The sequence below is a fragment of the Amblyomma mixtum genome, chromosome 5 (genome assembly GCF_055824585.1).
Source record: "Amblyomma mixtum isolate Tamu chromosome 5, ASM5582458v1, whole genome shotgun sequence".
Taxonomy (NCBI): Eukaryota; Metazoa; Arthropoda; class Arachnida; order Ixodida; family Ixodidae; genus Amblyomma; species Amblyomma mixtum.
This window is the reverse complement of record NC_143016.1, coordinates 101,875,414-102,382,822: the sequence shown is the minus strand read 5'-3', so window position 1 is coordinate 102,382,822 and position 507,409 is coordinate 101,875,414. Positions and strand designations below refer to the sequence as shown.

At 45.1% G+C, this 507,409-nt stretch overlaps 3 protein-coding genes and 2 non-coding genes across 8 annotated transcripts; all 5 read left to right on the top strand.

Annotated features, from left to right (window-relative positions):
- Positions 1-5,387: 5,387 nt before the first annotated feature.
- Positions 5,388-37,217, top strand: LOC149343217 (uncharacterized). Of its 2 annotated transcripts, none has more exons than XM_089545762.1 (10): positions 5,388-5,524; positions 12,048-12,194; positions 21,839-22,040; positions 24,347-24,450; positions 27,607-27,809; positions 29,179-29,347; positions 30,503-30,775; positions 31,987-32,131; positions 34,034-34,294; positions 36,885-37,217. In XM_089545762.1, the coding sequence occupies exons 2-10, from the start codon at positions 12,072-12,074 to the stop codon at positions 37,010-37,012; spliced, it is 1,608 nt and encodes a 535-aa protein (XP_089401888.1). In that variant the 5' UTR covers positions 5,388-5,524; positions 12,048-12,071; the 3' UTR covers positions 37,013-37,217. The 2 variants fall into 2 exon arrangements, with proteins under 2 accessions (XP_089401888.1, XP_089401889.1); XM_089545763.1 differs by lacking the exon at positions 5,388-5,524 and adding an exon at positions 5,552-5,829.
- LOC149343218 (U4 spliceosomal RNA) lies at positions 12,709-12,850 on the top strand. Its single transcript, XR_016283361.1, has one exon. It is a non-coding gene; the product is annotated as a U4 spliceosomal RNA (small nuclear RNA).
- A 10,623-nt stretch (positions 37,218-47,840) lies between the features above and the next one.
- On the top strand, positions 47,841-47,981 carry LOC149343216 (U4 spliceosomal RNA). The gene has a single exon (XR_016283362.1). It is a non-coding gene; the product is annotated as a U4 spliceosomal RNA (small nuclear RNA).
- A 127,490-nt stretch (positions 47,982-175,471) lies between these two features.
- On the top strand, positions 175,472-486,314 carry LOC149343214 (calcitonin gene-related peptide type 1 receptor-like). 3 transcript variants are annotated; one of them, XM_089545758.1, is made up of 20 exons: positions 175,472-175,954; positions 242,059-242,120; positions 325,731-325,819; positions 424,555-424,683; positions 425,629-425,807; positions 430,115-430,308; positions 438,549-438,674; positions 442,675-442,769; positions 444,387-444,478; positions 445,717-445,861; positions 449,656-449,806; positions 453,302-453,362; positions 456,698-456,764; positions 461,049-461,134; positions 462,818-462,953; positions 464,983-465,024; positions 473,907-474,594; positions 474,954-475,207; positions 483,347-483,636; positions 486,044-486,314. In XM_089545758.1, the coding sequence occupies exons 4-17, from the start codon at positions 424,639-424,641 to the stop codon at positions 474,117-474,119; spliced, it is 1,632 nt and encodes a 543-aa protein (XP_089401884.1). In that variant the 5' UTR covers positions 175,472-175,954; positions 242,059-242,120; positions 325,731-325,819; positions 424,555-424,638; the 3' UTR covers positions 474,120-474,594; positions 474,954-475,207; positions 483,347-483,636; positions 486,044-486,314. The 3 variants fall into 3 exon arrangements, with proteins under 3 accessions (XP_089401884.1, XP_089401887.1, XP_089401885.1); XM_089545761.1 differs by lacking the exon at positions 473,907-474,594; XM_089545759.1 differs by lacking the exons at positions 474,954-475,207; positions 483,347-483,636; positions 486,044-486,314 and adding an exon at positions 471,047-471,310 and having other exon boundaries at positions 473,907-474,046.
- On the top strand, positions 475,349-483,587 carry LOC149343215 (uncharacterized). The gene is made up of 4 exons (XM_089546908.1): positions 475,349-475,397; positions 476,854-478,169; positions 483,347-483,452; positions 483,511-483,587. Exons 1-4 carry the CDS (start codon positions 475,349-475,351, stop codon positions 483,585-483,587), a joined length of 1,548 nt encoding a protein of 515 aa, XP_089403034.1.
- Positions 486,315-507,409: the final 21,095 nt, after the last annotated feature.

The following is a 507,409-nucleotide window of genomic DNA, read 5'->3' as shown; positions in this document are numbered from 1 at the left end:
TAGTTGCATATTTAGCTGAAATGACCAGATATGCCTGCACTGCGATTCGACTAAAAGTTGAGGAGTCTAGTTGTTCTCAAGGAGAGGAAGAAAATCCCAGGTAGGCATTGATGAACTAGGAAGCAGTCAAAAAAGAGCAAATTTCTGCGAGGTATGTTTTTTTTTTGTATTATGCAGCACAACTGACAAAGAGTTCCGAACAACTGCGGTATTTATTTATTAGACTGGGAGCTCTGACTTCCCTCTTCAAATTCTTGAGAGTATTTTTTCCTCGCGTTCTTAAGGGAAAAATATTTTAGCGGGTGGCTAGATCTAGTGAAAAGCGACACATCGTGACATCGTGGCCTTTTCCAGGGCCTAAAGCAGAGATAGTGACTTTATCGTTCATGCCAATGCTCTGAAATCGTTTTATAAGCTATCTAGTATGGTCAGAACGTAGGAGAAAAAAAACAATTACGAACTGATGCGAAGAAGCCGCTGTGGTGGCTCAGTGGCTATGGAGCTCGGCTGCTGATTCGAAAGATGCGGGTTCGATCCCGGCCGCGGCGTTCGAATTTCGATGGAGGCGCAATTCTATAGGCCAGTGTACTGTGCGATGTCAGTGCACGTTAAAGAACCCCAGTTGGTCGAAATTTCCGGAGCCCTTCACTACGGCGTCTCTCATACCCTGAGTCGCTTTGGGACTTAAACCCCATAAACCAACCACACCTAATGCGAAGACATGAAGGAACTCAGGAGACCATCAAGCGACATGGGCTGTGCCAAGCGTTTTAGTGTTCCTCAAGACATCATTAACAGAGCAATAAAATGAAAGAATGCAAAGGGCAGGAAATGCAAAAAAACATTCTTCGAAATCTAAGCGCAGCATTGTTTCTAATTAGCAAGAACGGCCATTTGTGCAGCACATGTGTTTGCGATGGAGCAATCTTTGTTCGGTCTGACCGGAAATCACGTCCGGTCAGCAATATCGCGCAAATCCAGCAATATCGCGTTTACATTCGATAAGAAAAAAGCGAAAGAGCCGCCGCTGTGATACTAAAACAGGAAAATTTGCGAAGGCGGCAGGAAATTCAATTGAAACGTGAAGCGTGGCGACAGGCGATGCTTGGCTGTACACGCTAGTACACTGGCTATACAACTACGAGTACTAAGCAGGGTCATGGAGCAAAAGAGTGCTGCTTTGCCTCTGTACGCAGTATTTGTCATGCGAACAGGCTCCAAAAGACCGCGTTGCTGCCCGTGGACTTACTTTGTTGGCCTTCAATGCGAGACAGAGTAATACAGTTCTTTCAGAGCCAAAACACTACTTCACGAGGTCAAATCGGCTCACGGGTTTGTGTGAGGCTTGACTTTGAGGGTGACCTTGGGCAAACTATAAATAAATAAAATAAATATTGCCGCGACTGGAATAGAACACGCGGAGGCGCGAACAGAACAACTTCGCTGGCCAATGCACGGGTATACAGAGAATTCCGTTTTTATTTGCGGGAATTTAAAAAATTCCTGTGAGCAAACTACTGGCCTAATCGAGAGCAAACTTTGCTCACGGGGTAGCATATTATGGTCTACGTTATTTGAGATGTAATTAAACGTCGGTACTTGCCTGCATTTCCTGAAATTAAGAAGAAACTGCTGTCAACTGCGAGAAAAGCTGTCGCAGACGAGAGCTATACGCGAGTCGAGCAGCTGGTTTGACGCGTCAAACCAGCTGCTCGACTCGCGTATAGCTCTCGTCTGCGACAGCTTTTCTCGCAGTTGACAGCAGTTTCTTCTTAATTTCAGGAAATGCAGGCAAGTACCGACGTTTAATTACATCTCAAATAACGTAGACCATAATATGCTACCCCGTGAGCGAAGTTTGCTCTCGATTAGGCCAGTAGTTTGCTCACAGGAATTTTTTAAATTCCCGCACATAAAAACGGAATTCTCTGTATATATCCTTTCTGTACATAACCATATAGAATAACGCTATCACGCCTGATCACGCTGATCACGCCTCGTGTTAAACTGCAACACATCCTCGCACTGTGCATCGCATATCGTCTTCTTCATCAACTGATACCACTATGAAACAAATATTCGCGCTCTCAGCTAAGTGGGGGTTGGTGCGGACAACGTTGCGGTAGAAACACGGCACTGTAGAACGCGGCACTGGAGCATGTATGCCGCCAGCGTACATTAGAAAAATTGGCATTGACGATGAAAAAGTTGAAGACGCGCATAATTGGCTCCCTGGGTCAGCGAACACCTCAATCTCGGTTTCGTGTACCTGGCAGTGGTGTCCACCTACAAAAAAACTGTGCTTTCGCACAGTAGGTCATGCTTAGCAATGCTAAACCTTTAGCCAAATTTTTTAAGGGCTGTCACATCTTGCACCGCGCAATGCCTCATTATGCACCCTCAGTTGGGGCAAAGTGCGACGTTTTAAAATTTTGAGTATCATAAAATGTTTCGGGTTCCGCTTCAGCTATGACCTTTTGATATTCTTCGAGCGGGATGCCTGGATGGTAGCAAACAACTCTGAGTGATTTGGTAAAAACTTATAGCGCAAGCACAGGCAACGATAAGGACATGGCATACATACCGAAGCGCTAACTGAAATTGATTTTATTGCAGGAAGGTGACACCTTATATACGGCGAAAAGTTGCGTGAAAAGAATGAGAAAGATATATAATTTCCGGACGTCTGTGTTTTAAGGTTTTAGGTCTTAAACTCACGTTCTATGAAGGCCACGTTTTCTGGGGCTTTACCCACGTGCCAAAAAGGAATTGTTGCCGTGCGATTTGGCGCGCTACAAGAGAACCAAAAGAGGAATAGCGTCGCTGTGCACTGAAGCTGCTCTCCGAAATTCATGCCCACATCAAATACATCAGAGTTTTAACAATCATAGAAGTCGGCTTTTGGCTGTAGGGTTCTCCTATCCGGTCCTGACTGCCGTGTCTGAGACCCTTCACGAAAAATTCAAGTGCAGAACACGAAAACAGCCGAAGATCCCAAAAAGGCCCGTACGGTTGAGGGGAGGTTGTGTTCTATACCCACCGAATCTCGAACAATCTAAAAAAAGTGGCAAACAGGCATGCCTGTCTTTTTCTCGGCTCCCAACAAACTGGAAAGTTGTGCCCATGCTTTGGCAATGCCGAAAGACGTGGAAGTAAGCAAAACCATGAAACGCCGTTTGTGAAGTATTCCACTCGAGTGGTATACTCTATTCTCATGTCATGTGGAAAGTTTTATGTCGGCGTCAATGACCGTTTAAGAGAACACGACCTATAACTAAAGAAGCTAGATGATAAGTACGCACATTTAGTTGCGCACGTAAGTGCGGATTGTGTGTGGCATGGTGTGAAGGAACAAAGATTCTTGGCAAAAGTACAGAAAAGACGGTGTAGATTAGTTTAGAAGCCTGTCACGTAAGGAAACTTGGCAGTGAATGCTTCAGCACGCCGTCCTTATCCCTCTTTGTTGCCGAGTTTACTTTCTAGATGCGGCTAACTGTGGACGAAATTAAGAGAGAAAACTAAACAAAATTGATTTGGTGAGCTGTGCTTCCGCTTGCCTGCGCATGCGTCCTACTATGCTGGCTCTATAATCAATCCTTGTTATGTATCTTTCCCATCCTTTTCACGCATCTTTCCGCCTTACATAAGGTGTCACTTTCCGGCAATAAAATCAATTGTCAGTTTGCGCTTGTGTATGTGTGCCGTCTCCCTGTGGTTGTGTTGTGTGTGCGTTATAACTTTTTACTAAATCATTATGCAGCAAGTCGCCCAAAAAGAAGTTTTAATGAAAAATCTTGGAATATGTGACTTGATATTTGTGAAAAATAAAAGGCGATGTTTTACGTACGCATTTTTGTAGTGTTCTGCTCCACTTTCGACTAAGTTTTATCGTTCTGCCTCAAGATGGTGAGGGAGGAAATTATTAGCAAGTATAATTGTACCGCCCTTCTCCCTCTCCTTTGTGGCTTTTTAAGAGCGCTCCCACTCCCAGGTACATCCGCATATTATATAACTGACGACCGCCGCGGTTGGGAAATAGTTATTGACAATATATATATATATTTCTGTTTAAAACACCCTACGTTTAAAATTTTTTTTCTAAATGCTTGCTGAAATACTTGATATACATACACAAAGGTACGCATGCATTCATAGCACGACAAATGAGGCAGTGCTGCAGAATGATTCAAAGATGTAGAGACGCTTTCCGAAGGTTAAGCAAAACATTTTGAAGGAAAGTACGAAGTTTTTCGTTACTTTCATGTCATAAGGTGTAACTTTCTCTAAAGACTTCGATTCTGTCCTTATAAAGCATATGTTATTTATTATATTATTTTTTTATCGATACTGCTCGCCCATGGGGCCGTTACAGGCTGGATTTCTTTCTATATCGCCACAGTGTTGCACACTCCATGCACAAAGCCAGTAGAGGATGTAGCTTGAGGAAAGGCACGCTCTACACAATGGATAACACATGCCAGAACACAAGGCATCAATGGACAATGTTGATACAGGTTCAGTATTGGAAGCAAATGAGATGGTGTGCGCAAAAATATACGAATGCATAAACAATGATGGGACGTAAATGCAAATATAAACCATTGGAGGGCTAAAAGCCACCTTCCACTGGAATGTAATGCACCGACGTCCTAGTGGCGGCCATTTTGGGGTGCATGTGGCACTGCGAAAGGCTGCATGCATATCTCATCGGATTATCACCACCTGCCCCGGTTGGAACTCCCGCAGCTGAGAGCTGTGCCATGAAATGGTGCCCGTGACGTGACGTCAATGTCAGGAAAACAGCTTTTTCAAATTGACGCATAGAATCTATTTGTACGATCACATGTGGTAATGAGTTCCATGATTCGATCGCGTGCGGATACGACGTAAATCTGTACGCGGTAGCTTGCAAAGAAAATCCCCAGTGGCGCTGCGAAATGGAGAGAATTCCGAGCGATCACGAAACCGGCGTGCACTGAAACGCTCGCTTACTAAATAAAGTGACAAGCATATATATCTACTATGAAATGATGGATGGTGTAGGGTGTAACAAAGGCTAACACGTGCACACTACCATCTCTCGGTTCACAGGTACCGTGCGCAAAGAACAAAGAAGACAAGAGCAGGAATAAAAAAGACAAAAGTAGAAAACGTGAGTGCTACAGATTACCCTTAGCTAGACGGTAGCTCGTCGCGCCGCGCAATGCTGCCGCACAACGTGTTTCGCAGCTGACAGGCTATCGCGCTCACTTCCCCACTGGAGTGAGGGCGCACAAACAACGCTATTATTTTTCTTCTTTCGCCTTGGCATCGAGAGGGAATTCTTATCCGTCACGTGACTAATCTTCGACCACCCCCTCCCTCCACCCAGCACACTACGCGCGCACATAGCCTTCCGGTGTACCCACGCTCTCGCTCTGTCGCATCGGCCAGCGCCAGGCGTCGGTTTTCGAGGACGCCGGGAGGTGCTGTAAGAGGAACTGCCCTCGTCGCCCGACTGAAAGGCGTCGTTTTGCGCCGAGCGGTAAGCCGACACTCTTTGCGTAGTAGAATGCACTTTCGCCGCCGTCTGTGTTTTGGGTGGAGTCACGCGTAATACGAGTGGCGCGCATGCGGCAGGTAGGCGGGGGCGTGCTCGCAGGAAGCATTTGGGACATGCGAATGACAGTTTGTGCGGGACAGTTGTCGGCGTGGGTGGGTCGTGACCACACACGCTTGGCATAGACATTTGCAGGAGCTATGCGGTGATATTACAGCTTCGCTGACTGCAACGCCGTTCGCACCTTTGCGTTAACTATCGAGGCTGCTGAATTCTAACTGGATATAGAGGTAAGGGATACCGTTTTCTCTTGTATTCGGAAACTTGTTGCTTCTCTGCTGATTGTGCACAACATATTTTGTTTGCTTTTCGTGAAACTGACAGCATTTTATTCGGATAGCCATTGAGACTGCATATAAACTAAACAGCAAGAAAACGCTATGCCTTAGTCTATCCTGACTGCTACCTTGACGGCTACCCTTTTCTATAAGAAACGTAATACGCGTAATACTAAATTCTACTTGTTCTCTGCGCCATTAGTCTTTTTTTTCCCACTGAGTTAGCCCCGCAAATCCACATGTTGTGCAGCATCGCGGTGGTGTGCAAATAGTGTGTGCTGTCAGGTTACGTCCTTAGTTCTATCTCGCTACCTTTAGCGCTTAGTTTTTCTCAGTGTAGCCAACTTTAAAATATCAAGGTGATATAAAGTTCACCAGCTCAGATATTAATGCCTCTGTGCAACTGATTTTATGGGTGAAGGCATCGCTCAGTTTGAAGCAATGTTGGGGAAAGAAGCACGGCTTATTCTGGGATGTTTCGTACGCTAAGTCTCACGGAAGGGCAACGAAAGCTGCATATGGTTTTTTTTTTGTCTGACGTTACCTTTCAAGGCCAGATGAAATTCTGGATATACGGATGAAAGCATGTTCCTAAAAGACCACTTTCACTTGAAAACATAGTGATGCTTGCTTTTCTCGGTTTAAATTTTCATGTTTTGAGCAGAGAACAAGCATTTACTCATCCTATTTCTTTGATTTTTTTCTTGGTGGTTGCTTCACTAGAATCAGTTACTGCAGGTAGCTGCTGAGTGTCACGGAACATGGTACTTGCGTTTCATCTCGCTTTAGTGTGCATGTTATCAGCTTAGATAATGCAAGCAAATAACGCTATCCTGAGTGTCTTGAGTGCCTTGGACTATTTCGTACACACCAAACAGGTGCAAAAGTGCCTATAGTTGCCGACACAACCTTATTTTCTCCTGAAGCTATATTTTTTATGCAAATAGGGAGCGATGCTAGACTGGGTATAATTGATTTCCGGTAAAAGTCTTTGACCAAACCTATGCATACACCTGTAGAAATATATACAGTAATTAGAGCCTAATAAAGACAAGCTGTTTGACCTTGTGAAGGAAACGAACGAACTTCCGCATCGTGTTTCGTTTTAATCCCATCGCAGTTGTGTAGGAAAACTTTCGTCGCGGGATGACAACTTGCGCCTTGTTTAGCGTTGGTTATGGCCTCGTGCCAGAATCGTTACACTATTCCAAGGACTCCTCGCTGCGTTTTATTCTTTTCCTGAATCGCTTTTCTTAGCTTTTAGGATGTATCACCTGTCCATTAACTATGAATGTGTACGCTAACCATGGACAATTTTAGCAGGGTGTATGGATTGAAAAACGTCCTTTATTAAAAGCCCCATCGATTCGCCATTCGCCCCATTCTTCAGAAATCAAAGAAACACCACTTTGGTTGCCATCTTTTTTAGGAAGTGGGGGGCGACGTAATTTAACACAATGAATTGTACTAATAGGCTCACCCTACTCTCCTAAACGGCGCTTATAAAAAATCCCTGGTGCATGTGCGTTTTGTAAGATCGTGTTAAATCATGTTAATGACTGTCAGGTTAGTAACCCAGTTTGCTCAAAACTCATCTAATCTTTCCAGTGCTCGAATGCCTGAGCACCTCTCGGCACTCAGATGAGTCCGTCATCCACACCACCAAGATTTGAACTCTGCATAGAACTATTGTTTATTACCTCTAGCAGCACACGAGAGACAATAGTCTGAAAAGCTATTGTCTCTCGTGTGCTGCAAAACGCAAAAAGGTTGCCAGCTATCTGCAGCGAACAGGTTCGCATGAATGTGCTGTTGGAGGGCACCTAATTTACCTAAACGTTCTTGATGAAAAAAGTTCAGCCGGGAGGGCAGCACGGTAGGCTGCATCGTTTTCTCTGTGCTTCAAATCCGATGTTTGCAGCCCCTACAGAATTTTCTAATACGCTTCGCGTAGTAAGGATTATTTATCCGGGGCCCTTATTTTCAGACATTTTATACACTGCCTGCCAGTAGTTTTCGACACAGCGGTAACGTTTGTGTCCTTTGTCGATTCGTCAAACGCACATGCGGCTGATTTATTTGATCAAAAGCAGCAGCTTGACGAGCTAGTTCGCGAAGCATTGCATTATTTTGCAGGGAGCAGTGCCAAACAGACAACAGGTACGAAATTTATTTCTGCCCCCCCCCCTCCCCAGTCTATTTCGCAATCTAAATTAAATAGTGCAAATATAAAAGGCACAAAAAAATTTGAAGAACACTTAAGCGCAACCTTTAAGGGTACTACACGATAGCTCTAATGGATGCCGTCAGCGACTCCACTTGATCTCATTGGCGTATAACCCGATCGCACACTCTACTAATGTTGCCAGATCCCGTAACACAAGCATGCAGTCGTTCGCGTATACTCACGCCGCACCGACATGCACTTCGCTACTCGCTTAATCACTACTCCCTTAATTAGTGCCTCTCCACTCACACACACAAATCATCATAATCATCAGACAGGCTAAGCCCACTGCAGGTCACAGGCTTCTCGCATCTCTCTCCAATTAACTTTGTCCCACGAACATTCTCGTTAGCATAAGCTAGCGCATTGTGTGGAAGACCTTACGACTTGTGTATAAAATCCCGCTTTATCGAAGCCGCACTAACGTGCCGGCGTAGTACTTTGTGAACACGGTATGTTGCTGGGCCAGTTGGTTGAGGTACATCTTGAGTAAAACAGCACTTGCACACAAAGATCCAGAACGAGGACACACAACTGCGCTAACAACTTTATTTCGGAAGGCAGGTGATAAAAGGTGCGGTTCGGCTGCCCTCCGAAATAAAGTTGTTAGCGCAGTTGTGTATCCTTCTCGTTCTGGTCTTTTGCTTGCAAGCGCTGTTTTTCTCGATGTATTTTATGCAAAGAATAAAGTGCCTGCGTGGCCCAGGGTTAGCGCGTCTGACTCAGTCCAAGGGTCTGGGTTTGATTCCCCACTGATTACCTCAATACTTTTTTCAGCGCAACTCAGTTACTATATATATACTTGCATGCTCTAAAGACTTTTAAGTCATGCCGTGGTTTTGCAATCGCAATTTACGTAAGGTTTTAATCAATTCCGCCGCTACGATTGTGACGATCAAACCTTTTCGACCCGTCCAAAGTTTCGCGACTCCACGGCGGACGCCTTCAACCGGACGCTGTATTTTCCGTTGAACGGGAGCCTGAAAGGCCTCATTTTAAAAGAGCATCTTTTTTTTTATTTGTGGCTGTTGCGGCCACGGACCGAGGATCTCGGCCTCCGTGAAAGGGCGAAGATCAAGACGGTCCATAGCACAACGCAGCTTACGTTTTTCGTTCACAAAGACAGGGCACTCACACAAGAGATGACTGATTGTCTCTTCACAGACACAGTTTACACAAGAAGGGCTGTCGGCCATCGCGATCCGGAAAGCACACTGATTCTTGAAGGCAACTCCGAGCCATAGACAGCATAGTAATGTTACTTCACGGCGCGCTACATCACATGGAAGACGGAGGCTCAGTGCAGGGCCCAATGCCCTGAGGCGACGGTTGAAACTCTTCCCATGTTTCACGCTGAAAGTGTGAGCTCCAGCCTCAAGGAACGAACCACGCAGCCTACACGCTGCGTCAGCTCTCGTTAGAGGGATATTGACAGATTCCGTCATTGTGGGCAGAACGGGCAGCTTTGTCGGCCTGGTGATTTCCATGAATACCGCAGTGGCCCGGCAGCCAGTGGAAAATTGTCAGGTCCTTTCAATGTGGCGTCATGGTACAGCTTGCGGATTTCTGCAGCGAGTTGTTCATATGACTCGCGGCGTAGTGCAGCTTGCAGGCCTTGAAGGGCTGCTTTAGAGTCGGTGAAAACTGTCCAGTCATGTGCAGATTCCTGACTGATGAATTGAACTGCAGCCCGTATGGAAGCTAGTTCTGCACCATTTGAAGGGTATGATATGTCTACTTAGGGCAGTTAGTGACCGCAGATCGGGACTATGAGAATGAAATCACTAGAATAAGAGTGAGATGGTGCGCATTTGACTAGTGCTCTCAGATCATGTATGACAGTTTACCAATATCCTTCAAGAGAATTCAACTAGGTTTACCAATCTGCGTCACGAAAAATGTATATAACAGCTGTATCTTACCGGTACTCACCAATGAGGCAGACTCGTGGAGGCTAAAGGAAAGGGTTCAAGCTAAATTGAAGGCAACGCAGTTAGCTAGGGAAAGGAAAATGGTTGGCGTAACGCTAATGGACAGGAACGCGGGTTAATGACATCCTAGTCAAAAATCAAGAAATGAGCTTGTGCAGAGCACGTAATGCGAAGGCAAGATAACGAATGGTTGATAAGGGTAGCTGACTAGATCTCAAGAGAAGGCATGAGTAGCAGGAGTTGGCAGAAAGTTAGTCAGGCGGATCAGATCAGGAAGTTTGCAGGAATAAGGCGGCCGCGGCTGGCACAGGACAGGGCTAATTTGAGAGACATGAGAGAGGCTTTTGCCCTGCAGTGGGCGTGGTCAAGCTGCTGCTAATTGTGACAAATTGCTGCTCACAAATTGATTACATTCCATTGCAATTAGTTTCGAAAAGTAATGAAATTGACTCTCTTTGAAGAAAGGGCGTCCTCGGCCATTCTGAATAGCCGCTCTGCTGGCGCAAGTGTTGTCAGTTCAGTATTCTGCATGGAAAACTATTTGCAGGATTGGGTACCACTCATAACTCCTAAAATATCTAACGTCGCTTTAATAATTTACTTCAATAGTTCGATGTGTTATTTCGAGGCATCCGGTTGATTCTGAAAAACTTGTCCCCGTCGCGTGAAGGTGTTGCAGCTATTTCTTATTCAGTGATGTATCTAGTGTCAGCTCAGCTGGGGCTTTTGTCTCGCACTAACTAGTCAGTAAGTGCAAAATTTAATACTTGTTTGTCAGCTGGATTCTGCTCAATGCCATTAGATTTTCGCAGCTTCAGCAGCACTCTCCCAAAGAAAATAAAGAAAAACCAAATTCTATAAAGCCGCAAAGTGCGCATTCATTGGCCATCTCAACTGTTTCCAAACATTGCTCCACCCGCTGAGCAATTTTCACTTTTCTTAATGGTGCTGAACAAATATCCGATATTTGTGCTCACCTTGTGACTTTATCGGTAGCAGTAACGCCAAGATAGTTGTAGTTTGTAAGTGGCCCTAGAACATGGCCTACTCAATGAAATAGAAGTCTCGTAAGGGTACTTTTGACACCGTGACATGAAGGTCAAGTTTGGAGTAGAAATATTGACATTTTTAAGTTTCTAAAGATATCTATTGTCCCCTCCCAGGACGAGAAATTTAATATTGAACAGCTGTGGCCCTTTTCTTCTTCCAATCAAGTCAAAGAAATGCATTGTACGTTGGAGCAGCACCCTGCTAGAAAAGGCCATGATTTGGCCTCTGTGTCACACACGTCGCATTCTCTTCCTACTCATTTTATAGACAGATTCGAGCTCTAGAGATAAATTTGAGAATGGAAACAAGACCCTTAATAACAGAACACCAGAGCCTCTGTAATCTTGTCTGTAGTGCAAATATAATCTGAATCACGAGCTAACTAGACCGCAAAGTCATTTACTTTAAAGGGGCGATGAGGACCGATTAAGCTGGCTTCTGTCTGATTCTGCATTCTAACGACAAAGACGCGACTGCAATTGAAAGCCCAGCTTTTATATGCTAGGAAATGTCGAAAAATAGAATACAGGTGTCTCCATCACCGGTCTATTTCGCAATTAAACTGAGGTGCATCGATAGTTTTTTGTGCGGATCACGGAAACTAGGATACACCACCAATCTCCTAAAAACGGTGATCACGGAGTCTTTTCAATGCAGACGTCATTAGTTTGAATCGAGTGGCGGGAAACAATTTGAATGCAATTATCTCGACAACAAATGCATTCTTTGCTGCGGGACAAAGATCAACAACCAGAAAGAGCTATAGAATTTATTTTTGCTGAGAACAACGATTAGATCTAGCTGTTGTCAGTGAGTTTAACGCGTCAGGGTCCGTTTTATACTTTAACAAACTTCAAACTTCCAAAGGGCCTTGTGTGCGATTTTCAGCAAAGGGTAGGCTATTGAGATCGGTGTTTTATGTTGATCACAACTAAAATATCTAAAGGTTTCTACCTTCTCAGCCCAGGTTCGCCAAGTGAGACGTCATGACTGCTCGCATCGTGGACGGCGTGCTGCAGTCGCCGTTCCCGGCTTGCGACTACCAGGGAATCTCGATGCCCGAGCTGGTACGGTCGCGTCTGGAGATGTTCGCCAACAAGGTGGTCGCTGTGAGTACGGAAACTTCCATCGCTTTTGTACAGCGGTGATTGCGCGGTGGTTTGCGTTGTCATGAAGAATGAAGAGATTAGTGCTCAGTGGGCGCTGCAGTCGCTAGATCGTTGCGCTCAGTTTCCACCGATAGCCGCTTGGGTCGCCAGAAAAGCCAGAAAAGCCACACAGCCTTCCAAACCGAGTCATGCGAACGCAAGCCACGTGAATTTGTTCGGCTCTTTTCATGTGTACGCGTCTTTGTATCCGCTGGCACCCTCTGTTACAATTTCATGACTCACCAATTGGTTTCGTGTTTGGGAACGTACTGCGTTCAATAACTACATAAAATCGCCGTTTCTTGGTGGTTTAAGTTGAAAAGCTCGTGTTTGGTGCACGTGGAAGCCATTCTGCGGGAACATGTCACCATTCTTGCGAGCTGTCTTTCAGTTTCGTCCAGTGGCATGTCGTCACTAACTTTATAACATAGCAAGCATGACGCCAAGGACAACCTGGTACTTCCAGTTCGACGTCAGCTTTGCGCAGAGGCATTGTCGCATCCTATGAAGTCTCGACTGAGGAGTGACTATTGCTAGTTGAAAACTTTTCCCAATGCCCTGCCTGGACGACGTGAAATACCGTTGGTCGAGGCAATTTTTGGCTGGCCCTCCTGGGCCTAAAAGTACAATATAAAAGAAGACTGTTCACAACAACCACCCACAAATTTGCGCATAGCTGCCGCGCGAGGCGAAATTATAGAGGCCCGTGTACTGTTTGATGTGGGTCTGCTTATGTACTATCAGTCTCATGTACACTAGTCGACGCGCAACTATGGCCGCCAGAGCAAGAGGTGCAGCAGGGGAGAGAGAGAGAGAGAAATATTCTTCGACATCGCAGAGCACACGGGTGCCTGTTGCGTTTCACTTCCATCGGAACGCGGCCACAGCGGCCGGGTTCAAACCCGTGAACTCCGGTTCAGTAGCCGAGCGCCTTAACTTCTCGTTCACTTAGTCGGTGGGCGCCTCTAGCGCGGCACGAACGCCGACGAAAAGCTTGAGTTGCCAAGCTTGTAGCCGGCGTTCGGACTGATGTGCACGGAGGCGTGCATGAATAATTCAGTTATGAGCGCGTAAATCAGATACCCCAATTAAGCGAGTAGCCAAGTAAGTTTCCGGTGAATTTAATGCATGACGTGCAGTCGTAGCGCCATTATGCGGCACCCACTGTAACACCAACAAGCAATGTACTATCGGGGACAGAAGTGGTATACTCCACGCCGCGGGAGCACCGAAAAACTGCGGCATTTTGGCGAGCTAAAGCATGAAACATTGAAACGAGCCAAGCGACATGCCTGCTGGTAAAGGTTACGCATTAGCTGTCTCGATCCCAGATGCCGCCTGTAGATATCGTTGCAACGCAGTTTTCCGTTGCTCCGGCTCCCGCTGCATAGAGTATACCACTTTTGTCCCCGATAGTACCTCGCAGCCGCAACTGCTAGATGCAGATGCTGGTGGGTCGCGACACCACGGGTTCCCGAGCATCCGCAGGGGTGTGATGATGAGCAGTGTGCCACCATGGACCCTAGCGCCCTCGCTTAGCCGTGCGTGGCTCAGCCGTGTCCGGGGACAAAGGGATCATAGTGATTCAGCTGATGCCGAGCGTTTGGACCTTTTGAGGCCCCTCGGCGGGGGCAACATATCACTTTGGCCCCAACTTCCTGTAGACGGAACCTCCGGCCTTACCCGTCCGGGGGAAATCGCAGTCCCCTTTTCGTGTCATACCTTCTCTCACAACTGTCCTATCCTCTCCTCTCTTATTGATTTTTTCCTTTTTTCCAGGCAGCGTCGGTTAACCTTGTGTGACGAACTACCATGCGTTACGTCATATTGGGTTATAGTTGGGGTGTACAGCTGGCAAGGGCTGGCCTTGCTTTCAAGTTCCTACCCCGCCCTCTCTTTGGGCTCCTTAGTGGGTGGCTGGCACCACGGCCAAAGAACAGTCTATGGCTCCCTCTCTCCCACAAAACGATCGCCCTCATAAGAGTGCGGACCGATGTAACCGCTCAGTTGGTAACGAAAAAAAAAGTTTCCGAAGTATCATGTGATATAGTGAAGAAGCAGAAAAGCCATCGAGAAAAATATCACCCTCCATAGTCTCGGAAGTCCCTGACGGGTGTCTTGGCTTCAAGGTGACGAAACTAGCCAGCGCTGACATACTCCTGCAAATCCGCGACAAAGCACAATATTTCGAAACTCCCAATGGTAACAAACTTGGGAAACATTGCTGTCTCTGTTAGTGAACGTACTGAGGCCTTCATGAATAATTTAATTATCGCCCGCCACGGTGGCTCAGTGGTTACGGCGCTCGGCTGCTGACCTGAAAGATGCGGGTTCGATCCCGGCCGCGGCGGCCGAATTTCGATGGTGTCGAAATTCTAGTCCCGTGTACTGTGCGATGTCAGTGCACGTTAAAGAACCCCAGGTGGTTGAAATATCCGGAGCCCTTCACTACGGCGTCCCTCATAGCCTGTGTTGCTTTGGGGCGTTAAACCCCAATAAAACCAAACCAAAAAACCAATAATTTAATTAGGAGCGTGTAAATTATAGATGTTCCAATTAAGCGAGTAGCGAAGTTGCACGGAAAGCACTGTTTTACAGACGCCAAGCCGCTTCTAGTTGCCAGATACACCCCAGTATTTGCTCTATAACCAGGTTCAACAATAGTTCAGCCACAGGTAATTTTGTAGCGAAAGCTACACCAGGTAGTCAGGGGCGCATTTCGGGCGGTCATCGCAGGGCAGTACTGCGCATGTGCCGCCACCATGGCAACCGGTTGCCATGGTTGTTAGGCGCCGAGCATAACATGCTCGGTGCCTAACGTACCTTTCGCTGTGTATGTCCTGGCCTGGCTGAGCTAAACCAGATTTTTTTTTTCATTTCATTGCATTTTCACATCCTCCCATTCTGCCTTCCTACGCATAAATTAATCATCCCAAGAAGATGCTTTCGGGACTTATGAAATTGTCTCAACCGTAAACATTAAGCATGTTAATGCTTAATGTTTAACATCAAGCCGTAACATTACCATTGCATTGCCGTAACGTTATGCCGTAACATTACCGCGGGGGGTTGTACGCACGTATGCGTACAACACTGCCCAACATGAAACAACTGGTTACAGCCCATTTTACCTTGTGTACGCTCGCGTTCCCCGCCGCTGCATCGACACCATCCTTCCTTTTTCTATCCACAACGAGCCTTCCATCGCCGCCACACTCTGCCGAGCTGAAGAAGCACGTCGAATTGCACGCCTCCGCATTTTGGACTCACAGCAGCGCTCTAAACACCGCTACGACACCCGTCACCGGCCCATCTCCTATGACCCTGGCGATCGAGTGTGGTTGTGGACGCCACTACGGAAGCGTGGCTTGTGTCAGAAGCTTCTGTCTCACTACACTGGCCCTTTTGTTGTGCTTGAGCGCATCAGTGATTTGAACTACGTCGTCTCGCGCCTTACTGACAGTGGCCGATGCTCACGAAAGACCGAGGTGGTGCATGTTGCTAGGCTGAAACGATTCAGTCCTCGGGACACTGCTTAGCTTGCCGTGGGCGGCTTCGTCTGCGGAGGGAGAAGTGTAACGTGCTTTGTGTCGACGACGAAGTGGAGGAGATCGGATTGTAGAGGAAAACGAAGGTGGTCGGTCTGTCTGGTTTTGAGCTCTCCGCTCTGTCATAAAACGTCTCAAAAAGACTTCCCAGACGTGCTCAGTGCCAGCTGAGTACGTAACAGTCTTCTATGGAGGCGAAATTCTAGAGGCCCGTGTACTGTGCAACGTCAGTGCACGTTAATGAACCCCAGGTGGCCGAAATTTCCGGAGCCCTTCACTACGGCGTCCCTCATAGCCCGAGTCGCTTCGGCACGTTACACCCCAATAAATCAATCAATAAATCATTCTCTGAAGTCAGCTGCAAGTGAATCAGTAATAGTCAATAGGCATTGCGCCTCCTGTTAGCATTTTCTTTAGAATTTTTACGGTAAAATTATAGGGAATTTGCCCGAAAGAAAGAAAAGAAATCCGCATTTTGCAAACATTGCTCGTAAGTGGCACGATCAGTTCTATCAATGCAGACAGCACTGAGCTTACTGTAAGCATCCGTCCTGTCCGCGTAAGGACGTAACAAGCTGGTGCACATTGGTGCTGGTGCAAAGATTACGCAGCACGAAAATGAAGAGAAAGAAATCAATGTAACAGAACTTGCGAACAGCCACCGCCCAGTACCGTCACTGCGGCATGTCTGTCACCGGTGAACATACTAGAGATTACGAGACCGTTCGCTTGGGTGGTCACTCAGTTTCCCCCAGGACCTGGCAGACAGACTTATCGGTTTAAGCCTCTAATCTGATGATTGTTCTCTGGTTTCTGTCGATGCGTTAGGCGCTAGCGTTCATCTGTTTGTAGACTTCGGAAATTGCTCTCCTCTAGAAAGACATAGTTATGCAAATATAAGGCAATGTGGCTATCAGAAAAAGGTGAGAAGTTATTAGCTTTAACCAGGCCCAGCGGTTTGTGATCAGAAAAAGTATACGCACCAGGCGATAGGGCGGCGAGGTGGTTGGCTTTATCCAATTTAGGTTGGGTCTTTGTCTTGCTGTCTTTAATTCATTTAATCCTGGTTTACCTGAAAAAGTTCAATTCCGTAGCGAGCAGGAGACTGCTTTTATACCTTTATCGCCAGGAAAGAAAAAAGGCTTGACATTATGGTAAATAGGAAGCGTGCATAAGAGAATACACTTTTCGGTGCTGTTCCAAGGTGGTTGGAGAGTTCATTGATTTTTTATTTACATTAACAAGAAAGGAGTAGCTGGTGCCGCATAGCGCCTCCTGCTACTCCTTTTCATCAATTCATAGAAACCACTTGGTCTGAGGATTAGCTGTTGCTAACGCTAGAAACCGGAAGAAATAGTTATAAAACAACTTTCTTCTCTAAGTTTGGGCCTTTATCATTGAGAACATTCGCTCTGGAGCTTGTTTTCTGAGTCAGGATAAAAATTAAAATGCGGATGTAACATCATTAAACTAGCCATTGACTGGGAAAGCTTTCTGAAAGGCTGAGAGTCCGAAACAGCCTGTAGATGGCCAGCGCCCCAGGCATATTTATGGCAAAAGAACCAACTCACCGGTAGTATACACCCAGTACTACAAGTTTCATTGTAATGCTAAAAGGAGCCTTGTTTGCACGCATTTTACTTTTACGAAGAAGTAAGCAAGGTCCTTGCATCGAGTTTGTAGATCACCTCAGGCACATCAAACAGCGGACATTTTTACCGCGCCGTTGAGTTCGTACTTCACGGAGTAGATGGCGCTACGGTTCAGCTCTGCGAACAGTTTTCGTGCGACAACTTCCCGTGGCTGTGCAGTGGAAGTTACTTGCTCGAGGAAACCGAGTCCCGCCGTCGACACATCCAAAAAAGCGTACATGGCAGAGCTTTACAGGCGCGCTTGCTTTCGCTCGCTCACGAGTCAATCAGGCAGGTGGATACGCCGTCGCCTCGCACAAGCTCCTGCTGCATACGCGAGGGAAATTATCGTCGTTCGTAGACGTAGTTGTCGTGGTTATAAGCGTGTTGTTGGCTGGTATTTCTAGAAGCTTATTTCCTGTACGAAAACTACACGGGCAGAGAGCAAGAGGAAAAAAGTAAAAATATGCATTGCCCGATTGGCTACCTTACATGTGCGGTGAGGGTTAATAGGAGTAAAATAACACAATGAAAGTTCAGTTAAGTTCATAGTAGGGACCGCGTTAATGTTTTTTCTTGGTCTGTAACAACATAGGGCGCCCACAGCCAGTCTTGAACGTGGCGCTGAAGCATTTTCCTGAATATTTCAGGAGAGCACCGACCGCTTTCCTATAGCCGAGGAAGGATAAGGCTGTGGTGCCAGGAGTCTGGGTTTTGTAAGAGCACTTGAATCCAAACGCTGCGGTGCAGACTTGAGCACTAAAAGACGCGGGTTCGATCCCGGCCGCGGCGGCTAGAATTTCTTTGGAGGAGAAATTCTAGAGGCCCGTGTACTGTGCGATGTCAGTGCACGTTAAAGAACCCCAGGTGGTCGAAAATACCGGAGCCCTCCACTACGGCGTCTCTCATAGCCTTAGTCGCTTTGGGACGTTAAACCCGATAAACCAAACCAAGCAGACTTGAGCACTCGTTCATCGTCAAAGCAGAGGCAATGGCGGAGTAGGTATGGGACGATAGAGAAAACCATACTGGATTCTAACCTCGTTTCTGTAAGTCGTAGGCATAAAATGCGATCACAGCGCGTGCCAGCATATTCTCCGCGCAGGGCACGTGAAGATCGTTCCTTTACTATCGTAACAAGCCCAAGAAGTGTCCAAATTCTTCGAAGTGTTCAATAATTAACCGGTCGCTTGTTGAATAGATTTTCAAAATCTCGCGGTGTTTAGCGAGGTGCCGTTTGACTAGGCGTACAGTGTAGCCCTTGCAGAAATGTGGTTTTGCTTCCCTCATATGGTTTAAAGCCATGTTTGTTGCTTCACGTCTTATATAACGGTAGTTATCTTGATAGGTCCTACCCGTCTGAGAACGAGATGCTTAAGAGCGCTTGAGAATATTTTATTTTGAGAGGACGAATTAATGCGCTTTTGTGACAAAAAAATCGGACAACTACAACTTCTCGTACAAATCAGTGAAGAGCATCATCCATTACTTTGCATGATGCGACACGGACATATGATATGCATAGCTGTGGCTAGAGGATTTGAATGAGGCCCTTGCCAGAAGAGGCAAACTTTGGGAAATACGAGCGAGGCGACCGCTGCATCAGGAAACTTGGTTGGACATTCATCAGTGGAAATAGGATGTGTGTGGGAACCACCCCCACTCATTAACACTGAACACAGCCGCTCACTTCGTTGCATTATAAACCACTGTCTTTTGTATTATGCGCATTTGAGAGCAGTGTCCCAAGAAGACGCGGCGCGTGAAAAAAATGCTAAGACTGAAAAAAAAAGGCAGACTATTGCGACCAACTGGGTGAGAGTTGCGTGATTACGATTGCTTTCAGGATTAGCCTGCTGTGAATTTTGCATTCGCGACGCCAGCTTGTGCAAAAGAGATAAAACAGCTAGAGAACGAGTGGTCCTTTCATTTTAATTTTCAGCGAGAGTTCCCCCTTGGAGTAAATTTGCGGTGCCAACTTGATTTAAATCACCCTATGTCCAGTGGGCGCATTTGCATGTCGTAAAATGTAAACTAGGCACGCGGGCCCATTTTCTCTCGAGGCCCCGAACTCCCGAGCTTTAATTATTCTCGGCTTCCTCGGAGTACACACGTGTCGTCGAATTCCAGCCAGTCAGAGACTCGCTTAAAGATGCTGCTTGTGTCTAAGTACAGATCGCTAGTGAGGCGCCTGAAACAAAGAAAAACCGAGTGGGACAGACAGCAGCCATACTTGACGTCGACGCAGTGTTGTGGTGCTTATTCTTTTTTTTCTTAGATGTTTGAGTCAGTAGCACAGGTGCTCCAGCTAACGCTGCATTTCACTTCACTTCACTCAGTGTACAAGTCATGGGCGTTTAGCCTCACAACAGGTCTTAGCGGTTCAGCCTTCTTACTGAATGCATCGAGATGCAGTAAAATAGGCTGGCATACAGCAGCTACAGCTTTTATGAAAGAAGCAAAAATAATTTGTATTTGCAGCCGGTGGAGCATTTTGCTTACGAGTTCCTATCCGTATTCGTACTGTGCCACATCTGCGGTGCGCCTGGTGGGCTTCAAGTGGGTAGGCAGGAATGCGTGGTTCGGGCTTGTTAAGTGATTGGTGAGCATGCGCGGTTTAATGCCCCAAAGTTTTACATTGCCCATGTAGACTGCGTAGAGAAAGGCTCCGAATTAATTTCGACCACCTACGATACTTTAACTTGCACCAACATCGCACAGCACGGAGACGTTTTTGTGCTTCGCTGCCATTAAATGCGGCAGCTGCGGCCGGGATTCGATGGTAGATTGCAACAACGTTCCGGCGTTTCGATACAGCCTGCGTCCTGCTGTATAAGATATCGTGCATTGACAGGCGGGGTTAAATAGAGACTAGCCCTGCCCTTTGGTCCTCTGCCAGGGCGCCGATAAGAGCTGGAGCGGGCACCTGCACTTGGGTACAAGTTTGAGCAGAAGCTGCGCGACCTTGTCACGTGATCTCAAGCCATCCTCGTCTGTAGTGGCTGAGGGCAACTGCGTTCAGTCACCGCGGTGGCTGAGTTGTGATGGTGCTGGGCTGCTGAGTCCGAGGAAGCGGGTTCGATCCCAGACGCGGCGGCTGCATTCGGATGAAGGCGAAGCGCAAGGCGTCCGCGTACTGTGCGTTGCCATTGCATGTTAAAGAACCACGGGTGGTCGATATCAAACAGAAGGCCCCAAGTGCGGCGTCCCCCGTAGCCCATGTCGCTTTCGGATGTTAAACTGCACATATCGTACGCCACTACCTATCATCCCTAGAATATTGACGAGCATACGAAGTCTGCCTCTCCTTTGGGTAGAATTGGGGCCATTTTACCAAGAGGGAGGTAATTCATGATGAAGCCGCCTCATTAAAAACCTATCTGCTGTTCACCTATTCGCCGTCAGTCGATTGAACTTGTTCGTCACCATCAGATTATGGCACCTGCAAGAAAACACCACTTCCAATCATCTACAGTGGTAACCGATTGTACCCGAGCTTGACAGTAGGAAAGTTAAGGGAAGTGCGCTCCGAAAAGGACAGGCACATCGGAATGACACCACGCAGAGTGCTGTTGTGTCCCGATCGTTCTTACCACGCGCGTTACTTAGTTGGTACATCTGTTTTAACATTCCGCCGAAGGTTTGACAGCCGTCGCCGTAGCTCAGAGGTAGAGCACCGGACGCGTAATTCGGAGGTCGTGGGTTCGGATCCCTCCGGCGGCATGTGGTTGTTTTTTCTTCTGCTTTTCTAATCAATTAGCTTTAAGCGACAACATATTCAGTAACATTCTTACTTGATCAACACCACAAAAAAATAAATTAATAAAAAAAAATCCCCTGTACTCCTTGGTTTCTGTGGCTGTTGGCATCTCTCACTTCCAGTAAAGAGGTTGTTGAATTCTTCAGATTGTCGAATTTTCATAGCTTGCTGGTTGTACTGCTAAGCCGATTACTTTCAGTGCTACATGCCACGGGGACTTGGTCTTTCGGTGTTTTCATTTTGTTGTTTTTTAATGTATAAAATTGTCTTGCGTTTTAGTAGATTATACTGGGTTTTCATTTTCTGCACTGCCTGTAATTTTCATGTTTAAATCAATGTTCTTCTCACTCCGATGATTCTAGAAAAGTGTTCGAATAAAAAAAATGACACAAACCATTGTAAACATGCTGGCCTGTGCGCTTTGTTTACCCCGTTGTTTAAGATGAAATCTCAATGATTTCCAGTTTGTGTAGTGTATATGCCACCGCGAATTGCGTGACCACTGTTTCTCTACTTGCGCTGCCTTGTATATGCAATCTTTGCCTTGCATTAATTGCTAGTAACTTTGAAACCGACCACCGATTTCACCAATTACGTAACAGGCGCATGCAGTTTGTGTGCATGCTCCTTGGCATTTTTTTTAATGAATGCCTGCCGCTCTTCCAGATTGACGTTGACGCACACCTGACTGGCGCTGAGCTGCTAAGCCGAATCCGCCGCTGCGCAGCCGGGTTTTCTCGGGAGGGCCTCCAGAAAGGCTCACGAGTCTGCTGTCAAATGGGAAACTCTCTCGACAACATCATAGCCGCCATGGGCGTAGTCTTCGCTGGCGGCACCCTGGTCATGGCAAGGACTACCTACGTCGAAAGTGAGTCGCGCGCACACGAACCTCCGTGGCGCTGTAGCGGCACAGATCCCTGGATTGCCTTAATTTTGCAGCACCATCAGTAGACCACCAACAGAAATTTGGTGTTTCTATCTACGCAGGAAGCAGCGGGTGCGACAAAGCTGTCGCATGTCCCGCACATGTCCGTAACGGTGAACTAGAACACATAAACATACCAAGGTTTGCACGAAGTCTGTACAGAATAAACAGAGGACGAAATGACAAGCTTCTTGGGATAACGAAGAAAAAACAAACTGTACCTGATCATCCAGGAATGGTAGTCATCGCTTCATCGATGTAATTTTTCGTCGCCTTTGAATTGGACGTCCGCATCTCACACACAAATGCATGCTTTTGAAGCAAGGTAGACCTACATCTTAAGCATGTTGAGACGAGCTCACAATCCACCACATCTTACTGTCATGCACCAAAACCGGAAAATAAAACAAAATAGTTTATATCTTTGTATGATAAACTCATCCCGTTGTATTGTAGCTTCCTGCAAGGGGACAGTGTAATTGTTTATCTTCATGTCTTGTTCATTTCTTAAATGCGAAACTTTTACGTTGCTTTAGTTTTTCAATACGAAATCAAACTTAACCTTGTGTTTGCCCCCACGGTGACCTTGGTTGTTTCTGTCATAAAATCCAACAAAGTGCAACACAGCACAACACAACGAAATGCAAGAGAACACTCATATTGTATGAACAACAAAAAATCATCCTTGACGTTGTCGAACGAGGGGAAAGGTTTGTTCATTCTTATTGTGTTGTCGATTCATACCTGTTTTCAGAAACGTGAGATGCGCTAGATGTGATGGTCAGCCAATGACAGCAGTACTTGAAACATCAATTTTCAGTATCAGCTGCAGCAGTAAAAAAATACAAATACGCATTATGTTTCAACTTACTTGTACGTACCCTGCACTTATGTGCGCCTATTCGCTGCTGAAAGCCTGCTGTATTTCAACTATGCAGCTTCTAATTTATTATTAGTACGCTCATCGCGGAAAAATCTGTTCGACCGTCAGTCTGAAGCGTCTGTTGGCAGGTGACAAGACAGAGAACGGGAAATCATCTCCACTTTCAAAAGAAAGGTGGGAGGGAGTGAGAAGGAAGACGAACAGACGATGGGAGGCAACGAGTGAAAAAGTGGAGAGGGGAATAACCTCTACTTTCAGGGAAAGGAGGAAGACGAAAAGTGGGAGAGGCAAGGCGAAGTGAGGGTTGGAGTTGGCGAGAGAGGGGACTGGAGAACGGTAAATGCATAGTAGGTGCATTTGTCATGGTGGATCAATGGTTGTGACATCCTCTTATCGAGCACAAGCACGCGTGTTCAAACCCGGATTTGCTGGACGCACTTCGCTGGTGTGCTCAGATTCCGGAGCAAACTGAAGAACCGCATGTGGTCGAAATCGAGGCTTCGCAACAAATTATTTCATAGACCAGGGTGCAGAATGTTCCTGTAATAGGGTTTTTGTTGTTACTACTTTGACAGGCCGTCCTTTATGTGAAGTTACGTACAGTGTAAACAATAAATGATAATACATTTAATACTGTAATATAAGTGTTAATACACAAACATTGATCAATATTCCTATAATTTACATAACCGTGGAGCAATTTTGTTGGCAACCTATGCCACCGGATCTTGTCGTGCGAGCTCCCTGTTGGCTTTGAGGTTTGTGTTCTTGAGCATTTGTTCGCGAGATGGCAATTCTAATGTTCTAAATTTTCTATTATAACCGCTATTATCACGTACAACGTAGACCTTCACAATCCTTGTGCTTTTCTCTGAAGCGCTGCATTGTATAATCCATCTACACTATCCCGAAGTGATTGTCTAACTTTAACTCAGTTATGAGAGAAGCCAACAGCCACAGAAACCACAGCTATGGCATAACTCAGTTATGCCATAGCTGAAACTTTGATCGCGTAAGGAAAAATGAGGAAGCGCGAGATAAACAACTCTCCCAGATCTAGTTTGAAACCCCAGAGATACAGTATTGGTGCCAGAGTGGAGCAAAAAGTAACGAGAACAAGAGACGCTCAGAACGACACCTATGACAGAAAAGTCCGTTCCTCTCAATATAGAGAAGCATTCACCTAGGAAGCCAATGGATTCTTTGAGCGGGGGGTAGCAACTTCTGGCAACTCCATCGAGTGGTATTAAAGCGCACATTCGTCTTGACTGCGCTAACTTGTGCTGGACGCCGCAGCGAAGTGTATAACTTTTTTGCGTGTTTTTGTTTCACTGTGTCCATTTGTCCACTATCATGTCCTTTGCAGGAGAACTCAGATACCAAATTGAAGACAGTGCATGCGAGTGGATTCTTACGGATGTTGCTAGTTCCTCGAAAGCCTTGCAAGTTATGGAGAAGATTCCTTTAAAGGTGGGCAAACTTCGTCAGGAACCCAGAATTTGTTTGGAAACTCAGGAACATTTGAGGATTTTGAAGTTATTTCTTTCTGCACAGAATAAAAATTACCGCATAGAGCTTGCTATTTAAGTACCTGCACTGTTCATGGGAGACAAGTCGTTGTAGGGTGTAATCGACCCCTATAATCTGGATATCGTTACTTGTGGACCCAAATTTTTTTTGCGCGTATCAAGAAAAGAGGAGAGCAAGGAACTCCGAAACACGTCCAACATTCATGACAAAAATTCTGAAAATTGAAAAATTGTAAGATACTGTTACGTAAATACTGAAGGTAATCGTCAATTCTTCTGATATGTAGCAAAATCTTTCTTATAAAGTGTTTACATCGAACAGTGAAGACTACCTTGGAAACTAATGGAGAACGCTTTTGACGACAGCAAAAATTTAATACTAAAAAAAAGCCAGGCTGCCGTCGGTTAATAGTTGGATACATTGATTGTTATAGCGAAATCTGCATTGTTACACAATTGCGTCAATATTCGGTTTCCGCTTCCAAATGGTTTTGTCCAGAATTGTTGGGTATGTGTGGAAGCGTATGTGGTCTATGCTAGTAGTACACCTGCAGCACGCGCAATAAATAAGAAATAGATCGATAGCTGTACGATCCCGATTATTCTGAATTCGTAGGAAGATTGCGCTGATAAACAACCTGATAAACTTCTTACATATGGGAGGTGCGGGGTTCGATTCCCAGAGCCGCCGGGTATCCACGGGTGACACAATGAGTACATGCTTTTCCCATGGCGTGGTTTTTGGCTTTTCTGGGGTGAAATGTTTGGAAATGAATGTTTTACCCTACTTTGTGTACCGAACGTCCATACCTCGTGCTATTGCGCTCTTTGACCAAAAGCTGCCCTTCAGCCATTAAAGTCCATAATAATAATCATCTAACTTTATAATCATTATCAGCATCTAACTAATGAAGTCATCGCTGCGAATTTATAAGGAAATTCGGTCGTGGGGGCGTTGGATGTGCGTGGTTTCGGGAAGCGCTCGAGCTGGATTCTTTATGATGGAGGTCACTAGCGAGAACTCTCCGGCTGAAAAATGGCAGTGTTCGCGCGATTCGTGTCGATTTCGCGTTCAAAGCGCGCTTTCTCCTTAACTTCCACCGCATTCTTGTAAATGAAAAATCTGTTGCTCCACCCGAGAAACGGTTCTTGTAATGGCCACAGGCTTTTAGCTTCTCGACATTGAAATGAAATGATGCCTGTAGGTCTTTTATATAGAACGTATAGCAATAAAAACCGCCCATTAGCTGGTAGAAAGCAGGATTGCAAATAATAGAAGGAACAAAGCACAGAATGTGTTTTAAGGCGAAAGCCTTTAATGTCTCATCGTTGTAAGCAGCAGTTGTCGACAGAGAATGTCACGCTTTTCAGTTGGTCGAAACGGTCGTGACGTCACAGTGCGCCAATTTCAAACGGGGCCAATTGTACTTTGGCTAGTAACCATGCAACCAATTGAAGGGACCATATAGTGACGCTCCAAATAAGTGGGACTGAGCTTAGTTAATTGCTTAATTACCCAATTAGCCTAATTAACTTCTCTAGTCAGGCCATATAAATAAATAAAACCTAGTAAGAAATTGGTCGAGCTCGGGAATCGAACCCCGGTCTTCGGAGTGCGAGACGAGCATGCTATCCACTCCGCCATGCCAGCCCGATGGTTTGGAATGAACAAAGGCACGTCTAGTGAATACGGTGTCTTCGCTCACTGCCATCCTCCTCCCTTCCCTTCCGGCGAGGTTTAGGTGTCCACCGAGATATGAGAGAGAAATACATTTCCTTTCCTCAAAAACCAATTTACCGACGAGCGAGGCGTAGAACCGAATGGGCGATGGCGTTCTATGGACTCCCTGGCAGCGCTACAACACGCTGTCGCGTTCCACTCCTAAAGGCGAAGCTTAAGCTTAAGCTTAATTAGCAGTTAATTAATATTCAGGCATTAATTAGTAATTAACCATTAATTAGTGATTTGTCATCACTTAGTAATTAGTACTCAATGACATGTGACGCCACCAGTGCCACAGAAGCACTGAAAGTGGTGCGGAAAACGCTTTCGCCTCTACGCACTTTAGACAGTCAAAGTGCCCCCTGAATTTTTTGTTCTCATTTCCGAGGTTTATTCTCAAAGGGCCAGAAAATTGTCAACAGTAGTTAAGGACAGCATGTTGTTCATGTTGTTTTAAATACATCCGCATTTTTTTGGAAAACTTTGTACGATGATGTAAAGAAATGATCATTTTTCATATTTTGGTGTGGTGCATTATCGTTTGCTGCTTCTAAATGAGAGTAAGGCAGTCGGTTGTCATAACAAGCATCTCGCGCCACTTTCATTCTTTACTTATCTGCAGCGTAAGTTAAATGTGCAGTCGTCAGCAGTGTGAGAGGGAACTGATTGAGCATTCATCTTCAGATTACTCCTCAATTATGTGATAGGCACTTTTTTCTAGCTAGTTTTCGTCTTGGCGTATAATATCCAAAAGTCATTCACAAATTTAGTGGTGGCATAACCATCAATTTTGCGGTTTTATGCACACAGCTCGTTTCCTGTGATCCTACGTGCGGCTGTAAGTGGTTTAGCATGCAAAACTACGCTCTCCTTATTCTCTAACGGTTCGTGTAACTTCGAACTGCTGTTGCATCTACATTCGCATTTCGTGCTTCATACGTTATCGGTCTTCAGCTGTAACTGTGTAAAACGATTGCCTGTCCGCGGCACCGCTGCCATGTTTTACGCTTCAAGTTTCATAAGACATATCTATTGCTGTCACACGCGTAAACCAAGGACAGTTTCCCTTTAATTCCAATACGGTCGCAGCTGTAGCATTTCGATGAAGGCGAAATGGTAGACTACTGCGCGATATCAGTGCATGTTAAAGAACCTCAGGTGGTCAAATTTCCGGAGTCCTTCACTACGGCGTCGAGCATAGCCTGAGTTACTTTCGGACGTTAAACTCCCATAAACCTAACATAAACCAATCCAATTCCGATACGATAAAATTTAAGGCAAGTTACTTTGCCACGAATGAACAGACGACTGTGTCCCACTGCACTGAACTCTACTTCGCAGCAATTTTATTTCAATTTGTTTTGTTTCCTGCAGGCATGTGCCATCGGCGAGGTGCCCGGGTTCATAAATGCTGCCAAGTTTCAAAGCAATATTGAGGATTCGTGGCGAGAAGGGGACGTACCTGTTGACCCAAACGAAGATGTGGTCGTCATTCTCTACACGTCCGGCTCCACAGGCCTGCCGAAGGGCGTGGAAATAACTCACAAGGCCTATGTTTCAACGTTCTTATCTTTCAGGTATACATTTGATGGGAAGAACGCAGTAGAACAGCCAATTAATGCATAGCACTTAACTTTGGCCAATTTGTAGCATACTTACAGAAGTTCGCCTTATACCTTAATGTCAGCTAAGAATGCATAACATTATCAGCCAACTTCGCTTGCGAGCTTGGCTGTTATCACTTTGTAAGAGCTATACTGTTTACATAACGAGAAAAGTAATGGCCTCAAGAATAAAAATCGCAAGGAAAGTTATCGTACCTATAATAATTCTTGACGCGGCACTAAGCTGCAGACTTGACTTAACCTTAAACATTCGCAAGTTCTTTCGGCTCAGCGCGACCGCGTACTTTTAGTGTCTCAATCTGCGTAGAATGGTCTTGGTTCCCTAAATTGCTTTAAGCTGCTGTCGCAGGAGCTGAAGTGACGGCAAATGTTGAGGTTACTAGATAACATGGTATATGGGGCTCAACATGCTGAAGCTGCCTATGTTCTGGGAAACGATATTCCGGAGTCCTCTGTAGTAAGATACTGCGTACTATTGGTGCATATTTCACCAACCTTGGATTTTTATGCATAGCATATTGCAATCACTCAGTTCAGCCCTTGGGCGCGGCCGGGCAGCCACCAAACCACGTGACAACCACGTGACGTGACGTCACGTGGTTTGGTGACGTCACGTCACGTGGTGACGTGACGTCACGAAACCACGTAAGAAAACAAAGAAAAAAAAACACGGCTGAGCATGGTGGTGGTTGCACCGCCCCGTTTCAAAGGGGGTGCTCCTATCCATCCATCCATCCATCCACCCATACGTCACGGAGGAAAAGCTGCTGAGAAAATCGAGTGCGGCCAAGCAATACCTCGCGCAAAAAGACCGCGCAATATGTAACGCATTCTTGGCTTAACCAAGCTAAGCCTGGGCATTTTTTTAACTCGTTCTGGCATCACAGAACATACGAGCGTCTTCAAAATTACGCCTCAAGAGAAACTCAACCAAACGTGAAAAAGATTCACCCTAATCGATGGTTTTGGTGGATAATACACCAACAAAGAAATGGCATTTTCTTGATACTGTCTTGACAGTATTTTTGCATATATAACGGAATACTTGTGCACTTCAACCGGCACAAGAACCTGGGTCGACAAATGAGCTTCTACGCTTCTGAAAGCAATATGATGCCATAAAGAATTAACTGTGCGAATTGTTCTTTGGAGCAGCCATGCTTTATAGGGCTTGGTTTCGTATGATACTGTACCGCTACACTGGAATGCAAATTGTCGATTGGCGGGTGCATTGTCACTTTTATATGCGTATGGCTTTCAAAATGCACATTAATGGGAGCTTTAGAAACGAGCACACAATGTTTTGTCTCGTTTTTTTCAGTAAGCTGGGGTTTGTTACCGAAGATGACGTCTACCTGGCTTGGAATCCAGTCACCCATGTCTCCGGCTTCACGCTCAACACGTTTGGTCCGTGCTGCGGCGCTACGACCATCCTGCGCGAGATCACGCTACCTCTGGACAGATTTGTAGATGTCGTCCAAACGTACAAGGTAAGTACGAGATGCATATACGCGTGCAGGGTTCACGTGCAGGGTTCGCATTTACCAGATCTAATACTCGCACGGCAGCCGGATACCTATGAAACTAGTGCTTACATGCACACTTCTTGCGTGGAACATTTTTGCTGGTCCAAAGAGAAGGCGCTCTGTTTTTCTAACGCCTGTGCCTTAAGTATGCGCCGCGGTGGCTCAGTGGTTATAGTGCTCGGCTGCTGACCCGAAAGACGCAGGTTCGATCCCGGCCGCGGCGGCAGAATTTCTTTGGAGGAGAAATTCTAGAGGCCCGTGTACTGTGCGATGTCAGTGCACGTTAAAGAACCCCAGGTGGTCGAAATTTCCGGAGCCCTTCACTACGGCGTCTCTCATAGCTTGAGTCGCTCTGGGACGTTAAACCCCATAAACCAAACCAAACCAACCTAATTAAGTATGCCCGCAGTGCGGCGATAATCAGGTTCTGGGCAGAGGAGACACGTCGACATAATTTTAACTGGCTGTCGACATGAATGCCAGATCACTTCTGCAAATGAGAATACAGTGTGTTGGCGCTTACCGTTTGAATACTGCCACAAGACCAGTTTTTTTTTTGATCGGCCGCTGCGCTTCCTTAGTGGTTATGTCGCTCCGCTGGTAATCCGAAAGACGCGGGTTCGATCCCAGCGGCGGCGGTCCATTTCGGTGGAGGCGAAATGCTAGAGGCACGTGCACTGTGCGATGTCAGTGCATGTTAAAGAACCATAGGTGGTCAAAATTATTCGGAGCCCTCCACTACGACGTCCCCTAGAGCCTGTGTTGCTTCGAGACGTCAAACACCATAAAACGTAAAACCAGCAATTTTTCTTCTGTAGTCTAGCATCGCTCGGTGCTAATGTCTTAGCAATACTGAGCGAAAATGGTTTATTTTATGTTTTCCATATCGCAAGTGCACCACGCAGCAAGCATTACTCGAGGGATATGTACGAAAAGTAAATGCAGTGCTTGCAATCCTTAAGCGTACAGAGGGAAGCACTGAGAACGGATATCTACATTTGGATTCATTGTGAATTCAAAAATCTCTGAAAGTCGTGATACGGACAATAATATTGCTCGGTTTGAAACTTTCATTCACGGACGAAACATGCGTTACAAGCTTTCAGTTTTGTCTTGCAGGTAACGTCGATAATAGGTCTTCCAAGCAAGTGGCAAATGCTGATTAACGAGGCTAAGAGCACGCGGCGAAAGCTGCCGCACATCGAGAAGATAATATACGGTGGCAGCTCCCTGTCGAGCAGCCTGTCCCGTGACATCTGTGATATGCTGACACCATCCACGCTGGCGAACATCTATGGAATGACCGAAACCTTCGGCTTGGTCAGTGCCACGCAGGTTGACGAGATCACCGCAGATCATATGGGACTCCCTACCGCCGGCTGCGAAGTAAAAGTAAGTGAGGACGGTTTTCTTATCTTCTCGCAGACTCTGTGACACTGCAAGTGCACGCTGGGGGAGGAGGAGGATAAACTTAATTATAAAGATAAAAGCCTTCGCAGGAGGGCTCCTCAGTCCAAGAGGCCTTTTGCCTCCCCCTGCAGCCTAGCCCGGTCAGTCAGCTTGACCTGTTCACCAGTTCGTGTGGCCAAAAGGGTGGCCTCCCAGGAGGATGGAGTGGGTGTGGTAATGGGCATTAGAAGCTATAAAAATAGAAAAAGGAGAATCAAAGAAATATGCAGGCAGAGCAAAATACACAAATATGCACACCTGAGAGTATGGAGTTAAAAATCGGCGTACACTAAAAAGTTCCACGGAATGTGTACATATTCTAAAAATGACCGGTGAGTTTGGCCTGGTATAATTTGCGGTCATTGCGTGAAATTGCCGTGAATGAAAAATAATAAGTTAAAAAAAACTAAGGGGATCGGTTTTTCTGCCGGAAAGAAGCGTTGCGTAAAGAATGAATGCAGTGTTCTTGTGTTTAGTAAACAGTGGTTTATCTGTGGGGGACGCGAACTCTAATTTTCACTCAGGTTAAACAAAGGGCCGCGATTTTCTCGTATTTTCTTTGTGTTTTTATACAAGCAGTTTTGTTCTTGCTTCATCTTTTCTGGTAGGCGACTCTCATTGCGAACTGTTCGCCCAAAACAATCGGTGATTTGTTGACCGTAAACGCATATTAAGCTTCGAACAACGCATGTTGTCAGGGCACATTTAAGAACGTGACGTAATCGAATTTAACCGGAGTCTACCACTACGGCACCCCTCGTAGACTGAGTCGCTTGGGGACTTTAAACACTATGTACCAAACCAAACTACACCGATCTGTTGGGTTAGGTAGAAAGGCCGCTGAAGAGATCCATGGTAGGAACAGTGAAAACCCCTTGCTTCCCGAGAGAAATGGAGAAGAAATTGCGCTCACATCAGAACAGCGATGAGAAGTTTTCCGAATGCAAGAACATATGGCAAAAAAGGACTGACCGAGAAAAGAAAACTTTCTGAGGTTGTTAGCTTCACGACACTTCCCACGCTTGATGGAAAGGCTGGGAGACTACTCAAGACAGCCGTCTTTTTCTCTTCACATTTTTCGCACCTTTTGAGGCTGGTAGCACACCGAAGAAAAATCGAAACACCGAAATGCTTCTGGGTTGCGTGTCTTTCAGGTGGTGGACGTGAACACCGGAAAGCTCTTGGAGCCGTTTGAGCAGGGCGAGATCTGCGTCCGGTCTCCGCATGTCATGAAGGGCTATCACCTCCGTCCCGAGGCCACCGCAGACGTCCTCGGCAGCGACGGATGGCTTAGGACAGGTACGCACGAACAACAGAAAGCAAATAAACACAATCAAATCTGTCGTTCTTCGGAGCTGCACGTTTTTCTCCTGTTGCCTTGCTTCTATCCTGCTTCAGGCGGTTTTTTCCTCTGACAGTTCTGATGGGTAAAGTAACTCTGCATGGAATTATTGACGCAGTGTCTACCACATTTGCCCCGACAGTTTGAACAGAGAAGGGTTTAGGAGGGTAGGCTTCGCATCCATACGCGGAAATAAAGCCATGCCAAGGTAGCACGTTTGAAAATGAGCCCACGTTTCGAGCATGTGGAGAGTGCAGTGTTGGGCCATATTAAGTATGTGGCGAGCCCTTTCTCGTGTGTAGTGATGATGGTGAGGGTAGTGGGAATTGCATGACAGAACAATGGTGCTGGAATAAGCGAGGAACCGAGAACTTAGCACGTTTTTCTACATATTCGCTGTCTACCTCGGAACAGCGATTTGAGATAGGAACTACAAAACTGCAAGAAAGGAAACAAAGCAGCTCTTCACATTTCCTAATGCATTGTACGAAATGCTTCCCCATGGTACTTAATCTTCTATACGAAGTTTCCTATCATGGTCTTGAGTGTGGCAGCACTACTAGGCGCATTTTCCGATTTCGGGCATGCGTACACGCGTAGGGTCCCCGAAGCCTGCCTGTAGGCCCATTTGCCCACCGGGTTGTGGGCAACCTGCCAGGTGTGCACACCTCGCAGCCGGAAGACATTTACTATGAAGGCCTTCACCCTAAATACCTTTAGGTAAAGACCTGGCTAAAGGCCTTCACATGGACGAAGGCCTTCAGCCAAGCATTCACATGGTTGAAAGCCTTTAGCCAGGTCTTTACCCAAAGGTATTTAGGCTGAAGGCTCTCATGGTCAATTCCTTTCGGGTAAAGGCCTTTAGGCGAAGTACTTTAGGCCAAAGGTCCCTATGGCGAAGACCTTTAGGTTAAATGCCTTTAGCATGCAAGGACCTTGAGTGCCCACCGTAACTCAGCCTGATAAACCGTCTGCTTTTTCATTTTTTCGGTCTGTCTTAGTCACAGAACTAAGGGGCGGATTTTGACTCAAGTAAAATTTTGCGCCTAACAACGTTTAGTAGATAGCCCATTCCGCGTGTGCAGTAGAAATGAATGCCTGGTGAACGAAACACGTCGAGTATCACGACATTCATGGGCTCTCGCACGGTTTCTCGTTCTGTTACTGCATACCCGACCGCCGTTATCGACAAGATGAGATGACTGCTGATGCTCGATGAGATGACGCCCCGGCCTGATTGGTCTCTGCAGCATCCGCTGAGGGGATTACTTTGTACTACGTTACTCAACCTGTCCGCTCACACCCTACCACGACCACTTCATTGGGAGCCGAGAAGGTCGCCCGTCTCGCTCTCACTGCGTTGGGTTCCAGACGCCCCTCATCTTTTCTGGCAATCTGAACATTTTTGTTTTTCTTCGCACCTCATATTCAACCAACTCTCAGAAAACCATTCCCGGAAGCGTGGCTGACAGATTAGTTCGCATCTGTGCCGGTCACAAACAAGATATGCAGCCGAGTACGCCTGACCTCAGTCATAGAACGTGTCATGTTGCCAGAGAGTGAACATACCCCAACATCTCCCCGCTAAATATCTAGTCTGCTGCCCCGAGCGGAAGCGTCAGGGAAATAAATTTTGTCTGTCTGTCGCACACAACTCACTGAGGCAAGAAGCATATGCTGCAATGACTAAAGTTCTGAAATGTCTTTAAACGGTACGTTGTGCGCTTCCGATGATAGGCAGAGAGAACCTGCGTAGTGCGGCCTCACGTAAAATTGTCTAAGCCGGCGAGATGTGCTTTATCTAGAATGCATACTTCGCCTCAAAACGTTTTCTCGGCCATTTCCATGTTTGTGCGCAGGGGACCTCGGGTACTACGACCGAGAGGGGCACCTGTACATGGTGGAGCGGCTGAAGCAGCTCATCAAATGTATGGACAACCAGCTGGCGCCGAGCGAGCTCGAGGAGATCTTGCTGACTCACGACGCGGTCGCAGAAGTTGCCGTGGTCGGTGTGCCCAGCCCCAAGTATGGCGAGGCGCCCGCTGCGTGCGTCGTGCTCAATGCTTCTTATTCGGAGCCACACAGTGTGATCGAAGAGGAACTGAAAAAGCTCGTAGCAGGTGCGTATTCGGTAGAACTTGCTATAGGAGGCACATTTTGAGGGGGCAGACAAACACAGGCGTTTCTTATGCCCTGCCTTAGAACTGGCTGAGCAACGCAGCGGCGCCTTAGTGGTTCGAGCACCCGCCCCTCATGCAGGAGGTCCGGGGTTCGTTCTCCGGCGCCGCTGGGTATCAACCGGTGATTCAGTGGGTATAAGCGTTACCCTCGACTGGTGCTCGACTTATTTGGGGTGAAATGCTTGGGAAATAGGTATTTAACCTCCCCCTTATGTAGACAAAAGCCTTGTCATAGCGTTCTTTGGCCATAGCTGCCATTGCACCCTAAAATATCGTCATTACTAGGGCTGTTTGAATGCGCAGCTTTAAAGCGGCCTTAACTGAGTCTGGTGGTTGGAAGTGGGCTCAACTTAGGAACAAGTAGAGAGGAGGAATGAGCGCAGAATGGCTGACACGGCTATGCGCAGTCACCGCCATTGCCTTCGCCTCATTGAAGGCCATTTGGCACTTACCAGCATTGCTGAAGGGTATGATACACCGTGCCCAACCGGAAAAATATGCTTCATTCATGCAGAGTTGCTCAGTTGTAGCATAACTTTGAGACATAAAACAGGGATCATTCACCATGGCAGTAACTGTTATAGTGTTTCGGAAGCATTCGGAAGTACTACGGAAGTAACGGCTGACATAAGGATGAGAAGGCGAGTGTCATAACTTTCGCCATTGCTTTTGCTGTTTTGCAAGTGAGCTGCGTCACAGTGCTCTGAGGAAGTCTTTCATTTATAATGCAAGGGGTTGTACAGGAACAAAAGGGATAGACTCATAACGTGGCCCGCCAACAATTCGCAATTAACAAATTTTGCCTTCTCTTAACTTTCAGTCTTTAATTTCTATGAAATCCAGGTTGCGCTTTTACTGTACCAAAATAAAGTGCGAACTGCTATATTGGTTTGCCTGCTTTACGTTCGCAGTGGGCTGCCTTATTTTCGTAGAGCTCACGATGATACGGAATAGTCTATTTTAGTGCTTGTATAACCAAAGCTGCTTTTTAACCACTACCAACCCAACTATAGCAGAGCAGCTTCAAATGCTCTCAACTAATTAGGCTTCGAACTTCACTGAATCTGAAAAGTAAAGAAATAATAATAGCTCAGATGGTCTGAGGCATTGAACTATCTAAGCAGAATGCGCTTTTAGGATGATCCTTTTCCATTTGTTGTTCTCCCATTTGACGCTGTTCTGTTTGATGCTTTCCCTTTTGCCGCATCCCATTGCCTGAAGGGTGGGCCAATTTTGCTTTACTTTGACTGGTTTTATGTCTCGTTTGTGATTTCCTTTATTTTTTTACTGCTGTAGCGTTATACACATTTCGCCCAACTTTACGTGCCACGTAAGATGAGCCGAGGACAAGGGTTCGCTTTCGGCGCTTCTTTCCCTTTCCGCCCTCGCAGCTTAACAGAAGCCCAGGTTTAAATATTTTTTTGTTATTACCTTTCGCCAAAAATCAAAGCCAGCTATGGCAAGAACTGTAGACATATTGCGACATTCATACGCTCTATATTATGGCTTAATTACACTAATTACTTCCTAATATGCAGCGTGCTTATGGATTTTGTAAGAGCGTTAGCAGTGAAAGCAGACTGAGCTGATTCTTAGTTGTTCTTGTCATGTGCTCCCGTGCTAATACAAACTTAATGTGGTCTTTAAGATTCAAATGTGCATTATTTACTTATTCCTCTCTGTTGATGAGGTGAATATTTATAAGGTGAGCGGATTAAGACGCCTCGCTCACATTACGGTCCTCTTTTGAGCATAATTAAAAGGTTATTGGCACTGAATCAGTGCACTGTATACAAAGTGCTGCAGTTGTATAAAATGGGTAAAAAGGAAGGGTTGTCTGCGAGCTCAGGGTGAATTAGTCTCCAAAAGGATAGCTGAGCGGGCGAGTTGGTGATACATTATGCAAAAAACAGCGCGAACAAACGGGGACAAAAGGAAGAATACACAGGAACAAGTGCTTGTTCCTGTGATGCCTTCCTTTCGTCCCTGTTTGTTCGCGCTGTTTTTTGCATAAAGTCTCATGCTCAAGCGAAGATAGTGCGAAAAGGGACTCTTCGTAAACAGCTATATCTACAAAAATGTTGCTGTTATAACCTTCAGTATTCTTCTTCTTTGATCTGCAAATTAAGGATTTTCCCTTTAGTGCTGGTTACCAAACAAACTCTCTATTTGGCTCGCTCACCATTTATTTTGCCTTTCTTTTAATTTACTATTTTATTTTACATAAGCCGTTATAAATGCGTAAATATTTATGCGGTTCCCTCCAGCTTTAAATATATAAAGGAGATAAAATCTTGTGAGAAATACATTAGACAAGAATCCTGAGAGCGGTGACCTAATTAAAGTGTGGAGGTGGAGATAGTAGTCAGTATTACTTGGAAGTAGCTATGACCCAGAACCTGTACTTTTTTCTTTTAACAATGCGCGATTACCCAGTGAACACTGAAAAGATTAGTCACAATGAAGCGTCACATTATTGAAGCTAGTCCAATATCTGCATAGTCGTACATGGTTTCTCTCTCATTCGCAGGGCAAACGGCTGTTTACAAGTACCTTTACGGAGGAGTCATCTTCGTTGAATCGCTTCCGAAGGCCGAAAATGGAAAAATACTCAAGAAAGAACTGCTGGCGAAGTTTGCAGACAAACCGATTCCTTGAAGTATTCCACTGGAAATAGTTTACTTTTTCTTGTTTGTTTCAATGTGGAGGTCGCGACAGTGTGCTTTGCAATTGAGGTCAATTTTGCACTGCCAAACCAAAAAAAAAAATACCATGAAGTTTTATTCGCTTTTTTAATAATGTTGTTTGTGTTAGTATTTCAGGATTATGTACAAAATGTAAGAATAAATGTATATATAGGTAATGCAAAAGAAAGACTGCCTCTGTTATTGAAACTCTACCTCATCGGCTCCCTTACAACGTCTACTTCTCCGAGGCTTCTTCATAAGAAATGATTAGACCCATTTATGGATAGCATTCTGCACGACCATCATTGATGGGTCATTGTTCCGCCCGATCACACAATTTCGGCAGATACTTGAGCTCTGCGTGAAGCGTATGACACCATAGCTTCGTAAATATAGCGGGCATCACGATTACGTGATGTAATGGATAACATGAGTAAAACGCAGATCTACGACATCAAATTATATTACCGAGAAGAGTGCGAGGCGAACGCAAACAACACGTGGCGAATACAGGTCAATTGACTACGACGCTGCCAGGAAAGAGTGTTCAGTCAACGTCACTGCGCGAAAATGGACGGCGCCGAGCCGCGGCTGTCTCTCGTCTTCCGCTGCGTTGCCGCCGTTGATGGGGCAGCAGCGTATCTACGCGGCGCGTCTCCGTTCTGGCGACAGCCGCATGCCGGTGCCACAGCCCCAATCAGTTGCGCCAAGCTGCCACGCGTGCCGACCAATCCAGGATTTTGAAGCGAAAAGTTTATCGTTCACGGCCAACGCACAGTCAACGCCGAAGACATCGGATTTTCTGCATAACGGGATTCTTAACGTTGTCGCTTTAGAACCTTCGTTCTGTACTATCCCCGCGGAAAGGCCCTTTTCAAAGTACTTCGCTTTAGGAGCTGAGTACCAGGCTTCGAAAAATCTTGTACGCATTAGAAAACTGGTTGGTACGCGGCAGCACTGCGGATCGAACCCATCACCTCCTGAATGCAAGGCGTATGTGCTAACCTCTAGTTCACTGCATTTTTAGAGCGCAGCTCTTTGGCGCCCGTTCCTGCGTTTTAGCGGCGTCGCCGTCGCCGTTGTCCGTTGTAACCAGCTCCGCAGCCGGGGCAGCACGCTGCTCTAGTTGCGCGCGCTCCTGGCGCCATCTCCCGCGACCTCTCCATAACTTAATTGCTCTCTTCGCTCTTGCTCACACGCTACTCCTGTGCGGCGGCAATCAGAGCGCCGCATCGGTGGCGGCGGATCTCTCTATGTGCACCGCCCGAGCCGAAACGCATAGCCGCCGCCGTTCGACCCTGCGAACCGCCTGCCTCTATATATAGTTTATTCTCTGCAAGTTCTTTCTGACCCTTGAGTCCTTCGTATGCCACTGCTGCTAAACGAGCTGCCAGAGCAGATGCCCAGCGCCGTCGCCGCCAGAATTCAGAGGTGCGTGCTGCCGAGGCAGAAGATTACCGTCGCCGCCGTTTTGCCTCAATCTATCGAAAAGTTGAAACAGCTGATGAGCTGCGCTCAAATTTCGGATTAGGAAGTTACGTAACCGCACGCAATTTTTTCTTTAACATGGCATTAGATCTCAGGTTGACGCTTAAGATCCTTGCTAACTCCCTTTGTGTCGCGGGTGGTGTTTAATAAAGTCGGTAAGTCGAGGCAATAATAAAAGGAGCCTTTATCTGCTGGGGGGAATCTGAGTCTTGCAAGCCTATACGCTGCAGGATTTCTCTGTAAAAAGCAACCTGTCCTTGCCGGAGCATGGGCGGGCGTATTGCATGACCCAGCTCTGCGGGACAGTTCTCGAGCTAGGTTACGAGCCGCCTCATTACCAGCAAGGGACGCATGAGCAGGCGTCCAGATTTGGCGAATGCGCCTTGTGGGCTGAGAATTTTGCAGAATCCATGCTGCTTGTATGGAGATTCTTCCCAACGTGTAGTAACGTATCGCCAGTTTTTAGCCGCTGACAATGGTTTCTGCCGAGGATCCCGCAATGGCAAGAGCAATGGCTATTTCTTCTCCAACATGTGTGTGCTGAGTGCGTATTGTGCCACAAGTTATGAGTGCACCATGTCCGTGGCGACAACAGCTACCATCTTGTGAGCCGAGAAATCTGCTGCATCTACATATACCACAGAAGTATCATTAAGAAAGCGTCTTCCCAACGATTTGGTTCTCTCTGCACTACGTTCAGAGTGGAAATCTCTGTGCATGTTCCGAGGTATTGGAGGAATGACCAGAAGCTGGCGTATGTGTTTGGGAAGGTCAGTTGTTGGTCCGCCTTGTCGTTCTTTGTTATACCTAGCGTGGAAATAATGTGTCTGCCAGTTGATGTGGCCGATAGCCGTTCGTATTGTGACACGGTGACCGCTTCAATAAACTCACTTAGGGTGTTATGAAGACCGAGACCTAACACTTTCTCAGTCGCTGTGTGCATTGGTAGCCCAACTGCCTGTTTGGCGCACTTTATCTTTTTCAGCTGACTTGAGATGTAGGCAAGGGCATATGTAAGCTATGCGGCTGATCACAACGGCTTGTACTAAACGAAGAGTATTGCTTTCCCTCAAGCCCGAGTGGCGGTTACTGATGCGATGAACGAGCCGTATAATTTGCTGCGAGCTTCCTTGAAGCTTTTGGATTGCGTCACCATTGAAGTAGTGTTCTTGTAGCATTAGGCCAAATATTTTAATTTTGGGAATTACAGGAATGGGGACTTCGCGAATACTGAGTTCGATGGCCGGTGGGGCTTGCGCAAAAAATCTCATTTTGCGGAATATGAGAAATTCAGATTTGGATGGAGAGCACCGTAGCCCACTGGGGTCTACATAGTTCCCCACGATATCGACGGCACCCTGGAGTCTCTCCTCGATTTCGGCATCACTGCCCTCGGCGGTACACAAGGTGATATCGTCCGCATAGCGGCTGTCGTGGAGTTGCGGGATCTGCGCTAATTGGTGTTGAATTTTCAGCATTGCAACGTTGAAAAGAAAGGGCGACAAGACCGATCTCTGCAGTGCCCTTGTTGCCGAACGGGAAATCATGCGAGTGGAGACATTCTACTTGAAAATACGCCTTTCTACCAGAGAGAAAGTAGAGGATATAGTTGAAGGTGCGGGCTCGCCCCTCTAGTTCGTGTAGGTTCTCCAAGATCGCGTCATGTCTGACATTATCAAAGGCCTTCTCGAAGTCGAGTCCGAGAATTACGCTGATGTACCGCGTTTTTGCCTCAATAATCTGATGTTTGAGCAGCATTACGTCCTGTGTAGAAAGTTTTGGTAGAAATCCAATATTGAGGGGGTTCAGCTCGTTCTCCTCCATAAACCGGTTGAGGCGGGTATGAATTACGTGTTCCATGAGCTTAACTTCACAATAGGTGATCGAAATTGGCATGAGGTTCTCAAGGCTGAGGGCCTTGCCTGGTTTTGGAATGAGAATGATCTCTGCCGTTTTTCATGTTTGCAGGATTGAGCCCTCCGACCAGCATTTCAGCACATACTCAGTTAGGGATTGAAGCGACTCTTCGTCCAGGTTAAGGCGGATCTTTTTGGATACCGCATCTGGGCCAGAGGCGGATTGGCAGTTTAATATGGCAATTTCTGCCATAACCTCATCCGCAGGTATAGAAGAGTCGAGCTGCGCGTTTTCCGGACCGGGATAATCAAGGAAAACTTGGCTTGGAGCACTGCAAATATATCTGTCTTTATGTTCAAGGAAAAGGTCCTCTGGTGTGCCTGCATATGCATGCACAAGCTTTAGCAGGTTATTCCTTTGAGTGGTTCTGCTACTTGTAGGGTCAACTACATGACGGAGCAAGTTCCATGTCTTAAAGACTGCCATATTGCGATGCATATGGTTGAACATGTCCTCCCAGTTTTGCTGAGTAAGTTTAGTTGCATGATCCTCGATCTCTTTGTTTAGCCTAGCTATTCTTCTGCGCAGGTTGCGGTTCCACCGCTGTCGTTTGAGTAGGTTCTCGAGTCCTGTGTTTGCCTCTCATAGGTGGAGAAGCCGGCTATCCGCATTCTCCAGGTGGTCAGCCTGCTCTAACGTATGAGTGCCTGCCGTGACGTCTTTACAAAAATCCTGTGCCCAGGCATTTATGTCTAGTATTTCGGGGTATCAGCTTCAGCTTCTCTGGCGGCTCTTTTAGTGCGCAACGTGTCCCAATCGACAGGGGTCTGGGGTCTAGCTCTACGACGTTTGGGGCCAGTTGAGGCCACTATATCCAATATGTAGTGATCACTGCCGAAATTTTGTTGAGTGTTTATCCATGTTGGATTGCCCCCATTTTTACCAAAAGTCAGATCGGGAGACGTATGCCTGGAAACACTGTTACCGCATCGGGTGGGGACTACTAGATCTGTAAGAAAAGTCAACCCACAATGTTGTGCGGAGAGCCACAGTTTGCGACTTTAATGTCCTCCTGTGCGTACCCCTTAGCCGGGTGTTGGACATTAAAGTCTTCCGTGAAAATGACGGGGTGATTGCCTGCAAGTTTCATGTTCGCTTGAAAGAGCGGGCCAAAGCTGGCTTTCCGTTACTTTGGGCTGCTATAGACATTCAGCACAGACTGTAGTCGGGTTTCCAAGGTGGAATTAATTCGACTAGCACGTGCGTGACATTTGTGACTGGGGTATCGTGCTGGACAACCGTAATATTTCGTTTGACAAGAGTCGCGACTCCAAGCGTTTCACCCGTCGATGAAAAGGATTGATATCCAGCTAGCTCGCTAGTGGTTCGTGCCTCTTGTAGTGCAATTAAGTGCTGCCCGTCCTTATTGTGGATGAATTGTTGGAGTACAGCGGATGTTGCAAGAAGTGGACTTGCAAATTTTGAGGGGAAGGAGCCTCCTCTCTGCTTCCTGCTGCCAGCTGCCTAAGTACCTCCTGCCAGTGTCTATATAATTCTTCCATGATGGTGCATCTGAATGAGGGTGTTGTTAGTCTGCGTTTGCGCTTCTTCCGTTTTGTGAATGCTGTCGGCTAGTTTTTGGTCTTCGGAGAGGGAACCGCCTGCTTTTCGCTTAAGCGGGAGGGGGGGGGGGGGAGGGAGGGGTGAGGGGGCGTTGATTCAACATGCATGTCCGCTCCCGTGAAGGTAGAGGCGGTACGGTTATTGGCGCCCCCAGTAGTAGGCGGTGACCCAGTCTCCATTTGTAGGTGTTTTAGAGCATCATTTTCTTTCTTTAGGTCCTCGACCTCACGACGTAATTTTCCTACCAGCAATTTCAGGTCTGCTAGCTCGGAGGGGTTGGAGTTAGATTTCTCGGAGGCTCTATCTGCCCAGCCTACTTTTTGGGTGCCGATGGCGTCCTGGTTCAAACCGGGGTTCCGTGGCTGGTGTGTAGGAGTCCTGGATATGCACGCGGACTTGCCTATGTGTTCCAGTTATGGAAAGGAGCTGGATCGATGTCTTTAGTTCGTTCGCCCTCTGCTTTTGAAGCGGCTGCGTCGCTCATTAGGTGGCGGCGTCTTTTGGATGAGCTGGGTCAGAAGTTGGCGTTCCTGTTACCAGCGGCGTTTGGTGACTATGTATGAATGGCGGTAGATCTCGCGTTATTTGTTGCTGCCGATTTCATGGCTCTTACCGCATAAGGCCCACTTAGGCTCGCAGGTATGCGTCTTGTCAGGATTGGCGTTTTTTGGATCCGGGAAAACGTCTCTGCGATATCCGAGTTGTCCGCACAAAGAACACACTTCGTATCTTTTCCTGTAGCGGAAGCAGCGAATCATAACGCCACCGAAGCTGGTACAATGGGCAACTCGCTCACCGTTGAAGAGAATGAGGACCGTCTGCGACTACGTACCCATGCGCGGACTCCACAGATTGGAGGATTTCTGGGATGCTGAAGGTTCGCAAAGATCACAGCGTCCGATAGATGTTTGGGAAAGTTTCTAGCTGCACCTTTACCACTGCCGTCCTGCATGGCGACATACGAGGTGATGGCGATCTTGTTCTCGCCGTAGGCGAGCTCCTCGATGCTTAGGTAGCGTTCCACTCGTGCCGCGGAAGAGGTGGCCACCGGTATGGTGCGTTGCTTGAAGTTGAGTAGCATGCAGTCTTCAGATTTAGCCAAGGTGAGGCCCGCGGCGTCACGAATGAGATCAGAGATGCCGAGTTTGCCATAGCTCTCGAGCATACGGAGGCTGCCCGATGGCTGGGATATCACCTTGGTTAGCCCCTTGGGTAGGCGAGGTATGTTCGACGCCATCGACTGTCGAGCAAGTAGTCGGCCAAGCCTTTTCGCAGACGGATTGGCAGAGCGTCGCATGCCGCCCTGTCCCTGGGCGCGATTGGTTTCATTGTGTGCCGTGGGGTCATCCTTTCGCGTTCGTGATCTGATCGTTTCGATTCACCGACGGTGAACCAACCATACTGGTGAGAAACTTCTTCGGGAACTATATGAGTCACCTCCACGGTGGCTTCCATGTCCAATGTTGCAACCGGCCCGGTGTTGGGCGAAACTCCCACTCAGAAGAAGCGGCACAGCCCCGTCAGAGCGGGGTCGCTAGGCCTAGCGTAGGCCTGGTGTAGGCCTATCGGGCCATGCCTACCGGCGAGAGCCGAAACGGCGAAAAGTCCGCAGAAACAGGCAAAAAGGGACTTGCCGATGCGTCCGACGGCGTTATCCGAGCTTTGAAGACGAAGTCCAGGCCAGAGCGGTGTTGACCATCGCTGAATTCAGCGGTGGGCATGGGTGAAGCGAGAAGCGTTCGCACGAGAGCCCGATCCGCGCCACGTCCAGCCGGATTGCACACCCGCCGCCGTGGGTCAGTGGTTAAGCCACTTGTATGCTGAGCTGGAGTATCCGGGTGCGAACATGACCGTGGCGGCCGCGTTTCGATGGAGGCGAAACACAAAAGGCGCCCGTGCGCTGTACGATATCAGTGCAGGTTAAAGATCCCCAGGTGGCCGATATTATTCTGTAGCCCACCACTACGGCACCTCTTCCTTCCTTTCTTCTGTCAGTCCCTTTTTATCCCTTCCATTATGGCGCGGTTCATTAAAGATCGCCAGGCGGTCATAATTATTTCGGAGACCTCCACTACTGCACCTCTTTCCTCCTTTCTTTTTCACTCCCTCTTTTTCCGTTCACTAACGGCGCATTATGTGAGACAGATACTGCCTCATTTCCTTTCCTCAAAAGCAATTTTCAATTACAATGGGTTCCATACGATACAGGGCAACCAAGTTTTAAGCGATTAAAATAGTCAGTGCGGTCAGTCAATGTAATGCATTTGAGCCAAAATGAATGTATCACAATGGCGAAGTGACTCGGTACTAAACAAACTACCCTCTACACTCCTCAGATGAAAATTGATCGCTTAATGTATCTAGTTGCACTGCCATGCGCCAACGTTCAAAGGCAGAGGGGCTATGTCTTCACATTGTTTACACTCGCATGGTGTCACTCGCTTTTCGTAATTTACCTTTTAGAGCGCAGCTCTTTGCTGCCCGTTTCTGCGTTTCGCGGCGTCACCGTTGTCCATTGTAACCAGCAGGTGGTGGTGGTGGTGAAAAACTTTAATAATGCAAAGAGAGATTGAGGGTCAAAAATCCCTGCTACATGGTCGGTATCCTTAGTCCGGGACACCGCACGACGAGGCCCCGTCTCGCGCCCGCTTTACTAGGGCCCTTTGAGACTCCAGTGTGGAGCAGTTGAGGACGGCAGTCTCCCATGCCTCTCGGGTGGGGGTGGGGGAAGGCCAGCGCGTTCAGCGCTGGCCCGAGAACTCTCCTCCCGGACCCCGGAGGATCAGGCACCCAACCCTGCGCAAGAAGCCCCTTCGGTCCTCTCTACATATCACCAAATTACCACATTTTACAAATTCAGCCGCATGACACTGCCACCACCCCACAGTACCTTGTCGCCCTTATCCAGCGCCACATGGCGGCAATTACAGACACGCTGCTTTATTTCACCCCACCGCCTCTCATGCTTTCATCCCATCTTTGCTCCTGATTGTAACACCTGTGGCGTGCCCAAATCCACACTTTTCCATTACCTTTGGGAATGTCCTTCCCCAAAGGCAGTATCCCCCATCCCCAATCCCACCCATTCTTCCTGGGAGGCTGCTTTACGGACCGCTCAGCCCGCCGGCCAGAAATGGCTAGTGGATCGGGCTTTACGTGAAGCACTAGCCCGTGGACTCCTGGACCAGTAGAGGACCACCCTGGAAGATTTTTTTTTTTGTGTGTAATAAAGTTGTTTCCATCCATCCATCCCTTGGCAGGTACTGGGTAGAGACGGTGGCTGTCGCAATAATGAATTAGGATTTCGCGGAACCGCAGAAGCGGTTTATGAGCTTCTGAGCCAGGAGAGCTAGGATGAGGAGCCCGTTGTGTGAGCGCTTGGGCGGCCGCATCAGCAGCAGGAGCTTGGAAAGCAAAGGAAAGACGCATAACTGCCCTCTTGGTAGAGTGATCACAAAATGAACAAGGGAGGGGAAAACCTCAGGTTGCTAGAGCCAACGTTTCGACAAGGGGACTTGTCTTCGTCTGGGCCCAGACGAAGACAAGTCCCCTTGTCGAAACGTTGGGTCTAGCAACCTGAGGTTTTCCCCTCCCTTGTTCATTTTGTGATCGCCAAGGACCATCTACTGCACCCTCTCTCTACCATGGACTCTTGGTAGAGTGGACACCTCAATCGTGCTTTAAGCTACGCTACGTGGCGGTAGTGAGAGATTGCGATTTATGCGTTGGCATTGACAACGTTATGCCATTTGAAGGAAAAAGGAAGTGCGTATAACTGGCTCCTTGGGTCAGTGAATGCCTGAATCACGCTTATAGGTATGTGAAGTGATGAGAGAGAAATGGGGGCTGCAGGCATTGATAACGTTATGCCAGAAATGCGGCGGTGAAGTCATAGGCCGTCGACGTTCATTGCGTTCAGTGGCGTCAGCGTTGACAACGTTTTACACTCAGATCATTTTAAGGAAAGGAACTGCGCATTACTCTCTCCTTGGGTCAGTGGACGCCTGAATCGCGCTTATAGGTACGTGGGATGAGGAGAGAGATATATGGTCTGCATGGGCTAGCGCTGATAACGGTGAGTGAACTCTCGCGATCAACCGTTAACTGCCTGCCACCTGCCAGGGGGCAGGGAGGGTGGGGAATTTAATGTACATATAAAGACAAACAGGAATTACCACTTATGCGGGAGAACATCCCATTCCTCTCGTTTGTAACGCCCCCCACGGCTGCGACATCCTCGCGAAATACTTGCACAGACCTCGTCTTTGAGTACCAGGCATTGTTGCAGCCAGTCAAGCATATTTTCATCCTTTTCTCCAACCACAAAGTTTCCTTCACGACACTCTAGAAATGTTAGTGGAGTGTATCTTGAAGAAAGAAAATGTGTGAAAAATAACAAGTTGCCTGTAATTGTACATGCATGCCTCGCTAGAATTTTTTGCCTTAATCTATCGAAAAGCTGAAACAGCTGACGAGCTGCGCTCAGTTTTCGCACGGCGCTCGGCTGCTGACCCGAAAGACGAGGGTTCGATCCGGGCCGCGGCGGCTGAGTTTCGATGAAGGCGAAATTCTAGAGGCCCGTGTACTGTGCGATGTCAGTGCACGTTAAAGAACCCCAGGTGGTCGAAATTTCCGGAGCTCTTCACTACGGCGTCCATCATAGCCTGAGTTGCTTTGGGACGATAAACCTCAATGAACCAAACCAAATTTCGCATTAGGAAATAGCGTAATCGTCGGCAAATTTTTCTATAGACCCGGGCGGTCACTAACAATACTCACGGACTCTCAAACAGCCTGCCGAAATTACATGAATGGCAGGATAGGTCGTCACGCACTCCGTATACTCCTCGCAGCGAGCGACAGAATTAAAAACCAGGAAGAACAAAACGACAAGATCCCACACAAAATTGTGTGGGTACCGGGGCACACGGGGGTGGCAGGGAACCAAGAGGCCGACAGGATAGCTCGAGGATACATTACTTTCCGAGCATCCGACGAGACCGCGGAACTCGCGCCAGCACCCAGGGAATACTCGGCCATACTACAAAACTATAGAGGCAGAAGAATGCGATATCCCCCACCGCACATATCTCTCAGCAGAGAGGAAGCTGTCACTTGGAGACAATTACAAACAGGCTCTTTCCCAAACCTACATATACTAAACAAAATGAACCCTACGATATACACGGACAAATGTCCCTGGTGCGACGAAAAACCTACTCTATATCACATCACATGGGCCTGCCAAAACATACACGTGGTCCCCAAAATACAAAACCCGAGTGCGGAGCAGTGGGAGACTCTGCTGTCCAGCGACCGCTGTGAAGACCAACAAGGTCTGGTACAGCGAGCTCAACGGGCGGCAGTGGCCAGCGGAGCCCTGGACTGAGGGCAACCGACCACTGATTAGAGGCAGACGACTTCGACAGAGAAGGCTCCTGGGGGTAGAACCAAGACGTCTCTGAAGATGCGCCCAAACCGCAGGATAAACCATTAGTGTAAATAAAGTTTTCCCTCCCTCCTCCCTTTCACTAAATGGCAGCGAAGAAAACATCATGAACGAAAGAAACAGAAACGCGCCATTGTTGGAACGTTGCGAGATAGGAATAGTAAATGTGTGGGAACGAGCTGCGTCTAATAACTATGGAAAGTCGCCGTTTCTTGGCGGTTTAACTTAAAAAGCTCGTGTTTGGTGCATGCGGAAACCATTCTGCTGGAACGTGTTACCATTCACGTGAACTCTCGTTCAGTTTCGGCCAGTGATATGTATTCACTAACTTGAAAACATAGGCATCACGAGAAGGACCACCTGGTACTTCCAGTTCGAAGTCAGCTTTGCGCAGAGGCAGTGTCGCATCCTATGAAGTCTCAACTGAGGAGCGACATTGCTAGTTGAAAACTTTTCCCAATGCCTCGCCTGGACGACGTGAAATACCGTCGGCCGTGGCAATTTTTGGCTGGCCCTGTGGGGCCTAAAAGTACAATACAAAAAGAGACTGCTTACAAATTATCTACCTTGAGACGCGCGCTGTGGGACTGTTTGTGTACACTACGGCTCACGCCGTTTGCCTTAGTACCCGAGGGCCTTAACCACTGGTTAAATTAGTCGGTAGGCGCCTCTAGCGGGACACGAACGCCAACTGAAAGCTTGAGTTGCCAAGCTTTTAGTCGCCGCTGATATGTACTGAGGCGCGCATGAATAATTCAAATATGAGCTTGTAAATTACAGGTATCCCAATTAAGCGAGTAGCGAAGTTCGTTTCCGGTGAATTTTCTTCATGCAGGACGTGCAGTCGTAGCGCCATCATGCGGCACCCACTGAAACACCAATATGCAATGTACGCCTCAGGGGCAACTGCTACGTGCAGATGTTGGTGGGTTGCGATACCATCGGCTGCAGAGCATTCGCAGGGAAATCCCCGTAGTGACATCCCTGCAGTGAGAAGATTGTGAGCAGTGCGCCACCACGGACCCGAGCACCCATGCTTAGCCGTGCGTGGCTCAGCCGTGTCTGCGGAAAATGGGATCCTGGTGGTTGAGTTGATGCCTAGCGTTTGGACCTTTTGAGGCCTCTCGGCGGAGGAACCACACCACTTCGGCCCCAGATTCCTGCAGATGGTACCTCCGGCCTGATCCGACCGGGGGAAATCCTCGCCTTCATCTTTAGCTGCCTATCTTCTTTCTTACAGCTGTCCTGTCCTCTCCTATCTTATTGGTTTATTCCTTAAAATAACCTTTGTCTTTTTCTTATTGAATTTTTCCTTAGAGTAATCTTGTGTGACGAACTACCATGCCGAACTACCATGACGAACTACCCCTTCAAAGCCTTTGTTCATTACACACCCCCCGGATATAAGTTTTTCCACTATTGCAGCTTAACGAATCAAGGTTCACCTCCCTCCCCTTCCTGACACGCATCCCCTCTCACACCACTTTCCTTCCCCACCCCCGGGGCCTTCCTCCTCGGAGCGAAGGCCCTATTTAATCCCTGCCAATGATGAACGCTTTGCCCAGACGAAGACAAGTCCCCTTGTCGAAACGTTGGCTCAAGCAACCTGGGGTTTTCCCCTCCCTTGTTCATTTTGTGATCGCCAAGGACCATCTACCACACCCTCTCTCTACCATGGAATACCATGCGTTAGGTCATATTGGGGTTATAGCTGATGTGTACAGCTGGCAAGGGCAGGCCTTGCTTTCAAGTTCCTACCTAGACCCCTGGTTGGGCTCCTTGGTGGGTGGCTGGCGCCATGGCCGAAGAACACATATATTCTATGCCCCCCCCCCCCCCCCCCCCCCTCCCACAAAACGATTGCCCTCGTAAGAGTGCAGGCCGATGTAACCGCTCAGTTGCTAACGAAAAAACAAGAAACGTTCCCGAAGTATCATGTGATACACAGTGTAGAAGCAGAAAAGCCATCGAGAAAAATATCACCCCACATGTACGTGAAAGATGCCTTGGCTACAAGATAACGGAACTAGCCAGCGGCGACATATTACTCCAGATCCGCGACCAAGCACAATATTTGAAACTCCCAAATTTAACAAACTTCGGAAACATCTGTCTCTGTTAGTGCACATCAATCCCTGAACACAGCCGAAGGTGTCATTTCAGAATGCGATTTCCTGACTCTCACCGACGGAGAAATGTTGGAAGGTCTTATACAAAACGTCACTGAAGTCCGCCGAATTCAACATCCGCAAAGGTGACAAGGAAATATCCACAAAGCGCATAGTCCGGATTTCTGTCTCCAGCCAGCTCCCAGAATCCACCGAAATAAGAGATCTGAAAGTAAGTGTACGACTCTTTGTCCCAAATTCCCGACGCCACTTCAACTGCCAATAAGTAGGCCATGGCTCTGAGTGGTTGCGGCCGCAGAACCTGTGCCAAAAGGGCATCAAGTGATCATGAATCCGAGAACTCCAAAGCTGCACCACAGCGCGCGAACTATGAAAGGGATCACCCCGGGTACTCGAGGTCGTGTCCGACCTGGAAGAAAGAAAAGGAAATAACCATAAAAGCAAAAGGAAATATAACTTTCAAAGAAGCACGTCAGTGATTCCGGCAAACACAATGCACATTCCTGTTCACAGCAAGAACAAATTTCGTCGATGTGGTGCGACGGGGAGGTGCACCAATGCGGGCTTGAGCACCTGCCCAAGCCAGGCTCAGTGAGCCTGAGGCAGGGTCGTCCGTGTCCCGGGCGGACGCAGCATAAGATGCCCTGCCACGCTCGAAAAAGGGCCAGCTAGCCTCTGGGTCGGCCGCCCGCCATTCTTCTCCCAGTCAGGAGAGGCCTACAAACCGCACTCCCGTATGTTCTCCGCTGACCTGTAGAGCCTTTAGCGTGGTGATGAACGTAGTGCCGAGCTCACTTGAGCTGCAGCAGCGGGGGAAATCTCTTGAACGAAAAAAAAGAAAAAAAAAATCCCAATAACGGGCCCCAAAGAAAGTGGGCCCAAGTTTCCGAAATACATCCCCCCAAAATTCATGTCATTCCTAACGCACTGGAATTATAGGGCACTATTAAAAAAATTAAATGGCATAAGACATTTTAGCCACATTCTCACCTGTTGCCTTTTGTATACATGAAAGAAACTTAAGCGCCCAACGCACAATTATACTAAAAAAATAGTCTTCCATCCCGACCGAGAGAAGACAAGTCGGTTCTTAGGTGGCGTTGCCATCATACTAAAAAAAATGAGGTTCCAGCTCGTGAGCTTTTACTAAAGACAAAGTATGAAGCTGTAGCAAGCCTCTGCTTACGCACAACACAATAAGTGTGTTGCATATATATCGAACCTTACCTTTAAGTAAGCATGCGTCACTTAGGACACCTTTTACAGCAGCTACCAGAGCCGTAATTAGTAGTTGGGGATTATAAGGTTCATTCATTGTTTTGGGGAAAGGAAAAACTAATTCAGGAGGCCAGTCAGGAGGATTTTTGTCTATGTAATAACATTTGCTTACTAAACACTGGTAAATATACATACTGCTCCCTGATCTAGTGGAAAATGAGCTGTATAGATCCGTCTTTTAGTTGACCCTCTTGTTTTAGTAATGTTGAATGGAGTGTCATCGAAAACCCATATGGGAATGATCACTTTCCTGTACTAATCAACATAACACCCGCAGCTGAAGTGATCCCAACAAAACCACGATCTTGGAAGCTGCATTTAGCCAACCGGGCACTGTTTAGAGAAAAGGCCAGCCTAGATCAAATAGTTTCGGATAATCTCAGTGTAGACGAATTTAATGAACATTTCACGAACTCTATTATTACCGCTGGGCGCCTAGCTAATCCTGAATCATCTGTAGTAAAACAAAATCAGCAACTTTGGTATACGCAAGAATGTTATGAAGCAAAAAGAAACAAAACAAAGCATGGGGCATTCTTCATCGATACCCCAAACAAGATCGAAAGAGAACTTTATTAAAAAAGGAATTTCATAATGTATAAGAGGTGAGAGCGAAAGCCCTATATATCCGTCGCAGTGCCGAAAAACATCCTGGCAAAAACAGGTGTCGTCCATAAATAGCTCAACACCTTCAAAAAAATGGGGAACATGGTTCGAAAGCTGACTGGCAAGTAATCCCTCGTGACATTTCTGCTCCTAAAAGCCCCTGATACACAGAAAGATATAAAAAGAATAAGCAGACATTTTGGGTGATTATTTTTCGGCAGTTTTTCGTTCATCCCAATACGCAGAGTCATTTTTAGAATGCAAAAACACATCCGAAAAGCAAAGACTGCTGACAAGCGGCAGTACAAATGAACCTTGTAATAATTTAATTACAGTTCAAGAAATCCATTCAGTATTGTCCGCTGAAAAATGGACTCACCCCCGGCATATTTATGGCACAAAAACCAATTAACCGGTAGTGTACACCGAGGACTCCAACTTTCATTGTAATGCTAAAATTAGCCTTGACTTCATGTATTTTTCCTTCACGAAGCTAATAAACAAGGTCCTTGTATAGATAGATAGATACAGAGAGAGGGGAAAGGCAGGGATGTTAACCAGAAAGGTTTCCGGTTGGCTACCCTGCACAGGGAAAGGGAAAGAGGTGATTAAAGAGCGAAGAGAGAAGGAACGGAAACACAGTCACAACCTGCCAATAAAGGCAGCCTCTCTGAAAAAACAAAACAGTGCCTTGTAAGCCTTGATGGCAGTCGACTGTTGTGGCCGGAGATCGAGGATCTTGGCCTCTGTGAAAGGGCGAGGATCAAGGCGGTCTAGAGCACAACGCAGCTTACGTCTTTCGTTCACAAAGGCAGGACACTCACACAAGAGATGAGTGATTGTCTCTTCACAGACACAGTTTACCCGAGAAGGACTGTCGGCAATCGCGATCCGGAAAGCATACTTACTTGTGAAGGCAACGCCAAGGCGTAGACGACACAGTAATGTTGCTTCACGACGCGCTACATCACACGGAAGACGGAGGCGCAGTCCAGGGTCCAATGCCCTGAGGCGACGGTTGCAGAACTATCCCGTGTTCCACGCTGTTAGTGTGAGCTCCAGCCTCAAGGAACGAAGCCCACACACGGTGTCAGCTCTCGTTAGAGGGATATTGACAGGGATTCCGTCATTGTGGGCAGAACGGGCAGCTTCGTCGGCCTGGTGATTGCCATGAATACCGCAGTGGCCCGGCAGCCACTGGAAAGTGATGTCCTTTTAATGTGGCGTCATGGTACAGCTTGAAGATTTCTGCAGAGAGTTGATCGCGTGACCCGCGGCGTAGTGCAGCTTGCAGGCCTTGAAGGGCTGCTTTAGAGTCCGTTGGAGATCACCTCAGCCGCATCAAACGGCGAACGTTTTTACCGCGCTGTTGAGTTCGTACTTCACGCAGTAGATGGCGCCACGGCGCAGCTCTGCGAACAGTTTTGCTGCGACAACTTCCCGTAGCTGCGCAGTGAAAGTTACTTGTTCGAGGAAACCGAGTCCCAGTCCCACCGTCGACACCGACACACACAGAAGAAACGTACATGGCAGAGCTTCGCAGGCGCGCTTATACTTTCACTCGCTCACGAGTCAACCAGGCAGGCGAATACGTCGTCGCGTCGGACAAGCTCCTGCTGCTTACGCGAGTGAAGTTATCGTCGTTCGTAGACGTAGTTGTCGTGGTCTTAAGCGTACTGTTGGCCGGTAGGTCTAGGAGAAGCTTATTTCCTGTGCGAAAAGACGATACGGACAGAGAGAGAGCAAGACGAAGGATGGAAAAGTAGGCACTGCCCGATTTGCTACCTTACATGTGCGCAGAGGGTTAATTGGAGTAAAAGAAGAGAAGGAAAGTTGAGTACAGTTCATAGTATGTACCGCGTCAATATTTTTCTTTGGTCTGTAAGAACAAAGTGCGCCCACAGCCAGTCTGTAGTCTGGCGCTGAAGCATTTTTCTAAGTATTTGAGGAGAGCCACGACAACTTTCCTATAGCTGAGGAAGGATAAGGCTGTGGTGCCAGGAGTCCGAGCTTTGTAACAGAACTTGAATCCAAACGCTGCGTTGCAGACTCGAGGCACTCGTTCCATCTTGAGAGCAAAGGCAATGGCGGAGTAGGTGCGCAGCGATCGAGAAAACCATCGTGTGTTCCTAAACTCGTTCCTGAAATTCAGAAGAGCAAGATTCCTGAAAGTCGCAGACATAAAATGCGATCGCGGTGTGGCCCAGCATATTCTCGGCTCAGGGCATGTGTAGTTAGTTCCTGTACTAACTTAACGAGCGCAGGAAGAGTACAGACGCTTCGAAATGTTCAGTAATTAACTGGTCGCTTGTTGAACAGATTTTCGAATTCTCACTGTTCAAGTAAATTTTCTGTGATGTCTCGCAAGGTGTCGTTTGACTGGGCGTGCCACTACACAGGTGCATCCTTTGAAGAAAGGTGGTGTTGCTTCCTTGATATGGTTTCGAGTAATGTTTGTTACTCCACGTCTTATATAGCGGCAGTTATTTTGATGGGTAATACCCGTCGGACAGCGAGATGCTTAAGAGCCCTTCAGAATATTTAAATTCGATGGGACGAGTTAATGCGCTCTTGTGCCATAATATCGGAGAAATAAAACTTCTCGTATTAGCAGCAATCAGTGAATATCATCGTCCAGTTACTTTGCATGATGTGACACGGACATCTGATATGCGTAGCTGTGGCTAGCGGATTTAAATGAGGTCCTTGCCAGAAGAGGCAAACTTGGGGAAATACGAGCGACGCCACCGCTGTGTCAGGAAACTTGGTTGGACATTCATCAGTGGAAATAGAATGTGTGTGGGAACCACCGCCACTCCTTAACACTGAACACAGCCGTTCACTTCGTTGCATTATAAACCACTGTCTTTTGTATTATGCGCATTTGAGAGCAGTGTCCTAAGAAGACGGGCGTGAAAAAATGCTAAGAGGGAAAAAAAGGAAGGGCATTGCGACGAACTGGGTGAGAGTTGCGTGATTAAGATTGCCTTCAGGGTTAAGCTGCTGTGAATTTTGCATTCGCGACGCCAGCTTCTGCAAAAGAAAAAAAAAAACAGCTGAAGAACATGAGTGGTCCTTTCATTTTAATTTTCAACAAGAGTTCCCGCTTGGAGTAAATTTGCGGCGCCAACTTGATTTAAATCGCCCTATGTCAAGTTGGCGCATTTGCATGTCTTAAAATGTAAACTACGCACGCGGGCCCATTTTCTCTCGAGGCCCGAACTCCAGAGTTTTAATTATTTTCGGCTCCCTCGAAGCCCACACGCGTCGTCGAATTCCAGCCGGCCAGAGGCTCGCTTAAAAATGCTGCTTGTGTCGAAGTACAGATCGCTAGTGAGGTGCCTGAAAGAAAGAAACAAAACAGAGTGGGGCGGAAAGCAGCCGTACGTGGCGGTCACGCAGTGTTTGTGGCGCTTGTTTTTTTTTTTCCTTCTCAGATCTATGAGTCAGTTGCACAGGTCCTCCAGCTGACCCTGCATTTCACTTAACCGCCTCGCGAACTCAGCGTACAAGTCACGGCTATTTGCCTCACTAATATAATCGAATTCTAATCCAATTCCTACCACGCAACGAAGCAAATTGTCTCACATAGATCGTGGCGAGTCCTCACTCCACAAACGTGCGCCACTGCACTGGCAGGTGGCTGTTTCAAATGCAGCCACGTGTGGTTGTTTTGAGACCCAGGTTGCTCTTCCCGAACAATGTGAGAAGGAAGAGCTGTGTCGCAAGACTCACTGTTGCACACAGATTTCTTCGGGAGGCTGTATATATTGCATAGTCCTGTTGTTGTCTTAGTCATTTTCTTCTTAGACATGTTCTGCTGGGTCATGCATCTTCCGGCTTCTCTCTTCTTTTCCCTACGAATGAAGAAGAGGAGGGGTGATGGGCAGGGGAAAGGGATATGGTTGACAGTTGGCAAGTGCCGAGAGGCAGACTCCCCAAATACCACCTAGCAGGTGGACAGTCTGCAGAGACACCGACGCCGCAGGACAGTTTTCGTCTCCATGGCCCTCCTTATGCTATGACATTAAAAAGAACATCTTTCTGCCGAAGCGGAAGGAATGAAGAAGGGAGGGAATGGAGGAAGAGAGAAATAGGCGCTGCATTGGAGGACTCAGGTAGAATTCGACCTCCTGAGGTTCATGCTTGCATCACTCTCCGCGACTATAGGCAGACTGTACATTTTTGTCGGCTCCATCCTGTTACTTTTTGAGTTGCGGTGTGCATTGGCGCTGAATGTACTGCAGCGACCACAGTATTGGGACGTAGGAAAGCGTGGCAAAACTGCGTTCTGCGTTACCTAACGGCCCACACTCGCTCTTTCGCCCCTTGCAGGCATATCTGTACCGTCACTCCTACCTTACGCTCCCTGTACGTAGATCGGAACTGGCTCCAGATGCCGCTTCGCTATCTGGCAAGCACCTGACTAATACGCTAATGGGTGAAGCAGATCGGGTGTCGGCTTTCGCGGCGCAGCGGCTCTTGGTGAAGGAGAACGGTTGTGCAATGGTGTTTTCTGGGTTTATTCCCGGGCTCCTCGCAGGCATGACCGTTGAATTTCAGTGCGTTAGCGCTGAACGAACGGGCCACAAGCCACCGAATCCCAGGACGACCAACTGCTCTTGGCCGCGAAGAACGTTGGTATACCAAGCCCTCCGCGAAAAATGCGGTTGCGCTAAACATAGCAGAAAAGCAAATGTGCGATTTATTATTCGCGTGAAATAAAGAGTAAAAGCATAACAATGCTCGGCAACCATTCTCTCAGGTGTGTTTCGCGTGTCGAGTGTTCTGGAAAGCTAATGCCCGTGAACTTGGCGTCGACGGCGCTTACTGGCTGCAGTTGATCTGCCGAGGTGATGGTGGCTTCACAAAAACGCCATTTTGGGGAAATGTCGCTGATACTGCTAACGCAGGAAAACAAAGAACACGTCATTGCGCGCCCACTACCCTTTACGCAAAGCCTCGGCTCCGCGAATTGCGGCAACTATCCACTTCATCCACCACAGCGGCTGGGGTAGACGCTAGCCGGATATCGAAGCGGCACCTGGTGCCAGTTCCGATCTACGTCCGTGGTACGTAACGTAGGAGTGAGAGTACGAAGATGCCTGCGAAGGAAGAACGAGCTGGCATGCGCCGTTAGGTGGTGCAGAACGGAGTTTTGACACGCATTCTCACATCTCGAAATTTTGTGACCGCGAAAGTACTTGGTTCTAGTTTTTGGAACATCGGCAAGTTCCTCAGCAGGTCCCAACTTACACTCCGGGTTCTTTTTCATATTGCTTGTACGTGTACACCACTGCTTGTGCCGACAATTTGCAACAATAGGCAAAATATAGATAAGTATTCTCCGAGAAAGAAAAGTTAAGAAAGATGAGACATGAAAAAGACAAAGAAATTAACGACGTCTTCAGCTGACAGACAGCAGACAGGAGACAGACAGGAGACCTGCGCTGTTGGCCGCATCTACAGACCGCATCTAAATGCGGGCCAAATGTTTCGGCTCGCGACAAGCAATGGGACAAGAATCGAGAGACAAATGGAACCGGACACAAAGAAGATTGGAGGCACATCCGGGATCCGTCATCATTGCAAGCTTTTTGTTCCTGCAGTCTGTCAGGCGGAGTGTCCGCATGCCCGGGCGTCTGGAGTTGCGTCACGTACCGACCGAGTGAGAGCATCGGGGACAACCTCTTCGACTGATATCGGCTAAAAACAGCCTCGCCAGACTTGATCTTTCTTGCGTGCAACTGGGACCGTCTGCTCTCGTAACCGTTGATCCCACAGATGGAAAGGTTGCGTTTGCTGCTGACAGATGCTCGCCGACAAGGCAGCTGCTCCTGTCAGAAACAGGAGGCAGGGGGGTGGGCTGCGGTTGGTCGGAGCTGGGCACTCGGAAGCTCTAACGGCAGACGGAGGAAACCGGACGGAGAGGAGACGTACCAAAGCCTGTTCCCCAGCGAAGCGGTCTCTAATTGCGATCAGATTGGCGCTGCTCGCGTGGCCGCAACGAGAGACTGTGGTTTGGTTCCCTCCACTGCTTTCTTCCGAAGGTGCAAGGGGGATGTCTAGAGATTCCTATTCTCGACAGGCGCAAAGGCAGATGTGCTTCCGCTTGCCAAGCGTCAGCAAATAGTTGCCTAAGTTCAATTATCTGCGGTAGGTCTCTTATTGAGAGCACGCTGGCATGTACCGTAGGGCGCGAAGGCTCGCGAACAGACAGCAGGAAGTGCCGCAAGTCGAGACAGTCAATCAGTATGAGGCTGGTATTTTCAATCAAGATCTGGAAATGTGAGTTTAATTACGCTAAGGCCTCAGTTTTTCCTTCTATAAGTCGCGGACATGTCTTGAATTCCAAGCCGGAAGAGGGGGAGCGGAGGCAGCCTTGTTTTTCTTCTTCAAACTATTTCGTTGATTTGGACTCCAATTACATCCAAGGGTATTAGGACTTGAAATGGGGATTCATCCTGCCCGTTGTGCCAGTAGGTGACGCGGGCAGTGTACTGTTATTTTTAGTTTTCTTTTATAGCCCTCTCTAACAAACGTGAAACTTTGAACACACTCTTCAAATGGATATTTCTTTTATCACGGCTTTGGACTTTCTTAATCGTACATTATTTAAAAAGTTACCGTAGGTGCAGGAATTCTTGAATTTTAAATCCTTAGATGCAGACTGAGGGCTAGATAGCACTAGCGTCTATTAATAAACTAAGATCACATATCAGGTGGCCCCAAGGAAGCGCTGTGGCCCATTGCTATTCAACATTTATGTGAATGATGTAGCATAGAGCTAAGGAAAGGTAAAATTTATAATCTACGTTGACAATACCAACATATTTGAAACTTTTCGATAGTTGAGCATTTCGTGCATGCAGAACATCCTTAAAGTTTGTAACAACGAAACGAAAGTTATCATCTTTCATTTTCAGTTATGCGTCGTTCAACACAGCTAAACCTTATGATTAATTTGCACAGACTGCTACAGACGATACTTTGAGGATACGAGGGAATATTTCTGTGTAATCTGTTGCGAGAAGGGCAAGATAATTCTGTTCTGGAAGCTAGCCGCACTGGAAGCCATTTGGGTTGATCTATTGCAGTTTTAAACGTTTATAATATTACACATTATTAATTATTATTCTGCTCACATTCTCAATATTTTCATTTGGCAGGGAGCCCTCCAAGCGAATCAAACCTCAGTAAGCTGCTAATATTGCAAAAAAAAAGATCGGATGCATGACTGCCAACTTTTCATACACATAAGGCAGTCAGAACATGTTTGAGAAATAAAACTTTTCCAAACCACGATATATATGCACACAAAGTGCTGAGCACAATTTCTACGTATTGAAATAATAGACGACATTTGCAGAAATGGGGAACTCAGGATAATAATGTAACGCGGCGGCCAGCCGAAGAATGAGGCGTGGTGAACGATGGCTATAAGATGACTTAATGGCCGCTGGCCTAGCGCGAGCGCTCCGTCCCGCGCCACTGCCAGCTTCGTCTTCGTCACACTACCCGGGGCCTCCGAGCGATCGTCCCGATCAGTGACGAACAGACGGCGAAATGGCGATGGTCTTGAGTGGGGGGTTGAACAGGATGTAGAAGATGGTGCAGTGCTGGCCGCCACGATGAGCAAGATGAGAGAATGAGTCCCGGTCCACGAAGCATCCGGGACTCATAGCCATCGTTCACCACGCCTCATTCTTGTGCTGGCCGCCGCGTTACATTTGGTGTGAGGTGCTGGGGTCCCTTCATCACCATCCTGGTCACGGAGCTTCGGCGTCCTGGGCCTGCCGTGGACGTCGGCCGTGAGTACCTGGTCAGCGCCGCACGGCCGTGCCCCAGCCCGCCCGACCTGAACCGACCTCGCCGCTCACCCCAGCCCCGTCCCCCGCCCGGACCACACGACACGACGACCCAAGACCCGACGGACCCAAGACCCCACCGACCCAAGACCCCACCGACCCAAGACCCGACCGACCCAAGACCCTGCCCACACATGAGGACACCGCCCCCCTGCCCCTGCCGTTTGGTGCGTCCAAGGGCCTCGGCCGTCAGCTCCTGGCACCCTACAGCCCGGATGCTTCGTGGACCGGGACTCATTCTCTCATCTTTCTCATCGTGGCGGCCAGCACTCCACCATCTTCTACATCCTGTTCAACCCCCCACTCAAGACCATCGCCATTTCGCCGTCTGTTCGTCACTGATCGGGACGATCGCTCGGAGGCCCCGGGTAGTGTGACGAAGACGAAGCTGGCAGTGGCGCGGGACGGAGCGCTTGCGCTAGCCCAGCGGCCATTAAATCATCTCATAACCATCGTTCACCACGCCTCATTCTTCGGCTGGCCGCCGCGTTACAATATGTACTTACAGGACATAGAGTACACACTGAAATATAGTACTAGTGCTCATGTAAGGGATCCGGATTTTATCAAGCTGCTTGCTCGCAGCTTTTGTCTCCACCTGGTACATCCTAGGGTATTGAAATAATAGAAGGAAAAAGAAAAATAATAACCCGTAAAGAATAAACAAAAGCAATCACAAATGGGTAAAGATATCTGACACACACACAAAAATAAAACAAAAACAAAACAGGCAGATCTGAAAAACACTGTACAAGCCGGAAATGTTGTTTATTGTTTGAAACAGCGCTATCTCTTTAGTATTCACCACAGAAACATTTTCGAGTATCAGGGGTGTGTGGCCCACTGGCGAATGCAGCTAATCGAAACCGACAATTACCCACAATTGTGATCCGAGCTATGCTAAAGCAAGACTTTAGCAACGTAGTTGATGATACAGATGTCATAAAGGAAACGACTGTAACGAATTTGCCACCACTGTAGCTCCTTAGGTAATTTAGTTAGCATCAGCGGATGTAGTAAGCGATTATTGATGCTTTGGGGGGACTGGCTCATGAAAACCCATAGTATGTACTGGGTTCCACATACTTTGTCAAATTACTTGCTAACACTCTTCAAAACACTGGAATTTTAGCTCTTATCATTTGCTTAGTATGAAAAGGTATTAAGATTCTAGAGCAATCGCTTATTGCCATAAACTTTTGCGTACAATTTTACGACACCTCAGTAACCTTGAGTGGAGGGAACAGCTTTCTTGCCTCATTATTCCATCACAGCATGACGTTTTCAGTACATCACGATCGCATGGAGGAATGGCAGAATCATTTGTATGCAGTTTACGCAGCATTTCTTTGCTTGTTTAGCTGGCACTATGGCGGAGTATTTCTGCTTGAGTCGTATGATACGGGAGCTCCAAGTGATGCTGTGTTTGTAGACAGGTCACACCATTTCTACGAACTTTGGCAGCCTACAGTTAGGTCGGAATGTCGACTGGGCGCGTACCTGAATGGTTGTTTCTTGAGAGATGTCTCGACATTTAATGGGCTTTTAGTATTATCCTAATGGCTATAAAACGCGCATTATTTTAGGGTCTGGGTACAGTTTCGACCACGTGGAATGGTTCCACAAACACCGAAACCTTAGTACAGAGGCGCTTTTTGTATTTTCCCTCCATCGGAATGTGGTCATCGTGTCCACATAGGACCGATGAACTTGCAATCAGCAGCCAGGCCCGAATACTAAAAGTGTCTACAAAGGGCTAAGCCGTCTTTTCCGCAGTTTCGGATCAGAGTTTTTCCGAATAAAAAAAATGTATGGGTGTGCTTGCCACTGGAAAACTATGTGGCATATTCATTTCAGTTTCTTGATTAGACTCATTCAAAAATATGCTCCTCTTTTTTTTCCTTGTTGGAGCAAGGGAACGCGCCGGGGTTTAGCCACACCCGTTTAACCACACTCACTTCGTAGATACCTCCAGAATGTGGCCCCAGAATTGAGAGATGTGAGGCTGCGCCGTGTATAGAGTTGGTGGGGTAGACATTGCGGCGTGTTTAAAATGCGTGGGTTGGTCCAGTAAAACAATTCTGAAACCAATTCTATTGCCTTTTTGTAATTCCAGGTTTTATTACTATCTGAAGCGGGAAAGACAAAAATGGAACGGGATTGGTGTTTAGAACACTTATAATGTTACTACTAAGTGTGTAAGACTTGTTTATTCATGTTGAAAGCTGTCGACACACGGCTTTAAGGCTTTGTATTTGATGCTAGGCGCAACCAGATTCATCTCGAGTGATTTATCTCACGAAATTTTTCTGTCAGCTTCAAATTGAGCGCAGCCAGGAGCAACGGTGATTCCCTTCTTCGACGACCGCCGAGCACGTATGTTGCTATCGTCGCCGTTGAGTTGTACATACAATTCTTCGTGGGCGAAAGTCAGCCCAATAAATAGTTTCTTTTATCAGCCTTTCGGCGCCTTCCTGACTGCCCGACTGGCGTCTACACTACGTGACAATATACTGATGCCAATAACAGGTCTCGTGACGTCTCTGCTGCTCAGGCGTGGTGTGCTCAGTTTAGCCGCGAAGAATGCCACAATTCCCAAGACATTTGTGTGTCTTTTCGGGTGGGCGTACACACGTACAGTCGGGGAGAAAAGTCTCTGGACCGCGTGATCCGCAAACGAAGCCCATTGCTCTATTATTAGCTGGCGGCTCAACTCCACAACTACAGAGGTGAAAGAAGTGAATTTGACGTTCACTTCCATGACTGTGGTCTCCAACTGGCGGCTAGTAATGAAACTGTCATCTTTGTTTGAAGGTTATGTAGTCCACGGACATTTGTCCCCGAATGCACGTACGCTCACACGAAAGCTCGCACGCCCACCTCCCCCTCCCTCCATACACACACGCACACGCGCACTTACACACCTCAAGCATTCGGACTGATGGTGGAGCTGGTTAAGCGACCTGAAGCTACGCTACCGTCCTCAGCGTCTTAAGAGGAGTGTGGCAAACTAGGAGCAGGGGTCATATCGGCTACCCAGCGCATACCATTTGCTCTTTTCTTCCTATGTTTGCCAGCGCGACCACTTATGTGAGCAGCAAGTCATGTTTCTTTTCAAGTTCGTCCAGCAGGGAGAACAACGCGGACATGAAAAGGAACTAAGGGGGTACTTTCAGATTTCATCGCCCTTGTTTAGACGCGTCTGTTTTCCTTTACAGTTGATGGTCGACCAAGTGTCCAAGGCTAAATGACTACTGCTCACAGGGATGCCTTTACCGTGATTGGTGCATCGGAGACTTTCTTCAACGTTCGCCTTCGCAGTATGTCAATGCAGCAAGCTCCGATGAAGCTGTTACCATGCGGTCAGGGAGTAGGCACTTTGATGAAGGCACCAAGTTTTGTCACGTGTTAGGCCTGAAGGCGAAAAACAGTGCTGCGACAAGGGACGGGGAAGAAAATAATGCCGGTCTTTTCTTTTTCTTCCTCGAACACTTTGGTGTTTTTTGTCTTAGAATAATGTAGCAACTAGCTCAACTCTCCGTTTTACTCTGTTAAGCCTGGGGCACAGCTATCTCACTGAGACCTTCTGAATTAGCAACGTAAACACCGCAATGTTCGGCATGGTAGGTTACTTACCCTAACGTGCCCATATACCCTAGCGTGGCCTACGGTAGCCTAATATGCCCTGACGTACTTTACTGTACCCTGACATACACCTTGTGCCCTTCGAAAGCATAACGCGCCTAAGATAACGTATTGTGAACCGAGCAGTAACTTATTGACAAGCATCACTTGCTGAACATAAAGAAAGAACGCGCCGCAGCAACTAAAGCAAGTGGTGCCTCAATCACTGACGAAAACTTTCGCTTTCATAAAAAAAATGCATAAAAAAAGAACGCAGGATGATAAAGAAGTCAGCATCTACTTTTTATGCAAGCTTCTGTATAGAGCTGGGTTCTGAATAAAAAAAACATAATTCAGTTGAGTTCTTTTATTTCCCTGCTTGCACTGACGAGCTTCCAGTTGGAAGCCTTGACGACGTATCTTCTTTTTTCTTGGATCCATTCATGTCGCTGTGCGTCTTCGAATAATAAAATAAAAGAAAGCAACCAGTACCGCGTATTCCCTCTGTCCGGGGAATATGTATCCCGAATTTCGTTATGCGTCAACAGCAGTGCAGTATAATTTTGTGATAAATATTAAACTAGCACTTTAGACTGCAGGCACGTCAAATATAAAGCAAGTAGCCACGTGCGCAGAACAAAGAAATCACCGGAAGTCAAATTCGACGACAGGGGGAAAAATATAGAACGATCCACTTGGAGAAGGAATGATCTGAAAAGGGCCCTTTACAACTTAAGAAAAACAAAAATAAATAAAAACAACCCGGACGCGTAACATCGCACCCGTACGCCTTGTGCTGCATATATCCATAACGCGCGCAACGCACGTTTCCGCACTGCATCTCACATAGGCATATATCGAAGGAAACGGCCTCGTGAAATAGCCTGCTTTGTGCATGCGTGCGTGCTTCCTTGAGTCTAACCGCGCTTTTTTCCTCCGGGTTGAGCGCTCACTCGTGCTTGCAGAGGCATGTATACGTCTTACCACATGGCGACGCGGGCCTCAATGTCGGGAGCGGCGTGGTATTCCCGTATTCGCTGTTACTTTGCATTCAAGTGCGCCAGATCGTATAAGTTTCGAATCTGAGCCCCCCCCCCCCCCCCCCCATTGAAAGTCCGTCGTGTTCTCTGAGCTATGTAGTACGTGCGTCTGACAGGCAGGCCTCGTTATGTGCCCCCAGAGACGACGGTGGCAGCGAATGGCATTTTCACGCTTCGTGAGATACTTTTGTAAGCATGAAGAGCAGATGCAAGCACGGCTTTGATGAATAATAATGCCAACGCTCATCTCCAGGGAGCATATTGTGCACAAATCGGAACATCGGAACGAGAAACTCCGTTTTTGTTGTTCTTATTTGCTCTCAAAGAGACCCGATGAAAGCAAGAAAATGAACGGGAAACGACCAAACGACCAAATCTAGAAAGCATGGAATGAAATCAGGCGAGCAGTTTACTCCCTTTAACAAACATTCATTGCTAGCCAGCGGCTGTGGGGGGTCGTATAAGGCCCCCGTTCTGGGCGCGGAAACGTCAATTTCAGTTTTCATTTTACTGGTCGGCGTCTCTGTTTTTTGGAAAAGAGGGTCGTATTATCAAGACAGACAACTCCGTGTTGTACGTTATCTATAAGACCAACTAAGGGCCAGCCCATGTATGGGCCGCTTGCCTCAACATGAGAGCCGATAATCTAAAAAAAATCTGAAAAAAAGAAACAGCATTTCACTTGCGTATGCATTTATTGGCGCAGCACACTCCCTGAAGAGTTGGCAGATGATGATAGCGGTATCCTGAGCAGTACTAAATTATTAAGGCGTAAGCCTTACTGCCCCTATTGAGAGAAAAGCCGCCTGTCTATGTACGTGCGGGAGCGTGAGTGAAAATTACGAGGAACTTTAGCGGCTAAAGTGGTGAAAGGCGAAAGCCTGAGTGCTGCATTCTGCTACGCGATTGTTCACTTCATATTCTGTTGGTGTATTAATTAACTGCCAATTAACGACGCTTAATCTTTGCCTTTAGGAGTGGAACGCGACAGCGTGCTGTTGCGCTGCCAGGGAGTCACGGAACGCCACCACCCGTTCGGCGCGACGCCTTGCCCTTTGTACGCAACGCTTTTTGAGGAAAGGAAACGGCGCAGTAATTCTCTGTCCTCTCGGTGGACACCTGAACCGCACCGTACAGGAAGGGAGGAAGTCGGAGTGAAAGAAGAAAGAGGGGCCGTAATGAAGGAAATTAAAATTGTATTTGAGGAAAGGAAATGACGCAGTAACTGTCTCACATAGAAGGGTCAGGGTTCGGGCTAGTGGGTAGTCAACATGAGGATCCATAGCGCACAAAATTGAAGGGACACAACACAAGCGCTTGTGTTGTGTCCCTTCAATTTTGTGCGCTATGGATCCTCATGTCTCACATGTCTCGGTGGACACCGGTCGAAAATTGTATTTGAGGAAAGGAAATTGCGCAGTAACTGCCTGACATATTTCGGTGGACACCCGTCAAAATTCGCGCGCAATGACATCACGACCATTTCGACCAATCTGAAATGCGGACAAATTTGCTAACACGCCTTGGTCACGACAGTATGAGCCATTAAAGGCTTTCGCCGTAATAGAACTCGATGATACCCATAAAAGATGACGTCCTCATGCAACCTGACAAGCCGCCGCGGTGGCTCAGTGGTTATGGTGCTCGGCTGCTGACCCGAAAGACGCGGGTTCGATCCCGGCCGCGGCGGTTCAATTTCCTTGGAGGAGAAATTCTAGAGGCCCGTGTACTGTGCGATGTCAGTGCACGTTAAAGAACCCCAGGTGGTCGAAATTTCCGGAGCCCTCCACTACGGCGTCTCTCATAGCCTTAGTCGCTTTGGGACGTTAAACCCTATAAACCAACCAACCAGCAACCTGGCAGGTGGCGGTTAAATGAATGATTGGTCGGGCTAGGTTGCTCGGCGCAACTGGATCGCACAAGTCACACCTGTAGCAGCACCTGCCATCCAAGGGAAGTGGCGCACCCATCACTGCTCCAGGAGTGGCGTGAAGACTCCTAGGGATCTGTGAATGTTAAGTATAGACTGACCAATTCCGCATATATAGGCATTAACCTTTAGCTATCGTTTCATACCCTCGAGGCGGAGCGCGGACCGCGGTACGGCGGCCACTGCCTTCCCGAAGTTAGCGCGCAGAGCAGAAGCGGTGCAGTGGCGTCGCGGTGGTGACTACGTAGAGCCATGCAGAGGTAGAATTGCCAGCTGCTTGGCATCGGGTGACATCACGTCGCAGCGCGTGGCGACTGCGTTCACAAAGTGAGCGGGCAGGCTTACGCCTTCTCACACGTAAGCACTCTTAAGTTGTTTTTTGTAGACGAAGAAATGAGTAAGGTTGTTTGAGCTAGGTATTTTCCTATGTTCACTAACGAGAGCCATGCCTGTTACAAGGGCTGAAACAAGCCATCTGGGCTAAAATATTTTCTGCTAAAACAGTTGCTCACACCATAAAGTCTATTTTCCAGGAGCTAGCATAGCCTGAACTTCTCAACCATTTTTCCTCGGGCGAACCCTAAATTCCAACGAGTCATTAAGCACGTCCTGTTGGAACATGCACTGAAGAAAGCCTACCTTCGAATGCACACCTCATAGTGACCATCTAAGATTCAGCGCCGACATTCAGTGATGGCAGTATGACCCTAGTTAATGTCCCTTATAGCCTCGATATGGTTGCACGAGGAGGAATGTCTTCGCTGAACAGGCTTAGCTGGGAAAGGGAAGTGAGGAACAAAAAAAAAAAGTGTAAAAGTGACGCGGGTCGTGACCACATGGCTAGTGACTACTGAAGCGATGCTACAGTGCATGCTGTTTCTTCAAAGAGTTGAAGCCAATGTGTTTTATTTTAAACTTTATTGAATGAATGGCAATTCTTCGAGTCTTGGGTAGTCCGCCTATTCCTACAGTTCATTGGCCGGCGCCTCAGCCTGGGCCCTGCGAACCAGACCTCGTCCTTGGTCAGGATCTTCACTGTGCAGAATGACCTCCACTGCTCAAAACTGGGACTAGCAAGTTTCTCCGTTGTGGGATTGAACACGCATGCCCACAACTCTGTTTTCTAGAGTGAGCAGTACTATTGGTGGACTTTAAGTGGTGTTACGAGAGGGAGTGTCTGTTTGTGTGTGTTCTTCCGCCTTGTCTAGAGTTTTGTGAGGTGTCGGGTATGTCTGTCTGGCCTGTCTGTAGGCCTGTAGGTGTTCGGCGAAGCTGAGTATGGGCTGTAAACGAGTTCCTATGCCTCGTCGGCTACAGGGGAATCACGGTGTAAGAAAGCTTGGGCGTGCCGGCGGGCGGCATCATGCCCTCCCATGTGTTCCGTGCGTCATGGAAACCACATTAGTGAGGCTTGATTAGGAGTAGTTTTTCTAGCAGTGTGAGACCTAATTGATGGATTAGTCGGTTGTTAATAGTTCTGTACAAATTTTGGGGATCTGTCAGTAATTTTTGGTTTGGGTTGGTAGCTAGCGCTAGCGCAATAGATGCCTCCTCTGTCGCTGAAGCAAATGTGACTTTTGCGTTAACCTCAAATGTGTAAAAATGCAATTTCTGTTACAGTTCACCAAATCTTTAAAAATCAAGAACAGTTGATGTCCTGGCGGTCTTTTTTCTAGCTTAACTTATGTATCGAACGTTTCACTAAAGATGTTGGGCAGTTTTAAAACAGGGTTTTTCAGTCGTGAGAGTGCTTTCTTCAGCATAGCATTTTCAGCGGTATAGCGCATCACAGTACAGCTAAGATGTGCTAACTGGTGGGCTGGTTAACTAACATTGAGTAGTTAAGTTTTTTAACTAGTACTGTTAGTCTGCTTATTAACTGAATGGCATGTAGTCCACCGCAAGAAATATCCACATCACTTTTCAGAATTTTGAAGACGCATTTACCCACGGCACTTTGTCCCAACAAATTTTAGCTGTTGCTACTAGTTACGTGAACTGGGTGTACTGGAGGGATTGCTTTGCCTGTAAGCTTTTCGAGCGCACGTGTATTCTGGTGTGCTATAGGTGAAAATTTGTTGTACCACAGCGCCGAGGGTAACTGCATTTTTAAAATACTAAAAATTTGTATGGTTTTTATGCACAGAGCGTTAGACGCCTCTCCCTAAATATGGAGGCTAACAGGAACAGTTATAAAGTTGGCTATGCAGTGCTATGACGGAAAAACTGCCCTTCTAACTCAGAAAGTCTATCTTTAAAAAATGGCGGAACATCTTAGGTTAAACACCCGGTACATATATAAACCTACTGAGCTAAAGTCGTACACATCTACGCAGTAGGATTTTTATGCGAGAGGTTTATTCTATAAAAACAAGAAAAATTATTGTCTCCTATAAAAAGTACTATCCTATATATATTCGATACAAAAAATGAGGTCCATACATACGAAGGAAGAGACAGTGGGGTTCATAATAAAAATGAGGCAGCCGGTGTAGTTGATGAGAAAACGAGTCTTAAATATGCCTCATAATACATGGGACGTATTGGGCCCAAGCTGTGACCTTCAACTACTAAATTAAAAAAAGGCTGCGCGCAACGGCAAACATTTATTTTTGTGGTAGAACCTTTTCAACCGGGACATCCTCAACTAGACATCGGTGCGTGTAAACCGTATCCAACAGAATTGGCCATCTCCTGAGCATTTTGCGTTTATCTCAGAAGAAACCAGGAGAGCACTCATCAAAAACGCCTGGTAAACCTGATTGGTCTGCTCAAAGCATGAACGAAGAATGCTTGAAGGCATGAATGATGAAGGAACAAGGAAAAAGGATTGAATGAAAAAGGTGTAGGATTGTTGCAGTATTTTTTCTGTCATATGTAACTTTGTTGTCTGCGATATTTCCTTTACAGGTATGCTTTCAAAGCATGTTGTATTGCTCTGTACAATGCCGTGTGTGAAATTTTCATAATGCAGTCATGAATATTGCTCTTCACCTTTCGTGTAAAATACCGTTATCTGAGCAAGGATGCAAGCCCGGTTAGTCTGACCTTACAGGCAAGTCTGAAAATGTAAACTGCGCATTTGTTTCAGCTACCCTGGACTTGCCAAACAGATATGACTGGTAATATCAACTTTCGACTGATTATGTCAAGGAAAGAGCTCAGTCCTGCAGCTGTACATTCACCTACATTAAAGGTATCGTACAACTACTATAAAAATTGATTTTAGATTTGAAAGATGAAAGAGTAACTTGTGGTCATGGAAAATGCTTGCTCCTTGCACGCAGTGGTCCATACAAGGTGTGCAGTAGCTGCTGATGTTGCACAGTGATGGTGCTCTAGCACACTTCAACAATAAAAAGGAGTGTAGTACTAACAGGTTTTGGTGTTCCATGTTTACCTTGATCAAATGGAAGAGCAGTGCTCCAACATCAGTGTAACGTACATGCCTCCAAATCTAAAGGCTGTAACTTCCAACATTCATGCATGAAACTGTTTGCACTATGCTGTGAAAAAAAAAAAAATGCCTCCATCGTCTGGAAGACGTTGAAGTAACGAGCGCTAGCTGTTCGGTAGCGCCATCTATCGTTCATGCGATGTACTTCCACGTGATTAGGCTATTTTTCCATACCTTACGGCGAGCGGGCGCCTACCGCCTAGAGGCCGGACATTTTTGACCAGTTCGGGCCGAAAAAGTTTTTCGACTCTTTGGAGAACCATTTTTCGTTACCTTAATGCGGTAGGTGCCCGGTCACCATGAAGTATGAAATTGTGAGCGGCCGAGTGCTGACGACATGGCCGCCATGTTAAGCCTAACCATACATAAATATTAACCTAATTAGATTATACTGGTGTCTAACATGTCCTACTCATCGAGCCCGTTACGAATATATATTAGTTAGATCATGACGTTGTCAGTTAGTTAATTATAAGCAATGAAATATAAGCATAACCATAACTAAATATTAAATTCATTAGTTAATTTTGGTGCCTAACCTGTTCTATTTATATAGAGGAGTCCAAATATCAAATTGTTTTTATGATGCCTCATTAATTACTGAGCAAAAAGCGATTAAGCATAGCCATGTGACTTGTTAATTATGGCGTCACAAAATCAGTGACGTCACCAATTCGATATACTAATGACGTCACCAATAAAGCACCATTTGGGTTGCTATATCGATTTACTATGGGGGCCGCCATCTTGAATTCCTAGGACTTAAAAAAATCTCACGCCGAAAGGAACGTGATAAGAGCTAACACTTAAAAAGTCCCAAGTTTCCGCACTTGGAGAGCAGCGATCAGAGCCCATGGCAGCTTTCAATTTGAACCTTGTGTTGACGCAAAGGGTGCATTGCATGTAAATTTCTGAAACAAACAAACAAACAAACAAACAAACAAACAAACAAACAAACAAACAGACAGACAGACAGACAGACAGACAGACAGACAGACAGACAGACAGACAGACAGACAGACAGACAGACAGACAGACAGACAGACAGACAGACAGACAGACAGACAGACAGACAGACAGACAGACAGACAGACAGACAGACAGACAGACAGACAGACAGACAGACAGACAGACAGACAGACAGACAGACAGACAGACAGACAGACAGACAGACAGACAGACAGACAGACAGACAGACAGACAGACAGACAGACAGACAGACAGACAGACAGACAGACAGACAGACAGACAGACAGACAGACAGACAGACAGACAGACAGACAGACAGACAGACAGACAGACAGACAGACAGACAGACAGACAGACAGACAGACAGACAGACAGACAGACAGACAGACAGACAGACAGACAGACAGACAGACAGACAGACAGACAGACAGACAGACAGACAGACAGACAGACAGACAGACAGACAGACAGACAGACAGACAGACAGACAGACAGACAGACAGACAGACAGACAGACAGACAGACAGACAGACAGACAGACAGACAGACAGACAGACAGACAGACAGACAGACAGACAGACAGACAGACAGACAGACAGACAGACAGACAGACAGACAGACAGACAGACAGACAGACAGACAGACAGACAGACAGACAGACAGACAGACAGACAGACAGACAGACAGACAGACAGACAGACAGACAGACAGACAGACAGACAGACAGACAGACAGACAGACAGACAGACAGACAGACAGACAGACAGACAGACAGACAGACAGACAGACAGACAGACAGACAGACAGACAGACAGACAGACAGACAGACAGACAGACAGACAGACAGACAGACAGACAGACAGACAGACAGACAGACAGACAGACAGACAGACAGACAGACAGACAGACAGACAGACAGACAGACAGACAGACAGACAGACAGACAGACAGACAGACAGACAGACAGACAGACAGACAGACAGACAGACAGACAGACAGACAGACAGACAGACAGACAGACAGACAGACAGACAGACAGACAGACAGACAGACAGACAGACAGACAGACAGACAGACAGACAGACAGACAGACAGACAGACAGACAGACAGACAGACAGACAGACAGACAGACAGACAGACAGACAGACAGACAGACAGACAGACAGACAGACAGACAGACAGACAGACAGACAGACAGACAGACAGACAGACAGACAGACAGACAGACAGACAGACAGACAGACAGACAGACAGACAGACAGACAGACAGACAGACAGACAGACAGACAGACAGACAGACAGACAGACAGACAGACAGACAGACAGACAGACAGACAGACAGACAGACAGACAGACAGACAGACAGACAGACAGACAGACAGACAGACAGACAGACAGACAGACAGACAGACAGACAGACAGACAGACAGACAGACAGACAGACAGACAGACAGACAGACAGACAGACAGACAGACAGACAGACAGACAGACAGACAGACAGACAGACAGACAGACAGACAGACAGACAGACAGACAGACAGACAGACAGACAGACAGACAGACAGACAGACAGACAGACAGACAGACAGACAGACAGACAGACAGACAGACAGACAGACAGACAGACAGACAGACAGACAGACAGACAGACAGACAGACAGACAGACAGACAGACAGACAGACAGACAGACAGACAGACAGACAGACAGACAGACAGACAGACAGACAGACAGACAGACAGACAGACAGACAGACAGACAGACAGACAGACAGACAGACAGACAGACAGACAGACAGACAGACAGACAGACAGACAGACAGACAGACAGACAGACAGACAGACAGACAGACAGACAGACAGACAGACAGACAGACAGACAGACAGACAGACAGACAGACAGACAGACAGACAGACAGACAGACAGACAGACAGACAGACAGACAGACAGACAGACAGACAGACAGACAGACAGACAGACAGACAGACAGACAGACAGACAGACAGACAGACAGACAGACAGACAGACAGACAGACAGACAGACAGACAGACAGACAGACAGACAGACAGACAGACAGACAGACAGACAGACAGACAGACAGACAGACAGACAGACAGACAGACAGACAGACAGACAGACAGACAGACAGACAGACAGACAGACAGACAGACAGACAGACAGACAGACAGACAGACAGACAGACAGACAGACAGACAGACAGACAGACAGACAGACAGACAGACAGACAGACAGACAGACAGACAGACAGACAGACAGACAGACAGACAGACAGACAGACAGACAGACAGACAGACAGACAGACAGACAGACAGACAGACAGACAGACAGACAGACAGACAGACAGACAGACAGACAGACAGACAGACAGACAGACAGACAGACAGACAGACAGACAGACAGACAGACAGACAGACAGACAGACAGACAGACAGACAGACAGACAGACAGACAGACAGACAGACAGACAGACAGACAGACAGACAGACAGACAGACAGACAGACAGACAGACAGACAGACAGACAGACAGACAGACAGACAGACAGACAGACAGACAGACAGACAGACAGACAGACAGACAGACAGACAGACAGACAGACAGACAGACAGACAGACAGACAGACAGACAGACAGACAGACAGACAGACAGACAGACAGACAGACAGACAGACAGACAGACAGACAGACAGACAGACAGACAGACAGACAGACAGACAGACAGACAGACAGACAGACAGACAGACAGACAGACAGACAGACAGACAGACAGACAGACAGACAGACAGACAGACAGACAGACAGACAGACAGACAGACAGACAGACAGACAGACAGACAGACAGACAGACAGACAGACAGACAGACAGACAGACAGACAGACAGACAGACAGACAGACAGACAGACAGACAGACAGACAGACAGACAGACAGACAGACAGACAGACAGACAGACAGACAGACAGACAGACAGACAGACAGACAGACAGACAGACAGACAGACAGACAGACAGACAGACAGACAGACAGACAGACAGACAGACAGACAGACAGACAGACAGACAGACAGACAGACAGACAGACAGACAGACAGACAGACAGACAGACAGACAGACAGACAGACAGACAGACAGACAGACAGACAGACAGACAGACAGACAGACAGACAGACAGACAGACAGACAGACAGACAGACAAAAAAACAAGCAAGAGAACGTGGAGTTAAGTCTCGCCAATTCCTCGCTAAGAGCGCGATCCCGCTTGCCTCCCTCTCAGCTAAGAAGCCGGAACGGAGGTTCTCGGAAGTTGAAATGCAGCGTGCGTCGTCCAAGTCGGCTTAGCACTTATGCAGCTCACGCTCCCCACTTGGCGTCTTTCTGCTAAAATGAAAATAAGTAGGAAAAGAGAGAGAAAGGAAGGTAAAAACAACAACGTTGCTCCGCTCTACACCATTAACAGATTGAGGCCGACAGGGGTTGCATCGCCTCTGCGTGGTGCTACTCATCGGGCCTTACTGAGGCCTCTTGAGGGAGAGACTAGGAAGGCCAAGTGCTGGCCCCTTTCACGGCGCTAGATGCCAGCTGAAAGTTCAAGGCCGCGTGCAATGCCGGTCAATCAATCATTTCGTTTTTTTTTTGGCATAAAAATGTGATGAGGGCGCTGAAGGATCGGTGAAACACTTGGCAGAGGTTGTGAGCCCGCTACATAAACGTGACAGTGTTACGTACACACTTGGTCCAATGTTTTCAGGCGTCATAGTTTGCTTTTCGACCATATAGCGTAAAATTTGTAGCACTTCTTAAGCGGTAAATATCTTTAGCGAAAACAGCACCCTTGCACTCATCTACTCTTGTACTAACTCTTCATGGTGTTTTGATTCTTAAAGTAGCCATAAGCCTTCTAACGACTCGAATGCTCACTGCGTGGATGTGCTATCGTAGGCGGTCCTATTGCGATCAAAATATTAGGGGCCCATGATCTCAGAAAAAAAAGCTTCCACCTAGTACCCAGTCGCGCGATGTTGTTCCAGCGGTTAGAGCATGCTGGTCCCTTCATACCTTGACTAATTTCAGGGGATTGGATTACGCAACTGCGCAAAAAAAAATTATCTTTCGGCATCATGTTCCGCTAACTTTTGATTTCTAGTCACGGGCGCCAGTACGGTAAAAACAAAACTAGCAACAAAAAGCTACTTACGTGTATAAAGGGAAGTACAAACCACCAGAACGTCATAACACATCCGAAAATTCGGAGGACTCTTGAGGTCTGCCTCAAGGGTGCTATGCAGTATCATTAATGAATCCCTTCAGCCGCCTGGGGCCCTCTTTGCATATTATTTCGCAGACACGAGCACTACTATTCGTTTTAATTTTATTTGCCACATGACACACAAGGTCTCCCTTTAACCAAGTTGAACGAATGTTCCTCAGTGGCCCGGCTCACGACCAAAAGAACTGCTATTCCAGTCTCGACCACTTCTATTTTCCGCGCAATTGCTTTTCTTTTATCAGGGGCACCACGTAATGACCGTAGAATAACGCCACGACGCTGTAGACTAATGAAGAAGTGTGTAGTGACGTCTTCACTGTTGTACGATGTGATCGTTGTGGGGTGGTTGAGTGACTCGAGCGAGGTCAGGCGGTTGTGACGTCACGATCCTCTAGACTAATTCCAATTGTCTTCACACGCCAACAACTACTGCGGATTCTCCACTGAACGAGGCTCTTAACGCAATCGCTTTAAAAGTACTCATACTGGTATCATCAGTCGTAGTCGCCAGTACAGTATTGCACAATGCGTAGCCCCAATAATCATGGGCATAGATTAACTATACATATAGCGGACTTTGTTTTGTTATGGTTATGCACCTATTGCAAAGATATTGACATTCGCATGGCAGTAGTCTATGACTATGAGACTATGAGCGCATGTGGTCGTGAAAAGGATCAAAAGGTACCTCCAAAAAATATATCCGAGCGGTCACAAAATGCCAATGTATGTTTGACTCATTCGAGCGCTGTAGCCAAATCGAACTTATTGCCTTGCTTTATTCATTGTTGTCGACTAGGCGTGTTTCTTACATGAAGCCACCATTCGTCCTCTATGTCACTCCTAATGAATGCATAATAAAGTGATTTTTTCAGCGCTTTCGTGATTAAAAAACAAAAAAGAACAAAATTCCACCATGAGTTCTGGTACCCTTTCGCTTATATCTTGTTCCAAGCCCGCTATACACAAATAGTTAAGCGCATGCACCGTACAATTTGCAGCAAAGAAAGAAAATTGAATTTCTGGAAACTGACATGAATTTGTCTCTAAAGCAAGCTGTGCCTCTTTCCTAGTGTCTAATACCCTACCTAAAGCTTCTGTGCAAAAGCGTCTTTTGTTCTTAATACCTTCATTTCTAGCAATGACGGCTGAAACGTCCAGACGATAGAATGCGATAGAATGCCATGTTTGAGCGCCAAAGGTTTTCCCACACGACCACGATGTCCCATAAAACACTGATGGCGTATAATTTGCACACGACCTGGCATGCTTCTTCTGAAATGCAAGCTTTCTTTAGTCTGTTTTCAAAAGCAAAGTATGCGAGGGCAGACTCTCGCTGAATCTTGTGTAGAGGTGAAAAAAAGAACAACAAAGATATCTTACCTATCAGCGACGTGTTTGAAATTGTGGCCATTTTCTAAACATGTGACATTGCCTCCAGTATCAGCTTGCTTTGCGGCACCTTTTTACTACGGTTCGTTTTACTGTTCAGTGAATGGTCTGCGTAACCGCCGCCAGGATCGTACACGGGCAGCCAGTCGTTCTAAGCTCTGGCCATCACTTATTAGATCTGGACTGAATCTCAAGAGCCCACTTGTTGGGAGCAGACTCCATGCAGAAACCTGTTCAAGGCTAACGAAGCAAGTGATTACATTTCTTACAATGGTAGAAAACTGCTTGAGACGTCAATGCCGCACGTGGCTACTAGGGTTCAGAGAAAAGTATAAAGACAACGCTTGTTTCTGTCCGGAGAATTCTCATTCCGCAAAAGTGGCGTGTAATGATACTGCTGGGCAAGAGATCCGGTTCAGAGGGGTGCGTCTTGGCGAAACAAAACCTCGGCGAATCTGCGTCTGGCTTTTGTTGTTTCCTCCTTTGAGTCTTTCTATGTACGATACTGGCACGTGGGAATGATCTTCCTCTTCAACGTTTGGCTGAAGTGGAAATAAATAGATAAAGAAAATAAGATTCGAGAAGCGCCGACCACATGTGGGTTGCACTGTAACAGTGCAAGCGACCGTGACATTTTCTCGTCCATTGGCCAAATTAGGCGCTTTCCCCGTTGGCCGGGTCGCACTGACTCCAAGCGTAATAAAGGGCTAATGGGAAATGATCTTTTCCGTTCCCGTCTGGACGGCGGTTTCAGGACACAGGACTTGGCTGGGGCACGCTTCGGGCCGAACGTTTGTGCTCTTTGGGAGCGCGGAAGTGGATTTATTCTCCGGAGACTCGTTTGCCTCTATAGCGATTTGATCTGATTTGCTGATGTCTGTCTTCAGCTGCGCCTAATTTGCCGCCTCTCAGATTGTTTTCGGTATACTTCGTTTAGAACCTTCTTCCTTCATTCTTTCTAGTATATTATCTTTTAGGGAGTTTTATATTACTAGGAATGGACGGAGGGAGAAGAATTCGCTGAAACTACGAGGCGAACATGCAGGCGTTGGATGCATGCCTGCATTAAAAGGCAGGAAAGAGTGACGAAATTTCTTCAGCCCCTGTTGTATAAGCTTTCCGATCGCTATTAATGCGTTATATGTGCACAAGCGGGACCGAAGACCGATGCGAACGGAACTTCAGAAAAAGTTCAGGTATTGCCATGGGGAAGAAATCCGCTTTTACAATATCGGAAAATGTTACTTGCAAAAATTTTTTGTCCTCCATGATCGCTCTGCTTTCTTCGCATATCTCTCTTATTTATTTTAATTGCTTTAGAGGTCCTAGTTGTCTGTTGCGTGGTCGTGAGAAAATATATGTGCGTCGGCGTTCCTCAGGAGAGCTGGCATAAAAAAAGATGTCAGAACCATGGAGTTCGATTTTAAAACGCTAAGGGATGGCGAATGATCACAAAACGTAGTGAAATTACTAGAAAAATTAATAACTAATTGAAAAATCTCGAGCTATATTATTAGAATCAAGAAAAAAGAAACTGCTGAGTAATACTGAGTCCTGTTTTCATATCTAGGCACGAAAAGGCCACGAGAAAGTACAAGTGATTCGCCTATGGCAAATTAAGGTGCCGTTATATGATATGCTCTTAGCTCGATTGCTATTTATGGTTAAAATGGATTTCTTCTTATTATTAGTGCCTGGTCTTTTTTTGATAATAATTTATGTAAAATAACTCTATCAAGAAGTTGCCCTGGTTCGTCGGCGGCGAGTATAAAAGTGAGAAAAAAAAGGCGTTCCTGATAAAATTGACATTCATACCTGTTCTTTCTCCAAAGAATAATATACAAACATATAAACTAAAAAAAGCAATAAGTAATTAAGAGACTTTTACGTGTCAAAACTACCCTGTCAGCACCACGTATTGTGTAGCTTGTGACGATACCAAAATAAAAAACACGAAAACATTTATTCAGCCTAAAACTCACTCTAAATGCAATCAATATTTCTTTCAAATGCTTCGAATATTATTATTTGGATACCAAGACACGAATGAAGTATTTTTTAGTGCGTCTCGAGCTTTTAGCTGTGTTTTGGCAAAAGTCCAATATAGAGAATATCATATTTCCAAAGTAAACGAAACTAAATAGTGGTCTATCTTTGCCTTTGTGCCGTGGGCACTGTTCAGAGTGCATAAATCTTAACCGTGCTTTACGTTGTGTGGGAATCCACATGAATCCGCCTGTTTTTGTTCTCATTTGAACGTCTCTATAAAACATGCTGCCGCTGAATTCCATCTTATTGAGATTTCTATAAATGGAGGAAATTGATAAAGCTTTGTCCATACTCAGCTTAGGTTCTAAAAGTAGCTGCGAAAGCCCTTTTAAAACACTAAACCTCACGCAATGGCTGCAGCACTTGCGACTCCACTGTCCATTATATTCGAAAAGTTTTTCTTTGCCTGGTCTTACGAACGCATACTGGTGTTCTAACGTATGAAGCCGTTCTTACAGGTCTAGTGTGTCGTAATTTCCGGGTCCCTCCGTAATTTAAACAGCTAATAGTTAGCGGCTCTCTTGAGTTGCGGTAACTAGCATGCCTGACTGCACTGCTTAATTTTTTCGCCGCACTCGACTAAAAACTAAACGATCAGCGAATGTGCCTAACAGCACGGCCTTCCCGCGATTGTCAAAGTAAAGTACAAATATTTCTTAACAGCACGCTCTATTGGGCGAATTGGAAGTAGTCCATCTTGAATACCAGCGCAAAACAGATAAAGGACCAGCGAAACAGAAGACGACACGGGCGTTGACTAAAAACTGAAGGGTTAATGGAAACCTCGGGAAATAAATTCGAAGCGCGCGAAAAACGAAAGAAAACGCAGAAAAACATCAAAGATTACACTGCAGAGAAAGGCACTTAGCAAGCAACGCTTTCCCTATAAAGCAACGGACGGTTTTTCCAGACTCGTGTCCGAGTTCTTAGCGATGCAATATGCTTCGAAAATTTCCCTACCTATCTGGTTACTACTCTTGTATGCCATCGACGCGTTACGCAAGTCCGGCAGGCAAGGATGGTCTTCATGTTCTTTGCAATAGTGGCAGTGCACAACGAGATTAGAAGACGGGGATTTTTTCTTGTCAAGGGAATTTTCATCCTCATTCAATATGACGTTCATGCCGCACCTAGCCGTTTCACCAGAATACATTTTTCAGCCTGGCAAAGAAACCATATACCCCACGCCTTTCTTGCAGTTAATGAACTTCTCTGCACGCGACATAGGGAACCTTTGAACGTCCTTTCTGGAAGAGGCCGGTTTCAGCTTCTAATTCACTGCAGCACACACTTTCTCAACTTTACGATCGGCGGGGAACACCACTTGAACATTGTGACGCGCTGTGGTCTTTTTTAGACGATGCGAGACACCGTGCAGAAACGAGACCTACATTCCACTCCCCCTTTTCTCAACTTGTGCCTCAAGGCAGACTTCTCGAATAAAAAAAAAAAAGAGACGCACGCGACCTTCTTTCGCGTGTTTTCCTGGTGCCCCTGAGGAGAAGGTGTCGCCTTCTTCTTCAGCTTTCCCAAGAGTCTTTCCGCCAACCGAGCAAGGACGGGGTAGCGTTGTCATGCCTGTTGACAGCCCTCAGAATTCATGTCCCCACCGGATTGAGAAGGCTTTTCACGGCCATATATCCAAACTACGTCAAGCATGTTTTCCAAAGAAGAACCTTGCTCGATTGGCGGAGAGACTTTAGGGAAAGCTGAAGAAGAAGGCGACATCTTTTCCTCAGGGGCACCAGAAAGAGACACGAAAGAAGGTCGCGTGCGTCCCGTATCTGCACGGTGTCTCGCATCGTGTAAAAAAAGATCGCAGCGCGACACAATGTGCAGGTGGCGTTCTCCGCCGATCGTAAAACTGGGAAAGTGTGTGCTGCAGTGAATTAGAAGCTGGGACCGGCCTCTTCCAGAAAGGACGTTCAAAGGTGCAATGTGTTGCATGGAGACAAGTTCATTAGTTGCGAAAAAGGGGTCGTGTGTAGGGCTTCTTTGTCATGCGGAAAGCTATATAGTCGAACGGCTAGGTGCTTAAACGTCAGAGTGAAAGAGCACGAGGATTCTCTTGACAAGAAAAAATCTCCTTTAACCTCGTGCTGCACTACCGCGATTGCAAATAACATGAAGATTATCTTTGCCTGCCGGACTTGCGTAATACGTCGATAGCATACTAGAGTAGTAACCAGATAGGCAGGAAAATTTTCGAAGCATGTTGCATCGCTAAGAACTCGGACACGTGTCTGGAAAAACCGTCCATTGCTTTACAGGGAAACGAAATAGCGTTCCTTGATAAGTGCCTTTCTCTGCAGTGTAATCCTTGACGTTTGTCTTGTTTTGTTTCGTTTTTTTTGCGCGTGTTTAATTTATTTCCTGAGTTTTCCAATAACCCTTCACTAGTTAGTCAGTGCCCGTGTCGCCTTCTCTTGAAGGTCCTTTCTCTGTTTTGCGCTATTGTTCAACACAAATGTTTATCGCGAATATTTCTCGTTCTTCTGCAAACTGCTGTCATACATCTTTAATATAAGAAGCGCATTTATAATAGCACCGTATAACCTAACCTGTTCCTGAAATCAATAAAGTTCTTTCGAATTGAAGGAAAAATTTAATTAATCTAAGCCTCGAAGGGTCTTTGTGCGTAGCCTATCGGCGTCAACAGTTTGCAAAACGAGCGCCGTCTCTTGCACACCCTCAGGTACACGTACCGCTGATAGATTATGCTCACAGCTTGAGCATACCCGACACGCGCACCGTCCGTCTGTAACAAATGTCGTGCATCTATTATCTTCTACACAATGCGCCGGCTCTTGCGAAAGTGGCCGGTCGGACCTGAAGTGCCAGTCTCTCCGACTGTTTCGAAAGAGCAGAGCCCGGAGGCGCGAACATTAGTCGTATTGACCATCACTGAAACTAATTTTAAAATTTGAATTGTTAATACTGTAAACGGCAGTGTCACTGAGGTTGTGTGCATGTAGCACTATCTTACATACCCGCTTTACGCCAGGGTGTCTGCTTGTTTGCCTAAAAATGAGGATCGATCGAGAATCAAATCGATGCTTGCACGGGGACATTTGAGGATATGAACGGGACATTCAACCGCGGTCGCCATTCCGCCCCCCTCCACTGCATAGCGCTAGCACATCGATCAATGCCCTTTTAAAAGGAGGCAGCAGTAGGTAGTTGCCTTCTACACTTCTGGTGCACTTTCCGACCGGCTATATTGCGCGCAAACATCAATAACAGTCACTGCCGGGGTGGAGGCCGTCACCTGCGCGTTCATGAGATAATGATAGAATAGCACAGCGATGAGGCGGAGAAATCGTTCATGTTAAGCTTCAGCCAACGATAACTTTCCTGAAGCAATGACATGAAATCAGGACTTCACATCAGGTGGTGCCCATGGGTTCCCCTGCTTCTCGCGACACCTTTTCAGTATGATGTTGCATGAAAAGAAAGAATGTGTATCTGAGAGAAAATATTTCTCTTAACTCTATGTGAAGCTTTGACGAGGCTTCTCATTTTATTTAACGCTACTTAACAAGCGCTGAAAAGCAAGAATATGACTTTCGGCTGGGGGATAATATGTGGTTGGAAACTAATCGGCCTTTATCGGTCACATTTTACCGCAACGCATCTTGTAGTAAACAAACAATAACTACAACAAAAGACGAAGTAAATAAAACCTCAAGTACGTCTGCTTGAATGCTACAAATATGCGGCAGGTAGGTATTAAATGACGTGATGTGTGCCCTTGCTTCGACGTACCCGAATCCCACTTCTTGAGACAAAACTATGACCACTAAATTCCGTGAGCGATTCAAAAGTATGGAAAGTCAAATATTTCAGTGACTAAAAGGTACGTTAAATGTGACACATGCCTCATTCTTCAGCGTGATGAATGTCTTAATTAAAAAAAACGTCTTTGAACGTAAAGCGCAGAACAAATCTATGAGACTTTCTTAATTTAGGTTTAAGAAGAATTTCCGCAAAAAGTTTAAGAGAAAATGTCTTCGTGTCGCTGATTCACAGTCTAACGATGAGAAATGAACTGCGTTGGTCACAGAGCTGTGTAGAGCATTCGTCTCGATTCTTTTCAAAGTGATTATGCCTCACTTGAGCTCGCAGACGTTAAACACGGCAGAATTGCTGCCGGTTTTTCGTCGTCTGCATTTTAAAGTGGTAGGTAGAGCTGTGAGAAAATAAAGAAGTCTGAATAGCAGTCACTCCCACTTCGTAAATGTTCCTGTCGTGGTGTAGCTTGTTGAAAACGAGTACAAGTGCCGAAGCACTATTCCGATGGGTGGACACCGAGCAAGATCGGATATTGGTATGCTTGCGGTGTTTGTCGGTTTGTGCCAAGCGGAAGTAACAAATAAAAAAATCGAATAAATATAAACGGCTGATAACCCGCGGCGGCGTGAGCAGATCATCCTCGCATGCCGCTGCCACAGCTCTAGGGTATCTGTACTTTTTTTTTCAACATGATATTGATTACAATGGTATGATGTTTTATGTGCCTGAGCTATCTACAAACATTAAGGAAACAGTGGAGAATCAATACACATATACAAAGAAGCACGAGAAAAGAGCCAATTCGGAGCACGTAGCTTATACATTATAATAGGACAATATTAGCAACAAAGAACTAGTAAAAAAGCAATGAACATCACATGACTAAGAATGAGTGCCATTACGGTCCAAATCGGTCTGGGCATACAATTCTTCTAGGTGTACCATAGTTTGACTGAAATGGTCTTTAGCAGAAACAAACGATTCACAATGTTGATCCATCATGCGTGTTTTCCAGAGGCTGTGTAATCCAATTAAACAGCATATCTAAGGATTCATCAAAGAATGGCAGTGTAGTGAGATATAATTCGGCGTCAAATTGTCTCTTCTTCAAAGTCTTTTGCATGATGGCCCTCAAAAGTATTGCAAATTTGCAATTCATGAAACAACACTCAATCGTTTCAGGATTGTCACAAAGGCGACAGATAACTGCAGGCACGAAAATGCCATTTTTCTCTAGCTGCCGCAGCCGAACACGCCTCGTGTGAAACTGAAACACACTCAATCGCTGTGCATTTCACATCGTCTTCATTGTTCGCTAATACTAATATGGAACTAATATCCGCGCCTCGAGCTATGTAGAGGTAGTGACAGAGAGATGTGCGCTGCAAGCATTGACGTGGACAACACTGCGGCAGAAACACGGCACTGGAGCGTAGGCCACCGGCGTGCATTGAGTAAATTGGCATTGACGATGAAAAAGATGACGACGCGCATAACTGGCTCCGTGGTTAAGTGGAAACCTCCATCGCACTTTCAAGTGCGTGCGGTGTCCCCCTGCGAAACTCTTTGCTTCCGCACAATATTTCGCGCTTAGCAATGCTAAACCGGCAGCAATTTTTTTAGGGGGAATTCTAGTAGGTGCACCCTACGAGGCGCTCCTTCAGTGCCAGAACGCATGCTATTGTGGTTTTTTGTAACGTACCTTCGTCTGTCCTAATTTCGCAATCATATTTCGTCCTCCTCTTAATTATTAAGACTGAGCATCCTATGTTTTGCGCATTACATTGTATTTTGGAAAACAGCTTTCTTCAAAGCCTTGCCACCATCAAGTACTGATGCACTACTCTCCGCGTGACACTAGACCCTTACCTCGGGTGACTAAAGCATTTGTGAACACTTTCTTCAGTCGAGGTAGTTTGTGGATGCCACTCACATCCATGCCATCAAAAAGTATGGAAGTGGCATGCTCATCATCCCTCGTCGACCACGCAGAAATTTGTTAGCAGATAGTTAAGAAGTGCTGCGCAGATTGGATCCTCAGATATTGAGTCAGTAGCCTCAACTTTTGTGACCTTGGTACAGAAGACGCCGAATGCGTTAAGTGAATTTTAGAACAGCTCAGACATTTAAGGGCCACTCTTAGAGACATAAAGCGCATTTTTATCGTCTTCATGTGCTGCGACGAATCCGTGGCTATGGACCATGGCCCATGAACAGAGCGGGCTATACATTTCTGTCCTCTTTGCCCCCTTTAAATTACTTTACCCTATCATGTGTGGGGTGTACAAAATAGCATTGTTCCGAGATAATCTCACTACATCTTTCTTCTCTTTCCCTCTCTTTTATAAACCGCTCACAAAAAAATTTACAAAATGAGAAGAAGCGAAAAAGCAGGAGTTAATTTGATATAAGATCACCAACTACCAGCCTGCCGCCCTACATTTAAAGACAAGTCGCGGAGTGAAGATAGGGCAAAAGACGACCAGCCGCGCGAAGCGTTCTTTTTCGTAATTACTTTACAACGATTTACTTATGCGGGGCTTTTGTCTGGCCGAAACAGGGCCGCCCGCTTTTAATTGCGGATACAACAAACACTGTCATTACTGCGTCCAGGAGGAGGTGAAAAGTTCCGGCGATTTGTTAATACGTGTTTATTGGCCAGACTCTTGTATCCGTTGTTTGAGGTAGCCACGTCTTCTCTCGGAATGTAGTGAATGCGCAATAAAAATAAATACAAACAAGGAAAATGTTAGCACAATTAAAGGAAGAGAAGCCGAGCAGAGTACGTCTTTACTGCTTTTCTGCAAGGATAATTACCGTAAATGTTTCACATCTGGGCTCCAACGTTATGCTTTACTTTGTTCGTGAGCCGCTTTATGCGATTGCATTCGTTAAAGATGTGTTACGAAGAAAATGGCGCACTCGAAACAAAGCTCGTACCGCTCGCGACAGTTCTAAGGGCACTTCTTTATTCGAACATCCACTATTTTCATGGTACGAACTCCCGGGTGTTCTGACTACCGGACAAAATCGGTTCAAGTTAGGAGTGAGTTCAGTGCTGACCTCTGGCGGTGAAAATCGATGGAGCACAATGAGACGCGACCTCTACGAGAGAAGTATTATCATGGATAACGGCTTCTTTCTGTGGGGCAAGGATGCGTTTCATGCCTTGCGTAAATTGTGTGCAACAAGCAGGGTGCTCCGTAGGGCACAAGCTCGGCTGCTGCTTCTTTACATCGAGTGACTTCAGATGAAGACGAACGAAAACGCACTCAATCTTCACCTATTCTGTCCGCAGAGAAACTGTTACCATGAAGTAAACAAAAAAAAACGAAAATTTTGTGAGTATTTTTTGCGCAGTAACATGTGTTATTGCACTTAGTATGACCTGCAACGCGTCCGGAGTGTAGCCAACGGAGGCTTACGTTTTGCAGTAAATCAGTGCGCCTTGACACTGCGTCCTTGTGGCGCAGACATTCAGTCTACCATGTTCTTTGCATCGACAGCTGTCTACGTCAGCTTCTAGCATTACTGGCTTTGCATTGCTTCGAGAACTCACGTCTTACATTATCTTGTGTGTGACAGCTGGTATTGAGCGGGGTAGTACACAATCAAGTATAAATAAACTAGGAGTTGAGTTTCGTGCCAGGAGTTCGTGCCATTTTGCCTGGCGGAAAATCAGCAGCTCAGCTGCTGTCACTACCACCAGCTTGTTTGAAGCGCACAGTTTATGCAAGAGGTTTCATGCGTCACATTCAGCCTCGCATGTGCATCGACACCTCAACGGCACGAGAAAAATAGATCGTGGTTTCCGAGAGGCTATGGCTTTCGGGCGCTGACCCCAAAATTCAGGTACTCAACCTTGGTCTCGGCAGCCTCATTATAACGGAGGCAAAACGCAAAAACACTCGCGTTCTCAGATTTCGATTTGGGTCGAGGAACCTCATGCAGTCGAAACTAATCACTGACTCTCCTTAATGGTGCACATTGTTGTAACTCAGTGTGCTGCTTGGATGGCTAGAAACGGACCAGTCGATAACACGCAAAAACAAAACGAAGCAACTGTAGCATTAGAGATTCAGTAGTAGCTTTCCTTCTCGCCTTGTTTTCAAGGATGCCAGAAGCTACGAAGTACCTATTCGAAAGAGTATCACAGCATCATGGCAGGCGAATATCCATCACTGCAGGCTCATAGCACCCATGTGCGTTTCTTTCTTTTTTTTTAAATCGATGCAACGCCTTACCGGTGGTACTCTGAGGTCAAGGTGAACGCTTTAGAATTCGTCCGCATGTGGCTTGCGTCTGCCTAACAAGCGTTACTAACTTTGTCCAAGGCGGGACACTGTATGTTGAGTCTACCGAGCCCGAAACGGAAGGGGAGAGAGAGTCAAGACTAACAGCTCCCGCTGACAAAGCAGTTTTTGAGTCAAAAACACTGCTGTGTGCAAACCCCTTACACCCGAACACTTCGGTCGGACCAATTATCGCGAGATCTTTCACGACCTTCCCTGCCGCCGAGCCCAGCTCAGCAATGTTTTGTCTTTTACTAGGGGAAAAAAAAAAAACTGGCAACAGCGCATCTGCTGGGCCATGCACCTTGTTGATGCGGTGAGCCACTCGCTGTTTATAGAGGCTCTTAAGGAGTTTCGCCCCAGCGGGCACTTTGCAAGGCGCCTCGGATTCGAGCAATAAATTATCCGGGTCTTGCGTTTGCGTTTCCATCTGTGTCTGAAGCCCCTTACTTGCGTCTGGTCGAGTTCGAGGCGTAAGCTGCAGTGTTTAGTAGAAAAATCACTGAGCTTACCACCTCCTTTTTTCAAAAAATTCAAGACGGGTGATGAATCACCGCGCCCTATTAGGAGTGCGTGGGAGGATTAGTTATGATGTGGTAATTGGTTTCGTTCGACTATTTGCCAGAGCAATTAATTAGAAACTATTATAATCAGGAGGGCAGGATTTTTGAGGTCTTTCTGGAGCTGCTTCACTTGTTTAGTTCCACGTCTAACTGGATGTTTCGTGCCGAGAAAAGACCTAATTAGATGTAATGAGAACGATTAGGCGCTGGGAAGTGGTTATGAAGAAAATTCTAAAAAAGTACCACCCTTCATTTTTCTTGTGTGTGCGCGGAATAAGAATAAATGAACACAAGCATGAAGGTACCGAGAATTCTCGACAGTGAACGGAGAGGCAAAATTAGTCTGTCGTTAATTTTTCACTAATCTCTTAGAAGGCCTGTTGAAAACAAGGCTTTGTCTAATTTCAGTAAAGCTGTCGACCGTGACGCGAAAATGGCAACCACCCACTGTATTTTTTCTGCGCATGTCGGAAGATCAACTTTACCAACAGCACAAATACATCTGTTGTTACGTCTTGTCTCCCGTCACCAGTGCATGAATGTTCAGTGAAGGTGATTTACCCTCGTGAGGATTTTCCGCTAAGGTGCGGAATGTAGGGAATCGTCAGTGGGCCAAGGAGGCTCGTGGGTGTCTTCTGGAAACCCTGAAACCATCTTCAGCTAGTCACATAACGAACACACGCGTCTATGAAATGACCACCTAATCAGCGATAAAGAAAGCATGATCGAATGAAGCGCTATACGTCAATGCCGGCTCTCTTATATAATGTAATTGGCTCGCCGGCGCAAATGACTCCGAAGTCTGTTTACCGGACGTGCTCCCGCGCTCCTCATTTGGACGCACGCGCATGAGTTGCTGATTCCCTACGACTCGGACTTCCTTTCTGGGAAGCAGAGCGACAGGGGTTAGAAGAGGAGCAAGCTGGGGCAAAGGTGCAGGATTTGGGGGCTAGACTCGTAATCCTCCGGGACTCAGTTAAGCTATTAATCCTTGCTGAGATTGATTTCTCCTCCTATGCCGTAGATTATAGCCGACACCGAACAGATTTGCGGATCAGGGTTGCAAGGAACGGCGCGGTTGTTTCAGCAGCTCGTCGGAGCGTGATACGAGCGATGCCTAATCCTTCGCGTCAGCTGCTCTTTTTCTTTTCTATTTCTGGACTGTGTGTTTATATTCGCGAGGGTCCTTCGGACTTAATTGCCCTGATGCGTTTCGCATACTGCCTGCAAACACTACGAACTCCGTCGTATCCGTAGAAAGACATGCACCTGTTTGATTTTTGTAATTTTTCTGCACCTTTAGGAGAAAATGTTGGTGCAAGAGTGCTTTGGAGTTAAATTAGTTGCGTTTGGTACTGAAGTAGCCTTTTGTCCGCGCTTGAGAAAAATCTGCCGCTTGAGTATTTCGTAGCATGCACTGATGCTGCTTCCATTAAGGGCCACATGCGATCGTGGTTCACTCTAGCCTAAGTCCACGCAAGGCGGTCCACAAGGATAAAATCCACTGTTTCCTGGTGTTATCAGTTATGTCAAAAAAGTGATAGTTACGCTTGTGAATATGCCAGTTAAATTTTTGCGATGCTAAACAAACATTTACTGCGATGTCATCATGCTGTTTGCGGAGGAAAGCAAAGGAGGAAGAATAACACCGAACCGAAAGAAGAAAAAAGTGGACATGCGATGCAGGCATGCGATGCCTCCTCAGCGATGTCTCTTCCGGTAAATTGATGACTCGTGGACGCAGGAAAATTTCAGAAGATGAGACGGTTTCGTTCAGAGAACAAGCGGTTTGTGAACTTCGTCGTGTTTGTCTATGAACAAATATTTGATAGAGAGAGAGAGAGAGAGAGAGAGAGAGAGTATAGGCTTTTCAAGAGCACAAGACCGATGCCTCCAGTACGAGTAGTCGTTCACTGCATGAACTTATCTTCGAAGAGGCAGGCTTCTTGAGATTGACAAGTAATATATCTTTGTCGAATTCTGTTTCCAGCAAACAGACAATTTCTGCCAAGCAAGAATGGAACAGAATCATTGTTAACTGATTACTAAAAGGTCACAGTAGAAGCCTAGAACAATATCGAGGTGGGTGTTTGCATTCAAGAGAAAGACAACCAGCTCGGTGAGTGGTCCTGCTTTGTTGAACACGAAACCGACCTTTGTAGCCAGGCTGAAAGTACATAGGAGTGCCCTCTATAACAAATACTGCATCTTTTCAGAACTCTTCAGTGTCTTAGTCCATGCATGTACTATAATGTTGGTCTCGTTTATTGCTGGGATGTTTAAAAGCAGTGGGGGTTGAACGAGATGATTCTGCAATACGCAGTTGCTTTTCAGCGAAATGTCTTACTCCAAGGTGAAGAATTTGTGAAGATTTCAGTCGACAGCTTTGGGCTATAAATGTAAGGTCAGCTAAACGACTACTGTGAACAGCTCGTCTTTGGAACTTGTGTGGCTTCATTTCCCAGTAGAGGCATGTCCACCACGGGCAAAAAGTAACGCATGACACTCTCCATAGGTTTGCGTGGCTAGCGCATCTGTGTCAGCCTGTCAGAATTCCTGTATCGGCCCTTTTTCATTGATCATGGCGTCAACAAGCAACTGTTATCTTTCGACGCTTCCTTCAAATTTATCAGTTCAATTTCTTCAGCAACTTGTTCGGCCATGGTCACAGGCTTCTCGCTCATTCGAGACATAATTATGCGCCACTAGTTTTAAAGCACCTAACCCACTGGAATTTTAAGTGCAGAGGCTTCTGTACGTTATGTGCGTTACGGCATTTAGTACGGGCTACTTTCTTTGTGAACAGTGGAAAGTTCTTTTTTGACTTGTAGTGTTGAGAAACCTGGATCCCATTCGGCGTCTTCTTCAACGCTGTTCCTTCGTGCTGATACATCGGTGTACCCGACTTCCTTGGTTAGTCCTTGCGCTAAGATAAAGACTTTGTCCAGGGTGATGCCTTTGGCACGAGAAATTCTGTTTTGGAAATCCGCCATATCACAATGTTTTCGGAAACCACTGATGCTTTCGCAAAAAATATGGAAGTGAGTTTATCTGGTTTTCATTTAGTGTCTAAAGGTTACCGATAAAAAAGAAGCATGTGCGTTCGCACTTTTTAATAATTATAGCACCCTATATCCGAAGCTCAAGTAGGCTAACTTTTAGGCCTTTATTTTGAAGTGGCTTTCTGCCGTTGCCTATTACTTACAGTGAGGGTTAAACCCGCATGGTCAGCTCACCAAAGACCTGCGAACAGCAGTCGTTCTCATCGATGGACTCCCAAGACGTTAGAATCGAATATTTGCTCTTTATTGGCAATGCATGCGCTGTCCCTCTCCCCCTTTTCAACAACCACCTTCACCCCCCCCCCCCCCCCCCCTCTCGCTAAAAAAAAAAGAAACATTCGTGCTGCTTCTGGAAGATGTGCTTACGTACTATAATTTCAATAAGAAGAAATAACAACGAAAAATGGGCTTGGGCAGCGGATGTAATGCGAAGGGAAGGTGACCGATCGTCATAAACGGTAACGGAGTGGATTCCAAGATAAGGCAAGCATAACAGGGGGCGGCAAAAAGTTAGGCTGGCGGACGAGATTAAGAAGTCTGAGGGGACAAGGTGACCGCGGCTGGCACATGACAGGGTTAATTAGAGAAATATGGGAGAGGCCTTTGTTCTGAAGCGGGCGTAGCCAGGTTGATGATGATGATGATGATAATGACTTTCATTTGCCATCTTTAAGCGAGTTCTCTGAAATGGCTTGCCTAGATTGTATACGAAACTGGCCTGTATCTAGAAGAGGTTCCCGAAATGAAAATGAAGTTCGCCCTTACCGCAAAAGTCCTCCCACATGACGGCCATTGCCTGATGCGCTGTCATGCTACCGTGGAGTACATTACTCCGCGCAAGCACGAATTCGAGTAGTCCGCTTCCCAGCGGGTCGAACTTCGCCTCTGCCGTGGTCAGTGACCGGCTGGCCTTAATGAACGGCCGTTGCCTGCGTGGCAAAGGCGCGGGGCGTCATAACGTTTTAATTCCTCGTAGCCCCGGGGTAACCCCTTCGGGACTAAAGGGGATCGAGTTACGCGGATCACTGCGTGAAACTGGAGAGTTTCAGCGGAAAGCGGGAGAAGGAAGACGTTGGGGTGACTGCTTGCGGCCGAAGTTCGGTGCCCTGACACGTGACTCTTCGCTCAGTGCCCGCCGCTAACGGCTCTAGGGTAGGACGACGATCACTCCCTGAAAGCTGATGTCTTGACCCAGTACGGAATGGCTGTCCACTGGACATTTTTTTTTTACGTTTGAAAGACCTCTTAAAGGGGCTGTCGATGCTGAAGTTGAAGTTTATTTGTCGCTCTTAGTGGTGCAGGTATCACTGCGAGAGATAGGACGCAGGGAAAAAAGCTGCTTGAATGCAGCTTGAGAGGCATCCTGCGCCCACACTGCTGAGGCAACGTATTGCCGCAGTTGTTTCTTTACAAGACAGCTACAGAAGAGGCAGTCGAAAACAATAAATAAAGTATCAACATGAATGGAATATTTACAGTGGCATTTCAACATTAGTATCACAATCACAACAAAAAGCGTCATAAATACTCAAAAACCAAAAGCATCACATCATCCAGGTGTAAAACATAACCAGAATTCACACGTGTTAAAGCTTTCATCACAGTTCAGAAACAAGTTCTAATTAAACGTCTTCAAAAAGGTACAAAATGGTTTTTAGGCTCTTTACTGTGATGCCTTTTAGCGATATGTTGTTACTTTCTAAAATGTTCAGGTATTTCGACAGAATAAAAGATAGTGGTTGCATATCGTATCAAAATGCCGTATCATACCGTTAAGGAACTCCGCTTCAGAAATATCCTCCAGCACAAATTCTTTTAACGCATTTTGTGGAAACTGACTTATACGCAGTCAAAATTTGATATTCCGCGTCTTCACACCTTTCCCTCCCCCCTCGTCAATTTTCGCACGCTGAAACAGGGTCCCTCCGCTGGCCCCACCCGCTCGGCCCTCCGCTACCTCCGCCGGCTGCCGACGCACGCGGGAATTCCCCATGGGATCGGAGCTTCCTGACCAGACGGAGTGGACGCGTCCATGGTAGCGGCGCAACGTCTGAATGAACTGGCGTGGCGATCCGATGATAACTCCCGGCTGCTGACGGCACTTGCACGACATGACGTCTTATGTCAGGTTTTGCGCGGAAGGCCGTCACCGCTGTTAGCCGCGAGGTTGGAAAGCAGGAATTTAAAAAAAAATATTTAAAATTTTCCGTTCGCTTTTGAAGTCTCGTACAGGGTGTCGAACCGGTATTTTTTCGGGTCCGGTTCGAGTTCGGGTTCACGCCTTTCGGGTTCAGTTCCGGGTTCGGCTCCAGAGGGCCATTCCGTTCCGGTTCGAACCGGTTCGGACCGTCTCGAACCGGTTCAAACGGGTTCAAACGGGTTCAGGACAAAAAAAAATAGAACACAGATGGGTTTCAGTGATATGCGTTTTCTTTTTTCTTGCACATCGCTATACAAAATAAAAAATGCAAAGATTTGTTTACGAGAACATAAAAGTGGGCTAGTTGGTAACGGTGGCTTAAACAGCGCAGGAAACAGGACAAACGGAAGTCTGGAGACGACACAGCCGCGGACTAGCAACTGGTTATTACATTCTTGGAAAAGTATATGAAGGCGCCGGACACAGTGAACCATCCAGGAAACAGAAGAGCAAAATTTAAAACTAAAAAACATACTGCGCATGCACGTCGTAGTCGAGTCATGACATCTTTTTCAATGAAATTCGAAGACTATATTACATAGTAGACGGCACTCCCCTATCTCCTTGACTTATACAGTTGCCACGAAAGCTTGGCTCCTTATCTACGAAATTGATGTATGGTGAAGCAACAAGCTCATCTGCATCAGTATAGTCAGAGTAGAAGCTTGGGCGAGTTTTTGATGGTTCACTTGCCACATAGCGCTATACAGACACGGACACAAGAGAGACACAGGACGGGCGCTAGCGCCCGTCGTGCGTGTCTCCCTGTGTGTCCGTGTCTTCTTAGCGCTATGTGGCAAGGGAATCATATGCATCCTTCCTGATCATAAAGGCCTCCACCATCTCCCTAAAAATTCGATCAGAGTGATTAAACAGGAGACTTGTCTTTCTAAGTGGGGAAGCAGATGAGCGTGTTGCTACACCATCTATCAGTTTCGTAGTTATGCAGTCAGGCTTTCTTGTCATTGTGTGAGGTCCAGGAGATAGGGGAGTGCCGTCTACTATCGAAGATACTCTTCGAATTTCGTTGAAAAAGACGTCACGACTCGACTGTGATGTGCATGCGCCGTATGGTTTTTAAGTTTTAGCCTTTGTTCTGTTTTTTTTTTTGGGGGGGGGGGGGAGGGAGGTTGTTTCCTGTGCCCTGCGCCTTTTTTCCAGAATAAAATAACCAGTTGTTAGTCAGCGCTCGTGTCATCTCCTTTCTTCCTTTTGTCGTGTTTACTGCGTTACTTGAGCCCGAAAAAATTGTTTAATGTGAGAAGTTCTCACTTTACCCATTTTATTTATTGTCCGCAGAAAAAAGACGAATTTACGGTAAGAGCCGCAAAATAAGATGAACTCGAAATAAATGAAAATCGGCTGTGTATATACGCTATAATCCACCTTATGAAGTGTAGGACGAAAAGCCGATACATTTTGCATCTACAAGACCCTCCTGCTTGAGCAGTTTGGGAGACCCCGTAGCGCGAGTAATAGGTCTTGTACGGAGTGTACTTACGGGGCCCCAAAATTGCCGCCGCACGCGCCCGCTACGTTCCCGCGCACTACTAAGAAATGAAACAGTCATGTATCGGAACGTATACATACAGACAGATACCTTTCCGTCACACCGAAACCGATTTGCCAGTCCCCCCTCCTTTACTAAATGGTAAGAAAATGATCGAGAATCTCTCCACCGCCCATCCACCACCCAACGAGAGCTTCGTGGGAGCACTGGCTCTCCCTAATATATAGAACTTACCAAACATATTTTATTTAAATCACCTATTCGACATCGCCTTTGTGACTCACGTTATATATCCTGAGCCCCTATAGCTGAGTATCTTCAAAAACTCAGCTAATCGTGGCTTCTCACTATAGTAAAGCAAGCAATTTGTTCGTGATAGAATGTTTGGGACTCTTCCTGGGGCGCTATCAAAGGCAACATTTGCGTCCACAGAATTTTTTGCGGCCTTAATAGAGTGATACAGAGGGGTTAATCTGGCGTGCGCCATTTTTCCACCAACTTGTTTCAGGCATTTATTTCCAAAGCTACAAACAACCCCTTTCTGGCAGCTATGCTTGTTAGGTGAGTAAGTGCTTGCCTGTCTTTTCTGGACATGCTCGCGAGTGCTGATTCATTCTGTTTTCTCCCTCTTGCTTTTACTTACCTGTACGGCCTCTCCACAAGGCAGATGACAAATGTTGCGATCGGTCATTACTTCCTCTAACCCATACATCTACAGCCTTACCTAAACTTTCTTGATACTAGTGTATTAAAGCGAAGTCAGCGGATGTACAGTGGAGCTCACTTTAATGGCCACAGATATAACGAACGCTCGCTTATTTCGAGAGGGTGAGGTGCTACCGTGAAAATACCCATAAGGGCAACGAAAATTCGTCGCAGATACAGCTAACAACTCTGGCCACGACACTCGGTTATAGCGAACAAGTTTGCGTGGTGAACTACCCAGAGGTTGTAGAGGTCGTCCTTCCGCTAAGCACGCAGATGAAATAGCGCCTCTCAACCTTCATTACACCGCCCCGGAAAGAACATGTCAACCCAGAAATGGGATTAAAAGGCGGCACTGCTGTGGGCAGCGCTAACCGGAAAGTCCGGCGTCCGGTAACACTGTAAACGGTAAAGTAAACACGGTAACGATATGCTATAATTCTCTATTGAAATAGTAAGTAACCGCCGGCCAAACCCGCGTCGATGGCCAACGAGGGCAATCATTGCCTACGTGTTCGCCGGCTAGGCAAAGCATCCTGAGTAGAAGCGCGGTGCGCGAACAGGGGCATCGTCAAAAGCGAAGCTACTGACCAATCTCGCGGATCAACTAAAAACAGCGATTAGATAATTTTTGAAATCCTTGCTGGCCATCCCAGTCGTCTCAATCTTTGGCGCCGCTGCAATGTGCAGGCATTGTCATATAGCGGACAGTGCAACGGATGCATTCTGCGCCACAAGCGCTGCACTACTTCGTCGCTGCACCAGCCCAGTAACGACAGAAGAAGCTCGAAAACACGCTTGACCAGATGATTGCAGATTTCTGGCAACGCTTCGTCGATCCATAGCAGACCGGATGTTTCCTCGGATAACTACGTTCCTGCGGACCACAAAATCGCAGAAGCGCCTGCTCTGACGGAGACGTTGAACACCAAGTGCGAGCCCTTCCTACTGCCAGGAATCTCATTTAAGTGGACGACCTGCCACCAGTTGCCATGCACACTTCATTCATGATTAGTTATACCCCCTCCCTAAATTTGATAGTTGGCAGCAAGGTCTCGACGAGGATTAAATGACCGCCCTAGATAGCCTGGAAAGAGCCGCGGCAGGCTCTGCTTTGCACAAGTAGGCACGCATAACGCAGCTTTGTAAGAAATAATTGCCACTTTGAGCGGCCTTAGTATTTTTGGCTGTTGTAAGAAGAATCCACTTGCTACGAACATCAGATATAACGAATGGAACCTGCGGGACCGTCAGGTTCGCTATAAGTGGGCTCGACTTAGTTTCAATCGGCCACAAAAACCTTTTTCACCCTCCAGACATGGACCTTACATGTTTGGACGTACTACCTTCGCGCCAAAGGGGCGTTTGTGCCGTAGTCAGTGCATTTCAACCTGTGCGAGCAACGAGAAACAATTTCAGCAATAAAATGATATTTTTGTCGTGAGGCTATATTCTTTTAGAACATACTTAAGCAGTCTCTTAAAAAACCCATTGACATCATACATTTCATTATAACACTTATTTCTGCGATGAAAAACTCTTGAATTCCGTGCGAACTCTTCGTGTTAATAGGACGCAGAACCGCCGCGTTCCACGAGGTCACTGCTCAGACACAGTGCACTTTAACGCAGGAGGAATATGCTGCGCAAGTTCAACCTCCTGACTGGTTCCCCTTTCATGGCATGTGCACCGTCTGGAATTTTCACGTGCGGGCGGACGCAGGGAGTTATGGTGACGTGAGGCCTTATGACGAGATCGCTGAATTCGACGCGGTCTAGTAAGGCATGAGTAGGGTCAAAGAGGTTCCAAATATTCCATGCAACAACCATAAAAAGAAGCTTACAAGATATCCGAATAGCCTAAAGCATCTGTAAACAGAGTTTTCTGTTGCGCCGCTATTAGTACAAATCCCCGTCGGAGTCAGAGGTAAGACTATGGATACTCTTTTAGTTGGTCTTTTTACTGCGTTAGCAGTATAGCCTACTTTCCCAAAAACAACCGCACTGCGTGCGTGCAGCCTTCATACTTGATACACACTCCGGTGGACGACACATCAGGGCATTCACTGGTAAAAATGCACCTTCAGAAACTTTCACCCATCTCACCACCCCCCAATACCCACCTGTACCCGATATAGCCGAGGCAGATTGTTGTGAAGGCTCAACGTATTCAATCGTCCAAGCGTTCTAAGAAAAAAAAACACTAACAATCATAAGCCTGTCGCCTCAGACACTAAGAACGGGAAATATGACTGCGAAAAGTAGATATAAGTCGCCAGACAGAGAATTCAAGATCGAGCAATGCGAGAACAGCGGATGGAGCCGCGCGCTGGCGACTGGCAGAAATTTTTTCTTAGAAGCAGAACAATTTCAGCGAATCGGCTCAACGAAATCGCTTCATCGTAGTTACATTGCATCGCAGTAGCATCTTTTTGGGCGTCATCACTATCGCACGCCAGCGAGCACATGTATTTCCACATTGCCCTTTTGTGTAATCGGTATTGAATTTTTTCCTTTTTAGGACATCTCCACCGTTGCCAAGAAAACGCCTTTCGTTGCTTGTTTCCGTCGCGCGCAAACAGGAATATGCGGATTCTAAAAACAAAAGAAGCTGCACCAATTTATACATCCTTCTTTTGGTAATACTAGTAGTAATATCTCAGGTTTAACGTGTCGAGTAGACATTGGGGCTATATGACAGACGTTGAAGTGGAGGGCTCCAGATTAACGGAGACCGGCTGGGGATTTTCGACGCGCGACAGAGCACGCTGGTTTTTGTATTTTTGGAATCAGCAGCCGAGCTCCACAGCCATTGAGCCATTTTTTTTTTATTGCCCTACAGACTCATCGTGGGGGGTTTTATATAGAACTTGCTGTCTAAGACAATGAGCGCCTACAAAAGTAAATGTTGCACTACCCACTGCGGTTGCTCAGTGGTTAGGGCACTCGGTTACTTATTCGATGTATCCTGGTTCGAACTCGTCCCGGCGGCCACGTTTCGATGGAGGCGAAACGCAAAAGGCACCGTATGCTGCGCGATGTCAGTGCAAGTTAGAGGGCAACTGCGCCACCTTTTGAAAATTTCGCGATACTCAAGGATTCAAATCTATACAGGCTGTAGGTAAAGGATACTAAGTTTTTTGCACTACAATTTAAAATAGTGACGTAATCGACGATTAAATTTTCCACTTCTCCTCAAAGCAACAAAGGAGTGCGGGGAAGTTCAGTGTGATGTCACGGAAGGTATGATTTTAAATTACTGCTTCCGTCAACCACGCCCGGCCGTGCCTCTTTGGACGCTTCCAAACAATGTTCGGCGGGCTTTGACTTCGGTTCCGTTGTTTTTTTTTTCCTTCAAAGCAGGCGTTTATGCGTTGAAAATGTACGGATACGTTCGATGACGTCATCATGCGTCCCCCACTTAGCGTTGTGCGCTGCGGAGAAGTTTGAAGGCCGTCGCAATTTTAATTGGTGATTACTTCACCGTTTCAAATGCTAGGTCAAAAGGACTTCGCATACTTTACCTGGAAGTCTCCTTTCAAATGACGCCATAGATATTAGAATACATGGATCACCGTGTGGTATTCGCCTACTGCCAAGAAATAATTTAGAAACTAATTTTTTCTCCCATGCTGTGTCGGTTTCATCAACCGAATGATGGCTTTGACGTGAGTTCAACATTAGGTCACGTGAGGCACGGGAAAACTAATACAAACGCTGATACGTTGTTTTGACTCACTGTAGCACTTATATCAGCCGACTTCAAGACCTATAATTACAACGAACGACGTATCAGCAGTTATATTGCCGTTTATTGCACCTCACGCGACCTAATTTTCACTACACGTCACAGCCATTGTTATGTTGGTGAAACCGAAACAGGATCAAGAAGAAATTCAAGCATAAATTATTTATTATGTGTTGGTGAATACCACGCGGTGCTCCATGTACTACACCAACGTCTAACGCATCGTTTGAAATAAGAAAGCACGAAAGAAAAAGTTTCGTGTCTATAGTACTTTACTGAATGAGAGCAGTCCTAACACTTTGATTAAAGATTTACGCAAATATGTAAAAAAGAGGAATAATAACTCAAGATTTCACATAAACCTGACGTACAAGTGTTTCGAATTGGCGGCAGTACATTACAGGAGCGTCAATTAGGCTTCTTCCCAGGCACCAGACCTCATGTAAGTTTGCTGTCGCATATACTGGCTACCATTTTCGCACTTCCCAGCGCAGACAGCTACGGGTGGGTAAATCTATGCGATAGATCATATCATTTTGTCGGAAAACAAGACGTATGCCAGGATGCAAAAAAAGTGGGGCTGAATCGGGTCCCGAACCGGTTCGGAACGGTTCCTTTGAATCGTTCCGGTTTGGGTTCAGTTCCAAGATGGCGAAAAAAATATGGGTTCGGTTCGGTTCCGGTTCCGGGCAAAAATTCGGGTTCGGTTCCGGTTTCGGGTTCGGGTTCAGTTCCGGTTCGACACCCTGGTCTCGTACGCGGCAGGAACACTCGGTGGCCTGTACTCTACAAAATGCAAGCATTTTATAGCCCAGCTCGAACACCGTTTTCAGGGACCCTTTAATTTTAACCTTTTAAATTTCCGCATCGGTAGTACAACTGTGGTACGTATAATCTCGTAATGGTTTAAGTGTACATGATGTAGTGTGCCACCTCATCGTTCTCACTTTTTTTCTTCGTAAATTCTTTCGCTGCTCCTATGTCTCTAATTTTGCTTTTATTAGCCCTGTATGTAAATAAATGGGCTGTTTTTCTTTTTTGGTTCATCAAGCTTCCTAGTTCTCTTCATTCTAGCCGACGCACCTACACACTTTCACCACGTGCAGCCTGACAGGCCTTAAAAGTTATTATTGTCCACCGCTCCGCGGGATAACCGTAAAACGCCTCCCTCGTCTGCATGGCTAGGCTCTGGCAGCCGTTATCCGAGCAGTTAATGAAACGGTGCGTGTGACGGTGGTACAATGAGCTGCCGTCGCAAAATTATGACCGCCAAAAGGTCACCGGCGTGCCCGAGGGCTCCCGAAAGACCGGAAAAGTATAGTGCTCATAGCTGACATGAAACAGGTTGACTATCTCCCGCTCCGCAGCAGTGCACTGTAGAGAGCAGCGCTCGCGGAGGGTGATGGGGAGGCGTTTGTTGGCTCTGGGAATCATCGCAGGCCTCCCTCGGTTATGACGAAGCATGCCCCAGGGCACTGGGGCAAGAGCGGCGCCTTTTTATAGTCTGTAGTAGTTCATAGGCTTCCGTATTCTTGTTGACCAGCGAAACTAAGCGCACGAGTTTGCCTCACGTGAGTGTTAGCGCCCCAGTGGTTTGTAGGAGATTACATGGCTAATGACAGGAGAGATGGGGATAGGTGGACTATTTTTTGTTACGTGGCTACTATAAAAAGAGCGTCGTCGTCCGGAAGGACACCCTGCTTACCTCACGGCCGCATCTGGTATTCATGCATGTTTCGCAGTGTTCTATGTTCAAGCTGTGCTTCAGCCAGCGGAATGTGCTTCAGCCAGCTTGCGATTCGTTCCAAAAATCCTTGCAAGGCCTGGACGACAGCTTGACATGCTCTGCCGACAAGGGCAAGAAGCGTTTGCCTGTTTTTTTTTTATTTTTTTTTGCAGCGGGGCTTTATTTAAAGTATTTGAAGACTACACATTTTCGCTCATATTTTTATTGCTATTTTTGTTATTGTTCTTGCGCTATCATGTAGGAAAGCAGAATACTGTCGACGTTTGCTTACAGGTATCCTGGCGCTGCCGTTGGAAAGGCCTCAGAAGGACACTCACTGAATTATTTTTGAAACCTTGTGCTGCGCAATATTCGCATGCCAATCACCGCAATCATTTGTTTCCAGAATACAATCTTGGATGAACTCCAGTGGTGCCCTACGGTGGTACACATAATGTTTGCAGGCGGAGCTTTGAAAGAAGTTCAGTGATTCGAAGTGTCCATACCCAGAAATTCCGGACTACCGCATTTTGGAGGGAAGTTGTTAATCAAGGCAAATTTTTTCGAATATCATAAAATTGAACTCTAACAATCAATATACCACCAAATCCTTCTTCAGGTCGTTTGTAGTTTTCTGCTATTGAGAGCCAAAAACGTCCTCCTCCGGTTTTCTATGGCAATCTTAACTATTCGGCGCAAGCGCAGGAGAAAATTTAAAAGCAAGATTTTGAGACGCAGATGAAGATTAGATCGTTCCTATCAGTGTGTTATGGTGCCTTAAAATATTCTACAGTTGCCTCGCAGTGAAAAATGATGTCTAAGAAAAGTGAACCTGCTTAGCTGACAATGGATAACTAAACGTCTGATTTGAATTATCTGAATGCTCCCAAAATTTTTGTGATGCCGCAGTAGCGGCATAAGCGCTACGCTTAGTGACACTGGGAGGAGTCTGAAAGAAAAACACAAAAATGCTCGGCGGTGCGTAGTAAGGGCCACAGAAAAAATTAATTTGAGGCAGCAATGCGAGGGAAGTTCACCCAGTCTATGATGGAAAGAATAGCCTGATAATAAGATAAAACAAATGACTGTGTTGAAGCTTACAGTACCGCATTCGTTGACTCATTTCATGTAGCTGGTGCACTTACGCACCCTCTGCAGCCACTAAGGAGCATTATTAAAAGTAAAAAGCGGAGTAAGCAAGCACACGGCCCCGAATTCCTTGTTATGGTCGTCCCGAGGTGCACACTGCAGTTCGAAAAGGCGAGACGCAGACGCCGCAAGTGGCGTTGCGGTATTTTGCGTCTCTGCTCGACTGAAGTGAGGGACAGCACGCTCTCGAGAATTCCCAGAGTTTTGGCAGTTCGTTTTCTGATCCTGGCTAAGACGGAGTGGTGGCACTTAGTTGGGTTAAGAACGTGTGTATGGATTCTCGCAAACTGTATCTGTTTTTGGGTTGCTGTCCAGAGCGGGCAGTAGCACTTGTGTTTGATGCTCTCCTTTTTTATTTGTCGTATATTTGTGCAATGTCTAAGCTCAAGAATAAAGCGGGAAAATAAAGTTTTGTCGGAGGACGAATATGGTGGGAAGTTGACAGAATGAGTGTGTCAGAGGGAGAGCTCGGTAAGTTGGTTAGCGGCACCCGGGCCGGGCAGCATGGATGCCCTGTGGAGATGTGGAGCCAAAACTCGCAGTGACATCTTTTGTGACCGGCGGTGGACCGTAATCTCAGGGTTTCAGATAGAGTTTTAAGAGACGCCCTGAATAAAATTTGAACAGCGCAAAGGACACGATCACAGGACATACAGAAAGAACTAAGGCGCTCTTTCTGTCCTTGTATTTCCCGTGATCCCGTCCTTCGCACCGTTAAAAGTTATAACATGAACCAACTAGCCTTGCATTAAGTACTACTTTTCAGAATATAAACAAGTTTTCTATACGTCATAATAAACAATATCTCTGAGGAGACCCTTTGGAATGCATCATATGCGGAACATCTGTGTAGCGTGATTAAGTTCACACTGTAAAATGACGCCCCTAGACGTCCTAGGCGTAGAATCTTTCCTCAAAAAGCGTTGCATTCAAAGGACAACGCATTGCGCCGAACGGGTGGTGGCGTTCCGTGGACCGCCTGGCAGCGCTACAACAGGCTGTCGCGTTCCACTTCTAAAGGCGAAGCTAAAGCGTCATTAATTGGCAGTTAATTAATGCACCAACAGAATGTGAAGTGAACAATCGCGTAGCAGAATGCAGCACTCAGGCTTTCGTCTTTCATCACTTTAGCTGCTAAAGTTCCTCGTAATTTTTTTCAAGCATGCTGCATATCAAAGGAGGGCATAAATTTCAGTCAGTAGTTTGGAAACCTGGAAGAAACCGCGATAGCGTTAATGCTTGTTGGCTTCGTTGTCCCGAGCCAAATTCTCTCTTCTAAGTTGAGGTCGCAATGTGAATATTAACGGTGCCCTTGTGCTTGTTGTGTCTTTTTTTCTACCGGACAACATCGAAATGTGCGGACAAGTAAACAACCAGTGGGCTTTCCGGATCCTTGGTACCGGAAAATTTGGGCCTAAAGTTTCTACAGAGCGCGAGAAAGAAGGAAAATGCCAGCGTTCCGAGCGTCCTTCGAAGCCGTTCAATGTGCAGCTTGATGTATCGACCTGTCAGTTGAGCGCGGAAGTTTCAATTCATTTTGTTCGATACAAACTCGCTCGCTGTCTGTAACCTCGAACAGAGAGTACATACACAGATGCTGACTTCTTGCCGTGGCCGTTTGCGCATTTCTTTCGCAGCTTGACGAGAATGGACCACGCGCTCTATATAGTTGAGTACTTTTAGCCATAGCTCTGACTTACCAATTGGAACCGCATAATGTCAACCTTGAAAACATTATTTACAATTCGGTTGACTTATCTGCTTCAAGATTGCCTCGGTGACCAAGCGAAATTAATTTATTTAGAAACATGCATGCTGCAAGGTTAAGTCGAAGTGTCCAAGTTGTGACAATTGTTTTCTCAAATTTGTCTTGATATTCGAGTAAATAAGGAGATTATTACAAGGAATAATACATCTGTTGCTTTCACTTAGCCTGCCTGAAGGGCTTTGGTTGTCTGGTGCACCGACAAAGAACTTCTACGCTTGAAAGACGCGTTGATGCCTGAAACGGCCTTAGTTGTTTCTGTTGTTGTGTGAATGGAAGATTTTCAAGATAACCGCAAGCGACCATATGCAAAGCATGTTTCAGCACAAAAGCTTAACCTCACCACCAAAAATAAACTATATTTTAACTTGTTAATGTGCTTGAAACTTTCGACTTAGTCGCTTGTAGAAACCGGATGTCATTTACAATTGATACAAGTTATAACTGCAATGTTGAAAATATATGCGACTCGTAATGACCAAGTGCGCAATTTTAACTATTGTTACATCCAGAACGCATTTTTTGACTCGCACATGAAGGTTCTGTCAATTCTGAAGATGTTGGTTGCGTCGGTTCATTAGAAGTGCAGACCTCGTAGAAGCCGCCACAAGTCCTAGAGGAATACAAGCACGACATAAAGGCTGCCGCACAATCTAAAGCATACGTGGAAAAATTACCCGTGAAAAAGAATTAACAATACCAATGAATTTCCTAAAGAACGTGCGAATGTAACTAAATTACAGTACCAACTATTGGAGCCATATTCTATGAGCTGTCCATTTCAAAATTGGCTGCATATCGCAGCCAATGTCAGCCGGTGAGTACACGTGGGGTCTCCTGCTGTTGACAGAACTGAGCGATGCACCCCGCCAGCGGTTGCATATCACAGTCAATGCCAGCCAATGACAAGGTACGGTCTCCAACCACCCAATGCTCGGCTCGCTTTCCCACAGACGCTTGAAAGCCGCGATTATATCTGAGTGCCCTATGACGGAGGACCAGATGGACGCGAAATGGCGGTTTTAAAATAGACATCTCATAGAATAGAGCCCTTGCTCACAAAAGTAATTCCATTACATTAAATACCAGTTACCTCCACAAAGTAATGTATTTAGTCTTAAATTACTTTCAGGCTTTCATGCACACAAAAAACCAAAGCGAACCGAGTAAAGGAAACACCAACCTCTCTGGACGCAGTAATTGTTTGGTCTTCTCGCCAAATTCTGTCCCAACCATCTATTAGAGCATCCTTCTTCTTTTCTCTAGCACGGGCCTTTACAAAAATAAAGCAACACCAACAAAACAAATAGAACAGAAGCTTGAGCGAACACTCGACACTAACACTCCACTCAAGAAAGAAACGAGCGCTGAACCCGACATCTTGCTGCCTTGCCGTGTCTCCACAGCTACAGTTCTTAAAGCAGGCAATTTATTGCCACGGTAGTCCCAAGAATCGACCTTGGCAGCCTGCGCTCAGTAATGTGCGCGCCTTGCCCATTACCACCGGATCCCCGTCATTCCGTGGCGTCTAGTGCAACCACCAGCACTGCGCTCTTAGCCGATCTAACCTTGGGAGTACCTGGGGGCACTCCTGACTAGTTTTGAACGACGGCGTGTGTCACCTGCCCCTTCGGCGCCTCAAAGCACAGCCTTGCATCTTGCTGCTTGTGATATGGCCGCGAAACGTGTTCTCTGTCGTGCTTTTACTGAAAAAAAAAACTCTTGCTACTATACAACCTATGCATGGATCTGGCAAAACTGCATGACGCCATCGTTTGCAGCTTCCCTCCCTGTTTTCCCTGAAAGGCAACGTTGCGATAGCGCCCCGGTCTTTCCGAGCGCACTCCACGCCGAACCTCTTGGCCCGAGTGTCACCATAAACTAGCAGCAGCGGCAAATGTGGCCTCGGCCTCGGTGAAGCCTCGTGTCTGAGTCGCCGTTTCGGAAACATGCATCCCCCCTCCCTCCTCTTCGTCGGGGAGTGCAAGCACGGGAGAAAAGGTGCGGGGAGCGGGAGGGAAGGGCCCAACGGGCTACTCTGCTAACGCTCCTTCTCGAGATGCGCGATCAAGGGGGACGCCGCTAGCAGTCGATTTCAAATAGGACGTTCCGAGAACCAGCTGCTCGGAATATCTGGACCCGATCTGCGTCTTCTGCACCCCAATGCTGGGACAGACTGAGAGGGCGGGGATGGGACTCTGATGCGGGCACCGTGGCCACCGGTGTGTTAGCTGTGTTAGCAGTGTGTGTGACGAGACTCGACGAAGGAGGAACGCTGTTTTCTCGGTCTCCGACCCCCCCCCCCCCCCCCCCCCCCCCGTCTAAATGTTAATAAGACGTAAATACCCTGCATGAAGTACTTTACCGTTTTCCTTCAAGTAATCTCGTCTCTGGCCTCCTCTTTCCTGCTGTGACGACGACTACGCTACCTGTATCCAAAACGCGCGGGTTGCTATCCAACAGATGGCACTGGCGTTCTCGGAGGCACAGTCCTACGCACTTCTCACCAAGCGCTGTTCGCGCTTTCGAGGCGCCAAACCGGGCTCACAAGGGACCAAAGCTTTGCCGACACAGAGTAGTAGTGCATTTTAATGAAAGTAGTTTCGCAAGTAATTCAGTACTTTTGCTGCGAAACTAACATTGCCAAGTAATTCATTACATTTGTAAATCAGCAGACCAGGAAAGGAATGAATAACATTAAAATTACCGGGAAAGTAATTAAATTACTGCCATGTCGGATCTGAACAAAACGTTAACCGGCTGCGGGTGCCGAACGCGGGTGTTTGCTGCGTTTTGCTGACTTTTAATGGCGCAATTTTTTTTTTCGCGGCACAAAGCTTTGAGTTCTAAGTGTTTGATCCTGCAATGCTTGCGTTAAATATTCGAAAACGTTTTTAGGATAATGGTTTTGAACAGCAGGCACACTCGTTTTTAACGAGGACACTGCAGGCACAATGATGAGTAAGTGGAATAGCGAGCATGCACAGAAAAAATGAATTGAAATATAATTCATGGCAGACTTCAGGATGTAATGTTGTAAAAAAAAAGTTTCACTGCAGCCTTGACACATTCTTTCAGGTCTCTTTCATTATACGGAAATGCTGACATATGCACGTTAGCACGCTCTTTTAAGTACCTGCATGACGCAGCGAAGGCTCAGTGGCTACGTCTCTGGGCTGATGAGCCTAACGTCCCGTGATCGAATCCCAGCCGCGGCGGCCACACTTCCATGAAAGTGAAATGCAAAAACTTCCCTGTGCTGTGCGATGTCAGTGTACGTTAAATAACCTCAAGTGAAAAAAGTTAACCCAAAGCGCTGTATTACGTCGTCCCTCATAGCCCATGGGCAGCTTTGGAACGAACCCCCCCCCCTACTGTCATCAGCTTTATGAAAGGGAACGCGCGAGCTCGTGGCAGATGGCCTGGGCCCTACTTGTGGCGATATGTGTTGACCGCTTTCAGAAACAAAGTGGAGAGGGCAGGCAAGACATCAAACCCCTTTCCCCCGCGTTGCGAAAAGCAACCACAGCGTATCGTCCCAAGTAGGGTTCGAGACTATATGCCATGCGCTCGCACTTTCTCTTTCATAAAGCTGCCGACAGTACCATCTTTTGCATACGCATGTAACATTGAGACACACAACAGTTACCATTCAGTGAATAACAACCAACATCCTGCAGAAAAAAAAAAAAACTACATTTCTTGCTTCAGAAGAAATTCGCCAGAGAAATTCAAGCACAGAAGCAAAAGAAAAGATAAAGAGGCTAAAATCTTTTGCCACCCAACTGGCATTCGTACCAGAAATGTTGAATTAAGGAATAAACGAAGTCGCTCAGCTTGCGATAGTGGCGATACTGAATGCTAAGGTTACGCGAGTAATTAGCGCCAACTGCGGTACACAGCTCATGGGCTGTGCATGTATAACCGTTTTGGATTTTCTAGACTATAATTGCCATCTGTACAGCATTTTCTTTTTCAGTATCACTCGGTATAACAGGAGATGCCCAACGTGATTCTATGTGCGTGCTGCAGACAATGTACCGGGTGCGAACAATCTTACAAAATGCAATAGAATGCGTGGTGCGGCCAAGGTACGAGGTGCGGACAATCTACTAAAGTGCAATATAAAACCATGGAATAACAATAAACATTTCTGATTCTGGTTCTCATCAAAAGCCCTAAGTACGCAATACATGCGTAGAGTTTTCAGTGCTGTGAAATGAATAACTTCGGGAACCATTTCAACTCTTAATATTTACTTCCTACCATAAAATAAGTATTAGCGTGATCACTTTCAGTTCAACGAGCTTTCACCTGTGCCAACGCTCTATAAATGTAGTCGGAAGTGCGTTCAAGTGGTATTTCATAGCTATTGTAGATCAATAGATGAAGAATTTTTCTTTCTGTGGGTTTAGATAAGTTTTTGATGTTCGATTACGATGACGAAACACATGAGCGTAGAAATGTGTAGGCAGCTGAGGTAGTGTAATTAAAGGATGTCTTATGAAAGAAAACTGTGTTGACTCAGCCTGCGTTTTTAGTTCTCATTTGGTCTTTTCCAAACATATGGAGTTAATGGTATATCCTTGACCGATTTATGATATTTGTCATTTGACGGCATCGGCAAGTGCGCCCACTTGTTAAAAAAAAAAATGTTTGTTGGTCATAAACTTCAGCCTCAGTGGTGAAAATTTTGTTTGCTGTCACTGTCCTTTCTGAAAAAAAAAAGGCTTTTCCTTCTGCATTAGAAAAAAGAAAAGTATTTGTGAGCCCATTAACAGTCCTTATCCTGGAAGAGTTAATTGCCAGTTAAGAGTTATACCTGGTGTTTCACGTAAGATGTTTATAAATTTTTAAAATAGTCTTTTTGAGCTAGAACTGCGCTTTTTTTCTTTCGAGTAGCGTTGCCATCGTTTAGAGCATCAGAATGCAAGTGAGGTTTGCTAATTCATGACTAATATTGATTAATTCACTTTTCAACTATTACTGTTAGTGTCCTTATCGAGATGCGTGTAGCCCACCGTAAGTAATATCCCTATCAGGCTTTGAATTTTAGAAACGCTGTTTCGTTCAGCGCTATTTCCGAACACGTTTTGGCTATTTCGACGAAATACTTGTGCTGGAGGGCAGCTTCGCGTCCAAGTTTTACGAAAACACATTAATTTTGGCGCGATGTAGCCAGAATTTGCTAAGCCACAGCGCCGAGGGTAACTGCGTTCTCGAACGTCTAAAACAGATATGGATAATATTTACAGAGGGCTACACACCTGTCAATAAATAAGAAGAGTAACGGTAATAGTCAAAAGTAAACTTTTCAGTATTAGTTAACCAGAGTACTAATTAGCGCGTCTTAGCGGTATTCTCATTCGCTACACTGCTGAAAATGCATCCCGCAGAAAGGGTCATTCTAACTGAAAAGCCTATTTTTAAAAATTGCAGAAAATCTTAGGAGAAACACCTTGTATAATTGAGGAATTTATAGTACTCAGAAAATCAGAAAAAAAGTTTCTCTTATTGAAGCCAACACTGTTATTTCAACCATTGACAACGACGTGAACAGTGTGTACCTGCATAACGCAGTACTAACTTTGGTAGAGGGACAGTATGCAGATGGTTCTTGTCAATCACAAAGTGGACAAGAGAGGGGAAGCAAGTACCCTGAGGATTTTCCTTCCCTTGTTCACTTTGCAGCAGTGCTAAGTCAGTTTCCAGGCACACACTCTCATGGCCTCGTTCGGCTCAGCACACATACACTAACAATCGCAAAGAGGCACATGCAATGAGTTGCTTTTGCTACGCTGCAGTTGGCGAGCTTGTTTGGCAACAGGATTGAAAGCACGAGACGACTAGTGGGACTGGATGTCTGCTTGCATTCCGGAAACTTTTGCGCAAGACGTACAGAATGCATACAGTTGAAGCACACACCGAGGATGCCTTATTTTATATCTACCAGAAATTTGTGAAGAGCCAAATATTATGTCAGCATTTCACTGAATTTTTCGAGGTTATTGCACCACAGTCAGAAAAGATGCATTTGCTTCTCTGTTTAAGAGAGAAGGAAAAAAGTGTGAAGTGAATGACGAAAACGAGGCCACTGCGGTCAGTACACCGGAAACTGGAATACCAAGGCGCCCTTGAAGAGTGCAGGGCGTATATGCTTCCAACGGGTGTAAATGGAACACTCGGAGTTCGTGTAAGTTTAGAACTTTTGTTTGAAGCACAAAAAAAAAAAGAAACACAATAGAAGGTGAAAAAAAGTTCACTGTCTCATAACAACACCTACACGTGCAAAATTTGAGTTCAGGGCTCGCAATGACGCCCAGAGCAACGCCACTCATCGCCTGGATTGCATTGACGGATCAGCGCTCCTTTCGCGCACAGAAGTTCTACTTTGAGCGATGACCCGAAGCAGAGAAATGTGCCCTGCGCTAGAGGCTTGCTGCGTTTCCAAGACCGGATCGACGCAATATGCTCTTGGTTCCTATCCAAGATACGGGTACCGGCTGTATGTAGTTGTGTGCCGTCCTGGTCATAGTTCTTTGAGAGACATTCTTGACGGCTTCGGTTAGCTTCTCGTATACTGCGGCAATTGATCTGCCTGTTGTTCTGGCAACTTCAAACTCGGTGTGCTCCACACGTTGTTTTGTAGGAGCGCTTGTGAAACAGAAGTGAATGGCAGATAAGAACGGTGAAAACTGAAATGCGGGTTGTGGAGAACCCATAACTAAGGCCATTGCTCGAGCGGATTGTAACAATCCGGAATATTCACAGAGACATATCGAGACACCCACGAAATTAGCAAAAGCGGTTACAGAAGGCCAGATAGCGTTCGCTATTAGAAGAGATAACAAAGGTGCCCCTGTTTGTTCTTGTTATTTTTTTCTCTCCGAAAGCTCAATGATGACATCGATTCGCGTTCACTGGTTAGGGCTAGGTGGTTTAAATAACATTTATAGCCATCCTTGAAAGTTCTTAAACGTTATGGACAGGCTTTTGAATTTTCCCCAAATATTAATTAGCAATATTTTGAAAATGCTTGTTCCATATCTTCTACCTGCCACTGTTGTGAAGGACAGTTGCTCCCACGTTACATTTAGCGCTGGCAGACTAAGGGGCTTCAGCACGGAGAATGTATTGATAGCTTCAAGACAGTGAAATTATTGGCAAAACAGAGCTTGTTTCAACCATTTAAAAGAAAAGGGCACTAAACAGAGGGCGATTTTTGTTTTAGCTAACGGCCGCACTTGCGAAGCCAGAAAAAAAGACTCCAAGTATAGCTAAAATTCGTGGTTTCGAGAAGCTACGTGATGTACCAACAATTCTGAGGCAATATTTTTGTCTCGGTGGTATAAGAACTCACCATGTGTCTTCAGCGTAATTCTGAAAAACGACTGTGAGTACGATTTGTCTGTACTAAATTTTATGGGAAACATCATACTTCTCCCTCTCCACCCGCCCATCTACTGTACCTGACACAGGATTTCCAAACTTAATCATCTTTCAGTGCTTAAAGCTTTGTCTGTTAAAATGTTGAGATAACCATATTTCTAATCAGATTTCTTAAAAAGCTGTGTCGGCCATAGGTACGCCTTAATACAACGACTTTCGCCTCATCTGTTACCATAAATGCCATATTTTCTCTCATAAAAAAACAGAGGTTTAGTTAAATATTGGGGTTCTAATTTAGGAGGCATAGCTGCGCTAATAAGACAAGACAGAAGACATAGAAACGAAAATGACCCTACGGGAGTGCTTTCGTTTTCTTATTCGCGCAATTTATGCCTTTTATTGAAATGAATCAACTAGCCCGAAAGAATGCTGCACTAATTAGTGGGTGAATTTATAACGTTGATTAAAATTTTTTTCACCGTTGCAAAATAGACGCTTCTCAAAATGATTGACTAATTTACAGCATGCGCCTGCTATGCGAATGCGTTCTCTGTGCCAGCAAATAAGTTAATCTGTTTTACAACAAATAACACGACACGATGCTTCCGCGGTCTTGCTGGCGGTCACATAGGATTTAAAGAAAAAATTGTAAACAAGTTCTAGGATAACATTCTGAAACAAATAAGCGCTTGCTTATTTCGTAGCAACTACAGCCCTACAAAGCTCAATTTTGTGCCTGGGTAGCACGTGAATTGGCAGTTTGAAAAGGACACGCTGTTCATAAATATGCAGATCAGAGGCCACTGGTTACAGTCCGTCGAACGAGCGAAAAAGGAAACTGCCAACATTTCCAGGTGTTCTATATTTCCTCTCAACTGCCTTCCTTCTGGTTTCGGCTAAAACAAGGCAATCGAACTTTCTGCTACACGTTTAAAAAGCTTATAATTAGTAATGTCCTGCTCGAAGAGTATTTATTGATATCATTATTAGCTGGCATTGAATTGGACGCTACCGCTGCTGCAAGGTAATACGTGGCCGAAATATCACAGCACGTGGCACGTGGTTTACGAATGGAACGCTTCCGACGTGCCAGCACAGTGTTCGATCACAAAACATTTTCCCAATCGCACACTTTGTTAGCACTCAAGGATCATTATAGCTTCCGGTGCTATGCTTTTGGTACCTTCCTCATTAGCTTTCAAGATTTTGAGAAACTGAGATGCTGTAGGAACACATTCGATAGAGCCTCCGGAGCGGGTAGAGCTCCGCTCTGTTTGTATCAGAGAAGGAGTGCAATGTCTAAAGCGTACGACAGGATGTGCACTGGCTGACCGTGTTGAGACGGCCATTTGCTAAGGTCTCCGCCGTAGTAAGCTTAAATTATTTGTGGATTGAAGTAAGCATAGCGAAGCTTAACGCAGTACTGCCCAAGCAGTGTCCGTGGGCGGCCAGCAAGTAAAAAAAGAATTGAAGGCCTAGCTGAGGAGAGGATTGAAGAGGAGGGAACTCAGGAGAGCCCTCCTCACTAAGGGAAGAATTTTTCACAAAAGAAAACTCACATTTCTTCCATTCTACTCCTAAAAAAGCTTAAAGAGAATATTACGCAAATGACATATTTACATTTGAAATTTCATTTGTTGTCGCTAACCAATATAGTCCCAATAAAAATGTGGCTGTCTGAAGTGTAACAATAGCGTCGGCCGTGGCACATTCAGCTTAGAGTGTCGGCATGCTTCAGCCCTTTTTCTTTTCCCCCTGCTTAGAGTTCTTACGTAAAACTCGTTAGTGCTTGAAATCGTTCTGTTGAGGGGGCTAATTCATGACGAGCCACTTTCACATGCGAGTACAATAGAGCTTTTTGGGTCTCCGAACACGATCAATTGTTCTCTAAACCATCGATTCGTGCCAGGGACACCAGTGTGAAAAGTCATCAACAATTTTTAAGGTACCTGGAGTACTTGCAAAGACATCGCCTTTGATCGTTGAGAGCATTGTTCGATGTCTTTCGTGCGTTTCTTCATACAATTAACGGCAGTCTCTTTTTGAATTATAAAAAAATACCTATGTTCGGATTTTATGATTCCAAGAGACAAACCGGAATTGTTCGTCGCAGACAGATTTATGTCATGAGGCGCAGGATTTTTGACAGAGGCATTTTAACTTTCTTCGTCCTAAACTTGTTATTTCAGGGAAATTAATGATACGAGAATACTAGTGGCTAAAACTTCCGAAAACGAACCATTATCGAAAAAAGAGGAAAGTGATTCAATACATTTCACAACCTTCACCGAACTGCTTAAGTCGCCGTCATCAGTGTCGTGCGCAACTGATTTTTTTGCCAGGTAACAGCTGGCCTGAGATTCTGCTGGGCAAGATATTTTGATACTAGACTCAGAACTCTTACGGATCATTGCTCTCCAATAAAGTTCGCTGAAAATCGACTCTTTGGAGCAAATTATCGTCTCCGACGGAGATTTGAGAAGGGCACTCTATGTTAAGGTCTCTGCTTTATTCAACTTTCATCTTTTCAGGATTGAAGAGCTATGCAAATTCACAGAGTCGACATGTTCTGACTACTATCACTGAGCCAATCTACAGTACACGGGCGTAATTTTCACAAAGCCAAAAGAAAATGCAGTGCAACAAAGTTAAAAGAAAATACATACCCTAATAAGTTGTGGAAAGCCATAAAGTTGTCAGAAATTGAGGAAAACTTGTACCAAAGTGGACGTCGTATGCTCCTATGAACCTAGCGTGACTGCGGACTTCGCGTTGGTGCCAGTAATAAACCTCCAGGGACTGACTCAGTATTTGCCTACACTTAAAGAGAATGAATCGTTCATGCGACAGCGCCACTCGTCAAGTGCTATAAGATTTAGCCTATTTCTCACGGAAATACTTGCAGCGTGTGAAAACAAAGAGTGCATTCAGAGAACAACGCATACTGAAGCGAGCATTTTGACAAAATAGCGTCGCTGCACAGACCAAATACCAAGAGAGAAGGCACGCAGGAGGAAGCGCTAAATTTAACTTTTTATTCTAACGGCCATGGTGAAAGGGCACTGTCGCATGCAATGAAGGATACAGTATAGCTCGCAAATTTTTTAGTAACATCATGGCGGTGTCGGTTGTGTAACGTCAGCAGAACAGCCGCGTAGACGGCGCATCAATTGGCAAGCGCTCTGTGCGCTTGCGCGATATCTCTTCCGTTCAGCCTCCTCGCTCCTGCATGAGACGCTGAACAACCATTTGGTTGACGCTGCTGTGATATTACTAAAATATTGAAGAGCTCCATAAAGCAGAGACGAGCAAAAAAATAAAAGTAATGGACAACATAAGTATCGCATAGAATGCGGTAGAGCTATAGTGGTGAGAACTACTCTGGTCTCGCCTTGGTAAGTGGCATGAAACCTTCCTTGAAAGAACTTAAAAAGTGCCCTGAGAGCTGCGCGAAGCCTAGACACTCTAGTGCGGTGCTACTCTCGCGGTATAGCTCCGTGGATATGTGTACGCGCTGTTTCCTTTCTCCTAGTGGGGCTAGATTTTTTTTTTTCACATCACTGCATGCATTCTCTTCAAACTACCGGATTAATTGGACGCAGCCAGCAAGTGTTCTCACGCACCAGAAGCCCCTCCGTGGTCGTTTTATCTGGAACGCCAAGCACCAGTGGTTTCTTTTGTACAGACATGTAAGAAATTTTGGTACTAAGCGTGAGTATGGTTGAGAATTTCAAAACAAAAAGCACAGTGAACTGGCAAGCACACCTGAAAGATCGTGGGATCATTTTGTACTTTCATGATCCACTTGAATCTGAAAATCAGAAAAAAGAAATACGATGTTGCTGGGGACAAAACTGTGTGTGTACAGATGGCGATGGACAGTATGCGAAGCTCTCTATTTGAAAAAAAAATATTATTTACGGCGTTCGATAGCTCGCATAAGAGAGCAACTTATTTGCGACATGATGGATGTTCAATTCGCTCAAACAGATAAATCCCTGCTAGGCGTGGCCCAATATAAAAAAATTGCAAATGTGATAAGGAGACACTTATGTAATATATGGCCCTTCAAAGGACAAGATTCAGATTGCAGCATGAAATTTAAAAACCGAATTTCTTTTCGGAAAGCATGACAGAAAGATGACTCACACATGATTCACTGCTCTTGGCAATGCAATATGCTTCAGCTACCTCCTTTGTTATCTTATCACAATGGCGGAACAGAATTCAGGTATTAGAAGCCAATGAAACAAACACGCCCTCCCCGCAGGGAGGCGTCTGCAGCATGCAGACGTTGGTGAGTGGCGACACCACGGGGTTAACCCGAGCATCCGCAGGGACATCCCCGCAGGGGGATGATGGTGAACAATGCATCACCACGGACCCGAGCATCCGCGCTTAGCCGTGCGTGGCATCGCCGTGTCCGGGGAAAAGGGGATCCTGGTGGTTGAGCCGATGCCGAGCGTTTGGACCCTTAAGGCCCCTCGGCGGAGGCAACACACCACTTTGGCCCCAGCTTCCTGCAGACGGCACCTCTGGCCTGACCCAACCGGTGGAAATCGGCAGTCGCCTTTTCCTGTCCTCCCCTCTATCTTTCACTTTCCTATTCCCTTTCTTACAACTTTCCTGTATCCTCCTCTCTTCTTCGTTTTTTCCTCTTTTTCCTGGCGGCGAGGGTTAACCGTGTGTGACCAACTACCCTGAGTTGAGTCATATTAGGTTATAGTTAAGGTGTACAGCTGGCGTAGGCAGGACTTGCTTTCAAGTTCCTGTCGCGTCCCCTTGTTGGACTCCATGGTGGGTGGCTGGCACCATGACCGAAAAACATCAATTTTTTATGGCTCCCCCCCTTTCAAAACCTGATCGCTCTCTGAAAAGAGGGCGGACCGATGCAAACGACTTTTTCCAAAAAAGAAAGATAACTTTCCCGAAATTCCATGTTGTACATAGCAATGCAGAAGAAAAACAAGCAAGACTGATATCCCCGTTCCTGGTAGCAAAGTGCTTGACAGATACCTTGGGCCTTGGGTACAAGGTATCAAAAATGGCCAGTGGTGACTTACTACTCGAATTGCATGACACCGTCCAGTACTCTAAACTCTCCAACCTCGTGTCCATAGGGGAGATTCCGATCTCCGTTACTTCACATCGATCTCTAAACACTGTCCGAGGCGTCATATCTGAAATCGACTTTGTCCACCTATCTGAAAAAGAAATGCTTGAGGGCCTTACTGATCAAGATGTCATAAATGTTCAGCGAATAAAGATCAGGAAGGACAACAAAAAAATTGACACGAAACACCTCATCCTCACTTTCAACACCAGCATACTGCCTGAAAGCATAGAAGTCGGATATCTGAAAATAAATGTAAGACCGTATATTCCCAACCCACGCAGATGTTTCAACTGCCAGAGATTTGGCCACGGCTCACAGAGTTGTCGCGGCCGCAAAACTTGCGCAAAATGCTCTTCGAAGGAACACCAATCCGAAGAATGTGTTGCTAACCCACGGTGTGCAAACTGTGAAGGAGACCATGCTGCCTACTCCAGAGCTTGTCCTTCATGGAAAAAAGAAAAAGAAATTATTACTCTCAAGACTACAAAAAACATTTCTTTCAAAGAAGCACGAAGGCAATACGCTCAGACAAACAAATTCACCTTCACTGCAAAAACAAACTTCGCCGATGTGGTGCGTGGGCGCGGCACACCACACCAGGCTACGGCACCTGTCCAGGCCACACGCAGTGAGCCTGTGGCGGGGCCACCCGTGCCCCCGTGTGGAGTAGCTGGCGCTACTCCGCAAACCCCAAAGGAGGCAACGCAGACCCCCGGGTCGGCGGGCCTCAAGACCTCTTCCCACAGGTCGAGGTCAAACTCGAACGCGAACGTGCCTTCTGCACGGTCGTCCAGCGCCTCCGCAGAGGCGATGGACACGACCCCGGGCAGCCCCGCGCCGTCCACGTCGGACGGTCGGCGGAGCTCTCTGGATCGATCAAAAAAAGACAGGCCCCGAGTCACAGGGCCATCAAAAACTTGATCTAGTTTTTCACCCGATACAAACACAAAAATAAGATGGCTTTCATAATACAATGGAATTGTAGAGGACTTTTAAACAATTACGGTGACATAAAAGACATACTAGGAGCACACACTCCTGTCGCCTTATGTCTACAAGAAACAAATTTAGGTCCCCAAAAAAATAACTTTCTTAAGAATTACACTGTTTTCCGCCGCGATCGGTAACAGGCGAGCCGACTATCGGGAGGCGTAGCCATCATAGTGAAAAGCGGCGTCCCTGCTCAAGAGATCAGACTCAAAACAAAACTTGAGGCAGTTGCAGTCAGCATTGTCAGCTACAAAACAATTACAATCTGCTCTGTATATATTCCTCCACATCTCACACTAACAGTCCACGATCTACAAGGCCTCATTGATGAACTTCCAGAACCATATCTAGTAGTCGGGGATTTTAACGCTCACTCCCCTTTTTGGGGAAGCGAGCACTGTGACTCTAGGGGTCAAATAATTGAAGATTTTATCCTCACAAGTAATGTATGTCTTTTAAATACAGAGAAAGCCACATACTGCTCCCCTACCTCAGGGAAAATGACCTTTTTAGATTTGTCGTTTAGTTCACCTTCTGTTTTTAACGATTTTAACTGGGACGTCATTGACAATCCATATGGCAGCGATCACCTCCCTGTACTAATCACTTGAACATCCCCACCAGAAATAATCCCCACAAGGCCACGGCGTTGGAAGCTTCACCTCGCCGACTGGTCAATTTTTAGAGCAAAGGCAACTTTAGAAGATATAGTTTTAGGAAATCTTACCGTTGACCAGATAAACGAAAAGTTCACTAATTGTATCATAACTGCCGCACTCACAGCTATTCCTCAGTCATCAGGAGTGGCGCGACAAAACCATAAAGTATGGTGGACAAAAGACTGTAAAGAAGCGAAAAAACAACAAAACAGAGCTTGGGGTAAATTCCGTAGGTATCCGACGCATGAAAATTTCCTAAATTTTAAAAAAGCAAAAGCTAAAGCTCGGTATGTTCGTCGCAGTGCCGAAAAAGCTTCATGGCAGAATTATGTTTCAACTATCAACAGTCAGATCCCATCTAAAAAAATGTGGGAGCAGGTTCGAAAAATAAACGGTAACTTTTCACCATTTACAATTCCTTTTTTAACAACACCCGGAACACAAACAAGCATAGACGAACAGGCAGACATCTTAGGAGAACATTTCACTGCAGTTTCAAGTTCATCACACTACACGCAGTCCTTTTTAAAATACAAAAATTCAGCTGAAAAACAGAGGCTCCCAACAACTGGAGGTGCAAATGAAAAATACAATAGTCTAATTACCCGCCAAGAAATCAACAGAGTACTGTCTGCCGGGAAAAAAACTGCTCCAGGACCCGACCATATACATTATGAAATGCTTGCACATCTTTCTGAGCCTGCCATAGAAGCACTTTTGAGATTCTTCAACACAGTTTGGATGTCAGGGAAAATACCTGAAGCGTGGAAGAAAGCTATTATTGTACCGTTCCTTAAACCTGGTAAACCCCCAACCTCTCCTAGCAATTATAGACCCATAGCCTTAACCAGTTGCCTCGCCAAATCCTTCGAAAGTGTCCTAAATATCAGACTAACCTTTGTTCTTCAATCCTGTGAACTGCTTGATATCCATCAGTGTGGATTTAAGAAAGGATGCTCCACTACAGATCACCTAGTCCGTCTCGAAAATACAGTCAGAGAAGCTTTTATACACAAACAGCACTGTCTTAGCGTCTTTTTTGATTTAGAAAAAGCATATGATACAACCTGGAGGTTCGGGATTCTCCAGGACTTAGCTGAGCTCGGCATCCGTGGCAGAATGCTCAACTGCATTAAAGACTTTTTGTCTAACCGCTCATTTAATGTCCGCCTAGGCTCGACCCTTTCGAGGGACTTCATTCAGGAAAATGGAGTTCCTCAAGGGTGCATTTTAAGCACAACTCTCTTCGTTGTAAAAATGAATTCTATTAGAAAAATAATCCCAAGGTCCATTATGTATTCAATGTATGTTGATGATCTTCAGATAGCATGTACATCTTCCAATATATCCACATGCGAACGACAAGTACAGCTTACAATCAACAAAATGGCAACATGGGCAGACAAGAATGGTTTCCAGTTCTCAACACAAAAAACAGTGGCCTTACTTTTTTCACTCAAACGAGGCTTGTACACAAATCCAACATTACACCTCAACCAAACCGAGCTGCCTTTCAAAAAGGAACACAAATTTCTAGGCATCACCTTCGATAAAAAACTTACTTTCCTGCCTCACATAAACGCACTGAAAAAGAAGGCGTCGCTAGCACTGAACATACTGAAAGTCCTTTCACGCAAACACTGGGGTTCTGATCGGGTATGTCTTCTACACATTTATCGCTCTGTAGTACGTTCCATTCTAGATTATGGTTGCATAGTGTATGGATCAGCAAGGCCATCGTACTTGAAGCGACTGGATCCTGTGCACAATTTGGGATTGCGCCTTTCAACTGGTGCATACAGGACGTCACCAATAAAAAGCCTGTACGTAGAGACAAATGAACAACCACTCGCAGACAGACGAACTATGCTCACATGCTCATACATTTTAAAGATCCGTTCCCAGCCTAAACACATCTGTTACCCACTCGTTACAAAGTGCCCATCCCGAACACTATTTACCAACAAACCTCTAGCAATCAGACCACTTCTTCTCCGCTTTGAAGAGAAATGCCAAGAACTAGACATAATGAACATATTACCTAATATTGCCCGCAAACCTGATCCACTCCCGCCTTGGTACTGCCTACCATCTGTGTGCGACTTCACATTAACACAATTTCGGAAAAAACATACACCACATGAACAGATATTACAAGAATATTTAGCACTCAAAGAAAAGTACGGAGAATACGAAGCATTTTATACCGATGGATCAAAATCGGTGCACTACGTGGGAAGTGCTGTAGTTCATAATAATTGGGAAAAAATAGTACGGCTACCTGAGTGTACATCCATTTTCACCGCCGAGTGTTACGCAGTCTTGGTGGCTGTAGAAAAAATAATAAATGAGAACATTCAGAACAGTATCATTTACACTGATTCTCTGAGCATACTAACCTCACTTCACCATAGCAATGCAGTGACACCACTAATCGGGGATATCATACATAACATAACAAGCGCCACAATACAGGGACAAGACATAAAATTTTGCTGGGTTCCCAGCCACATTGGAATCGCTGGCAATGAGAAAGCAGATGAATGTGCTGGAAAAGCTCGAAACAAAGAAATAAAGAAAGTGTACATTCCCTACAAAGATGGTATGAAGTTGGTGCAGTGTAAATTAAGAAATAAATGGCAGTCGCAATGAAATATCGAAAGAAAAAATAAGCTACATTTAGTAAAACCCATCCTAGGCGAATGGAAATCATGCTCACACCAAGAACGATTCATCGAAGTTATTTTATGCCGTCTCCGTATAGGACACACACATCTCACACACAACTTCCTGCTAACAAAGAAAGACAAACCTGTTTGCGAGCAATGCGGACATGAACTTACCATAAACCACATACTACTATCATGCACAAAACTTGAATCATTAAGAAAAAAATATTTTGCAACATTTTACAAAGAACATATCCCATTTCATCCAGCATTGATTTTAGCTGAAGATGCACCCGTTAGTATGCTTGATGTTTTTAGCTTTCTAAGGGAAGCCGGTGTTCTTCAAAACCTGTAATGTTCCGACCCTGTGCTTCTTTACTTAGAACGATACACCTCAGCCACTTTCTCAGTCCTGAGAAGGAGGCTGAGGTTTTTATGAGTAGTTGGGGGGCCTCGAGATCCTTGGCAAGCCAAGGATGTCCACGGAGGTGCACCAACTTTTAAAAGCTTCTGCAAACAGCCATTTCTAAAAAGTTTGTATTTAATCAGCCAGGTAATAAAAATAACTTTTAGGCCCTTTACACCACCGTTTTTATCAACTTTGTTTTCACACTCTGCTCAAGCCAACCTTTCCATACCTTGTTCTTGGCGCATGATAGCCTTAGCTGCTTATGCGCCAATAAACCCAACACAACAACAAACACGCCCACCCGTCTAGTGTACACCGATGTGACCTTGTGAGGCGCGCCATTGGAATAATTGGATCATGTTTTAAATTGCACATTCACACACCTACTATACTGTCATTCTCTGTTAGTGTCCATGCTTGTGTCGCGCTGTTGTTATCCCATGAGGTATATGTACCAACTGGCTTAGTTTTCAGCCTTATAAATGAGGCAATATTCTACTATTATTGCCGTCCTTAAACACAATTTTGGAAAAGTATAGGATTACACTGAAAAATGTGTCTACGTAAGCTGAGCTGAGGGGAGATGTTTCTTCGAAAAGTCTTTTTTTTTTTTCAAAATTACGCGGACAATGTATCCACTCTGTTAATAATATACAACATTTGTCCTCTCTGTGTCACCTAGTACTAATTTGCTGATGTTATATATTGATGCTTTTGATGTGATATTTTCGCTTTTGTTTACTTTTGAAATCTGGCGGCCAGGGAGAACCGGAAGAAAAAAAGGGTAGCGTCACGAAGTTCGAAACGGCTCAGCCCAGCTTTTTCAAAATATAAAGAAAAAATGTAGAAGAAAACTTGAACCTGAACGAACGCCTTTACGGGCGTCTTGTTTTCTCGAAGACTCGTCTGCGTTTGCAAATTTATTCCACGATGCTTTCGCTGGTATCCAAGCAGGAAACTACGATCGAAGAACAGTAACTGCGTCCCTCATGAGGACACAAAAGAATACCGCCCGTTTCATCTGCTCGTTTCAAGTTGGTATGGTTTCGGTACGACGCGCTCTGGTTGAAGTCTCTGATGGAAGTTTGATGACGGGTGTGTTTCTGTGAAAAAGTTAGACGGACAAGAAGATACTGCTGCTCCCTACATTACCCAGCACTGCAGAAGAATCTAACGTGAATAGACTGCATCTAAAGTATCTTTTTTTAAGCGGGAACAGAACGCGGATGTCAAATTTTCAGCACGTTTTTTTTTTGTATCGGAGTAGGCGAATAACAGGAACTTCTCTTCTGCATCCAGTCTCGTCCTTCTAACCCCACCCTCACCCGAATACTGCAATACATTCCCCTCCACTATAAAGAACCCGCTCTCCGGGACTGCGAAAAGATACAGCGTTTCAATAGCCGGCAGAATAGACGACAAACAGCTCTGCTCTTCGTTTAGCGCTCAGTGTTTTGAGCATGAAATATTCATGGGCGGCTTCAGTCAAGTTGCAGCCATGTTAGAAAAGGCATTGCAGCTCTCACTGATTTCTTACTGGGAAGCTGTTTACAGCCGGTCATTAGGCAACAAAAGGAAGAAGACCAAGCTGTGATTTCCGAAGAGGGAAGCCAGCGTTCGATTGGCGCTCAACGGATTCACTTTGAATCCGATTTAACTGCAGGCACAGGAAGAAGAGAAGACAGGCAGACAGACAGAGAGAGGTGGGAAAAGTTTATTCAGACGGAATGCTCTTTGAGCAAACGACGCAGTGCGTATTCAAGGACTAGTAAGATGCGGTGACTTCGCAGCAAAGGTGAGCCGCAACGATGCTTATGGCAATGGACCTCAACGAATGGGTTAATTGATGTCACTTAACCACAGTGACACAATCTCAATATTCTTGATAATGAAGAACTGAACTGCCCATTATTTCTTTCTACCGCGGCAGGCATATTTTCTAACTCCGGCTGGTGTATCCGCTGCAATTTTTTCTTCACGTTGAAAAATCATTTCGGTGCAGTACCACGCAGTAAGGCTATCATAATCTGAGCTGGACTTGTTTCACCGGGAAAGGAAGAAAGAAAAAATGGTCATTATTATGAGAATAATAATGAGAATAAATTTGAGGCACTGTTAAGATCCGCTTTTAAGGGTATGACTCATTAGCGTTAATGAGTAAAGTCAGTGGCTCCCCTTTCCCACTCAGGCACATACGCTACGTTGATAATGTGTGAAAGACCCCGCGACATAGATATAGAGCCCCGTTTTAACCAAGCCAAACGAATGTGCCCGCATGGTCGGGGTTGAGGTGCCTGATTCACAACGCATGGGTCAGGGGTTCGATTCCTGACTAATTACCCCCCCCCCCCCCCCCCTTTTTTTCTTTAATCATCATCCTCATCAGCCTGACTGCGCCCACTGCAGGGCAAAGGCCTCTCCCATGTCTCTCCAATTAACCCTGTGCTTAGCCAGTTGCAACGACCGTATCCCCGCGAAGTTCTTAATCTCATCCGCCCACCTAAATTTCTGCCACCACCTGCTACACTTGCCTTCTCTTGGAACCCACTCCGTTACCCTTAAGGACCAGCGGTTATCTTGTCTTCGCATTCCATGCCCTGCCCAAGCCCATTTCCTCCTCTTTATTTCAACTAGGATGTCATTAACCCGCGTTTGTTCTCTCACCAACTCCGCCCTCTTCCGATCTCTTAACGTTACACCTATCATTTTTCTTTCTAAAGCACGCTGCGTTGTCCTTAACTTAAGCTGAACCCTCTTTGTTAACCTCCATGTTTCTGCCCCATAGGTGAGTACCGGTAAGATACAGCTGTTGCATACTTTTCTCTTGAGGGATATTGGTAAACTGCCATTCATGATCATAGAGAGCAGTTCAATTACTTTGTATAGTTAGCCTGTGCTTATGACGTTTCAGCCATGTTGCGACAGTAACCATTTTTCATTCCACAGCTCCACGCGTGACCTCACGAACCTCTCGACCAATCCGGCTTTTACACACACACCGGGGAGGGCGCAAACTACGCCGTGTTCTCCGCTTAACGGAACCTTTAACGCTACCACGTTAAAATGATCGAGGATCCCTCAATGGCGATCTTTTTAATGTAACACGAGCCTTACACTTCTTTTTTTTGTTGTCGGTGAAGGCCTTGTCGTCGATCACAAATGCGGTGTTATTTTCCGTGGTAGATTTTAGTTTCTTCCGAGTAACTTAAAAGTAAAAAAGCAGCAAAGTAACGCGAAAAATGTATGCCAGTGCTATGATATTGCCCTTAAGCCGAAAGTCGATACCAAATTGAGATATCTCAAAAACTGATAGAGAGGTGTTAGTTGTCTTTTAAGTGCGTCCGCATAAATCAATCTTGTTATTGTACAGACAACGCAACATGTTCAAGTGCGATTCTCAGTCGATATTGCCAGGCAAGGCCAGAGAAAATAATCGTATGAAAATTAAGTTTATTAAATTTTACAGCTACAGAGAGAAATTCCCATGCAAGACAATAACCGTCAACTGCTGAGAGAGGGGAGTGGAATTGTAACCTTCTTTTCCATTGATCGCATTTTTTCATGTCTGCATAGGGAATAACATCAAATACTAGTTAGCACCATATTTACCGCCAGACACAAACTGTCAAGGCATTTCTTTTACAGTATTATGCAGGGTGACGCTCACTGGCTGCTATGTGTCACACTGTCTGAGATCCAGGCTAGGGATTCAAAAATTCAAGCAGTTTTAATGCTCCAATCTCAACAGCAAAAAAAAAAAAAACTTGCTCAATGCCTACTTCCACCTTGCACTCTTCCGCTTCCATGCAGAATCTTCTTCTGCTTTGAGTTTTTCTATAAAGGTGTCGATGCAGAGCGACGAAATTGAAATCTCCCTTGAGAGAGTCCTTTCATGTCGAACCGCTTGCGAAAGATGAAGGGACAAGCAATGCATTAAAAATAATAAGAACACGATAAACACATTAGGGGCCAAAGTGGTGAGTATCTCAAAAGAATATTTAGAAGCGCCGCCGCTGGAGTGACGAAGCAGGGCTTCCGGACAGTATTACTTCTGAGTTTAGAAGAAGGAAAGCAGGAACAACTGCGGAAAAAAGCACACTCGCGTTTCCCCTTTTTATCTCTGTTCTTGAATTAAGCTGCTGCGAATTCTTCGTTTCTCGCCTTCGTCGAACAGCACGTTGGGTTGGTTTCCATTCCCTTTGCGCTTTGCATAAAGTGACAGCCGACAAGAGGCTATACTCTGACAGACCAAGATTTCGCGCGCCTTGCATTAGCATCAGGAACTTTATCACAATCGTGATTTTTCCTTTTTTCTTCGTGTATATTTCATACCCTCTCACACGGATTATGCGTTTTCTTTTCGTTCTTTCTCTTTGTTTTACTTTTTCCTTTAGGCTTAAAACCAGTAGTGCGCTACGATTTACATCAACATAACTTAGCTGAAGAACATCTGAGGGTGCCTGCTTCAAAACGCAGTTATCGCCACCACCAACATCAACCAAAAACGAGAGTGCGTGCGTGTTTTCTCTCATACTTATTCCTATAGGCGATCGTAGAAGCGCGCTCCATAGGAGCCATGTTAGCCTTTCAACAGGCCGGCGAACTGGGTAGGAACCATCAATACTAGTCCGGTAATTCGTCAATTGCGAACTATCCTCGGCGAGCTTCTTTCTATTGTGGTCGCTTATGAGGACACTCCGGTGTAGAAAACAATGAAACACAGTGTCGTTCGAATAAAAAAAAAAGAAGTAGAACCGCTGTTTTTGATATTAAAGTGGCCTCTGTTAAAGAATTTTATGGTTGCAGCGTGCGTAATTCTTTTCTGCAAACTATCAGCACTCACTCGCTTAGTTTATATGCTCTAGGAGAACACTGTTTTAGGTTTGGTATTTTTCCTTCACTATTCACGAGTTTTGTGCTTGAAAGCAAAGATAAAAACAAAACATCAAGAATGATAGAGGGTTATTTTGATATTTCTCCCAGAACCAGGTACGATAAAACGTCACATCGTGGCAGTTGAGAAGAAAAAACATATGCTTGCGAAAAGCGCAAAGTAATGAATGATAGTCTAAATCGTCGGAGGTGATGAGGATAGTAATGCAAGCGCCAACGAAAGCACCATCGTAACCGAGAGTGCCTCAGCCTGGTTTGGGACGTAGACCGGTGTTAACTACTTCGAAGGGATTTAAATCATGTTATGCTCTTTAACCTGTTCGGAAAATTTCAATACCTAGGAACTTTTATTTACTATCAGCTTTGAATTGTGACTGGGTTCCTTAGCACTTATCTCGGTGTCTAGACCGGAGAGCTGAATTTTCAACACAAAATGGCATGAGATTATGAGACTATGTATCTGTAGAAACAAAACGATTAATGATTATATTCTTGCAATAAAGATGTAACAGTGAGCCAGAGTTGTATAAGGTATGGGGAACTGGGTCCTGTTATTAATTATTTTTGGTTGTTTTGTTTGTGTCTATTCCCGTGTGACAGGTGGTTTGCTCCCGACGTGGTTGGTCACGGGCCTAAGTTAGCATCATACAATTGGTTCAACAGTTCGCGTGGTATATAGTGCATTCACTTTAAATAATAACACTGGGCCTAGAATATTACAAGAGCTACCATGACTTTTACAGATAACAGTCGTGTTCAAAATGCGCCGACTGCGCTAATGCGACGCGAGCGACAGGGTAGTCAACCATGTGATATTTGCCTGGGGACGAACGCGCACAGAGCTGCAAGTTGGAAGCGAGCTGGTTATATGGGAGTAGCTTAGATCTTTCCAGATCTAATTTAAATGCCGCGATTCATGGCAGAGACTTGCACCGACTTTCGTGTCTCGGTAGCGGCGCACGCGAATCACGACTGTTTCTCGCTTTGCGAATGTGGAGCCCGAGCTTTTGCGGCGTGAAATAGTTCGGCATGGTTCAGTGCCACAGTCCCAAGAAAACGTCTGATAAATTGGCTGGGCCCGCGCAACCTGGCTTTTAGGCCCACGCTACTAGAGAATTTAGGGCCACGGCTCGAAGAGGTTGGCGGCTGAAAGTAAGAGGTGAGAGGCGGGGGGTGGGGGGGGGGGGGCGTCCCTTGTACGTTTCGTTTACTCTTGTTTTCCAGTAGATAGCTGCACTTCATACTTTTTAGAACCATTCTAGTCTTGCTTATCGCATTAATTCTTGTTTGTGCCGTATCAATATCAGATACAACAGACTCTGGGCATTTCTTCTGGGCGTACCCATTGTTGCTTCCCCTTTGAACTCAGAAGACCAACCTACATAGTTGTATAAGGCCTTGTTTCACAGTGCCTTTTTATCCAGACTCCTCAATGTATCATTTTAAGTCGAATTCCTCGCTACCATTCTTGCTAATTTTGTTTGCTAAAAATATTAAAAAATATTCTGGGAGGCTCATTCCCTCCCAGAACTTCTTTTTATCTACCACTCTACCATCTACCACTCCCATCATTAGATGCAGCCTTGCTTCTCCCACAACCTCTGATAAAGGGTGAGTACATTATGTCGCACTTTTTCCACGAAGTCGGCCCCAATGAGTAGTGTTTGGCTAAGGGATTTGTTCATTAAGAGTTTCTGTTCTGCTTCTAGATACTGGCATTCGACACCAGGGGGCAAACACGCAGTTGGCTGCTGCACGTAACTACAGGTCTCGCATATGCGTTTATTACGACCCAGCCTAGGCACTGCCTTGCATCGTATATTAGCTATGACCAAACCAGCCGAAATACACGCCCTTTCAAAGCACGTGCCCTGCTTTTTAATCACGCCAGAACGCAGTGTATACGTATACAATGAAATCAACAAAGTTCGATTTTTAAGACCTGTTTCACATGTATAAATCGTGAGCAGAGTTTCTTCTGACGACTGAATGCGCTCCTTGGAACAAACGTCGTTTTAGGGATCCTCTCTGGGCCTGGTAAATCTGAGCAGAAAGTTACCAAAACCGAAGGGACAGTAACGAGTGATATCTCTTGTTTGTTCTAAATTTCCCACTTTCATTTCTTGGTTGAATTCGGGGAATTTCTGGATCACATTTTTGTCTAGATCTTTTACGCTCAGGCATGATTACCAGGCAAGTGGTGTAAACGTCGCTGAGACCGTCCTGTACTTTTAGTGGTTATTGGCAGTGCTTAATGCAATCCTAATGCAACTCGTAATGAAAGCTGTGCTCGCAAAATCAGCTTAAGTTCTTTCGCTTGATTCTTCTGTCTGGCCGTTCTGCCTTTTCTTCTACGCGCACAGGGTCTCAAAAAGAAAAAAAAACGACACGAAGTAAATTTAATGTTGTTTAGGTTGTGCTTCCTAAAAGCACGTACCCATGCGTTGTTTGCGTGCCTCTCTGGGTATATACGCGCCGTACATTTGGTCGAAGCAACAGTGAATCAGTGTTCATAATAGCCACGTGGTGCGAATAAGAGATTTTTTTTATTATTTCGCACGAAATTATTCAAAACACAGGGCATTTCATAACACTCAAATGCTCGAGTAGATGTTTAAATCAATGTTCTAGAAAGCAAAAACAGAAATACGCACTGCATAATTTATATTTTGCTTTCTGGAATTTTCTAATTTAGATACTATTCTTTCATTTCAGGTTATAAAATGGCATTGAAGAAAGCAAAACAGAAATACGCATTGCATAATTTCTCAGAAGCAAGCTTCAATTTGAAGACTGCAAGTTTTTTTGTGCTCTTGAGCAAGCACATACAAGTACGCAGAAACAAAAGATTGAAGACAGTGACATGTGTTTCTATAGCTGCTGGATGTGCCTGACCTGCAAGCTGTGCAATGTATAAGATGTTCGAAAACAGGGGTTACTTTTTGCACGCTTCATATTCAGTACCTTCTTCACTGCATCTAAATCAGTGATGTATTAGAGCAATAGCTGCAAAACTTGCAACTTCTGAACATTCCTTCTGGCGTTCTAGTAAGTTAAGAGTAATACTTGCGATGTAGTTACAGCGACTAAAACGAACTTCGGGGAAACTTGCAAATTACAAAAACAATTCCTAGTTGCTCTTTGCAGCTGTGAGATATGTTGAATCCACGCGTTCAGCAGCTGCCCCCCCCCCCCCCCCCCCTTCCCTGATTCACCCTCCCCCAAATGAAAAGCATTGACGGGGGTGATTTTGCTCTTTTTTCAACAGAAGTCTTTCAGCGACATCGATTATATAAGTAGAATACTTACCATAAGTTACGCAACCCTGGCAAGAAGTATTCTTGAGATATTCATTGCATATACTTATGCTTTAGTGAAAATTAGACTGTACAGGATAGCTTTTTTGGGTTTTCTGACGTAACCTTCTGCTGAACCTTTTTTTGCCTAACCCTCAGCAACAAATCAAAACCTTAATTAAAAGCATGACGACAAACCCTATTTCCCCAAGTATGTTAGTGTTTGCTTTCTTTTGGGCAATATTCTTCCTTCCTCAGTGATTGTGCCTAGACCACCATTTGACCAAGTTCATTCCTTAGTCCTTGGCCTTTAAGCGGGTAGAGAAAAAATAAGTGGTTAACGGCTATATTCGCTTGCACTGCCATGGTGGCTGGCGGTGCAGCGTTACCCAGTCGCGTCACGTTGACTTAAGCGCAGGCGGTGGTCGACTGCTTAACTCACAAGGGCCGCATCAGGCCCCCAAAACAGATCCGGCTCAACGAAGAAGAGAGCGCCATTAGCGTAGAAGAAATCGCCTTCGGAGCAACGCATTCGCGATGGAAGCCTTGCTCGAGGAATTGAGCGGCGCCGAGGCGGCTGAAGAAGACGTACTTGTTTGTTTTGCCTTCGGGAGGACCTTCGTGGCTTTCTCAGCCGGGTCTATTCGAAGGAGTACAGGTCCGGCGATAGGCGGTGGCTAAATATATACTCTTGGGCTCAGGACCCCTCCTGGTGCCGCTTGAAACGGTCCCTGCTCACAGAATGCCGCGGCTGGGATTTACTGGCGACCGAGCAGTGTTGCTTTAACACGTTCTGCTTTAAGGTTCCTTCGTGTTTTGCGTGAAGAGAGAAGTGAATATTGTAATCATTACTGCTTAAAGAAGATGTTGCCTTAGCTTGGACTGTTCTGATCCGCTAGTGTTGACCTAACTTTGAGGTTTCAATAAAATAAAGTCGCATTTAGGTCTCAAATATTTCATTATTTTCCTCGGAGGCAAAGTTTTACTTTATACCAACTTGAACGCAATTGGTTCGCAGGACGTTAAGGAGCTACAAAGATTAAATTTTCCCCTTTTCCTTAACAGCGATGATCAATCCGAAGTCGGTCTGCACTCGCTATAATTCGACTAGTAAGGGTGTTTATTTTACTCCGACTATTAATCTGAAAGCGATTACGTACGCTGGAAGAGTTTTCCATCGAATTCATCGTGCTGGTATTTGATGAATCTCTTTCGGCTATTTTGCGAGCGGCTCAAACTCGCAATATCTCTCACGTAAGAAAACTCATTGCTGCAAACATGGTTCGAAAATCGTCCACAATATGGTCTCGAGTGGATGCTGCTGGATAAACTTATTTGTTTGCGTCGACAGTGAGTGGGAAAGCAGAGACATTATCTCTTTCGCTGAGATCTCTTTTTTTCTCTAAATTTTGTATACAAACTGGCCTCATTTAAGAAAGTCTCTGCAATCACTACCGGTGTATTCATTCATTCCTTCATTTATTTTTTTCTCTCTACAGTTAAAAAGAAGCCAGGGGAAAAGCCGTTCAAACACGGCTTGAGATGTCCTTGACCCCCTTAGCAGGCGCTGACAGCAGCAAAAAACACGCATAAAACACAAGCCGACGTGCGAAGACGCAACTAGCACAGTTATGCATGAAACAAAATATAGAGTAAAAAGAAAACTTACACGAAGATAAAAACAAGTGACTTAAAAAAGATTACATAATGCAGCGTAAATCGAGCGCTTAATACACAGCACATGCAATTAGTGGAGTCAGCTAATGAACATGGCAATGAAATCGGAAATCTTTAGCGATGCCAATATCCCGATCTATACCGGGTGTTTCAGGGAAGAAGTAATTTGAAAAAAAAAAAACACGATTTTTGAGGTAAAACTATGGCTTTTGCGGCATTGCACTGCCAGGGTTGTCAAACATGAGAAAGCCAGTGAATCATCTTAACTATTAAGCAGATCAGTTAATTTGCAATAATTAACATTTAACTTTTAGAGTTAGGCACCTGGTATCAATTAGATTTATAACCGGTCGTCAGTAACAGCCAATACCAGTTTCTGGAATATCGAAAACACTATTACCCTCGGTGACGTGGAACAACCGATTTAGTCTACATCGTGCCAAATAACATGCATCGCATTCGAAGAGCATGCAAGCAAAGCAACCTCTGTGGTGCGCGTAACTAATATAAATAGCTAAAATTTGTTGGGCCACACCGCCGAGGCTATTCGCGTTTTCGAAATTCTAAAAACAAATATCTAATTGCAACCAGGTGCATAACTATAGTAGTTAAAAGTTAATTATTGGAAATCAGTTAACCAGCTCACTAGTTAAAATGATTAACCTATATTTTAGTGCCCGCCAACCCTGACAATACGAGGCCGTGAAAGCTACATGTTCACGTCAAAAATCTTATTTTTTAAAAATACTTGGTCTTCTTTGAAACACCGGTACATTCATTTAACAAGCGTGGTAACATATGAAGCATTTGTCGACCATAATTAGTGAGGCAGGTTGAAATTTTCGAACACTGTGCTGACCTTGTATTGTAGACTCAATAAGCTGAGCATAGCCTGACAATGACCAACAAGTGTCGGTGTTGGTACTGTTTCCCCGCTTATTACCAATGTCGTGAAAACCTATTTTTGTACAGGTCAGGAACTCTTAGTATACTGAACTATGTTAAGAGCTGTGAGGTATGCTCTAAATATGGCACGTTAGCAATAACGCGTAGATGTTATTAGTAACTTGTTTAGATTACCTTCTGTGGTTGCGCCCCACATTAGGAATGAGTAACTTAGATAGGATGCGAACTGGGATCTATATATGATTAACTTTACTTTTTCAGGTAAGAGATACCGGTTTTATTTGATATTCCTATCATACTGCTCAGTTTGTTCCGCACAAAATTTAGATGATCATCCCATTTTAAATTACCCGAAAAACGTACACCAGGAACCTTAACGAATTGTAAATTTAAAGTTTTAGAAGATCTAAATATCACATTGTCAATTACGGCCCCTGCTTACTCCTAGATTGAAAAAAAATTACGAGGAACTTTAGCGGCTAAAGTGGTGAAAGGCGAAAGCCTGAGTGCTGCATTCTGCTACGCGATTGTTCACTTCACATTTTGTTGGTGCATCAACTGCCAATTAATGACGCTTAAGCTTCGCCTTTAGAAGTGGAACGCGAAAGCGTGTTGTAGCGCTGCCAGGTGATCCACGGAACGCCACCACCCGTTCGGCGCGATGCGTTGCCTTTTGAATGCAACGCTTTTTGAGGAAAGGTTCTACGCCTTGCTCGTCGGTAAATTGGTTTTTGAGGAAAGCAAATGTATCTGTCTCTCATATCTCGGTGGACACCTAAACCTCGCCGTAACGGGAAGGGAGGAAGATGAGAGTGAACGAAGACACCGCATTAGCTAGACGCGCCTGTGTTATTCCAAGCCATCGAGCTGGCATGGCGGAGTGGTAGCGTGCTCGTCTCGCACACCGGAGACCCTGGTTCGATTCCCGAGCTGGGCTAATTTCCTACTCGGTTTTATTTACTTATCTGGCCTGACTAGAAAGTTTAATTAGGCTAATTGGTTAAGTAAGTCCCACTAACTTCGAGCATCACTATACGATCCCTTTAATTAGTTGCAGGGATAGTAGCCTAAGTACAATTAGCCCCGTTTGAAATTCGTGCACTCCGACGTCACAACCGTTTCGACCAATTGAAAAGCGTGATATTTATGTCGACAACTTCTGCTTACAACGATGAGGCATTAAAGTCTTCCGCCTTAATTGGTTGCATGGTTACTAGCCAAAGTACAATTGGCCCCGTTTGAAATTCGCGCACATTGACGCCACGACCGTTTCGGCCAATTGAAAAGCGTGACATTTCTGTCGATAACTCCTGCTTACAACGATGAGGCATTAAAGGCTTCCGCCTTAAAAACTTCTGCGTTTGTTTTTGTAGCAATTTTGTTTCAAGTAATTCGTCATCCACAAATCTAACGCTCCCAAGACATCGCTTGCCTTTACGATAGCGCGATTGGCATTAAAAGACACTGTCAATAGACTGCTGTCATCAGCATAGAAAATAAATTTAACTTGTGACAAGATATTAGCTAGATCATTTTTATACAGGATGAAGAGCAACGGGCAAAAAATACTACCTTGTGGGATAGCAGATATTATTCGGTTTTTACTTGATACCAAGTTATTAACGGAAACAAACGGATACCTATGTGAGATATAGCTTTTTAATAAATTCGGCAGGAGCCCATAGATGCCTTAGTGAGCTAATTTTTCGAAAATGATGTTATCATGGATATAGTCAAATACCGGAGTAAAGTCCAAAGATATGTCTAGACGAAATGCTTTCTCTCAGTATTGTGCAAAATACACTTTCCTTGGTCCAGCAGTGCTAGTTCTGTGAAACGGCTCTTTTGAAAGCTGTACTTTTAGCTGTTTATAATGTCGTATTTATGGAAAAAGGAATACAATCGGTTATGACTTAATTTTTTAGTCCTTTAGAGAATATTGGAAGGATTGATATTGGTCTATATTTTTTCATTTGGTGTCGGAACCCTTTTTATACACATATATGGCACGTGGTACTTGCATTTCTGACGGAAATATACCTTATGATATGCAAACATTATAAATATGAGGAAGCACAAGGCCTAATTTATTCATGACGAATTTAACAGGCCTGATCTGTACACCATTTGCATCACAGGCGTGATAATTTTTGAGACTTAAAAATATCGACTGAACTCCGTTCGTATGTGTGGGTTGTAAGAATAACGAACGAAGAATGGCAATCTAGTGCAGCGTTTTCGTTTGCTTTTTCTTTTGGCTTGTACCCATGTGGTCCAGTAACTGTAAAATTTTTTTAGGATCTTTTGAATGGAAGGGATTACAGGAGACGGAGACCAAATCCGTTGCCCAATCTTATGCCTGAGTAACTTCAGAAATGTGTCATCGGAATCTCTTAAGACAACGACGGCAGCGATGACGACGACATCGTCATCAGCAACAACAAACAGACTAGCTCGGCAACGTGCTAGTTACTCCTGCTAGTACCGGGTTCGATACCGGCCTCAGCCATAAAGTTTCGATGGAGGCGAAGTTCTAGAGGCCCGTGTACTGTGCGATGTCAGTGCCCGTTAAAGAACCCCAGGACGTCGACATTTCCGGAGCCCTTCACTACGGCGTCCCTCATAACCTAAGTCGCTTTGGGACGTTAAACGTCAATAAACTAATAAACCAAACTTCTGCTAGTGCGCTCTTACGGTGTCCTGCTGTTTGCCTGTCTAGGCTACGCAGAGAAACCAGCGACCCCAAGGAAAAAAAAAACCTGCTCAGAAAATCACAGCGCAGGCTACGAGGCTTATATGCCGTTCTGAGAGCCGCCCCGAGGCGGGCCTTTTCAGTGGAGCCGTGCATGGCGTAGGCTTCGAGTACCAAAATTTGTTCTGCAGAAGCAAATGAAATAGGTTAATCGTAACAAGCGCAGTTGCACACAAGGCAACTGCTTGCACGCGGGGCCCGAAGATAACCTGGGGCAGAATAGTTATAAAGCGCAAACTCAGACGTGACGCTGTTTTGTGAGAAAGCCGTCTTAAAAGGGTTACGACCTAGTCTTACATTGTTCCAGCTTGGTGAGTGTGCGTACGTGACTTCACTGTGCAGATCCGTTGCAGACGGTAAGGATATGTTTCCACATCGTTTTTTTTGTTGTTACTTCGCTGCGGTCTGGACGGATGCATGTATCAAGATTTTTGTATTTTTCAAGACCTACGCAACGAAGTGAAGTCTTGTCGCTGCCTATTTGAAAAATGCCTTGTTCCTGGGATCTCTCTAAACCAGACAATGCTTTGATAGTCAGACGCTGGTAACCTTATCGGTTTATTCCGAAGAAAGAGGAAAGAAACGGCATTAAATATACATTCTTATTCCTCGATGCAAATAAATAGGCAAAGGACGACACACGCAAGGGATACTCATATAAAATACGAGTGGGCCTGTCTCCGTGGTATTTATGCGGTTTGTGCATGAATGCAGAGACGGGGGTTTGATCCCAGCCGTGGCGGTCGCATTTCGTTGGCCCGTGTACTGTGCTATGCAAGTGCACGTTAAACTCCAGGTGGTCGAAATTATCCGGAGCCCTCCACTACGGCGTTCCTCATAGCCTCAGTCGCTTCGGGAATTAAACTCCATAAAAACTACCTAAAAACAAAATTGAATGAAAAGACGTTAGCCAGGCTGCGCTGAATTTGTGCACGTTTTATTATCGTGTGTATTTAGCGTGAACTTTGGCCAGAACGTCGTTTAGTGAAAATCTTGCTGAAGAAATAATTTTGCTCGTCAAGAACATTGGGATAGCCGACAGGTAAGGTTATGCCCAATACGGCGACTAGGATGCGTATCTTTTAGCATATTTGAAAGAGCACTAAGGATAGGGACATTTCAAAGGGAGCCATTTCTGATTTATTTGGCAATGATTTTGTAACAAAGCAGCATGCAATGAAACTGATCGCTGCGTTTATCTACCTGTACGGACCTTTACTATATAGCTACTTAATGGCTAGCGAAAAATATTTAATCTGTTACAGTGCTATAGACATCAGCCTAAGTGGCCTACTTGCACGTGCGTATTGGGTGACACTATTGCGGTATACATGCGAGAAGCTTCCAGGAACTCCACAAAGGCACATAATGAACTAATGAAGAGAAAAATAGAAGCCAGACGATACTCATCAAGGAAAATCCTACTAGCGACGTTTTGCTGAGGTGATTCTCTCTCATCAGAGCAGCTTCTGCTACACTGTAACGTGCGAAAGTTGTGCTCATCAGGCACTGTAAGACATGGCGCTCAACTGGGCAACCAGTGTCATGGTAAGCCAAAGCGGCTACCCGTCTCGTGGCTTGCCCCTCAACCTGAGTAATCCTGAAACAATCAAGCCCTGCCGAAAACAATGTCTGAGGAGCCACGTAGTCTGTGAGCTCGATTACTTCAATGAGGGCCGAAGCTTGGACTCGCAGCCAGCAAACAAACATACAAAGTGCAGCGAATCAACAAACTGTGCGGCGGCAGCCGGATTGGGGTCTCCCGAGGCGCTCAAGCGAGTAACGAGAGTTTGTGAAGAAGGCAGCGGCATTGTGCGGAGGCGGGTAAGATTTAGACGCGGCTACGCTGTGGTCGGGGATGAAGATTTCCTAAAGAAAAGTTGGCGAAGGAAACTTAAGGTAAGCTGACACCAGTTAAGCATTGTAGTCTTCTCTTAATCGTGGTTAAGGAAAGGAGGGGCAGCAAAAGGGAAAGTGCGATTGCAGATGTGACTCAACAAGAGTAAGACGCATGTAACGTTATGTCCCAAAAAGTGCAGGAATCGCCTCAGTTTCCAACACCTATATATTTGTCAGCACTATGTAAGTTATTTTTCAACCAGTAGTGTTTTGGACCGCTTTTTGCAAAAGGAAGCTGATAATGAGGGCCTTCGGCAAGACCACATATAATAAGTGTGCTGACAGATTGTGTGTTTCACCATGTGCAAGGCATCGCTCCAGAGACAAGTGGCATTGCTCTCCTTCGTTCCAAGGAATGACTGTTCTCTCTTGCACCCGCTGCGCCTCTTCCCTCGCTCTTTCATATCCTCTCTACTGCTGGTGGTGTCTTCATTCTTCCCCTCCTAGGAAAATCCGTAACACATGCGTGTCGATCTTCCACCCAGACTGTAGATTTCGAACTTCGGATACTCCTAAAAAAGAATTGACCAACTCTCATTGTGGTCTCTCCTGAGAACCAGCGTCATATCTGGATTAAGAGCCAATCCGTACACGACGGGGGCCATTGCCTTGTACTTGCTTTTTTTTTTGCTGCAAAGCGACCAAGCCAGTGATTGATGGCCAAACTGGCCACCAGGACAAGTAAATTAAAGGAAGTTGCTTCGACTATGCCATGCCTGATCAAGCCCGAGTGTTATCGCTTTGGAAAGTAGGAAAAGAGGGGCGACTTTTCAGGATGTCGAGCACATCTGCTGTGGTAAAACGTTTTCATTCGCGCTCTCTGGGGCCTCGCATGACAGCACCACCAACTTGTTCCGCTGAGTGCTCCGGCCGCCGTTCGCGCATTGAAAGTCATACTGAGCATGATAATGCGCCACAGGCCCATGTTTTCCGAACCAGGTGCTCACGAAGAGTACATTTTTATTTCAAGCACATCAACTTGAAAGGTACTTTAGCACTGTAACGTTATGAATTTACAGGGGCACCATACTACTTTCGAATTTACTCTCTTGAGAATATCCAGTCGTCAAACAAATTTACTGAGGCGAAAGCCTTTAATGGCTCATACTGTCGTCCGTTAACAAAGCGTGTCACACGCGTTTAACTCCCGAACTAAAACATATCGAAGAAAACCAATGGTTTCTTCAGATAGAGGAGGAAAAATGAACCTGGAAGCCAAGTTGTATGACTGTAGATTAATTAGTTAATTATTTTATATGCAAAATATCAAAATTACGTCGGATTAGCGCGGACGTCGATATAGCCATGGGAACGGTGTGACTTCACATCCACCGGAAGTCGTCACTTGATAGTGAAAATTGTCAGAGTGGTCGGAAAAACGTCGTTTTTTTGTCAAATTAGATGAAAAAATATGTAACTAAGCGTAATTAACGCTTCAAATTCCTTAAAGCTGTATAATTTGGGTATCAATATAGTCACGGGAACGTTGTGACGTCACATCCACCGTAGGTCGTCACGGCATAGTGTCCTAGGCTTTCGCCTCTCAACACTTTAGTTGCCAAATGTCCTCGCAATTTATTTCCGGAAAGAAATGCTGAAACTTTTTTTAGAGTCCGAATGAATGAATGTAGGAAAGAAGAGGCAAAACATGCCATTTATTTCAAAATTTATTTCAAAATACTGCAGGCCTATGTGGCCCAGGCAGGAGCCACATAGGCCTGCCTATGCGTTAGCTTGTGCGTTATTTGTGCGTTAGCTTTTATTTGTGCGTTAGTAATTATTTGTGCGTTAGCTTTTAAAATGCCGACGTAATCAGCGATTAAAGCCGGGAGGATCCTCAGACATCCTCTGAGTGTGTCGGAGCTGCGCTGAAAATTTAATGGTGAAGTCGTTGCTGCTGAAACGCTTCGCGGGCTGTACCTTCGGTGGCAATGGTTTTCTTTTTCCAAGCAAGCGTTTCTTCGCTGAAAATGCAGTGCCGCCGTACATGACATCCTGAAACTGTGCACTGTGGAGAAACTTGAATGCCGTCTCAGCTTTGCCGTCGGAGCGGCGATTATGTCCCCATTTGAAATTATAAGACAAAAAAGACCACTTGCTTTAGCTGCAAGTTTCACACATTCTAGTCCTTTAAGCTCATTGAATCCAAAAACTTCTGCAGTTGCTCTTGAATCTGTATCTCATGTTGTACAGTAAATAAAGCGATTTAATAAAAGAAGCAAGTACTTTCCTACTTGGATGAAAATAAATGCTCCGAAGTGCACCAGGAGACTGCCACCAGTACTGCATCAGTGCTGTTTTTGCACATCTGTTTTTCTTTGCGGAAACTTTCTTTCAAATTACCTGACACGCCGCGCTTGCCAGAAGCGTAATGTTTATTCAAGACTTTCAATGTTGCGGTAAAATTCGGGCCCGAAATTCGTATCTAAATAGGTAAAGTTCTTATTCGACAACAGAACTTGATTAATTGAGTTCTTATATTCACTAACGAGCGAATCTGACCTGTCATTTCACGGACCCATGCAACGCAAGAAAACGATACCAATATTAAGCCAGCTTTGGACCAAGGCAAAAAAAAATACGCCGCAAAAAATGCATTGTTGCCCATAAACTGCCTCGCGCGAAGGCTCTCACCGCTCCCACGGGTCGTGTCTACGATTCTTGCGAAGCCACTTCTTAGTCGCTTTTCTCAGACAATCCTTTTATCTCCTCCCACCAGCCGCACCAAATTTCAACTGCTTCGGCGTGTATGAGGCAATTACGGCCCTTTCAAGCTCTTTTCCCCTCTTTCTGTTAGTTCAGCCTCAGCCGTCGCACAATAATATGGACATTTTTTCTCGCTGAGGATCAATATTCGGAGCTCTGTGTATCAGTGCTGCCTTAATTTGCGCAGGTGCCGAGCATTCACCCCAAAGTTCCTGCTCTTGTGCTGAAGACTTCGCCGCCGAAAACGAAAGCAGAGGGGCCGCTTAGTCCTGCCCAGAAAGAAGTGGCAGGCAAGGTATCGCAGACTAATAAGCAAGAAAGGTAAGAATGTGGAAAGGAAACAACTCCGCAACACAAGGAGGAAGTGAAGACTCCGCGGTGGCTCAGTGGTTATGGTGCTCGGCTGCTGGCCCGAAAGACGCGGGTTCGATCCCGGCCGCGGCGGCTGAATTTCTTTGGAGGAGAAATTCCAGAGGCCCGTGTACTGTGCGATGTCAGTGCACGCTAAAGAACCCCAGGTGGTCGAAATTTCTGGAGCCCTTCACTACGGCGTCCCTCATAGCCTGAGTCGCTTTGGGACGTTAAAGGTACAGTGAGGACAAGGAGGTAGTGAGATGCAAGCAATGTGAATGTAAACTTAGAATGAAAGGAGAATTGGAAAGCAGAGAGAGGAAAGGCCGGAATGAACGGTGAAAACCAATTCCAGTATGTGTTGACGCCCAGATTGGGTGCGTCCAGTTGAATTCTGACATGACAATGACAACAAATACAGCTATAACGGCAGAAATAACGAAAAAAGAATGTCGGTGGCGTACACATATCTCTTAAACCCTTTTCGCATAGCGCATAATATATGATACACTGCTGGTATAAGGGACAAAAAAATGCGCTTAACAAAAACGTAGGCAGAAAGAAATGATCTATAAAGGCAAGAAAGATAGCAATAATAGAGCTGTTCTTGAAGCGTGAAGTACTAAAGGCCAGAAAGCAGCCCATAAAATGCGAAGAAGTACTCAAAGGAATGGTAATAAATTGTATTTGTCTAAAAGAGCGACAGGAGGTGCAGGGTCATTGCGTGCAGAAGTCAAAGACTATAAAAAGACAACGACAAATTCGCTTGGGAAAAGCACAGTGAGCCATTATAAGAGACCATCTTTCTATTTCTACCCACAGCACAGGGTTAATTGGAGAGATATGGGTGATGACTTTGTCCTGCAGTGCGCGTATTAGGCTTGTGATGGTGATGGCGACGATTCCTTGATAATGGCGAACAGGAATACGCGATGAAAGAAAGCGAGCTGCACCGATTAAACTGTGAAATAAGAGAGTTCATAATTAAACTCTGAAAAAAGAGTGTTCTTCAAAGCAACCAGCCCCATGGACCCCTTGGCGCCGCGCATGGTTTTTTAAGGCCGCTTAGACAAAGACATCTTTTACCTATTCGCCAATTGAGATTAACGCGGTATACGCCACCCGTCAGTAACCTCAAGATTAGGCTTGATTTGAACGAGAGATGGTACTCTGCTTCACTACACCCTACCAGCTTCCAGGTGTTGCATTAAGAGGACGTTGCAACAAATGCCAGGTGTTGGTTTGTGTTGGGTTATGTTGGGTTTATTGGCGCATAAGCAGAAATGCCAGGAGTGTAGAGGTACCACAAGTGCTATTGTAAAGTCATACATTCTTTGGGGGTTGTACTGGCTGGATCTCTGAAAAAAAAAAAACGCTTTTATTCCAAGCAATTGCCATTTAGCGGTGTGGTATTGTAATTCTTGTTGAGTTATGGCGGTTTCAATGTAGTTATATATTCTCACAAAAGATACCTCTATATGCACGGTACGTCATGCTGGTATATTATACGGTACATACGGGACAATATTGTCCTAAAATATTTTACTAAAAGGTTGGTATAGATCCTTTTGTCCCAAATGGAGATCACTGGAATTTAAAAAAAAAAAAAATTGAAATTCATGCGATAAAATGACGCACTTGCACAGGCTTACATAAACAACGAAAAAAAAATGCGATTGTTCGTTTCTGGTTGGGATCATATCTTCAAGATAAACTAAGCTAGCCAAATTTTGCTATCTAAAATAGACTCCACCATAGCCATCTTCAAGTGCGACGAGCGGATGTTGGGCATCTGCTCTAGCGGCAGGAATCCTTCCCACGTCATACTAAGACGTCGAATTCATTGGAAGCGGCACAGAGGGAACATAGATTAAAAAAGCTTTAGCACGGACTGTCCCAGCAAACGAGAATACGACAGATACAAAACGTTTTACAATATCGATATGCACCAACTCGCCCAGAAAGAAGTTTTAATGGAGTTCGCAGGGTGAAGCTTAGTGAAATCCACAGAAAGATCTGCCCATATGTTTATAATGACTAGAGGTTTCAAAATGCAGTGCGGTCGTTTCGTTGCTAGCGGCTAGCGCGTTACTTTGGTCTATGATCACTCGGGCGCCTTCCTTTACCGAAGGCGTTAATAATCAAACATCAGCCCCACCCGCCGTGAGAACGGTGCACCATGAGCACGCTCATATGGTGAGAATGATTGTGCTGCTGTAAAAGGCAGCCTGTAATGAGCGTTTGTAAATAAATTTGATTCATAATAGGAACGATTCGAATATTCTATATAGGGCCTTTCGTTCCCGGGGAGAACACTGTTTCACAGGAATCTTGCGCCCTGAGCTGGCTTTTTAAACATTAGGTTAAACTCGATCCCTAACCAAATATGCGTCATGAAAAAAATCTTGTTGGCCAATGTGTACAAAGCAGAAGGCACTGCATGGAAACTAGGGGATGTCATGTAGATCTTCTAGAGTGGCTTTTTCAGTTACTTGGGGTAATTTTAATCCTATTTTAGTTTACGTTTTCTGGGCTTGGGATAACTACGGGAAGTACGTCTTAGAAGCGAAAGACAGAACATAGGAATCGAGTCGACGTTTCGTTGGTATCGTTGTAGCAAGTGCTAACCACGCTAACAACGTTTTGATGGAAGCTTGTTTTGAGTTTGAAATCGCCGAAGTAATGTTGAATGTTTTCGTAATGTGCATACAAAGGCAGGCCGGTCTAGTAAAGACGCCGCTGAGCTGCATATGAAGGTAATGCTCGCGACGCAGTAGTGGTAATAGAAAAAAAATACTTGAAGAGGACAGCATTTCCTTAGTACAACGACCTTTTCTGTACTGTTTACGAAAGTAGTGAGCTCCAAAATGCAATTTTACCTAACATCAACCTGGGCTAAGTCACATAATTCTGGTCGAAATAATATAAGGAGAAAATCGGTAAAAGCTGTGTTATAAGCAAATTTCTACCTGAATTTCAGCTAAGAACACAGCACCGAATTTCTACCTCTCGAGTTCCAAAAATTGAAATCTCGAAAACGAAGCGTCTTAAAAACCAGGTGTTCAAGCTAAAAAGAACAAAGGTATTAAAAAAGACGGAGTGTCAAGTTTACAGAACAAAAATAACACTGCTGACTAGGTCATGCGATTTCGTGCAGTGCTCGACTGGAGAAGGGAAAGAAGGGAAGGGAAAACTTTATTTACACTAATGGTTTTTCCTGCGGTTTGGGGGCATCTTCAGAGACGTCTTGGTTCTACTCCCAGGAACCTTCTCTGTCGAAGTCGTCCGCCTCTAATCAGTGGTCGGTTGCCCTCATTCCAGGGCTCCGCTGGCCACTGCCGCCCGTTGAGCTCGCTGTACCAGACCTTGTTGGTCTTCACAGCGGTCGCTGGACAGCAGAGTCTCCCACTGCTCCGCACTCGGGTTTTGTATTTTGGGGACCACGTCTATGTTTTGGCAGGCCCATGTGATGTGCTATAGAGTAGGATTTTCGTCGCACCAGGGACATTTGTCCGTGTATATCGTAGGGTGCATTTTGTTTAGTATATGTAGGTTTGGGAAAGAGCCTGTTTGTAATTGTCTCCAAGTGACAGCCTCCTCTCTGCTGAGAGATTTGTGCGGTGGGGGATATCGCATTCTTCTGCCTCTATAGTTTTGTAGTATGGCCGAATATTCCCTGGATGCTGGCGCGAGTACCGCGGTCTCGTCGGATGCTCGGAAAGTAATGTATCCTCGAGCTATCCTGTCGGCCTCTTCGTTCCCTGCCACCCCCGTGTGCCCCGGTACCCACACAATTTTGTGTGGGATCTTGTCGTTTTGTTCTTCCTGGTTTTTAATTCTGTCGCTCGCTGCGAGGAGTATACGGAGCGCGTGACGCCCTATCCTGCCATTCATGTAATTTCGGCAGGCTGTTTGAGAGTCCGTGAGTATTGTTAGTGACCGCACGGTTCTGTACCCCTCCGCCACCGCTAGAGCAACGGCTACTTCCTCGGACTCTGCAGCTATGCAGCCTCGGAGAGACGCGCTGATCATTTCGCGTAAAGACGAATCGACCACCGCCGCTATAGCGATTTTGGTATCTCCTCCTCTCCAAGACGCGTCTGTATACACGGTCGTGGCTTGAGGAGCATATGTTTTCTCAATGAATTTGGCCCTCGCTTCTCTTCTGCCTCGATGGAGGTTGGGATCCATGTTTTTTGGTATTGGAGCTACCTTGAGGGTCTTGCGAAGCTCGTCGGGGATCGTTGCCGTCCTCGACATTTCTCGCATCTGCTCGCGGCATCCGAGCCTCTGCAGGAGCGCTCTTCCAGTCGTTGTTTGCAACAGCCTGAGTTTTTGCGACTCAAGCTGCGCCTCTCGTAGCTCCTCAAAGGTATTATGTAATCCCAGGGCCATGAGTTTTTCTGTAGACGTGTAGCGTGGTAGTCGGAGCGCTGTCTTATACGCTTTGCGTAGCAGGGCATCCGCTTGTTGTATTTCGTTTTTGTTGAGGCACTGGTAGGGTAGGCTGTACGTTATTCGACTAACTACTAGGCTTCTTACTAGTTTTAGTGTGTCCTCTTCACGCATGCCATGTCTCCTGTTGGTGATGCGGGTGATCATGCGTGCGCTTGTAGCGTTGCTGCTTTCAGTAATGTAAAAGTGTGAGTACTGCGCTGGTTGGATTGAACCTACTTGCCCAAAATTCTTATTGTTGTCTTTTCCGGTATGGGTGTCCCTTCTAGGTAGACGTTGAGTTTTAGGTCCTCGTTGGTTGGGACATCAAGGGGGCATTCGATAACGTCAGCCACGAAGCGATCCTTACGGGCCTAGACAACCTAGATTGCGGACGCAGAATCCACGGCTTCGTCAAAGCCTTCCTGTCCGATAGAACTGCCTCCATCGGCATAGGAGACCTTCGATCGGACAAAATTCGCACTCCAAACAAGGGAACACCCCAAGGGTCAGTTATCTCACCCCTACTCTTCAACATAGCTATGACAGGCCTAGCTCGAAAACTAGACAACATCGAATGCATCAGGCATGCAATGTATGATGACGATATAACAGTCTGGACAAACACGGGCTGTCTCGGAGAGAAGGAAGAAAGGCTACAGCAAGCGGCCTCTTGTGTAGAGCAATACCTCGCAGAATGAGGACTCGCATGCTCGACCGAGAAATCGGAACTGCTGAGAGTCTGGAGAGGCAAGCAAAACCGGACCGACTGGAGAGAGCACCCGGGACCATCCGATTTTCTTGAAAACTTCGTTACATTTAGCTGGGACACCCGGTGTACAAAAAGATACAGCGGCGATTAGAGTGGCACGTGACGGCGCCTAATTGGATGCTTACGACTCACATCCACGATGACGACTAAGATTACATACTTGCTGCGGAAATAGTACTCTTTCTTTTTCTTGCGCCTGTCATGGCAACAAATTCAGGGGGGCACTTTGTTCACCTAAAGTGCGGTGAGGAGAAAGCCTTAAGCGCGGTGTTGCTGCTTGTGTTACTGATGTGTTGTTAAGATGTTAAGCTTCGCCTGTAAGAGTGAAACGCGACAGCGTCTTGCAACGCTGCCAGGGAGTCCACAGAACGCCATCGCCCATTCGGTTTTACGCCTTGCTTGTCGGTAAATTGGTTTTTGAGGAAAGGAAATGTATCTGTCACACATACATTTCGGTGGACACCTGAACCTCGCCGTAACGGGAAGGGAGGAAGATGGGAGTGAACGAAGACACCGTATTCACTAGACGTGGCTTCGTTCATTCCAAGCCATCGAGCTGGCATGGCGGAGTGGTTAGCACGCTCGTCTATCTCTCCGGAGACCGGGGTTCGATTCCCGAACTCGACCAATTTCCAGCTTGGTTTTATTTATTTATCTGGCCTGATTAGAAAGGTTTATTAGGCTAATTGGGTGATTAAGAAATTAAATAAACTTATTCCCATTTACTTGGAGCATATACGATCCCTTTAATTGGTTGCATGGTTACTAGCCAAAGTATGATTAACCCCTTTGAAATTCGCGCACTGGGACGTCACGATCGTTTCGACCAATTGAAAAGCGTGACATTTCTGTCGACAAGAGTATGATCATGGAAGACAGTTGGGCTAGTTGGTGTGAATTCGTTAGTGACTGCGACATTGCAACTAGCGTGGAAAGCACAAGGACAACTCCTGTCGACAACTCCTGCTTACAACGATGAGGCATTAAAGGCTTCCGCCTTAAAAAGCGTTGTGACGTCGCTGTGAGTGACCCTGCTTTCGACCGAGAATGACGCGAATTTGTCATGTTTTCTGTTCGCGTCCAATAATGCGGCCTATTTGGTATATCAAATAATGGAACAATCAGGCGGGAAAGAAGATAGACGAACCACTCGCAATAAATAAATGCAGACCGCTTGACTTCACCTTCCTACATGTGTGGGCGTTGCGGCCGCGAGAAGAGTGAGTTTGATATATCTTCTCAGGTATATGGCGTCATGTGATTTCGGTCGTATGGCGTTTTCGCAAGCCTTCGAATTGAAGTTTCTACGATGAAACAGCAGAAACTAGCTCAGAGTATTGTTTTGGCGCATAGTAGAGTTCTAGTATTCAGCGAACCCAACACGACAGATGAACTAGCTAGCAGCGAAGAAAGGAGGTTTGAGAAAAAATGTCTCTATAATTGTGCTTCTTCATTGATGATTTCGATCAACTCCACTCTTTGTTCTTTTGCAGTCTGGGCTTTTGCTATTTGCGATGCAGTGAAGACTCATCGAACGGCTTTCTGGAGCGCGTTCGCACGGCTCAACGCTGACGTCGTCTCGAAGTAACGTCACGTGCACGGAAACGCATCGCTGAAGTCATCGTCACGTGATGACACTTGGCCGGGCATGCATCACTGACTTCACGGTCACGTGATGTCACGTGACGCTACATGGCCGCTCACGTAGTCTTGACGTCTTATACCTGCAATATCGCATGACTGGTCACGTGATAATGACATCATGTTTTCGTGATGTTATGATACGACGAGATCAACTACACCTCCGGTGTACCTTTTTTATAGCGACACAGTTAAAGTGGATGATCGGAGGAAACATCGCGCGTATTGTCGCGCTAATTTAGGATTGGTGAAAAGGGTTCGGACGTCGCACGTTGAGTTGTGGCACATAAATGAATAAAAGTCTACTGAAGTTATGAGTATAGGTAGCAGCATGACAGATATGTAATTAGGAGATATAAGGATGTAATATAAATTATGTGCGCTTAAGAGAAAATTGGGGTAATTGGTATGAAATCGAGCCAAAGATCCTTGGGTTACGAGCCGGACACGCTACCGCTATGCCTTTAAGGCATATTCTCTCTTTTTTTGCCTTTATTTTGCAAAACGCACTAGAGATTGGATGAATCGTAACGGTAAGCCGTCTTACCGTTACGATTACAGGCAACTGGTTACACTATAAGAGGTTAAAGTTAGTCCCTTTCTCCACTGCACTTATCAACTTGGTCAGAGGGACACCTTGTGTGCTTTGTGGCGTATTACCTGATCTAGTATGCCTACTGACGTATGCTAGGGAGTATGTGTAATAAAGTGAAAACCGTTAATTAAGAATGAAACCAACAAATAACCGTTAACGTTGTAGCGTCATACCTTTGAGGCGCATGTGAGTAGAAATTGAATCCGGTTTGTATCGATAGAATACCAGTTCCAAAAACAAAAACACTACTCTCTCTGAAAGCAAAGCTTTTGTAAGGTAGTAAAGAGCAGGAACTAAAATACAGGTACCGCCGCCACAGGCGAATCTCGCAAGTACAAGCGTAATGATTATAAATAGGAGAAAAGAAACCACAGATCTCCGAGGCTGAAAAAGGTGCTGGAAGGTTGCGTGTTTGATCGATATTGAAGTACATAAGTTTTGTTTTGAAAGAACTACTGCACTTTTATCACAGGAGGAAGACGAAAACAAAAAAGACAACATGAATGTTGGAAGTCAAAGAAAACCTGCAACTCGCGCCGCAGCTGGTGGCCAGCTGAGTTTCGGTATGATTATGGTTGCTTTGCGGCTATTCGCTTTGCGTGCCCGCATGGTTTCATTATGCGCCTCATTATGAGCCTCGCGAAGCACCAGAGGACCTCCGAATGCCTCTCTAAATGCTCCTCGGATGAAGTTCGTGCAACGGTGCGCAACTGCGACAAGGAAAAAAGAGCTGTGTATAGCCAATGTTAAACGCGGCTCCACGTTAGCGAATGTACCGCTCGGCGTGTTCGCATCGTCAACGTACCAAGATGCTGGGCTGCATGACCAGCCCTACGAGGACTATTAGAGAATTTAAATGTGTCCTCACGTGCCAGTCGCTAAACATCAGTCGTGACGTTGGCTCCTCGGCGCTAGGACTTTCTTGCAAGACCCGCCGCCTCAGCCGTCAAAAGCATCGCACGCTCTTTGGGGTTGAGGTCGCAGAATGCAGGCCGCAGATCTTTACGAGAACTTCTTTGTCGGAATCGGGTGCGGGATACACCGTAACGATGGTGCAAACGTAAGCGAAGCGACGACGGCTGAGAGAGGCCTTTAACGTCCGGCCGGCAGTAGTTTTCATTTCGGCTGCTGCTAGGCAGGAGCGCAGTGCTCACCGCCAGCAATCACGAAGTCATCGTTTCCATTTCCGCCGCTTTACGTCACTCTTGCCCTGTTTCTTCATCAGAGTCCCGAATATGAGTCGTAGTTGTGGGAAAAGGTTCTCAAAGTTGGAATCCAAATCTCTTAGCAATAAATGCACTTTTCGCGGCTGGACAAGCGACAGCAAAACCACAAAATGCCGAAGTATCGGATTTTGCTAACAAAAAAAAAACAAAAAATTGATAACGTTGTCCTCAGTGTCCTTTTAAGCGTACCCCTAACATTTTAGTTTAGCCTTGGCTTAAGTTACCTGAAGCGCCCTGTATTACTGTAATACAGAGTTGGATGACCCAGGAAATTGTAATGAGTTTATCTTGAACCAGGTCTGTGTGGCCATATATATGGAAATAGTATAAGGTTCCTCATTATTTTGTGTGTTCGTGCTCCCACGTAGCGGTGATAAAGAGGAGGCAGGAATGTGGACCAGGACATCGGCAACAGAGCTCTGCATCATGCTAATTCGCCCTTTAATAAAAGATGCAACGCAGCAGCGGGAGGCACAGCTCATGCACTCAGCGACTGTCAGGATCAGAGCGGCCAAGACTCTGGTCATTCTCAATATAAATTTTCGACACACCATGGAGCGCTTTAGATGAAACGCGCACACCATGAAAAGTCCCGAAACACCAGAACAATATCGAATTATCGCAAAGCTTCGTCAGCTGTCTTATTGGAGTATAGCGGTCATTCGCCAGATAACCTTCCACATGTGGCGAAAAAGGAAATAAGGCCATATACCAGTGGCGAAAAAAGCAAGTACACTATTTAAAGTCAGCATTACAACACTGACGACAGTTCTCCACCATTATTTTCGACTGAATGCACAATAATGTGGGCTGTACAACTGGCGACAGTGACCATTTCGTAAAATGAAACTGTCGTAATGTTCAGCGCAAGGAGCAGCATGATTTCACAAACTTCTGAGTTTTACTAAACTTAAACGGCCCCGACATAAACAAAGAGAATAAACCAGCGTTAGCAGTACGCAGCAGAACGCCCACCCATATAAAAGGAGTACGATGACCGTTCATACAAGCTACGAACGCAAATTCTCAATCTCTATTTTGTGGAGAGATCTCCACGGCTGACGTGCTTGTTTTTGTTTGACGACCACTGCAGATTTATATTCTAATGCATAACCTCTGCAGGCTCCGGTTGAGGGCGGGTTATATAGTACCAACTTACTTGAAGATGCCTTCTCGAGGCGACGTATACTCGGCGTAGTTCACGTTGCGTTTATTCTGGCGAACCTCAGAGTCTTGTTTATCAATAACTTTGCGGTGCCGTTTTTTTTGTTATGGAGGAGAAGAAACAGTTACCAAATTAGGTTATATTACGGCTACATCAGAGCAGCCAGATTTAGATTTAGAGCCTGCGAGCTGTCGCCGCGCCTTTGCCATAATATTGAGGGCGCGAATTTTCTTGTGTTGAGCTGCGTTTCTCACTTGATATTCCTCATAGCTCTATAAAATGACGCTTCTTATTTTGAATCTGCGATAGTAAAGAAATAAATGGAAGCATAAAAACATAACAATTCATCTTCTCGCTCCAACATTTCAATTTTGTGGGATACACAGCGCCAACACAGCGCCTTGTGCTGTGTTGTTCTTCCTTTGTCCCATGTCTAGCGCTGTTTTACTTACATTTGTCGGATATTTTCTAGTTCACGAAAGCACATTGGGTATGCGTTTTTAGGAGGAAGCCACAGCCGCAGCAGCAGTGAGTGACTTGCTCAGAAGAAAATTTCACATGTAGCATTTGCTCCCGCGATACTTCATTAAGGATGGTTTTATTTGTATTCATGCTGTAGGAGACTTGCGAAAAAGAAATATAAGGCTACAAGAACTTTACGGTTAGAAATTTAGTCATAAATTGATGCTATGAGTTTAATAAAAACTACGTCATTGAGTTAAGTTGGAGAATAGGTGGTGAAGAAAGTTCAGATGCAGGTCCCAGAGTAATCTAAAATGATCCACGTCATTAAAATAGGTTGCGGCGCAAGTTGGTGCATGAATGTAGAAAACAAAAGCGTCAAACAGGAGAGCACAGAGGAAAATAAGATGAGATAAAAGCATGTCTCGTCCACGTCATGCATGCTTGACCGTTACCGCAGGAATTTTGTGAGCTTACAAGTGCCCCGTTTGTCAGATTACTATTTTTCAGTCCTGAAAACTTTACAAATCACGGCGCATATGACATCTCTGAATTTCTTGAAGGTATCAAACATTGCGCACTAATTCAACTGGTGTCGATTTTACCTCTGACATTGCAATTTGTTTCGCAAAATAATTTCGTCACTTGGTTAAAAATCAAGCATTGGAGATTCTCTCCGGTCTAGAGAAGAGTCTTATGATCGCGTCAAGAGTCGAAGACGATGTTTTGCAGGTATAAAGCTATTCTCAAGCGGAACTGTGTCAACAGATCATGGCAGTTTTGCTTTGGGCACCTGTTAGGAGTAAGACGAAATACTTCTAGTTAACATCCCTGCCTTTCCCTCTCTCTCTCTCTCTCTCTCTCTCTCTCTCTCTCTTTTCTCGCTCTATTGCAAAAGCTGAACTTCCATTTCATGAAGCACGGTATTATGTAGCAGACGGTAGATATAAAGCCATCATTTCTTAGCTGTCGACACATGGACGGTGTAGGAAAGGTAGTTTGGTGTGATGTATACCATGTTATGCTTGGCAAAATTAGCTGCGCGCAGTGCAAATGCCACAACTTGCAATCTTTTACAGCGTCCCTTGTTAGAACTTCACAAAAAGAGTACATAAAAAAGAAGGAAGGAGAAGGGTTCGCACTTTTACTACTTTTCAATGGACGTAAGTGTCAAGAACAAAGAAAAAGAAAAATTGAAAAAAAAACGAGGGCACCTTATACAAATTGGTATGCGCCATTTTTCGAAGGCAGATGTGTGTCACCGGTCAGAACCGTTCGATCGGCAAGGTTGATTCGACAAAGCCCTGCAATGCACTCAGAATCTTTTTGAGACGACGCATGCACTCAAAGATTATGATGAAATGCAGCCTCTGCTTGATCGAGTTCGGTCGTCTGGATGTCCCCAATGTGAAGAAGATGGCTGTCGGTCTGCATTATGACCGATGGCCACTGCGCTTCCGCGAACGTTCTAAGAAGCAGCGTCAGCCGTTGTGTGAAAGGCGGATGACGTTACAAAGAGAGAAAAGGCGCATTGCATCAATGTGGGAGGACGCCTGAACTGCGCCCCGAGTGAATGGATCATGTGAGGAAAAATAGGGAAGAGACGAAGAACTGCAAGTGTTTACCGCGCACGGACCTGAGTATGCATGGTGGACCACCATCCCTGTGGGAAAAAGAACTATTCTTTTTTTTAAGCAAACAAAAGCCGTAGTCAGTACAGGGCAGCGTCACGAATTAAGATGGCTCATATAGAGGTTAAAGCGATAAGGAAAAGTTCAAAGAAATCCGCGGGTTGGTTGTTATAATATCTTGCACGTTCTGTTTGAATAATGAAAGTTTGTAGTGCCAAATACTAAGCTGCATTACATTGTCGGGCTATAAATGTAGAATAGGCACTCAGTGGAGTATTGCTTCATTTGTGTCAGCAACTTCGCCAATCCGATTGTTATGCCGATGACAGAGGGCTTGTATGCTCTAGAAATTGGTCTTTATGTCTGCTGCATTCCAAATTGGTCGTAGAATACGCGTTACAGCACTTACAGGAGCCATTGCAAAGCTACTTTTGGGTCGCAATAGATGGGCCATGTCTGCTTCTGAGAGAGTTAGTCAGAGACGAAGTGATGATTGCCGAGGAGACATGCAGGTTTCTGAGCTCTTGACTGAATGTGAGGTGTCATTAATTGAGACTAACAGCCCTTATCTGAATGACATTAACGCTTGCGGAGCGAGCGCATGCAACGGAGCCGTCGGTGTACGTGAGTGGGCGGCTATATTTTTTTTTTAAGAAACGGAAACGTAGAGAGAGTGACTGCCGTGCAACTGACGAAAAAATGACTCTGCCCTTAATTTTGCGCCGTTGATAAATGGCCATTCAAGAGTTCAAATGCACGACCGCGTCGCTTGATCCGGCAGCCGTGTGACCATCTGTTTACTTTCGCGATTATTGTTTCTTCTCTTTTGGGTGATTAGCTTACACTGGTTTAAGAAGCCGGAATTCAAAATGTGTGGATAGTGTCTACATGCGAGAGCAATTACCGCTAGAACATTGCCGCTAGTTAGAAACAGGCGTCTTTGTTGGAGCGCAAGGCTGTTTCTGTTGCAATAGGACTTGTGCCATTGTTAATGATCGGTGACGATTCTACTCCCTATCGCTAATTGGCATGCAGACGCGACATAAGGCTTTATTTCAAGTCGCCATGAAAGAATAAAAGGCATGGTGACTGGCAGTCTGGGTGGCCACCAGAACCATATCATAAGGTAAGAGTGTTGGTTATAGGTGTTGGTTAGGCAGGAAGGCAGGAAACAGTGAAAACGCATTTCTTGCATTTCTTATACACGGTTCCTGGCGTGCCTCCTAGGTGGGTCAAGGCCACTTGTACCCGAATCTTAATTGGCTCGGTAACTGACAATATTCCTGTACCCTTCGGATTTGAGCGCTTCAAAAAAACAACCCGGAAGGAGTAGAGCTTAAGTGCTAGTCACGTGCACATTGGCTTCTGAAAACAAAACAAAAAACAAAAACAAAAAAGTGACTTTCTACTGCCACCTTTAGGTTGCGCGCACGCAAGAGAAGCAAAAAAAGGCATATTTTTGGATGGCAACACAAAATTTCAAATATGTACAGCCCTTGTCGAAAGTAAACAACCCAAAGTGTTTGTTTAGGGGCCACGCTCTGTGGCTAGTTAGGCGCCGCGAGCCTTCAAAATCTTCGAAGGTGAGAAGACCGCTCTCCTCCTCCCCCCTGCTAAAGTTCGAACCGTCACAGACGCTGCAAGAGGCCTAGAAAGTTTGCTTATAAAGGAAACTCGGTGGGTTCTTTGCTTTGGAAAAAGGCTACCCATCAAGACAATACTGAATAGCACATTCATGTTACATAGCTTTCCGGATCTCAATCCCAGTCGCTTCATCTCTTACTTTCCCATTTCAGGCAGAGATCTTTAATCAATGAGAAACTTTGGACGGTCCCGACACAGCAATCAATCCTACCCTAGCAGACCAAACATATCTGGCTGCATCGTTGCTTAATTCTATCAGAACTCTACTTAAAAGGCAATGAAACCGGATCGCTTTTCTGCCTCGTGGACTCCTGCCTGGAACAGAAAGTATAAAGGCCAGGCGCCACAACATTGTTTGCTGGGTGGCGACGAGACTGAGATGGCACTTAGGAACATCTGCACTGCCCTTGGAAGGCCGGCCTGATCAAAGCCCTGCTTCCGTGTTTCCCTGCTCTCTTGCTTCCTTTGATGTTGTGCTAAAAGAACGTTTGGTTGAGTTATATTAACTGTCGCTGCGTTAGCCCTTTACCGGTCCGTTACTAAATGGAATAGATGCCCTTTCAGGACGTATACAAGAACAAGATGGATACGGTTCCTTACAAAGGGGCAAGGGCAGTGTGCGATGCCGGTAGTATGTCATAGGATCTGAATGTACTGTTCTTGGCGTTCTCGTTTTTTCTACTTCCCGGCCAAAGAGGCTCATTGAGGATCACGTCTCGCAAAGGCAGCCTTGTGACCTGCTTTTCCTCCTACGGAAGTGTACGATTATTGGCTAATGCACAACAGAGCTGGTGTAGGATTTCTTCTGGCGCATGTGAGTTGTACACTTGCTTTTCGCAGCCGTGTCCTCTAGCAGGCCTAATTTTTGGTGCTAAAGCCCTCTTACAGAGAAGAAAATGCCCTTTTTCAATTACTGATATTGTGGTGAGTTCATGCTTCCGGAATGACAGCAACAGCTGCTTTAATAGTAGAACCATTGAGCAGCCCATGTAGAAAATGGCAAATCGTGACATTCATATTGTTGCCTCTTCAAAAGAAACTGCAAAACAATTGCTTAGTAGTGTTCTGTTCGATTACTGTCTCTGGAAGGCCGTAGGATAAATTTTATACCTGTGAACTTGTGGTGTGCGAATATTCAAACTAGATTCGTACATTCCGCATTCAATATTTAATATTTATTATTGAATATAAAAGCTTTACTCTCGCTGATCTCGAGTTTTCGAAAGAACAGGAATATTCCTGACAAAATGAATATATAGGAGCGTTTCCAACAGCCGTCTAAGACTTCCCTTTATTAGACACTCCTCTTTGTTTGTTTCGATAGTCCTCCTTTGCGAGAAAGCCATTGTCTGTAAGTGTGTTGAAGCTGTTGGAACAAAAAAACTCGAACGCGAACAAACTATATTTGTTCTAAGAGTGTAAAAAGTTGCCTTGTAGCAAGTGCCAGCCGCATCAATTGAGCGGAACATATTTTAACATGATTTTAAATGTTGTTTAAGCAGCCGCTCAACATCCCCCCCCCTCCCCATTCGACTGACGTCAAGGCGTACCTGCCTCATTCATTGTGGTATAACCAAACTCAGTAGTAGTTTACCGGAGCAACCAGTGCTTTCCGGCGACCCCGACGTGGTGGTGGTGTAAATATACAAGCGACGCGACATCTTGGTGCAATTCAGTGCTGATTGACCGAGATCGGAACTTCCGGCACAAAATAATTTATATTTAACTAATCAGGCTGCGCATTTTCATAATTATTAGGCCTGTAGGCCTTCTTGAGATGTATGAAACCAGAGAACTGAAAACTTTGTGCCAGTACTCCTTGAAACACTCACCCCAGAGCCCTTAGCGGATCGGAGCCAATCAGGGCACTTCTGAGCCAGGAAGGTGCCTTCTTCAGAGTACCGTGAAATTGGTGCGCCTGTCGGCACCCACCCACCAGCCCTTTTATCTACCAACTTCCACCCAGCAGAACCCTACGGAGAAATCGAGTACAAGGTGTTGCGAGGTACGGGCTGTGGACTCCGTGAAGGCTGGGAAATGGGTCTTTAATAAAAGATTTTGATCCAAAAGAAAAGAGGGCCCCAGGCCCTTGGAAGGTACAGGCTGGCTCCCATAGCAGCTGCTCTCTTCCGCTGCTGGAGGACGACTCTCCTCGTTGACCCCCGTGCGTTCACTGCTGCTCCCTCGAACGCCGTGCCCACGTGACCCCGCTGCGCGTTCACGGGAGGAAGCGTCCCTAGGCGCTGACGGTCGTCTTCTCGAACGCCGTGTCCCCGTGTTCGCGTCCCTCGGCTTTTACGTTCGCGTTTTCGAACGCCGAACACGAGACCCGCGTCCGCGACGAGGCCGGCACTCTGCGACGCCGAGTATGGGTCCGAACGCGACACAGCACAAACAGTTTCCGGACCTCTGGCCCACAGGCCAGCGGTGTCTTGCAACGTAACAAAGGCCGCAGTGGGAAGGAAATGAATGCAGAAGTGGAATGTATACAATCGAAACTGCGAGCTCAGATTTGTCGCATAACGTCGTACCATCGCCTGTGTATTTCTTATTATTTGGTAAGACTTACCTTGCTTCCCCGCCAACATCACAATAAAGTGTGTCGGCCTGTTTTATGGTCCTAGCAGTTGCGTGGTACAGATGTCATCCATTGTTTGAGCGTAGACAGCCACTATGTGTCCAGTTTTACAGCTCCTTCCCTCCATTCATGGAGAACAGGGACGGTTGTTCTGGGATGTTCGCGTAGCGCTGAAACAAAGCGGAGATTTACAACCTGGACACGAAAAGAAAGCCCCCGGAGTGCTCTTCTGGGGCGCCGTCGTGAACGGCGCAGTGCAAGAGATTCACTGATCGTTACGGAGCTGTTATGAAAAAAAAGAGAACGTGTTTTAAATAACAAAGCGTGCACTATTGTGGCTCCTCATGCGAGGCTCAGAAGAGGGGAGAGTTGGGCTTGTTGGTTTACGATCCCCTCACCACCACCCGACCACTTTTCCACTGATCCTCATGTGAGCCTTACGACACTATCGACTGCCGCGGTCTTACGGAGCTTTACTGAGAGGAACTGTGGCTGTCGCCTGTCATCGAACTTCACGCTTGGCCATATTCTTGTGTCATGCTTAAGCGGCTGCTCGCGAAGGGAAATGCAAGCGTAGGTAAGCAGGGAGTGTCAAGGCACCATCTCACTAGCACCAGGGCTGTGGCATGTTGCAAGTTTCGCGTCCGCGCCGAGGGTGGCGCCACGGTCGAAACGATTGCAGCGATCCTTGTATCGGCGGTAAACGCGGCTGCAGTTAAGCCTAATAAAAGTGAAATTTTTCGACCACTATCAATAATAAAAACATGCTTATGAACAAAATTATAATCAGCCATAGGTATTAAAAATAAAATATCAGAGAAATTAGTTGCGAAGATGACGACGCGGGTAACGCTGCAGCAGACGACAAGCAGACGACGCCAGGTCAGCCGCGCAAGCGAAAACGGCGACGTCGGCGACATTCGCACTGCAGCAGCGTCATTGGCGTCATGTCGAGTCACACAGTGAGCTTTTCTTGGAGTCTTTATACTAAGCACTAGCACTGCAGCATATAATGCTGTCCCTAACCCAATGCAATGTGTTTTGTTCTGAACGAGTCAAAGGTTGAAAATTTTCGCTGCCTTTCTCTGCGTGTGTTTGTTCATAGCCACAGACAGATGCGTTTCAATACATGTCAGATGTTTTGCTTCCATGCTATTTACCTGAATCTCTTACAAAGTCGTGCACAAACCTATATTCAGTCATGTAGCATTTGATTATGTATACTCTACCTACCTTGATACCTTTTTTATCCCCTATATATTCTCTGTTCGCTCACGTCTTCTAGGTTTACATAATGGCGTTTTTTATTTTGATTTTTAGGATACCTGTTACTGATACTGCAATGTCACTGATGCCTAAAATCACTTTTTGAACATCGATTGTCACTGCTGATGTTCTTTTAATAAATTGTTCTTTGTACAAAACCATTTACGCTTTTCGTTCTCGAGCGAGCGCAGCTGCTAAGCAGTCGCGCCGCTCGCCACCATGCACCATGCTACATCAACAGACACATCGAAATACAAAAGCGAGTGAGCAGATTCTGTAAGTACTTATGAAATCAAGCGTGAATGCAGCGCGGGAGCAGTTAATCACCAGTATTTACAAAGCTCGGATCAAGCTAGCGGCCGCCAGCACCAGCAACGCGCGAGTACAGTGCACTGTACCAGCCGCCCATGGAGCAGCCGCCTAAACGCGCGCCGCCATATTGGATTTTTGATGCGTTTACCGCCTCTCCCAGGTGCCGCCACCATCGTCTTCGAAAAAAAAAAACGTCCCCATTGGCTCTATGAGAGTGTCACTCCCTTGCTAGCACGTTCAATGCCTTCACAAGTGAAATGTAATAATGCATGTTTACGAAGGTTATGTGAGCTTCACCTCAATTATACGACTCCAGACTACAGAAAACCGTTCATGTTCAATTCTTAAGACTAATGGAACCATGCTTTAAACGTTAGTTTACTAGCCGAGTGGCGAACACAGTTCAGTGCGCCTTGTTCTGAAAATGAGAATGTTAATTCAAGCAAATACATATGCGTCTTACTGCCGTATATGCCATTCGATATTAGTATTAGACTAAATGCACTCTATTGCTTTTCGAGATTTTTGATATTCTGGCACATGTACCGTACACTAATTTCAGAACCTGGCATAAAACTTTTGTACTGCCTATAGTAGCTTTTATTTAGAAAAAATTCTTTTTTTCTCGCTGTGCCTTTTTGAAGAGTTCTTTGCCTTCAGTAACCTTCAGCGTGGCTTTGTATCCGGTCGTATGACGGGTGATGAACTGTGAATGAAATGTGATGAATTTTTGTGGTGAACTGTTTCGATTTTAACATTTTTTTCATTCATGCGTGCTGTTATCTAAATAACAGAGCTTACATATTGCGGGCACCATAAAATCTTAATACGCAAGCTCTATCCTTTTGACCTTTATACAACATATTTTCAGTTTGAAATTGGCACTGAATAGTGCAGTGCGTGCAGTTTGAATTTTATTGTTATTGTTTATTTCTTTACTGACTCCCCTTTGGTAATTTTACGGTAATCAATGATACAATATGCTACACATGACATTGTGTTACTGCCCAAGTACCTGCTCATTTGCCCACCGTGTCAAGCGGCAGCCCATTTATACGTGAGAGCCTGCTCAGGATGAGCAACCTGGGTCGCAACTTAACCTAAGCAACCCAAGTCCCACCGATGGCAACACCTGCCATAGCATCGGCCTTGTGCGACTCCGCCATTGCTCACCAGCCCATCGGGTGGATTGCTTACTAAGCTGTAGCTGGTGGTAGCCAGGCGAGATCATGAGGCGCGATTTATGCAGCACCGCCCCTATGCGCAACGAACTAAGCGGAGTGAGCAGCAGCGATTAACAGGAGTATGTGATTTGAACGATGCTTGCACATTAGCTAAGCGGAAGAAGTTTGGGTATTATCTTGCTTCTAGTGGGCTATTCTAACAAAGACCGCAACAAGCACTCTAACTTTGTCACGGCAGTTGAAGGCCAATGTAGCCTAAGACTGGCCTATCCCAGCGGCATGCTTATGACACAGTGACGGACATGTATACACGTAGTCTTTCAAACCTACAACAAAACCATGATGTCCGGCATCAAAGCCCTCTCGAGCTGATTTTCGGACCCCAAGACTGTGGTTCTAACCGTACCTTTGAAAACGGATGCACCGAATACAGAACACATCGCTCAGCACGGAGTATAGACGTTACTGGCCATGAAAAGTCCTGCTTTCATTTTTGCCTAAAAGAATACACACCACAACAACCACCATAACCTAGCAAAGCAGCGAAGCACCAGAACACATCGTGCTACAGCACATGTCTGCATCTGACCTAATTACCCAAATTGCCCGGCATTTTTTTTTTGTTCCTCCGTCAGCCGCAAGTTCCTCGCTCAGCGACCAGACGTTGTATTTATGTCCTTAAATGTTTCAGATTGTGATTCCTTTTGCGATGAAGCTGTAGTAGTGACGTTCTTGTTTAATTTCTAAAACACATTTGTCTTGACAGCTGAAGAGCTACTTTTTGTGATGTTTCTGCAGTTTAGTGTTCAGTCGACATAATTTTGTTGTCACTTTGACTTGGTTTTCGTGCTATAAATTTACATCTTACATTTACGTCTTAACCACACATCAGTGACACAAGCAGCAACGCCGCGCTTAAGGCTTTCGCCTCACCGCACTTTAGGTCAGCAAAGTGCCCCCCTGAATTTTCTTTGTGGTCAGTTTCTCTCGTTCCGGACACGCTTATTAGATTGGTGGACGAGTGGTCGTGCGTGACAGAGTGGGATGAACGCCTTCCTTACACCCCTACCCGAGTTTCTAAACGTTCCGATTGACAAACATTTCGTACTACAACAGCTGTCGCCGAACTTCGCGTTACCAGAAGCATACACAACCGGTCAATATTTCAGCGTGAAATTCATTGAGCTCCAATTTTCGGCCAAATCAGGCGAATATTCTCCGAACCTGAAGTAGCCCATGAAGCCGAGCGTTTCCGAAACATTCAGATATTTTCCTTCCGAATGGGAGGCGGGAGTTAAAAAAAAAAAGTATACTTAAAAGTCCCAAGTGGGATGGGCATCAGCCCCGACGCGAACAGAGCAGCTTCGTATTTCGATGCCTTTGTCCGCTAGGCCATCGCCGGGGCGTTTTTTAAATCTTTATTGCATGGAGGAACACAGAAGACGCTGAAACTTGTAGGCGATTCCTCTTCGCGAGGACGCACAGACAGCGACTCAAGCCAGGTCTTTGTAATAATTACAAAGTATTTTATTTCACATGGTGTGCAGCAGGGGTGTCAGTCGTAGTCGTGGCACAGGGGGTCAGGGGCGTCTCCGTGGTCGGTGCCAAGAGGCCTTCTCGGCGGTTGAACCCTCCTTAAATAGGCTGTACCATGTAGCCTGGTTCCCCCTGCCCCACTCGGGAGAAAGGGTGGTCGAAAGTACCCGCGGTGAGAGGGGCGTGATTTGAGTGAGCCCGCGAGCGGGCCCTACAACTCTACTTAACCAAGTCGCATTCTGCGAACCAGTCATACATTCTCACTCCATGATCGCACTATCACCTCTGCCACACATAAAATATCTTGGAGACACTCACATATATTAAGGAAGGGCAGCAATTAAGGAGGTCGATCTGGCGCAGCACACTGCTCCGCTCCAAACCACAATGCTCTCTGAACTCACTACACTCTCGCTCATCGTGTTATAACTGGGAGCCTCTCGAGCTTGAAAATCATCGTCTTTTTCATCTTTCATCGCTTCGTTCTGAGCTTCTAAATGCTCGTTTGCAGGCTGCCTCCGTGGTCGTTCATTTGAGCCGGTGGAGTCAAAGGTAGCAAAGGTCACCTATGTCCCCAAAGGCGACTTTATGTAATCTCATGCGATGAGGAGGCGGCCAAGCCTGTAATTGAGACTGATGTGGATCGAAAGCAGTGAGGGAGACTTGGGAGCCAGCTCAGCACAAAAAACAAGCGAGGGAATGCGACGGCGCTCAAAGCCGCAAAGTGGCAAAGGAGAGCGAGGTTGTTATGCAAGTATGAAATTCGGCTAATCGCGGAGGCCCTCAAACCGCGAAAACCGCCAATAAGACCAAGCGCACTGCCTAGCTCAAAAAGCAGAAGCGCGCGAAGGAGGATACTGATCAATTCGCGCTACAAGGAACATACACACGGAAACACAAACGGACGAAGCACATGCGCTTCGTCCGTTTGTGTTTCCGTGTTTATGTTCCTTGTAGCGCGAATTGATCAGTATGAAGCACCAACTAGCCCCCGCTCTTGCATTGTTAACAGTTATTTCAAGTACATCGGGCTTACATGTTCCTCATATGCGCTTCGTCCGTTTGTGTTTCCGTGTGTATGTTCCTTGTAGCGCGAATTGATCAGTATGAAGCACCAACTAGCCCCCGCTCTTGTATTGTTAACAGTTATTTCAAGTACATCGGGCTTACATGTTCCTCATATGCGCTTCGTCCGTTTGTGTTTCCGTGTGTATGTTCCTTGTAGCGCGAATTGATCAGTATGAAGCACCAACTATCCCCCGCTCTTGCATTGTTAACAGTTATTTCAAGTACATCGGGCTTACATGTTCCTCATATGCGCTTCGTCCGTTTGTGTTTCCCTGTGTATGTTCCTTGTAGCGCGAATTGATCAGTATGAAGCACCAACTAGCCCCCGCTCTTGCATTGTTAACAGTTATTTCAAGTACATCGGGCTTACATGTTCCTCATATGCGCTTCGTCCGTTTGTGTTTCCGTGTGTATGTTCCTTGTAGCGCGAATTGATCAGTATGAAGCACCAACTATCCCCCGCTCTTGCATTGTTAACAGTTATTTCAAGTACATCGGGCTTACATGTTCCTCATATGCGCTTCGTCCGTTTGTGTTTCCGTGTGTATGTTCCTTGTAGCGCGAATTGATCAGTATGAAGCACCAACTAGCCCCCGCTCTTGCATTGTTAACAGTTATTTCAAGTACATCGGGCTTACATGTTCCTCATATGCGCTTCGTCCGTTTGTGTTTCCGTGTGTATGTTCCTTGTAGCGCGAATTGATCAGTATGAAGCACCAACTATCCCCCGCTCTTGCATTGTTAACAGTTATTTCAAGTACATCGGGCTTACATGTTCCTCATATGCGCTTCGTCCGTTTGTGTTTCCGTGTGTATGTTCCTTGTAGCGCGAATTGATCAGTATGAAGCACCAACTAGCCCCCGCTCTTGCATTGTTAACAGTTATTTCAAGTACATCGGGCTTACATGTTCCTCATATGCGCTTCGTCCGTTTGTGTTTCCGTGTGTATGTTCCTTGTAGCGCGAATTGATCAGTATGAAGCACCAACTAGCCCCCGCTCTTGCATTGTTAACAGTTATTTCAAGTACATCGGGCTTACATGTTCCTCATATGCGCTTCGTCCGTTTGTGTCTCCGTGTGTATGTTCCTTGTAGCGCGAATTGATCAGTATGAAGCACCAAGTAGCCCCCGCTCTTGCATTGTTAACAGTTATTTCAAGTACATCGGGCTTACATGTTCCTCATATGCGCTTCGTCCGTTTGTGTTTCCGTGTGTATGTTCCTTGTAGCGCGAATTGATCAGTATGAAGCACCAACTAGCCCCCGCTCTTGCATTGTTAACAGTTATTTCAAGTACATCGGGCTTACATGTTCCTCATATGCGCTTCGTCCGTTTGTGTTTCCGTGTGTATGTTCCTTGTAGCGCGAATTGATCAGTATGAAGCACCAACTAGCCCCCGCTCTTGCATTGTTAACAGTTATTTCAAGTACATCGGGCTTACATGTTCCTCATATGCGCTTCGTCCGTTTGTGTTTCCGTGTGTATGTTCCTTGTAGCGCGAATTGATCAGTATGAAGCACCAAGTAGCCCCCGCTCTTGCATTGTTAACAGTTATTTCAAGTACATCGGGCTTACATGTTCCTCATATGCGCTTCGTCCGTTTGTGTTTCCGTGTGTATGTTCCTTGTAGCGCGAATTGATCAGTATGAAGCACCAAGTAGCCCCCGCTCTTGCATTGTTAACAGTTATTTCAAGTACATCGGGCTTACATGTTCCTCATATGCGCTTCGTCCGTTTCTGTTTCCGTGTGTATGTTCCTTGTAGCGCGAATTGATCAGTATGAAGCACCAAGTAGCCCCCGCTCTTGCATTGTTAACAGTTATTTCAAGTACATCGGGCTTACATGTTCCTCATATGCGCTTCGTCCGTTTGTGTTTCCGTGTGTATGTTCCTTGTAGCGCGAATTGATCAGTATGAAGCACCAAGTAGCCCCCGCTCTTGCATTGTTAACAGTTATTTCAAGTACATCGGGCTTACATGTTCCTCATATGCGCTTCGTCCGTTTGTGTTTCCGTGTGTATGTTCCTTGTAGCGCGAATTGATCAGTATGAAGCACCAAGTAGCCCCCGCTCTTGCATTGTTAGCGAAGGAGGAGTTAAGTCCAGCAGCCACCTGGCCGATACGTAGGGTAGTGGGCTGCTGTTGTAGACGGGGGAGTAAAACTGAGGCAGCAAAGCAGTCCGCGCCAGCAACAGCAAGTCGCCACCTTGCAACACATGACTGTGGCCAGCACAGCTTACTTCGATAAATCAATTTTGGGTATTTATTTATTTTTTTTGCAGTACCCACAGCGTCCAGACGGGAAATATTGTAAGGGAGAGGGGCGTACACAAAAGTGAGAAGCAGCTAGAGTAACCCGTACATACATACATAAAAATTGTTTTTCCGACACCGCTGACACTCACAGTTCAGCAACACTCAGCAAGAGCTGAAGAAAAAAGAAGGCATACCATTACACATTTTTAATGCGCAGAATGAGCATGACGTATGATAACACATAAAAAATTAAAGCAACGGAAAATACCAAGCTGCATCAAGAGCTTTGGGGACAGAACAATGCATCAGGGGTTGGACATGAAACAGTGCTACTGAGTAGAAAAGGAAGAAGGAGAAGCGGTGACAGTGTTCTTGGGTTAATTATACCAGTCATGGATTGTTTTGGGAAGAAAGTGCATTTAATTATATCGAGCCTACCCCTTTATTCCGGGATTTTTATTGAGTGACCCGTTTGAGGAGCCATATAACTTGATGGCATAATGTATATGTCCTTATCGCTACCTGTTCTGCCCATAAATATGTCATTGAAAATACATAATATGATATATTTCTTTATATTTTTAGTAGTGGCCAACTAAGGTCATTTCGAATCATTTTAGAACTTTTTACGAAGTCAGAGTCAGCAGAACAAATCGGGATGCATGTTTCTGGGCATGCTCAAGCTCATTTATATATTGCTTCGTGTAGGGGTCCTATGCAGAACCGCCATATTGCAGTATTGGAGGGATATTAATCCGGTATAATATTTACTTGATTTCCACCGGGGCTTGTCAGAAATTTCTTTGGATAAAGTTAAGCGCGCGCATAGCTTTTGATGATAAGTAGTTATTTGCGGCGTTGCATGACAGTTTACCAACAAACATAACTGCAAGGTATTTGCAATCTGAAACTGCACCCAATCAGCACAGCTAATCGACCCAATACTGGAAAACGAATAGTTTCCCTGTGGTCTTTTGTAAGACCGGTATTATACAATTCCAATGTTGGGCTGCGTTGCTGTGCTTCTGGGGAAGTCCGTAGTGCAGCCCCCTAAAAATAGCTATTGACTTTTGGGTGTATTTTTGGTGAATGTGACAATGTGGCATTTTTGAAAGGTTGAGGGTCATTTTCCACTCCTGACAACAGGAAAAAATGCAGTCAAGTTCTTTTTAAAGGAATTTCGAATCTGTTTCACAATGGATATTGCGATAGACACAACAGTCGGTGGAAAACAATCTGACTGGGCACATGTGCTGATCGATTGTTGACATACATCAAAAAGAGAAGCTGTCATAAGGCCGACCCTTGCAGGGCACCTGATAACACCGACGGTTCTGATGAATTCACTCCGTCTAGCACTTTGCACTGCTTTCGCTCACTCAGATACGCAGTTATCCGTGTAAGCAACTTGTTCGGTTTTTTAAGAACAGGTAACTTGTGTATTAAGAGTTGGTGTCATCACTATTTATTTTATCGTGCGTAAATTCTAATATGCTTGAACTTGACTCCCGAAAACTGCGGTAGAGAAAGAAGTATGCGAAAGTATTACGCTTTCTTTCTACATTTTCAAATCTATTTCGCATTGTTTTGGATACTGAATGGGGCTCTTTGATATTAAATTGGGCGTTTGTGAACGATGTTCACGAGCAAATACTCTCGAAATTTCAGTTCCAAACTTTCGACCCTTGTTTTCGGACGGCTTAAGGGGATTAAGCTACGGGATTAAGCGTCTTAAAGAAAGGAGCCGCATACGACAAATAGCCACTCACGCTCTCATGCAGCACGATGGCACCTTCGTGCGTTGTATGCTAGGCCAAAGCTCCAAAAGGATCGGGCTTCCTCGTAACAACTGTGTGTAAACGAGCCAATGATACATCTGCACATTCCACGGCAGGCTTTACCAGTCATGAAATGCGTAATGTATGAATTAGTGCTTGTTATAAAAATTAATGAATGTTCTCAATTGTGCTTAATGAATGTTCTCAATTGCGCTTCAATGCTTTTCGGAGCACTCTTTGCAGCACTAACGGAAGGGGCAAGCAAAGATTACACAGTTTCGTGCGTTTCTTCGCCACCTGTACCGGCAAACTCTTGTTACAATCGTTCATGGTGATGCTGTGAGAGTCGCTGTGAACGAATAATCCCATTGTGAGCTCGCCGCCCCGCACCAGAAAAGACACGACACCGTCGCTGTAGGTGAAAGTTTTCCACCTTTTAACGATTGGAAAGCAACGATGACTGACCTCCCTTGTACAGTCGGCTCACGAATATCCGAAGCGGCTTGTATATTGCCTAGTTCCATTGCATAGATTTTTGGACGTGATGAAATATATTTTCACGAAAATATTGGGAATGCTTGCACTTGTTTTCCAATTATAAGCTCTATTTTTCACTGTTAACCTTTGATTGTTAATTTTTTTTTTTAACAAGCTTTCATGCCGTCAAACTCCGCCGCGGTGGCTCAGTGGCTATGGTGCTCGGCTGCTGACCCAAAAGACGCGGGTTCGATCCCGGCCGCGGCGGCTAGAATTTCTTTGGAGGAGAAATTCTAGAGGCCCGTGTACTGTGCGATGTCAGTGCACGTTAAAGAACCCCAGGTGGTCGAAATTTCCGGAGCCCTCCACTACGGCGTCCCTGATAGCCTTAGTCGCTTTGGGACGTTAAAACCCATAAACCATAAACCATAAACTACAAGCTGTTGCATTTACTGGACCACCCATTCGGAAAGCTAACCGCAAGTATTTTTGCATGCAGTTTAGCTGCGCACACAAGTTCGCTTTGGTGCACGGGTACGATACTGAATGAGCAATCATTCATTCAGTGAATACTAAATAATTGATTGCTTTGTAGATAGGAAAAATTCTCATTGTGCGATTGTTTCATCCTTGTGATGACAGTAAGAGCTCCAAGTGTTCAGCAGGTTAGTTAAACAGACTGTTTAGTGAGCCTGGTATATAACCATTTGGTCACTCGATGCTCTTTCTGTTAGATGAAGCTGCGCTAGAGACTGAGCTATTTTTGAAGCCGTCTGCTGTTCCTTTTTTAGGAAGGAAAGTTGAGGTTCTATTGAAAAACAATTCAACTCAATAGTAGGGTTAGAATGGCACAGAAAATAAGACTTAAACTAAGAGCTGACAAACATTTTCGCCATTGCAGAACTAATTCATCGACTAAATTTCGGGGTGGTTTATTTCAGCGCGAACTTGTGAGAAAGAATAAAATATGGACTTTGTGAGGTATAAGGGCTTGCTTGCATTTTGCCGGTGAGGCAATGCCAATGGAACTAAGCTTTTTATTTTCTCCGGTGTCGTTTGACCTAGTTTTCTTGCGGTAATTGATCTTCCTAATTTTAACTAGCTTCATTACTATTTCTCGTCGTCCTCGATCTTTTATTAAAGTGAAGACAGAATGTGTGGGATGGGATAATTCATGTATAGAATCACTGGTGTCGGGTGACCGCCCAGTCGATCTTTTGGTTTGTAATACGATCTTTTTTTCAAGTAATACTCTCGCACTGTTCCGGCCATTGTGCCCGTACAAAACATAAAAGCAGCTTTGTCCCTTTTGGTCTATAGCATTCTAACCACGCCTCAAAGCTTCCACTATTGAAACTTTCGATATTTCATAGTCCGGAGTTTGTTCGGATTACCTTACAAAGATATCCAATGAAGATCCACGTTCTTAACAAAATGAAGCTGAAAAAGAATTGTGGGTAATTGCCGGCGCTTGATATGCTGATATTAAATTTCTGCAACCATGGCGAGGATCCGTGGTAGTCGGTTGAGAGAAACTGAGATAAAGCACCACGTACTTCACAATTTTGTTGCATAAAAAAAGTTTTTTTTTTATTGGGCACCTGCATTGCCGAATTTGGAAATACGCGCGCATCATTTATTGGAATAGCATGCATTGAGTTACCCAGTTTTGAAAAAAAAACGGATCTTTAGAGCTGTCTGGACATCATTTTGACCAACGTTTGAATTGTGACTGTTTCAAAAGGAAGTAATTAGAGTTGACTAATCAGCGTGGTCAGCTGATTTGGATGTTGTTCGTTAGCTGTTTATCGTTATAAATAAAATAAAATGACAAACAATTATTTTCTCAAAAAACAGTGCCAAACATTTAAAGACTTATCATGTAGTTACAGAACAAACGCAAAACTTACGAAGAAAAGAGCAGTAAAAGAGAGGTAAAAAAAGTAACAGTCGATTTTGGTATTTAGGCCAAATGCAAATTCGGTGCGCTAGCACTCGTCGGCCCCTGTTTTGTATTCTTTATCTTCGTTTTTCCTTGTTTATTGTGGCTATGCTTTGCTATTATTAATATCGCTACGTGAATAGACGGGCATATCAAGTGTATTGTTTGTGTTGTGTGTGTTCGCATGGCTAGAATGTAGCCCAGTTAATACATTACACAATGCTTATTAGAGCCATTCTATGCATTGATATCATTCACCGCTCCAGTCCTACAAAAGATTCGACGACGTCGGCAGCGGCGTTGTGAGCGGAAATGCAGGTGACCCTCCTGCCACCAGGTCACTTGACCTTTTGACGTCATTACAATCTGCCCACTGTGGCAGGTTGCAACACACCTCTTAACCGGAGGACCAGGTTGAGAAAAGGCTTTTTACGTGAATGTGTTTGATTGTTAGTGTATTAAAACACGAAGCCTTATGTTCGGACAAGGCACTAGATCGTATCAATGTAAAGAGACGCCATATTACTGCCATAAATAAGCATACCGAGGGTACAATGAAAGAGCAGTGAACTCGTCAATTTGCCATGTTCGCTGGTGGCAGCGCCTGGAAATAAAAGCGGTACCTTCAAAAAGAAAAACCGAGAAAAACACGACCAAACTTTCAGAAGTGATTTACTATGACAGGTTTACCACCGTGAGCTTTTTGTTGCCATACCGTACATGCAGTGCTGTCTTTTTCCCATGCAGTCACCCAGAGGATAGCGAAGCAAGAACTTAAACCCCCCCCCCGCAAGAAAAGAAAATCTATTCGCAGTTTCGGGTGTGAGGTGTTCCAGTTGCTGTCACGCAGCATCGATTCATATTCAAACACGATGTACAAAATTCATTTGGAAGATTACATTTAATAAGAATAAAGATATAAAGGCGACAGATAACAGCCCCTTGGGACCCATTCTGAAACACTCATATGCCCAGACTAGATAGCAGTCATTTGCCCCTTAGACATTACTAAGAAAACCAAGGCCTTGGAACAGGGATCGCTAGAACGAAAACTACATTTTCCGTTTGTGGAGAACTCAGCTCCATCTTGTGCTTGAGCCTGAACAGACCACTCAGCGGCTTATGTACGGCAAGCAATATCGTCAATCGCTTTGTTTGTTCGCCAAACGACTGAAGACACAACATTGCTTCTCTAGTCGCTATTTGAAGTACTTGCTTCGGAACGCAGTCGCTTTGCCAGAAACTGCAATGAATCTCTTTCCTTTTTTTTTTTCGCAGCACGTTTCAGCTATTAGAACACTAAAACTTTCATGGTGGCCGACAAAAGCAGATTTCTCCCGAAATCTCACCGAAATTCAGGGATAGCTATACTGTTCGAAAAAAAAAGCCTTGCGCGCTTCAGTTGTATAGAACAAGTTGCCTAGTTCATTGCGAAATGCTAAGGTTGCGTCTTTTAGAAAGGAACATATATTGTCAAAAGGATTTGTTTGCGATCGTTCCAGTGAGTTGCACTATGCAAACATTAGCGGAAGTTTTTGCTTTTTTGTCAGTGTTTGCGTAACGACACACTTCAAGGCATAGGTGCTTAGGTATTGTGTGCGCGGTCTCCAATGTACACGAAAGACTCATGAAATCTACCTGATTGGAAACCTTGGCGCCACGTGTGATCAGTCCGTTCATTGACCTTCTAACTAAAGAGAAAGATAAGATCAGATAAGATAAGATAATAAGTTTATTTAGGCAGGTACATCTGGAAAGGCTACCTGGAAAAGTAGGAATCTTACCTCCCTTAGAATACAATTTTTTCAGTGACCTAATATCTTAGCTAACTTCTCTTTATTCCGTTCTTGAACCCCCAGAGGCTAAGATATACTGTCCATTTTTCTCCACATACCTTGCTCTTTCCAGTTTTCACCTCTCACTCTGCCCAGAGTCTCAAATCATTGTCCGTTTTTTAACATTGTATCGCTTTTATGAATTTTATAATTTTATCGCTTCAATCCAGCACATTACATCGCCCCTGAGGTTGACTGAGCTGATAACTCCCCTCAAGAATACTTATCTGTGTGCGCATCATCACATGAACTTTAGTTGTTAGTCAGCGCCTGTGTAGTTTTTCTCTACTTCGTCCTGCTGTTACTTTTTGTCACGTTACACGAACCAGCCTGCAATAGCGCCCCCGTCACATAGTACCCATGAATTCAGTACTCGTTGTCTAGATATCGGGGTAAGTCTGGAAATATTTTCTTTTTTCGCAAAACTTCTGTTTTCTGAACCACTGCTTTTAGTTTTTCGTAATACAATCTTGCTCTGACACATATTTAGGCATACAGGGAAGTATACCCTGCGTGAAGCTGTCCAGGGCTTCTAATCTCATGTGTTCTCTAGTATGTGCATAATGCTGCGCCCACCCACAGACATGCGCGCAAACGCACGCACATAAACACATCATAACTGTACCATGGGATATAGCGCGGATACTTGCTCCCCCCTTGCCTTGTAGCTTCAGGCGATACACAATGCCATTGCTTCCTTTCCACTCGTACCTACTTTCAATATTGTACACATTTACACCGACTCCCTTGCCGCCCTTAAGCAGCTTAAGGCTGTCCGGCGCACATTCCAAGTTCCACAATCCATTCACCAACTTTGCACAAAATACCCCTGTCCTGTGCGTATACATTGGATTCGCGGGCATGCCCAGGATCCGCATAATATTCATGTGGATGCAATGACACACCTTGACACATCCGATATTCCGCCACCTTCCCCTCTTCCCTCAGATCCGTTCCTGTCCCATGTTTCCGAGAAACAGTCTTTGCGTCAGCGAACACGCGCTCTAATTCCTCCGTGTTCGTACCCTCTCCCCCGGAGTCTCACTCGGGAGGAGGAGGTATCTGTGCGCCGGATTCGGGCAGGAGCTGCTCTGACTCCTTCTGTGCGTCATCGGTGGCGTGACAAACGTTACGAAGTGACAGAAAAGTGTTCCCATTGTGGTGCTGCGCCCGACCAGTGTGATGAAAAACACTTGCTGTGGGCTTGACCGGCTACAGCTTCCGTGAGACGACGTTTACTAAGAAAGGTTGGCCTGCGATGGGACGTTGCAGACGACTATAGCAAGTGGACTCAAAATAATTGCTTTATCGCGAACTTTTGCCGCTTTTGAAGCGAGGCTTGTTTGCACTCCTTTTTATAACTTTCTTTTCTTTTTCATTATGTCTAATGGCAAACAGCTCGAATAAAAAAAAAACTACCATGGGAGGCAACCTTTTTTCTAGCACTCTCTTATTTTTTCTATAGCGCCACTCGTTTTCGCACTCACAATACGTACGTTGCGCAATACTCGAAGCCGGAAGAGAATCCGGAGGAATGAAAATCCTCACTGAGAGATATTGTTAAAAATAAACGGCAATGTTTGAGAGTCGCGCACACTTCTATTTCGTCTTTTCACAAAGAGCGACGACGAAGGATCACGAACCGCTTTGCTGCCCCTTTACATGGATGCCGTCGAAGACTCACGTGAGAATGAGCCGATCCGCCACAGCAACGGCACGGACTCATTCGTCGAAGCATCTCGCAGTTTTGATGCCGGAATCGCGTTCTTGTGCTTCCAAACTGTCGCTTTCGTGAAAGAAAATTCGGCGTTTCAGAACTCTATTATTTCTATGAACCTTCACGGTACTTTCCTCTCTCTGCTGCTTCTTTCGTGATTTTCTCATTGAGAGTGTTCAGAATACTGCGCGCTGGAAGCTTGTTGGCATAAGCGAGAACTTCTTTATGTATTTTTACTCGGCATAAGAAAGAGAGGAAATCTGAACACTGGAATGTTTACTGAATACAAAATGAATTGGTAAAAGAAGTTTTCTTCACTGACCAAGAACTGGAAGATATATGAACATTTTTTCTTTCTTTTCAATTCATAATTTAATATATAGAAGGATGCAAGAAAACAAAGGCGAAAATGTAGCGCCTGATGTTAGTCTGTGGTAGCCAAAGGCGGATTTCTATGGACCGCTCCACATTGTGTTGAAGGTAAGCATGAATAGAAAGAGAAGGTTTAAGAGGAGGCTTGACGTAAGTGTCGGACGCGAGATGTGTGCTGCGCTGTCAGAGTGTGTCACAGGCGCTTGACACTCTATCGAAACAAAGAAGTGCTTGGTAGGACTGCAGGGCTGATGGCTTGCGGGGCCATGAAAGTAGGCTGTTAAATTGAACCGTGAATAACTAGAGCTCTGACTGCCGATGATTTCAGTAATGTGTAGTATTTCAAGAGACACGAAGACAAAGTATCTTTCCCTGGTAGCAATGAATTGCAGCGAGTGTGAAGGTAAAACGTCCAAGGAGAGATGGAGAGATCACCAATAGTTTGTGAAAGTAAAAATGGTCCGCAAATTCAATTTTAACATTTCAAGCAGTCAGAGTGAATAGTAGTACAAGTGGCTTGAAGCGTGAGTAGTTATTCAAAATGATCTTTCCTGTGTCGCTTTCTTTTACGATATCTAAACTGACGCTGTAGTACTCTGTCTGATGCATCAAGTTACTTTCACTTTATTGCTTTTCATATGGGCAAGTAATTTAACTAAATTAATGATCCTGGTTAGCGTAAAAGTTATAAAGTGGGGTTAACTTGACGCACACACTTAGTGATTTTAGTTACGCAGAATGACAAATATATAGGGATGAAAAAGGCAGAGGTTAACCCACACATGACGCTTCTGTTTTACTAGCCGGTTCTAAAAAGATAAATCTTCCACAGAAAGAAAGCCGGCAAAGAAAAAATCGTAAGGACAAAATGGAAAAAGCGTAACGCGAGAACACCGACGTACCCACATGACTCATTCAGAGTCACTAGCGTAATGTGCTGGCGGCTAAATTATGCCCGTTTAGACAGTGAGAAACTTCGGCCTGTCTCATAAATTCTTCCGGCCAAAATAACACTGCAGCGAGGCACAGCTGGTGGAGTTAGGGCACTGCGAGCTGATTAAGATGCGGCTTACGATTTCACTGCAAGCGGTAGGTTTTAAAATGCAAATAATAAAACCAAGTAAAACAGTGCCAGTTCCATTTCTAGGCCCCTCAAGGAACGCCAAAAACCGACCGCACGCATACTGACGCGGCCGGTGGTCTTTTTTTTCTTACTTTTTGAGAACAGCCTAACGAAAATTTTGCGGTTGGAAGCAGGTCACGGGCGAACGCAATTTCAAGCAACAGGGGGACCGCGGGGAGATCGGGGGGGGGGGGGGGGGGGGCTGGCTTTTTGTTTTTCTTGTTTGTGAGTGCTTTGTGTTGACCTAGTTTACTAGCTTATTATATCAGAACGAATGTTATTCCTCCTTATTGTTGAGTAAGAGCTGTGGTGAACATTCGCCGATCACCCAATCAACCCGGCCCTCTCAAACACATTGTAGAACTGTGAGATGTCTCCACAAAGAACAAATGTATCTATTTCTTTTACTTCGATTGGATTGGAGACCAAACGTTAATGATTGCTGGTGTGCCTGTTTTACACGTAGTAATGAATACCTGACCTTAGTATTATCGTCTGTTAGTTTACATTTAGCCGCCGACTCAGTGCCCAAAACTGACGCAGTGAGATTATACTTTTACATGTCTTATAGAGGGTACAGAGAAATGAATCAGGAGCTGTACACGCTCGCAGAAAAGGTTTGTGATGAAAGCGCTACTTGATCTCCTCGGCTGGACATTATAAATGACTGTAGAAGATGAAAGAGAGAACAGTATCCCGTCACGGGTTATCCGAAGAGGGTTAAGCAAAATGAAACCCTTGTGTTCATTCGCCTTATTTTCAACTCATCTAATTAAGAGGACTACACCAATAAAAAAATGAAGGCAATAAGGTGGTGACGAAAAAGCGATTTCTTAATTGTCACTGTGTAGGAAAAAGTGTTTTTGTCTCTCAGGCTGTTTTACAGATTCAAGCCACCGTCGAAGTAAATTAACCGTGCTCTGAATGGGCTATAGGGATGGAATTGATAAAGGACGAAGGATGGGTTACAAAAAAAAATAAATAACAGTCGAGCATTCACGCGGAGCCTCGTATTAAAATACTAAGAATCATAAGGCCATATCGAAGCGAAGTGGCAATTTCGACGTACTGCTTCAAAAATACGCAAATGTCGAGGTTGATTGAAGAACTGAACTGCACAATGTCAGCTATAAGGGTTTTAACCTCCTGAAGCTAGAGGTATTCTATGAGGAATGCTGTAAGGGAGGCCTATAATTATGGTATAATTGAAACAGCGCAAGGCCCAAGGCCTAAGAAGAGAGCAGAGGAAAGGAGGAAATGGATAACACAGCGCTGATTTTTTTTTTAATACATCACGAGCTTTAGACACTTCCCTACTAAAAGATATCGCGGTCACAGGTGAGCAAAACAAGATGGTCACCCACGAAGCGACAAATGGCCGCTACAGCTGTGCCGTTTAAGCGGTTATTTAGTTCTATGTCATACATTGTTAAAAAGGAATCACCCAAAATTGCAGCAAAACAGGAACCTATGCATATGCCTTTCTTCTGGATAAAAATTCGGCCTTCTCACTCTGTATACGTGGATTCAAGGATGGCTAATAACAAGTCTAAAAAGTTTTCCACCGACATGCCGGCTCCATTTTGGAAGCGAATGGCACTATAATTTTCAATGACGCCCCTAATGCATAAAAAGTCAGTCATGCGGACTGAAGTAGTACAAGTCCTTTACGTCAGTAGAAAAAGCACACATTCGCTTGTCATGGTAGCAGTCTAGGGTGCTAACCACGTCGAGGGAATTCTTAACCTGGAAGAGATCGTCATCTGGTAGTTGTGTTAGTTTTTCTTTCAGAAACTGTCCTAAACATTTTCGCCTGAGCCTTTCTCAGACACAATAATGCGAAACGGCACGTGAGTTTTATGTGTCTTAACAGTAAAAAACACGGTCAAGCTGAGTTTTTTAGAGTTATTAATTGAGGTAAACAGCTTGTCTAAGTTATTCTGCTTACACAGCTTTTTGACCGTGTATTTAGACTTCTCAAGACTTTTTGTTCTCCTCTCCCTACGCACCGACTGGACGGCATCCATTGCTTTTTCATTGAAACTATTCTTAGACAGGACGACAAAACCCCCTTCCTTGTACGCAGTCAACAGGACCAAAGACTTGTCACGTAAGTAGTCCCCAGTCTTATAGATGGGTAAAAACTTCAGGCCCCGATTGTATTGTGCATGCAATTTCCGCGGAAGAAAGAAACAATGTGCAAACGCTTTTATATTGTCAGTAGGAAACAGGCTGTTTATTCACCTGAACTTCCTTCACTGTCGCTCTCGGACAGCTCCATGTCACTCCCAGACTACCACAGCTTGTCTTCAGGGCCGTGCATAGCATTAGAAATTCCCCATTTCTTGAATGCCTTCACAGCTATAAGAGATGAAATCCAAAGCCCAGCTTCGGCCACCAACGTGGCCATTTTCTCGATTGAGGCACGCGTCATTTTATTGCTCGTTGGGAAGGTGTGGCAGTCATTCGTTAGCCACTCACTGCAGAGTGCCCGAATGCGGTCCTTCTCGGGTTTGTTGATGCACACATTCAGTGGTTGTAGTTGAGAGGTCCTTCCACCCGGTATCACCACGAGGTCCGTGTTGCAAGCTGCAAGCTTGTCTCTGACATGCTGGTCTAGGTGGCGCTTGAAGGCGTCCAGAACAAGCATGGAGCGGAACCCCAAGCTAGCGCCTGGTCTCGTGCGCCATACACAGTCTATCTAGTTAATGACGAGGTCCGTGTCCATCCAACCCTTCTCTTATGCGCGCACTATAAGGCCTCGCAAAAAGTACACAGACTTTGGGAGCGCCTTGCGCTTGAATGCAAGAAAAAGAGGCAACTTGCCACCATCTGCTGCACAGGCCAGCATCGCGGTTACTCGTGTCTTCTCGTTGGCAGACGTAAGCAAGCGAGCTTGTTTCACTCCTGTCAACTCTACTGTGGTACTGTGTGGCATATAGAAACAGACAGGAGTTTGGTGGGCGTTGCCGATCTGCTCAAGTTGATATACGTTGCTGTGGCGCAGGGATAGAACGTATCGCTGAAATGAAATCAGCTTCTCCTCGAAAGCCTCTGGCAGCTTCTGGCGCACACCAGTCGGCTCACGAAGCAAAAATCCTCTGCGCTTCATGAATCTTGTGATCCAATTCCGTCTTGATATGAATTGGCTTCTTGAGAGGCCTCGATTACTCGCAAGCTCAAGGGCCTTCACCTTGGGCACCTATGTGGTCACGGGCATGCGATCCACCCGCAGCTGCCTCGCGAAGTCAGCCAGCTGACCTTCAAGGTCTGGATGCCTCCCCACTCGCGAACCATGGCGGCCTGTGCTTCATGTTTTTCACTCTTTTCAGCCTTCGCCAGTGGCGAACACAAGTCTCTGGCACGCCATAATGACGGACTGCATCCCTATTGCCGCTCTCTTCCGCACGTAGAATAATTTTAAGCTTAAAGCGGTTCTCGTGGCGGGCACGACGTCTCTTCGTGGTCGCTGCATTAATTCTCGGACAAAACAGCCTAAGAATGGAACAACGGTGGCAGCGCATCGATTGCGAGTGGCTCCTTTTAAGACCTATTTTGCCCCGAAAAACCTGCGCGTTGGAATTGGGTAAATGCGGTAAATTACTGAAGTGTTGCGAACATGCACTACAAGCTACAAACCGCTGAAGTGGGAGCAAGTGCAGCACGAACTCTGTTAGACCTCTGAGGGAGTAATGGTTGGACGTTTGAATCACTAGGTGGTGTGGCGATTCGGTCGCTCCCAAAACACTAACCAATAGACCTATTTTACGACTTTCCGGCTTCGAGTGTGTTTCATTTCCCAGACTCACAGAGCTGTTCGTGCTTAGATTTGACTGGCATTGCCAGCCACACCGTGACTAAATGCGGCAACCGCCTAGGCAAGCAAAAAATGGGCGATGCTGAAAAGTTTGCAAGAATCTAACTGGAAATTCTCGAATGTGGCTACAGCGAAGCATCCCGTCCACGGCGGTTGCCCTGCTTAGCTCCTATCGGTGCACATTTGCGGACCCCGAGAAGCGCGCGAAAAGGAGCGTGCGCGCGCGCGCGCCCCGTTCGCGCGAAGTGAGCGCCGTCCCATCGGCTCTCTTTCCAGCGCCGTGAGACACAGAAGGGGCGCGCCGCGGCTGCCGACGAACGGGCCGATCAGTTGATGCTCGCGCGCCGGACGCTTCGGACGTGTCGCGTTCTCTGGGCGCTCTGCCGCGCTGCTCGCCTCATGCCGCCGCCCGCTCGGCACGGAACCTGATCGCAGCGGACTCGTGTGCTGTCAGTCGTCCGACGGTTGCTGCTGCTGCGTCGTACTGTAATAATTTTACGGCGATGTCACCTACACAGTGCTGCTTCTTTTCTTGCTGTCAAGACGTGTGAAGCGACGGTCTCTTCAACACTTGCTTCTCTTCGATTCTGACTTCAAGAGTTGCGCAGAAAGTTTGCTAGTTTCGAACTTGCCTTCATCGAGGATCGCCGAACAAAAAGTGAAATGCGCACCAAATGTTTACCCTTAAATGCTTCGAAGCGCGGTTAAAACCAATGACGAGCGAAGCAGTTGTTCTTATAACAGACAGTGGACGTCAGTGTGACCAACGACGCGGCGAAAAGAGGAGACTTCTGTTGTCACAAGCCGAGATCGGTAAGTGCTGAACTTTGTTTTTCGTCCATTCTTGACTCGATAGGCGCGAGTGGTGTTGTAAAGGAGTTTTGTCGGGAAGGCGCGCCTTTTAAAATATCATTAAAGATCTTTTTCCGTGAAAATTACGCGTTCATTTTGAATTTGTGCGGTGTTTGACTTTCACATGCTTTGTGCGAAGCCGCATGGCAAGTGATGCCCGATGCGCATTTTTTTTTTTTTTGCAATTTCGTATCTTACTGACGAGAACAAAGCATTTGCTGGCAGTTTCATTTCATCAAGGAAGACCATGCCTTAACTTTTATCAGCGTGATATTGTTTTCTTTACCTGTGGTTCGTAAATGAATATATATAAGTCACGGAGAATGAGTTTGCTTCAAAGAAACCATGTGACCAAGTGCACCTGATACACGGAAATAAACAGCAGATATGTCAGATTACATTTCAGCAGATTAATTATGCACTCGGAGGAATTTCATCTTGTAATAAATCACTTACTTTTTGCTTTCATGTCCGATGAGAGCTCGCTTACGAAGCAAAATATATGTTTAAAGAAAAGGTACGGTATAAAAGAATTTACAATTTTTGCCACAAAGATATTAAAAAACTTCGAGCATGATAATTTCTTATTTGGGCTCATGAGTTATGATAGGTTTTCGGCATAACCGCTATACTCTTGAGTAAAAGAACAATCAGCCAAGAGATCACGACATGTCTTATAGGTCATTTGCTAGGATTATAAAAGCGCCTTTCAAATTCTTGCAGTTTTGTTTTCACCTTTCTCGCTGTTTGAACCACGCGCCAAGGCTCGGGTGTCTTGGCAGGTGCGTGCCGCAAGCATTGTCCACGATGGATTTAAAACGTATTTTCTTTTCTAATTGGTTTATTTCGCTGAGTACTAAATACGTAGTTACTTCCTTTTCAAATTACAACAGACCAACCGCACCTTCGAGTTATTTCCTCACAATTACTTGAGTTCATGCTAGGAAGCGATGATTCTAATTTGGAGACGCAAGATGTTTCAACCCGCATGTAATAAATAAATCTGACTTCGGCCTCTTTTTGAACTGTCAGGTGTGACAAGATTTAGTGAACACAGGCGTAGACTGCTCCTCTCCCGTTATCCTTTACGCAAGGCTACTCCAATAGAAATGCGGGAGTGAAAAGCATTCCGAGAGCGAATAAAAGACGTACGAGTACAAAAGTTCACCGCACGAAAGGACCCGCAGTACACGCCAAAGCATCCTTTATGAATGCATGCGGGGTTATCACAACGAAAACAAGATTGTGAAAAGCAGCAGAGTGCTCTTATTTGACGTGAAATGAAGAACTGAAAGATAACTGAAAACGAACAGTCAATTGCGCACAAAGTGCAAATCAAGGTTTGGTAGCACAGCGTACGATTAACTACGAAAAAAAAAAAAAAACAGGCGCAAAGACCTCGTACGAAATTTCCAAAAAACCCAACACGCCGTGTTGTATGGGTGTTCGGTAGACACTCAATTCTCCGCTCGAACCAAACAGACTGCTACCTGTGGCGCGTTTCTTGTTCTGTGCCTTTTTGTGATGGAGTTAGTGTGTTTGGCTTCACAAAGTACTATTTCTGTCTTTGTTAGATATCTCGCCTGAGCACATTTGTACTCTTGGTTACTTTATTGTAGTTTTTCTGACAAAACGCGTTATATGTATAATAGCGCGTCGAGGCGTACTCTATGCGCAGTTTTTTTTTTATAAATATAGCGGCTGACATTAATCCGAATGGGGAGCTTCATTTTTATAGATCAATCTGAAGGAACTGTGAGGCTTAATTGCCATCATCTAAACAAGTTTAGCGGAGACCGGGGCACATAATTTGGTTAGTGGGAAACACACATTAGGGTGTCATAGTTCCGTATTTCTCAATACCCTTTTATGTAGCAGTCAGGAAAGATTGCGTACTAAATAAAATAGGTTTGGGTTGGTGTCTATAGTATAATGTAACTATGTGCCATCTTAAGAAAAGTTTTTTTGGTATTTATGAGATCAGTGGCTTCTGAATACTGTGTAACGAAAATCGATGCGCGATCTTGGAAGGGCGACGTCGGAAGAAATCGAGCTGGAGCGCGATAAAATTGAGTTTTCTTGATTGCTGAGGGAGCAGACTTGCTACATTTTGGCACATCCTGAATATCGCGGTCAAAATACTATTATTCGACTTTCGAGCGAAGCTTATTTACTTTTTTAGCATGAGTAGAGGATACACATTGGCCAGCAAGTTCACTTCATTAGCTGATGGGGCGATGAATATTTCATTGTAGCTTCTACTGGGGCTTTTTAGCTTGGAATTGTAATACTCAGGGGCTTCCAAGCGTCATTTTCGTAGCTGTTTTGCCTGCCATAGTTCATAAATTATGTAAATAAAAAAATTTCGTTTCGATTATATCACAAAATTGGCGGAAAGTTTTGTTTTCTTTTAAACAATTTCAAGGTCACTTACCATGTCAAGGTTACAATTAAACGTCGATTTGTACCTTAACATGGTCAGTGACCTTCAACTTGTCAGGTATCACGCCTGACCAGATAAACTTTAGTCGAACTATAGACTATTTACTGTCTTTTCAATACAAAAAGCAGTCGCTGTTCTGCCGGCCGCGGGAAAATCTCCAGGAACCCAACTTTGATTGGATGCGCAGAGCTGCAAGAGGAAAATTCGTGTTTTATTTTTCAAGGTCCCTCATTCTTTCAGCGCCAAGTTTTTCACTGGGTGCTGGGCTGACCCGTCGCTCGCCAATTAATGATCAGCTGCAGCGGTGGGGTGGGAGTAATTCCTTAGCTATTTTTGTGGCCCTTATCGGCAAGAGAACTGCAGAGTCCAAAGCCTGAAAACTCTCAACACACGAGGCTCGACACAGCCGAAAGAGCGAGTAGCCGGTGAGCGACAGTTGTCGCCCAAGTACAACGAAAGCTTCTTAAGCTTTCCCGAAGTGGTCCACAGCTTCTGCACAGGTGTCCCCAAGTGTCGAGCTCGCTGAACGAATCTACCGCCCACTGTGTTTATTTGTTTCCCATACTAGCTCTGCCTTCTTTTGCTTTTTTGTTTCTTTTTGGCTCTAAATACACTCCAACTTGACTAGACTTGGCGTGAGGGCCAGTGTGCTAAAATTTTGCATCGGGGGATACGTCGAGCCGATTCATGATGAGTTTCATGATGATGCAGTTCCGGGGAGGTGGCCGAGCGTTTGGGCGCTGCATTTTTAGTTGTCTGTGTCTGCGCTGTCAAAGATAGAGCCTAAGTGCCTGCTTGCTGAAAAAGAGGAGAAATAACTATGTTTGCAACGCCACTACACTAAGCCTAAGGGCAGAGTTTCACATTAAGATTACCTCTAAAAAATTGCCCACATACGTCTCTGCAAAATTTGATGATTTTAACCCTGCGAGTGAGCAAATCAGAGTAGCAAAATGTTACAGGGGACCGATTTCTACCCTCGGCATGATGACAACATTGTCCTTCCATGGACTTAATAGTGAGAAACTTCTCTTGTTAATCAATAACCCACAAAACCGCTCATCTGACCACTTTGAGTGAGCGATGCTCCAGACACCCCGTCTTGTTATACTTATAGGACCCTTAGTTTTCGAGAAAAACTAGATTTTGTCCGATCCTCTAATCCCGAACATATTTCTTAAAAATCAGGTTAAACCCGAGTTTTACCGGAAATTTCGCTTTCTAGAAAGCGCAGTTTTACGCTATACAAGGCTGAACATAGCGCATGAAGATTAACCGTTGTTTTGTGCTTATTGCAGAAGGGTGTTTAAAGTTAATTCATGATATTAAACTCCTTTAAATTGCTGTTCATGGTGCTGCTTAATTTCATGATGCCATCTCCTGCCCATCAAGATTTCCTAGCAGTTTAACTAATCACTCTAACGATCTCATGTAGGCATTCATTATCAAGCAATTTTTTACTCTCGACCTTTATTTAATACCACCAAACTGGGGTCTTTAAAGTAATAAAGTGAATTCGATAACTGGGATTTGAAAGCGACAGGGCAGAATAAAGAAAAACGGCAGAGACGCTTAAAACTGCTTACGCGTGAGATTGAGAAAAGAATGAAGTGCTGAGTCATGTTGCGTTGCAGAGTGGCTGTCAGTCATGAGTTGTGACTATGACTACAAGGCATGACTGCATACTTTTGTGCAAACTTTATACACCTTACGTTACATTACTTGTAAACGGCTGAGTCATGCTACGGTGCTGAAGCAGGCTGTTGTGTCATGCTTAGTTGCAGAAGGACTGTGAGTGATGAATATGATTACGTGTCATGACTACGCATACTTTGTACGAAGTCTGTACGCCTTACATTACGTTACTTCTAAAGTCCTGAGGCACGATACGTTGTAGAATGACAATGCTTGCGATTAATGACTTTTATAAATCACAGTAATTACGTTTCATCTTTCGTTACTATACATGGTCGCTTAGATGTGTTGTGACATCGCACACCGGCGTACTGGATCATCCGGCTTTCGTGCCGTAGACGGCGGCGGAGGCCTGTGCTAATGTGGCTTATAATGCTTTTGCATTAAAAGTACTGAATAGAGGTCTTTTGTAATCAATGTATAAAGCGCTACCCTCGCTGACAATACCTTGGTCCAAGGCTCTTGTGTACTTATAATGGGCGCTGTGGTGTCGAAATAATGTTTTCCTAGTGTACCTACAAAGACAGGCCGGCCTTGCGAGACACGGAAGGGCGGTGCAACGGATGGAAATTAATGCGATAAAATAATTTCAAGAATTAAAAAGTGAAATATCTTATTCCGTCAAAAGCTTTTAGTACGCCTTACTTTTTCATATCGCTTTCCAAAATAACGAGCAAAGATAGAGTATTTTATGCGCTGCACAAAAAAAAAGACAAGTTCTCTTTTGATGCAAAAAATTAACTGGTACCACCTATAATAACATTTTTTTTTCTATATGAAGATTTGTACCTGAATTTGCTACCCCCCCAGAATTCCAGAAAAAAAAAACTACCGAAAACAAAGGGTCTTGCGCATACTCTGTAACGAGGATTCCACCTTTGAAAGGTGATGCTGCACTATTATTCAGGTCACGTCAATATGACGGCCTGGGTTGGCTGTGGGCCGGACATTTTATACTGCAGTGGGTGCATTTTGAAGTTTGTTTCGGCAGCATTATGCTGCCGCGGTTTTTTCTACGTCGTCGTTTGTCTTCAGAAAGGTCCCTGTGAGCGTCCTCGAAGGGTGAGACAGCTTTATGGATGGTGCGTCTCCCAGCTTCACGAGAGGAGGCCAGAGCGGGCCACTGATTGTGATTAATGTGACAGGTACCGTGGAAGTTTTCAAGTTATTCTTCTTCCTGTTCTTTGGTGTCTTCCTGCTGTGGCGGTTAGAAGGTTCAGAAGAATAGTATCATAAACTCTTCGAATAAAAATTCACGCTTTATTTTAGGCGTGATTTACGAACCCAGCTAAAAATATTCAGTTCATATCTAGTACATGTATTGAAAGAGCTTATTGTTTTGAGAAGTAAAATTGCAAATGCGGAAAATCACATGGCACAGGGCCAGGTACAGATTAAGTGTATATCACAGGTGCTCGAACTGCGTGGTCGTTTGCATGATGGTGAATGGGGCATTGTTTTACAGCGCTAATTTCAGCGAGGTGGTACTCTTTAGAGCGGTTGGTGAGCCTTGTAAAACTTGGCAAGCTTAAATTAGCATCCTGCTTCGGTTACCACGAAAATATTTCGATTAAGTTCATCAACATTGGAGGGAATAAGCGCCAGAGTTTGTTCTTAGGCAATCTGGGAATAACGTTTAACACTGAACACTAATACGAGGAGAGGACAGGCAACCGCCGCCTCTTATCTAGAAATTTTCTGGCGGAAAAAAAATTTTCACTGCCGTTATTTTTGACAAATAACTGAATGCAAAAAAAAGGACATTCTTGCTTGAGCGTGCTTACTGGAAGTCCTACTTAACCAAAATTCCTGGACGATATCAGAACATAGCGCACATCATAGAGAAGTACACACTCGCCAACTCGCATGGGATGGGGGACATCATTCGGTTAACGAGGAGGCGAACACGACAGTCGAGGTGTACGACAAATCACGTCACCGGTGACGGCACCGCCGTTTTCTGCGGATGAGCTTCTGGAAGCCTCCCAGTTATCGCCGTAAAAAAAAAAGAGAAAACAATTTCGTTATCAACAAAATGGAAAGCCACGGACCCTTGATTGCGGGAGGTGTCTTCTGGCATATCGCGTTCCCTTGCATGCATGCACGAAGCAACACGAGCAGATAAGAATGGTCCAGCAAGACGGCACGGCCTTTTATGCCCACGGTCCCACGACTGGCTGCTATTCCGAGCGTCTGGTTTATGGGGCACGCTCTTTCACGCCGCCAAAGCCTGGAAAAGAGAAACCCTAGAGAAAACCGCTTTCAAGCGAAACGCGCGTCCGCACGTGAACAAACAGAAGCTAGCCGATTGGAATTCCCGTGTCTGTGCTACCCGCGCTGTGCCATTTTCCGTCATTTGACTGACACCTTGCCTACAGGCGAACGCAAAGGGTGCGTCAGTTAAGGTTCCTAGAAGTAGTTAGCCAGAAAGGCACGCTCGTGCCGCTACTGATTGCATGCCACGGAGGCAAAGCTAATATACCAGTGCGCAAGTTGCAGCTCACCGTTTCCGGTGCTCGGGCCGATGAGTGTGCCTTGTGGACATATGGAGCGCGTCACTGCTCGGTGAAGCGTAAACTAGGTGTGGTAGGTAGTCATGCTTGCGTTAAAAGGACACGCGAGGCAATATCGTGAGTAGAAAACTCCTCTTTCCAGCTATGGCTTGCACTCTGATCACATTGTCGGTGACGCTGAGTGTCGCCCGGTTATTATCTGTGAGGAAAATGAGCAGTGAGGGAGAGTTTTTGTGGGTATTTTCCTTTAATACAAAAAACTGCAGGGGACGCTTAAACTGCCCCATAAGGGAACGATGCGGTAGCGTTAATAGGTTCATTCCAACATATGCGGCATTGGTCGTTCTCTGATTTACCCGGCAGTTCTCATACCACTCCCGGGGCAGTGGTGCAGCGGTTAATCGATTCCCCACTGCCTTGCTACCAAGCCAGGTGCCGTCAACGGTGGGCCTGCGAGAACGAGGTTGTTCATCCCGAGCAACATCTCGCACGTAATCATTAATTTACCTTCCACCTGCCATGGTGGGCAGTTTGGTCACAATCCGCTGGTCTGGTTATGATCAGGTCACAAGGTCACGTGACCTAGGTGGCCTGTCTGCACCCTAGGTTGGTTCTCTGGAGATTTTTCGGGGACTTTTCACTCACGGCTAAAGACGCGGATGCCGATGACGACACCGACACCGGCTTTTCTGCGACATGAGGCCATTAACGCTGTCGACATAGAAGGCAGCGCACGTGCGTATAATTTAAAAGTAGAATCATCGGCGTGACCTATCATTATGAGGGATTTCGGCGGCAGTTAACCTCACTTCAAGTATCACATTGCAAAGTTAGAATTTGCCTTGCTTGAGGGACGCATCTTTGATGGCATACATTATAAAAGTGATGCAATTCCTTGTATTCTGCATTTTAACCTTCCTCCCAGGCAGATATATGCTCCATATTTAAAGAGCTTGTGATTTTTACATGGCTTCGGAAAAAAATACGCACAGTGTATTTACATTTCTCGGTATATTTTAGCTATGCATGAAAGCTATTTAACCTGTGCACTGTACATACCACCCGAAAAGTGTTTAACAGAAGGAAAATCAGGGTCGCAGTAAGAGGTTCTATTTCTCTTTGTCAGAGCTACTATGGCAAAAAAAGAAACACCATTCATTATGTTTTAGGGAGAAAAACTCGCTCTGTACACCGCATGTTTTAGACAACACTTTAGAATGCTGGAACTGTTTGGCTCCCTTCTCGCGAGCATCTCGTTTTCGCTTTGCCGCCATTCACAACTCCAGATTCTAAAACTCCCTTTCTTCAGCTTCGCGTTTGCGAACACCACGCAATCCACGCGCATCTGTCTCCTCGCCTCTAACTCCCGTTTCCAAACGTCGGTGGTCTCATGCTAGCGTCGTTTCGCATCGGTCTGTGGTTCTTGAATAAAGAAATCCCCTGGCTTCTTTTCGTCGCGTCCGATTTCCCTTCTTTTACTTTTATGTTTCTCGGGTTTGTCGGCATTCGCTGGGTCTTTTTATTCGCTCGAGCAGCCACCCGTCGTTCGCTGATCTGGTTTTCATGGTGTCCTGGCCTTGCCGCGGCGTTTTCCGTTTTGAAATCTGCTCATTTTCTACCGCGCGAACACATTTGGATATCTGGGAGGCATTTGGTTTGCTGCCACTTGAAGACATGTGATGCATGCGCGCTCTACCCGCAAATCTGATTTGGTTTGGTTTGGTTTTATGGGGCTTAACGTCCCAATGCGACTTAGGTTATGAGGGACGCCGTAATGAAGGGTTCCGGATAGTTTCGACTACCTGGGGTTCTTTAACGTGCACTGACATCGCAGGGTACACGGGTCTCTAGTATTTCGCCTCCATCGAAATGCGACCACAGTGGCCGAGATCAAACCCACGCCTTTAGAGTCAGCAGCCGAGCACCGTAACCGAGGAGCCTCCGCGGCGGCTAGAATCCGGGCCACATACATTAAACGCCTCACCTGATTCAGTGCCTCAAAGTATATATGGCGTTCTTATGCTTAGCATGAGCAGACGGTCTCGACTTCCGTGAAGTTAGAGCTTCCATCAAAGCTCAGCTTAAGCTGAGGCTTAGTTCCATAGACGTCTTGGGGTTTTAGCGAAGGGATACCAACTCGGAGCCGCACATATGATGGCTGACACACTTGGCGACGCTTTGTTAAATCTTGTCCGAGAAAATAAGACTTGTTTCAATTCCGCCTCAGAATTCAATCAGTGGGTCGTGTTTTTTTTCTTTTCTCGGCGTGTTTCTCTAAGAAAAATTATTCGCGTCGTCAGTATTCCTGCAATCCGGTTGTCCAATAGCTTGTGCGTGCAGTTTCAATCAAATACATGCAGCAACTCCGCTCTGATTGCAGTGGGTGTGACCTTGAGTGCTATAGGTGTACTGTCTAGAGCAGAGCCGGTAAGTAATGACTCTCCAGCAAAGCGCAAGCTATTTTACTGCGCGGCGGCTTGTTTCCTATCTTCGCATATTAGCCTATCTGTTACGCAAAAGGTCATCGCGATATCTCTTTCTCGTATTCGGCCCTCTGATGTCACGGCTATTGTGTTTCCGACGTAACTAGTTACAATGGGGTTTATTGTGCGCTCATCTGTCCACGAAATGCGCAGAAAAGCAGCTTCTAGCACGCTCCAATATCCTTGGCCTCATGTTTGACGCACTGAGTTAATGAAAACAATAACTAGAAAATAAGGCTTACACAAAAAATGGTTATTCGAGCGTTATCTTCTTGCGCACCTATTTTTACCCATGGTCTTTATTTGGTACCCAGGCTGTTATCTTTTGCTGTCATTTTATTTCGCATTCCTTGGAATATTATGCTTGCTCAGTCTGCTAATGGGCTGTGATAAACGCTTGCCTTGGCTCTAATAAAAAGAATCCATGTCAGGGAGCTCTTTTTCATGAATCACCTGTGCGTCATGTCCTAATTAGGGCGACCGCCATGAGCTGATGGCGTTCACGTACGTACGTATACCGCTTATCCAACGTGTATAGCTCTCATACTGTTTCCTAATGCCTCGTGCGCAATAAACGGGTTGCTGAGCGGTTGTTGTCGTCAAACCGTGGCACCGCCGTTTGATGACATTACAATGATTGAAGTGCTAGGGACTCGTGACAAAACCCAAACTTCCACCGTGCAGCTGCGCAACGGGACACAGCTGCGCCCTGGCTCTCCCAAAGTTTTGTTGCCGAAAATATAAGAACGGCTTTGTGCGCGGCCCCTTCACGGCTTCTACTTTATTCGCGTTATCCTGGCGACAAGCGCAGCTACAACTCTGGAGAACTCCAAACGGAATCGGTTCGCAACTGCAAACGCCCAGCCATAACCCGGGGCACATTTGGTGTGGTTACGATGGTCGAGATATGGTCGAGCGGATTCCAAAAAAGAAAACAAAAACAAAACCGAAACAATCATAACGCTTCCTAGAAGCAGGATGGAGGCGGTGCTCCAGGCTCCAAGTGATAGCACTGTGGTGCAGGCTGAAGCGACGATGGCCAGGACGATAAGTGAGATGGATTGCCGTTTTTGCCGGCATAAGCGGTGTTTTAGTGTTTTCTACCCAACGAAGAAGACGAGGAAAGTCAAGCCCACGGGTTTCTGCTGCCTCTCTGCGACCGATGTGCCTGCTTCTCAGTGAGGGCAAAAGAAAACAGATTGACCAGGCAGAGGCCAGGCGGCAAACACTTCCAGGCGGTGTACGCATCTGTTGTGTGCCTGCTGACTGGCCGTTTCAAAGAGTCGTTTGGACCATGCCGCTGCCTACTGCGAGCCTTTCGATGAGCGATTTTGGCGCGAAACTCGCGCCAAATGTCCACGCCGCCAGGGGTGCTGATGAGGCGATTTTCCCAGCTGCAGCTGCCGCACCGCCATCACTTATAAAATCCGTTTGGTTACGCTTATAGTGAGGCCTGTAATGTGAGATCATTTTTTTTTTCCATTTCGCCGCTGAGCAAATGATTATGTTCAAGCAGTCGGGCTAATAAGCGACGCCTACGCTGCGCCCTAAGAGTTCGTTTTGTTGCGGAGAAGAGGCGAATTAGAGAACGAAACTTGTAAGCTGTAGAGAACGCCTCTTTTTCCATCGTGGATTTTATCACGCTGGTGCTCGGTAATTAATGAGAACAGTTCATATATACAGATCCTCTGACAAAACTGAAGTGGTCATTTCTCGTGTTGAACGAAATATTAAAAAAATGGCCTAACAGTATTCTTTCAGTACCTCCACACCCCGGCCACTACAAAGCTGTAGTTTAGGAATTGTAACTTAGTAACAGCGCTTACATCGGATGGGAACTTAACAGCGTGATAACTTCCTAAGTACATGGGCGAAAAAAAAAGTTAGAGGGAAATGAAACCTGTCTTTCGTATTTATACACGTTTGCGCAGGAACCCGTTTGTGCAGGAACAACTTCGCGCTAGTATGCTTCTATTAGAAGTTCCACACCTTTAAACTTCATTAACAGGAACAGATCTCGTTTTCTGCACTTTTCAAACGTCACGAGTGGTATGTTTCTCACTGTGCTGGCGCGAAATTGCAGTGTTGTATGTCTACTGGCCTAGTTGCGCTCTTTAAAGACTTTGCTCTTCAAGGGACAATTTCAAGACGAAATCCTAGCCTATAGCTTCGTAATGATTGTTTGACCAACGAGGGTCCAATAACCACTTGCTGTTTCGAAAAAAAAAAGAAAACTCAAATAAAGTTTCTTCTGTACTAAAGATTCCGCAGTTGCAGGCTTTAATGCATTGTAAATTAGTTACCAAGCATACTTCAACTACATCTCTTTCGAAGCTGTGGGGCGTTGGCAGCCATGAAGGCGAAATGGGTGCTCTAGATCCTTCGCAACTACCAACACTTACTTGGCGCATAACTCGAGCGGCCTGCAGCGCAGCTGTAAAGAAACGGCCGCCTGTAACCGGTGCTTTCCATGAATTGCAGCAACCCGCAGAGGAACAGTATAACAGTTGATCAGGAGTGATGGCGGCTAGTGAACGATGGCTGCTGTAAAGGAGTGCGTCTTGTCGACGGCTCGAGAGTGCGTAATTGGTAATAGATTGCAGTAACTCAAGGTTAATATAGTGGGGCGTTGTAAACGGGGTCGTAAAAGGGAGCAAGGTTGCGATAAAGGAGACACGTCCACTTATTACTATAGTGAGCAGGCGCTCGAAAAATATAAAAGAAGGCGAGGAAGGCTCGCCAGTATGTCTCGAGGTTCAAAACGGAGCCGATAAAATGTGGGCGTAAAGAAAAAAAATCTAGAGGCGCCGCGAATTTTCGCTTACGACTTTGACTGAGGGTGTCTGTGCCGTTATGTTCGGCAGAGGAGTGGAAGCGTTACAGTAACGCAAGCGCGAAGTGGGGCTGTGGTTAGAGGCTTTATTTTGTTGTTTTGTTTGTTCGTGTTGTTGCTTAGAAACTGCCGAGCTAATCCTTCAGCGTGCGTAGACGCTGTCAGCTTTATATAGGCGAGATAAGAATGAAGACAGAAGGGTTATAAATCTGCAAAAAATGTATCTAGTACGCATTTTCTAGATATATTTAGAGGGTGTACTTTCACTCTAAGGAAAGAGGCGCGAAGGGATAACGATCAGTATCGCAGATATTTTTGTGTGTTTGAGATCAGACAAGATACTCGGTTTTCCTAATACCGATTTTATACAGCCTTATCTGCTGGGCTTCAACACTGGGGACGATCGGCCCAAGTTAGGCTTAGCCTTCTGGATGCGCGCCAGAGAACTGAAAGCAATGTGGTCGATTTTTCATTGTCTGCAAAACCATCGCGAGGTGGTAAAGAATGAACCAATGAATTTATTTTTTCCTTACTTTTTGCGATTAATATTTCAGCTGAATATAGTGGAATAGCCGGATATTCCGTCGAAGAAAGCCGTAGAGCTAAGCTCAGGCAATATCTGAACCGATTTAAATTCTGGAACAATAAACGAAACTTAGCGAGAAGGCCGTACACTGGTGCACATTTTTTTTTTTACTTTCTTAATTCCTTGCGAAACTTTCGGTTGTACTGTACACCTCATGCTCATAACCCTTATGCACGCAAGGAAATTCTCAGTTTTTTTCATTAAACCTGAGTGAATTATTCTTAATAATGTTCGGCACTTGTTACAGAGGCCCAGGCTGGCATATGCGAAACAAAAGCTTAGGGGTGACCGATTGGATTTATGCGGAAGAAATGCAGCACAATTTACTCTCACTCAACGAAGTATTGCAATTCTGTTTCAATTCCTATTTTTATTTCAGCGTCTTTCAGTGGTCAATGCATTCTAATTCTCATTCTGTTCGAACACTTGTCCTATTTCAAATCAGTTTTCCAATTATGGTTCTATTCTTATTGCATTTCTGCTCGTAATAGTCCTAAATTCTTTTTTTGCTGAATAATTTTCAGCCATTGTCATTTCTGTGCAGTTATATTTACACAGACCCCTCCCTTCTCTCCCCTACAATTAGAGAGGAGTCCTTGCCTCTTTCCATCGGTCACCTGCCAACCGTGGCATTCCTCCTCAACGCCAGCTGCCACCTGTCACATTTGGAAGGTGGAACTTGGCATGACGCCGACGCCGGGGAAGTTGTGTCTTCATGTCCTACTAATGATATCGAGTTAACTAATTAGTGAGACTCATCGCGTTTGGATGTGAACGCCTTTCGGGACTCCAGAACTGACACGTCAGCAACGATAGATGATACATTGCCACCCAGTTCTTCCCTCATCTCATTGTCGCTTAAAAGTGCTCACAAGAGGCGAAGCTCTGGCCATTAATTTCATTTCGGGGTAAAGTCGATGCGAAATAATTGGTCTCGGTAGGACGGTTTTGCCACAAATTAGATTCTAGTGAACCAGAGAAGAGTCCATTGAAAGGTTAACAGATTTTAGCGTCAGGCACTTTATCTGTGACAATGACTCTCTCCCTGTTGTCCAGTGGCCGAAAAAAACATTTAGGGCAGCTAGTCTCCTTTTAAGAGGGCAATGCTAGCGGTGTGCTCTGGATCCATTGCGCACAGAAGGAGGTTGTTGAAGACGACGACATCCAAAGCACAGCTTGAAAGATTGGCAGTTACACACGCGGGATGTTCGACTGCGGTAATGGCTTAGTGGTCTAATGCAATGGATAGAAAATCTAATTTGTTCGCGCTGTCGTGGGTTCGAATGCCGCTCCCAGCCGTAAAGTGTTTGATTTACTGATTACGTCCTCTGCCCACGTCACACTCTCACAGCTCCTGCTCCACTTGCCCTCTCCGGCAGCGATGTCCATGCTGTGGCAGCTTCTCAGCACCGTCGGTTGTAACGGACTTTAAAATTTGTCGGCGTGCTGTGATTTATCCTGGGCGGTCACATGACACCTGTGGAATCATCACTTTCTCGACCAGTCAGGCAATTTTCCGACATCCGCTGGAGGATTCGGTCTTTGGTGGGAAGGCGCTCCAACTCTATCGGATTATAATTTGCATGAATAAGAAGACGGTGGTTTTACGCTTCCGGAGAGACTCCGCTAGGAGCTTTTGCGGTTCTTATGGGCCACTGTAAAAGCGTAGCGCAAAAAGACGAGGACTCAGAAAAAGACAGACACACAAAGTGCTTTTATCCTTGCAATATAAACCAACAAGCCCAAGCGACTACCCTTCTGAGACATCCTTCTTTCGGGAACAGAGCAAGTTCCTTGGGCAGAGGTCTTGTCCCTGTCTTGTCTGCCGCCCACGGGCGTGCTAGGGTTGTTTTCCCGCTGGCCTTGATTAGCAACCAATTCTCCGCACCCCACCTTTTCATTCGCCGTTCTCTTTTCCTTTCTTCTGACGACCCATGGTATAATTACATAATGCATGCAACGTCGGCATATTCTTTTAATTTTCGCGTTTGCACTCTCTTTACAGGTCTCTCCAGCGTAAATGAATTCCTTATTTCAGGATTGTATTTTCTGACGAACAGTTCGTGCTTGTTGCTTAAATGAGTGCACTGGACTTTTTTCTGATCTGTGTGAGTGCATGGTCCCGCCTCTCTTGCACACTTTTTTTTTTCACTTCCACTTAATTTGTTCTTAGTTTTCCTTGTACAGAAAACTAAAAGGTCAAGGACAAAAGGTACGGTGTACCTGATTGGGTACCTAAACCTTTAACTTAGTTTGGAAATAACAAAATTTTCATCTAAAAACAAAACTACACAGTTAGAGCACAAAGAATTCTAATGGAGCAATAAAAAAAATAGTGCTAATAATAGCATATCACAGCAACTCACACGTAATACATCAAGTAGGACAAGAAATGTACATCTTTGCAAAATAAAAGATTACTTGCATCACTCATCTCTGAAGGGCTTTTAGTTAGAGGTTACAATGGTAAACAGAAATTCATCAAATAAAATGCGGCACTAATTACAGGATGGTACAACAGGTTACTCAGAATACGTCAAGTAGAACAACACATCTTGCACGAAAACAGATCATTTTTATTATTGATTTCCGAAGTGATTACCAATTAAAGGCAGCAATAACACAGCAAAACATTAGGACATATCAAACAGTGGGACTTCGCTCGAACATCTTGGTTGAGGAAGTTTAAATTGCAGCGGTAATTTCTCCACTTTGATTTATAATACAATGTATTAAGTATTTAACACTTTGCAGACCATAATTTGTCCTATGACGTGGCACTCTTTATTTAATTACTCAAGAAAATATTTAATTCCTCTCAAGGTACGTTTGTTCGAAGAAAGCACGGTTACGTCTCCTTTCCAGATGAATGTCCATTGCAAGTTTATTAGTATATTGTTACAGGTTCTATTGACAAAGGCTATTTACATAGGCAGGTCGACTCGAGCTTGGTGTGTCAGCTGCAGGATACTGAACTTCTTCTTTTTCTGCGTGCGCACTTCTTCATTGTTCCTTCAGGAACCATGCGTAGCGCGTGACAATATAAATTATCCATATGAAATACGGTGTGCTTTTCGAAGAACTCTCTGAGTGAAGCCCCGCAATTGAGCCTTCTGTAACTTTGGTGGCTTTCTTTTGAAGTACTGTTAATGCTTTGATATTATTTGAAGTATTAATTCCCCATATTAATATGCAGTAATTTCGGTTTCGAAGCTTCCACAAGGCGCCTGTTTCTTTCGCTAACTTTAACTCTAAGTTGTTTACATGCTCGTTCGACGATAAAAATTCGTTAAAATGTCCACCTAGAAATTGAATGGATGATGTTGACTGTATAGTTTCATTACGATAGTGCAAGCTAGAACCTGTGCCTACAAAGACATTTTTCGGTCCGAAAAAACAGCATACTTCGTTTTCTTAGATTTTTTGTTGGATTGTACGCACCAAATTGTACATGCAGTTTTAATATGCTCACTCAGCTGCGTGAAGATTGCCAACTTTCGAGACAAGGGATTCTTGTGGGTCTCTTCTGTACAGGTTTAGTGGCTCTTGAAATTATTCTTTTCATGCCAAGTGAAGCATCGTACGTACTTCGTCGTACTTTAAGGGCAGGCAACTTTCAGGGCCTGACAAGATAATTTCATTGCGCTAGATATTAAATTTGTAATGCAATGCTCTTTTTGATGTGAGCAATCGCGATCGCCTGTTGACAAAGTTTCTGCGCCAGTCGTCAGCGCAGTTGGCTTATTACACAGACTGCAAGCTTTTGTCTTGGTCATGAAATAAATGGTTTTGCTCACTGCGGCTTGTATTCGGAATGAGAAGTAGGGCTGATTTGTACGAACACGAACGAGCTCAAGCGCTGAAAAAAAATGCGCAGAACACAAGGCATTCACCTGCATATTTTTCCCTCGTTGTTTCCACTGAGTTTGGTTTATTGGTTTATTGGCGTTTAACGTCCCAAAGCGACTCAGGCTATGAGGGACGCCGTAGTGAAGGGCTCCGGAAATTTCGACCACCTGCGGTTCTTTAACGTGCACTGACATCGCACAGTACACGGACCTCTAGAATTTCGCCTCCATCGAAATTCGGCCGCCGCGGCCGGGATCGAACACGCGTCTTTCGGGCCAGCAGCCGAGCGCCGTAACCACTGAGCCACCGCGGCGGGTTGGTTTCCTCTGAGATCCAGCATCGAATTAGCTCTCCCCCCCCCCCCCCCCCTTCTCAGAGGCTAATTTTATAACTGCGCTCATAGCAAACTCGTAGCTATTTCTGAGGGTGGTGATAAAGCCAACAGATATTTCCTTCTTTCAGATGAATTTATTTAACTCGTCATACAGCAACATCGGTGTTTTTCACGTTACCTACCGAACACGAGGAATAACTTTTTTTTAATAGCTTGGTAGCGCGTCTTTGGACACAATCATAATTATTGTTTTCCTAACAATTCGAGTTCATTCGGGGTTTTCGACGTCATATGCACTTTTGAAAAAATAATGTTATCCTATAATCCCTCGATTGTTCATTTGACCTGTCCAGATGTTTCGACATTGCATTTTCTAACAGCTGCGGCGCTTTGTACCAACTTTCATATAAGCCAGTAAAAAAATGACTGGTATTTCGTGTTCAGAAACGAAATCGTTTTTTGGAGGCCTGCATAGACTATCAAGACGGAATTTGTTTTTTTTTTTTTTAAACAGGAATGGCGGCCGGAATTTGCAACGGTTGACGCTTAACATTCGCGGCCCAAAGTTGACTCGCGTTGAACGGTTGGGTTCTGCGCAGGCGATGTGTTTACCGACGGCTGGCGCGAATAAATTTAGCTGCTGACCAGCGTACACAAACACACACTCGTATTTCCCTCCCCTGCAGCCGGTGCCCGTATCACCGCGCGCAGCTGGTTTCCGTGAAAAGCATCGCACAACCGGACGCCTTCCCTCTCTATGCCCGCCTCTCCTTCCTCTCGCGTCCCTAGCCAAACATCGAGAAGGACGCCAGGAGACCGCGGAAAGGGCGATTGTAATACTTTGGAGCGGACTGCGTCATGCCTGACATTCCCACTGGTGGATGTTTGTAGTAATAGGGAGACGAAATTTTTCTTTTCGTTACATCATCTTCTCCCAAATTGTTTAACGGTCTCAGGCACCCTTGAAAGTTTTTGTTAGGCCCCAGAATTTTTGTATTGTGATATTTAAACCGTTGCTCGTGCTTATAAAGTCATTTACTAAGAAGGGAATAATTACTCATTGACATCCACCCAAGCACATACGGCTACAAAGGAAAGCTATACGGCTTTCTCAGAAACTTCGTAGTTAAAGCAAAATTCGTCCTGGTCCGGGGTTTGAACCCGGGACTACCGCTTCACCTGAGCAGGCGCTCTACCAGTTGAGCTAACCGGGACGGCAAGCTTATGGCAGGGCGAGAGCGAATTGATCAATAACTCGAAGTGGGAGCAGTGTTGGTCAAATGTTTAGCAAACAGAAAAGAGAAAAAATAATGCGCAAGGCATTAGTAAACAAGGATTACCATATGGAATTAGGTTATGTCGGTATAATGACTTAAGCTCGTTTTCTTTTTTTCGCCCAATGGCTTTTAGTTTCGCTTTGATTAGGCGAACAGTGACAATGACATGAAAATTTTGGTTGATGTCCCATGCGGTGGACAATAACAGCGATGTAATAGCTGTTCGTTCATTGCCTCTCATCCAGCTACTTAAGTCGGTAGGAGCGGGAGTTAAGGGAATCAAGACGATGCAGTAATTGAATCACAGTTTTTGTGTACCTTGCGGGGCCTCAACTCGACTTGTGACGCCACAGCCACAATTTTGGTTCATAGGCCGTAACAGCAACTACATGATAAAAAAAGTCATAATTATTTATGGCGGTAAGCAAATTCTAGGTAGGTATCCATTCTTACTAATAACTTGCACATCATTCCGAAGAATGTGCCCGCAAATAGTTTGTCGCTTCTATCCTTTAACAATTAGCTGATCTTCGGCGAGGTTGAATTTCCGTGAAGAGCTTTGTTAAATTCCAGTCCTTTTCATTAGCCTCTAGGTCTCTGCCTTATCTGCGAACACTTCAAAGATATAAATGTTATAGACTTACAACCCTGAGGATACCTGGAAGTTGCTATTCGTGATCGGAGAGTTCCTGCAAACTGCACTTCACCCGATTCTTTCAAAGTCAGTTCCCGTTGAAAGACCCCAGGTGTAGCCCTCCAGAGCCCTCTTCTACGGCGTCTCTCAATGCTCGTGTCTCGCTTTGGGACGTTCACTCCCACATAGCTTACCCTGCAGTGTATCGTGAAATATTTTATTGTGAAATACTTTCACAAGTGTAGCGCTCCTCAGACATGACGCTGTAAGCGCAAAAAAAAAAAAAAAAAAACGCGTGTCATTGATCCGCGGTTTCGCGTGTCATTTATTGAAGTATCAAACGTGCTACAACTTGGTTCCAAGAATGATGTAGATAGAGGCCGATAGGCCTCAAAACCAGCTCCAACACGTTCGAAATTATGCTGATGGGGCGAAGAGCGTTTTCTATCACTCCAGAGCGATAAATTTTCCAGTGCGCCCGTAAGAGACAGCAATAATGATGACAGTTAGAGTACGTTGGATCATGCGATCATGCAATAAATGCGCACTCTTGCTAATTAGTAGGAATAGTTGTAAATGATTTTGTGCCCTCCTCGCATTAGTAACGCACACGTCAAGTCCAGCTTTATACTCAGAGATCATGAAAAGCCCGTTTGTAGAGATTGGAAGAATGTGTAGAGCATGTCTAAGTGGCTTATCAATTAAATTAATGCAAAAGTTCTGAAGAATATAAGCAAAAAATTGGGCGATAATTCTTTTATATACATAGCCGTTCTCTCCCGCAGGGGCGTCTGCAACATGCAGATGTAGGTTCGGCACCACGGGTATCCGAGCATCCGCAGGAGCATCCCCGCAGGAAATGATGGTGGACAATGTGTCTCCGCGGACCCGAGCACCCACGCTTGTGCCCGGGGAAAAGGGGATCATGGTGGTTGAGCTAACGCAGAGCGTGTGGACTTTTAAGGCCCCTCTGTGGAGGCAACATACCACTTTTGGCCCGCTTCCTACAGACGAAAATTCCAGCCTGACCCCACTGGGTGAAATCAGCAGTAGCTTTTTCCTGTACTGTCTTTCATCTTTCACTTTCCTATCTTCTTTCTTAAATCTTTCACGTCTGCTCATCCCTTTGTTTTTTCCTTTTTTCCTGGCAGCTAGCGATAACTTTTTGTGGGCGACTATGCTGCGTTTCCTCATATTGCGTTATAGTTATGGTGCACAGCTGGCGTGGGCAGGATTGCTTGCAAGTTCCTGTTCCGTCCCCTCGTTGGGCTCCATGCTGGATGGTTGGCAACGTAGCCGAAGAACAAACATAATCCATGGCTCCCTCCTTTCCAAACATGATCGCTCACTGAAAAGACGGTGGAACGAGGCAACAGATTATTTCCGAAAAAGAAACCAACATTCTCAAAGTTCCACGTGGTACATAGTGAAACCGACGAAACACAAGCCAGAATAATATCCCCATTCCTTGTGTCCAAATGCTTAACAGATGCCTTGGGCCCTGGCTACAAGCTATCAAAAATAGCTAGCGGCGACTTACTGCACGAACTGCGCCACATCATCCAGTGCTCTAAACTCTCAAACATTGCGTCCATAGAGGACACCACCGTCTCTGTGACCCCCCCCCCCCCCCCCCCCCCCCCCGGAGTTCAAAGGGCTCACAGACCAAAATGTAATTGATGTTCACTGGATCAAAATACTAAAGGATAACAAAGAAATAGACATAAAACACCTGGTCGTAACATTTAACACGAGCATCTTGAAAGAAACTATCGAAGACGGGTACCTGAAAGTTAACGTCAGATACTACATACCCAATCTGCGTAGATATTTCCGCTATCAGAAGTTTGGCCAAGGCTCACCGAGTTGCCGTGGCCGCAAAACTTGCACAATATGCTCTTCGAAAGACCACCCTCCTGAGCAATGTGGTCGCTGCACCAACTGCGAAGTAGAAGAACGGTAGATTGGGCGAGTTGGTGTTCCATGGCGAAAGTACATATAAACAGCGCTAAACGACAGGACTAGAAGAGGTGTTTGTCTACTCCTCTTCTAGTCCTGTCGTTTAGCGCTGTTTATATGTACTTGCGAAGTAGACCACGCTGCATGACTCCAGGGCGTGTCCGTCCTGGTAGAAGTAAAATAGAAATAATCCCCATAAAGACAGAGGAAAGCATTTCATTTTGAGAAGCGAGGAAGGGATTTGCGCTTATAAACTCATTCTCCTTCACTACAACATCAAACTTCGCTAATGTGGTGCGCAGGGGCGGTGCACCGCGCAGCACTACAGCATCGGCCAAGGCAACATTCACAGAGCCTGTCAGGGCCATCCACGCCCCTGGAAAGACAAAATTTTCCCGTTCACTTGGTGTCCGAGAGCAATACTGCTCTGGCTGTTCTGACACACAAGACATTTGTAGACAAAGGCGGGGCTACTTTCACGGTTGTCGATTCTCGCGTCCTGCTCACTACGAACTGAAGACGTCTTTGTGGCGAGTAGTTTAGTAATTAACTGTAACCACCAGGCACCGGATCCAGGGGTCGATAGGTCATGCTTGTACTGAGCGCCAGTCCACGGCCACCCGATTCTGTTTAGTGTTTGCAAGTATATGGCAGAAAATATTCTAAAAGAAATCTTACAGAGCAGAATGAAACACCTACCAACGAAATAGTCGTAAAATGCATGTTGACTAGTAGGAAGGCTTTGAACTGAAAGGAAAGAGATATATGTATTAACGTTGTGTCATGAGCGAAGGTCGCTTTATAAAAATCGCATAGGCGTTAAATTGAGTCTTGTAACCATATAAAAGTGCCTTTATTGCGCGCCACCGGAAGTTTGAGCAACCTGCTTTAGGGAAACGTTGTACGGATCATGGCCTGAAGAGTGTTGTGTCAAACTGCGTGACATTTCGTTGTATCTCATTGTATTGTATTTCAGACATTATAAAATTTCTCCTTGACGAGAAGTCACTGCTGGAGTTATTTTATTAGCTGAAGTAGCGACTTCAATAAGGCATTACTTAACCGCCTCAAGCTGATAGGCCCGTGGTTAACGCTCGTGCAATGAAGGAGGTTGATGTCGCCTTCATGCGCAGCGTCCATTTTTTTGGACCCTCTAGAACTCTATATAATCTCACTTAAACAAGGCGTAATCTATAATAACGCCGCTGCAAAAATGCGCTGACATCTGATCAATCTTGAGAGGAAAAATATAGAGTCAAGCACGCGAAATGTACACAGGAAAGCGTTTAATTAAATGAATGGCTCCGCATTGTGTGGTGGTTTTGCTATATCTGTTGTAAGTGCCAATTTTCATTTGCTTTCCTGTTTTCGAACATAAAACGCTTCAAGGCACCTAGAATGTGTTTATTTGTTTACATGTTGACATATTTTGACATGTATGAGTCAAAGTGAGTAGAACTGCAATCGACCGACAAGGTTCGATTTTTCCACGCGCACTCCGAGAATACTGCTGATGGAAACCTGGAACTCTGAAAAATTTACCCCTCACTGGATCTTAATTCGCGCCTGAAGAATATAGAACGCGGAAAAAAAAGTGTATAATAAAAAATCGACACAAGCGAATAAAAGATTCCAGAAATGCGAGGTGAAATCAGTGACGGCGCATTTCAGAGGCACACACGGGGGCTCGAAAGTAAAACCAATTTGAAGGCGATCATTGATTAAGCGTTCGCTGTTCTCTCGGGCTTTCAGAGAAGATGATAGCTCGGGCTGGAAACGCGTGTTTTTCCACTCCCCGATAACGAGATTTATATGGGCGAAGAGTTACGGATACGGGCTAAAGAGAGCCCCCTTTGTTTTCAAGCCTTATAATTATTCCTCGCGAGTGCGCACCACTCGAGGCTTTCCATTAGTTGCAGTCATCGACTCAAAATTTTCCGGTTGTTGCATACGTGCCCGTATTTATTCCGTTAGTGTGTCTTCAGTCGGATACAAGTCAAGAAAGAAAGCGGCTTTTCCCAGTCAGAGGACCCCTTCCAGCCAGTGGCGTCGGCCGACTCTCTTGAAGCTGCTAGCGTGACATGGCAGGAAGTGGCAGATGAAAGGGGATAGTCTCCTCTCTGCATTGTCGGGGATAGGCCCTTCCTGCATTGTCACGCGAGTAGGGCCATGAGAATTGGCCGACGCCTTTGACTGGAAGGGGGCCCTTTGACAGGAAAAAGCTGCTTTTTTCTTGAGTTTTAACAGATTATTGTTCTTTGAAGTCAGGTGTCTCCTTGATTCACCTCCGTAGACGCAAACTATAAAGATTTAACAAGAACGTAACAGCTGCGGGAAAAGTAGCAGCGCCTTGCTGATATGCCGGGTGCGTAATTTTTATTTTTTTGCAATTCCGTTTTGCAAAAATGCTATATTATCCGCAGGTTAGGCTACGGAGGTTGGAACATATGACCAGGCGTATAGCTAATGTGTGGTCTTTTCGAGACATAATTGATTAAATAACTAACGTGTTATAATTAATTTAGCCGTTAATATATATTGGAAGAAAGCAAGAAGAAGGCGTCCTGGAGCTTGCTGTGCTCGATAAGCCTAAGGGAATCTCGCGAAGTGGCGTTACGTGTACTTCTGTTTCATGTACTGCTGTACTGCTGTTTCATGTCGATGTCGCAGTCAGGAAAACGGCTTACTACGCTGGAAACCACCTCTAAAATATGGTGTATACAACAGAAATTGCAGGAAAAGGCATACTTTACCCTTCTGAGAACGTCAATCAGTACTGTGGCTAGAATGATAGATTTGCGTGCTGGCAGATGAGCTGGTGGCTGCATCACCGATGCCGTGTACTTCTGCGTATTGAACACGGAGCCACAATTTTTCCTCTTTCTCTTGAATTTTGCTCAGTTTTTACACGAGTGGTGAAGAAGACAACTGTTTTACTTGACGCAATGTTTGCTTCGTTGGGTAACGTTGCTGAAACTTCATTCAATATTCAAAGATTTCTGAAAGCACATGAAGTTCACAAATATATCAACAGCCGACACTCATGCAGAAAGAGGTCCGAAAGTTTAAACTGCAGTGGGACCCTTTAGAACGTTTAGACCATGAGTAGCCTTTGGACGTTAAACGGCACATATAAATATACCAACCAACCAATCGTTAGAATAAGATGCAAGGAAAAATTCATTCGAACCGCGTTAGACATGTCATTAAAATTTTGAGAATCATGAGGTAAAACTCCTACCTTTCCTCTTTTTGTTCCTTTCAGTTTCCCTGCAAATTATACCGCTTATTTCGTTTTCCAAGCCCGACTAAATGCGGCAAGCGCCACTGTTACATTTATTAGGGCATCCCTCGCTGTGTCCAGCGTCGTCAATCGCTACCAATTTTGCCCCGTTGATGCTCACGAGTCGACTTCCTACCGCGTGGTATATGGCGACACGCTCGTCGACAAGCACATGCACCGCAAGACCGCGGGGACTCCCGCTGGGCGTCCTATGGATTGCACTGGTGAACAGCATCAGCAAAACAGCTGAGCACGCCATTTTGTCGCCTTACGGCTGCAGTAACGAGACTCGGAAGAACTCTTCGCATTTGCAAGCCTCGCTTCCAGCGAAATGTCTTCCGTTTGCCGGGTGACGCTGGTTAGCGTCTGCATGTGAAAGAAGCGAAATGCGGTGCCTCTTTTACGTTTCGTTAACGCCGTTGTACTTGCGTATTATCCGGTAGTGCTTTTTTCTCGCTGTGTCGCCGCGTGTGCATGCCTGCGTTAACGTTAAATAACCTTGACGTACTCTCGTTAGAGAAAACCGAGGCACCCACGGCGACGACTCATTCCGCGACTGGAATGGGCCGAGGCGAAATGCGCGTGGAATGGGACGTTTTGATTCTACGCTATAATGCGCTTGCCTGAGCGCGCCCGTCTGTTGTCGGATGAGGAAGCTGAACATCTACGGCTGGAAAATGATGAAAACGTCATATCGCATGATGTGCTGCTATTCGGAAGCGGAACTGAGCATGGGGAGGAAGCGGCACGTGAGACTTCATTAAAAATGGTTGATTAAGAGAGCAGCAAGAGCCCCGAGACCGTTGTTTGCGTTAGAGCGCTCTTAATTTGTCCGACGAGCTCTATGTGGGAGCGAGCAGAATGGTTACCTGAGAATAAACTTAAGAGATTTAAGCGCTTTTTTTGCAGGTTTTTCGTTCCATTTTTTATCGAGGACGCTGCTCCTCAAACGAACTACTCCCCCGCCTCCCAGAAGCAGTGGCATGAGCGCTTATGAGGAGGAAGTGACAGATTATTGCTGGGAACCAAGCTGAGAGTTTCTGTTTATTGTCCTAAGTGAGGATGTTTACTCGATGTTGTGATTTCAGCTACAGGGTGCTCTATATCAATGCCACTCAGGTGGCTAATTACATCGCTTCTAGTTATTTTCGTCTCTTCTCTTTAATCTGGCAAATTTTTTCTTACTGCAGCCTTTTGTTTTCTGGTCTAGATTGGTTGTGTAGTAGTTGTTTTGTATATTAATCTTTCTGATTTTCGTATTGCCTAACATACGTAATTTCTCTTTCCATCCTTGAACTGGAGGACTCTTCATGCGTGATGTACTGGACGAACTTAGTGCTTAGTGTTTTCTTCATCTCTTCTGACAAACGAAACAAACGTAAAGGCGGAAGCTGAAATGCTAAAAAAATGCAAAAATGCAAAAAAACCCTTTCACTTCAATTCTGTCCCCCCGTTTCGGCTTGAGGATCATGAAAGAAGTTATAGGTTCGTGGTAATATGTTTGAGCCAAGTTCCTTTTCTTGCATATTCATACGTTCTGAGCGCTTTGCCGGTGCGTTGACAAAGTGAGGCTTGCCAATTTTTTGCTTATTTTAACTGACCACCATCAGTGAGCTTTTTTGTTCGTGCTCTCGCTTGCTTAAGAGACGCAGCAAGTAAAGAAAAAGGAAACACTTATTTCGCTTCCTTCAGAGTTGCTATCGATCCGAGATATGAGAAGCATGGAATTTTCGACGCCCATCTTTTCACAGGACCACCAGAGAGCAGAGTAATGAATGAGCGCTGATTTATGAGGGCAGAGGCGCCTATTGATTTATCACACTCCAGGATCTAGGGTTTATACCAGTGTCGCTGGCATGTACCAACTGTGCTCCTGCCTCTCATGAAAAAATTAGATAAAACGAGTTCTCTCCTTTTTGCAGCCCTATGCATACTATTGCTTCGAGCCTGTTCGCCAGCAGGCGGCTGAAAAGCTTGCACTACGCTGTGAGGTTGATTCACTTGAGGCAGTCTTTGCCAGGCTGTTGAACAGACGAATGAACGGTTGCAAGCGTCCGCTATTAGAGGAAGCAGCACTATAGCACTAAGGCCAGGCGATTTATTCAACTTGGAAACACGCAAAACGCTGAAAAATCGTCTGAATTTAATCTCACATTACAACTTGAATTTTAATGGGGACAGAGCGGGAACGGCTCGTCACTTGGGAATCAACGCTTACAATAGGAGAAAAGCAAAACAAAGTTTGAGACAGAAAGAGCGACGAGATTATTTTCGGTGTCTGTTATAAAAAAAAAAGAGGTAACTTTGCAAACTTTTTTACTCACTTTTGCGCGAAATATTTTTCAAATGCCAGTTCATTATCTAAGATAAGAGGGATGATGCAACCGGCCTTTCGGAAAAAGCCCTTGGGGTACGGATACGGATGCATTTTTTTGTCACCTAACAAGCTTGAACCCTATAAATCACATTTCAATGTCATTTCGGTTTAATATTTTTTGATATCTCACTTTATAACTAGTCAAAGATATGACCACTTTTCTGCTAATGTTTTTCTTGCTTGATTTTCTGTTAACCCATATGGTACTTTGTACAACAATTTATTTTATTTTTACCAGCAGCACACTGCGGTTTTAGGATGTTTTATTGATTGGTTTATTGAAGTTTAACATCCCAAAGTGACTAAGGCTATGAGGGACGCCGTAGGGGAGGGTTCCGGAAATTTCGCCCACCTGGGGTTCTTTAACGTGCACTGACATCGCACAGTACACGGACCTCTAGAATTTTGCCTCCATCTAAATTCGGCCGCCGCGGCTGGGATCTAACCCGCGTCTTTCAGGTGAGCAGCCGAGCGCCGTAACCACTGAGCCACCGCGGCGGGTTACTGCGGTTTCAGGAAAAGGGCAGGCAGAAGAGCAATAACAAATACGAAAAAGTGTGGGCACCTCAAATATAAGATAATTGCCTCACCGAATTATAGTATATAATATGTAAGTACACCCTGTACATCCTGTTTTTGTCTTGCTGGCCCTATAGGAGCTGCAGCAGTGCAGACCTGCAGGCTACACCGTGCGGTAATACGCGCACCCTCATTCTCTGCGTTGTCCACATATCGGTAAAAGAAAAAAAAACGAAAATAACCAAAACCAATTAGCCCGTGCGTGAAGGGTGTCCTCCAATGCAGAATACCTCATTGCAGTAGTGGAAGCACCGTCGGTGGCCATCGCATCGTTTTCGCACCCCCTAATGAGCTACATTTCCGCTCTGTTATGCGGATAACGAGAAGCGACGTGGGACCGAACGTATACGAGGCCTTCAGAGCCCGAACGAGTTCTCGACGCCAGCTTAACCTCTCACCTTAACCCGGCTGTCTTACTTTTGCTTCTCGTGAAGCGGCGGAGCGAGCTGAAAGAGACGCGCCGGAAGGCATGCCCGATCTGCGCAGCTGGGATCTATTGCGAAAGCATGGTGACGCGAGCATTGGACGCAGACGCTCTTAGTGCGGTGGTTGCGGCGGTGGAGGGCTTCGCGTGTTCATTGAGCGTACATTATAACTGACCGAATCGACAGTTGTTGCTTTGATTTTGGATTTGATTTTGTTTGGTATCACTCTTACACCTCAACGTGTATCGTTAAGCATTCCGCTTGGCAAACTAAAGCTGCCTTGGGCGACGCTTTAACCAGTACTCATGAAGCGCTGGCATACTCACGAACTTCCTTCATAAATAAGTGGCAGATAATGCTGTCTCCTTGAGTTTACAGCCCAGAACGGTTTGGTTGGTTTATGGGGTTTAACGTCTCAAAGCGACTAAGGATATGAGAGACGCCGTAGTGGAGGGCTCCGGAAATTTCGACCACCTGGGGTTCTTTAACGTGCACTGACATCGCATAGTACACGGGCCTCGAATTTCTCCTCCAAAGAAATTCAGCCGCCGCGGCCCGGATCGAACCCGCGTCTTTCGGGACAGCAGCCGAGCACCATAGCCACTTAGCCACCGCGGCGGCTTAAAGCCCAGAACGATTATTGTTTGCTTTCGTAGCTTTTTTTTTGAAGTCCAGCTGAAAGAAGTTCCCAGTTTCCTTTGTGAAGCCACAACGGAACAAAATTTTGAATTATATGCTTGAAGATAGTCTGTTTGGGTGCCCGGGATTCATTTTTATTTTTGCTTTGTTATTTTGCTCGGTACGAAAACAAAAGAGCTAATTAATGTGGTAGATCTCATCTTGCCATGGTTAAAAAAAAACAAATATGATGTTTAACTTTTTGTTGAAAAATTTTAGGCATTCATTCAAGAAATTTTCATTTGCCGTGTGGGTAGATTACGCCTCTCTGATGCTGTTTGTCTTTTATCTTGTTTACTTGGTGCAATATTCCTTCACGTGCCTATAATTCTGAAGCTTTTTGCCGTATTTCGTTTGTAGATTTGTGATGGTTTCGAAAGCTCTTTAAAAAATGAAATATTGAAAGGAAGAGGCTCATCAAAGAGTCGCGGCTTTCCTACTTCACAATACTTCCTTCTTTTTTGCACTCTGTCGTGGCTTGCTGATCGGGGAAATCGCCCGAAAAGTCATTAGTGAGCCTACAGCGTCGCATTGTCTTCAGAGCATTTCAGTTCGTGTACGCTTTTTCTGCTTATTACCGCACACAACTTGTTCTTGGTCCCCACGCACCAGTTTGAATGGCAGACGATTGCGTAAATTCATCCAGAGAAAGTGAAAGTAAAAGTGCTTAAAATCTGACGAGACCCTAACTCAGACAACTCCCATTTCCTGCAAAGCGCGCACAAATTTGTTGCTGAGAATCGATTTCATGAGCTTGCCCCGACAGAGATAATCCGAGGGAGGGTGCCTTTATGCTTTTTATTTGCGGGTTTTGCCACTGCTGTCAGAACTTGAAGATACGCTGGAATCGTTGTTCGATTATTTTTTTTGTCCTTTTTGTAAAGCGTGAACAAGTGGAATTTTACTAAAACACAAAAACGCGTAGAGGAAGCGCTTGCTAACCTCGCCAAAGCGTTTCTCGATCAGGGCACCAAAAGTAAGCCGGTTCGAAATGAATTCTCCAAATTCATTTCCTTCATTTCTCCAAATTCATTTCGATCATCTTCGGTGCTTTAACGTGCAGGTACCTACAAAAGCTTTCAGAGCATGAAACTTTAAAGAGAATGCTAATTGCTAGACAATCTATGCATGCCGTACTGCAGTGACGGGTGTGATTTCCATTACCCTCACACCGCACCACCCAATAGATGGCTGCGCCTGTAGGAAGTGAGAAAATTAAAATTTTTATTGCTTCGGTTCCTAAAACCTTCGCCTGTGTCTGCCCATTGACATCCCACAGCATGCGGTTGTTTTTGCATCTCCCCTTCATCGAAATGCGGCTGCCGTGGCCGAGGATCGATCCGGCGACTTTGAGCTCAATAGGCGAGCCCCATAGTCGTAAAGGCACCGCGGCGGGTAGGGACGCGTTAAATGGAACCCCAACGCCACAGGTTTCACGGAGAATGCACCGCCAGCCTAATCTTGTTGGTTGCGTTCTTGATTAATTCGCGAAAAAATTGATCCTGATAATCAGACATGAAATAGTCTTTTCCACTCTAGTCTAGGCCAGTTGTGCTGGAGCGTTAACGTCGACGCAACTATGCTATTTGAAGGGAAACAATCTCGCGGCTTCGGCAAGTGCCGTTGGCGGCACACATTTCAGGAGTTCTCTGGCAATGCTGCAAGATATCGAAACTCTCAATTACGCGATCATATCAAAACCAGCGGGGCTGATATTTCGCTGCCAGGAATCGATGACGGATCGCATAGTTCAGCACTGCAGTGTTATTCGCCCGGCTGTTTAAGCACTTCATTCACTTTAACACTGTTAAAATTCTCAAATGAATGCGAACATTTGCGCAGTCGTATATGACTGATAACGACGTGGCATAAAATCTGCCCAAAATGCAAGACATGGGCCTTAAAGCTACTTTGCCTTCCATCCAATGGAGGCAGCGTGTCAAAAGGAAATAAGGAATAAGAATGCGAATAAGGCGCTCTCTTGTTGTTACTTCCGCTAAGGACCCACTCGAAGTCAGAAATAGCAAGCATAGAACCGCGCGAAGAGGTAGGCAAGAAAGAACCTGTCGCGTGATAGGAGGCCGTTTTGCCAACCGTTGCTTTATTTTCGCTTCGCAGCACAGTCTTCTTTGTGGCGCAAAAAAGCTTACGACTTGGCAGGGCTTCCGCGCTGATCAGACTAGGGTTCATTCATGGCTCACCCAATGGCTCGGTCATAAGAACGCCAGTATACGGCTATGCGCAGCCACAACGACAACACTGCAGACCCTTCAGCCAACACCCAGAAGGCCCCTCGTTCCTTTTTCACCAGGCCGCGTCAGCTCCAGTGCTTCTTGATAAACCTGGAGAGGTCGCCTTCACGGTGATAGTGCCCTGTGTATGTCGTTATGCGCGATGCAGCTGCTTTAATGCCTATGTATGAAAGCGGGATGCAAATGACCTTGCACATGCCAGCATTACAGAGCAGGGAGTCAGCGAGAAGCATGTTTGAGACGACTGTCTCGCAGAACTTCGGCTCACGTCGAATAGGGAGAACGTCAGCATTGCTTTATCGAGAATGACTGTTCATTTTTTGCTGGCCGTCACGATTTGCCATTTGCTTCTGCATCTGACGCTTCGCTTTCCAAACAAATGTAGAGCCCTACCCTTGGTTTCTGTTCCGGTTTTGTTCGTCCTCAGCGTGGCTGGAGATTCAGCGACTTTTCCTGCCACGCTTCTGCAGCCGTACAACTAAGTGGCCGCACGCTCCCGATATGACAGGCTCGCGACATGTACTCGACCTTAACCGCTTATCCCTCTACACTCCCTACTGCCTCTTCTTTCCCTCAAAGCGCCATTCTTTCCCTTCCAGCCATAGTCCCGCATTAAGCGAGTGTTTTTCATCGTCGGCGTTCTCCCATTTTTATGCGCGTGAGAAATGGTTATATGGCCCAGCTAACGTTTCCCGCTTGGTTTAGCGCTTCTTTTCCTCATTGCTTTAGCGTCATCACTCTGTTCACGTCATACGCTGCTTGTGCCTTCCCTACTTTTTCCCCTTCGGGTTTCTGTCCTTTTTCCCTAGTTCCCCCGTTTGCGTTCCATCTACTCCCTACGCTCTTTTCGCCGTGGTTCTTGTTTGCGGGTTCCTCCTGCTCTGGGCCAGGCAAGACGGAAGTGGCGATCTTGTTCCCAGCTTATTGGCTGCACTGCCTCCATAGGGTCTGCCAAGTCTTTCTTACCTGCTTCGTAAGCATTTTTTCTTTCTTTTTTCGCTCATCGGACTCCTAAGCAACTTCTACTCCTAGACTATGTGTCAGTGACTCGCTCTTCTTTACCTATGTTCTTTTTCCTCGCCCTAGCGCTGTTCGATGCACTTAATCTTCAGTTCCTTTCAGCATACCTTCTTCATTTTACCTATTTTTAGCGCTATGAAGGTTCTTCTGTTCAGATGCATTGTTTTTCATGCTTTGTTTTCTCGAATGAGTTGCGGTGTAGGCATTTCGCCACTGCCCATATTTCCTCACAGTTTCTTTCTTACCATTACGCCTCAGCGCGCCCAGCACCTTTGTCAATAGCTGCAGAAGTGCTCGTAGAGTAGTTACCTCCACAATGACATGCAGTAAACAAAGGCTGAGAAGCGCATGTTTCCAAGATACGTGTTACACACGTTGCACAAAAGTAACATACTTTGATGAAAGCAATTCTGTGCTGTGTTGCTGTTGACTACCCACGAAGAGGAGCGCGTGCGGAAATCGCTGGCACAGTCGCCGCTCGAGGTCATATATAACTGTACAAGAGCGACGCACAACAGCAGACAAGGCCCAACGAAAAACATCGTCTGAGCGCTCTGCAATTTCTGTTTTCAATGGTGGCTTAAGGCATGATGCTAGACAGACAAACCGCGGTGTGCGTGTCGTATCAGAACAAGGCCTCAGTGCTCTAATGGTGCGCACGTGGACTTTGTTTTGACTCTAGCTTTGAAATACGTCCCGCGACCAACAAAGATACAAAGCGACAGTGTTATTTTTTCAGTGTCTGATATCGAAACAAGGAAATCAAAACACGGCCGTTCTATCCTGACTCAACGTCGCTCTTTCAATATTACTTGACTTCAGTCCTTGGACTTTATGCACAGCTCACTTATTTCACGGCCGGAACTGAGTAAAAGCAACTCGTAAAGCAAGGAACTGCAGGTTCTCCTTTGAATGCTGCAGCGATCAAGAAATTTTAGGAGCTAAGACAAGCGACGAGTTTTGATGTTCTCCGTGCCATGGCTTAATATGGATATCATGAAATCGTATCTTACATCTGCTTCCTGCATGCAGTTTTCAGTGTCTGAGCCCTCGGTGCCCTTTAAAAGAAAACCCCTCTGCTGACGGAGCATATTATTACGGTATAGAAACATTACATGACGTTTTTCTAGTTATGCTGCTTAATAAATGAAATACTTGTATTTGATTCAATACGCGACGTCTTTATAATACCGGAGGCCACTTCATTTGCGATGTGTGTGGTTAAGCACATGTAGGACGCTCCAAGGTTTTTCTTTTCTTTAAGCATTACCGTGTTTGGTTTGTTGAAAGAGCAAAAAAAAAGTAAAAATTGTTATTTCAGATGACCCACGGCACCTGGCACAAAATGGCCGAACTCGCACATGTGCCATAAAACATCTGTAATCTTCATCACTTTAACTATTACCACTTCATCGTTTGCATCATCATCACAATGAAAGGGTATAAATGCACATACAGCACTACTTATGGCCAAAGTGTTCAACCGATCAATAATACTATCCTAAGCCATCAATATCAGGCGCAGTTACTGAAGTGAACTGCTTGAGGGAAGCGAGCTGCTCAGCACGACAAAAAGAAAAAAGAACATTTGGAGTGGCAAACTCTCCACAACGTTCCAGAAAAAGTTGTTGAGCTCGAGAAAATGAAGGTGTGGTATTAGTGAAGTATTTCCTTTGCTTTATGTCAAAACAGCTGTAATTTTATAAATAGATGGGCCGGAAAGGTTGGCTTCTAGCAACGTTATGGGATCAACCTTGAGTCTGTAAAAATACTAGCAGCCTGTTGGATATAGTCTGGCGCTAAGAAAGCAAAGTGTATGAAACAAGTTTATGCGCACTACATTTCAAGGTCGCATCCCTTTTTAACGTTGAGCAGTTTGTCGCATTTGCATTTTGTGACCGAGCATAGTCAGCCAGCAGCATATTTATGCAGCTTTACTTCTATAACATAAATCTATTAAATTTGGTTAACTTCTGCAACTATGTGTCGGCTCGGCTACATGAATGAAGCACTTTGCTTAAAAATATAAATAGAAAAAAATACAATTCAAAGAGCCATAAACTACAGTTGGGCGCAACGAATAAATGGGTTAAAGGAAAAGTACATGGAACTATGCGAGCACGGAGTACACCTTCTGGCTAATGCAGATTAGAGGAACCGCTATTTAAGAAAGATATGCGTTTCAGGCTAAGATAGCAAATGCTAAGTCGTGCAACCAGGACGGTATATTTCATAAATGGTACCGAACGCTTAAAAAAGAAATTGGTGGTCTGGTAGCGCTGCTGCACATCGGTTGCTCGGATTGCGAGGCATAAAACGAAAAATCTGACGATGAAACAGAGGGGTACGTAATTCCTGACGATTCATTCGCCAGTTAATTATTTCGTCCGGAACGAAAAGGCAGCGTTTAGGAATAAGAAGAAAAACGCACGCTGCAGTGGAAGGTTGCCGTAAGAAACGAGCATTTGACAAAATACTGTATTATAAGGACTAGGACAGCGATTTGTGCAGTCTAGACATTTCTGCTGAAGACAACACAATCACGCAGGGAAAATACCCGGGTGCGCTCTCTCGCTCAGCCTGTGATCGTCATCGTGTTGTACCTTTCTCGACCTCATTGGCTCGTTTATTATTTATTATTTTCTGTCTCTCATTGGCTCGGCCAGTGAGACTGCCATTATTTCTGTTATTCACTCTTCTCACGCTACTCTCAGCGCAACAGAACCACAGCCTAGACAGCGTGAACGCCATATTTTCTTGGGTGAGGAAGAGTTTCTCCGACAGTGGTCATGCCCATTTATTTCTGTAAATAACGGTCGTATTGTCTTGGTTTTTAGGCCAAACTGGCGCTAAAGTATCCTTTTCAATGTTTCAATGTCCAGTTATTGCCTTTTCGCTCTTCTGACAATAGGTATATATGCATTCCTATTTTACATCGCCCATTCCTGTTAGTTACTTAGAAATGTTTATAGTACCTCTTTAATTGGCTCGCCTTATGTGTCATGTGTTCTTGTAAATGTGAATGTATCTAGTAACCTTGGCATGTGTACATATGTAAATAAAATTTTTTCTAAACACGCCATATTTTCTTAAATATTCTCTTTCCTTTAGCCCAACCACTAGTATTGTTTGCTTCTAATAATTCCCCAACCAACGCCTGAATCAAGCATGAATCTAGGAACATTTCAAAATAGAGAATATTATTATGATAAGAGAGTTTAATTCAGTTTAGTTCAGTTCAATTCAGTGTTTTGTTTTCTGCATGAACACTAAATATTTACAAACCAGTGGTTAGATCCATAGCCAGGTGCTAGTTGGGGTCCCAAAATAAAAGTTTCCTGTTACATGCAGTCGTTTTGTGAATTATTAAATCGAATAATTATTGTAATAAAAGACATCGATATTATATATGGATACAGAGCACTTTTACACAAGGTGGTATCGCGTACAAGATTAGAAGGGGAGCACAGCATTCCGGTTTTTCGCAGACGTTCGACACATCGTAACACTCACTGTCGTAGATCAAAAAATGTAAGCACAGCCAGTACGGAGGAGAGTCTTAGGCGTTTAACAACAGATAATGGTTTGGTAGTATTACAAAAAAAATTGGATCAAGCCCCAAGTAAACAGGAATTTTATCCCAATACTATTGCACCAACACAATCTATAGGTCGCGTACCATATACATTTTTAGTAAGGAGAAGATTGAAATTGTTGAGGCTGAAGTTTCTTGTTTATTGTAATGGACTGTTAAATACGAAGGAAGGATATGGATGATTGTTAAGCCCATTAACGCAAAGAAGTACGTTAAGTGCCGCACGCCCATGGTTGACAAATTGCAGTCTGCCAGCGCCCAGCTTTCTCCATTACGTTAAAAGCGCGCATCGGGCGTTTCCCTGACTCATTCCTCATGGCAATTTCAAGAACTGTCCAAGGGGACGCCGTTGTAGCGGAGCTCGCACGTACACATCTCCCTCTCAGGCAGGGGTCTCAACCCTTGCGACACCTTTGATAGAAAGGCATGGGTATTATTTGATTTCTTTTCGTTTCGCCCCTTGTTTGCGCATCCCTCAGCCCTCCGGTCGCAGTACAAGATGTGAGAGACGCTCTAGCCGGAAATTGCTATGCTAGCTCGAACGACGAGCCTACGCCTTGGCGCGCTGCTAGCCGGGGGCTCGATTCTGGTACAGCTTGGCTATCCCTTCTTTGAACGCATCTTTCAGGCAGTTGCTAACGCTCGGCGTTACTAGCTTTATTTAGACTTTAGAACGATTGTATACTCCTAGCTTGGGTGCATCCTGAGTTGAACTTAGAAATGTTAAAAGTGCGAAGGATGGCGGGGAAAAAAGAAGGCGAAAGAAAATTCGAAGGAAACCGACTAAGATTGGATCGCTGGATTCTTCGACGACCAATTAAACAGAATTGCTGGCGTTCAAGCCGACCATGGCAGCCTTATTTTAGAAGCGCAATCACTGCGGGCACGTGCGGAGCATCTTCCAACGCACAGCGTAGCACTAGTTGGAGTAACTTTAGGAACGAATTTAGAACCTCGCCAAGCCACCGATCCTTCTGCCTCTGTGCACAGGTTCTTTTGTTGGTGCGAAATAAGTTATTGAGAACACAGTAACATACTTGCAGCTCTAGTTACACACTGTATTGTGTATCTGTCGGCATCGAAACTCTCGCTTAAGTTTGTCTCTTCTGAGTTTGCGTTAAATGTGGCTGGTTAATGGGAGTTCTTACCTTAGCTCTCGTCTGCCTTGTATCCAAATACTCCGCTGAGACGCCCGTTTGTTAACCCAGATCATCTTGGGAGCAAGAGTTGATGGGCGTAGGTGGGACGCCCACCTACGCTACATGTGGAGTGCGTATCCCTTGCAAAAAAATAGAGTCTATAGAGTGTCTATAGACTTCTGTCTATAAAGTCTATAGACACTCTATAGACTCTCGGTTTTTCTATAGACAAATCCTATAGACTTTCTATAGACAAATCCTAGAGAAAAGTCCATAGGCGATACAAATGCCATATACAGTCTATAGACAATCTATAGATTTATGGCCATGCACTTTTAGTAGACATTTGTCTATAGACAGTCTATAGACTATGAATAGACAAGAATCAATATCTATAGGAAGTCAATCGAGTCAATAAGAAGTCTATAGACTGTCTATAGACCATTTTTATAAGGGTAGGAGTTGACGTCACGCCCTCTCTGTGTCTGCCTTTATCTGTGGACAGTTGGGACAGTGAGCTGTGCCACGCCATTCGAAGGCGTAGAACATTAGTGGAGTGAGGAGAGTGTTTCTAAGAGCGAAATTAGAACTACCTCAAATAAGGTTTTCTTCTTCCTCCTCTTGCCCTCTATTGCGTGAGGTGTGCACCACTGGCAAGTAACCCTATCATTTTCAGAGGACTGCGTGCGGCTTCGTGGTTTCGCTTGCAAGGCCTGCGTTGTGCAGTGTACCAGATCTGCTCATCCTCCTGCCTAAAGCTGGCCGGCGACTAGCTTAAATTATAGTTGGTAACGGTGGCTTCGCTAATAGACGGGAATTGTAATAGGTCTTTGTAGCATCTTCCGTTGAAGCGGTTAATATTTTTTTACAGGGCTTACAGCCAAGAATAGAAGCTTATGCAATTACTACTTGTTAACTAAGATGGCGGAGGTTGAACTAACGGGATGGTAGAGACGATATCATACATCGTCGATTCGCTTGCAGAAACTGGTGTTTAGGGTCTCTACAACACGATCGGCATGCTGCTCGTTAATTTAGGCGCTTTTTTTCTTCTTATTTTTGTGGCTAAGCACCTTTAAGAGGCCATTTGTATTCTCGAGCTTCTATCACGCCAAGTATCACCATCACATCATTCATTTTTAATTGCCAAGAACGAAGTCGGTCTGGCGCGAACGGATGATTCTGGTAATAGTTTTCCAAGATTTACTCTGAAACGTGCATGTGTCACCAAAGTTGACATCATTCAGGCGCCACGATGGCTCAGTGGTTACGGCGCTCGGCTGCTGTCCCGAGAGATGCGGGTTCGATCCCGGACACGGTGGTCGAATTTCGATGGAGGCGAAATTCTAGTAGCCCGTGTACTGTGCGATGTCAGTGCACTTTAAAGAACCCCAGGTGGTTGAAATTATCCGGAACCCTTTACTACGGCGTCTCTCATATTGCCTGAGTCGCTTTGGGAGGTTAAACCCCATAAACCAAACCAAACCAAACCAAACCAAAGCTTACATCAGCGTACGTTTGGCCAACCGTTTACAAAACGAGATACGTATATCTAGCGAAGCGCCTAATCAAGTGCGGCTGCTTTGCAAAATTTTAGGGAATGGGCCGTACAACCACGGCACAAAAAACACTTTCTGCGAGTTGTCCGGAATGCTTATTTCGTTAACATCGTTATAGGTAAGTAAGCATAATGTTACACTTTGGCTTTGCCTTTGATTTTGAGATTTTGTTGGAGTTCGTTGTAGACGAAACAAACTAGAAAATCGCGGCGGTTAGGGTTTAAAATATTTTCTCTATGAAGCTTCCAGAAATTTTAAGCTGCATTTTTCTGCTTTGCATCCGAGGGAAGTATGGGCGGTACAGAATGAAAACTCAGTTACATCGAGTGTTTTAGTCGACGCTGTAGCACTGAGAAAGAAAAATTCACACTGTGCCGAATACTAGGAACAACTGGACTTTTCCTCTTATATCGACGATGGCTGTCGATTTGAATGCCTGATAGCGTAAATTGCTACTTTTGTACCCTAAGATGTAAATTCGGTAGTCATGAAGACTCGCGCCTTGACACCATTGTCCGCAAAATTGCACATGGCGGCAAAGAAAACTACTGCCTGGAAAGACAGGCCTAATAAATGTGAAACTACGAGTGGTTGCTCGTTATCTTTGACCGGCCATGTCGCTGGGAAGCTAGATCTTTTCCAGACAACTGCATGCATATATCAGCCGTGTGCACAAGAAATAAAATTGCTGCGAATGAAGGCACGGGCATTGTTTAATAACGGAGACCCCACCGGTCATTGAATTTGGTTCTTTATTGTTTTTGGGGCGTTGGCGAAGCACCCTTTCCTTAAGGAATAAGAAAAATAACACTATTTTCAAGTGTTTCTAAATTTTTTTTTTAATTGAGAAAATGGATCAAAACGCGAAAAGGATGTACTTGTACAGAATGAAGGTCAAGGAAAGGGCTCATAAACGGATAGTGAAAAAGGCAAAAATCTAGAGAAAATGCGCATATTATCTAACAGAACTTAATCTTTATGGACGTGTACGCACGCTCGGATTGCAAACTTGGGAGAACTTTTGCATCGAGTTTGGGTCGGTCTTTGTGGAGACCAGTCCACCATCGAAATGAACTAATCTAATGGCACAGCTCCTAAAAAACGTCCTCAGCAGAAAAGACGTTTTATACATGCTGTTTTCTCTAACATGAACCGAAACCAAAAAATGCGGTGCTTTATTTTCTGGAAAGAAAATGGTTTGCTTCGGTTTGGTTTATGGGGTTTAATGTCCCAAAGCAACTCAAGCTATGAGAGACGCCGTAGTGAAGGGCTCCGGAAATTTCGACCACCTGGGGTTCTTTAATGTGCACTGACATCGCAGAGTACACGCGCCTCTAGAATTTCGCGCCCATCGAAATTCGACCCCCGCGGCAGGGATCGAACTCGCGTCTTTCGGGTCAGCAGCCGAGCACCATAACCACAGAGCCACAGCGGCGGCCTCAAGAAGAAAATGGAGGCTACGCGGTCACCTAGGAAAAACAGTAATATTTGTTTGCTTTGGATCATAAAGTAACCTCATTACGTATTCTTTATCAACCCTCCGCCGCACGCTCACTATTGTTATCTAAAAATATTTGTCCGCCGAAATATTTAGTTCTGCAGTGCAGACCACCAATGTTAAATTATTTATTGGGGAAAAAGCTTTGTACAAAGTGCCACAACGGTTGGAAATTGTATCATTTAAGTACTGGGACTCGTAAAATAAGCACCGTCATTACCAGAAATTCGGAACAGGCGCATGTAGTTCCATTGGCTGCCGCCACGTAGCGCATGGCTTTGACGTCATTGGTGACGTAAGAAAAAAAAAGAATGACCGAGTGGATGGAGAAGAGAACACGGTAGGCTTCTAGGCTTAGCTGCACTGGCTAGATGCTGTCCCGATATCCTGGTAACGACTGATCGTGGAACCATTTTCTACCGGTTGCAACATCAGCCTGCATGAAAATTGGAGATTATGTGCTACCAAGCTTACTGTTTTAAAAAATATTAAATATTGCTCAGGCTAGTCGGAATCAAGAACAATGCTATTTGCGATATAAACGGTGCTAAATTTAGATGAAGCAAAGAAATCACTTATAAATGACTTGCTTGATTCATTAAATGTAGCACCCTCTCGTAGCTTTTTCTTTACACCTGCAGGTATAGCAGGTATAGGTTTATACACTTGCAGGTATAGCGCGCTGCAAGAAAATGCTACGAGTTTTCACTGTGCACGATAGCACACACAGGCCTAAGAAAGTGTAATCAACGTTTCGACCACTGGAGTTCTAATTCAGAAGCAGCTTTCTGGGAAAATAAAGGTATTTATTTACTTATTATGCCCTCAAGGTACATGTAACATTCGAGAGGGGGAGGGAGGCCAACACAAAGGCAGATCACATGAAATGAGCTAGAAATCAATAATATAGAACAGAAATAACAATTACATTTGAAGCAGCGATGAAATGCAAAGTAATGTATAAAAAATAAATATATAGAAATACAAAGTTTAGTGAACACAGTCATAACAAATAACATGCCAATAGTTAGAAGAGGTTATAAAACAAATCTCTGAACAGCGGCTATAAAGTTGCGTGAACCAGTTATGCTTGTAAGTGCTGCAAGTATGGTATTCCCATCATTGCTAATTTCGGGAAGTAATGAATATGAACACCTGACGGTGTTGCAATGTAGAATGTTTACTTCTTTGCGGTTGTTAAGCTGAGACGAAATGTATGGCGGCGGTTGGACCCAAAGGAACGTAAATATGAGTTGTGGTAAAATATTTTGTAAGATACAGGCAAGATATTTTTCTGCAGGTGGATAAGGGAGAGAGGTGTTGGAAGGCATTCATGTTAGTAACACTGGCAGTCGTTTGTAATTGTTTAGAATGAATTAGGCAGAGCATTTTCGTATTGTTTCTAGGCGTTGCATGAGTGTGACTTGTCTGGGATCCCAAAGTGATGATGATGCGTATTAAATGTGCGGAAGAATGTAAGTTGCGAGCAATGATGTTTTTAGCGATGATGGTGGCACGGAACAATTCAGGTGAATGTATCCCAGTGTGAGATATCCCTTAGTGCGTATGTGATGTGTATTTGCCAGGATCAATTACTGAAAATTTGGACGCTCAGGTATCGATATGATGTTACATATTTGAATTTTAACGGAATGGTATTAAGCAAACAGGTAGGACACAACAGTAAATTAGACAAAATATCTTTGAAACTCCGAAAATTTGCATCTCTGTTAAACAGTTTTTACTATCGATTGAATCAAGCTGCCAAATCTGAGCACAGAAGGGCTATGCTGCCAGTCCGTCCTCTCGAAGGAAGTAACAGATATGGCCTTTTCTTTTATCAATGCAACTACAGGCGCAACTATTTCCGCATACAGTGTCGTGGATGCAAGCAGCGACATTCTTTAGACTCTATACGTAAGCCTAAGGGGCAATGTTAAGTTTATAAACAGCTAGTTAAAGTACATTACCATGTACAAAGGTAGCGCAGAGCAGCAATCGAGAAAGAGAAGATCAGTATTTAACAACACTCACTTGCCCGCTCGGAGAATATTACGCTGTAAACTAGTATTGATCATAATGGGAGTTCGAATGGCTTGAGCCTCCCTTTAAACTCAATATGATAGCTCCCTTACTCCATCAATACGCAGTAAAAACGGCAAGAACTGCTATTTTACTTTCGTCACTTAATGAGGAAAAAAAGAAAACAGCCACCTTCTATTAACTCACAGTTTGAACATCAAGTTCCTGGCTGCTGCGTTCCCGAAATCTAAATTGGAATAATTTTTTTACAGAGAATCCAAGGCGACACCTTGGATTTCATATCTAACCACATTTAATCGACGCCACATAAAACTGACCGGACGGGGGGCAATCGGCTGCTTTGGGAATGTTATCCCTATATAACGCAGCGTTGAGTCCGGCGCTTCATTGTGACCAAGGCACCCGGAGGGGCGCCTAAACGTTTAATATTTTTTGTCTTGCAACTTTTGGCGGCTGTGTGTTCTCTGGCGATCGCTATTTATCACATGCAGTTTATCGAGTGACATCAGCCATTATAAACCCCATTAGGGTTAATTCTTGATCATAGCGTAGATGGCTGTGAAAAGGGCGGCGTGTCAAACATCAACGGCCCATGACGTTAGGGAAAAGCTGTCGAGGACATGGCAAACCTAGGGCAAGGTCACGCGACTGAGATTGAAAGGGCCACGCCCTGTATTTGATATACGCCGCCTTTCCGGCAGGTCCCAGCAGAGGACTACAGTGCTTCTTCTTGTTTCTGTGTGGTCTTTTTTCACCCTTCACCCTGTGTTTCCCTCGCGTGACGGAAACACTACCGCCATCCTTATGAAGCTCTTGATGCGCTGCGATGTTTTTTCCTGAACTGATATACCACTTAAAACATCGCTTGAATTGCAGTCCCGCTACCTACAACTCTTTCTCTTCTTCCACCACATTTTTCTAAACTCGGGAGCCGCTGGCAAACAAGAATCGGATCAGAGACGTCCTAAGTTAAACCACTTCGGCGAAGAGTATATTTGGAAAGGCTTGCTCCTTTGGCGGGGTCTTTTAAGCTCGGATTTTTGGAGTTGTCTGGGAGGCAAAGCGCGCGCAGCTCCGGAGAAAACGGTTATCGATCAGAATTTGCCGCGCGATTGACCCCACGTGGCCGTCTCTTTTTTTTCAATATTTGCACGGTTCTCTCGCTCCTTATCTACCGTCCTAAATTCCTTTTTTTTGCGGTGGGGGGGTGAGAGAATCGAAAGGCCGCTCGATATGTTCATAAAGGTCGAGTGTGCCCAGCCATCACTTGGACGGCGAAGTTGACAACTGATGGGACACAGCAGCCGTGGTTTCACTCTACTGGCTCAGCACCTTTTCAGAGGAGGTGACAGGATCGATCTTTCGGCACAAATCAATCTGAGATTCTATCCATTCGTTCGGGCGGGAACTCGATAGCTACTCTTAACAACCTAAGCAGGTTATAGATATTCTTTAAATTTCACTGCTTCCAAACGTTTTCACGCTCGAGCACAAAGGTTAGCCACAATGCGCGACGTAATATTACCTTTCTAATCGTGACTTTTAGTGGAGAACAGACGTAATTCACTCATTGGTCGGGCCTTTCACATTTTTTTAATAGACACTATAAAGCTACATTGATATTTGAATGTTGCTTAAAAGCTTACATGATAATGCGTGCTTTTCGCTGAGATTGGATTCTAAATATTTGTGGCAAGAATTCCTTCGCGAAAATCGTTTTGTTTCACACTTAACGTGTTTTTTTCCCCATTACTAGACTTATATTTGGCATGTTGTCGACTTCTAAAGCACAGCTAATGATGCATGTGGCTTGCAGGTGAAAAGGAAGCTTTCAGATGAGCAGCGAGATGACACTGAATAGCACTGAGATGAAGAGCCAATGGCTTAAATGATATAAGAATTCGTCACAGCCCTAAGCGGTTCCAATGAGACAGCTGGCCGCGGGTGGCGGTCGAATTTCGATGGAGGCGAGATTCTAGAGACAAGTGTACTGTGCGATGTCAGTGTACGTTAAAGAATCCAAGGTTGTCGAAATCCCCGGAGCCCTCCACTACGGCGTCCCTCATAGCCTGAGTCGCTTAGGGACGTTAAATCCCCATAAACGAAACCAAAAGCTGGCCGCGGGGTTCCTTTCATTAACTTACGTAAGGCTCGCGCTTTTGTCGCTTATTTGCGCGGCCACCCCGAACCGGCGAAAGTCTCCCTGGGAGCTCGCTGGCGTCGATCAATTCTGAGAAGACTCCACAGGTTGCCGCCGGAGGAGGGTTGCATCAGAGCGGAGGGACCCCCGCGTCGCCGCGGGTCGCTGGCTGCGTATTCTGCTGTTCAGTCCGTGCTTTGTTGCGGCCAGAAAAGCAAGACTGATGGTCCCCACGGAAGATATCAATGCTACTACAATGAGATGCCGTGACAACCTGGAGGCGAAGTCTAACGAAATACAAAGAAGAGCGGAACGATGAATGCACTGCACAGCCTCTACATTGTTTGCTCTGAATACCTCCATAAACCATGTCGCACATGCGATGGAGCACATACAAGAGTAAGGGACACTGTTGTTGCCTATCTTCTTAGGAGTGCAGTCGCTATTAAGCGCTGCAAGAAACTCGGGGAGTATCCGCTACTGAATAGCATCTTGCCTGAATGCGTGTGTTGCCTCTCCATTTACCGTCTTTTTGCGACTATTTTTTTCGTAGTTTTTTATTATACTCGGAGAGTATCCGCTACTGGTGAACATCTTGCCTGAATGCCCGCGTTCCCTGTTCATTTACCGTCTTTTCGTTACGATTTTTTTTTCGTAGTTTTTAAAGGGTTTTCTTAAGAGTTGAATAAAATGGCATTTTTAAATTGAACTTCAGCAGCGTTTTCTCCTACGCTGCCCACGGTTTTTAAGCTCATTTAGTTTTTGTGAGATACACTAGAGAACCGTTTCTTCACTCGACTATCTTACGAAAGCAAAGTGCAAGGGCCCAGTGATACAACAAGAAAAACAAAGCTAAAGACCTGTCTGTCCGAAGCTTACCATGGCCTCCAGCAAAGCCCGTGGCAGGAGATTACCAGCGCCCTTGTTTGCCGGGATCAAACCAACGGCGCGCTATGTTGCGCGGTATCGCTGACGGGCAGCTCTGAGAGAAACAAGGGGCTTATCAGCGGAGGGCGCATGGAGTGAATCCTAGGCTATGCGACGATACGCGACAGTAGATCACTGGCGGAACACCGCCGCTGGCGACGGGCTTTGACCGACGACGAAGAGTCGACGACGCATGTGGACATCTCCGGGCGGGTGAAACGGGGAGGGGGGGGGGGGGGGGGAGGGGGAGAAGGGGTCGCTGACATGCTAGAACTGACCGGCTACGTATACAGCCACAAGACGCCGTTTGCGCAACTGTCTCAGGGCTATCACCGCAAGCTGCAAGCAAGCGAATGCCGAAGGTCCATAGTTCCCACAATGCAGACAAGGCAACAAGGCGCACAGGACCCGGGGTAAGGTTTGCGGGTGCATAAGCGCTGATAAAAACTGTGACAGCATTCACTTGGTGCCATTTGTGCGGGACAGCGTTGCTGCTGCGTGTTATTTTTTCTTGACGTGTTTTTGTTTACTGCGAGGATTATTTCTTTAGAAAACAACCCTGCGCGCCACGAAAGACCACCTCCAAGAAGCCTCGCGCATGCAAACTGGTCTTGCGCATACTCTACGCATCTCTTTCTGCCCGAGTTCGAATTTCAAACTTCGCCCGCGTGTGTACTGAATTCGAGAAAGGGAAATAGCATCTTCTGGTGCAGATATTTTTTTGTGAGTTTCTTGTTTTTTTTTTTCCTGCATCAACACTACTCTTGCTTTTTCTCTTCTGGTTTCTGTACGCTGTAAGCGTAGACCGCACTGTCAGCAGGATTGCGGCTTTTAACATGCGCATAGCGATTGAACACGCGTCCCGTACAAGCTTTACGAGAAGAGTTCGGAGCATGCGTGCTTCGAGCGTCGTACAATCTTGTTAGCGGTTCTACGCCTCTTTCTGCTTTTCGAAAACGCTTCAGGCACAGGCGTCGATGCCGGGTGCTGATGCATAAAAAGATGCATTCCCACCCAACGTGCGCTGGAAAACGTTGTCTTTTCTACCTACCAGTTCCTTGCATGCGGTTTTCTATGCTGACATCTGTTTCAAACGCCATTTCATTATGTGATATGACGTGTAGGGAGTTTTGCAAGACAGGGTTGTTCTGGAGGCGTCTCTTGGGTATCCATTGGGCCGATATGAAAGAGGTTCACAAAAACAAAAACACTCGAGGGTTTTTTAGAAAATACGATTCGTGAGTGAAAGGTGTAGTCGCGTAAGGACGATCAATGGCTGCATTTATCCGGACACAAGTACATTAAGGAGAAGAATGTATTGACAACGGTTTGACATTCTTCGAGTAGTGGGCGCAACTGATGTTAAGGATTCTAGCTTGCAGTCGTTGTTTTTTTTTTTTCTGCGCGTTTCCCTACGTTTTCGGATTGTGCAAGCTGAGCGGCGCTGATCAGGAGTGTCATTTGTCTACGCAACGCAACGTTCACTGCAGTTTTCATATCTCGTTGGGCCAATTAATTCTTTCTCATCAATCCCGACGTTCCTGAATTTCTTCCTGCTCCGTGAAAGCGGGCCATTGGATCACTGGACCCTCGCCGTCAGGAATGTCAATGGCTGAACACTTGATGATCCTCGTCAAGTGAGAAATATGCACTACGGTGTTCACTGTTGACTGCCAGAATCTAGCAATCAGCAGGGAGACGGCAGCCAGCAGACATCGTTTCCATACTGTCGCGGGTTTCTGAAATAAGACAGGCCATGAGCGAAATGCGTGCTAGAAGTTTCTGAACGTCAAGTTGTTTAGTTTTAGCTTTGCCAAATTTTTATGCCACCCAACTTTTTACACAGAGAGATCTGTCTGTCCGGCTGCTGCGTGAATAACAGTGACCGGCCAGTGTAAACGACAAGGATTGTATGAGCAGAAAACAAGCAAAGAACGTGGCCTCGAGGAGAGGAAATAATTCATGCAGCTTTGATTCATATACATGCTTCCTGGCTGTGATACAAGCATGGAACAATTGGAAAAGAAGTTAGGGACATATCTTAGAGCAAGAGCTTTACGTATAACAACACGGAGGCATGAAGGTATTGATGCAGGATTCCGAATATTTATGAAAATGTAAACTTGCATCGAGCTTTAGGTGTACCTTGAATACGCTCTGAAGCTATGCGTTATTAAACTGATGCAGTCAGGATAAGACAAAGCGTGAGCATTGTAAATATCCAGCGAACACTCTGAGACATACAGCAGTATCATTTCCATCGAAGCATGTACGTTACTGGAAGCATGAAATTCAGAATGGCTTCTTTGCGTTTTGAAACTTCCCCTGTGAGAATGGATCGCAAACATGCCTATCCTATCGATCGCTTGCGCGGAAGACATGCACGCCCCTGTATCGGCGACATCATTCCGAATGCATCAAGCGTAACGGGGAACCGGCCATCGGAGTCATCGCTTCGTCATTTCTTCTCGTCCTTCCCCGATCTCCAGCTTTCGTTTCCTTTGCTTCCGCTTTCTAAAGCCCGTGCCGTAGATGAAGACTTCTACACATTAGTGAACACCGTCTTTCGCTCTTATTTCATGCAAATTGCTGCAGTGTGGAAGAACCGAAAACAAAGCTGCACCATAAAAAAAAAAACAAATGCAGAGGAGTGCGAATTTTCGCGTCATCTACATTCGTAGCCAGAAACTTTGAAAACAGTACGCTGTGCTCAAGGCGAAAAATAAGATACTTCGAATAAACGGGGAGAACAAAGATGAGTTAGGAATGGGGTTTGAGTCGAAGCCTTGGAGCATACACATTTCATATCCGGCATGGAGCAAGGCGCAGATAGCAAAGAGCTCTAACAGAGAACTCCGAGTGGAAAAATTTCATGCGCTTGCGTTCCTAGGTTTGTTCTGCTTGGAGAAAGGAACTTTCCAGCTAGCGTGCGACTGCACGCTATGCTTCACTCGTCAGTTCTTCTCCCTATAGAGGTAACAGCCTCGGGCAACTCGGCTTCTTCCGTATCTCCCCAGCCGTGAATACGTGCAAGAGATTCGTGGTACACAGACAGGCTTCACTGTGGGCCTTTATCGTCGCCTCTGCTTGATTCGAACTTTCCGTGCTTCATGCGTGGAAGTGTGGGCTGAATGAGTTGAATATTGTATTGCTTGTCGACGAATGTCGCGTATTCGCCGCAAATCGAGAAGCTTTGTGCACCTCGTGACTCGCTCGTTCCCTGTGTGAGAAGATATTGAGAGTTTCTCTAGGAGACTTTTATAGAGGTGCATATAGGCGTTTTTCAGTACTCCCACTGCGTGGAATATTTGTGCCATGTTTTCAACTCTCAAAGGTTTCCTTTCGACGCTGAGTCACTGATACCTAAAGGCAACGGTTTCTTTGGGCTGTGCGGACGGGGATCCTAGAGGCAGTTGTCGCTTTGAAACAGCACATGCTTTTCAGAGCGCACTGTCTCTTGTATATCTACCATCTGTTGTGTTCTGTCTTGAGAGATAACTGTGATCTGAAGTATCGCTCACTGGTTTTATAAAAGCCCTATATTTAAAGCTAATACTCCCTTTATTAGATCACTAACAGTTCACGGTGAATAGGCTCCGAACGATACTCGTTTTTTTGTTGAATGATTGTCTGCAAACCTTTCATTTACACTCTCTAAGTAGTTGTCTTCCACTCTTTCTGTGGCTTGGAGCCGAGCTCTGCCGCGCTCGATGCATAAACGTTAGAGTCAGCGCTTTCAGGGGTTCAAGGGCGCACACATTTCACGATATGGCGTTGCATACGAGTTTTACGCTGTCAGCTTTGATTGTCGTCACTTTGGGAGCAACGCAAACACTTCAGGCAACGTTTAACGTTTAGTGACTTCGAGCGACCCGGAATATTCGCCTGGACCTTTCTCATAAGCAGAACGAGGCTCGCGAGCCAAACGCCGCTAAACAGGCGCTCTAGACGAGCTGACTCTCGCGTTTTCATATTTCGGCGGCGGAGCGTTGACCAACGCCGCGAGCGAACTCTGGGCGATAAACACTAGCACGTTTGTCGAGAGTGCAGCGAACGCAGCCCACATTCAGCACATCTTCTCTAAGCCGCGCTACTGCATCGAGTGCAACCGGCGCGGTGCGGAACGTGACCTTGAAACTAGTCCTCTTCTCCACCACCTCCTCTCAACTTTGTTCGTGCCCGGCATCTCGTTGCTCCGGAGTCACAATAATGCAAAGGAGAAGGCTCTGGGGTTCTGCTGCCGGAGGCACTAAGTAAAAAGCGCTCCTGTGTCGCAATGAGCTGAGTCCGCGGATTAAGCTCATAAAGCGCGTTATTGCCCACATAAAGTCGGGCCACTGTGGCAGGCGCGAGACGAACTCAATACCCGAATGGATGGAAGTTGGTTTAAGCGGCGCCGCAACGCAAATAACAAGGTTAAGGATAAAGTCGAAGCATTTTTTAAATGTCACCGTAAGTGCGGTTTATAGGATTGCTCGCTCCAAGGTGAATTTCGCAACATCTGTTCGCACGTGCCGGGCATGCGAGGGAGGACCGTTCGGCGCAGGTTCTTGAGTTACTTCGAAAGCCGAGTTTTAGAGTCGGGTCCTCGCTAGATATGGCACATATATATGCCAATGAATTCTGTACGCTTAGGCGCCTTTAATTTTAATCCTTACGTCTAATGACAGGGTTATTAGGCATTTCTCTCTCTTTATACAGCACAGCGTGATGATTACTGAGTACTTTAAGCGGCAAGGGCGTAACGTTAAGAAACAAGTCTCTCTTAGCAGAGAAATGTTTAAGAACAATAGCGGTTTTCTGAGTATCGGATTTACTGCTCAGGCCCTGAAGGCATTTCAAAGTGCTCAATGAATAGCTTTCAATGAGATCCACAGGCTCACGCATTACTGGATGCTTTTAAAAAATGCCCCTTTCTGTTTTCCCACTGTACCCTGAAAGGTCTCTGCTCCGGGAGATTCTCGCTTAGTTCATCCGCGATGCTCAGAGTGCCGTAATTGTTTACGGGTGACGAAGGCATTCAAGCACGACAAACGCCAAACTAGTTCATCCTGACCTGAGCAGAGCCACACACACAAACTCATTTAGATGCTGACAGTAGTAGTGTACAGTTGGAAAGGGTACGCCTACAAGGAACGTTCCGACTGCAGTTCCGAACGGCAGAAGTGCCATGTTAGAAGTGAAAAAAGTACAGCAAGGCCAATCTTTTAACTTATGCGTATCATGAAGGAGGTACCCCAAGCAAAAATATATTGTGCTGTGACCCTAATTTGATGTGGTCACTTATAATTTGCTCTGACGAGCACCCGCATTTTCAAGGGATCTTAAAAGTCGAAAACTCTCAAATTAGCACGTTAAAGAGAGTACAGCTAGCTCTAACGAGCTTGAAGTTCTACAAGGAACGGGTTCTCACTCTACTTTTTCGTGAAACTGCCTTTTTAAGATTCCTTGTGACGCCATGGGCCATTCAAAAGTGCAGTATCAGATTAAAGTCTGAGTCTGTCTCTTCTCCAAAATCGCATCATTTTTCGATATGGGCACGACCACTAGCTATACCTTTCCACCAACAATGCACTGCAATGAAGACGTAATAACCCACCGTGCTGGTTCAGTGGTTACGGCGCTTGGCGGCTCATCCGAAAAACGCGGGTTCGATCCCGGCCGCTGCGGCCGAATTTCGATGGAGGCGAAATTCTAGAGGCCCGTGTACTGCGCGATGTTAGTGCACTTTAAAGAATCCCAGGTGGTCGAAATTGCCGGAGCCCTTCACTACGGCGTCCCTCATAGGCTGAGTCGCTTTGGGGTGTTAAACCCTTATAAACCTAATAAACCTAAACGAAGATGTAATGGCACCAGAGAATCGTTACTTTTGAACAGGAGATTCAATATGTTAACTTTAATTTCACATCTTTTTTCTTCCATCACTAACAGAATAAACTACAGCCCAGAAGACAGAACTTATCGAAGGCAGGTCGTATGCGTGAAAATACAAAGCTAGAGAGCTTCTTCAGTAGTGGAACGGAAGTTAAGGAAGGAACACAATCATCAATTTTTTTTTTCTTTGTGTGTGTGTGCCGGTGTGTGCCGGTGTGTGCCGTGCACGCCCTTTGCGCTGTTTGAAAAATGCATGAACAACCAACCATTCCGCCCCTCTACCTTTCTTACCATCTATGTTTCCTTGCCTCTCGTATCCCAAGGAAGCGAAGTGGCTTTGCGAGCTGTCGGAGTGCTGTCTCGCCAGCTGGCATCTACACGGACTTGTCACCACATCGGGGCCTAGTCTGACGTGCGTGCGTGCGTGTGTGTGTGTGCGTGTGCGTGCGTGCGTGTGTGTGTGTGCGTGTGTGTGTGTGCGTGTGTGTGCGTGTGTGTGTGTGTGCGTGTGTGTGTGTGTGTGTGTGTGTGTGTGTGTGTGTGTGTACGCGCGGAAGATAAATGAGATTCCAGTGCATCATTCAACTTCATTGCTTGCCATCTCCTTTTTATTGCGAAGACGAAGATTTGTTCTGTCATCCAGAGAGATTGACAAAAGACACCAAATAAAAAGTCGCAAAAAAAGCCGGAAGCAGTATAGAGTCCCATATGCTAAGTAGGACAAGCGGTGACGCTTTACGTCTTCTCAGTGGTTGAGGGAACGGATTTTTAGACGGCTGGCCTTTGAATGCATCTTGCATAGTAGCTCGATTTTTTCGTGATATGTGCCTACAATGGGAGGCAAATGATGCCAAAAGGACACTTGAAGCGCGAATAAATTAAACACAAAAATTATGGCTGAAGGCGAAGGCATACAAGATGGGTTTGCTATCACTTTTGAAGGTAGCATCATGCTTAGGAAATTATGTTTTTCTAAGCGTGTTTTCACCCTTCGAAAGCTTGCATTTTATTTGCACCTATTGTCTATAGTTGCCCAGGGCCTGCCCAAACAAGAGAAATAAGCCAGTCCTTTCTCATGACCACAGGAAGTAGGATCTTGCTAGAAAATTTCCTCTTCAGAACATGTTAGGACGCATTGGTGGGTTTGCGCTAGTGACCGAATGGGTTATTCAAGAAGGGCTTTCGGGTAGACAAGCTAAAGCATGTGTTTATACTGGTTGGCTGATGGCCTCGCTTTGCTGGGTCGCCGGCACATCTGGCGACGGTATTAGTTCGATAGTAGTAGTAATTGAAAAAAAAACGATGGCGTGCAATGGACAGCTCGAGAGTTAACAGAGTTAAGAACGATTCGTGATCGGCTGTGGCTACAGCATAGTAGTAATGCATGCACTATCAGTAAATTTTGTTCATGCTTTATCGAGCATCATTGTGTCTTCTAATGTTCCTGATCGTCCATGTTTGTGGGGATTCATGCATAAGGTGTATTTGTTTGTTCATTTCCTACGTGTTCGTTTTTCCTCTGACTTCCATTTTTCGATGTGGAGGAAATGGTTGTACAAAGACTTTGGTTTAACGGGACATGTCGTACTCAAGAAAGTACGTGTATATGCCCCTCTCGCCATTTGAAAAAAAAATATTTATCATTAAGCTACACACTGAGCCATTACCAGTTAAAACATGGCTAGAGAAAAAGGGTATTTTCGCGTCTACGTTGTCGCCTTTGTGATGTTCCTTAAACGATTGAGCATTGTTTCATCAATGGCAAAGATGCAGTGCTCTTCTGGGACATCATGGAAAGGACACGGCAAAAAAACGACAATCTGACATCGCATTCTGTTCTATTTCTCACTGCACTACCGTTTGTGTATGAACCCTTAGATGTGTTATTTTTAACTGGATTGCAAAGGGAAAACGCGCATGATGGACCGACATTGTGAATATGTTGTGTCTGCTTTAAGACTGTTTCTGTAGAATAATTGTACACGTAAAAGAATTGTATGCCGAGAACGAGTTTCAACCGGAGTGACACTCATTCTTAGTGCTGGGTTGCTCATTGCCTTTTTTCTAGTTTTTTGTTGCTACAATGTGTCGTGTCACGATGTATTTGCTTTGTGCTCCGAACTTACTCTTTTATCGTGCTTCTTTACTTAAATTTGTGGATGAGCCACTGGCTTCTTAAATTTTGTAGAATGCTCGTGTACATAAAACATCGCATCATTGTAATAAATACCATGTTTTAAAAAAAAGCGGCTATAGCATAGTTCTCTCGTGCAGTGGCCAGCAAAGCTGATGTGCTCGCGCTGCGAGATTTCAAACCCCAGTCGCGACAATACTTATTTTATTTGTGTATGGTTTTTCCAAGATCATACTCAAGGTCAAGCATTACATAAACTCGGTAAGCCGGTTAAACCTCGTGAAGTAGTGTTTTCGCACTAAAAAAAATAAAATTTATTGGTGAAGAAGATTGTTTCTTGGCCGTCGGTCCTGAACGCCAGTGCCTGCAACAGCGGCGCTTGGAAACGGTAGCGGCGGCGTTCAGCTGTGCTTAGCGCTCTCATAAGTTCTGAGGATACCTAGCGGCGACAAAAATAAAGGTGCATATATTCGCACGATGCTACAATACGAGGAAGATATGAACCAGTTTTTATTGCGAAACCAATACTACTTGCACTTTCACGCCTTTGCCGTGCCGCGGCGGTGAGCACCAAAGCAATACTACTTGCACTTTCACGTCTTTTCCGTGCCGCGGCGGTGAGCACGAAAGCAATGCTACTTGCACTTTCACGCCTTTGCCGTGCCGCGGCGGTGAGCACCATTGACCTTCATTTGACCTTGATTGCATTAGATTGGATTAGATTAGATTGGATTGGACAGGACTGGATTGGATTAGATTAGAGTAGATTACATTGGATCGGATTGGATTGGATTGGATAGGAGTGCAATGCATTGGATTGGAGTGGAGTGGAGTGGATTGGATTGCATTGGATTGGATTGCATTGGGATGGATTGGATTGGATGGGATTAGATTGGATTGGTTTGGATTGGATTGGTTTGTATAACCAATGCATCACCACAAGTCTAACCACAAGCACCACCACCAGCTACACTACCAGCTGTACCATGGCGTAGGTACGGATATTGCTTTCGCAATTACCGGGCTTAACCAAGCTAAGTCGCAGCGAACTTTTTTTTTAATTTTTGTTGCTTAAGTTTACTCAACCGGATAAAACTCGGATTAATTGGTGCTTGAATCCTGTTGGACTGCTTTTTTTTTTGTTATTCGTGGCTTAAAGCAGTTGGTTTGAGTAATAACCAAGTTATTTGGACTGCGCGCTAGTGCTATTGTAGGATGGGCAAAGAAAAGGGTGTTTTCAATTCTTTCACCACACTCACATCGTGCTTGCACTGAGTAGGCTATCTCTAGGCTCCTGCTGGTCGGGCACTTGCGCAATAAATGCGCCCACGCTCATTTCTAAGAGATTGTTCGGCCGCTTCTGCTGCCCGATAGTCCAGAAAGCCTGGTCCAGCCGGCGCGTCGGCGACGGCCTGTCGAGGCGTCCAAACTCACTCTTGCCAATAATCCGCCTTCGTCGATCTGTCACTAGGGGCTGATGCTTGCCTCGGAGGTCATTTTCCAATGCGGAACTACGGGCGGCCGCGTGTAATCCCTTCCGGCACCACTACACGAGGTCTCGTTATTTGTTTTTGTTTTTTTTTTGTCTCGTGCCTGAGAGAATACGCGAAAGCGTGCTAGATCGACACACCAGATCAAAGAGCGGTTTCTCGGGACGGCTTTGCGAAGGCCGCTTTGGGAGCGTAATCCTGCCTCTTATACAACTTTGGTCAAGGTCCTGATGCGGCGTCGCCGTGGAAGCCGGAGATTGAAGTTTTTCGTCACTGCTTTATACTGTACTTCGCGTTTTCCCCTTTTCTAGGGAGCCGTGACAGTAGATGAGTGGGGCGAGCTTTTAAAATGACACCGTTGTTGAAAAACTAGCCTGTCGTATACAGACGTTTCCCATGTTAATACTAATCACTTATAATAAATTCAGTAACTTTTTACGAACAGAAATATATTTCTTTCAGCATCAATCTTTTCAAGCACCAGTATAGACGCTCTAAATTTTGCAACAGTTTTGTTTTTTTTTTCGATATTTTGGGGCCTTCTCAAAGCGCAGCAATCATTAATGCCCCCTCTGAATGATCAAGACTTCGAAATTTCAGGATAATTTGACAGGACTTCTCCAAAGCACTGCTAATGTTTCCAAGTGATGAATAGTGAATATATTATACAGTATAAACAAAGCCAGGAAATATCCAAGCAGCACGATTCACTAGTCCGAGCAAAAACAGCGTATGTCGTTTGACAAAACGATGACTAAGAGCATTTTCGAACAAACAGCAAGCGTTTATATTGACGTATAATGCAGACAATGAAACAGGTCTAAATATAAAACTCAATCTCTGAGAATGATGTAAACAACATTCTGGGGGCGGCCAGCTCTCGAGAAAATCTCTTCGAACCTTAGATTCGAAAAGGTAGCGACTTGCCACGAAACGTTCAAAACAATCAAACATGATTCCACCTGGTACCAGCTACCTCGCTTGCTTCAAGAGTCATTTCCATCTAGAAAGTTTTAGGAGCTAGCAAGATATATAAAAAGAAACAACATGATATGCAACTAAACATTACATAGACGTCATAAAACCAACTTTTGCTGGATTCCTCTGCAGAACAGGCTACCTTACCTTTGCGAATTAATTTCTTGTTTGCTTGTATGTTGCACATCTACAGATCAAACTACACTCTCTATCAAAGTCCGGCTTATAATCCGCGATGTTTTCTGTCATGGCTTTTGTTTTTGGCAGTAAACTACTCACAATCGAGTTAAGGTACAAAAGAAAAGATGTACACGTAGACAATGATACTGCCCCCTCGGCGTTCACCAGCTTACGAAGCACTTTCGTATAATTTGATTGCTTCTTAAAGGCTAAAGGAAAGGCGGGAACAAAGCTGACCTTTTTTCCTCACCGCGGTAGTTTCACTGGCGCGCTGGGTAGCAGCTGTTGCTCAGCACGCTGCTATCTGCTGTTGGTACGAAGGCAATTCGTTGGTATTCCGCAAGGCAGGCCCGCCGGGTGCGTCTCACTCAATCTTCTTCTGCACACACCCGAACATCCTGCAACAATTTGAGATATAAAAGACGCATCACTACGTGAACATAAAGAACCGTTTTTCTTTCAGTCAGCACCAGTAGGAAATTTTGAGACGCGTGCTTTTCGAAACTGCGAGATCGTGCAAAAAAATGCTTCCCTAAGTTCCTGTAGTAACGTGCAGAATATGTGTTAACCATCTTAGAAATAGGCTAAAAAGAAAAAAAAAGCTAAGGGAAAAAAGCGAGGATGTGGATTGAGCTACTAAGTTTGAAGGAATATATGACTAGAGCTGGTTCACAAAATGAAGCACGAGCTAGCGCGAATGAGCTTCGCGAAAGGCTTTGTTGCCAAGGGCTCTTTTAGAGGTGCGAGCTAAAGGAATATAAGGCGGTAGCCTATAGACAAGCGAGGCTGTGCAGCCTGAGGCCTTTATTTATTTATTTTTTTGCCGCCTAGTAACGAGGCGCTTGAAATGACGCGCGAACTGCAATGTCTTTTTTTTGCTTCGGCTTTTCTGAAGGCCTATATAGCGGATACACAGAGTGATTTTTTTTTCACTTTCACAGGTTGTTATTTTTGAAAAAAGTACGACAGATGCATTGGAGCGGTCTGTTGAGCTGGATTGTCCAACTAGACGCACATCATGAACATCATTGGAGCAATAATTACATGACTAATGAAATGAAATTAACGAATAAACTTTTTATTGTATTATGCAATGTTACGAGGTTGATGGCCCTCAACATCGAAGTTAAGCCTCGTTTTTAGATTTTGCTAATAGGCAAAATAATTGGAAATATTGAACGTCAAAAATGCAAATTTGAAAGCTTCATGAGTTGGCTTTCCTGCATTACCGGGATATAAATTGGCGCCAGTGTGTTGGTATCTTCGCCGAAATCAAGTTAACTTCTTCTGCATTAACGTATGCATAAACTGCACCTGTATTTGACGCATAAGAAATGCGAGAGACGCCATTTTATCAATATGTAAGGCAAGAAAGCCAACTCAATGAGCTTTCATATGTTTATTTTGATGTTCGATATTTCGCAACACATTGCCGATTATGAAAGTTCAAAAATGCAGCTCACCTTCGATGTCGACGGCCATAGATTTCGCATATAATCTTCTCCCTAAAATCCAAAATAAAAAGTTTACTAGTTAATTCAATCTAATTAATCACCTAATTATTGGTCCTTATGAGGTACATATCATCCGCCTTCCTGTACAATCCAGGTGAACAGACTGCACCAGTATATTTCTCGCAGCGTTTTGAAACAAAATTATGTAAAGGTAAATAATCCCCCTGTACGTCTGCTAAAAAAAAGGGGAAAAAATGAAAAACAAAATCGCAGAGGCTGCTTTCAGAAATTTTTAAAGAAAATAACTGTTAATGATTGGCACACCAGGGAAATAAAATTCTCGCATTTCTTTGTAAAAAGTTCCATGCGCTTCTAATCAATCGTACTGAAAAGTTCTGAAAAAAAAGGGTTGGGAATAACGCTTAGTCTTGGTGTCTTTATTCTTCTGCACAAAAGAAGGAGGAAGAAAAGATTTGTGTGACCTTTTGTTGATTACTTATGAACGTAATAATTTTTCCTTTATAAGCCCCATCGCATGGTTTTTCCAAATTTGTCTGTCACCATACAAGAGAAATGAGAAAAGCTACTAAAGATGGGCACCTTGACTATAATTAAGTCTTATGTACTTCTATTAGACACTCTCGAGTTCTGAACAGCTAACAAAGTCTACGGTGCGGTTGACTGCTTCGTCGTAGCTGCACTGAATGAAACGGAGTTGGTGTAGTGCCTTTCCAATCAATCAATCAATCAATCAATCAATCAATCAATCAATCAATCAATCAATCAATCAATCAATCAATCAATCAATCAAACGTCGGTCGGTCGGTCGGTCGGTGAGGATGCAAAACGAGCTACGCTGCAGAGGTCCGAAGCAAATTTCTTGAGCTAAGGCTGTACATCCCTATAGCGTACACAGCACATGCATGGCGTTTGAGTTGGCCAGTGCCTCTATTTAGCTTTGGTGACCTACGCCACCTCAGCTTTTATGCGAAGCATATTACTAGAGGTACACTACAGCCCTTCGCCGTGGTTACGCGCCGTGCACACCACGTGGTACAGTGACGTCACACCACGTGACACATGACGTCACGGCAGAGGAAGACGGGGGTCCACCTCGCGCCGTCGCTGTGGTTGCACGCCGTGCAGACCACGTGGTACAGTGACGTCACACCACGTGACACATGACGTCACGACAGAGGAAGACGGGGGTCCACCTCGCGCCGTCGCTGTGGTTGCACGCCGTGCAGGCCACGTGGTACAGTGACGTCACACCACGTGACATACCACGTGACACATGACGTCACGACAGATCGCCGTCACGCGCTGGGAGAGGGAGAACGATGCCATCGCACAGACGCCGGAATGTCCTCGAGCGGCATTCCCGCGCATTTCGAACGCGCGTTCACACTCGGTGTAGGTGAAACGCTCGCTCCACCGGGCAGGCAGACGCGGCTTCCGTGGCAATCCAGGCGCTCACCCAACGCGCGTCTCGGGGTTAGTCGGCGTTCCGCTGTAGCCATGCCGTTGTCTTCCCCAACGACGAAGGCTTCTAGTGGTTGTATTAAAAGGACCAAGTATTCAACCGAGGAAAGCCATGTATTACCAAGCCTAGCCACCAATATGCTTCGCATCTGACTAGGCTTAACCTTAGCTAAGCCTCAGCCATTTTTTAAGTGCTGATTTGTGCAGTTTCATTTTGTAGGTTTTGCTGGATGCCCCACAACAATGTTAGCACTATTGTCTATAAGATTAGCTGGTTCGTTTATTTATGAAATGATTAAGCCACATCTGAAGCAATATTTTTTTCTTCTATGCCTTTTTGAGTGCTTTAGTTTGATGTGCGAGGAGGTTGGGAAGTGAAAGAATTATGCAAAATAACATTAGCGTATGTCAACTCAAGTTAGAGGAACCTACACTCCTGTATGAAGTAAGCCTGTATCCAGAGGTTGTCCATCAAAGATGTCAGTTGTCAACGTTTCACCGAAAGCAGAGAAATTGCTTAGTTGAAAAAGTAAACATCGCAACGAGAAACAAAGAACAAGAAATACACTGTGACTTCCACCAAAAACTTTCCTCTAGATTACAGCCCAAGAACTAGCAAGCTGACTGGCTAACTTGTAATGGTAAGCAAGGGAAATATACTTGAACAATGACAAAAACCAAGCACCTTGCGGCTTGGAGTGGTCTTGAGGCCGCAAATTGAGTTATAAGGGACGTAGCATATCGAACAAAACTGCAAACAAGAAGCCTTCGTCTGGTTTCTCAGCATTGACATACATTCTAAGACTGTTTCACCAAATGCTGTGTGATGCATTACTGTAGTTCACGGATGATCTCTCCCTCCCCCCCCCCCCCCTCCTCCCTTAGTTTAAAGGAGTAATTTTAAAGCTTTTGTACGCATATAATTCGAGCTCTCTCGAGGGATATCGGCAAATTGAAATTCATTATCTGAGAGAACCTGCCATATGCACTCCAGCCCGTTCTTATTTTTCTAGCGTTCCTACCTTCCTGTAAGGTGCGGCTCGGGTGTCCACCGAGATGGCAGAGAATTACTGCGTAATTTCCTTTCCTCAAAAAGCGTCGCGTTCAAAGGACGAGGCATCACGCCGAACGGGTGGTGGCGTTCCGCGGACTGCCTGGCAGCGCTACAACACGCTGTCGCGTTCCACTCCTAAAGGCGAAGCTTAAGCGTCATTAATTTGCAGTTTATTAGTATTTAGTCATTAGTCAGTCATTACACACTAATCAGTAATTTGTCATTACTTCGTCATGAATTATGTGTGACGTAATCCAGTGGTAACATCACCAGTGTCACATACACAAAGTGGTGCTGAAAACGCTTTCGCCTCTACGCACTTCGGACAGTCTCGAACGCGCTGCATATACATTCTTGTCAGCGGTTATGGTGCTCGGCTGCTGACCCAAAAGACGCGGGTTCGATCCCGGCCGCGGCGGCTAGAATTTCTTTGGAGGAGAAATTCTAGAGTCCCGTGTACTGTGCGATGTCAGTGCACGTTAAAGAACCCCAGGTGGTCGAAATTTCCGGAGCCCTCCACTACGGCGTCTCTCATAGCCTTAGTCGCTTTGGGACGGTAAACCCCATCAGCCAACCTACATTCTTGTCAGGCCTGCGTCTCGTCGTGTCCGCATGCGCGTCGCATTATGCCCGTAAACATTTCATGCTTACTCTACTCTCGGTTACGGGAGAGGCAGAGTTTTTCTTGTCAAACATTTTTAAAGTTGCTCATAATTTTCACGTGTTTTAGCACCAAGATAGACTATAACTTTGAGGCATGCATAACGAAGGGCTCCATATTTATTTCCGCCTGCATGGTGCATTTTAAAGAAAAATGAACACAAAATTTTGGTTGCCTATTTTCTTTCTAATGGTGCGTGAACCATCACTCTGCGTGAAAAATTCCGTCGTATTCGCATACGACTGCTAAATAATTGATATTTTATTTTATTTTCTTTCCTGTCTTGGTTTCAACAGCCGGGCAATATTTATGACGTCAATAGTCATTAAAAGTCAAGCGAGGGAAGAAAAAAACTGAAATATAATCCCTCATCCTGGCTTTACAGTTGTGGCAACGGCTGGCTTTACAGTTGTGGCGAATTAACATTAAAAAAAGGGACTATACCACAGTTTTTTGTAATGCTTGACATGAGCTATACTGACCTCCAACCTCATAAGCGATGCTTGGCTGTTGAAACTGATACAGAAACAGCTGATGGAAGACATTAAATTATAACATGCCTACCTGTCGTTGGCCAATGTTAGGTAGCGGTCCTTGTTTACCGAAGCCTTGAATTTCATTGCAGAGAAGAAAGTCCACAACAAAAAATTTGTTGCTTGTGCTTCTTTCACGTTCAAGAAGTAAAGAACCACTTGCACGCAGACATGGCTGAAGCTAACGTTAGCTCGTGCTGTCGAAATTTTATAGCTGAAATGACGCTGCACTGCCCATGTGACTGGCAAGATAACTGCTGCCACTCTCCAGGATTTTGGGACATCGGCAGTTTCAAGATGTAATTTACGAGCTGCACAATACAGCCCGACACGTCAGCTTCATAGTCATGAGACAGGTGTTGTGTTAAAATTTTAGTTTCCACAATCGTTATGAAAGAGCACTAATGCATAAACTGGACAACTATTTTATAATACCCATAAGGAAATAAAATAAGCCATCCTGAAGAAAACAATAATAGCAGCCACAGAGTATTTCTGTTAGCGTTCCTAAAAGGAGCCATGAAAAGCTCCTTGGCACATTACTAACAGCTTCGATGAAGGTTGAAATAATTTTTTGCGTGCGTCCAGGCCCTAAAGACAAGAGCACTTGTTCTCGCTGGTTGTTTGCCAATAAAGGAAGCCCTCTGTACTAGCATTGGTATGCGTGATGAAGCCTGTTATTTCGTCGTCAATGACGGTTATTTGTTCACTGCTGTTTCCTTTTTTTTTTCTGCAGGAGGCTGGCATTCAGGTTTTTTTTTCTATTTTGTCGGCTTCTTCGGAAACGAAGAGCGTTGATAGCAGCGCCTCTCGTAGTCGACCCACGCATACGCCGTGTTCTTGTTAAGAGAAGCTACTTTTCTGGGGAGAGCATTCTGCCCAATGCAAACAACGTGGCTTTTGGGCGCCGTTTCAACATCTCTTTGTCGGTACATTTTCTGGCCGCGCACGCATGTAACGAGGTTCACGAATGGGGAAGAATTGAAGACTGGAAGTATTGTTAGGTTGTTTTAGGGCCGTAATGGAGCTTCTGAGATGGCAATTGTCTTGCGCACGTGCCGTTCAAATTGAAAGGGTACTTCCAAGAGAGAGTGGTCGGGTTGGATCTGACAATCTCAAAGCGACTGCTTAGTGAATGGTTTCGTTCGTTTAATATTCTGCGCAAAGATTTACTTTTCAGCTCTGCATTACTTAGCGCGGAGTACTTTCCCGGAGTAAAACTAAAGCGGAAAGAAGGGGTTTTTGCAGTATTATTTGTAGACACATCACCAATCTCAGGATGGCGCTACAAGCATGAGTTAGATGTTTACAAGAAGTATTGTTGAAAAAAATAGAAGTAATAATATAGACCGATGTGTAGACTTCCTTGAACAGAAAAAAACAAATGTCTCTCGAGGGCGAGGAGAACGGGGGGAGGTGCTTTTGGCGTAGGCGTTGTTGGGTTAGTGTAGAGTCTTTGACTATATTTTGATGCAGCTATAGGGTGTGTAAAGGCTGACTCAGCAACTGATTTCTTGGTTCCTGTTAGGCCTACACTCAGTGGACAGGGCCCTCGTGGAGACTGTTACACAGGGGTGTGGCGACGTCTTCACACTCCTGTGCTACCGTGTCCTTTTTCTACCCTACTTTGAAAGATTATACAGCAGTCGTGAAAATCATTGTAGGTGCTGTTACTGTTGGGATGATATTGAAGTTTTTCTATTACGTTATTATAACAGCGAAACAATGGCTGCTCGATAAAAGTATTATGACAAGCCTAAACGATGGGCCGCTATGATTTTCTCGGGACAGCTGGCCTTGCTCTTACCAGTAGGAAAACACAACAAGAACGTTCATTTCATCACAACAGATTTACTGTAATGTCCTTGACCAAGAACTTGCAGCAACAACAAAAATGTTTGTATAGTGACAAAATAATTACGACAATTTGTCAGAAAAGTACTACAGAACTACAGACTACAGAAGAGTACTCGTGTAAAAACTACAGGACTGTACAAAAAAAAAAAAAACTAAAACCAGAAACAGAGACACCTAGTTTTTACTGAAGTGTTAAGTAATCCACCTCTACGTTTACACAGATATCTAAAAAGTGTTTTGGATGCCTAACGGGACAATGGAACCGCTTTTCTTCTTAGAAAAAAATGTATTCTGTGGCTCTTCCTGGCTACACTGACGAGTGCCCGGCAACAAAATGCCCATTTAATGGCGAGAAAAATTGAATTTTAAAACTTCCCTGGAACGCAGTTGGAAACTGCGACGTTTATACTAAAATAGGACATCGTGATCATAGTTTTGAAGTGAAGCGTTCCCTTACCTCAGTGACCGGAGTACAATATGTGGCGGACGTGGCGATATCGTTATTTATTCAATTTTTATATTTTACTAGGCTATTAAAGCTCCGTTTTCAATGCAAGTAGTCGATTTGCCATTGCAATGCAGCACTTAATCCATCAGTACAAGAGAGCTCCCATTTCTCCAGTGTCCCTTCATGGAGCAATGCAATACACCCCACCTTGAAATTAACTGCCAAACATCATGAATAGCTACTTCGAAGTCGGCCTCGAAATCGAAAAATATTTGAAATTTCTCTTGAAGTACTGCGCTTTCAACCTCAATCATGGCGCATGTGTGGTCCCTTGTTTTAATCCCCAGGTTTAACACCCCAAGTTTAAATTCATGTTCAAAAATTCAGGGTGTTAAACGACTGCATGTGTTAGCCTGTGATAATAAATAGTCTTGTTCAATAGATTATATTGGCCACTTATTAAAAATATGGGGAGATAAAAAGTAAAGGCCTATGAACAAGCTAATTAAGTGGAATTGACTACTGAAAGCAAGCGAACTGCACCAGCATAGATTGCTCACGACAGCTCGTGTTTGCTGACAGAGCTTGTTGTTACAACGTCAGACGCTCTTGCCGCGCTATAACGCAGTTACACTTGCCTCCTTCTCAGCGGTGATGTCACCAAGGGAAACATTGGCACTTCACGATGAAGCATGAGCGGCTGCGGTACACCGATACCCCAGGCATGTCTTCGTCAACGAATCAAAATAGGAGAGGTCCTTACGTTCTTGGCGGTTGGAAAGAACACTGGACAGGACCTGGCGTCGCTTCACCTTGAGCCGAAAGTGGGAGAGCTCCGCCATGTTACCGAATCAGCTGCACTTCTGAGCAGCAGAATCCTCTCATTTACTTCCTTTCACCTCAACATCCTCACTTCTCAGTAGCCTAACTCACTGCTGGGCTCCCTTGGGCTGTATACGTGGTAGACGCGCGGCCTGGTTGAAGCCCTGCCGAGCAGTCTGGTGTGTTTATAGGACCGTCAGGACATCATTCCTTTGACGCTCCGGTCCTGGCTTGATGTTTGTTGCCACTGTTTGGAATGTGCCACGAAACCCATGTCTGGGTCTGCAGAGAGCAAACGAGAAGCGAGCAAGAGTACGACTGCGTACCGAGAACTCCAAGAGAAACTGCTAGCATAGTGGCCCGGCTGCTGACGTTTGCGTGATGGAGGTGATGCGCCAAATTAGAAACACAACGGCATTTGTGGTGCTACTCTTGTACAGCGTTTTTTTTTGTCCTCAGACACCAATGCTTGTTTCAGGCATAAATATTGAATTACAGCTGTGATATGAATTACTATATAGGTTACGCGACTTGTACTGGTGGCGCCTTTTGCCTCCACATCCGCCAAAAATATTTTAAACTTCGAGTTCGTCTGACGGTATAATAGCCTTATCGAATAGAAACCATGGCAATTACATAGCATGCCATTGTGCTGTCCACCATTTTTAGATTTCTGGTCCTTTGCACAAGTGTCTGTAAACAGTCCTTTTATGAGCATCATTATTATAACACTAAATTGTGTGTGACATGACCATGATCAGACTCAGACACATCCACCAAACAGATTAGCCGCAGCGCTACTTTGGGATGCTGCTCATTTTTCATTATTTTCACGATCAGTCGTCAATTGAAACGATGAGCTTTTCATGTTTCATATTTCTGCAGGGTGACTGCATCAGCACACAGCTGTGGGTAAAATGCGAAGGCTGAAACTTTAGACAACGGAACAAAAAAACGTGGTTACAAGGCTTGCCACAAACTTGCTCGCATTATCGTGCAAAATAATTTCTGGGTTTCATATTTCTGCGTATTTAATTTTAGTCCGCCCTAACATGACACTGAATCGGAGATCCAAAGACATACAGCAGTGATGCGAACACATTTTCATATTCCTAGGTACGGCCAACCAGCAACGCCCACGTTGAACTTGATTATGTGCCTGCATTTTGTATCGCCTAAAAATTATCTAATATGTTGATTGACTATGGCTGTAAGGGATATCACGTCGTGCAACAAAAAGGAGCGCACCATTCTGCAGGTAGTTTTTACAGAATAAAAAAAAACTACTCTAAGAAAGTTTCAGTTGTGTGCCTCCAAATGTCTGCTAGCCTTCAGCACTTACGTTTTCTTACGTAACGCGTGTTGCGAAAATAACAGAAAATGCGAATAGGTAAAAAAAAAGCTGTTTTTGTGAGCGAGCTAGCATGAGAGCCATCTCGGTCTAAACGACGAAACTGTGATGAAAGAACGAGAAAACTTGAATAAAAGCTTCATCCAGCTGGTTATATTATGCGTTCACTTTTTCTGTCCAAGCACATAAGTGGGGTGTTCTGATCTGTGCTTTGAAATAAAGCAGAAAAAGTTGTTGGTTCTCTTTTCATGGGAAGAGTAACGGAAACAAATACTCGTAGACAGGGGCCGATTACTTCGTAGAAGTGCTTCACTTCTGTGTACAAAACTCCTTTGCTCACGTAACTGCGTTGAAAAGCAACCTTTCTCTGCCTTCTTTTTCTCTTTGTTCAGAAAAAAATTAAGAGGTGTCTGAAAAAAAGCAGGAAATTACAGAAGTGCGATAATTTCAGTGCTTGGAAGAAACTTTATCGGCAGTTTGAAAATACAGCGTTGCCCCGGGAATTTCTAGGAAGAAAAAAAAGACAAGGAAAGCAGCACTTCGCAGTTCCCATCGCATCATATATAAAGGGCCTTAAACAGGACAAAAATAGGGAAAGTAAGATCAACCGACCTATAGAGCAGAAATTAAAAAGCGCTTATCACTTTTCAGTGGGTAGGAACTCAATAACCTGTCATTTCTACTGTTGCTCACTTTTTTCCCTTTTTTCTTGACCGTTCGGTTTCCTGAAAAAGATTGATTCGGGGGAAAAAATTGAATGCACTTTCGGTCAATAGCGGGCAGCTGGCAGAAGATCTGTGCACCGTTCTATAGTCTCACCGTCCCAGTAACGTCTATTTGAACGCTCTTCGTAGAATGTAAATATGTAAAAACGTACCATGCTGTCCCTTTGTCCAAATGGGCAGCGTACGACAGCGGAAGAAAAGTATCAGATTAACAGCCTGAGACCCTCACGAAAGTTGCCTTAGGCGAGAGGGGCTCTTCTCAGGCCAACTGAAATTCTTCGCAACTGGCCATCAAAGGGCGTTATTAAATTTTTCCTGCCATCTTTCACTTACGACTTCTAGTTCTTCAGCGCCTAGCGAAAATGCCAATGTTTTCGCTGTGCTGTTTCTCGCAGCAGCTGGTGGCGCGTTGGCGAGCCTTCTGGGAACTTTTTTCGTAGCGAAAGCTGGCTTCTGGAGAAGAAAGCTGGCTATGTATAAAGGGGTCAGTCTGCTTATGTGAAAGCGCTGTTCATTGCCAGCGCAGATAGTTATATAGTGAAATGTTTGTATGTGTATTTATTTTTTACGCGGGGGGTTCGGACCATAGTTACTTCAGAAACTTTTGAAGAACGTCTTCCTGTTGGAATCCGGTGTACAGAGAGGGCAGAAAGATGGGATTCCTGATACCGGAAAACAAAGTGAACAAGAAGGAATTGAGGGAGAGCCTACGTCTAGTATTCAGCGCTTTTTAAATACTACCTAGCGGACTGAGGCTCCTCTCAACCATTGTTCAGTCTGCTTTGTGTCATCTTCCCGTTTGGCTATTGATGAGCGTTGGCAGTCTAGTGGCTTGACGTATATCCGAGGGGCTAACAAAATGCACGAAACTAATTTAAAGTTTATTTTGTTGTCACACCAGGTACGTCTTTTGCTGCGCGGGGACATCGCCGTTAGCTGCTGGCTACCAGGTCTTCGTCACAGGTAACCGCAGCACTTACGTCTTGGGTTGCGGAGAGCCCTTCAGAAACAAAGAAACGCGCTCGCTTGATTTAATATTTTGTAGAGTTCAAGAACAGCTTGTCACTACTGGGCAAAGTGGCAGTAGCACTTAGGGAACAGTAAACAGAAAGAGTTGTGGGGAAAGCGCATTGATGTCAACAGTGTAACATTTTACGGTTAAATGCGGCCGGCGCAAGTGGAAGATGACTGCTCCAATAAGGCGATATAGGGCCGTACGCTACGCGTCTGGGTGAGAAGTAGGGCTTCCGCACAAAGAGTGCGCCACAACAACATTAAATGGCAAAAAAATAGACGGTGCTGATACTCAAATCTGCTTTGCGCGTTGTAGGAGACGCTAATGAGAAGGAGGTGGAAAAGCTTAGGCTATCAAGTCGATTCAATTCTTTGTTTCCTTTTCTGGAGTAGGAGACAGGGCTTGGCATCTAAACTTCGTCAGAGCTGTTCTCGGATTTGGAATACGTAGAAGTGACGTTGCTGCAGGCGGGAATAAAACTGCGGTCACCGAGTACCTAAGCAGGACGCTCGAAGCGCTCACTAGTGAAAATACCAATTAGTACCAAATATTCGCCAGCCACTTAACAGAGCAGGTGTTTGCTTGCGTCACAGCACCTGCTATTTTGTCGTCCCAGCGACGTGTCGGACCTGGTTGATGCTAAGACAGTGCCTTTGCGGGCTACTTCTCCGAACATTGTGTGTTGTGCTACAGTCGGCTGTACTCTCCGTTCTTACATGGGATACTGAAAGGAATAAGCCTTACCCTCGCTTTTTCTACTCCTCCAAAGTGCGCTTAATGAGTGCAGAAACGCACAGTGAGTCGCTGTCCACCCGGCCGCCATGGGTACGGGTATGACTAGACAAACTCTTCTCCGTTTATTTGTGTCATCGGCGTTAGCCGTTCCTCCTGTGGACAACAATATGGCGCTCGATCGGCGCTGGTGAAAGTCACTTGATTTGCCCTTGTACTGCCTGGAACGTGAGAGCTTCTCATAGCAAGCTTCCCATGTGTAAATGTTTCCCACAGTGCTTAACGAGACCCGCGTGCCAGCAGCAGAAAAAGCCGGCACTGCGCCAGCTATAAATATTAACTGTCAACCTTCGAAGACAACAACTCGGATTGTGCCTTTTTGTAGAATCTTTCTACGCTTCAGCAAGAGCGCTACGGATCTCCACACGTTCTAAAACATAGCGACAAATTAGGAAGTATATTTAGCCGGACACCTCTGGGAAGAAAAGGCATGAAAATCAAATTATCAATCAATTGCATATAAAAGTATGCGCTGCATGTACTTCGCTTCCTTGAACGGAGAGCTGTCTGAGGCAAAAAGCAGAACCGATTTAAGTGAACTACTCGATACACTCCTTTTGTTTCAAACTTCATGAAAATGCAACCATGTTTCCTCTCAGAATCTAAATCATGGTGCAGAGGAAAAAACAAGCGCGAGGTGACGGCTTCCACAGCTTTGTCGTTATCTCGCGAGCTCTTGAGAATAGTGCACATGAAGAGCCCGTTGCGTCAAGCTCACACATTTCACTCTACTGCTTGTAAGTTGTAACACTTCTTATACCGTATGTTTCTGAACGAAATCACGCTAACGTCGCTGCAGTCCACAATCAGCGAGCTCTGCTTCCTTCAGATTCGTTAAATAATAGTGATAATTGGTTAGTAGAAAACGAAATGCGCGGTAACTCTCTCAGGCTAGGTAGACATCTTAACCGGTGTGTGAGGAAGGGATAGACTACGGGGTGAAAAGAGCGAAAGAAGAAGATTCGCCGTATAGTGTAGGTCGATGCATAGATTTTGACTACTTTGTGGCTCTTCAACGGAACCTGAAGCCTTTAAAATGAACGGACATCACGCCCGTTCCAAGTTTGCTGCTGCGGTAGGCTAGCTCGCGAGCTCGCACGTGAGCCTATAGGAGAGAGCATGCTAGGAGGCAAGGCATCGATGTCATATCCACCACGTCGTTTGGAATTCGTGACTTCACTGTAAGATTTGGACTGGTGCATGCACTTTAGGCAAGCATGAAACAAGTGTTAGTTTGAGCGTTCTGCAATTGCTTAAAAGAAACGTTGTTGGGCGAGCTGGTAACGGTATTCCATAGCTACAGCGTGAGGGGTGAGACAGAGAATAAATGACGCAAAACAGCGCTGTTGTGTCCTTTCTTCTGTGTCTCGTCCGTCGTGCTGCAGTTATAGAACACGGTAACCAACACACCCAACAATTTGCCTAGTCGAACGAACATGACTTCTCGTACAAAGCGCCCTTTTGCACCTGATATTTATAACAACAAAGGAAAACAGTGCTGCGTTGTGTCCTTTCATCTGTCTAGCCCCTCCCGAAGTAGTTAAAGAATTCATATTCAGCTATCCGGAAAGCAAAGGATTTCATGTAAAGAGGTGATGCCGAAAAAAAACAATGTAAAATTATTCATGTAGCCTGGTCCGTAATGTAAAACTTTAATTATTGTAACTCAGCGAAGAGAGAAAAGGTTCAGCTTTGTGAAGCACAAACGTGTGCAAGCATTAAATATGCGCCTGGAGGGCGTAATGCATGCCAGAGTGACGCGTACAGTCTGCTTACTTGCGGGGGCGGGAAGGGAATTCTAGACCGCAAACACTGAGCGCTTCTCTGAGGCGCTACGCCAGAGTGAGCGCGTGACGGAACTTTAGAAGCGTGTTGACCGCGATCTTTGTTTCGCGCTCACAGAGACCCACCGCCTTAGATTTCACTCCTGGGTGACGAACTTGAACCGTGTTCGTCGGCGCTCGTGGCGCCGTTCCTCGGCACGCGTAGAAAATGTGAACGCCTTTAAACTACGAATGTACGGCCACGTTACCTAGAGTGCGGTGTGTGTGGCTGGTGGTAGTACTTAAGATAAAACGTCCCAACATCCTGAGACAGGGAGAAAAAAGAATGGGATAGTATAGGAACACTAGTTAACCATATCTTTTTCAACCAAAGAGGAGTAGATTTGTTTTAAAGGAGTAGTTGCCCTTTGGCATCCATCAAAGCACCGCGCTCGTTTGAGCTAGTGGGAGAAGTTTTGTTTTTACGATCACGCGTCTAAAGCGCACGCTTGGCGTGGTGACGGCGCAGCAGGACTTCGTACTAATCTCCACATTGATGTTATCTGGTAATATTGGAGCAATTGCTCTTTGGCATGCGCCCAAGCGTGGCTACAAAGGAAAGTTTTCTTAGAAACTTTGTAGTTAAAGGAAAAATTCGTCCTGGTCCGGGTTGCGAACAAGGGACCATTGCTTGACCGGCGCAGGGCGCAGGCCAAAGAGTAATTACTCCCTTATTACATACTTACTCCACATTGGGGATGCCCCTAAAAATTTTACTAACTCTATTCTCTATTCCCACATCCAGTTATTGATGAATTCGCTATCACCCTACCATAAGCTGGCCGTTCCGGTTAGTTCATTTGGTAGAGCGACTACTTTGGTGAAGCGGTGGTCCCGGGTTTGAATCCCGGACGAAAGCGAATTTTTCTTGAACTATAAAGTTTCTGAGAAAGCTGTAAATCTTTCCGTTGTAGCCGTATGGCTCTTCTTGGCTGGATGTCGGAGAGTAATTACTCCCTTATTACCAGATAACATAGATAAGGAGATAAGTACGGATTCCCGCTGCGCCGTCACCGCGCAGAGCATGCGCTACGCGTGGTCATAAAAACGAAACTTCTCCCACTCGTTTAACCCAGCGAGGAGTCAAGCCTCCCGAACGTAGGTGGCTGTTCTCGGCAACATGTTAACGAATCGTAGCCTTGCGCGCAGCCGCCAGAAAATTGCGTGTGTTCGATATCGCGGAAAAGTGCGTCAGACAGCCATACCGAGGAAATTAGCGAGAGCACCTTTTCGCGTGCTACAAAAGCTTGAGAAGTACTTAAATTGACCTCAAGAATATAACGCGATAGCGGTAAATGATCACTACTGTCGCTTGGGGGTCCCCTGGCGCAGCCTTTCTCAGGAATCAACACTCTTGTTGGCATCACATACGACTTTATTAAGCATTATCATCCGTATTAATTGGTGCCGATAATTAGTGACCCTATAAGCTAAGCATTCCTCTACATATAATTCTCCTACTGTGCGGTGTAAGGTGCCAGTACAAGGCCTCCATTTTTCCCATAGTTAGCGTGCCCTGCTCCTGGACTAAAGGATAGCGGTTCCATTACGTCTGCGTCACTGCGACCAATCAGGATTTACCGGTCACAATGATGCCGACGCCGCTTTTTACGCCTAACTGGACTTTTAATGCTATTAATTTATTAGCGACGCCAAGCTTTCCATGCTCCCAAAGCGAACTACTGCTATTAGCGTGTGGCATCGACGGCACTGCATACATTGAGGGCGCATGGCGAGCTTTCAGAGAACGAAACAGAGGCCTTTGCGATACTTCAAAGTCGCGCGTATTCTATGACATTTCCTTGATGCGTCGAACCCGCGCTCGATACGCAAATGCGCCGTATCGGCTGAAGAGTTTCTGCCTGACTTCTCAGCTGCTGTTGGGCCATGAGTTGGGGGGTATTTGTGGCTCGGAGCTTTTTTTTGGTCGATCAATGCGGTATCCTATTTTTTTTTCCTTCCGCGAAATAGCGGGCCTACGCCTACCTGCACGCCACATCCACCGATATGCGACAGAGTGTGATTTTGTCGCCGCCTGATATTCGATACTCAATTGTAACGCGGGGGTAACTTTTCACTTGCATTTTTGACAAGAAAACTGTCATTACATCCGAGTAAATAACGTAGCAGGGGGCGACAGGGAACCAGGTGGGCGGATGTAATTAGAAAGTCTGCGAGTGTAGGGCACGCACGCACGCACGCAGACGCACACACGCACACACGCACACACGCACACGCACACACGCACGCACATACACACACACACACGCACACACGCACACACACACACACACGCACACACACACACACACACACACACACACACACACACACACACACACACACACACACACACACGCGCGCGCGCGCGCGCGCGCACGCACACACGCACGCACACGCATAAGCACTCGCACGCGCACACAACAAACAAACAAACAAACATATACTGTAATGTAATTATGGCGTTAAATAAGTACGAATAAATATGTGCAACATCAGATTGTTCTGTCCGTGCATGCGCAAATAACAACGAAAAAACCCCTATGTCATCGTCTTACTGTGGGGGCTATACCATTTTTCTCATTATCACGAAGAGCGCTTCTCTTTTTAAGCGTAAGCTTATTTTTTATTCCCCACAAGACGGTGCGTTGAAGAAGCGCACGCTGAAAAAAATGTGAAGTAACACTTTTCTGAAACACAAAAAATAAGCATTTCGTAGCAGCTAGACTACGAACATCGATTTGTAATCAAATGTTGGGGTGTATTCATGGTGTACCGGTTTCAGTGCTGAGCGCTTCCTCAAATAGTTTTAAAAATTTACACGTCAAAGCTAGCAGATTTCAGATGAGATTTTTTCGTTCGAGGAGTAATTTTACGCCTCATGCTCAGCGCACATCTCTCTGTCACTATACTGCCACATAGCTCAAAACGCGAATATTAGTTTGATAGTACTATTAGGTCGAGAAGAACACGATGTGCAATGTACAACGTTGCAGTTTAATACGATGCATGTTCGCCTACGGCGAGAGCCTAGTGCGCACATGCAGTGCCCAGCGAAGCAACTCATCTCATAATATATGAGCAATCTCTTCTCAATTTTTTAACTCCATGGCGGCGATTTTACGAAGGCGTTAATTGTAATTACTCAGAGACTATATAATCTGGTTTGGAATAAAATGCATGTCCGAAATGAGCACAAAAAGGTAGACATTTCTGTAACATGTGGCTAAATTTTGAAGAATAAATGAAAAAAAAAAATAATTCCAATGGCTGCGTCCCTCTTAACGCTTGCACAGCACAAATATAGTTCATTTGAATTAGTACACACCCAGAATGGAAGATATCTGTAACGAAATGTGCATAGAAACTTCACTTACGTACCCAGTGCTGTTCGATGCCATAACTGAAAATTTTTCCAGTTGCAGCCAAAAATCACTATTGCAAGCTCCTTTCCGTGCGGTAGCTTGAAACGTCCAGCAATTCAGTAAAAGTTGGACAATTTGATTACATAAAGTACCTCTAAGTTCAGTAATAATTCTCTTTTCGCCATATTTTGCTCGTAAAAACATTTTTAGAGAAGGAAAATTCCGCGAATGGAAAATTACTGTACGTTTTGGCGGCTACGAATGTTCACGTTTTTTGGGGAAGAGATTTTATCCTAAGCTACTGATGACAAATAATAAGGTCTGAGAAGTTTAAATCAATTTCCAATAAGGTAAACGTACATAAAACGAGCGTTATCTGGTGCGAAAAACAAAGATCTATATATATAAATTTTAATTATGCTCGCATTGTGGTATAACTGTTGTCACTCGGTAGTACCCGCTTTTCAATTGCCGAGCGCAGTGCTATACCAACTGTCTCCATCCGTTAAACAGAAAAGAATTGATAAAAGATGCCGCACTCGTCATTGGTTTCTTCCCTTTGCTGTATGTGCTGCTGACTGTTGAATTATTAATAAATGGCCGATAACTCAGTCTTCGCAGGTTTTTGCCACCTGACCGATGATCACTGACACACAAACAAGGACGGCATTTTTCTGTTGTTGTTGCATGCGTCAGAGCGAGAGAGAGAAAATAAAGCAAGAAAAAAAAGCCATAGTAGTGTCCTTGCGGCTTTCCCTGAGAAGCGACATGCCGTGAAAATTACCACGCTTCAGCGGCTCTAGCTAATTAAAATGCTAATCAGAAGCTGCAGCGAAAACAAGACGTCAAGAGGGAGTGCGTGGGGCGCCGCGGTTATGGCGCAGCTTAATCTCTTTTACCTCAGCGCACGCACAAATGGCCTGTTCCTATTGAGATTAAAAATAAAGAAAAAGGGAGGAAAGAGGTAGTGCCGGAAGCGTGAAGCGTTCTTCAGCGAGCCCACTACCCGGAATAAATCGGAGCTGTCGGGGCTTCTCACGTTGCTTGGAAAGTCATCATTTCATCGGGTTTTGAAATCATCAGTGGCGGAGAGAGGAATGCTTGGCTGCGTGTTAGCGACGCTTATTTCCTTGTTTGCTCGTGAACTGCCCCGCGCCACTTGGTCTTCGAGAAAGGCTTTCATGCGTTTCTTCTTTATTTGATGGTTACGTGCCCTTCTCTCCCTTTTAGTTACGTATGCTCTTCGCGCTCTCGCGCTAAGAGTGGACGAACGGCCCTTGATGCTATCGCCCACCGGCCCTTTCAACGGGGACACTTAGAAGTGGTTAACGAGGCACTTTGAGGGTTTTAACGGCGAGTAATGTCAAGTGCGCCACTGCAATAAGGATCTGCATTATGTCCGAGGGTAGAGATGCGAGGCACGTTCCAGAGATAGGTGAAGGATAAGAATTTCTTTTTATTCTTCTTTTTCAATTTTACTGCGGCGTTAACGAAACGCGTTTGCAGGAACGTCCAGTAGAAGTGATGAAAGGGACCGGGGGAAAAGTTGGGCCGCTCCAGTTTGCCGTTAAGTAATGAGCTAAAGGGAAATTCTGGAGATACTTTCGCTTCGTTTGCTCTACGCCTTCCTAATTTGAACTTTTAACCTTGCTAATCAAGCCCCTTTTCGGTAGAAGCATGTTGAAATCAGCGACGGTATACTGTAGGAGATGACCAAAGGACCTTTAGTACTTTCAGTGCTGTTCTTGTGTTTAAAAGATAAGATGAGGGTGTTCGGTGCCAAAGAGCACCTGAATGCCGTATGCAGGAATCTTGTAATCAAAGATGAACTGATGACGTCATAGTAAGCAACACCACCACGCGGTCTCAAACACTGCTATAGCGGGTTCCGATAAAGACGGTGGAGAAATTTTCTCGGTAAAAGTAGTATTGCACTTCGCGCCAAGTGACAGACAGTCAAGTCCTCAGAAAAAAAAAGTTCTGGGTGATTAACTTTCGGCTCGAGGCAATAAACTAAAATACAAACTGAAGTGGAGAACATTTTCCTTGTGGAAAGCTGGCATCGAAAGCGCTGGCGCTCAGTAATAAGGCTCGAAGAGGATTCAGGACTATTCAGGCTTCGATCAAATCCAGCGGCGCACCGGGGCTCAAAATTAAACCTAACGAGGAGTCTCTACTCAGGGCAAGGTCTAGTACGGGCAGCCAACTAAAGTGAAAATATTACTTGTTGAAGAGAAGGAGATAATAGAAAATAGGAAAATGCGAACAGGGGAAGAAGCTGCACGGATCTGGTTTTAGTTTTCTGTTCTCAACTGAGAGAAATCACTGAAGCAACAAAAACTGAACAGACAATCAGGGAACAGAAGTGAAAAAGCTGCGTATGCGTAAGCGTACAAAAGTCGTCAGTGCGGCAACCAGCTGTCGCTCGGTCAAGGAGCCCTAATACAGAAGAAGAGGCCTTCTGCGCCTGTCGCTCTTAAGGCGGTCGAAAAGGGCAGCTTGGAAGACCTTTGGCAGAACCATCTAGCCTGGAGGGAAAGCCGTGGCAGGTTTATGTGCTGTAGGTTGTTTGGGCTTTTGTATCGTCGGAAACACACAGAAAAGCTGCTGCTGTTTGAAGTGATGAACTTTCTCTGCACAACCAGTCCTTCAGAGTTATATAGATTACAGCTTTTGAAGCTAGGAATCACCCGAAAATTGTACGCAGGTGTCGCCATCGCTGGCCCATTTCGCAAGTAAAATACACGCGTCGACACAGAGTTCTCGGTGCGGATCCCGGAGGCTAAGCTACACCGGCATTCATTTTAAAACTCTAGCAACCCGTTCTTTTCGGTAGACGTCACGAGTTTCAATCGACTGTCGGGAAGATTTTAAAAACCAGTTCCCTAGGTGATAAATGCCTCTTTTGCTGCAAGACAAGCGTCATTACAGCCGTAAAGATCCGTAGATTGAGTTTTTGCGGAGAGCAATGATTAGTTGGAATTGTCGTCACTGACCCTTAGACCAGGAGGTTAAAATAAAACTTGCGGTATGAGCACTGATACCGCCTACGCTTGACCTCGACACAAGGGCTCTGACATGCTTACAGTTACAAAGTAACGCTTGCGCAAATCTTCTATTTTGGAGTACTTGCCAGAAGTTTTGGTGGAACAGTTTCTCCATTTCGACATGACGTCGGAAAGGCGCCTTTTTATGTAATTTGGGAGGAGCGTTTGCCTAACTCAGATTGCCCTAGTTGCGAAAAAACCTTCTTTCGGAGACATGAAGACGAAAGTGGGCGAAATGCTGATTAGCGTCCGACCCCTGAGAAAGGGCTTGGCGAGAACGTAACTTGGCCATTTAATGCATGGCTCACCGGAGTTTTTCTGATTTATTTTTATTTCTTAACCGTTTTTGGGGCAGCATATAGATTTTGAAAACTTTATGGAAATTTTTCATTGCACATGCAGACGAGGTGAATAGAAATGGTTCTCAGCAAATGTCACAGTTTTAGTGCAAATAGACGAGGAAAATTTGGGACATATTTGTCCCGTTGGCGCCAAATGGGGTACAGAAAATACGACGTATTTGTCTCATTGACTTACATTGGCTTCCTTCCTGAGATTCCTGTAACCCCTTAATCAACTTGTTCGCATTTGGTCAAATGTTTAGGGTAATCCCCCAAGGTGGAGTAGATTTGTAATAAGGGAGTAATTACTCATTGGCATCCACCCGAGCGCAGCCAAACGGCTACAAAGGAAAGCTATACAGCTTTCTCAGAAACTGCGTAGTTAAAGAAAAATTCGTCCTGGTATGGGGTTCGAACCCAGGACCACCGCTTCACCGGAGCAGTCGCTCTACCAATTGAGCTAACCAGGACGGCAAGCTTATGGTAGGACGAGATCGAATTGATCAATAACTCGAAGTGGGAACTGTGTTGGTCAAATGTTTAGGGGAATCCCCCAAGGTGGATTAGATTTGTAATAAGGGAGTATTTACTCATTGGCATCCACCAGAGCGCAGCCATACGGCTACAAAGGAAAGCTATACAGCTTTCTCAGAAAATTCGTAGTTAAAGAAAAATTCGTCCTGAAAAATTCGTTGTTCGCATTTGTTTTCTTGTTCAACTTGTTCGACTGCTACTTCCGTCGGAACACCAAAGCCGTCTACGCCTTTGTTAGACGTCCACAGGGTTGTGTTCTTTGCCGCTGAGCCGAATTTCACTCGAGACGCCAACAATTTTTGGCCATTTTTTTGCCCTCATGTTCATTCGGAAGTGCTTCGCGGTCCTTAATGTTTGGCTATTGATGATTTTGCGTGCGACAAACTCTAGATATGTTGTTTAAGAATTACCACTCAGTATCAGTCGTTAAATTTCTAACTATTTTTATCATGGCGAAGAAAAGTGCTTTCTTGTCATCTGAAATCTTCAGAACAAGTGCACGTTGTGCTTTAGAGTTGATCCTCTTTATGCAGAAAAAAGGAAGTACTCACCGAGCATTTTCTATTTTCTTTTTTTTTTTTGGCAGATCGAATATAGCCAAAAACTTGCAACGCTCCCCGAAAAACAAAATGAAGCTTCGAGGTCTTGCTTCGCTGCTTCATCTAGTGGATGCAGCTTATGCCATTTTAAAGAAGACATTGAAACCTTAACATAGATATAAGCATAGCATAAGATAGACTGCATCCCACTGCCTCGTACTAGCCGTTTAGTATGAGAAACAAAGTGAGATGTATGTGTCCTGTTGTCCCACAAAGAGTTAAAGTATAGCGATGAGGTGAGTACTGCCGCAGAGCCATTCCTGTCTTACCCGCTGCAGGGGCTCAGTTGTGTTCGGCTGCCAGACACGGGTCGCAGGATCAAATCCCTGGAGTACAGGCTTCATTTGGATGGAGGTGGCACGCAAAAGATGCCCTGGTGCTGTTTGATGTCAGCTGTCGTTGAAGAACCCTGGGGGGTCGAAATTTATCCGGAACCCTCCTGAACGGTGACTTTCTCTCTGTTCTACTTTTCATTCGTTCCCACATCCTTTCCCTTGCGGTGAGGTCCGAGTGTCCGCCTTGACTGAGACACTCCCTCCGCTTTAGTTTTCCTCAGAATCCAACTACTGTATCACTATGCGCCAGGGGCCACTGCTGCATTAGTGACCTCGCCTGGCACGTACAGTCGGGGACAAAAGTCTCTGAACCACATGTTCCTCAAACGAATCCGATAGCTCTGCTATTAGTCGGGGGCTGGAGACCGCACTTGTGGAGATGATAGTCAAAATTTTTGTTCTTTCATTTCCATAAGTGTGGTATCCAGCCGCCGGCTAATAGTAAAGCTATCGACTTCGTTTGAGGAACGCGTGGTCCAGAGACTTTTGTCCCCGACTGTACAGTCCGACATTGTATGATGGCGCTTATTCTCGAAATTTTCTTGTTAGTGTTTAGTAGCGAGATCTTAAAAGTGCTTGTTTATGTCGTGATGAATAATGCCTGTTTCTGCAGCTTCGCGCCTCGCGTGGAGTCATGTGTTTCTAGCTGTTTCATCTGCGAAGGCACGCAAACCTACACAATAAACTGCACCTTCACCGCTGTGGAGATGCCTTCGCGTAGGAGGGGTGGTCCTTCACGACCGCGTCTCTTTTACGCGCGCCGTTGGCTTGACTCGGGGCAGTAAAACTGGCCTCAAAACACACTGACCCTTTCGCGAGTACATACTTCGAAGACTTAGTTCCTTTCACTCGAAGTCTTGGTTCTTCGATTTGGCTTCCCCGTTCAAGGTTTACGTCCCCTTATTTCTCAAGAAAGAAAGTCTGGGGGGCAAAACAGACGCTCCTTCGGACGCGGTTGGGAAACACCGGAGACTTGCGCAGCGTACGCAGCTTCCTCTCGAGAAGCGTAGCTTTTAAAGGCTGGTGACTCGTAAATTAGACTGTCTCTTCTTTTATATATATTTGTTTGCTTTCGGGATGCTCAGGCAGCTCGGCATGTCGAACACTTTTGCCAAGCAAGGCCCGACCGGCGTCCTTTCGGTTTCCCGATGCCGGAGGGCACGATTGCATCGCCCCAGCCACTCGGTGCTATCCTGCTTTGCCAGCTTCACTCTGTCGCGTTTAGGCCGGCCCTCTTGTTCTCCTTCTCCGCCATACTATGGCTCGTACATTTGCGCGGCCCGTCTCTGACAGCGAAGAATGGACGGAGACTACAGATAGAATAGGAGGCGCCGGAAACTTTCTCGGTTTAGTCGTCGAATGAGAGCTCAGTGTTTTCGAACTTCCAAGCGCCCACGTGCGGCGCATGCAGACAAAGGATGGAAGCATAAAGTCGCTTTTGATTCCACCATATTTTTTTTTTATAATTCAAAATACGCGTACAGACCAGCGGCGTTACTAAAAAATTCTTCACTTCACGACCAGCTTCGGGCTGTCCAGGAGGTCCGCGCGGCGGCGGAGAGCTTCGGGCTCTCTGTGCCTACGTGGGAGCTGCAATCTACACCTGGCGCCTAGCCGAGTGTTCTTCAGGCCCCCCTACTGTGGGAAATAGTTTAACCACCACCACCAGCTGCATATGGGGCCTCGGCTAAGAGGCTGAACATCGACCATGCTGGTGCATCTTTGTATAGCACTAGGTAACTGTAGCCAAGCGCCGAAAATCGACTGCTTCGACCTACAAGGAAAACAGTTCAGTTATGTCCTTGTTGCGTGTAGTACACGCGCAAGTAGTCTTAAAAAGGGGATTTCACAGTTAAGAACGAAGACAATGTTTATATCTTTACCGAATTTGAACAACTACTACCATAGCGACTATTTATCGGGAACAGAACTGCCCAGAAGAAACCATATTGTTTATTTCCCACATAGTTGAGAAGTAACAGGCAGCTGCATGCTAATTTCACTTTTATAATGCTAGTATCTACCTGTGTGCTATCCCCGTAAATAAGAGAAAGTATCGGTCAAAATATTGCTTACATACCAGTTGTTTCGAGTTAAGTTCGTCAGTTTTTGTTTAAAATAAGGTTTTGTAGGTGAAAGATGGTTTTTGGGTAGCATAATACTAGCGTTGGCTGGTATCAGAAAACACGTGAATGAAGTTAACCAGTAAGTTGGTTACGTGAATTCTTATAGTTAAGTTTCTAACTATTATAGATAGCCACCTGGTTGCATGTAGTGGTAGCTGACCATTTGTAATTGCAGTATCAGTTTCTAGAATTTCGAAAACGCGATTCAGTTGGCGCCACGGCTAAGCAAATTTTGGCCATTTCTCGTGTAATTCGAAAGTTGCGCTCCGGCTGTATGCGCACATCGACGTTGATCAAATTGCGTCACTACCCGACGCACATGACACGTGACCTTCTCTGTACAGCCCGCGGTACGAGTGCTGCGCTGCGCTGCTCGCCGCTCTTGCTGCTCCTGTCGTGGCGGAGGCAGGTCGCGTTGCACTTGCGACGCTGAGTGATGCCCAGTAGCGGGTGTCGCTTTGCGAATCGTCGCGAATTTCGCATCGACCTAGAAATGCCAAAATTTGTTCAGCCACAGCGCCGAGGGTACAGTCGCGGGTAAAAAAGATTAGCACAGATGACGGAACACCAGAGCGCCGGAATGACAACGCGTGGCGCTACGGGTGGAGATGAGGCTGATAACGAGATTGCCGGGCCGTTCCCATTCTACAGTATTAGGGGGGTTCAGCGGACTACCACGGACAGCAAAATTACTGGCTAAAAGCAGCGCTATCATCTATTGTTTCCGCGAGTTCCATTTGATAAACCATCGCGGACATAAAAAACAGTAATAAAAAGAGGCCATCTTTGCTCATGATAACCGTGCCAAAATAAATGCCGCAAGCAGTCACGTAGGGTCGGCGCCTCAACGCTCGGGCGGTGCACGCTTGATAAAGCTTACTTCATGCCGTCCCCCCCTACGCTGCAAACACGGAAACGGCCCTTTAAGCAGGTCTGCGTACCGCAGCGCCGCGTGGTGAGATATACGAATTCGGATCGCCAATGATCTGTGCTAATATTTTTTGCTCGCGACTGTACATATTCGCGTTTTAAAATTTGATGATGCCGCCGCGGTGGCTCAGTAGTTATGGCACTCAGCTGCTGACCCGATAGACTCAGATTCGATACCGGCCACGGCGGTCGAATTTCGATGGAGGCGAAATTCTTGAGGCCCGTGTACTGTGCGATGTCAGTGCACGGTAAAGAACCCGAGGTGGTCGAAATTTTCGGAGACCTTCACTACGGCATCCTTCATAGCCTGAGTCTCTTTGGAACACTAAACCTCCATAAACCATAAACCTAAACCAAACCAAAATTGGATAATCCGATATGGTTATTGCTAATGGACAGCTACAAATATCTAATTGAAACAAGGTAATAGCAGTACTAATAAGTAATAATCTGTGATAGTAATAAGGTCAAATATTATAATTTAGTTGACCGGCTTATTAGTTAGTGATACGCCTGTTTTGTGATGATGTCCGCCGACAATGACATTATTTACCGAAAATCGATGTTTCTGCATCAAAAAGCGTATTTTTAAATAACTGGCGGGCTTCCCTGAAACACTTGAAATTTAAAAATTATTCGTACAGCGTTGCGACTTCTGGACTACGCCGGACCACGCTGCTTTCTCTAATTACTGCCTTCTAATTTCTCTAATTACTGCCTTCTAATTTTATATCATTGTATTATTCAACTGTGACTCGCTCAGTAAGTATCCAGAAACTATTTTTCATTAGAAAATATGCGCACATTTTTTTTATAACCTGTACGCCGTCACTTTCACTTACGTGTAGCGTACGTGTCTGTTCTAACTGCTGTTGGCTGCTTGTTATTAGATTTAACGATTTAGTAGATTTAACGATTATAAAGCAGCTGCTTTATAGGACCTCTTCTCGCACTATATGATATCCTTTTCCGGCCACAAACATTATTATTTTGAAACTGACATTCCTTCATTCATTCCGTTAACAAAGCGTGTCACACAAGTTTAACTCGGGAACTATAAAAGATAGAAAAAAAAACTAATGGTTGCGCCAGATAGAGAAGGAACAAATAAACCTAGAAGCCAAGTTTTATGACTGTATGTTAATTATTTAATTAATCATAGGCAAAAATGTCGAAATTGCGTCGAAATAGCGCGGACGTCGATACAGCCAAGAAAACAGCGTGACGTCACATCCACCGAAAGTCGTCACGGCATAGTAAAAATTATCACAGAATGGTTGGAATAACGTCGAATTTGTGTCAAATTAGGTGGAGAAATGTGTAATTAAGCGTAATTAACATTAATATCCGCGGATGATGTACAGTTTGGGTATCGGTATAGCCACTGGAACGGTGTGACGTCACATCCACCGGAAGTCGTCACGGCATAGTGCTCTCGGCTTTCGCCTCTCAGCACTTTAGTTGCCAAAGTATCCAGGGAGTTTTTTCTACATTAATGTGAGGCCTCCACAACCTCGCGTTTCTTTGGGATTAGGTGAACGCTGCAAACTACAATCGAGTATTCCAGTACTACTTTTTGACCCCGTGGATGTGTGAAACTGAGCACACTTTCAAATAGCCCAGTTTCAGGCTGATCTTGCCTTAAATAAAAATATGTCCTGCTTGAGGTGGCGATATAGAGACGGCTGCTTAGAATATCGGAAGGTTAATTAATGGTGCGCAGGGCCAAAAGAAACGAACCGGTAACGACAAGGACGTGCAAGATAAGGACCGCAGCTAAGCACCGCCCTTCCCCTCACAACTTATGGCGGTAATTTAATGTCTTCCAACCCGTGTTTCTGGCTCGCCATAAGTCGAGGACATCCCACTTGTGGAAGCTCTAGTGTCGAGCACAAAGCTTGCTCTTCTCTGCAGGAAGCTTTGAGGCGGTTTTTCCCGTTCTCGCGGCTTCGGATTTCATATATTTTTGGATGGCACAGGGGACGCCGTGGGCGGATTTCCACTCAGTCATTGAAAGTTTAATTTCCGGCTTCCATTCCATCTTGCGTTAGTGGTAAATTTAGCCGCACTGCCACATCTGTTTGTGGTGCTGTTATACCTGTTAGTGGTGGTTCTAAAAGATTAATTTTTACGCTTGGTATACCACGTGTATTGCCCACGGGTCACTAGAGTCCATCTGTGCAGCGTAAGAAGAAGCAGCATCAGACTTTAAAACGCTAGATACGCAATAGCGTGCGCAAGAAATGCTAAACGGGCATAAATGTGATCACCTGTCCTTAAGTTCGTAAGATTTCGTCGCGTTGTACTTCATAGAAAACAAGTCATATATCTGTGCCGTGCGCGACAGTAAACTTCACAAACACACCCGCATCAGTGCCCTGTCATTTACCTCCGTAGGAGTCGTGACACACAAATATTGCAACGTATTTCATTCGACGTCGTCTTTGTTGGCCAGCTGTGGCGGGCGTCGTGAGACTAGGCGCTCGCCCCACTCTTGTGACGCAGGCTCACTTCGTGATTATCTCAAGCTGACGACTGAATAGTATTAGGCACATCTGTCCACGTCATACACGTTATATTATCAGGTAAGTGCTCCGAGACATTTGTTATGAGCATCGCAGCTCAGTTTTTTAACAGCCAATGGTTAATTAAGACAAGGAATAAATTCCATGAACTCCGCAAGGAGGTATCCTATACAGCGATAACTTCAACAGCTGAGGAGAAGATGACTTCAATTTATTTTAAAATCGAAATGATCTAAAATCGTATGTCTTTCAGAAATCGCTGCTTTGAAGATGCGTAAGACTTTGGTACGTTATAGCATTATAGCCGAAGCGATCTAGTCGCGAAAATTTGACAATTGGAGCTAGTAGCGCTCATCTTGTGTTCCTACTGGTGCGTTGTCTTGTTTCGCATATATTCATGGCTTTCAAATTCCACCCAACTGATAGGAGCAGCTTAGCCCGCTAGTCATGGGGCTCAAGTCACGTCGACACGCCCAGACGCAAACGTGGCCTGGGCATGAGCTGTAGCAATAAAGTACTTCTTCCTCTCTCTCTCACTCTCAAGCAGCGCTTCCAGTGAAGGAGAAAAAAAAAGAAAGCACTTAGTAGAAATCAGAGATTTTAGCTGGTGTCGTAAATCACCGCGGTACTGCTTAGAGGATGGAAATAAGGTTAAATGAGAAACAGGCATAGAAAGCGAAAGCCGCCATGCTTCCTGGAATGACTCGGCGTGGAATATGGGGTCTAACGTCCCCGAACCGACATTTGGGTCGGTACGCAACAGTGGAGAGCTAGGGATCAATTCCGGCCACCTGGGGTTCTTCAAAATGCTATGGCGTCGGACAGCTGACGGATGTTCATGCATATCGTCTCTATCGAAATGCGGCCGCCGCAGCCTGGATTCTGTCTCGCTACCTCAGGCTCAGCTGCTAGGTGTCACAACCTCCTAGCCAATGCGAAGGGCTCTCCTTGCTAAAATGAACGCGTGCTCTCGAAGTTCAATGTTTGCGTCTTCTGTAAACGCTTAGCATACTACTGGGGGAATTGTTTTTATGTTATTTTTTTGCGACAAGGTACCAAAAGTTAAGGCCGGACAGAATACGACCGCACCTGCCTATTCAATTGTGTATTTTTTTGGCCGCCGCGGTGGCTGAGTGGTTATGGTGCTCGGCTGCTAACCCAAAAGACGCGGGTTCGATCCCGGCCGCGGCGGCTGGAATTTCTTTGGAGGAGAAATTATAGAGGCCCGTGTACTGTGCGATGTCAGTGCACTTAAAGAACCCCAGGTGGTCGAAATTTCCGGAGCCCTCCACTACGGCGTCTCTCATAGCCTTAGTCGCTTTGGGACGTAAAACCCCCATAAACCATAAACCAAACTATTCAATTGTTTTTGTGTGGTGTTCTGTGTTTGTCGTTTATTTTTGCGCATTTTCGTAGGGAAACAAACAAACAAACAAACAAAAACAATATGCTACCATGCATCATCTGAGACCCTTTCTCGAGCTTTCACGAAAGTGACTTTCTGGGAGCACACTCGCGGAACACCCGACCGAGCGCTCGCCTCATGCGCATTCTCAAGCCTGTTTTTTTTTTTCTCGTGTATATTCTCACGCTGCACCGTGCTCTCATCCGATGCATCACATCCGCTATTTATCCTTGCCCAGCGTGCGCGTAGCAGGCTCAGGCTGCGTGCAAGAGAGGCCTTCCGCAGTCGCGTTCTCCGTCGCCGCCTCGTGACACAATAGGACACCGCCGGTAGCCCGCGGCATCCGGTCTCTGGGGCGCCTACGCGGCATCGAGGCCGCCATTGTCACCTGCGGTGATGAACGACGCTCTCACGGGCTCTCTCTCCGTGTCAATATAACGCCGCCACAGCAGCGCGGCGGTACCTGTTTCATGAGTAAACAAATCGACTCGTCTCAGCGGGAATGTATATATATATCCTCGCGAACCGCGTTATCATTGCGTCCCTTTCTCCTTTGACTTTTTTTTTATTGTGGCAGCATCCAGCCTAGGTTTGTTATCATTTAAGGCTACAACAAGAGGAGGCTACAACGCAAGCGGCTGAGATTCGGCTCGCTTATAAAGATTTCATTGTTTCCTCGCCTATGCGGCCGCATGCAAGTGGCATTAAGCTCATCTACCCAGTAACGGTTTTTATGTGCGCTCTCTGAGCACTACATGTAACAGATTCACCGACCTCGTCTTAAGATTTTTGAAGCAGTACGGAAATATATCAAAAGTAGGAGTGTGTGAGCGCACAGTACTTGTACGAAACCGAATCGAATACGAATAGCGTAGCTTTGCAACCGAATCGAAAGCGGTTAGTGCAGCTAAATACCGAATCAAATGGAAATCGAAAATCGAATACCAACGACATATTCGTGTGATTATTCACTTGTGTGAATATTCGTGCAAAATGAGTGTTTGCGTGATACATCGAGACGCTAGTGGCGACGCTATAAATCATGGAGTTAAACCTTCAGCTGTTGAAGGATGTCACAGTGATCTCTACTAGGTAAAACGCGCCGTGATGTCCGTATTTATTTGTTCATTTCAAATACCCTCATGACTCTGCGGGAATTATTGAGGGGAGTGGAGCAAGGCGTACAATAAAGTATGGTAGATGTTTTTAGTATAGCATAATCCGCTCCCGCTGAAAGCTATCTGCGCAGGCGCAGATGGCCTCGAGGGGCGCACACTTGCCACTCACTGCTCACGCGCGGCTCGGTCCCTGCGTGAGTGGTTCACGGTAGCGGAACGCGGCTCACGATATGCTAGAGCTGTCTATTAGCTTTGACTATTAGGTCATACGCGTAGGAAAATTGTATTTTGCAATTGATGATGGCCGTTAACTGATGACGACCGCGAACGCATTATTTATTTCGCTTTAATTCCCAGTCATTTACTTTATTGTGTCGAAACCTGGGGATGTACTTACATGCAAAACCTACATTGATCCCATCAGAATATTACAGAAACGAGCGGTTAGAATAATGTCTTATTCTTCTTACAGTGTCCGAAACAAGACATTGCTTTCTCAGCTAAAAATTTTACCGTTCCATCAGTTACGCGACCTGATAATTGTAGAGAGTGTGTACAATGCGTTGATGCTTAACCAACTACTTTCAGCTACACTGTTTCACGCTTCAGCTCGCGCTGCCAGAAATGCCACACTATGTCACTTAATTAAATCTTCCTCTTTATAACAATATTTGTGGCCAATGGGTAATAGAACTCACTGGTGCGAAAGTATGGCACAAAATACCATTCACTATAAAATGATCGCAAAACTTTTCCAAAGAGCTCAAAGAATTCGATCTGAATGAAGGAAATCATGCGAGAGAAAGTTAATGCAATCATGCATTCAGGTTACATGCCCGTTAGGTTTCGTTTTTTTTCTTTTTTGCTGCTATGAAACAGAGAACAACTTTGTCCCTGCGCAATTGCGGGATCGTGTTTGTTGTTTCACACAGTCTATGAATCGACACTTTTGTTTGCACCTTGTTTTGTTGTATGCGACAGGACAGCCTTGTTTTCTTCTCACACTCTGATGAAAATTTTAGTTCAAGATTAGTGTTTGATGTTGCTTGTTCGGGAACAAACTACATCTGCCTTTTTTATTTTTGAATGTAGCATATCTATATTGCCTAAGTTCTTGTTCTTTTTTGAGCACCAGATGCACTCTTCTTTTTCGTTAAAATGTGCTCATCGCCATTTCTTTCTGCCACTTTCTATTTGTTGCCTGTATAGTTATTTTTGTTGATGGCTCTTTCACTAACCTTTGGCTATAGGTCCGCAGTGTTTTTTAATTTTTAATCTTTCGATGAATATAAAGTTGAAGTTGAAACTACGTCACATATCTCTTGATGACGGGAACGACATTTTAAGCCATGAATTCCTATATCGGGCACGAAGGCAGTGTCTGTACCTGGCCGAACTCTGTCGTCACGCCAGATCTCGGAGGCCATATGTCTGAGAGTTATGAACACCGCCCCATGAAAGTACCGAGCCACAGCGCTGAACCCTCCTTCTGACCACTCGACGCAATATACCGTGCGTGCGTGTCAAAGTTAGCTTTGTTAATACGAAAGCATTACTAGGCTATGTCGGCGGGTTTTTTCCGCAAAACGTGTCGGCAGCAGTTTCGGGGAACTATAAAGCGACATCGTCTAAAAAGTGGTTATAAACGAAAGGGGGTGATGGGAGGATGCCGGACGAAAAATGTTGTGCCAATCGGATCATTAGTCCATTAATTAGAGCCAAAAAAGCGACCAAAAGTGGGCGGTGTGGAGCAGGAAGTGGCGCGAAATTTAAATGTCTGAAATGAATACCGAGGTTAAACGAGGGGGGCTTTGGAGTTAATCGAAATCTTATCATTAATAACAAATTGTAGAAAGTCCATTAGTCAATGAAGATTAATTAAGGTGGATTAGTTTGAATTAAGATGATTTAATTTTAAATTAAGGAGGATTAATGTGGGTTTCATGTCAGTTAATGATATATTGGAATGTATTAATGGTGAATTAGAGTAAATAAATTGTGAATTAACCGTGAATTAAGTGTGTAATAAATGAATTATTTCTAAATAAACGAATTAAGTGTGAATTATATGAAATAATTGCGGATGAATTGTGTCAAACCAGTGAGACTGATATTCCACAAACTCCACCTGCCTCTTTGCCACCAGATCCACTTCTGACACATCTAACATCTTCAGCCTCCCTCAGGCAGCGTACACGCGCTCTTATTCCCCCGTGTACCTACTCCCTTCCCCCCAACCTATCATGGGTGGAGGAGGTCTCTCTGAGGCTGCTGCGTGTCGGAGTGGCCCTTACGCCTGCAGTTCGCGACCAGTGGAAAAGCGACAAGATTCCTGCGCCGCAAAAATGCCCTCACTGCGAGGCACCCGCTTCCGACACCAATGTCCACCACCTACTGTGGACATGTCCCGGAACTTCACTGGAGCGCGCTCGAATCTTCAAGAGGCAGGCCTGTCTGCAAACAATGACTCTAGTTTGAACGTGTGGGTAACGAAAAACTTTTACGCCCGAAGCTTATGTGACTTTTTACACGCAACCGGGCTTCATGCATTTCTGTAACTTATTCTACCGTTCGTGACTAACACCACGTTTTATGCCGCGCGGCACACTCAGCGTCACAAATAAATAAATAAATCAGTGAATTAAGTGAACGATATGAATTAATTGTGAAATAAATTGGAATTAATTATAGAGTAAGGTGCATTAACTGTGGTTTGAGGCGAATTATGTGATTCGATTGTCAGACGCGAGGTCACAATCGACATAGAGGCAAATAGGAGCAACTACAGGCAAAGAGGAGCAATCAGAGGCGGCGAGGAAGCGTCAGTGCTTTCTCATTACTACAATGCGGTTTCTGCCGTGCCCTCTAACGTTTTTTTTTAAACAGTCGTTGAAAATATTATGGCATGCCCTATTCGAAGGTCGTACCTATTCGAAAACTACTCCAAAACTCGAAATTAATTTTGGTTCGATTGGAGTAGTTCTGAACAAGCACTATTTGATTTGTTCAGCTGATCGAACAGAATGATATTCGACAGTCTGTTCGAAAATATCGAATATTCGCATATCCTTAATCAAAACGCAACGTTTCGGCAGTGCTGCGCCCCACAGTGAGAAGTCGCTACTGCATATACTTACTAACTTGGGAGAAAGGTAAATCGCAGCCGCATTAACTGCACTGTACTAATTATTTTTTGCCCTCTAAACAGACCGTCGCTAGCACAAAACTTATGTCCGCTTGACCTCAGTACAATTTTTTTAGAACAGTAAAGACACTTGAGCGTTGCAAAAAGATTCCATGAATGAAGGGTCACGTGACTGTATTAAATTTGTGCATGTTTTGTGCAAGGAATAGTGAAACTCTAATTGCAGTTACTTTCCTTATGCCGGGATAGCCAATTGCGGAGAGGATCAGTTCGTAATGATAAGGAACTGGTGATGAACCAATGCATTCGGCATCGGCAATTCATTGCTGTCGGTTCGCATCTGCCTCACGCGCTATCGATAAGAGTCAAAATGTTGGAGAAGAACCGTTGTCGGAATTTTTATTTCTACGGAAATGGACAAACCGCATTTATTTTTCCAGTATAGGACAGTCCGTACACGGCGGGAAATAGCAGCACCAATTCAGTCTTTCAGAATTCTGCATAAAAGCCGTTCGCTCAGACAGCACGGGCAGCTCAGACAGCGCTTGCGTGGATAATTTCTTCATGTAGTCCGCAGCAGGTTCTTCAGGAAAGACAATTGGACGTATCAGGAGGGGAAAGAAACTGTACGGCGATGTACGGGCGATAAAATGTACGGGCGATAAAAACAAATCTTTCTTGAGCTACTGCGGCTAGAGCGTAAATGAGGGAACGCGTTGCCGTACTTTTTGCTGTAAGATAAAAAATCATACAATTCCGTGTGCACTATTGAATAACCTTTTCTTGAGACATCACGTTTAGGAACTCATTTTATCGGTAACGGTTTATTTTGCTGATGGCATCAATAATATGAAAATTTTTAGGCAATCTCGTGGCCTCTGGTAGGACGCGCTTAGATTGTTTCGGAATTTGACTTTATCTCGCTTTAAGTTGTGGCAATACGTTCTTGCCTACTGGCTTCTCGCTGAACTAAACAATTACGTAGTGCTTCTTTTCATAATCAGTATCGACGCCTTCTGTGACAAATACGAAGTTCCTGAAGGGAAAATAAGCAGGTAATATGGAAAGAATAAAGAAGACGAAGTAGTGCTCGCACCGCCGACAAAAGCAATATGTATACCCTCAATCTACCAGTCAAGTAAGAATAACTGCAAAACTTGCTTTCGCAACGAGAAAACAGTCGTTGGACAAAAAAAATTATGCCTAGCCTTTAAACGTCGTCCTGTGTTAAAAATTAATTTCGAGCTTGCGACGTAAGAATAAAGTGAATTAGCGATAAGTAAAACAAATTAAAAAACAGCGCCATTGCACAAGATACTTCTATTTACTTTAACAAGCAAGGAACGCATGCACCAAAGCGTAATCTTTCACTGCAGCTTTTCGTGGAAACGGGAAATCATTCAGTGGCACGATACTCCATACATTAATTAACTCCACATAGTATATGCTGTTGAAAAGATGCTTCTGCAAGCTCGCGTGGCTTCTGGGTCCTCTTGTCAGTTTACTCACTTACTCCATCACTGTTCAGTCTGGGTGGCAACAACAGCAGCAAAAAAAAAAAAATAACAGTCATGGAAAAACAAGGGAAATGGTAGGGGTGACGGAGCCTCCCGGGAGTAGTCCAAGCAACTGGGCGGGCAACTGGGTATTACTGCTAGGCCCAGATGCCGTGACATTGATGGAAACGCAGTTTAGCAAGGTCTTACATTGTAGCACACAATCGCTCAGAGACAGAGCAGGCTCACTGATACGGAAGAGTAGCGTTAGCAACAGTATCGCCTGAGTGACCCTCACATTCCTTTTTCTTTAGGGGAAAAGCAATCTCCGAGAGTGTTAAATCTACAAACAAGATGGACACCCAGAAAGGACGTGACGAAACAAGAAAAAAAAAGCCTGGGGGTGATAACAGGGTTGTCGTAGATCGAGCGGCAGTGTAAATCAGCAGTGTTTGAGGCTGTGTTTCGATCTCGTGACTAACTGACGCTGGATCTACCATTTTTATCTGACAGTTAGCTTACTCGTCTAGACGGCTAACACACTAAACCAAAAATATGCAGAAAACGCTTCCCATAATTATTTTATGGCATGGTCTCAGTTGCAGTCAGATTAATTTCATAATGCTATGAATGTCCGCGAAACTACCTTCTATGACAACGTTTATTTCAATGCTCTATGCCAGTGATACCTGTGGAGAAATAAGAATCGGTATTGACGGAGAACAGCTCTGCCAGCTGAAAGTGAGTTATCGCAATATTCTCATCTACGGAAAGCATTGATTTAGCGGTCAAAAACGCACAGCTACTGTAATCAGAAACGCAGAGAGAAGTTCGCTCGAACTAATTAATTCTCCGACAACTTTCCTTTTCTTTTTGACTAATATGTAACCTGAGACAACGAGGGCACGGATGCAGCTGGGGTAACAAAATAGCCTTAGCAAGGAAGAAGAGAGTTAGGAGAGGATATCATAATCACACAGCCGGTAAATGATGAAAAAAAGTTGGAAACGAAAATAAGCCACAACGCTTGAATGCCTCAGAGGAAAGAGCTTGTGCTCGCACTACAGGGAGCGGATTGAGGGTGCATCTACTTTCATCTCGCACATGCGAGTATGTTAGGTTCGGTTAGGTTAGTTACAAAGAAAAGGAAGGCTCAGCAGCTGTATCACAGAAGGTGGGCTCCTGAACATCCAAGTGAAATTAAGGGTGGAGGGGGTGAAAGAGGGGATGAAAAAAGAAGGGCAGATGCATACCGCACTTTGCCTATGATATGTGTGGTATGCAGGCTGTTTAGCAAAAGGGAGAGTATCTGCTCTCGCTTCGGCGAGCGCGGCTTCGGCCGCTTATCTGTTTTTTGAGCAGCGTCCGCTCCGGCGGACGCAGTTGTTGCTGCGACGCGCGTCTTTTCTTTCCTTTTTCTCTTTCCTCTGATCTTTTAACTCTCCTCTGTCTGCACGTGGCAGCGGTGGTGGCTCGGATCGAGCCAGTAGGCAGGCCCGTGCAATTTTCTTTTCATCCTTCTCTCAGTCACAACAACAACAACAACATGTTTAGCAAAAGTAATAAGTACACGAGATTTCCTTTTGAGCAGTATTGTTCAATATTTGCGGCACCGCAGAGTTTCGAACACTCCGGGAAGGCGAGGTCAAGAGCTTCCTTCCACTTTCACAGACTTGGAACTTCAGATGTGTCGCAATTGCCGAATTACATGCCTTTAAAGCGAACTTTTTGGTTTGAAGATTTTTTAGCAAGACTATTGCCACTATGGACCGTCGTCGGGAAGACTGGGAGAAACCGTCTGTAAAAGCGGTGACTGCAGTCATGTTTGACTGCTGAATATTTGATGACTGATGATGTCCACGACACTTAGGTTTGCTCCTTACATGAGCTGCACAGAGGAAAAGCTAGAATAGAAAAGCATAAAAAGCCGTAAATGTGCAGGAAACCGCCCACATGGGCTCAAGCCCATTAACCTACATCACATACGGTGTAAGAGCAACTTTCTTGGAAGAAAACGACAGATTCCGCTTTTTTCTCTATGCCTTTTTCACCGTCGGCTTTTCTCGTGAAAGAGCGAGGGCATGGCTGGCTAGTATGGAAACCAGGAACCAGGTGATGGATGCCTCTGCTGCGAACCGCAGCGAGAATGCCTGTAGGTGGGAAAGATTCATTTCGGGAGCTGGGTGAGATTGGAGGGAACATTTTGCAGGGCCGCAGGTGCGTAGACGCCCAAGCGAAAGTTTTAAAGTCCTATAGAAGCAAGAGTAGTTGTAGCCATACTAAATAAACAAGGAGGAAGTGCGCGGTAGTTTCGAGGAAACAAAAGTAAAACTGTAGGAATCCGACAAACAAGAGGCGGATCTTTTTGAGTGAAATTTTTTTTGGTACCTGATATGTGCAGCGTCGAAGATGTGTTGAGAACATTTAGGTGATGCTGTTATTGAGGGTACCAATGGTGTTATTGTATTAAAACGTTAACGAAATATTTATGGTTTGAGCAGAATGCTGAGTCAAGTAAAATATCCAGACGCTGTCCTTTGCAAATGAGCTGGCTACAGCGGCAAGGTTTAGGCTTTACTTTGAACGGATAATGTGCTCATTACGAACACTTTTTTAGGATAAGACGCGGGAGCTATCATCCACCTTAAAATGGTCGTCCTGCGCATGAATGATTTTTTTTTCAATCACACACTGCGACTGATCAATAGCTTGTGAACGGTAAAAATTCACGCATTTAAAGCCGGCAACACTCTTTTCAACACGAAGAATACGAAACTTCAGATCTTCGTGATTGTCGTCCTCTCATCATGCCACTAGTTGCGTCACTCAAAGTTTCGCACAGGCAATACTGCGAACTCAACGCATGTGGTCGTGTGCACTGTCCCTGAAGAGAAAGAACTGTGGCTTGTCTTGTCGTCGAAGGTATGGGCAAGTATGAAAAGTATTGCAGGAAAGGAGTAATGCAATCCAAGAGGTTTCCTCCCGAAGAGGTTGGCTTGCAGTGTAATGCGCGTTCCTCCGCTGGCTCGGCACGTTGAGCAGATCTGGTGTTGAGAACACAGACAACGATAAATCTATGGCGTGGACTGTTTTTACCGGTGCTATGCACCGCGTCAGTTCGCTGCTTAGCTCCAAGCTGGAGCGCACAGAAACGTGACCTTGACGGTGCAAACGTCCTCTCTCTACAGTTCCACAGTCACGCGGATCATACTGGCGCAGCCGCTTCAAAGCGACAAGGTTATGAAATGGTAACCTATAATCCGGATGTCATTCATAGAGAAATTGTTGGAATCTTCCCCGCCAGGTTCACCTTCGTGTTGACTCGGGCCTCCGGACAATGTTAAATGTCCTATGGTGGGGATTAGTTCTAAAACCTTTCCACGCTTAAAGTACCCTCCGCTGCCGGCTCCATTTTACCACGGGCGCCTTCAATGTGTCCGCCTTGAGTGCCGCTACATCACGGTCACGTGCACAAAGTGTGCTAAGCCTAACCATACACGTAATGTAGGATGTGTTCTCTTTTGATGTATCTCGCTGATAACAGTGAGGAGCCTAGGCCGCTTAAAGCAGTACCAGATGGCCTATCACTAAGAAAGAAAAGTAAGTATAAGCAACCGCCAAGTTTTCACGGACAGACCAACAGGTAACAGAATCCGCCTTGACACGTAATCCCAGTTCACATGAAGTACTGTCACCAAAAGAAAACTGAACTGCAATTGGGTCCAAAAAGAGTTGATTACCTCTACGCGCTGGCTTAAAACATGTTTCGTGCACCGCAGCGGTGGCCAATTCGTTTGAGCCTCCTCCTCGCATGCAGGAGGTGTGGGGTTCGATCCCCGGCGCCGCCGGGTGCCCACCGGTGATACAATGGGCACAAGCTTTCCCCTACATGGTGGCCGCCTTATTTAGGGTGAAATGCTTGGGAAATGTGTCGTTGACCCCACCTTTGGTAGAAGAAAAACTCTTGTCCTATTGCGCTCTTTGGCCACAATGCCTTTGTGGCACAAAAAAATTCATCATCTTCGCAATATGTTTCGCTATAATATTCTGTGATTGCGATATTAGGGGCCTAGCTGCATCAGGGTACAGTAGCTGCCACATATATACAGCGAGAACATTAAAGGAAACAAATTGCTTGCGCCGTTCTTTCTCTTCACTTCTGCTTAACTAGTAATAAGGAAATACATTGTGCGGTATTTTATTCTATGAACGGTTTATGCCGCCGGGCCCGAAGGTAACGCGATACGCATGAAAAAGATGGATGGTAACGCTAGGATAGTGCATTAGGAGAGAAGCGTTTTATTCAGAGACCCGGAAAAACCATTTGTATCAGCGCACTCATTTGTCCAACACTAAAATGGTCTCGCCAGCACTGTCCTCCGTCTTTCACAACCATACTACTTTCCATACTTCTCCAATTACACCATGTTGCCAGCTCCTTCGCTCCGATCACATTTTTTTGCTGGTCGTGTTTCTTGAACGTAATACGTCCAGCAAAAACTGCTACCAGCGAGGCCCATTTGATTCAGGATCTATGCAGAGTACCCAGAATTCCTTGACTGTCATGCAGTCTGATTGGCGAGAGTGGACAGTTGGGATAGTTGGCACATTTTCTATGTCTACGTTTTTTTTTGCCTTTCTTGATAGTACTGACGAATCTCTAAGGGAACTTTCCCAGCACCCCGATCACGGCTCATGTATCTGTCGCCCATCTACATCCGTGTGTACACACTGTCCGTATAGCGGTGCAGTCTGTGTGACGGCAGCAACGTTCATTTGCCTAGCCACAGCGATAACCAGATTTCGTAGGGCCGCGACAGTAGCACATCGGAATTGAATCAATGCCTATTAGGCAATTACGATGCAGCGGCCACAGAGTGCCCACGTCATCAGCGCCATCTGCGAGCCGAGTCCGAAGAAAGCTGGGGACTGGGGGCATCTGCAAAGATCAAGAACTCGTGTAAAAGAAACTAGATGGCAGCAATGGATAGACACAGGAAAAAAATAAAACAGCCGTGAGACAACCTCTATACACGCTTGAGCGCCATGCAAATTGTGCGGTGGAGAAATCACTTAAGCACCGCATGAATCACAACGTGCTGCAACCCCGGCGTCCATTTCAGACTCTGTGGGGAAGGGGCTAACGCTCGTGCGCGTCAACGGCGGTTGGCGCTGTGTGGCAATTCTTTTGACACGCAGGCGTCTCGTTCTTGTTACGGGCGATAAACTGCTTCACGAGCCGCGAACTCGATCGCTCGCGTGGGCGTGCGACGCGGCCGGCGTTGAGAACAGCGCGGCATTGCGCCGGCTGTTCCCTGTCGGCTCGCTCCTACGACTTCGTCGCACCTTGGCGGGGAAGAAACGTAGTACGCGCCACACAGCGCCGGCGTGGTGCGCGCATATAAAGAAGGTGGCACATGCGTGCGAGGCCGGTTCACGAAAGCCGTTTTTCTCGTAACGGCCCGCTCTTGTTATTATACTGCCATCCGCAGTAGCCCGTACACGGGTCTGAAATTGGTGCTGCTCACTTTCTGGGCCTATAGAAAAATAGAAATAAATAACACGCATTTCCGCGGCAGCAGATTGAAAAAAGGAAAATGGATGGAAGAAATTGCTACGGGCGGTGCATAGGCATGCTATTTGCATGCATGTAGAAGATAGCTCGACGCTCGTAGGGCGCCGGGAATTGAAGCCGTGCGTATATGTAGCCCGTTGTCCGGGTTGGTAGGCATCTTTCTTTTGCCGCTGGCTTCGCAATGTCCTATTCATACGTGACCTTGCAAAGCTGAAAGGAGCTCCACGGTAAATGACCCTTCCGGCCTGGTAAGCGTGGAATGAAACGGCTGTTCTGCGGCTACTTCGGAACTGTAATTGGTTGGCCGCGGCCATTTAGCCCTTGACCATACAGGGTCGAGCGTCTGCGGCCCAGATTATGAAATTCCATCCATGGTCGTTATAGAAAACGACCCCTCAAGTTGCATCTGTTGCGGTCTGGTTATAGTGAAAGAGCAGCTGAGCAGCGTTAAACAACAATGTCCTGAGGCTATGGTTATTGAGCAGTTTTGAGCACTGAATGTTTTAACGTCTAATGTAAGCTTTTGAAGACAGGACTTTTTTCTTTAATACTTGTGTTTTCAGTCTAAGTGACGTGAAGGGAACGGAACGGAAAAAAAAGCATGCGATGCCTCAAAAGGAAGGATGAGCAATGAAAAGCTGCCTAAATTACGAGCGCATGGACTGGAAGGTTTAAAAGAGCTTGCAGCTATTGTTCGGCATGGTAACATTACCGAGAAAGAGGAAATCCACTGTGGTGACTTTAACGCAGTGCCCTTTTTGGGGTAGAGCGGTAGCTTCGAGTTCGGTAGATGGCTACCGTTGTAGTTGGTTATCGACCATGAAACATAACGACAAAAATGAAGCGCTGATGATCTCAAAGTTTTGCGCACGCCTGTGATCCCTAATGAACCTAAAATTAAATTGGAGCGCTCCTATTGGGGCTTGCTTCGGATGGCTGTGCGGCTTCGGAAAGTTAACATTAGAGAAGATAAGTTGTTGGGCGAGTTGCCCGCCTAGTTCCATATCTACAGTGCGATAAACCGGACAAGATGAGAAGAAACATGTAAAGCGCTGTGTTTGTCTTTACAAGTTTCTTCTCATCTTGTCCCGTTTATCGCGCTGTAGATATGGAAAATTAGAGATTAGGCTTGTTAAAGTTGAAGAAGGTCCAGATTAAGATCTTTATCATAACGGGCTCTACCCTAAAGGCCTATGACCTAAAGGCCTTTACCTTGAAGGCCTTCACCCAAGTGTACCCTTCACTCAAGCTTTCACCTAGGTGAAGGCCTGCCAGTTGTACACACCTGGCAGGTTGCTCGCAACCTTGTCGGCAGGTGGGCCCGAAATAGCAAAACGCGCCCAGTGAAAAAAAGCATAATTAAAGCACTTGTCGCCTATCCTGAGTTGCATCTCATGCCGATCGCTTTAAGGTTCAATACTCTCATAAGTTTTCGATTATACTGGATGCGAATCACCGTGTAACCACAATAAAATCCTGTTATCAGCGTACCAGTTAGAGGGAAGGACAAGTGTTGGAGACCGTTAGGAGGGCAGTTTTCGAGGCGCAACAGAGTGAGTAGCAGTGCACGGTTGTGACAGTGACGCCAGCATGGGCTCTTGCGGCAGCTCTGTGATTGCCCCGTGACAAGTCAGAGAGAGTAGGGAAGCGCTGGCTGCACCACTGCTAGTGGTGTGGGTGCTTTTATACCTAGCGAATGTTACTTCTTTTTAGATGATCTTGTAAAGAAAGGTTGATCCTCAGAGTGTCGCCGACGAAAGTTCTTTTTTACTGAAGGCTGTTTTCCGAAGGCTGTGTGCAGAGAATGAATCCACTTTCGCCATCAGGTGCCTCTATGGGCTACCGTCAGGCTTGAAGCCGGATTATGTCATTCTATGTTTCCACCTTTGGTTCACTTCTGTTACCAGAGTTGAAAAAGAGGGGATTGGAAGGGGGCAGTAGCTTTCGTTTGCTCGGAACCTTCAAGCATTGCGAATTGAAATGTAAGAAATTTAATGTTGTACAGACCCGGATTCATTAGAGGGATGCGAAAATATTCGTTAACGCCGCGTCGTATTAGGCAAGGTCATTTGTACGTAAACGTTTATATGCTTAATACTCGTCAGACATAACGATAGTTCAGCAGATCCATTCCTTGGCAACCATCGGCACACTTCCAGATGATTGTCAGCATGTTGCAGCTAGTCTGATAGGATCAATTTCACTCATATATGTTTATAGTCATTTGGCGCTATTACCAATGATGGCTGTTCTCGTACCACTTTTGTGGCTTTCACTACATAGCTAACACGCTTGTTTCGTAAACATTTCATCGGCCAGAAAAGAACTTCCCTGAAATAAAAATGCATTTGAGAGGTGGAAATTTATTTTTTGTTCTACTGTGAGCAGAAAGATGACTATCACTTTTTGTAACGCCTTCTTATTTGATTGTGCACATATGATTTGTGTTATATCGTTTTCACTCTCGTGTGTTTGTGAACTAACGGTCACAGGTATTTAAATGAAACTTCCATGTTTTGTTATCTTCGCTATCATGTAAAACAACGTAAATAGCGTGTGAACTGTGCCATTTTCCAGTTGTGGACGTTCCTAATTTACGCTGCACATGACGCCCCCTGCCTAATACCGTCGAAACACTGCTGTTAGGGGCGTCTTAAACAAACAAACAAACAAACAAACAAACAAACAAACAAACAGACAGACAGACAGACAGACAGACAGACAGACAGACAGACAGACAGACGGACGGACGGACGGACGGACGGACGGACGGACGGACACGGACGGACGGACAGACAGACACAGACAGACAGACAGACAGACAGACACAGACAGACAGACACAGACAGACACAGACAGACACAGCAGACGCAGCAGACACAGACAGACACAGCAGACACAGACAGACACAGACAGACAGACAAGCAAACAAATAATCAATCAAATAAGCAAATAAATACATGGCTGCTACTGGATCGACAAGCTTTTATTTGGAATAGCCCTTGAGCACAATAGTGATCGGACAATGAAGTACGTCATACGGCGTCGTCTTGTTTCGAGGCAACGAAACCAGACGCTGGAAGCCATTAGGGTTTCGCAGGCAATGCTCTTTGAACGATAGGATCAAAAGGCTCTACGTACGCTATGAAAAACAAAAAAGCACACTCTCGCTTCTCTTCCCTGCTATTGAAGCAGCGACAGTAGAGAACCCATACATACGAAGGAAGTTCTCAACCCGACGGCTAGTTAGTTTTGGGCCTGATGCAACCAGAAGAAACCGATCGAAGCCTATCAGACGTCTCCTTTCATCTTGTCTCTCATCAAGGTTTCCTAGTGTTTTTATACCGAGAAATAAAAAGAATAACGAATTCTTGATCGACAAAATATTTCTCCGGTTCTTCATGTTTCTATGCTATGTTTTTGGACGAGAATCAAGAACTGGTGGCTGAGCTCATGTTCAAGAGTTTCGTATTTTTTTGCTATTTCCCGCTTTTGGCATACAATTTTATTCTTGTTTTGATTGTATATATTTCAAGCGTTTGGTGAGATTTCTTGTTATTTCCCTCCTCGGGGAGTAAAGTAAAGTTACCAAATAAAGACATTATTTCCTCTCCATTGTTAATTTGCCTCTTTCTTCCCAGGGCATTTGTTCTTCAGTGCTAGGTTTCTTTGTTGCGCTCATAAGCGGTGGGATGCAACTGGTAAGCGATGCGATAGGCGCTTCCTTGATGTCAATGTTTAAAGGTGCATCTTATCGCATCCAGTGCGTTTTAAGAAATCACTGGCAAAACGAGTGTCCCCGTGCCGAGCTGCCACTCAAACGTGTGGCCCTCGATCGTGCATTTAATTTTACCTCCCTTACCCATTTGTTTTCTCTGCTGTGACATCTGATACGTATGGCTGAATGGACAAATAAATTTTTGGGTTTTGGCGTTACCATCATTCAGCGTGGCAGGGATGGTTGTGCTCCCGTCCGTTGTATGCGGAAGTTCATGTTTCCCGGCTGCTTATGCGGCCATGTTTGTAGTCTCTCATATATCAGTTAAAAAAAAAGAAAATACATTCTTTCTTGACCTCAATCGCATACTAGTTTTCGCAGGTGTTCGAAAAACTGGCCGTAACTTAGGGCTTCAACATAACCTCTTGTTTGAGGAGATATATGCATACTGTGTCGTTCCTAGTGTAAGGGCGCTTTTGGGTGGTGGTACGTTCTCGGCGAGCCGAGTCAGACGCGTGTCGGCGTTCTGGGCGAGCCGAGTGAGACGCGCGCCGGTGTTCTGGACCAGCATGTAAATGTAAATGTAAATTGGTTTTTGAGGAAAGGAAATGGCGCAGTAACTGTCTCACATATCTCGGCGGACACCTGAACCGCGCCGTAAGGGAAGGGAGGAAGGTGGGCGTGAAAGAAGAAAGAGAGAAAGAGGGGCCGTAGTGGAGGTCTCCGGAATAATTTCGACCACCTGGGGATCTTTAACGTGCACTGACATCGCACAGCACACGGGCGCCTCTTGCGTTTCGCCTCCATCGAAACGCGGCCGCCGCGGTCGGGTTCGAACCCGGGTACTCCGGCTCGGTTCTGGACCAGCCGAGTGGGACGCGCGCCGGCGTTCTAGGCGAGCCGAGTGGGACGCGCGCCGGCGTTCGGGGGATGCTATATAAACGACATGGCAGAGCGCTGCCCGTCTGCCCGTCTGCCGAGTTGGAATAAAGGCGTTCCGGACAACCTTCGGTGTCGCCGCTTGCTCGTCGTTCGTCGAATCACCCGAAACGTAACAGTGGGAAGACTTGGAGTTGTGTCTTTTTACCCATGGAAAATATATGGGTGACCGGTGTCAAATCAGCTCATATTCAAGAACATAACACGAATTATAGGAGGGCGCAACTTACAGTACATATTTGGCCGGTCCCTGGAGAAACTAAACTTGCTTTTTATTTCATCTCACATCAGAGGTGCTCAACTGAAATTTTGGACATTTCCGGGCACTAAACTGAGGATGGAAGGCGCAGTTTATGACTAGAGACCCGTAGCGTGGTCTAGAAAAGACTAATGCAAGCGATTTCCATCCTGGTATCGATTATAAATTAGTTATGTACCACGTTAAAATGAAAGCATGTCAACTAGAAAAAAGAACAACTTGACCGCAACGCCGAGCGCCACGTATCAGCGGTCTCAGGTGAACAGCTTATGAGCAAATTTCTCTCATGCATACCGACACGGCTTACATCTACCAAGAAAAATAGATACCCATGCTTACAAAACCACATAAAGAAATGTCTGCAGTGTTTGCTCCGCTCTCATCACAGTTCTTAGGCATCGTTAGTCTACTCACAGCTATTGCGAACTGTCTCACCTGTTGCTATAGGTTCAGTGCATATTACGGTTGATTCTAATTTCGCAGGCAGCCCTTGCTACGGCGCTGCTTTGTCACCACAGCCGTGCGGGACACGAGTGGATTCCGTTCACGACGTGCTTGTCCGAAAGGACAGACATTGCAACGCGCAAGCAGGTGCATTGCACTTTTGTAATCGGGTTTTTTAATATTATATTATGAAAGCTTGTTTTGCGAATGAAAAAAAAAATATTCCTACTCAATTCCTAGGTTAAAAGGTTATGATAAGATATCCAAGGGCCCCGCCGCGGTGGCTCAGGGGTTATGGCGCTTGGCTGCTGACCCGAAAGACGCGGGTTCGATCCCGGCCGCGGCGGTCACATTTCGATGGAGGCGAAATTCTAGAGGCCCGTGTGCTGTGCGATGTCAGTGCACGTTAAAGAACCGCAGGAGGTCGAAATTTCCAGAGCCCTTCACTACGGCGTCCCTCATAGCCTGAGTCGCTTTGGGACGTTAAACCCCAATAAACAAAACCAAACCAAACATGCTTTGAGCTACTCAGAGAGCAGCCAACATTAGGGTTGTTACAGCTCCCTCCTATAGCTATATTTCAGCCATGCGCCTTGGTTAAAGTGAACTGGGGGGGCCAGGTATAGGGTACCATGACACCAGAGCACGCAAATGCTGTCGATTCTTGTTCTGAAAAGAATATACTTAGTTTGGTTGGTTGGTTGGTTTATGGGGTTTAACGTCCCAAAGCAACTAAGGCTATGAGAGACGCCGTAGTGGAGGGCTCCGGAAATTTCGACCACTTGGGGTTCTTTTTTTCGTTTAATGATTATTCGGCTTTCACGTACAAAAGCTGCTCTGTGGTATACGAAGGGCGCTGTCGAGGAGACCAACGGGGTTCTTTACCTGCGCCAAAGTCTCATTTAGTCAACAGTTTTTGATTTCGCTTCCATCAAAATAGGAATGTCGCTGGTGGAACTGAGCCACTAATTCGTATTTATTTATTAGAAACACCTGCAGCGCCCGTAGGCAATATTGCAAGGGGGGTGAGGATACATAACAGAAGAATAGGCCCGAAAAAAGAGAAAAAAAGAAGGCAAAAGGAAAACAACAAGGCATGACACAGCAAGTACAAAACGAATGAATATAAAGAAACAAGGCATGACAAAAAAATTTTTCTTCTATGACAGATGCGATTACTAATCACTATCTAGCGAGCTTGCCAACTATTTACAAGACTTCATATTCATGAGCCAGCGTTTGGATGCTACTGCGCTGTGGGACATATTTAAGCAGAAGCTTGATGTGCTCATTGACAAATATGTTCCTTTCAAAAACATATCAGTTAAGCGGCGCAAGGACAAGTCGTAGGGAACTCGGGAAACTAAACTATTTATTAAGAAAAAGCGTTGTCTCCTAAACACGGACAGAAAATACCGGGACGCGAAAGCACTTGAAAAGGTACGTGCTCTTGGAACAGACTTAAAAGTTAAAAATAAAGCTCCGAAAAAAAGGTATATGAATGAGTTGGGTGCTAAAATTCAGAGTAATCTAAAAGAACTGTGGAAATTTCTTAAAGTTAATGGCCATGAATCAGTCGGTATTCCGGCACTGAATAACGGCGCTGAACCTATAACTGATGATTTTGATAAGGCATGTTGTTTCAATGATTATTTTAAGTCCATTTGCGCAGCGAACTCACATCATGAAATGCCAGTCACGGATGTCGATGTCCAAGAGACAATGCCTGAGCTAACAATTACCTACAACGGTTTGTTAAACCTGCTGAGTAATATAAAGATGTCTTCGGCAAGCGGGCCCGAAGATGTTCCTGGTCATGTCTTTAAAGGCTGTGCTGAAATCATTGCTGATTACTTAGTTATTCTATACTCGAAATCATTAGACACAGGAACAATACCCTAGAAATGGAAAAACACTAACAGGGTGCCCATTCATAAGGATGGTCCTAAAAACATAGTTGCTAATTACAGGCCAATTTCGCTTACAAGTATTAGCTGCAAAACATTTGAGCACATAATATATAGCACAATGATGAAGCATTTGAAACAAAATGAATTTTTCACTCAACCTCAGCATGGTTTCAGATCAGGTTACTCGTGTACGACGCAGGTCTTAGAATTTAACTACCGTGTTTACTATATTGCCGCGAGGGGTTATTTTACTATGTAGTTAGTTTGTCGCCAGCGACTGGTGGACTTATCACTTCGCTACTTGAGAGACGATCAAAGCGCTCAATTTTATGGCAGTGGTCACGAGCTGGAGCTTTTACGATGTTCCATTTCCTTGTGGGTTTTGCCGGCGCCTTATCTCGAAAGTTCGTTGTCACCTTTCAACTGAACGCGGCCGAGAATGGCTCTCATTACAACACCGGCGACTGCCAACGCTACTATCACCGCTGCCGAGGTCGGTTATTTTGCTGGCATGAGTTCGTCCAATCAACAGTTCTCAGTCTTCTCCCCCCTGAATGTTTGTTGCCTACGGCCGTGCCTGTCTTCACTGCAACATGACAAAATTAGGGGGACATGTAAGCTCCGCCTTAAGGGTATGAGGTGGCAGGGTTAATGGTTATTTGACACTTTATTCTGATTAGTACTGCTTTCTAAATGCACACACTCATTAGCATACAGCAGTAGGCACAGTAGACCACGTGATACACCACAAGAGATGCAACGTTTCCCTTTAACAAAAACGAACGAACCGGCCTCACTCAAGTGGTTGCCTTATAACCCATGGGTCCTGGGTTCAAGTCCTAAGGGATTTTCTTTTCAGGGTAATTAACTTGCTTTACATCCTTATAAGTCCTAATGACATTTCGGTCGTACTGTGGCCTTGTATTAACAATTGAACTCCAGTTTCAATCGTTTTTATTCTGAAGCTCGATGTGTGAGGTCAGAACCCTCTCGACCAATTGTGAATAATTTGACAATGCGCACGGTTTTCCTCCGGTCGTCCGCTCCAACTTTGTCGCGTTAATATACGCAGTGTGGGCTACCGTGGTTCCGCTCATCCGGTACTGTCTTTAACTTTGCGCGCCACAGGCTAATGGCCGGCGAAAAAACACGCCGACAAAGCCAGTTGTCCGCTGAGTCGCATAAACTTTGGGAAGACATGGAGTACCTATGTCAAAGAAAAGAATAAACCAAGGCGCAAGGCTTGTACATAAACTAGTACAAAATAGCAAGGCTTTTGTGCCTATGTCTCTCTAGAGGAGCTTTCGTCGAAAAATGTTCGTTTATGGGGTTTAACGTACTTATGAGAGTCAATCAAAAAATGTCTACATTGAACCGTGAACTTTTTTCTTCAGCAGACCATTTTTTCGCATCTCTGGCGAATTTTATGTGGGGAAGCCCCATCTTTGCTCGAAGAACACCCACTTCTCTTTAGGGAAGCGAAAGACGCAGGGTCGTAGTTGTGAACAATTTTTATTTTCCTTGGATACTTGAGGAAAAGACTGCTCCTGACAGGGGCAGTGGCTAAACCTTTCCACAGAACTGAGGAAAAGGCAAACTAACATTATATTAGGCCGAGAGAGAGAGAAACTAGTTGATGAAAAAGCAGAGAATCATCGTCTTCTTCTCCTTCCTTCTATAATAGGCGGAAGAACATGCGGGCGACACAAGAAAAAGTACAATGCAAATCAAAAGGCAGGACGACGCGGTTAACGCAGGGAAATTCGAAAGAAAAAAAAACACCCAAAAGCAGAGTTCACATCAGTTGACAATGACCAAAAGAGAAAAAGAATGCAATAAGCAGCTACAATTCTCGACAATAAGGAACGGAAGATGAATGCTACCAAGGCAGTGCATATTCCAAAGCTCCCTTATTACTCTGGTGTTACCCATGGGTACGAAAACTGAGTGAAGGTAGCAGTTGCCTATAATTATTTCTGGCTTGAAGGAGTGATGATTTCGCATTAGAAAAAAGAAGCCGCCCTCAGGAGTCCAACCACTCACTTAAAGGCTCAAGTGCTTTCTATCACGGGCGGCTAGATTACATCAGAAGCACCTCGTCAGCATCGCACACTCACTGCACGAAAATTTTGCCGGCACGTTGGCGTACGCAGCGTTTGAACCTAGCAGCCGTCGGGTTATTCGGAGGAGTCCTTGGGACTCCGCTATAGCCGTGCTAGCTCCGGTTACAGACAGGCTCTGTGAAACTAGGCATGTGAAAGGTTCGCTCCGAGATGCTACACGGCAAGGCACAGCCGCAGCTGTTCGGCCGGAGTCTTTCTTGCGCAGGGAACAATGGCCTCACAAGGTTAAGAGCGGACGTCAGAAACCGCGTCGGGCGAACGCCTGCGAGCTGTGACGTCATATTTGCCGCACACGGCCGCACAACACTGTTACCAAGGCTAGTGGGCACAAACTTATGTAAGACGTTTATTTGAGTTTGAAAGCGCAAGCGGCGCGAGTCCTTTAAAACCTTTGTCGGGGAGTCGATGTGCGGAAAGGTGAGCCTTGCTTTGCCAGCGGTGTTTTTCCTGTTTTTTTTTTTTTTTTTTTTTTTTGCTGTACGAAGTGCAAACGCCGTTTTAGGGGCGTCTAGGAATGAACACAAAATGGCATGCAGCGTAACTTACTTGGCTTCATCTAAAACGGGGGATTTGATCAGGGTTCCGACCAACAAATTTTCAGTCAAATCAGATGTAGTGACTGGTGGTTGCTTCTGATCAGCAATCTTCAGGGCTGCCTTACCGAACGCTTTTTCAATAAGTGCGAGCTTTCCTCTGTCCTGGTGCTCGGCTTTTCTATGGCAAAATATGGTCCTTTTATTCTCATCTGGTGCTGTCGAAACGCATTAGTCGTGACTCTCTATGGCCAGACCACACTTGCGCCATTCGAATCAAATTGTGATGTTGTGGGTATCGTAGGAGAATAATATCAGATCGCTCGCCTTGATATGAAAAACTTCTAATAATGCTGCTTGATAAATAATTTTAACCTTCGACGGCCACAGCGACACATGCTGATTGAGAAGAAAGTTTTCAAGTTCAGCGCTGTTTGGATTCATGCTCCTTCGAAATCTATAGAAGTGAACTGCTCCACCTTTAGATTCTTCGGAGTCAATTTTTTGCTCATAAGACTGCTTAGAACATGCGTGTTTTAACCTGGACGCACTTGTTTCAAATGTGGTTGCTTAAAACCTAAAGTGTTTAAGTAACTTTATTCGAGAAAAGAGCCGAAAAATCATACACGTTACTTGAACGCACATGAATGGGGAGCTTTCCTACAGGAACACTGTTGATTCAGAGCAATGTGAGCAGTCGAGAAAACAATACGCGTTCTTCGCACGCATTTGCGAATTGAACTTCAGTAGTGAGGAAAGAGTGACCTCAGCGGAACGTTCTCGATTCCAATGACGTCAGTCCGAATAGTGAAGTCATGCCTTTGTTTTTTTTTTCTTTTCTCTGCCTTTGCTTGGCAGGCATTAACAGTGTCGTTCAAACCAAAGAAACGAGACACTAGTTCGGCCGTCGATTTGACCAGAGGCTCTGATTTCATGACCCCCCCCCCCCCCCCCCCCCCTCAAGAAACCATTGTCTCCCACGAGAAGCGGAGGTGGCTAATCTATGCAGTAGACGCCGCGGCAGGCGATGGGTACTGAAGAAAAGCTCCAATAGAAAAGCGGCCTGCGTTCGGGACGGCTGTCATCTGATCCAAGCGCTACGTCCGGCCCGCAGAGTTGTGCCTACTTTCTGAAGGCGTCCCCATCACATCAGCAACCTGTTGCGCCACAAGCAAGAAAAAGAAAGTGTGACCATGAACGTTTGCCTTTCGAGTGGTGCAGAAAAAGGGTCGGTGCACTCGAAAAGTGTTGCGTCTGAGCATGTTGCGTCAGGCTTGAATGCAGTGAACCGGTGTGGCCCAATCGTACTCGAGGTCCTCAAGTGCTACCGCACCTCTACACTGGCACGTTCTATAGGCCCGTGACTCATCTCTGGGTCGAGCTACTATTATTGGCATCATCGATTGGCGCCCACAGACGACCCCGGAGCGTGGCCCAGTGCAGTAGGTCGATGCAGTTTGGAGATCGCGACTTCGATAGGACACGAATCCGATGCGTCTTAACGATGCGTCCTCGCCCATGAAGGCTCTACTAAGCGCAGGCCACAGAACGTGAAGCGGAGTCTACCGTAGGGCGTTCGCACGAAGGTATGTACAAAAGAGCATTATATAGTGTACCGAATCGCTTGGGGTACTAGAGCGATGTAGTTGCCAGACGGAAAAAGCATACATTGTGCATACGGTTGTCGCGAACAGTTACAAATTGGACGGCATATTCTTCTGGTATTTGCGAAAGTTGGAAAGAATGCCGAGGGCGCACTTCTTTAATGGCTTGCGTGTCGTAGAGAAAGTGGGTTCGCTATGTTTGGATTTTTTTGACGGGCTTTTACGAAGGCCAGACAAGCTCTTTTCATAAAAATGAAAATGTTATAAAAGAAGAATTTTAGCGTAGGCGGGCGCATGGGCAGACGCTGCGTATCGAATATTGTTCGCATCCTTGAACATACTGTGTCGTCTGTATATTCTTATCGGCTTTCACAGAGACGCTGATTGTCTGTCCGCTTGCATCGTTCCTTATTATCTTCCCTGAAACCAAAAAGGCCTGATGCACTGAGTTCATTGGTTGCACGTTTGATCCATTAAATTTCTGTTCTGTTCAGAGTGAAGGTATTATTACAATATTACGTTTTCTCTCTTTCGTCGTACATTTTTCAAAGGAACAACCGAGAGGATGCATAGGAATCTTTGAAGGAGATTTAAAGACGTCGTGTCTAATTGCGAATACTTAGAAAGTAGTAAAAATATAGCAATTTAAAGCGCCCACTTACGAACACGTGCAACTTAAACGTATATTATGAAAATAGCTTTTCTGCGCTGTTTGCATAGGCACGTCACCTTAAATCTATTAGTATGGGGATTGTTTCATTTACTACAAAGTTTATTATTATTATTATTATTATTATTATTATTATTATTATTATTATTATTATTATTATTATTATTATTATTATTATTATTATTATTATTATTATTATTATTATTATTATTATTATTACTGTGAAGCATTAGGTTTATTCGCGCACTTCCAGCGCAATAATTGCCACAACACACGTTTAAAAGCCTTCAAATTTGTGCAGAAGTTCAGACCCAAAAGCAATCGTTGTTGTTCCTGATTACTTGCATGGGTTGTGAAATTTTATGGGACGGGCTCCTCTGCTGTATCTACTGAATTTGGGTGCGGATAATGTATTTGAATTCACGTTTGCACGTGGTCTCATCTTTCAAACTTTAAAAATCATGCTCAACATACACCTTTGCTAAGCAGCGAATGCATATATTTTGTATCTGCTCCAAGAACGAATCCACCGCGCTGGCTGACTATCTAGGGCGTTCAGCTGCCCATGGTCACGGAATTGAATGACGGCTGCGATGGTCTCATTTCGTTATGAGCGAATTGTGCAAAAGCACCGACGTGCAGTGTGACGTCAGTCCATATCAAGGAGTCCCCAGTGGTCTAAATTTTTCTCGAGCCCTACACGACAGTGTTTCTCATAGCCCTTGTGCAGCTTTGGGACTTTTAACTGCATGTACACCCCCTAGCTCCCAAATAAGGCTCACTTGCAAGTTAGGGCCCGTCCTCTTGCTTCCTGACAAAGTCTAATTTTGCGCTGTGCGTTCCTTGAGTAGTCAACAGACGAAAATTTTCAGTTTCTTTTTGCTGTTGGACTTTGCTGTCTTACCAAAGTCAGTCGGCGCACATTTGACACAGACATATATCACACCATGTCTTTTAATCACCCCAATCCTCGGGGTAGGGGTGGGGAGGTTTGATGCAGGGTTTTATCTCTCCAATGCTTTAGAGTAACAACTGGTTTTCCAATGAATGCAAGCTTTACCCTGGCCTGGTGCTCGGCTGCTGTGGGGTGAAATGCGCGCTCTTTGACATAGTCTTGGGTAGAGCTAAACACCGTGTCTGCCATGGGGCTCTTTTGCCAAGCGGCCCTTGAGCCATTAAAAGTCACCATCCTTCTTTTTATGATCGTCATGCTTGTTGCCTTCACAACGCATACGTCAGGCTGGTGGTGTTCATGTCTCTGGTTGCCAGAGCTCCGGTATGCATGCTCGGCTCTCCTGCCGATCCACATTCGGTGATCAGAAGCACCAACACTAGCATTATGGGCGCTCAAGAGCATTGTATTCAGTTGCACACTTGCGAAATCTTCTAAACTTATTTTCTCAGTGCGGGCCTATATAGTTGGCTCTAACTTGCCTATCTATCGGCATTTATTTAGGCACGCTCAGTGGTGTCTTTAGCAAGGCAACACTTAATATAGGCGGTTTCTTGTACGCAATGCTTTTTTTCTGAACTTTTTGTACTAAAAAAGAAAGAGGATGAACGCGGTTTTTTTTCAGTAAAGCATGTCTAGACCGAAGGCGAGTGGAGTGTCTTATATCCACCTCTGAGCTCCCGAATAAAATTACTGTTTCTTCTACAGAGACGGTTGCGGGTTTTCTAAGCATGTTTTTACTTTGCGTATTGAACCACCTAAAAACTGGCAGTGGAAAGATATGCAAGTAGCGCGAGTTTTGAAGAAGAAAAAATAATTAAATCCGGTATTCCTAGTAGGCGCAAACACACGATGCTTTTCTTATATCGCTGCCATTCACATAGGCAAGTCACAGCTCACCTTCACCTAAATTTATCGCGCAGTTCTGAACGACTTTATGTATCTTCTCGCAACTTTAGTTCACACTGGTCTTTGTCACCGCATAGTCGTCTTCTTCTAATAGCATCAGACCATAAGCAAGCGCTCTCTTACATTATTTCATACGACTCTGTTCACGTACACCCTATTCACAACATTCACTCGAACAGTATAGCGCTGCTTCATCTTACGTAATCGTACCATTAGTTCTTCTTAGTGTCTGTAAGTGCTCCTCATCGCATGTCTTCCACTCACACTTGAACTGCGGGCTGACGTTATGGCTGTGAAGATGTCTCTTAGTTTGAAATACGATGGGAAGTAAATGGTTAGAACGCAAAAATAAATGTCACCTTGTGACAGCGCCAATTCCTCAGCCGAATAGCTCCTCTTTGTTCTGAAACGAGTTAATGAATTGTCAGTGTTTCGCACTCCAAAGCTTTAATTTTCCTCCAACGGATTCTTTTAGTTTCTATTTACCGCCTTTCATTTGCTGTAGCCACCCGAGGTTACTGAGTAGTTGGGACATTCTTCTAAGCGGTCCGAAGTGGCAGGCTCAATTTCGGCCCTAGGCCACCGCATTTCCATGGCGACGAAATGCAGAACTGCTGATATACTTAGATGGCGCACGGAAAAGAACCGCAGGTGGTCGCGATTATTTCGGGACCATTCACTACGTGGAACCTTCCGTCCAATATGCAGAGCAAGAACTGGTGTGCAAATATTCATGAATATAGGCTGCAGTGGCAGAGGAATGTGGACATTGCGTGAAAGCCTGACAGATCGAGGAAGCAAAGTAAAACATCGAGCGGCACAAATCCTAGCGTTCCTCGCCTCATTCATTGACCGTACTTCATTCCAAGTTTGAAAAGAAGGAGAATGACCACACAGTGGTAAGAAAAGAAATAAAAGAAAGTATTTCTACGAATCCGCGAAATAAAGGCGAGGAGAGTAGCAAGCTTTTCTTTTTACTGCCGCGTGTGTGGATTCAATGACGTAAAGGTATTCTGCACCAATCGAAGTGGCCTGGTCTGAAGTTTCGGTCGATCTGGGCCCCTACGCATTATTTCAGCGGGCTCCGGCGAGGAATTGTTAGGCAGCTCTTTCTCTGAGTATGACGAAGACGCAAGATACCCAGCCCCCAGTCGACCGCATCGATCGAGATCACTCTGAAAGAGGTCGGCTTTCATGATGCTTCGAAAATGTTTCCCCACGCTCGGCGTCCCCATGACAAAAGAAGTGTATATACTTGTAATCGATAAAGATTTTGAAGCGATGCTGAGAGCATTAGTTCAAAACAGGACTGTTATTGCTATGTGTCAACACAGGAGCCGAGAAGCAGGTAGCAATAATGATCATCGAGATAAGACAAATAGCGAAACAAAAGTTCGACGGACGAATCGACAGACCATTGAGGAAAAAACTGGCACATTAACGTAAAAGATGCAGTTACGGGGCTTCAAGAAACAGTCGCCGCGGCTTATTGAACTATTTGCGGTCAAAAGAAGTAGACGGCAGCATTTATTTGCACTCTTAGAGGCCGTAGGGTGCCTGCTTACGCCGCCAAGACAACACATGGTGTTACGGCTATTGTTTGCGGTTACTAACCTCAAGAAAAGACCATGTGTTATGTTGTGCCGACAGATGATGTCATGTTGGCATAGCATAACACAGAGCACGTGCTTCCTTTAACAAGTAACCGCAGACTACACGACTACGGTGCCAGATAATGCCGAAACGATAGCTGGACAGATCCCCACAAACCTCAGCTACAGATTTTTGTTCACTGTACCTCAGCGGTAGCGTGGAGATTTGAGCATCCGCTTCGCAAGCGGAAGGTGCGGGGTTCGATTCCCACTGTCACTGGGTACCCACTGGGGTTGAAACTTGTAGAAGCTTTCCGCTGGATCGCGTGATAAGCGAGTCTCTTGACTCTACATTGAGTAGACGAAAAACACCTCGACGGTCACCACAATAAACAGGTTCCGCGAGTGCATTGTTCACAGCCTTATGAGCAGTATATTCGTGGCACTCACCAAGTTTTAAGGCAGAGCATTCCCATGTCGCTTAGATAAATTATCGCAAAAGTCTATGGATACTGAACGTTGTCGAAGCGGTCGCAAACGCTAACTTATGCTTCGAATGAAGCAGACGTGTCACGTTTTTGCTAAGATGCCAACAACCTAGGTGTTAGTCACAAGAACTGTAAAAAAGATCAGAACTAAAAAAATAAGCGACAGTGAAAACGTTCCTTCAGATTAATTTTATCGCACGTACGAAATGAAAAATTGAGTGGTTTTTTATAAACAATCGAACAAAAGAGCATCCGGAAAGCACCGAGATATTCGGGAAAAAATAAAAATATGCTGTGACACCATTCCTGGTCCGTTTGGCTTAGCGATATGCAGCCAACAATCTTCCTTACCGAAATGGGACGCTATTTTTGCGCAGTTCAGTTTCGCTGTCATGGGCTAAAAACTTTACCCAGACGGGTGTAATGCATGCCGATGGGTTTTTCTTCCTTTGTCTTTATCTACAATGTAATGGTTGCAATTATTCACGTATTAGTGTATCTGGTACATTCGCCTATTGAATAGGCTGAAAGCTTCAGACGTTCGCTTGAACGTTAAGTGGAGATTTTTCTTTTCTAGTTATGGCTGTGAAAGTGACCGAGCATTCTTTGAAACGGAGTCATTGAATATGCTGAGGTAATTGGTTTCGATATATTGTTACCAGACGTCGACACAGGCTGCAGACGTCAATCGCGGTATTAAATCGCTGCTTACTGGCAGAGGTAGGAAAATTCCACCCTTTTCGCTTTTGCTACATATGCCTCCCCATTAATTATTTCTTCCTTCTTCAGCATTCTCTTCATTTTGTAAAAATTTCTGCTCCTCCCTTGCCCTCACCCTTTCTTCTTAAAGTCGGCATCACCTTCAGTTCCTCGGCCTTTCTGTCTTCTCAACCTCATGCGCGCTTCACCGAAAGCTTCGATTCTCTGGTTTGAAGCGAAACGCTCCCTTTATCCATCATACATTTCGCTTGAACCGAGTAGAAGCCTGGTAACAAAAGAACACTACAACAACCAAAAAAGGGGAACAGTTGCTTACACATCATGAGGACGTGGCACGGCGAAGGTGACACGATCTTGTACAGGGTTGGTCAAAAGTTCCCAGGCTATAGGGTCAGCTTTGCATACTTATATCCTGGCATTTATGATGGCGATAAAGCTTTCAACGCTTTCAGAGGTTAGAACGATACTTTTTATACCCTTTAGAGGTAATTTGAGCTTCAGTGATGTCGTAACATCCTGACTCTGCTGCTCAAAAGCAGACCCTGTGGCCTGGAAACTTTTCACCGACTCTTTACGTAGCGTATAACCGTACCACTTGATCTTCTTATAGGCGCTTCTCTCTCGTAATCTCACTTACGGCTCCGTGATAGCGCATCGCTCTTGAATGTCCCGTCTCACACTGGCGTAATTTCATGAAGACATTTTCTTCTTCCTTACGACTCGGTGCATCGAAGACTAGACGCCATCAGCCGAGGCTTGTGCCACAAAAAGTCGGGTGGAGTTTAACCTTAGAAATTTGAAGTTAACCTATCAACCTGCCTATGTTTTGGCGCTGTAACGTTTACACTACGCAGTTGTGTTAGAAATGTGACCTAAGCAAAGAATATTAGGACTATAATGTGTTTTAGAAGGAAAACGTTGAGCGCAACCGGGATCTATATACCGCAGCCTAGAGAGAGAGAGGTATTTCGGCTCTGTAGACTTTAAACACGAATACGTCGATATGGAAGCAAAAAGGGCACAAGGTGGCCTCTAGAGCACTTCATAAAATCTATTGCAATAGAGGTAAACTCGCTTCCTTTTTAGCCATTTTTGTTTAGAGTGCTACAGCGAAGGCTGCATTTCCAGGAGAGGTCGCGGAGTACAGTTCGGCACCTTCACTCTCACCTTCAACCATTGAATGTTGCTCTTTCACCGTAATATCACCACTCAGTCATCCCTCATTCTCGCCTTAATAAATTTTTGTGCGCCAATTTTTTCTCTCCCTGAAGACGTCATGAAAGTTGGCGTGTGTGCTAAGAACCTCTCTGAATTGCGGTGCTAATAAAGGATTCCTTATAAGTGGCTTATGTCCAGCTCTTCCACGGGGTTTGTGGCTGTAAGCTTGAAACGAGCTGCATCGGATCGGAAATTATACCAGGTCGTAAGGTTTCGACCGTTTACTTCACAAATTAACCAATTCTATATCACAGAGCCTTGTCACGAAACGATATCTTCCTTTTTTTTTTACAAAGCCAAATTGGTTATCTCATATTATACTTGACCATTCGTTTGTCGCTAAAAGGGTCGAAAGATCTTTAGTCTGGGCTACAAGAAAAACAAATGACAAGAACACCTGCTTGAATTTGAGCAAATTGCCGCATTTAATAGACACTAAATTTATTATACTCCAAATTAGCTTCAATATCACTCTCCTTGAAGTAGTTTTTCGTCGTCGTCTCGTTAAAAGGGGAGGACTTCCTTAAAGGTTATTCAGAAATGTGTGTATGTTCCTCTTCACACATGCTAATCAGAGTGGGTTCAAACCAGTTCTCTTGCTATTTTGGGATTAAGAAGTCTGACTGATTTATACGAATCAGTGGAGCGATGCCGTTGCTTGCTTAATGGCAATTTTTTTTCTTTTTGGATGCATTCATGCGGGTGCATGTCCACTTCAACAGCCTCTTTTTGCACTGCTCATCAGAGCATTGTCTTTGCATATGTTTTCAAGATAAATAAGCAAGCAAAGACATCGCTCCATCGGTACGTATACATCATTCAGAACTTCCACTCACCTTGCAACGGCAGTGCTCTGATGAGCCGTGCTAACATAGTGAGCTGAAGCGGGCATTCACCGGCACGAACGCATGCAAACACACAAAAAAAACATCCCAGCAAAGCGGGTGAGTTCTAACACGAATACAATGAAAATGCTAAACCTAATTTAATGAAGCTTCAGCATAACGTGGATTGATCAGCGATAAGAGTGGGCGTTAAAGAAAATGCTTTCTCACTATCATCCTCACAACTTTAACTGTTAAAGTTGTGTTAAAAAATCTCCTTGCCCCGAACAGCGCTTTATTTATCCCTCCCACACGTGCTTTCCTTTCCTCACTCCTCCTTCTCCGTTTAATTTCCCTTTCTTTGAGGTGCCACCGGTAATGTAATTTCCGCTGGGAACAAGCTCAAGCCCACCTTGAAGCTGTTCTCATAAAGAGTTGTGCTGCTTTAGTTATCTCCTTGCTCGACAATACAACTTATTCCGAACCGCCGAGGTAAGTAACGTGTTAATCAGGAGAATACGAGATAAAAACCGTAGTGTTTTACAACGCAGGAATTTTGGATGCTCTCGACAAAGATTATACTGCTAAGAATTTCTTTTTCTTGAGAGCTTACTTGCGTACTCGAGAACTTTAAGGACCATGGAAACTCCTTAAAACTTTAAGAGTCACTTAGAGCGAGAATGATTTTAAGGACTTCATTGAGAGGCGTACTAAATAATCAAAACCTATTACTTCGAAGTTGCCTTCTTTATGTTAGTATTAGCGGAAGCCGATGTCTCTCTCAACGTCACTATTTCAATAACACAAAAGACATTGAACAAAACCTTGGTTCTCGGACAAACCGGGCCTGGTTTTTTGGGCCAGAAGTCGCTACGCGTACCCTGTGTAACATTACTGTGCCTAGAATTAGTCACCCAATGTCCTTGCGAAAATGGCGATGAGAACAAGAGTAGGTCATTTTTAAAGGGACTTTTAAGACAAGTAGAACGCGCCCTATCTCTATCGAGCACTGCGTTCCTGTCGGAAAGATGCCGCTCTTACCGAAAATGAAGCGTTTAAGAGCTAGGAAAGAACGAAACCGGAATACAGGGTTCGCCGGCCGATTTCGCATTTAAAATACACGCGTCGTCACTGATCTTCAAGTGCGGATCTAAGAGGCCAGGCTATGACGCCATTCACTTCGAAATGGCAGAAACCGGATCCCGTCCGTGATGACGTGAATAGTTTTGCCTCAACTGGCTGGAAGGTTTTTATACGCAGTTTCGCCGACTTTAAATGCGTATTTTCCTGCCGGACAATCGTCAACATAGCGAGAAAGAGCCAGAGAATTATTCTTTCACTGAGAACAATTTTGATGGAGTTCCCCTCCGTTGCCTTCCAGCGTGCGAAGCTTCAGTACTGCACGCGCACTACCACCTAATGAACATGCATGTTCAGGCATTCCATTCGTACGACTGCTCTGTCAAACATACGCGCACTGATACATTTGTGCATCTCAATTCGCAAAGTGCCAAATTTGTCTCGGCCTGCCACGTTGCTTACAATATCATGCTATCACTTCATATAGGAAACGTGGTTTGGTTGGATAGGAAACCGTTGTCTCTTGCCAGACTGTAGTAGTCGGGCTACGTTATAGGGTCCGAGACTTTTTTGTGTCCACCGAAAACTCACGGCTCACTTCGCAAAACGTGCCTAATGTGACTACAAATGAGAAAATTGCAGCCTGTCCCTACCCCTACCACCCCCTACTATAACAAACTGTATGCTCATGATCATCTGCTTCTAACTGGCTGTTGAGTACAACTTCAGCCTCGTTGCCTCCTCAGGAAACGCCAGCGCCGATGAACGCATTTTTTAACTAATACAGCACAACTTTTACGTTTGTGATATCGGCGGTTCGATTCCAGACCGGGTCAGTGGCACTTAGTTTTCCATTCTGTGCGATGAGACGATTGCTATTGCAGAGTACTTGCGCGAGACTCTACAAGAACTGCGATGGTCTGGAAATGTCGCCCACTTCACGGCTGGTGTCGCCTACAAGCATTTCATGCTTCGTCAAGTAATCTATTAATGCTCTTTGAACAGTGGATCCTTTTAGGAATGGTTCCCGTATTTATTTTATTGCTTCCCTACATATATGGGCCTTTTCATCTAGATGTTAAAAGCAATTGCCTAAGGCGCTCGATAAACGCGGTCATCGGGTGTCTGGCTCCTATGAGGATCACTGCACTTAACGCGGATTTCGTATAAACGAGAGAAAAAGTGTAGACAAACAGTGTTATTGGTCTAGTTGCATCTTGAACATTGGCAAATAATAGCACCTTTGTCTTTGCAAGTCCGATGGCAGAACATCTTAGTTCCTTCTCTTGTCTTAAACTGCTTAAATGACATCTTTATCAGCTACTTAGCATTGTCCGCCGCTTCCTCGCAATGTTCGCAGGAATGTGTCTCGCCAGACCACAACGAATTTTCAAGAACGTTTCTAAGTAGTAGTAGTAGAAGACCTTTATTCGGCCATAATTTACAGGCCGAGCATGCCGACCGCCTGGGCGACCAGAAGTCGCTGTTCTTCCTCCCCTTCAGCGCCAAGCCAGTCGAGCCAGGTGGTGATGGATAAAGAACGGGGGGGTAGGAACTTGACTGCTGAGCAGCCGGGCAATAGAAGAGGCAATGGGCCGGGTCCGCATAGATACCGGGGCAGTTGGGACAGGAAGGGTCCGATCGATAGCGATAGAGAAAGAGGCGAGACGGGATGATGACTGCATTCATTTGGATGTGTCGAAGAAGGCGAGTCTCCAGCACCGTGTGTGATGGATGAGGTGGAGGGTAAATGCGTTTGTCGAGGCGGAGCTGGAGGTACACCTATTTTATGGTGCGGCGAAGGGTGAGTTTCCCACCGTCCTCCGAGGGCTTGGGCCAGGGGATCAAGGGTGCTCGGAAAAGTGCGTCGCAGGCGAGCTGATGAGCCAGCTGATTGCCGTCAATCCCTGAATGTCCAGGGACCCAGCGGAGGAAAACGATGGAAGGCTGCAATGCGGAGACCGCTCGTTCGACCTCCTGTTGGCGAGAAGGGGTTAGGGTGCGTTTCCGTATGTGGTGTATAGCGGCTTGTGAGTCTGAATAGACTGTTTACTCTTGGAGAGAGGGAAGGAGGGCAAATGACTGGAGGGCATGCGGAATGGCGAGGACCTCGAGGGAAAATGCATCCTGAGGACGTAGAAACGGCCCGCTGGTGTGGGTTTCAGGAGCGGGGAAGTGGGGATGGTACAGGGCGCAGCCGCAGGAACCTCGAAGAGCAACGAATGAATCTTCCGTGTAAGCTACACCCTGGGTATCAAAGAGAGGGGAATGCTGCTGCGGGGCCGCATGAAGACGGCCGGCGTGCAGGACGGGGGACATGTTGGTCGGGAGGGGGAGGATACGATCGCTTCTCGGCCTTTTGGCTTAGATCAAAGTGTTTCTAATATTATAAAGAGAAAGAAGCTGCCAAGAACGAAATAATAATTTGATTTACTGTTTTTATTGCTCATCGATTCCTAATTTTTTCGTAATTGCTGTAAAATTTTGCTTCGTACTTATAAGCGTGAGACAATGCTTTTTGTCCAAATGAAACCTCGGGAGGTGCAAAAATGGTGTATTCTATTTGTCAAATTGTTAAATACAGTTTCAGCGTGTGCTCTCATTTTTTCTCGCATGCACTTCTTTGCATAATGACGGGGGTCAGCGAACAGTGTTAAGTATATGACAGGATAAGGGTTTCATCACTCAGTGTGCTTGGCAAACGGCCGTCGTCGGAGAACAATGATTGCAAAATTAAAGACATTTCCCTACTGTCATGCGGCTCACCCCTAGAAAGCCTGGTGAAGGGCGACTAGACACATCTTTGTTAACTTTCAGTTCTAGCAGGATATTACTTGAAGCGATACAGCATTCTAGCTACCTCGTAAAGTGCACATTTTCAACAAGCAATTTGCGCGGCTAGTCCGCTTTACAGCCCAGGATACAACGCCACCACTTCACATTTCGCGGACTTTCCGCTGGTTTTTGTCACCAGGGCTCGGAGTTCACTATACGTCTGCTCCAATTATTTGTAAGCTTGAAATGCTTAGCCTCCATTCTTGGTAAAACAGGCGAACATCGTGGATTAAATGCGGCGAACCTGAGGCCGAACCTCAGGTCATCCCTGTATGACAGATTCCGAAATTTTCGGTGCGAATGATGTCCAGCAAAAAATAATTTGATCATACTACAGTCCTGCCAAGAATTTGAGCCACCAGTGCAAGCAGAGCAAATTCGTTTCCGGATGCCTTACAAAATTCAGTCACCGACGCTGTCGCCCACTTCGTGTGTTCCAATTGGTAGCCACTCACACTACTTACTCCAAGTTGTTGTCTACGTCACCTTTCATCCTTTCGTTCTGCGTTTCGGCATCTGCATGTTCGGCATCAGCAGTGCTCCCTCTGTGGCAGAGGAGTAGAGCCAGATGTGGCAAGCGACAAAAGCAGTTGCTCAGTAAATAAAAAGGCTCGCCTATATCGTTAACGGCAGGCTGCACACAAATATACGAAGGAGCCAAGGCAACCAAACGCATCGCTAAGGGCAGATGAAGAGCGGGCGAAAGCTATGGCGCGTGAAACACGGACATCTTTGAAGGAAGCTTAGCACGCTGCTTAGCAAGAAAAAGAGAAGTACCGGAACGAATTACTCCAGAAGCGGTGAAGCAATCCGAGCACGCATTCCAGCTTAAAAGTTTTCACTGGTGGAGGCTTCTCTTGGCACGAAAGCAGAGGACTCCATGTACGGGGCCTGACGCAAACATAACATAAGGTACCTAAGGCGGGGGCGCGTTCAACATGTCAAAGGCCATGACAAATACCGGTCTGCAGGTGCCGCAATCTATTGAGCCGTCCGAAAGAGTACTAAGATTTCCTGGAATGCGTTTTATGCTACTGTTGACCTGGGGGCGTATTCTATAAGCTATCAGTTCTCTTCTGTCCATTTCGCGCCCATTCGGTTCTCTGTGAGGGGTCATCCAGATGTACCCTCGCCTTTCAAGCGCTTGTGGCGAGAGACCCGGTCATTGGCTAGTTGGCGACCTGACCATATCTCTGGCTGCTGCATATCGCTGCCAATGGCAGCCAGTGGTACGTTCCGGTTGCTTGGTGTTGTCAGCGCACTGTGACGCACTTCACAATTGCCTACTTATTGCATCGAGTTTAAGCCATTGGTAAGGTTCGGTCGCCAACCCCCCAATGACCGGTTCACTTGCCACAGACGCTTCAAAGCCGCGGGTTCATCCGGGTGACCACTGACAGGGGAGCGAATGGGCGCCAAACGGACCACAGAAAATGAACAGCATAAAGAATACGGCCCCTGCTGTCGACGACGAGATACATTGCACATTTTTTTAGGCACCGTTACGTATCATTTAAGATGTTACATAAGTTGATCTTAGACGACTACTTAATGGTGTGCCCCGCCGCGGTGGCTAAGTGGTTACGGCGCTCGGCTGCTGGCCCGAAAGACGCGGGTTCGATCCCGGCCGCGGCGGCTGAATTTCTTGAAGGCGAAATTCTAGAGGCCCGTGTGCTGTGCGATGTCAGTGCACGTTAAAGAATCCCAGGTGGTCGAAATTTCCGGAGCCCTTCACTACGGCGTCTCTCATAGCCTCAGTCGCTTTGGGACGTTAAACCCCAGTAAACCAAACCAAACTTAATGGTGTGGTGTTCTGTAGCGGCACACACAGAGCAAGTGAAGTGCCCTCATACGTGTCCGTGTTTTTGAGTGAGATGGCTTGTCCTGTACAATCTTCTTGCAGTTTCTCAGAGTGGTGTGCCATTTCCAGTTTGGTGGGACACGTCATGATAAGACATCTCTGGCATTCGCAGATTTTCCACGATACGCAGCCGCATATTACTCGCCGCTATCAGACCCACAGGGACAGCAATAAAGCTTCAGTAGAACGGACAGCTAGGAAGTAATGCTGCTGTGAAGTAAAGTTTACCTGAATGTAAATCCTTGAAAACAGCGACAAATACAACGACGGCAACCAGGTAATGTCACTGCATGATTCAGGTGATGTAACTGTATGTCATTGTCAGGCAGTTGACAGCCCTCTTTGCATTCCCTGTGCCAGGTAGAAATGCACTGCGCAAGAAGCAGCGACCATCTTCTAGTGCAAGCATGCGAGCGGATTGCGATTCGTATTAAGAGCGCGTGAGTTGACAGGTACCACGTGTCGTGCCCCCTTTGGAAACACCTCTTTCGTGAAGCGCAGTGCCCGTTGCAACTGAAGCCCGAAACCAGCGGCAAACCCCTCTTGCGTGGCTCGTCTGTTGTCCTCTCTAGGGCTTAATTTACGTTTATATAAGTACGGTGTTTATCGATTGTGTGCCCTTTGCTCACTGTGCGCCAGGGCAAGATCCGTGTCCGCGCAACTAGGGAACGTGGCTGATTTCGGCTCCTTCAGCTTCTAATTGAGGCAACTTCGGCCAACCGGGTGACTGCTAGTGTTCTTCGAAATACAGTGTGGGTGTGTATGTTCCTCCTTGAGTTAATAGGGTCTCGAAGCAGGCAATGAGCAGTGAAAAACGATTGGATTTTTACATACGCAAACACTGCAGATATGCACACATGTAAACGACTGCAGCATGTTTTATTTTTCATCATCATTTTACTTTAAATGCCATGTTACACGAGATATAAGTAGCGTTATTAAGCATTTTTGTCTGCCGAATTTTTCCTCTTCTCGTCTTGCACTCTCAATAAATCGCTTCACTTAGTTTGTTTCGCATCTGACGCATTTCATCTAATTCAGTGCTTGCTTTTGAAGGATCTAAAGGTGCAAGGTCGAAGAAAGGCCGATAAAAACAAATTCAACGGCGAAACGAAAGCAGTCCTTGATGAAATGTGATTAAAGTTACTAATCTTGTTCCATCACGACATTGCATTTAATAGCTTAAGTTATAGGGTACAAACCATGAACTTAGTTTCAGCCGCAATCTTAGAATGCTGTTCGCGTTCATGTACGATTGATGTTTTACTTAGACGTAGATTTTCGTACGCGGGGACTAAAGAGTGAATCCAAACTTCGAATTAAGTCGTACAAAGAGATTTGCGCAGCCCTATGTATGTTGCAAAATGTTTAGCCAATAAGAATTGTAGTTTATTGCTGAGAGATAGTCCCCGCGCTACACGAGCTCTCATCAGGCTTGCCAGATGGTAGCAGCAGGGAACTGAGAAAGGAATGACGGGAGAGGGCAAAATGTCCGGTCTTGTGTTCAGAAGCACGTTTTTTTGTGTAATACACCGTCAGCTATATAAAAAAAGCTAGCCGGAGATTCTGTTTCGCACCAACCTCTCCTTCCATGCCGATGTAAATAAAAAAAAGGTGGCAAAACACAGCCAGAGCCTGAAAAAAAGGAATGGGCCAAATGAGTCATGCATGAATTGTTTGTAAACTTTGCTGCTCACAACTATCAAAAGGTCCGCGATATTTCGTGCATTTGGCACCTGATGTTCTTGAGAAAAAGGTGTTTTACAGTTGTCAACAGGCGCAGCTTAACTCGCCGTTCGTGCTTTATCCGTATTGTAGATTAACATTATCCAGCCTGCCAGCTCTCAAAGCGACTCAGGCTATGAGCGACGCCCTAGTGATAGCCTCCGGACAATTTAGATCACCTGGATTCTTTAGCTTGCACTGAGATCGCACAGCACACGGGCGCCTTTGCATTTCGCCCTTATCTTAATGCACCCGCCGCGGCCGGGATCGAACCCGTGTCTTTCGGGTCAGCAGCCGAGCACCATAACCACTGAGTCACCGCGGCGGCTATTCTGCAGATCTGTTCTCTTCATATTCACTTTAGTGGACTCTGGAATCGTGATCGATTAGCATAAAAATTAGAACGTCGGACAACATCAGGAAGGTTCGATTTTCAGTGTAGTCCTTGTCGTCGGACAAACGAATCGAGGATTTGCATGCTAATTATCCTCGTAAATTCTTCAGCTTAGATTACTGGAGGCGGTAATAGGCCTCTATCTAGTTGTCTTAGTACAGGAGGTGAATAAATTAAGTTCCAGAATGCTCGAAGAAGTCTATTGAAAGGCGCGTTCCTGATTAAGCTGCAAAGCGTGACATGAAGGTTTTCCCGTGTGCTCATTTCCGAAGTAAGTCGGTCTACAACTGCTTTAACACGTTCCGCATCGAGAAACCCGAGTGGCTCCGGCACCTCAGTCCTAACGCGGTCGATGAGAACGTACTACCTTTCTTTAGGGAATATCGAAACACCGAATCTGCTTCCCAGCCTGCCACTTGCACAACGCGCATTTAGCAATTGATTCGAATTAGGCATCGTTGGGTAAGATGACACACGCCAGATAAACTACCTAGCTTTTTCTGGAAATTTGAAAAGATGGAGCAGATTTATTGCAAAAGCGCTCTCATTCGCCAAATGGGGTGCTTTTGTGCAGTTTCCGCCAGATTACCAAAATGCCGCCAGATTTCGAAGCCAAGTACAGCAATACTGCATATGTTGCTCAACTTTTCGATAAATAGCTTACAACACTGCTTGATGTGGATGCAATGTTAGCTTTTAATATCTAAGGGCTTTTATTAATAAACCCATGCATTAGCCATGTTGTTAGTGACTATAAACAGCCACCAACAACATGGCTAATAAACATGGTTTAAATGCCACAGTCCTTAGATATTACAAGGTAACACTGCATCCGCATCAGGGCTATTGAGTTATTGAATATATATATATATATATATATGAGTGTCAGCACTCATTGATCACCAGACAGGAAGGCTTCGCCAAGAGAATCATCAGCAGCAGCAACAACACAATCAACATCATCATTGTTTGGCCTCGTCAGGATTGTGGTTTGCAATGTGCAGCCATGTCACACAGCACTATACATTCCCCTTCCCTTGTTTGCTTAATTGCTTAGCGAGGGCCTCGGTTCTGGCAGCCTTGACGCCATAGGAAGCATAAGAGGGTTCTCATACAGCTTCCACCCTCGCCGTTCGATGGCGTTCTACGTCACACCAGCGGTAACTCAGGACGTTCCACGTCCGCCGCTTACGAACGTGGGTGGCGCTGATGAACACTCTCAAGGTTAGGTTATTTGTAAACATAAATACCCCCGAAAGCAGAAGGTTTGACAGCCGTCGCCGTAGCTCAGAGGTAGAGCACCGGACGCGTAATTCGGAGGTCGTGGGTTCGGATCCCACCGGCGGCATGTGGTTGTTTTTTCTTCTGCTTTTCTTATCAATTAGCTTTAAGCGAGAACATATTCAGTAATATTCTTACGTGATCAACACCACAAAAAAATAAATTAATTGAAAAAAAAAAACCCTGTGCTCCTTGGTTTCTGTGGCTGTTGGCTTCTCTCATATTTATAACGAGCCCCTCATTCCCCTTCCCTTGTTTGCACTATACATAGCATGAACTGCGCAAAGTGCGCAGGAAACTGTTCTTTTCGTTTCGAGCTCAGTCGTGGTTTGCCTTTGTTATGTCATGAAATGAGAGAAGGAATTGCGCGGAACTGTTTCTTTTCTCTTTGTGTGACTAAGCTATTGCTTGCCCGAACCGCAAATCGTGGATAATCCAGTAAACTTTACTTTGACGGAAACAACTTGCAAAAAGAGGCAAACCATCACTCGCCAACCTAAGTGTGCGTGGCGTCGAATATTGACACCTTGATGGTTGCCATTGACTGGTTCTGGAATTCGAGACGAGTAGCGCGGAAGAAGTTTTAGGTATTGCGTTACATCTAGAATGCAAGAATTAGCTCATCCATTATTCCAGAGATGCAGGCATTCCCACTCCGGCCATATGCGTGTACTGGCCGGGCCTGAAAGCCTCGCAACAAGCGGGTAACTTTCTCCAAACTCGTAAGAACCGTCGAAGGCGCTGCCAATAACAGGCCCAAGGATATAGCGTGGTAGCCACTGTACTCATCCCCCAGACGGCTTCTGACTGCTCTTGGTGCAGCAGGTGTACAGCAATGCGACTTGTCATTTTAGCCTTAAAACATGAAACTCACAATTTTGAACAATAGAGTTCACATAAATGGAACAATGAGAATTCTGACGCGGGGTTTTCAGGTCCTTGTGAGGCCAGTGTTCTTACATCAGCAAAAAGAAAGAAATAGAGAAAGCGACGGTAGAGGCTAACGTTTCTTTGTTCGCTGTGCGTATGTTTGGCTGGTCAGGAAGCAAAACTGTCTAGACAGGAGAATATTTATATTTTTCATTCCCTGCTTTATCGTTTCCAAAGATGACAGCATTGAAACTGCGGGCTGAAGGTTCGCTTAAAGGGCTTCTAGGAATAAATAAGTTTTTTTTTCGGAGAAGGGGAGCGCCGGTCAGAAAAGGTGGATAACATTTGCAATAAGTTGGGCAAGAAGCTCACTGCAACAATGTACAATGGCGGTAGACGTATTCCAATGCTATTCGCCCTCCAAAAACGGGCAGTTTTCAGAACAGGCCTTTATTTGCCGCATGTTTTCTTTAACGTGTGCACAGTTAGAGCATGTTGTGTTTCTTGAAAATAGAAAGGGGGGGGGGGGGGGGGGGATGGAGAAGAAAAAGGTGCTTAGTGATTTGAGAACGTGGAAGTCGTTGTGCAGGTACATCTATGACTCCTGTATGCAATAATCGATAGTTTAGAAAGATGTTTCAAGGAATGGGGAACAGCGACTAGCACTTCGATCGCTGCTGTTTAGCGCTGAAAATGTACAGCCAAAAAGAAGTTCATGTCATGCAGGTGGGCAAAAAAAAAAAGGCTATTTTTTGGCATTAACGGAAGCCAGACACCTGAAATGTTTGAGCGAACGTGTATGCTGTACCAGGCAGCAGCAATACCATACGACAGGGTCGCGGGGCAGCAGTATTCTAATTTACAGAGTACATGAATGCCATAAGCTTTAGCTGGCGGCTGTACATCTTTCAGTGTGAGGTACAGTACAAAGTAAACCTTTTTTGGCTATGTCTCAACCTTTGAACAGAAATTAATTTCATTGCAAATTTTGTTGCACACAGGGAAAAATTTTGAGTTTCGCATTACCACGTTTGCACGAGAAGAAAATGAGAAAAGAATTTACGCAAATCTCTTCGGAAGAATAGATGCTAATAACGGAAATTTTAGGCACACTTTCTTTCTGATTTGTCTATATGAGTGCATAGATATGCACAAAACGTGTATGCTTGTCCAGATTTCGGCTTTTTTTTATCTTGCTTTTGTCATTCGGCATTCCTCTCGCCGAAGGCTTCGGCTCATACCCGTATTCGGTAAATGAAGGTGCATCCAGATTCCCGTTTGCGACAGTAAGCGCTTGAAGCACAATGGCTAAATAGGTAGGTGCACAAACTGGTGTATTTCACTGCTTCTCCGCATCATGACACCAAAACTGACGCTGCGGTCAGAGCGCCGCACTTGAGCTAACGTCGTCTGCTAGTCGGGCAGTTCCTATAGCTTGAAATAAGTCAAATAGAGTTTTCCTGACGGAAATAAAGTTTTACATACGGGTTATTGCTTTAAATGGATGCTGTGCACCCGATAATTTTGCTGCATTAGCAGAACAAGAAAAAGGCGCATTTATATCGTCTGCTGACTTTTAGGCAGTGTGGTACGCTTGCTCAGAACTGTGGTAATTTTCGTTGTTCTTGTAATTTGGTGGCAATGACTGCGAAACGAAGCGGAAACTGTGCGTAGTTCTGTGAAAGCACAAACCCCACATGACCCTGGGCAAGTGACGCTCTTGCTAAAGAGGCGTAAACCGGAAAGGAAGGAATGGCATCCTGAACTTTACCGTATTGATAAGAACTTAAAGCCACAATCAGCTGTCTGCCAGCAGCACTTCGAGGAGCGTTTCATCGAACGTAACTCCCCTGATTTGATAAATAAGGTGGTTGTTAAAATTGGGATTGAATATCAGTGGCTGACAAAAGACGTGGTCCCTTCGATACTACCCAACGAACCTGTTCAAGTCGTAAAAATGGATTTTTGCAATGACAACGAAGACAATTTCGCTGCATGTTGACAGATGAGACTCTTCAATGAAGAAAGGAAATTCGAAGGGTGGGGAATGACATGTTATGTTGTTGTTACTGAAAACTCTTCACCTCAGTATAGAATATATTCAGGGCCGTCTGATGTTGGGGTCGAAGGAAATACTGGAATGAATAGGTTCCCTTTGCCCTCCAATCTATGGCCCGTATATTCATTGAAGGATTCATCTGCAGCGTTTGAAGTTTGCTCAAGGGGCGGACATCACACCACTAAGAAAAAAAGTTGTTCTGTTAGAGTCGTCGGGGTGGTCAACATTATTTTTCCTTCTTTTTTCTCTGCTCACACTAATATATGTCAGAGTCGTCGGGGTCAGGCAGATGGTTCTGTTAAAGAAACAATTGCACCAAAAGGCTTTGGACACAGAGGAACCAGTATCTTTTGATAGATGACCACATTATCGCATGTCGAGGCGAAGCGAGAGACATGAAGGCATTTCCGCAAAGATGAAAACAAATATTCAAGCACTTTATCAGAGGAAATTGAAGTTATAATTTACTGGCGCTTCTTGACATGAAAACTATTGTTGTATGTCTTGTAGCTATATGCGCCAGTAAACTTCTACATTACTGGTACACGGCAAGAAAGCGCTAATGTGCTGGAAACATTGCTAGCATAAAAAAAAATTGTAACTCAGAAACTTAGAAAAATGTAAGCAAAATTGAGCAGTTATTTCTTCGTGCCTTTTTCTCTTCGCGGAAAACAAAACCGCGCTTCCTGCTTCCTGTAGCTGTATTTGCATACCATTGATCAGGGACTACGGGTAAAGTTTAGCCCCTTCGTTATTTTTTCTTCTTTTGTTATCTTCTGATCGTGGTGCTTGTTCCTTTCCTGATCTTGACTACACAGTTATTTGGCCTTAGCTCTGTAGTATCCTCAACTGCGAGAACACTTAATTTGAGCCTGCTTGTAGCTGGAAACTGAAAGCTGCTGGAGACATAGGTAACAATTTTCTTGTTTAAAACTACCGAAGAAAAAAAAGTTGAATTATCTCAGTTTTTCCCGCTAATTTCTATGTTAAAGGCCACTTCTAAATCCTCTTTGCCTATAAACAGGGCGCAGACTAATAGGACCAAGCGGCTACAGTAACGTGCACCGCTTTTCAACTGGCCTATGATCGCAGCGCCGGTTTGGCGCCATGAAGCGGAGGTGATGTGAACTACGCTTCGCGCCTCGGAAGTTGGCTCGCCTACTTGTCTATCCACCGTTGCTTACCGTTTCAGTCCGGTATAAAGGAATGCTTTCGACTTCCGAGTGACGGCCCTATCTTTCTGGTCGAACGCGGGCTGTTCCTTTAACTTTGTTCCTTCCGGCATCTCCTTTCAGGTTGTGTTCATCTTTCAGTAGACTCTTCTGACGGCTGCGACACTCTTCTGAGGGTCGCATTGACAGCGGAGAATTTCACGAGGTTGTGAGATAGAGGTTTAGGCCGCTCTGTGCTCTCCCGCGAGCGAACGGTTTTCGAATGACGCGTGCAATGACCAAAGTTAGTCGAGCCACAGCAGCGAGGGTAATCGCGTGTTCAAATTCTAAAAACAGATATGTCTATTACTAACGGCCGGATGCAAATCTCTGATTGCAATCATATGCCTATAGGCAATAGTGAAAAACCTAAGTATTAGAATTTTGTTAAGGACATTACAAGAAAATATGATTCGCCTGTTCTGACGCCCGCCAATCCCCGGTATTACTACGCCACAAAAAGCTTCCCCTTACCTGAGAAACCCTGTTCGGAAAAATTAGTGATCTGCTTCCCTGAAACACCCTGTATACAGGAAGTGTCACTTAAACTTTCCACAACTGTTAAAAATAGGCCTATTGAGTTAGAATAGCGCTTTTTTACGGCATAGGATTGTCAGCGGTGCAATGCAGTAGAATACAGCTAAGACGTGCTTATTAGCAGGTTGCTTAATTAATATTGACTAGTTATGTTTTTAACTATTACTGTTGGGCTCCTTAATTACAGAAAGGCGTGCAGCCCGCCATAACTAATATCCATATAACAGTTTTTAGAACTTCTAAAAAGCCGTTACCCTCGGCGCTGTGGCCCAACAAATTCTGGCTACATCGCACCAAAATACACCCTCTTTCGAGAAGCTTGCATGCAAGGCATCCTTCCAGTGCACATAACTCGTCGAAATGGCCAAAATTTGTTGGGCTGCAGCGGCGAGGGTAACCGAGTTTTCGAAATTAAAAAAAATTGATATGAATCTGACCAGCGGTGAGCTACACGCCTCTCAATAATTAAAGGGGCTAACAGTAATTTTCAAAAAAGTTAACTATTCAATATTAGTTAACCAGCCTGCTTATTATCACATCCTAGCTGCACACTGATGTACTACAACGATGAAAAGGCTGTGCCGAAAAAACTGCTCTTCTAACTCAAAAAGCTGATTTCAAAAAAAAAAGTTCAAAAACTCGAGTGAAACACCCTTTTTGTTATATATTTTAACAAAACAAAGCCACCTAGAAAATTTTTCTGCCCAAATGCTCCCCTGAAGAAACTCGCACAGGATGCAACAGGATGCACAAGTCCGGTGGTAAGCACTCCCCTTAAAACTTTCGTCCCATTTCGCTCACTAGCACATGCTGCAAATTACTAGAACATATCATTTTCAAGCATGTCGTTACCTTTCTCGATGAGAATTCATTTTTCACACCTGCGCAACATGGTTTTCGTCAAACATACTCGTGTGAAACTCAATTACTTGCCTTTACTGATAAGCTATACCGCACACTTGACTACTCATCTTGTGCTGACTGCATTTTCTTGGATTTTTCCAAAGCCTTTGATAAAGTATGTCATAAATTGCTGCTACATAAACTGAGCCATCTTAATCTCAATCCTAACGTCTTCGACTGGATTAAATCTTTCCCTCTTAACCGTTGGCAATTTGTGGATGCTAATAACACTAATTCACCGATTGCTAACGTGCTATCTGGTGTTCCACAGGGATCCGTCCTTGGACCACTCCTATTCTTGATCTATATTAATGACATTCCTTCTGCCATATCTTCCAATATTCACCTTTTTGCTGACGATTGTGTAATATTTCGGGAAACAAATAACGTTAACGATACTGACACTTTCCAGTCAGACCTAAATTTGGTGTCAGACTGGTGCACTATATGGAATATGGAATTAAACATTAATAAATGTAAAGCTTTGCGTGTTTCCCGTGCACCTAACGCTCTTCCTTCATATTATCTTAACGGCACTCCTCTTGATTGGGTAAAAACATACAAGTACCTAGGTATTCATATCACTCAAAATTTAACATGGTCTATTCATATTGACTACGTTATTAATAACGCTAACCGCATGTTAGGGTACTTACGTCGCAATTTCTCAGCCGCTCCCTCATCTCTTAAGCTTATACTCTATAAAACACTTATACGTCCTAAACTAGAATACGCAGCATCAATATGGGACCGTACACATGATAATCTTGTATATTCCTTGGAACTAGTCCAAAATAATTCCGTTCGCTTCATTCTTTCAAATTACAACCGCACGGCAAGCATCGCAGCCAAGAAATCTAACGTGTCACTCCCACCGTTACAATCTCGCCGTAAAATTGGTCGCCTAACACTATTTCACAAGCTATATCATCACGTTACGCTTCACGACTATTTCATGTCACCCCCAGAATACATTTCACGTCGCATCGATCACCTCCACAAGGTTGGCATCCCAACATGCCACACCAAATCTTCTTTTCAGTCATATCTTCCTCGCACATCTGTGGAATGGATCCGCCTTCCCCCCGATATTGCAGCCATTGCAGATAACAAAACCTTTCACGACGCAATAGCTAACATTGTTTATTCTGAAAGAAGTTGATCATGTGTTATATCTGTTTCCACTGTGTTATGTACATTGATTTTATGTTTTTTATGCTTTGTGAATGTTGTTTGTTTTAATCTGGAGAAAATTTATTTTGTACTACCTGTTTTCACTGTATTATATTTATTGTTCTTTACCCGAATTAACCCACTCCCCTCTGTAATGCCTTTGGCCCTGAGGGTACAATAAATAAATAAATAAACAATTCACCACTCACGCCATGAAATGTTCCGCTTTGGTCTCAAGTAACCATTCCTTTGCGCCCCGACAGGTTGCGCCCCGATAAACTCACAACCGAAACTGTCGCTTGTGTCTACTAACGTCGTTGTTAAAACACAATCGACAATCACACGAACCTTGTTTTTGAACATAATTACAGAGAAGAAGATGTAATTCAGCAGAAAGTCGGGGCTAGAAACCTCCCCTCTATCAGCCGCGGAGCTATAGTTGTTCCGCCGTTCGATGGGTGACGGAGAATGGCACGCACACGATACAGGCGTTGGAGTACAACTTCGATCGGAGGCCTGGAGGCGGTTAGCTTATGCCGTCGTTCCGGAGATGGTCGCGCGAAGGTGATGGCCAGTGCCAAGGGGCGTCGATGTCGCGATGACTGGGCAGGACAGGATTCTTTGGTCGTTCGTACCGCCCTGGTGGGAGACTGCGGCAGTTTCTGCAAATATGGTTTGTGACACCGCACCGATAGCGAATGGGAACTGTGCGAAGAAAATGCTTGCCTTGAAAGGACTCTGAGATGTCAGGATGCGTAGGATAATCGAACGCACGGTCGTGCGGATCAGAGAGCCTGAGCGGTCGTCTGAAGCAGCGGGTAGCTCGCAGGGGATGGTCGTAGCGCTGATCATAACGCATTGACGAAACATGTCCTTCGAATTGTGAACGTGGTAAGTAGCTGCAGGAGGCGACGTGGGCTGCATTGACAGAGGGAAGCCGGGGAATATGAAGCGATGTGAAAGCTTCCCTTCGCGAAATAGAAGGGAAATATAGCCGCCTGGGCATTTCCATGAGAATGTCAGATTTTCAACCGGGCAACGTGGCTGACTTCAGTTTGTCCAAAACATCGCAGTACGGCACCAACACAGTGCAACTTTCATCAAGGCATCCCTTGATCTGCAACCCCTGGCACTTCGGCGTAAAATTTCACAGCTTTGTTTATTTCACAAACTGTACTACACCTTCCCACAGCTAAGAAACTCTGTATTGCACCCGCCGCTTCGCACCTCAGGTCGACGTTTTAACTGCAAGTTTGCAGCGCATGTACGGCTCCATAAACTGAATTGATAAATCTTTTTTACCTAGCTCCATTACACTGTGGAATGACCTACCCGATTTCATAGTTATTGAAATAGAACCCAATAAATTCAGGCAGTTATTAGCAGCACATTTCAAGGGCTGAGTTACTTCGTCGTGTTTTTGAGTGTGCATGTGTTTTTTTTATCTCTCTCCAAGTTGTTCTTGAGCTGCTGTGTCTTTCTTATGTTAATACTTTTGATAATGTTGATAAAAGGTTAGTGTTGGCCTTGAACCCTGTACTTTGCATTTCTTGTTGATGTTACCGACCACTGTATTATGAAGCGACTCCCCCCCCCATGTAATGCCCTAAGCCAAGGGCTTTTAAGGGTAAATAAATGATGCTGATGACTACTCACGGCGAGGAACGCAATTCGGTAATTTAGGCCATTTGGTCCATAACAACGTAAGGCCAAACCTAGTGCGCCCTGCATTTTCTGCTGAAACAATGTGCTGAAGTGACACGGCGGTCAGATGGTAGATTTTGAATTTTGCGTGCTGTTTTCCAGGAATGGTAAAAAAAGGCTACATAAACAGCATCTATTGCGAACATTTCGGCTGTCTGTTTCTCAAGGTGACTGTCAACTTTCTAAAACTGGTTCTTCTCTTCATGGCAATATTTAAAATGTTAGCCACTTATTAGACAAACTAGCTGATTTTGCAGAACAAAAACAAATAATGAAGATTTAGCCACGCCACTCTCAATACCATTGAGTTGGTTTCACGTGCCTGGGGCACTCAATCATTTTTCAAAAACTTGTTTGCATTAAGCTCGGGCATGTAGTATATGGGTGTGCGTAGATAAGGAAAGTGACCGAAGTCCCATGACTGTTTTTGTTTTCAATGGTATTTTGGTATGTGATGGGCAACTGCTTGAGCACGAAGCAATGTGCCTTAGAATTTTAAAGAAACACTGTAGCTTCTCGGTAGCAAATCTTATACCACAGGTGGTAGAAAGCGTCACTTTTGCGATTTCGCTAAAATTGAACTTTGGATCCGCATCGAATGGGCCAGAATAGTGTAGAACTTGTATCTTGTTTCCGCAGTTTTTTGCAGACTTTTTCTTATGAAGCAGAGCAAAAAAAAAAGCCTTTGGGTCTTGAAATCTCGCTGTGAAAACATCGTTAACGATGTCCAAAAGTGATGCTTCCTGAGAAGCGCAGTTTTAAGACAATAATCGGAAAAGAAGTAGCAGAAACTGCAAGCTGAAGTTCTGCCTCAGTATTTATCGCGTCGTTCTTCTACCGTCAGGGAAAATCATATTTCTAGAAAGGGCAGGTTTTTTTGTTAATTACATGCTTAAAGCTGCAGTATTTCCAGGATCGCGAAAAACGGCCAACTTTAATTCAGAATTAAAAGAAAAACACCGCCAATTTCCTTAAAAGTTTTTTTTAAATGCCTTGTTTACCTGGCACAGCTTTAAATTATGAATGTAAAGTTGGTACGCAGACCATATTTCGTTTAATTGCCACTGCTGCATATGCTCCATTAAGAAGAAAAAAAATCCGGAATTCGGCTTCGTACTGGCCGCATATTGTTGCATTTTATTTAGCAAAATGACAGATTGCGCAAAATAGTTTGTAGACATAATTTATCTTGTTAGACCCGTTTTTATTATGTTCAAACGTAATAAGTTCCCAATTTCATGTAATCAGGTATCGCCAGATATCGCTAATGCCAGCTAACGAATTCTATATTTCCTTACGCGGATGTTATTTTAACGTATGTTTAATATTACTATTGTTTACTTTTATATTTGATTATTAATTTTTTCAATTATTTTTATATTACTGCTGACTTTGCGCAAAAATTGTTTATGCGTTTTAGGACAGTGCCTTCTTCCAATGTGAGACTGAATACTTGTAAGTGAAAAGCACTTTTGACGGCTATGTCCGTTTACGCTGATGCCCAAAGCGCAGCGGGCTCAGGCACAAGACAATAGTATTCTGTGGAATTTCTTTACTGTAGGCATTGCTTGACAACGAGCATTATTTTGTTAAGGTTTTCGTTTCTTTTGTATGTATTTGATTTAGTCTTACTGCGATCCTATCTTGGCATAGTCAGTCAACAAAATGCATTCTACACGGAGTTAACCAACTCTCTCCCAATCTCTTCGATGAATATTCCTCGGAAACAATGCGAACATCTTCGATAAAAGCTGGGTCATGCCTCATGACTCCGTTCTGTAAACTGTGTTATTAACTAAAGTGGAACTGTTCTGTCACCATAGTTTATGTCCTTGCACAACATCATATACTTGTCCAGAATTCATTCCACTCCGAAAATGGGGTGTAGGCCTCATAAGAATTGCCTAAATCGGATTTCATAATTGGAGGTGTGAAAAAATTGCGATTTTGGGTATTTTCTTTGCTCATTTGCATTTCATCCCATCTTAAATGTTAGCCAGCTAACAGTTCGGTAGCTCTTGAATGCTCACATAGTTCAGCTTTTTTCGTCAGTGTGCTTACGAGGTCACTGGATATTTCTATTCCCTCATTTCCAATCGAAGGCAAGCTATATAGCGTTTGTAAATTTTAATGCCAATGTGGTTGCATGCCCTTTGTGGTTGCATGCACCAGCGGCCGGGAACACTGGCTTTGTAACTTGCTGTTCCTTGTTCTGGAGCTCGTGAGGCTGACATTTGCTGTTAATACGAGAGGTAACATGCGATTAACAAAAGTTGCCTTGGTGTATATATGAACATGTCCTATTGATGGGGTGCATTGATTTGGACAGAGACAGACACCCACAAGGTGGTCTGGCGAGAGATTTTCTCGGAAATAATGGTGGATCTTTCAGTCAAACTATTCGACCTGGCGAGGCAGATAAAAGCGATATCCCCCCCCCCCCCCCCGAATAATACGCATTCACTGCATATCGGAACTATTGAATACAGAGAAAATTGAAAAATGCAAAACACTTTTTTTTTCATGTGGCTCTTTATTATGAATTCATCCTGCTGGGAAAGATCTTGTGTACTTGCAATGAGGGATTTAGGAGCCTTCATTCAAAGTTATTTTAATAATAACGAACAAGTCAGAGCTTTCTAACTATCTCATGCGGCTCCAGAGTTGCGTTTAGCATTTCGTGCTCACTACTGAATTCAATTGTTTTTGCGTGGCGACACCTTATCGGCAACGCTTCCACTTACCGAAGACACAGGCGGCTCTAGATTTGCAATATATGCGGAGAAACCATAAACACAAAGCCCCGTTATAAAATTTCGCGCACCTGTGATATAAGTTTCATTTAAAGGGGCCATGCTTGAATAAAATGCTGCAAAATTGTGACATAATTAAGTGTTTTATAAGTCTGACCGAAAGCCACATTACTTTCAGATGCCCCAGAAACGCGGTAAACTTCAGACTTGGATTAGCCTCATGTTAAAAATCCCCACGAATAAGCGAACTGATTCAGTTTTTGAGTTACTAAAGAAGCTAACATGAAAATCTGGTTCCAATGTATTTTTAAGTTTCCCCATTGGTTAAATAAAATCAAATATGAATTTCATTCGTACGAATCTATTAAATTGCAACGCGGTAAGAACTGCTTAGAAATGTTCAGAAATTCGGACAGAAACGTTTGTAAATAATTACAGGATGTTTGATGTAGTCAGCGCACAGGCATTTTACCTGCCTCATGTTCAACGTTTAGTTGAGTACAGACATGTGGCGAAACAGGGCGGTTTTTTTCCCCGATGGGATCATTTGTTCATTTGAACATTTTATTAGGAACGGAATCCGAGGATGAAATTGGCTGTATACCATTAAGCTTCTGTCAAAAGTAAAGTATGAAGCAATGAAGGCCTGCTATACGAGAATTGCCACGAATCAGGTGAAAGAAAAGCCTACTTCAGAGGCGGAGTGTTATTGACACTCGGGAGTTCAACTAAGGCTTCTTCTGTCCACTTACGTCTGAGGGAGAAGTAACGTGATCACAGTCATTATTTTTATTTGCGCACAGTTCTCATACTGTCCAAGCCTAGGTGTCTCATGTTCTTAGAAGCCTCGAAGATGTTTCCCCAAGGTGGTGGATGTTGGGTGTTTTTTATTTATTTTTTTTTTTTTTTGCATTGAATAGGTTTCACCATGGCGTACTAGTGGGATTTCCGTGCCTTTTCCAAGCACACTCTTTTGTCACAAAAAGCGGCATGAGGAATCAGATAGGTCAGTGATGCCCCGAATTCCGAGAATGGGTGAAATCAAAAAGAAATGCCCGGTGTTTCCGCAAAAACAGAAACGATTCATCTCCTTCTATAGCCCGATTACTCGCAAGGAAAAGGATTAAATATCCGTAGTGTACTTCGTTTCTTGGAGAATCTTTTCGGAAGAGAAGCCTTCCCTTGCCATGTAGGTCAAAGTGAAGCCGGCCATGAGGAGCCGGTCAGTAAAGAGAAGCATCCATTGCAACGCAGGAAAGAAGCTCAGCCAGATAAGTTCACAGGTTACGAATAGAAGCAATCGAATAGGAAGAAAGTAGAGCAACTGTGCAGCAGATAGCAAGGAGCGTAAGATGGGGATCTTATCTTACCTTCCGTGACAAACAGCTCGCGTTTCTTGCAGTTAAGAGGAGTTATGAAGAAATATCCTATACTGGATACCGCCCTGAAGGAATATTACTAAAAGTAAACAGAAAGCAGTCGTGTTCTGAAAAAATCATTTGTAGCGCATATAGTACGCGCATATTCATTCTTTTTTATTCAGCAATCTGTTTCACAGCGACAACTGCATGGCCGACACTGTTGGGCATTCGTGTCAGTGGTCTGAACGTAAAACCACAGCGACGCATGGCGGTCGTGGGGCCAAAGGGCGAACAGGAAGAGAATTGGCTTACAGAGCTGTGTTGGACATGCGCATCTTCCATCTACCACAGAGTGTGTCAGTGAATATACGGTGAAGAAACCATACGTCGCTGCGCACTAGGACCGGTTGGGATTGGTAGAGGTGAAAGTTAGCATACGCACGCGAGGTCGCTTGGTATCCGCTATGCACCCTGGCCAATCCCCCGCCGTGGATATGTTCCATGAAGCCTGAGGGCATCATCATCATCATCTTGTGCTACCATTTGAAGAGCAAGAACAGGCTTTTCCATGAAGCTCGTTTTCCTCTTACGAGCAGGACGCAGTGCAGACCTCGTTGGAACTAAGTGTTTCTATCACGTTTTGTGTGGAACTCTGCATGTCCGCAGTAGAAACTTTAAACGCGGTCCTTGTTGATAATTGTTTTTGGGAACGTGAAGTCCACAAGACCTTTTTAGAAGGTCTTCAAGAGGTAAGCGATGAAGCCCGTCCCGAACGGCCGTCACCGACCATCACCGGCGAAAATGTGACGCATGTGAAAGATTCCTTGACCTCAGACCATTTTTTAAGTGTTAGGATGCAAATAAATAATACCTGGGCTTTAAACGAAGCCTTCAGTCGATAAGTAAGCTCTTCGAGTGTTGCCTCTGTGTGAGATCGCTTCTTTTAATCTAAGGTTTGTAATTTATGTTTGACTTCACCTGTGTACCTTGCAGTGTTCCTCAGAAGATTTCTGTACTTCCATTTGTCCGTTTAATCATCTGCATCATCGCCTCTCGCTTCATTACCGCCAAATCAGCACTCTTGAAGAGGTCTGAACCTCTCCGAAGAAAGAAAACGAACCATCTTAAATTTACTCCGATTAAGTGAATGCGGCTGGAAGAATCTATGACCCAACCTAGAATGTGCGGCGGACGCTAGCGAAGGGCGAGTGTTAAAAAGTTGCCAGGGTATTTTTGTGGACCATGCAGCACATCAAGTAGGTGATCGCCAATTTTTTATTGTGCAATTTTTTTAACGCATGCTCTGCTGTCGTATAGACAAATTAATGCTGAAGAAAGCATAAAGGTAAATCATTCTACGAACAACCACTCTTGGCAGATAAAGTTGCCTAATAATGAGCTTACTGCTCACACTTATAAAGGGGCGCAATCAGGCACGAGGTAAAGTATACAACAGATGTACAAACACAGGGAGGCTGTGAACACACAAAAAGAAAAGCTTTCTACTTTCGTTATAACGCATTCTTCGCATTTGCATTGTCACCACAATTGCTGTCGTAAGAAATAAATTAGATTCCACAATGCTTAAAAGGCGACTGCTCTTCAGCGGGATTTGCACGACGGAACAAAACGGCACCCGATGGCCGTTTAGTATTTAGACACGCTTTTCTTTAGAAAATTTTGGCGGTGAAAAACGTCATTTAAGCGACATCAACAGTGGCATCAATACCAAAACAGCGGCGACCGCTATAGGATTTGGATCAACAGAAGCAGAAACGAGAAGAAACATGATGCCTTTCAGTCAAGGTGCTTACTTTCTGTTTTCGGCCGCAGGTGTAAAGAACTACTGATGATGTTTGACCGAAGCACACAAGCAAAGCCACTGTGTAGAGTAAAGTAAACAGGGCTTCCTTCAGCTCTGTTTGTTTGCAGGTGTGGCTTGTTGAAATTCGCATTTACTCGCCCAGCTTTGCGTTCTTGTCAAGCGGCAACAAAATTTCTCTAATACTGGCAAGAAAATCGCTTGTTGAAGAATTGGATGAAACAGCTCAATGGAAGACGAGACAAGAGAAGGACAAGCACAAGCGCTGAAACACCCACGGACACCCACCAAACACGCACGGACATACTGTGACTGAAGGTAGTGTTTAATGGAGGCCTTCTGCCTGAAGTTAAACAATGCCGTCCTCTTTGTCTTCTTATCCATAGTGCGAATGTTTTCCGAGAACGCAAAGTGGGCTACATCACCTTGACGTCAGAAAACGCATCTTTGCGGATCGATCACCTTTACTCGTTGACTGAAAAACTCATTACGAAAACTTTTTTTATCTAAAGAAATGATTCCTTGACATGATGAAATGACAGGCAAATGATGCTATGCAGAGGGATCCACGTCCGGCTGTCAAATTTTTTTAAAACAGGTTTTTTGATTTAAAGATGCCCTTTTTCGCCACAGCATTGTCAGCAGTGTGGTGCATCAGATTACACCTAAGATGTGCTAACTAGCTGGTTGGTTACGTAATATTGAACAGTTAACTTTTCAACTACTACAGTTAAGTTCTCTGTTTATTAAGAGGCTTGTAGCTCACCGCAATCCATATCAGTGTTAGTTCTTCGATTTCGAAAATGCCATTCGCGTCGCCGCTGCAAGGCAAGCAATTTTGAAAACCACGTGACAAGAAAGAGCGTTAGCCACGCCCTACGAGCGCACGTCCACATCGGCACACCTGCCATGTGCTCTTTGCCCGCTCGCCGCTCCCTGTAGGGAGCTGTAAAAGGAGCACGTGTCATCCGCGCTGCTGTATGAAGCGCGCTCGTAGGCGTGGCTAACGCTCTTTCCGGTCATGTGATTTCGCTTTCGTGTGTGTGTGAGGCCCCAGAATTTAGTGCGTTGCAGCGGCAACCAGTAGGGCATTCTAAAAATACTCAAAACGATATGGATGTCACTTACGGCGAGCTGCAAGCCTCTTTATAAATAGAGATTAACAATAATGGTTAGTTTGTTTGTTTGTTTGTTTATGGGGTTTAACGTCCCAAAGCGACTAAGGCTATGAGAGACGCCGTAGTGGAGGGCTCCGGAAATTTCGACCACCTGGGGTTCTTTAACGTGCACTGACATCGCACAGTACACGGGGCTCTAGAATTTCTCCTCCAAAGAAATTCCAGCCGCCGCGGCCGGGATCGAACCCGCGTCTTTTGGGTCAGCAGCCGAGCACCATAACCGCTGAGCCACCGCGGCGGCCAATAATGGTTAAAAAGTTAACTAGTCATTATAAGTTGCGTTAATACGTTTTGGCGGGCTAGTTGGTTAAGCATCTTGAATAAACAGCGCGAACGAAAACGAGCACAAAAGACAAGGGAACGGACCCTTTGCTAGTTACCGTGTCTTAGCTGCATTCCGATGCACTACACCACTGACAATGCTACGCTGGCGAAAGGGCTATTCTAACTCACAAAGCCTATTTTCATAAATTGCTGATAGTCTTAGGTGAAAGACTGTGCATGTCATATGAATCGCCCAAAAGCTTCCTTCGTTCCATAATGAAATAGATACTTAACTTTGCCCGCTGAATCCAGTTCCTCTTAACTTCGTCGACTGAAAGCAGCAGCATGCGCTGTCTTAAAGGATGATCTAGAGCGGAACCGATGAATGATCTTCTAAACTCATTGCGACAGACGGTTGTGGATCGATAATGTAACGCAGGGCGTATAAAATAAAGTAAATCCTTAAGCACACTACTCTTCGGTTGCAAGGCTGTCACTGAAGCGAACGTTTAGCCGGGGGACATCGAGTACAGCAAGCGATTCATAAGAAGAAACAAAAATTCGACAACTCCACCGGAACGAAAACGTCCGATTCCAGACTACGAGAATGTAAGCTGAGATGCACACAGAGCTCAAATAGATCACCACTGAAAACTCGGGAGGCGCAGTTCTCCAACTCCTGCCTTAGAAGCGGACGGAGATAAGCTTGGCGTCCCCAGCTTCAAAGCCCTACCGCGCCGCCAATGCTGCCCCCATTAGTTCACGCCTGTCCGCGCTGAACATCGCAACCTTACACGCAATCCCATAACGAGCCACCGTACATCGTCCGGACGGCCGGCATCGACACGGCCTCGCCTCGCACAGCTCGTCTAGCTGTGTACAGCCCTGGGATCAAATATACGCGGCCGGCCATACTTCAGCTGAAGACGCACGACAGTGCTATATATACGGCCACGGTGGCGGTCGGAAGGCACAAGTCAGACCACTTCTTACGCCGGCAGTATAAAGGCGGTGCCCAGTTTCCGGCTTGCTCGTTCCTTTCCGCATTTTTCTCACATGTCGCATTTTAGGGTTTTTTTTCTTATCGGCTAAGGGTACCTCTATTCTTCATGCTAGTAGATGTTCTCGAGTGCGTTCAATGATGGAAATTGATCTGAAGTTCGATAAGGTGAGCTCATGTTCTTACGCAGTCGCTGCCGTCTTTCTGCGAACGAAGGAGGAAGACCGAAAGGTATTGCGTCACGAAAAGAAATAAAAACGTAAAATGGCGGAGGCGTACACAGAGAAGGAGCGGTCAAACAGATGGAGAAAAGCGCAGAAGTGGACCCGGCCAGCAGTGACTAGTGTCCGGCATCGAGCAACAACTCCGGACTTCCGTGTGCAGTGAAGTGCGGACCTCTTGGGGGATTTGAACGTAAACGGGCAAAGAAAATAGACCGGGCAACACCGCAGCCTTAAACTGGCGCTCTTGCTTTTGACTAATCCGTCGGGTTTGTCTTGCTTTTTTTGCGCTATCTCTTCACGAACCACGTGAGTGTGCAGAGACTGTTGCCGTCAGTTGGATATATCCTACGAAGAACAGAACAAATAAATGTGGACGCCACCTCTATTCGACAAGAAGTTTTACGAGGGCCACTGCACCTCGCAGCTATTACAGTGGTAGTGAAGGGTTGAAAAAATGCAAGGAAATAAAAAGCTTCCTCATTTTTCGCAAAAACATGTAATCAACGCGCTTCCGTCGTACGATGCAATTTCCTGCTGAAAACCTCGGTTGTTTCGACACTCTTGAGGGCTTCTTTGTCGTCAGTGCTCGAAGAAAAGTAATTTTTTTTGTTTTAATTTTTGAAACTTTTAAAAGCAGTTGGAGTTTCTCACACCTCCCACCCACTACAGATGTACGAGTGTTTGCCAATAGCTGAACACTTCATCAGTGACAAAATCATCCGGCCTGCTTGCTAGAGGCGAGCTTTGGCACATTGTTTCTCTGAAAGAATATTGAGGGCGAGGGAACGAGAAGAAGAAAGAGGAATAAGGAAAAATAAGGTAGAACATAACGGAGCAGGGAAAAGGAAAAGCAAAGAGCCAAGCCCTAATTTATTTTCCTCTTTTATTTCGCAGATCTGAAACTAAGCTAGACTGTTACTTCTCTGTGTAATTGTGTTCTGCACAAATGAATGTGCGGCTTTGACGAATCATTGCCATACAAAAACATTTTTGGCTGCGTATCGGCGGCCTACTTCTACGAAAATTGTACAGGCATGTTTTGCTTGGACGTAGTGGCTCACGCTATAATGTCTTTAATTGTTATTAGACAGAGCGCACTCCACGTCACGGAGTACGCGAGTTTACTCACCTTGATTTCACTTGATTAAGTGATTAAGAACGCTCGTCTAGAAGCAGGGTCTCATCCCACCTGTCATCACAGAGCCCCGGGGGTGGCGCCTTACACTGAGGAGTGACGAAGGTAAAGATGACAACAATGGCGATTACAGGCACCTGGTGCCGACTAATACGTTGCCCCTTCACTCCTGCCATCTTTTAGTGCGAAAGCGCTACTTCACAAGCAAAGCTAGAAAACCCGAGGTATGTTGGAAGCCTCAACCTCTGTCGGAGTGCCAGTGGCGGAGGCGGGCGAGCGGACGGGTAGGCGGGCGGACGGGGGGACGGGCGGGTGAACGATCGGGCAAGCGGCCGAACGGGCGGACGGGCGGACACGCGGATTGACACGAGGACGGACGGACGGACAGACGGACGGACGGACGGACAGACGGGCGGACGGACGGACGGACAGACACTCATGCATTCGCACATGCACAGGGGCGCACGCGCATGCACGTTATTCTTGGTGCGCGCTGTTATTGGATCTCTGTCCTTTTTTGTTAGGCAACTTCCGGTTGTTCATGGGTGGTACAAAAATATGACTATTGAAAGAACCATTTCAGCAATGAACACAAGCATATCTGCAAGTGACAATGAATGCCACTAGAAATTGCGGCTGCGTCTCACATTTCTGGAAACAGATATTGTTGAAACGTTCGAACGCGAGCTCGAACTGGATGATATCGAAATGCAGTAGATAGCAACTCAGACAAGTGTCTTGCTGAGTGGTCTCTGGTCCTCTCAACGTTATTTTATAGAAGCTTACTTAGAAGGTTTTTTCTTCTTTTGACAGTAAGCCGTGGCCCCTCCATCTGCAATGCAGTTCTTGCTAGGTTTCGTTTTTAAATGATGTTACTTAGCTAAGTATGTATACCGGGCGTTTTTAGCGCTTACATATGCTATTCTCGCTGTGATTTTTTAACGTTTAGAGGTTTTTATTTTAAAAGCTGTGCGAGATGAGTAATTAGACCTAAGTGAACTAAAATTAGCTAATAAAATGTACTTTCATCTTGATTTCAAGGGGCAACATTATATTGCAAAACTGAAGATAGAACGTCAGCCTGGTTCTAAAACGTTCCAACTCGGCAATGTGGTTCGAAATATCGAATGTGAAAGATAAGCGTTTTAAAGCTCCATGAGTTGGCTTTCGCGTTTTGCGCATTTACTATGTGGTGGCGCTCGCATTTAAAATGGAGCAGATATCAACACCGTTTCTATTTATCTATGATGGGGAAGCAGTTCATGTGATTTTTGCGGCGATACTGCCCGAAGCGATACCAGTTTCTAATGTGCAACGCGGCGAAGGCAACTCGAGAAGCATTGAAATGACCATTTTTGCCGTTAGATGATTCGAACTACATTGCCAATTAAGAGAGAAGCCAACAGCCACAGAAACCACGGGACGCAGGGGATTTTTGATTTATTTATTTATTTATTTTGTGCTGTTGTCAATTTAGAATATTACTGAATATGTTATCGCTTAAACCTAATTGATTAGAAAAGCAGAAGAAAAAACAACCACATGCCGCCGGTGGGATCCGAACCCACGACCACGTTCGGATTCGGGTTCGGATCCCACCAGCGGCATGTGGTTGTTTTTTCTTCTGCTTTTCTAATCAATTAGGTTTAAGCGATAACATATTCAGTAATATTCTAAATTGACAACAGCACAAAATAAATAAATAAATAAATAAATAAATAAAAAATCGCCTGCGTCCCGTGGTTTCTGGAGCTGTTGGCTTCTCTCATATTTATAACGAGCCCCTCATTCCCCTTCCCTTGTTTGCTTAATTGCCAATTAAGGAAATTTATAGGCTAGGCTCGCCTACGACGTTGACGACATTCAATATCGCAGTATGTAATTTTGTGCCTTAAAACAAAAAATTATCGAGTTGATTAGCTGATTTCAGTCACCTATTAGTGCTTTTGTTCAGCTCTCTCATCTAGATAATTCCCTTCTTGCTGTGCGATCCATCTGCACAGAACGCACACTCTAAACAGAAATGTGTAAAAAGGCAGTGAACTGTCATCTCAAGCACTCCCTTTTATAAAAGAAAGTGTGCTATAGGGCAGCTTAATCTCTTTGTACTGTGATATAGGCGTATTCGTGTTTAGAGTGTACAGCCGTATTTGTCACAGTTTATAAAGAACAAAAACATGTTAACATTAATGAAAATTAACCAAGCGCTTGATGCTGTGCACGCCTGCTCACCCTCTGTTCCCCACTCGCTCCCTATGTAGATAGAAAGGACGAAGAGAGAAAAAGTCACACAGAAAGTCCTGTTAACGTCTTTGTCATCTATACTCTGTAACACGAACTTTGCTACATACTAGAAGCGTTTACTAAGAGCTCAAGTATTTACACTTAGCGCACTGTTTGCCCAGCTGATGGGATTTTGAAGTGTTTACACCGGGACGGTACCCTGGAAGTAAGCTGTTGAGTGGTTGGAGGCCCGAAGCAACAGCCAACTCTTGTTGACGACACATAGCACAAGTCCACAAGCTATTTTGTTCTTCCGTCGCGTCTAACACTACGTTCAGAAATAACTGCTTTGGAGTGGACGAAGCTGTTGTCCATTTCCTTGGATTCTCGTGCTGTCGTGTGGTCGGTGAAAGCTTTGGTCTAGAGCTGTAGAAAACACTTTCTGTACGAAACACAAGGTGGCGCCTAACGGTCGCTTGCACTGCTTACTTTTTAAGAATTAGCTTGGCTCTAACATTTCGAAGAGAACGCGTTCAGTCGCAATGCATGTCTTTTTGATACATTGCAACTGGAGACCATGAGGCGGAGTTCTTTGCTCGCTGACGCTTATAGCCTCTCTTCATTGTACCCGAGAGTCCTGAGGCCATTTGTGTATTTCACGGCAAATCGACATTGATCCTCGGTGACCAGTAAGTGTTCTCAACGTTTGCTGCAAGCATTGAAAGACTTGCGGTGGTGGGAGTGACATTTCCTTTTGTTCCCTTCCGTTCTTCGCTGCTTGTAAACCTGCCGCCATCTAATGCAGTTTACAAAGCACTTCGAAAAATCTGGCCCTTCAGAATTCCCCTTTTTTGAGTTTATTAAGAAGTGCAGCTTTAAAATAGTTGGCCCCAATTTGCGCATTTCCTCACCGAAATACACGTTTCAAGAATGAGATTTAAAAACAAAAGCATTTTTTGTACCAACCACTCGGCGACACTGACCGAACCGTCAGGTATAGTGAAATCTTTTGCGCCTGTCTTCTTAGCTCACTGCTTAAGACAAAGAGAACCTAAGTATTTCGCGACGTAAGAAGCTTTCCCCCGAGTAGTTGCTTCACCAAAGGTTTGATAGTAGAAGCACGGTCAGGAAATTTTATTTCAAGATAACGATCATTGAAAAGTCTGGCACTAACTAGGCTACTTCAATGCTCTGAAAGGCAACGAATCGAAGGACGTTTGTGAAAAGGAAGACCCATTAGCCACAAGGGATCCCGCTTGGCTAGCGGATATGCGATCCATGCCCACTTCGATCGAATGTTCACATATGTCAAAGTCTAGATTGTGCGCAATGCATGGTCAACATTTTCTATGTGGTTAGGCCTGCCTGAATAGTATTCTTCTTGACTAATTAGTCGTAGTATCCTGTAACTAGTCACTAGCAGTAACTGCTGATGTCCGGTTACGACAATCTACCGTGACGGCGCACTTGGTAATGTGTTTAGATTCTGAGCACTAGCGTGTGGGATCGAACCCAGAAACAGCGGCGGCATTTGACAGGGGTAGATTGCAAAAAAGCACCTATTTAACTGTGCGATGTGAGATCACGTTAAGAAAAATAGAGGTGGCCGATATTAACGCAGCGCCCTCCCCTACGCTGCCTCTCATGGCCTGCATACTGCTTCGTAACGTTGCGCCTTATATACCCTGACGCATAAGGCAAGGCTACGACATAACAAGACGAGTGAAGCATTTAAATCTATTAAAATGGCTCCTACAGCCATTTCTTCCGAAAAACTGCGAGATGTCTTCCCGCGCCCAGAAGCAAGGAATCTCCACCAGGATGCGTACTTTCGAGGGTTCCCCCTTCTCGGTACCAAATGTCCATTATAGCTGAGGCCTCACCCTGACAAAATGTTATTTTGCCAGCATGTAAACGGGGGCAATAATAGGTTGGTTCGCAATAAAGCAACAGCATGAAGTACCACTATAATGTTCCTTTGCAAGACAAGCATTTTTGGGTATTACCTTCAATTCCGACGCAACCATAGAATATTGTACCATACCGTTTGAACTTAAGAACATACTAACGGGAATCGTTTTTTTTCTTGGGATGTGTAACGAAGTCGTCCTTTTAAAGTCGGTCCTGCTGTCGCACACGGTAATTAAGGCTGCTATGGAAAACCAAGGTGGTGCACTTTTCGCAATAATTAGCAGAAAAGTATATGCATCCTTAGTGGTGGTCTGCGGATATATTGATTGTTACGACGGAATCTTACAATATCCGATAAGTTGAGTTCATAAATAACTTAAAATTGAAAAATTCGCGTTTCCATAGCTTCAGGTTATGACAGGTACCGCTGTACAAAACAAAATCTGTGCCTCCCCCGTAACCGAGAGTAAGGTAAACATGAAATGCAGAACGATGCAGAAGCGTACGCGGACATGACGAGACACAGGCCTGACAAGAATGTATATGCAGCGCTTTCGAAACTGTCTAAAGTGCGTAGAGGCGAAAGCGCTTTCCGCACCACTTTGCCTATGTGACACTCGTGACGTCACCACTGGATTACGTCACACATAATTGATGACGAAGTAAGGGCAAATTACTAATTGGTGACTAATTTCTGATTAATGACAAATACTAATTAACTGCTAATTAATGACGCTTCAGCTTCGCATTTAGGAGTGGAACGCGACAGCGTGTTGTAGCGCTGCCAGGCAGTCCACGGAACGCCACCACCCGTTCGGCGCGATGCCCTTCGAACGCGACGCTTTTTGAGGAAAGGAAATGGCGCAGTAATTCTCTGTCATCTCGGTGGACACCCGAACCGCACCGTACAGGAAGGGAGGAACGCCACCACCCGTTCGGCGCGAAGCTACCGGCGCTTGTATGCCGGTCCTTTAGGAGGGCTTAGAGTGTCTCGTTAAATCTCGTTAAATCTCGTACGGTGCCCAGATGTTCTCGTTTCAGTGCCCGCATGAGTGGAATTCAGTGCCCGGATGTTGGCTCTCGGTCTCGGCGTGACGTCACCCCACTGCCGACAACGGGAGCTAAAAGCATTTCATGCTTAAAAAGAGCTGAATAACCGTCTTTAAAAACCGCTCAGAAGAAAATTAGGCCTTCTTTTGCTTTCTATATGGCCGCTGAAATCAGGGAAATACATGTGGAACGCAAAGCTCAAAAACGTGTTGAGTGAATTCTTAATAAATGTAATTACCGTAACCAGAAATATGCGGACGTGAGAGAAGGAAACGTGTTAACTAGAGAAGAGTGCGTTATAGAGAGCCCTCACTGGTACTGAATTGCATGCGGTTACTGCCTGCCTTATTTTCTCAGTGCTAGACAGCGAATGAAGATTTGCATATTATGAAATTACCTGAATCAATTTTTAGTCGAATAACGTAAATCTTAGCCACTTATGAGGCACTGTCTATCGGCGGCTACAACACTGCGGTAGTTGATAATCTAGACATCGGAAATTCAGAAGTTCTGATACTCAAATATAAATACGGGCACTTTTTCACAAAAATAAAACCAAACCTTGCATTCTTGATCGTGTTTACATGCATGAAAAGAGTTTCAGGCTATGAGTGTACACAGGAGGGTGTCGTGTGTTGTTGCGATGGAAGTTAGTTTCGGCCATCACCAAAAATAAAATGTGTAGAGCCTGCATCTTAGATGTTTGCACATACGTATTGTACTAAGATGTTATCCATTTCATTATTTCACTTCATTTCATTTATTTTGATTACTTTGACTACCCCATTTGTGTATTACAAAGCGGCGGGGCTAAATGAAGCAAAATATTTTATAGGCATTATTTTATTGCCATGAAGTTCCACGTGGATTATAAGGAATGATTTAGTAAACAGCACCGGAATAGTCCTTAGCACAGGAAGTTCTCAAAAGTTTGCCAACAAATAAATGTGTTCATGAACTCTTTTACTTTTGCATTATTATAAATCCGCCCATAGCGGCCAAGAAACGAGCCCCTGAACCCGTGATTGGCAGCAGAACGCTATATCTACGGAGGCTCCGTTACCTTTTAGGTATTATATTATGTTCTGCTTCTATGACTGGTTGTTTATCCATATGCAACCAGACTTTATGGTAAAATTATGTCTTGCGCGTTATTGCTTCTGTTGCCCTGGTGATTGTGCATTTAATTTTTCCATTACAGTTAAAACCCAATTTAACGAAATGATGTGCAGGCTCGAATTATTTCGTTAAATCGGGAAATTCGTAAAATCAAGACAGACATTTTTCAGTCCTTCAAAATCTAAAATTGTAGTATGGCGGCACCCAAAAGCTATACGGCCGCGGCATCGCATTTGCCGCTAACCCGTGCCGGCGCGTCCGGGAGGGTGGCCCGAATTGACTTCGCGTGAAACCGGATAAACAAAAAACAACAAAAACGTATCTCGGCGTTCTGGAGAGAATTGAGAATTTATTTTGCAATGAAGGGATGCGAGATCTTCGCCTGCGTGCGCTTCATCAGCGGTGGGTACACACACTTACCCACAAGCGCTTGCATTATGTCCTTGGTTCCCTCGTGGACACCAGCAAACAGCCTCAATAGGGTTAAATGTTGGGCTAGTTGGTGTTGAGACTTCACAGGCATACTTTAGCGCAAAAGACGGGACGTCAGAAAGACAGGACGAACACGGGCGCTACTGACAACTGCTTTATTGAAGCGAGAACGAGGCATACATATACGCTTCTGGCCTGCGCCAGCGCTACCTACCGAGGAACTTGGAATTATATAGGAAATCATATAAGACTCGATAGGAAGTTTATCTCGGCATTATACAGAACGACAGATGTGTCACTAACGCAGTCCTGTCCCCCTTTCCTGATAAAGAAAGTTTCCAAGGTTTCACGGGTTGTTTTTTGAGCACTTCGGCCAAGGATTGAAACGCTAAGGAAACGCGGCTCACAATTGGTTCAAGCAATGCAGTGGTCAACCAGATTAGTACGTGCCTTATTGTAGATATCTTTTTCATGCTCCCGGAGTCGGTCGTTTATACAGCGCCCTGTCTGGCCGATGTACTCTTTGCCACATGACAAGGGAATCGTACACGACGTTCATAGCGCACTGCACGAAACGTTTTTCATGGTTCTTTTGACAGCCTCGTTCTCGCTTCAATAAAGCAGTTGTCAGTAGCACCTGTGCTCGTCCCGTCTTTCTGTCGTCCCGTCTTTCTGTCGTCCCGTCTTTTGCGCTAAAATATGCCTGTGAAGCCTCAAGAGATCGACGGCTTCCATCACCTAGCTAGGGGTGGGCACGGGAGCTTCGACGTCTTCTGCATCGTCCACATGTTCCAACTGCTCTTTTGCATCGGTGACAAGCTGGACGACACATTCGTCATATAAGGCCTCAGTTGTTTCCTCGACGGAGTCGGCATCGGCGGCCACAAGCTGCCGCATTACGCTCTTGAGGCAACGCAAGTGTCCTCAGAATTATTGCTTGTGCGCTGCCAATAAGATTGGAGACATTGTTGGCAAATTATGTAGAAATGATCCTTTCTTTAAACAAAAATTGAAAATTGATTTTCTGGGAAAGGAAATGACGCAGTGTCTGTCTCAAACATATCGATGGACACCTGAACCACGCCGTAAGGAAAGGGATAAAGGAGGGACTGAGAGAGAAGACCGTTTTATTTTTTACTATTTTCTTTCCGAAAAAAGTTCCTTACATCTGGTTTGGTGGCCAAGGTATTTTTCTTAGTTCGGGTTATTGAACCCTAAAAAAACCCTAAAGAGATTGAACCGTAAGGGTAGCTGCCGGGGAATTAATATTTGTTCGTTAAATCGGCAACTTCGTAAAATCTGGTTTCATTAGATAGAGTTTAATGCATTTCTTGGCCTAGAACTAGCACAACATCAGTTTCAATGCACTTAACTTTTTCTTTTGAATTTTGCAGATATCCTGGCATCAGCTGCTGGCACCTGGAGATAAACTAATTGAATTCCCCGTTCCGGCGTGTGGCGTTCGGCCCACTTCTGTCTCCAGGTGAAGGAATTTTTTTAGGATTTTCTTGTAGCCACTAATACCTGAGGAATGATAGCGTGACTACACGGTGAAAACGACCCAAGAAGACGTTTTATTAAAAATGGACGTTGAGGGCGCGTTGTACAAGAACTAATGATTTTCCGCGCCGGCTTTCTCTGCTCATTTGAGACAATTGCTTTAGGCATTCAAAAGCATGTGTTTTTATAGGTTCGAAAAAGGAAGACCCAGCTTTTAATCGATAGGGCTTGCGAACCGTGATGATGAAAACACCACATGTAATAGTTAAAACACTTGTGTATTCGGGGAAAAACTCAAAACGCAGAAATCCGCAGAAAAAATATGTAGAAACGAACTGCGAACACGTTAGTACGCTGTAGTTGTTGTGACACATTGTTCACGCCAGAGCTCATCTTGCGCGTAGGAGAGCCCTATATAACGCAGAGAAAAGCGCGGCTGCTACCCACTCACCCCTTGTACTGCTGAAGTTCTCGGAAACCATAGGAACAAAGCTCCCGAATGTGAGCTGCAGAGAGCATTCATATTTTTCCTTGGATGAACTTTGCATAACATCTGCTGGTGTCTTTCGATTAAAATCACGACGACGTGTTGCCGAGAGCTTTCAGTGTATGCACGAACACATATGAGCATATCGCGCGGAAACTAAGCGAGAAGCTATGTAGTTTCTAGAAAAACGATTTTGCCATTTTGTAGCGAGCAAGTTTTTGTCTCTTGCACCATTTAAAGAGAAAATGCTCTCGTCCCAGTATAAACAAGAATTGAATAAACAATTCTTTAAACAAGAGCCGATGATAGCCTTCGGAGAATAAATTTAAAATATTTCCTTCGAACAGCGCCCAGTGTTGTTTTCGGAGAAAACCAGGCATGCGAAATTGAATACACGCTTTTGATAAATCATGGAAGCACGTTCTTGCGGGACATTGTAAAGCACTGGTGTTTCAGAAGCGCACTGCTCCGAAGAGGAAAAAAATTGATACAAATCAATCCTCTTTTCACATAAGAAGTAGTGCGCTTTGCTAACAGTGTGCACAATCCCATCAGTGAAAAGAAAGTCTCAGAAACAAAAGTGAATTTAAGCTCTGGTGCACATCCATTTTCGCTCCTGTTTGGTAGAGACTCCAAAGATGCCAAAAGCAGTGAAGCGCAGCTGCAGAACCGATATCAGGAATGTATCTGACAAAAAAAGTAAAGATTAGAGGAATTTTTATAGTTTAATTGACCCGGAAAGCACGCAGTTCAGCAGTGTGATGGAAACTTTCGATTGTTTTGAATTCTTGCTTCGAGAAAGGCCATACAAGGCACTCAACAAAAAAAAAAGACACGCTTATTGATTCCACGTTTTAGAATGGTTCGAAAGGAAATATCTCGTTTTCTGAATGGAGCAGTTCTTTTCGAAAAAGAGAGCTCGAATATTATCAAGCTGAAAGCGATCGCCTTGGGACGTACAAGTGAACGAATAGACCTCCCCGAGCTCTTCGGTCATCACCGGAACCAAGATTTAACGTGGACAGTTGCCGTGCACAAAATGAAGGCCTGTTTAAACCACTTTAAATGTTCTTTTAATACTGCTCTTACCTTTCTTCTCTTATTTTAGGACAATATTGAGAATCATAGCTAGGTAACGGAGTTGTAGTGTTAAGTGAAACAAAATGATCATGCACATGCTGCAGGAACATTAAAGAGAAATATCAAACTCAGCGAAGCGGACAGGTTATTTGTTGGGAACACTATTGGCGTTTTTTGTACGCTGATAGGTGGCTGCGTTGCTGAGGGAAGCACAAATGAATTCTCTAAACCGTTCCACGTTCGAAGCGCCTGCGAGAAATCAGCTGCCCCGATGTCATTTCCATGACGTGTTCGCAACCCGAGGAATCAGAGGCGTCGCTTCCACGGTAATTTCGACGGTAATTGCACATGGAGACGGGAAAACAGCATTTCTCCAGGAAACTCTCGGCTACATCGCTCGTCGCCGCAGCACGAATATTGAGGCGGTGGCGCCAAGTGTACCTAGCTTTTACTCAACTTCCTGGCCTACGAAAGCGTTATTTTGGCGAATAATGACATATTTGTTATCAGCTGAACCTTACCTTATAGTCTAGCCTGACTTAGTATTCCCCTTTCGTGTTCCTTTCAAGAACTAGAGTTTGAGTTTATTCCTGTTTTGAAAATAAAACATAGAATTTCCCTGGTATGGAGGCATCAAAGATCGAAAGGTTGCTTGACTAGGTCTCCCCAATGCAGGAAATTAAATTTTCATACGGGTCAGGTAAGAAGCTTTACTACAATGCCTTTACCGGCAGCGTTGTGGCGGGTAAGGCGCACTCCAGTGGATAAACGTAAAGGTGTTTGCACGTTCTTCCGCAGGTGTACTTATCGGTGTCATTATGTAATTACGCTGCGCAAAAACTCCCCGCTAGGTAGGTCGACATTTATGCAGCGCGTGACTGCACATTGCATTTGTGACTGCATAAATCAACTGCCTTTATTTGCTTCTGGGAGAAAAGTACGATTAATGAATGCATAATTAATAGCTGGACCCTGATCGTGTTGTCGTCGGTAAACATATGGCCTCTACTTTGTCGGACTCAGTGCCTGCTGATGCAGGATCGCTGTAAGCCCTTATTATGATCTCAGCACGGTGACGTTCGATACGTTATTACGTATTTTTGTGAATGGGATCGAGAAGAGATGCGACTCTAGGGACCGCCAGCAGCTGCACCGCTTTATTTTTGCTTTTTTTTTATTGCGTCGGCAACAGCCTGTGTGCAGCCGCCTCCTACAAGTTTGTACATATCAAACCTGCGGCAGTCTTCCATTCAAAAGGTCAGGACAGGCCCTGGCTTATCGCGAGTTGCATCATTCTCGTTGATAGCGTTGCTTTCAGTCTTCATTACTTCGTTCTTCATCTCTCCGGCCCTGCATGTTTCAAGGCTTCAATATGCATTAACAAACAAACAAACAAACAAACAAACAAACAAACAAACAAACAAACAAACAAACAAACAAACAAACAAACAAACAAACAAACAAACAAACAAACAAACAAACAAACAAACAAACAAACAAACAAACAAACAAACAAACAAACAAACAAACAAACAAACAAACAAACAAACAAACAAACAAACAAACAAACAAACAAACAAACAAACAAACAAACAAACAAACAAACAAACAAACAAACAAACAAACAAACAAACAAACAAACAAACAAACAAACAAACAAACAAACAAACAAACAAACAAACACACAAACAAACAAACAAACAAACAAACAAACAAACAAACAAACAAACAAACAAACAAACAAACAGACAAACAGACAAACAGACAAACAAACAAACAAACAAACAAACAAGCAAGCAAGCAAGCAAGCAAGCAAGCAAAGAACGATGAAACGGAACCATCAAAAATGAATAAATAGCAAATAAAATAATAAACATTAGAGAAATATATTTTCCTTCTCAATACCATGCGGGAAAGATAACACTACGCAGCAGGGGCCAAGCAGCCACGCTCATGCGCTCAAGCTTCTCCTTTAAATGCTACCGTATCGCTAATTAATTTAGGCGTGTGTCATCGTGGTCATTTAGCACTACTGGTTCCTTGGCTTGTTGGTTTATGCTTTATGAGAGTACAGAAGCGCCAGTCATCATCGTTGTCTGCCTGGTTGCGTGGACAAGGGCTCCTCTGACAGATCTTAGTCTAACCCAGACTCATCACATGCCCTTCATCTGTTCCTATATGTTTCTAATTGTACTTTTCTCCTGCCCTTGAACTGGGCTTACCGGAAAAGACGAGATGAATCGCCTAAGGCAAGAGAACGCGCCAAGTGCTTACGATAAATAATATGACACATTTTGTCCCATTCAGATCAGACAAGCTGACAACTCGGAGATGTCTGCGTTCTTGAACTGACACTAAATATAGCTTTTGGACTTCAAGAAGGAAAATCCGCAAGCTGCTCTTGAACTTCATAACGAGAAATCAGAGGAAACAAATTCAGCTGCAATACTATTTGTTCTTTACAAAAACCGAGGTACTGACAGTATCCTCGTGAAAACCTTGAAACTCCTTGGCGCCGCACACGACCCGGCGTTCTTCAATCTTTCCTCAGGTTGGCGCCTGACCTATGTATCTCAATGCCATCTCTTGCTTCAGAGCACATGCCCACTAACTCCTCCGCGGTCGCACCCCTCTCCGTGTATTTTGAGGAAGGTAGAGTGAATATTCCGCGTTTTTGGTCAGCCATGGTAATGTGTTGGCGGCCACCAATTCCGGCAGGGTAACGAAAACAAAGCAACAAAATCAACCTCAACGTGGCCAGCTACGTGTCGTCTTGGTTAACTGATTAACAGAGCAACAACACTGGAACAACGCAGGCTATGAGGGCACCGAATTAATTTCTATTAATCGCGCACTTTGATGTGCTCGGTAAAATCATTGAGCGGGCACATGTTGATCGCTTACGTACCTCCGGCGTCATGTGAAAACTGAAAACAAGAGGCTACCTGCGGCGTCGACTTTTCTGACATTGTTAGCTTGTTTTTCACAGCGAAGCGAGCAGGCGCATATATATATATTCTACCAGCGTGTTGTCCTGCTTTCGATGAACCTGCTGTTGATCGGAATGGTCGCAGAGCTCTACCGAGTTTTGGTACGCGGAAGGAGAGACGTGTCTCTCTTCAGCAAGCTTCCGCAATTCAACATTCGCTTCAACCACATTACCGTCTGATGTGCAGGCGCGCCAGGGAGCCCAGTGTTGCCATTACATCCACGCCCCCTAGCCACTCCGTCCGGCGGTAAACAGGTCGCGAAACATAAATCATCACATTTGCCCAGCACCTTGCGTCTCTGCCAGAATGCGTGCGGAAAGGCGCCGTGTAGGCGGACTCGCTTTTTTCTTATGTGGAAATGAACGTGGACGGAGACTGGCGGTGGCGCTCACAGTCTGCACTTAAAAAGGCGGGAGGCAAAGCTGTAGGAAAGAAGTAGCAGGCGTAGGCACAAAAGAAACTCGAAGAAAATATGCCAAAGAATCCAACAGGGAAGAACTACTTCAATGCCGTTTTGAAGGCATGTACACGTGGCAGACGTTTTTTTCGTTATTTTTTTTGCCGGCATACTCTTTTGTTTTCATCAGCTTCCTGTTAACCTGCTCGAAATTTGCTCTTTTGTATTTGCGACATGCGGAGCGTAGAAGACAGAGACCCGGGAGAGGCAAGGGGAGGGGAAGGAAAGCTCGGCGGATTGAAAGGGACAAAGAGGGTAGTGGTCTCGGGGCCATTGATCTCTACATTTCAAAGACAGATGGTCGCTTGTGACACCCCACTGAAGGCGGCCCATTATTGCTCAACGAAGACAGCGAACGACCGAATTTCGACAATTTCAACATTCCAGTTTCAAAGGTCGCCATTGTTTGCAAGCACCTTTGCGTTACAAAGTCCTCTGGCCGCGAAGAAATATGAAATTGTAGAGCCAGGGGCTATGCTGTTTCAAACATCATGTGAAAGGCACGTCAAGTATTTTTGGCACTTATCTTGATGTGAAAAAAGGACAATAAGTACCAGATTAAGGAAACAACCTTTACTTTTCATAGCGGCTCACCAATGTTCTTCAGGCTAAATTGGACCGTGCTTTGCGGAGAGGCAGTTTTTACGCGTGAAAAACGTCGTGTGTACGACACACTAATAACGATGTATTGTGCTACTGAAATATCTGAGATATCCTGGGACATTGTGTTGGGTCTTATGAGTGGCAGGAAACCCCTGAGGCTGCCTTTGCTCTCGCGCTGGTGAAGAAACAATACAACGGTATTCTCTTTATTTCTTGTGAGCGTGAACTCATGCTCAGCGCTGAAAGAAAAACCAGATTACTTTTTGATGTTCAGAGTCAGTTAATCCTCTTGCAAAAGTAAAGCGGAAATCATAACGCCCCCGCCATTGAATTCGACCAGATGGATCATTCTTATAGATGTAAATTCTTTACTACTAATGCTCAATGATTTATCTTTTCATTACGTGCATCCAGCTTGCTTCTGTGAGGGAATATAGACAAGGAAATACATGGTCTGTTCTGAAAGTAGTAGGGCTCATTTTTTAAAACAAAATTTATTCAAGACAATAGTACAAACGATTACAATTTTTCAAGGTAGCACCCTTCCGCACCTACACGCTGCTGCCAATGAGTTTTACAGTTTTCGTGCGCCTCCAGGAAGGCCTGGACCGAAATGCTGTTTAGCTCCCTCGTCACGGCCTGTTGAACCACCTCTACCGATCCGTGATGTTTCCCCTCGAGCGTCGATTTTGTTCTCGGGATTAGAAAAAAGTCTGGCGGGACCAAGTCGAGGCTGTAGGGGGGCTAAGGCAGCGTTGCCGCCTTGTGCTGGACAAAAAATCGGGGTCCTCATTCACATGATGAAGGAGATCCTACCGGTTGGCCTTTTCCTCCTCTGACAACACTCCCGGCACCAACTTCGCGCACGCTTTCCTCACGGATAAGTTTTCTCTCACGATCTCAAAAACTTGGGTTTGAGGACTGCTCAAGTCATCATCAATTGTTCTGATACTCATTCTACGATCACTGTTAAGTAAATGTTCCACTCGCTACACATTTTCCTTGGTCTTGCTGGTCGAAGGGCGTCTGGAGTGGTCGTCTTCCTCCACTCTTTCCTTACCTTCTCGGAAAAGCTTGTGCCACTCAAAAACACCTGATTTACCCATGGAAGCGTCACCGTAGGCCTCCTTAATCATGTTGTTAGTCTCTTTGCCCGTTTTACCGAGATTTACTCAAAATTTGATCGCGTATCGCTGATACAGTAAACGCTTGATGATTCTGCGTAACGAGACGTTTCGACAGGGGTTCGCAGTACAAGCGACCTCCTCTCTTCAACAGCCGAGAGCCGACTGCCGATTTTCCCCAGCATTCCCAATATCCCCCTTCAGCGATCCTGCATGCGCAGACCGCCTCTGGTCCGCCCGTTCGCCCAGGAAAAAACCAGTCCTACTACTTTCAGAACAGACCCTGTATATGTCACAAAACATACAGTACTGCTTTATGCATACTGGGCGTTTATACTACTATATTATTTAAAAGCTGGTCCTTGCGTTGGATATATTCATTTCTTCCCTTATATCTTAAGTACTGTTTGTGGCTTCTGTCAGATTTTATTTAATCGTCGATTACACTTCTGCACCGTTTCTGGCATCATTTTTTTTAAAGTAAAAAGTTGTCCTAATGGTGGTTCGAGGTGTTGCATTTAAATTAAGTTATTTTTTTCGTCATATTAGGAATTTCTTTTTCTGGAGATGTTTACGGAGATAATATGCAATTCCGCGGCTAGTCATTCTTCTCGCAATGCCTGATATTTGTTGCTGCTAAGGATCCTAATGTCCGCCCTGTTATCGGGTACTGCAACTAGCAGCTCCTAGAACACATATTTTTAAAATAGGTTTGGTTTGGCTTATGGGGGTTTAACGTCTCAAAGCGACAAGCTATGAGGGATGCCATAGTGAAGGGCTCCGGAAATTTCGTCTTCCTGGGGTTCTTTAACGTGAACTGACATCGCACAGCACATGGACTGCACCTCCATCGGATCGACAAACGGGGCAGGGATCGAAACCACGTCTTTCGGGTGAGCAGCCGAGCGCCATGACCACTTAGTAACCGCCGCGGCTATTTTTCAAAACAGATTCGGACGCACAACTTGGCCGCTTTGAAAACATGCTGTGAAAGTCATAAGCAGCTCTAAGATGGATATTTAATTAAGATACAGAGAAAAATAAGGCGGAAGACTTATCAAATATCATTCACGGCTTTAAAATCTGACGTCCACTCAGCGTACCCCAGCAGTAGTTTTCATTTTGATACATTTACTCCTACTTCGACAGGCGAAAAATTCCAGTTAAAAGGGCGCACAACGTCAACGGAGGTACGAAAAAGGGCTGTTATCAGAACGGCAATTTTATTTTGGTGTTTTCCTTCTTCCCGCGCAGTTAACAAAGCGCCTCAAAATCTGCATGTGTGCGATATTGCATTTGCTTCCTGATAGCGACTGCGTCCTTTCCACTTTGCGTGGACCATAACGATGCGCAGTAAATATGTGTCGCCAGGCATAAGCTTTCAAAACAGGTACTCGCTCCTGAGGCATTTTATTTACGATGTTAATTGTTGTCAATGATTTGCTTTCACCAGCCTAGACGAAGGCGCGATAAAAAATTACGAGAGAGCGCGTGCAAGTTTGTGGGTTGTTAATTAAACGAGAAAAGCGAACGTACATTACAAGGGAGCAAGAAATGGCTGTTTGTGCGCGCGTGTGGGCGTTCGTGCGTGCGTTCGTGCCGATGGGGGAATGTTTCCGTCGAAATTGCCGACTGGGCGAGTTGGTGGGACATGATTCGAAATTACCGTCGTGAAAACAGACGGAGACAAGAGAAAAAACACGGACAACAGGACAGGCGGTACGGGACAGGAGAAGACCGCGCACGTCCTGTCGTTTGTGTTTCTTCTCTTGCCTCCGCCTGTTTTCGCGCTGGTCATTTCAGTTGTTTTCGCGCTGCAATGCGTGCTTTTCGCAGCTTGTTTGATGGTGAGTAAATGTGCCATCGAGGTTTCAATAATGGTTTTCTAATATATAGCACATTTTGCGTATCTCAGACTTGTAACACTTCTTGAGGGCTGAGTCCATGTTACGTTAACATTCTGAGTATGAAGATAGTAACACGCGCCTAAAATGGAAGAAGAAACATTTCTTGCAATTTTTCTGCCTTGCTCTACATGCTTAATTGGAAATTAGCGCCGTCTTTTTATGAAAACGAAGGTTCCTTATTGGGACAAAAGTCTCAACAAAAACGAGTAAACTAGACGTAAGCTTTTCTTTAGTGCATTCTCTTTCATGAAAGGAACTTGGGGAAAAGGACAGCTTGCTGCCGTTTCACTCCAATACAGGCTTATTCGTATTTAGATTTTGCCTGCCACAGACGGCGAAGAAGTTTAAAACTTTAGTTGAGCAACACAAATCTAGTATTATTGCAGGAGCACATAAAAAAAGAAGAATTATTGTAAGCACAGTGAGGGGTAAAGCTATAAAAAGCAAAAAAGAAAAAAATGAAATTGCTGTATTGAAAAAAAAATGCGTTCGAAAACAACCCCTTCCCAATCCATATACGTCGAATTTCTCGAAACAAGTTAAAGGGGTTTTATTACGAATTGCAGTTAACATATGCAAGGTATGTTCGTCACATGGAGTAGAATCAAGTCATTTATTTTCCTTTTGTTTTACAAAGATGGTAGCAGCCGCTAAAAGCTGCTGATATAGCATATACCCCGAGGTGGGATATATATAGTATATCAGCCCTTACGTCAAACATTGTTATAACTGTTTACCTACATTCACAACGAAACTGGCTACGACATGATGATTTTCTGGTCTGTGAGGCGTTGCATGTTTAAAATAGCACCTGGAATTTTAAAATAGCTGTGCCAACTTCTGGAACTTTAATACCATTAGAGCTCAGCAAAATAAAGCCTTACACTGGCTATTTCAGCGAGCACTTTCAAGAATTCCTAAAACTGGAGAGCTTGAAGTCGAAAGAAAACCTCTTCGGGAACAGATGTCAGCCAGGGCGAACGTCAGTTAATTAATATAGCACATAATTAGCTGTCTCATTAACTCAGGCTTAGGAATTAATTTTTTAATAAAGACAGTTTGGCGAGTAGTGCGAAAGTCGGGTTCGTAGCTTCTGTCAAGCCTTGCAACGCGAGAAAATCCGGCGCTTTTTTCCCGCACAAATTCCATACTGAAGGCACGAGGCGCGGAGAAAGCCCAGTGAAAACACAACGTCCGCTGATGACGTGTTTAGTGACTGCAGCGCAAATTACGACTCACTGCTGTATTGCACCTTGGTGTACGCTTTATTTTGGCTCTTAGCTGCCAAAAATAAAGGCCTCTTACATGCCGATGTCGATTCTTTTTTCTTCTTGGCTCCATGCAACGAAACAAAGGAAAGCGTATCATCACCAACCTGACTACGCCCACTGCAGGGCAGAAGCCTCTCCCATGTCTCTCCAATTAACCCTGTCCTTTGCCAGCTGCGGCCATCGTATCCCCTAAACTTCTTAGTCCGATCCGCCCACCTAACTTTCTGCCGCCACCTGCTACACTTGCCTTCGGCTGGAATCTACTCCGTTGCCCTTAAGGGCCAGCGGTTATCTTGCCTTCGCATTACATGCCCCGTGAAAGCCGGGTTCTTCATCTTGATTTCGAGTAGGATGTCATTAACCCGCGTTTCTTCCTTCAGCCACTCTGCCCGGTTCCGGACTTTTGACGTTGCACCTGTAATTTTTCTTTTTATAGCTCCCTGCGTTGTGTTCATTAAAAAATAATTACTATACCTTAGTTAATGTGGAATCTAATTAGTACGATTTTCAATGTTACTGACGCCTGCCACAGGGGAGTGGGTGTTCCTAAAAAGTTTTTCTTTTCAATTCAAGCACTTTATCTTGAGGTCTTCTTGAATGTGTTCACAGAAAAACACAGTATATTTTATAGACGGTAACTATAACTTTTTCTAGACGTAACACATGGTGTCGTAGCTACCTCCGAGAGAGCCATCTGTCGGAGCCAACCTGTCTACATTTCGTTTAGAGTCAGGCCTCTCCCCAGTCTATTGCTCATAAGATGTCAACTGAAATTATGCTGCACCTCACTGGACAGCACATTTCCACGATTACATTATAAGGTGCCACTTAAAACACCTTCCGCATGTCTCTTTCTTCAAGACAGACACGAGTAAATAGGATATGCTGCACCGCATAGCGACGCCTTCTGCAATGAAACAATCTTTACAGGAAGCATCAAAAGAGTCTATAGGAGAATCGAGGAACACAATAATGTTCGCTACGTTCAGGTTTTTAGAATTTGACGTACATTGAAATTGCCAAAAAGAACGTGCTTTGCTTTTTAATAAATTATGTGCCCTTGCTACGGTAAGAACTGTGCGAGGAAATAATGATGTTAGAAAATGCTACGCGACCGTTGTATTTTTTTTTTAACTAGGACTGATCTGTGGAACAGCCTTAATTTTCCTTGTAAATCTTCGCTCAGCATGACTGGCACGCTTAGCGTTGCGTATCAAAGGGTTTCTTTTTTTCCACCGTGTGCGAGGATTTACGTAGCTATCTTTACAATGCTAGATTTCAAACGCTCCGCAATAGTTAAGCACAATACCTGTAAAATAAGTGCTCGCAACAAGAACAGTTTGGTCCCAAACATTTTAGTACATGACACGCGGTGACGTATGGCGGCAGTAGTGCGCTGGTTACGATGAATAGAGTGATCAATGAAGACGAAGGATAACAAACTAAGCATTGTGCTCTGCGGGCTGGTAGCTCACATCCTTTCATCTAAGCTTGCTTCGAAATCCTTGTTAGCATGCAATTCGCCTCTTTTTATCTCCGTACACTGTTATAACCCGCTTTAATGTCGATAATTATTATGTGCAGCTGCAACTACAGAGCTCCAAGCTGATTTAAGTGTGTTAGGCAATCTTGTTGGGCGTTGCACTCTCAGTTTTGTGACGTCACTGCTTTTCGGTGTTGGGAATCGCACGTGACAAGTACACAAACATTTCCATTGAAGGCCCAGCTGGAGATCAGATGGATGTAGCGTGTCCGTCGTGACGCACGTTCTTCACAAAGAATACGGGAAACTCATTGGCACGGACCTAAATTGACTTCTGCTAATCGTTTCACTCCTCCTGCTTACCTGATCGTCTAACCTTACATTGCATCGCTCTTCGGCCTGACCATGTAATCAGGTTGATTTGTGCACTGGTGTGCATCCCGTGTACCTTGGCTAGACGTTTCCCCAAAAATAAAGCAGAATGAAAAGCAATTGACGCTAGTAGGTGGATAGGGCGCATCTCACGTTGCACAGAGTGCAGCGCATATCGAGTGTTATGTAACAAACGAGGTAGTTCACCTTTGTCCCTTCAAATAGCTTCAAATAGCAAGGGATTGATATCAGGTGCAGGTTGTGACGCATTTCGAGTGTATCTCAGACGGGAAGTGGCCTTTGTGCAGACCTTAAAAGTGAGGTTAGAGTGCAGAATCAACATATGTGCCGCCCAGTCTCTTGACTGCACCATTTGTAATGTGCTGTAAAACAAAAATGGTAATACACTTTTCAACTGCGTCAGATTACCAGACGAAAACAATGAAAAAACAGCTTCTTATGTATACGAAGCTGTACTTATAGTCCTGGCTTTCTCAGGATTTAAATATTCTTCGGTTGGTGTATCTTACTTTGAACTGTAATTCCCAAATTTCCGAAACAGGCGGGAAGAAAAAATTCCAAGTGCTTTCATGCACTCTACTCAGCCCCCCTGCACTCCATTTGATGTCTTCGCATAGGCGCCGGGTCAGTCAGATCAATGCTGCCATTGTGCCATTGAGTGTCGTCGACACATAGCATGCCGCCCTATGTATGTACTGCCTGCCATTAACGTCCCCCTCTCCTCCTTTCTGCTGACCTGCACGTTGGCTTCGTCTAAACAGAGACTAGTACAAAGAGAAAAGTAAAAGGCTCGTAAGGTGACAGCGCCGACTACTTTGCATTCAGTAGTCGTCTAGGCCTGCAGATCCATGCATGATCCGGTGCCCCGATGTAAGTGGGCTTTGTCCGTGCGACAGAGTAGAATGAGAGCTCGCAAAAGAACTGCAGTGCCGTGGATGCATCAGCGCGCTTTCGGTTCCTTTTGTGACTTATGGAGCAGTCTGCGATAAAACGTGAGGGGCCTAACAGGGTGTCCCAAACATTCGTGCCTTTTTGGTCTAGGCTCGAGATGTACACGGAGTAACGCTTGGGTACAACCCCAAACAACCAGTGTTCATGATATCTTCGCTACTCTCGTCGAACTGATGAACCCTAAAAAGGTTATGAAAGAATTGAATCAAATTCAATTGCATCTTTTTGGCCTCAAGTACAAATTTTATGATACAGAAAGTGGGAGAAAGCTGCCAAATGAAAAAGCTTGAGAGAACCTTGTGCCACCTACATGGTTCAATGCAGCATAATATGACATTAAATAAAATTACTTTCGCAATTAATGATGAAAAAAAGAACAAAACGATAGGCACCGAAAAATCCAGATAACTGCCCCCGATACTCACAGCTAGAGCGAGAGAGTTATTTTTATTAAAAAGCGCACAAGTCCTCAGTTGATTTTGCTTTAACAGAATCCACTGGCTTCTCTGAGAGAAACAGTGTTGCCACAAGTTGCAACGCAAATAATGCTTGGTTTGGTTTATGGGGTTTAACTTCCCAAAGCGACTAAGACTATGAAGGACGCCTTAGTGGAGGGCTTCGGATAAATTAGGCCACCTGGCTTTCATTAACGTGCACTGACATCACACAGTACACGGGCCTCTAGAATTTCGCCTCCATAGAAATGCGACCACCCCGGCCGGGAACGAACCCGCGTCTTCCGGGTCGGCAGCCCAGCGCAATAACCACAGACCACCACGGCGGTTAAAATAATGCATAAAACAATATTGACCATGCAAGAAAGTTGCGGATTTCATCAAGTATATAAGGTACCGGCCGGAGAACTTAATGAAATTTTCCAAAATAGTAGCAAATTAAGTACTTAGCTCCAATTCGCCTTTATTCAGAAAGCAGACACGTGCCTTACACCTAAAGAACAATGCAGTAGTTGAAGGGCAATGCTGTTAAAGCCTTAGCTGTTGAAGAAACTGATATATTGTTAACGAAATGACGTCTTAATGTTGTGGTCTTTACAATTTTACCGCGTTTTTTTTTTGTAATATGCGCGATCACGTTAGTTACCGAAATACAGCCTGAAGTTTGTCTAATGCTGCCGAGCTGAAGAAAGCAGTCGGAACTCGGTTTTATAGAAGATAGCGCTCTCCTAGAAAAGCGTCGTCTCGAAAATGTCCTGAAAAACACGCGATACCGAGCTTAGTAAAATGGTTTAATTCAGTTTTACTTGCCCAATGCGAAATCATTATTAAGTGGTCACGAGTAGGATGGCTGCGGTGCTGGCGAATCTCAGAATCATAATTATTGCAGTCATTTTTTCCCCCGATGCGAACAAAGCATGTGGGCACAAAGGAACTGTGTTTGAAAATTGCCTGACACTCGTTGGCCACCCTAGGCTGAAGAGACAGCTAAACAGAGTGTTTAGCGAGGAAATAAGATCAATGACAGTCACAGATAAGTTAATATATTAAATGACAAAAAAATTCTGTCACTACTGTGGCCAGAAGCTGTAAGCCAGTTTAAACAGAAAGGAGTAAAATGGAAGTAAGCTGTCCTGCAGTGCAGTCTTTTGTTTTAAAAAGGAGTACGCTAGAAGGTAGCTTACTCTCTTTCTTACTCCATACAGGCGTATTTGTGTTTACAGTGCCGCTATTCAGGAGTGAGTACACAACAAAGCAGGAACTGTGAAAGTCAGGAGCGAAGTAACGAGACGGATCGGAGGCGCAAATGAGTTTACTTGCCTTTTAGATACATGAGCGTCCGATGAGTGCTTTTTGTTGCGGAGGAAAGCGGCAAATAGCAATTTCCTCCCCTTCATCACCACCTCCTTCCGCTGACCACCTCGACGCAAGAACATTATCCTCTTTCTGGAGGACCTGAACACGTACGGGTCGTTCGGCGTGGTCCTCTGTGGCTCGACTTCGCGCGCCTCTGACGTGACCCAGTAATTTGTTCGACGCAGCAGGAGCGCCGGAACGACCTCGTCATACGACGGCCGGCCGGAAGTTCGATTCTGTAGCTCCTATAGGGAAACAGCCTTGTAGAAGGAAGTAAGAAGTGTGTCGAACAAGGAATACTGACGTCAGTAATAGCACATGTATGTCAAGGCCGAGGCTCGTCTAAAGCAAGGCAAGGCCAGCACCCTTGGTTCACGTTCTCTGATCGCCCGCCTCCTTTACACTTCTCTCGGTCTCCTTCCTTCCAGTTACTGCTCGCGGTCGCTACCACTGACAGCCACTCGGAGCTGGGGAAATGGCTATGATGAGCCCCTCTCTTGTCTGGGCATCCTTTGGTATCGCCCACAGCATGCAGCAGACCGTATTGTTCGCCGTTAGTGCGTAGCCTGAATGCGTCAGTCCCCGTTTAGCTTATTGGATAACGTAGTTTTTGCTTCGCATGTGAAAGTCGCTGTTGGTGACTGGACAAAATAGCAAAGGGCATAGGAGAGTGGCAAGGACAGAAGGATGAACAAAGAAAACAAAAGAATGCAAACTAAAGCCGACTGTGCGGAACTCGCCTCGGCCGGTGGAAATGGGACAAATATATAGAAATACAAGGCTGAGAGATGCAACCGCGCCATGTGGAGAGTCGCTTTTCTACCGCATTTGCTCGTTCGACCGGACTGCGCGTGTGTTTGTGTCAGCACTGACTGCACTCGTCGTTTTGTGTCTTCTCACTGCTCAATGTCAAGAACAGACTACGGGTGAGCGAGCGAAAAGTTCGGGGCGCGTAACAGACTCCCATGTTGGCGCAGAATCTGTCGCTGCTGAAGCTCGGTCCGCCGTCGTCGTCATCTAGGCTTCGCGCAGTGAAATGGGTGGAAATAAAATAAGTTATTGCTCGCGGAGAGGCCGTTGCTGAAACCACGTGAACGACATGCCTCGTCAGTGGCGTCCGGGTCGTAAAAAAAGCAACGTGCTACGACCTGTACATACTTCTTCTTTTTTTATTCTGTCGCTAGTGTTTTTCGAGACAGAGCTGGCGCGAAACTCCAATGTTTTGTCTGCCCTTCCTGCTGCTCATGAGCTCGCGGCTTAGTTTTCCTTTTTTTTGGTTCTATTTCCGCACACTCTTGTTGTTTCAGTCTATTTTTTTTTTTCAGCTCTTGCAAGGCTTTCGGTGTTGGGTCGCCATTGCTGCTATCTTTTGTTAGAATTGCATTTTTTACGGCTACGTTAACCCCAATTTTATTGCTCTCAAATGCGCATTTTGCTTCTCTGAGTGATTGCATGGGGTATTTAACACCGCTTCCAACGGGTGTCTGTTATTGGCGTTTATAGAATTTATGCCTGAGCTCGTTTATAAGAGACGGGTGAATGCTTTAAAGCGTCAGAGAGCGAACAAAATAGCCAAGTTTATATCAGTCATGTTTTCTCAGGCAACTTTTGAAACTGCACGTCATTTATTTTATTACTATTGAGAGCAAGCAGGATGGCGTGTGAGCGAGGGTGGCCCGCTCCGATACTCGTTGCGCTGCCTTAAAGAGGCGTGAAGAACCGTTCGATTACTGGAGCTTTTGAAAGCATCCAGCCATTTGTCTAGGCGACAGATTGTTGTGAGGGAACAATGAAAAAAACGCTTGCGCCGTTCTTTTGGAAGGGAGAGAAATTTCCCCCCGAATCAAGTGGCGAAAAACGCGTTGGTTGTTTGTGTTTAGAATAGTTATTTCCGAGCCGTTAGCCTTACCATGTTTATTTTATTTACCTTTTTTTTTTGCGTTCTTGCTAGTTTGAAAGTGGTGTCAGCTGTGCCGCATTGATTGCCGTCGCCAGGGCACATTTTTACGGCGCCCGGAAGTTTATTTACACTTTGGGAGTTTACTGTCGAGTACGTGTACGGCCTGACAAAATGCCTTGCTTCGAAGAAAAATGCACCCGTAAGCTAAAGTTCGTTATACGCGCTGAGTGCAATGGAGTGAAAAAAAGCAATGGGAGTACCAGGCACGTTAAATTTGATGGTGACAACAGGCAATGACTTATTTTACGGTATTTTTACCCATAGCTCTCTCCGCTTCTTTCTTCTTCCTTCTTGCCCATTCCGAACCGCGTTCTTTTCTTTAAATGTCCCGCTAAAAGCCGAAATCTGCCGTTTTCTCCGGCAGGCGTTGGCGTTGAGGAGTGCTAAATGTCATAATAGGCGGGTCAGAAACGTTAAAGTAACTAAAAGTGGTTTCCAATAAAATGGCGTGCATAAAATCACTAATTGAGTTACTATGGCCGACGAAGGTAGTATGTTTAATCAACTTAGACCTAATGACACCTATGTTCATCGGTAAAATCGAGACGTTCAAGCTCTTCGCAGCTGAGGATGTTAATATAACTTTGAAGAATTTCCCTAATGGCCCCGCCGCGGTGGCTCAGTGGTTACGGCGCTCGGCTGCTGACCCGAAAGACGTGGGTTCGATCCCGGCCGCGGTGGCTGAATTTCGATGAAGGCGAAATTCTTGAGGCCCGTGTGCTGTGCAATGTCAGTGGACGTTAAAGAACCCCAGGTGGTCGAAATTTCCGGAGCCCTTCACTACGGCGTCCCTCATAGCCTGAGTGGCTTTGGGACGTTAAACCCCAATAAACCAAACCAATAAACCATTTCCCTAATGTAGAATGTCAGAGATTATATTCGTTTCAAACGCTGGTATGTTGCAAGTAAGATATACTGTACAGTTACACCAGCTGACTGTTCTAGATCATTACGCACTCGACAGGAAAAGCCGTGTTGCCGGGTATTTAAATTTCACAGTGCAGAAAGCTAAGGCAGTGACCGGCACACAAAAACATTCTGGACTGTAGCGATTACTGCACAGAATTATTATGCCTAGAAGGGGCTTGGCATGATTTACGGGACAAACTACGAAATGCATCAGGCTCCGTGCTGGTTCCGACACTTCACTCTCATTCTTTAAATACACAGTACTGCTAGCTGTCAAGTTGATTCAGGTAGACTTGGCAGACTGTTGCGAAAAGGAGAAAAAGAAAAGTCCGTTGAAAAATCTTCTAGACAGAAGAAAATGAGAAAAGGCAACAAAAAAAGAATAAGGAAGAGCCTTGACTGCACATAGTCATGGAAGTCGCGAAGCGCAAAAAATAACGGCCAATATATCTTAATAAAAGGCGCAGAACGTTTTCCTCAAGCCCGGGAAAAATTCAACAAGCAGCAATGCGGTCAGCCGCAGAGCCGAATGGGATGTAGAAAATTCCCCATGGGTGGGCCGCGCAGCGCGCACTGCCTTCTTCCTTAGAGCCTGGGACAAAAGACGGTAGCTATACGATTTTCTGTCTCCTGCGGCTGAAAGCTCGCAAATATAGCCCCTCCCCCCCCCCCCCCTCCCCTTCACTAATAGACACACGGCCACAAATGTGTAGGTGGGATGAATTAGCGCTCATAAACATAGGCTACGATATGTTTTCGGCAATGCTTTTGCTACAACAGGTTTTTGGCACTGCTTTTGCTAAGATATGTCATAATGCACATACCTTCATTGTTCACATCACGGGTCATCGCTTTCGCCTGCTGCTGTGGGGGTCGATGTCTATCAACTTTAGACGTGATGACTCTTGGAACACTCTTGGCGACGGATAACTGACACGAAGTGAGCACGTGTTTGAAATTTTTATGATCTTTGTGATTGCCCTCACCAGTATATATGTATCTGCCTTCTTGAAAATAAAACCAGTTGGAAGTTGCGCCTTGTGCATGTCGTATGTGTTGCTTCATTTGTGTCCTGTTTTTTCAGGCAAGTACATACCTTTAATTGAGATGAATCAACTCACCAAAAAAAATTTAGTTGAGAGCGGGCAACTATGTTGACTGGACGCATAGTCTTTCGCAGCGAGATTTTCAGCGTCGCTTGCGACGACTGCATCTTTGCGTGCGCGCAGGCTGGCAGCCTACTGGCGAAGCGATGTGTGCTCGCAGATCGCCCTACTGGAGTAGTCATGGTAAGAGAAAGCTCCCTGTCGTAGCGCATTTGCATGTTGTCCTGCATTATAGATGCGGTTGCCCGTAAATAAATGAAGGTAATTCCGTGGCAGAGTCTTCTGGCTTTCCTGCCGATTACCTTGTTTTCTTTCTTAGCGTGAGTAGAGAGTGAAACTACCTTCGGATACCTGGCGTAATTGCGCTGGCGGCGTTGTTTAATGAGAACCGATGAATCGCATTAGTTGTTGGTTCTTGGGCTAGCCCTCTGTTTCCATGGGTTCTTGGTTTGTGTTATTTTCTATCTGGTTCTACAATGTGCAGCGTCCGCCCGTGCGGCACGTCGGAGGTACCATTTCTGGCGTTTATACTTTGGCTTTGGACTATAAGAGAATGTTCGGTGCTACGTTGCTGGTTTAGAGTACATCTGAGGTGAACGCGTGAAGTCACTGGACCTTAGGAATGCCTGAATGAAACAAGAGACCTTCCACAGTTTTTGGTGGCTTTTAGGCCTGGATAGAGAAGTGAATGAGGACAGAGTTTGGGTTGTGATAAGTATTTTTAGCTTTAATGACTTACCTCTCATGGCAGGTAGTAACACTGCCGGAATGGAGCGGTGGTGGTGCGTGATTTGTCAGTGGACCGGCCGCTTGCGTGCGAAGTGCCTTGGTGCTTTTGCGGTGGGAGCGCGTTTAGACGCGCGGCATGCAGTCAAGCCTGAGGCCGCAGGCCTGGACATGTTTTATGCGTTCGCCGAGTTGTCGTTATTGAGTTATTTGTGAGAAGTGATATGACAGCGTTTCGATATATCCTCTAACGAGATGCATCAAACTTGAGTACCTTAGAATCATTTCTGCCAAAGTGCTGAGCTACTCGTATATTAAGGCCACACTAAACCATGGGCGTGCCACGAGGCATCGTGGTAGTGTCGCCATTTGATTTTCGGGCTGAACCACCGAAAGGAAGCAAAAACTGCCACTCAAAGCAACCGCACATTGCCTTAGAGGAAAATTGGTTATGAAAGGCTTTAAAATTCTGAATACTTAGTACCGGTCATAGGCTAAGTGAACTCGTAACTTGAACCTTTTTGGTACTCCAGCAATTGAACAAACCATGCTAAACGCTGTCGTGGCAAGGGAATCTGCACGGGTTAATTCTAGAAAAAATTAGAATATATGCACTCGGTCATCGGTCAGGGCGAAACCGGTGACTTTGCTTTGCTCCTCTGCGTCGTGGTTGAGTAATAAGGTCTCCCAGCATTCTGCATTTCTATGCGGGTCGTCATAAGAAAGGCAGATCCAGACCATGTGGACCAGATCTGCAACGCTACTGCAGTGAGTACACCTAGGATCAAAGATAAGCTGTTTTAGCGATTTTAGGATTTCAGCGACTGCTTGAGTATGTAACTTCTCCGTCTGGTCTTCGCAGACTCATCTCAGACTGAAGGCACTGCTTGCTACAAAGAAGACTGCTCTCGAATTTTGCTTCGTTATGCCTATCTATAGCCTAGTCATTAACATTTTCGATTAATCTTGCTAACGGCGTGCATTGCTAACATGATGCGAAAACCATCTGGCCAGAAAAAAAAAAAAAACAGCTGTTCTGCAGTCTTACACAGGCGCTTTTGAAAGGTGGAGGTAGGTGGAAGAGGCCCGACGATTACTTCGTTTTATCCGTAGCTTCGTTATAGCCTGTGTTGACCGAGCTTCTAAGGTGAATCGTCGCTTCTTTGTAATATCCAATATCTAGTTATAAACAATTATATTCGGAACTCCTACAACAATTTTAGAATGCACTTGAGGGGTAGGGAACTGTGCCCCACACGAAACATGAGTTGTTGAGACCGTGTATTTGCGGAAACTACCAAGGAAACAGCTATCCTCGTCTGCCTGAAGCGTTTCTTTGCCAGAACATTCAGTTGCCAACTAATTCTTTTGACATCACGAGAGACACGAAGAACAGATGCAGCCGCTGAACTCCTTTGAGCAATGAAAACGAGGCGCATGTAGAAAAAAACCACTCGCATTAAGGAGAAAATATTGAGCTATAGATAAAAGTGCCCTCGCTTGCCCAACCATCTTGGCCTATTGCTCCTGTGGGCTACTTGCGCAAGAGAACCGGCACGTGAGGGCAAAGCCGCACTATTTAGGAATAACAAGTTACGAGGCTGCTAAAATCTACCGCGCCTTTTAGAAGGAATACGGGTTCTACGCAAAACGAAAGAAAAGCTAAGAATAGAAACGACACGCTTAAAGTATCAAATGATTTCTTGTAAGAAGATTTGTTGTGCACGCCTCCTAAACAACGTGTTGCAGTTGCTCGGTTCCTTATCTTTTGGTTGTTGTTGTGCAGTAAAGTAGGCGGCAGCGCGCTGCGATGTTGTAACTTGAGCAAAACTTCGCGTGCGATACTACGTAAGTCTTATTTCAGGCCTTGCTGCAAGGCGTTGTTTTAACTCGGTCAACTTTGTCTAATAATTTCGATTGGAAATTTTAAGTTATTTTTATTAGTTTCTTATTAATTCGAGAAGACAGAATCATCATTTACCCGTAACGTTTATAATTTTGTATGGATTTTTCTGAACATGAACGCCAGCATTCGGCTCAGTCTAGCCCATTGTTTCACTCTCACTTTGCTCATTGAAAGAACGAAACAGCGCAAATAAAATGAAGGACCAGGGAAAAAAAAGACACGTACACGTCTCTCGTCCTTTGTTTTAGTTGTGCTACTTCGTTCTTTCAAGACATAAGACCAACTAGCCCATTATGGAATCTCACTTCGCTCCTTTCCTGACATCAAGAATACACACGCACGCACAACAAATAAAGAGAGTCTCTTTATTCGGAACTTGTTACGTGGGCTCGTTTCTTACGAGGTGAAGAGTTGTTGGAAAGATACGTTTCGAGTCCACTCTATATCTACCAACGCAATAAGAGCTGTGGTCACGGAACCTGCTTATTAGGTCTCCCTGAGACTTGGCTCTACACTGGAATTAGGTACCCGATTGCGGGATGCTCGTACGTTGTCGGGTGACGGGAAAACTGTGCGGAAGAGTCCCTCGCATTGCGCTTGAGCAGACTCGTCGTCCAGTAGTGCCCCCTCGTACAAAGAGATGAGGAAGCGAAAGTTCTGCGACGACTAAGAGCGGCCAAAATACGGGCTTTCTGTAACTGCCAGAAGAGGAAATGACGTTGCGTGGCAGCCGATGAAGACGCTCCTGGGTCGCACCCTGTCTTTGTATTTCTCGCCGCCCTCATCGCTGTGGCACGTCGAACTCCTTGTACCGCCCGAAGAGTTTGCGGGTCGGCGACAGTTGCGCAATATTGGGTCGCCTCCCCATCTTCTTCCCGCTGAAGCGACCCGCGGATATCAATTACTGTTGCGCGGCGCTCCGCAAGACGTGCGTGCAGCGTCATTTTCTCGAAGTCATCGCCCTCTTCCCAGCCATGCATCTTCATTCGTTTCTCTCGGATAATTTGTCTATTTATCTCAGGGTTTTTCGTTTCGTTCCCTCTGTTTTTCAGCCAGCGTGTCATTTATTACCAAGTCTGTGTTTCCTGTTGCTCGTCTTTCTTTCTGTGTCTAGATTTCTCTTCTGAGTTGAAAAGTTCGCTGGGGGGAATCTTCCTTTTCACTCCATAGATTCTCCTTGGGCGAACAGCTGAAAGAAATTTGAAACTTCGCTGTCGCAGTTTGGTTTATTGGCCTGTGTCCAGGGAACTCTTTATTTTTTACTTTTGTGAAACAGAACTTCCTCATCTGGCTTGACTCAGCGTTAAAGCATGGGGAGCTAAATATTCAAATAGGCTTTACTGTTCTGTAAAAAGTACAGTTAAGCATGGTTATATACAGTTGAATCTCGTTATAACGGAGTTGAAGGGGCCCGGTGATTACTTCGTTTTAACCGTAGCTTCATTATAGCCCGTGTTCACCGAGCTCCCAAGGCAAATTGTCATTCCTTCGTTATATCCATTATTTCATTATAAACCGTTTTGTTATACCGAGGTCCGACCGTAATGCGAGAATTGAACATCCGCAGCATTCCGACATTTTTCAATGTAAAAAAAATGGCAGGGTGTTAATGTAGTTATTCCGAGTAGACATGCGGAAAACATATGTTAAGCCCATTTGGCTCATGGTTTTGCTTTGCTGGATCGGCACGTCTGGCGACGTTTCTAGACTCAGGTTAAGCTCTGATGGAGGTTCAGTTAATTTGATCTGTTCCCGCCGCTCATGGAAGTTGATGTAGACAACGACTTGCAATGCACAGCGCGAGAGTGCGTTGAAGTTGAACACGAGGCGTGATCGGCTGCAGCGATAGCGTAGTGCTGCCATGCAGATGTTAATGTTCGGTCTGTACGCGAAAATTTTATTCAGCATATGGTCCACATGAAAGAAGTCTATCAGGCGTTACCCGAACCCCCTGAGTGGATTAATGTATTTGATGGAATGGTGTGTCTGAAGAAATTTTGACTGTATTCCGCCAACCGAAGTCAGGCTGGTGTGTTTTGACTGTATATTGAGTGTCATGACACCGGTAATAAAGAAAAAAAAAGCGATAGCGTAGTGCTTTCGTGCAGTGGCCAGCAAAGCTGACCTATTTGTGCTGCCAAGAGTTCGAAACCGTGTCGTGGGAATATTTATTTTATATCTGAATGGGTGGTTGCTTTGCTAGGTTTGCCCAAGGTCACCCTCACTGTCACCCTTCTATTGGCTACAGCTGCCGCGACGCTCCTCCGAACTGACCCGAGTTTACCCGAGTTACTTTGAAGCTTCGCACAAGATTTTTGGTTAGGATTCAGGAGGAAAACGGCGCAAAAAAACGTCGACAAAAGAGACAAACACGCTCCTGGTCCTGTCGTGTTTGTCTCTTTTGTCCATGTTTTTTTGCGCCGTTGTCCTCCTGAATCATGAACCAACTAGCCCAAACTAGAGTTTTTTTTTTTTGTTAGGAGCGTGTAAAGCAGTGTTCTGCCACTAGAATTGGCATACGATTACGCTTGTCGGTAATGCGAAGTTTCAGCGCAGCTCTACACATGCCACCTGTCCGCGCTGGAAGGTGGCGTGTTACGTTGCTGTAGCCACCCTCCAGGATCATCCGGTGGTAACCACCGTCCGGTTGTCCATTCCTCCGCTCTCGCTGTGGTAGGCGGCGTTTCTCTGTGCTATTATCTGCCACGGTTGTCAGGTGGCGTGTTACGCCGACTACGTCAACTCCGACGGCGACTACTACTACGCGGAATCCAAGAACGGGCGCCTGAGAGTTGGGCTCTAACACATTGCTCATGTAAAACTGAGAATTGGATACAAGGAGTTTTAGTCAAATAGCTTCTCCTCCAGGCACGGTGATTTCAGTCCTTGCCTGTATCTGTTTGCCCAAAATTGCATTTGAAAAAGGAGAAGTAGCTTTGAAGTGCCTTCAAGAGCTCGAACCAAGAAAACACTGTCCATGCTCTTAATCCTTGTGTAACGAGAATTCGGCTTGATACCGCTTTCAAGCACACCTCGACAAGTCGCTATGCAAAAGCGCAGAAACGTGTTCATTAGCTTCAACTCTTTATCTTAAAACCCATAGGATGAGGGACAACACCTCCCACCATAGCCAATAGACAACATGCACACACAAACGCATACTTGCTTTAGATGCTCATTTATAAAGAACTCGGCACACACGCAACTTCGGGGATGCTTGCAAAATTTGTTTTGCTGGAACCGCCCGCCACAGTGCTAAGTTACTGTAGTTCTCGGCTGCTGAGCACAAGTTTCAGAGATGCAATATCCGCTGAGGTGACCGTGTTTCGACGGAGCCTTCATGCAGATGCGATGTTGAGATGTTACAGTCGGGTTGTTGGTTAAACGCTTAACGTTTCTGGCGCCTCAACAGTACAGTGAGTACGATGAGACGAAAAATAGGCTTACCTGTGTCTCCAACACCGCGTTCGTGTGGCAGCACATGAATGTGAGAAGGGAGCCAAGGCATCCGAACGCTTCGCTAAGGCCAAATGTGAAGAGCCTGTGAGCGCTACGGCACCTAACAGTGGGAGACAGGAGTGACACTGAGCGCGTGCTGTAGCACATATAGCCCCAAAAGCGTCCAGGGATGCCGAGCGCACTGTCCAGGTTAGAATAGCGAGTGATGGCGGACGCTTCTCAAGCCGCGAAAGCTGCCTAGCTCCAAGAACAAAGCCAGGCGATGGCGAGGGTACGTTCAGCAGCTAAAGGCCTTGCCCACTACCACTGTGTGGCGGCCATCGTCAACAAACAGTCCGGCCTGAAACCGGTACGCGTTTCCTGCAGTACATTTCAGGCTGGCGCCTACAGTTCGTGAAGAGTTGGACCACAGTTTTATTTTTGCATTTTGTTTTGCCTGGATATACCGCGAAAAATGTAAGTTAGGAGAACGCTTAAGCTTCGCCCGAAGAGCAGACGTGTAGCGTCTTTTCCTTCCCTTTCTCTCTTTTTGTTCCTTTACATTCGAATTTATCACCAATTCCTAAACTAAAATGGTTTGGTTTGGTTTATGGGGTTTAACGTCCCAAACCGACTAAGGCTATGAGAAACGCCGATATTACCGATCACGTCCATTGATTACAATCCCAGTTACCGAAGAATGTACCGATTGTCAATCAGTAAAAATTATTGATTATCAGTCACCTAACACTGCCTAGGTTACAGTGAACGACATACTACGCCACTGCCTACTCATACGCATATACATCATTTAAGTCAGTACAATGAAGCACCATAACACTGCCTTTTCATTCCGCGTAATTTCTGACGCTTATTTAGTGCACTTATATATACGTTTATTTTTTAATTACTATAACATCAGTACGCATCCCCTCTAGCACCCTTGAACCAACGAACCTTCGTGGCATATGCGTTGCATGCCGGCCTAGAACGCAGAGAGCCTAGGTTCGGACCCCACTGCCGGCGTATTTCTTTCGTCATTTACATCATTTGGGAATACTTCCGGCCCGTTTATGAGGCCTTCCTGTCAAGCCTATGTCATGGTGATGGCTTTTCGGCCGAACGAGCTGCATACGCTTTCGAGTAAAACCGACAAGTTGCGCATTGTTAGAACCCCCAGGATGCCTTACCAAAAAAAGACAATTGAGTGAGAAGCATTTCGCAGTTATAAGAGTGCTTTAATTATAATAAAAGAAACAATTGGCTTTTTAAAGGTAGTTACCTCAAGCAGGGCACGATATGTAATCTATGTGCTTAAATGATCCCCCATCTTTTGTTTTCCGTTTATTGCAACATAGTACAAGCTATTAAATTTTCAGTCTTTTTTTTTTTAAAATCGATGCATTCTAGCAAACATCTCAAGTGTCTGCAGTCGCCATCTCTAATCTTTATTTTGAGCGTTGTCTTCATCTTTCGGCTCGGTCACCTTTCTTCATCGGCTGTATCTGTGGTGGTTTTCTTGCCTTGCTTTCTTTGTTCGCTCACGAGAGAACCGAAAAGCATTGTCCTTGCAGTGGTGTTAATTCCTGGGATCATACAAGGCTGTTTCTGTCGTTCTTTTCAGCGTGTGCGTTGTCACATTATTCCCTCTGTAATAAATTAGCCTTGTTATGGCATCGCTTGCATTGCACACCATTTCTGTGTGCTCCTGTGTGAATATGTCACTTGCGTGGGTTTTCCTGCCATTATAAGTTGCATGAAACAGAGGGCAAGTGTTTTAAAAAATGTTACTGCGTTCGAAAAGCAACGTTAATGAAGTTTCAGTTTTCTGTATCCCTGAGCACTGCATTTCAATATTAAGTGCTCTTAGAGAGAGTGAAACTTGGGATGACTTCTGCAAGTTAAGAGAGTTCCGCCGCACAGTCTAATGCTTTTATTCACGGTCTCCGTAAATACGACGCTGAAGCCGAAATGCGAAAAGTGTCATCTCTCCCCAGCCTCGCAGCCGGCAACGCGTTCTCTGAAAGCCGCAAAGTCGTCTGAAGCTGTAGGCTTAGAGCGAGGAGAGCGGAAATGCGGAAGACTGCGACTCTACGCCCGCGCGCCTTGGAGTTAATGGTGATTTGAAACTTGAGCCCCACATTACAACTCCACTTTAAAGCGGCTTCCTCAAGCCTGGCGCCGACAATTTGGAGAAACCAGAGAGCTTCCTCCTTGTGGGTCAACTAGCCGGCGTAAGAGCTGAGGTGTGGGAGGTGTGAGAGTTGGCGTACGTTAGCGGCTTACGGCTGGGACAACGATCACGGCAGCCCTGATTGCTGTGGGCGCAGATTAGAGCCAACACGACTTTAGCGCCATAAATAACGTCCTCGCTCGTTAAGACACAAGCAGGCCGCGTTGAATCTAGTTCCCTGGATGAGCAGTGTCAGAGCACAAGCGTGGAAAGCTGTTTCGGTGTCAGGGGTCAAGGGCGCGGCTTTAGCCCCGCAACGCACGTGTCGAGGATTGGAGCGTGTGGGCGTTCCAGTTCTCTAGAGGCAGAAAAGGCTATTTTATGGCCCTAAAGGTGGGATCCGGTGAAATTACTAACACACGCACGCACGCACACATAACGGTCAGTAGGGCGAGTTGTTCTCGGCATCATGCTGTCCTCTTCCATAGTTTTCCCGGCGCACTTTTACACTTTTCTAAATGAAATATGTCTCACCTTTCTTTCCCAATTTGTCCGAAAAGACACCAAATGAGCAGAAAGAAAAGGAAGGGAAAACAGGAGTGGTCAGTACAGGAATGAAATAAGGGTTCATATTTTGAAACGTTTCATTTCATTTTAATTTCATTTCATGTGCTTGTTACATCAGTCGAGACGAAAGTAACTGGGGGTGGGGAGCAAGCGACCAATCACAGGCGTGGATGGTTTGGACTCCGCCGCGTCCAATCTGGCCGGACTGGAGGCATCTGCCGCCTGATCCGGTCCGGCTGTGTCACAGAGAGGGTGCTCGTGTGAAACGTGTCGTCGCGCTCCGTCATTCTTCGATGTCGGCGCAGGCTGACTGGTGTGGCGTGGACATAAGGCGAGTTCATTATGCGCGTACTCCTGTCATGGCTAGCATGGCGTCACTTCTCAAGGCCTACTTCACTGTGAGCAGTGCCTAATCGCGGAAGACAAGATGAAATGTAAATGAAATTAAACGTCGCAAAATACGCCTGAAGATGTACACACAGTTTCCCTCTGCAGAATACTCCAGCATGTTCATTGTGGCACCGCACAATGCACAACTACAAACTTGAAAACGACCACGAGCAAGCATTAATCAGGCAGGCGCTGTGTTCTTGTCGTGCAATATGCATAAACCCACAATAAACTGTTCACAAGTATGTAGAAGAAATGTACAAAATTAAAGCCCGTCCCCGATTAAAGTAATTGGCAACAAGAAAACACGTAATGCATATTTGTCCAGCATGTGGACAGAAGTTAAAAGAGAATTCAAGTAGCACCCTGAAAGACAAGTCTTCTCAGGAATTAAAGTACTGGACGGAAAAGAACCAAAGGAGAGGAAAAATTGAAATCGCGGAGTTGCTTCAGACAAAACATGCACAATACTTTTTGGTTGAAGGTGGACACAAAAGATTGCAAATTAATGACCTCTTGACTGGTGAACTGTAAAGAATAAATCCAAAGATGGGCCATTCTTTAACTCTTCTTCAAAACGAGAATCGAATGAGGCATATATAAGTGCTTGACAACATGGTTAAAGTTGCCAGTACTTTTTGCATGCTGTTGTGTGTTCGACAATTCCTTCTGAAATGAAAGGTCCACATCTGCTTACTGAGCTGCCTTCATGAGAAAAAGATAAGTATAAAGAGCACGATGAACCTTGTGCCAGAGTAGCCAAGCAAGAACATGGCACGTTGTGCTCACAGAGCCTATACGGGTGGAACACATTAGGACTATTCCTTTGTTTCTTCTTTTTGAGCCTGGCTTCGTTTATATTATCGGTGCGTATCATGCCTTCCTTCGGCTATATATATTCGTAGTGCTGCCAGCGAATGAGAAACAGAACCCGGAGTCACAGGGTCCGAGTACAGAAAGTAAAGGTGACTTTGTCTGTGGCTTGTGCATAATCCGATGCCAACTAGATGCATACTTTATTGGTAATACCTTACATTGTAGACGGGAGCGGAGAGACATGTATTAGAAGCACCTATAAGTTTGTTTACTGAGACCAATGATAGGAGGTGCCGTTCAAAATGGAGGAGATAGCTTTGTGTGATAAGCTGATGAAAAGCCTTACGTGTATGAGAGGTGGAAAGGAAGCTGATTGTACGAAAAAATGAGGTTACTTTGTAATGTAGTTGCAACGCATGGCAAAAGGAGTATCGATCTTCGCGGTTGCTTGTTTGCTGAGCCTTGTACCTGAGCGATTCATCGCAACTAGTTACCTACTACTTACCAAAAAAAAATAATAATGACAGGACGCCTACATGTGTGGAACTAGAATATTCAAGCCTTAGCTGAGTTAGAACTGCAATGAACTGCTCATTCTGTCCTCTTTTTCTATTCGCAAAGTTCTACAGTCGGAGGTAAATATATCTTGCTCAGAACAGCAGTGATACTCTGCAGTGGGTTTCGGTAATGGGTTTCGATGCGTTTCAGTGCGTTTCAAACCGAGCCCCTCCCGCAGCCGAGGCGGACGTCTGAGCCACTAGGCCACCCGCCGCCTCTCCCCCTCTTCCCTTTCCTTCTCTTTCTTCTAATTTTAATTGGAAAGGTAGTTCTCCCTCTCTACTTTGCCACCTGTCAACCAAGGCCAGGTGGCACTCCGGACAGCGACGATGACGGCAGGAAACTCAGGATCGAGCTATTAAGAACTAACACTCTGAAACTGACTTAAGCTCTAGAGTGGTCAAGGTTTCTTTTCTTCAACTTCATAGCTTCTTTTTTGGGCTCATAGTAATAGAGCACCACAGCCTCGACTGTAATGGGAGACGTCTCCCATTTAGTTACTGCAAAATGAATTGAAAAGCTTATTAACAAGCTGAAATTTTCATGTAGCTCCGGACCGATAGCTTTTCTGCTAAAGCACTTAAAGCCAGAAAATTCCCAAAAGTTGTATATTCCTTATAATATTTACCCAGTTCCTCGCTGAAAGGGCTCTTAAAGATTACTGGAAGATTGTAAAAGTAGTTCCTGTATTTAAAAGTGGCAAGCGGTCTGATCCATGAGATTACCACCCACTATCTTTAACAAGCATTGCATGCAAACTAATGGAACACATCATTTATTCTCAAGTTGCCTGACACCTCGATAAAAACGCATTCTTCGTCAATAAATGTGGTTTCTGCTCTGGTCTTTTTTTGTGAATCGCAGTTTCTTAATTCAGCACAGGTCTTCATTTGAAACTTAATTCAATGTTTCAAACTTAGACTTGTCAAAGAATTTGACCGTCTTCCGCATTTACGAGCCATTTGCATATTGTCTTCTCTCAACCTAGACCCATTAACTTTATCTTGGACTAAATGTTTCCTAACCGACCGCTTTCAATACACAATTCTAAAAGGCGTTTTTCAGCCTCAACCTAACTACTCTCTGGAGTTTCACAAGGCACAATTCTTGGCCAACTTCTTTCTCTCATCTATATTAACGATCTACCCTGTCTCATTTCATCACCCATACGCACCTTCGCGCACGACTGTGTCCTTTACCGCTAAATTTCATTTCAAACCGACCAGACCATGCTTCAGAATGATCTAGTTTTAGTAGATAACTGGAGTAACAGGTGGCTGATGCAGCTTAATATTTCTAAAGCAAGTTTATGCAAGTTTCCCGCAAGCGCTCTAATGTCACCCGCAAGTACTCAATGAACTCGGACAAAATTTCCGAAGTACAAACCTATCGTTACCTCGGTGTCTTACTCATAAGTAACTAAACTTGATTGGAACATGTCACGAAGCTCGGCTCTGAGAGCTCAAAAACGCTAGGCTTTACCAGAAGAACATCGTTGTCATCTCCTTCCATCCGTAAATAGGCATATGAGACCTTCGTTCGGTCAAAACTTGAATGCACATCCTCAATTTGGCGTCCAAATGAGACTTTCCCCTAACCAACGCTTTGGAATCTGTCCAGAACCGCGCTGCTCGCTTTATATGCTCCAAGTACGACTACAAAATAAGTATCAGCAGTATCATATCGTCACTTACTCTTCGCGTTTCACCGCAAAATATGACGACTATGCCTCTTTCACAAGTTATTCAACCACTTCCAACATCTTCGCCAATCTCTTCTTCATCAACCAGCGCGTTCATCACGGCCTTTGTTCAGTAGCGTAAGTGTACGGCGTCTGCTTGGATCAACGTCTGCTTTTAATAAATCATCTCCTTGAACAGCAATGCAGGAATGGAATGAATTACCAGATTATACTGTCAGGGAACCTGGTCCTCTTAAATTTCAGGAGCTGTTACTGTCTCTCTGTGAGCATCAAAATTAAAACACTAAAACATCAAAAACTTCAGCAATTCATTTGTACTCTCTTTGCTCTATTTGAGTCCGCTCTTTGAATCTGTGATACCTAGATTTTCGTTTGATATTTTATGTATTCATATTGTATTTATTGTATTCATTGTATATTTAAACATTTTACTGGCTTTGAAAATTTTTTGTTTGAACTTCTTTGACTTTGTGTATCATGCATTGTTCTATGTATGTGACCCCCCCCCCCTCCTTGTGTAATACCGTGTAAAAGGTATTGATGATGATGATTATAATCATGATAAACATTCTTACATTCTAGTAGATCTTGCATGTGCAGTCGACCTTCGTCCTAGAATTTAAAGCTTTACGCGGAGCTTTGTGACGGGTACTATGGACAACAGAACCAACCCAAGAATAGGTCAGTCAGCTGTGGGGATACAAAGGCTGTTCTATTGTGCGTCAAACCTATTAATGCTTGGCTTCAAAAAACCTACTTACCGAAATGAAGAGACGGGCTACTTCGTATTAAGACCACTTAAGGCTTTTATGCAATATCAGAACATGTGAAACTTTAGTGCTATAATATAATTCCACGCTATATATTCTTCACATCGAGCTTACAAATGAGCGCAAACAGAGCCAAAGTGGCACTTGAGTAGAAATCCCAAAAAAAGTACTATAACGTCGAGTCTTTTATTTAGAGAGAGAGATAGAAACTCTTTAATGAAATACAGAGAATTTAGCCGGCGTTTAAAAATCGCTGACATGCTACTCTGCGTAGGGAGGGGAATTTGGGAGATAAAGACAGAAGGAGAGCAGTGCGGTAGAGGTAAAAAAAACGAAGATAAAATGCGGCCATGAGATGGGTACTAAGGATACAACGACGAGTATTGATGTAACCTATGGAATGATGGTGTGCATAGTCCGGCAGATGGGCTGACGAACTTCACTGCATGAAGAATGCATGAAGGTAACGTGCAAGTGAATTTAAAGCTTATCGAGATGCCCAATGTCTTTTAAATATGTAAATAGAAAGTTCATTGCAAGTCTTTGTTCATTGTTAGTATTTTATTGAAACTGCAAAAGCCTTAGCTACAGTGTTTCTTTGATCAGTTTCCTATTCCTGCCTTTTTTTTTTTAGTTTCATTGCCATTTGCCGTGTTTCTCCTCAACGTCTATTTACTTCCACATATACCTCTGGAGCCCGTTCTCTAGTGATTAACATCTCACGCGTATTTCGGCTGAATGTTTTCCTCCGGGCAAATACATATAAGCGATGACACTTTGTGCACTGTATGTGTTCCTTTCGATGCCGAGGGTCTCAGAGTTCTTCATAGCGGCCAAGAGGTCGGGGCCAGGGACACGGGAACACGAGGTCCGCGGTGGGTCGGCATTCCGTGGCGTCTCATCTTGGATGGCTGCTCAGAACATCGACGCCAACTCTCCGGAAGAAACTCAATCTCCTTGTCTCGCAGAAAGCATTCCCGGAAGGAAACGGAATCCAGCAAATAAGCAAGGCGGCCAGACTGACAGCCAGGAAGTCCCGCTCGTGGTCAACCCACCCGTCCAGCCGCCGCGGCGAGAATTTGCGGAAGAGCTGCCGCGGGATCGATGGGGAACTTCCGGTCCACATGCGTGCGGGTTATGCTTTGGCGGCAGGCGTCCTCCCGCGCATTCTAGCTAGTACGCAAGTGCCACGCTTCCTACTAACCGGAAGTGCAAGTAGGAAGTAGACGCACCCGAAGCCCGACGTAGATATTTGCAAACATAAAAGGAGTGCAAGGAACGCGACAGGAGAATTAAAACGGCACGGACGTTTTCCTTTCTATTGGTTTTGGTAAAGAGTGGGGGGAGCACGACCTCGGCCCTTCTTTTGTCCGGTTGTACTTAACAAGTGCTTTGCTGTCGGAACACTTGGTATCTGGGCTTCGTAGGAACTTGACTACAGAATCCTCTAGCGTCAGGCTGGCTTCCGAACGCCCAGAAAGGAAAGCAAAGATGAGAAATTTCGACTGCTGGATAGGAAGGTACTAAACTGTGTCTCGCTAGGACAAGCCTAATAAACTACATAATGGTTGCCTCGCCTTGGATCTGCAAGCCCATGCTTGTGCATCCTGATACTTTTTTTTGGCAGGAAGAAGTCACCAAGCACGGGTAGTTCGATCAGCATGATTAAGTTGAAAAGATCATGCAAGGTTTATCAATACTTGAGCATGCACAGGATACAAGAAGAACAATGCATAAGTATCAATTTGTTTCTTGAGCGAATTTCACAATGCTCAAGTTCATTCCACTTTCGAGTCATGTACAAGTGTGCAAACATCACTGAGCGGCTTTCGTAGTCAGACCCATTACACTTCTAGAAATCAATCAATCATTCAATCAATCATTCATTTTATTTCCTTAGAAAAGGAGGAATACGGGACTAAAAGCTCGAACAGCTTGACGAGGTCTCGACCCCTTGCTAGTTGGCATGACAGCAGGATGACGGCCAGTCTTACACAAAAAAATGAAAAAATATCACAAAGCAACGGGTAATACAGAATGAAACAAGACGGCAATCAGTCGGAGAAGCAACAAAAGGTAATACAGATAAATCAACACACATAAGCAACAGTGGTGAACAAAATTAGGCGAATAGGAAGGCATGGTTTAGTCTTGCAAATGAAGAAGATGACAAAAATGCTTAATGCGACAGTTTCGGTTTCTGGAGGGATCAAAATTTTGTCGGTCTAGTAAGTTTAACAGCGAAGGTAATGTATAAGATATGCTATGTAAAGTACAGCTCTTTTTTGTAGCAAATGTAGTTTCTGCAAGTTTGTCACGCCAGTTGTGCCCCACACCATGATGCAATACTGCATGGCAGATACCACCAGTGCATTGTACAACATTAATTTTACCTTGGTCGGGAGAATGCGACGCAGACGAGCAATGACACCAATGGCAGATGACAATTTTGATTGTAGGTGATCAACATGCTCATTCCAGGTAAGGTGCTTTGAAAAATGCACCCCAAGGATGTTAACGGATTCCACTATCTCTAACTGCTCACTGCTCAGACACAAATTCATATTAGTTGTCAACATCTTACCTCTAGGCGTGTATAAGATTACTTTTGTTTTCATCGGGTTGATTTTTAAGCAGTTTATCGCGGACCAGCGTTCTAAGTCAGACAGTGTCTTATTAGCCTTTATTTCTAAATCTGTTTCCACGTTGCCTGTAATAAAAATGGTTGTGTCATCGGCATACGAAACGAATGTAGCATTATCTGTGCAGCTTGCAATGTCATTTATGTAAATTAAGAATAAAAGTGGGCCCAAAATGCTTCCTTGCGGCACACCAGTGGTAACTGCCTTCCGTGAAGATATTGCGTTATTGGCATCTACAAACTGTGACCTGTGGGACAGATAAGATGACAAAAGCGAGTGGGCAATTCCACGCACACCATACTTTTCTAATTTGTTAAGAAGGATGGAATGATTAATTAAATCAAAAGCCTTAGAGAAGTCTATATATATATATGCCTAATGCCATATCCTTACACCTGAACGCGTCTAAAATTATTTCTTTTTGGCTCAGGAGGGCTGTTTCCGTAGAGCGATGCTTTCTGAAACCATGTTGAAAGTCTGCAATCAAATGGTGGCGGTTGAAGAATGAGAGTAATCGCTCATGCATTATCTTCTCAATGCCCTTAGAAAATGCTGGAACTATTGATATGGGCCGATAATTATTCAGTGCAGTTTTATCACCGCGCTTGAAGACGGGAACAACGCGGGTGATTTGCATCCTCTTAGGAAAGGTACCTGTTGATAATATTATGTTATAAACATGGGCAAGAATGGGACTTATAATATCGAGCACAAACTTTACAGGGCGAATCTGGATGCCATCGGCATCTAGTGACTTGCTATTGCTTGTAGCTCTGATACATGAAAAAACTTCAAGAAAGGTAGTGGGAGCAAGGAAAAGCGATGCTCCATTCCTGTTTACTGGAAGAAACTGAGCGTAGTTAGTGAGGCTGTGTTCTATGTCCTGTGGCGGTGCTTGAGTAAAAACTTCATTAAATGCGTCTGGTACAGCATCTCCAGAAATTTGCTGCCCATCATGTTTCAATATATCAGGAATAGCTGAGTGGGAGCTAGGCTGTAAAAAAGCATTCAATTTGCGCCAAAGTACATCACTTCGCTGGTTAGCAGGGTCACTAAATATTGCTAAAAAATAAGCATCTTTGGCAGCTCTAAGGTTTTTTGTTAAACTGTTTCTGTATTTCTTAAACTTCTTAAGTAAGGCTTCATCCCTAGATTTTACAAATTTGGCATATAAAAAATGTTTTTGTTTGATCATGTCAAGAAGCTCAGGGGTCAGCCAAGGTTTCCGCGCTTTTGATGGCCTTGTAATTTTTTTGCGTGGAAAGAGTGTATCATATAATGGATGCTAATGGATGCTTTCTTTTGTGCTCTAATCATTGCTGCCGCTAAATAGGGAAGCGCCCGGCGTTCTCGGAGTTTCTTTAAGACCGTATACCTGCGTCAGATGTTACTCTTCGACCTGTTCCTTCACCTCCGCTTAATAGTGAGTGCATGCGACTCTGGTGTCCGCCTCGGCGCTTGTCCTCAAGGGTGCGGGTACATATCTGGTGCGACTGTGGGAATGCTCCGCCTCACACGCAATTTATCGTAATCGAGTTGAGCTATTGGTGTTGATTCTGAGCTGCCAAAAAATATTTGATGGACGCCTTGACAGATAAATCAACTTTCTCAGGCTAAGAAATCAATTCGGGGAGCTTCATTATGCGCACGAAGACAGATGTAAGGAAAAGGACAGTGAGATATTCCAGAGGAAAGAATTCCAAGAAATGCTTCATTTCGATGTCGAGGTGTTCTCAAAACCTTTTTGCCTTTTCCAACTTGAATTTAGGGGCGTACAGCTATCGTACAAAAACCATAAAACGTGAGGTCTTGCACATTGTATGCAATTTCATTGGGCGGTATGTTCTGGAACACTGCTCAATCAACCTCAGGGCTCCAAAGAAAAGAATACAAAAGAAGCTAGCCTTACTTAAAGGCTCACATTTTTTAAGTGGGTTCTCTAAAGGCATCTGAATAAAACCCGTAATCTCGGCATGATTAGATTTATTCCGAAATGGCCGGTGGCCGACTTACTAACGAAAGAGATTGAATGGATATCTTTGCGTGAGTAATAAATTGCAAGAACTTCGGCAAGTTTTCTAACACAGGAGTGGCACTTGTTTCCTTTTGAGCTTTATTCCTGCTGCATTCAAGCTCGAAAGGAAAAGACATTTACACTTTAATAATAAATGGCACACAAGGTGGAACAGAGTATGCGCTGTCCGAACTTAAGCCAGCTTAAGGCACTCAATAAAAATTACCCTTTTGAAAACGTTCCTTAATTAGAGAGCTTGATGGCATGGATTTGGTACATGAGCGGCTCACTGCACTAAGGTGTGTCAGTATTGAACGGTTCTGAAGAGCGGATTAAAATTTAATTATAAGGCACTCAATATTTTTCGCGCGAAATGCTAAGCGAAATGATAGGGTCACTTCTATAAATGCCATTCTAAGTGCACTTATACAAGCTGTCATAACTTTTTCATGTCAGTAAGATAAGGACGTAGGCATACACTCACGTACTCATAGACTTAGATGCCTTCATGAACTCGCTCAGGTGCAAGGACGCAGGCAGTATCGCGTCGAATATGGCACGGAACTCAGCGAATAAAAGCGGGCTTTAAGAACGCCGGATGGATTACCATGAAATCAGTGGGTTGGGATTTATCGGGCACTCCGTAACTAATGGGTGCGTTTATAATTATCCCAATGAGTTAGCATTGGAAGCTAGAATGCAAGCGGAAATGGCGATCGTCTTCTGTCTGTAACCGGTGGCAGGTGGCCTACTGGGCTGCAACGAACTTATTATACTACTTATACGAACTTGGTGTACTCGGATATAACGGTATGCAACCTCGGATATAAAGATCTTTCGTGTATTAACCTGGGATGTAACAAACGTTTCTGTGTTAACCTTGCTTGGAACGAACCTAAGAATGTAACCTCGGATATTACAAACTTGCGTGTCTATTCCTCGGATGTAACGATCAATGCAGAAAGTTGGGCGAGTTGGTAATACATGTTGAACTTAGCAAAGCGCAATAAAAAGATAGGGACAAGAAGAAGAAGAAGCACGCAGGACAAACGCTTGACATCAACTAGCTCTTTACTCGGAAAAAAACACATTATACAGATACATAGAGGGCGGAAACAAATTATTAACCAAACAATGAATCGGCTTTATCACAAGTGTGTTTAGCGTGAACAGGTATCAAGGTAAGCAATTTCCTTGCGCGATAAGGTCAGGGAAGGAGTGCTGATACAATTTTCAGCTTTCTTTACAATGCGATAAGCCTCTATAATTTCTCTGTCAAGCCTCTTTTTTCCTTTACCGCACGTGCGTGTGGCATTGAACTGCAGCTCATTTGCTTTACATTTTTTTACATGACTTGCAGTGTTCTGCTAGGTGCCCATCCGTTGCTACAGCTTGCACAGCACGACGGTGTTCCCTCAGCCTATCGTTCAGGCACCTCCCTGTCTGGCCCTCTATGTATCTGTATATATGTGTTTTTTCCCGAGTAAAGAACTAGTTGATGTCAAGCGTTTGTCCTGCGTGCTTCTCCTTCTTCTTGTCCCTGTCTTTTTATTGCGCTTTGCTAAGTTCAAGATGTAACGAACTTTGTAAGTTGACCTCGGATATAACAACCCTAGGTGTAACACGTTACACCTCGCATATAGCGAACTTTAGTGCACCAACCTCTGACATAACGATTGTTCGGCTCTTAACGCATGCGAATGATCCACCAAGGATCGCCTAAGAGTCTTTTTTTTTTCTAAATATCGTGATACTCTTAAAGACTTGGCAGACCTTTAGACAAACGAAAATCTGTCAGCTATTGTAACACTTCATTAGAGGCCTAGCAATGGCTCGCTTGTAACCGGTCTTTCGTTGTAGCCTGGCGCTGTTATATTCTCTCCAGAAACTTTTCCCTGCGCTAGGTCCTCACTTCCATACTTGGCAGTCTTCAATGTTAGCTAAGTCACCTTTTCTGCGTCCTCTTTACTCCTGCATGACGTAAACATTAACGCAAGCATTCTCAGAGTAAACATTTATTCTGTCAGCAGAGCAGAATTAAACAAGCCAACATATTTAGAGAAGTACGGTACATGCCGTCCCTGTTAGCTCAAGTGCGCGTATCTTTTTGCAGCTTGCCGTGGTTTCAGAAGTTAAATAAGTTTGCTGAAACGAAGTAAGCTACGTCCTGTTCGCAAAGTGAGGGCGTCTCCACAAACTAACGCCCACACAGCTAAAAGAATCGGCTTTTGACATTCAGCGAGGAGGAAGGATACTTAAACAACCCATGCACTCCACCACATGGGTTAGGGTCAGGTTCCTGTTGTGAGAGTTTAAGAAATTCTGGTCAGGTTTTCGCCAGCTGTAGTTCCGGTACATGTGTACTTTCTCCGCAAGTAAAAACATGGGCGGACTTAAGTAAATGGAATGTACTTTGTAGTGTTTTATAGTATTCTTTCAAGAAGTGATCTTTATTTGTTTATCAGTTGATACGTGGTGCTAACTATAGTCGTCCGTCGGTCCTGCGATGACTGGGGTGTAGATCTCGCTTTGAATAGCCCTAATTCAAGCCAGATATAAAAGAAACAAGAGGAAAAAGCACACGTAGATGATTCTGATTGTAAAATTCCGGACGATGTTCGTTTCGTGTGCATAAAAAAGCGATAATTAGCTTGAACATGACATGAAATTTACGCACCGGTATAAAATGATACTTGTTATATATAACGTGACTGCTTTTAAAGTCCATTGGGAAGAGAGCGGCATTCTAAGAAGTCACCTAGGAAAACAACTGCTCATCCCAATGTGGTATATATGCCGCCAGTTATGCAACGTACAATCGGGCATTTCTACGAGCACTGTAACTATTATTGCCGCACTGGCGTGCAACGCTTGTGAAGATTTTTTCTCTAGACTTATCCATCTCAGAAAGTAATGCGCTGCCGCATTGTACGCTTCGCCGGTGTGTTTCAATGTGCCGGCGCTACTAAGGTTCTTGAGCAGCAAACCGCTCCCGAAAAGAACTTTCGCTTGAGGCTCGTAAGTAGGCTGTCAAATAAGACATTACAGAAGCACGACACAACGTCGTCAGTCTGTTGAGGCTCAGCGGGGTTCTACGCTTGGCCAAAGCACTGTGACCAGCTCTTTTTTATTCCTTCTCCAAAGTTCTGAGAAAATTTTGAACCGTGACGATTCACTAACAGAACCTGTTATTCGGATTTTTGAGAACTATTTCATATAAACATTTTCTGGAAAGCGCAGCACGTGTTCGAACAATTGTTTTTTTTTTTCGGTAGAAGGACTTGTAGTTGTGGACGTTTGTAGCTGGAAAAAATTAGCATACATTTATTTATTTCAAAATACTGCAGGCCTATATGGCCCAAGCAGGAGGGGCATACAACATAACAATCACACACAAAGAAAATAAAATACAACACACAGCATCACTCGGTGATAACAAAATATATATGTGGTATATGTGGTGATATGTGGTACGGATTACTATACCACATAATTTTAAATATTGGAGATGGCTTTTGCAAGATAGCCTTTCGTTGTGCTGACTATTATAAAGCATACAACAAGCGATGACGAACCGAAGTTGCTTTGGAATAAATGAAAAGGCGGAACAAATTTTTGCCAAGGCACTCAGTAATGCGTCAGTAGTAGACAACGATGGAAGCAGGGAAAACAAAACAAAACTGGGCAGTGGTTTACATCAGAAACGCTGTGCGACCGATACAATGGCGGTTGTTTTGCCTAAAGCGCCCATACTATGCAAAAGCTAATCTCGTGGCTTGAAGAAGACTGATTCCACTCTTTTAGTCGCCCTTACGATCACATGGCAGCGCGCATTGTTCATTTGCCGAACTTTCCTAGAAGAAAAGCAGTTGGTTATCCTATACTTTGCATTCATATATACCTCGGAGTGCTCATACCACTCTTGGCGTAGTAGTGCAGTGACTAAGGGATGCAGCATTGCCCTGCGATGGCAGGTGCTGCAGCCATGGAGCCTGGGAGAACCAGGTTGCTCTTCCCGAGCAACCTCAATCATTAATTTAACTGCCAGCTGTCACGGTGCGAAGGTTTCGATGACGTCACAAGGTCACGTGACTTAGAAGGTCTACCTGCCACCTAAGTGGCGCACGTAGGCTGCTTCCCTGGGGAGTTTTCGTGGATTTTTCGCTCACGGGGAATGACGACGACCCCGACGCCGGCTTTTGTGTGACACGGTCTCCTTAACGTTATCGCGTTAAAATGTTTGGGGCGTATTCGAAGCCTACATCATTAATGAGTCTTTGGAAGGTAGGGGCCCCGAGCTGTCTGGCGCTCATCACTTGTTCGACCCCTTTGAATGCTGGTGCAACTCGTGTTACTATCGCCGAAGCGCAGGTGAGCAAAGGTTCCTCTGGAGCCACCGGTGACCTTTGCCATCAGTCCTACTGCGGTGGTTGAATAATCAAACCAAGGAAGGAAACTAAAAACGTACCATAGGGAGAAAGAACGGAGAAGAGGAGAGTTGGAGGTACTTCTCTTTGTTTAGGGACTTTAGTCAAAGCGACATTGCATGCTAAGCGCTTAGTGGACATTGAATGTGGCGAGCGTCGTAAACCGTTGTTGTAGTTGACGCAGTTGGCGATGACGTTGCCTTGACGTCAAGCGCCGAGCTAAACCCCCAGCGCTACCACCACGAAAAAGATAGAAGAAAAGACAATTTGGCATTGTCCTAACCACTACCCGCGGTACTTATGCGGTGCGGAGAGTCCTCTTCTATCGGACTCATCTAGTATTTGTTCTAACCGCTGTACTCTGAACTTAGTACTGGTTAGAAAAACTTGAGACGTGAAACCATTACAGAATCGCCTTTGCAGAATCAGGAGGTTTATCTTTAAAATATTTTACGAGAACAACAGTACCAGGAACTTATTTTGTGACAGTGCTGATCGCATGGAAGCCTCTGCACTAAGGATCGTGGTGTTTTTATATTTTGTAGCAGCCACGATGATTATCTACTGCAAGGAACGCACACTAGTTGTAGAGAAAGTCTATAGGAATAAAGTAATGAACCTTCCGCGTAGAAAAATTCCCAACTTTTTTCTAAGAGAAACACAAACGTCCTAAACGTCTCTGTCTCGCGCTAGCATGGCGTTTTTCAGGTACAGCAACGGCTCCTGATCCGAGTAATTGTGCCCCTTCGGGCTGTCCTCTTCTTCTTACCTCCTGTCTCGTAGCTTCGTAGCGTTCAACGCAACTGTTAAGCTGTGCTTCACTCTCGGCTCTTTCATGTGCTCATCTAACTAATCTTATCGGTGAGGCATAAACGGCGAATGACGTTTCTAGACTAGGGAAGAAGGTGTCGGCATGAAAAAGTTCACTTTGTTCTCTTGTGGAGAGAGGCCAGCGCCTTTAAATGCTCCCAACTCGGTTTTCAAGGGAATGGCACATCACCACCGTCCTTTCTGTGTGTCTTCTCATTTAGCTTGGCGTCGTAAAGACTGGCTTCTGCTAAGCGAAATCTACTGGACTCTAGTCTCCTCCATCCTCAATCACTTTCTGATTAACCTTTAGTGGTGCTAGCATACGGAGAGAATCTTGGTTGGTAATCACATAAGGTTACATTTGCTAAGCTCCCTTTTCGATGCCTTTGATCTCCGCACGACGAAGGGAGTTTCAATATGGTTTGCTGGCCCGGAGGTCTAGGAGGATAGAACTTGAGTGCTAACGCGACGTCCATGCCCTTGGGGAACCTTTCACGGAGCGCCCTGTGTTTGCGAAATCTCTCTGAAATTCCTTTGTCCGGTTCTCAGTGAATTTGACGGACACATGAAGTGATGAAATGGACCTAAGGTGAGATGGTCATGTTTGAAGAAGTGGTTGGAATCAGCGAAGCAATAAGTGAAGCAGTAGTCAAACGCAGAACAGAATAACGTAAGGGGCATTGCAGCTTTCAAATTTCAATCTCATTATGCGGCAGTTTGTTCCAGAGCGCCCTGAGGCACTTAGAATTAGTCAGCGCTCTTTCCTTTTACATTTGGCGACGCTTTCACGATCGTACGAGCTGATTTTTTTTTTTTTACAGTAGCATTAGATCGGTGCATTAAAGCTTGTGATTGAATTTGGGTAATAACACGCAAGGCAGAAACTGTTTGTAGATTTAGTTTCTCTATGTACGAGCGAAGTTTCAGTCGAAGGTGAAATAAATTTACTCCACACAAGCATGCGCACACACGCGCTCTCTTTATCTTTCTCTCGAACGGTAATCATCAAGCGCCCTCTCTGTTTAAGAAACTACACTGCAGGCGGCGCAAGACGATATTTCATCAGAGGCTGTTTATGCATTACTCTATATTGCCACGTGGCGGTGACAACGCGGTGCTCAACAGAAAAACAGAATAACGAAGCAAAAGAACACTTCGTTTGCATACAGCCGTGATCAATTTACAGCTGGCAAAAAACTGCTGAAATAAACGCGGCCAGTGACTACGACAATTTAGAACACTGTAGAAGGCGTTGGACGTGTCTACGATCTTTTCAGAGAAAACTGGTCGCCTGTGGCGTCACAAACAGAAGTGAAGAGGAAGTAGGCAGGCGGCTTCGAGCAAGAACAAACAAACACTAGAAAGCTTCGCGCCTATATACTTTACGCATTATACTTTACGCATTATAATTTACGCTCATATACTTTACCCTATATACTTACGCATGTCATCTTCCCCAGCTTTTCGCTTTTTCGTCAACTCCTAAGGATGCAATCTTTAAATTTTTTTTAGATAGTGTGCAATGTTTATTTATTTTTTCTTCAGTTCTTTAGAAAAACAAACACTACACTCAGTGAAAAGCAACTGGTCATTTTTTTTTTTGTTTAGTGAGTTCTTTGTTTAGTGTTTGTTTAGTTTAGTGCTTAGTGAGTAGTTTGTTGAGTAATGAGATGAGGCAGGTATGTACGAAACCTCAGCCGTTCTGCGAATAAAAAGATGCAGCGGGAAAAAAAACGAAACAGAAAGATGCATTTTTCGATCGCTTCCTCCGCACTGCTTGTTCAGTTTTTGCGAGGTAAATTTTTCTCTTGATTTTGAAAACAGAGGAAAGAAAACTAAGAAAGTAAAGCACTCATTTCTTTGGCACCTTTTGTTAATTCTATAGAAATTCGATTAGATTTCGAGTCAATGCAGTATATTTAGCTTAGCAAGACTGACTCGGAGCGTACGAAAGAAAGAGTACAGACAGCCCTTGCTTCCCGGAAGCAACCCTTCTAGGCACTTGCATACCACGTAACAAGACCAGCTTAATCGGATGACTCTACCTTCGAAAGAAAAGTGTATGCAAATAAGAGTTCTTCACCGCGCGCGTGTTCTCAGTGTTTGCGCTGTTTTTGGGAGTGGTGGCACCTTGCACTTTTGCGCAGCGTCAAACACACTAAGAGATAACCTCGGCACGAACCGCCGCGATGCCATCGCACCCGGTCGCTGCTCTGAAAGCCCTCATGCGGTAATAAAATTAGCATTACTGGAGATCCTGCCACGACGTCTTCCTTTTGCCCTGAAGGCCTTCCCGACGAAACAACTTTACTATCATAAGACGTCGATTCAGCCATTTTTCTGTTTTGTTGTCGCAGCAACGTGCCGTGGATTCTCAGCAAGAAAAAAAAAAGTGAGCGGAAAAAATGAGACAGCACAACACGGGGAGAACTCAGAGCAGGAAACCGCATTTGGGCGTGGATTCTTTCCGGCGACCCGTGTTGAAGAATAAGAGACGTTTCTCCGTTTTCCTCGCTGCGCATTGCATTTTTTAAAGGATCCATTAGGCTTCCATTGTTTCTTCCGTCAGCGAAATGAAGAAACGGAACGCCACGATCAAGTTAGCAGGAGTTGGAAGACTCGGCAGAAATTTGGTTCGCTGCGTTACTAGAGCTAACAGAGGGTACTAAGCGCACCACTGTGGTCGTTCTCGCTCGGTGAGCGACGTGAAGAGTCAAGGAATAGAAAACGAGAGGGAAAAAAAAAGAGGCATGCACATTTGACGGGGAGATCCTCAGCCGCAGTTACGAATGGTTTCCTGTATTCGGTAATAGCTTTTATTTACACATTGCAATTTAAATGTGCTAACAGTTTTCATTTGGCTTTAAGATACTAGAGTTAGTGAAAAAAATGGAAATGAGAGACTGGTGGGCTGCAAGTAAAGAGAGAAGACGGGACTAACATTTGCGGACCATAGTATAACTAGCCTAGGAACGCACTTATGCACGTGCGTAATAAGGAAAAAGTGCACAATGGGGCTCAGACACGAGATTATTCCGAACTTCGTGCAATTTGTCAGCCTATACCCTATTACTACTCCTTTTCTTCCTCTATAACCGCTCCTCTTTCCAGCAGTTCACCGCCTGTGTCTTGGCCACTCTCCCGTAGTGGGTATGTGCCATTTTATCTGAGGCCAGCCAACCAACCAATATTCCCCTTGTTCACTTGCGCTCTACGGAAACAGGCATCCACTTTACAGAGGTAAACATAGATAATAATGCATCTGGAAGGTCACTTAGACGAAATTGGAGACAACCTATAGATATTTAAAAGTGTACACTGTAGACGAATCTATATATAGCGCACACTACATACGTGGCCGTGGAGGTAGGAAGGTATGTTATACTTGCTATCAGTGTGAGCTTGGGTGAATAGAAAGATCAAGGCGATGAAAAAGTTGTGAGGATTTAGAAGACGACGAACGCGTCGACTGACGTCATGGGATTCCGTTGGCAGTCGATGGGAATGCATTTGTCCGGCTGTTGCACACTGCGTTTCAAGTGCCTATATAAACATTTTTGTGCCATATAGTTGCCGTTAGTACCAGGAGTAAAAGTTAGTGGGCATATAATAGTGAGAATAACTGTGGATGGTTCACATTGTAAATAATTGTGGTTAGTTTCATAGTTTATGTCGAGAAAAAGAGGATCATCGCTGCTCGCACCCGTTGCTATTAGCTGCGGTTGCTTCAACATTGGTGCGCCGCTGTACCAACAGCCAGAACGAGAGGGATGCCAGGCGCGGGCTGTTATAAACACAAAAACTCGACACTGGCATTCAAAATTTCGAAAGCTTGCTTCAGTGCGCCAAATTCATGTTCCTAGCAAAGCTCCTGCTGTAATTCTACGCCCATTTGGGTCTCTGTTAACGTTCGCATCGAAGCTGAAATATCTCGCATGTTTCAGTAGGTAAATGATTACTAAAATTTGGATTTGTTTATTCATAAGACATATAGGAGGACCGTTTGCTCTAGGCGAGCGTCGAGTACCCCACTTTTGTTTCATTCTAATGATAAGTTTGCTCAAACACTGGCCTCATGTTGTCTTATCACGGCCAGATTTATTTTTTTTTTTTTTTGCAGCGCTGTGCCAGTGTAAACGGGCGTCAGTTGTGTCCGTAGTCTCGTTCCGTTAGTTATCAGCGATCTTTTCTAGTGCTGTAGCTTTCATTTTGTCACAACTTACTTTCCAGCGCGAAAGTTTAATATGCTAGCAAATTCTTGAACAGCAGCTGCAGGCTGCTGTGCGGAAAAGCCAACTTTCCGTTATAAGAATTGAGGCTTACGAGGCGGTGGAATATGAGTATCGATGTTCATGGATTACCGCTCGAAGACAGGGGGGGAGCAGTGATGAAAATGACGAACGAACGTTTCTTTTTTTTTTTTTCATTTGAGTGTACATATTTGGAGTGTAACATGAAATACGTTTTGTTCTGCAGGGAAAGAAGCGCACCGAGGACATTTGGGCCCCGTATTAAGGTGGGTCAACTACTGCTTTTTTATTGCATGGTTTATTATCATGAGAAACCAATTACAAAATAAATTGCTCTTGATTTATTTATTGAATGTATTGTGAAGAAGACGATGGACCCCTTCGCTGGACGCCGATGAAGAAGAAGCGGTTGTGGGATTGCCATCGCGCAGATCGTGTTGGTCTTGGTCGCCCCGCTCCATCGCCGACCTCGACGCCGTCCCCGACGTCCTTCTTCTACATTTGGTGGAGGTGCTGCTTGATCTCCTTGCCTCACGTATGCCAAGACGAGCTCGTATGGCTGAAGACGAACAGCCACCGGCCGCCCCGATGACCCAGCCGGTTGTCTGCTCTGGCTGCTTACGCCAGCGCGACCCTGCGCTCTTTAGCGGCACGATTTAATCGCACCCTCGGTGACATGTTCGCAAAGTACGTTGGATCCGATCACACTGACTGGGACATTGTGCTGCCTTATATCACCTATGCATACAACACTGCCACGCAATCCAGCACGGGTTTCTCTCCGTTCTTTTTGCTTTACGGTCGGCATCCATCTGCTCCCCTTGATACAGTGCTCCCCTACAAACCTGATGCATCTGAATGTACCACCGTTACCGAAGCTGCACAGCACGCCGAAGAATGCCGCCAGCTTGCCCGATCGTTCACGACCGACTCTCAATGGCGCCAAAAACATCACCATGACACCACTCAGAAGAATGCACTAGACTTTGAGCCCAGCTCGCTCGTGTGGCTATGGGTTCCATTCAGCAGTCCCGGCCTCTCAACAAAACTGCTCTCCAAGTACCATGGGCTCTACCGTGTCGTCGAGCGCACTTCGCCAGTCAATTACATTGTTGAGACTCTTACACCACCGTCTGATCTTCGGCGCCGTGGCCGTGAAACTGTACATGTGCAGCGCCTTAAGCCGTTCTACGACCCCATCGTATCTTCGTGCCCTTAAGTCGCCAGGATGGCTCCTTTTTCTCTGGGGGGGGGGGGGGGGCATTGTGAAGAAGAAGATGGACCCCTTCGCTGGACGCCGATGAAGAAGAAGCGGTTGTGAGATTGCCATCACGCAGATCGTGTTGGTCTTGGTCGCCCCGCTCCACCGCCGACCTCGACGCCGTCCCCGACGTCCTTCTTCTGCAGTATAAACACCTCAGCACGACCATTTGCAGCTGGTCATGTGATCCTAACAAGTGCCACTGGAGATATACCAAGTGTAATTGAAGTCAGGATGTGATGGTCTTCTATTCAGGAAGAAAAATAATTTTTGTACAAATTATTGATATATAATTTTTGCGCCATAAGCATGCATAGACACTGTTCGTATTTTGCAGCCCTTAAGATGGCTTTTCCTCCAGAAGGTCGATACCGATTTTTTCGCTTGTAAGGTTGCTAGATCTCGTGATGCGCATTCGTCCGGAACCATGCTAATAAACTTTAATACCTCAGATTCTTATCTAGAATTTCGAAAAGCCGACGAACTCAGTTATAAATAAAGATGTGATTTCAACGTGATTGCGTTAAAGGCCGCGTTCCCCATAAAATCCGGTGTCAGTGTGTCAGCGTATTGAGGGAAAAATCACGGGCATAGCTCTGCCTGGTGGTCCCCAGAGAGCAACCAAGGAAGTAGGTGGGCCGCCTTGGTCACATGACCTTGCGGCGTCATCAGAGCCTGCCCACCGTAACAAATGGAATTTAAATTAATTATTGGTGACTGGAAACGGCAACCTGGGCTGCAGAAGGCCCACCGCTAGGAACACTTGCCATCGCAGGGCAGTGGCGCATCGCTTATCTGCTGCACCACTGCGCCAGGAGGGGTATGAGTATTCTCAGCTATCTATGAATGTAATGTCGAGAATGATCTTCTGCATATATTGAAATTAACCCGCGCCGCCGCGGTGGCTCAGTGGCTATGGTGCTCGGCTGCTGACCCGAAAGACGCGGGTTCGATCCCGGCCGCGGCGGCTGGAATTTCTTTGGAGGAGAAATTCTAGAGGCCCGTGTACTGTGCGATGTCAGTGCACGTTAAAGAACCCCAGGTGGTCGAAATTTCCGGAGCCCTTCACTACGGCGTCTCTCATAGCCTCAGTCGCTTTGGGACGAAATTAACCCAATACGCTATCGCGCCATTTCGGGTCAGAAGTTTGCGCATTTTGTGTGGCTAGCTTTTATATTGGAGTTAGAAGGTTGATCGATCCAAAAGCAAACTTTTCTTTTTGCACTTTGGCCGAGGCATCAGTGTGGGCGCGCGACCCCATCGCTGTCACGTAGACCAAGACGGATGCTAATTTGGTCGCCGCTGACTGCCATAGAGCATGTTGCTCGGGCCTTCCGCCTCTCAAAGCGAATTCTCAGACCAGACCAGAGCAAGGGCCGCCCTGTGCGGTGTAGTGGGAAGTACGCAGACAGCCACCTTTGTGGTCGGGCAGGTGCCAATGCTGAGTTCTTTGAGCTTGCTTGCGCCCAGCTCCCAACAAACATGACACTACTTCAAGGCGATGCAGGGAGCCGAGACGGGGCTTCGGTAGTGACACACATCTCTTCGTAGGAGTCTTCTGTGGTACTTGTGGCTTTTGTTTCAAAGCCGGATATCAGCAAGAGTTTTTTGTTGACTGGCGGAGCAGAGTCTGCGTGAACGTGCTCAGCTTCTCTGGCATAGGGGAAATAAGGCGCTCCTACTGCTCAGGGCTTCCCCTTGTTCCCTGTGACGGTCCTTTAGGGCCTTGTGACGTCGCTGCTTTGCTATTTGTTTGAAGCTTAAAGTGTCCAGTGTGCGGGTGTGGAACATGCTTTGAGGTAGACACATTCTACAAGAAATACCTCCTAACGCTGAAACTCGTTCTTCACTGAGAGCCCAGTCATTGCCTTCAGTGCTTTCTTGGGAGGGCTCTGAAAGAGGCCCACTCGATAAAACGACAGAACCGGCCGTGTCGAAAATACAAGTTTTGTTGTGACAACACATTTTTCTGTTTTTGTACTTTTCTTTAGTAACTACACAAAACTCTCTTCTTTCTACAAAGATTTCTTTTGATATGCTACATGTTAGAAAAAAGCAAAATTCCAGATCGGCAGTGACCGTAGAAAATTTCCGCCTTTTTCTCGACTGGGTCCGCGCTGTAGTAGAGGAAGAAACGCAAGATGTCGCCGCGGTGGTTCAGCGGTTATGGCGCTCGCTTGCTGACCCTAAGGATGCCGACGGTCACATTCCTGTGCAGGCTATTTGCTGCAGGCCCATATGCTGTGTGATTTCAGCGCACATTGAAGAACCCCAGGTGGTCGAAATCATCCAAAGCCCTTCACTACGACGTCCCTCATAGTCTGAGTCGGTCTGGGACGTTAAGCCTTATAAAACCTATACAAAAACCCGGAACACAACATAGAGCCCGAAGATATGAAAAAAAATAGTAAAAAAACTTCTTCCGCCACTATTGACATTTGAGCAGTTGCTTTTAAACTGGCTTTGCTTGCCTGATTCTTCCGATTGTTCTTGTATACACCCGGTCAGGAACAGTGAAGGGGAAGTAATGCTTCATGTCGGCAGTACCCATTGGCTCTGTGATCAACGTCCGCAATTTGTTGCGTAGAGAGGCCATGATTTATGATCACCGTCTCAGCAATCGCTGTACCAATCTGGTCTGTGCACCCTGGAGTGTCCCGGTAGACTGAATGTAATGCCGGGAGATCGTGAGAGCCGAGACATCTGTTGACAAGCTGACTGTTTTCCTATCCCCCGCGATGAATGCTCTTACCAACTATGTGCTGAGCACTTATTTGGGGTTTTGATAAGATAAAAACAAAAGAGCACATATAGCTAACGAGTTCTTTTGTACTGTCCTTTACATGCTGGCTGTTGTCTAGAGTCTAGCAAAAGAAGGGCACGAATCCGAACTCTTTGTGTTACAGTTAACAATAACTATTGTATTAACACTAAGACTATACGCTTAAAACATAAACATACTCTCTATATTGTGCTTCCATCTGCCTGGAAGTAACAAGCTCTCTTATCGAGTCATACGGGCACTTTTTTCCACAATGCTTTTGAGCCGCGGTAGATAAATTGTAGAGTTAAATTTTTTATTCCTCCCTTCATAGGTGATTGATTCATACTAATGAAGTTTTTATTAGTGCGCAAAAATATACCACGAGTTTTTTACCGAAGATCACTTGGAATTGCATGCGCATAAAACCATTATTTGCTTTCCACCACAATTCTTGTCTTCTGAAAAGCGGCACGGTGCCGACAACACGTAGCACGTAAGGCGTGCGCGGCATATAACCTAAGAAAAAAGTTCCTAATCTCGAGCTGCAACCGCCCGATGGTAAACCTTGTTTGTGGCAACAGTGCTTCATGCTCACTGGACATCATCGGCTCTTTCGATTTTAGCTACCACAGCAACACTTTCTGAGTGGGATCTTGAGTTTTCACGATGCTCGGTGATGAGCTTTACTTCAAAGTTTAGGTTGCGATGATATGAAACGTGCCCTTCTTTATGTTCCAAAACGGTTTAAAACTTTAATTGTTTGGCAGCCAGCGAACTGCATTATTGGAAGCGCACCTTGCCTTAGAAAGTTTTCTCCGACACAACTAAGATGAGGACGGGGGGAAGGGGAGGGGGGGGGGGGGGGGGTGTGGATCACTCCGAGGCTAAACTTCCGAAATACTATTCCGCTGCGACGCCCATTTTTATGCGAAACTATATGCTATTGATTAGACGCAGTAGAATAAACATCTGAAGTTGCCAACCTCCCTATAATTGTCCTTTTAAACTACCTTATTTATTTATTTATTTATTTATTTATTTATTTATTTATTTATTTATTTATTTATTTATTTATTTATTTATTTATTTATTTATTTATTTATTTATTTATTTATTTATTTATTTATTTATTTATTTATTTATTTATTTATTTATTTATTTATTTATTTATACATACTGCAGCGCATTTATATGCGCTATGACAGGAGTGGGAAAAACAAAAAGCAAAATACTAAAGGTAACAAAATACAACAAAATGTACAAAGTGAGCACAATAAAGTTCAAAACACGCAAAAGTAACAAACAAGAAAGGAACTGTTAATGGCATGGTAGGAATATTCAGGTATTATGTGTCTTCCATGGCAGTTATAAAACTTTGAACTGGAGATGAACGAATGGATCCAGGTAGAGAATTGCAGGCTTCTATTAAACGGGGAAAAAAACTGAATTTCAACAAATTAGTACGTGCAAAATACGGTATTAAATTTAGCTCGTGATGACTTGTGGAGTCAAAGGCCTGGTAATAAATCCTGGGAGTGAGTTGTACCTTTCTTTCTTATTGAATCGAATTATTACGTCACCAGGGCTCATTAAAACTTCGGGCAAAACAAAATTCGCGTAATGCGACAAAGAAACGAAAACTAAGCCCCGGCAACCGTTTTGTGATCGATGCGCATGATGTACAACTTTAGTCAATTAGTGAATTTGCTGTGTGTCATGGCACGTGAGTCGAAACGCGAACATTAAAGGCTGAGACGAGCCGCATGTATTTAGATTTGTCCCATTTAAATCATACCTATGGGAATGGCAAGCACTTTGCACACGCTGCACCCTACATTGGCACATCACAGCTTAGGGCGCGTACAAAAGTTTCCTTTTATAGATGTTCTTTTGTATTCTCTTTCCTGGTTCTGTGATTATTTATATAAAAAATATATCCCTGAATACTTTACTGAAATTTCTACAAATATCAGGTCAGTACCAAGTGCAATATTTATGATGCCCATAGGATATAAGTCATCATAAGTCATGAAGAATTAAAGGGAATGAGTAATTTTTCCTGTGGTAAAAAAAAGTTCATAAATGGGCTTTAAACTCCATCAAATACTGTTTTTATCTTCGAAACTGTAATCGAACAAGCTCTCCTAAATCACTATAGTATTATTCACAAACATTACTTCCGAAAGCCACTCACAAACATTCTGTTGTCTGTGTCCTGGTGCGCGCTCACCAATAATTACACGTTTTGTTGCTTTCATGTGCTGTTTCTTAGAAATTGCATCAGTGCTTAATCCTGTGCGTATATTACCAATCCATGAGTGCAACAAAGCTTACGCGTTTTAAATGTTCTTTTTTTTTCTCTGGCATGCGTAACACTTCACTCTGTAGCTATAATCATTGAAAAAGTTCTGTACCACTTGTTCACTGCCATACTGAAAGTTTTTTCGTAACTTTTCTTCAACGATGCCTATGTCAAACAGTTGCACCATTATTTCCAGTCTAGTTCTCAGCACCAGTTCCTGAGGCATATCTCCAGCCACTATAGTTCTCACAGCCACATGCGCGCGAATAGTGCTACAGAAAACGATGGAAATTCGAATGCCCCCCCCCCCCCCCCCCTCCCCGTAATGATATTAGAGCCAGATGTTGCCACAGTGTCCCAAGATTGAACACGCGCTGTCTGCGCTCTAGCGTTCGTACATTTACATGCATGGAGCAAAGTAATTTTGGGTTTCAAAACAGCAAGGCCACTTGCCAAAGAACTCAATCACTTGCGCGAGGAAGCGGAACTTCTAGACTACGCACACAGACTGAAAAAGGTTGCGTGGCGCCAGCAGATAAGCTTGAAAGAACATCGTAACCTCATATGTGACGCTCATATGTGACAGCAGAACAATGTATACAGTACTACTTCTTTATGAAACTTTGCCGCGCGGTTCTTTGGAAGGAAACACGGAATAAACTGAGCTTTCAAGGTAACCTGATTTTTCTTCGTACCGTAACACAGACCGCGAAATGAAACATAAGCTCACCTCCTGAGCTTTAAGTGCTCATGACAGCCTTTCCAACGAAATGTGAAACCGGATGGTAGCTCATGTTTTGCCACAGATGTAAAAGGCGAAACCTATATATTAAAAAAATTAGAACCCCCTTTTGTTGGTTGCAGCTTCTCGACTTTAACAGGAGCCGTTTCTTTTTTTTCTTCTTATTATCAACAGAAGTGTGAAAACTCCTGCTTGCTCCAGTGAACGAAAAATTAACAAACAACTTGCTCAGACTTGCGCAACCTAACTCGTTTTCTAACCGTGCTTTAGAAACGGTTTTCCGTTCGTTGATAATTTCTGCCATAAAGGTATGCAAAGAGGCCCAATAAGTTTTTTACGAAGTAACGACACTATTTGGATAGAACCTCCGAAAGTTTCAGAGGTTTCAAAACGCCATTATTAAGGCTGCACATTCGGGTTGCGTTGATGCAACCACTCACACGTTTCCACTTCCTTTCCTTTGTACAAGACAAGATGAAAAAAAAAACGGAAGCAGAAAAAGTTGACGGGTCGCGTAAGCTTTATATCTTCGAAAACTCGAAATGTATGCGATTACTAAAAGGAGTGCCTCACATTAGCGCGTGCCAACAATATATATAATACCCTTGGGAGGTGCATTCATGTGTGAGTGCGACTTTTTCCAATATGTTAGCAGTGGAACGTAGTTTAGTATTAGTTGCATAGAACGCGATTAATCGAGAAGGGCAAAAAAAAAAAAACAACTTCCGGCTCATTTCATGTTCGAAAGTACAATTATTCGTTGAAAGACTAACTATAACGACAGCCATCGGCGTTCGTTGCTTTCGCTCATCGCGTTCTCACTGTCGTCTTTGGCACAACAGAGTCCTCAATTCTCATAATTTTTTGAGTCTCGCCCATGCACTTCACGCTGCATTAGTGTAGTAAATGCAAATTTACGCTAGTAGGATTAGCGATGAATCTATAGGGTGATACGCATGTTGAAAACTATGCTGGTTCTCAGTGCGGCGTGATACTGAAGTGAGGCTCTGGCATCCATTCGTTATGTAAATAGCCGATCTCCATTTTCCCTCCCCAGTCTTAGCCTGAAGGCCCGAAGTAGTTTCGCGCGACAACAGATAATCAAGACGTTGCTTTTTGCTTCGTTCAGGATCTTCTCACATTGCTCCGCGTTTTGTATTAGAAAATGATACTCTTTATTTAGGAAACAGAGTAGCAGCAGGGGAACATTTTTATTCGGTGATGTAAACTGTACATCAATGAATATATAGAAGGAGGTGCCAAAGTACGAAGGCTGTATCGGGACCTCCTATCGGTAGTTATAAGAATGAAAATGCAATCAAGAAAACAACAACAGCAGTTAACAGGGGAAGGACAGAAAAATCCTTATGAACATCAGTCAGTAAGGAAAGCAAGACTCGAATAACATGCGTTATAAAGTATCAGCGAGAAAAATTCGGTAAGACTATAAAATGTAAATGTAGTTTGCCCTTAAAACTACTCAGAGATGCCGAGCGTTTAATATCTTTCGGAAGCTGGTGCGAAACTAACGATGGAGAAAGAAGACTTTTTGTGCCATAATAAGTGCACGCTGTTGAAACAAGTCGTTGTTATTCATAAAAAATCTTGTTGAAATGTTATTAATGACCTCGAAAGTGTCAAAAAAATTGATTGGGGAAAGATTCTTCACACCTTTATAAAGAACGATTAAAAGTTTGAATTTCACCAGGGAGCGAATTGGCAATATGCTGTGGTCATCAAGAAGTTGAAGTGCACAGCTGCGGTTTTGCAAAATTGTTATGATATGGATGACTTGATTTTGTAAATGTTCTAAAGGAGTTAGGGGAGCTTCTTAAGTGTTTCCTCATGAAGATATACAATAGGTAATGTGGCTATGAATGAAAGCAATATAGAGGGAACGTAATGTTACTCGAGAGAAATAATGTCGCGGTTTTTGTATTACACGGATGCCATATTCACATTTTTGTTCTAAGTGCGCTATATGTCTTGTGAACTTCAAATGGCAATCGAGAACAACTCCAAGAAATGTACAATGGCTGATCGCTTGTATCGAATTAATAAAAATGTTAATTACAGAAATTTATGGCGCAAACCTATGACCTGAAGTGAAGACGATGTAAGTTGTCTTGGAGCATTTATACTTGGGCAGTTCCGACGACACCAGAGAAGAACGTTATAATTTCACTACTGAGTTTTGTAGTTAAAGGCACACTGAGGAGAAATTGAAGTTGGCTTGTATCGACAGAATACCAGCTCCTGATTACAAAAACGCCACTCATACTGACAACAAAGCTCTTGTAACGTAGAAAAGAGCAAGAATCAAAATACAGGTATCGCCACCACAGGCCAAACTCACAAGTACAAGCGTGATGGCGTCATAGGACAAAACCATGTTGCCAGAACCAATGGTTCTAGAAACACTAGAACACGCGAAATCACGAATCACTGAGCGCAGTCAATGCATGGGCAAATATCTCTGACGTCGCCAGATGGCGCCACGTACCCGTCAGCTAGGCGCGCGCCTGCAGCATCGGGACCAATCAGCGCCTGCTCACCGGCGGTAGGCGGGCTCCCGGTATTCCGCTAACGGTAACAAGGTAAACGGTATGCTAAATATGTCTATTTGCTAGAACTTTGTGGACGACTTCGAGAGCGGGATCCATCGTAACGCTGGCAAAACGCCAGGGCAAACGTAAACGAAGCGACGGTGGCGACGGCCGCAATAGCCGATAGATGCCTTCAACGTGCGGCCGGCGGTAGCTTTCTTTTCGGCTGCTGCGAGGCCGCACTGCTGGCCTCAGAAATCACGGAGTTTTCGTTACGTCATGTGCATGTCATGTTTCACGTCACTTAGTCCTGTGTCGTCATAAGAGAATCCCAAGTTTAAATCAGAGCGGCGGGAAAAACTTTTTCATCTTCGAATCCAAATTTCTTAAAAATAAATGCATCTTTCGCTGCCGGCCAAGTGGCAACAAAGCCATGAAATGCCGAACTATTGGATTTTGCTGTAAAAAAATATTAATAGAGCTCTCCTCACTGTCCCTTTAATGAATTTAATAACCTATCAGTGATAAGAATGCTGGCGTCGCTCGCGTAAAGAATGGCTTGCGAGTAAGTGAGGCAGTCGTTAATGTAAACAATGGCAAATGGCAGTCGGGAAAGTCGTTAATATAAACAAGAATAAAAGCGGTCCAAATATAGAAGCTTGAGAGACGCCTGTATCGATGGTAAAAAATCCGAAAGCACCTTAGAAAAAGCCTTTCAAACCGCTCATTGTCTTTGAGATAAGTAGATTCTAATAAGGCTTAATACCGGACCTGCCATACCCAATCTCTCAAGTTTAGCTAATAAAATAGAATGAATAATTGAGTCAGATGCCTTGGTTAAATCAGCAAATATTGCACCAGCATACCTTTCCTTATCAATAACGCTCTTAATTTTGTCGGTAAAAGACGAAAGAGTAAGGTTAGTAGAAAACCCTGGTCGAAATTCGAATTGATGTCGTGATGGACAGTCAAAATTTGAAAAACACGAGGTCAGGCTTGATCAAAAGCACTTTTCAACTGTCTTGCTAAATAACGGTAGTGTAGATACGGAACGGTAGTTGGAAACGAAACTTCTATCTCTTTTCTTAAAAATAGGTGTAATCTTGACCTTCTTTAATAAGACCAGAAATGCTCCAGTTTTAAAAATCACGTCAATGATTTGACAAAGCTGCTAAGTAATGAGATGAGGGATCCATTTCATTTGAATAAGACGGATACAATAAAGACGCACGTTGTTATTCTTTAATTCCAGAATTATCGTTTGCACTTCGTTAGGAGTTTCAGCAAATATAAACAAACAACCAATGTGGCAAGAAAGATGCTCAGTTTGATTATTTAAAGCGGTCGCACATCTCGCGGACTCTTACCTAAAGAATTTTGAGTAACACGAAATCAGGTATAAGTTAACCCTGATTACAGCATTCTTTCTCTTTCTGGTTTTCTTTATTATGAGAAGTATCTGCGAGTAATTAGAGCCGGGCAACATTATTTGCTCGGCTTCTTGATGAGTATAAGCAATCTAATAAATACCTCAGCTCGTGAGGTGCAATGAGAGGTTGGTGCCTTAAAGGAAATAATTAGACGAAAGCGACACTTGTGAATCATGAATTAAGCCTTTTTACGATATTGAGAGCTTCTGACCAAGAAATTAGATACTCTAGTTACCTTTGTAAGCTTGTGCAAAATAACCTTAATCTGCGACACTGACAAAGAGTGCCGCGAATTGCAGATGTTAATGTCCATGACAACGGTTTTGCGAGAGTCGCTTTGAACAGCATTAAACAAAGCTATGGATTATCATGTGGAATAAACGAATTCCTTATGTCACCATACGACTGCACTTAACATATGCTTGGCCAATAGCAGTGATAGCATGCCTTCATGTTTTAGAACGCTAATTTTCAGGAGGGCCGCATTTTCTTTTGCGCTTCTTACGACTCTTCTTGTTATTCCGTTTGCGCTTGTACAGGCTATTCTTTTTACGATTCATTTCACACAGAGCTCTCTGTCTTGTCATGTCTTCTCATTTATTGTTGTTAGTTTTTCAGAGTATTACAGACGAGACGTATTCTCCGGGAGAAAGGTCTATAGGAAATGAGAATGTATGCATAGAGCATAATTTTTATCGGCTAGTTGTTTCAGACTATACATGTGGGCATGGAAGTGCACTTGAGTTCTGTGATGTACGCTAAATATATTGTTGTGAGCATTGCTTCAGATTGGGCTTATAGGCCAAAATTACCAGACATGCAACAGAGACTTTTGTCCCCGATAGCACCGCTTCCTGTGTTTACCGCTCTGCTTGTATTGACTGCGCACTCATTCGTCAGACGCCACATTTAAAGCGACGATTCTTCGTTTGCCTTTATTGTGAGCTGGACTCACGCATGTAAGCAGAAACGCCTTTTCATCTTCTTTTCATCGGTGCCATTTATATTTAGTCTACTGTAGGTTCACCATTTTTTGTTTTCATTTCAATTAATTTATTTAGAAACGTACATTACAAAGATCAGGGGAAAAGTACGTATGATATTGCAACAATCATTCTCATAATCAAGGAGCCAAAAAAAAAAACTATGTTTCCATTTTTTTCGCAGCGTATAACGCTTGCTATCTTAGAAAGCCGATAGGTGTGAATTGTTCACAATTGATGTGGAAACCGTACCAACAGCAAGAAGGAAGCAGAAGAGAGGGTAGAAAGAGCGCTGACTACCTGACGGATTTTCTACTGAGCGCCTAGCTTGCTTATATACCGGCCAAGTGATGATGATGATGATGATCATCATCATCCTCAGCCTGACTACGCCCACTGCCGGGCAAAGGCCTCTCCCATGTCTCTTCAAATATGCGTGCTTATGCTTTATGCGTGAGCATAAAGGAGTGGAAGATGTACTTGGTATTCTGAATTTGCCTCGTTCCTACCTTCTGCTGCTATTGTACCTTTGATGTTTCCTTCGCATGGCTAAGCTGTATTTTCCGAAACACACTTATGCCGAATCGTTAGCGAAAGACTCAAAAACGCGTTAAGTTAGCTGCTGAAGGCGTCAGGTAAACGATAATAGACAATTGCTTCCTCACAGTGTAAATAATTTCCACTCCTAATCGCGACTTGCACGTCAAAGCATAAAAAAGTAGCAGTAAGTCAAAACACTAGTCATTGCTCGTTGACTTAGGGAACATGAAAAAATATATACAGAAATGTGCGCACCGTGATCTAAAACTACCACCACTAGCAGCAGCCTGTCTAGGCGATTGTTCTGCCCTCAACCGAGAACATCTAAACTTAAACTTTGTCTCGAAACCACAGTTTGAGGCCGCGAGAGTACATATGAAATGTGCGCACTGTGCTTTGAAATTGCCGCCACTAGCAGCAGCCTGCCTGCGCGATTGTTCTGCCCTCAAGCGAGCACATCCAAACTTAAACTTGGTTTCGAAACCAGAGTTTGAGGCCGCAAGCGTTGCGAGTTTCTATGATGGGGAAAGAATGTCAATACCCTGGTGAAATCCAGCATAAACTTTGTTAAAAAACGCATGCAAGGGTTTACGAAATCCGCAGGTGCGCCTGCCCACCTTATCGCGTTGTACTGCCGAGTTGTCTGCCATACGTTTTGCGTCGGCTTGCTTGAGCACCATCGTCGTGGACGTGCGTGCATGGGGCCATTGACCGATAAGCAAAGTGGCTTGGAGGCTGCTGAACTCTAAAGCCAGTTCAAAGAGGAAGTTTCTACGCCACCCTGGTGGTTGGAAAAGGAAGCCGACACACTAGAAAGGAATAAACAATGCGCTTTGATAAACGCGGCAGCCATATAACTTAAACGAACGCAAGCTCCAAAACGGAGCGTACCTACATTCAAACGAGCCGCTAGCGACACGTGAGGTTGTGTGCGTCACAAATGAAGAAATAAACAAAGATGGAGATGGTGACATCACTGAAATTATCACCCCACCATTGCCTCGGGCAAAAAGTAGTTCATGCTTCAGGCGCGCCTTGAAAGTCAAAATAGGGCTGATCTTTCAATTTCATGATAAGTGAATTGCAGAATACTCTTACTGCGCGAGTATACTCGAATAAATTCAAGGTTATCGTTAAAATTAAAACGAAAATAAAATTCTATGAAAAGACGTCTTTCCTTCATCTTTTCCGGTTCTTAACACTTCCAGTATAGGGCAGCCAGAGATCACAGAGGTTTGTTTACCCGTATTCGTCCATGCGAAGGAAACACGGCATCAGAGCTTGTTCTTAACGTCTAGTTAATGCGCAGTTTGCCTACCATGTACGCTACATGCTCATTTTTCAGGTACTACTCGGTATTAGCCGCCGCGGTGGCTCAGTGGCTATGGTGCTCGGCTGCTGTCCCGAAAGACGCGGGTTCGATACCGGCCGCGGCGGCTGAATTTCTTTGGAGGAGAAATTCGAGGCCCGTGTACTGTGCGATGTCAGTGCACGTTAAAGAACCCCAGGTGGTCGAAATTTCCGGAGCCCTCCACTACGGCGTCTCTCATAGCCTTAGTCGCTTTGGGACGTTAAACCCCATAAACCAAACCAAACCAACTACTCGGCATTAAACTGTCAGCGCTTTTAAACCTCACTAATTCACATATTGAACAAGAAAAAAAAAACCAGTCGTGACAGCCAGCAGACTTCCAAAGTAATCCATGCCGGGAACTCTGAACATACACGACTAACCAACCTAAGTGTTTGTGACAGCCCGCTGGCCTTATCAGCGTGGGAGGTGAATTACGAAAGCGAGCCATCACCCGTTTGTTTCTGCTTTCGCACACCCCCAGCCATGGTTGACCTGTGAAGCAACTTTTGCGAACCCTTTCTGCGTGTCGGACCGGGTGTTCGGCTGATGAAGGACAGGCGGACCACGCCCTGCACTGCCCGCCTAGCGTGCGGAGGTAATTAAAGGCCTTGCTTGACCGACGCCAGACAACGCTGTCAGCACTGTCCGCTGAGGCTCGTTTTCGAAACCAGCCGCGGTGCTCTACTGTGTCGCAGGCGCGCACGCCAGGAGGTACTTACTTAGCTGGCGGTGCAGGCTGAAAGATAATTCGCTAACTGTCGTGTTTTGTTTTGCCTTTGACGTCTGATTAGTCATCGCGCAAAGTAAGAGGCAGCCTTCTACAAGAGAAGAATTGAACGTACCTTTATCAGCTTGCAAATTCTTTATTTGCTTTTAGGCTGTCAAGTCGAACAGACGCCTGATTGTTGCTTTTGTTATTTCGTCACATTTAAAAGTTGTGAGTCGTAGGGAAAAGAAAAAAAATACTCTGAGCAAACAGAGATACATGCACTCCGAGGTATGAAAAGATTGAAAAATTAATTTTCGATTAGCCGCCAACTACGTTGTTATTTCTAATTCACCGCTGAGGCTACATGCAAGCATATGGACGACGAAAAAATTCATAGAGACACCTAATTTTGTTAAGCGTTGGAAATGCAATCGAATTAGCAACTGTTTGTACCTTTATTGAAAGTGACGTCATTTTCCTCCCGCCAATGGAATGCTTCCTTCTGGTCACATTATTTCCCTTCAGTCAGTGCAAATACTCCGGTCTGAGGACGTCACCTCCCTCCAGCCAATTGGAATGCTCCAGTCTGATGACGTCACCCCCTCCAGCAAGTCGGAGTGCTCAGGTCTGATGACGTCGCTTCTGTCCTGCCAATGGGCGAACTTTATAATCGACGAAGCATTTTAACCCACATTGGGCTTGTAATGAAAACCACCAAACAACATTTCTAACGCGGTAACGTTAAGTGCTCGGTGTTGCTGACGTCGGCGTCGTTGGCAGTGAATGAAAAAATCACGATGGAAGGAAATAATTAAAATACAGGAACAGGTCAAAGAGTGTTTCGATTGGCACAGAATTTCTGACGGAGGTTCCTGTAACGAAATTAAAGTAATTAAGTTGAAAACGAAATTAGATTAGTTTGGGTTTGGCTGCATATCGTAGCCAGGGCCTCCATATTGGAAGGCGGGCACGCAACCCATTTTCGCCGAAGGATCGTTAGTTCAAGCTGAATGAAGATGGACCAGTGAACGCGTCGTGTTCTTAAGGTCATTGACTTGGTGAACAGCCTTAGAGACATGTGCTGATGCCTACATGGGCAGTTATGAGTATGCTAATTAGCAGCTATGTTGTGTAACGCTATCGCATGCTAGTCTTAAAGGTGAAGCTTAAGCGTCTCCCATATTTTCAGAACTCGGGGTGATTCAGGCAGGCCGCTCTGGCTGTGTCTTGTTGAGAGCGGGCGTTGTTCACCTAACATATATAATGTTAAGCAGCTCTATGCTATGTTACTAATCCGGCTAAGCAGCCTCTAAGCACGAACATGAAAGAGGCTGGCGTGGGTACGTTCGACCATTAAACAAAGCGTATTATTCCAGCAAGGTATAAAATGTGTGAAAAGTTTGGGTGTCGTGACCAGCACGCTCCTCGTTTTATTCGCCTACACACTTCATCGTTAACTCTCGCTCTCTGAGGCGTAATTAATCTTTCTGGGCATCCATGCCCTCAGGACTTTGTTCCAGGACCGCGTTCGGTGCGGACATGGCTTAGCACTCCTTTCGCCCAGCTATAAGCGTTGGCGTCAGACAGATTAGTAACAAAGCTTAGTCCCGATATTTCCTCAATTGCTAAAAGAAGACATTGCATGAAAATTTTGATATAAATTGTAAGAAAGCAAGCGCAAAAAGGACTCAAAACACTTTCAATTTCGAGGCGCGGAGTTGTCGACTCCAAAAGAAATTCGTGATTTATTTCTGCAAAAATAAATCAACTTTCGTTGTTCCATGTCATTCCACTAGTCAGTCGCTTTTTCCTATAGTGTTTCTCTCTATCCACCTTGTGTTTACTGAGAGCTGCATTAGATTTTCGTTCAAACTGATCACATTGCCCAGTGCAATGTACACTGCTGGCATCCGTTCAAAAGATGAGATTTGTCGTCCACTGGAACCGGCTGATTCAGTTCTATGATGAGATTTCGAAAACGCTGTTGAAGAGAAAGCAAAAAAACGAAACAGATATCTTCAAACAACTGAAGAGCCAATCAGGCAGGACTTGGCAATGAGTTGAGAACCTGAGATATGGTTTAAAAGAGCCGAGATGCGCGTGTACCAGCTCAAATGCCACCCTACATAAAAGTCGCTGCCACAAAAGCAGAAAAAAGTGCACCTCCGCCCACCATCGAATGATACAAACGCGATTACAAGAAGAGATCGGATGATGGCTGTTAGTGCCGCATCACTGGAAAAGCCCATCGCTACACTGTCATTGCCTCTGTCTATCGGAGTTGGGGTGTCAAAACTTGTTTCTAGCACCAACCCAATAGACTGCCCAACGTGCCCCGCATGAACCACGGTTAAATTTTCGAACAGTGTAAAGCCTTCCGATTAGTTTTTCGGTCAGGTCTCCTGTGGGAAGCCCTGATGGTGAAACGCATTGCTTTTTGGAGGTTATTGCCCATTGTCGGCAAGTGTATTAATGCGACAATACTTCACATAACCCTCTGATGCCGTGATTCAATCTCTACACTCAGCAATAATATTAGGCCTGAGAAAAGGATACTTGTGAGCGAAAGGCAACAAGAGCAATTTTTATTGCTAACAACCGCAGCTGCAGAGAACTGCATTTGCGATGCTGCATCGCTTGTTCCATTTTTGATATATAGCTGTGAATGCTGAGCTGTTTATCAGCAATCATATAAAAGCAAGGGCGAATGTACTGGATGTTTCGCCTTAGATGTTCTGCAATTTAAAAAAAAAAAACAGGCTTTTTGAGTTAGAAGATTGGTCTTTTCAGCATAGCATTACCAGCTGTGTAGCTTATCAGAAAACGTGCTAACTGGTAGGCCGGTTAATTAATATTGAATAGCTAACTTTTAGAGCGCTACCCCTATAGTCTTCACTCTCAGTCTTCGACGATGTTTGTCTGTCCCAAGCCTCTCTCCGCGAACTTCACTTTGCTCGAGAAAAAGAACTTGGTCGCACAAGCCCCACCGGCGATAGCACCTGTCATCGCAGATTAGTGACTCATCGCTTAACTGCTCCACCACGTGGCAGGATGGTTATGAGGTCACCAAGTGTTCCATGAATGTAAAGTATGGCTTATGGCGGTTTAACGCCCCAAAGGACTGGAGCTATGAGGGAAGCCGTAGTGAAGGACTCTGGAAATTCTGACCACCTGGGGTTCTTTAACGTGCACTCACATCGCACAGTACACGGACTTCTAGAATTTCGCCTGCATCGACATGCGGCCGCGCCGCCTGGATGCAAAATACACAATGAACAGGTCCGCATATGTGGGCATTAAGCCATTAACGCTATCAGGTGATGTCCATAAGGCGCAGCTTCAGTACGATTTCGCCGATCTTCGTCTGAAGCAAGCTTCGCCTTGAAAGACGAGCCTCAAGCCGAAATCGAAGTGACAACCGAAGTGCAAGCGCACCTAATTCGCATTTGGTCTAACCACCCTAAATCCTCCGCCATTTTGAACATTTAGTGTTAATATGTTAAGTTTTTTAGAAGTGTGTAGACCACCATACGTAATATCCATTCAAGATTTTAGATTTTCGACAACGCAGTAACTCTCGGTGCTGTTGCCCAACAAATTCTGCATACACTGCGCCCAAGTACATGCGATTTCGGAAAGCTTGCAGGCAAAGCAACCCTTCCAGTAAGGGTAGCTTATCGAAATAGGCACAAATTTTCTATATTCTAAAAACTTATATGGATGTTACTTGCGGCGGGCTACATGCCTCTCAATAAATAACCACGCCGACAATAATATTTCATAAGTTCACTATTCAGTAGTAGTTAACGAGCCTACTGTTTAGCACGGCTTAGTTGTATTCTGATGTGCTAAAGCGCTGACAGTTCTATGCTGATAAAAGCGCTAACTCAACAAGCCTATTTGCACCAACTGCAGAACATCTTTGGCAAAACACCCGTTACAACCAATGTTCTAACGTGCAAACGAGAGCTCATTTCAATACAAATTCTAATTTCTGGCTGACCAAAGTGCTAAGGACATACTGATACTTTTATATTCGGCTACTTTAGGCCATTGTATACAACAGTAAACCTCTCGTAATTGAGTAGCACGATAGGAAAGGTACGTACACGGTAGTCCCAGATGGACCTCGTAAAGAAATAATAAGGTCCACCTACAATGCATTTTAACGGCGGGAATGCGCATGCGAGATTATAAACCAGGCAATGTGTATTTTAGCTTGGTGAATAGGTTTTCTTTCTCATATCACACTTTGTGATTTTCCATGGGTGTGTTTAATTCTCCATTACCATTTCAGTCTTTAACAGTTTTTTGTTTAGTTTCCTGCTCTTAATGCACCTGTATTTTTTCGCCCATTTCAGATTAGCATCATGTTTCCGTTTGCTTTTTGTTGGGTTGCGTGGTTTCTAAGCTTTCGTATTTTTTACCACTACTCCCGGCTCTGATGCGATTGAGAATAAAAAAAAAAAATGTAAATCAAATGAAAAAATAGCACCATTCTTCGATCTTGTCACTATTCTTAGCGATGACTTTTTCCTTTTCACTTTTATTTTTTTCCCCGGTCGTCTGCGTCTGCAGTGGACCAAATGTGTCGGCGTGATGCCTTCCATGGATAAGAGTGGTTCTTATTTTGCTTTTGAAAAGGAACTGAATTCAGAGCATTTGCCAGACATGGCTACAGCCTAGTCTACTGCACGAGCAATTGCATGAATGCTTACCCATTAATTGTAATAAAGTTTACCCCGACATGACTCGCACTTGTATGTTCTTACTTCTATCGAAGCCACTTAATCATTTGCCTTGCGACTTGAGTTGCCGCCATTTATTTTTTCTGGAACCATGTTGAACATCGCCATGTGGGAGATTTTGGCTTCTGTTGGCGCTTTTCTCGATGCTTTTCATCAACCCAATTCAGCATAGCGTTGCATTCCACCCTCCGTCATTAATTTATGTCTAACTACTAGAACCAAGGAAGCCATAAGACAAGTGCTGTCCTATGTCGTGCGATTATTTTTTTTTGCGCTATTTTGCTCCTATGAACCATTACCAACTCGTACAACTCAACTTGTAGCTAAATCAGCATCATGCCTATTTTTAGTACTACTGCATAGTTTGTTGGCCTTCAAGAACCACCAGCTTTCTCCGTAACAAAATTCCCATTAGTGGTGAGGGTCATGGCGTCATCAGCAGCGCTACCTTTGAAAAGACTAGAATGTTGAAGCACCTTTCATTGGATTATGTTGTGGAATTGTATTAACCCTAACCACAAATACACAGTAATCCACTAAGTAATCTCCTAAAATTCACCTTAATCACCCACTGATCCCTACTAGTCTACATGAACTCCCCCACTCATCACCGGTAATCCACCTTAATCAACCAACTATAATCCAACGAATCACCTTAGTGCTTTTTCTGTGGTTGGCCTACTTCCATAATTTTTGAGGTCCTTTGTAATATATGAGGGTGGGTCAAGTTGCGAATACTCGCGCCTTTTGGTTTTTAAAAAATGTGGCTAAGAAGGCTCACAAATTTTTTCTCTATTTCCTATACCCATCAGTTTTCCTAATCTCCTTGTACCATTTCAACCAGATTTCTCACTTCGCCAAGAAAGTAATTCTGCTTGTGGAGCTGACCTGTCCTGGTAGTATGAAATAGCAATCTCTGCAGACGTTTATAGAAACAGACGTTTATTTCCCGTTGGTCAAAGTTAAGGAAACTAGTTCGGGGCTGACTAAACGCGAGGCCACGCTCCCTGATTTCGGCAAGAATAGCAGTAATAACCAACCATCTGCCGCAGCAGTATGTAGCTTGAGAGTAATCCTAATCAAAAGAAGACGGGGTGTCAAATGAAGTAACGGGATCAGAAAAACTGGTTGTATACAGTTGCCTGGGCATTCAATGGGCATTCAGGGAGGCATTTGCTCTATAATGGATCCAGTTTGAGTGGTGTCGATAAAATGTGAAGTGAGGTTTCGAAGCTTTGGCAAAAATACCGTGATTAAGACTCGATCTTCCGTCCGAGTTACGTACTTCGCCATGGAGTTGAAAGAGTGCAAAAACTGTTGGCTGCATAGCTGACTTCGTCAGTGGGCTTGTAATCATCAAAAGTTTCGTCATGCTCAGTGAGTTAAGCACAGTGCGCATTGTTCAAGGGGGAATATAATAAAACACGCATAACTGATCACATTATTTTCGCCTTGTGACACAATGATGGCACAAACAGGCACAATAACTTTGTACAACGCAAATACATGAACGTCGTGCCACCTTTCTCAACCCGCTTATGCACTCTATGTACCCAAGGACTTTGCATCTTACAGCATTGGCCAGTAATCTCTGAATGTGCCTCTGCCAGAGGGCAAAACTTTTTGACAGTTACATTTAAAAATAACTTAAATAGAATGCTTTATGGTAGAAATGGTCAAGAAAGTTGTACAACTTGAGAGCTAAAGATTAAAGAAAGGTTGGCAGGAAATGGTGTCCGCTCAGCGACATTTCCTCCAAAAAACTTCCTGTTGGACCGGATTTCTATTCAGAGAACTAGTCTATGACCCACAAAAATTTGTTTTTGGCTTTCTTTTTTTCGGTGATTCAACGTTGCACACAATAATGATAGGGCTTATAGCGTCAAACGAGAGCCTCCGTACTCTGATAACTGAATTCTTGTCATTTAGCCCTTAAACTTTCTCGCAGGCTCCTCACGCCTTCTTTGCCGCATGTTCACGCCGAAAACAGGATTGCTTCGCTGAAGTAGCCTCTATAGGCACATATCCTGAATATCGTATGCGAATGGTGATTTTCGTTGCCTGTCGCTTCTGCAAGGCAACAGAAGCGCGAACAAGGTTCCTGTGCTGCGACAAAACACATTTGGATGTAAAGGTAGTCGCCCCTCAACAAGCGTACATGCGTGCATGCACACGACGTGCGGTCGTCGACACCTTCGAGCCTTGCCTACACTGCGCTGACCACTGTCTCTCAAAACCTTATAAATGACCCGCAGCCGCTGTCAGCAAGTATACACGCCTAAAGGGCGCCTGCGGCGACGGCCAACGCCCGGTAATGCGCCGTCAACGCCCGGCCGACATTCGCTATTCTGGTCATGTTCGCATTGAAATACATAGAAGAGCGAAAACTATGGCGACCAAGATTGATCAAGAAAAAGATGAAGGAAGGAAGGCAGGCCATAAAGGCTTCGAGTTTAAAGTCATCGGCCAGAGAACAGCGGAGTCTGTCCACGTCCGTTTCTGGCCTCTCGTGTTTTGGATTTCTGCTTCTTTTATCGCGACATTTGGACCCAGTGGAGGATCCACCACGCAGCCTCTGCCCGTCTCTTTATCAGGTGCGTTGCAGCCGCACGTGTCTGTGCCGCAAATGGTGTGATGTCTGGTGTGGGTTCATTTATTTTTTAACTGAGTTGATTTATGCGTGCTAAAGAGCGGTTAGGTTGTTTGCGGTTTCAAAGAGGGGAAAGGAAAGGGTCGGGGGCGTGTCAGAATCATCTTTGCCTTAAAAATAAACTGCTAAGCTATACTTAGCTCGCTCATCGTCATGTTTAAGGTTTCTTGTTCAGGACGCCTTCAGTATATGCTTGTCGAAGCTCGACGGAGGTGTCGTTGAAAGGAAGGGTCTGATCTTATTTTATGCTGCGACAATGTTCGTTTTAGGTACTACCAGTGCATAAATACCTATTTTGTAAAAAAACACCCGTAGTCTAGGTTCTTCGAAAGACACTTATACACGATTGAAAGTCACACGAATACTCGCCTGAGAAACAGAACACGGAAATTTTATTATAATCTGCCTATGGTACCGGTAAGGCAGAGGTAAACTGCCACGCTATGCTTGGCTCCGAGCAACATTTCTTAACTGTGCTGATATTAGATTTATAGCATATGGCTCTAGGAATCTGCAGCCTTTTTCTATTCTAATGCACTGTGCCCAAGATGGAGTGAATTTCAGTTACGGAAATAATTACCCATTAGCATCCAACGAAAATAGCAATAAGGATACGAATAATACCTCTGGGCCTTTTTGAGCAGCATCGCAGATGAATGATCATATGCGCTGGAGTTGTCGAAAAATAGGCATTGTTGTCATTTATAACCGTATGCTGTGCCGAGGTAGGCTATAATGAGTTATGTTTCCCTTAATTATTCCTGCTTCATGGCATTGTTCAGTGTACTTTTCTGGTTCTAGACCAATGACACGTGCAGTAGAAATCACCACTAAGGTAACTGAACTTTGTCTTTTAGCAAGGTCTGCGACTCGATGCGTCCACTTTGCACAGACGTCCAAGAAATGGACCTTTGTGCAAAGTGTTGCGCTGAAAATCACAGCATATTCTGTAGGGCTGATTTAATGCGAACTGAATTAAATGCGAACTGACAAGACTGGAGGCCGTCGCCCACGTAGGTGAGTGCCGATCTCTAGATGACACCCACTCAACGCCATTCGCCTGCAGTCGTTCTGACATGTTCCTTGTTCTATCTTTGCGTTTCGACCCATATACTAGGCCACACCTGTAGTCAATGTTCCTAATAGCACTCGCCTATTATGCTGCTTGGGGTCATTGTATTATCCCCTCATCACCGTCAGTTTTCACTCTCTGCCTTCATGTCTTTCACTCTTTCCCTACCGTGTAGCGCAGAGTATTAGGCCGAGGCACTTTGATCAAGCAGACCTCTCAACCTCTGCTGATACTAAACATTGACTCGGTTCCTCTCTGGTGGTCGATCGGATGTTCGATCTCGGAACGAGGAGGTAAAAGCATGATTTCCGCATTCCACCATAGATGCAGTGCTCTCCCTATCCTAGTGCCTAATGGCCACTGACGTTCCATAAGCATAAAAAATTTGGTGCAAGTCTGCTTTTCTGCACATAGGTGATTTTATGCTTGATATAAAGAGAAATAAAAAAAAACTGGGACTCAAACTGAAGTACATTCGTTTAAATGCGGCTTCCATTCCGCTGGGAATATCCGTCGACAGCGTGCATCGTTTGTCCTACGCTCGGACTGTGCAGTATCAGCGACAAGCTGGTTAGTCGTGTAGCACGCGTTTCCCCCCCTCGCGAGCCCTCATTTATCATTGCAGCCTACACCCAGCTGCGTCCAAGAAGCGCGTTCAATAATGCAGCAACGACGCCATTAACCAATGCGATATTCGGCGAAAAACGAAGAAATGAAAAGAATGACTACGTCATTTCTGTTCGCTGTGGTAATTAACCGCTCGACTGCGTCCTACTAGGAAGTAGACAGGCCTGCAATTACATGCAATCACTTCATTTTGCGAGTGGCAGCGGGCGAGGAAAATGGATGGCAGTCGGGATCCTTGCGCGCTGTGTCAAGGGGTAACGGTGTGCTGAGAACCCTGTCAGCGCGCATTTTTTATTACTCGGTTGGGTTTCTTCTAACTATGCGTGCGGGTTTTTCTACACCTTCCGCTCGCGGGGTGGAAGGGAGCCTGAGTATTCCGTCTCGACATACGTGCTTGCTTTGCGCGTTGTGTACACTGAGTATCTGTTCCGCACATGCTTCTTTAAAGATCGGCGTGCCTATATACTGCCGGGTTTAATGGTACAGTAAGGACAACCTGAAGCTAGTCCATATCAATCGATGACCGCGGACTATTAGCAAGGTGGATATTTGTTCAGGTAATGGATCGTTTATTAGCTCGAAAAGGCAAAAAAAAAAAGAACCAGCCGTTTTCATGAGAAAACTGCGTTGAACTGAGTACAGCTTGTAAGCGCATCTCCGAGGGTAGATTACACTGCCTTCCAATTACAACCAGTGATCGCGGAGGTGACAACAGCTTTGACGTCATCACGCACGTCGATGGAAAACGTCGACGGAGACGTCATTATTTAGGAGACGTCGGGAAATTCACAGGAAAGTATAGAGGTACATATGCTAGTCAGCATGGCTTCAAACCGCAAAGAGTAACAGAATCTGCTATTCTTGTCCTAATGAAAATCACATGTAGATCCCTGCACGAACACAAGGTTGCCATAGTTTTGTATTTAAACATTAAGAAGGCATTCGATGCCGTTAATGATCCATCCTACTTCATAAGCTTCGTATATATGATTTTGAAGGAAACATATTAGTTATTAACAAGTTATCTCGCCAGCCGCTCAGAGCATCTCGTAATGAATATCTTGATCTTTGCAACCGCAGTTCGTGCTTACTGAGGTGCCACAAGGCTCAGAACTATAACTGACCTTCATTTCGGCATACGTGAGCAGCTTTACATCAACCATAAAATACTATTAAGCATTAATGTATGCTTATTATAAGGCTTTATATTGCCACGAATATTTGTGGTGTTTCTTCAGGCTTCAAGCTACCGGCATTCTGCTTTATCGTTTTGTTTGTGACGCGGGATTCGACCATACCTATATCTAATGATCGCAGTCACGAGCGACGGCTTCTACATTGTTCCAGATTGTTATAGTTGCTTTGGCTCTTTATCTCCATGTTTCCTTGCAAGCTTTAAATTGAGCGCGGCCCAGAGCAACAGATAATCTTTTCTACGACCACCGAGCACTCTAGTTGCTATCTCCACCGGCAAATCATTCAGCTCTTTGTGGGCGCCAGTCAGCCCAATAATCAGTTTCTTTTGGGGGGAGCCCTTTTCGATGTCTTCCTGTCCGCAGTAGTGCCGTCACCGCTACGTGACATTATTTATAGTAGACTCAGCAAGGGGCTGAATAGTATAAAAGTACTAATGTGGTTTACAACCAGTCATCTTGCCGTTAATATTCACAAAAACAAATGCACTGTGTAAAGCTCTTGGGGAGAAAATTAAGCTACATCGGCAGCACCTTTCCTGTAAACGGTGAGCCGATACAACACGTTTTAAATACCTAGTCGCGCATTTGAAACCTGACAGGCGATAGAGAAATCAGTTTAAACACGTTTGTTCGAAACTTGTATATTGTTTCCATATTCTCTTGAAAGCGCGAGAATGCTTATATTTGTTTATTCTGCATATCTTCTATTTTCCATTTATACACAACCAGTTAAGTTATTGGATAGAATCTTGGGGCCACACGTGCATACCATATATCTAATCTGTAGTCAGACTACAAAATACAGCGCTAAGAATTATATATTCGAGATGTACTTAACCCAGCAAGCTGTTTTTTTTTCAGTCAGACCACATTCGACCTTTTCATTCTATTGGTACAGTAAAACACAATGACAATTATTCAAATAATAAAAACCAATTAGTCCTTTCCTCTTAGGATCTTCATAACGCCTCGAAGAGTGTAAGCGCGAACCATTTTGACTTAGCATTGTGCCACAATACTTGCGGGTGAACACAGATTCTGTTTAATGGTGCTCTGATTTAAAATGGGATTCTAAACAATGTTAAAATAAAAAACAACTTTATAGAATGCCTGAGCACGTTTTTGCTGCGTGTGTAAATTTTGCATCAATATGATTCCGTAAAATCATGTCAAAGTCGCAAGGTTATTGTGTATAAATGACATGTTCCTATACAGATGTTGTATATTCAGACACGTTATTGAAATTGATTTGCAACTCATAGGCTTTGATATTGTTATTTTGATTTTATTGATGTAAAAAGTGTTCTTGCCTCCTGCAGGAACTATAAGATATCTTTGTGATAGACTCGACACTAGCCCTGGCTATGGGTCTATTACCATTGTGTGCATATACATTGTACTTATTTAATTCTGAATTATAAAAAAAATGTCACAGTTTGAATTGAGTGATGAGTATAAATTATTTCACTTTCCATTCCGAGGTTCTCAGCAATAAATGCGTCTTTCGCTGCTGAACATGCGTTAGCAGAGCCTCAAATACACAAAAAATTGTTGTTTAATACGAAAATAATGATAAAATTGTTCTAAGTGTCCCTTTAAAATGCACTTAGATCCCATGTCGAAATCCGGAGATCGACTAAATCTTGCTGATAGCTGTTAGCAAACAGAGACGTGTCCTATCATTGCTGCATTCAAATGAGGCGCTCAGGGAGGGGAGGCGCCAGTGGTGGGACAGAGAGCTAAAGTAAAAGTTCTAAAAGAACGAGAGGGGCGGATTTTAAGGCTTAGTAGTTGTGGGGAGTGCTGTAAGTGTCGAATGCGGAAAAATGACAGGGACACGTAATTTCATTTTCTTTTGGAAATCGCGATGGCAGGAGCAGCTAGCGATGGGTTAACCGGAAGTTACGTCACTTCCGGCGCGGTGGCATCACTTGCCTCCAGCCAATGGGAATTCTCTGGTCTGGTGTCAGCACTTTCATGTCAGTCAAAAACAGCAACTGCTGCGATATTGACGGGCTTCAAATACGACCGGTCAAACATGTCTTAGACCTAATCTCTCCTATACTCGAACATATTTTTAACCTCGTTTTTCAGCATGGCATTTTTCCGAAACAGTTGCAGCTTGGAAAGGTAACAGTTTTGCACAAAGGCGGTGACAAAAACGAACTCACAAATTACAGGCCTATTTCAATTTTACCAGTTTTTTCAAAAGGTCTGGAAAAAATAATCCATTCCCGCGTAATGTCATTCGCAACAAAACATAAACTAATCACAGACGCGCAATTTGGGTTTATGAAAGGGCTGTCTACCGAGACGGCACTTTTGACACAGAAGGAAATAATATTAGACGCTTTCGAGCGAGAAATGTGCGCATTAGGCATATTTATAGATTATTCTAAGGCCTTCGACACCATTAACCACGATACCCTGTTATTAAAGTTGCAACATTATGGCTTCCGTGGCGTTTTTCTTCAGTTGCTAAAATCCTATCTTCGATACCGCCGCCAGCAAGTTGTTATCAATAATCATTTGTCTGATGTACGAGCAGTTCACGCAGGAGTACCTCAGGGAAGTATTTTGGGGCCTCTGCTGTTTTCTTTTTACATCAATGATCTGGTAAACATTGACAACACAGCAAAATTCATCATATACGCTGATGATACCAGCATACTTTTAATAGGGTCTGATGCCGGGCTTCTTATCTCACGCGCAAATGTACTTCTAAATAAACTACATTCCTGGAGTACCGTTAATTCGCTTGCCATAAACAACAGTAAGACAAAAGCTGTTTTTTTCGGGCCGAGAAACCGAAACATAGACACGCAGGCCATACTCCATCTCGGCACTGCAGATATTCAGATAGCGTCGCAAGTTAAATGTCTTGGTGTTCTGTTCGAAAAAAACATGTCCTGGAATGCTCACATAGATGCAGTTGCAACTAAAATTTGTCGCATTACAGGGATCCTGTGCAAATTGCGATATTTTGCTCCTGTTTGCATTAAACGCCTTATTTTCAGTGCCCTTTTTACTTCACATATTAACTACTGTCACCTAGTGTGGGGTACAACTACTTTGTCAAATATTACTAAACTTCACCTCCTACAAAAAAAGGCAATTCGTATAGTTGCAAACGCTGCATACGATAGTCATACTGCACCTCTCTTCAGGGAACTAAACATTATCACACTTCCTGACATTTATGAAACAATGCTCCTTAAGCGTTATTCTAACGGAATTAAACAGAATAAAAACATTTTAGGCGGCATAGCAAACCTGACACCTAAACGAAAAACACGAAATACCCGAAGTACTGAACTGTGGGAAATACCTCGAGCACGCACTAACTATGGATACCAGATGCTACATAATATGCTCCCGTCGCTTCTAAACAAACGAGTTGTTTCATAGCCACAATACTGTTTTTTTTTGTAAATATATCATAGCCACAATAATTGCACTGTCTAACCTTTTTCTGTATTGCACCGTGCATTGTATACTTCATTAAACACTCTACTAATCTTGTAATTGTTTTGCTTATGTCTTGATTTTGTGCCACATCCTCCCATGTCTGATGCGTTGTGTTTTTATTCTAGTTTTGTTGCCAATGCCGTGATTTTTAGGGGCCGTGAACCCCGTCAAGCCCAGTTAGAGGCTTTTTGTTCACGGTCCTCAGCATCTGTAATGTTGATGTTGGAATAAAAAATGATGATGATGATGGTGGTGTGTCTTCGCTCCATCCAATGGCCCAGTTATATTTTTTATACAGGTTCCTACAGGGCCCTTCTGGGAATGATTGGAAGAGGAAAGTATTAAATAATGGTGGACAGTAGACATTCGGTGCAATGCACAAAAATATTCATAACACAAATGAGGAACAAAAATGACACACTACAATGACATCAAACTGATGCATGCTAAGCAATACATAAACTCCATCCTCAATGACCAGCCGCGCGTTTGGCCCTATGGGGCTTCTAATGCAACAGCGTTAAAACCCTGTGCTGCGCTTTAGAAAAAATAAACCTTCAGTTCAAGCCGCTGATAGGCCGTGCAAGGTAACGCGGCTTTAATTTGTTGTTTTTTTTTCGGCCCGTTACGCTAGAGTATCGGGTGAAATCGGTTTCGAACACGTAACTTTTCCCATGCCTGTGCATGCTTCGTTTCACTTCAAAACACGTGCTAGAAATGCCTGTAGTTAATGGCGCCTCTAGAATTTCACGCTGAGCCCCAAATATCTCAATTTATGTCTGCTCGAGCGGAAGGAAGACTTCAGCGTTTTGCGACCGGCAGCGGTGGTTTCAACATAACATCAAAAACGTCTGAGCAGCGTGTGGCGACGACCTTTCATACGTAATGCGCAGTATTGTGGCCAGACACTTAACGCTAATCTAGAGCTCTCTACTCTGAGCAAGGGCGAGTACAAGACTAAATTGCTTTTCCTTCCTGCTCATCCTCGTCACTCCTTTCAGTGCAGCTGCTGTAACATGGTTGTATTGGTAACCCCTCCATTTCATTAGAGTATTCTTTTCTTTTTCGATGGATTTCTTCCCATATACGGCTTTAGACATCTCTTTGACCTCACCTCTATTCATCCATGACCGAAGACTGATGATTTGCGGTCAATGGCTAATGATGGTGGGGCCAACATTCATGAATGAATGGTGAGCCTATACTTCGAGGTAATGGGACGACGCGGAAGTTCCTTCCTACAAGAACAAAATGTTTCCCACGGAGGCTTCTTTCAAGACGTCGTTGCACATCCAGAAATAACCTCGCCCCCTCCTCACCCCCTCCTCACATACTGTCATAACTAACGGCTTTCCTTTCATCATGTCATAAAAGGACGAGATGAATAAGTGCCTCGAAAGAGGCTATGCTTTCTGGAATAGATTCTGCAGACCGATAAGCTGAGAGGAGCTGAACAGGCGGCCTATATATGCGACATCTTCGAGCAAAGTTCGGGAATGTAGGTTTTCGATATTAAACGTTTTCTTGTTCTTGTCATCAAGAACGTTCAACGCCTGAAGTGGCACTGAAACATTGCGCCACCACCATCTTTTGTAGCAAAGGATGCCGTGAGTGTAGGCTAAAGAAAGATTGGCCCAAGAAGAATTCTGAGAATTTGCGAACTTTGCTATGTCTAGACCAGTAGCTGCTAGTGCGATCGACTTCCCGGCGCTTGTAGAAGAATTCCAGGCAAAGGTGTGTCGTATCATCTATGGGGTGCTGGGCTGCGGCACGAACACAAAATCTTATTTCGAAATTGAACTTCAATATTAGTTTTTAGAAATGGAAAAGTATGAGTGACTACTTTTGGGATCAAAGTTGCATTTCGTTTGCACTCTGTGAGGTAGCAGCATCCGAAACACAAATACTACAGTATTTACTGTGCTAGATAAGAAGAACAGAGCAGAAAAAACGGAAAACATAATGAAACAAAAACAAAAGTACGTAAAAAAGCTAAACAATTATGCGTACAAAATATTGTGAGGCAGTGTTTCATAAAAAAACTGGTATTTTTTATCTTGCAAAACTAAAGGCCCTCCGAAAAAGCTTCGAATGTTTTTATAACGGCCGGAAGAAATATGTTTTTTAGGGATTTAAAGCTTGCTTAGCATCCATTGAAAATTACAGCCTGAAAGCCATAATATGTGCGTGGGCGTGAAGCATGCTTGTGTTCGCGGCGTCGAATTTTTCGGGATTTTGCAGGGAATTAGCAATTTCTTATGCACGCAGACTCGTACCACTATTCTGCGATGAAAAGCTTTAGGAATAAAAGAATGATTTACATTATTACATACTGGGACTCACAAAGGGCCGTCCTCCACTAGTGGGACCCCAATGGACTGGGCTTGATGATAGAACTTCCATCATTGGAATCCTGTAATAGAGAACGCAACCATGAGGTTCATGCTCAATTTGCTCAATAAACAGTTTCGACAACAACTCATACGCGCACCCTCAGCGTCAGTGCAGTCAAGAAGGCTGATAGTCGCTTCATCGTGCAGCTGCTCATTTCCTTCACATAATGCTAGGTACCAGGACGAATTTTTCGTTAACTGTGGGGTTTCTGAGAAAGCTGTACAGCTTTCCTTTGTAGCCGTATGCCTACGCATGTGTGGATGTCAGTGAGTAATTACTCCCTTATTACAAATCTACTCCACCCTGGGGATTCCCCTAAAACATTTCACCAATGATAGGTATACATATATTATGAACTTCATATACGGAGATCACTAAAAGAAGCGCATTGTTTTTTTTATATTAGAGACACATTGATTACGAATTCATCGCTGTAAAAGCTAAGAAGCGTTATTATGCAAGCAATGGGCCGACATATCTGCGTTAAATTGCAGTTCCTCAGAATCGATGCGAAATGCGCGTGATCAGTGATGGTTTTCGTTTTCGTTGGCCTTGTGCGCTAAAGACTAGGAGAGACAGGATTAGCGCGGTGGTTACAGGGACAAGAAACCCGTTTCCTATCTTGTAAGAGGATTCTGGTGTGGGCGAGTTGGTTCATTCTTAATAAACAGATTCACAACAGCGCTACGGAACGAGGACAGAAGGAACACGAAAAACACAGGACGGGCGCTGTCCTGTGTTTTTCGTGTTCCTTCTGTCCTCGTTCCGTAGCGCTGTTGTTAATTCCTATCTTGCGCTGGATAAACCCTACTAGGCGAGAACAGCGTAGCTTGTAGTCGTTCAATCTGATTTTTTGAAATAGTGAATACATCAAAAGAATTACCTGCTGTGTTCAAGCACGTGGTAGTACAGTGTTACGACGCACATAAGTTTCAGATTGCTTCGAATTTCGTGGTTAAAGTTTTACACTACAGTACGAACCACGGTATAACTCGAAATGCTGACTGCGCACACCATCTACAGATCAGACCGCTAAACAAATATGAATCCTTTTTACATATCCGCGTATTTGTTTAGTCGATATTGATGTGTTTGTATTATTGACTGAAAATGTGGGCCCTCCCTCTTATACGTGCCATACACGAAAACGCTCGCCTGTAACTGAAATATATAATCTATTATGAGTCGTTCAGTGTGGTTTTTTTTTCGTCTCAGTCTAACACCTTTAATTTCTTGCGCATTTCAAGTAAGGATTACTCGAAATCCTTGCATAGAATTTTGTGATTTTATTTATTTGCATTTTTTAAACAACTTGAATCTGTTCCTGGCTTTTGTGATCCGAAGGTATTTTAAGCAACGTTGGCTTTTGAACAGGGTGTGAATGCACTAGGTGGTGCTACAATTTCGGAAGTACAATTCTTGTAATTCTGAACAAAAATTTGTATCCTAGAGACATTGCTAGACGATGCCCTCGTTGACAGGTATACCGTCAAAGATTGAGTTCGGGAGGGTGGACCTTAGCTTGGCTTGGTTTACTTGTTTGCTTCTCGATTTCATTCGTAGCCACAACGTGCCTCCTCACGAGGTGGTCAAAATTTTTGAGGTTCATTATTCAAAGCTGCGCGGGAACTGATTCTAAGGAAAAGGCTTCATAACTTGTAAACTCTTTCGCTTCTTTTATGCGCTGTACAATATGGGAGCCGTTCATCGGAAAGCCAGACGTCGCCGTGGGCGGAATCGTGGAGGGTGGTAGTCTAACCACCGGGTTTTGGGCCAGTTCAATGCAATCACCACCTACCCAGCGTGGCGCTGCGCATGAGCCTTACAGGCAACCGGGAAGAGCAGCCTGGGGCTCAGAAGCCCCACGTGGGTAACCGTGTTTGAAAACGCCAACTGCCGGGGTTGTGGCGCATCGCTTAATCGCTGCTCCACTGCGACCCAGGAGCGGTATTTGGACTCCAAGCGATTCATAAGTGTGAAGTAGAGAGTGATTAATTCATGACATACGGGTATTACCCCAATAACACTATCGCATCATACCATTAAGGCGGATCTTAAGTATCCCACAAAGTTTCTTTTTTAACTGTACTAGCTTCCATGTCGGTTCAAAAGTGAATGTTTGCTCTTACCATTAAGGAACAATTAGGTGGGATCGCCTCCCTCTTCTCGTATCTACCACTCAATTGCATGCATACCAGCGGCAGTACAAAATGATAAGAGGAAAAGAAAAAGGGGCAACCTTGGTACACCCCGTTTTTCTCTAGGCTCTTTCGACAGCCACACGCTCGTATGTTAGATGCAAAAAAAAAGACAGAAAAACTTTAGTCTACCGTGTGAATTTCACGTCTACCAGCGAGTTGTATAGAGTTTCTCCAGATGCACGAGAATAGATATCTGTTCTTTACAAAGGAAAAAGATGTTTTCCACTGCCTCCGGTTTGAAATCATCGTTTTTTTTTTTTCATTTCCTATTCTTGCATTCGAGGGCCTTTTGTAGTCGTTTCGCAGCTTCCGCAGAAACGACCTTTCAAAAGCAGATGCGCGTCTTTGTGAAGCCGCCGTTTAAAGGCTTCAGCTATTTTTTTTTTCTCTTTTAGAACTGAGCGCCTATGGCGAGCTGCCTTCGTACTAGCCTCTGGTCAGCAGGCACTGCACGCGCCAGCACCTCTTATTTTTTTTTCCCTTCCCATTTTGTGCGTGAACGCGTACCTATGTTAGCTGTGAGGTGTTTTCGCAAGGAAGATTTACTTTTATTTTCGCCAGAGGCGTTGCGCTGCGAGTCTGTTTAGAGGGCCACGGTCTGATTTAATAAAGGCACGCTTTTTTTGCGCCTACTGCCGCTTGTCATACGCAGGCCGTGGCTGCCAAGGACGTTCTGCCGCCCTAGGCGTCTTGCCGTTGGCGCGCTGTATCTACGGTTCGACGGCGTCGAGGGCTTGTTGATCTCCGTTCAACACCTCGAAGTGCATTGTTGGTCGCTCTGTTTTTTATCTGTCTAAGGTAAAAGTGGAGCTAGGAAAACAAGACTTGATTCATTGCGTCACCAGGTGTTTGACCTGGTTCTTCTTTTTGTTGGCTGCGTCGTTGGTGGTGAAAGCTTCTTTTTTCTCCCCCCAGAAGGTATGAAAGCTTGTTGAGAAGTCTCAGTAGTAGTCCCAGGCAGGTCGCTTGTTTTCAGAGCTAATATGACTCGCTATTACTGAAATTTTTTGTGCATATTATGAATGCATTTGTACTGTGGCGTGTTTATTGTGTTGCACGCACTGCAGCTATAGTTTACGGCTCGCTTTCTGGTTGGTTAGAAGATAACTAAACGTAGCTGGAATCGAAGGTGGAGTGTGCTGGTTGATGGATTACGAAGGTTTAACGTCCCAGAGCGACTCAGGCTATGAGGGATGCTGCAGTGAAGGGCTCCGGAAGCGAAGTGTGTATGTGTGTGTTTGGGGGGGGGGGGGGGGGGGGTCTACAATCGATTATTTAAGCTCGATATGAATAGCCCGACACCACCGGCATTCTTTTTTCAGAGTAAAAAAGTGGCGGTGTAGTCATGACACGCCTAGACTACCTCAGGATTGCGTGCGTGCTGACTCACGTTTCGTTGTCATAAACACAGAACGGTTTTTGAGAAAATGAACTTTTATTTAAGCGTTTGTTCTGTGCTGTGGCCCAAGACGGCCAGTAGCGGCATGTGGGAACTGCAACATCAGATGAGCTTTGTCATTCGAGGTAGACATTCACACTGGTAGCTTCCTGAGGCGTTGTTGCTCTCATTCCTCTACTGTGGCCAAAAATGCCTACTGGCTCTTCCTTAGGCAATCGCACTGTCGGTAACCTTCTGGGATAAAAGATCTAGCCTGTCGGTTCAGAACGCGATCGCGTTCTCGGCGACCGGCAGCGGCACTCGTGTAAGGTTCCGCCGATGTCCGCGCCATTGTGTAAGCTTCTCGAAGCACAGTTAGTGACTGAAATGTTCTGAGGCGGGTCGAAATGATTTCTCCATCTCGATCGCTAGAGAATGGAGACATTCTCGCCGTCGATGCGCAAGCCATAATTGGTTCCGACGTGGCCGGTGGCGCTATTGAGCGTCCTCACGGCTATTCTTGTGTACACGCCCGCGTACAGGGCGCCCACAGTGCCCTCGTTCTAGTAGCTCCTCCCGGCTTCCACTGCGTTATCTGACAACAAACTTCTTTGGGATTCTGTGCATAAGTGACGCTTCATCGTAGGTGATAATTTCAACCCTGCGTATTTGGCTTCCTGTCATGCATGCATTGCGCAATCAGGGTGTAGAAGAGTTATGTGTAAATATTGGCAGGTATCTATAGCGACTGCAGAGCTACTATAGCCCTCTATAAAGTCAGTAATAAAATTCCAATAGCTAGGGGTGCCATGCAAGGAGATACAACCTCGCCAATGCTATTCACCGCCTGTTTACAGGACGCATTCCGGTACCTGAATTGGGACAGGTGGAGATAAGAGCTAATGGAGAATACCTAAGTATTGTGCAATTCGCTGATGGCATTGCCTGGCTAAGTCACTCAGGAGATGAGCTGCAAAGCATATCAGTAAGTTAGACAAGCCGAGCAGAACGGTGGGTCTAAAATTAACATGCGGAAAACCAAAGTAATGTTCAACAATCTAGCAAAGGGACAGCAGTTCGCAGTTGCTAGCTAGGTTCTGGACGAAGTAAGGGAATATGTCTACTTAGGGCAGGTAGTGACCGCTGATCCGGATCATGAGAGTGAAATAACTCGAAGAATGAGAATGGGCTGGAGCGCATATGGCAGGTTCTTTCAGATCATGAACGGCAGTTTGCCAATATCCCTCAAGAGAAAAGCATACAATAGCTGTACCTTACCGGTACTCGCCAATGAGGCAGAAACGTGGAGGCTAACAAAGAGGGTTCAGCTTAAGTTAGGGACAACTATCGAGCTATGGAAAGAAAAATGACAGGTGTAACGTTAAGAGATCGGAAGCGGGCTGAGTTGGTTAGAGAACAAGCGCGGGTTACTAACATCCTATTCGGAATCAAGAGGAAGAAATGGGCTTGGGCAGGGCATGTAATGCAAAGGCAAGATCACCGCTGGTCCTTAAGGGTAACGGAGTCGATTCCAAGAGAAGGCAAGCGTAGCAGGGGGCTGCAGGAATTCAGGTTGGTGGATGAGATTAAGAGGCTTGCGGGGATACGGTGGCTGCAACTGGCAAAGGACACGGTTGGTTGGAGAGACATGGGAGAGGCCTTTGCCCTGCAGCGGTTGTAGTCAGGCTGATGATGATTACGATTTGTCCCGGTCAAGTTTATATCGTAAGCTAACGCTTACAAGATGCAAGAAACACGAATTTTCGAGCTTCATTCCAGCACTAACTTTGAGCAGTTATGCAGCTCCCTGCATAAGTGCACAGTGCTCTGGATGGGCGGAAACGAGGAGGACACACCTTGCTGACACAGACAGGCGCAACTACCGGATTCCTGCAGTAACAACACTTCCCACGGGACGCAGCAGCGAGTATGCTGAGCCGAGCTCGGTAGCAAAAAAGAACGTTCGCACGAGACGAAATAACTATTCACTTACGATTCATTGCGCTGTTACCATAACAAAGAATCCTTGAGAGCAGTCCTTACCTGTTCTTCCCCTACACTTGCAGTAAAATTGAGCCCTTTGCTACGAAGTTTAAAATCATCATATTTCATATTTTTATCGCTCTTTACACGTTCATTTTAATAATTTTAACAATGACAAAGTCCTTAAAGCTTTTTGTTTTATGAACGACTTTTTAATTGTTTTAAACAAACTTTTCCACATTTCTAATGAGCGAACACTACAGTGTGTTCTTGATGATTTTAAACTTCATGGGAAAGGGCTCAATTTTACTTACGAACTTCCAGAGGAAGGGATTCTTCAGTTTTTAGAATTGAAGCTTATATTCAGGAAAGGCCCGTATGCTGGGCGTATTTTCCCCTAGCACAAAAAGAGCGCTTGCCGTACGACTCCTGTCATTCTAAAATAGTAAAGAGAGGCATCGCCACTCTCTGCCTGGATTTGGCGCTGAGGAAGTCGTGTGTCCATGAGATGCAAGCAAGTTTTGAGCATCAATTGGGTACGCTGTTTTCAGCTGGCTTCCCTGGGTCGGTCGTCATGGCAGTCGCGGAAACGCTCCTCAATAAAAGGAATACCAGTAAGCGCACGTTTGCTGCAAAAGCCTTGGACGGTCAGCAAAAGCCGGTAGTGGTACCGTACCTACACAATGAAGCCCACAACCTGAAAAATGTGGCTAATCGGTTTGGCGTGCCGATGGTCTTTTCAGCCCCTAATAAACTTGCTCAGCTGAGCCGCCGCATTACTTGCGAAGATGGAAAAAGGGGCCGTGAAATTAACCATGAAAAACGCTTTGTACAGTGCGCTATGAACGTCGTGTACAAGATTTCCCTGTCATGTGGTACAGTGTACATCGGCCAGGCAGGACCTTGTATAAATGATCGACTCCGGGAGCATGCAAAAGATATCTACAATAAGGAACGTACTAATCTGGTTGACCACTGCATTGCTTGCACCAATTGTGAGCTGCGTTTCCTTAGCGTTTCAATCCTTGGCAGAAGTGATCAAAAAACAGGCCGTGAAACCTTGGAAGGAGGGAGACAGGAATGCGTTAGTGACACGTCTATCGTTCTGTACAATGCCGAGATAAATTTCCTATCACGTCTTATATAATTTCCTATGTAATTCCTAGTTCCTTGGTAGGTGGCGCTGGCGCAGGCCAGAAGCGTGTTTATATGCCTTGTTCTCGCTTCAATAAACCAGTTGTCAGTAGCGCCTGTGTTCGCCCTGTCTTTCTGTCGCCCCGTTTTTTGCGCTAAAATATGCGGTGAAGGCTTTCTTACTGCCTCTGCCGACAACTTGTAAGGTCAAAATTCAATGTCAAAGTTCAGGATCAAAGTTCAAGGTCAAACCTTAGTGGACCACCTTTGACCTTGAACTCTGACATACCATCTTGACCTTTGACCTTCGACATCTGGCCTTGACCTTTAACTTTTGCGTGGGACGTTTGGCCTTAAACTTTGATCGTGGTCCACTAAGTTGACCACACAATGTTAGGTATATGCGCATAGCAACACTAGCCATGACTTATATCAAGTTCGTTTCAAGGCCATTCGAAGGCCCATGGCGGAATGCGCCCCAGCTAGAGTAGTGTAGCTTTCGCTTCAAAAAAGGGAAGAAGAAATGGCTTAGCCGGTACTTATGCGTCTTCGACGCTCATAGAGGCTTTACATAACTACATAGTTGCGTAAGTGGCGAATTAGGGACGAACGTGAGGACGAAGAAGTGATGTTGCGCCTAGCAAGTAGGCTGCCTAACTTTAAATGCATGCCTCGTTAACGTGAAACTGTTGTTATCGATAGAAGTAGAGAGAGCGAAGCCCGGAAGTGAAGGAAGCCCTCTGTATAAAAAGAAAGGGCTTAGATTATGTCAGTGACGCGTCAAAGTCATTGTACTGGAGTGAACTTGCCTTTTTAGAACAACATTGCTAAATTTTATTGTTGAATGCGCGTGTTTGAATTATTGAATGTCACTGTTTTGTCGTTTTATTGTTAAGGTCTTTGCACTTTTTGTAGCCACACGTTTTGAAATTAATTCGGTATTTTTTTTCTACAATTCATTTCAGCACTTTTTATTGGTTTTACCCTTGTTACCATGTTATTGATGTTTTTTTATCGGGTTCATGGCTCTTTACACCATGCGAAATTCACTGTTATATAGTTATTAAGTGAAAATTTTTATCCCTTACCATCCATTTGAGATGTAATTGTATTTTACCATTATCACTGTGTTATATTTTTTACCCCTTTTAAGGCTCCTTACACCATGTGACGTTTACTGCATCTGATTACCTCTGCCACTGCTTTCCTGTATATTTTGCGCTTTTCACGCAATGCAGTTCAGATGTCAGTTCAACGCTCTTTCCTGTCCCTTCTTCGTTTCATCTCTAGGCTTCTTCTTTCGCGCTGCTTCACTTATGTAACTAGCTCAAGAAAAATAGAGGGGCAAGAGCCCGCACCTCCGGACTGTCGTCAGCGCGTTCACTGTCACTGAGCCGGGCAGTAAGAAGGATAGACAATAAGGAAGTAAAAGGAGGGAAAGTGAAGTGTGAACGCGCTATGTAGGGAAGATTCAGACCACAATCTTCTTCGTCCCAAGTCCTGGTAGTTTCCCAAAAGGTTCTTGTGCCGCAAGCTCGCTTCTGCCGTTTGAAACGCCCTGACTCAGCCACTTCTTTGTGTCATCACGGAATCCTTGTAGAAAAAGTTGTGTAGCGGGTGTCTTGCTCACACAAGTTAAAATGAAACGCTTCGAAAGAAGTGCTTTGGGCGGTCTTTACCCTAGCATTAAGGCGCATCTGTTGTACGGTGTCAAATGCCGCCTCCACTGAAAAACCACAAGCCGCAAGCCGCATGTATCTCAGCTCGGCTGAGAAGATGACAGCCATAGCCTGTGTTTGTTCTTGCAAGGTCTCAGTCATAGCTCGATCCTTTCTTCGAAACCCCTCACAGAAAAGCGGCCAATATTCAAATTTTTTTACAAACACCTTTTGCCTTATAAAGAGATGTTGAGCAGGAATAACTTCTTACACTTCATAAGTTTTGGGTGGCGCGGCATGGACAGCAAAAAGATCGTTAAGACCAGCACATGTGAGGGCGCATTTCTGTCGTCTGCTTGTCCTCATTTGCCCCTAGGAATGGTTAATGAGTACGGAGTGAGTAATAAATAAGCAATTAGTGCTTACTCGAAGTTTTAAATGAAGTAAAGCTTTGCCTACTTCACTTGCCTACACACACGCAACTGCAAGCAATGGTTAATGACTCCCGTCTGCTTTGGAGTCTCAAGTTATTACAATCAGTCATTCGTTTTCACAAGTGTGGTCATTCTAATACGCTTGCCGTGGTTGAAAAAATTCACGGAGCACGTAATTACTTTATGTGCTAACTTTGGAATAGAATTAGTAGCTGTTGATGCCTTTACCAAAAGAAAACGTCACTTTCATACTGGTGGCTCAATTTCCTACAGACGATCAGAATTGTCCGGTTTGGCGACATTGCTTCCTTCCAGCGAATGGGTGAAATTTATGCGTGAGATGTTTTTATCCGATGAGGCTATCGTGTTAAAAGTGGCAAGCTTGCCTGAACGCGATGTTTTCGGTTTCCTTTCTTGTGCGGAAAACGATGTGTATGAAACCTTTGGGCCCACTCAGCCTCCTTCTCCTTTTAAGAAATTGCGCTTGTATGTTGATGAGACAAAAGAGTGCCCGTGCACAGAGACACAACAGCGGCTACAGAGTCACGAAGATTCAGAAGCAGAGCTTTGCAGACGCGGCGACTGTAATTTCTGACACAAAGTAAACATTGAGAGGTTTCTCCCGATCTCTTATTGAAGAAATGTGAAGCGGATTCGGTCGACGTCCACGGACGGGGACTGGCGACACTCCCAGCTTCTTGTTTCTACGAGGCACTGTTCGCAGCGTGCTTTCGATACGAAGCAGTAAGTTGGAGTGTGGTGCCTTGATAACTAGACGAAGGGACGGTCCTTGTGCTTCATCCTCTGAACACGGGAAAAATGCTGCAAGACTTCATTTACCCGCGGGGCAACTCGAATGTTCAGAGGGTGACTTTCCGCATTTTTTTATAAAATCCTTCAGTGTATTGAACTGGTTTGCATATAACGACAACGCCAGCAGGAGACTCTTCTAGTGTTTGTCTGACCACTGATAAAGCACTGCTAGATCACTGGACTGTACCTGAAATGATCGACCTTAATTATCCCCTAAGCGTCGTTACGTTGGTGCCTTTGCCGGTAGGACGGCTCAACACTTGTCAGGCTTGTCGCTTACAAGAGCCTCAACCTTAACCTCAATCTTTTGGAATGAGTTGGCGCCTCTGTCCCTGCGCGAATGCTGCTATTTATTTGTAGTGGGCCCCTCGACGAGACTGCCTGTCAGCAGCTTCAATACGTCGGGGCGCTCTTGTGTGGCTGCATTGACTCAGGTAGAATCCCCGATATCTGTCAGCGATTGAGCGGTCTTGTCAGTTGCGGCGACCCTCAAAATTGAAGTTCGGATTGAAACAAGATACATTGGGCACCGCTGGATGCAGCCGATTTTTTTTTCTTTAACTTCGATATTTCTGTGGACGCTATATACTTTTTCATTGTAGCAGTATAGCGGAGCTTGGGTAGATACAAATGAGTAATTGCTTTCTTATTATAAACCTACTAAACCCTTTGCGATTCTCCGGAACACTTGAGCAGCACGTGAATGAAGCGCTGAAGTCCCCACTGGACAGTTGGTTTCTAATCATCCACTAATACTGTTAAGTTATTTTGGCAAATCTTTTCTTATTGTGGGCTGTAACAAATTTTTAATCCAGCAGGACCGTGCAAGAAGCCAGCGTTTTCAGTTGCCTGTCAGCTCACGCACAACGCTTTTCAGTGAGTCAAAAAACGCTTCCTTCGCCGCGTGCAGTGGATAGATTTTTGCACAGTCCAGGCCGATGGCATATTTTTTTTTTCTCAGAAACGAAGGCCTGGGCACGTCGGCTCGCAGCATAGGCGGGCACATAAGTTCAAGATTAGGCAGAAACTTAAGAGGCGCAAGTGAAAATTCCGTATAATTTTCATTCTTGTTCAAAATGACCGTTTCTGGCAAAGTGGATATTTATCCTGAAGCAGAGGGCGAATTCAGGGTTGCGAAATTTCGCATTTAAGCTTTTTTCTTCCATTCGATTCAAGCTCGTGACGTCTAGAACGAAAGGAGCTTCGTGATAGCAGTTTTTGAAGGGGCTCTGAAACGCCTTTTCTCGTCGCGAACATTCTCATCGTGAACACCTTAGACAAATAATACGCTTCTGCACGCAGCAGAGAAGCCACAATTGCGCGCAAAAGTTGGCGAATCTTTCCCAGCGACTTTTTCATGCTCGGGTCCTCCTCCGTCTCACGGTTCTTCGTATGCCGGTTAATAGATGGCGTTTAGTTAGATCCTTTTGAGGCATTACGCAACTACCACGGCTGCTTCCAGTCAGTAGCGTCGCTTCGATGGGTCAGGAACTCCGCCCCCCCCCCCCCCCCCCCCCCCCCGAGGAACTCCCGCTGTGAGCTGGCGGAGGGCCGGCGACCTTTAAACGTGCAAAAAGTGAAAAGAGGAGAGGGAAAGGCTCGAAGGCGCGGAAATTCACATTTTGACTAGATAACATCACTTCTAGGAAATGAATTTTAAAAAAATTTTGCTGGAGGATATTTGTGAAGCGGCGTCCTTTAACATTCTAGGAATACCGCACCTTTATCGAGAGCCCCTTTCAGAGCACCTTTAAGTGAAAGGCTCCTCAGCTTAGCCACTGGGACCGGTGTTCAAAAAACAGTGTCGACGTACCACTGTTCACTTAGGAAATCGGCTGATGGCGGCGAGGGTTGTTGCGCATTTCTTGGCCTTTCCTAGCCCACAAAATCCCGTTTTCAGTCAGAAATGGACTTCGTCGTTAGAATGCTGGAACCTTTCGGTGCAGGAGCTCTTAAATTTGTCCTCAATGTTCCTCTATATCGTGGACACAGTCCTCTTTCACAGCTTCTATACTTCCCATCTAGCCAAGGAACACTGGTGATCCTTTGCGTGGGCTCTTTAGCGCAACACGACCTCACCTTTCCAGCTTAGGGTAAGAGACTGGCGACTTGATATTTGTTCATTTTAGCTCGAGTCAGCCAGAGAACAGGCTCTTGTTGAGAAATGAAGCTTTTGTCATGCGGTCATTGTTCAGAAGTTGCTTAATTTTTAGCTACAGCCGAGGAGAGAGCACATCTGTGTATAAAAAATTTCGTTTCTTGTGGAGTCATGCTTCTGCGATCTTTGACCTCTGCATTATGGTTTGAAACGCCTTAGAGCCGTCGTGACAGGAACATGAAGGTTATTCCGATTGTTCTTTTAAAAAGAGAAACCGCACGTTTTAACGTTGCTAGCATGAACTAAATATAAAGAAGCCTTTCTCTACCAGGCAGCCACAGCAAACAAAAACGAAAAAACTAAGCGCTGCGAGATCCCAGCATAAATCTCGCGTGTTGGACATTTTTTGTTTGTCACAGCTAACACGCTTGATTTCACAAACATATAATACGCGATTTTTACCCTATTAAGAAGAAACAACGACCGTTTCTTGTAAGTACGTAGTCGAATACTTTTTTAATGACTGGAAACATAAAAAAGTGAAGTTTTAAAGAAGCGCCGTGCTCCAAATTTTCTTGCCACTTCCTGAAATGGTAAAATCCACCAGAATATGCCGGCCGACCTTGAAGGAAGCCTCTGAACACGCTCTTTTCGAGCGCGCTACTCGAAGCACTAAAATAACACTCGCGAGGAAGAAAGCAGAAGAGAACAGGGACATAAAGCGAGCCTTTCAAGAGTATATCAAGCCGACCTCTTGGAGGACACGCTGTATGTGATGTAGCGGATAAACAAACATGTCAGCGGACTTGCACCATTATTCGCTTCCCTTTCTTTTCCCTTCCCGAGTGATTCTGTCATCGCTCGGGCAAACATAGGGTCCGATGACACTAGAGAGAAAGCTTGGAAAAGCTCTTAGCCAGATCAGTCCGCTCTTCAAAGGCGGGAGAGGGTGATAAATGCGTTGAGGTGACGGCATCGCCTTGTGGCCTGATGCACTCTGGCCCGCTGTCTTCTGCTGCATCCTTTGACGTCCAGTCGTTTGTATATGCAGTTCAAGGTCACCAGTATTGTACAGGCTGGCTCCTATCCTTCCGCATCAGTAGGGCGCATGGAAAGCAGCGCCGCTTATCGAAAAGTTGCGAACCAATGTACAACACTTTATTCGTTATTCTTGTGTCTTACGGTTATATCAAATTTTTATTTCAGGAAGCATTTTCACGCGACGTGAGTACGCCAAGAGTCAGTGTGAAGCTGAGGTGGAGTACCCTAGCACTAAAGTCAAACTGAATCACAAATTCCACCTATTGCTATATGTGGGGGAGTACGCCTTATGGAACGCATCTGAGCCTTTCATAGAAACTCGAGACTATTTATTTGCAAAAGACAGAAATAGAGAAGACAGCAGAAAACGCTGACGACTCAAACTTAAGTGGATAGAGCTGGATTTGACACAACGAGGAACGGAAAAACTGGCGACCAACGGCAGCTAGCAGTCGCTAGGAGCTGTTTATTTTCAGGTACGGAAATGGTTTAAGTACCGATGAAGGGGCTAAAAACACAAAAGACCGAAAGCTTTCCCCATGCTTAAAGCCATTTGCCTTCATGTAAACGAACGGTTGCAAGTAAGTGGTTCTGTATGTTCGTCGTCTTTTTTTTTCAGCAGTAGTCTTGCCAAAGCTAGCGGTCTCGATTACAGTATGAAGAACTAACTAGTTTCGATGACCACACTCTTTGCGACTAATCCCGAATACCATGTGAACTATAGGACTGTGACGTGTCATCATCGTAATCAGCCTAAATGCACCCACTAGAGGTAAAAGGCTTCTTCTGTATCCCTCCAATTAACCGTGCCTTGTGTCAGCTGCGGCCACCTTATCCCTGCAAGCTTCTTAATCTCAACCGCCCATCTAATATCTTTATATCCTGCTATCTAATATCTTTATATCCTGCTAAAAGCAGGGTATCAATAGTCTATGTTCTTGCAATTGTAGTATGTATAACTGCAAATTCGTTGCAATAATGTATTCAAATACGCTTCACTCCAAACGGCATTTTTAATATGATAAACAGTTCGTTTCATCGTTTATCTAAAATAGATTTAGTTTTGGTTGTCGAGATAGGAACATGCCAAAAAAGTTAAGCACTTGTACTGCCTTAGCTTCGCCTTATAACGGATATGAACCGTTGCTGAAAATTTTGTCATGTTTTCCTCGCCATACTCTACGCGGGGAATTCACTCACGCCTGCCGTAAAAAGTCGAACAACTCATTTTTTGGTGGAATGTAACAAGTGAAAAAAAAAGTATCGGTCGCTCATATCACGCCAGTCTCAGTTGCTCCCACTTCGTTATTGAGCTGGTTTCATGCCATCATGCTTACTCCTTTTTGTACTCAAGCTTAAAAGGAATAGAACACTGCTACGAAAGGAACCTCGTGAAGGGGTACAACCAGTCAACTCCTAATTCAAGTCTCCAACCTCGGAAATCCATCTGTAGCTATCCTAAAGAAAAATTCGATTCACCGTCAAGCTAATTCATCCTCCAATTAATTTTTTTTCGTGTTTAACTTGAAACATCGTCTGTGGTCAAGTAACATTTACTTGGCGATGAAACTCTCCTTATGAGTTGCAATTCTTGCAATTCTTGAACAGCCTCGAAGGGGGTGAAGCAATTAGCACAGATCGGGTCATTGCGCTGGAGGAATAAGCATGAGAGATGCATGGGTTCTGCAGGTTTTTGAAGAGCTGATCTCGGAGCGACAGTCGCTGTATCTCGGAAAACAACGGACTTTAAAGCTAAGCTTACGTTCGGGAAAAAGAAATAAGATTTCTTGAATGCAGTGACGATGAAGGATTTTCGTTTTTACATGAACATCACATTTTATCATGGGAACCACTCTACTGAAGAGCTTGTAGAAGGCAGTCTTGAGGCCAGCAACAGGAGGAGCACCGTTTCAGATACGACACTGAGCGAACGCTAATGACACTTCCGCCCGCGTTACTGCGAGGTGCGAGGAACGTAGGGAACGACTGCGTTCACGAAGCGTGAACGTTTAATACGAACGAAATGAAGTTTTCAAGGATAGAAGAGGCAAGAAACCACTCGAGGACTAAAAATACTTGTTCAGCGAGGGCAATCGTCCTTTAAGCACGTTTTGATTTTTAATTACCAAAGCTGCCCAGTTAAGCAGAACTTGTTTTTCTTTTGCACTTCAATATTCTCCATCCTTTTCTTCTTTAATCCTTCAGTTGTGAGGCATCAATAATCTTACAAACCGACAGAGCTCGTTATGGTGGTAGAAGTCATCAGGTGCTCTTTCGTTTTTTTTTTTCTGGTTGATGTTCTTCCCTTCACTGTGAGGGAACTGCCTCGGCAGTCATTATCGTTTGAATGCCATGTCTTTTTACTTCTTATTTCGGTGCAAGATTCTTGAGCGACCGTAATTGAGCTAGCCGTTTATTTGGAGCTTCGTTCTGTCGCCGTATGGAGAAGAATGACTAAGCTGCAATAAACGAAGAATACATAAAAAAACTTAAATTCCAGCGCCGGCATTGATTACCCCCTCTTCTGCCCAATTGCTGTCTCTGCGTGTCAGCGTCTTCCATTAACAAACTCTGGGCTAGCAGAAATTTATGGCATATTCTTTTCGCGCAAACTACATTTAGGGCCGGTACAATCAAGATTTGAATCCCTCTGAAAAGAAGCCTTCCGTAGGGACAAAAATAAATAAAACAAATTTCCTTTAAAGAAACACGAACGCTACATATTTTCGTTAACGGGGTATAAAATTTCACTCGAGTGCGACGCCAGTATCGGTTTCCATTTTTACGACGCAATTAATGCCTCTCTTCAGGTCAGGTTCTTCAGAAGCAACCTTTTAAGACTTAGAAAGGTGTAAAATGTTCCACGTCAAGCCTTTCAAGTTTCGTACGACGACGCACAGCATGCGAAAACAACGACGATAAAGACACTGGCGCAAAGTTTGTTAAGGACGGTGTTTCGCTTTACAGTGATGCATCACATTATTATTAATATGCAAACTAAAATCCTGCGTTGTTGGCGGTAAAGGAGCGTGACTGAAGAGAAAAAGGTACTTTGTTTTACACGCGCGAGAAATTTTACCAGGTTCTCACAAACCTGGAGAAGGTCTTGCGAGGCTCAAGCTTAACATCACATTAGCAGGTTGCTTGTCGACAAACTTTCCCGCTTAATTAATGGGGAACGTTGCATATTTGTTTACATTTACAGTATTCATGACAGGGAGGCCGTAAAAGCACGGTTCAGCGCTCTTGTCTGATATTAATACCCAAACTTGACAAGGTCATCATTAAAGAACTCCATTCTAGTGCCATCCGAAGGGTTCATATATATATATATATATATATATATATATATATATATATATATATATATATATATATATATATATATATATATATATTTGCAAACTGGAGGTCGCATGTATTAAGCATGAAGCTTGCGGCCCTATTTCCGAGCACTCGTAGCTATTACTGAAAGTTATCACTGATGTGACAGCAACTGTCTAAAGCAGGTGCGACGTCAATCCTGTATACAATTAAAGCGCATTTCGGTGTGTTTACGTGGCGCACCCCATTTGTAAAATTAATTATGTCGAGCTTCTCGACGAACATGGATTTTCAGGCATACTGTTACTGTGTTTTTCGCACTTATATAGACGACTTAGGCTTCTTTTGTATTCTTTTAACGCGCGGCGGAATATAATAACACGGGAGCTTTCATCCATCAAAGTGCTGCAACTAGGATGCACAGCCTGCGAATTGAACCCGGGACCTATTTCTCAAAGCTGCTCTGTAAGGCACATGCTGCGATCGCAGTGACGCAGTCTCGATTGCTTTGTTAGGAGCGCTCATAGAACTTTCAACGAAAGCGCTTCAGAGTAGCCAAATACACCATGAAAGTCTCAACTACTTAAAAAAAGAACATAGTTTATGGGCCAGAAGAGCAGTCGAAATCAGCTGGTGTAATTAGGTTACTCGGTAAGCACTGTTTTAACTGTTGATGCTGTATCTGCACTGTGCACAGCCACCGTTGGTAAGCTGCTTTTACTGACTATCTTATGACTGTTGAGAAAAACTCGGTTATAAAGCTTGTGGCCGATCACGAAGCACGCAAAATCAGCGTCGGGAGTGATTTGCTCTGAAAATCCTGCGTCCAAGCTAATGACAATGAGAAGACCAAGGTCGCCAAAACCATCAGATTTCTTTTTGGTATGAAACGATTGGTTCTTGCTCGCAAACGCACGCAGACATCACGGCGGGCTTTGTCATCTTCCCAACACTGCCTAGCAATGTGAAAAATAAAAGCATGCTTTCGACCACGAGTCACATCGATGCATGGCCATTAAAAGCTCATTAACGAGTCACTGCCGATGATTTCTTTTTTCTTGCATCGCATTGTCTCGATCTCCTCACGTGTCTTCTTCTCAGAGCTGCTCATTTCTTCTCAATATCGGAGCGCATCTATTGCTGGAAGCGCAACGTTATTCAGGGTTGTCGTTTGCTTATAGAGTAAAACGCTTCAGTAGTTTCGAAGAGGAGCAGGTGCTTACTTTTGTCAGCGTCCCTCCCTCCGGGATCTTGCAATATAGTTCTGACATTAGGGACAGACAAACACTCGAGCAGCGGGCAACTTGATAACTAAATATTTATAATTAGGCTTTGCTTATGCAAATGTTCACACACTGACGCATTTCTAAATCTGTACTCTGCATAAGTAAAAGAAGAGATTGGATTCGGAAGCTTCAAATGGCGTCAAAACGTCAGCGGTCGAAGTCTGGAGTCCGTGCAGCCGTTAAACTCTTTATTATTGCCTGGAGTCTCGGCTTTCTTGTATAGACTAAATGATTTTGAATGCCGAGACGAACAGTTGGAGGCGGTCACAAACAGTTCTTACCCGCAAACTAGCTTTGAGAAATCTTCTTCCGACTTCCTCACGCAAGTTGGGGTTCTCACATCACAGCTACCGCGATTACAGCGAGTGAGTGGGTTCGAACCTTGGCATCGGAATCAGTCGAGCGCGTGCGATTTGGCGCCGAGCTGCCATACGGGTTCAGCTGGCTTCCGCGTTTCTTTCTGTGCTCTCCTATTTTTTCCTTTTTTCGCACTCTCACTCTCAGATCACATTGCTCCTGCTTTTTGTTTTTCTCCTTTGCATTCTCTGATTAATTTTACCGCGAAGCCGTGCTACCTTGAGAGAACAAAAAAAAAAAACACCATTAGTCGCTCGGAACTGCTTTATCGCACTTTCTGACGCAGTAATCAACACTGTGCGATACAGGGCGAGAGACTGGTGTGAAAAGTCCGCTAAAGCAATAAAAGTTTTATTGCCCCCATCAAACAGCCAAAAATCATCCTTTTAGGGCTCAGCATAATGCTCTTTTAGGGTTACGCATTTCGCCCACCTGAGATTCAATTCCTTTTTCTTCAGAATGGTTCGCATTTTGTAAAGGAAGTGACACCGGCATCTTGGAACCTTTATTAGAGGAGACATATTTCCCTCCGAAAAAACTTCTTAAAGGTGCGAAAAAGAAAGAAGCACGCGGATTATAATTGCACAATAGAAGGCCGGAAGATATGGGCGGGGGTGAGCGAGAAGCTAATCAGAAATCTAATCCTTGCGATTACGTCACTGATGACTGGATTCGTGGTGCAGCGCACTGTTTTGCTGAACGAAACAATTTTTGTGCGTCACTCTGTTCGTGATGGAACAGCGCAAAACAGCGGGACAAGAGACTCTCTCTTGTCTCTTGTCCCGATGTTGTGCGCTGTTCCGCCACAAATAAGTAACCAACATGCCCAAGCTGCTGTCCTTGCGTCAGTCTGTCGTCTTTTACTGTGAAATGCTATGGTAGAGACATCTTCGAGGTTAACCATCAATTTAATCTGTGACTTCATGGCGTCACTGAAAAGTCCGAAGAAGAGAAACGAAAAAAAAAAAGATGGAGAGGAAGTCGAGAGGCGTCGGCCACGGCAAAATCCGGCCGTTAGGCATCGCTGTGAGACCTATAGCAACGGCGTTGCATAACAGCTGCAAAGGCGCAGAGGGAAGCATCCGGACCTTCAGATACAATGCTCATCACAATACCCCGACAAAAGCAAAAGCAGATGCAAAGAATAGGTCTTTTCTTTGCATGACAGTTTTTTCAGAATTAACCACGCAAAGCCACAGGCTAGGCGGCCAAGTTGTTTTATTCTTCGACTCTGGTTTCAGACAGTCCAGCAACCCTGTGTAATACTTTAGTTTGTTTATTTTTTTACATAGTCGATGAAGGTTTTTTTTAGCTCTCATTAAAACAGCACATATAAACTTTTCTGCCGATAAAGTGGGCGTTGCTTTCATGGCACCTCATACACCGGACATTATTCACTGCCGAAATGCTGCCTCTACTCCGAGATGTATACGTAAATCCATGTTTAAGACAAGGTGACTGAAAGCCGCATAAATTCTTTGTAGATAGCAGTCGCCGATCACACAAAGCCGCATTGAATCGTCCGTTCTCGTGTGCTTCTTGTCACCAACTGCACCCATCACAAAGAAACAAATTTTTCTTGATCGTTTTCTTTTTGTTCAGCGTTCAGTCTCTCGTCTGCTCCCTTGTTTTCAATTGCGGGAGTACAAGAGATCTCATGCGCTTTATTAGGAAATCGCTAGCGATAATTTTATAGATTCTGCTCCACGAAATGCAGCGCATAGACATCAACTGGGTGTCCACAACGCGCTCCCTCTTCACTCTGCTGCATAAACCGTGTATTCCCTGGCCCCCTTGTGGACGTTAACAGATGGGGGCGTTACCTGGGAGCGAAAATATGAACCTTCAGGATTTACTTTGATATTTGCAAAAGCGCTGAATCATAATACCTTTAGCTTTTATGTTATCTCTCGCGCAGTTATACCTATGTATTTTTGTTGCTGCACCAGTTTCGCATATTTCCAAGCGATACCGTGTCTTGCAAGTCCGTAACTTGGGCACAGTGTTTTTACCTTCCTCCAGGTGCCGCAACAATATGTTTACCTCGGTTTTTGTCCTACTTATACTTGATGTTTGGCTGTTATTCTTTTGGCACAAGAGCCTCAATTGGGTCTCGGTTTGAGCCTCATTGAAGCTCTCTCTCTCTCTTTCTAGTAGAGAGTTTCGCCGCTGGTGTGGCAAAAGAGCTCTGCCAATTGCTAGCCGTGACATCTCGGCTCAAGTTGTGATGCCATTTGCATAAATTTATCACACGTATCAAATCACCATTATGTAAGAGCTTTCCCCTTCATTTGCTTTAGTATATATTAGAGAGTTATAGCATGCATCCATACACGATCCGCTACTGTGATACATTTCCGTTCTCCAGCAGTGGGCGTCCATAGTCGAGCACATGGCCCAATCTGACGCCCTCAAAGAGATCTGCGAATGCGCAGAGGCGCCCCGCGAAATGAATCTCGGTATAGAGCGGATCGCGTACGGCGATATGCTGTAACTCTCTATCAACAATGTTGTGATAAATTTACTTTAGATCTACGCTTAACCTGACCAGGAGATAATTTGAAGCACGTGGACCACTCAGATTGGCACGTAACTTTACGCGAATGGGTTAGTTTGCTGGCACGAAAAAAAAAAACAAAGCAAATGCTTCCAAAGTACCCAGTTTCGGGGTGCTTTGTGTGTTTTGAAAATACTCTCGAGGGTAATACTGCCCCTCTTTATGGTAGGCGGCTCTCTAAAGTGTTTCTTTTCTCGATGTATGACTTATGCGTCTCGGCGCCAGTGCACTTTCCGACCGTCATTTCCGTTTGTGTGCGTGGTATTGTTCGGCCTTCAATGGGGAAGCTTGGCGAAGAAAAGTGCACGCGGATGGCTGGAGACAGCGCGAACAAATGACCTTCATATCTCTGAGGCTCCTTTCCCGAACAGTTATGATAGAAGTGTTTGCTTGGGAAAGCAAAACAAGGGGTGACTTATCGTCGTATGATGTGCTCGCACAAGTCACTCTGCTTTCAGCTTTCAGCGTTCAGAAAAAGGAAAGAGTTTTGCTATGAATGTGACGGCTTATTTTCCAAGTTTTTCTGAAGAAAAGTAGCACGCAAACAGAGAGAGAGAGAGAGAGAGAGAGAGAGGGGGGGAAGCCCTTTAACGGAAAAACAGAGAATTTAGCCGGCGTCTAAAAATCACTGGCATGCTACTCTGCGTGGCGAAGGGAATTTGGGAGATAAAGGCGCAAAAGAGAGCGGTGCAAAAAAGGTTGAATGAAAAAAAGAGGGAGAAGGAAGGCAGTAGCATGCACTACTCTCGTTAATTCAACAAAGACAGGCCAGGCCGACAACTACGAGCCTTCTTTTTTGCTTTCGCTGTTGGAACTTGTGACCAATCGAGCCGAACAATTTGGAAGTTTCGTATGCGTTCTGATTGCTGGTAGTTCATGAGACAGTAAGTTAAGCACGAACATCTCAGTTTTGCTGCTTTCGAACAACTTTAGCTCTTGCACAAATTTGTTTATTAAAGCGAACCTTCCCGTCTACCCTACCTGTGAATCCAGTTTTTCTATTTAGTTTTAAGCCAGGTAACTTTTAAAAAGCTGAACGCCAAATATAATGTCGTCCGAGGCTCAAGCCATAAAATATGTAGAAATGCTATATTGTATGATTTTAAAAGCTGCCACAAAGGTGACCCGAATAGTTAAGCTTAGTTTAATTCATTTTTATTTTACTAGTAATCTGCAAAGATTTAGGGCTAAAAGCTGCAAATCCCAGTTTTACGTGACCCAAAACACCATTATGAGGCAGTGTCGACGTGCCCTGGTACTATAATAACATGTGGCAGTACGAATTTTGCACAAGGGCGAAATAGCTTCCGTTCAGTCTCTCAATTTTATGAAAACGTTTAATTTACGGCCGTATTTTGAGGGCAGACAATTAGCTTCAGCAGAAGTGCCCATTTGTCAGTACGAAAGGTCAAGTAATATCTGCGTAAACAGCAGCTTCATATCGCGAATACATGAACAGTCTTCAGTATGTAACTGTAAATCAGCAACCAACTCGCGCAAACATCCACCCTGATCAAGTTCATTTCTAGTTCATCGGGCCCTTTTGTGTGTTTTCCCATCAGTCCTATTCACACTGTGTCGCTCATGAGCAACCAATTCACCCAAACATCCACCCTGTAAATTATTACTTGCCTCTTTTTGAATAGCAGTGAAAAAGTGGCCCCGGCTATGCCAGCCTATGTGGACTATTTCTGTCATCGTTGCGGGTTTTAGAAAAGACGACTAGACCGAATGCCCGACCAGGCTCAGGCACAGCGAACCTATTGCAGCGCATGTTTTGCGAGGCTGTACCCTTTAAAAGGAACAACTTATATTGCGTATAACAAACAAAAAAGAACGTAGCGGTTTACTTTCGAATGGTTCTTTCCGTTCACGATTAAAGGCGTAAAGGTTGTTGCAACCATCTCAAACATCTCTTAAGTTATTTCTTCTATCTTTTTCTTTCAGGCCCCGTCCATGAAAACGTGAACTGCAGCGCGAGAGGAAAGGTGCGGTCGACGTAGGCTGGCTGCTCCCTTGCTGACTGCCCACATGATGCTGCTGAGCCCTTCTTGCTCGTGCTTTATTGCTTTTGTGGTAAGTTCTCAATCAGATAATATTTTATTGGCAATATATTGCCGTTACTACGATACGCAGTAATAGTATGTGTGTACAACTCTTGTGTGCTCCGCGTGCTACTGGCTATCAAAATACCATTTCTCTTGGTTTCTGCTCGCAAAAGAGTATCAAAAGCTCGCAGCATTGCTTTTCAAGCGCCTTTCTTCAAAGTGAAAATGATTAGTTGCCAGAGTCCCAGAGAATAATGTGAGAGATTACAGACTAAGAACGCTAACCCTGCAAACGAGAAAAATATCAAAACAAAAAAAGAATGGAAGAAAGAAAGGAAGAGAGGAAGGAAGGATGAAATAAAAAGAAAGAAAGAAAAAAGAAAGAGAGAAAGAAAGAGAGAAAAAAAGAAAGTAAGAAAGAAAGGAAGAAAGGAAGAAAAGAAGGAAAGAAGAAAGAAAGAAAGGAGGAAAGAAAGAAAGAAAGAAAGGAAGAAAGAAAGAAAGAAAGAAAGAAAGAAAGAAAGAAAGAAAGAAAGAAAGAAAGAAAGAAAGAAAGAAAGAAAGAAAGAAAGAAAGAAAGAAAGAAAGAAAGAAAGAAAGAAAATTTCAACCTTTGCAGTGGTGAGGGAACGAGCTTGAATTACGTTATTTAGTTACGTTCATGTTTAATGAGCGTAAGTCTACGCGCAGTAGTATCGCAGTTAATCTTTAAAAAGCTCTTCAACTGCTAATTTGAATGACACGTAAATAAATATTATCTCTTAAAATCTGCTTAACTGCTAATTTGGATTGCACGTAAATATATATTGTCTCTAAAAAGCTGCTTGACTGCTGATTTCGGCTGCACGTAAATATATTTCCTATCAAATATAGCAGTCTCTTTTCGCAGTTCTGAAATGAGGGCGCGAAAACCACGAAATACTGGAAGCTCATAACTTTCCCATCACACTGCGGCGACTCTTTTGGCTCGCAGCTGGTGGTCGGCGGTTCGGGAGTGGCGTCGGCTAGGAGCTCGCTGTTCGAGAAGGCTCCTGGCACCTGTCGTATGGAGAGCCAACGGTACCTTGAGCCGGGATTCTTCGGCCTGCTCACCTGTGCCCGCTGCTACAAGTACATGGCCAGCCTGGCATTCAAAAACGGCTCCAGGCTCACGTAAGGACCCCTTCTCATTTCGGCCTTTTACAAATCTAAGCTCCAGTCGTCCAAGTGTCATCCGCACGGAGCTACAAGATGTTCCCTCATATTTCGCGCGTGCACTACGAAATGCTCAATACTCTCGCAGTGAAGATGTAATGACTTTTACGACGGTTGTTTCGTGTCTTGAAATGTCACAAACACTCACATGCCGGGCGCATAAAAGGTATGCTGAGAATAGTGAGTAAAGATTTATGAAAATTTCTAGGAGCATCTCGCCTTGCTGCAATATAAATTACAGATTTACCTATTTAGACAACACAACCTCTTTTAAAACTTTCCAAAATGACCGGTTCGCGCGTCTCCAAAACACATCCTTGAGCTAGATAGCGAGCATCAGCCGAGCTCTTAATTTGTTACGTTTCTTTTCTTGCATCCCAGCTTTCTGCTAGGCCAAAGCCGCACTTCACTAAGAGTCTGAGCACCATGTCCACTCAGTTCGTTATACGTTCAGGCGCGCTGTATGAAGGGAGCGGGAGGGAGGAGGTCCTTCAGTTGGAGGAGTTCGTATTTCCAACACCCTCGTCAAACTGCTGGCGTCGTCGTAACGTTGGTGCATAAGACCTCGTGAGCGAGTTTCAGGTGCTCAGACAGAGTGAAGAGTCAACTTAGAACGGCGTCGGCAAAAAGACTGGGCGTTAGGTTACGGCTCGAATGACTTTTATTTGTAACTTGGGGCTTGACCTTTGCTTTGCGAGACATTACGAGATGTCTCCGCTTGATGATGGCAGTAGACTTGTATAACTATGCAAGGCGCTTGCAAAATACTGGGCAAATGAGCTACGGAGACGAGCACTGAAACGACCCGAGCAAAAAGCAGGGCAATAGGCACTACGCCGTCAGAATTAACTTAGTACAACTAATGCGTTTTTTTGCATAGAAAACTAAACAAAGCCCTTTGCAGCGAGCAGCTGTATTAATGAATTCATGTAGTTTTTCTTCGCGTATCGATATTTAAGAGCATTTGTCAAAGATGGTTGAACTATTCTAAGCTGCGTTTTTCTTATTTACTTTGATTTAAAGGAAGGCCGAAGAATAGGGAGACAATGTACGCCCAATACAGACACATCAAAGCAAAATCAGTGAGTCGTGCACTGCTGATAAGAAGCGAACAGTATTATAGCACGTTAATGTTAGTTTTGATCCGCACCGCGTTGAAGCTTGCTGCCGAAAAGTTTACCATTCCGATTTGTATTGGCAGGAAACATACCGAGAAAGAATGAGCTCCGTCAAAGACGCGCTTACTACCTGACTGTTCAGTGTAACTTGCGTTAATAAAGGAAGCGCTTTTTTAGCGAGTCCGAAGAAGTGGACGAGCCAACAAGGATGTTCTTGTGCCTTTTTTTTTCGGCTACCAGGAAAGAACGACAGGTCTTCCTATTACGCTGAACTCCAACAAAATGACGTACTTTTCTGCATAAAGTTTCTTCGGAGGTGGGAATACCTCCACTTTGAATCAATGCGAGCAAGTTATTCCAAGTGAAAGCAAAATTACTTTTATTCCAAAACAATAGAAGTGACTCTGTCGAGAGTAGCACCCTTGCTTGTACGGTCGATACCATAACTTGTAGGGGACGCTTAAAAGGCTCTAATAATTTTCATTCCGGGATCAGTTTGAGGCATGCGGCATTTGGTCACTTTTAGTTAAACTAATTCAGTAATCTCAGGTCTGAAGACGGCGCCTAGCTGTTTGGTTTATTCTTGACAATTCATCTGGGGGAGCATTAAACAAGAATGCTCTCAGACATCTGGTCCGTAAGCGTGAGATGTTCACGGAGCTTCTAATATAGAAAGAAAGAGATTGCGAGGAGTCAGGGAAACTAAAAGGAGCAATGGCACTAGCTAGTCTTTCAAAGTCCGTCGGTATCGCTGCATATGCCTAAGGTCAATGGAAAGTCGAAACGATAGAGAGAAGGTGCGGGGACATGGGGCACGTATGTACAATACACGCTCCCACAAGAACGCCTCTAAGAAGAACATAAAAAGTCGCTCAGCCTTGCTGACTTGAGACACTGCAGCGCAGCCCTACAGAATGCCTTCTGAGCCATTGATCGGCGAAGCGTAATGCTTGCCAAAAAGTAGAGAAACATGGCCTGTGCCATCAGGAAACGGATGGTACGGGCGAAGGGATAGACGTAGGATTGGCGCTGACTGCCAAGTGAGCTTTATTGTGTGTGAGAGCCTCCCTTCCTACGCGTCCTGTCGGCCACATCAACAAAGGTGGAAGAAAGCAGATAATGAAGCAAGCAAATCTCCAAGTAAAATTACTGTAATCAATGAAACAAAAATGTACACTACTGCAACCAGAAGGTATAAAGGTAAGTAGAGAAAAAAATATAAATACATAGAAAGAAGACATCAATACATGCACAGGGTTTACGTCAAGAATACATACCCAACAATCACGGACCAAAACATTTTTGAGTGCGAAACCTTCTGTGAACGAAATTCTAACATATAATGTACTCTTTCACTACAACAATCAATATACGTGCAGGTCAGCCGATGGCAGTGGTGAATTTTTTTGTCTTCTGTTAACGTTTTTGCTATCGTAAAAAAAAAAAATTCCCTATTGGTTTTTCATGGGAGTCTTAACTGTTCGATGCGATCAATGGAAACACTTTAATAGAAAGATTTTGCTACGCATCAGAAGAATAGACCATTACTTTTCAATAATTCCGTAAAAGTATCTTACAGTTTTAGAAGCTTCAAAATTTTCGTCTGAAATTCATGGACATGAAGAAAACCAAACTTTCAATTTCCAGTCTTTTGCTCGAAACGGCGCGCACTCCTTTCGCAGTGGTAAGATTCGAGAAAATATGCCACAGTGAGGTTAAAATTAATTATTGCACCTCTGCTTTTCCTCTGAAGCTTTCGGCTGCGGCGTGTGGTGACATAAAAAGCCGAGTATTCAGATTTGCCACAATTGACTTGAGGTCAAAAAAGAGTCACGTATTTATTTGTCTGTCATTTGCTGCGAATCACTAGACAGGTAGAAGCACCGTGGGTAGAAGTAACATGCGAAGAAATTATGGAACAGTGAGCTCGTCATAATCCTGTGAGCTCAAGCGAGCTTTAGCCGTGCTGTGTACTGAACCCCTATTTCACAGCTCGCGCAGCCAAGGCGTAACATGCCGAAAGTAATGCTACTACAAATTACTTGAAGACATCACGGATTTTCTTCTTACTTCTCTCGATGCTAAGGCTTTGCGCACAGCTGTCAGCAATAAAATAAAAAGAAACGGGGCCTAAAAAACTTAATAGCGCTACGAGTACGTCTTCAAAAGAGTACTGATGACACCACCATTTAATTATTGTTTACAAAATTTGTTTTTATTGCGTTTAGCAGCTCGACTAACGTTTCCTCGGTAACAAATAGTGGGACATTCGTAGATAAAATTAATTTTTCCGCCACTAGATACAGACTTATGACTATGAGGGTAACATTCAGTAAATAAAAGACTCGGATCATCCGCGAGAATATGGATGGCAATGGGATCTGGCCTCGGACGTTGGCGATGAAAAAAAAAAGTCATTTGACATCATAGCGGATAACTTGTGAAAACGGCCAGCGATGGTCGCACCTGTATTTCATTTACTAGTATCTTCTAGCTTATAAGAGTACTTCTGCCATTGAAAGGAAGTTCTTTTTTGTTAGAGTGTTGTAATCAATCGATATAGACCAGCTTCAGTGTTACGCCGGTGTTAATTTAAAGCTGTAAAATGGTTGCCTAATACCTGCCTAAAAGTCATATAACAGCAGCTTGAAGAACTAAAATAAACACGACCCAAAACAGGGGCGCAGTATTACTAAAGCATTCATTTTATCAGTTAAAGATCCGGGGAATGAATCACTGCCGCGGCGGCCGCATTTTAATAGAGGCACGTGAACTCACGTCTCTCAGCAGGTAGGCCTGTTTGCGTTTCGGTGGAGGCGAAATGCAAACAGGACAGCCTGCTGAGAGACGTGACTTGAGGTTTTAAGTAGCCCCAACAGGTAGAAATTAATCCACAGCCCTCCACTTTGGCGTTTCTAAAACAGTCGTGCTGCTTCAATACATCCAATCTCCTATACAATCAATCAATCAATCAATCAATCAATCAATCAATCAATCAATCAATCAATCAATCAATCAATCAATCAATCAATCAATCAATCAATCAATCAATCAATCAATCAATCAATCAATCAATCAATCAATCAATCAATCAATCAATCAATATCCCAAAACTAAGCGAAATCTAGCCTGAACGCGCATGCGCAGGTACTGCCGAGGTGCCAGGCTGTGCCGAGGCGACTGCGACGGCGAGTGCTTCACGGCGTACGGCAACGAGAGTGACGCTCAGATCGTCGAGACGTTCAGGAAGAAGCTGTACGCGGACCGATGGGAGAACTGCTGTCGCGCGGCTCGCCAGTGCTGCCAGGAGATGCTCGAGGACGAGCAGACGCCGGCCCAAGGTATGAACAAATCGGCGGCGTATTTTTGCGCAAACAGTCATAGCTAATTCGGAACTCACTTCCGCACGTAAAAATAGTGTTCATGCAACATGAAATAATCACCTGTAATTTTGGTATTTAAATTAAATTGTTATATTTTTCTTTGTGGGCAGTGATGGCTTTTCTTACTTTTCTTACGTCCGCCGCTTAAGAGCGTGGGTGGCGCTGGTGAACACTCCCAAGGTTAGGTTATTTGTAAACATAAATACCCCCGAAAGCAGAAGGTTTGACAGCCGTCGCCGTAGCTCAGTGGTAGAGCACCGGACGCGTAATTCGGAGGTCGTGGGTTCGGATCCCACCGGCGGCATGTGGTTGTTTTTTCTTCTGCTTTTCTAATCAATTAGCTTTAAGCGATAACATATTCAGTAATATTATAAATTGATTAACACCACAAAATAAATAAATAAATTAAAAAATGTCCTGTGCCCCTTGGTTTCTGTGGCTGTTGGCTTCGCTCATATTTATAACGAGCCCCTCATTCCCCTTTCCTTATCTGCTTAATTTTCTTCTTAGAGTTATTTAAATGATAGGTGCAGCTTATGTCTCGTTTATTTAATCACATAACAAGACTAGTATATCTTTTCCTCCGTGTCTTATTTTAGGACGCCATTGTCATTTGACCTCATATAACCACGATGATCCCGTTCCCTGCTTATTTTATAATTTGTGATAAAATTTGATTTTCCTAACAGTGCTAGTACAACACTGTGAACAAATCATTGCACAAGCCAACCAAAGAGTAAGGTGCACGTAAAGAAGCGAAGATGGAACAGCTATTCGAATAATTTTAGAAGTAGAATTAGAACATGCATTGGATAACACACAGTTATTATGAGGAAGCTACACTGTTATTTTTAGACTGCGAATTCGATCGGCGAATAAAGAGAAACTGGAGAACCAGCGCTTTCAAGTAATGGCACGTTCACACTTCAGCATTCGGCGTAAACATGTCGGGAATTCCGCCGCCCCGGCTCGGAATACGTTGGAAACCCGAAGCTGTACTGGAACGGAACTAATTTCTGCCGATGGATGAGACGGTTGGATTCTAATAGGTATCTAAAGAGGAGGTTGCATACGCCTGGGTCTTTGGCCTCATCATGAGTAGATGAAAACACCTTATGTCATGGTGCTCTTCAGCCAACGATGCCCTTGCGATGAAATATCATCATCATCATCATCAGGTTGCATTCGCCATTTTCTTGCCAGCAACTCGTTGAATGATTCGGCGGTAGGAGCATTGCCTAAGACACGGGGTGGTGGTAGGCGCCATTAGGCTGAGAATTTTATTACTGCGCTGTCGCGACGGGCGGAGGGAACATTAGTGGTCATGTATACGCTCCCTTTGTAGGGTTGCCGTGCATACAAGGTGCACTAGGGCGAACCGAGTGTGAGTGGTGCAGTATTTCGACGGCGTATTTTGCGCGCTCTTGACGCCGAATGCCTAAGCGTAACGGGCCATGTGCGATAGGAACGAACTGCTCTGGGCAATCGTCGGTGAAATGATCGTAATGCGACCACTATTACGCAGCTGACGACGGCATCGCACTCAGCCTACACGATGTCCTTAGCCGGTCGCCCTGCAATCGTGGCGCTGCTGCGATGCCCATAAGCCTCTGTGATAACCGTAAAATTTATTCTGGAGTAGGCTTACGTTCTGCTTAGGTTGAAGCCTTAGAATGCCTATAGGTTGCGAAGTTAGACGCGCAATGCTTCGGATGTACTACCTCGACCGTTTGCTGCACTAAAGGGCACTGCGCCACCATGCGGACTCCGAATGTATGACGTCAACAGGTCGCGTGCGGTTCTTTACACTGGAGATAAGGTAGAGTTTACATGCAGTTCTTATGCTGCAAGTATTAGTTCATGCGTGCAAATCTCTTTCCGAAGGTGCGAATATAACTCGGCTACTGACCTCTCCAGAAGATGACCACATACAGTGCAAAAATAGGGCTGGCACATAAAGCACACAAACATTAGTTCGAAGCAGGTAATTTCTTTAAATATATTCTCGAGTTTATATATCACAATAAGAACACCCCCGCTAAATGTAAGCGCGAGCTCTTTGTGTAGTTTTACTCCATTCTCTCATTTGTAGAATCTGGCCACACTGGAAAGAAATCTGAAAGATTCTAAGTGCTCCGCCTTTAGGGGCTACTCTTTTAAGCTTCGAAACGTGTCCCTTGGGCAAATGAAAATATGCTTCAAAATGCATGCAGTATTAACCCGCTATAACTGAAAATTGGGTGAGGTTGGAAACCGTTTAAGGTGAAAAATAGGAAACTAAAAGCTTCTGAACTGGCGTATATAGCTAAATGGCGAACTATGGTGAAACACCTGCTCTCTTATCGCCAAACGCCCATGAGTGTTATGAAAGCGGACGCATTGTGCACGCAAAAGCCAGTTTGTTAGTCCCTAGTGTTGTTTTGCGAGAAGGGAAGGTTATGGCACGGAATGTTTGTTGGAATAGCTGGTTCCTGCTGCGCAAAATCTCTTATTTCTTGGTGCTCCCCACCACCTTCTCCCCCCAGACAGGCACACCCGACGCACAAGGCTAATCTGAGCAGCGGTTTTAAGCAGAAAAAGTCAAACTTCCTATTATCATACATTAGAGCAGCGGCCCGCGAATTACTAGCGCATTACCATACATATAGACTCCTCCAGCCGTGAAAACGACTTGCGACATGTCGCCTCGCGTTTCTCTAAAAAGCATTCGCTACGTAGCACATTCGGCAGAAGACGTCCTACGGCCTCACCTGCGTTTCCCACTTCTCATAATGCGTGGTCGAGTTGCGCTGATTTCTGCGAGGATTAAATGCAGCGCTTGAAGATGGGATGCTGCTTTTCGTGGACGATGTTCTGGTTGCAGTCTTTTGAGCCAAATGAAGTTCTCGATGAGTTCGCAGTGTCATGATGGCCAGTCGCTTATGGCTCTTGCGCAAAATTCTTCAAGAACGGCGTTGAGGCAATTTCTTTTCTGCCAGCCAGTTTTGGTGCGCCTGCCAACCGTGTAATCTAACACCGAAACTACATCTCGGCGTGTTCACTATGAAAGCGGAAGAGCGCCATGCGCGAATGAAATTGTGCTTTGTGCGCCTACCATGAAATATGATGGTGAAACTGCGGAAATGATAAGCTTTTTTTCCCCTGAATGAAATGTGAGGTCTGAAATTTTCATTCTTCTGAAATAATAAAAAAGGTACCGCTCATCTTTTTAGCTCACCGTCAAAATTTTACGCGCACCGTGGTTCATTATTGTTACAGACAGGACAATTTACAGGTAAACTCGGGAAACGGGGATGCAAATGTTGCAGAAATGCATTCCCACTGGTTTCCCATAAAAGCTCCTGCATTCTATTGAGGGTACTTTCTTCTCCGTCGATTGCGTCTTGTCCTTGTCCACCTTCCTATTCTCCCCAGTGGAAAAACAAAACAGAAAATGTTCTGTCGTCACATCAAATTTGGTGTGGTATTTTTGGTCATGCACTTGTCTTAACACAGGTTTTTTCTTTTGTAGTAACAACAAAATTTTCTGTTGTGTTGAATGTCTTTTGTTTTGCAGCAGAACTATTTATTTATTTATTTATTTATTACCTCAAAGGCCCCGGTTGTGGGGCATTACATGAGGGATGGGCGGATTACATGCAGATTATATAAAGATTACAGAGTACATAAAGATCAGGATACATCAAGATTTCAGAGTACATAAAGATTACAGGATGCATAAAGATTACTGATTACATAAGGATGGCCTCAATCTTTTTATTGAAGTCGATGCAGTTGACGATGAGTACGGCTTCCGGCGGCAGATCGTTCCAGTCCCGAGATGATATGACAAAAAAAGAACGGAAATGAGATGTTGTTCTTGCAGCGGGTGGGTATACGGTCTTGATGTGGTTATTGCGGCTAGAAGGACGATGGGCTGTTGATATGATAGATGATCCTAAAGGTAAATGATAGAACTTGTGGAATAGGCATAGTCGAGATATTTTTCTTCTAGTTTCAAGGTTAGGCAAGGATGCTCTGGATTTTAAAGAGGACACGCTAGTATAGTAAGAGTAGTCACAATAAATAAAACGGATAGCGCGGTTTTGAACTTTTCCAAGGATTCAACTATTTCAACTATAGAAAAGTACTACAATACTACAGAAAAATATTTCATGAGGACAAAAAGGCCAGAACATTTGCTCGTGTTTTGAGTATGACTCGATTTTTTTTGCACCCATCTAAATAATATAGATAACCTATCCTCCGTCCTAGGTGGACGTATATACAGTGCATGCGTTTGAACATACTGATGTTCGTTATCGTTAGCAAATGTGTCTGAGCTTCGGTTGTTATGCAGATGAGCTATGGCGTCGGGAGGCAAAAATAATTGAAAAATTCTGTGAAAACCTTGTCTACATTGGTTCAGGGGCCCTGCGCCGTCGTTGGGGTAATGAGAAAAATTGGCGGCTCCGCACTCGGCAGACGATCAACAGATAGCGGAAGTATGTCTGGGACGCATGACTCAACACAAAGCATTTGAACTTGCGTATCGGTCTCTGTATGTCCCGTAGAACCCAATAAAGGAGTTAACAATTCCGATAATGGTGGAATGGTGGTAACGTTCTTCAAAAATTGATGGGTGCCTTTCATGCTGCTTTATTGATTGCCCATGGTGTTACCAACCAGACCGAGTGTTATCCTCCGGAGTAGCGATTCTAGTTATAATCCGGACGCTTTTTGTGTGCACCTTAATATTTAAAGATAGAGGCTAAGAAGGCAGATCTACATTTAACTGAAATGTTCTAATAATGCACCACCTTCCACTGGTGGTGATTCAAGAACAGCCATTCGCAAGGCAGTTTCCGATTCCCGATAGATGTGGGCTAATCTTGCAAGAAAGAGTAAATAATCTCTTCTGGAGAGTGCAGGCCAAGAAATCTGTGTATCCTGCGCCTAGTTGACGAGGCCGAGCTGGTGTTTCAGATAAGATCACGGCAGCCAGGCACTCCAGAAAAGTTTTGAAGTAATGGTGACGAAAGAAGAGAACAGGACGATAGGACAGGAGGGAAGGAAGTATGAGATGAAAAGATCTGCAATTAAGAAAGACTGCAAGCAACTTGAAATTTAATAGATACATTTACGTTGTTGGTATCCGATTCTTAACGTTACTGAAGTGCCCATCTATCTCAAACTCCACGCAGTAAGTGTCGTTCGATTGCAAAGAATGTTTCCAATAAAGTTATAATCTGGCAACTGTGTAGCCTGTAACAAAGAGATTCGTGCGCCCTTCGAGAGTACTAAAAATCTGCTGAAACATTACAAAATTGATTTATGGGAGAAATTAGGCTCGTATCTTATAACATTCGCAAAGTTGTTCCAGGAGATTTGCGTAGGCACTACCAAGCTGGTGGCACTTGACAAAAACTCAAAACATTAACAGCTTTGTGGTAAAATTACCGCCGTTCGCTTGGCTGCAGACAGTAAGAACATCTGGGTTATCAAGGGTCCCGCATGTTTTAAATAAGTAAAAAAAAAACAAAACAGAATAGTTCAGGTTCCCGTGAGTCCAGAAACATCCTATCACGTAGTTTTGCGCTATTCTACACGAAAAACTTTAATTTTTTCTCGACACAAGGCCCATTCATATAAGGTTGGACGGTATAGAAGCCGTGAAACAGATCCGAACGCTACTAAGGAAAGAAAAATAATATAGTGGGCTCTTGCCCTACTGAAAGCAGCGTCTGGGAGTTCGACTGGAAAAAGCCGAAACAAGAAAAAAACATTTCCGCGCTTATATTTAATGCTCAGGGTTGGAATTGTGCCAGAAGTGTTCCTCATTCAAATCCCAGAGGTGAACAGCCATCAAGTTTCCCGAGAATAACTTTAGTCGGTCTGAGCAAACTGGACCAAACATTGAAGTTTAGAGCAGTTCCAAACTCGGTCGATCTTTTTTTCCTCACGTCCTCTCTGCCACAAGAAAAAGCAGCGCTAGAGATCCGCATTGGGCGCGAGTTTGTTTGCTGCGTTTATTCCAAGCCGGCTATTCTGGGCTGTATTCGTTTGCTATTGTTTCCTCGGTGTGCTGATGTCTTATTCGCCTCACAGAATACGCCGCGCCTGACCTTTCCAAAAAATCAGTGGATGTACAGCCATAGAAGAACGTTCACGGGATGCTAGTTCGGGGTGAAAAATCTTTCATGGTCAGGCACACTGGTCAATGTAAAGTTTTTAAGCACGAACGGAGTTGTATGTTACATTTGTTAGAACAAATGACAGCTTTCTGGCCAGCGAGGCAACGCCGAAATGCATTTTTATCCGTGAATTCTCATCGCATAAACTTTTACCCAAGACTCCACATGCGGCGTAGACGCTTCTTGAAGCTGTAGTATATTTACCGCTGAATATTGGAGGGTCCGAAATCTCCTTTGGACACTAACCAGCGCGGCATGTATACAAAAAAGGGCAAGATGCTTTATTGTGAAGAACTGCGGAGAGATTGTCCACAGCAAACTTAAGTGGGGCCAGGTTGTCAGAAAATTGGAAGGGAGAGAATTAAGAAGGAAGTGAAGGGGTTAAGTGATAGTGGCGCAATACAATGAAAAGCTCGAGGAGTACTTGTAGCGGGAAGAAAGCTCAAGTGCCCACGTACATTTTATTTAAAATTTGCCGAGTTTAGCGATAGTTTGAGCAAAGCCACCAAAAGATTTCTGGCGAAACCTCTTTTGCGTCTTCTCCACTGTTCCACGGGCAGGATTATGCTTTTACATTGATCGTTTCATCACTGAGACTAATGCCGAATTTCATTCATTAACAGCAAACAGCTTTACCACGGACCGAAATGTACTGACTGTCAGCTAACATGTCTGCAATGGCAAAGACATTCTCGTCGAGGGGTACATCAATTGTCAGATATATGTTGCCAATTAATGTTCTGTTCTTTATACATATTTAATATCTTCTTACACAAACAGCCAATACCTTGCGTCACCAATAACGTCGAAAAAAGCGCAAGAGCGAGATAAAAAGGTTGCACTCGCTGGACAACAACGGAATGTTTATTGACCGTGCGGAGCTAAACGGATTACCCGATAGCTGTCTATCAGTGTAATGCCTAAAGTGCGAAAAAGCGAAAAACGCAAATGATCCCTAATGTTCCAGTCGTGTGGAGATTTGAAGAAGTATTGGGAGTGAAGGAAAAGAGAAAGTTTCAAAGTGTTGGGGATATAGTAGAGGTGTGAAGAATTGTGCCAGCGTCACGTCGATTGCGATTTATCCGCAAGAGCGTCTACGTCTTGGAAGTGTGTGAATAGTCGTTGCTTCACGTCTATTGATTTTGGTCTAGGTTTTGTCCAATTGTTATTCGTGGCGGTCTCTGGGCACGGAAAATAATATTTCGGGCTAGTCAATGCTTCGTTGGTTTCTTTTCGTCCTAGGATAGGTCCTGCCCTGTTTCCCTTGTTACTGTGGCTTTACATCAAATGGCCGAAATTTCCACTTTTCTGAAGCAATATCTGGCGGTGTGTACTCTTTTGTACAGATCAGACAACTATGTCAGTTGAGACTGCCGTACTTATCATGGTTAGTGCTGTCATTTTTTCGGTCTCTTTGGTGTGCGTACGGTTTCGTCTTTTCTAGAAAAATGCAAAAGTGATGCTTACTATTTGCAAAAAAAATAAAAACTGAATCCGCAAAAAAAAGAGAATACTGCAGCAGTGGAGGAGACAACGACAAAGAAAGGGCAAACAAACGGCGACGATGCTGGACTAACAATTATTGCTTTGTTTCAAACTCCCAAGTTTTAACAGGATTGATGATGATCTGAGCTCTTCCATTATCTACCTGAAACACCATGCAAGTTCTTTCTTCGTTAGCGTCACAGATGTGCTTACACACTGCTCATCGGACTCACACATTACCCAAGTTACCAAGATATCTCGAATCCGTTTGTCGTCATTATTTTTCACTACTTCGAGTCATGCAAACTGCCTACGCAAGTGCGTTTTTTTGTCCTGCAATTTTTGCAGTGCATCGCAAAGTTGATGCTTATGGATACCTGTTGGCGATGAAGTTCTGGTCTGACCTTGAAGTTCTGGTCTTGCACAGGCCAGAGGAATGCAACAAACACTCCTTGCAGATGTTGAAACTACCTAAGCACCACATGCTCCCCGTCTTTTGTATGTTCCTTATTTTCCTGTTCCCTTTCTTTGTCATTACAGAGGGGCCGCACTGTCCCGCCACGTGGGACGGTTGGACGTGCTACAAGGACACGCCCGCTGGAACAACCGTCCGAAAGCCTTGTCCCGCACACGCGTACTTCATCACCGAGAAGCCACAGTGCATAAGTAAGCTGCCTCACTAAACGTATACATCTTGAAATGCCTTCGGCTAATCTGACGTTGAGTAACTTTTTATCAATAATTAAGCAAGCACTCGTAAAAAAAAATAATTTAACTTCACTCCAATTCTATGTCGAAAAAAGGTTTTTAAGGCCGCATGTAATGTCATCTTTATAATTTATATAGCTTTCTTTGATTTTTATATTTATTCCTATATAATAGATTTTTTGCAAGTCTGTATTTACGATATTCAATTATACCTTTAGATTTTATAGACACGTTATGAATTGCTAGCATAATAACTTTATAAATTCTATGAATATACACAAATGTAATTCTAGTGTTATGATAAATTTATTATTATTGTGCAAAAATCTATAAATGAGCAACCTTAGCCAAGGACGGCTCCGAGAGCTTGTGAATGTGAAGTTTTTGTCTGCCTGCCTTTCGAATTCTACAAACTGAGCAACTGTAGTTTCTCTGCGCCGATTTCTGCAATAAATGTACAAGTGATATAGGAACGACATAAAGAGCACGGTTCAAAGCCAAAATTCGCTATTTCAGGGTAGAGAAGAGCTCTTTACCATTGCCAGCACGACAAGTACGCATACCGATATGCATCCATCAGCTTAGTGACGTCATGTGAATATCACCTGTGCTTTGTGATAGCCGTTTTGTGTCCGATGATTGACGACTAATTTTCAACATATTTGATGGTCTTGTTTCTTGATATTTGTTGTTTTCTGATGTTCGTCTGTTTCGTTTTCTGATCCTGAATTGCTCATGCATGAAATATACAGAAGCTCTTCTTCTAGACAGTGCCTAAATATATGTGTCGTCATTTCATAATTGCGCACAGACTGCAGAAAGTGCTGCTATTGTTTGAAGCTGAGTGCAGCCATATCAGCGCTTTGTTATGCAGTCACTTTGTCAGCCTATTGCATCTAGAGATCTGGCGATGAATTGATTAATAGTAGATGTTCTTGAGAGGTCCTTGACAATTCTTCCTTAACTTCATATCGTGGCCAGTCGATCAAGACTTTACTTCACACTTCATCGACGTCATCGCCCGGCTTTCTAGCAGCATTCTTCAGTCTTCTGTTTTAAGGTTACGGAAAGTATCACTGTCGCTCTTTGAGCACCGTGCAGATAGAGCGAGCCTGCTGTATCTTAAGTTTCAGCAAAGGAGAAAATGGCCCTCATAGTTTTTCTTAAGAATGCTTCCACATTGCGGAGTAGCTGGGTAGGTGTTTCTAATCATAACCAAAAGCTCAATGTCATCGCTGCGCACTTGAGAACAAACAGCGCCTGCTCTTAGTCGGGTTTCGATTCCTCTTCTCGTTTTCGAATATTTCCAGGAGTAGCGCACTATCGACGTGGGCAAGAAATAGCATGGCAAGCAGCGCATTTGGAGTTGGTCGTATTTGATTTCTTTTAAAGGCCACTCAGCTTTACCATACCGCAGATATGAGCGCGCCCCCTCCTAGCCCGAGGCTCTCGTAGGCAGATCGAATTTTCATTGGCGCACAGGCGAATGTCAGCAGTCGGTCGCTGCATGCTATATATGTCAATACTCAATGCCCGGGAGAGATTCGCAAAACTCGCAGTTACACCACCACACCAAAATTGTAGTACCATAAAGAAATGACAGCTGCCACACCTTCGTTACTCAAACGAAAGTTCCGAATCCGTTGATCCGTACTAATAAATGTATATAAGCATAAGCAAAACATCTCGGGGTCTATCACCGCACGGTACGTAGCAGTGCCTGAGGAAAGAGCTGACGCATCAGAGTGTGCACCCATGCCACACACCTATGCTCTACTTGTTGGCCCCATTCGTTTTGCTGTGGGGCTTTGGTGCTTGAAAAACGCTATACTGGAGCTTTGATTGCACTTGTGCGGTGCTACTGACAGCACCCCGACCCTGGGGCTACCTTGATTGCGGCGCATGCAAGTGGTAAATGAATGTACGACAGCAGGAGCTTAAAGGTCTCTCAAGCATTTGCTCGTGAGATGCTGCTGCCTTCGTATCACACCCGAGTGATCTTTTTCTGTAATGACATCATACTAAACGAGCTTGTCTCGATACCGGTGAACACTTGCTGAGGCGAGTGTCCCCACCAAGCCTCAAATGTCGTCGGCGGTCAAGCGGAACATTGCTTCAACTCTGACCTTCGGTCGAAAGAGCTAAAGTTGAACTGTTTTACGCCTCCGGCTAGATGACTTACTTGGTGCGGAAGTGACGCGCTTGCGCTGTCAGACGCATCACTTAAAGCTCGTGGACGTTGAAGCAGTTCCCCCTTTGTACTCAAATGCCAATTAACTCGCATATCCATACCAGAGAGTTATGCTGCAGAGTTATGCTGCAGTGAACTCTCGCATATCCATATACAGAGAGTTATGCTGCAGTCGATAAGAACGGCGCTTTGTCTCAGGCATCGCCAAACATGTCGATCAGCGTTTCAGTCGCGAGCATGTTGCACAGCTTGCATCACCGATTGTGTCGAGCTCAACAGGATGACGCATGAACTTGCGCGGACTAGTTACACTTGTTAAAAGACCCTTTTCGCTGCAGAGAGAACGCGTAAACAGACGTACTATTTAGTTTATTTTGGTGTCTGAAAGTGTGAATTTTGGCATGTCAGGTTGTTCACAGTACCCGCAGCTGCGGGGTATAGGCCTGTAATGCAATTTTACGTCTGGAATGCAATTTTACGTCTGGAATAAACCTGTATCCTAAAGCTCTGTTTTCTTTGTGAAGATGAATGCTTTATTGTAGAGCTGCAAAGCATACCTTCCTTTGAAACGTTCGAAACGCGCCCAAAGGTAGCCTGTAGCATTTAATCACAGATGCCGCCTCAATCAATTAAAATTGCTATTAACCAATACCTACGCATGGTAGGTGAAAAAAAGATCCCAGGCACTTTCTTCTGAGCCAGCAACAATAATCATGTCCTGATAGTTTTCAAATTACTTTTGCAGCCTTCAATGCGTGGCCTTTCTTTATGAAAGCATAGCTTTTCATGATCTATGACCCTGCCGCAGTCTCATTCTAATTTATTTCCCAGTCTTCACCATTGGCTTTTCTCATGGCGTCCATCTCAAATACTGGCGTACTTAGTTTTGAATTTCACTTGCATGCTTGTGTTTGTTAGAGAAAGTGCTTCCACATCACTAAACTTGACAACGTAACACGAACCTCTAATTTATGTCGGTCTTGATGACACTGGTTCGGATGTTGCGTAAAATTAAATCAGTACACGAGCACCTGTGGTCGCATCTGTGGCACTCCTTGCGCTATATCTCTTTCATACCGGAAGGACAGGCCTACCACTGCTAAGAGCATCTGGACCGCAAAGAGGTACTAGTTTTGTAGCGAGGCAAATACAAGAAATATTTTCGCCAATGTGGTTGAACATTGCTACGTGTTTTTGTATGTAAAATAATAAAATCGCTGATATTCATTTGCTTTGCTTCATGTATATCGAATGGTATATAGTAACTCTGGACAAAGACCTCTCTTGTGCTTTAGAGTCAGTGGTCTTGAGAGCAATGCCTTGCATGGTGACGGTAGCCGCGCTAAACTCTGATATTTTGCTACAGGATGCAAAACAAAAAAAAATTGCTTTCATTGTCCCCCCACCACTGTCTCTTTGGCACAAGCTGCTGCTTCCGCTTGGGTACAAGCGAAGTGTGGGACGAAATAAAAATCGTGAAGACCTATTTTTTCCGATTTACAGCAGCTCCACTACAGCCCGAGAACAGTAAAAGGGGAGATGTGTGTAAGGTTAGCTTCGCACAAGCGGTGCTTTGTATGTTTCCACAGTCTATATTCTACAATTCGTTTCAGCAGCATTTATAAATCTCATTTATTTAGGTTTTGTATCTTATGGAGGGTACTACGCAATGGTGATTTTGCCGTATTGTCTATAACAGGTTAAGCTTTTCATGAAGCTTCACGTGAAGCTTTTGACACTTGGGTTCTGCCTTATGTTGTGATGCAGAGATGTCGAAGAAAATTTGCTGGGACAACGGCACGTGGTTCTACAGCCAGGAATACGGCAAGGAGTACACCTTCTACGACTGCGGCTCCCTCGAGGTTAGTGACAACCTGCTAACTATGTGGTCGCCGCATAATGTAGCGGAATCACAATTTTCAGTCACAAGTGAGAAATCTTGTGCGGACTAACCTCACAGCCACCCAAAAGTAAAGATAACAAGAACAAGAAATATATTAGGGCACTTCAGCAACTGTTCAATTGACTGTAAAATGTCAACAGCAACAAGTGCTTATTGTTAATATTGAGAATAATTACGTGTACTTCTCTGCAATGTCTTTCAGAACTTTGCCCTGACGTAATGTGAGCCCCACTCTTATCTTTTAAAGTAAATATTGAATCAAATATTCATTTGATTATTTTGTTATTCCGGCTAGACTCTACCCATATCGACTACGTCACCATCCATCATATCCAAACTGCCCCTTCCCGCAGTCAAAATGAACTGCCCCTTGCGATGCCCGGTAGCAGTATTCGGTGGCAATAATAACCAGAGTTAACTGATATCCAATAAATCAATTAATTATTAATTAATCAAAAGAAAAGTGTCGTGGATACGATTAAGCACCTAATTAGTGATCAATGGTTAATTATAGTAATTAATTATTATGATTAAGTACCTGAGTGTAGATCAACCAATCATCGACCGATCAATAAATCATCGATCATGTAACCAATCGATAATTAATCAATCGAAAACAATTAAACACTCAATGAGTGTTCTGATCACCATAATTGTAATGATGTAATTGGGAAGATTGTGGTGATGGATAAATGCAGTTAATATGGAGCGGATGACGTAAGATCGTGACGTCATGGTGTGAAGTTGAGGTGACGTCAATGGGCGGCGATAGAGCACGCCCGCCGTGTCGCCTCCGTGCGCTGCCGGGCTAAGGGGGTTCCATGGAGACGACTAGTGCGCATGCGCGCAGACTAGTGCCGTGAATTGGTGGCATGAGGAGAAAAAAGGAGCAAAGAGGGCCAAAGAGGGGCGAGGAGGCGTCAGTGCTTTCGCATTGCTCCAAAGCGGGTTACCGCAGTGATATGAAACGTTTTTATATAGTGCGATTTTCACTTTTTCGCTAAGTGTTAGGCTGAAATGAAAACTTTCAGTGCATTACTTGACGGTATGCCGTGAGGTGAGCCGTATTTTTATGGCTGAATGCGCGTTTCATACCTATCAATACCGAAGCCAGATACGAAACGTCATCTTCCCGGTATTTCTGCGCCTCGCTACTGCGCATGGAGTGCACTGACGCCCGCTCTCCCTTTAGGTAATATTCAGAAACTCGATAGATTGACCCATTAGCCGTGAGTGGTCCTTAAGTAATGTTTTTATCCAAAACCTTTCTTTTTGTCATAAGATAATTTTTACACCGCGTGCAATGATTCAAGCTTGTCTGTGTTCCAGGCATAATGTAATCTACGAGATGTATTAAAGGGGGCAATTCGCTCCCTCAAGAGAGCCAGAAGTAATTTTACTGGCGCCAAAACTGTTATTAACTATGAACCAAAATTGTTAGCCAAAGCTCTGAACTAAAAATACTAATAAAATTGTTAATACAGATTATCAGAACCATTCCTTTTAGATTTGCTCTTTGTCTTATACCGTTCTCTTTTACTTTTGGCAACTACCTACTGCACGTTGCAACCTGCAGTACCACCGGTCCATGACAATCTTCTCCATCGTACTCCACTCTCTCTCCGTCGTTGTCCTGGTGCCTGCGATCGTCATCTTCTCTGTTTACAAGTGCGTACTTTTGAATTTCTCACTCGCACTTTTCTTATGTGAACGGAATTTCATGCGACATGCAATCATTGTGTGATTAGGTTTTACCAGATCTTGTAATTAATGATCGGTATTTTACACAATTAAGTTTTCAGAACCTACTACCATTTATTATGTGGAATAATGACTACTCATACGCATAAAGGCAAATCCGGATAACACACTTGGTATATAAAACACGTCAAATCATTTTAAACGATGCAATCTGAGCCGAACATCATCCCGAAATCGTGTCGAAATTTACGATGCGTAGAAGACCCCAGTTATAACTGTTATGTGCACAGCCTGGACTGGCCGTTTTCCTCCTTGCTTCCGCCTTCGAACTGATCCCCAGAGAGGAAACAGCTTTCAAGAACATGGCGAAGAGCTGAACATTTGTTTTTGTTTTCGTTGCCTTCAGTGTGGCAGCCACTCGCTCCCCTTGACAGTCAACTTGTGATGTGCTTTGTATATTGCTTTTCCTACCTACCTTGTTTGCCATGCGAGGTCGCAGCAATCGATCAACGCCAGGCTGGAGTCTCATGACGCTGAAGAAAGTGTGCAGAGGTGTTTGATAGACGAGAAGGAGATGCAGTTATTTTCGAGGCATATGTGTAGGCATTAGGTGATCCATATGCACTGGTAAAGAAAAAAAGAGAATCCCTGGAGGCTGTCGTTGGGAATTAATTCGTAATGTTTCATTCACTGAGTAATTTTAAAGGAAATAGAAAAGGCTGCGACAACATAAGTCTTATTCTCGAGTAGGGTGAGCGCCGAAATGTTTCTAAAGTTTACTTTTGTAGTCGCTTCAAAGAATAGCATTACGCGTGGCATTATGCCATAACTTGACAGGGTTGTTACCCGTTTGTGTAACGTCTGTTCTAGGCGATGAAGCATGAGGTGTGTGCTTTACACAGACAGAGTGCCATGCGGCACAGGACGTGGCACACAGCACACTGAGTGTTACTGAGCAGTAAAGCGAAACATGATTTTACATAGTGGGATATTTCTTATAAACATTGTTCACAGAGCATCCATTTCATCTATTCCGTCGCAATCGATGGCTGCGTAGTTCAAGTTGCAACCTTTTCTTTACTTTCACAATTCGCGCTCGCTAAAACTGCTCAAATAACATCGAATTCGAGTAGTGGGGAGACTTGCCTGATGTGGAGTTACTTCGAAAATACCTAAAAATAACCGTTTGTCGCATTTGTGTGCAGGCAGCTTCAGGTGCACCGAATCTCTTTACACAAGAACTTCTGCGTAGCCATGGTGCTGTACGACATCAGCGTCATCCTGGTCGACTCTGTGTTCATCTTGGATCACGTCAACGAAGAGAAGAATATACGTGTCAACCAGAATCCGGTACAGCAGATGATTCTTTAGCGAACGCTTATATCGTTTGTCACGTGCTTGACTAAAAAGGTGGAAGCACTGTGCTGTTGCTGCATTATACCATTATTGCCATCATTGCGGCTCCGCTCAGCTTTAGCGATTCAGGCGCAGCTTGAATGCGTCGTTCATGACTTTAGCGGCGACTTTAGCGGCGATCGTCCACACAATTGAAAGGAAGAGGAGAGAAATTTATTAGTTCACTGAGGAGAAGAGTCAGGCATGCATTGTTTTTTTCGAGCTGATGGCTACTTGAAGGCATCGCGGAAGGTTAAAAAAACATTACGCACGGATTATACTGCATCTTTAAGCATGAAAAACTAACGCCAGGTGTCAACATGCGCTTTTCATTGTCTTAATCGTAAGCATTCTCCTAATTATTGCTTAATGTTTTTATTAGGCCTGTGGGTGTCCTTTGTTTTTAGCGGAACAAGTGAGGACTTCATTTTGATCTGTTTTAAGCGCCACTACCTCCCAAGCTTGCTCCACCAAACAGTCGTGCACAACAATGGGGTATTGGCTCCAGGAACGACCGTTGCGAATAGAGATTCAAAAAGACTGTTCACTCATGACAGATTTAATTATCTTTCTGTTTTTGCTTAGCAGTGTGCTTATACTGAAAAGCATGCATTTGCAAGTGAAATAAAATAACGAGTTATGCAGGCAATGCATTTTAAATCTTGGCGACGCTTCAGTATAAGGACAAATAAATTTGATCCTATCCTTTCGCCTGACCCTTACAGTTAGCAACGAAAAATAAAAAAGTTCAGAACGTCTAGAATAACGACGAGGCTCTCGGACAATGATAAAAAAAATGGCTGACGCTTAACTTGGTTAACCCTGGTCAGATGCGAAGCATATTGATGGCTAGGCTTGGTAATACATGGCTTTCCTTGGTTGAATACTTGGTCATTTTAATACAACCACTAGAAGCCTTCGTCGTGGGGGAAGACAACGGCATGGCTAACGCGGAACGCCGACTAACCCCGAGACGCGCCTTGGGTGGGCGCCTGGATTGCCACGGAAGCCGCGTCCGCCTGCCCGGTGGAGCGAGCGTCTCACCTACACCGAGTGTGAACGCGCGTTCGAAATGCGCGGGAATGCCGCTCGAGGACATTCTGGTGTCTGTGCGATGGCATCGTTCTCCCTCTCCCAGCGCGTGACGGCGATCTGTCGTGACGTCATGTGTCACGTGGTATGTCACGTGGTGTGTCGTCACTGTACCACGTGGTCTGCACGGCGTGCAACCACAGCGACGGCGCGAGGTGGACCCCCATCTTCCTCTGTCGTGACGTCATGTGTCACGTGGTATGTCACGTGGTGTGACGTCACTGTACCACGTGGTGTGCACGGCGTGTAACCACGGCGAAGGGCTGTAGTGTACCTCCGTCTTCCTCTGTCGTGACGTCATGTGTCACGTGGTATGTCACGTGGTGGGACGTCACTGTACCACGTGGTGTGCACGGCGTGTAACCACGGCGAAGGGCTGTAGTGTACCTCCGTCTTCCTCTGTCGTGACGTCATGTGTCACGTGGTATGTCACGTGGTGTGACGTCACTGCACCACGTGGTGTGCACGGCGCGTAACCACGGCGAAGGGCTGTAGTGTACCTCTAGTAATATTCTTCGCATAAAAAAATGCAGACAGCGCAACCTGCCCTCCCACTTCCACATGAAAGCTCAGTTGTAAATAATGCGTTTGTAATCTTGAACAAATCCTTGCAATAAAGTGTTTGATTTGTTAATAAGTGACAGACAGTCGAGGGCGTATGCGCCACTCGCAACCGACTAATTACTTGAAGCACCGGTCCTCACTGAGCGTCTGACGAGAGCACAGCTCTTCGTAACTCTAATTTTGCAATAAAAACAACACTGGTACATGAAAAGCAGGTGATAAACTCAGGCAACGTAGAAAGCAGGATGCTAGCAGTAGAGGGAAAATGAATGATAAAGACACACAATGCATCGTTCTTTCATCTAGCTGCTTATTAAAAAATAAGACCCGCAGCCACCGCAATTCTGCACTGAAAACCGCGCTTTACTTTTTTTTTAATGTGGCAACATTTGAATTAAAGAAACAACTTCGGAAGGCAACGTGACAACTCACATTATGACAATTTCTAGGGACCTGTATGGAGTCGAAGACTGAACGGAGAGTATATGCTCTTTTCTAGCGAACCAACCTAGGAGTGGGTCATCTCCGCTTTTCCTACACAGTAATGACATCGGCACATTGCAATGAGGCCAGAATTTCGATCAAATAAAATCTGATAGTGAGGCTGGGAGCAATCGTGAACGCATTCGCTCCTTCCTGGCGCATAAGTTTATGAACATAACTACAAAAAAAAAGAGAGGAAAAACTCACTCAGGTTACAGGCTTCCGGATAGACGATGCCTTGCAGTTTTTGCCGATGAAGGATTGGCGTGCTGGCTTTATACGGCCATATCGGCTTTCATCGAGATCTCGTCATTGCCATGCGCGGCTAGACGTACAAAAACAAAGGAAGGAAAAACTAAGTGCCGCAATTCTGAGCCACAGAGGCTCTGGCACGCAAGGCTCACCCTTTGGCTGCCATATTACTGTAGTGAGGCGAGAGGCTAACGGAACGATTATTTGATCAGGCCGCACATATCCTCCTCTGGGCGCATTTCTTCTCATTGCGTCAGGGGATTCCCGGCGAGGAAGGCCATAGTGTGCGGGATATCATTGGAGCATGCACAGATTTTCTTGTGCTTTGCTTGCTGGTTCCTGCGAAATGGCGGTCGGGGAAGGCGTCGGACTCGTAATCTTGACCAGTAGAATAGTTATGTGCCATTTATATAACCTATGTATACAATGCAATCACTGGGGCGGACATTAAAGATTTGCAAAAGTGTGATGTTTACCGGTTGAAGTTATTAAGGTGCTTCGTTTTACTAATGTGTGCTCATTGTAACGTTTTCAGTGACTATGCGGTACATTCGGCAGTTATAACATTTTACACCTGGTATTCAGACACATCGAGCTCGGGTTGCTTTTTTGTAGTATCGTTTTGTAGCCTTCAGCTTTGCCTAGAAGAAGTGACATACTGCTATTTCCTGCACAGTATAAATAAGGCGTATTACTTCAAGTTAGGTAATGAAATTTATTGATCAAAGCATGAATCTAAACGTAGAGAACGATTGCTGCGTAACTGCTGGTGTATGTATATCTGTAACTAGGCGTGGTGACATCTTACGAAAATGTATTTGTGGAAGCATACTCGCCTATGATGCTTCATTTGACAAGTCGATGGAGCTAACGACGTTTTTATGCCGCATAGAACTAATGAGGAGGCTCAGATTTCGTGCCTGGCCGTAATTTGCACACTTTATAAAAGAAAGCAAAGTGTGATTTTTGCACAGTTCAGGCACACGAGCATTTCAGATATCTCTACTGACAAAGGATTCACGTGTGGACAGAAGTAAAACATTTTCTCTTTCATTTTTAACTTCATGCGCTTGAGAACAAGTGATATTTCTGTTCATTAATAAATTAGATGCGTCCTAAATAGTAAAATGCATGAGAAGTGTGTCAGGTCTGACACAGTGAATTCCAAAACTGGTGTGGGCCTTACAGTTTTGCTTATGGGCGTTCCTTTACAAAGCGCAGTAAAAAGAAAGACATCGTTATTATAGATTCAGCCGTCCTGCTATTGGCACTTGCAGAGGTCAAACAATGAAAATACTTTTGCATTTATTGTTTGCTACTGACTCTCTTTTCCTCCCGACTGTCGAATTCTCACGCAGAACCTGTGCAAGGTCTTGTACACCTTCTCTCGCTACTTCCGGCTCTGCCAATATGCCTGGATGTTCTGCGAGGGCTTTTACCTGCACAAGCTAATCGCATCCGCTTTCGCCGAGCAAAAATCTCTGCTCGTCTTCTACATCGTCGGATGGGGTAAGACAATTAGTACACTGCTTGCGGTGCGCACTCATTTCTCTCTCACTCCCTTTTGGCGTCGCCTTTTCTTACGAGCAACCGACCCAACCGTCAAACAAACTCTCGTTTTTCTGAGTTGCGTATCAAGCTTGCGTTAGCGAACATGACGTGCAACTAAGAAATGAATGGTACCCACACATAAAGACTTCGGATGAGTCAAGATGTGAAGGTCTGGGATTTAAGAACCCTAGAAAGTGGAGTTTCTTAGAAAGCTGTTTAGCTGGAAAGTTAAGAGTACGCATTCAACTTGCGCACATTAATGTGATATAAAGCGACAAAACTGCAACGCGATAAGCTTAAGCGTCCCGTTGAGCTGGGAACCCGGAATCATAGTTAACGTGACGAGATAATCCGGATTGGTCTTCACGCTCGGGGTGTCACACAGAATTTAAAGTGAATAAAACATTAAATAAATTCTGATTATAAGATAGCTGCAGAACTCAAAAGTCATTGTGACATGTAAGAATAGAAATAAATTGATTGCGCGGAAAGGAAAATTGGGGTAATTCGATGGGGATGAAAACTATGATTTTTGGGACGCGAGGCATACACGATACCCATAGGCCATTGAGGGACGTTCGTTCGACGAGAGACCTTGTGTGTCTTGAAGAAAATAGGAAAAACAACAAATAATAAAAACAGTGTCCATTTCAGTGAACTGATATGCAAAGAGTATACACCAAGTCGGTGAACGGACCCATTAACGCTGCCACATCTTACCGTTAAATCGGAGCTTGTGAGCCCCTGAAGTTTTGAGAGCGCATCATTGGTTTGTTCCTTTTTGTTGTTATTTTTGATTTTGTACGCTGTCGCTGAGAAAATGCACATAAAATATAGCAGTAGTAGCGTTTTGTTAAATAATAAAACAGCAAGTTCTGCATTTTCTCCTTAGCACTGTCATTAATGGGCTCTTTTCCTGATATTCAAGGATTAGGCGGCGAACATATTTTAGTCAGAGTGTAATTATATGTGAAGCATAAAATGTATTAGTGGCTTCTTTCATTTTCACGGCACTTCCCTCCTTGATTCCTTAACCACTAGTTACGATTCAGTATGACCGCGGCCCTCGAGATGAATAAATGAAAGCTCTGCATTTAAATGCGCTTTGTCAATGGCCGGTGTTCAGGTTGGACCTGGTGTTGCAGATGACAAATACTATTAGCGCACGAAAAATTGGATGTTCTAACCTAATGGGTCTCACTTGAGTTTAGCTAATCACAGAACCACCGCTACCGAACTTGCAGAGTGAACATATTTTTGTAACTGCCGTAGCTTGTAACGAGTTCGACTTTATTTCGATGGTGATGAATTAAATCGACTCCTTCAGTGTTATATGAATCTATCAACAGGGAGTTCCGCTTGCTTCGTTGCTTAATTGTATACACAGGCAAGAGAATATTTCGAAGGTTTATTTCCGAAAAATGATGCTAAACAGGGCCGAGAAACTGCTGAAGGTAATAGCGGAAGCGGGGCAATAGTACGGAGTCATTAGTTTGAATAATTTTTAACACATCAACCCTGAACGATGATAGCAAGAAAAAGGGTGAAAATTGGTGGGTGGCATTTGTGTATTGACTAATATATTTGATCGAGTACAGACTAGAAACTACCTCTGACGCCATGGGCAAAGAAGACTTTGTTGTCACATATTTTTCATAGCTACAGAAGCAGTCAGCATGAAGGTTCCAAGCTAATTACCCCGGGTTTGTACAAGGTTTGTGTCGAAATAAAGTTGATCTCGAGGTCCGGAAAAATATTTATGTGCACGTCAGGAACTAATTTTTAAAGAGAAAAATACTCTTCGAGGGAGAAATTCAAGCTCAGGTCCTGAAGTATGGAAGAATTTATATTGCAGAAAGGTGGATTTCAAAGTTCCTGCCGCAAAAACCGATATACCCCTAATTCTGAAGAGCGAAACCAAACAACATAATGCTGAGGCAATGTAGTTCGCTTCAGGCGAATAACTCGTGCATGCTATCAAATTAAAGAAATTAAAGCTCAAGCTGTTGTGAAAGCATGGACTCTGTCATCATCTGCTTGCCTAGTTCACACACTGCAAAGTAGAACCAGATACTTCAAAGTAGAGGTTATCCTAGTGAGTCTTAGTGAGCCCGGTTGCAGTTCGCATACGCCGCTTAATATGTGGTGATAAACACATTCGGCCGGCCGTAAATCGATCGGTTCTTCTAAATGAAGACTCCGCAGGCGCCTGCCCCTCTGTAGCACGGAGCTGGCTCTTTCCTTATTGGCACGCCACTACACCATTCACCGGGCTCACGGGTCTTTCTCGGGTGCCCCGTGCGTCATATGCACGGCGGCCTTCCTTTCTTCGGCTTGAAGGTCGCCGGATGCCGGCCAACACGCCCTTTACACACAGACCATCGTTCATCATGCGCTGTCGCTCTGACACGCCGTCCTTTACAGATCTTTGCATCTCTATACTTGTACCGTTGCGCCGTTCCTGTGCTTAGTACCGTGCAAACCATCGTTTTTGGCTTTTATGCCCCGTATGCCTCACGTTTCTTCCCTTACACTTGGCGATTGATGAACTGTTTTCGTTGTCTTTTCATGCTAGCACGCGATAAAGTCATAATGGGAGAGAGCGCGAAGAGTTGCTTCTGGCATTAACGAGCGGGTGCCCCTGTATTCTATCAGTTCCTGCGTATGCAACCGTGATGAAGGATGTGGGTCTTGGAGGAACTTGAGATTGGAAAGTTGATTTGTGGTTAATTTACGCAAGGACGTCATTTCCTGCTTGCATTGTCTGAGGTTTCTAGTAAATCACGCCAGAATTGGTATAAGTTCTTCTAACCTAGATGGTGTACGTCATAGAAACGAAATCTTGGCGTGCTAAAGCAGGAATAACAGGTCTTCATGTTTGGTGTAGCTTGGTTTATAGAGTTTAACGCCCCAAAGTGAATCAGGCTATGAAGGGCTACGGATCATTTTGATCACCAAGGCTCTGTAGCATGCCCTCACATCGCATATTGCACGTGCCCCTAGCATTTCGCCTCCATTGAAATGTGCCTGGCGCGGCCGGGATCGAACCCGTGTCTTTCGGGTCAACATCCGAACCCCATGACCAGAGAGCCACCATGGCAGATTAAGATCTTAATTGTTGTCTGATAATTTACATAAAGCCCCTATACCAATAAACGCAAAACACACTGTTCACAAAAACGGCAAAATTATGAGACAGCTGCCTTAAACGATGTTCGCTTCTGCAAAATTTATGCGTGCTCATTTGCAAGAATAAAAGAAAGAATAAGCAGTGGATATGTCCCGATATATTCTCGTAGGTCATCTCATTCGTGGTTAGAAAAGTAAAACTGCCTCTGTGTTAGAAATGGCCATCATTCGCATCATCCCTTACTGGTGTACGGGACCGGCTTCACATCAAAATTCCCTGCACAAACTCGTCCATGCACCACTATTTTTTTTTTTACAATACAGGTTGCCCCGCCATTTTTGTCACCATCAGCGCCACGTTGCGAGCCTTGCGAATGGGACACCCGTGAGTAGATGTTGTCATTCTTATTCTTTGCTTTCAGTATGCAGGCCAGTGATTTATTAGCAGCTTAAGACTTCAGGTGGTACAGTCGTCCACAGATCTATCTGGAACGCTCGAACTTCGTGCCGTCTGCTCTCCGCAGCGCGCAGATCGACGTCTAGCGGCAGCGTCTAGTCTCAGATAACGCACCACTGATCTCCACTAGGTGGCTGGATGCTGCATTCCCGCTTTCCGAGACGAGTGCGAGTGAAGCCACCGGAAGTTCAACGGCTTGTCCCGGAAGTCGGGTGTCTGCTGTGTATTTCAATGCAAAAAGTCGCGTCTTTCGCCCTTTCGTTCTCAGTTTTTGGCGTTGTTCTCCTGTAATATCTTCTTTTATATGAAAGGAACAATCAAGCTGAACGCGAGAAATGTGAGCATTGTGTGCAGAACCCTGTAATTTCAGAGAAACCGAAGAAAACAGGCATGGAGGTCTCACCCTGCCGCGGCAAAGGAGTACGTGCATTAAACATTATGTTCTTGTCTGGCTCTTGTATGTTCTTGTCTTCCGAGCATGAAGGACAAGTAGTAGAATGACGATGAGGCTAGGTCATCTTAAAACCGAATTTTCGTGCAGCAAAGAAGAGGCACAGTGCGAGAGGAACGACTGTCAAGAAAGAAGAATGCTGCGGTGCGCGTGAGACGCGCTGTTAGATGCCAACTGCACCAAGCACCACGAATTAAAGCCCATTCAGGCTTAACTTGCTACAATACGAAACAGTACATGACACGCTCTGTCGAAAAGCAGTACCATACCTTTTGGAGGCGCTAATGTGAACCAACCGAACACCGTCGACACCTCACCAGATAGTACCTTTAGCCCTTGCTCCGGTTCGGTCTAAACATAATTCGGTAAAACGGTCGCTGCAAAGTCAGCTGCCTGGTGAATGTTTCCACCTATTCTTTCTTATATTTATCCCCCATTGATAGCATAACTTGGGCTTGAGCGTGGGAACAAGCATCACAGTAAAGATCAGAGTTGGCGAAGCTTGCGCCATGGGACGACACAGAGTTGAGCAGACGAAGCTCCATACCTTGTGTGTGTAGCGACGTTCTGTCGTCTGCTAGTGTCGTTCCATTGCGATGCAATGGACCCTTATTTTTGAAACGTCTTTCCCGAAGACTTTGAGGGTCTTCTCGCTCAGTTGACGACGTAAAAGGTAGGCATTGTCGTGGGAAAAGACGAGAATGGCGAAAAGACGAAATGTTGAGTGGGAAAACAAATCTGGAACTGAAAAGCCGTGCTGAGGCCCGATTTCATGCTCTGCAAAAGGTTGACTTCCAGGACAAGGTCGCTTACTTCCGGTGGCTTCACTTTCGGGCGCACAATGCGCCATGCAGCCCCCTTGTGGAGATCAGTGTAGCGTACCTCTTAGTTTGGTCCGAGCATCAGACATGCGCTATCTCGAACCAGGCGCTGTCGATAGACGTCGCTTTGTGAGCTGCGGAGCGCGAACGGCACGGAGTTTGAACGCTCTAGGTTGAGCTGCGGATGACTGTACTTTCTCTCTTAAGAGCGTTCTACTGGTACTATCACGCTGTACACGTAATAAAAAAATAAAAACTCTCTACTTTCGATAACAGTTCCGCTAAATGTGGCAATGCGAAGTGCTGATTAATTACTACAATATGGTACGCAGTAATTTCGAAGACATAAATGCGATGAAGAGTAACCTATACCTTTCTTTCAAGTACAGCTCTGTTAGGTCATCACTCGATCGTCTAATCTTCAAAGGCGTGTCGTCAGTGTACTGTATTAAAGTATACTGGCTGTTATCTCGATAGTGGAATGGTACTAGGGCTGTGCGAAATGCAAATATTTCTGAAAGAAATAGAGCACTCTAGTCTGTGTGAAAGATAAACTCTATGCATGAAATGATGGGCTCGCTTTTGATGAACAGTTCTCTCGGAAACACTCAGTATTTACATGCATCTTCGATCGATTACAGTGCGTTCGTTTTCATTTCCTTACAGAGACGATTCGAGGTGAGTTCAAAAGGGAGAAATAACACATGTGCGTGGGTTCGCTTCGCTTGTGCACGGCGCTAATTACGCCTGATACCAGACTTGCCGTCATTGTCATTGTGTGCCCGCCAGTTCGTTTTTATGTATTGGCAGAAACTTGAGCATGACAAAAATGTGGTCCCCAACGCGTGGTTGGTCTATGGTTCAGTCTCTTCTCTGAACATACCTAGTGAACGGCACTTGATCTGTGCACTTGGTGTTCCAACTCATGCCATGGGACGACGGTTAGGTGAGCGGACGTTCGAAGGACAATGGTAGTTGTTAGCTTCTCTACTTCCATAATTACGCAGCCTTAATAGATTGATAAGCTTAGAGTATTTCGATTTCAACACAACTGTTACTATTGATTCAACTGAGGTGTGCAGAAATGACATGGCTTATTTTCAGGCCATTTGAATGAAGCCTGGAGCTCATAAAATAAGGAATATTGTCAATGGCTTGTTTGGTTTATGGGGTTTAATGTCCCAAAGCGACTCAGGCTAAGAGAGACGCCGTAGTGAAGGGCTCCGGAAATTTCGAACACCTGGGGCTCTTTAACGTGAACTGAAATCGCACATTACACGGGCCTCTAGAATTTCGCCTGCATAGAAATTCAACCTCCACGGCCAGGATCGAACCCTGTGTAAATGAGATTATCATCCAGCTGAAGTATTTAACCCTACTCGAATGCATAAGTTTTGGGAACAGTTTATTTTAAGTTGATTTAAGCTGCCATTTTTGCGATGCATTGATTACATGGCTGGCTCAAGGCAAGGGTGGCCGAATATTTTTAAGCAAAGCACCTGTTTGACTGATAATATGACTCAGGGTAATGCGATTAGGGATATTATAATCTTCATTTCATATCAGTTCAGGGTTATAGTTCAATATTTTGAGGTGTATGCCAATATACGCAAACCTCTCAAAATAACTTTTCTGCCTCTGGAAGTGTATATCTTCTTCGCTCCTTTCCTTCCGCATGAGTTAAGGATCATTGAAGTGTTTTACCTCAAAGAGTAGAACAAAAAACCTTAATTAAATTCGTATTGCATGAAAATATGTTGCATGAGAACGTTCTGCGCAAAAATTTGGATGCCAGCGCCATGCTGTCTCAGTAGCTGTTTTGCATGGGTGCCTGCTTTGCATCTGCCAGCACGGCTGAATGGCTGCGTCGTTTTACTGCCAAGCGCCTTTTTAACCACAAACCTGTTGGCTTGATAGGTGTGGAGAATACAAACTTTCTATGCATATCCGATTTTCTGTGCGAATAATTTTTCCTTCTTTTATTAACGCAGTTGCTGGATGGACAATGTGGAAGGGTACAACTGGATCACACTCGCTCCAGGACTCTTCTGCCTTTTTGTGAGAACTTTTCTTATACGAACTGTTCGCGTTACGCAGCACCTGTTGTTAGCGGTGTGGCACAAATTACATGCAGAGAAACGGTGCGGGCATCTAAAAGCCTGAACAGTTAAAAGCTCCAAACAAGTATTGCATATAGGCCAACAGCACAGTGGAGATCTTCACTTTTTACAGTAGGGTTTCTCTAGACCATTATGAAATTTGGCATTTCACATAATCAACGATCACTCCCCGAGCAAGAGCTAGATGCAAACTCCCTACGAAAACGACTTCTGGTATGTTTTTTCAAGTTCCATGCAAAAGGAAATATAAAACTTTTTCTTGATTGAGAACTTAAATATTGCCGTTACCTCTGCCTGCCGAGAGCTTTCTTGCCTAAATATAATGGTCGAGATCGAGTGAAGCTATTTTTGCGACCAATTTTATGCATCTAAATTTAAAGGAGTAATGGTATTGCCTATTCTCTTTGAAGCAATATGCTCTAACGTCGGAACGTTTAAGTCAGTTACCGCTTTAAGAGTGTATTTGTGAGCGGCGCGGAGCTGCTGCTTTTCATGTATTCTTAAAATGCGCACATTTGCATGCTTCTGTGCCTGGTTGTAGTGGTTATATTTATTGCATCAATGCGTGTTGCTATGAGTTAAACTGGATAAGGAGTAAGAAAAAAAATAACTCCTAGACAATCTGTTCTTTTTCCTCGTGAACAAGTGACGGCTAAAGCTACTCACCGAGTATTTCTTTAGGCGTAAGTATTTATACTTTTATGCTTGGATAAGTGCAGCAAGCATTCCATTGTGCGAGGAGAGAGGTTTCAGTCTTACAGGTCATTTTCGGAGAACAGCGGCCGCGCATGTCCAGTGCAGATTTCTTATTTTGATGAAAAAAACTCAGAATCCTTGTTATATCTTGGCTGATTACCTCAATTCGCACTATCTACAGGAGAAATATAAACTCTTTTAAGCGAATGGAGCGTTCTTTACATTTCTTGAATATGGTAGCATAGGCCGAAAAAAAAAGCACCATTGTGGCTACCGGTCTGGCCTATTTTTCTGCCGAAAGTGTTGATACAGGAATGTGGAGTGGCATATTTCAGCCTTTTGCGGTTCTTTATTTAACAGTGCGGGCTGTTTTCATGAACACGTCCCTCACATGGCAAATTTGGAAACTTCCCTGATTACGTTGCTTTCTTACATACTAATAAGGTTTAAAATGCTGAGTGTTTTCACAGATCAGCATGCGTCCCTTTTCAGTATTTCGCCTAGTATCAATATTTAGGAAGGATCTTCTGTACCTAACGAAGCCGCTGAATGCAAGCCCACTCTTTTTTTTTTTTTGGACTTCCAATGACTGTTTTAGCGCAGTTGCAAAATAATGCAAAGTTTGATTTAATTACCTTTTCTAGGACTACTGTCTTGCGAGACACGCCGCAGCAAAGCCTTTACTCAGAACTGCATATATACAGTGTTGCGTAGCTAGCTTATTTGTTGAGGTCTCTAGTTGAAAAAGCAGCATGCATTACAGTGCAGCCCATGTGCAGAACGTGGTCAGCGTTCTGAATTTATGCACATTGTGTATGCGTGCGTTTCGTTCCCGAGTTTAGAATAACATACTTACAGCGATGGAAAAGGTTGGCGAGATCTTGTACTGCGGTCATATTTTCTCATTTAAAGCTTCTCACGTAATTAAGACAAAATAGCGATCACTGTGGCGATTACAGCGATATGCATTTTAAAGGGTAATCACTAGATTGAAAGTTGGTTAACTGGCTGCTGCATGGCGCCGCATCGAATTATCTGTTGAAATTTATATTAGAATCTACAGTCCCACAAAAATCCTCCGATTATCCAGTATTCCGAATTAACAGTTCGAATTAGTGGGTTTTACTTTATATTCACTCAATGGGCCGTGACATGAAGGGGGCACAACAGAAAACAGGACAACAAAATTACGACAGCACAGACAACGTGAATACGACACAACAGAAGACAGGACAACAGAATTACAATACAAGACAGAGAATATGACTACAACATAACAGAAGACAGGACAACACAAATAAGACAAGGCAGACAACACAATTACTACACAGGCCAGACAATAGATATACAACATGCCAAAATAGAAGACAATTTTTATGTCGTGTTTTTGTTGTCTTTTTCGACTGGGACCGACAGCTAATAGTTCTTAAAACCGCGATATCACGGTCTCGGCAAATTCAGCATCGCATCGCGCGCAGGCATGTAAGAGGCATACACATCAGATTGCTTACGTCCAGTTGTCTTTCATACTGGTGCTTGTGCTGGCAGGCGTTTCACCGGATTTGCGCTGTGTGAGCAACTGCTGTCCGAAAGGACTCACGGCATTGCCATAGGTTTACCACTGTAAGCATGAAGGCTTGTCTTGTGACTGCCAGTCTCACTTCGTTCGGATAATCCACCAACGTCGCTGAGTTTTTGCATTATATTGTCGTAATCGAGGTGCAAATGTTTTCTTTAATGGTTTCTATTAACTGGTTTAGAAACACCACAGCTCCTAGACGGCATATTGCAGGCATTTAGAAGAAAAAAAATAAGCGGCAATAAGCAGTAATTTCAGTCTATTCTACTGCGATCAGCGAAAGCAGAAGAAAACGTGCTTCACAGATATATCCCTTTAAGAACATATACGAATTCCAGGGTAGGAACGAGACAGGATAAATATAATTCCGAATTTCCGCTCCGCCCCCTTCGGCTGGATAATTCCAAACTAATTTCGTGAGTCCTTCAGCCAGAAATCCGGAATCCCCTTTCTAGCTTTTAGCAGGTGTGGGTGTTGCTATTACGAGGAAGTGGTCCAGATGTGCAAAACTATGAAAAGCGATAGCTGCGGGCGCATTTTCTACTTTAAACGTTTGTTTTTACGTCGCAAGCTTGGAGTGCAGAAGTTGCAGATTTGTGGTCACAAAATTAGTGACGGGTCAATATGCGCCATTAACATTATATTTAACACTACGCGATTCACACATTCTTAGCCATAAAAAAAGAAACCCCTCCTTCATAAGAGTATATTTCTTCTTTGTAGAGCGAAAGGCTTGCAAGGACTAAACAGTGAACACGACTTCAGGGACATATGGATATATAAAGTAAAAATGAAACATGAAAGCTCGCTCGGCCGAGTGCAGAGCCTTTCTACGCGAGGAAACAGGCGCTTCGTATGATTTTCTTCGGCACAGTCTGGCTTCGTGTAAGCAGTGAGTGGACGGTGTGAGGGGCACCGGGGAAATGACAGTCTGACGACACTTTGTCATCGCCACTCGACGGCATGTGCACACAGGCACGACGGGCATGAATGCGAGAAAGCCGTGCCTACGCTGTCGGCCAATATAAATTACAGTTCCCTGCCTATCTCGCGTAAGAGCGAAGCGGAGTTCTCTGTCCTCGAGCGTGTTTTGTTTTTGTTTTTTTTATTGCGGCACGTGTGCCTGTACAGCTCATTTGAAGAAGGAGGCATGAAACGTAGTCCAGGGACCCGTGAGTAACTCTTGCGCAAGCTAGCCCTGCGGCGAAGCTGATAACAAGCGCGCAGGCAGCCAGGCAGTAAATTTTCCCTCTGTGAATGCCGCCATGTGTCTGGCGTTATTGTTTGCTGTCGGCACTGTAGTTTGAGGGACATACATGATGATTCTTGGTTTTTACAAGAGAACCTTCCCTTCGATTGCTATGCTTTGTGTGGCTCTTGGTAGAGCTTGGGTCTCTGACAGGTCTTTGCTGAAATTTTGTAGATTTCGCTTCTAGCAGTTTTGCTAGAATGATATTTCCGTCACATATGATTTAGAGAACAACTTCAGTTAAGCTGCGCGGGAAATGCGCAGAATGCTTGAAGTTCTGCCCACTTTGCTTTCAGATATATCGCTATTACGGGTCACTGCGAAATGGTCTGTAGTCACTCAGCTATTGAGGAAATCTACAGAGAAGTCATGTTAAAAGTGTACAAACAAAAAGACTTTTGCTTAAGGAGGAAAAAAAACGATATACTGTAAGCTTTATCAGCCCCCTAATGTTAGTAGTGAATGTACGCTTAAATAACTGCTGCTGCGCGTTACTTTCATAAGCTCCGGAAAGGACGCAAATGTCCTCGCAGGCGTGGGGTTGGCTTTATTTCGAGAAGTAATCCTGCATGCAGAAATTAAAAATTGAACTTTCACATCTGCTTGGCCAATCAAGTTTCCGCAGTGAGGCTTTAAAACCCCACGACCGCGAGAGTTTCACGAATAATGTAACCTATTTGACTTTTCTTGCTTTTCAGGCCAATTTCATTTTTCTGTGCAACATAATCCGAGTCCTCGTCACCAAGCTGAGGAGCACCCATGCCAATGAGCCAAGCCAATTTCGGTAAGAGCTGTTTGGGAGAGGGGCAGAAAAATCCACCAAACGGCTTTTTTTCACTTTTTGAAGCCGGTGTATATTTATATAAAAGAAACATTTCGAAAGCAAATTCTGGGTTGGAGTATAATACCACTTTTACACTGCTGGACGGCTCATTTGGTGCGAAGGGAAGAGTAGTTGTCGGCTGGTTGCCGCCGCCTCAAAAATCACCAGGCGTAACAAGGTGGCCGAGGCAGCACGCGCATTAAAAATTCTGGCATACACGTACCAAAATGCAGCTCTTACGCTCTCTCGTTTCTGTTACGTGCGCCCCGTCAGTAGAGTCTTTTGTTGCATCACCATCTGTGGCCGCTGCAACTCTTGCAGCCTGCGGGCGGTAATGTTCTTCAGTGCCATTTGTTACGTTTACGTTAACTCAGCATAAGTCGAGCTGAGTCCTCTTTTGAAGCGAGTGAAGAAGCATCGTCGAATGGAGTAGAAGGCCAATCTCAGGTTGCGTTTTCAAAGGTGCCTCTTCCTCTCCAATAATCGACTCGACTCGTACTGCGTCCAGTTCGTGTAAACATGTCAAGTGTCGCATCATGTCCTCAGTTGTTCCTTAAATTGGGTGCACATTTGGAACCATCTGGCTTTGCGCACATGTGCGCACATGTTGCATGAACGTCGTGCATGCATCTTTGCATCTATTCGTAAAGACTCGATTGTATCGAAAATATGCGTAGAAGAAGATCTGAAAAGAAACGTTAATTGCCAGCGTTACTAGCTTTCGATAAAAAGACGTGAAAAAAATAGAAATTTGAACTCGCTCGTAACTGAGATGGCGTTTCGTGGCCACAAATGGTTCATGCTGAGTGCACATGTGATCGAGCTCTGCCATTACCTAAACATTTTTAAAAGCAAATACAGGCTATAAAATTAAGAAATTCGAAGTAGACAAAAAAGAGAGACGCGGTAAAAATCCTTAAGCTCCAGGAGAGCAAAATATGACTACGTTCAATTTAAAGGAACATGTGCGGCGCTTCGATCATATCACAAATCAACAAGTTGAGTTCTGTGTATTTGAACCTTTATGTCGATAACGTTCAAGTACTTCAGCAGTTGACTTGAGAACAGGACTGCACACAACGAAACTTAGGACAAGGACGATGAAGGGACTGGACAGCATTGCGCTGGTGGTATGCCGTCTTTTCTTCGTCTTTGCCCTAGGTTGCGCTGTGTTGTATTCTTAGCTGTAATGAATTACCGACTAGCTCCATCAGGGATGCCCGCAAATTTATTTCAGAGGAATATGGAAAGGAAAAGAATCCGAGGGAGCAAAAGTATATATACTTTGCCGCCAAATTCAGTGGCTAAAGCCGTCTTACTTCAGCGGGCAAATGCTAGTGCGGCTAGAGAGTTTTCACTGCCACTTGCTTGTTTTTCGATCAAATAGGTGATGAAGTAAATCACTCAACGTTGTCGAGATTATGCTACCAAACTGACGCCGCCGTTCAAGCAATAGACGAAAGCCATAGGTGCGTTGGGCCGGGGAGCTTTCCAAGATGGTGCTTAGTAAACGTTGCGGAACGAGAAGAAACAAGAACATGCCTAGTGATTGCTGAACTTGGCAAATTGTGTACATAAATGCTGACCTTTTCCGGTCGGTCCTATTGGTCGTATAGCATTGTGTTGTGATGCACGTTCATGCAGGAAAGCTGTTCGAGCCGTGTTGGTGCTGTTCCCTCTGTTCGGCATGCACTTTCTGATGACGGTGTACCGAAGCCCAGCAAACTGTGGTCCGTGGGAGGTCTACCAGTACATCAGCAAGGCATCTGACGGTCTGCAGGTAAAAATGCATTCCTGGACGATCTTTAACATTAATTCGTGTTCTTCGTTTCCTGGCGTTTTTCTCAGTTATTCTCAGCGTAAAATGTTTTACGAGCTCAGTAAAAACGCTCCTGGAAATAGCAGCAGCGGTTGGTGCTCTGACAGTAATTCGTCTCCGCGTGGTGTGATGCTATTGCCCGTTCTTACAACAGCTTCATTCTAAACTTTCAGTGTTCTCAGCGCGTATATTTCAGAGACTGCCCAAAGGTTTAAAATTTATTTATTATTTATTCAATAAACCCCTAAAGGCTCTCAATCGAGGGTATTAAATAGGGGGGAGCAATGACACACAACGCAAAATAATATTGAGCAAGCGCCAATGTGCAATACATAAGAACAGAAAGCACATGTTTATTCCTAATGTGAAAATCTTCACCGCGCCACACAGAAAAAAAACGAGAATGAGTTTAAGTTACAAGTGAGGGAGTAATATGCATCATTAAGTTTACTGAAAGTGTAACATTACCTAATGAAAAGCTCTTTTCGCCCTTTGTGAACACTTGTGGAAAAAGTATTTGGGAGCGATTGTTTGCAGTTTTCCGCAGTGCTAAACGGCGAAGTATTGTGAACCAAATGCAGCGCCAAATGTACTGCCAGGAAATATTCGCAATGCATTGTTGGAAAGTAAGTATGGGCAAGTTTAAGGTTATCGAGTGTGCGAGTTACAAAACACTGGCTTTTATTCACCTCCTCCTGGCGCCATATACAGGGCCTCCAGGCTTCGCTCCCTCTCCCTGCACCTTTTTATGTCGCGCTTAGCGATCCTCAGATAAGAAAGGGGCTCATACCAAGCTCCAACATTGCACGGAGCCGGTACCACCTACATCTTGGAAAAGGGAATGACATGTAGATTGAGGCCGCTGTAAAGCTCCGCCACCCAGTTTCTTTATCTAGAGCTCTCGTTTTCCTTCCAGCGGTTGTGCAAAGCGTTGCCGCTATTTGCATAAAGATCCTAAAAAAAAAAAAGTCTGGCGCAATTTGTAAAGAGCGTACGCGATGTGCTTCACTGAAAGCGTTTCTTTCTGTTATGCAACGCTTCGTGATCGGCAAAATTTTCGAAATAAATTCTTGAGGGAAGTGGAGCTGATTGAACGTCAATGGCGCCCGTGAGCGAGTGTTTTGAGCCTCTGACGTTATGGGTAGTCGTAGGTTTTCTTGTTTATCAAAGAAAGATGCGTTCAATTTTGCCTTGGGGTTTTTTTCAGGCATGGCGTACTGTTACCTCTCACTGCATATCGTATCAGACATTTGAGAGGTTCAGAATTGACGCGATAGTAAGCATCTCTTGAGAGGGCAGACAACCAGAACGTGCATTAACAAAGTTTTTTTTTTTTCACATTTTAGTGGCCTTTGTTACTACTGAAGTCAGTTTTAATAATTGCAAAAGGAATAGAAATCGTGTAATTGCTTTAGAGCGGAATGGTCGTCGCCTCTCAGAGAAACGAAAAGCTAGCCTTTGCGCGCGAAAGTATACCGGCGTGGAGTAGAAGACAAATGCGATTGTGAGCATGTCAAAGCGAAAGAAGTAGCAACGCTCACTTTCTGTTTCTTGCAAAAGGCTCTGATACAGGCGCACATTATCTGAAGAAAAAAGCATACCTGTAGCGCATTCAACAAAACTACAGCACAAGCATGTGAAAAGGAAGAAGCCTGAAATCACCATAGCAACCCTGGCACACTGGCGTTGGTGGATTGATTCGCACTGCTTAAATATTTCTCCCTTGAGTGAGGACTATGCCGCTCTCTCAGCTGAGCTTTTCATGCGTTGAAAGAGGCTAGAGAAGGCTGCCATTACAATGAAAAAAAAAAAACGAAGGCATCGATTAGCCGCATTACATGTGACAAAATAATGCAAATAAAGGCTGTTTTTATCCATGGCAGTTATCTGGTAGTCGCCGCTTTGGACACGTTTCAAACTGTCTTTCCTCTAATTACTGCGTTCCTGACCAGAACTTTGTGCTCAAAACTATTTACTTCTGCTATTGCAGGGATTTTTTGTTGCCGTGATATTCTGCTACTTCAATGGAGAGGTAAGTGAAGTACTGCTTTACTGACGAATTTTGATATATAATGTTTGCAAATATTACTCTATTAATCAAAAACGTGATAAGAGAGCGTAGAACACTTTTTTTAGTGCCGAGAGATTACATCCGCCCGACTTTAAGCGGCATCTCGCGTCATATCAAGAATAATGTGTATGTTTCTACATGTTTATACGAGTAGAAACAGTAAGGTTTCTATGGCTGATGCGGGACGAACGCACACTGCAGTTTGTCCTGCAGCTGTCTTCCGCGTTCTTGGATAACAAGCCTGTGAATGTTGACTTATTTTACAAAATTAGAGTGTGTGCATGGCACCCTCCGAGTTGCCTGCCATCTTGCATGCTTCGAATTATTCTGCCTGCCTTGGGAATGACTTGCGTGTTTGCCTTGATTGGATCTTTTCTACCGCTCTGACTTGACGATGATCGCTTGTTTTTTTTTGTCTTTCTTCTACATGCAGAGGTTGTTTATGTGCCGATGCAATAAAAAACAGCAAAACGGACTGTGCTTGCAATATCGGTGTTTGGAGTGTCGAAAAGCTAGAGAAGTTAGGAAGTTAGATTGTGAAGTTATAAAATACCAAAGGCGATCACCGTTAGTACCTTCAGAATGCAAACATACCTATACGCTGCACAATGCGGAGAATGCGGTCCTGCAAAACGCTTCCAGAAGTGTGATTTCTACCAGCCGGTAATATACGGCTGACTAAGAATTCTTTCTGGGCCACAAGGCCGCAGCTTATGTAGATATACGAGGGGGTACCCAAAAGAAACCGGACTTATTTTTGTTTGAACTAATTTGTTCACATTTTAAGTACAGACCTTCAATCTCCTTCAAAGTACTCTCCACTTGCAATGATACGCTTGTCGAATCTTTCATTTCATTTTTCAAAACGTTGTTTAAATTCATCTTTTGTGATGCTTGACAGTGCATCCGTCGTTTTTTTCTTCACCTCAGTAACATCAGCGAAACGCTTTCCATTCACCTATTTTTTCATTCTAGGAAACAAATCAAGTAGCACGGGGCAAGGTCGGGAGAGGATGAGGGTTGAGGAATAGGGGTCATGCCATTTTTGGTCCAAAATTGTCGTAGAGACAGGGCTGTGTGAGCAGGGGCATCGCATGATGGAAAAACCAGTCACCCGACCGCCACAAATCTGGCCGCTTCCACCGCACACTGTTGCCCAATCTTTTCAAAACATCCAAGTAGGAAGCCTGGCTAACTTTCTGACCCTGCGAAACAAATTCTCAATGGACGACTCCTCTCACGTCGAAAAAACAAATCAGCATTGTTTTGAGGTTTGGTTTCACCTGATGAGCTTTCTTGAGGCGAGGTGACTTTGAAGTTTTCCATTGGCATGATTGTTGCTTTGATTCAGAATTCGATTCAGGAACACTTGAGTTGTCCCCATAGCATCGTCTTTGTACGTCTTTCTTAATATTTCAAGTTTTCATTCAACTTTTTTCGAGCAAAAATCAGAATTTCACCGGCGCACGCTGTTCACGAAAATCTGCCATTGCAAAAACGACATTCACACAAAACAGACGTCACTCTAAAACTCTCCCTAAACTAGTCTGCCCTCCTTCAACGACGGCACTCGGCTTACTGACTCTGGAATTTTCGTCCTATGTTCTCCTAGTGGCAAAACGCGGTACCACAGAAGCTTTGCCGACCAAAAAATTTAGTCCGGTTTCTTTCGGGTACCCCCTCGCATGTTGTAAATTTTAGAATTACCACGCTGCATTGGTACGGTCAATTAGTTTTTCTAATAAAAGTAATGAGTGTTATCTCTTTATACACGGCCGCAAAGAATTTTGCTGTATTCTCTGCAGACAGTTGAAGCAAGCAAATTGAAACCTTGCAACAATCTGCCTTTTATAGGGGGAACATTTATGCTATTATATTTGATTTACACATGTTGACGAAGAAGAAAGAACGCCGACCAAAGAAAAACAAAAACAAAAACAGACGTTTCGGCTCCCGTACGGGAGCCTTGTTCACATTGAAATGAAGCAAGCAGCTGAGTGGCATTACATATGTTTGAAAAGAGGGCGCAGGGAGCGTGCGTAGATGGGGTTAAGATTTCCGTCGTTGCGGTTAAGGGTGTGACTAGTAGTTTGGATGATTAATGATTCCAAGTGCAGGCGAGGGCGTAGCTTCTTTTCTGTTGAAAGCACGTGTGCCCGACCCCAGTCGATGTCATGGCCTGTAGATACTGCGTGTTCGGCGATAGCATTGGAATCCACTTTTTTGTTACGTACATCGTTACTATGTTCTTTTAGCCGCCTTTCGAAGTTTCCGGTTTCGCCAATGTATGCGTAGTCACAGTCGGAACAAGGAATCTTATACACTACGCCAGGATATTTTTCTTTGGGAAGGGGGTCTTTGACGTTTACCAACGCATGGCGCAGTTTTCTTGTCGGAACATGGGCGATATGGACGCCAAAGGTGCGCATGATGCGCGCTAAAGCCTCGCTTATTCCGGGAGCATAGGGCACGGCAGCACGCTTCAAGGGTGACAGAGGAGTATCGCCTGCTGGGCGACATAACTGTTTTTCCACGGATTGCACAAATGAGGTCGGGTAGCTGTTGCTTGAAAGTTCTTGTCGTACAGTTTGAAAATCAGTGGTCTGGTCTTCAAGGGAACTGCAGATGCGTTGGGATCGTTTGAACAAGGACATAGCGACTGATTTCTTCTGTGTAGCAGGGTGAACCGAATTAAAGTTGAGGTATCTTCCGGTGTGAGTCGGTTTTCTATAAACGCTGAAACTGAGCTTATTGCTTTCCCGCTTTATCAATACATCCAGAAAGGGCAACGCACCATTCGCTTCTTCTTCGGTAGTGAAGTCTATTGCTTGTTCTATAGAATTCAAATGGTCCGAAAAGGCGGCTAGGTCAGAATTACGAATCAGGCAAAAGCAGTCGTCAACATATCTCAGGAAAATTCTAGGAGGTGATGCAAACGTTTCAAGGGCACGGCGCTCGACGGATTCCATACAGAGGTTAGCGACGGTCACTGAAATAGAGGCACCCATTGGTGTGCCTTCTAGTTGACGGTAAAAGCGTCCTTGGAAGACGAAATAAGTATTATCCAGGCAGAACTGCAGGAGTCTACGGAGATCAAAAACTTCAATAGGGGTTCGTTTAGGTAGGGACTTGCACACAAAAACAAATTGCATCGCCTTCTCCCGCAACGCCCAACAACTGAAAAAGCTACGCCCACAACCGTCGTTAGAAACTTCTCCTCGTACAAGCCTAGCAGCGCTGAAATTTCTGTTTTAAACCTTGGCCTCAATTTCAACACTGGACCTACTCTAGACCCGAAAAAACTTGTGTGTGCTGTGGAAAACGCGGTGAATCAAGTGGAAGCGTCGCGCCGCGATGAAGCAAGGACCCGCGCAGTCAGCGTCCTCTCCAAGTATCGCCCAGGACAACACCTGTCCCCGCTTACCACAGAACAACAAAAAGCCGTGAAGAGCCTGCGAGACAACAAAGATCTCGTTATACTCCCCGCTGATAAAGGAAACAGCACAGTCCTCCTGAACCGAACCGACTACATAAGCAGAATGGAAAGCCTCCTGGAAGATGAAAGCACCTACTCCCGTCTGGACAAGGACCCAACCTCGAAAGTTCAGCGCGACTTGCAGAAACTTCTTTCAGACGTCTTTCGTTTCGTTCCCCCGACCTACAAGCCACTCTACTTCAGTCTGCTGTGCACCAACGGCTCAGCCCCTGCTCTCTACGGTCTACCGAAGGTGCACAAACCTAGTATGCCCATGCGCCCCATCGTAGACTACAGTCGGTCCCCTCTTCACAGTCTGTCCAGCTACCTCCATCGTATCCTCTCCCCTCTTGTCGGCCTTGGCTCAACGCACGTTCGCAACTCGACTGATTTCATCAAGAAGGTAAGCGACATAGCACCGGACGATGACGAGCTCATGGTCTCGTTTGACGTCAAGTCGCTGTTCACATGCGTTCCCGTCGACCTGGCCGTACAAGTTTGCTCTGCTGCTCTCGAAGCTGACAAGTCCCTACCTAAACGAACCCCTATTGAAGTTTTTGATCTCCGTAGACTCCTGCAGTTCTGCCTGGATAATACTTATTTCGTCTTCCAAGGACGCTTTTACCGTCAACTAGAAGGCACACCAATGGGTGCCTCTATTTCAGTGACCGTCGCTAACCTCTGTATGGAATCCGTCGAGCGCCGTGCCCTTGAAACGTTTGCATCACCTCCTAGAATTTTCCTGAGATATGTTGACGACTGCTTTTGCCTGATTCGTAATTCTGACCTAGCCGCCTTTTCGGACCATTTGAATTCTATAGAACAAGCAATAGACTTCACTACCGAAGAAGAAGCGAATGGTGCGTTGCCCTTTCTGGATGTATTGATAAAGCGGGAAAGCAATAAGCTCAGTTTCAGCGTTTATAGAAAACCGACTCACACCGGAAGATACCTCAACTTTAATTCGGTTCACCCTGCTACACAGAAGAAATCAGTCGCTATGTCCTTGTTCAAACGATCCCAACGCATCTGCAGTTCCCTTGAAGACCAGACCACTGATTTTCAAACTGTACGACAAGAACTTTCAAGCAACAGCTACCCGACCTCATTTGTGCAATCCGTGGAAAAACAGTTATGTCGCCCAGCAGGCGATACTCCTCTGTCACCCTTGAAGCGTGCTGCCGTGCCCTATGCTCCCGGAATAAGCGAGGCTTTAGCGCGCATCATGCGCACCTTTGGCGTCCATATCGCCCATGTTCCGACAAGAAAACTGCGCCATGCGTTGGTAAACGTCAAAGACCCCCTTCCCAAAGAAAAATATCCTGGCGTAGTGTATAAGATTCCTTGTTCCGACTGTGACTACGCATACATTGGCGAAACCGGAAACTTCGAAAGGCGGCTAAAAGAACATAGTAACGATGTACGTAACAAAAAAGTGGATTCCAATGCTATCGCCGAACACGCAGTATCTACAGGCCATGACATCGACTGGGGTCGGGCACACGTGCTTTCAACAGAAAAGAAGCTACGCCCTCGCCTGCACTTGGAATCATTAATCATCCAAACTACTAGTCACACCCTTAACCGCAACGACGGAAATCTTAACCCCATCTACGCACGCTCCCTGCGCCCTCTTTTCAAACATATGTAATGCCACTCAGCTGCTTGCTTCATTTCAATGTGAACAAGGCTCCCGTACGGGAGCCGAAACGTCTGTTTTTGTTTTTGTTTTTCTTTGGTCGGCGTTCTTTCTTCTTCGTCAACATGTTTGTCCCCGACCAGACGAGTTTTCGTCGAACTCTCGACTTGATTTACACATGAAATAATTGTTCTGAAAATGTTTTTTTTTTGTTTGCTGCAGAATGTAAAATACCAGCGCAAATTTGCCTTTGAATATTTTTTCCATAGGCAATTTAGTAGGGGCAGTCAGCTTTCAAAATGTCGAAGTTAAGTCTCTTGAAAAGTATGTAGGAAGTATAAACCGATTAAGGCCGAGGGGCGTTCGGCAGCTCTACGTCTCATTGTCATCATGGTGGCTAGGCTACTGATATGTACAACGTTTGCTATTCTAATAAACGAAAAAATATGGGTCAGTTAAACAAGAACCACCATAGGATTTACCTTCACCATGACGGCATTCTGAAAAAGGCACACACGGCGCTTAGCTTTACTGAATTTTTTTTTTTCTCTTAGCGGAAGAAAATGCCATTCTCGTTTCCCCTTAACTCACATATAAAACGATATTAGCTGCAGACACTCAGCAATCGAACGCCTGCCTAAAAGAAGTCGGTCATCGTTTCTTAAGCACGTAATCATCCTTCCACTTTCCCGCAGCCAAGATGAGAAGAAAAGTGTAAACATCCCTACATCGAACATCATTATTCAGCGATGCACTGGAAACAAAGCACAACAACTAACAAAATTTTACAGATTTCTTTTTGCAAGAAACGGCTATGAAATCGGTAAAGGAGCAAGAGCCCTTTTAACGCGCTGCTGTGTCCCCGACAGATACGGGGCCAAATGAGACGCTCCATCGAGCTCGTGAAATTGGAGTCCTCGCTGGCCAGGGCGAGCTCAAACCGGCGCCGCTCGACGCGCAGCCAGGTGCTATAGCTTGCTGATGGGGGGGGACCGCTGGAACTCTCGACTGTCGCCCGACCGCCGGGAAGGACGCCGCTTCTTCTCCCCAGCAGGCTAAGTGCGCTCATTCTGGTTCCCGTCCTTCTGCCACGCCCCGTGAATGCAACGGCGTTCGTTGACCCCCACCAAAATGTGAGCAGTTCTACGCACCCCTGGTCTGGGCCTTGATGTTTCATGTCAAGTATAATAACGTCCCTGTGCACCTTCTAACCCTTTTCCCTAGTTTCTGGGGGGATAATGAGGCGAAAAGAGTCGCAGTAAGGAAGGTCATAGCCAGGTTAGATGTTTTACTACGTGCAGCTCACACATTTGCACGCATTGTCTCTGTAAGAAGAAAACCAGCGGAAAAGACGCATTCACAAGGAGCAGAAATACACATGACAACCTTGTGAACGCGTCCTTTCCGCTGGTTTTCTACTTACCATGCACCACCTCGCCCAACAAGCCACGCTTCTTCAATGTCTCTGTAAGCTTCAAAGATTCCGTGTGGACTGTAAGCAACTTCCTCTGAGGGTGGTATTTTCGTGGTGTGTAAAACTGAGCATTGTTTCACGAACGCGTTGAAGATACTGCACAACCACGAGACACCAACTTGGGGCACCTACCTCCCCAAACCTATAATTTAGTTCTCTCTGTTCTCACTTGCATTCGTAAACTGCAGCAGGGGCTGTGGGAGCGAATCGTGGGGTCCGCTAATGAGTGTTTCGACAAAAGAATTTATTGTCCTCTCGACTGGGAACTCGTCTCAATAGCAACAGTCGGCAAATTGTCATGTCGAAGCTTCGGTGAAAAAAATGGAGCTTTTCATCCGTCCTGATTTCATGTTCGTTCTGTCACCAATTCCATCGTCCCTGCTTGTCATCTACATATTGTGACGCTCGTACCGCGTGATAATCGCTGCCTCACCCGTAGTGCGGTGCTCTCCACTCTTCGTCACTTCGCTACTCCAGTGCGGGTGGGGCATAAAATGTCAAATGGCATGTCCATCACGAAGCGTCCCGATTTAATTGGCGTCTTTTTGAGCCCCCCGGAGGCGCTCGGTTTTCGAATGGCACGAGGGATGGGCGAAATTAGTTGAGAGACAGCAGCGAGGGTAATCGCATTTTCGAAATTGTAAAAACATATTACTATTACTAACGGCTGACTACAAATCTCTGATTTCCAGCGGCTGCCTATAGGTGATGGTAGTCAATAACTTAACTAGTAAAATTTAGTTAGTCACTTTTCTAGTTACATGATACGCCTATTTTTTGACGTCAGCCAATGCTGGCATTACTATGCCACAAAAAGCTTTCGGTTACCTCAAGAACGGTATTATAGAAAATCACTAGCGGGCTTCCCTGAAACTCCTGGCATATTCAACCATTATCCCTGCCGTGAGTTTCTGCACATTTGCAAATGCATGCACAAAGACAAGGAGTCAATGGCTGCTGTTTCTAATATGATTACTGTGCAGTCATGATTTAAAGTTCATTGATGCCTCGGTATGTCTTATACCAGTGGCAATAATGTGGCGCTGTTGAATGACGCTTAATAACCGGTCGATGTTTCTATTGCATTGTGTGTCTGAAAGCTTGCATGATCTCCGCATTTTGGACCCTAATGCCATATCTTTCCTTAATTCACGGTTTGCATGAACCTGTTGCCAGCACTACATGCACATGTTTTACAAGCATGCATGCATGCATTGGTTATTTCTCACCGCTATTTTGTACGGCTGTTTTGTAGTTCTCAAGTGCTGAAAATCTACAATAATAAAACATTTCTGCCTTCAAGTGCCTCTTGTAAAACATTGCAATATTTCTCAGTGATTTCGCAGGTTCAAGAGTCATCTCTTGAAGTGATAATAAACTTTCTGCACGGAGAATCTGCCCGTCAGGGTGCCAAACAAAAGGAAAGAAATATATGCACCTACTGAGCATCAGTGCCAAAAACTACACATGATGAATGGGCACGAGTGTGATCTACACACACAATGAAGCGGCACAATGACAATACAGCACAGCGAAAATAGAGCATAGCAAAAAAGTAGCATGTGACAGAGCAGCATATCAAAACCACAACACTCACAAAACAGCATGACCATACAACAGCAGAGTGGTAGTGCAGCACCGCAAAAACGAAACATAGCGTGGAAACGCACAGCGTAAAAACAAAACAGCGTGAGGTTAGAGCACAAATGTATAGTTTATTATCTGGTGGGGCGAAAGAAATGAGCAAGGACCACCAGCGCGATAAGGCCATACAACGACGTGACTGACTAGTCCAACCACAACTTCACTATAGGCGTTCATTTACTACATGAAAGTACGTCAACATGACACAGTGTTGAATTTAGCATTCTAAAAGAAAGGAGTATAATCGCTACTGAGGAACGTTGGGCGTCAATGAAACAACAACGGTCTTATCGCCAGCTGCTGACTGAAAGCGCTTTCGGAATGTCCTGTCGATAGCCTTTGTGCATGTTCTGCATGTGTCTTTATGCATGGGAGCGATGTGATTATGTGCATTGAATTGAGTTCTCCTCATCATAGTTAGCGCACTCGCCTATATTGTCTAGGCTCTGAAACTCCAGTTTCGGGTTAGTTCTTTTCGCTTTCGACCGACAGAGCTCTCTAACGTTCCGTAAATATGCATTTCACGCCAAGGAGCCGAACGTCTTAAGAGTAAACCCAGAGCACAAATACTTGCAATTGCTGCCCGTCGTTTATCCTCTCCACTTCCGCAGGTACTGTACCTGCTTCGGCGTTCGTACGGCCGCTACCGCCTGCAGCGGGGCTTCTCGAGCCGGAGGAGCCAAAGCATGGCCATGACCCGCATGTCCGTGTCCACGCACGTATCGTCAGTGGGCGATTCCCTCAATCCCAATAACGGCTCCGTCAAGAAGTACGCCTGTGCCCGCAACGGTGACACCATTCTGGAAGACGAGGTCTGGAACTGACGCCGTCCCCGCGCAGGAGCCCGCGGGGAGCGCCCGAGATGGTCTCAGCGATCCGTGTCGCCCGTTTATTCCTTCGTTAGTATTGGAGCGAGGGAACACAGGCTCTCGCAGGACCATCGCCTGAAGACAAGTGCGGCGCGCCTGCTTGGTTCGGGGTTGCCTGTGCGAAACCAGCTGTGAAGAGTACGCTTCGCTCAGAGACGTGTGTGAGGCGACTCGCTTCGAACTACATCTAACTCATGATTGTGACGCCCTTCAACGGAGCCGGGCGCCCACCGATGCGTCCCTCGCTTCCGGACATTTACAGTGTGCGTCGAAGAATAGCCTGCGCTTCCTCAGGGACACGTGTGCAAACAGACAAACTGCAAACTGCTCCTCTCTATTGTCATGTGATGTTCGTTACAGTGTTCGTCTCCTGAGAGAACATCGTACTTACTGTTACTTCGTGGGAACATCAAGAGAGATTCAGGAGAAGGTATATTTGTTTCTTGTCAAGTATTGTAACATAGCAAGGCTGGATGGAGTACGTGTTCTGCTTCGGCAAGGTTAACCACAGGAATTAGCACGGACATACAATTCTGAAAGACGACTACACATTTTATAACTTTTTTGCAAAGATGCTGATAAATTGTTCAGTCAAAATGACGTGAAGCTGCCTTACCGTTCGGAGTTCGTTTGGAGGAGGCCTTTCTCCGAACCCTTCTCTTAAGCACGCGCACTGCAAACATAAGTAGTAAAAAAGCGAGAGTAATGTAGTGGCTCAATGAAAGTGCTTCTTACCACATTTCGAGAAGCCTTGTCTAAACTTCGTGCTTTTTGTTTTATATTTTGCAGGTCTCATTGTGGTCTGATCCCCTAAGAAGGAAACAATCACCGAAGTGATAAAGGGCACGATACTGGAGCTGCCACGCTTTGGTAAAAGACAAATGCCGTGGCACTGGGCCGTCGTAGAGTCTGAGGAAAACGGCGATCTCCCAAGCCTTCCAGGTTGCCGAACGCTGAGCGGGCTCACCGGGCTCTCTTCGTACGGTCAGCGCCGCCAATGTTAAGGAGATAAATATAGTCAACAAGAAACTCTCCGTTCTTGGGTAAGTGCCCGTGGAGTGCTTACGCATTCTAGACAGGAACACAGAATGCTCATTACGTAGCTGTCACAATGAATTTAAATAAGTATCTCCTTCGATGCTAACGGATCTTCAGTAAGCTGTCGCCATGTGATCGCGTTGGGTATGGGGAACACCCAAGTAGCTCACAATGTTGTGTACCAGTGCGTCCCACGTGGGCTGTTGGGCGGGGTAGGTCACATAATATATTGAAATGAAATTTAAGCGCACACGAAAAACGCACACAAGAGGAGGATACACACAGGACAGGCCTGTCCTGTGTGTATCCTCCTCTTGTGTGCGTTTTTCGTGTGCGCTTAAATTTCATTTCAATATAAGCTATGCACCACCTAGCCCAAACAGAAGTTTTGTTAGGTCATATAAATCTCTGAATGAGAAAGTATGAGTAAGCCCGAGTGTAGGCTAAGCGCAGGAAAAACTTTGCAAGCCAAAATAGGGCCACCGTGGCAACGCCGTTTAGGGTTGAACAAGACGGCAGGTCTGCATACTACTCTTGGGGAGTTATCTCATAGGCTGACATTAAGGAATAACACGATATGCCCAGCAGTTGGTTGCGGTCAATATATATCAGCAGCGCAAACACAATCACGGAAAAGATTGACATAAGACAGAGCGCTCAACTTGCAACTTGATTTGAAGAAACTTAAACCCGCACTTACACTCCAGGTCAAACGCCCACCAGGGCCAATAACCAAAGTAACGTGACAGTTAGAACGCCTGAACGGACTGAGAATCACACAAGAACAATTTTCTCGCCTACTGCCGAGGGTGTGCCAGCGAAAATAAAAACATCCCTCGTTTTAAGAAACCAACCGTCCTGAAGCAACATAAAAATCTATTGACCCGCGAAATTGTTGAAGCCGCCTACATCTCAGGGCTTAGGGAGGTTGCGTAAGCATGCCGTCTATGTCACTATATGAAAAAGAAATCACTTTTCTCTCTGGTTTTATCTGTTTTCACCTGGATTTTAGAGGCACACTTCACATGTTTCTCTTTTTCCGTCCCACGCGTGTTAATTGTTGGCGCTAATTCGTCATGTCACTAATTTGTTTTTTACCGTTTTCTGGCCTTCTCATGTTTTTAGCAAAATCTCGTCCTCAGCTTTCTTTTTCCATCTTTTTCGTTTGTCATTCGCGCGCCCTCAACCCCGTTTGTCCATTCTTTTTTTTCCACATGTCATTTCTGCTTTATTTCAGTGAAGTGATTGCCTAGTGTGGTTTTAGCATTGATGCTCCTCTTGTTATCTTTCGTTGTCCATGAAAACGTGTGATTCCCAGTTCGCTCGCGCACTCTGACTGCCACGTTACCCTCATTATTCCCCCTTGTGGGAGTTTGACCTTAGTTGTATATAAGTGCGGGTTTCAGTTTCTTGAAGTAAAGTTGGAAGTTCAGCGCTCTGTCCTCTCTGCATCTTTTTCCTGATTGTGTTCGCGCTGCTGATACATTTTACATTGAGGGCATATATTGACACGAGGATTGGAGCTTAGAAGAAGAAAGAGATCGCAGCCGCTAAAGTAGACGACGCTGAAGTGTAGCTCCGTTTCTCTGGTGCCCTCGTTCAGCCGCTGCAGTTCCTTTTCAGTGTAACAACTGTTACACATCTGGTGGAGGTGCTGGGTACGCTTCCCGACCTGCGTACGCCTACGAGATAAAGACGGAACTCACACCGGTCCATCAGTGTCCAAGCCGCCGCCTCCGCGGTGAGTCACCTGAGTTCGGGCCTCTTGCCAACCCGACGAGGAAGACGCAGCCTCAACCGACGTCGCCGGAAATGGCCACAGACAGTAGTTCCCCGGCGCCCATCCTCTACCACACGCCGCGAACACCGCCATCTTTTCACGGTGACGTGTACGAAGATGCGGAAGACTGGCTGGCCACCTTCGAGCGGGTCGCCCGCTACAACGGTTGGAGCGACGACCGTAAGCTCCATAATGTGTATTTTGCGCTGGAGGACTCCGCTAGGACATGGTATGAGAACCACGGGAGCAGCCTGTCCACCTGGGAGACATTTCGCCAAAATCTCATAGCTACATTCCCCAACGCAGACCGCCGGGAGAAAGCTGAAGCTGCGCTTCGCTCCCGTAACCAGCGGACTAATGAAAGCGTCCGCATGTATGTAGAGGACATGACGCGCCTCTTCAAGCGTGCTGACCCATCCATGGCGGAGGAGACGAAGCTTCGCCACCTCATGCGCGGGGTCAAGCAGGAGCTTTTCCCCGGTCTTGTGCGCAGTCCACCGCGTACTGTTGCCGAATTCCTCACGGAAGCGGCTACCATGGAGACGACGCTCCTGCAACGAGCCCGGCAATACAATCGGGATGTAAGCACGCTTGGGCCCGCTGTTTCTTCGATGCCGCTAGGGAGTGATGCGGCCGTTTTACGGGACCTAATCAGGTCGATCGTCAGGGAGGAATTACAAGCCCTCCAGCTGCCTCCCAGCGCGCCGTCTGTTACATCGCTGTCTGAAGTCGTCAGGGACGAGGTGCGCCTAGCAGCACAGCAGCAACTGCCTGAGATCCCAAGACAGACTGAGGTCAGACCAACCTATGCATCTGTCCTCTGCCGGGCCCCAACGCCAGGCTACGACGTGAATACCGCGACTCACGCCGCGCAGCAGTCTGGTCTTTCCCGTGTGCCTGCTCGACCAGCTTATCAGCGGCCACGGAAGTGTGATGTGTGGCGTGCACCGGACCGGCGGCCCCTTTGCTACCACTGTGGTGAGGCGGGACATCTTTACAGGGCCTGCCCGTACCGCCGAGTGGGTCTGCGTGGTTTCGCGCCCGACGACCCTTGCCCCCGGAATGGCGAACGACCATTCGAAATTGAAGCTCATCTGTCGGCCCGTCAGAGGCCTGGGACATACGGTCGCTACGATTTTAAGTCGTCATCTCCGCTGCGTTACCGTTACCCAAGCCCTCGCCGAGACGCCGGCTACCCTGAGCGGCGTTCTCCCAGTCCACGTCGGGAAAACTAATTCCAGCGGTCTCCGGAAGCAAGGCCGCTGCGTTCGGGAAAACTGAAGATCCTCCGCCGCCGATATACCGATACGCTGATTCCTCACCGGGGCAGAGTAGCGACAGCATCCGACCCGCTACTTCTGATTTGTGTGTGACGATTGACGGAACTGACACCATCGCTTTACTTGATACTGGGGCTGACTATTCAGTGATGAGCCACACCCTCGCCCAGGAATTGAGCAAAGTTATGACGCCATGGTTAGGCCCTAGCATTCGCACGGCTGGAGGTCACCTCATTAGCCCGGCCGGAAGGTGCACAGCCCGAGTCGGCATCCGCGGTTTCGTCTACGTGGGTGAATTCGTCGTCTTGAGCGAGTGTTCGAGGGATTTGATCCTGGGCCTCGACTTTCTACAGGCAAACAGTGCTGCGATCGATCTACACGAGGCGCGAGTCACATTTTCGACGAAGCAAGCCGTGGCGCACAGTGACACTGAAGGCCCAGGAGTCAACGCTCTGCGTATAGTCGAAGACGACGTAATGCTGCCACCAAGGTCCAATGTGCTGGTGTTAGTGAGGAACGACTCGTTTAACGACTACGAAGGTATTGCGGAGAGTCACCCTTCCCTGTTGCTCGAGAAGGGTGTGGCTATCGCGCGCGGTCTTGTTGAACTGAATGACGGCTGTGCAACAGTTTTTCTGACGAATTTCACGAACGAAATTCAGCACCTCACCAAGGGAACGGTCGTCGCCTTCCTCGACGACGTGGATAGGTTGCCGAATCTGTGCCCCGTACAGGTGAATCTTCACGACGATGCCGCACCAAGTAACGCCCTTCAGAAGGTTAAAATCAACCCGGAGTTGTCACCTCATCAGAAGAACCTTCTGTCGTCGCTGCTACTTGATTTTAAAGATTGCTTCGCGGCGAGCTCCAAGGTCGGACGTACGCCGGTAGCCACGCATCGCATTGTCACTGATTCGGCCACGCCACCAGTTTGTCAGCGTCCATACCGCGTTTCGCCTAAATAGCGTGAAGCTATTAGAACGCAAGTCGATGAAATGCTTGCAGACGACGTTATACAGCCGTCAACAAGTCCGTGGGCGTCGCCGGTGGTCCTGGTGAAAAAGAAAGACAACACGTTGCGATTCTGTGTTGATTACAGGAAACTGAACAATGTTACCAAAAAGGACGTATACCCACTCCCGAGGATGGATGATGCCCTTGACCGACTCCGGGACGCCAGGTTCTTCTCTTCCTTAGATCTGAAAAGCGGATATTGGCAGATCGAGGTGGACGAGCGAGACCGCGAGAAAACGGCTTTCGTGACACCCGACGGTCTGTACGAATTTAAGGTGCTCCCGTTTGGACTTTGCTCCGCTCCGGCCACATTTCAACGCATGATGGACACTGTTTTAGCTGGTTTGAAGTGGCAGTCGTGCCTTGTGTACCTGGACGACGTGGTCATCTTTTCGTCTAGCTTCGAACAACACTTGCAGCGATTGCGCATTGTCCTTCAAGCTCTCCAGTCTGCACAACTAACGATCAAGCCAGAGAAATGCCATTTCGCCTTCGAGGAGCTCCGTTTCTTAGGACATGTTGTCAGCGCACAAGGTGTACTTCCAGACCCCGACAAGACTTCCGCCGTCTCCAGTTTCCCATGCCCAACCGACAAGAAGGCCCTCCGACGTTTTTTGGGCCTCTGCTCGTATTACCGCCGCTTTGTTAAAGATTTTTCTCGTCTAGCTGAGCCATTGACTGCCTTGACTCGAGATGAGACACCCTTCGTATGGGGAAGTGCCCAAGACGCAGCCTTCGAGGAACTCCGCTGCCGCCTTCAAAATCCACCCATACTAGCTCATTTTGACGAGAATGCAGAGACTGATGTCCACACTGACGCCAGCAATGTCGGCCTCGGAGCGATCCTCGTACAGTGGCAGGACGGCGCAAAGCGAGTAATCGCCTACGCGAGCCGCACCCTTTCTCGATCGGAACGGAACTATTCGACGACCGAAAAAGAGTGCCTTGCCGTCATCTGGGCTCTGAGTAAGTTTCGACCTTACATCTACGGCCGACCGTTTCGTGTTGTCAGCGATCATCACTCGCTATGCTGGCTAGCCAGCATTCAAGACCCTTCTGGCCGGTTGGCCAGATGGAGCCTCCGTTTACAGGAGTACGACGTTACGGTTGTCTATAAATCAGGTCGGCAGCACCAAGACGCGGACTGTTTATCACGAGCGCCCGTGGAACCGGCTACGCAAGACGTCACCGAAGATTGCCCTATTCTTTGTGCCATTAGCATCTCCCGTATGGCGCAGCTTCAACGAGCAGATTCTGAGTTGGCGCCATTAGTTAAGTATCTGGAGGGTTTGAATTCTCATGTACCTCGTGTGTTTCGCCGTGGACTACAGTCCTTCATTCTGCGGCGTGGAGTCCTCTACAAGCGCAACTTTGACAGCAACAAGGAGACGTTTCTGCTTGTTGTCCCATCCCAGTTACGCTCCGAAATCATAAGCGCTTGTCATGATGAACCATCCGCCGGCCACTTGGGGGTTAGTCGCACACTGGCAAAGACTCGGCTTAAGTATTACTGGCCCAATTTACTACCATCCGTGCGTAGATACGTAACAACATGCCGGGATTGCCAACGGCGCAAATCTCCTCCTCTGAAGCCAGCCGGCTTTCTGCAGCCCATAGCACCACCAAAGACACCTTTTAAGCAAATTGGCATAGACCTCCTCGGCCCTTTTCCGGAGTCGACCAGAGGAAAACGATGGATTGCGGTCGCGACAGATTATTTGACCCGATACGCTGAGACCACGTCACTTGCAAACGGTACTGCTGCTGAGGTCGCCGACTTCTTCGTCCACAACATCGTCCTGCGTCATGGCGCTCCTGCAGCTATCATAACTGACCGTGGAGCTGCATTTATGGCCCGCTTCACTCAGGCTGTACTCAAGCTCACGCACACCAGCCAGAGACGTACAACAGCCTACCACCCGCAGACAAATGGCTTGGTGGAACGCCTCAACAGGACCTTGACCGACATGCTTTCCATGTATATTGATATCGAGCACAAGACATGGGACGAAATTCTCCCATACGCAACATTTGCGTATAATACCGCGCAGCAAGAGACGACGCAGTTCACTCCGTTCGAATTAGTCTTCGGTCGACAGGTTACCACCTCCCTGGATGCTATGCTACCCGTGGACCCCCCTGACAGTGAGAGTGAACTTGATGTCGACGTCGCCACCTATGTTCAGCGCGCGGAAGAGGCGCGGCAACTGGCCAGACACCGCATTCACCGTCAGCAGCAGATCGATGCTGACCGCTACAACCTTGGTCGCCGCTACGTTACCTACAACCCAGGCGACTATGTGTGGGTTTGGACGCCCGTTCGTCGCCGCGGGCTGTCCGAAAAGTTACTGCGCCGCTACTTCGGCCCTTACCTTGTTGTGCGCCGCCTCAGCGACGTAACGTACGAAGTTACACCAGCCTCGCCAGCTCGTTCATCGCACAACGGCAAGCGCAGCGACGTTGTGCATGTGGTGCGAATGAAGCCGTACTACGAGCGACCCCCCGAGTGACTTTCCGGCTGCATGCAGTCATATTCCGTGATGTCAGGCTCGTGGTGTAACTCTTGAACACTTTCTCCCTGCTATTCGGTCTGACGGTAACACCGCATCGGGGCGATGCTCCTGAAGAGGGGGCAGTGACACGAGGATTGGAACTTAGAAGAAGAAAGAGATCGCAGCCGCTAGAAGTAGACGACGCTGAAGTGTAGCTCCGTTTCTCTGGTGCCCTCGTTCAGCCGCTGCAGTTCCTTTTCAGTGTAACAACTGTTACAATATATAATAGTGAAAAACTTGTCAAATGCGTTAGAAATCCGAATGTTTCGGGGTTACAGTACCAGTAGCACTGAAAATAACCAGTGCTCACATAGGAATAATCCACAGCACCCAATTAAAGTGCACCAGTTTTCACGTCGACTGCCTACATATCTCCAGCAAAGGGCCTATTAGGCAGCCGGTTTAGGCTTCTCAAAGGGCCTGTTTACGAATCCATGTCACCAGCCCCTGCGGGATGCCATTATTGGCCCGATTGTCGATCTACTTCGGGCGGACGTGCGACCAAGTAGTAAACAACGCGTGGGCCTCAGCCTAACCCGCTAGTGAACAAGGGGAGTCCGATATTGTCCCGACATAGAGTCATTAGTGGAACGTATGTAGGCTGCTGACAGAAAAACTGGGTTTCGATTTCTTACTGAAAGTCATGCCGGTTTCCGTCATTTTCCGGACGTCGAACGCACTTAGAAAGCTTCAAGTGGGCGGCCAGACTGCAGCGGCCTGACTTTGGCGATATTAGTAGATCAGGCTTGGGCTGGTTACATTGGCCCGACGTTCAGCCAATTAGGAGAGCATAGACTGGCCGCGCACCTCAGACCATATCAGGAAACCTCTGTGGGCTGCCTACATTTGCCTAGTATAAGGATGAGGAGTCGATTGTGTTCCTTTTTGCATGCTATTCGTGCTAGGTTGGAAAAAGAAGGCGCAACGACAAAGTTGACTCAACAGAATCAATAGGTTTATATAGAGAAGCTTACGAAGACGATTAAGGGCGCAGGAGGAGCGATAGTTCATGAAGTTTACAAAATGCTTGATATGTAATGATAGAATCATAAAGAATAAGAACAGAGACTATCAATGCATTCGGCATCTCACAGCAATAAATGCATTCCTGTATCTGTAGCGCGGATATGGCTGCATGTTTATCATTTAATTTAATTAAACCTACCTCAGCCCTAACCTACTGTAGCCCTGATGTAATCGTACTGCAACCTTTTTGCAATCCTACTTCAAATGCAGTAACGAAGAGATTTAAAAAGAAAGTTATGCCGCTTGTAAATATGAACGAACACGAAAAGACGGGAGTGTTAAGCAGTCATTTAAAGGGGCTAACAAGGCATAGTAAGCGATAATTACAGAAAAGGGCTATAGCTTCCTTTCTTCGCTCCGGCAACCTGCGATGTTATTTGAAGATGTATTGTAATCAGGAGTTTTTTCCTAAAGGAAGAAAACTTGAACCGTTTTTGAAAGCTCACCTCAAAGCTTTCTTAGGATGCTGGTGAACGTTACCTTCATTTGCAGGCCAACTTCTTCATTGCAACCGAGCGGCCACGCAGTCATTCTGATGCGGAAAATGGTGACAATCTGAAAGAGGACCCACTGGACAGCATCAAGAAGGATGAAGCCGGTGCCTCTCGACCACAATTCAATCAGCATGGTGCTCTTTAGTGCTGTGGCCGGTGCAGTGTTCGACCTTTTCCTTCCGGCCGGCTTTGTGGTGGCTAGCATTGTCCAGTCGCCGGTGTCTCCGAACACAAAGTGAAGTGATACAGCATCTGATAAGTGCTAGTTGTGCTGCACAACAATGCGAGGTGAGCGGCATCACGCTTTTATTCTGAAATTGAAATTCATCATACGACGTATCGAGCTTTTTAAATATTAAGATTTCAAGACCAGAACTTCAACAGTTTGGTAAGGACATTCGGCATCCTTTGGAGCCCCTAATTGACGCCGATATTGGTCGTGGCAGAGGGCACTACTTTCAAAGCGGTAGCGTTAAGGAGCTCGTGTTGTGGAAAATCAGGCGTCGTCGTCGGCGTTGGTGTCGACGTCGGTGTCGGTGTCGGTGTCGGTGTCGACGTCGGTGTCAGTGTCGACGTCGGTGTCAGTGTCGACGTCGGTGTCAGTGTCGACGTCGGTGTCAGTGTCGACGTCGGTGTCAGTGTCGACGTCGGTGTCGGTTTCGCTGACCGTGGGCAAAAATTTCTCGAAGAACCCAAAGAGAAGCAACTTAGGGGGCAGGTCACGTAACCTTGTGGCGTCATCACAGCCTGCTCACCAGACTGCGAGCAAACTGACCACAGTGGCAGGTGAAAGTTAAACTAATGATTGGACGCGGAAAGATGCTCAGGAAGAGCAACTTCTTTCGCACAAGCCCTACCTGTGGTGGAACCATCCATCGCAGGACACTGGCGCATCGTTTAACCGTCGCACCACTGCGCCAGGAGTGATATTAGGACTCCCAGGAATCTACCAATGTTAAGTAGAGAATGACCAGTTCGTCATATGTGGGCATTAGCCCACTAACGATAGCGCGTCATACCCTTGATGCTGAGCTTAAGCGTTTCCTCTAATCTTTTCGCGTATGCCCATGCTTTTCTAATTTTGGTATTCTTAGGGTTATGCATGTCAAATAAGTTTAATGCTAACAAAGTCAGCAGCAGGACTGCTCGGTACAAGATCGACAAGTGAAAACTTCGCTTACACGGGGCAGAGCACATGAAGGGACACTACTTGGCGCAGTGACCCGCTTCTGCTCCGTCGTGAGTAAGCCATGTTTTCACCTGCAGGTAATTTGGTTATGTATGAGCTTGTGGGAAAATTCTTTGTCTATGCCCTGCAATAACTATCTCTTGTAACTTTTTTTTTTAAGGCTTGCTGTTTAAACTCTGCTTGTTGCACAGTGTCGTCACAGCGATCGGCGAAAACGGAGCATACAACAGGACTACGCTGTCAGGTGCATTGTGTTCGCTTTATCTCAGGAACTATCTCTCCAATCTCCTGATTAGAGATATGGTTACAAATAAAGAAAAAGAAATGCGTGGTAACCTTCTTATTTCCCGTGCCTTTCCTATCCTCACAGCCTCGAATACACCCCACATTTATCAAATTCGGTAATGGGACCGGCCTTAAGCCTATAAACAGCTTAAAATTATAGTGCCAAATCCCTCGTTACTCTCCTCATTTCTATCTCCCCGGGGATCTTTTTGTTTTCTTGCGTTTTTCAGCCTTGCAGCAAAGCCAACGGTAGTGCGTCCAGGCGCATGCCAATCAAATCTTTGTTAGACGGGCACATGACACTTTGGCTGTAGTAACAAAAGCAAATAGGGGCTTTGAAGGCATGTCGGAGGCGGGAAAAGAGTCAGTCAGCTCGAGCGACAGTCGCTACTCACCTCGAAGAGTAGCGCCGATCACGCAGACTTCGAAGTTGTCTGGCTTATTCTGTGCACGGTGTATCACCTTTCGACAAGGTGTTTTTGTTTTCTGCCCCGCAGACCAATAAAAATCTTAAGGGTCTAACTTATAACACTTCTGGCACCCGAGAGCACACCAACACACCATTCCGGAACCTACTCTATCGGCGGCAATCACCATGTGCCCAAAAGGGTTGACATAACTGCGAGCAACTTAGATTTGGACTAGGCACGCGATGTGACGGTAATGTGACAAGATAGGCACGCTCCTTCTTCGACAAAAAATTACAAAGCACGTCCTAACGTGTGATCCGTATCTGGGTTTGCCCTGTGAAGCGGTGAGGAGGCGTTTTTTTTTTAAGTTATTAAGACGCCCCGTTTCCCATGGTGATCTTTTGACACCTAAGGATCTGATCATGCGCAGTAATTACGTCATTACGCTCTGAAAATCAGACAGCAGCGTGACAAATTATTTACGAGCAATTATTGATCGTCAGGCTTGTTTTCCGTTATTGCAAGCAGTGCGCGATTCCCGCGCAGTGTAGCATTCTACTCGCTTCCGTGAACGCGACTACACGGGCTCGGAAGTCTCTAAAATTGCCCCGTTGCTGACACCGCTGTACTTTCATATGGTTTAATAACGGGCGCATGTTTACATTCTTCAGTTAACTGTAATAGTAAATCTAGCCGAAGAGGATGGAAAGCCACTCCTCGAAGATGTCTACTAGTATTAACTGTGGCTTGCTTTTTATATGCAAAAGTCCACAATGATTTTACTCCGCTTCCTCCTCTTTTTTTATTGCAGGATCAGCTACTGCCTTCGCCGACTGCTGAAGTGACGCAGCAGCTTGTTATGAATACTGCAAGAAGGAAAACAATGGAAAGAAGCAGACACTTGCTAATAATATGAACGGGCCCATATTTTTTGTGTGCAAGTACTTACGCATACGCGCTGCTAAGCTTTACATAAATGGCCTGTACACGAGCTAACCAGCGGTGGTTTCATGCGTTATTTATTGTTGCTCATCAACTCGTTGATACATCTTCAACGCAGCATTAAACATCATACTCTTCAATCTGCCTTTGTGTACTTATCTTTAAGATCAATTGTGATTAATTTCCTCTCGTGCATTAACCACGTTGGCTCCCCGTGCTTGCTTTTTTTTTTTTCAGAGATTAAGAAAGCGCCTGTGCTGTTGTGTTTTTCATATAGAAGAAAACAAACCCGACTCTCAAGGAACAAAGTGGTATTGCGATAATCTGTAGGCCCTAAATTTTTTAGTGCGAATCGTGACCAGAAAAAACAGGGATTTCGTCTTACGTGTCTCCATCTGCAAGATGGCTTCTTGAGAACAAGTAACCCAGCTTCGCCGATTTATTTTAAGGGGCTCTACCCACTGACCTCTCACACTTGTACGTTAAATCCAGAAGTAATTACTTTTGTTATATTTATGGACATGTCTTTTGAATGCTATTTGCTGCAATTTCTGAGAGAGTTTCATCATTTTTTCATAATTTTATACCTAACTACTTCAGCACTTCAGCATATTGAAGCCAGGCCTTAACAAAGATAGGGTTAATTTGCATGCTATAAACGTTCTGAAGCTAAGTGATAGAGAGGTGTAACTGGCTGACAATATCAGGAAGACATTAAGAGGAGAAGGCATGTTGAAGGCACCTCACGGGAAGTGGGGACTATGCTACAAGGAAGAAGAGGAAGATTCCTGTGTAGACTGTTCCCTTCCATGGAACACGATCCCACGGTACGTACTTCTTGCCCTGCAGTTTGCTTCGTACTATGTTCAGAGGGTGAAAGATATCGCAAAGGTAAGCAATCTTTTCTAACCTTCTTGATTAGACAGTGTTTTACGCTTAACAGCACACATGATGGTAGCTTCCGCGCTTGTAATATTATAAATAGTGCATGTAACGGTGCAGATGTTTAACAGATGAAGAGGCAAATACAAGGCGGCGCTAAGAGAGTACAGCAATTTCTGACAAAAATTTTGAAAATTAGAAAATTGTAAGATACTTTGACGAAATTATTGAAGACAATGGTCCATTCTCCTGACATGTAGCAAAATCTTTCTTTTAGAGGGTTTCCATCGATCCCATCGAACAGGACTCCCATAGGAAACGAAAGGGGAGTGCTTCTCAACATAGCAAAAAGATAATAGAAAAAAATTGAAAACTGCCGTCGGGTGATCTGCGGATATATTGATTCTTATAGAGAAATATAAAAATAGCGTTCATAAATGCTTCGTGCTCAGAAATACTTCTCTCCAGAAATGTTTGGTATGCGTCCAACTGAAATTTCATTACGTGCGGAAAGCTTTGCGGACGAGTAGGAAGTACGTAATTATCTCACTCGTTCCTCCATTCCGTCAAGAATTTAAAACTTGCTCATCGATAGCAATAGACAAATAAAAGGCTACAAAGCACCAGGTTGCCATATTAAGTGCCCGTCACAGGAACTGTATTGAAGAAGGTCTGCGAGTGACGCGAAACAGGAGAGGAAAGATTGACCGAAATGTGAGTGGCGCAGCTACAGAGGAAAGCAAAACAAAATAAAAAAGAGCGGCAAAGAGACACTCGGTGGTGCGTAAGTTATGATTTCTAAGGAAGCGCTTTCTCCAGAATGGCGCCGACGGCTACTGAGGCATTCAAGCGTTTCTGGAACATACTTCATCTCTGGTCGCCTGTGCCACCTGTCGGCACTGAATGGCTGCCCTACGAAAATCGATGGGGATGCGTTCTTCGGCAATAGATTAGCATTTTTTAATCTCATGCCAATATCTACACGAGTAAAGTACGATGACAACATCATGTACCAACTAGGCCCAACCCAAGTTTTATTGAGGCGCCCAGTAAGGAGTCGGCCGAGCAGAGTGCACCGGGACCAATGGTGCGGTGTAAGGCGAAGGCGGTCACTACCTGCCCTAAGTAGGCATATTCTCTTACTACTTCTAGCACCTCGTTACCAATTGCGAACTGCTGCTCCCTTGCAAGGCTATTGAACATTACTTTGGTTTTCTGCATGTTAATTCCTAGCCCCACCGTTCTACTCTGCCTGTCTAGCTGATTGATCATGCTTTGCAGTTCTTGTCCTGAGTGGCTTAGCAAGGCAATGTCATCAGCGAATCGCAAATTGCTCAGGTATTCTCCATTAACTCTAATCCCCAACTCTTCCCATTCCAGTCCCCGGAATACCTCCTGTAAGCAGGCAGTGAAGAGCATTGGCGAGATCGTGTCTCCCTGCCTGACACCTTTCCGTATTGGAATTTTATTGCTGACTTTATGGAGAACTATAGTAGCTGTGCAATCGTTATATATATCTTCCAATATTTTCACATACCACTCTTCCACACCCTGATTCCGCAATGCCTGCATGACAGCTGAGGTTTCCACTGAGTGGAATGCTTTCTCGTAATCAATGAAGGCTATATATAGGGGTTGGTTATATACTGCACATTTCTCTATCACTTGATTGATAGTGTGAATGTGGTCTATTCTCGAGTATCCTTTACGAAAGCCTGCCTGATCATTTGGTTGACTAAAGTCCAAGGTTGTCCTGATTCTATTAGCGATTACCTTAGTAAATACCTTGTAGGCAACGGACAATAAGCTGATCGGTCTGTAATTCTTCAAGTCCTTGACGTCTCCTTTCTTATGAATTAAGATAATGTTAGCGTTCTTCCAAGCTTCTGGTACTCTTGAGGTCACAAGGCTTTGCCTATACAGGGTGGCTAGTTTTTGTAGCACAATCTCTCCTCCGTCCTTCAGCAAATCTGGGCCGGCTTGCACGAAACAAATAAGACCGGCTTATTTCCAGTCTAATCTTATTCGCGGTCTAAAAGCTCTCTCGGTTTTGAAGAAAGGAAAGGCGCATAGATGGTTCACTTTGTCGGTGAGTGCCTCAAATGCGCACTAACGCCAACTAAAACATTGAGTTACCGAACTTTCAGTCGGAGTTCGTGGTGCATTTGAGGTGTCCACTGACAAAATGAACCAGCTATGCGGCTTTCCTTTCTTTAAAACCGAGAGAGCTTTTAGACCGCGAATAAGAGTAGACTGGAAATAAGCCGGTCTTATTTGTTTCGTGCAAGCCGGCCTGCTGCTACCTGATCCCCACCAGCTGCTTTCCCTCTTTGCATTGCTCCTAAAGCTTTCTTTACTTCCTCCTTCGTTACTGGCGGGATGTCCCATTGCTGTGCTCGACTGCCTCCCTCAGTAACTTGATGATTACATTCGCTACTGTATAGATTTGTGTAGAACTCTTCGGCTAATTCAACTATCTTATCCATATTGCTGATGACATTGCCCTGTTTGTCTTTTAGCGCATACATCTGGTTTGTACCTATGCCCAGTTTTCTCCTCACTGATTTTAGGCTACCTTTATTCCTTAGAGCATGCTCGATTTTCTCCATGTTAAACTTTCTTATGTCGGCTACCTTGCGCTTATTTATTAACTTAGATAGCTCTGCTAGTTCTATCCTGTCTGTGGAGTTAGACGTCCTCATGCTTTGACGTTTCTTAATCAGATCTTTAGTCTCCTGAGATAGCTTGTTGCTATCCTGTCGAACCATCCTACCACCTACTCCTGCGGCGCACTCTGTAACGATAGCTGTAAGATTATCATTCATTGTTTCAACCCTACGGTCGTCTTCTTCAGTTAAAGCGGAAAATCTGTTTTGCAGCGACATTCTGAATTCCTCTACCTTCCCTCTTAATGCTAACTCGTTAATAGCCTTTCTCTTCACCAGTTTCCTCCGTTCCCTCTTCAAATCTAAGCTAACACGAGACCTTACCATTCTGTGGTCGCTACAACGGACCTTACCGAGGACCTCCACATCCTCTACGATGCCAGGGTTTGCACACAGTATGAAGTCTATTTCATTTTTAGTCTCACCATTGGGGCTCTTCCACGTCCACTTCCTGTTTGCTCGTTTGCGGAAGAAGGTATTCATAATCCGTAAATTATTTCTATCTGCGAACTCTACTAATAACTCTCCCCTACTGTTCCTAGAACCTATGCCATAGTCACCTACCGCCTTGTCTCCAGCCTGCTTTTTACCCACCTTTGCATTAAAGTCGCCCATCAGTACAGTTTACTGTGATTTTACTTTGGTCATTGCCGATTCCACATCCTCATAGAAACAATCAACTATCTGGTCATCATGGCTTGATGTAGGCGCGTAGGCCTGCACCACCTTCAGCTTGTACCTCTTATTAAGCCAAATAAGAGGGAAATAACTAGAAGAATAAGAATGGGGTGGAGCGCGTATGGCAGGTTCTCTCAGGTCATGAATGGTAGCTTACCAATATCCATGAAGAGAAAAGTATATAACAGCTGTATCCTACCAGTACTCACGTATGGGGCAGAAACGTGGAGGCTAACATAGAGGGTTCAGCTTAAGTTAAGAACAACGCAGCGAGCTATGGAAAGGAAAATGATAGGTGTACCGTTAAGAGATCGGAAGAGGGCGGAGTGGGTGAGGGAACAAACGCGGGTTAATGACATCCTAGTTGAAATCAAGAGGAAGAAGTGGGCTTGGGCAGGGCATGTAATGCGAAGGCAAGATAACCGCTGGTCCTTAAGGGCAACGGAGTGGATTCCAAGAGAAAGCAAACGTAGCAGGGGACGGCAGAAAGTTAGGTGGGCGGATGAGATTAAGAAGTTTGCGGGGATACAGTGGCGGCAACTAGCAAAGGACAGGGTTAATTGGAGAGACATGGGAGAGGCCTTTGCCCTGGAGTGGGTGTAGTCAGGCTGATGATGATGATGATGATGAAGGCGAAGGCCCAGGAGGTGGGGCCGCGCGGCGCACGACGTCCGCGTACGTGACTGGCTGGACAGGAGTCGGGTACGGCGCGGGATCGTATGGGGTCGGTTGCGGCGCCGGCACAACTGCAGCGTCTTGTGCCCTGAGTGCCTGCCGGACTTCCTCGCGGATGACGCTGGTGACGGAATCGACGCGAGGGGCAAAGGTTGCTTGAAGGTGCTGCAGCTCCTCGCGGACCACGGAACGGATGAGTTCGCGAAGGGAGTCCGGATTCGTCCTGGGATCATGGTCGAACCGGTCCAACGTTGACAGAGTCGACGTTTGACGCAGTTGCCGGTCGTACTGATGGGATCTCTGCTGCAGCAATTTCTCCATGTGCACGGCGTCGGCCAGAAACTCCGCGACGGTGTTGGGCGGGTTCCGCACGAGGCCGCACGAGGTCTTTTACGCCGCGCATCAGGTGCCGCAGCTTTTTTCTTCAGGCATGGCCGGATCGGTGCGAAGGCACCGCGTCACATCCTCGACGTACGTGGCAACACCCTCATTGGGGAGCTGAATTCGAGAGGACAGGGTACGCTCCGCGCTCTCCCGGCAGTCACTGTTGGCGTACGTACTCAGGAGCTGACGTCGAAAGTCCAGCCACGTAGAGAAAGTAGTCTCATGGTTTTCGAACCACTTGCGTGCATAGTCTTCAAGGCTGAAGTACACGTTACGCAGCTTTGTAGCGTCGTCCCAGTAGTTAAAGGTTGCTACCCGTTCATAGTGAGCCAACCAGTCTTCGGCATCTTTAAACAGGTCACCGTGAAAGGGCTTAGGCGTGCGTGGGGTCTGAAGGGTGAAATAGGTGGGGCTGGCAGCAGGGACAGTCGTAGGTAGGGCGGGCAATGGCGTCGCCATGACTGGAGTGGTAGGTGAAGGCGCGCTGACAATAGGGAGGGCCTCGGGGGACAGGCCTCGGATCCTCCGGCTGGCACGATGGACAGGGGTGGTCACAAGAGGCGGGCGCGTCGAGTCGTCCTCAGGAGTAGGGAGCATCGGTCGCACCTCCACCAGTGTCACGACCAGAGGTGCCGTGAAGGTAGGCGTCGGGAAGAACCAAAGACTGGGAGCCTTCTTTTAATTATAGAGCCAGCTTCCATGGCACAGAACAGAACAAGCGCGCCGCGAGAGCCCACCGCCGCTTCGTCGTCGTCTTCGATTCAGGGCGGAGGCCGCGCGGCGCGTTAGGCGCGTGGCAATATAAAAGATATACAGGCGCCATCTCCCATCCAACTACACTTCTATAATAGGATAAACGAGAACATGCACACGAGTATACAGAGTTTCTGGATATGTGGACCGTCTGATACGAAATTATTAAGAATCACATTTTTGTTTTGCCTGAAATCGTGTGGAGCACAATAAAGAAAGTGTAAACCCTATACCTTATATGTGATTTGTGGCACGTTCCAGTACCCTTTCCTGAGGAACTAAGAATGTTTTTGCATACCTTTTTTTCTTTTCTCCAATCATGTGTGCTTTTTCAACAGAGCCGAAATTACAGCAACAAAAACAAGAATTTTTAACATGGTTTTTTTCTCTCGTAAGGCAATGACGGTAATAACGTACGTTATTTTTCTTTATAAACAGAAACTTTAAATGCACACGCTGAATTTTGGTTCAGTATACTCCCCAGGTTATTACATAACTTACGAAGAAGAAACTGAATTTTATGTCTCATTTCAAACGTATTGGTACTTTGTAACAAAAATCTTCTTTTACTTTTATTAAGTTCTCAATAATAAGAACTTTCATTGCGAAGCTTTTTACTGTGCCTGCACTGACTGACTAATTTGTTCAGTACTCACCAGCTACGCAGTCGTCATCTGGCTAGGCTTTGCACTACTCTGCCAGTCTTTTCTCTCCCCAGAGTTGTCTGAACTGCTCTACAGCTCGGTGTGCAAAGTAAGCCTGACGTCCGTCGACCTCTCAGCCAGCGGGCCGTGTCAAGTAGTAAGCTTAGCCCATGGCCCCAAAACCTTGGCTTCGCTGTGTTGCTTTTGTTGCTCCATCGTAAAAACCCAGCGCTTAAGAACACGGACAGAGGACAAGGTGAAACAGACTGAACGGCGCTGAACTTACAACTGAATTTTATTCACACGTAGGCAGTCAATTTATACATTTACACAGACATGCGCAAAAAGGCATCTTGTCAAACCACCGCATTGGGCGAGTTGGTTTGACAACTCGTACTTTACTCGTGTACTTTACTCGTGTACTAGAAATTGAGTTGTTTCACATTTCTCATAGCACCGCAAAGTGTTCAGTCGATGCAGAGTACTGCGTGAGGTGCGCACACGGAGTTTCGCATTCTGGTACCGTGCTCATATTTGAAAGCTTTTCTAGTCCCATTACGAGAAAAGGCGACGGCCTGTGTATGTGTGTACTCAGAGTGGTACAGAAAATCCCAGTCATGGCAACAAAAATAGAGTCACATCATAAAGCGGCCGTATGACGCTCACCGCAAACCAGCCACTGCTGCTTCAGACAATCCTATAGATGTCGTTAGTCTATATACGTCGTATATTCGCCACTGACCGACGTCATGAGCCGTCAATTTTCCCGACCTTCGTACCAAACTGTGACAAAACCATTTGTAGTACAGTCTTCCGGGTAGTGTCATACGATTTCACGTTGCATACAGCTTGCATGTGTTAGTCAAGTATGGTGGATAGCATGCGACGGAGATTCTAACAGACTAAATATGCACCTTCAATTGTATGCTTGCCCAGACTTTCATATCGAAATTGTGATCCATTCGATCGTTCGTCGTGCAGCGTTTTGGGTGGTGTGGTACGAGCTTGTGTTCATGGGGCATAAACTCACAGAAAAGAACTTTGATATATGTGCAAACATTACGCGTAATCAATGCACCCTCGGGCAGTATTGATTTCGCATTCCCACACATATGGTCTTATGTATATCTTCCTAATTTTGTCATTAAAGTAATAACATAACAACTGAGCCATGGATTGATTGAATGATTGATTATTTGACTCGTTGCCTAGTTGGCCGATAGATTTATTGGCTAGGTGTGTAGGTGGGTAAGTGAGTGGATAGGTAGGAGGGTAGGTATGCAGATAGGTGAGGTGTTCGGTGGGATGGTCGGCCAGTCGGTCGATGGTATTGAATATGTACAGGCAGGTTTAGCCTTACAGTGGGCTGTCTGTAATTGCTCCGCCTGAATTTCTGATTCAAGTGACTACGTCTCTACCACTGTTTCATAAGGAAAGTGTCTTTTAAAAACTTGAGTAGTGATCGTGATACTAAAATCGCCGCTGAGTCCGGGAGCCGCAGGGCACATGATTCATGATACATCGCCCATGGGAACGTTCAGCCCCCTCAGGTTATCGGTAGCTTCACCGGTCGGTCGGTTACGAACACAAAATTCGCGCGTCCATTGTAGTGCAGATATAACTATCACGACAGAATGGTGCGGGAAGACCACAAAATCGCTGGTTTTCGAGAATTTGATGCGTTTGATGCGATCAATTTTGATGCCAATCTCAGTTTAACAAACGCGAAATACAACCACGCAAGCAGAAGGACGACCCGGTATGAGCGAGTTACATGCCCTCTAGCTGCGTCGATGTTGTCAGGATGAGGCCCGGCAAAAGTAAGAATACAAACGACGTCCGTGCGCTGTAGAAAATTAGTGGACGGTAATAAACACTGTGCGGTCGAAATTCATTCGAAACCCTTTACTACAGCATGCCTAACCCTCAGTAGGATGCGTAATGGAACGAATTGAGGTATCTTGAATTCAACGATAGCAGTTGCGTTCTTCTTGAAATCACAATGCAGACGGACAGAAGTAGGGAAAATGCTTTCCAATGAGTCCAATGAGTCCAATGAGAGTCCAAGGAGTTAAAATGAGAGCCGTTGCTCACTCACTCACTCACTCACTCACTCACTCACTCACTCACTCACTCACTCACTCACTCACTCACTCACTCACTCACTCACTCACTCACTCACTCACTCACTCACTCACTCACTCACTCACTCACTCACTCACTCACTCACTCGCTCGCTCGCTCGCTCGCTCGCTCGCACGCACGCACGCACGCACACACACACACACACACACACACACACACACACGCGCGCGCACGCACACGCACACGCGCGCACACACACACACACACACACACACACACACACACACACACACACACACACACACACACACACACAAACACACAAACATAAAAAGAGACATAACTTTTCTTGACGCCCTAGTGGATCGGCGCCAGGCCAAGGCAAACGAAGCCAATAGCCAAGCGATATCAAGATAGAAAGAAGACAAGAAGGACAGAGGAAGAAGAAGAAAGAAGGGAAACGCGATGGACGGATGACATCTTGGAGAGAGAAATAAAAAGAAAAATTATTGGCTAAACAAGGTTATGGCTAGGCTCTCGTCGAATATCTCAGCTAATGCGTAATATAGTTCACATTCTCAATATATTCGTTCCACACTTTCGCGCGGTGGCTGAGTGGTTACGGCGCTCGGCTGCTGACCCGAAAGACGCGGGTTCGATCCCGGCCGCGGCGGCCGAATTTCGATGGAGGCGAAATTCTAGAGGCCCGTGTACTGTGCGATGTCAGTGCGCGTTAAAGAACCCCAGGTGGTCGAAATTTCCGGAGCCCTTCACTACGGCGTCCCTCATAGCCTGAATTGCTTTGGGACGTTAAACCCAAATAAACCAAACCAAACCATAACCCTCACCCCTCTCACTCTCTCCTTATCCCCTCCCTGCCTCCAGCCGGCGCGGCTCGGGCGTCCAGTTAGAGTGACGCAGTTACGGGGACTTTTCTTTCCTCATAACTATCAATATTCTTATTATTAACGCCTCGACGTCCCCACGTGGGAGACCTATGGCCCCGTCGGCGAAAGCTCTGCAGGACTATGAATAAAGTTGTTACCAACCAAGCGTTGCTAGGGTACTAAATTTGTTCAATTTTTATTTTTTCCACCTGGGAATTTAATACAACTTCTGCTGTTCATTTATATCGCAGTATTACTGTGTTCCATTCTGAGCATTTCATTAATAATCAAAGTAACATTGGGTCTCTTGAATACCTTTGCCTCACTTGTGATTCTTTCTTCTCAAAGATTGGCTTTTACAATTACCCACGTCACTTGTCTATGTTTGTATAACCTTTCTGCTTTAAAGCCGCGTTTTTGCGTGCCTTTCTTTGCACTTATTTTATGTTAGTACTGAGCTTTGCACTGTGAAGCAGTTCTTTTCTGCTTTTCTCTTATAATCCCTTCACAGACACTCTCGGTGTAAAGCATCTGTATATCTTCATATTTGTAGCTCGCATTCTCTACGAGACCCCTTTTTCCTGCTCTATCGCTTCCTAATATTTGGGAATCTTTTCTTTTTTTCCTTTGTCTGCCATCCGTTTATGCACTATATATGTATACATATATTTTTTTACTTTTCTCATTCACTCCACAGTGTCAAGACCAGGTGGTTTTCGTGAACTCATTAAAATTCATTCATTGATTTATTTTTTCCTCCTTCAATCTATGGATCGATTACATGAGTTACTGATTTTAAATCTCACTGGTGATGTGTCCGGCGCCAGAAATATTGTCGCTCATTCTTAGTGTCTTTTCATATAAAGATTTCCGCCATCAGCAAAAAAATTAAGATATAATATAATATGCATTGTAGAGAAAAGACTGCAAAATAAAAAAAAAAGGTGGCACGCATTTCGTCAGTTTTCTGCGCTCTCTTTAAACGCCCTGTGAACTGTGAACCATGAATGAAAACGAAAGGCATCGATCGGTGTCTGTTAAAACTACTCGACCTGCTGTCGACACCGCTCTTTACTGAGAGGCGTTTAGTGTATTCAGATGCATGACACTATGTAAATCGGTAGCACGAATGCAGTTACTGTCGCAATACATGTCCGTATTAAAATTTGTATTGATTTCATGTTGTGCTTGCGTAAAGCATTGCGAAAACGTTCCTGACGCGACAGGACGAGTATTATTTTGCTGCGAGCTACAAGCCATGGGAAAACTCTGACGAATGCACCACATCGCCAATTGCATCGAAGCGTACTACGTGCCTGTTTGATTGCCGGGTCATCAAGTACAGTGAATTGGAAATGTTTGTTGAGACTTCTGGTGCAAAATATTTCGCAAGGGTGCTGTTGAAAACCATTTAGTTCTAGCCTACCTGGCCGTACACTTGTACCTAAAGTCAGGCAGGCTTTATTGCTTTTTTTTTCGGCATATATTGCATTAAGCGCGTTTCTTTCTTGAGCCGTGAGCAGGTTTATGCAAATAGGTATTGCAATTCTCTCCTGATAAATACAAAGGCAAAGCTAGGATATCAATTACAGTACAACCGACCACCTATTTGAAATTGCTTGCCCTTCTTCCTCGAAGATATCGTTTTTCTTTTCAGGGTAGCACAAATTTATTGCATGCGCACTATTGGTAAAACACGGGAAAAATATGGATACTTTTTCAGTGCAATGCGATTGCTGTGTCTTTTGGATCCATTGCAAACACATGTGGCCGTATCTTTCGGATGCTTACACACCAAAAGCAGCTGCCAAATGATGCGGGGGCCGCCATGCCTTGGTTTCCTTTCGCTAGTGTGCATTCCAAAAGCGGTCGCGTGTTAGGGTTTTAGCTGACTAGGGCAGATGCCTACGTGTTCTTATACTCGAGCAGCTAAGCTGACCTTTTCGTACCGCCGCAGGTTTGAATCTCACTCGTAGCCGTGAAGTATTTTATTCATTATTGCGTCACCGCCCAACCTTACACTGGACGCACCCTTCTACACTTGCCCTCTGCGGTAGTGATGTCGATGCTGTCCAAGCCGTGCAGCTCCTCTAGCGGTGATCGATTTTCAGATTTGGCGGAGCGCAGTGATTGCTCCTTGGTGGTCATGTGACACCAGTGGCGACATCAATTTCTAGATCAATCAGGGAATTTTGTCTCGAACATTGGTGGAATTTTGCTGTGACAACTTTATTGCTGCCGCAATAAAAGGAAATCAGTTATTTTCCTCTTCATACAGCATCAGAATTGACTAGCAATTCAAAGCGATGCGTTCCGAAAATTCTGAGCCTTAGAGTTACAGATAGTAACTTTGCTTCAATAATAATCCATTCATTATAGTCGGGCACGTTACATGCAGATTGCGTTGATAGGTGGAGCGTCGCGTTGCTGAGGCAATCATGAAGGCCGAAAAGGAGTCCATCTTTCTTGAGCCCAGCTTTTAATTATTACGCAACCACTGAATACTTTAAGACATTGTTGTAAAAATACGGTTCGAAATTGTCTAACTTTCTGATGCACAAAAAACTCTGCCCTTTTTGAAAGTCAGCCCTCCGCTTGCCCCGAGTGGTTAAAACTGCCATTCAAAGCTAAATGGGCATTTTTTACAATAAATAGCAGAAAGAAAACTACAAGTGTTAAGAGGGGGCATTTGTGAATATATTGGTTGTTATGTTTCATGTTCAAGATATGCGAATAATTCGAGTTCATAACCAACTTTCCGCCAATTCTGTGTCCAATTCCTGGGCATGAGACAACGAAAATGTCATAGAATCTAAAGAGAATCACTTCTAATGCCTTAGTCCGCATCTCAACATAATTCAAAGTTAGGCATGACGAAAACTATTACAATAATAGCTATATGCAGAACGCTTGGCCCTTGCATGCAGCAGTAGGCATTTCCTTAGAAAGAACATGTGTGAATCACTTGGTTAATAATTACCGTAATTACACGGCACGAATGTTTAAGAATTCAGATTCCAGTTAAAATGCAAATGTAGACTTTTTAGGAGTAACAATCCTAGCATGTTACATCGCATAACGACCCCTAAATATGCTGCACATGCATTACTATCCGCACGCTGGGAAAACAATAAGAGAACTGTTGTTCTCCTCCAGATCCGGGAAAAAGTAAAACCTTTGGTGCTGACGTTGTTTTACAGCCAGCTCTGAGTATCAAACAGTAATACCCTACTCAAAAATAGAGGAGGTGTCGACTAGGCCGCACCTACCACATGTATGACGAGTTACTGCCTTCAAAGTAAAAACGTAGTAAAATCAAAGACCGATATTAACAAAAAACGGAATGAAGCTATGTCCCTCTGCAACTGACGCTTACAATAACAACAACAGGAATGTTTGCTAACATGAACAACATTCAAAGACGTTGGTATGCCTCAGAGAATAGCTTAAAAGCGCGAATGAGCAAACCCCTGTTGCTGTTCGCACGTGTACATTTAAGCTGAAAAACAGAAGGTAAGCCAGGAAGGGGAAAGCAAAAACGTCTTATGTTCAACACAGAGTGCCATCGTCCATGCTGGGCCTTTCGAACGCGTTCTTTTTTTTTTCGCAGTTTAACTCAGTATTGAATCGCGCCATGTAGCCTGGTCGGAATTACTTGGGACCGCACCGGTTCGGGTCAGCGCCTCCCCAAAAAAAAAAAAAATGCCTCTATGCCTCTGCACTTCTTCTGTGTCGTCGCGCATCGTGTGCGGCTTACCTTATCAGGACATGAATTAAGAACAGAAGGCTTCAAAAAGCGACAGCCGCCAAGACATTTGTGACCGTTGATTCTCAGGGCTTGTGTTCTAAATTCATGCAATGGTTTGGTCAATCGGGCGAGGTGCATGACGTCACAGGACTGCTTGGCGGCCATCGCTTCTTAAGATTTGTGTTTTAAATTTATGATGTATTACGGTTAGCTAACTAATGTACGTAACCTCACAGGAGAAGTGCAGAGGCCTTACCTTTCTATGAGGCACTGGTTAGGCGCACTTGTCGCAGCGCCTCTTTTTGCAGGCGCCCTTACGGCCTTGCTCGGTTGCAGTTTAACAAGCGCCAGCTTACCAGCGTCCCAGTAGCGCGTTCATCTTTTCTGCGCTTTGTATGTTTAGTTGCCCATCTTCATTACTTCAAAACGCTTGCTTTAGACGCACCAAAATAGAGAACAACAGAACGAAGCGTCTAACCTTAGGGTCTTCAAACAACGAAGAAATACACCAACAACTAACCATTTTTCTCGCACTGCCGATAATTTTTGCGCCCGTCGTCTACGAAAAAACTCAGCCTACCTACGCAGAAAACCTTCCTTTGAACCCGACAGTATCCTCAGGATAAACTCTACCTTTAGAGACGCTTACTTCAACAAGCTTTTGCAATACACTTTTAAATTTGGACGTTGCCACGTTGTTTCCATGACTACTTTGCGCACCTCGAGCCACTAACTTACCTGGGTGTCGTATTTTTGCTCGGTGAGGTGTTGTGTGCTGCTGGCGCAAGCACTGTGGAAGTAGCCAGGAAAGAGGTGAACAGCACTGTAGTGAACCTTAAGCCAATGACCGAATTGGGAAAGTCTATAGTGACATATCGTGATGTAATATGCCGTGGGATCCTTGCTCTTTGATTGCCTCGAATTAGCACTCAGCCGAAATAAATTTCTTGAGATTCTTGCATACCCAGCAATTCTGGACAAAACAATTTTTGAGAGGGGAACAGTTTATGAACGCCATTTTTTTCATGTAATGCAAGATTTCAGTGTAACCATCAGCATATCCGCGTACCACCCGGCGGCAGTCTTGCATTCTATTTTGATATTAACATTTTTGCTACCATCAGAAGCTTTCCTCATAGACTATTTAGAGCAGCCGTAACTGCTCGATGCGATCGATGGAAACTTGTTAAAAGAAAGATTGTTTTGCACATCAAAAGACTGGACCATTAAGTTAAATATTCCCATACAAGTATCTTACAATTTTTCTATATTAAAAGTTTTTCTTCCCGAAAGGTTGGACATGGTTACTCTGATTTTTCTTTCCACCGTTTTAAACACACGGAATAAAATGGTGCCATTTGAGAAAACAGTTTCAGTACTCCTGCGCACCTCTCTCTTGTACTTATTCTTTGCATTTAGTGATAAAGCAGAAGTTGCATATGAATGTGCTTGAATTTTCAAGAATTTTCGAGGCCTTGAGATTTCTTTGAACTGGCCTAGGGGCTACTGGTGGACGCTGATAATTTGTGTTGTGTGGTGGGGCTGTCTTAAACAACGAACTGATTCGTACCGTGAGGCAGCACTGCTGTCACGCTACATGCAAGATGCTACAGCTTGGCCATGTTGGGACATTGATGTTTTCAAGCTCTATCTAGAAGTACAGGGTCAGTCAAAAGTTCCAAGGCCACAGGGTTTGCTTTTGAGCAGCATAGTCGAGCTGTTGAGGTACCCTCGAAGCTCAAAATATGTGTAGAGAATAGAAGAAGGATCGTTCTAACATTTGAGAACCTCGACCGCTCTATCGGAATCTTCAGTGCCAGGACATACCGATGAAAAGCGGACCATGTGGCCTGAGAACTTTTGACCAACCCTGCACATCCGCTGAAAGTGTTGATTAACAGAGTAAGTTGTGAAAGTGAAGAAAAGATATGTTCCCAGTTATTAATGGGAGCGTCGATTACTATGAAAGTGAGCATTCACGTGAAAAACGCACGATAAGAATAAGCGGAAGAAACAGGAGTAGCTGAAAAAGAAAACTCAATAAGCTCAAATATATCGAGGGCAGAACCTTGAATCCATTCATAAGCCACAAATCTTATATTCGGCTACTGACTGACATCGACTGCTACAAAGCACATAGCAGCCTAGCCTTCCTCGACCACATTATCTGATAGGACCCCTCATAGGGGACATATCTACTACAACAGCCTCACGCAAGCAAAAATCACCAGGCATGTCATATCCAAAACGTCAAGGAAGGACAAGCTCACACTGGAAAAGGCCATCTAAATGAGCTTAGTGCAGCACAAACCATCTTTTCTGCATCAAGGAAACCACCAGCACGCCTAGAACCTTCAAGATCAATACGAGACTCAGGCGCCCCGTCACCGACGACTGTGGAATGCTCTGTTCACACATTCTGAGAAAAAGAAAAAGCCGTGGAGTCGTCGTTACTACGGCCTCAGCGTGCCGTAGGATAAGGTAGAAGCGTGCAGCACACATCTGCACCAAAGAGCAACATAACTGTCATTTTGAAATGAAAGCAAAACATGAACAAGAGCGACCGGTACCTGCAGCAGGCAAGTTCAGTTTCTGGGTGTTTCGCAATCTGGCGAGGCCTATCATAACGTGCTTAGACGCATATATGATCAGGCCATTTCAACCTTCCGGTTGAATGTCCTTCCCTGGACGTAATATTGTCACGCGACTTTCGCGCGAAAGGCACCTTGACGCGGTGAGCCATATTCCCGATCCTACGTGAGAGATATAATACTATACTGGCTTTCGCAAGAGCACTATCGCCATAGGCCGATATTAGATAGGCGCGCCATGGTCTAAAAAGAGGCGGGACAAGACGTCGAGTTGGTGAAGTGCCGAGTTAAGAGCGCAGCGACATCTACGTGACATAAATAGGGAATGAGGGGAAAGAATTCGGCCTGCAAAACGAAGTCATCGCTAACGTCTCACGGTCATGCGCAGCTGTGATTTCCCCACAGTCCAATTTGCCCGGCTCAGCGAAATGCACTGGCTTGCCCCGGAATCCTCATGCATCGTTTCCTTAACCAACTGTCCTAACTTTCCTTGATTTTTTTTGCCTCTTTACACAGCTTTTTTATTGCATGGCATATCGAGGGTGCAGAGCTCATTCTTCCTTCTTACGTTAGTCTTTAGTTGCTGTGGTTCACGGCAGCCGTACTGTCGAGCTTCTCGAAACGGACAGGTAAACGCCGTGACATGAAAGCGTGAGAGACTGCAGTGGTCAACAAATTATGCGCGGTTCTGTCCTCGATGAGAGACACGCACTGCAGGTACTTTCGTGAGTATGGGAAACCAAGGCCGTCGGCTTGCAGTTGCTCCGCAATTAACATCGAGAAAAGGCAGTGCTGACATCGCAACAGTGGTGAAGCCGATAGATGAGATTTGCATGTGCTCGCAGAAAAAGCATTGCAGGCTGGCTTTAAGCCGGCATAGTAACAAAGATTTCTTGCCAGCAAATGGGTTGCATAGAACGAGAAAAGCAACTCCCGTACATCTCGCCTTTGTCCGGGGCGAAGAAGTAAAAATACACGTAGATGTACTGCACGCACCTCTTTTCACATAGTGCCGATTCCAGGACCATCTAATCACGTGGCTTTAAATGTCAAAGTATGATAGGCGTTCATGCCTAGACTATGTGAATCTTTCGGCTCGTTTAAGCCTGGGTAATATTGTCTATGGTTGGTGGTTGAACTCAGATTTGTCGGTAACGAAACTGAAAAACGAAGTTGACATTAACGGCGATCATGACAAACGGTTTTTTCTGTCGTCCTGTTAGTTAGAAAGAAACAAAATTTTTCAGATTGAGTTCTTTTTTCTAGAACCGAAAAAACATAAGCGCTGAGACTTTGTTACGCCAAACAATAAAATGAAAGTAAGAGCAATTGCTGCTCGGTCACTACCCTTCCTATGACTTACGAAATGCCATTCACTGCATTTATTGCTGTGAGAGGTTCAGAAAAAAAATGACCTTCTGACGAATAGCCAACGGAATGTAATCTTATAGACAAAAACACCGGTTGCAAGAACAACGAGGGAAAACTTGAAAGTTTCAGGAACATGAGAGGAAAATTGGTGCTGGACATTAAAACTGACAAATAGCGTTGTTAGTAAGTGTGTGTATGACCAAAAACGACCGTGTTCTATCGTCCTTTAGAGATCGATGCTCGACAAAGAGATTTAAAAATGGACTTTAAGCCGAGCCAGCTGAAGAAAGCAGTTTGCCCGACGAAGCCTGGAATGGCGAGATTTCTGAGTATAGCAATATTTCACGGCTTCGAGTTCATCAGTGTCAAGTCGGTCCTGGGTTCTTGTCCCCAGCGATAAGAACAATTTCTTTGAAGAAAGCGATTCACTTGTATTGCCTGGAGGTGCTCAAGACATGAATAAAAATGAAAGAACAGAAGGAATTTTACTCGTTTAGTAGCGTTTAAGTGTAATCTAAAGAAAAACATCGTCAGTTATCAATAGACGGCAACTGCCTTCCTCACCTATTTTCATTCGTTTCGATGATTCAGAGTTTGGAGCTCTCGTATCCTATTGCCTCATATTTTTTTGCACTCAAACAACCAAAATGAAGACAGAAAGAGGAGAAAAGAAAGAAAAGCGGAATCCGAGAAAAAGAAAAGAATTAAGAGGGATTGAGGGAACGAAAAATAGATAAGAAAATTATTACAGACAAAAAGAAAGGTGAAAACGAAGACAGAAATAAAATGGAAAAAAAGAGGCAAGGAGTGAAACACAAAATGAATTAAAGGAGGAAAGAAAGTGAGAAAGAAAGGAGAAGGATGGAAATAAATGACGAAGAAATGAGGAACGAAAGATATAAAGAAAATTTAGTAAAAAAAAGACCGAAAAACGAGAGGAAGAAAGAGCAAAAAAATGAAAGTAGAAAATGAGGAAGCAGGAAAGAAAGAAGAAAAAAAAGAATGATGGTTGGAAGGAATTAAGGAAAAAAGGAATAAAATAATGATAGAAAGACGGAAAGAAAGAAGGATTGATGGAAGGAAAAGAGGAATGAAAGAAAGAAAGAAAGAAAGAAGGAAAAAAGAAAGAAAGAAAGAAAGAAAGAAAGGAAGGAAGGAAGGAAGGAAGGAAGGAAGGAAGGAAGGAAGGAAGGAAGGAAGGAAGGAAGGAAGGAAGGAAGGAAGGAAGGAAGAAAGAGAGGGAGAAAGATAGGAAGAAAGAAAGAAAGAGGGTGAGAAACAAAGAAGGAAAGGAAAAAAATATCTGCTTAAGCTGTGACACTTTGGAATTGTGATGGTTCGACAAGAGCTGCACTCCATGTCTGCCTTACTAGCTGCGATAAAAATACCTTTACTTGTCTCTAGCTGAAGTGAAACGGTTTTACAATAGTATGAATAGTGCCCTTTTCAGTATGCTTCACTGAAATGAAATCAGATGTGGCAGCCGAAACATCTGCATCGATGAGAGTGGCAGCTTTAGTGCAGGGCTGTCGTATACCAAAGATGTGTTTTATTTTCAGTGATTGTAGTATATCATTCTCGTAGAGGGTTGAGTAAATACTGGATGTTTTTATAGCGCAGATGAACTAGTTGGTGAGCTGAGAATTTTTTTATTCGCAGCTTTTAAGTTATGACCGTTTGTTCGGTAGTAATATACTACTGGAGAATAGATGCTTAGCCATGCTTCGGATGTCATGAAAAATATCACTTCGTGGTCGTAACTCTGGGCAAGATGCAGCCCGGAGGCTCCACAACGCTGTTTCGTGAGTTACTGGTCCATTCCGAGCAAATAGAGACGCCTTTGCTGTATTTCGGAAGGACATAAAGTATCCAGCGTAATTTCGAAATTGGCATATTTTAAAACGCCCCGATGAATGTGCGTTGTGATGCTGGACACACCTCCAACATGGTTTTGGCCCTCAGGGAGCTCTGCGTTTTTCTCCGATTCGCGCAAGCTTTTCGTGCAGTCGAGCATTCTGCCGCGTGCTGCATGTTCTTGCATAATCATTCAAACCATGTAGCCTTGACTGCTCTACATGGAATGAAGTTTTCAAGCGGCATGATATAAGCGAACTGCACACCGTAGCAAACGATGGGGCAGATGATGTTGCCTGCCGCCTCCGGCATCCGCGAGCGCCACCTGTGTTTCGTAAACGCAGTGTTTATCTTTGAAGTGTTGTTCGTGGCACGAAATAAGATATTTTAATTAGAAAGCAACTGATCGCCTTTCTTGTAATTCCACGAAGGAGGCTCTTCTGCAGTATAAAGAGTTAATCGGTGTGCAAAAGCCATAAATGAGCACCAAGGGATGCTTGTAGCTACCCTCCTTACGCACAACAGCAGTCGAATTATTGTGCTTCCTGCGCACAGTTGCGCACAGCCGTTTTTTAAGAGCATTCGCTCTTACTGCTTACGTTTGTCAAGGATGCGTCTGTCTGCGATGAAGGTCAATTTGACCAAAATAGTAACCACGTGACCGCACTATATCACATAGCAGCAGTAGGCGCGTAGCTCTTCAGTTTTTTCCCTGCACTTTCGGCCCGTTATGTACGTGGAAGTGTAGCGGCCCCCGAACCACTATTTACATAAAATCTGGGGGACATCCGTTTGACGCAGAATGTTCAAAGTGGTGTCAAATGATTTTTCATGTTGCTGAGGATGGAATTACTAATTGAGATGGAGCCCAAAGTATGTGTGGGATTCGCAATGACGACCTCTCCGCCCCCAAATCATGCATTCCGAGGACCTTCAGACGCCTATTACGGCTGGACCTTTTATTGCGGGGGGTTCCGGATGGTGTTAAACTATTCGTCATGTTGTGATGCACATGTTTATAAAATTTATTACCTCATAAAACGAGGAAATATACGGATATAGTGAAGGTGGCTGCAAACCGCAATAGTAGTGCAAAATTCATGAGGTAGATGGCACTGCTTGTGCCTTATTAGGGCTGTTTCTGGGAAGGAAACATCCGCCGGGGTTTGGATTTGGTCTCCACCAAGTCTGCTGAGCACATCGACGTAAACACTTGAAGCTCCCGTAGCTAACACTCGGAAGACGGCCTCGACAATCAGCACTATGATGCAATGTTTGCCGAGTGGTTTATTGCGCCGGATTTTGCTCTTCTTGCCCCAAACACTGGGCGACCTTGACTGTGGGTGTGGTTGATAACCGGCTACTAAGGCCAGAAAGCATCACAGCAACATCGTGCCTAGAACCGGCGAAATTTCGATGCTGCGATTTACGCTGCTTCTGCTGACGCCGGCTCTCCGGTTGACTACAGATGACAACGCCTGCCTGGGCACTTCGTTTCCTCAAGATGGCCTCGACAATAAGTGCTATGACTGCAGTGTTTGCCCGGTAGTTTATTAATTCGGACGGATTTTGCTTTGCTTGCCACAAACACTTGACTGCCTTGACTGTGGGTGGGGCTGACAAACAGCTACAAAGGCAAGCTAGACATCGAAGCGTAGAACCGGCGAAACGTCGATGCTGCGATTTGCGCAACTTCTTCTGCTGACGCAGGTTGGTCTTTCTTCTGTACAATTCATTTTGTATGTTCTGTCGATTCAACCCCACGTGTTATTTTAGTGCATGCGTGACCCTTGCCTAGTTAGGCACCATGTCAAACGACGTTTGTTATTTTTCAGAAAGGCATTGTTATTCTTACTTCTGCTGCTCTGCGATGACGTAGAGTTAAACCCCTGCCCAACAAATGCAGATAAGTTACAGGAACTGGTTTCCGGCCAGGAAAGCATAATAGCAAAATTAGCGTCAATTGAGGCCAATCAAGCTTTCGGGGAGACCCAGGTTGGAGACTTTTTCGACCAAG

Coding starts and splice junctions, on each gene's coding strand:
- LOC149343217 (XM_089545762.1), top strand. CDS start 12,072: ATGACTGCTCGCATCGTGGACGGCGTGCTGCAGTCGCCGTTCCCGGCT. Junction 29,348..30,502: donor ATGTCGTCCAAACGTACAAG/GTAAGTACGAGA, acceptor TTTGTCTTGCAG/GTAACGTCGATAATAGGTCT. Junction 30,776..31,986: donor CCGCCGGCTGCGAAGTAAAA/GTAAGTGAGGAC, acceptor CGTGTCTTTCAG/GTGGTGGACGTGAACACCGG.
- LOC149343215 (XM_089546908.1), top strand. CDS start 475,349: ATGGGGAACACCCAAGTAGCTCACAATGTTGTGTACCAGTGCGTCCCA. Junction 475,398..476,853: donor TGTGTACCAGTGCGTCCCAC/GTGGGCTGTTGG, acceptor CATCTGGTGGAG/GTGCTGGGTACGCTTCCCGA. Junction 483,453..483,510: donor CATCAAGAAGGATGAAGCCG/GTGCCTCTCGAC, acceptor TGGCCGGTGCAG/TGTTCGACCTTTTCCTTCCG.
- LOC149343214 (XM_089545758.1), top strand. CDS start 424,639: ATGATGCTGCTGAGCCCTTCTTGCTCGTGCTTTATTGCTTTTGTG. Junction 461,135..462,817: donor AATGAGCCAAGCCAATTTCG/GTAAGAGCTGTT, acceptor ACGTTCATGCAG/GAAAGCTGTTCGAGCCGTGT. Junction 465,025..473,906: donor TCTGCTACTTCAATGGAGAG/GTAAGTGAAGTA, acceptor CCACTTCCGCAG/GTACTGTACCTGCTTCGGCG.